Source organism: Ranitomeya variabilis, chromosome 1 (genome assembly GCF_051348905.1).
Source record: "Ranitomeya variabilis isolate aRanVar5 chromosome 1, aRanVar5.hap1, whole genome shotgun sequence".
NCBI classification, from domain to species: Eukaryota; Metazoa; Chordata; class Amphibia; order Anura; family Dendrobatidae; genus Ranitomeya; species Ranitomeya variabilis.
In genome coordinates, this window is record NC_135232.1 from 796936775 (window position 1) to 797500996 (window position 564222).

The following is a 564222-nucleotide window of genomic DNA, read 5'->3' on the forward strand; positions in this document are numbered from 1 at the left end:
AACAAAGGATATATAACAAAATATTGAAAAGAACTTTTGTTAATGACCAAATACTTATTTTCCACCATAATTTGAAAAATAAATCTTGACAAATCAGACAAGGTGATTTTCTGGATTTGTTTTCTCAATTTTGCCTCTCATAGTTGTGGCCTACCTCTCATCTTTTTAAGTGGAAGAACTTGCACAATTGGTGGCTGACTAGATACTTTTTTCCTTACTGTATATATTGTAATCACTTATTATGTATAGCACAGTTCCTTAGTATATAATATTCTCACTTACATATAGCACAGTCTCTCAATATATAGTGTACTCATTATGTATAGCACAATCCCTCAGCATATAGTGTACTCACTTATGTATAACACAGGCCCTTAGTATATAGTATACTCACTATGTATAGTACAGTCCTTAGTTACATAGTTTCCTCTTTTATTATGTATATCACCGTCCCTTATTACGTACCATCCTCTCTAGTTATATATGGTGCCGTCCCTTATTATATAGCTTCCTCTGCTGGTTTACAGTGCTGATTCTTACATAGTTTATTTTTGTTAGTTATTAACAGCGCCCTTTTTCATTACATAGTCCCCTCTCTTGTTAGATATAAAATGACTGCTGATGGAGCAGCCAGTGACCAGACTACCAGTCCATCAGCTCCTCCATTAGAGAAGAAGCTTTCCCATGCTCCATCAGCTATCATTGCATTATGAATCTAACAAGACAGGACAGTATGTAATAAAGACAGGGTTCTATATAATCTGATAGGGGACGGTGCTGTACATAACAGAAGAGGTCACTGTGTAATAAGGGATGGCAATATGCATAGTAAAGGAGACTATGTAAGATATATACATGTGTGTGGCTTTATGTATGTAATATATATATGTAGCTTTGTAGCCATAAAAGGAGGGGGCTTTACACATTTCTTGCACAGGGGCCCCAAGCTGTCAGTGTCCGCCCCGTCTGAGATCTTCGATCATGGATCTCGGCTGCTTGTGTCGTCGACATTGGAGATCGGCAGTAGATTGCTGAGCTCAGTAGAGCCGCTCAGTCATGACGTCATTTAGGCTACTTTCACACTAGCGTCGTGCGCTGCACGTCGCTATGCGACATGGCGGCACACCGACGCTAGCTGTGGAAGCTCTGCACAACGGGGGCAGCGGATGCTGTTTTTCAACGCATCCGCTGCGCCATTGTGAGGTGCGGGGAGTCGGGGGCGGAGTTCCGGCCGCGCATGCGCGGTCGGAAAAGACGGGAACGACGCACCAAAAAACGTTACAAGCAATGGTTTTTGGTGGCGACGGTCCGACGCAACCGTCGCACGATGGTTGCGACGTGTGGCAATGCGTCGCACTGCGTCGTTAATAAAAGTCTATGGAGAAAAAAACGCATCCTGCAAGCACTTTTGCATGATGCGTTTTTTCTCCAAAACGACGCATAGCGATGTGCAGTGCACGACGCTAGTGTGAAAGTAGCCTTCCTAAATGCTGGCTACAGGAGTAACTTCCTGCTGTAGTCACAGGGGCCCCATTCCTAATCCCAGACTCTCCCCTGTAGTCACAGCAGACGCTCCCGTGTATCCTCCCCCGTGGTCAGCGCAGCACCCATTCTGCTGTCACCCCTGTCAGTAGAATTTCCCCCATTAGATACATGGTCGCAGCAAAATGATTGTAGGCTGGTGAAACATTGTTCAGGACCTGGCCACTAGAGGGCGAGCCGTGCTCCTGCAGTGCCGGGACAGGCCGGAAGTGGCGCTCCTTCCCTGCGCCGTATCCTCCTAGCAACTGGTCCGTCACTTCCTCTACGCCATAGCTTTCCCTCAGTGTAAAATGGCGGCGCCCAGCAACACCCAGGTGGCGAGTGTTGGCCGGCTGCTGCTGGACCCGGGTGTAGCTTTACCAGCCCGATTCCGCGCTCTGTTCACTCTTCGTAACCTGGGCGTACGGGAAGCTGTGGAATGGATCGGCCGCGGCTTTGGAGATAAATCGGCGCTTCTAAAGCACGAACTGGCTTACTGCTTGGGGCAGATGAGAGAGCGGAGCGCGGTGCCCGTACTGTGCTCGGTGCTGCGGGACCGGAGTCAGGAGCCCATGGTGCGCCACGAAGCAGGTAGTCACGGGCGACATTACCGCCCAAAGCAAGCACGTGACCCTCATTACAGCGCTGTGTAGTCGGCCCGGAGGGAACTCATGGGTGTTATATAATGAGGCTTGTAACCACTAGAGGGCGACAAGTATTCATTGTGTGTTTGTGGGTAGCCTGGAGAGACAGGAGTGTGGCGGTGCCTGAGGCCGGCAGGGTTGTGTGGCGGTGCCTGAGGGCGGCGGGGCTGCGTGGCGGTGCCTGGGGGCGGCGGGGCTGCGTGGCGGTGCCTGGGGCGGCGGGGCTGCGTGGCGGTGCCTGGGGGCTGCGTGGCGGTGCCTGGGGGCGGCGGGGCTGCGTGGCGGTGCCTGAGGGCGGCGGGGCTGCGTGGCGGTGCCTGGGGGCGGCGGGGCTGCGTGGCGGTGCCTGGGGGCGGCAGGGCTGCGTGGCGGTGCCTGGGGGCGGCGGGGCTGCGTGGCGGTGCCTGAGGGCAGTGTGTCAGTGTAATAAAACTCATTATAGTGAAGCTAGGCTATCTGTCACGTGACGACATGGTGAGGTGTGATGAGTTCCATATATCCCAGATCTTACCAAATTTCCCCAAACAACCCCTATTTTTGTATAACGTGCGCTCATAAGGTATAATTGAGTTCACCAAATCAATCCAGGCCCTGAGAGATGGGTGACTGTTTCCCATCCAACGCAATGCTATTATTTTCCTTGCCAGGAAGGGCGTTTCTCTCAAAAAAACTTGAACATGGTGTCCCCATGTCTCTTCTTCCAGTACCCCGAACAAGCATGCTAGTGGATTCAAAGGAATGGAAATATGTACGAGGGAGGTTAGTAACGAGGTTACCTCGTTCCAAAAGGATTGAATAACTGGACATCCCCATACCATGGATAAAAAGATTTGTCAGCCTCTCTGAAATAAATCCTAGAAGATCAAATAGAATCCCTTCTTGGGATTTGATTATTGTGTTTAAGGGTCTCACTTATGCTTCCCTATGAACCAATGTCTGCGATACATATAAACTGTCAAGAAAAGCGGCATTTCTAGTCGCCATAACAGCCAGAAGAGTGAGATCCAAGCGCTCTCTATCGGGGAATCTTATCTAAAGATCCTAGAAGATAGGATAGTTCTCCAGCTGGATCCACCATTTTTGCCTAAAGTTACAACAGACTTTTTCATATGTCTCAGCAGACAGTCCTCCCTTCCTTTTGTCTAAATCTGACAGAGAATTATTCCATGCTTTGGATGTCAAAAGGATCATGCTCTTTTACTTGCAACAAACTGAAGCCTGGATGAAAAATCTAAATCTTTATGCAGTATGGTGGTCCCAATAAAGGGAAGAAGATCTACAAAAAAAAAATATGTTGGCAAACTAGATCAATCAGACTATCTTCGAAAGATGCAAAAGTTAAGATCTATCCCCTTCGGAATCATTAATAGCTCATTCTGCCAGATCTACAGGTGCATCTCACAAAATTAGAATATAATCAAAAAGTAAATTTATTTCAGTTCTTCAATACAAAAAGTGAAACTCATATATTATATAGTCATTACAAAGAGAATGATCTACTTCAAGTGTTTATTTCTGTTAATGTTGATGATTATGGCTTACAGACAATGAAAACCCAAAAGTCATTATCTTAGTAAATTAGAATACTTTATAACACCAGCTTGAAAAAATGATTCTAACATCCAAAATGTTCGCCTACTGAAACGTATGTTCAGTCGATCCACTTAATACTTGGTTGGGGCTCCTTTTGCATCAATTACTGCATCAATGTGGTGTGGCATGGAGGCGATCAGTCTGTGGCACTGCTGTCATGTTATGGAAGCCCAGGTTGCTTTGATAACAGCCTTCAGCTCATCTGCATTGTGGGGTCTGGTGTCTCTCCTCTTCCTGTTGACAATACCCCATAGATTCTCTATGGGGTTAAGGTCAGGCAAGTTTGCTGGTCAATCAAGCCCAGTGATACTGTTGTTTTTAAACCAGTTATTGGTACTTTTGGCAGTGTGGACAGGTGTCAAGTCCTGCCAGAGAATTACATTTCCATCTCCAAAAAGCTTGTCGGCAGAAGGAATCATGAAGTGCTCTTAAATTTCCTGGTAGACTGATCACTGATGGTGAAAACTTCACACTAGACCTCAAGCAGCTTGGATTGTGTGCCTCTCCACTCTTCCTCCAGACTCTGGGACCTTGATTTCCAAATGAAATGCAAAATTTTCATCTGACAACAAAACCTTGGACCACTGAGCAACAGTCCAGTTATTTTTCTCCTTGGCCCAGGTAATACACTTTTGGCGTTGTCTATTGGTCATGAGTAGCTTGACACAAGGAATGTGACACTTGTAGCCCATGTCCTAGATACATCTGTGCGTGGTGGCCCTTGAAGCAATGACTTCAGCAGCAGTCCACTCCAAATTTTTGAATGGCCTTTTCTTCACAATCCTTTCAAGGCTGTGGTTATCCCGGTTGCTTGTGCACCTTTTTCTTCCACACTTTTTGGGTTTTTTTTCTTCCACTCAACTTTCCATTAATATGCTTGGATACAGCACTCCGTGAACAGCCAGCTTCTTTAACAATGATCTTTTGTGGCTTACCCTCCTTGTCGAGTGCGTTAATGACAATCTTCTGGACATCGGTCAAGTCAGCAGTCTTCCCCCCATGATTGTGGAACTACTGGAACAGGGTAAGGGACCTTTTTAAACGTTAGGAAGCCTTTGCAGGTTTTTTGTTAATTTAATTTACTGAGATGTTGTAAGGGATCTCACAGGGAAAGGGGTGCATCGACTTCGCTCACCTCTGTGGAGGGGAGAGAAGGACCCGGGAGGGATCGGCTCTCTGGCGCCACCACTTGCCTCAGGTCAGACAGGGAACTGCACCGGGGCAAACAGTCTCTGGAAAGGCTTCCTTTATAGGTACAAGTTAGTGAGGCGCTCCCAGTGAGGGGGGATATATATCACCAGTCCAGCCTGGGGATATATATCTAAACCTCCCGGCCGTCACTGCCAGAGTTCCTCACTAAAACTGTACGGTATTCTGCCACCAGTTCCTCATTTTAAAATAAGCCCCGTCCGACAGCAGGCTTATATCGGGTCAGGAACCAACCCTGCGGTTGCGTATAATATAACCAACGGGGCGTGCGGACATGGGGATTCCTGGATTGAGATGAGAGCAGCCAAATTTTCCTATCGCCACGACAGCACCCCTACGAGAGAGGGGATCCGCCCACCTTCCGGACAGGAACCTACAGGATTTAAAGGGGCGGTCCCCCTCATCACTCCAGTTTGGGTTCCTGTCCGTACGGCGGGAGCCTGCAGGCAGTCTTACCCGGGCCTCCATGCCTCTGCGCGGTGTCTTTAGGAACGGCAGAATCGGGGGCTCGGAAGCAGCGTCGGGGGTGTTCTGCTGACAGACCCCCCCTCGTCTGGCCAAGTGGATCACGTCCCAGGAGTCGGGCAGTGCCGTCCTGGTCCGCAGTTGAGCGCGGTGCACACCGGCGCTGGTGAACCCGGAAGTAGTTCTTACACTTCCGGGGTAAGCCGGGGGAGGAGCGCTGCAGCGTTGTAAAAGAGCGCCGCCTTTGGGATGATGCGTGCAGCTATGTCCTCAGTCGGGGACGCCGAGCACCCTCATGGAGAGGGAACGGAGCAGCGCAGTAAAGACGGTAACGGCCGCTCAAGAAGAAGCAGCAGCAGCGTGGTACGGGGGCAACGTGCGAGCGCCCCAGCGTCACATTTGAATCCCACTCCTTCAGAATCGGTATTCACAAAGTCAGCCTTATGGTGAGTGTTAAACAAAACTCCTGGTGCTGATATGGTCTGTTATTGTGTGCTTTGTTTTAGGGGAAAAAACAACTAAATCTAAGCACAAGCAATGTGCTCTATGCACGACTCCAATGCCTGACAGTTATACCAAGAGGCTGTGTCAGGCTTGCATATGTCAGACCTTGTATAGAAGAACAGGAGACAAAAAAGCGCATATAGGGCCTTATCCTCAGGACTGCTCTTAAAGAATTATGAGAGAACTGCTCACCTGATGGTGCAAAGTAAAGGCGTGTAATTTGTCAGCTGCTGCAGATCCACAGGTCGGCGCTGCGACCTCTTAGAGACGTTATAATAGATGAATGTGGATAAAATCTGCGCTGCTGTGACAAATAATGAATCCAGATATAGTTGTAAGGTGTTCAGGTGGTTTATTCAACGCGTTTCGAAGCTCATGGCTTCTTCTTCAGGAAGTTTCCACACAAAGATATCTTTGTGTGGAAACTTCCTGAAGAAGAAGCCATGAGCTTCGAAACGCGTTGAATAAACCACCTGAACACCTTACAACTATATCTGGATTCATTATTTGTCACAGCAGCGCAGATTTTATCCACATTCATCTATTAATATGTCAGACCTTAGAAGAGGAAGCTCCCCTTCGGTCATCAGACCTTAGAGCGGTCATCAGGGAGGAAATAAGCTATTCCCTTAAAAGCAGCCGCCAGGGAAGGTCGGGCAGGGACATATCTCCGGGATCTAGTCTGTCCCTGCAAGAAGGTGAATGTTCCCGCTCCTCATCTCCATCCTCCTCAGATGAAGAGGGAAGGCCTTGTTTCTCAGTGGATAACATGGACACGTTAGTTAAAGAAGTCCGAGCTACCATGGGTGTTACAGAGAGCAAGGAACCAAGGTCCGCACAGGACATAATGTTTGCGGGCTTGTGCCAGAGGAGTCGTAAAGCATTCCCGGTTGTGGATACAGTTAAGACCCTTATAAAACGGGAATGGGATAAGCAGGATAAGGGTTTCCTGCCGTCATCAGCCAAGAGGAGGTATCCCTTTGAAGACAATGATCTGGCAGAATGGATGAAAGTCCCGAAAGTGGACGCAGCGGTGGCTTCTACATCTAAAGCCGGTACTTTGCCGCTGGAGGATGTGGGCCTTCTAAAAGATCTGTCGGATAGGAAGGCGGACATGTTTTTGAAAAAAGTATGGGAGTCATCTGCGGGGGCGTTCAAACCTGCTATCTCTAGCACATGTACGGCTAGATCCGTTATGGTGTGGATATCCCAGCTGGAGGAACAGCTGAAATCCAAGGTGCCAAGAGACAAGATGCTGAACTCCCTTTCGCAAATACGGGATGGTGTGGCGTATTTAGCGGATGCATCAGTGGATTCCTTAAAATTAGCAGCGAGATCGGCGGGTCTCTCAAATGCTGCTCACCGAGCCCTATGGCTTAAGACCTGGAAAGGGGATGCCCAGGCGAGAGCTAAACTGTGTACAATACCGTGTAGGGGTGAGTACCTGTTTGGCCCGGTATTGGATGACATCCTAGCTAAGGCTGAGGATAGGAAGAAAGGTTTTCCTAAAACTTTCAATCCTACCTTTAGGAATACCTTCAGAAGACGCTTCCAATACCGAAGACCTTACCACAACCGAGACTGGGAACCAACGGACCCAAAAAAGAAAGGTTCGGACTTTAATACCTCATCATCTTCCTCAAGAAGAAGAAGAAATTATCGCTAATAAAAATCTTCCAGTAGGGGGCAGGTTAAAATATTTCTATGCTCAGTGGGCTAAAATATCTGCAAGCAATTGGGTTTTAGGTATAATTAATTCAGGGTTAAAATTAGAGTTCCGGGAAAAACCTTCTGATTTTTATATCTTGACTGCCCCCGATTCCTTACACCAACAAGAGGCCCTTGAGAAAGAGGTCCAGACGTTAATACAGAAGAAAGTTATAGTGGAGGTTCCTAAACATCAGCAGGGGAAAGGGTTCTATTCCCCTTTATTTTTAATCTCCAAACCAGATGGATCCTTTCGAACCATCATAAATTTACGGAGATTGAACAAACATCTACAATATCATGCCTTTAAAATGGAATCTATTAAAACGGCAACTAAACTTCTTTTTCCCAGATGTTATATGACAGTCCTGGATTTAAAAGATGCGTATTACCATCTGCCCATTCACCAGGATCATCAACAATTCCTCAGAATGGCGGTGCGCTTAAACGACCAGGTCAGACACTTTCAGTTTACTGCAATGCCGTTTGGTCTATCTATGGCACCGAGGGTGTTTACTAGGGTCATGGTGGAAGTAATGGCCTATGTCCGAGAACATGATACGTTAATTGTACCCTACTTGGATGACTTCCTGGTAGTGGGAAATTAGTTTTTCCAGTGTGGTGGTCGCCTAAATCATGTAATATCTTCCTTACAGGACTTGGGTTGGATAGTCAATATGGAAAAATCAAGATTGGAACCATCAATGACTCAGATTTTCCTAGGCATTCTGCTAAATTCGGAAGAGCAACTATGTTTCCTTCCGGAAGAGAAAAAGCAGAGGATTTTGCACAAAGTCAGTACAGTAACAAAAAAAACAGATCTGACTTTGAGAGACGCTATGTCCCTTCTGGGGTCCCTAACGTCTTGCATACCAGCCGTTCAGTGGGCTCAATTCCACACTCGGGTGTTGCAGGCCCAGGTCTTGAATGCAGAGAGCAGTCTTCAAGGGCAATTAAGCGGAAGACTCAGGCTGTCCGCCGCCACTCTACACAGTCTGAGATGGTGGTTAAACAAGCGACATTTAGGGAAAGGAGTACGCTGGAGTATAGTTCCAGACAACGTGGTTACAACCGATGCCAGTCCAATAGGATGGGGAGCTCATATAGGAGATGTTTGGGCTCAAGGGCAATGGTCTCTCTTAGAGGCCCAGGAGTCCTCCAATTGGAAGGATCTCACGGCAGTAAAAAAGGCCCTTCTCAGGTTACTACCATCTCTGCAGGATTCACATGTAAGAGTCCAATCAGACAACACAACAGTAGTAGCGTATCTCAACCATCAAGGAGGTACAAGGTCAAGATCTCTAATGAACACCACCACAGACATATTCAACATAGCCGAAACCCACTTTCGCTCTCTGTCAGCTGTTCACATTCAGGAAGAGCTCAACACAGAGGCAGATTACCTCAGCCGTCATTCTCTGCATCAGGGAGAATGGGTTCTAAGTCGACGGGTGTTCAAACGGATAGTAGACCTATGGGGATTGCCCGTTATAGACCTATTTGCAACGAGAGAGAACAGACAGACCAACAGATTTGCTTCTCTTCGGGTGGCGGACAAGCCCTGTATAATAGACTCCCTTCAAATACACTGGGATTTCCCTCTGGCTTATGCGTTCCCCCCCCCCAATGTGTCTGATCCCTATAGTACTCAGGAAGATCAGGGAGTAGAGGGCGAGAGTGATCCTGATTGCCCCCTTTTGGCCCAGGAGGGCATGGTTCTCGTTACTCAGGACAATGTCTGTGACCGATCCCTGGGTATTGCCAGTCAGTCCGGAGCTTCTTTCGCAGGGTCCATTCCGTTACCCCAATGTGGAATCCCTGCATCTGACGGCGTGGAATTTGAGAGGGAGTTATTGAGAAGAGGGTTTTCAGAGGCTCTGATAGTTACCCTTTTAAATAGTCGGAAAGAGATTACTACCAAGATCTATGCTAAGACTTGGAAAAAGTTCCTTGCCTTCTACCAAAAACCCTTTTCATGCAAGGTTCCAATTCCGGCTATTCTGGAGTTTTTACAGAAGGGCCGAGAATTGGGCTTGGCAGTAAATACCCTTAGAGTCCAAATTTCAGCTTTAGGGGCGTTATATAACAACGATGTGGCGGGAAATAGATGGGTTTCCCGATTTATTAGGGCCACTGAACGCAGTAACCCAGTGTATATTCCTAGATTACCCCCATGGGATTTAAATTTGGTTTTAGACGCCTTAACAGAACCCCCCTTTGAGCCATTAGATTCTGTCTCCATAAAAAAATTAACTTTAAAAACAGCCTTCCTGGTAGCCCTGACCTCTGCTAGGAGAGTGAGTGATTTACAAGCATTGTCGATAGATCCTCCTTATTTAATGGTCTTTCAAGATAGGGTAGTATTAAAACCGGACCCCGCATACCTACCAAAAGTAGCTTCTAAATTTCATAGAAGTCAAGAAATAGTTTTACCATCTTTCTGTGACAATCCGAATTCAGCGGATGAGCAGAAATATCACATGTTGGATGTTAGAAGAGCTTTATTAGAATACCTACACAAAACAGAACCATGGAGGCAGAGTAGGGCTCTGTTTGTTTCCTTTCAGAATCCAAGGAAGGGGGCGACTGTAACTAAGACGTCTATCGCCAGATGGATAAGAGATGCCATATATCTTGCTTATACGGCTAAAGGCCAGACACCACCAGATGGCATCAGAGCCCACTCTACTCGAGCCATGGCCTCATCCTGGGCAGAAAGAGCGGACGTCTCCATAGACGTAATATGTAAGGCGGCAACGTGGTCATCTCCTTCCACCTTTTATAGACACTACCGTCTTGACCTATCATCAGAGGCCAATTTAGTTTTTGGCCGTTCAGTACTTAGTGCTGTAGTCCCTCCCAGGTGATTGATCTTTGAAAATCTCTCGTAGGGGTGCTGTCGTGGCGATAGGAAAACCGGTGTTTACGTACCGGTTATAGGATTTTACGGAGCCACGACAGCACCCGCACATTCCCCCCCGTAGTTGATCACTGGTTTCTGCACCCTTTGGGAAAAGTGTGCCTTTTAAAAAATCACTCTTTAGAAGGTGATGGTATTTAGTAATGTTTAAGTATATATGTTTATGTACTAACTCAATGGCGGTGTCCCTTATGCTCTGAAACACAAACTGGACTGATGAGGGGGACCGCCCCTTTAAATCCTGTAGGTTCCTGTCCGGAAGGTGGGCGGATCCCCTCTCTCGTAGGGGTGCTGTCGTGGCTCCGTAAAATCCTATTACCTGTACGTAAACACCGGTATTAATTTTATATTTAATTGCTGAGGAGGCGCACTAGAAAATACAAATACATACAAGATCAAATATATAAAGTCAGGAGTGTAGTACAAGGATAGGGTATAGATAGGTTGCAATTACTGTGTTATGTAGCATGTGACCACAGGGAGATGCTGATTGATCACAGGTCCAAATCTTAGCTACAGGCTTTCAAGGCTGTGTCAGCAAACGTATCCTCCAGTCATCAGAAAACCCAGTCCAAAATGAGGGGCTGCCTTATATCTCCTAGGCTGCTTCCTCACACATCTGCTCCCAGCTCTGGGTGGCGCAGCCTCTCTCCTCCCATGTCTGAGAATATGATTTTCTGCCTAGAACTGTGGCTGGCCCATAACTTTGCGCCCGAAGCTCTGAATGGGTTGGTTCTACCGCTACTGGATTCCGCTGGATTTTATCTGTGCATAGAGACTAAATATGACTACCGTGTGTAAATACTGCTAGCTATGCTTTATAACTCCATAATCCAGAGTGCTACAGGAGGCTAAATAATATGGGCACGTGGGGAAAGGAATGCCGATTCGGAATATGGGCTCGGCTCATCTTAGAAATATTGTATTCTGTTATTATAGGTAATTTTCCAGATTCCATACCTCTAGCCTTGCTGTGCCATGTGCTTGGTCACACAAAGAGGATCAGGTTTCTATAGCTGCAGAAGAGTTTGCACCCTTGTGTTAACAGCTTCAGAAGAGCTTGTCCTAGCTCTTTTAATTAAAAGAAAACAAGGAGCCTGTGCAATCCCAAGGGTGGGACCACAATTCAGGAGTGGAGGGAGATGTCCTGAACTTAAAAATTCAAAATGGATTCTCCCTTGTCCCTCACAGATGTCTTTTGGGTTTTCATTGGCTGTAAGCCATAATCAACATTAACAGAAATAAACATTTGAAACAGATCACCCTGTTTATAATGACTTTATATAATGAGTTTCACTTTTTGTATTAAAGAACTAAAATAAATTAACTTTTTGATGATATTCGAATTTAGTGAGAAGCACTTGTAGTTTCTCTAAACTTCTGTAATTTGTATATGATTATTGCAGGTAACGCCCTTATGCTGAAAATCTAGTGTGAGCGTCAATGTAATTCTCACTGTCTCCTCTCCCTAGGTGAAGCTTTGGGGGCTATTGGAGATCCAGATGTTCTGGAGCTGCTGAAAGAGTATAGCCAAGACTCAGTTATAGAGGTAATATGGAATATAGATTACCAGACATGTATTCAGTAGTGGCTAGAATGCTTTTCTTTCTTCTGAAGGACCTCCATCTAATATCTAATCTCATGTTAAAATCGCACTGCATTTGGATGTAAATCGGATGCTAGGTGTGAAAAATCAGATTGTACTCGCATGACTCAAGCCTAAAGGCTGAGTCACACATAACGATATTGTTGCAACGTCATGCTTTTGGTGACGTAGCAACGATCCCGCTAACGATCTCGTTATGTGTGACAGCGACCAACGATCAGGCCCCTGCTGGGAGATCGTTGGTCGTTGGGGAATGATCAGGACCATTTTTTTGTCGCTGATCACCCGCTGTCATCGCTGGATCGGCGTGTGTGACGCTGATCCAGCGATGTGTTCACTTGTAACCAGGGTAAATGTCGGGTTACTAAGTGCAGGGCCGCGCTTAGTAACCCGATATTTACCCTGGGTACCATTGTAAAAGTTAAAAAAAAAAAACCAGTACATACTCACATTCTGATGTCTGTCACGTCCCCTGGCGTCCACAGGGTTAAAACTGCTTTCGGCAGGAGCGCTGCTAATGCACGCGCTGCTGCCGAGATTTCCCCTGCACTGACTGTGTCAGCGCCGGCCGTAAAGCGGAGCACAGCGGTGACGTTACTGCCGGCGCTGACACATTCAGTGCAGGGAAGCTCTCTGCAGCAGCGTGTGCATTAGCAGCGCTCCTGCCGAAAGCAGTTTTAACCCTGTGGACGCCGGCGGGGGACGTGACAGACATCAGAATGTGAGTATGTAGTGTTTTTTTTTTTTGTTTGTTTGTTTTTTACTTTTACAATGGTAACCAGGGTAAATATCGGGTTACTAAGCGCGGCCCTGCACTTAGTAACCCGATGTTTACCCTGGTTACCCGGGTGCTGCAGGGGGACTTCGGCATCGTTGAAGACAGTTTCAACGATACCGAAGTCGTTCCCCTGATCGTTGGTTGCTGGAGAGAGCTGTCTGTGTGACAGCTCCCCAGCGACCATACAACGACTTACCAACGATCACGGCCAGGTCATATCGCTGGTCGTGATCGTTGGTAAGTCGTTTAGTGTGACTCCAGCTTAAGCGTGTAGATATCCAAACTGTGATCAATACAGAATAGAAGAAAAATTAGATGTGGGGTAAGTGTTCAAACCTGTAGTCGTCATCTCTTGCTGGAATGGTGCCAGGTCCAAGAATATATTAATGAAGACATCAGAATGCATAGACTCTTGGTGATATATGTGAAGACATTCGAATATATTGGCTCCTAGTAGGTTTATACAGTGGGGAAAATAAGTATTTGATACACTGCTGACTTTTACGTTTTCCTATCTACAAAGACAGGAGAGGTCTATAATTTTTATCGTAGGTATACTTTAACTGTGAGAGACAGAATCTAAATTAAAAAAAAAAAAAACAGAAAATCACATTGTATGATTTTTACATAATTAATTGGCATTTTTTACATGAAATAAGTATTTGATCACCTACCAACCAGCAAGAATTCTTGCTCACAGACCTGTTAATTGTTCTTTCAGAAGCCATCCTGCTCTGCACTCATTACCTGTATTAATTGCACCGGTTTGAACTTGTTTCCTGTATAAAAGACACCTGTTCACAAACTCAAATCACACTCCAACCTCTACACCATGGCCAAGACCAAAGAGCTGTCTAAGGAGACCAGGGACAAAATTGTAGACCTGCACAAGGCTGAGATGGGCTACAGGACAATAGGCATGCAGCTTGGTGAGAAGGCAACAAATGTTAGCACAATTATTAGAAAATGGAAGAAACACAAGATTATTGTCAATCTTCCTCGATTCGGGACTCTATACAAGGTCTCTCTTCGTGGGGTAAGGATTATTCTAAGAAAGGTCCGGAATTAGCCCAGCGCTACACGGGAGGACCTGATCAATGACCTGAAGAGAGCTCGGACGACACTCTCAAACATTACCGTTAGTAACACACTACGCCATTATTGATTTAAAATCCTGCTGGGCACGCAAGATTCCCCTGCTCACACCAGCACATGTCCACACCCATTTGAAGTTCGCCAATGACCATCTGGATGATCAGGAGGAGGCATGAGAGGTCATGTGGTCAGATGAGACCAAAATAGAACTTTTTTGGTAACCACTCCACTCACTGTGTTTGGAGGAAGGAGGTGTACAACTCCAAGAACACCAACCCAACCATGAAGCATGTTGGGGGGGGTGAACAGCATACTTTGGTTTTTTTTTTTTTATATACAGTGTTTTTGTCACATATAGTGTGTGTATGTAGCATCCACTTATAAATCCCTGCTGCACAGACAAGAGTTCATAGGTGTTAACTAGTGATGAGCGAGTATACTCGTTGCTCGGGTGGTCTCCGAGTATTTTGTAGTGCTCGGACATTTAGTTTTCTTCGCCTCAGCTGCATGATTTACTTCTGCTAGCCAGGCTGAATACATATGTGGAATGCCTGTTTGTTAGGGAATCCCCTCATGTATTCAGCCTGTATGGGCACTTGGAATCTCGTTCCCTATGCCGATGCTTGTTAAATCTTGCTATCCGAGTTTGACAGCGGCATTTAATAGATTAACAATTCTGGGTGGCACTTCGCTCCACCCACGATTGTTAGAGACAAGGCCTGGTTGTAACACACACCCGCTTTCGACTTGTATGGCAAATGTCGTGAAAGGCCAAAACTAATATTAGAGTTTGAAGAATAAACCCAACCAAGGTGTTTTATTTCAGGAGTACCCAAGGTTGAGTTAGGCTACTTTCACATTAGCGTCGTGCACTGCACGTCGCTATGCGTCGTTTTGCAGAAAAAACGCATCCTGCAAAAGTGCTTGCAGGATGCATTTTTTCTCCATAGACTTTTATTAGCGACGCAGTGCGACGCATTGCCACACATCACAACCGTCGTGTGACCGTTGCGTCGGACCGTCGCCACCAAAAAACGTTGCTTGTAACGTTTTTTCGTGCGTCGTCTGCAGCATTTCCGACCACACATGCGCGGCCGGAACTCCGCCCCCGCCTCCCCGCACCTCACAATGGGGCAACGGATGCGTTGGAAAACTGCATCCGCTGCCCCCGTTGTGCGGCGCATTCACAGCTAGCGTCGGTACGCTGCAACGTCGCATAGCGACGTGCAGTGCACGACGCTAGTGTGAAAGTAGCCTTAATCAAAAATTAAATGTTTAGGGTTCTTAAAAGGTCATCTGGGATTAATAATATTTTCTTGGTGAGATGTTGTCTCACTTATTAGATAACAACCAATAAACAAGAATATAGGGGAGTCGAGTGTCAGAACAAGCACTTATTCATCTGTTTTGTTTTTTTGTTTTGTTTTTGTACCAGAAATGTGGCATAACACACTTTTAAAGTTGCAAAAATTTTGGAATTTTTGTCGTGTTCACAGCAATATTGTTCAGCCAAAATGGGCAAAGATGGTATGGGGTTCCGATAATGCCTGCTCATCTTATTCATAATGAGCTGTGGCATATCCTGACTGGAGTGAGATTTGTGGCAAGGCATATGCCACTTCTATGTCACTCCTGAATTTCAGTCTTGTCCTGCAAAGATTCATCCTTTTCTACTGGAACGAAAGTCAGTCCTCGGGGAAGAGGGTTATCCTAGCAGGATTTCTAGAGGTGTTCTTTGACTTCTGAATCAACGTTATTCTATTACTACTGATGCAACAGATGATGCTGGTTATAACATTCTGTACATCTATCTCTTCGGGAAAGATGGCTCCATTGTGTGAGGCTTCAATATAGCAATATTTAAGGCCCTCTAAAGTGCCAATACTTGACCATAAACCATCCATCACCAGGGAAGAACCAGACACGGTCGACTACAATCTGCTGCAATCAGAATATTTTGATGAAACGAAAAATTGGATCTCACTCTATCTGCAGCAGAGCTGTGGAGTCGGTGTCATGGAAATTGAGGAGTCAGAGGTTTGGCTTACCGACTCCACAGCCCTGATCTGCAGTTCATCTCATTGTTTGAGATCTCAAGTAGTCTTCCTGTTTTGTAGATGTTCTGGGTCCAGAAGACTTGTCCATCACCAAAGCTATTTTGTCAGTTTAGGTCAAGATGAGGTCTCCCTCAAATGCACCTCTTTGCGACCTGGTCAATCATCAAGACAGTTACTTTTCTCCCTAAATCCCATAAACTTTCTGGCTGCAGTAGATGTCTTAAATCTGCATTGGAATTTCCATAAGTCCTACAGTTTCCTCCAATTCCTCTGATTCTGAAGGTCTTGCAAAACATACTAACTGAAGTCTGCACCATAATCCTGGTAGATTCATACTGCGCCAAGAAAAGCTTGTTTGCTGAAGAAAACTAGTTTTCAGGGACCCGTTCCACCTATGAAATGTCCCGTATTTCCTGTTGCATGATTGAGTCTACCACCCCAATCTAAGATTTTCATCTTTCTGCCTGGGTACTGAAAAGTCTATTTTACTTTGGAAGAGACCTTTTAGAAATGGTGATATCCACAATGCTTTTCAGTAGAAGGGCCACCGCTTCCAAAATGTGTTAGTTTGGAAGACATTCTCGTTTTGATATGGTCTTGATCTGAATTTAGAGCATCCAGATAAGGCTCTCGTTAGACTTTCTGCTGGAAGGTTTAGATTTAGGGCATTCACCTAGTTCTCATAAGATGCCGTTCTCAAATCTCGGTGCTTTATATAGGCTCTGGGCTGTATGATATGAGAACCTTTTTTAGGTTTCTGAAAGCAGCCGTCAGTATTAACTTTCACAACAACCCTTTTATCATCTATCCACAGGATAGGTTTTAGGCCCCCACTAATCAGTAAGTCAAATGCTGGGACCTTGTACAAATCGCTTGCAGTTGGGTTAAAAGTGTTTACATCTGGCAAATCCCGTATATACTCGTGTATAAGGCTACTTTCACACTAGCGTTAACTGCAATCCGTCACAATGCGTCGTTTTTCAGAAAAAAACGCATCCTGCAAAAGTGCTTGCAGGATGCGTTTTTTCTCCATTGACTAACATTAGCGACGGATTGCCACACGTCGCAACCGTCGTGAGACGGTTGCGCCGTGTTGTGGCGGTCCGCCTGGAGCAAAAAACCTTACATGTAACGTTTTTTGCTCCCGACGGTCCGCTTTTTCCGACCGCGCATGCGCGGCCGGAACTCCGCCCCCACCTCCCCGCACTTCCCCGCACCTCACAATGGGGCAGCGGATGCGCTGGAAAAATGCATACGCTGCCCCTGTTGTGCGGCGGAGACAACGCTAGCGTCGGTGACCTCGGCCCGATGCACTGCGACGGACCGAGCCCGACGCTAGTGTGAAAGAAGCCTAAGTCGACACGAGTATAAGCCAAGGCACCTAATTTTGCCTTTAAAAACTGGGAAAACTTATTGACTCGCGTATAGTCGCGTATTGTCCCCTAATCCCCATCCTTGTCTGCATGGCTCCTTATCCCCCATCCTTGTCTGCATGGATCTGTATCCCCATCCTTGTCTGCATGGCTCCGTATTCCCATCCTTGTATGCATGGCTCTGTATTCCCATCCTTGTATGCTTGGCTCCTTATTCCTATCCTTGTCTGCATGGCTCCTTATTCCCATCCCTGTCTGCATGGCTCCTTATTCCCATCCTTGTATGCATGGCTTCTTATTCCCATCCTTGTCTGCATGGATCTGTATCCCTATCCTTGTCTGCATGGCTCCGTATTCCCGTCCTTGTATGCGTGGCTCCTTATCCCCATCCTTGTATGTATGGCCTCCATGAGAAAAGCATTAAAAAAAATAAAAAACCTCCTTACCTTCCCTGTGCGCCCTCTCAGCATCTCGTTCCTGCTTCCAGCAGCCCTTCATGCTGGTCGATCAGGTGTCCCAGCTCATTGTTATTCACCTCTCTACAGCCTATGGGAGTGGAGAGAGGTGAATATTCATTACCTTAATGAGCGGGCACCTGTTAGAACCTGGAAGCCGACGGCTGCCGCTGTAACTGTGCGTGCACTATAAGAAATGAGTATTCATTGCCAGTGCAGTGAATAGTCATTTCTCTCTAGCAGAGGGCACAGTCTTTAGCCGCAGCCGCCGGCTCCTGCCTCCTGTGACCCGCTGCTCCCTCTCCCCCGTCATTAACGGGGACAATGACTTGTGTATAAGCCGAGGGGGGGCTTTTTCAGCACAAAAAAGTGCTGAAAAACTCAGCTTATATACAAGTATAATACGGTACCTAATTTGTGAGCAGTGTCGGACTTCAACTGATGTCATATTGATGACCTACAGTATGGATAGGTCAGCAATATGCTATGACCGGACATCTTTTATAAGGTGGTTCCGAATACTTAAAGACCACTTTGGCTACATATGTTTTCTCATTGGTTAGGGGGGTGGAATCAGGGTGGATTGATTTAAATCACGCCGATTTAAATCATGATTTAAATCACGATTTAAATCAAAAGATTTTTTTTCTATTTAAATCGGATCGATTTAAATCATGATTTTAATCATGATTTAAATCACTGATTTAAATCAAAAGGTTTTTTTTAATATAAATCACGATTAAAATGAGAAGTGAGAGCAGTGCGCATGTGCGCCCATAGTTACACGGACGAAACTAGGGGCAACGATCTAACGCCAGGGTGAGGGGGGGACCCCAAAGTAAGTAAAAATCTTTTTTGTTTTACTATATGGCAATAGGTAGGTGTTTAAAAGCAGCATGTCTTAATTGTATAAACTATTAATAACCTCCACATTTTGTTCATACTGCCCCTTTAATTCCACACTTCTAGCTTGGTTTCACTTTTGGTTTAGTTTCTTTTTCCATTCAGTTGACATGCCCAAACTTGTTGGATAGTCAGCATCCTACAGAAACCTCTCGAAGAGCATGGCATTGTGAATGTTACACATATACAGCCTTTATTCTACTGAGTTAAACAACTCAGCTTTATCTCATGATGGAAGAACCTTTGGATGGTAAAATATTTTCCTCAAAAAGCAGTTTATTGAAAAAAATCCGATTTAAATCAAAAAAATCTGATTTAAATCAAAAAAATCCGATTTTTTTGATTTTTTTTAAAAAACATTGATTTTTATCCACCCTGGGTGGAATTGAGTTCACCTAACCAGATTCTTTGACTGGTACGTCCCAATCTCCATGCCCTGCTTTTTTAAAAAACTGTTTCCTTTTAAACTATACAGTGTCTTAGAGTAAAATATGACCTGCCAGTATTATTACAGCCTGTGGCAAGGGCAGCTTGATTCTCCTGACAGAGGTTCCCATTCCTCCCACTCTGTTCTGATTGAAAAATCACCTTGTCTACATGCTGCAATTGGTCTATCAAATCACCTGACCGGTAAATCACTGGTGGCCATCTTTTTTTGCTTATAACCCGCAGTACATATTGTCTAAAATCTGTGCTGCGGGCTACACTAAACTAATCATTGTCCTTTTCCTGCTGCTAGGCTACCCTCATCGGTGTGGAAGTAAGCGTCCTAAGATTTATGGCGTTCACTCCCTCTCCGACAGGCAGTTTAATGTAGTCTGCAGTACAGACTTTGGGCGGTCTGTACTTCTTATCTTCAAAAATAACTAATACCGCAATTTTGAAAAATAATTACACTGCAGAGTCCTGTTTTTTGGGTTGGTTTTTTTTCATATTTTATTTTTTTTTTGTATAAAACTGAAGGTTCGTGTCAACCCTTCTAGGACCGTACAATTCTTCATTTTTGCGCTTGTTTCTTGCAGTACTAGTTGTTTTCAATAAGGCTGTTAATTTTACCATACCATGTACTGAAAAATGTCAAGTGTTTGAAATGATGAAAAACTGCAATTCTGCCGCGGTATTCTGCGTTGTGTTTCTATAGCGTTAAGTATGCAGCAAAAATGATCTGGCAGCATGAATATCCAGGTCAGTACAATTACGCAATACCAAACTCTTAGGTGTTTTTTTTTTTTCCATTACTGAAATATCAAAAAGGAAAAAAATACCATGCCGACATTAACCTGTCCCATAACTTATATTTTACTTTCAATGCAGCTTTGTGGGGGCTTGTTTTCTTTATGCTGAGCGGTAGTTTACAATTACACCATTTTGCGATACATGTGACCTAAAATGGTGTAAAATCATATACATTACTGCATTTTTGGAAAAAACTGCAGTGACTTTTTTCGTTTGTTTTTTTTTTTTTGGTGTTTAACATATGTTTTAATTTAATTTGATACAACATATGTTTTGTCTTTATTTTGCTATTTTAACCCCTTCCCGACATGCTCACCGCAATGCTAGTATGGCGCTTCTATTTCCGGTCACCGCTCCGCATCGCGCGGTGATCCCGTGAGGACAGCTGCTGCTCCTGACAGCCACGTGCCCCCCCCCCCCCCCCCCGCGTCGGCTCTCACCAGCCAATCACAGCAAAGTTAGTAATAAAGTTGTAAAAAAAAAAAAAAAAAAAAAAAAAAAAAGCGCGTGCTGTAGCACCAATCACAGCAGTCACAGTGGGTGGGGTGATCACCAGTTCACCTCACCTGATTACCGTATATACTCGAGCATAAGCCGACCCCATCCCCCCCCCCCCCCCCCCCTTACTAATTTTGCAACAAACTGGGAAAGCTTATTGACTCGAGTATGAGCCTAGGGTGGGGAATGCAGCAGCTACCGGTAAATGTCAAAAATAAAAATAGATACCAATAAAAGTAAAATTAATTGAGACATCAGTAGGTTAAGTGTTTTTGAATATCCATATTGAATCAGGAGCCCTATATAATGCTCCATACAGTTCTTTATGGCCCCATAAGATGCTCCATATACAAATATGCCCCATATAATGCTCCATGCAGTTCTTTATGGTCCCATAGATGCCCCATATGATGCACCATGCAGTTCTTTATGGCCCCATAGATGCCCCATATAATGCTCCATGCAGTTCTTTATGGCCCCATAGATGCTCCATGCAGTTCATTATGGCTCCATAGATGCCCCATATAATGCTCCATGTAGTTCTTTATGGCCTCATAGATGCTCCATGCAGTTCTTTATGGCCCCATAGATGCCCCATATAATGCTCCATGCAGTTCTTTATGGCCCCATAGATGCCCCATATAATGCTCCATGCAGTTCTTTATGGCCCCATAGATGCCCCATATAATGCTCCATGCAGTTCTTTATGGCCCCATAGATGCCCCATATATTGCTCCATGCAGTTCTTTATGGCCCCATATAATGCTCCATGCAGTTCTTTATGGCCCCATAGATGCCCCATATAATGCTCCATGCAGTTCTTTATGGCCCCATAGATGCTCCATGCAGTTCATTATGGCTCCATAGATGCCCCATATAATGCTCCATGTAGTTCTTTATGGCCTCATAGATGCTCCATGCGGTTCTTTATGGCCCCATAGATGCCCCATATAATGCTCCATGCAGTTCTTTATGGCCCCATAGATGCCCCATATAATGCTCCATGCAGTTCTTTATGGCCCCATATAATGCTCCATGCAGTTCTTTATGGCCCCATATAATGCTCCATGCAGTTCTTTATGGCCCCATAGATGCCCCATATAATGCTCCATGCAGTTCTTTATGGCCCCATATAATGCTCCATGCAGTTCTTTATGGCCCCATAGATGCCCCATATAATGCTCCATGCAGTTCTTTATGGCCCCATATAATGCTCCATGCAGTTCTTTATGGCCCCATAGATGCTCCATGCAGTTCATTATGGCTCCATAGATGCCCCATATAATGCTCCATGTAGTTCTTTATGGCCTCATAGATGCTCCATGCAGTTCTTTATGGCCCCATAGATGCCCCATATAATGCTCCATGCAGTTCTTTATGTCCCTATAGACGCTCCATATAATGCTCCATACAGTTCTTTATGGCCCCATAGATGCTCCATATAACAGTGTGCCACATGTAATGCTGCTGCACTAAAAAAAAAAAAAGACATACTCCCCTCTCGTCGCTGCTTCTCAGTGTCCCGTCTCTCCGCACTGACTGTTCAGGCAGAGGGCGGCGCGCACACTAATACGTCATCACGCCCTCTGACCTGAACAGTCAGTGCAGAGGACGCGGACGACAGAGCGTCGGTGGAACGAGGGAAGGTGAATATAAAATACTCACCTGCTCCCAGCGCTCCTGACGCAGTCCCTGCATGTCCCACGGTCTCCGGGCGCGGCAGCTTCTTCCTGTAGTGAGCGGTCACATGGTACCGCTCATTATTACAGTAATGTTCTGAAAATACTCACCCGCCTCCCTCGTTGGCTGTCGCTGCTTCCTGTCCTGGCCGCGCACCTTCTACTGTATGCGGTCACGTGGGGCCGCCGATTACAGTCATGAATATGCGGCTCCACCTCCCATAGGGAGTATTTTCAGAACAGCGGGGGGGCTCACAGGGGGTGGGAGGGCAGCGGACAGATAGATCTTGCTGCACAGAAGATATGAATCGCGGCTTCAGCACCATGTGGGGGGGACAGCGCTTACTGGAGCGCTGTCTCCTGCATGCCACACGGAGAACGTCCGTGTGAGGTACATGTTTTACACGGACCATTGACTTTAATGGGTCCGTGTAATACGTGCGCTCCCACGAACACTGACATGTCTCCGTGTTTGGCACACGGAGACACGGTCCGCAAAAAATCAATGACATCTGCACAGATGCATTGATTTTTATGGGTCTACGTGTCAGTGGCTCCGGTACGTGAGGAAACTGTCACCTCACGTACCGGAGCCACTGACTTGTGAAACCGGCCTAAGCAACATCCGATTATTTTGGGTATTTTTTTTTTAGAAAAAAAACAATAATCGTAGTCAGTACAGTGTAGTTTTAGACGTAGCAAGGTAGTGTAGCCGGTGTCACATCGTTAGTGACGACCGATCTTCTTTTAGAGAAAAAAAAAAAAAAAGTACAGAGTAGTTTGATAGGTAAGGGGGTACCTTTTTTTTTCTTGCATAAAAAGTGCATTAGGGGAGCGTACGTCACATTGTAGGCGACATCCGTTTTTCTCTTGTAAAAAAAAAAAAAATTGCGTCAGCTAAATTTATAGGTAGGGCATTAGTGTAGAGAACGTCTATATTTTTATACAAACTTTTTAATTACATCTGATTTTTTTTTTTTCTTCTACATTTTTTCTCTACTTTTTTTTTTTCTCTGTTTTGTTCTAATTTGTAGTAGTTTCCAAAATGGGGTCACTTGTGGGAGATTTCCACTGTTTAGGCACATCAGGGGCTCTGTAAATGCAACATGACGCCCGCAGACCATTCCATCAAAGTTTGCATTCCAAAACATCACTCCTTCCATTCTGAGCCCTGCCGTGCGCACAAACAGTGGTTTTCCCCCGCATATGGGTTATCGGCGTACTCTGGAGAAAATGAGCAACAACTTTAGTGGTCTATTTTCTCCTGTTACCTTTGTGAATATAAAAAAAATTGGGGCCAAAAGATCATTTTTGTGGAAAAATGTTTTTGTTTTTTTGTTTTTTTTTCACAACTCAACGTTATAATTTTCGGTAAGGCACTTGGAGGTTCATGGAGCTACACAGCTACATAAGTTCCTTAAAGGGTCTAGTTTCCAAAATGGGGACACTTGTGGGGGATTTCCAGTGTTTAGGCACATCAGGGGCTCTTCAAACGCGACATGGCATCCGCTCTCAATTCCAGCCAATTTTGCGTTCAAAAAGTCAAAAGGAGCTCCTTCCCTTCTGAGCCCTGCAGTGCGCCCAAACATTGATTTTCCCCCACATATGCGGTATCTGCGTACTCAGGAGAAATTGCACAACAACTTTAGTGGACCATTTTTACCCTTGTGAAAATAATCAAATTGTTGCAGATCATTGTTGACTAAAAAGTTAAATGTTCATTTTTTCTTTCCACGTTGCTTCAGCTCCTGTGAAGCACCTGAATGGTTAATAAACTCCTTGAATGTGGTTTTGAATACCTTGAGGGGTGTAGTTTTTGGAGTGGTGTCACTTTTGGGAATTTTCTGTCATATAGACCCCCCACAGTGACTTCAAATGTGAGCTGGTCCCTAAAAAATTAAAAACGATGGTTTCGTAAATTTTATTGAAAAAATGAAAAATCGCTGGTCAACTTTTAACCCTTATAACTTCCTAACAAAAAAATATTTGGTTCCAAAATTGTGCTGATGTAAAGTAGACATGTGGGAAATGTTATTTATGAACTAATTTTTTGTGACATACCTCTCTGATTTAAGGGCATAAAAATTCAAATTTCAAAAATTGCTAAATTTTCGCCAAATTTCCAGGTTTTTTTCACAAATAAACTTACCGTATTTTTCGGACTACAAGACGCACTTTTTCCCCCCCAAAAAAGGGGGGGAAATGGGGGGTGCGTCTAATAGTCGAAATGCAGGCTTACCCGTGGCGGCAGAGGTGCGGCGGCAGACGTGCGGAGATGAGGAGGCGCAGTGAGCGGGGTCCCTTTCCCCGGTGAGGTGATGCAGCAGCCCGGTAAGGAGCAGAGCCGGGTGAATCCTGTTGTCATCGGTGGTGGCGGCCATCTTCCGGGGGCCGCGCGTGCGCAGATGAAGCGCTCTGCTTCCCGGGGCTTCAGGAAAATGGCCGCGGGATGCCGCGCGTGCGCAGATGGGGATCGCACGGCCATTTTTCTGAAGTTCTTAGCTTCAGGAAAATGGCCGTGCGATCTCCATCTGCGCACGCGCGGCCTCCCGCTGCCATTTTCCTGAAGCCCCGGAAAGCAGAGCGCTTCATCTGCGCTCGCGCGGCCCCCGGAAGATGGCCGCCACCACCGATAACAACAGCATTCACCCGGCTCTGCTCCTTACCGGGCTGCTGCATCACCTCACCGGTGAAAGGGACCCTCTCACACCATACCTGTCACTGCGCCTCCTGATCCCAGCACCTCCTGATCCCAGCACCTCCTGATCCCAGCACCTCCTGATCCCAGCACCTCCTGATCCCAGCACCTCCTGATCCCAGCACCTCCTGATCCCAGCACCTCCTGATCCCAGCACCTCCTGATCCCAGCACCTCCTGATCCCAGCACCTCCTGATCCCAGCACCTCCTCATCCCAGCACCTCCTCATCCCAGCACCTCCTCATCCCAGCACCTCCTCATCCCAGCAACCAGTGCTGCAACCCTCCCATGGACACCAGGCCGTGGCGTCGCCCACCTAAGCAGGAAGGGACCCTGCTCAGGTGCACGCCGTACCGCATCACCCCACCTCTGCCGACACCATGCCTCCTGTGACCCTGCTCTGCCACCGCCAGCCTTCAGGTAAGATACTGTAAATTCGGACAATAAGACGGACCCCCATCTTATAAAAAATCTTTTTTTCTGCAATTTGCACCCCAAATTTATAGTCCGTGAAATACGGTAAGTCATATCGAAGAAATTTTACCAGTATCATAAAGCACAATGTCACGAGAAAACAGTCTCAGAATCACCGGGATCCGTTGAAGCGTTCCAGAGTTATTACCTCATAAAGTGACAGTGGTCAGAATTGCAAAAAAAATGGCCTCGTCAGGAAGTTGAAAACAGGCCTCGGGGTGAAGGGATTAAAACTGGAAAACTTTTTTTAAGTTGCCCGTGGGACGTTTTATCGCTTATAGTAGATACAGAGGTATTGTAGTATTAAGTGTGATTTCATTTGATTCTCAATCTATAGCTGATCTTAAGAAGAAAAAAAAAAAAGCAAGATGGTAACAACGGGGGCCATCTGGTGTTCCCGGCTGCCAGTGTAACCTATTGGTCCCCCATTGGATGCCAGTGTGCACATTTGACAGCGATTGCGCTGTTTAAATGCTAAACACCACTGTCAGTGATTGACAGGGGCATATTAATAGGAGATGGCAGGAATCATGGCGATCTCTGTTCATTGCTGTTATGGGCAAATGCCAGCTATGTGTTACAGGTATCTCCTGAGCCCGCGACATACTACTGACGTGTGCTATGTTGAAGAAGAAGTTGGCATCTGAAAGAAGCACAGTAATTTATTGATATTATTTTTTCTCCCCTTTAGGTTGCTGAGACGTGCCAGCTTGCCATTCAAAGGATAGAATGGCTTCAGAGTAACCCGGATGCTCCTGATGATAATCCTTTTCTGTCAGTGGACCCTGCTCCTCCTGCTGAGGAAAGAGATGTACCTAAACTGCGGGCCATCTTGCTAGATGACAACTTACAGCTATTTGAGCGTTATCGGGCCATGTTTGCTCTACGAAATATTGGAGGAAAGGATGCAGTTCTGGCATTGATAGATGGTAAGCCATTTCAGAAAAAAAACTTCTTTTTTTTTTTTTATTTTTTTCTATATTTACTTCCATTTTTAACATGCATAAAAGGGGGAGCAAACCCCTTTCCGACATTTGATGTAGTATTCCATCATATGTTTGGTCTCTATCTTCAATGCAAGCTCGGAAAACAAGTTTACATGCATGCCTTTCAGAGCAACGAGTGAAGCTAATCTCCTGTTAACCTTTAAAATGCAATGGTGAATATCTGACAGCAGCATTTAAAGCTCACGAACCGGGGGCTAAGTGTTCACACGATAATATCGCACCCTGCAGTCACAGTGCGAGTTGCTATGAGAGTTGGGGATTTACTGAAGGCCACCATACCTGCCAGAACTGTGCTCCTGTATTATCCATTTAAGTTTTTAAAAATTAATCTGACTCCTCTTACATCACATTAAAAAATTAGTATGACCGCTTTTGTAAAAGTCGAGTGTATTAATCTCTTTGACCCTGGCTATTCCCTGTTTTTATGCTTTTGTTTTTTGCTCTCTGAGCCATAACTTTTTTTTAATTATTTTTCCGTAACTATGGCCATGTGAGAACTTGTTTTTTGCAGAACGAGTTGTACTTTTGAATGGCACCATTGATTTTACCATATAATGTACTGGAAAGCGGGGAAAAAATCCAAGTGCCATGAAATTGCAAAAAAAAGAAAAAAAAGTTCAATTCCACAATTGTTTTTTGGATTGATTATTTTTTTTATTATTTGCCATGTTTACTAAATGCTAAAACTGACCTGCCATTAATTCTCCAGGTCATTCCGAGTTTGTAGAGATACCAAAAATATATAGGTTCTTTTTTTATTTGTGGTAATAAAAAACAATCCAAAGTTTGTTAAAAAAAAATAAAATAAAATCGCAATTTTTGGTGCTGGGTGAGGGCTTATTTCTTGCACCAAACTGACGTTTTTATTAATATTATTTTGGGGTAGATACAATGTTTTGAACTCTTGTTATTGCAGTGTTGGAGAAACCCCAAAAAACCCATAATTCTGTCTTTTTTTTTTAAATTTGTTTTTCTCTCGTTGCGGTGTTTACCGATCGGATTAACTTATATTTTGATCGGACGTTTCTGAATGTGGTGGTACCAGTGCTTTTTTTTTGTTGTTTTTTTTTTTTTTACACTTTTCGCTTGCTTTAATAGTCTCCTTAGGAGACCTAAAGTCTCAATCGTCTGATCGCTTGTGCTACACATAGCAGAATTGATCATCTGCTTTGAGTTGCAGCCACGGGGCCGCTCTAATAGATCGGGAATGACAACCATAGGGGTCTCTTGCAGATCCCGGCTTGTTATGCCAACCCATTGGTGCCCCCCGATCATGTGACGGGCAATGATGGGCACATCTTATGACGCGCTTCCGACACGGGCATGTTAAATTTAACATGTTAACAGCCACCGGTGGATCGCGATTTTGCCCGCAGCTGTTACGGGCACATCTGATCTGATCAGCGGTTATGTGCTTGAAAAGATGCCATCTCGGCAGCATGTAAAGTATATCCACACAATCCGTAAACGCCGTGAGGAGAAAAGTAATCAAAACTCTAGAATACAAATTTTTTTTTTTTTTTTTTTGGGGGGGGGGGATGTTGCTTTAACTCTGCAAAAAAACAAAAATTAAGAATCAATCAAAGCATCATGTCCATCCCAAAATGGTAATAAAAAGGGCAGCTTGCCATGCAAAGAAAGCAAGCATTTACAGAGCTCCACGACGTCATGGTGAGGAGCAGATCGCTGCCATGGTGACTTGACATCATCATGATGACATCCAGGGCACCAGAGCTAGCAAGCTTGTTAGACCTGGTAGCCACATTAGGGCATCTCTCGTGTACCAGGTCTTAAACTTTCCTCGCTGAGAATAAACGTCTTCATCTGAATGGGTACCTGTGAATCCTCTTAGACTAAATTGGCCAATTTATGCGCTAAATGCTCTTTTTTTTTCATATTTCTAGTGCAGTAATGCAGTTCAATTTTCATGTTTCATATTTACTTGTTTTAGCGCCGTAGTGTGCTGCCTTATTTATTTGACTACAAGTATACGAGTTGGTGACTCTAGGTTCAGCACCTGATCACACTTTTAGTCTATGTTTGGATGTGACGGTCAGTTTTTTTAAATTTAAATTCATGTCCTGGATACATCTGTGTGTGGTGGCTCTTGAAACAATGACTCCAGCAGCAGTCCACTCCTCATGAATCTCCCCCAAATTTTTGAATGGCCTTTTCTTAACCCCTTCCCGACCTGTGACGCCACGTAGGCGTCATGAAAGTCGGTGCCAACCCGACCTGTGACGCCTATGTGGCGTCATGGAGGGATCGCGTCCCTGCAGATCGGGTGAAAGGGTTAACTCCAATTTCGCCTGATATGCAGGGACAGGGGGAGTGGTACTTCAGCCCAGGGGGGGTGGCTTCACCCCCTCGTGGCTACGATCGCTCTGATTGGCTGTTGAAAGTGCAACAGCCAATCAGAGCAATTCGTAATATTTCACCTATGAAAAGTGGTGAAATATTACAATCCAGCCATGGCCGATGCTGCAATATCATCGGCCATGGCTGGAAACCCTGATGTGCCACCCCCCACAGCCACCGATCACCTCCCCAGTCCTCCGTTCTGTCCTGTACTCCCCTCCGTCCTCCTGCCCACTCCCCCCGTGCTCCGACTCCCATCACCCCCCCCCCCCCTCATACTTACTGAGCCTCCCGGAGTCCGTCCGTCTTCTCCATGGGCGCCGCCATCTTCCAAAATGCAGTGCGCCCGCCAAATCTGCCAGCCGGCAGATTCGTTCCAGGTACATTTTGATCACTGTGATAGGTTTTATCACAGTGATCAAAATAAAAAAAAATAGTAAATGAACCCCCCCTTTAACACCCCCACAGGTAGGGACAATAATAAAATAAAGAAAATATTTTTTTTTTTCTGCACTAGGGTTAGGGCTAGGGGTTAGGGTTAGGGCTTGGGCTTGGGTCAGGGTTAGAATTAGGGCTAGGGTTAGAATTAGGCTATGTGGTGCGGATTTGGCTGCGGATCCGCGGCGGATTGGCCGCTGCGGATTCGTAGCAGTTTTCCATCAGGTTTACAGTACCATGTAAACCTATGGAAAACCAAATCCGCTGTGCCCATGGTGCGGAAAATGCCGCGCGGAAACGCTGTGTTGTATTTTCCACAGCATGTCAATTCTTTGTGCTAATTCCGCAGCGTTTTACACCTGTTCTTCAATAGGAATCCGCAGCTGAAATCCGCACAAAAAACACGGGAAATCTGCGGTAAATCCGCAGGTAAAACACAGTGCCTTTTACCTGCGGATTTTTAAAAAATGGTGCAGAAAAATCTCACACGAATCTGCAACGTGGGCACATAGCTTTAGGGTTAGGGTTGGAATTAGGGCTAGGATTGGAAATAGGGCTAGGATTGGAAATGGGGTTAAGATTAGGCCTGTGGTTGGGGTTAGGGGTCTGTTGGGGTTAGGGTTGTGGTTAGGGTTGGGATTAGGGTTGGGATTAGAGTTAGGGTTGGAATTAGGGCTAGGATTGGAAATAGGGCTAGGATTGGAAATAGGGTTAAGATTAGGCCAGTGGTTAGGGTTAGGGGTGTGTTGGGGTTAGGGTTGGGATTAGGGTTATGGGTGTGTCGGGGTTAGGGTTGTGGTTAGGGGTGTGTTGGGGTTAGGGTTGTCATTAGGGTTATGGCTAGAGTTTGGATTAGGGTTAGGGGTGTGTTGGGATTAGGGTTATGGGTGTGTCGGGGTTAGGGTTGTGGTTAGGGGTGTGTTGGGGTTAGGGTTGTCATTAGGGTTATGGCTAGAGTTTGGATTAGGGTTAGGGGTGTGTTGGGGTGAGTGTTTGAGTTAGAATTGAGGGGCTTCCACTTTTTAGGCACATCAGGGGTCTCCAAACGCAACATGGCGCCACCATTGATTCCAGCCAATCTTGCGTTCAAAAAGTCAAATGGTGCTCCCTCCCTTCCGAGCCCCGACGTGCGCCCAAACAGTGGTTTACCCCCACATATGGGGTATCAGCGTACTCTGGACAAACTGGGCAACAATTATTGGGGTCCAATTTCTCCTGTTACCCTTGGGAAAAGAAAAAATTGCTTGCTAAAACATAATTTTAGAGGAATGAAAAATGATTTTTTATTTTCACAGCTCTGTTATAAACTTCTGTGAAGCACTTGGGGGTTTAAAGTGGTCACCGCACATCTAGATTAGTTCCATGGGAGGTATAGTTTCCAAAATGGGGTCACATGTGGCGGAGCTCCAATGTTTAGGCACACAGGGGCTCTCCAAACGCGACATGGTGTCCGCTAACGATCTTGGAGCGAATTTTTCATTCAAAAAGTCAAATGGCGCTCCTTCCCTTCCGAGCCCTGCCGTGTGCCCAAACAGTGGTTTACCCCCACATCTGAGGTATCAGTGTACTCAGGAGAAATTGCCCAATAAATTTTAGGATCCATTTTATCCTGTTGCCCATGTGGAAATGAACAAATTGAGGCTAAAAGAAATTTTTTGTGCAAAAAAAGTACTTTTTCATATTTACGGATCAATTTGTGAAGCACCTGGGGGCTCAAAGTGCTCACTATGCATCAAGATAAGCTCCTTGGGGGGGTCTAGTTTCCAAAATGGGGTCACATGTGGCGGAGCTCCAATGTTTAGGCACACAGGGGCTCTCCAAACGCGACATGGTGTCCGCTAACGATTGGAGCTAATTTTTCATTCAAAAAGTCAAATGGCGCTCCTTCCCTTCCGAGCCCTGCCGTGTGCCCAAACAGTGATTTCCCCCCCAGATATGGGGTATCGGCGTACTCAGGACAAATTGTTCAATAACTTTTGGGGTCCAGTTTCTCTTTTTGCCCTTGGGGAAATAAAAAAAATTGTTGCTAAAAGATCGTTTTTGTGACTAAAAAGTTAAATGTTCATTTTTTCCTTCCATGTTGTTTCTGCTGCTGTGAAGCACCTGAAGGGTTAATAAACTTCTTGAATGTGGTTTTGAGCACCTTGAGGGGTGCAGTTTTTAGAATGGTGTCACTTTTGGGTATTTTCAGCCATATAGACCCCTCAAACTGACTTCAAATGTGAGGTGGTCCCTAAAAAAAAAAAAAAAAATCGTTTTGTAAATTTCGTTGTAAAAAATGAGAAATTGCTGGTCAAATTTTAACCTTTATAACTTCCTAGCAAAAAAAAAAAATTTGTTTCCAAATTGTGCTGATGTAAAGTAGACATGTGGGAAGTGTCACATAACTCTCTTGTTTAACAGAATAAAAATTCAAAATTTGAAAATTGCTGAATTTTCAAAATTTTAGCCAAATTTGCATTTTTTTCATAAATAAACGCAAAAATTATCGACCTAAATATACCACTAACATGAAGCCCAATATGTCACGAAAAAACAGTCTCAGAACCTCTAGGATCCGTTGAAGCGTTTCTGAGGTATTACCTCATAAAGGGACACTGGTCAGAATTGCAAAAAACGGCCAGGTGATTAAGGTCAAAATAGGCTGGGTCATGAAGGGGTTAAACCTTTCAAGGCTGCGGTTATCCCAGTTGTTTGTTCACCTTTTTCTACCACACTTTTTCCTTCCACTCAACTTTCCATGAATGTTGCACTCTGTGAACAGCCAGTTTCTTTAGCAATCACCTTTTGTGACTTACCCTCCTTGTGGAGTCTGTCAATGACTGCCTTTTGGACATCTGTCAAGTCAGCAGTCTTCCCCATGATTGTGGAGCCTATTGAAACTGACTAAGGGACCTTTTTAGACGCTTGAGAAGCCTTGGCGGGTGTTTTTTGTTAATTATTGTTTTCTGAGATAATGACTTTTGGATTTTCATTGACTGTAAGCCATAATCAATCATAAACAGAAATAAACACGTGAAATACATCACTCTGGTTGTAATGACTCTATATAATATATGTTTCACTTCTTGTGTTGAAGAACTGAAGTAACTTTTTGATGATATCCTAATTTTGTGAGAAGCACCTGTATGTCTTAAATCACTATATTTGTACTTATCTGGGGAATCCGGTTGACTAGTACTTTTTACTGTGCAATGAATACCATACATAAAAACAAGCAATAATAAGGCAAGTCATGACAGAGGAGAAAGGGTGCCAAGGGGTGACAAGTGCCAATACACCGTGGTATTGCTGACCTTGACAAAAGATGTATTGATGGATTTTTTTTAAATATATTTTTTATATTGTATAGCTTTAATATTGCTAAATGTCAGACCTGTCTGGATGTCGTTAAAATTATCCAAGACTTAGATATTGATGAGCTACTCTTATGATCGGTCATCAATATCAGATCAGTGGGAGTTTGACAGCTGGTAACCCCACTGGTCAGTTGTTGGGCCTGTGGTAGCCATAAATAGTGTACAAAGCCAGGGAACCACAGCGCCATACACTATATGTAGTGGTAGTACTGGGAAAACTGCCACTACAGTGTTGTGTACCCCTGTTAGCTACCCAGCCACAGGACCTACAGAGCGCTGATTAGTGAGGGGGCCTGGTGTCACATCCCACCAGTCTGATATTGACTGCTTAGCCTGAGGCTCCTGGAAAACTCGAAAGCTGTTTGGCAGTTGGGTCTTACACTTCAGTCAAACAAGGGATGAATTTGCGTATAGGTCTCCATTTGATGGTATGTATTCTCTATGCAGTGCTGCATATATATAATGCATTTTTCTTTTTCAGGTCTACAGTGTGGCGGTTCACTTTTCCGTCATGAAATTGGATATGTCTTGGGTCAAATGCAGCATGAAGCAGCAGTTCCAGGGCTTGCAGCAGCATTGGATCGCTTACAGGAGAATCCAATGGTCCGCCATGAGTGTGCTGAAGCTTTAGGATCTATTGCTCAAGAAGACTGTCTAAAAGCACTTCGAACACACGTGGGGGACCTAGAACAGGTGGTTAGGGAGAGCTGTGAAGTGGCCTTGGATATGTATGAATATGAGAACAGCGGAGACTTCCAGTATGCAAATGGTCTGAGCCAAATCCAGGAGCTGGCCTCCTAATCGGGGATACCAAATATTTATAGAGAATGCGACTTTTAAAAGCCTTGAACTTTAAAATAAAAAAACGGACTATGGTTTCCAGTACAGGATTAGTTTATTAAATTAAATATTGGACTTTATCTTTGGGACACTATCCTACTGAAGCTTCACTAATATTTATGTGCTTAATGCATAATGACAAAGCATTGTTATCCAATATTCATATATAGCAATGGAACATCTTGATTTGTCCTGTCTGATCTATTCTTTACACGCAATGAACTTAAATAAATGCCTATACTGTTTTACAATGGTTATTGATTTAATTCCATACTTTGTGTACCACCATAGAACTCTGGTGTCTGGGCAAGGCTAGCACAAGGTTTGGCATTTGCTTGCCATGGAGGGGGGGGGAGGTTGGATTGCTTTTCAGTGCCACTGGAGTACATAGTTAAATTTATTTGCCTGCTTAAAATGCACATTATTTTGCTTTTTTTTTTTTTTTTTTTTCTTGGAGTGGAATTTCCTAAGTTCCTATGGAGTTTAACAATTTGCAGTTTGGCAAGGACTGATAGTTACTCTATCTGGTGCCATTTCACACCTTCTGAAAATTGAAGCAGCCTCTCTGGGTCAGACAGACCACGTGGCCAGACGGGGTCCCGCCGACGCTAGAGCGGCCCAGAGGGAGACTTTGTCAGGAAGACGTGCGATTAGTCGCAGAGGTACCTCAGTGACTGTTCCCACCTATACAACGCTTGTCACGTCCATGCCAGACAGAAGTTGACCCATGAATCCTGAGCTGCCATTGAAGACATATTTCATGTTTTCCATTCACTAATGTATCTCTGTATATATGACTGTAAATAGTATTGTGAATGCTTTGTTCATGTGATTTCTTGCGATAATAATCTTTCTTGTATTAACCCTGTTAAGTAATATTATAAATAATAAGCGTGGCCTTCCCCGTAATGTTTTGCATTTATCACATGGTTGAGTGCAGCCAAGCAGTGGAGACTCTCACAATCACCATAAAAGATGAGATCTAGCTAAGCCGTGGCCATTTTAGGATTTTACAGCTTAAGTGATCAAAGCACAACTCATTACACATAAAGATAGAAAAAGGTCTACATATCATTATGGTGAATTGTTAGAGCACATTAATTGTAGCCCATATCTGAGTAATAATCCAGTTATGCAAATGATCGGGAAGTGATGGGCCTGCAGAGTCTGTGTGACAATTAATTGATTTGTATTGCAGTAGCAATAGCTCTAATACTAGCCGTTTTTGTTTTATTCTTTATACACTGCAAACAAGGAGTGCTGTTAAACCCCTTCACGACCTTGGACCTTTCCATATGTCCAGGTGACGCTGCCAGCGATACACACTTTGTGGTATTGTTGCAATTCCACTGACCCGAAGAATAAAGCTGCCTTATCAATTTTACCACACGTGAAACGGCATAAAACTAAAAAAAATTCCTGAATTGCTGTTTTTTGTTTTTTTTTTTGTTTTTTTTTTTTTCATTTTGCCTCAGATTCATCTCCGCTCAGATTCATCTCAACTAAAATCCTACATCCTTAGATCAGGAATAGAGCAGACATTTACAGCACATATTGCATTTTACTACTAAACCTAATTTATTATATATTTTCAGAGTCTGTCCGTTTTATACCGACTCCATAGCCTTGACTACTACAACTGCAGTTTTCAATTTTCTCTCGCCAACATCCACTGCTTGTTTCTGGAAAACACCCATGGAGTCAAAATCGTTAATACACCTGTAGATAAATTCCCATAGGGTTATAATTTCCAAAATGGGGTCACTTCACAGTGTAAAATCTGCACTACAATATGGTGCTGCTCCTTCTCTTCTGAGCTTTGCACTGTGCCTGAAAAGTATTTCCCGATTACATGTATGTATTGGCTCACTCAGGAGACATTTTTACAACAAACTGAAGTCCATTTTTTCCTGTTAGCCCTTAGAAAAATTAAAAACTTAGTGCTAAAACTACATTTGTGGTAAAAATGGAATTAATTCTTTACCACCCAATTATAAAAAAAATTCTGTGAGGCACATGTGGTGTTAATGATTACTGCACTCCTCTATTTATTCATTGGAGGGCATAGTTTTGTAAAATGAGGTCACATATGGGGAGGGGTTCTGCTGTTCTGGCACTTAAGGCGCTCCACCAATGTGACATGGCACCATCAAACCATTCCAGCAAAATCTGAACTCCAATATGGCACCTTTTCCCTTCTGAACTTTGCAGTGTGCCTCAACAGTAGTTTTCCACTAAATATGGGGTATCTGTGTACTCAGGAGAAATCGCACAACAAATTTTGGGTCCATTTTCTGTTGTTACCCTTGTGAAAATAAAGAAATTTTGGTCTTAAAGTAAAATTTTTGTAAACAAAAAAATGTAATCTTCACTATTTTCCTTTCACATTGCAAAAATTTTTGTGAAGCACGTGAAGGGTTAATAAACTTTTTGAATATGGTTTTGAGCACCCATAGATTTGCAGTTTTTAGAATGGGGTTAGGTTGGGGTATTTTTTTGTCATAAAGTCCCCACGATCTCACTTCAAATGTGATGTGGACTCTAAAAAAAAAATTATATATATATATATATATATATATATATATATATATATAAAAAATTTTAAATTGGAAAAATCGTTGGTCAACTCTTAACCCTTCCAATATTGCAACAAAAAAGAATGGTTTCCAAAATTGTACTCATGTAAAGTAAATATGTGGGAAATGTTATTTATTAACTATTTTGTGTGACATATATGTCTTTGGTTTAAGGGCATAAAAATTAAAAGTTTGAAAATTGCAAAATTTTTGCCAAATTTCAAATTTTTTCCCAAATAAACGCAAGATTAAAGAAATGATCATTATCATGATGCACAATATGTCGCGAAAAATACAGTCTCAGAATCAGTAGGATCCTTTGAAGCATTCCAGAATTATTACCACATAAAGTGACACTGGTCAGAATTGTAAAATTTGGCGTGGTTATGAATTTGAAAACAGGCTTGTGAGGTAAAGGGGTAATACCCCTTTGTCCTAATTTTGCTACTGAAGAAAAACCCTGAAACCAAAGCTTGTCAGAGAAAGAAAGTATGCATCCTCATTTGTGAGATGGGTCCGATATAATTTATTTTATTTTTTTTTTGTCTTTTATCTTTAAAGATGATTTTTATTATTTTTTTTTGAGAGGCCATTTCATCCGGTTATGGTAATCACAGATCGTAAGAATTTTGTTTATCTAGAGTCTGCAATTTGTCTAATGCCTCGACAGGCAAGTTGGCCATTGTTCTTTACCAGGTTTAACTTTTTTGTTGCATATGTGCCGGGGAACAAGATCATTTAGATGGATGCCTTATCTCGTTGTTTTTCTGGGGGTGTAGATAATTTTGAACCGGTTCCTATACTATAAAAAGGGGTAGTTCAGGCTCACTGGGACGTCCCTGCTACCTGTCCATTAGGGAAAATGTTTGTAACTGCGACTCTCCGACTGAGAGTTCTTAGTTAACATGGTGATTCGGTTTTGGCCGGACATCCCGATAATAAAGCCACTAACAGATCTTCTTACTCAGCGTTTTTAGTGGTCGTGTACATTAGGATGTCTGGGAATATGTAGCCGCCTGCACTGTCTGTGCACGTTCTAAAACCGCTCATACTCGTCTGTCTGGGTCTCTCCAATCATTGGCGATTCCCAGTAGACCTTGGACTCATTTATCGGTTGATTTTATCACTGATGTACAGTACAGAGCAAAAGTTTGGACACACCTTTTCATTTAAAGATTTTTCTGTATTTTCATGACTATGAAAATTGTACATTCACACTGAAGGCATCAAAACTATGAATTAACACAAGTGGAATTATATACTTAACAAAAAAGTGTGAAACAACTGAAAATATGTCTTATATTCTAGGTTCTTCAAAGTAGCCACCTTTTGCTTTGATGACTGCTTTGCACACTCTTGGCATTCTCTTGATGAGCTTCAAGAGGTAGTCACCGGGAATGGTCTTCCAACAATCTTGAAGGATTTCCCAAAGATGCTTAGCACTTGTTGGCCCTTTTGCCTTCACTCTGCGGTCCAGCTCACCCCAAACCATCTCGATTGAGTTCAGGTCTGGTGACTGTCGGGGCCAGGTCATCTGGCGTAGCACCCCATCACTCTCCTTCTTGGTCAAATAACCCTGACACAGCCTGGAGGTGTGTTTGGGGTCATTGTCATGTTGAAAAATAAATGATGGTCCAACTAAACGCAAACCGGATGGAATAGCAGGCCGCTGCAAGATGCTGTGGTAGCCATGCTGGTTCAGTATGCCTTCAATTTTGAATAAATCCCCATCAGTGTCACCAGCAAAGCACCCCCACACCATCACACCTCCTCCATGCTTCACGGTGGGAACCAGGCATGTAGAGTCCATCTGTTCACCTTTTCTGCGTCACACAAAGACACGGTGGTTGGAACCAAAGATCTCAAATTTGGACTCGTCAGACCAAAACACAGATTTCCACTGGTCTAATGTCCATTCCTTGTGTTCTTTAGCCAAAACAAGTCTCTTCTGCTTTTTGCCTGTCCTTAGTGGTTTCTTAGCAGCTATTTTACCATGAAGGCCTGCTGCACAAAGTCTCCTCTTAACAGTTGTTGTAGAGATGTGTCTGCTGCTAGAACTCTGTGTGGCATTGACCTGGTCTCTAATCTGAGCTGCTGTTAACCTGTGATTTCTGAGGCTGGTGACTCGTATAAACTTATGCTCAGAAGCAGAGGTGACTCTTGGTCTAACTTTCCTGGGGAGGTCCTCATGTGAGCCAGTTTCTTTGTAGCGCTTGATGGTTTTTGCCACTGCACTTGGGAACACTTTCAAAGTTTGCCCAATTTTTCTGACTGACTGACCTTTATTTCTTAAAGTAATGATGGCCACTCGTTTTTCTTTACTTAGCTACTTTTTTCGTGCCATAATACAAATTCTAACAATCTATTCAGTAGGACTATCAGCTGTGTATCCACCAGACATCTGCACAACACAAGTGATGGCCCAACCCCATTTATAAGGCAAGAAATCCCACTTATTAAACCTGACAGGGCACACCTGTGAAGTGAAAACCATTTCCAGTGACTACCTCTTGAAGCTCATCAAGAGAATGCCAAGAGTGTGCAAAGCAGTCATCAAAGCAAAAGGTGGCTACTTTGAAGAACCTAGAATATGACATATTTTTAGTTGTTTCACACTTTTTTTGTTAAATATATAATTCCACATGTGTTAATTCATAGTTTTGATGCCTTCAGTGTGAATGTACAATTTTCATAGTCATGAAAATACAGAAAAATCTTTAAATGAGCAGGTGTGTCCAATCTTTTTCTCTGTACTGTATCTGTGTCGGCAGGTAATACTGTAATTTTAGTGGTGGTGGACAGATTCAGTAAAATGTCACATTTTTTTTGCACTACTTGCTTTACCTAACGCTAAGGCCGGCCTCACACACAGCGTATAAAAAATACGGTCCGTTTTTTACGGCCGTAATACGCAGAAAAGTCCCCAAAATAGTGGTCCGTATGTCATCCGTAGGCAGGGTGTGACATCCTCCGTATGTAATCCGTATGGCATCCGTACTGCGATATTTTCTCGCAGGCTTGCAAAACCGACATCTAATGGATTTATGTGCTCAAATGTTCGTTAAAAAATATATACAGTATATATATATATATATATATATATATATATATATGTATGTCATTGAGACATATATATATATATATATATATATATATATATATATATATATATATATATATATATATATATATTCTGTATTTATATTTAATTCAGCGCGATATATGTGAAAAGCCGGTAATTCAATTGCCGGTTTCTCATTTCTCCTTCACAAACCCGACATGATATGAGACATGGTTTACATACAGTAAACCATCTCATATCCCTTTTTTTTTTTTCATATTCCACACTACTAATGTTAGTAGTGTGTATGTGCAAAATTTGGGTGCTGTAGCTGCTAAAATAAAGGGTTAAATGGCGGAAAAAATTGGCGTGGGCTCCCGCGCAATTTTCTCCTCCAGAGTGGTAAAGCCAGTGACTGAGGGCAGATATTAATAGCCAGGAGAGGGTCCATGGTTATTGGCCCCCCCTGGCTACAAACATCTGCCCCCAGCCACCCCAGAAAAGGCACATCTGGAAGATGCGCCTATTCTGGCACTTGGCCACTCTCTTCCCACTCCCGTGTAGCGGTGGGATATGGGGTAATGAAGGGTTAATGTCACCTTGCTATTGTAAGGTGACATTAAGCCAGATTAATAATGGAGAGGCGTCAATTATGTCACCTATCCATTATTAATCCAATTGTATGAAAGGGTTAAAAAACACACACACATTAAAAATTATTTTAATGAAATAAACACACAGGTTGTTTTAATATTTTATTGCTCTCTCAATCCACCTGAAGACCCTCGCTTGGCAAAATAATAAACCAACAATATACATACCTTCTGATGAACTGTCACGTCCCACGAAGTAAATCCATCTGAAGGGGTTAAATCAATTTACAGGCAGGAGCTGTGCTAAAGCACTCGCTCGTACCTGTAAACCCCGGGTGCTGAAAGGAAAGCTGGGTGATCTGTACTTACATTGAGTCGCGGTGAGGCGCCCTCTGCAAGATGAACTCACATGAACTCGAGCGTGGGAACTTTTCCAAGGCTGCAGTTCATGAGAACATTTGGATTAATAATGGATAGGTGTCATAATTGACGCCTCTCTATTATTAATCTGGCTTAATGTCACCTTACAATAGCAAGGTGGCATTAACCCTTCATTACCCCATATCCCACCGCTACACGGGAGTGGGAAGAGAGTGGCCAAGTGCCAGAATAGGCGCATCTTCCAGATGTGCCTTTTCTGGGGTGGCTGGGGGCAGATGTTTGTAGCCAGGGGGGGCCAATAACCATGGACCCTCTCCTGGCTATTAATATCTGCCCTCAGTCACTGGCTTTACCACTCTGGCAGAGAAAATTGCGCGGGAGCCCACGCCCATTTTTTCCGCCATTTAACCCTTTATTTTAGCAGCTACAGCACCCAAATTTTGCAAATACACACTACTAACATTAGTAGTGTGGAATATGCAAAAGAAAGGATATGAGATGGTTTACTGTATGTAAACCATGTCTCATATCCTGTCGGGTTTGGGAAGGAGAAATGAAAAGCCGGCAATTGAATTACCGGCTTTTCACTAACACCGCTGCGTATTTCTCGCAAGTCACACTGCTGGTCCGTGTGTAATCCGTATTTTTCTCGCCCCATAGACTTTCATTGGCGATTTTTTTGCGCAATACGGTGACAAACGCAGCATGCTGCGATTTTCTACGGCCGTACAAGACCGTATATTACGGATGCGTAATATACGGCAGATAGGAGCTGGACCATAGAGATTTATTTGGCCGTGTGTAATGCGAATTTTACGGACGTAGTTTATGCGCTCATACGTCCGTAAAACTTGCTAGTGTGAGGCCGGCCTAAGACCTTGGCACAAATTTTCATCTGTGAGATTGTAAAATTACTTAGAATCCCCACAGATATTGTTTCTGACTGAGGGGTGCAGTTTATTTTCAAATTTTGGAGGGCGTTTTGCACCCGTTATAGGTGGCAGACGCTCTCTGTGGCTTTGTTCTGACAATACATATTTTGTTGGTATAATCTTTTTAGCATTTTTACCTGGTGTGGTGGTCTCTAGTGATGAGTGAGTATACTCGTTGCTCGGGTTTTCCAGAGCACGCTCGGGTGGTCTCCCGAGTATTTGTGACTGCTCAGAGATTTCGTTTTTGTCAACACATCACAGATTTACGGCTGCTAGACAGCTTGAATACATGAGGGGATTACCTAGCAACCAGGCAACCCCCACAGGTACTCAGGCTAGCTAGCAGCCGTAAATCATGCAGCTGCGTTGACAAAAACTAAGTCACCGAGCACTCACAAATACTCAGAGATCACCCGAGCAACAATGCTACTCGCTCATCACTAGCGGTCTCTAATTTAAATACAGTTAAGTCCATATATATTTGGACAGAGACAACATTTTTCTAATTTTGGTTATAGACATTACCACAATGAATTTTAAACAAAACAATTCAGATGCAGTTGAAGTTCAGACTTTCAGCTTTCATTTGAGGGTATCCACATTAAAATTGGCTGAAGGGTTTAGGAGTTTCAGCTCCTTAACATGTGCCACCCTGTTTTTAAAGGGACCAAAAGTAATTGGACAATTGACTCCAAGGCTATTTCATGGACAGGTGTGGGCAATCCCTTCGTTATGTCATTCTCAATTAAGCAGATAAAAGGCCTGGAGTTGATTTGAGGTGTGGTGATTGCATTTGGAAGGTTTTGCTGTCAAGTAAACATGTGGTCAAAGGAGCTCTCCATGCAGGTGAAATAAGCCATCCTTAAGCTGCGAAAACAGAAAAAAACCATCCGAGAAATTGCTACAATATTAGGAGTGGCAAAATCTACAGTTTGGTACATCCTGAGAAAAAAGAAAGCACCTGTCCATGAAATAGCCTTGGAGTCAATTGTCCAATTACTTTTGGTCCCTTTAAAAACAGGGTGGCACATGTTAAGGAGCTGAAACTCCTAAACCCTTCATCCAATTTTAATGTGGATTCCCTCCAATGAAGGCTGAAAGTCTGAACTTCAACTGCATCTGAATTGTTTTGTTTAAAATTCATTGTGGTAATGTCTATAATCAAATTTAGAAAAATGTTGTCTCTGTCCAAATATATATGGACTTAACTATATATGGTGTCATATATTTTTTATCTATATAAATCATATGTTATTATTTGTGTGGGCACCTCTTGTGCTTGTACCGCTACTAAATAATGGTATTTTAACCGTATTATCTTTTATTGTCCTATTTTCTTTGACCTTTTTGTTCGGGTTTCTCTCATTGGGTTTGCTGTTGTTCTCGTCAGCATTTCACCCGCAGTCTAATGGGTAAACTGAATGGGTTAACCAGAATCTTTTTTTTTTTTTCAATAATGCTTTTATTGAACTTTTTTGACAATACAAATATAAAATTTGCACATTCTTGTATCAATCAGTCAATGTTACGTCACATCTCGAGCAATACGGTGTAAGTAAATAAAATAATTTGCATAAACATAACAAATAAGTAAAATGGCTAATTTAAAAGGTCTGTTTTTGGTCCTTATTATCTGTCATTGCCATATTTTGACGTTATGCCGGAATGGGCAAAAAGACAGAGAAGTATGAGAAAAATACTTAGGAAAATGAAGGGGGGGGGGGGGGGAGGAGAACATCTGGGGAAAATGAAGGAAGGGGGAAGGGGGGGAGAGCACTCGGCTTCCACTCCTACATCCTCAGGTCTATATGTCCCAATCCGCGAGTCATCCTCACAGAGGCGGACGACCTGCTATTGTTTGTTCCAAGAACCAAGTAGTCATCTCAAAGCAATCTCTGATTCCTTGCTTAGTGTGAGCCGGAAGGATCGCTATAAATGGTTCCCATGTGTCAAAGAATGTCTGAGTCCTTCTCTCCTTTTGGAGGGAAGCGTCTATCCAGTCCATTCTAAACAGAAAAGCAAGTTTCTCTAGGAAAAGACGCAATGTGGGCACTTTAGGCGCCAACCAGTTTTGCAGAACTGTTTTACGAGCTGCAGCTGAGATAATAAAAAGGAATTTTTTACCATGGTATGGTATATGGACATCACTATCCGTAATATGACCAAAGAGAGCCCAGGCTGAAGTAAGTGTGATGTTATATGAGGTGTGCGTCGACACGAAGGTATATATACGCTGCCAGAACAATTGAATTTGTGGACAAGCCCAAAAGCAGTGATAGTGGTCCGCTTCAGATTCCCCACACCTAGAACAGGCCGGGCTCGCCAGATTCCCCATCAGATAACTACGTTTTGGTGAAACATAGGTCTTGTGCAGGATCTGTAACGCCATTTCCCAATAAGAGACAGAAGATATATATTTGAGTGCTTTCTGTAATGCCCGCAAGATAAGAGATGGTGAAAAGGAGACATCATCCACCTGCCATTTTGTAATTCCCACCCCTACGGTATCATACTGTATCAGAGGACGAAGGAATGTATAGTACTCCGAGACCAGACCCTTATTCTGAGTGCATGTATTCAACTTGCTCAGTAATTTGTCCTGCCAGTCATTGTCATTGAAAGCGTGTATGACACTATGTGCGTAGCTTTGCAGCTGCATGTAGTGGAAAGGGTGTGTGCGTATATAGTCAAACAAAGTGCATGCCTGAGCAAATGAAATGACGGTCCTTGTCTGTGTGTCAACTATGTCTCCAATGGATTGTAAACCCTCTCTCTGCCATCTAGAGAAGATGGGGTGTGCCTTTCCATCATGGAAACTAGGATTATTGGAAAATGACTGTGCAAGTGAAACACCACTGGACAAGTGTAGCCTCCTACGCACCACCACCCACGTCCTCCACATTGACATAAATAAGGGGTTATTTTTATGGTCTGATGTTAATGAGGGATATGGGGAATGTAATAAGCTTACCAGGGACCTATTATCTATCAGAGATGATTCTACGGTATTGGATGAATACGTGGATGTACCGTTCAGCCAGTCTTTAAGGATCCGCATATTGGCTGCCAGATTATATAATTTAACATCTGGGAAATTGATTCCCCCATTAGTCTTAGGCTGTTGGAGGATGTACAGTCCAATTCTAGGTCTCCTTCCCTGCCATATGAAATTGCGGAATAGTCGATTGATGTTGCGTTCATCTACGGGTCTTAAATAGAACGGCAGGACATTAAACAGGTATAACAGCCGCGGGAAGGAGATCATTTTTATCAGGTTTGCCCGACCTATAAAAGATAGGGTGAATTTGCTCCACGCATTCAAGTCGTCCTGTAATGACTTGATAAATGTCTGCAGGTTGGTCCGCTGCAGTTCTGCTGGAGATCTAGTAATTTGAACACCCAGATATGTAATAGATTGGGTTTTCCACTGGATAGGGTAACTTTGAGCCCACGTAGGTTTTGCGGGTCCCGTGAGCATCAGAGCTTCAGATTTTGTCACATTTATTGAGAAACCTACTAGTGCTCCCTTTTGCTCTACTATTGAAAGCAAAGGGCCCAGATTGACCCGAGGTCTTGACATAAAAATTAAAATATCATCTGCAAAAGCCATCATTTTAATTTCAGTATTCCCAAATTGTAATCCCTGAAGGCCTGGCCACTCCTGTAAGTACCTTAATAGTGGGTCTAATGCCAGGTTAAAAAGTATCGGTGAGATTGGGCATCCCTGTCTTGCTCCCCTTTCCAAGATGATTGGAGGAGATAATAAATTATTTATGGATAGTTTAGTGGTTGCGTTATGTTGTATGATGTGTAAAAGTCTAAGAAAAATATCGCCAAAGCCTCTGTACCTTAAAACCGTGCTCAGAAAGCTCCATGATATTGAGTCAAATGCCTTCTCAGCATCAAGGCTGAGTAGCAGTGTGGGAGGACAGTTTTGTTGTTTAGCAAGAACTGTTGCGGCTACAGCCGTCCTAACCCCCAGGGCAGAGTGACGGCCTCTTGTAAAACCCAGTTGTGAGGGCATGAGTAAACCTGGCAAAAACTCTTGCAAGCGATCCGCCAGGATTTTAGTGAGTATTTTATAGTCTACATTTAGTAGGGATATCGGGCGATATGAGCCTACCTCAAGAGGGTCTTTATTTGGTTTGGGTAGAAGAATTGTATGGGCTTCATGAAAGCCTTCCACTTGTTCTCCCTGTGCATATATGGTATTAAGTAAGTCCACCATCATGGGGATGATATTTGGCTGCAGCATCTTGTAATATTCAGCAGATAGACCATCAGGTCCTGGTGATTTATTATTGTGTAGGGACTTAATCGTCGACTGCACCTCCTCAATAGTTATTGGAGCTGACAACTGCTCCCTTTGGTCTCCCGTTAGTTTTGGCAGTGCAGTCGAGGATATAAGATCCCATGTGTCCTGCGAGCTATATGGTCGTTCTCTGTATAGTTCAGTGTAGTACTTTAGGAAGGCCTGTTGTTTGTCCCTTTCTGATGTGACCACTTGATGGTTCTCTGGGTGTCTCACTTGTATAATTGTGCGTCTAGAGTGGAACGGCTTAGTTAAACGTGCCAGTAAGCTGCCAGTCTTTCCGCCCCACCTATAATAATGGTTCTTTGTGAAATCTATACTTCTTGTAGCCTGGGCAATAGTGAAAGTATCAATGAGTCGTTTGGCTTCTAGGTAATTTTGTTTTTTAAGTGTGTCTGTGGGATCAATCAGATAGGCCTGGTGGGCAGTCAATAGGTCCGTGTGTAAAAGTTGGTATTTTGCCCTTTTTTCCCTCTTTTGATGTATCAGGTAGGAAGTAATATGGCCTCTCATCACTGCCTTAGAGGTGCGCCACAATAGGGACGTGTCTGAGGAAGATGACATGTTATCATCTAGGAAGTTGTTCCAGTGTGTCTGAAGAAATCCCCTAAAATCCTCTGAATTAAACAAATATGATGGAAATCTCCAATGCCTCAAGGGATATCTTGGCGGGTTCAGAAAGAGCCGTAATGTAATTGGCGCATGATCCGACACCTCGATGGTTTCTATTGTTGTATTTTCCACCTTTTCAAACAAGGTATCAGTAAGTAGAAAATAATCTATTCTTGAATGCACATTATGCACCTGTGAATAGAACGTATAGTCTTTCTCCGTGGTGTGGAGCACGCGCCAAGGATCGCACAAACCAATGTGTTGCATTATTTTTACAATAATTTGGGCCGTCTGATTGTCATGGGGTGAGTTGGAGGATCTGTCCAGATGTGGGGAAAGAGCAGCATTAAAATCCCCACCCAGAATAAGATTGTCTGTACGTTTAGATAATAAAAATTGATATAGATTAGAAAAAAAAGTGCTATTAGGGCTGTTTGGGGCGTAGATATTAAGCAGTGTGTAAACAGTGTCTCCAATCTGGAGCAGGAGATATAGAAATCTTCCCTCTGCATCAGAGTGTTCCTCTAACAGCGTGTAAGATAATGAAGTCCCCAGTAAAATGGCCACGCCCCTCGATTTAGTGGTATGTGTGGCCGTGTAGCACCCTTGAATCCAAGAAGCTCGTAGAGAATTATCTTCTCCCTGTTTCCAATGGGTTTCCTGGAGGAAAACAACATCGGGCTTAAATCTATTCAAATGGGTTAAAACGCGCTTGCGTTTCACTGGGGAATTCAATCCCGCCACGTTCCAAGAAATAAATGTATGTGGTTGTGCATGTACTGGTGTAATTTGTGTGGATGCGGTACTCATCCTACTCCAGCTCTGGGCATCTCGATTATCGGAAATATTTGCTTCTGGATCTTTCGGGTCCTGTCCCAGCGAGCAGGTCCCTCAAGGTAGGCAGGACAGGGTAAGAAGCCGTGTGCCCTCAGGGGGAAGGGGGTAGGTTGAAGCTGGTGGGAAAAAAGCAACAAATTAACTTTCCCAGGATGGGAGACATAAACCTTTAAACATAGAAACATTAACATGGATAATTGACAGGCAAAGTAACGGTCTGCCATAACACGAACGAAGGGATCAGTATCATCCCAGTTGACTCTCCTAGTCAGCATCATTTTGAGGAAGGAAGTGCGCTTTCGCTGCATCCGGGTCTATATATACGGTTGTTCGGCCATTCTCTGTCACTTTGAGTTTGGCCGGAAATAGCAACTGGAACCTGATGTTCTTCTCTACCAGTTGACTGCAGATTGGGGTAAACAATTTTCTCCTGGCAGTTACTGTTGGTGAGAAGTCCTGAAATATTAAGACCCGAAAGTCTCTGATGACAAGTGAACGCCGCTGTCTATATGCTTTAAGAATGGCCTCTTTAGCCGTGTAGTATAGAAATTTAGCGATCGCTGGTCTTGGTCTCCTTTTCTCATCAGGAATCTGGTCTCCCAATCGGTGTGCTCTTTCGATCAAAGGAGGACTCTGTGGGAAGGATAAGTCCAGGGCCTTAGGCAAGTCCTTTGTTAACAAAGTGATGATTCCTCTCCCTTGATCGATTCAGGTATGCCCACAAACCGCAGGTTGCTCCTTCGGCTCCGGTTCTCCAAGTCATCGACCTTGTCTTTCAAGTAGTCAATGGTGGTTTGTTGGCGTGTAAGGATTGAGCGGACATCTGAGGTGGAGGTCTCGCAGTCCACCACACGATTCTCCAGTTCCCCTATTTTTTGTGTCAGGGTGGTAATTTGCGTGAGCACTGAGTTAATAGAGGTCTGCAGTTGGTTGAATTTTGAGTCAAACATTGGCATGAGGATCTTAGAGACCTTTATTGCTAGTGTCTCCATCTGGGTATCATCAAAGTCCCATTGGGTAGCTGAGTCATCAGACTTATTCGGAGAAGGTGAGCCTTTCCCGGCTTGTATTTTTGGTGAGTTAACCAGAATCTTGAGAATTATCTTAGGTGTTTTATGTCTTGAGAACCAGGAGGATTGGGTTACCTATTTACCTCTAGCTGTGCCGTAAATAATCGTTGTTATGAGACTACTGGTAAGCCCCATTTTCGGAGCATACGGTTTCATCCTCAATTCAGCTCATTTAATAGGAATTGGTCTTCTGGAATACCTGAAGAATGATTTTCATCAATAATTACGTCTGTGTGACAAGGGGTTATTTATAATTTGATGAAGATGAGGTCAAAATATAAGTGTGGCTGATAGGAGACGTTTGGTGGGTCTGGACCTGTGTGTTTTTGACTTGCGGTTGTCCTCGAGGAGCATTAAGTTGAAGGTTCCCTCTTGGAAACTGGATCCCAGGGTTATCGATCCTTATAAGATTATGACCGTCATCAATCCTGTAGCATTCTGCCTTGCAGCTCACTTTTAGTATCCATAATGTGTTTCATCAATCTCTGCACATGCACAAAAAATACGTTGTGTCCTCTGAACCATCACCACTATCGCCATCTCCTGTCATTGTGGATGGAAATTTTGAATTTCAAATAGCCAAGATCATAGATTCTCGCTTAGTTCGTTGGTCGATTCAGTATCTGGTACACTGAAAGGGATACGGTCCTGAAGAGGGGATGTGGGTACCAGCATCTGATGTCCAGGCAGCTAGGCTGATCCGTTTTTTTTTCACGTAGCACAGCTTGTTAAAACCGATTCTAAGGTTCCAGGTAAATATCTTTTAGCATGCAGGGGATAATCTCAGTTGAGAGCTCCTGGAAGCTTTCCTGCATTAAAGCTCTCAGCTGTGCACTGTTAGCAACTCCCATCTCCTATATAAATTGGGTCCTGGTTAGCAGTCATTGTCAGAGTAACTTTTGCTGCATGGCTGGGAGGTTTTTGGTGGTTGTTGGGGACATCATTTGGTGCATTTATCTGTGACTGTTGCTAGACTTTGAGTGTGATTAGTTTCCTATTTTGGTTTAACCCCATCCTCCACTCCCCAGTGTTTACCTCTGTTGTTTGTGTGTGTATATTTGTATGATTGGTATTTTCCTTTATCCATGTTCATATTACCTTGTTAGTCTGGTTGGAGTATTACGGTACACTACTACTCCCCTCTTCCCTGGGTGGGGGAGGGGTACAGACTGCGGGCAGATTCAGGCGCTAAGGCAAGGTACGTGGTCCTGGCATCTTCACCATCGGAAGTAATCTGGGGAACAGGGCAAACTAGGGAATGAGGTCCTGGGTCACCCGACAACTGTTATAACAGGCAGACTCTGGTAAACCTTCACAAGATGGCCCCTTATCTAAATAAATATCCAAATCAGGAGATGGTTTTTTTGTTGGGAAATGGTTTTCAGTTCGGTTTTAGGATTCTTGTACTGGCTCACAAGGTTCCATTTGAGGTCTGCTTATCAGCATCCCTCAGTTGTAACTCAAAAACTTCAGTTTGAGGTTGAATAGCGGGTTCTTTCATATCCCCTCCATTGTCTTAATTTAGTGGTTTCTGTTGAGAGTAGTACATAAGAAGGAGCCAAATAAATTTTGGCTCATTCATCATTTAGCTTTCCCAAAACGTGTTTCGGTGGATGATGGTATTGATCCGGAGCTTTGCTCTGTGATCTAGATCTCGTTTGATGAGGCAGCCAAGTGGGTTAGTAGTTATGAAAGTGGTGCTCTATTAGCAAAAGCAGATATTGAATCTTCTTTTCGCTTACAACCTGTGCATCCTGATAGTTTACATTTATTAGGTTGTTTTTGGGACAGCAGGTATTTTGTTGCAAGATGTCTTCCAATGGGGTGCTCATTGTCATGTGCATTGTTTGAAGCATTTAGTTCCTTTGTGGAGTGGGTAATATTTGATGTGGTGCGCGTTTCATCAGTTATTCATTACTTAGACAATTTTTTATGTGTCGGTTCACTGGTTTTTCAATTGTTGAGGTAGACGGAATGGGTGCCTTAGCATTTTGTGGTTCCTTTAGCTCAGTGGAAGACAGAAGGTCCCACTACTTGTATTAGTTTTCTTCACTATAGACACAGTTTGAATGGAGTGGAGGTTGCCTGAAGAGAAAATTGCGGCACTGCAGGTAGAGGTTCATAGGACATTCAGCTCAAAAATAGTTTGATTGAAGGATTTTCAGTCACTGCTATGAAAACTTAATTTTGCCTGCCGGATTATGCCAATTGGTAGGGTTTTTTCCAGGCATTTGGCGGCAGCCACGGCCGGGGTTACCGCCCCTTATCCTTTCATTCGCCTAACAAAAGAATATCGGGGATGATTTGTTAGCTTGGGAAGGTTTTCTGGAGAAGTTTAAATGTCAGTCACTAATGATTACTGAGTTGGTTGAGAATTTCAATTGTGACTTGTTTACTGATGCAGCAAGTAGTACAGTTTTTTGTGCAAATTTTAAAGGGCAATGGTGCGTCAGCGAATGGCCAAAATGTTGGGTGGAAGCGGGATTCACTAGGAACCTTACTTTTTGGAATTCTTTCCAATTATCATGGCATTATTGATTTGGGGATAATTTTTCCACAATAAGGTAATCAGGTTCCATTGCGACAATCTTGTCAGTACTGATGGTGATAATTTATCTGCATCGTCGCCTCCTGTGGTTCGATTGTTGCGACATTTTGTCTTGCACGGCTCATGTCTTAATTCATGGGTGGTAGCACTGCACGTGCCAGGGGTGGAGAATGCTATAGCTGATTCTCTTTCTCGTTTGCAGTGGGATCGTTTTTAAACCTTTGCACTTGGTACAGGGTCCATGGGTTGCAAATGGCCGGTGAAGCTCTGGCAGTTGGCTTGCAAGCATCAGGGTGATTATTAAGGGCTTGGTCATGGTTCCACCCCTCAGTGTGTCTGGAATACAGTTATTGACAGCTCAGCAATCCAATCTGGTACAGGGGCATGCTGAACTGTCAGTGTGTTGACAACTCGACTATCTAATCTGAGACTGGGAGGCGCTAGCTGTCTCCAAGTGTTCATTATCCCAGGTGATTGTCATGCTACTTAACTGAGCTGGTTCTCCCAAACCTTTGCTAGACGTACATTTAGTTAAGTGAGTTTGTTTCCTCTATGCCTTGAATTCTGTATGTTGATCTTTTGTTGCCTGACCTTGGACCTCGTTCCGACCATCTGTTTAACCCCTTCTGCTCTGATCCATTATCCTCCTGGTATTCTGACCTCAGAATGTTTCCTGACTACGATTTTCTCTCTTCCTTCTGTTTGACTTACCTTCCTGGCTTCTGACCTGGGACTCCTTGACTATCCTGACTCATGGCTTGGCCGTGAAAAGTGACTAGCCTCACAGGCTTCCTTGGCAGATAATATGTGGGCGACGTATGAAGCAGCTTGAAGGGACTGGGTAGGCAATGTCTTAATAATAAAGATTATTATTATTAATGTCATATCTGAAGAGGATCATTAGGGGCTTTGCTGTCTAAGATAGGTGGCTAGGATAGCCTTTGGCAATAAGTTTAGAGGAGTTAGGGATTTTACTAAAAAAAATTTGTAGACCGAGCGTTAAAAGGTTTCCGGAAAAAGCACCTGAAAGTAGATTCCCGCAGGCCTGTTTCATTTAAGTTGCTTGAGGAATTGGGAGACAGGTTAGTTCAGGTGTGCAACTCTCCTCTCGAGGTGGCGCTATTTCAGTTGGCTTTTTCTTGGGCCTTTTTTGGGGTTATGAGGAAAGATGAGCTGTTATCACAGTCATCGGTTGGGGAGGTTTATTGAGACAGGATGTGGGTGTGTGTGACAGTCACTGGCATAGTATGTTAAGGGAGATACATGTCACTGCGCATACTACGGTCAGTGATGTAAAATCAGAGTATTTTTTGCCTCCAGCACACTAAGTGCTGAGAGGGTTAATAGGAACCTATGTTTTGGGCTGGTTTTAGTGGACCGTTATATTCGGTGGGCGGAGGTCCACAGTATCTCCCCATACAGAGTCCTGACAGGACCTGTGTGATGTCATTGTCATGTGACCATCACATGGGTGTTAAATACCTGGACATGAGAGTCCATGTGGGTTGTGAATTGGGAGAGCGGGAATTCCCCCATAACTTCCAGAGGAGCTGAGGACTATGCGGGATAACTGCAGGTGAAACCTGCAGGGAATGGACTCATAAGGAGTGTGTTTTTGTTTGTTTTACCATTATGCCTGCAAGGCACTGTTTTTTTTAGCTGAACCCTGCCAAGATTTATGTCATCCGCAATAAACCAGCAGGTGATCTTCTACCAGAACGGTTCCGAAGTCTACCTGAGGATGCAGCTAAGTGTGTCAACCCTTTACATGTGATGGTTTTGAGTGCGGTCAGTGTTCCAGGAACAAGCATGGAGGAGCTTGTGAAGCATCAAATCCAAGTACAGCAGCAACATCAGCTCGCTACTCAGCAACACCAAGCGGCACAGCAGGAGATGAATAAGCTATTAGCACAGCAGCTTTAACACCAAATGCAGCAGCAGTGACAGCAGCAGGAGGCGCTAATACGGCAAATGGAGCTCTTCGCAGAGGCGGTTTGTGTAAAGCCGACAATCTCCGTTTCCAGGTGTTAACACGCACGTCCAGAAAACGGTAAGACGAGTCTTACAGACAATGACTCCAGGGGATAATGTCAAAGCCTTTTTGACTGTGTTTGAGCGGGTAGCGGAGCATGAGAAGCTACCACCAGAGCAGTGGACAGAGGTGCTGGCCGCCTATTTGACTGGGGAACCCCAAAAGGCATATTACGACCTAGCCCTCCAGGTTGCCAAAGAGTATGGCAAACGAAAAAAATGAAATTCTGGCACGCCTGGGAGCGACAATGTCTGTAAGGGCTCAGCGAGTCCACCGCTGGGCGTATGCTGATGCTGGCAACAAACCCCCATGCTCCCAGATGTTTGATTTGTTGCACATGGTCCAAAAGTGGTTGCAGCCAGAGATTTCCACTCCGGCACAGATGATCGAGCGTGTGGTGATGGACAGGTTCATCCACTCCCTACCCATGTCAGACCTGGGGAGACCCCCGGAATGCAGACAATTTGGTCGGCCTGGTTGAGAAGAAGTCCCTTGGGAAACCAGATGTCGCTACTTCCCCTTAGTGGGATATCCAAAAGGGGGTGCGCTCACCACAGAGGGTAGCTAGAACTACCACGGGGGGCCGTTCCAACCCTGCTGAGGTATCATCTAAGGAACTTATGAAGGATGTGGTCTGTTGGCGGTGTCACAATCCAGGACACGTAGCCGCCCGGTGTCATATGTCCCCTGAACCCATGGACTGTAGCCTGGGCAGATGCTTCTCCTATTATGCCTATCCGGCATGCAGCGTGGAATGCCAACCTGGCGAGGGGCCCCAGTCATGTGCCATGTCTATCAATGAGGTTATGGTTCTGGTACTGTTGGCTCTGGAAGTCTGGTGACCCTGATCAGCGCTGCACTACCCCACCAGTTAATCCCTAACAAGCTTGTGGGCTTCCTCTGCATACACAGAAATGCCAAGGACTACACTGTACCTCGAGTAACCATGGGAACAGACTGTGGTTATAAGTCCCATGACGTTGGGGTGGTAAAAGACTTGATCCATCCTGCCATACTGGGGCAGGATTTTACTCTGTTTTGGAACTTGTGGCAAAAGGGGTCTGTACAGAGTGTCCCGGTAAAAAGCCAGGCTCCTCTGAAGACGTCTCCATCAAAATTAAAGATGGAGGCATTCCCCTTATGTGTCCTTTCTGGAGTGGAGGATGAGACGCTAACAGAGAAGCCCAGCTTCCCTGGTTTAGAGGTGCCTAAAGAGAACTTTGGGACTGCACAACTTCAGGACCTCACATTAAAGGGGGCATTTGAGAATGTGACTGTATGTAATGGGGTTGCTCAAGAGCCGGGGGCTGACACCAGGTTTCCTCATTTTGCAGTACATGGCGAGTTATTGAATCGGGTGACTAAACCAAGGGGAGGTGAGATAGTGGAGCAGTTGTTAGTTCCAGGACCCTCTGGCGGAGGGTTTTAGACATGGCCCATTCACGTGTTTTTTGTGGACATCTAGGATGGAGTAAACTCAGGAGAGAATCTTACAGATGTTCTATTGGCCAGGGTGTTACCGAGGGACCCTGAATTATTGTAGGTCCTGCCACTCCTTTCAGATAACTGCTCCTACCTCTCACTTCTGAAGCCCCTTATTTTACTTACCTGTGATAGAAATCCCCTTTGAGAGGATTTCTATGGACCTGGTAGGTCCCCTCATTAAACCAGCATGCGGCCATCAGTACATCTTAGTAGTCATGGACTACGCGTCCTGATACCAGGAAGCAGTGCCACTGAGGTACGCCTCAGCTAAGAGTATAGCTCGGGAGTTTGTCCATATCTTTGCCAGGACTGGTTTGCCCAAAAAGATTTTGACAGACCAGGATACCTCGTTTATGAGCAAAGTGATGCGGGAACTGGGTAGAGTCCTCCAGATTGCCCATCTATGAACCTCTGTTTACCATTTGCAGACCGATGGGCTGGTGGCACATTTCAGCAAGACCTTGTAGGCCATGCTCGAGGGTTGTTGAAAAGGATGGTCGGGACTCGGACTATCTGCTCCCATTCTTGCTCTTTTCTATCAGAGAAGTCCCACAGCCTCCACTGGCTTCTCGCCGTTCGTGCTCCTGTACTGCCGACATGCATGAGGGCTACTGGACATCGCCAAGGAAACTTGGGAAGCCGAGAGATCAGCAAGGCTAAGGCAATTCCAGCCTGGGGACCGCGTGCTTGTACTTATCCCTATGGTGGAGAGCAAAGTGACAAGGCCCGTATGATATAGTGGAAAAACTCAGGGACATGAATTACAAGGTACACCAGCACGGTCACAGGAAGCCACGCCAGGTAAACCATGTGAACCTACTTAAACCTTGGGATCATGAACCGCTGGAAGCTCCATCCCTTGAGGTCCGTCCCAAAGCCAAGATCAAGTAGGTCGTGATTGCTGAGACGGTAACGCCAGCCCAAAAGCAACAATGTCGAGAACTGCTGCAACAGAACCTTGACCTGTTCTCGGAGTTGCCGGGGCGCCCACAGGTTGTGGAACACAATGTGTTAACCGCATATAAAGGTAAACCTCAAACCCTACAGACTCCCCGAAGGGTTGAAGAGAATGCTGGACTTCGGGGTGATAGAGGAATCAAGAAGTGGCTGGTCAAGTCCCATCATCCTCGTACCGAAGCTCAATGGTGAATGGCGTTTTTTTTTTAACCCCCTTTACCTTCAAGTGTGGTTTGCACATTAATGACAGGGCCAATTTTTACAATTCTGACCACTGTCCCTTTATGAGGTTATAACTCTGGAACGCTTCAACGGATCTCAGTGATTCTGACATTGTTTTCTCATGACATATTGTACTTCATGATAGTCGTAAAAATTTATTTGATATAACTTGTGTTTATTTGTGAAAAAAACGGGAATTTTGTGAAACTTGAAAATTTCACAATTTTCCAACTTTGAATTTTCATGCCCTTAAATCACAGAGATATGTTACAAAAAATACTTAATAAGTAACATTTCCCACATGTCTACTTTACATCAGCACAATTTTGGAACCAAATTTTTGTTTTGTTAGGGAGTTATAAGTGTTAAAAGCTGACCAACGATTTCTCATTTTTACAACACCATTTTTTTTAGGGACCACATCACATTTGAAGTCACTTTGAGGGGTCTATATGATAGAAAATACTAAAAAGTTACACCATTCTAAAAACTGCACCCCTCAAGGTGTTCAAAACCACATTCAAGAAGTTTATTAAACCTTCAGGTGCTTCACAGGAATTTTTGGAATGTTTAAAAAAATGAACATTTAACTTTTTTTCACAAAAAAATTACTTCAGATCTAATTTGTTTTATTTTAACAAGGGTAACAGGAGAAATTGGACCCCAAAAGTTGTACAATTTGTCCTGAGTACACCGATACCCCATATGTGGGGGTAAAGCACTGTTTGGGCACATGGCAGAGCTAGGAAGGAAAGGAGCGCCTTTTGACTTATCAATGCAAAATTGACTGGAATTGAGATATGATGCCATGAAGTGTTTGGAGAGCCCCTGATGTGCCTAAACAGTGGAAACCCCCCACAAGTGACACCATTTTGGAATGTAGACCCCCTAAGGGACTTATTTAGATGTGTGGTGAGCACTTTGAACCCCCAAGTGCTTCACAGAAGTTTATAACGCAAAGCCGTGAAAATAAAAAAAACATTTTTTTTCCACAAAAATCATTTTTTAGTCCCCAGTTTTGTATTTTCCCAAGAGTATCAGGAGTAATTGGACCCCAAAAGTTGTTCAATTTGTCCTGAGTATGCTGATACCCCATATGTGGGAGAAAACTACTGTTTGAGCACACGTCGGGGCTCGGAAGGGAAGAAGTGGATTTTTGGAATGCAGACTTTGATGGAATGGTCTGTGGGCATCGCATTGCGTTTGCAGAGCCCCTGATGTACCTAAATAGTAGAAACCCCCCCAAGTGACCCCATAATGGAAACTAGACACCCCATGGAAATTTTCTAGATGTGTTGTGAGAACTTTGAACCCCCAAGAGTTTCACTAAAGTTTAGAATGCAGAGCTGTGAAAATAAAAAATAATTTTTTCCCACAAAAATGATTTTTTAGTCCTCAAATTTTTATTTTCCCAAGGGATAACAGGAGAAAAAGTTGTTGTCCAATTTGTTCTGAGTACGCTGATACCACATGTGTGGGGTTAAACCACTGTTTGGGCGCACGGCAGAGCTCGGAAGGGAAGGAGCACCATTTTACTTTTTCAACGCAGAATTGGATGGAATTGAGATCGGATGTCATGTTGCGTTTGCAGAGCCCCTGATGTGCCTAAACAGTGAAAAAACCCCAATTCTAACTGAAACCACACCCGAACCCTAATCCCAACCCTAACCACACCCCTAACTCCAACACACCCCAACCACAACCATAACCCTAACCACACCCCTAACCCCAACACACCCCTAATCCCAACCCTAACCATAACCCTGACACACCCCTAACCCAACCGTAAATGTAATCCAAACCCTAACCCCAACTCTAGCTCCAACCCTAACCCTAAATTCAGCCCCAACCCTAACCCTAATGGGAAAATGGAAATAAATACATTTTTAAAATTTTATTATTTTTTCCTAACTAAGGCGGTGATAAAGGGGGGTTTGATTTACTATTTATAACGGGTTGTTATGTTTGGCAACTGTTACACACTAAAAGATGCTTTTTATTGCAAAAATAGTTTTTGCGTCACCACATTTTGAGAGCTATAATATTTTGGTCCACAGAGTCATGTGAGGTCTTGTTTTTTGCAGGACGAGTTGACGTTTTTATTGGTACCATTTTCGGGCACATGATTTTTGATCCCATTTTATTTCAATTTTTGTTAGTCAGAATGAACAAAAACCAGCAATTCATGAATTTCTTTTGGGGGGGCGTTTATACCGTTCCGCGTTTGGTAAAATTGATAAGGCAGTTTTATTCTTCGGGTTAGTACGATTACAGCGATACCCCATTTATATCATTTTTTATGTTTTGGCGGTTTTATACAATAAAAACTATTTTATATAAAAAAAACAATTATTTTTGCATTGCTTTATTCTGAGGGCTATAATTTTGTTATTTTTTCGCTGATGATACTGTATGGCGACTCATTTTTTGCGGGACAAGATGACGTTTTCAGCGGTACCATGTTTATTTATAATATTTATATCCGTCTTTTTGATCGCGTGTTATTCCAATTTTTGTTCGGCAGTATGATGATAAAGCATTGTTTTTTTACTCGTTTTTTTTTTACAGTGTTCACTGAAGGGGCTAACTAGTGGGACAGTTTTATAGGTCGGGTCGTTACGGACACGGCAGTAGCGTAGCTACTGGGGGGGCAGAGGGGGCCATCGCCCCGGGCCCTGTCACATGAAGGGGCCCACCGGGAGCCAGGGCAGGGCCACTTCTGTGACGAGGGTCTGACAAGCTGCACGCTGGCTATTAGCACAGTGGCGGCTGCAGCCTCCCCCCTGCAGTGAATGGTTTCGCCCGTCTGACCTGATCATGAAGCTTTTCCCCGACTGCAGTTTTCTTCCCTCTGTGCACGCTGGGATTGGCTCAGGCACGCTGGGTCCTAGTGCCCACATCTTACATTTCACTACTTCCTGGTCCTGCCTGCAAACGTTATCAGTAAGTGGAGATGGAACTTATTAGGTTTATTAAATTCTGGTATGTCACTGTGATGTGAATGTGAGACCGTTGGGGTATTGTGGGGGCTGAAGGTGGGTGAGGGGGGACAGGGTACTGGGGGGTGAATGTGAGACCATGGGGGTATTGCGGGGGAGGGGAGACAGGGTACTGGGGGGTGAATGTAAGACTATTTGGGTGTTGTGAGGGGAGAAGGTGGGTGAGGTGGGACAGGGCACTGAGGAGGTGGATGTGAGCTGATGGGGGTATTGGATACTGAAGTGGGGGAGGGGAGACAGGACACTTGGGGGGTAAATGTGAGACCACGGGGGTAATGTGGGGGCTGAAGGTGGGTGAAGTGGGACAGGGTACTGGGGGGTGGATGTGAGATGATGGGGGTATTGGGGCTGAAGTGGGGGAGGGGAGACAGGGCACTGGGGGCTGAATATCATAATGTTTTGTTATGATATTATATGTACTCCATCATGTAATATTTGCTGTCTGGGGAGGCTGGAGATGGGGGAGGGTCGGGGGCTATTGATACGTACCACCTGGGTCTTTATGAGTATTAGTATAAGGAGCCGCATACAGTAACCAAGAGCTGCATCACATTTACAGCACCACTCCAGCATTATTTTTTATTTCATTGCTGGAGCGGTGCTGAACATCCCCGTCCCCTGCCCCCTGTCTGATACTCACCTTCTGGCGTTATCATCTGTTTTAGTCTCCGCTCGGCTCCGTCTCCTGCAGTTTGTGACCTGTCCGAGGCTCCAGTGTTTCATGGAGCAGCGCAGAGGTCACTAATCAATGTGAGTCTATGAGAGGCTCGTTCTGGCCTCTTTCTCACTCTCAGGCTATGTGCACAGTATACGGGAGCTGCGGGCCCATCATACTGTGTATAAGGAAGCTGCTGGCCCATCATACTGTGTATAAAAGAGCTGTGGGCCCATCATACTGTTTGACGGGAGCTGCAGGCCCATCATACTGTGTATAAGGAAGCTGTGGGCCCATCATACTGTTTGACGGGAGCTGCAGGCCCATCATACTGTGTATAAGGGAGCTGCGGGTCCATCATACTGTGTACAGGGGAACTGTGGGGGACATCATACTGTTTGACGGGGCTGCCGGCCCATCATACTGTTTATAGGGAACTGTGAAGGCATATTGTCCATATGGGAGCTGTTGGCCCATTACACTGTATATAGGGGAGCTCTGGGGGGCATTATACTTTCTATAGTGGAGTTCTGTCAGCATTATACTGTGTATAGGGGAGTGTTGGGCTCATATTATCTATAGGGGAGCAGTGGGAACATCATACTGTGTAAAGGAGCAGTGGGAACATCATACGGTGTATAGGGGAGTTATAGAATCATACTGTGTATAGGGGAGCTTTGAGCTCACCATACTGTGTATAATGGAGCAGTACATGAGGGAACTTAGGGGACATTAATAAATGTTAAGTGGGCACTTAAGCATTATTGTTATAGGGGCACTCAGAGTATTGTGACCATCAAAGTTGCATATGGTCACAATATGGCGGTAAAGTCAATGTTCGTTTTTGTATATACGGTAGATTTATTTTCAATAACAGTGCGGTCATATTCTGAGGTTCCCCTATATTCACAATTAGAGTGCGCAACCGTAGCTGTAATCAGGGTTAGCTGGTTAGGGGCCCACTCAGATGTTTCGCCCCCCCTAAGTTGAAACCTAGCTACGCCTCTGGGACACGGCAATACTAAATATGTGTACTTTTATTGTTTTTTTATTATTTACGTAAAGAAATGTATTTATTGGAACAATATTTATTTATTTTTTCATTATTTAGGATTTTGAAAAAAAATATTTTTACACAGTGTAATAATTTTTTTTTTACTTTATAACATTGTCCCAGGGTGGGACATCACTATATAAAGTCAGATCGCTGATCTGACACTTTGCAGAGCACTGTGTCAGATCAGCGATCTGACAGGCAGTGCTGGAGGCTTGCTGGCCTCCCTGCAGGACCCAGAAGGACCCCGCGGCCATCTAGGATCCGGGGGCCTGCAGGGAGGAGACGCTCGGAACAACGCGATCACATCGCGTTGTTCTGAGGGTTTCAGTGAAGCACGCAGGGAGCCCTCTCCCTGCGCGTTGCTTCCCTATGCCACTCTGCGATCATGTTTGATCGCAGTGTTCCAGGGGTTAAAGTCCCGGGAGCGGTCCGTGACCGCTCCTGGCTCATAGTGCCAGATAAGCTGTGATAATCAGTAAGCCCAGTGAGCGGTCCGTGAGCGCAGCTGATCGCGTATGACGTACTATCCCATCGATGGTCATACGGGCCCAGGTCACCTCGATGGGATAGTACGTCTAATGTCAGAAAGAGGTTAAAGGAAACCTATCACCCCCAAAATCGAAGGTATGCTGTAGATAAGCCCCGATGTATCCTAAAAGATGAGAAAAAGAGGTTATATTATACTCACCCAGGGGCGGTCCTGGTCCGGTCCCATGGGTGTCGCGGTCCGGCGCCTCCTATCTTCACCAGATGATGTCCTCTTCTTGTCTTCACACTGCAGCTCCGGCCCAGGTGTACTTTGTCTGCCCTGTTGAGGGCAGAGCAAAGTACTGCAGTTCCCAGGCGCCGGGCCTCTCTGACCTTTCCTGGCGCCTGCGAACTGCAGTATTTTGCTTTGCCCTCAACAGGTCAGACAAAGTACGCCTGCGCCGGAGCCGCAGCGTGAAGACAAGAAGAGGACATCATCGTAAGAAAATGGGAGGCCCCAGACCAGACCGCGACGCCCATCATACCGGGACCGCCCCTGGGTGAGTATAATCTAACCTCTTTTTCTCATCTTTTAGGATACATCAGGGGCTTATCTACAGCATTCCAGAATGCTGTAGATAAGACCCTGATGCTGGTGGGCTTAGCTCACCTTCAATGTTGGGGGTGACAGGTTCCCTTTAATGACTACCGCAAGCTCAATGAAGTGTCTCGTTTTGACGCATACCTGATGCCCTGTGTGGATGAATTCATTGAGCGACTGGGACCCGCAAGGTACATCACGACCCTCGTCCTGACGAAGGGGTACTGGCAGATCCCCATGTCCCAGAGCCCCAAGGAGAACACTGTCTTCTTGATGCCGGATGATTGCTTCCAGTACACCAGGATGCCCTTCGGACTGCAGGGGACCCCAGCTACCTTCCAGAGGGTGATGGATCGAATCTTGGCTCCACATAAGAAATATGCCGCTGTCTACTTGGATGACATTGTCATCCTTAGCCCTGACTGGAGTTCGCACCTGCCCAAAGTACAGGCGATCCTCGATGCATTGAGGAAAGCAGGAGTCACCATAAATCCCAAGAAGTGTGCCATAGGGAATGAAGAGGCCAGGTACTTAGGCTACATTGTTGGGAGAGGCCATATCAAGCCCCAGTTGAATAAAATAGAGGCAATTCAGGAGTGGCCGCATCCATTCTAAAAGAAGCAAGTTATGGCGTTTCAGGGAAAAGGGAAGTTACATGGCGTTGCGGGTAGGGTTGAGCGAAACGGGTCGATCATTTTCAAAAGTCGCCGACTTTTGGCTAAGTCGGCGTCTCATGAAACCCGATCCGACCCCTGTGCTTGTCGGCCATGCGGTACGCGACTTTCGCGCCAAAGTCGCGTTTCAATGACGCGAAAAGCGCCATTTCTCAGCCAATGAAGGTGAACGCAGAGTGTGGGCAGCGTGATGACATAGGTCCTGGTCCCCACCATCTTAGAGAAGGGCATTGCAGTGATTGGCTTGCTGTCTGCGGCGTCACAGGGGCTATAAAGGGGCGTTCCCGCCGACCGCCATCTTACTGCTGCTGATCTGAGCTTAGGGACAGGTTGCTGCCGCTTTGTCAGAAGCAGGGAGAGCGTTAGGCAGGGTCCACTAACCACCAAACCGCTTGTGCTGCAGCGATTTCCACTGTCCAACACCACCTTCGGTGTGCAGGGACTGTGGAAGCTATTTTATTTTTTTTTTCCCCTCAGCGCTGTAGCTCATTGGGCTGCCCTAGAAGGCTCCGTGATAGCTGTATTGCTGTGTGTACGCCACTGTGGAAACCAACTGCTTTTTTCAAAGCACATATCCTCTTGTTCCTTCCTTTCTGCACAGCTATCTTTTTTGTTTGTCCACACTTTTTATTTAATTTGTGCATCAGTCCACTCCTATTGCTGCCTGCCATACCTGGCTTAGATTACTGCAGGGAGATAGTAATTGTAGGACAGTCCCTGTTTTTTTTTTGTTTTTTTTGTGGGAGATTAAGATTGGCATTTCTGCTACAGTGCCATCCCTGTGTGTGCCATCTCTCACTGAGTGGGCCATAGAAAGCCTATTTATTTTTTCCGTGATTTGTGTTCTAAATTCTACCTCAACACAAAAACACTACATCAATCAGTGGGAGAAAAATATTGGCCTCAGTCAGGGCTTGTGTGCCACTGCTGTGTGTGCTATCTCTCATTCAGTGGGCTATAGAAAGCCTATTTTTTTTTTTTTTTTTTTTTATATTATTTGGTTTCTAAAGTCTCCCTGAAAAAAAAAAAAATACCTAAAAAAACAGTGGGAGAGTAATATTGCCCTTTCAGCTTGTGTGCCAGTCTTGACTCCTGGGTGTGCCACCTCTCTCTCTCATTCAGTGGGCCATAGAAAGGCTATTTTTTTTTTGTTTTTTTTAATATTATTTGGTTTCTAAAGTCTCCCTGAAAAAAAAAAAAATACCTAAAAAAACAGTGGGAGAGTAATATTGCCCTTTCAGCTTGTGTGCCAGTCTTGACTCCTGGGTGTGCCACCTCTCTCTCTCATTCAGTGGGCCATAGAAAGGCTATTTTTTTTTTTGTTTTTTTAATATTATTTGGTTTCTAAAGTCTCCCTGAAAAAAAAAAAAAAAACATAAAAAAACAGTGGGAGAGTAATATTGCCCTTTCAGCTTGTGCGCCAGTCTTGACTCCTGGGTGTGCCACCTCTCTCCCTCTCATTCAGTGGGCCATAGAAAGCCTATTTTTTTTTTTTTTAAATATTATTGGGTTTCTAAAGTCTCCCTTAAAAAACAAAAAATACATAAAAAAACAGTGGGAGAGTAATATTGCCCTTTCAGCTTGTGTGCCAGGCTTGACTCCTGGGTGTGCCACCTCTCTCCCTCTCATTCAGTGGGCCATAGAAAGCCTATTTATTTTTTTTTAAATATTATTGGGTTTCTAAAGTCTCCCTTAAAAAACAAAAAATACATAAAAAAACAGTGGGAGAGTAATATTGCCCTTTCAGCTTGTGTGCCAGTCTTGACTCCTGGGTGTGCCACCTCTCTCCCTTTCATTCAGTGGGCCATAGAAAGCCTATTTATTTATTTTTTTAAATATTATTGGGTTTCTAAAGTCTCCCTTAAAAAACAAAAAATACATAAAAAAACAGTGGGAGAGTAATATTGCCCTTTCAGCTTGTGTGCCAGTCTTGACTCCTGGGTGTGCCACCTCTCTCTCTCATTCAGTGGGCCATAGAAAGGCTATTTTTTTTTTTGGTTTTTTTAATATTATTTGGTTTCTAAAGTCTCCCTGAAAAAAAAAAAAAAAAACATAAAAAAACAGTGGGAGAGTAATATTGCCCTTTCAGCTTGTGTGCCAGTCTTGACTCCTGGGTGTGCCACCTCTCTCCCTTTCATTCAGTGGGCCATAGAAAGCCTATTTATTTTTTTTTTTAAATATTATTGGGTTTCTAAAGTCTCCCTTAAAAAACAAAAAATACATAAAAAAACAGTGGGAGAGTAATATTGCCCTTTCAGCTTGTGTGCCAGTCTTGACTCCTGGGTGTGCCACCTCTCTCCCTTTCATTCAGTGGGCCATAGAAAGCCTATTTATTTATTTTTTTAAAATATTATTGGGTTTCTAAAGTCTCCCTTAAAAAACAAAAAATACATAAAAAAACAGTGGGAGAGTAATATTGCCCTTTCAGCTTGTGTGCCAGTCTTGACTCCTGGGTGTGCCACCTCTCTCCCTTTCATTCAGTGGGCCATAGAAAGCCTATTTATTTATTTTTTTAAAATATTATTGGGTTTCTAAAGTCTCCCTTAAAAAACAAAAAATACATAAAAAAACAGTGGGAGAGTAATATTGCCCTTTCAGCTTGTGTGCCAGTCTTGACTCCTGGGTGTGCCACCTCTCTCTCTCATTCAGTGGGCCATAGAAAGGCTATTTTTTTTTTTGTTTTTTTTAATATTATTTGGTTTCTAAAGTCTCCCTGAAAAAAAAAAAAAAACATAAAAAAACAGTGGGAGAGTAATATTGCCCTTTCAGCTTGTGTGCCAGTCTTGACTCCTGGGTGTGCCACCTCTCTCCCTTTCATTCAGTGGGCCATAGAAAGCCTATTTATTTATTTTTTTAAATATTATTGGGTTTCTAAAGTCTCCCTTAAAAAACAAAAAATACATAAAAAAACAGTGGGAGAGTAATATTGCCCTTTCAGCTTGTGTGCCAGTCTTGACTCCTGGGTGTGCCACCTCTCTCTCTCATTCAGTGGGCCATAGAAAGGCTATTTTTTTTTTTGGTTTTTTTAATATTATTTGGTTTCTAAAGTCTCCCTGAAATAAAAAAAAAACTTAAAAAAACAGTGGGAGAGTAATATTGCCCTTTCAGCTTGTGCGCCAGTCTTGACTCCTGGGTGTGCCACCTCTCTCTCTCTAATTGTGGGCCATAGAAAGCCTTTTTTTTTTTTTTTTTTTTTTTTTTAATATTATTTGGTTTCTAAAGTCTCCCTGAGAAAAAAAAATAAATAAATTAGGTGGGAGATTAATATTGACATTAGTGCTTGAGTGACAGTCCTGCGTGTGTGTCATCTCTGTGATTTTGTGCCACAGAAAACAGAGTGTGTAACATTGTGCCTGATTTTCCTTGTGGTCTCACCAACCTGTTAAGGGATATTGAAATCATACTGAAGTTATAGCTCACCGTGTAAGTTGTTTGACAGCAACAAATAAAGTTACTTTGGTTAAGATTTTAAAACAATGAGGAAGTCTGGTGCAAGAGGTCGTCGTGGGCGTTCATTGTCAGCTGGTAATGATGGTAGTGGTAGTGGAGCATCAGGTGGTCGTGGGGATAAAAATATTCCACCTAAGTCTGGAGCTGTGGAGCCAGTTTCGTCGTCAGGCTACACAAGGCCTCGAACGCTCTCTTTTCTGGGAGTAGGAAAACCGCTTTTAAAGGCGGAGCAGCAACAGCAAGTTTTGGCTTACATTGCAGACTCAGCCTCTAGCTCTTTTGCCTCCTCTTCCGAAACTGGTAAATGTAAAAGCAGCGCGTCGCTTGTGGATGTTCACGGTCAGGGACAAGTCGCTTCCTTGTCCTCCTCAGCAAAAACTACAACAAGAGAGAAGGATGCAGCAGGCGACACAACGGGTCACTCCATGGAGCTCTTTACACATACCGTCCCTGGCTTAGAAAGTGAAACATTTAACAAGCCATGCCCATTACAAGTATATTCTGACATGGAGTGCACTGATGCACAGCCACAGCCAGAGTACTATGCTGCTCCTTTGACTCAGACCACCACATTGCCCTCTCAGGGTACAGATCCACAATCAGACCCTGATGAGACTATGTTGCCCCGCCACGAACGCTATACCACCGACCGACACAGTGACACAGACGAAGTTGCACACGAGCTCGAAGAGGAGGTAATAGATGACCCAGTTATTGACCCCGATTGGCAGCCATTGGGGGAACAGGGTGCAGGCGGCAGTAGTTCAGAAGCGGAGGTGGAGGAGGGGCCGCAGCAGGCAACATCGCAACAGGTTCCATCTGCCGGGCCCGTATCTGGCCCAAAACGCGTGTCAAAGCCAAAACCTGTTGGAGCACAGCGTTGCCATCCGGTTAAAGCTCAGTCTGCAATCCCTGAAAAGGGATCCGAGTCTAGGAAGAGTGCAGTCTGGCATTTTTTTAAACAACATCCAACTGATCAGCGCAAAGTCATCTGTCAAAAATGTTCAACTAGCTTAAGCAGAGGTCAGAATCTGAAAAGTCTAAATACTAGTTGCATGCATAGACACTTAACCACCATGCATTTTCAAGCCTGGACTAACTACCAAACGTCCCTCAAGGTTGTAGCACCCTCGGCCAATGAAGCTAGTCAGCAACGCAACATCCCTTCCGTCACTGTAAGGCCACCATTTTCCGCACCACCGGCAGTATCTGTGCAGGTTTCTTTGCCAGCCAAAAGCAGTCAGGGTCAGGGAATCACCAGTTTTGTAGGAGGAAATATTGCATCTAGGGCACCGGCGGAAACAATACCGTCTCCAACCGTCTCTCAGTCTGCCATGTACACCGGCACACCCGAAAGTTCCACGATCTCCAGCTCTCCAGTCCAGCTCACCCTACATGAGACTCTGGTTAGAAAAAGGAAGTACTTATCCTCGCATCCGCGTACACAGTGTTTTAACGCCCACATAGCTAGACTAATCTCGTTAGAGATGATGCCCTACCGGTTAGTTGAAAGCGAAGCTTTCAAAGCCCTGATGGAGTACGCTGAACCACGATACGAGCTACCCAGTCGACACTTTTTTTCCCAGAAAAGCCATCCCAGCCCTGCACCAGCATGTTAAACAGCGCATCGTCCATGCACTCAGGCAATCTGTGAGTACAAAGGTGCACCTGACTACAGATGCATGGACCAGTAGGCATGGCCAGGGACGTTATGTGTCCATCACGGCACACTGGGTGAATGTGGTGGATGCAGGGTCCACAGGCGACATCAATTTAGGGACAGTTGTGCCTAGCCCACGGTCTAGGAAACAGTTGGCTGTAGGCGTTCGCACCCCCTCCTCCTCCTCCTCCTCGTCCTCCTGCAGAAGCTACAGCTCTTCCACAGAACGCAGTCTGCCAACCACTCCATCGGCAGATGACACTGTTGCACACCAGTTGTCCCATTATGGGCCAGCTACTGCCAAGCGTCAGCAGGCTGTATTGGCTATGAAGTGCTTGGGCGACAACAGACACACCGCGGAAGTTCTGTCCGAGTTCTTGCAACAAGAAACGCAGTCGTGGCTGGGCACAGTAGATCTTGAGGCAGGCAAGGTAGTGAGTGATAACGGAAGGAATTTCATGGCTGCCATCTCCCTTTCCCAACTGAAACACATTCCTTGCCTGGCTCACACCTTAAACCTGGTGGTGCAGTGCTTATTGAAAACTTATCCTGGGTTCTCCGACCTGCTCCTCAAAGTGCGTGCACTTTGCTCACATATCCGACGTTCGCCTGTACACGCCAGCCGTATGCAGACCTATCAGCGGTCTTTGAACCTTCCCCAGCATCGCCTAATCATAGACGTTGCAACAAGGTGGAACTCAACACTGCACATGCTTCAGAGACTGTGCGAACAGAGGCGTGCTGTTATTTATTTGTGGGAGGATACACGGGCAGGCAGTAGGATGGCAGACATGGAGTTGTCAGGTGTGCAGTGGTCTAAGATACAAGACATGTGTCAAGTCCTTCAGTGTTTTGAGGAATGCACACGGCTGGTTAGTGCAGACAACGCCGTAATAAGCATGAGCATCCCCCTAATGCGTCTGCTGATGCAAAGTTTGACGCACATAAAGGAGCAGGCGTCTGCACCAGAGGAAGAGGAAAGCCTTGATGACAGTCAGCCATTGTCTGGTCAGGGCAGTGTACAGGACGAGGTAGCGGGCGAAGAGGAGGTGGAGGACGAGGAGGATGATGGGGATGAGTATATTTTTAATGCCGAACCTTTCCCTGGGGCACAGGAAATTGGTTGCGTGTCACGGCCGGGTTCTGGTTTTTTGAGGGACACAAGTGACGTAGATTTGCCTGCAACTGCCCCTCAACCAATCACAACCGGAGATTTGACAACTGGAACTTTGGCCCACATGGCGGATTATGCCTTACGTATCCTAAAAAGGGACACACGCATTACGAAAATGATGAACGATGACGATTACTGGTTGGCCTGCCTCCTTGATCCACGCTATAAAGGCAAATTGCAAAATATTATGCCACATGAGAACTTGGAACTAATATTAGCAACCAAACAATCAACTCTTGTTGACCGTTTGCTTCAGGCATTCCCAGCACACAGCGCACGTGATCGTTCTCACACGAGCTCCAGGCGGCAGCAGACTAGGAGTGTTAGGGGTGCACACATCAGAAGTGGCGTTGGACAGAGGGGTTTTCTGACCAGGTTGTGGAGTGATTTTGCTATGACCGCAGACAGGACAGGTACTGCTGCATCAATTGAAAGTGACAGGAGACAACATTTGTCCAGTATGGTTACTAACTATTTTTCATCCCTTATCGATGTTCTCCCTCAACCGTCATTCCCATTTGATTACTGGGCCTCCAAATTAGACACCTGGCCAGAATTGGCAGAATATGCATTGCAGGAGCTTGCTTGCCCGGCAGCAAGTGTCCTATCAGAAAGAGTATTCAGTGCTGCAGGTTCAATATTAACCGAAAAAAGGACTCGTCTGGCTACCCAAAATGTTGACGATCTAACATTCATTAAAATGAACCACAACTGGATTTCGAAATCTTTTGCCCCACCTTGCCCGGCCGACACCTAGCTTTCCTATGAAAAGCTCTTGCCTGTGAATTACTTTTCTAATGTCTAATTTGCTGCAGCTGATTGTACAGCATACGACATGTTTACACCTCCCTAAATGGCAAAACTCCCCACACGGGGCCGTGGTATCGCGACTTGGCGCAAGCACCTGTGAGACTGCTGTTTGTCTGAAGAGGTGGGTGTGCTCGCTTTTGGTTGACGGCATTGCTACTGGGTCCCTCATAGTACAATGTAGTGTCTCTGGCGGTGGTGGTGCGCACCCAACGTCAGACACACCGTTGTAACATGAGGGGTCCTGGGGCGGTCCCGCCGGCCTCAAGAGAGTTCCCCCCTACCCCAGCTCAAAATGTGCTCTACCACGTGCAAAATTATGTCGCACAGCTCCACCAATCTTTAGTCTATTCGCTGACATCATTCAATGTCTGGCACTGACAATACAAATTTGTAGACATCTATGATGCAACTTAAAGTAGTCTGTGTCTGTGTCCTATATTGGCACCATTAAATAGTTACTGCCAAATTACTATGTCAGAAACTCAGTAGATGAGCCCACCCCTGTACCTAAGTATGCCACCTTTTTTTTTGTTTTGGTTGTTTTGCGAGACATTAACATCTATTTATATTTTGGGAGTACTGGGACAGACACTCCTTGCACTACTCCTCCACTCACCACCAAGCTGCCTGTGTATCCATGTAACCGCTGTAAAGCTGCCATGAGCCTATTGTTTGTTATTTTAGGCCTTTGATAGCCTGTCTGCGGTCCCTACTTTAAATACTCCTCCACTCACCACCAAGCTGCCTGTGTATCCATGTAACCGCTGTAAAGCTGCCATGAGCCTATTGTTTGTTATTTTAGGCCTTTGATAGCCTGTCTGCGGTCCCTACTTTAAATACTCCTCCACTCACCACCAAGCTGCCTGCCCGTGTATCCATGTAACCGCTGTAAAACTGCCATGAGCCTATTGTTTGTTATTTTAGGCCTTTGATAGCCTGTCTGCGGTCCCTACTTTAAATACTCCTCCACTCACCACCAAGCTGCCTGCCCGTGTATCCATGTAACCGCTGTAAAACTGCCATAAGCCTATTGTTTGTTATTTTAGGCCTTTGATAGCCTGTCTGCGGTCCCTACTTTAAATACTCCTCCACTGACCACCAAGCTGCCTGCCCGTGTATCCATGTAACCGCTGTAAAACTGCCATGAGCCTATTGTTTGTTATTTTAGGCCTTTGATAGCCTGTCTGCGGTCCCTACTTTAAATACTCCTCCACTCATCACCAGCTGCCTGCCCGTGTATCCATGTAACCGCTGTAAAACTGCCATAAGCCTATTGTTTGTTATTTTAGGCCTTTGAAGCCTGTCTGCGGTCCCTCCTTCCACTAGGCCTCCACTGACCAGACCACTGCTGCCCATGTACCCCTGGAACCAATTATAAAGTGCCTACAGCCAGCCCATTTTTTTATGTTAGGCCTTTGAAGCCTGTCTGCGGTCCCTCCTTCCACTAGTCCTCCACTGACCAGACCACTGCTGCCCGTGTACCCCTGGAACCAATTATAAAGTGCCTACAGCCAGCCCGTTTTTTTATGTTAGGCCTTTGAAGCCTGTCTGCGGTCCCTCCTTCCACTAGTCCTCCACTGACCAGACCACTGCTGCCCGTGTACCCCTGGAACCAATTATAAAGTGCCTACAGCCAGCCCGTTTTTTTATGTTAGGCCTTTGAAGCCTGTCTGCGGTCCCTCCTTCCACTAGTCCTCCACTGACCAGACCACTGCTGCCCGTGTACCCCTGGAACCAATTATAAAGTGCCTACAGCCAGCCCGTTTTTTTATGTTAGGCCTTTGAAGCCTGTCTGCGGTCCCTCCTTCCACTAGTCCTCCACTGGCCAGACCACTGCTGCCCGTGTACCCCTGGAACCAATTATAAAGTGCCTACAGCCAGCCCATTTTCTTATTTTAGGCCTTTGATAGCCTGTCTGCGGTCCCTACTTTAAATACTCCTCCACTCATCACCAGCTGCCTGCCCGTGTATCCATGTAACCGCTGTAAAACTGCCATAAGCCTATTGTTTGTTATTTTAGGCCTTTGATAGCCTGTCTGCGGTCCCTACTTTAAATACTCCTCCACTCACCACCAAGCTGCCTGTGTATCCATGTAACCGCTGTAAAACTGCCATGAGCCTATTGTTTGTTATTTTAGGCCTTTGATAGCCTGTCTGCGGTCCCTACTTTAAATACTCCTCCACTCATCACCAGCTGCCTGCCCGTGTATCCATGTAACCGCTGTAAAACTGCCATAAGCCTATTGTTTGTTATTTTAGGCCTTTGAAGCCTGTCTGCGGTCCCTCCTTCCACTAGGCCTCCACTGACCAGACCACTGCTGCCCGTGTACCCCTGGAACCAATAATAAAGTGCCTACCGCCAGCCCATTTTTTTATGTTAGGCCTTTGAAGCCTGTCTGCGATCCCTCCTTCCACTAGTCCTCCACTGACCAGACCACTGCTGCACGTGTACCCCTGGAACCAATTATAAAGTGCCTACAGCCAGCCCATTTTTTTATGTTAGGCCTTTGAAGCCTGTCTGCGGTCCCTCCTTCCACTAGTCCTCCACTGACCAGACCACTGCTGCCCGTGTACCCCTGGAACCAATTATAAAGTGCCTACAGCCAGCCCATTTTTTTATGTTAGGCCTTTGAAGCCTGTCTGCGGTCCCTCCTTCCACTAGTCCTCCACTGACCAGACCACTGCTGCCCGTGTACCCCTGGAACCAATTATAAAGTGCCTACAGCCAGCCCGTTTTTTTATGTTAGGCCTTTGAAGCCTGTCTGCGGTCCCTCCTTCCACTAGTCCTCCACTGACCAGACCACTGCTGCCCGTGTACCCCTGGAACCAATTATAAAGTGCCTACAGCCAGCCCGTTTTTTTATGTTAGGCCTTTGAAGCCTGTCTGCGGTCCCTCCTTCCACTAGTCCTCCACTGGCCAGACCACTGCTGCCCGTGTACCCCTGGAACCAATTATAAAGTGCCTACAGCCAGCCCATTTTTTTATGTTAGGCCTTTGAAGCCTGTCTGCGGTCCCTCCTTCCACTAGTCCTCCACTGACCAGACCACTGCTGCCCGTGTACCCCTGGAACCAATTATAAAGTGCCTACAGCCAGCCCGTTTTTTTATGTTAGGCCTTTGAAGCCTGTCTGCGGTCCCTCCTTCCACTAGTCCTCCACTGACCAGACCACTGCTGCCCGTGTACCCCTGGAACCAATTATAAAGTGCCTACAGCCAGCCCGTTTTTTTATGTTAGGCCTTTGAAGCCTGTCTGCGGTCCCTCCTTCCACTAGTCCTCCACTGGCCAGACCACTGCTGCCCGTGTACCCCTGGAACCAATTATAAAGTGCCTACAGCCAGCCCATTTTCTTATTTTAGGCCTTTGATAGCCTGTCTGCGGTCCCTACTTTAAATACTCCTCCACTCATCACCAGCTGCCTGCCCGTGTATCCATGTAACCGCTGTAAAACTGCCATAAGCCTATTGTTTGTTATTTTAGGCCTTTGATAGCCTGTCTGCGGTCCCTACTTTAAATACTCCTCCACTCATCACCAGCTGCCTGCCCGTGTATCCATGTAACCGCTGTAAAACTGCCATAAGCCTATTGTTTGTTATTTTAGGCCTTTGATAGCCTGTCTGCGGTCCCTACTTTAAATACTCCTCCACTGACCACCAAGCTGCCTGCCCGTGTATCCATGTAACCGCTGTAAAACTGCCATGAGCCTATTGTTTGTTATTTTAGGCCTTTGATAGCCTGTCTGCGGTCCCTACTTTAAATACTCCTCCACTGACCACCAAGCTGCCTGCCCGTGTATCCATGTAACCGCTGTAAAACTGCCATGAGCCTATTGTTTGTTATTTTAGGCCTTTGAAGCCTGTCTGCGGTCCCTACTTTAAATACTCCTCCACTGACCACCAAGCTGCCTGCCCGTGTATCCATGTAACCGCTGTAAAACTGCCATGAGCCTATTGTTTGTTATGTTAGGCCTTTGATAGCCTGTCTGCGGCCCCTACTTGCAATACTCCTCCACTGACCACAATGCTGCCTGGAGTGCCTGCCTGTGTATCCATGTAACCGATGTAAAACTGCCATGACTGCCTACTGTTTGTTATTTTAGGCCTTTGATAGCCTGTCTGCGGCCCCTACTTGCAATACTCCTCCACTGACCACAATGCTGCCTGGAGTGCCTGCCTGTGTATCCATGTAACCGATGTAAAACTGCCATGACTGCCTACTGTTTGTTATTTTAGGCCTTTGATAGCCTGTCTGCAGCCCCTACTTGCAATACTCCTCCACTGACCACACCAATGCTGCCCGTGTACCCCTGGAACCTATTTAAAAGTTCATAGAGCCTAGTTATATATTTTATTTACTATTAATAAGGCCATGATGGACTACGCTGTACCACGCTACAAGCTAACCAGTCGACACTTCTTTTGCGAGAAAAGCCATCCCAACCCTCCACCAGCATGTAGAAGACCGCATTGTCCATGCACTCTGGCAATCTGTGAGTACAAAGGTGCACCTGACAACAGACGCATGGACCTGTAGGCATGGCCACGGAAGATTACGTGTCCATTACGGCGCAATGGGTTGATGTGGTGGATGCATGGTCCACAGGGGACAGCCTACTAAGTCTGTCTGCAGTCCCTAATTCAAATTGTCCTCCACTGTCTAAATCGGAGCTTCCACCTTCTGGCTTTCGGCCTATAGTATCAGAAATTAAACTGCATTTGGCCTTCAACGTTGGTTAGGGCCTACTAACGGCTTCTGCCCCTCCCTGGTGTTGCCCTCAACTAAATAAAGCTGAGCTTCAACCTTCTGCTCCAAATTACCATTTTAAAAAATGCAATAGGCTTTTCCGGCCTACTAAAGGTGTCTGTCTGTGTGCCCCTGCCTGGTGTTGTCCTCAACTAAATAAAGCTGAGCTTCAAACTTCTGCTCCAAATTACCATTTTAAAAAATGCAATAGGCTTTTCCGGCCTACTAAAGGTGTCTGTCTGTGTGCCCCTGCCTGGTGTTGCCCTCAACTAAATAAAGCTGAGCTTCAACCTTCTGCTCCAAATTACCATTTTAAAAAATGCAATAGGCTTTTCCGGCCTACTAAAGGTGTCTGTCTGTGTGCCCCTGCCTGGTGTTGTCCTCAACTAAATAAAGCTGAGCTTCAACCTTCTGCTCCAAATTACCATTTTAAAAAATGCAATAGGCTTTTCCGGCCTACTAAAGGTGTCTGTCTGTGTGCCCCTGCCTGGTGTTGTCCTCAACTAAATAAAGCTGAGCTTCAACCTTCTGCTCCAAATTACCATTTTAAAAAATGCAATAGGCTTTTCCGGCCTACTAAAGGTGTCTGTCTGTGTGCCCCTGCCTGGTGTTGTCCTCAACTAAATAAAGCTGAGCTTCAACCTTCCGGCTCTCATTAAGTGGTTTTAAAAAAAAAAAATGGTGGTTAGGGCCTACTAACGGCTTCTGCCCCTCCCTGGTGTTGCCCTCAACTAAATAAAGCTGAGCTTCAACCTTCTGCTCCAAATTACCATTTTAAAAAATGCAATAGGCTTTTCCGGCCTACTAAAGGTGTCTGTCTGTGTGCCCCTGCCTGGTGTTGCCCTCAACTAAATAAAGCTGAGCTTCAACCTTCTGCTCCAAATTACCATTTTAAAAAATGCAATAGGCTTTTCCGGCCTACTAAAGGTGTCTGTCTGTGTGCCCCTGCCTGGTGTTGCCCTCAACTAAATAAAGCTGAGCTTCAACCTTCTGCTCCAAATTACCATTTTAAAAAATGCAATAGGCTTTTCCGGCCTACTAAAGGTGTCTGTCTGTGTGCCCCTGCCTGGTGTTGTCCTCAACTAAATAAAGCTGAGCTTCAACCTTCCGGCTCTCATTAAGTGGTTTAAAAAAAAAAAAATGGTGGTTAGGGCCTACTAACGGCTTCTGCCCCTCCCTGGTGTTGCCCTCAACTAAATAAAGCTGAGCTTCAACCTTCTGCTCCAAATTACCATTTTAAAAAATGCAATAGGCTTTTCCGGCCTACTAAAGGTGTCTGTCTGTGTGCCCCTGCCTGGTGTTGCCCTCAACTAAATAAAGCTGAGCTTCAACCTTCCGGGTCTCATTAAGTGGTTTTAAAAAAAAAAAATGGTGGTTAGGGCCTACTAACGGCTTCTGCCCCTCCCTGGTGTTGCCCTCAACTAAATAAAGCTGAGCTTCAACCTTCTGCTCCAAATTACCATTTTAAAAAATGCAATAGGCTTTTCCGGCCTACTAAAGGTGTCTGTCTGTGTGCCCCTGCCTGGTGTTGCCCTCAACTAAATAAAGCTGAGCTTCAACCTTCTGCTCCAAATTACCATTTTAAAAAATGCAATAGGCTTTTCCGGCCTACTAAAGGTGTCTGTCTGTGTGCCCCTGCCTGGTGTTGCCCTCAACTAAATAAAGCTGAGCTTCAACCTTCTGCTCCAAATTACCATTTTAAAAAATGCAATAGGCTTTTCCGGCCTACTAAAGGTGTCTGTCTGTGTGCCCCTGCCTGGTGTTGTCCTCAACTAAATAAAGCTGAGCTTCAACCTTCCGGCTCTCATTAAGTGGTTTTAAAAAAAAAAAATGGTGGTTAGGGCCTACTAACGGCTTCTGCCCCTCCCTGGTGTTGCCCTCAACTAAATAAAGCTGAGCTTCAACCTTCTGCTCCAAATTACCATTTTAAAAAATGCAATAGGCTTTTCCGGCCTACTAAAGGTGTCTGTCTGTGTGCCCCTGCCTGGTGTTGCCCTCAACTAAATAAAGCTGAGCTTCAACCTTCTGCTCCAAATTACCATTTTAAAAAATGCAATAGGCTTTTCCGGCCTACTAAAGGTGTCTGTCTGTGTGCCCCTGCCTGGTGTTGCCCTCAACTAAATAAAGCTGAGCTTCAACCTTCTGCTCCAAATTACCATTTTAAAAAATGCAATAGGCTTTTCCGGCCTACTAAAGGTGTCTGTCTGTGTGCCCCTGCCTGGTGTTGTCCTCAACTAAATAAAGCTGAGCTTCAACCTTCCGGCTCTCATTAAGTGGTTTTAAAAAAAAAAAATGGTGGTTAGGGCCTACTAACGGCTTCTGCCCCTCCCTGGTGTTGCCCTCAACTAAATAAAGCTGAGCTTCAACCTTCTGCTCCAAATTACCATTTTAAAAAATGCAATAGGCTTTTCCGGCCTACTAAAGGTGTCTGTCTGTGTGCCCCTGCCTGGTGTTGCCCTCAACTAAATAAAGCTGAGCTTCAACCTTCTGCTCCAAATTACCATTTTAAAAAATGTAATAGGCTTTTCCGGCCTACTAAAGGTGTCTGTCTGTGTGCCCCTGCCTGGTGTTGCCCTCAACTAAATAAAGCTGAGCTTCAACCTTCTGCTCCAAATTACCATTTTAAAAAATGCAATAGGCTTTTCCGGCCTACTAAAGGTGTCTGTCTGTGTGCCCCTGCCTGGTGTTGTCCTCAACTAAATAAAGCTGAGCTTCAACCTTCCGGCTCTCATTAAGTGGTTTAAAAAAAAAAAAATGGTGGTTAGGGCCTACTAACGGCTTCTGCCCCTCCCTGGTGTTGCCCTCAACTAAATAAAGCTGAGCTTCAACCTTCTGCTCCAAATTACCATTTTAAAAAATGCAATAGGCTTTTCCGGCCTACTAAAGGTGTCTGCCCCTCCCTGGTGTTGTCCTCAACTGAACAAAGCTGAGCTTCCACATTCTGGCTTTCGCCCTATACTATCAGATATTAAACTGCATTTGGCCTACTAGTGTGGTTAGGCCCTTGAAACAGTGTCTGCTGCTCTTGGGTTTGCTACTCCACTGAACAAAGCAATGCCGCCTGTTTAGTCCTGTTACCAATTTTGAACTGCATGTAGCCTACTTTATTCTTTGGCCCTATATCTGTTTCCTCCTCATCCTGCCCATTGCCCAGCCACTGCTAAATGAGTCTGCTGGTACATTGACCTAGACCACTACATTCCCCTTGTACTCTACACAGCCAGAATCTGACCCTGCTGAAAGTAAGGTTCCCCTTCCCGCATGTTATACCACCTTACACAGGGACAAAGAGGAAGGTGCAGATGAAAGTGCAGGTTCCTTCATCAGGTGGGGGGGCATACTCGTTGGCGACGTCACTGGCACAGGGCCCCTCAGAGTACGCAAAAGTGTCGCTGCTGGTGGGAGGCGCCCCCGCCATGCAAACACACCGCCGTACTTTGAGGGGCCCTGTGCCAGTGGCAATGCGAACGAGTGGGCCCCCCCCCCTGCTTGCTCAGGATCACAGCACTTGCAACGTTTAAATACTTACCTTTCCCTGCAACACCGCCGTGACGTAGTCCGCATTTCCTGGGCCCACGAAAAACTTGAGCCAGCCCTACTCCCCCCACAACTTTCCCCCAATTCCCTATGCCCAACTATTATTATACAGTTAATTAAGATTGGCAAGCTTCAGAAACAAGAATGGATGTTTTTGGCATTAAAATGGGCACTGTAGGTGTTTTCCTGGCCTCCACTCACTGCCGACTATGCTTCCCCATTGACTTGCATTGGGTTTCGTGTTTCGGTCGATCCCCGACTTTTAGCGATAATCGGCCGACTGCACTCGACTCGACTCTGGACAAAATCGGGTTTCCCAAAACCCTACTCGATCTTAAAAAAATGAAAGTCGCTCAACCCTAGTTGCGGGTGCTCTGAAACTGAAGGTATCTGAAGGTGCCAAAACCCCCAGCTTTGGGCAGAGGGGGGAATATGTGACAGAGTCACTGGCATAGTATGTGCAGGGAGATACGTGTCACTGCACATACTGCGGTCAGTGATGTAAAACCAGAGTGTTTTTGCCTCCAGCGCAAAGTGCTGAGAGGGTTAATAGGAGCCTATGTTATTGGCTGGTTTTAGTGGACCTTCATAGAGTGGGTAGGCGGAGGTCCACCGTATCTCCACATGCAGAGTCCTGCCAAGGCCTGTGTGATGTCATGGTCATGTGACCATCACATGGGTGTTAAATACCTGGACATGAGAGTCAGTGTGGATTGTGTATTGGGAGAGCAGGAACTCCCACATAGCTCCTGGAGGAGCTGAGGAATATGCGGGATAACTGCTGGTGAACCCTGCAGGGAATGGACTCATAAGGACTGTGTTTTTGTTTGCTTTACCATTATGCCAGCAAGACTCAGTTTATTTCGCTGAACCTTGCCAAGGTTTATGTCATCCGCAGTAAACCAGCAGGTGATCTTCTACAAGAACAGTTCTTAAGTCTACCTGAGGAAGCAGCTAAGTGTGTCAACCCCTTACAGGGTGTTACGGGATTCAGTTCAATTCTGGGTGCGTTGGTCAAAAATTGATCAATTGGAAAGAGGAAAGACAGTGGTTTTGGGGTTGTTGAATGGTTCTAAGATGTGCCCTGTAGGTTGTATTAAGTCATATTTGGGGCTGAGAAGGACCATTTCAGGTCCTTTATTGCTACGTGAAGATGGCTCCTTTTTAGCGTGCTATCAGTTTAGTTCGGTGTTCAAAAAGTTCCTAATAGAGTTGAGAGTTTAGAAGCAGATAGATTTGTTCAGAATTGGAGCGGCGAAAGAGGCAGAATCTAGGTATCTTCGTTCAGAGATAATACAAAAAATAGGCAGGTGGGAATCGAAGACATATAAGCTTTATGTGCGCTCAAATTTGGTAAAATAAGTGGTTAAAAAGGTCTTGTCTGTTTTATTTTGGTTGACACAAGATACATCTTGGTATTGTCTACATAAAAAAAAATAATAATTTAGTGGCCATTGTACTTACAATTTATTCTTTCCTTCCCCTCTCATTTTTTCTTTGTATTGTTAGCTAGTCTGCATTTAGTTTGGATTTTAGGGCATTTGATTGTATACTGGGAGGCAGTTAGGGTGGATGTGCGCAGAGAAGGGTGTCAGATGGGTTTGTCAAGGAATGAGGTAGTAGTTAGGTGGCTGGGGGTCAGAGGCATGAGTTGACGGTAGGTGTTACCAGAATTTCATCATTGCACTCAGTTATCATTATCCAGAGGTTTTGGTGTTGTATGTTGGGGGTAACGACCTTGGTATTCACACATGCCGGAATTTGAACAGGGATATATGTCACGATGTGCTGCACCTTTGGTTATCCTATTCAAAATTGAAAATCATTTGGTCAGACATTGTTCCTAGATGAGTGTGGCACGCTGCTAGATCCATTGAAAAGGTTAATAAAATAAGAATTAAGGTAAATAGGCAAGTTGGGAATTTTATAGCAAGAAATGATGATGTAGTGATTAGGCATGCGGATTTCAAGGCAAAGGAGGTAATTTTTTTGGCGCAACAATGACATGCATCTGAATGCAGTCGGTATTAACCTCTGGACCTTGAGGGCGCTTCTATTGGTGGAGTGACTCGCATCATTGAGGAGTCAAGTGATGCTCGCTATGGTGGTGTGAAGGGGTTCTTGGAGTTGGTGGAAAATTATGGAGGGAGTTTGTGCATCAAGTAGCTGGCACCCTGCAATTGTCTTTGGGAATTGCCTGCTGGAGTTTTTGTGACTCTTCAGGGTGGGGTCCCTAGGGAGTTGGCAGCATGGTGCAGGTTTTCCAGTGACGAAGGTGCCCTCGAGCTGATGGTTGCAGCTAGGGGTAATGCCTGAAGATTTAAAAATATTTTGGGTAACATCAGGCCTTATGAAGCTCCAAGAACCTCCTTATAAATGTTATGTTTGTTATAATAAAGGCCGATTTGGCTAATTTTATCCAACACTCAGGTTTGTCGTTATTTCATGAGGGGTAAAATATTGTTAGAGGAAAGAAGTTGTGGAGGAAGGACAGCTTCTACAATATTCGAGTTAAGGACACATGAAATGGCTTTGTAGGGTTGGCAAGGGGTCAAATACTCTGCACGTAGCTGGGGGAAGTGGGGTCAAAAGTTTAAGGAGGAGGTATCTAGTGGGTGGTTATTTTTAAGTGAGCAGATACATTTAAATAGGGAGGGTGGGTCTGTGGGACATTCATCCCTACTGAGGTACCACAAGAAGAGGTGCCGCAGGAAAATGACCTGCCCGACCTGTTTTTTTTTTCATTTTGCTAGTGGTAAATTGGTACAGTTAGGATAATCATTATATCATTTCAGCTTGGTAGTGTAAAGAGCTTCTTGAAGTTGGTGGAAAATTGTGGTGGGGAGTTTGTGCATCAAGTAAATGACACCCTCCAATTATGTTTGGGAATAGCCTGGCAGAGTGTTTGGGACTCTTCAGGGTTGGGTCACTGGGGAATGGGTGGCATGGTGAAGGTTTTCCGGCAACGAAGAAGCCCTGAGCTGGTGGTCGCGGTTTGGGGTAATGCCGGAAGATTTAAGAATATTTGGGGCAATGTCAGGCTTTTTGGAGCTCCAAGAAACTCCTTCAACCAAAAGTTATTATTATTGTTATAATAAAAACTGATTTGGTCAATTTAATCCAACACTCAGGTTTGTAGTTATTTCATGAGGGGTAAAAGCTTGTTAGAGGAAATAAGTTGTGGAGAAAGGACAGCCTCTACAATACTCTAGTCATGACATTGTTAACACATCTTTTAGGTGCTAACCGAGCTGCTGAGTTTTCGAAGCAGAAGACGATTCAGAAAAACATCGGTGGAGTTTTTCCTGAAATGCCCTCTTTGGCATCTCTTTGGTTGTTGTGCAGGAGCCTTACAGTTGGCATCTTTATTTTAATTGTAGATATAAACAAAAGCCACTGGAAGAATGGTCAGGTCACTTCCAAAGCCTGAAGCACTTAAAAGAACACTTAACATATCCACATCAAGTCGTTTTGACATAGTAATGCAAAAGTTCATTCTTTTTAGCACTCAGTACTTTTCAAGATGGATTTCTGCTGAAAAATTCCTGAAAACGATGTGTCGTGCACATACACTTATTTGGCACCCCTCCTAACAGACATTTCTGGCATATGCTGCCATTATGCCATAAATACATTGTATTTTAATCCTGCTACAGAGACCAGTCGGGTGTAGAAGTGTGTACATATTCAAAATGCCAATATAGCATATTTTATTATACTTTTTTTCTGACTAGTAGCACCGCTGATCCAAGCTTTTCCTTATTGTTTTTGCTGATTGAAGTATGGACACATTAAGACCATAAACATAAAGAGTAGACAGCAGCGGTTAGATAAATCCTTTATGATGATGTGATGTATTCTTAGCAGAAGTGTGCAAAATAGAAACTGGGGATCCATGTGAGGATCACTCTAAAATTAATATTGAAGGAGGTTATCCTATGAAGCAATCTGTTTCCTTATTTTTTAGATCATTAAAGGCAACCTGTTTCCTTGTTTTTGCTATGTAATCTTAGAACAGCATAATGTAGGGGCAGACAACCCTGATTCCAACATTGTATCACTAACTGGTCATTTTGATAAAAACAGTTCTCTCCGATGATCTAGCAGTTCTCTCCGATGATCTAGCAGTTCTCTGAAGGCTGAGCTCTGAGTAATCCCGCCCACACCACTGATTGGCAGCTGTCTGTGTACACTGTGCATAGATGCAGAGCAGGAGGACTACATGGCACGAGAGAACCAGTCCTCTAGTAATAATCTCCGGATGGTATAACACTGATTTAATTGGAACTACAACAAGCAGCCCAGTAAGTGATACATTGCTGGAATCGGGCTCTGCACGTACATTATGCAGCTGACATTCTGTTTAACACTAATGAAATACATTTCTTTAATTAGAAAATCCATTTTAAATTAATATCCACAATTTTTTTTACTTAAACAGGTACATACTGTGTTTTTCTGCTTTAGAGCTCCAAATCCTCAGCATATACATATAGTCAAATAATATCTTGCTTCTTGTTGCCACCACAATATATTCTCTTTTATTATCAAACTCAGTGTATGAATAGAACATTATATGGTCACCGATTTGATAAATAAAAATAATGAATTCACTAAATGAATGAAACGCCACTTTAAGTATGAATTCTGCATTTATCAGAATAGACCAACATTGGTTTGTATGAACAATCATACCAATAATCAAACACACATAGTCTTTCTTATTTGTATTTAATGGCTGTTATAATAAAATATTTTTACAGAGACCAAAATGTCCAAGTTAGTGCAAAACTTCTTCACATGCACCCAAGAGGAAGGTAAAGGAAAAGGAACTTTCTATACATTTTGAGCAGGTAAATAAGGACGAGGGATAACTGCGGCATCTCTCCCCAAAACAACGTGCCACACTTTTTTTTCTTATGTTGGCATTTTAGTCCTTGTGCGGTATTCATGTGAGGGCGGGGGTTAGGATGCTTTTGCTGTCCTGCCCTGAATGGAATTTGGGATTTGTAATCCCATTTTTGCTGGATAATTTAGGCAGTTCGAGGAAAGGACAGAAGTGCTAAGCAGCTGGCAGTGTCCTTTTTTTTTTTGCTGCACCGTGCAAGTGGGTGACTGTCCAATTCAAGGCATTGCAACAGGCATGTGGTGACTGGCATATACTAAGAGGTTTGGGGTGAAAGGGGCTGTTTCTTGGAAAAATAATACCCATGCAGCACCATTGCACAGAATAAGACACTGGTACAGGAAGATCCTAGAAACACAGCAGTTGGGGTGCAGGCAACTTTAACAGATAGGTCAACGGAGGGGATGTGTCCACTTTTTTCATTTGTAGGGAAACATGGTCTCTTAAACAGGCAATCCTCCAACTGCTAGGGTGCTGTTAACCGTCCAGCAGTTTAATGCAGGACAATAGCAAAGCCCCCCTAACAACTGTGCTTATGTGGTCCAGCAGGGAGAACATTAACACAATGGCACATATGAACGCAGCCCTTGGTGTGTGTTTTCATGTACACTTTACCCATGTCACTGCCAGCAAGCCACCAGCGAGCAATAAGCAGATCCTAGGGAGCACTGCTGGCAACGACATGGTGGAAAGTGGATTTCACAATGTATTCAAACTATTTACAGTCTGGGCCTGGGGTGCAAGGCAGTGACAAAGGGTCATCTTTTTATCCATGTAATGGAGGTGTAAACAGTCCTGCACTCTAGCTGCCTTCTTCAGGAGAGCGAGTGTCAGATTTCAGTTTCACAAACTCTTTGGCGACCTCGTCATTGTTGCGCTGGGACAAGATCCTCAAAATGGTCAGTCCTGTTTCATCCATATGAATGCGCCGACCAAGAGGCAACCAGCAGGCACAACTGCCCCTTTGTGCCAGATCCTTTAGCTGCATAACAGCTGTGCCGACCGTCCGGTCCTCTCGAGCAAAGCAGTAATCTTTCACACAAACCTGCAGTTCATAGCACTCGGGGCCATTTTCATTGCCTAGCGTGCTAAGGAGATACAAAAACACGATATATTCATGTATGATAATATACGTCAATAATAGGCTTCAATTCATTTGATTTGATTTGATTATGATTTATTATGATTTTATTTAAGTCGTGTCCATCTCCTTGTACCGATTAGCAAAAGAAAGATTTTGTAGAGAATCATCACCTGAATTAAAAAAAAATGTTTTTATGTTTTTACTTTACAATTTTTTCCTTTAATTTGGTGTTTTTATTTTTTATGCAACTGACTACCCATTCCTAAAAATAGCCATCAAATCTACTGTACTGCTGGATGCCAAGAAAATGCAGGAAAGCGACACACACAACGCCTGTGTGCAGCCTCCCTGTCACTTCTTGGTCTCTGCCAATTTTATTCCATTTGTTGTACCCCAGAGAAGTGTTTAAGAATAGAAAAATAAATGACGACAACATTAACAGAAAAAAATGTCTCTATTTGAACCATTATCTAACCAATAAAACTAGAATTAAAACAAGGGGTTCTCCTTTCAATGCTTACATATATGGAGTTAATAATTCTATCTGTGGCAATGTACATTTATGCAGTATAACTGCTCCAGACACTGTAGAAAGTGGGCGCCTACCTAACGCATATAGTAACGGGAACACCTCAAAGTATACAAAGCATGGGTCACATCATTGGCTAGGTTCAGGAAGGTATAGGGTAAAAAGAAGGTGAGGCTGGTCAGTGCTTATAGCTTACAGTGACTTGTGAAAGTATTCACCCCCCTTGGTTATTTACCTATTTTGTTACATTACAATCTATATTTAAATATTTTTGTAATCTGATTTGTGTGTGATACATCAGCACTAAATAGTCTAAACTGGTGAAATGAAGTGAGGAAAATCCAGGCATACCGTATATACTCGAGTATAAGCCGACCCCCCTAATTTTGCCACAAAAAACTGGGAACACTTATTGACTCAAGTATAAGCCTTAGGGTGGAAAATTCAGCAACTACCGGTAAATGTCAAAAATAAAAATAGATACCAATAAAAATAAAATTAATTGAGAAATCAGTAGGTTAAGTGTTTTTGAATATCCATATTGAATCAGGAGCCCCATATAATGCTCCATACAGTTCATGATGGGCCCCATAAGATGCTCCATACAAAATACGCCCCATATAATGCTGCACAAAGGTTAATAATGGCCCCATAAGATGCTCCATAGAAACATTTGCCCCATACAATACTGCATAAAGGTTGATGGCCCCATAAGATGCTTCACACATTATGCCCCATGAGATGCTCCATACATTATGGCCCCATAAGATGATCCACACATTATGGCCCCATGAGATGCTCCATACATTATGGCCTCATGAGATGCTCCACACATTATGGCCCCATGAGATGCTCCACACATTGTGGCCCCATGAGATGCTCCATACATTGTGGCCCCATGAGATGCTCCATACATTGTGGCCCCATAAGATGCTCCATACATTGTGGCCCCATCTGATGCTCCATACATTGTGGCCCTATACGATGCTCCATACATTGTGGCCCCATACGATGCTCCATACATTGTGGCCCCATATGATGCTCCATACATTGTGGCCCCATGAGATGCTCCATACATTGTGGCCCCATATGATGCTCCATACATTGTGGCCCCATATGATGCTCCATACATTGTGGCCCCATGAGATGCTCCATACATTGTGGCCCCATACGATGCTCCATACATTGTGGCCCCATAAGATGCTCCATACACTGTGGCCCCATACGATGCTCCATACACTGTGGCTCCATACGATGCTTCATATATTGTGGCCCCATAAGATGCTCCATACATTGTGGCCCCATAAGATGCTCCATACATTGTGGCCCCATAAGATGCTCCATACACTGTGGCACCATACGATGCTCCATACACTGTGGCCCCATACGATGCTCCATACACTGTGGCCCCATACGATGATCCATACACTATGGCCCCATACGATGCTCCATACATTGTGGCCCCATAAGATGCTCCATACATTGTGGCCCCATACGATGCTCCATACATTGTGGCCCCATACGATGCTCCATACATTGTGGCCCCATACGATGCTCCATACACTGTGGCCCCATACGATGCTCCATACATTGTGGCCCCATTAGATGCTCCATACATTGTGGCCCCATACGATGCTCCATACATTGTGGCCCCATACGATGCTCCATACATTGTGGCCCCATACGATGCTACATACATTGTGGCCCCATACGATGCTCCACACAGACATTTGCCCCATATGCTGTTGCTACGATTAAAATAAAAAAAATCACATACTCACCTCTCTTCGCTCAGGCCCCCGGCACTTGCGATAGTCACCTTCCTCGTTCCACGCGCCGCTCTGTCTTCCATCCTCCACACTGACTGTTCAGGCAGAGGGCGGTGCGCACACTAATCGCATCATCGCGCCCTCTGACCTGAACAGTAAGTGCACAGGATGGAAGACAGAGCGGCGCGCAGCGGTGGAACGAGGAAGGTGACTATCGCGCACTGCTCACCTCCCCTGATATACTCACCTGCTCCCGGCACGGTCCCTGGCAGCGTCTCACTGTCCGATGGTCTCCGGGAGCCGGCCACATCTTCCTGTGTTCAGCGGTCACGTACCGCTCATCACAGTAATGAATATGCGTGCATATTCATTACTGTAATGAGCGGTACCGCGTGACCGCTGAACACAGGAAGAGCTGCCCGGAGACCATCGGACATGCAGGGACCGCACCAGGAACAGGTGAGTATGTCACCGAGCCGCTCCCCCACCGACCCCCCCCCCCACTGACAATGACCCGCTGACAATGACTCGAGTATAAGCTGAGAGGGTCACTTTCAGCCCAAAAAAGTGGGCTGAAAATCTCGGCTTATACTCGAGTATGTATATACGGTAAATTAAATTTATGGGATCGAATAACTAAAAATTGGCAGTGCACCCCCCCGCGTGCCACATTCAACTGTATCAGCATCATAGATGCCGATACAGCTGAAAGGAATATGGAGGAGAGTGTCAGCTGACGCTCCCTTCCCATCATTCCCCTCTACCTCTGACACTTTGGGTGCGCAATGACATCACTTCATCGTGCACCATGCTGTGTCCTGGGCAGTGCAGCTGCTGCGACTTTCTGCAGTACCTGGAGCAGTGGGGGAACGAGGAGGAAAGGTAAGTTTTGTATCTGTTTCTTTTACATACTGTATATATCAGTGAGTGAGTGAGTACATGGTGGCCATAATACTGTAGGATTGCATTGTATTCTATGGGGGGCGCTGCATTATACGCTATGTGGGGGCAGCATTATATTCTATGAGTGGGGCTGCTACTAGATGGGACCTGCATTACACTGTATCGAGAACTACGGGGAATGCATTATACTATATGAAGAACTATGGGGTGAATTATACTACATGGAGAACTGAGTGTATTTTAATATATGGAGGACTATGAGGTGCATCATACTATGGGGAGTGCATTGTCCTATAAGGAGGACTATGGGGAGTGTATTATACTATATGGAGGACTATGGAGATGGTATTATACTATATGGAGGAATATGGGCAGTGTATTATACTATATGGAGGACTATGGGGAGTTTATTATACTATGGAGGACAATGGGGAATGTATTATACTATATAGAGGACTGTGGGGAGTGTATTATACCATATGGAGGACTATCGGGAGTGTATTATACCATATGAAGGACTATGGGAAATGTATTATACCATATGGAGGACTATGGGGAGTGTATTATACTATATGGAGGACTATGGAAAGTATTATACCATATGACGGACTATGGGGAGTGTATTATATTCTGTATTGCAGAAGCACTGGGAGCACTGCATAGAAATCAGGGGACAGGCAGCTAGGAACAGCCCGATACATGCCATGCTCCCTACTATTATCAGCAAACTGGCTGTTCCTCACAGGGGTGTAGCTGTGCACTGGTGTGTGATGTAATGTCCCAGACAGGAGGGGGGAGCAGTGAGGAGCAGCTGCTGTCACACGGAATTACAAGGTTAATTAAAGATGAGATTCCCAGTTTACGTTAATTATCTTTATAAGATAATTAACGTGAACTGGGAATCTCATCTTTATAGTGTACGAGTGTAACAACAGTACATTTTTTTTTATCTACACTGAGTACCCCTTTAAGCAACAGGCACTGCTAACCAAACAACAACAAGAAGACCTCCAAAGAAGTCAGGGACAAAGTATTTGAAAAGTACAAGTCACAAATCAGATGAGACAAAAATTCAACTTTTTGGCAACCAAAGTAAATGCTATTTCTGGTACCAAACAAACACAGCTCATCACTCCAAGAACACAATCCCCACACTACAACATGGTGGTGGCAGCATCATGCTGTGGGGATGTTTTTCAGCAGCAGGGACAGGGAAAATGGTCCGAGTCAAGGGCAAAGATGAATGGAGCGAAATTGAGGAAAACCTATTTCAGTCTGTCAGTGATTTGAGACTGGGACAGAGGTTTACCTTCCAACAGGACAATGACCCAAAGCATACTGCTAAAGCAACACTCAAGTGGTTTAAGGGGAAACATGTTTTTGGAGTGGCCTAGTCAGAGCCCAGACTTTAATCCAGTTGAGAATCTGTGGTCAGACTTGAAGATTGCTGTTCACCAAAGGAAACCATCTAACATGAAGGCGCTGGAGCAGTTGTGCCTTGAGGAATGGGCAAAAATCTCTTGTGAATAGCAAAATCTGTTATTAGAGTCTGTTAACATTACATACCATCTGCAGCTGGTTAACCCATCATTTGCTGTAAGCATCACTAACTGTTCTTAAAGGCAGTTCTCATTGCATTGTAATGTTCTGTGGATTCGATAACGTACTAGCTGCACCTGGTTAAAAGATCATTTTCTATAAGCATCACAAACTGTTGTTAGAGTATGTTTCCATTACATTAAGATTTGCTGTGTATTTTCCTATCTACATCTGAGTGCAGCTTTATACCTGCTGTTTTCCTCTTCATCTATCCTCCTGGTTCTATGGCTTCCAGTGTTTCCTGCCGCACTTGTTTGAATGCCTTCCAACATTCCAGTGTAGCTTTTTGTCCAGATCCTTATAGTTCCATGTACCTCTCAGCCTGCTATGCCATGGGTCCGTATATCTATCCTGACTGGCAGATTTGTGAATCCACCTCACTAGGTGAGCCTAACACCAGATTTATGTGTGTGTGTGTGTGTGTGTGTGTGTGTGTATGAAAACTAGTAAATTTTTCATTGGAATTGTCATCTGTATGGCATCTGTTTTTATAAATCAGCAATTAAAAAAATAATAAATGTCGAAATACACTTACCTATGTAACCAGTTGGAGTGGATAAGTAAAAACGAATGCCAAATGGACTGTGTCTATATGTCATCCATTTTTTAAAGCACCTATTGAGTTTCAGTGTTCGAGTCTGATTTTAAAAAAACAAATCTAAGTCATGTACGCTACAATTTTTTTTACACGTAAACCATTAAATTGATGCTAACTACCTAATTTGACTGCTGTTTGCATGCTATCCGTTAAGGAGATGGACAGGACAAAAAATATTAACCTTACATTAATTACACACATACAAATAATTATGTTCCTTTAAATTTTCAACTGTTTTGTGTGCATACTCACAATTGGAAGCTCTCATTGTATTTTGGGGCCCAGCTATTATTCTTGGATTTTGTTGTAAACTTTCTCTTCTTGTCACTCAGATTTGGACCAATCATATTAACCTCAATGAAGGGACGGAAAATTCCTGAGGTCTGCCACTTGAGATCATTTGCTGCCACAACTATACAAACAATATACATACTTTATAATGTTTACTATTACATTGGTGTTATTAATTATTTTTCAGCCATTTTCATCCATGCTTTTCTCAGTATCAAACAAACGAACCAGTCACAATGGAAATCATTCACCTTGCAATAATACAGGTAACTTTTTACACATTTTGTCATGTAACACCCACAAACTTAAATGTATTTTATTGGGATTTTATTTGACTTACCAACACAATGTGGCAAGTATTTGTGAAGTGTAAAGAAAATGATACATGGTTCTCTATTAGTGATGAGCGAATATACTCGTTACTCGAGATTTCTCGAGCACGCTCGGGTGTCCTCCGAGTATTTTTTAGTGTTCGGAGATTTAGTTTTTCTTGCCGCAGCTGAATGATTTACATCTGTTAGCCAGCATAAGTACATGTGGGGGTTGCCTGGTTGCTAGGGAATCCCCACATGTACTTATGCTGGCTAACAGATGTAAATCATTCAGCTGCGGCGCTAAAAAGTAAAAGTCCGAGCACTAAAAAATACTCTGAGGACACACGAGTGTGCTCGAGAAATCTCCAGTAACGAGTATATTCGCTCATCACTATTCTCTACTTATTTTATAAATATAAATCTGAAAATTTTGACTTCCATTTGTATTCAGCTCCCTGTAGTCTGATACAGCTAAATCAAATCTCTAGTAATCAATTGCCTCCAGAAGTCACATAATTAGTAAATTTGAGTCCAAATATGTGTTATTTATGCTCAGTATAACTACAGCTATGTTCACATTTTACGTTTTTCCTGCGTTTTTTATGCAAATTTTAAGCTGTGTTTTATGCAAATTTTAAGCTGTGTTTTACAGAACCAGCAAAACCAATGAGATTTCAGAAATCTCATGCACACACATTGGTTTTATTTTTCAGACTGATTTGGAAAACTTCTTGCAGCGTTCTATCTGTGTTTTTTTTCACTCATAGGAAATAATGGGTAAGTGCAAAAATGCAGCAAAAAATGCATGTATCTGGTTTTGCTGCGATTTGCTGCAAAAACCTTTAGGAAGTTGTGTCATGATATTTTGGGGGGCACTAAACTTTATCTGCACACACAAGAGACAACAAAAACACAGCAAAAAAGCAGCAATACCTGCTTTTTTGTAGCAGCTTCAAGCAGGTTTTGCCTGCAGAAAAAAAACGCAGCAAAAACGCTACTTGTGATCAAAGCCTAAAGCTGTTCAGTGAAGGACTCAGAGGTCTGTTTGAGAACATTAGGGATCAAACAGCATCAAGAAAACTAAGGAACACACCAGACAGTTAAGGAGGTCAGAAATAAATTTGTGGAGCAGAGTAAAGCAGGGTTAGATAATAAAAAAAAGCACAAGCTCTGAACATGTCACAGAGCACTGTTCAATCCATCATCCAAATATGGAAGGAGTATGGCAAAACCGCAAAATAAATAATCTCCAGTTTCCTATAAAACCCAACATTGGGTTCACGGGAATATTGACATGACAGCCAGGGGTGCCTTCATTAGGCTTTTGGCGGCCATGAGACCCCTTCGGCGCAACATAATCACATTGTGCTGGTCATATGGGTGTCCAAATGATGCATCTTGAATCAATCTCTGATGTAGACATTAAAGGGTTAACAGTGGTGAGTATAACCTAGCTCTGATTGGTTCTGTTACATGCAGATTCCGGCTGTGTGAAACGTGCGTCACACGTCAAAACGAGTTAAAGGTAGGAGTCAAGCAATTTCAAGATGTAGGCTAAAACCTGTCAGTAGCAATTTAGTGTGACAATAAGTGTTCGTGTTTTTTTTGCTCAAGGTTAAAAAAAGTTAAAATATCATCTCTTTCGTCCCAAACCATTGCTCTATAGTAGAGAAATCTTGCTTTCTATATGGAAATTAGAGAGGAGAGTAAGACAATGCAGGGCATTGAAAATTGAAGAAGTGTCTATCTCTCTTCTTTAGTTTTTAATGCCTTGCACTGCCTTACCCTCCTTGATTGACAGAGGAGTCAGAGGCTATGGTGTCATGACTGCTGCCAATTGAATGAACCATAGGTTCTCAATACAATACCTTAACATATGTTTTCTGTATCATGGAAAACAAAATAATATTATAGTCCAATGTTTCCCAAACTCCAGTAGTCACGGCCCCCAACAGATCAGGTTTTTAGGATTTTCTCAGTATTGCAAAGGTGATGGAATTATCATCAAGACATCATAAACTGTACACTACTAAGCACATTCTGAAAATAAGATCTGTGGGGGGCTGTGAGAACTGGAGTTTGGGAAACACTGTCCTAGTTGCAATGCCAACTACATTGGCATTCAGGAGATGAATTTTCTTGTACATTATTATTCACCAAAATGCAAATTTACTTTGGCAGTATGGATGACAAATTGGACTTTCAAAATTGTGTGGGGTGGGGATCCAAGTTTTTTAATTTATTTTCCTGTTATTGCCAGGTGTTATATATGTAAAACAGTGACACTTAACATATGTTCCTAACTGCAATTTGTACCTATCATTAGAAAAAAAGCACAGTTGTAGGAGTGTTGGAGAGGGTGCTCTACTCTCTGACACCCCAGTGTTTAAATGTATTTTATAGTAATGTATGTTATCTGAAAGCAAAACCCTCTTGGGCAGTTTAGCCTAGACAGGGTTAACTGTATCAGCCAGCCCAGATTAGGGAGGGGGAACTGAGGGTTGGTGCCAAGTTGAGGTAGTATCAAGAGCAGTTGGGTAAAGTGTGGGAGGAGTGGTCATAGGCAGTATGCTGCTAGTCACAACCTGAGCCTGTTACTTGGGTAGGTGGATTGCCAAAGAACCCTTCCGTGCAAATCTGTCTGTCGGCCTGGGAACCTTGAGATGGATGTCAGGGCCCTTGGGCACACTAAGCCTGGTGAGCTGCAGGGAATGATGGACTCAAACTCTCAGGGGTGAGAGGCGATGGAATCCGGGTGCACTGCTTGTGGTGGAGAAGGATTTCTAGTGCAAAAGAAGTTAGCAAGAGGGATGCTCTACCCATACCGAGAACTAGGGCTGAAGTTATGTCGGGTACCTGTGGGAAAGACTGTAACCCGTTGGGCCCTATCCTATATGTCTGATTATAATGACCGAAAACTGTCAAGTAAAAGTTTGACTGTTTGGGCTCATACTCACATGCGAGAAACTTGGATGAGTCTCGCACGTCAATACCAAGCACTGCACACGGCACTCAGATCGGAGCATGCGGCTGCGTAGCAATACATGCAGCTGCATGCTCCGCTCCTGAGTGCCGGGTGCAGTGTCGAGAATTGACGTGCGAGACTCATCCGAGTTTCTCGCATGTGAGTATGAGCCCTTTTAATGAATTCAGTGTCCCCTGGATTGTTTGCTGCGAAGGTTCTTGAACATGAAAGCCTGGAGCCAGTGACGGTCTATGGGCCACAAGTATGTGTGATGCACCCCACACACAGCAGCACACCGGGACAGGGTCACATTTTGTCTGTAGGATGCCAGAGAGAGCAGAAGCAGCAGCTCGCCCACAACTACCTCGCTCAGGCAGCTTACACAGTCTAAAAAAATAGAGTTAATGCAATTAGTTTCTAATTTCGTCATAATGCCTAATTTTCTTTTCATTCATATATTTTACCTTTGACACTGATCTTGTGCTCTCCGGTTCCAGGGTGTGTAAACAGCTCAACATGGATAGAAACTTCTCCTACTGAGTCGTCCACACCAGATCCTAGAAATAAAAAGTACTTATAATTAAATCAAAGCCTTTGATTTGAGATCAAGAGCAAAATCCTTGAGTACAACTGCTGGCAGGGTATGACTGGCCTCTGAACAGTGAGGCCATTCTGTAATTTTCTTGTATTTTCATAAAAAAAATAATGAACTTGTTCTAATTTTTGTCCTGCCAGCAGTCTTTCATTCTGAGGACTCGGAGTGTTTTAACTTCTAAGGAATTGTGTTACTATTTTGTTTGTAACCCAAGTCCAGCAGTTAATGCTGATGATATGCTATAGGGCCACTGTATTCCATGCTTGCCAAGTGCAACATGCATCTTAATATTATTGCATTTAATGTTAATTCTAAAGCATTTGTTAAGATAACCCTCCCAAAGAAAGCTGATGTTCACTGCTTGAGCTCTGACATACTCACCATCACGGAGTCTCTTTTTCACTTTCTTACCATTTACCTCTGTAGCATACAAACTAAACCTAAATACTACCATCTATAGAGTCTCAATAATTGAAAAAACAATTGTGAGAGTGATAAAGCAGTTAACTTGCAAGTTTTTATTGTAAGAGACAGGACATTCTGATGCAGTGCATGCTTTTTACAGGCAAAGGGCCATCTTGTGAAGTTTTGCAAGGCGATATCACATTCAGTGTGGGTAAAACGGAGTCCAAGAACGTGCTATATGGTCTTACCACCAGAAGAGTTAGCACTTCAGTCCCACTTATACAGGTAAACATAATGGCAGAAGCGGCATATCAATTTAACTTAAAAATGAAGCAGCTACACTGCATGCCCCATGCCACGTTCTCAGTTATTTTAATGTAATGCTTGGAGAGGTCAGGAAATATTCATCTACTTAATCTTTTTTTAATTTAGAGAACGAAACATATGTAAAAGGCATCAATGGGTATAGCATATCCTGACAAGTGGGACTGGAGTTGGTCCATGCTTTCCTCCTACTGCTCCTCATCAGCTGGAAAAGTAGCTCTAACTGGTAGTAAATTTGAGTAAACTGACTATTGACAGAGCAGGATAGGACATGCTTCCAAAAGCCTTCGCACCAAAGACATACCCTTTTCTGGATAAATCTCTTCACTAAGAGTAAACCTAATACCTTTTCCACCATGGACTTTGGGATAAAGAATGGGAAAAAGCAAAATATGGAAGAGGTATGAGGATGAAGGTGCAGAGTGATGGGAAGAGAGGAAAGGAGAGGTGCTTTACATACTCTGACCAGACCGATTAGGTTCATGATGCATGATACAAAAACATACTACATTATTCGAATGCAAGAGGCAAATAATGTCTAACTCCTTCTTTTATTACAGGAAATTATTTAGTACTAGCATAATAATAAGACCCTATTTTAATATTTTTTCCAGGTTATACAAGAAATTACCATACATCATATACTCATACTCTCACAACATAGATATCTTGTATATACAGAAACATAAATACACACCTGAACAAATGTTAAGGTTTTAAACTTTTTGGAAACTTCTATATAGTTTTGTGTTGAGGGTTACATCCACTTAAAACAGAAAAGTCCTTGATATATACCTATCTTTGAGCCCTAACCACTTTTGTGGATGTCACAGGATGCTTGTACTGCAAGTCACTTGCCAGAGCTGCTCTCACCACCATCCCCTGGTTCAGCAGAGGTAATTGAGCAGTCATCACATCTTCAGTCGCTGCCATCACAATCACTGCTTCTAACACCGCAGACTCTTTCCCTGAAACAAATTGTCATTAGGGGTGGTGATAGAAGCAGTGTAAGTGACACCAGTGCCAACTCTGTATGATGATTTGTTTGAGGGTGGTAACAGAAGCTGTGGGGTGGTGCTGCTGTAACTTGCCCTACTTCGATCACTGCCCTAAAACTAATAGACTTTGAGTGTTGCTGTCTCCTTATGATTGCCCAGCATTATACGGGGAGAAGTACACACTGCCAATAGAAACTGTCTCATAACACCCGCTTGGACTTTGATTAGTAAAATCTACTAAATAGTGGAGCGAAATAACAAAAAAAGAACCAGACACTTTTACAACTAGTGTCCAGTTCAATATGATAAATTTGGTGAGAGGTCCTCTTTAAAAAAGCAATAAATATCCACCATCTGGTAAAATATTTAAAAATGTTTTTCTTATGTTGATTGGCACTAATTCAACCTAAAATAATTTGTAGGCCAAGAGAAATTATGCACTTGTGATGGCAATGATAAAAGCTTCTACTTGACGTGACTTGAAATTAAGGTTTAGACATGAAATACACAACAATGGATTGGCAGCATACAACATCAAAAACATATAATGGAATAGTGTATCCATGAAAATGATACTATTAGGATTCATTACAATTTATGATTTGTGCAGAGAAATATTTGCTCAATCAAATCTACTAAGTAAAGCAGAAAACAAGGCATACTGGGGAATATTTGTCCAGAAGTTTCTGGAAACTATCTCTGGTGCAGCTGAGACTTGGCTTAAAAAATCAACATGGGTGAAAAAAAATACCATTTATACTCATGTAAGAGCCAAGTTTTTCAGCACATTTTTTTTTCAGAAAATGCCCCACTTGGCTTATATACGTGTCACTGTACCAGAAGACGGTGGGGGAGAGGGAGCGGCGGTGCAGCGGGTGACAGGAGGCAGGAGCTGGCGGTTGCGGCTAAACCGTGTGCCCGCTGCTAAAGAGAAATGAATATTCACTGCACTGACAATGAATGTTCATTTCACTTATAGCGTGCACAGTTACAGCCGCTGGCTTCCAGCACCTGCTGGACTATCACGGGTGCCCGCTCATTAAAGTAATGAGTATTCACCTCTCCACTCCCAAAGGCGTGGAGAGAGGTGAACATTCATTACCTTAATGAGCAGGGACACGTGATCACTCGGCCGCAGGAGCTGCTGGAACCGGAACGAGATGCTGCGAGGGTGCACGGGAAAAGTAAGTGGGATTTTTTTTATGCTTTATTCATGGGGGTCATATATACAAAAATAGGGAAGAGGAACCATGTATACAAGGATGAGGATAAGGAGCCATGCATATAAGGATGGGAATAAGGAACCATGCATACAAGGATGGGAATAAGGAGCCATGCATACAAGGATGGGAATAAGAAGCCATGCATACAAGGATGGGAATAAGGAGCCATGCATACAAGAATGGGATTAAGAGGCCATGCATACAAGGATGGGAATAAGGAACCATGCATACAAGGATGGGAATAAGGAGCCATGCATACAAGGATGGGAATAAGGAGCCATGCATACAAGGATGGGAATAAGAGGCCATGCATACAAGGATGGGAATAAGGAGCCATGCATACAAGGATGGGAATAAGGAGCCATGCATACAAGGATGGGAATAAGAGGCCATGCATACAAGGATGGGAATAAGGAGCCATGCAGACAAGGATGGGAATAAGGGGCCATGTATACAAGGATGGGAATAAGGGGCCATGCATACAAGGATGGGAATAAGGAGCCATGCATACAAGGATGGGAATAAGGAGCCATGCTGTCATGTCGGATGCTGTTCAGACCAGGTCGTTCGACAGACAGCGGTAATTCCGCTTTTGACCACTATGTGCTCATTGGCGTCGGCTAGATTTTATCTAGCTGGTCCGGGGTTAATTTACCTGATGCTCAGATTGGAAGCTGGGCCATGCCCATTGCCTTTAAATAGTTCTCCTGAACATTGGGCGTCGCCGATTATAGCTTCTGTCTTGTGCGTTGTTATCTCGGTCTGGAGTGGTGAGCTAGTATTTGGAGTATCGTTGCTGGTGGTGTATTTCCCTTTGTCTTATTTACTCCTTCCTATATTTGTATTTATTTTGCCCTGCACATTTATAGTGTATTCCTGAGTGACTGCGGCGTGGTGTATATTTTCCGTTATCCTTGTCTGTGCTAACTGTGGGTATTGGTGTATGATCTTTTCACTGGGTGGTGGGCGGTGGTTTCAGCCTAGGGTTGAAACAGGAGACAGGGCGAGGGTCGAGGCCTAGACATGCACACCATCAGTGTAAACTCTAGGTAGAGGGTCAGTCAGAATTTCCCTAGTCTGAGGGAAATTGCAGGGGCCCAGGTTATTAGCTCTTGCCCACCTAGTCTCCCCGTGACAAATGCATACAAGGATGGGAATAAGGAGCCATGCATACAAGGATGGGAATAAGGAGCCATGCATACAAGGATGGGAATAAGGAGCCAAGCATACAAGGATGGGGATAAGGAGCCATGCATACAAGGATGGGAATAAGGAGCCATGCATACAAAGATGGGAATAAGGAGCCATGCATACAAGGATGGGGATAAGGAGCCATGCATACAAGGATGGGAATAAGGAGCCATGCATACAAGGATGGGGATAAGGAGTCATGCATACAAGGATGGGAATAAGGAGCCAAGCATACAAAGATGGGAATAGAGACATGCATACAAGGATGGGGATAAGGAGCCATGCATACAAGGATGGGGATAAGGAGCCATGCATACAAGGATGGGGATAAGGAGCCATGCAGACAAGGATGGGAATAAGGAGCCATGCAGAAAAGGATGGCAATAAGGAGCCATGCAGACAAGGTGTCACAATCCATTTTTGGATTTATGGCAGATCTGGTTTCCTTCAGATTAAAACTTTTTTCCTTTCAGGTCATCGGGAGTTAATGCAGTTTCCCCGGTGGCCTGCTGGTGTAATTGCATTGCTGCTGGGTCAGCTGATGTGGGTGGTGACCACTCCCACCATCCTTTTGTTTTGCCCATTCTGCAAATTTAGCGATCCGATCTGGGTCATCCTCGTTGAGATGCTGCAGCAGCTGGATTTTGTAAGGGTGCCATTTATGAGTAGCTAATATCCGCCGAAGGGATGTTCAACTGATGCCAGATTGGCGCGCTGAATTTGCAGAATGGGCAAAACAAAAATAACATGGGAATGGTGACAGTTTTCCTGCGTAGGGTGTCTTGCATTGAAATCTGCAATGACCTGGGGACTGCGTTCACCAGACATCAACACAATTTCTATCCGCTCCTGACGTGTTAACCTCTGCGACATGGGGGACGTGTTTGATAAGGGAAGGGGATGTGTCTAGGTCAGAGGAGCTGCAGAGTGCAGTTTGTTTTTTCCTTTTTTTATTTATTTTTTCTTTAATAGCTTAATTGTGCGTACATTCCGCTGACAATCAAGACACAGAAACCATCCACAACATCATGACACAAGGTCTTCTGTGATTGGCTGCCGAAGTCACATGTCCCTGGCCATATAAAAAGCGGACATCTTGTTTTGCTGTTCCATTTTCTCAGTGTCACAGTGCAGACAATGCACTCCTGCTAGTGCTGCTGCTGAAAGTGAACTTATCAGTTAGATAGATAGGATCCTGTCCTGTGTGAAATCGATCTTCCAGCATCTAACCAGATTGTGCTAAAACTGTGTGGCAGTCTCAGGAGTCCCAATTTTCTAATCCAAATCGTTTGGGATAAAACTGTGTTTTAGTGAAAAATCAGAAGCCCAGATTTCCTCTTAAAAATCATTAAGCCTAATATCGGGGTGCAGCCAGGAGGCCCCAATTTGCTAATCCAAGTCACTTGTAATAAAACTGTGTTTCAGTGAGAAATCAGAACAGTGTTGTTCAGGCACACTATCTAAGAAAATAAATAGTGATTGTTCATTTAGTGACGTGACAGACAGGTGTGGGCCTTAGACTGTGAAACAGGAGTGGGAAAAAGCAAGGCCGTGGTAGAAGGGGGAATAGGCTTGGCGTTCGACGTGTATGTGGATTGGTTGTTAACCCCTTTCCGACATTGGGCTTAATAGAACGCCGATGTCAGACTCCCCCTAAGCTGGAGCCGGCATCTTTCCGGGCACATGTCAGCTGATATATACAGCTGACTTGTGCCCGGAACAGCTGCGGGTGCAATCGCGATCCACCTGTGGTTGTTAACTAGTTAAATGCCGCTATCAGCAGCATTTTTAATTTGCGCTTTCGGGAAGTACGCCGGAAATCCCGCCCATCGGTAACCCTGTCACGTGATTGCGGGTCACCTTTTAGTCGGCATGACAACCAGAGGTCTCCAGCAGACCTCTATGGTTGTCATAGCCAGATTGCTAGGAGCCCGGTGGTCGGCGCTCATGGCAAGTGAGCATTTCTGCTACATACAGGCGATCTGATGATTTGCAGAGTTTCTACTGACTGACTATGTGGACACAACATCATTGAAACTCAGGTAAACTCGACAAGTTTTTTTTAAGCAAAAGAATCTCTGCAGTTATTTTTCCTGAAAATCTTTTGTGTCATTATTTTCTGACTTTTTCAGCAGACTTTTTTTGGAAAGTTTTTCCATGGTTTTGTTATGGTTTTTTTCTGCTATTGTTTTCCAATGGGTTTTTTTTCACTTCCTTTAAAAATGAAGAAATAGCTAGTAGTTTCTTAAACAAAAGCAATGGCAAAACACTCCAAAATACATCTGTTTATCTTCCGGACGTCTTTTGAAACACCCTTGGCATAATTATAGACCTGAAATGGTTAAAATATGATCAAAAGCCTGAATATAGAAATCAGCAACATGACACCATTGACATCTTCCAGGAACCACTTATTACAATGGCTTGTGAAAGTATTCAAACCCTTGGCTTTTTACCTATTTTCTTACATTACAACCTGTGTTTAAATATTTTCGTAATCCAATCTGTGTGTGACACATCAGCACTAAATAGTCTAAAGGTACCGTCACACTCAGCGACGCTGCAGCGATATAGACAACAAGCCGATCGCTGCAGCGTCGCTGTTTAGGTCGCTGGGGAGCTGTCACACAGACAGCTCTCTCCAGAGACCAACGATCAGGGGAACGTCTTCGGCATCGTTGAAACTGTCTTCAACGATGCCAAAGTCCCCCTGCAGCACCCGGGTAACCAGGGTAAACATCGGGTTACTAAGTGCAGGGCCGCGCTTAGTAACCCAATATTTACCCTGGGTACCATTGTAAAAGTAAAAAAAAAACACTACATACTCACCTTCTGATGTCTGTCACGTCCCCCGGCGTCCACAGGGTTACGCGCTGCTGCCGAGAGCTTCCTGCACTGACTGAATGTGTCAGCGCTGGCAGCAGCGGTGACGTCACCGCTGTGCTCTGCTTTACGGCCGGCCGGCGCTGACACATTCAGTTCAGTGCAGGGAAGCCGCCGGCGGGGGACGTGACAGACATCAGAAGGTGAGTATGTAGTGTTTTTTTTTTTACTTTTACAATGGTAACCTGGGTAAATATCGGGTTACTAAGCGCGGCCCTGCGCTTAGTAACCCGATATTTACCCTGGTTACAAGTGAACACATCGCTGGATCGGTGTCACACACACCGACCCAGCGATGACAGCGGGTGATCAGCGACGAAATAAAGTTCTGGACTTCTAGCTCCGACCAGCGATATCACAGCGGGATCCAGATCGCTGCTGCGTGTCAAACACAACGAGATCGCTATCCAGGACGCTGCAACGTCACGGATCGTCGTCGTTCTCGCTGCAAAGTCGCTTAGTGTGAAGGTACCATTAGTTAGTGAAATGAAGTGAGAAAAATCTAGGTAGAAATAAAATTTATGGGATAAACTAACTGAAAATTGGCATGTGCATATATATTCACCCCTTTTGCTATGAAGCCGTTAAAGATTTCTGGTGCAAGCAATTACCTTCATAAGTCAGGGGCTTAGTGAAAGGAAGTCCACCTGTGTGCAATCTAAGTGTCACATGGTCTGTCAGTATATACACTTTACCTTTTTTGAAAAGCCACAGGGGCTGCAACACCATTAAGCAAGAGGCACCACTATCCAAATAACACTAAGAAGACAAAAGAGATCTCCAAACAAGTCAGGGACAAAGTTGTTGAGAAGTACAAGTGAGGGTTGGGTTATAAAAATAAATATCTCAATCTCTGATGTTCCCCCAGAGCAACATCAAATCTATTATCATCAAATGGAAAGAACATGGTGCCACAACAAACATGCCAAGAGACGGCCACCCACCAAAACTCAAAGCCTGAGCAAGGAGGGCATTAATCAAAAAGGCAGCACAGGTAACCCTGAAGGAGCTGCAGAACTTCCAAGCAAGCAGAGACTGGAGTGACCATAATAAGCTGTACACTGGATAGAGGTGGTCTTTAAGAAAGAGTGGGCAGGAAAAAGTCTTTACTTACACACAAAAATTGTAAGGCTAGTTTTAAGTTTGCCAAAAGACATGTGGGAGACTCCCCAAATGTATGGGGAAAGGTGCTGTGGTCAGGTGAGACCAAAACTGAACTTTTTGGCCAACACAGCTCATCACCCCAAGAACACCATTACCACAGTGAAACATAATGGTGGCAGCATCATGCTGTGGGGATGTTTTTCAGCAGCAAGGACGGGGGAAATGGTCAGTGTCGAGGGGAAGATGGATGATGCAAAATACAGAAATATTCTTAAGAAAAACCTATTTCAGTTTGTCAGTGGTTTGAGACTGGGACGGAGGTTCACCTTCCAACAAGACAATGACCCAAAGCATACTGCTAAAGCAACACACAAGTGGTTTAAGTGGAAATGTGTAAATAGAGTGGCCCAGTCAAAGTCCAGACCTTAATCCAATTGAGAATCTGTGGTCAGACTTGAAAATTGATGCTTACCAGAAGAAACCATCTAACTTGAAGGAGATGGAGCAGTTTTGCCTTGAGGAATACACAAAAATCCCAGTGGCAAGATGTGGAAAGCTCAGAGACTTATCCAAAGTGATGCATTGCGTGATCACATGACTCTGGCCACATGACTTCTTGATGCACTGAAATGCCACCACATGACTGTGGTCACGTGATATCAAGATGCGCTATTCCCAGTTTGTATGAGGTAAGGCACCACCCATTGTCCCTCTCTTCTTCCCACCATAGCTATCTGATTGGATGATGACGGCGATGTACTCCTTTGGATTATCATAATGCGTGAAGATTTTTGGTATATATTCTGGGAAGCCCTAACTATAGTGAGAGTGCAATCTAGCCTCCCTTAGGAATGTGTTTGGGTAACTTACAATACCAAGGTCCTTTTTAGGTGTATAGCAATAACTTTGATAAGTATTATATATATGAGTAATGAATTACTTCTTGAACTCTTGACATTTTGGTATGAATGATACTCCATCTTCTCTTTGATACAGCATACAGTTGCCAAGAAAGCAAAAATTCTGCCGGGGTATGTAAACTTTTGAGCACAACTGTATGTATATATGTTTGTAGTTACGATTGATTTTATCATGCTTTAATGATTTATCTGATGATTAGATGGCTGTCATGGCAACCGAGATGTACACTGAAGAGGAGGAAGAGATGGAGCCCAATTCCCCTGATATATAAAAAGCCTCAATATTGTAACCTGCACTTTATAGCTGTATTTTTTAACTTTTTTTCTGGCTTGGTAAAAGCCAATTTGGGCCGAAAAGTTGTCTTGTCTACTTCAATGTTGTACATCGCTATGTGATTTTAAGAATGGAATAAAAGTTAGTTTTTTTTCATATATAAACTATGTCTAGTAGTCATTCCCAGGTACTATAGCTCAGGTTAATATTAAAGTAAATAAACAGTCAGAATGACCACTACAAGATGACCGCTAAAGAGATGTGCTTTTCGGCTCTGTTCACTGTTTCCATCTGGGTTGCAGCCAGGGCTGAAAACAGCTGATCTGTGTAGTGCTGAGTGTTGGCCCTCCACAGATCTTGTTATAGGTAACCTATACTGAGTATTGGTCATTATTATTGGAAAACCACTTTAATACACTTTACTTACTAATAATGAATAGCAGTAACTGCATTGAGCTCAGAAGTGTCGGAATACATAGTTCCTACATTTTTCATTTTTTGACAACTACGTATTATCAATGTACCCCACTTGTCAGCTTTGCTGTGTAGACTGAGGCATGGGCAGCAGAAAGTTTAACGGCAGTCCTATTGTACTGCTGGAAGATAGAATAGTACTCCATCACTTCCAGAAGGATGTAATAGTCTGAAATTTTTCTGTCAATGAAGTCAGTTCATTGCAGCTGTCTTATGGTACAAATGCACACACACACTGGGGCACCATCTACTAAAAAAGAGTGCTGCTAATATGGCCATCCCAGGGTGGATTGGAACAGACTATATAATATAATAACAAAAAAATCTGTTACATCTTTTTTATATCTAACAAATAAAACAAAAATTGAAATATATATCTATGTGTGATCATAGCTTCAGACACAAAGAACCACTGCCAAACTGATAGGAATAAAAGATCTCACCCTGAGCAGACTGTGTTTGGACAAAGGTTTTGATGAGTGTATCCGTAGCCTGTGTATAAAGAGACAGTGCATAGCGTAGAGACTGTAGGTCAGGACTTTTCTCCAAGAAAGTCTTTTTCAGACCAACACCTCCAGCATGGAAATATTGCTGTAAAGTAAGACGAGAGAAATTAGCACTGTTTATGGCACCACCCTCGTATCTTACATCTACTAAGGCCAACATAATACATTTACAGCTCCCTAAAATGTAAAAAAGGACATCGTGACTTACAGGGGTTGGTCCACCAGGAATAGGCAATTGATTTTCCCAAGTGGACACATAAGAATCTGGGACAGTTGTGGAGGGTATATACAGAAGATCTAGCTATAGGGCAGCACGATGGATAGTACTGCAGTCTTGCAGCACTGGGGTCCTGGGTTCAAATCCCACTAAGGACAACATCTGCAAGGAGTTTGCATGTTCTCCCCATGTTTGCGTGGGTTTCCTCCAGGTACTCCAAAGACATACTGATAGGGAATGTGAGCCCCATCAGGGACAGCGATGATAATGTATGTAAAGTGTTGTGGAATATGATAGTGCTATATAAAAATAAAGATTATTATTTAATCTAGAGATATACCATTACCTTAATAGTATCCAGTGCGAGCTCCACTACAGCACATTGCTTTGGGGTCAAGCTCTTTGCTTCTTCCCTTACCATGTGATCCTAGAGAAAAAATAAAATGAATGTATGATTACATTATATTATAAATAATGATAAACGAGTGTGCTCGTTACTCTAGATTTCCGAGCATACTCAGGTGTTCTCCGAGTACTTTGAGTCGCCACAGCTGCATGATTTGCGGCTGCTAGACAGCCTGAATACATGTGGGGGTTGCCTGTTTGTTAGGGAATCCCCACATGTATTCAGCCTGTCTAGCAGCCGCAAATCATGCAGCTGTGGCGACTCAAACATAATTTCTCAGCATGCCCAAAATACTCGGAGACCACCCGAGCATGCTTGGAAATCTCGAGTAACGAGCACACTCGCTCATCACTAATTATAAATAATGAGATAATATTAGTCAATTTGTTTGCAAAAGGTGATTACTGAAAAATAAATTAGACTTGAATCTGTACCTTGAGTTTGGAAAGTTGTCCCAACTCTTTAGCAGCATTAATGATGAGATGAGTCCCCTGTTAGGAAAGAAGAACCACTGGAATGGTTACCCAGAGACTAATAGAGGCTAACCAGTCAATGTTACCAATGGGTACACAATAAGTGTTTCTATATAGAACATTCTTAAAAGCCTCTGTTCTCCCCTTTCTTTCTGTTTGTGTGTGGGGGTGGATTGCCAAATGCTATACTATTATGCCATGTTCCCATAGGTCTTTGTAGATACTGTGTGTGTCTAGCAAGTGTGAAATTCAGTTGAGGTCCATTTGGATATTAGTTGCTACAGAACTATAAGAATAACATAGTGTATAATTATATTTAACTCATTAACCCTTGGTCCCCCATTCATCAAGACTGGAGTTTTGCATGCCTGAATTAATGAATGGTGCTGGTGCATGGATTATGAAGCTACAAATTCCCTAAGAGGTGTGCTCCATGAATAAATTTGACCATCTTTCATCTGGTATGTGCCAGCATATAAAATGTAATCTAGTAATGCACTAGAATACATTTATATTGTAATCTACACATCTTTTATGGAGTTAATTTTTATGTATTTGTCAGTTGTCCTCACTAAAACTCAATTGTTTCAAAAAGGTAGCGGAGCTGGCATGGAATGATGTAAAATGTTTGCGCAGTTATGAATTGTTCAAACGCTTTGTGATATTTTAGACAGTTTTATGCCAAATTTTGGGTGAAAACTGTTTGAATTAAAGCCTTTAATAAAGCTATCAGATATTGTAAAACATATGTAGAACTGTGTACTTACAATTGCTCATTTTGCCTTTCTACCCAGTTAATTATTCATTTGTCTCTGCTATGTGTAGAAACAGGAAGTCTCTTTTCCCTGCATGAGTCAGCATTAGATCCTAGGTCACTGAAAAGTTGCTGGCCAGACCAGCTCCACCTCATCTTCATCTCCTAACCAAGCTGCTCCACCCCCTTGCTTTTATCTTTCTTCCTTAGTTCCTTTTGTCAGTGACATAGGATTGTAGGTCTAATGATGACTCATGAAGAGAAAAGAGACTTCTTGTTTCTACATAGAGCTCAGAAGGATTCAGCTACTCTGTTTTTAATCATATGATGTCATTGACGTTCGGGAAATCAGAAGAATTTACTGGGTAGAAGGGCAAAATGAGCAATTGTAAGTACTCAGTGCTGTATAATATGATGACTGCAATATATTAAGAGGATAAAATCTTGATGGAGTGCTTCTTTATAGAGGACTTGTCAGTTCTTCTGACACTTCTTGTTTTAGTAAATACGTTTAAATAACTATTGTGGAACAATTCCGCTTTCTATCGTGACCATGTTAATCCTAATGGAAATGAATAATTACATTTTCAATGGGACATTTACTATTCAGCATTGATTGGGCAGAGTTTATAGGGATGCTTCTTTCTAACAACAACGGGTAGTAGTAATGATCAATATATTAATAGATTTCTAGGAAGAAAAAGAAAAACTCCAGCATTCTTATTTTATAGGGAATTCCAGTATTTACTAAAATAGTCATGTCAGGGATGAGTGATTTCGTTTAAGCCCCCAAATTGTGTATTAGCAGGAATTGTAAAAAATATATAGATTTTTTGTGCCCCAAGCTGACGTTTTTATTGATACCATTTTGGGGTGCATACGATGTTTTAATCTTCCGCTTTTGCATTTTATTGCAGGGTGGCTAAAAAAAGTAATTTTGGCGTTTCTATTTTTTTCTCGTTATGCCACTTACCAATCAGATTGTTTTTGTAATTTGGTAGATCGGACATTTCTGAACTCAGCAATACCAAATACAGTACAGACCAAAAGTTTTGACACACCTTCTCATTTAAAGATTTTTCTGTATTTTCATGACTATGAAAATTGTACATTCACACTGAAGGCATCAAAACTATGAATTAACACATGTGGAATTATATACTTAACAAAAAAGTGTGAAACAACTGAAAATATGTTTTATATTCTAGGTTCTTCAAAGTAGCCACCTTTTGCTTTGATGACTGCTTTGCACACTCTTGGCATTCTCTTGATGAGCTTCAAGAGGTAGTCACCGGGAATGCTTTTCACTGTGCCCTGTCAGGTTTAATAGACTGTTAGAATTTGTATTATGGCAAGAAAAAAGCAGCTAAGTAAAGAAAAATGAGTGGCCATCATTACTTTAAGAAATTAAGGTCAGTCAGTCCGAAAAATTGTGAAAACTTTGAAAGTATCCCCAAGTGCAGTGGCAAAAACCAGCAACTGCTACAAAGAAACTGGCTCACATGAGGACCGCCCCAGGAAAGGAAGACCAAGAGTCAAAGAGCTACTTTGAAGAACCTATAATATAAGACATATTTTCAGTTGTTTCACACTTTTTTGTTAAGTATATAATTCCACATGTGTTATTTCATAGTTTTGATGCCTTCAGTGTGAATTTACAATTTTCATAGTCATGAAAATACAGAAAAATCTTTAAATGAGGTGTGTCCAAACTTTTGGTCTGTACTGTATGTGCATATTTTTTGTTTAGTTTTCAATGGGGCAAAAGGGGGTTGATTTGAACTTTTTTTTTTTATACTTTTTAAAACTTTTTTTTACTGGCTTCAATTGCCCCCTTAGGAGACTTGAAGTTGTGATCATCCAATAGCCTGTGCTACACATAGCAGGGCTACAGATCAGTGCAGGGGAAAAGATGCAGGCTCAATGTCGGAGCCCGCATCAAAGGCGGGGACATGACCTTTGATGTACTTATACGTCAAAGGTCGTGAAGGGGTTAAACTACTTTTTTTCTCACTGTTGGTATCCACCAAAGTTCTGTCCTGAGACCTCTAGTCTTCTCGTGGTATACTTTTGGATACTTTTCTTAGCTTTGAACCAAGAAAAGCGTCACTGCTTACCCGACATCATCTCCCATCATCTCTTCCACCCCTTCATTTCAGCCTTAACTCCAATGCTTGATTGTTCCTCTCCTCTTTGCTAGGCCTCCAATAACCTGTCCCCTCATATATGTCTGATCTAATCTCTTGCTACCTACCCACACATAATCTATGGTCTTCATAAGAACTCTTTCTTTGCTCTCTTCATATCTGCTCCTCAAACAACTGTATCACAAATGTCTTCTGTGCCTCCCGGCACTTGGTTAATCGATACCCTCTCCCCAACTTTAAAGCTTTCCAACACAAGCTGAGAACCAACGCCTTCAAGAGCACATGCACCCTACTAATATCAGCAGCTTCTACCCTCTCCTATTTTATCATACTCCCTTCCTTAGTAGACTGTTAGCCCTCGTGGGCAGGGACAGCTTTGCCATTGCACCTGTCTGTCACTTAGCTGTGTTCAGTTGTTCCTGGGTTATGTATTGCTAAATGATTATGTGTTGTTTTCATATGCATGGCACCAAAGAATTAAGGGGATACAAAAATAATAACAGTAATAACAATAAGTGGCATTTGTTCTTGCAAGCGTAAAACCACATTGCACTAAACTGTAGCTCTGGAAAATGAATTTTTGCTTATAGTGGAGAAAAGGACAGCAGGACGATCCGCACCAAAGGAAAATCATCCTTTTTTTTTATAGTAATTCTGATCTTTTTTCACTAAACTATCAAAAAAATACAGTTTGGCATACACAGCTTGACTGAACATTATAGACATCACAATTGCAGATAACACGTAAAAGGGGACAAGTTTAGGACACAGGTCACAGGGGCAGATTGTACAAAGAGACATATAGAGGAAAACAAAGAGTGCAGAAAGACAGACACACACACAGTGTCCTTACATCTGCATGGTACGGCAGCTTCACCCTGCTCTGGAGAGAGAAGCGTGAGATTAACATATGAGTGTGGGTGTGAAAAAAAGAACCAAACAACAACAGCCAATTTATGTCTAAACAAAGTGTACATATACAGCACAGCTACATACAGCACAGACCCACACCAAATATGCATTTATTCACTTCTGGATATATAATATTCAGCTTCACTTGGGAACATAGGTGGTAATTAAGTGAACATCAAGTATAAGCAATACAACAGACCACAACTACACAAGTTCCTCCATATACAGCAGTTCACAGCAAACGCTTGACAAGTTTTAATGCTGATACAGCATTTCTATTGCACAGAATTTGTAGGTTTATGGATTCTTGCTATATTTGACGGAAATCTGTCACCTTCAGAAATGCGATTTACCTGCAGATATAGTCAGAATCTACCAGTGAAATCACATCTGTATGCTCGCTACCAGTCATTGGGCAAGGAGCGGCTACAGTCATCACTTACTAAACTGTGAGCATGGCTGTAATCACTCCCTGGCAAAGCGATTGACAGCCTGTTCTGCACACAGGGGCTGAACACATGCCACAGAGCAAGCTGTCAATCAATGTGTAGGTGAGTAATTACAGCACACTTACTGTGTAGTGAACGATAACTAACCATTTCCTGTAACAGCCCAGTAACTAAAAGTGAGCAGCTGCAGGGTAAATATAACTTTTCTCCCTGCAGCTGCTGCTCCAGTAAGCCAGTCAAACATGATTTAATTGCTATTTATATGCAGATTAACAATATATCTGCAGATAAAGAGCGTTTCTGGACGTAACAGGTTTCCTTTAATTAAGTATGTAAGCTTGCAATACACGAGACTTGAAGGGTCTGCATACTTGTTTACCTTCTCTAGCCCTTTGCCATGTTTTCTCAGCAACGTCCCCTGCAGAAACATGTCACAATCGGTCACTGCTTTGGAACAAGCATTTTTTTTTTGGCAGTCAAGTGTTTGACTAAGTGATCGCATAAGCTGTTGTGCTGAGTTTTGTTACACTTAATTTGTATAATGTGCAATATATGGTGTGGGCAAGGGAATATGGTTGGTCAAAAGTAATTATAAGAATGTGTTAATAGCCAAGAGCAGAACATGGCTCGTCAAGGTAGAGATAAATATAAAAGATTGTGATATCTGTTTGTGATTACATACCTGGATAAATTAATAAAATTCAGTGACACTCAATGTAAATACACGCCACCTAATACATGTAACACCACAATACAGTATAAACTGACGGCAGGACACGCACAAAAAGGACAGTAAGGCACAAGCAAAAATAACATACAGTGATGCCAGGAAGGGTAAGAGTCATGATGCATCAAAAAGACTCCAATTAGCATGTGCTGAACTAGACTTTACCATAGGAAGTATATAATTCAATGTAAGCAATAGACAAAATTGTTTTAGAACCATGGTCTCCAACCTTTGCTAGCAGTTTAACACTAACTGTAGTTTTCCAAAAAACTGGAGAGCCATAGCCTTGTGACCATTGGTTTGTACTAAAATTAAATTTTTCCATGATTGCCAAAATCATTTCTACTGAGCTATTAAGGTATTTCATACACAAAAACTGCTAGTAATTTACAAGGTTCCAGTTGTGCTTACACTTTGCCCTTCACCTATTTTATATTTTCTTTTTCTCTTATTTTTTACTTTATGCTTTACATAATTGTAAAATTGTCAGACTCATTCTAAAAATTATGTTGATGAAACTGAAGGAATAATATGTATATATAATATACATATATATATACACACACACATTGATGGCCAAAATGGTTGGCATCCTTGAAATTGTTCTAGAAAAATAAGTATTGCTCCCAAAAAATTAAGACAAATTGGACATAATTTCACACAAAACCCCAAAAATGGTCCGGACAAAACTGTTGTGGGTAAACAACTTTGTTTCAACCATGTAATGCTCATTCAAACTCACTTGTGGCAAGTAACAGGTGTTGGCAATATGAAAATCACACCTGAAACCAGATAAAAAGGGGAGAAGTTGACTCAATCTTTACATGGTGTGTCTGGGTGTACCACACTAAGCATGGAGAACAGAAAGAGAAGAGAACTGTCTGAGGACTTGACAACCAAACTGTTGAACAATATCAACAATCTCAAGATTACAACTCCATCTCCAGAGATCTTGGTGTTCTTTTGTCCACGGTGCACCTCATAATCAAGAAGTTTATGACCCATGGCACTGTAGCTAATCTCCCTGTATATGGACAGCAGGCAAAAATTGATGAAACGTTGCAACACAGGGTAGTTTGGGTGGTAGATAAGCAGCCTCAATCAAGTTCCAAAACATTTGAAGATGCCTGGCACCCGTAGGGTGCATCAGTGTCAGTGTGAACTATCCATCTACATTTGCATGATATAAAAAAATATATATTGTGATTATTTACATTTTAAAAACACAAATAGGAAAATGGGCTAATGCCAAAGTTTGGTCACCCTTGGAGATTTGTGTGCTCAGATAACTTTGACCAAGGTTTAAGACCGTAATTAGCCTGTTATGGTTATGGCTTGTTCACCATCCTCATTAAGAAAGGCCTGGTGATGCAAATTTCCCAGCTTTATAAAAACCAAGCCTCCTTTAAACTTGTACCAAATAAACCCAGCAGCCTTGGGTTCTTCTAAGCAGCTACTTAGCACACTGAAAATGAAATTGATGGAGACCTACAAAGCAGGAGAAGGCTGTGAGAAGATAACAAAGCCTTTTCAAGTTGATCTTTCCTCAGTTCAAAACGTAACTATGATATGGCAGTTAATGTGAACAGTGAAGGTCAAGATAAGGTCTGGAAGACCAAGCAAAATTTCAGCTCTCTAGCTGCTCGTAGGATTGCTAGAGAGGCAAATCAGAACCCCCACTTTACTGCAAAAGACCTCCAGAAATATTTAGTAGACTCTGGAGTTGTGGCACATTGTTCTACTGTTCAGAGACACCTGCAAAAATATGACCATCATGGAAGTCAACAGAAGAAAACTTCTCCAGCATCCTCACCATAAAATTCAGCTTCTAGAAGTATGCAAAAGATCATTTAAACAAGCCTGATGCATTTTGGAAACAAGTTCTCTGGACTGATGAGGTTAAAATAAACCTCTTTTGCCACAATGATCAAAGGTATGTGTAAAGAAAAAGGGCACAGAATTTCAGGAAAATAAACCATTAAGCTTGGAGTGGATCTATCAAGCTTTGGGGTTGTGTTGCAGCCAATGACAAGGGGAATGGGTAGAGGGAAGAATGGATTCAATGAAATTTCAACAAATTCTTGTCATAACACCATCTGTAAAAAAGCTGAAGTTGAAAAGAGGGTGGCTTCTACAAATGGAAAATGATTTTAAACAAACGTTAATATCCACAATACACTACCTTAAAAGGTGCAAGCTGAAGGTTTTACAATGGCCCTTACAGTCCTGTGATCTGAGCATCATTGAAAATCTGTGGCTAGACCTCAAACTAGTAGTGCATGCAAGACGACCCAGGAATCTCACAGAACTGGAATAATTTTCCAAGGAAGAGTGGAAGAAAATCCCTCAAACAAGAATTGAAAGACTCTTTCTGACTACAAAAAGCATTTACAACCTGTGATACTTTCAAAAGGGGGTGCTACTAGGTACTAGCCATGCAGGGTGCCCAAACTTTTTTTCCTTTTGTAATTTTTAAACTGGAAAAGATGAATATTCATAAATGTATTTGCCTAAAATACAAAGGAAATGTGTCATCTTTAACTTTAGGCCTTTTAGAGATCATTTAATCTTCAACTGGCTTAACTGTTCACAATGACAATAGTTTTGACCAGGGGTGCCCAAACGTTTACATGCCACTGTACAGTCAAATATGGTGGCGGTTCAAAGATGTTCTGGGGTTGTTTTGCTGACTGGACAACACTGGGTTCCTTGACTGTGTGCAAGTTATCATGAAATCTCAAGACTACCACAGAATTTTGGTTCACAGTGTAGTGCCCAGTGTCAGAAAGCTGGGTTTGCATCCTAGGTCATGAGTCTTCCAGCAGGACCATCACACCAAATATACTTCAAGAAGCACCCAGAAATGTTTGGAAACAAAGCGCTGTAGAGTTCTGAATTGGCCAGAAATGAGTCTGGACCTAAATCCTATTGAACACCTGTTGCAGTAGGGAGAAGGCACCCTTCAAATATGAGAAACATGGAGTTTTCAAAAGAAGAGTGGCTCAAAATTCCAGTTGAGAGGTGGAAGAAGTTTGTTGATGGTTATAGGAAGCGATTGATTGCAGTTATTTATTCCAAGTGGTGTGCAACCAAATATTAAATTGAGGGTGCTAGCAATGTAGTACAGCCCATTTTGGGAATTTTGTGTGAAATTACTGTATGTCCAATTTGCCTTTTTTCTATTTTTTTGTGTTGTTCCAACACACACAAAGGAAATAAACATGTGTATCACAAAACATGTGTAATTGCAATCATTTTCTGGGAGAAACACTTCATTTTCTGGAACAATTTCAAGAGACATCACTGTATATATACAGTTGTGTGCAAAAGTTTTAGGCATGTGTGAAATAAATGCTGCAAAGTGACAATGGTTTAAAAAATAGAAATGCTATTTTTTTTTTACTAATAAAATGAACAGTGAATGAACAAAATAGTAATCTAAATCATATCAATATTTGGTGTGACCACCCTTTGCAGGGATTTTGTAGGATTATATTCCAGTGTATGAGTAACCAATTATAAATAGGTGATGATCACTACTTCATTATGTAGTTTCAAACAGTCTTAAGAAGGCTTAAAAATGGATGAGAAACAGCTAAACTCTGTTACAAAGGTGAGGTTGTGAAAGACAGCTTCCATGTCACAGATCATATATCACGGCCGTAATGGGCACATCAACAAGACACAGAAAGGGCTCTCCAAGCCAAAGATTTCAAAACAGACTGGAGTTTCGAGATGTTCTGTTCATTCTCTTTAGAAGAAGCTTCAGGAAATATGTAATGTTGAGGACCCTAGATGCAGCGGTCGGTCAAGGAAAATTAGTGCAGCAGATGAAAATCACATCATGCATGTTTCCATCAAAGTTTGAAGATGTCCAGCAGTGTCATCAGCTCAGAACTATCAGCAACCAGTATGAACCAACTTCATCCATCTAATGTTCGAAGAAATCTGGCAAGAATAACTCTTCATGGAATGATTGTGGCCAAAAAGTTATAACAACATGGAAACACGACCAAGCTATTTAACTATGCATGAAAACATAGGAACTGGGGTACAGAAAAATGGCAGCAGGTGCTCTGGACTGATTGGTCAAAACATTAAATATTTGGCTCTAACTGAAAGCAGTTTGTGAAGCATGGCAGAGATTCCTTGCAGGTTTGTGGCTGCATTTCAGCGAATGGAGATGGGCAATTGTACAATAATAATAGCGTCCTCAATGCTGATAAATATAGTCAAGATACTTTTCCATCATGCAATATCAACCAAGGAGGCATCTCGTTGGCTCCAAATGTATTCACCATTAGAGCAACAACCCCAAACATGCAGCCAATATCATTAAAAACTTAGAGTTAAGGAGGAAAAGGAGTCCTGGTTGTTATGATATGGCTCCCACAAAGCTGTGATCTCAACTTCCTTGAGTCTTTCTGGTAGAAGAATTTGCATAAGTCTAAATCCACAGAAACTCTCCAAGATGTTTGGAAAAGCCTTCTTGCTGAGTTTCTTCAAAAACTACATTCATTAAAGTGTACTTAAAAGAATTTCTGCTTTGATGTTGTATAGAAGGCGGAGGGTGCTCACACTAAGGGTATGTGCACACACTACGGAATGGTGTGCGGATTTTTCCGCACTGATTTTGGTAAATTCACAGGTAAACCACGGTTTTTGTGCGGATTCCACCTGCGGTTTTACATCTGCGGATTCCTATTGAGGAGCAGGTGTAAACCGCTACGGAATCCACACAAAGAATTGACATGCTGCGGAATATAAACCGCTGTGTTTCCGCGCTTTTTTTTCCGCAGAATGTGCACTGCGGATTTTGTTTTCCATAGGTTTGCATGGTACTGTAAACTCATGGAAAACTACTGCAGATCCGCAGCGTCAAATCCGCTGCGGATCCGCAGCATAATCCGCAGCATGTCTCTTTTGTTCATTCACTTAGCCTTTTGTTGATTGATAAAAATAAACTAACACTTCAATGTTTTAAAGTATTCTTACTTTGCATCATTTTTTCCACACCTGCCTAAAACTTTTGCACAGTACTGTATATCACCATCCCTTATTACATAGTGCCACTCTTATTATGTATTGTGTCATCCATTATTACACAGTGTCCTCCCTTATTTACAGTCTCACCCATTATTATATACTGTCCTTCTTTATTATGTATGGTAATCTCCTTTATTATGTATAGTACCATCCCTTATTAAATAGCATTCTAACTTACTATGTATAGTCTTTACTATTATTGCATATTATTATGTATATCACCATTTATTATTACATGCTGTTCTTCCTTATGTATACTGGCATCCCTTACTATTTACTGCCTACTTTATTATGTAAAACAACCTCCATTATTACATAGTATTCTCTTTACACAACCACTCCAGCATTTTTTTTTTAAGGCCGGTGTACTGCTACTAATGTAAGGTCCCTTGACCTAATATTATACTTGCCTCCCTCTGTCTTCAGCTCTCCAATGCCACCGTCCTGTGGCCGCAACTTCTCATTAACCAAAAGTCAGAGGTAATGGCCACAAACTCTCAATGAAAGTCTATAAGAGCCTCTTTCTGGCTCTCATAGACTCAGGGTACCGTCACACAATGCCATTTTGATCGCTGCGACGGCACGATCCGTGACGTCGCAGCGATCGTATGATTATCGCTCCAGCGTCGTAGACTGCGGTCACACGGTGCAATCACGGCGCTGGAGCGATGCCGAAGTCCCCGGGTAACCAGGGTAAACATCGGGTTACTAAGCGCAGGGCCGCGCTTAGTAACCCGATGTTTACCCTGGTTACCAGCGTAAACGTAAAAAAAAAAAAAACAGTACATACTTACATTCCGGTGTCTGTCCTCCGGCGTCTCAGCTTCTCTGCACTGTGTAAGCACAGCGGCCGGAAAGCACAGCGGTGACGTCAGACGTCACCGCTGTGCTCGCTTTCTGGCTGGCCGGCGCTCACAGTGCAGAGAAGCTGAGACGCCGGAGGACAGACACCGGAATGTGAGTATGTACTGTTTGTTTTTTTTACATTTACGCTGGTAACCAGGGTAAACATCGGGTTACTAAGCGCGGCCCTGCGCTTAGTTACCCGATGTTTACCCTGGTTACAAGCGAACACATCGCTGGATCGCTGTCACACACAACGATCCAGCGATGTCAGCGGGTGATCAAGCGACGAAAGAAAGTTCCATACGATCTGCTACGACGTACGATTCTCAGCAGGGTCCCTGATCGCTGCTGCGTGTCAGACACTGCGATATCGTAACGATATCGCTAGAACGTCACGGATCGTACCGTCGTAGCGATCAAAGTGTGACTGTGTGACGGTACCCTTACTTTGAAAAGTAACCTCCGGCTCCCCCAGCAATCCCCCAAGTAAACAAACTGACCAACTGGAGAGGCACATATAACGAATGAAGATGGCAGCAGGTAAGTATAAGACTAGGGCAGGAAATTTACATTAGAAGCACCACTGCTACAATATGAAAAAAACGTTGGAGTGGGGCTTTAAATGTATAGCACCATACATGATAAATCACATATGTCTCGAATGCAACATCTAAGATGCTAGACACTTCAAAGTATAACCATGGACAATTCCTAGCAGCGGTGAATATTGCCGCAAGAAACAAAAAGATTCTAGCTAAAATAAATAATATACTTTATCAATACATATAATTAAAAAAAAATACAAAACGGTGGGAACAAAGACCTCCAATGGGAGGAGGTGCAAAAAGAATAAACAAGTTACCTCAGGTCCTTGCATGAAGGTCCTCTATAAAACTGTACTTGCTTATAAAGAAATTCCTATGGGCTAGGTGAGCAGTTACAAGGTGGTCGATGCAGCATATATATGGAAGAAACCTGCTAATATTATGAATAAAGTGCTTAGTGCCATTATAAATAGTGGTGAGCGAATATACTCGTTACTTGAGATTTCCCGAGCATGCTCGGGGGTCCTCCGAGTATTTTTTTAGTGTTTGGAGATTTAGTTTTCATCGCTTCAGCTGAATGATTTACAGCTGCTAGCCAGCCTGAGTACATGTGGGGGTTGCCTGGTTGCTAGGGAATCCTCACATGAAATCAAGCTGGCTAACAGATGTAAATAATTCAGCTGAGGCGATGAAAACTAAATCTCCGAGCACTAAAAAATACTCGGAGGACCTCCGAGCATGCTCAGGAAATCTCGAGTAACGAGTATATTCGCTCATCACTAATTATAAAGTAACTTCCACCTATATACCCGCCTCTATGAAATCACAAAAAGTGCTCAGAACAATAGATGAAAGATATATAGACCCTTATAAGTAAGTATAAGTTGGATGCTATGCAATAGACCTAGGAAGATGGCAAGTATAAAAGTTACAAATGCAACTTCTAAAAAACTGGTATAGATATTAGTAAAGCATTTACTACATAGTACATCACCTCAAATGGTTTCTATAGCGAGGACACCTGTAGCACATGACCTACTGCTAGAATTATCACCTGATATCTGACATCCCTAATGTCATTTCACCCATCAAGTTACCATAGATAAGCACCACAGTCTCAATTGCCAAGGGTCCTAGCTCTCCGAAATCCACTTCTGCCTACAATTGATTGATTACAGTTCTCTACAACAAAAAAGACAATGTGCTTAAGACCTAAGTATTGGCTAAATACATTTTTTACATTTTTTATTGCCTTAATTCTTTCATTTGATATGCTCTCATACATTTAGCTAGCTTGGCTTTCTGAATTTTCTTTATAGAACAAAAATGCACATCTTGTTAATAGGATTACTTATTTAAGTATTGTAAAGTAATGTTATTTTTCAGCAACATTCATCTTTTAGTTGTAGAATAAATATTAACCACTGTAGCTCTATTTTGCAAGAAAAAAAATGTACTTTTTCATTTGAAAAAGTCTCTGCTAATCATGTGTGTGCCTGGTTTTATGAGCTTTGCTGTGGCCACTTCTCACAATATTAGAATGTCATCAAAACGTTACAGGGAATCTGTCACCCCAAAATTGGCCTAGAAACTACGGCCACCGGCATCAAGGGCTTATCTACAGCATTCTGTAATGCTGTAGATAAGCCCCCGATGTATCCTGAAAGATGAGAAAAAGCGGTTAGATTATACTCACCCAGGGGCGATCCGGTCCGGGGCCTCCCATCTTCATCAGATGACGTCCTCTTCTTTTCTTCCTGCTGCGGCTCCTGCACAGGCGTACTTTGACCTGTTGCGGGCAGAGCAAAGTACTGCAGTGCGCAGGCGCCGGGAAAGGTCAGAGAGGCCCAGCACCTGCGCACTGCAGTACTTTGCTCTGCCCTCGACAGGGCAGACAAGGTACGCCTGCACAGAAGCCGCGACAGGAAGACAAGAAGAGGACGTCATCGTAAGAAGATGGGAGGTGCTGGAGCCGGACGGTGACACCCATCGGACCGGACCACACCGAAACCGCCCCTGGGTGAGTATAATATAACCTGCTTTTCTTATCTTTCAGGATACATCGGTGGCTTATCTACAGCATTACAGAATGCTGTAGATAAACCCCACGTCTTCCGCGTCCTCTGGCTGTGATGTTCAGGTCAGAGGGCGCGATGACTTGTTTAGTGTGCGCCCTCTGCCTGAACAGTCACTGCAGAGAGCCAGAAAACACAGCGGCATACGGCGGTGGAACAGGTACAGGTGAATATCGCAAGTGCCGGGGGCCTGAGCGACGAGAGGTGAGTATGTCATTTTTTGTTTTAATCGCAGCAGCAGCATATGGGGCATAATATGAAAAGGAGCATCTTATGGGGCCATCAACCTTTGTGCAGCATTATATGGGGCATAATCTATGGAGCATAATCTATTGAGCATTTTATGGGGCCATCAACCTTTGTGCAGCATTATATGGGGAATAATATTCTCTGGAGCATCTTATGGGGCAATCATTAACCTTTTATGCAGCCTTATATGGGGCATATTTTAATATGGAGCATCTTATGGGGCCCATCATGAACCATATGGAGCATTATATGGGGCTCCTGATTCAATATGGATTTTTAAAAACACTTAACCTACTGATGTCTCAATTAATTTTACTTTTATTGGTATCTATTTTTATTTTTGAAATTTACCAGTAGCTGCTGCATTTCCCACCCTAGGCTTATACTTGCGTCAATAAGTTTTCCCAGTTTTTTTGTGGAAAAATTAGGGGTCTCGGCTTATTCTCGGGTTGGCTTATACTCGAGTATATACGGTATATGGTATATGACTGAGGCAACAGTCTGGACAGATAATGTGTTTTAGGGAAACACTACACAATTGTATATACTGCACAGTATGCAATAATTTTATTTTGCCGTGCTTCCTATACAATAAAAAAAAATACAAGGAATGCAACAAGCTGTTGTCTCTCATCTGGTAAATGGCAACCTATGCTGAAGTTACATTGTATGTCAGGAAAAGCTCCAGGCAGGGACATACAATTGGTGCGATCTGCACAGGGGACCATGAAGTAAGGGGGCCCATTTCCACCTCTAAAGCAGGGGAACTGCAAAGGACCCATATACTGTTCTTGCACAGGGGCCCTTCTCAGTCTGTGCGTGTCTGCCCCTGGCTTGATACATAGGTGCCGTTTCATTAAGGCTGGCATTGTGCACGCTAGTCTTAATTTAAAGCTCTGTGGATTACAATGCACCAAATTGATTAAGAGCACTTAATGATTTCAACACATCTTCTCAGAGCTGTCACCTCCATGCTCCTCACCAGAAATGATACTACACTTTTTCTGAATATGTCAGGCGACTTTGCAGCCACGCCACTTATTGATTTGACTGATTCCCAGCTTTGCCCATTTAGTGAAACTTCTTCAAAGTGGTGTGAAACCACCAAGAGTAAAAAACAATTATACTTTTCAAAGTATTGTATTACAGTATTCTAACGTAACAGCTTTGATGAATCACCTTCATAATCTTGTAACTAATTGCCCAAAAGCCATTTGCACTTCATGTGAGCAACACCCCTTTGGTAAAGATCATAAGAATTGATGGATTAAAATAAAAAAGAAACAAATTAACCAAAAACTAAGAGGAGTAGCTGGAATATATTTAAAAAAACTGGCTACTTTTGGTCTGTTGACTGGTCATCTTTAACTGTATTTTGTGAAGGCCAAGTCAAGAAGTGTTTCCAAAACAGATGTGAATCTTTCAATTAGGCTGGGTTCACATTACGTCAAAGCAGTCCGTTAGACGGACTGCGTTACACCGCGACATAATGCACAGTCCGTTAACGCTGCCATTAATCTCTATTTCGGGCGCATGTGCCGGCGATGTGCCGTCATTGAGTGACGGATCCCGGGATGCGGGCTGCAGCCTTTCTGGATCCGTCACCGCTAGCGCAGATAGAGCATCTGCTAACTCTATCTGTGCTAGCGCGATGACATGTCGACACTTGCATTAACGCAGACCGTTAATGCATGTGTTGAACGGGCTGCTGTTATCGCAATGTGAACCTAGCCTTATCTATCTCTCTGGAGGTTCCAGTCCTGGATTTTGCTTACTGACATGTGAATAAGTCATATAACTGTAGGCATTTCTCAACCAAAGACATTGGAGCAGAATTATTAATAAGTGTATTTTAAGATTTTCTAATCTAAGTTTACACCAGTTTTTAGTAGGCTTACTTCTGGCACATTTTTGGCGCACAGTGGTGGCAATTAAACCATGCCTTTTTTTAGGGAAGTCATACTCCCTCGTGATAAAAATGTCCACAACAAATATTGTGCAAATTTGATGTAAATTTAGCCAGAATTCTGGCACACTTAGCTTGATAAATCTATTTTGACTTTTAGGTCTCATAGATATCAATGATGACAAGAGCAACAAGAAACAACTGTGTGCTATGGGAAAATAAGGCTTCATTTAAACGGTTGTAATATGACGGATTTTAGCATCCATACTATGACTTCAAGTCTGTATTGTTTCAGTGCTTAATTATGAGCCCACAGATTGGACGCAACAGAATCATCGATCCCTATGATATTTTTATTTTGGATTGGGACTTGGCACTGTTACACTGTTGCTAAAAAGCAGCCATAGTACAGTCTTTAGGGAGCAGTATTATTAGCACGATTCATCACAATCCTCAGATTGGCCGTCGCCTCTCCTGACCTGAACATGACAGTTGCATAGAAATACATGCTGTCAAGCTCAAATGAGGAGAGCCTACGGCCAGTCCGAGAATTGCAATGAGATCCTCGCATGAGTAATATGGCCGTCTAACTGCGTCCTTAGAATGAGTATGTTATTTCAGTTAGATTTTGGTTCAGCTACCATTTTTGGGAAAAGTTAACATATTCTTTAAAAAATATTGAGAATTGTCTTGGGCTACACAGCGACCTTGGTTGTAACACCTGATATGTGACCAAGGTTTGCTCAGTGCCACTGTAACATGGCAGCGCAATACAAGTGAATGAGGTTGAGATGTTATGTTGTGGCCGAAGATGCCGTAGTCTATAGGTGTCTTGTAACATTTATGTGCTATTCAGCAATAATAAACTATAAGAGAGTGAGGCCACTTCTTATATAGCAATGAGAGATTACAATACAAGTGCACACAATATTTTGTGGTCATCCCAGTGTTTATTGCCTCTACTGACCAGGCATTTCTGGCTAATTCTACAAATATGCCGAAACTGAATGTTTGAACAAGAGTCTACGGGATTATAATAGCTGCAAAAAGCCAGCACATTTAAGACAGAAGTAGAATACACATGATATCACACTGCCTGCTTTACATCTGAGTTTATGCAATAATTTTCAATGAATTAACTCAAATGAATATATTACAGCAGTGCCAGGTGGTTAATATAACACAAAATACAGTGCCTTGCGAAAGTATTCGGTTCCCTGTAACTTTTCAACCTTTTCCCACATATCATGCTTCAAGCATAAAGATACCAAATGTAAATTTTTGGTGAAGAATCAACAACAAGTGGAACACATTTGTGAAGTTGAATGAAATTTATTGGTTATTTTAAATTTTTGTGGAAATTCAATAACTGAAAAGTGGGGCGTGCAATATTATTTGGCCCCTTTACTTTCAGTGCAGCAAACTCACTCCAGAAGTTCATTGTGGATCTCTGAATGATCCAATGTTGTCCTAAATGCCTAACGATGATAAATATATTCCACCTGTGTGTAATCAAGTCTCCGTATAAATGCACCTGCTCTGTGATAGTCTCAGGGTTCTGTTTGAAGCACAAACAGCATCATGAAGGCCAAGGAACACAACAGGCAGGTCCGTGATACTGTTGTGGAGAAGTTTAAAGCTGGATTTGGATACAAAATGAATGATTTCCAAAACTTTAAACATCCCAAGGAGCACTGTGCAAGCGATCATATTGAAATGGAAGGAGTATCATACCACTGCAAATCTACCAAGACCTGGCCTTCCCTCTAAACTTTCATCTCAAACAAGGAGAAGACTGAACAGAGATGCAGCCAAGAGGCCCATTATCACTCTGGATGAACTGCAGAGATCTACAGCTGAAGTGGGACAGTCTGGCCATAGGACAACAATCAGCCGTACACTGCACAAATCTGGCCTTTATGGAAGAGTGGCAAGAAAAAAAAAGACATTTCTCAAAGATATCCATAAAAAGTGTTGTTTAAAGTTTGCAACAAGCCACCTGGGAGACACACCAAACATGTGGAAGAAGGTGCTCTGGTCAGATGAAACCAAAATCGAACTTTTTGGCAACAATGCCAAACGATATGTTTGGCGTAAAGGCAACACAGCTCATCACCCTGAACACACCATCCCCGCTGTTAAACATGGTGGTGGCAGCATCATGGTTTGGGCCTGCTTTTTTTCAGCAGGACAGGGAAGATGGTCAAAATTGATGGGAAGATGGATGGAGCAAAATACAGGACCATTCTTAAAGAAAACCTGTTGGAGTCTGCAGAAGACCTGACACTTGGGTGGAGATTTGTCTTCCAACAAGACAATGATCCGAAACATAAAGCAAAATCTACAATGGAATGGTTCACAAACGTATCCAGGTGTTAGAATGGTCAAGTCAAAGTCCAGACCTCAATCCAATCGAGAATCTGTGGAAAGAGCTGAAAACTGCTGTTCACAAACGATCTCCATCAAACCTCTCTGAGCTCGAGCTGTTTGCCAAGGACGAATGGGCAAGAATTTCAGTCTCTCGATGTACAAAACTCATAGAGACTTACCCCAAGTGACTTGCAGCTGCATTCGCAACAAAAAGCGCAACAAAGTATTAAGTTAAAGGAGCAGAATAATATTGTATTGCACACCCCACTTTTCAGTTTTTGAATTTCCACAAAAATTTAAAATAACCAATAAATTTCGTTCAACTTCACAATTGTGTTCCACTTGTTGTTGATTCTTCACCAAAAATTTACATTTAGTATCTTTATGTTTGAAGCATGATATGTGGGAAAAGGTTGAAAAGTTCCAGAGCCGAACACTTTCGCAAGGCACTGTAATTCTCACAGCTCCAATCTTTATTTCGTTACCGAAAAAAATCACTTGCCTAAGGGCTCGCTCACACTGGCATATAACTCGGACAACTGCAATCCAATAAAGAAAATCGGATTGCACTCAGATCAATGTTATTCAATGAGGCAGTGCAGTTCTGCATCTATTTTCACAGCTGTATTTGGCATGAGAAAAAAAATCAGATTTTTATACACTAGTGAGAGTGAACCCAATAACTGCAAATACCCCATCATAAACAGTGAGAAATCAAGAGAGCAATCTTCAAATGTATAGTGTTTATGCAAAAATTATATTAACCCCTTCACACCAGAGTCCCTTTTTGTTTTTGTGTTTCTGTTTTTCGCTCCCCTTCTTCCCAGAGCCATAACTTTTTTATTTTTCTGTCACTATGGCCATGTGAGGGCTTATTTCCAAGACGAGTTGTACTTTTGAACGACACTATTGGTTTTACCATATCGTGTACTGGAAAACAAGAAACAAATTCCAAGTGCAGTGAAATTACAGAAAAGTGAAATTTCACTACTGTTTTTAGGATTTTTTTTACCATGTTCACCAAATGCTAAAACTGACCTGCCATTATGTTTCTCCAGGTTATTACGAGTTCAGAGACACCAAACATGTCTAGGTTCTTTTTTATTTAAGTGGTGAAAAAAAATCCAAACTTTGTTAAAAAAAAAAAAAAATGCCACAATTTTTTGTATATTTTCTTCATTTCTGACAGCATTTAATGTAAATGGGAGAAGTGATTTTTAGTGACAACATTAGATGAATAATGTAAACTAACCATCATTATATCAGTGGTCGTAGCCATGGACACCTAAGGTCCTGCAATGCCTGCACATGAGGAAAGAGACACTACATATTGGGATAGAATATTAAACATTAGTTCCTATCCTTCCTTCACTACACTATCTAACTGCTTTATGTTTTTTCTACTACTTCCTTCTTGATGATGCTTCATTTGAGAATCCCTAGTGCATTCTGGGATACTTAAACAAGTCATCACCAGAGGGCAGAAGCTGCGGTCACTGCTGCAGCCTTTGGCCCCTCCCTGAAACAAAGCGTCTACTGACCATGTGTCAAATGTCAATTCAGTAAGATCTTATACCGTAATTGTGCACTGTTCTTCTCAGTGCATAGTGACAGTGCGCTCTCTCGCTCGAGTTAACAAAAATCATTGACGGCAAAGAAAACAACTGAAAAGACTCTAAGGCCATAGTCACACTACTGTAGAATACGGCCAAATGCTATGCAAGAAAACAACGCATAGCACTTGGCAAAGTGATAATCTATGGGGCAGCACACATCAGCATTAATTTTCTCAGCCGTATTCAGCGTGAGTATAAAATTGCAGCATGCTCCAACTGTCACCAAGACACAGCCAAGACTCGCCAATGCAAGACTGAGTGAGAGAAACAAATCGCACATCATTCGTGAGTGCTGTCCAATTTTTACGAACCATTGTCCTTTGTAAAGCTGGCAATTCATGTGCCGCATACATTAAAATCACAGAGTGATAGATTAGAATAGAATAGATAGAATAGGATACATAGATATATAAATGTCAGTGGAACACGCATATATATGTGTATTACATAGATAGATAGGTAGATAGAAGGAAAGCCATCAATTCATCTGCCGTGTACAGTAAAATCACAGCAGGAGCCGACAGGATAGAAGAGATGGATTACATACAGTATATACATATAGAATAGATAGATATATAGATGTCAGTGACATATATATAATTATTACAGTGTGTGAGCAGCTTACTGTATATGTATTTAATAAAAGATAATTTTTCTGAAAAAAATGGCGTGGGCTCCCGCGTAATTTTTGTAACCAGCAGAGGGAAATCTGATGGGGGCCGATGTTTATAACCTGGGAAGGGGGTAATACCAATGGAGCTTCCCAGGCTATTAATATCAGCTCACAACTGTATACTTAGCCTTTACTGGCTATTAAAATGGGAGACCCTAAAAAAAAAATTACGTAGAGTCCCCCTATAATTAATAACCACAAAGGCTATGCAGACAGCTGCGGGATGATAGTAATAGCCTAGGAAGGGGCCATGGATACTGGCCCCCCAGGCTAAAAACATCAGCTCTCAGTCACCCCCAAAAAATCGGCGCATTCCTAAGTTGCACCAATTCTGGCACTTAGCCTCGCTCTTCCCACTTGACCTGTAACAGTGGCAAGTGGGGTGATAGTTGGGGGGATTGATGTCACCTATGTATTGTCAGGTGACATTAAGCCTCGAGTTTAGTAATGGAGAGGTGTCCCATTACTAACCCCATTGTCACATTTTAGGAAAACACACACAACTAGAATAAAGTCCTTTAATTGAAAGAATGACTCAGACTCCTTTAATAAATCTTAATTAAACCACACTTACGACCTCCCCCATTCCACTGACGCCCTTGTCATCTGCAAAAGAGTTAAAAATAAAAAATAACTATATCCCTCACCTTTCCGCGGAGATCATAATCCATTAGTCGCACGACTAGCCCTGCTACATCTAGATGGCAGACTGAATGATTGCATGATGAGACCATACAGCCTGTCATCCAGCAGAGACACTGAGCAGCTTGTGCTCAGTGTCTCCCTGTGAACTCATATTCCCTGTCTGAGCGCATCGCGAGCGTGAGAAAGTTCTCTGTGACGTCAGACAGGTCCTGGGAGTTCACAGCTTATGAACTCACTTCACCAGCTGTCAGTTTTGCATGGCTAGTTATCAAAAATACAGCCCTTTTTTATTTATTCATTCATAGTGCAAGCTGATGAATACTCTCAACAGCCATCAATTGCTTTCGCTGTTATTACTTGAATACAACTCTCAACATTCTTTCCTGCTACCGCTGATCGCAGCGCGAGTAGGGGACAATGATGTGACCTGCCTACAGAACTCTGCTCTGGGGAACAGTGTGAACAGTACTGCTGATTCCCAGGCGCCAGTACGTGTGATACTGATGCGGCACATGGGCAGCACACAGTTGCCACACGTATTTGACACGTATTAAACACACGTACACGCAGACACAGATCTCTCCGGTACTGTTTTTTTCCGTACCATAAATATCAGGATATGTGAAAGAGCCCTTAGGCGTATGTCATTATACCAGAAAGGAATACTGGAAGAATTCTTTTTTGAAGCCTCCAGTACTATGAATGCAGCTGTGACCTTTAACACATGCTGTAATATAGAATTTGTACAAAATGAATTACGTTAATTAGCTATTTATTTAGATTCAGAATAATTATAAATCTATGTTAAAAAATAACATTCCCCCTCCAACACAGCTTTGACTTTATTTTTTTATTGCTCCCCACTTCTCCCAAGATTTGTACAGTAATTATCGATGTATGAACTACAAATAGAACTGCGTCTGTCGCCTATAAACTCCTGTTCTTCCTCCTCTGTTACCCAGAGGACTGTTCACATCAACAATTCAGATGAGGAAATGTGGACTGAGCCTGGTGATCCACATGTTACAGATAAAAGGGATAGCAACAAATATAGACACAGGACCAGAGCAGAAGGAAACGAGGAGAAGGTTGCAGCTTCACACGTGACACAGATCGGCTAACTGGGAGAGACAGAGACACACAACATCTACTTACTATCATCTGCACGAACGGTGAGCAGTGAGAAATAAACAACAATAAGTAATTCAATACATACAGCAACGTCTTCCACCCTGCTCAGGACAGTTTTTGTTGTTTATTGTCCTTTTTGTTTTGTTACTTATAAGACTTGATGGGCCTGTATCATGATGCCAACATATTCACCAACTGGCTTACCAAATCAACTACTACACTGTACAATATTTATTTGGAATATATATATAATATGCAATGCAGTCAAGTCACAAAGCAATGAAATTCAGTCACTTGTAATGGAGATGACTATATAGAATAATAAATTGTTTCGTTTTTTTCATAATACATATATGATGGTAAAGGATATTATTTCAGAACTACGGCAGCTGAAATATTAACTCAACAGTAAAAAAAAGGCTGTACGTCTTCTATTAATAGCAGCTATTCATTGATAATATAAAGTAAACCCTATGTAGGACCTTATACCATGCCCAAATTTTATGGGGAGTTAATGACAAGATCTATATTGTTCAAAGTGCGCAGAGATGAGCTGTGTATCATTTAGGTCTTCTACACTGGTTAAACAGACAGTAAAAGCAATCATGGCGCCAAACTTATTATCAGCGTATCAAGTGTAAATGTCTCATCATAGTACAACGGCTTGCGGTTTCCTTGGCATATTACATCACATGGGGTGATGCACCAGGCACAGCCTCAAACCTATGTATGGTGTATTTACTGTGCGAATGGAAGTGATGACAATTAAAGGAAAGTGGTTCTTGAAGGATTGCACTGTGCTTCCTAATTCTGCTGATTGACAAAGGTCATGGAAATGAATCCCCCACTGATCAAAATGCTAATGACCTTTTCATTAATATTTTAACAGGAATCTGTCACCAGGTGATTGCTACCTAGGTTGAGAGCAACATAGTATAGGGGCAGATTTCCTGATTCCAGTGATATGTCAGCAGGGCCAGACTGGCCCACCGGAGAACCGGAGGATTCTCCTGTGGGCCCAGGCACTTACTCCTGCTGGCATACAGGGCCAGCATCTGCCTAGGGCACCCGCTGCTCCAGGGGCCCCCAGCCAGTGGCGTATCGCTAATAGCGACACACCCAGCTGCTATGGGGCCCCTGAGTCAGGGGGCCTGCCCGATGCCAACGGAGCAGCAACTGGAGACAGAAGCCTGTCCCCTCTGCTAAAGAGAAATGAATATTCACGCTTCCCCACACCCCCATAGGCATGGAGAGGAGTGAATATTCATTTTACTTTAATAGCGGGCAGTGTTAGCCGCAGGCTGAGGCTAATACTGCCTGCAGGGTAGACGCTAGAATGTACTGGCTGCTTCCAGGTATGATGTCATTTCCTGGAGACAGCTAGAATGTATGGGCTGTGGTCAGGACCTGGAAAGAGCCCATATATTCTAGCTACAACCGAGAAAGCTACCCGCGACGAAGATACTGCCGGGATGGGCTGCGGCTGTGGGAAATGTGCGGAGAGGTGAGTGGTGCTGTGTGTCTGTCTATGTGCGTGCGTGAGTGGTGTGGTACTGTGTGTGTGTGCGTGTGTGTGTGTGTGTGCGTGAGTGTGTGTGTGTGCGTGAGTGGTGCGATGCTGTGTGTGTGAGAGAGCGACTGGTGCGGTGCTGTGTGAGAGAGTTGTGCTGTGTGTTTATTGGAGAGAGCAATGATGTGGGTGATGGAGAGATGTGTATTTGGAGAGAGCAATGATGTGGGTGATGGAGAGAGCAGTGATGGGGTGGTGGGGGAGAAGGCAATGTTGTTGGTGGTGGAAAGGATGATGGGGTGGTGGGGGAGGAGGCAATGATGGAGGAGATGGAGAGGGAAATGATGGAAGTGGTCGGGGAGAAACCAATGATAGAGGTGGTGGAAAGGGCAATTATGGGGTTGTGGGGGAGAAGGCAATGATGGTTGTGGTGGAAATGACAATGATGGTAGTGGTGGAAAGGGCAATGTTGGTGGGGGAGGAGACAATGATGGAGGTGGTGGAATGGGCAATGATTGGATAATGGGGGAGAAAGCAGTGAAGGAGTTGGTAGGAAGGGCAATGATACGGGTGGTTGGTGAGAAGGCAATTATGTATGTGGTGATGAGGACAATGATGGCGGTGGAGGGAGAGAACAATGATTGAGGTGGGGGCTGCATTATACCCTAAGAGGGGGGCTGCAATATACCCTATGAGGGGGGCTGTATTATACTATATGACGGGCCTGCATTATACTTTATGAGGGGGCTACATTATATTCTGTGGTCTGGCTGCATTATATTCTGTGTGGGGGCTGCATTATTCTCTCAGGGGGCTACATTATATTCTGGGGGCTACATTATGCTATATGAGGGGAGAGGGCTACAGTATATTCTATGGGGGGGCTGCATTATACCTTATGAGGGGGTTGCATTATACTCTGTGGGGGCTACATTATATTCTGTGGAGGGGCTGCATTATTCTATATGAGGAGGGCTGGATTATAGCCTATGAGGCGGCTACATTATATTCTATGGGGGACTGTTTTATACCTTATGAGGGGGTTGCATTATATTTTGTGCTCACTGCATTATATCTTATGGGGGGGCTGCATTATATTCTATGAGGAGGGCTGCATTATATTCTATGAGGTAGGCTACATTACATTCTATGAGGCGGGCTGCATTATATTCTATGAGGGAGGCTACATTATATTCTATGAGGGGGCTACTTTATATTCTATGAGGGAGGCTACATTATATTGTATGAGGGGGCTACTTTATATTGCATGAGGGGGCTACATTGTATTCTATGAGGGGGCTACTTTATATTCTAAGAGGGGGCTACCCCAACCCCTGCTACATAATTAAGATGTGTACTACCTTATATTATATTCTGATATTAGCGTGTTTTACCGCACAATTGGTGGTCTTGTATTTATGTCTATGCTACATAGTGGGCCCCAAGAATGGTTTTCTTTGGTGGGCCAAAGGTGCTCCAGTCCGACGCTGTATGTCACTTACTGGTCTTCTTGCTGTAGTTTTCATAAAATCACTGATTTATTAGCAGGAGACAATCACTATAGCAAACCTGACGCCAGGTAGTCCTACCATGCCCCCACCACTGATTGGCAGCTTTCTGTGTGCACTGTGTGGGCAGGGTTATACAGAGCATTCAGAGAACTGCTAGATCAGCAGCAGATAAAACTATTTTTAATCAAAGCTGCAGCACCTAGTGACACATCGCTAGAATCAGAGTCCGTTTCTATGTCATGCTGTTCTCAGATGGTGTAGCAAAAAGCTGGTAACAGATTCCCTTCCACAAGATACTTTATATGGCACAATAATTTCATTAGCGAGTCAGACCATTGCACAAACATACATGCATATAGACAAGAATAGATAAATGAAGAATATTGTATTAAAAGAGCTTAGATTTTTCTGAACCTTTAACCATAGCAGTATTATACAAAAAGAGGATTCCAATTATCTGCACTGAACGGGTTGTCAATCCATACACTGCTTTATCATACCTGGAAGCAGAGGTGCTAGGTTTTCTATAGTCATAGTCTACATAATTAGACAGTTTTATTATCTAAGAACCTAGAAAAGTCAATTTAAAGCTTTCTACAAAGCAAATAAGAAACAGTTTAGCAAAATGTTATTAACTTTCAAAAAAGGAAAAGTACTTGGAGAATTTTACCAAAACATTTTATTTGAGTCAAATACATTTGCCACAAGCCGCAGGTACTGTAATTTTCCTGATAACATGTATATAACAATCTGAGGTCTCCTAGGACTGTATCCAAGCCCCTTCAAGCTCTTTAACATAAGCACAGCTAAAGTGACCTCATCACAGAAACTGAGGGTAAACAATTTACTGCAGCCCATTTAATAACAGTGTACTGAGAAACTTTTTAAAATACAAAAACACTCAAAAAATTATCTTTTTTTAATCACTTGTGACCAGGCAGACCATTCTTTGTAAATTACTAACTCAAACTGCTGGTGTCACTGCTAGAGGTAACATTATTCCGCTGTGAGCAAGTTGAGCAATGTTTAAAATATTCCATTATGTCTTCCGGTTCTTCCCTAATCCTATGCTTGCTGGAGGCAAAGGGGGCTAATTGTGGCCTGGGCTTGGGGTACATACAGCCTAATATTTAACTTTTATAACCTTTTTATGGGAAAAAATGAAAAAAAACAATTCTGCTGTAGCTTTTTGACATTTTAGATTTTACGCTTTTCATTCGCTGCACAAATAAAAGGTTAAAGCACCACTCCAGCATAGAGTAGTATCACTAATCCATGTTCCATCCTCCTAGTATTAAACTCATGAGCCGCCATCTTCAGCTCTTCTCTGCTCCGGTTCCGCTCTGCTATCTTGTGACTGCAGCTTCTGACTGACCGAAAGTGATTCTTTATATTGAGAATGAGATTGGTTTATATTGAGAAGTGACTTCCTGCTTGCCCACCAAATACTGGAGTGATCCGGCAGACTCACAATCTGCAGAAGATGACCAGAGCACCGCTAAGAACAAAAGAAGACGGCAGCTGATGAGCATATTACTAGGTGCAGGGAACTTTCATTAGTGACACGATTCCTGGAAAAAAAATGCTGGAGTGGTGCTTCTGTGTGTCAGCAAAATTATGATCATACTAGGTTTAGATAGTTTTTACAAAAAAAAAACTTTGTATTTTATAAAAGTTACACAACTTTTACACAATAAATACTGTTTGAAAACATCATTTGATTTTGTGCTGCCATATTCTCAGAGTTATAAGTTAAACATTTTCAGGCTACAGAGCTATATGCCAGGCTTATCTTCCTGTAACAAGGAACAGTTTTATTGGATCCAATACCTATGACTTTTTATTACACTTTTTGGGAGGTGGAATTAACAACTAATTTGGGATATTTTCATAAACACCACTCACTATTCGGGAAAGGTAAATGCCACTCTTTTCTGAAGGTCGATATGATAATAAAAATAGCAAATTTATTTCATTTTTGTATCTTTTACAACTATTGAAAAAAAAAAAAAAAAACACTTTAAAGGATAACAAAAAAAACAACATTTTTTTTGGCAACCATTTTATGAACTTTTATGAACTTTTTAGTTTTCCGTACACAAAGTTGTGTGAGGGTTTATTTTTTTGCTGTAAGGTGGTCATTTTGACTGGAGACAAATTTAGGTACATACTGTATAACTCTGGCATGATCTACTAGGAGTTTATCTATCACAGACACAGAGGCCATTGTTAGGCCACTCCTTGCCATAGAAATAACCAGCACCCTGGAATTGCACAGCAAGCAGCATGGAGTGACAGATCCTTTTGTCATACTCCTTAAATGCAGTGGTCACTATTCACTCTGGCATGTAAAGCGTTAATTGAGCTGCCGCTAACACTTAAAATGACCCTGTCAACAAGGTTGTGCTCAGTAAACTACGGACACTGTCAGGATGGCACTGTTGTACTGATTAAAATGATACCTGGGGTGATGAAATCCGTCTTGTGGTTGTTGTTTGATCTGTATTTGTAGTTTTCAGTTAATGAGATTCTCGTGATTCGGGGCGGCCTGTGGGGGGTCTTTATGTGGTGCCCTGCTTACATATTCATCTGTATGGCTTATGACAGGTCACTGATCCTTCTGTGATCTGCTCCCTATTTACATACTGCATAGAATATTGTGCGGGTAAAAAAAATTAACATTCATCACGCAGGCAGCGGCGCTGTAGCACGATGCAATGGATAATATTCATTTATAATATAGTCAGATAGTATTGTGGGGAGAAAAAAAAAAGATATTTATCAAAATGGTGCCGGCGGCGCATGCGCAGTAGCATCTATAACGTTCTGATAGATGCTACTGCGCAAGCGCCGCCGGCGGTGCCATTTTCCAGGAGAAAAGACAAATTGGATCCATGAAAATGTCACCAGCGGCGCCTGCTCAGTAGTATCTGTTGCTGATAAGTGCTACTGCACAGGTGCCGCTGTCATTTTGATGGAGCCAAAGTGATGAATGCTCTTTTTTTTCCACATGATATTCTATGCACTATGTAAAATAGGGGGCAGGTCATCAGCCCATACATATGAAGACCACCCCACAGGCCGCCCCAGGACACTGGCATATCATTTACTGAGAACTGAAAACAAGGATTAAACAACAACCACAAGACGGATTTCATCAACCAAGGTATCATTTTAATCAGTATAATGGCGCCAACCTGACACTGTCTGTAGGTTACTCAGCACAATCCTGCTGACAGGTTCCCTTTAATGCCCTCTACTAAATGTTTGTTAGGAAGGGCAATTGAATGCTGTAAGGCAAAAGTAGCCCTGGGATCAAGATCTTGGGGAGAATATACACTGGATTTTCACATCCTAATAGAAAAGTTGCACATTCATTAGCACACGAAAAGCCTTTGAGTTGAAGGCATATTATTAAATAGGTTATTTCATGGTCTATTTGTTAGTATATATATTATGTACAGGGGTCTCCTTGTTCAAGACCTCAAATCTATGATTCAAAATAGAAAGCTACTTTGTAATAGAGCTGCTCCAGTTATCTTGGACTCGACCTATACAGGACCTTACATGACAGTCAATTATTAATATAGCTTGGAAAAAATAAAGGAAAGGGGGGCCATAGTCGAAACCTTAAAATATAAAGATTTAACTAATTCAGAGAAAAGTGTGTTTAATAGGAAACTAAAGACAAGAACAAAGTGATGACAATCTGAAGTTAGTAGATGGAAGAACAGAAGCAACATCAGAAAATTTTATTTTACTAAAAAATTACTAGATGCCTGAAAATACTTCCAGTAGATCAGGTTGAAAAATAAAAGTACGGTAAGTGAATGGAAAAAAACATATCTTTACTAAAAAAAAATATACCGTATATATACTAGCAGAAATGCAAGTGTATTGTGCAAAGTATTTGGTAATTTGTCGCTCATGCCCTGGTCTTATACAGTATGTCATGAACCATGCTGTTAAATTGTTATGCTTCATCCGCATAGAAATCATATTACATTGAAGTATGTAGTGCTCTATTGGATATAAGCACAGTGGTAGATATTTGTAACACAGACACTAGTGATGAGTGAGTATGCTCATTACTCGAGATTTCCGAGCATGCTCGAGTGGTCTCCGAGTATTTGGAGCGTGCTCAGAGATTTAGTTTTTGTAGCCGCAGCTGCATGATTTGCGGCTTCTAGACAGCCTGAATACATGTGGAGATTTCCTAACAAACAGGCAATCCCTGCATGTGTTCAGGCTGTCTAGCAGCCGCAAATCATGCAGCTGCAGCGACAAAAACTAAATCTATGAGCACGCCCAAAATACTCGGAGATCACCCGAGCATGCTCGGAGATCACGAGTAACGAGCATACACTCTCATGACTAACAGAGACCTTTCTTTACTGTGTCCTACTTGCAATGTTTTCTGTAATATAAAACAAAGTGGTTCAGCTAGAATTTCTACAGAAAGTTCTATACAATAAAATGAATCTGTTTTCACCACAATTGAGCCAAAATAAAAAGAATTAATAACAGAATAAAGAAGGAAATAGTTACTGCAGAAAAACTGATTACAATGGAGAGAAAAAAATGAAAAAAGTGCAAAATTGTCAAGATGTTAAGCATATAATAGGCTCAAATGCACCACCCATACAATACAGACCTTATTGTAAAGTAATAAAATTCCATAGACTCCAATAAAAAAGTGGAAAAGCACATCAAGTAATGAAGTGTGGAACATAAGAACAAAAAGCCCAAAAATACAAACCAAGCTGAGACATAGTATAGACAAGAGCCACACCACCACCAAACCCCCAACCGATCAGGCTTCTTACCAGGCAGCGCAAACTGAATGCTTATTACAGAATATGTGCTACATATATTTTCTCAACTTCATACCTCTGTACTAGTAATGAGCGAACATGCTGGGATAAGTTGTTATCCGAGTATGGTCACGCGCTAACTGAGTGTCTTCGGAATGCTAGAAACTTATGTTTGAGTCCTCGCATCTGCATGTCTCATGGCTGTTCGACAGCAGCAACACATGCAGAGATTTCCTAACAGACAGGCTATCCTTGAATGTGTTGCGGTAGTCTAACAGCCGCGAGACATGCAGCAGCGGAGACTCAAACATAGTATTCGAGCACGCCGAACACACAAGCATGCTCACTCATCACTTCATTACTACTCTCTACCTAACCTTAAAGAGTACATTTAAACAGGTTAAAAGTGCTCTTACTGCATTTCCGTTGCTCTTCTAAGTATGTCACTTTTTTTTTAATTGGCCAGACAGTCCCAGAGATTTAGGCCTTTGGATTTGGTGCTAATTTGTATGCCCTGTACAACAAGGTGTGGCTCACAGGATTCTTTGGGAGTGTGTATTTAGGATGCTCTGCATAATGACTCACTGGGCAACACCCCCTTGGTAAAGACCATAAAAAATTAACACTTAAAGGGAACTTGTCATGTGAAATAATACCATTCACCTGCAGATATCGTGAATCTGCCGGTTAATAGTGTTTTGACACTGGGGCGTGCTGTCACTGATAGCCCCGATGCTGGGAGGAAATTAACTTTATCTCCTCCAGCAGCACTCAGTTTTCAATGTATAAAAAATTAGAAGTGTTGTGTAACAAGGTGGCACGTGGTAGTAGTTATGGCTGAGTTTACTAAGACACAGTCAGTGAGCACCCCAGTCACTTGCACACAAACAGACAAGTGAAGTCCCAGTCCTGCAGTACAGTCATTTACCTTCATCACATGCTCACTTAAGCTGCTGGGGATGAGTATTCAGGAAAACACCACAGGCCACAGTTCTGTTCCAAAGGGAAAACTTTACTGTAAACAACACAATGCTTCCTGCTCTGTCCCTGCAACTTCATGAGACAGCACCGTCTCAACAGCTCACATCCAGTCTGGGAACTACAAAAGTCCTTCTGGAGTCAGCTCTACAACACCAGAATCTGTCCACACTGCCCGACAGTCTGTGGCAGCCAGTGTCCCCCCCCAACCGGGGCACCCTCTGCTCCTGGCAGTGAAGAGCGTCTTGCCTCGGGCAAGCCTGTCCGGGCTCTGCTACCACACCAGGAAATTATTTTCCTGTAAATCTGTTGCACAGTCTCTTGGCTGAACTCCTCCCAACAGTTTAACCCTATGTTGCCTTTATATACCTAAGCTTGTGCATAACAAACACAGCACATTACAGTATACACAGTACAAGGGCAGGCATGACAAACACAGAACATTACATTGGTAAAAAATCACACATTAATACATAACATCACCATATAAAACATGAGAGAACCATTGGGGTGCCGCATGGGCTCGGTGTGTAGGAGAAAGGAGGCAATTGAGGGTCCCCGCCACCTCCTTACACTCCTCCCTCCTAAAATATAGTTGTCCTCGACCATGGCGGCACCTGTAAACATGAAACATTTGGTAAAACGTCAATAAAACCCAGTCTTTATTTAATACCACCTGTTGTGAATTCCGCTCTTGGGCTCCCTCCGGTGGTTGTAAGTGGCACTTTTGTGAGTTCTGCTCTTGGGCTCCCTCCAGTGGTTTTGAGTGGAACTGCTGCTCCTTGGATTTAGCAGTCAGCAGCTGCTTCCACTGATCATCATTCTGGCTCGGCTATTTATCCTGGCTCTATCCTTCAGCCTGGGCCAGTTGTCAATGGTTCCTGGTTGGATTCACATCTCTGCTTGGATTTCCCTGATATTCTGACCAGTTCAGCAAAGATAAGTCCTTGCTTGTTCTTTTGCTGTCCACATATTGTGGACTTAATCGTTCAGCTCTTTCTATGTTTTTTCTTGTCCAGCTTGTCAATATGGATTTATTCAGTTAAGCTGGACGCTCTGGGAAGCAGATTTACCCTCCACACCTTTAGTCAGGTGTGGAGATTTTTGTAAACTCTGTGGTGGATTTTTCTAGTTTTTTATACTGACCGCACAGTATTCTGTCCTGTTCTATCTATCTAGCTAGACTGGCCTCCTTTGCTACATTCTGATTTCATTCTGCGTATGTAATTTCCCTCTCCACTCACAGTCAATATTTGTGGGGGGCTGCCTTTCCTTTGGGGATTTTCTCTGAGGCAAGATAGCTTTCCTGTTTCCATCTTTAGGGGTAGTTAGTCCTCCGGCTGTGACAAGGTGTCTAGGGAGTTACAGGAACATCCCACGGCTACTTCTAGTGTTGTGATAAGCTCAGGAACTGCGGTTTGTACAGGTACCACCTCCTCCAGAGCTCGTCCCATGTTGCTCCTAAACCACCAGTTCATAACAACCACCTATAGGTCAACGTGACCCTGGCTTAGTCCAAGTTCCTTTAAGGTGGGTCCGTCTGACCCCAGTCCCTTTGCTCCTGGGACCCATCCGGATCATACATACTGGCCCGGTGGCCACTTAACACTAGTCCACGTAGTCCTGACCCGGCTTGTTCCTCAGGTCATCATGCACAGCTCTCTCCCCCTCCCTCCTTTGAGGAGATCACGGGCCTTTAAACCCTGGTGGGCTGCTTTTAACAGGGGACAGTTCAGGGTCGGAATGGGTAAAGTTCAAGGTTAAAAACAGTTCAGTCCATAGTGACCAACCCTTATAGGGTTTGAGCCCTGTGATCCAGCAGTGTATGTGCAACTGAAACTTGGAGGAGGGGGAAAAAAACAAACCAAAGTTATTCAACTGTGACCGTGATGATCAGAGGTGTCAAACTGCATTCCTCGAGGGCCGCCAACAGGTCATGTTTTCAGGATTTCCTTAGCATTCCACAAGGTGCTGGAATCATTCTGTGCAGGTGATTAAATTATCACCTGTGCAATACAAGGAAATCCTGAAAACATGACCTGTTGGCGGCCCTCGAGGAATGCATCATGTCCAGGCGCCGCTTCCTCCTGTCTAGCAGTAGGAGCTGCGACCGTTGCAGTCGGCCGCTCACAACTCTGGGCCTCCCACAGTTGTCCTTCCTTCAGACTGGAGGCCATTTTCACAGCCAACACATATGGCCCTCGGGGCCCTTGCTCCTTCACAAAGGTGACACGGTCCCACAGTTGAAGGGGACCTCGATTAGCAATGGATCTGGCGTTCACGTAAACTTTATCTCCAGTGCTGGTCTCCAGGATAAATCCGTAACCCATCGTAGAGCGGCAGACAAAGTGGCAGACAATGCCACTGGTCACCCGTCCAGCCATAGCTTCCCCGTTGGGGCACTGCAGTTCCTTCACTATGCGGGGCTCTCGCCGCTTCTTCTCTTTAATGACTCTCCGGATCCACCGGGCCTCCTCGAGAGAGCACACTCTGGGCTCCTCCAGTCATACGCCAGTAGAGGCAGCGTGAGTCAGCAATGATGGCAGGGCCAAAGGGCATGAGAGGGTAGGAGCTGGTGTGGCCGTCTAATTGGACGCCGATCCCCTACTCACTGCCGCTGCATTCAGTGATGATCTCCTTGCTCGACCGTGTGAGCTGGGAACCACGGCGGTGATGACCTTCCTCAGCACAGCCTCCAAGGTATTTTGGGCCATTTCCGGTTCCAGCTCAGCCGGTCCCGCGATATCCTCGTCCTCAACAGCCTGCTTGTCTGTCCATCGAAAAGGACGCCACTCCTCTTACTCGCTCATCCACCAGGCTTCGAAGTGCAGGGGGCCCTTCTCCACCTGGGCCACAGAGAGCTTCCAGTCCTGGTGTCCGATGCCACCATGGTAGGACGTGCTTCGCCTCTGCATGTTGCCAGACAATGGCGTCTTCTCTTCAGACAACCTGTCTTGGCCTTCCGGGCTCCTCCTGTTCATGATTGGAGTTACTTCTGGCTGCTCCACACATTTCCTCACACTCTGTTAGGTCGGCTGAAGCGTCTTCTTTGCCTGCACCCATTTCGGGTGGGCATTACTCACAGTGGGATGTGGCCTCCTTCCCTTTGGTGCCAATTTCCTTCCATGACGCCCACGAAAGGCGGCACCACTCTATTTTCGCACCACTGACCACTGCTTGCTTGTCAGCGGTCGGCACCATCTTAAAGTCACTATCAGCCACCATCTTTAAGTCTTTCACAGCTGTCAACAGTCAACAAGTCTCAGGGCTCTTATCCACTAGTTCTGTAGCTGCAGGGCTTCTGGATTTGATCCTGCTGACTACGCCAAGTGAATCAAGATGGCACGGGGAGATAGTCATGGCCGAGTTTACTAAGACACAGTCAGTGAGCACCCCGGCCCCTTGCACACAAACAGACAAGATCCTAGTCCTGTGGTACAGTCATTTACCTTCATCACATGCTCACTTCAGCTTCTGGGGATGAGTATTCAGGAAAACACCACAGGCCACAGTTCTGTTCCAAAGGGAAAATTTTACTGTAAACAACACAATGCTTCCTGCTCTGTCCCTGCATGAGACGGCACCATCTCAACAGCTCCCATCCAGTCTGGGAACTACAAAAGTCCTTCTGGAGTCAGCCCTACAACACCAGGACCTGTCCACTTTGCCCGACAGTCCGTGGCAGCCGGTGTCACCCCCGACTGGGGCACCCTCTGCTCCTGGCAGTGAAGAGTGTCTTGCCTCAGGCAAGCCTGCCCAAGCTCTGCTACCAGGCCAGGAAATCCTTTACCTGTAAACCTGTTGCACAGCCTCTCAGCTTAACTCCTCCCAAGAGTTTAACCCTATGTTGCCTTTCTATCCCTAAGTTTGTGCATAACAAACACATCACATTACAGCATACATAGTACAAGAGCAGGCATGACAAGCACAGTACATTACATTGGTAAAACATTACACATTAATACATAACATCACCATATAAAACATATAAAACATGAGGGAACCATTGGGGTGCTGCATGGGCTCAGTGTGTAGGAGACAGGAGGCAATTGAGGGTCCCCACCACCTCCATACAGTTGCACTCCTTATACGTATCTCAAAAAGGAGGACAGATGGAGGTTTTAAAAAAAAAAAAATATATGTACAAAAACCTTTATTGACACAATAATGAACATACAAAAAAGACAGATAAAACCATGTGCTATAAAGGACACCACAAAAAGTAGTACAAAGTATAGCTCAATTCACAGTAACAAACTTAGTAATAGTAAGATGAAGACTTGCTGGTTGAGCTCAGAGAGTCACATTACAATGCCCCCTGATGTAAGCAAAAAGTGCCATCAGTCATTATACTATTCCTATGTCTATACTAATGCCCAGGGTTACATGGTTTGTGGTCAAGAGCCCAAGGTTCAAAACCAATCTGACATTACAATCATCAAAGGTTCCCCAAATTCATTTGTATGATGCACAGCCAGAAAATCATCTTACTCGGTGCTAAAACGCCAGCACCCAAACCCTGACGCGTGTTTCAAGAGGAAGCAGAGTCAACGGACAGCGAAACACGCGTCGGGGTTTGGGTGCTGGTGTTTTAGTACCGGGTAAGATGATTTTCTCGCTGTGCATCATACAAATGAATTTGGGGAACCTTTGATGATTGTAATGTCAGATTGGTTTTGAATTGGTTTCTCTATACAGAGAGCGGTCACGGAAACCGTGCCGGCGCGACCCTATGACTGAAACCGAACGTAGTAATAGTAAACAGAAAACCTTGGGCACAAAGGTAAGAGACTTTGAGTGAAGGTGAAATAAAGTGTAATATTATTGACAACCGACTCGTGAGTAAAACAGAAAATTATAATCCATCCAACGTTTCGGCAATGATGCCTTTATCAAGGATTTCTATACATGTGAGAAAACAGAAAACAATAGTATTTGTAAAGATTGTCATAAGTAAATTATAATCTAAACAAAATCAACCATATTTCAGCTTCTTTACAATCTCTGATAAATCATTATCTATTCAGAACTTTATCCAGTATTTCAGGATTCAATTCCTTTCAGAATTTGGGTGTGAACCATTTCCTTACAGGAAATATATCATAAATGGGATACATGGTGCCAGTACTGTGTCTCTTTCTGCTTCACATTTACCAAGATATCTGGCCAAAAAAGAGAACCCCACTAGCTCAGTTATATAATACTTGTTAATACATATTTAATGCCTGTCTCAATGTCCTAGACAAGTTTTAAACATAACTCAAAGGAGGGAGGAAGAGTCCGGAGGCTGCAGGAAAAGTTTATACAAGTGAATAATAAGAAAAAAACACATCCATATACTAGTGGTCATGTGACAGTCTCAGAGGAGAACTACAAGTAAATGAATAGAAAAATAAAAAAAGTGGAGAGACTTGAGTTGATGACATAGTGCCTGTAGGTGAATCAGTCGGCAGAACACAGGATCCATGTGAAGTACTGGTCAGTAACGTAAAAACTGTGCAGAGACGCCGTGTATTTGTGCTAGTATGATGGTGTTGTCATTTCTGGATGCAGTGATTAGTCTATAAGAAGGGATTGGTTAGGACAGCGGAGAAAGCCAAGATCCACAAAAGTGCAACTGCGCATGAGCGAATGAAAGACCCGAGCTGCCGAAAAAGTAGAGTGTTGGTGCGCTTGTGCCGGCAGCATGGAAGTGTTAGTGCACTTGCGCAGGAAAACTAAATGATTAGTATAGAATGAGGCGTTAGTGCGAAAAAAAAAGGAATAGAATCAGCACTCCAACCCGATGATAATACAAAAAAATGTAGGGCGTTGACTGCGCCCTTAGTCATAGGATAGATAAGGCTAAATGAATAACACAATATATAAACCAAAAGAACCAAACTTACAGGTTGATTCAGAACCTTGTGAAAAGAACTGTGAATACTGGCATTATTCAAGACTCCCCCTCACTTAGCCCTCTTATTCACCATTCTAACTTCCTGTCAAATTAAGTATCAAAATTGATCCTGCTGCCACATGATATTACTAATATGCAGTTCTTTCACTATGTCTTGGGCATAAATGTGGCTATCCTTACCCAAATGCTCAGTCAATTTTAATTCTCTGGAACTGGCTAACAAGGTTGTTGCGAGGTGATACTTAGTGTCCAGTGAAGTAACATATTGTGTACCAAACTATCACTTGTGTCTTCTTGTTTCAACTGATCTTTGATTATATATTTTTTTGTTTTGTTTTTGCAAATTAATGACCAAAAATTGTGATAAATAGAGCCACATACTGTATGTCTTGAACCCATTTTCTACCTCGTAATAAAAATAACATGTTGGCTGATACAGTGGGTACGGAAAGTATTCAGACCCCTTTACATTTTTCACTCTTTGCTTCATTGCAGCCATTTGGTAAATTCAAAAAAGTTCATTTTTTTTTTCACATTCACGTAGGTGCCTGAGCATCCACTATAATTTAGTCTTAGTGTGTTGGTGTGTCCAACTGTATGTTGCCAGGTCCTGTGTCCTTAGTCTGTTATAGTTATTCCCTTATACTGTGTTCCAGTTAAGTTTAGCGTAGTTTGTCAATGTTCCTGTGACCAATTCGGCGGTATCCTAATCCTGAAACAGCGTCATTGATACCTGAACACAAATCCCTGGTCCCTGTGCGGCCAGTCCTGAGTCTGTGGTTCTTAGTCCTAGTGCAGGCAACTCCAGGACTGTGTCCTGATAACTGCGAGTGCAAACAAGAACCTATCTTGTGGTTCCAAGCTCTCCATAAAGCCCATCTGTCTCCGTATCCTGCTCTGCAGTGTCTCTGGTCACGCCTCCCCATCCAGCGAACCCGACCACTTGGGATCGGCAGCTGCAGTACTGACGTCTACCTGGGAGTGGTACCTGGCGGCTACCTGCAGCCCAGTATGATTCCACCATCAGGAGCTCCAGTGAAGACCAGGTAGCTGCTTAGCTACGCCCATTCCCAGGCAGAGCTGGCCCTGTGGCACAGTGGGTCCATGAACCACATGCGCCACATTGGCCAATTCTTCTCCAGAATATGTAGTGAGCCAGGGCACTAGTTACACATCACAACTCATCAGATGCTTTCTTCTACTTTCATTCAGAAATCATGACTTGTGTTAACTAAATTAAGATCCATCTGATATAGACTTACCGTTTGGTCCGTCAGTGGTGGTAATACAATAGTTTTCTCCATAGTGTTCATTACAAGCTTCCAAAGCTCCTTCAAAACACGTTTCAAAACAGTCTTCTCACAAATTTTAGCAAAAAGAGTAAGGCTGAGTAAGACAAAAAACAGAAGTATATTATATAAGTACATTAATGCTTTCAGGACTCAAGCATTTTCACTTTTATGCTTTTTTTTTTCTTCTGGTTACTCCAATAGCCAGAACTTTTTTTATTTTCCCACTTGACATAGCCTATGAAGGCTTGTCTTTTTGTGGGACAAACTGTAGTTTTGAACTGCACTATTCATGTTACTATACTATAAACTGATAAATGTTTTTGTGGCATTCATTGTGCTGTAAAAATGACCAGGTAATATGATTCTCCTGGTAAGTACAATAACGGCGATACCAAACTTAAAGGGAACCTGTCACCAGGAATAATGCTGTTAACCTGCAGATATGGGGTAAATCTGCAGGTTAACAGCGTTATGATGCTGTCCAGCGCCTGCACGCAGCCGAATACAGCGGGGAGGAAATTATATTTATTCTCCCCGCCAAAATTCTGTATTCAGTCATGGGGGCGGCACCGGGTCAGTCACTGCTCTGAGTAACCACGGTTACAGAGGCAGCTCTGTATACTCAGAGCCGTGACTGAACCAGCACCACCCCCATGATTGAATACCGAATGTTGGGTTTCCGGTAAACTATTTACCTGCAGATTACCACTATATCTGCAGGTAAATAGCGCTTTGTAGGTGACTGGTCTCTTTTAAAGCAGTATTTAGTCACAGAAATGAATGCATCCTAAATGTTTTAGCTGAAAATATAAAGCCTGGTCAATTTAGCTGTGGAGATCTGCTCTTGGGGACATACTTAGTAAACAGTGTATTATGTTTGTCTTGTTTTCGCATTGTTGGATCAGCGTGATATACATCAGTTTTAAATTAAAGTCATTCCTGAGTCTTGTGTTTCATAAAACAATAAAGTGGATAATTCCAGCACCCACAATTCAAAAAGTTAAACATATTTAGTTGATCACTTTAAAATTTAAAAGACAAAAGATTAAAAGAAACACTTGGCCTACGTGTTTCAAGCCTATGCAGGGCCCTTAGTGGAATTATCCACTTTACTTTCTTCACATCCTGGGAACCTGCCCACACCTTTATCTGTGCACTGCACCCAACAAGCTACTATTCTTATCTTGAAGTGGTGAGCAGATTATTTTTTATGTTTCAGACTTATAAAGCATGTTCTACATTTAGAATTATTTTTCACAGTAGGTTAAAATGCATTTTTTTATGTCAGTAGGTAGATTTTGTCCCTTTTATACGTACAATAAATGTAAATTATTTGCTTAATCAATGTTTCTGTGAATACAGTGGGTACGGAAAGTATTCAGACCTATTTCAATTTTTCACTCTTGTTTCATTGCAGCCATTTGGTAAATTCAAAAAAGTTAATTTTTTTCACATTAATGTACACTCTGCACCCCATCTTGACTGAAAAAAAAACAAATGTAGAAATTTTAGCAAATATAATAAAAAAAGAAAAACTGAAATATCACATGGTCATAAGTATTCAGACCCTTTGCTCAGACACTATAATTAAGTCACATGCTGTCCATTTCCCTGTGATCCTCCTTGAGATGGTTCTACTCCTTCATTGGAGGCCAGCTGTGTTAATTAAACTGATAGGACTTGATTTGGAAAGGCACACACCTGTCTATATAAGACCTCACAGCTCACAGTGCATTACAAACCGAATGAGAATCATGAGGTCAAAGGAACTGACCAATGAGCTCAGAGACAGAATTGTGGTAAGGCACAGATCTTGCCAAGGTTACAACAGAATTTCTGCAGTACTCAAGGTTCCTAAGAGCACAGTGGCCTCCATAATCCTTAAATAGATGAAGTTTGGGACCACCAGAAGTCTTCCTAGACCCGGCCGTCCAGCCAATCTGAGCAATCGTGTGAGATGAGCCTTGGTGAGAAAGGTAAAGAAGAACACCAAGATCACTGTGGCTGAGCTCCAGAGATGCAGTAGGGAGATGGGAGAAAGTTCCACAAAGTCAACTATCACTGCAGCCCTCCACCAGTCAGGCCTTTATGGCAGAGTGGCCCGACGGCAGCCTCTCCTAAGTGCAAGACATATGAAAGCCCACATAGAGTTTGCTAAAAAACACATGAAGGACTCCCAGACTATGAGAAATAAGTCTGATGAGACGAAGATAGACCTTTTTGGTGATAATTCTAAGCGGTATGTGTGATGAAAACCAGGCACTACTCATCACCTGCCCAATACAATCCCAACAGTGAAATATGGTGGTGGCAGCATCATTCTATGGTTTTTTTTTCAGCTGTAGGGACAGGACGACTGGTTGTCATTGAAGGAAACATGAATTTGGCCAAGTACAGAGATATTCTGGATGAAAACCTCTTCCAGAGTGCTCTGGACCTCAGACTTGGCCGAAGGTTCACCCTCCAACAAGACAATGACCCTAAGCACACAGCTAAAATAACAAAGGAGTGGCTTCAGAACAACTCTGTGACCATTCTTGACTGACCCAGCCAGAGCCCTGACCTAAACCCAATTGAGCATCTCTGGAGAGACCTGAAAATGGCTGTCCACCAATGTTCATCATCCAACCTGAGGAACTGGAGAGGATCTGCAAGGAAGAATGGCAGAGGATCCCCAAATCCAGGTGTGAAAAACTTGTTGCATCATTTCCAAGAAGACTCAGAAGCTGTACTAGCTCAAAAGAGTGCTTCTACTCAATACTGAGCAAGGGGTCTGAATACTTATGACCATGTGATATTTCAGTTTTTCTTTTTTTTTAAATTTGCAAAAATTACTACATTTCAGTTTTTTTTAGTGAAGAGTGCAGAGTGTACATTAATGAGAAAAAAATGAACTTTTATGAATTCACCAAATGGCTGCAATGAAACAAAGAGTGAACAATTTAAAGGGGTCTGAATACTTTCTGTACCCACTGTATATAATGATGGTGATTTGTTACAATACAGATATTCAAATTAAGATATTAGTAATGCAATCACATAAACAACAAACATTGCTCCAACACTTCCCAAAAAAATCAAATACTCGTTATTTCCAAACTTGTATAAAAAGCAAGCCCACAAGTGATTTGCCAGCTATCTGTCATGGTTCACATAAGATGCGCTCCTACCAACATGTTTCGAACCTATATGTTTTTTTTGTAAAGGGCTTGATAATTTGAATCTTATGCAATCGCTGGATCAATTTTTGATGTTATACAAGTATTTTATAGTACAAATATGTTATATATTGGTATATGTTATATAAGTATCTCTCCCATGCCATCACGGAATCCATGCATTTGAAAATTGATAACTTCAGAAGAGTATTTATACGGGAAATCAGAAAGCAGATTTTTTTTTCCTGTTTATGATAAATTTTTATTAGAAATGTGTAATAAAAAATATGTAAAAAGTAAAGAAAGAAAAAAATAGAAAAAGAAAAGAAAAATAATGTATTGTACACAGATAGGTTTTTTCATCACCTATAACCTGTATGCAGATTAAAAAAATCAGCTTGCAATTTTTTGGCCAGTGTTGGGTGTTCCAGGAAAGATGGAACCTGTAATTCCATACTACCAAAATTCTTCATGTGTGGATTTTCTGTCTTGGTTTTAGAGAAATTTCAAAAAGTATTGCTATAGGATAGGAGCTCAGCAAATCCATACCATGTCAATTTAAAAATGCAGATCGGTTGAGGATATTCTTTGTTGGGTTGAATAGGCAAGTTGAAATCTGCACCAGACCCAAACGTCTGCAGATTATTTCTGCAGAGCAGTGAAAAAAAATAAAAAAATATACTGACCTTCCATGACACTTTGGTGGCTTTCCTGCCCCACCCTCTGCCGGTCTCCTTATGTCCCAACCTCCTATGGTGATGTTTCATCACATGTGACTGCTGCAGCCAACCAGTCTACAGCAGTCAGGTGAGATGTGATATTAATACAGGAAGTTCAGTTTTGCACAGACACAAGGCAAGGAACCCATGTGAGTGTTGGGAACATAAGTAAACTGTTTTTTAATTTTGTCTTCCTCGCATGGACAGATCCACAGACAAATCAGCATCAACATCCACACAATTTGGTGCTGATATCCAGTATGTCTCTGCAATTTATGGTAAAACTGCTGCAGAAATGTACAGAGTGGAAATCTACAGGCCCATTATTCCAGCACTAACTACATATTGAAGGCAAATCCTTATAAGTATATAACATTCCCTTCTCACTTGCTGTCTAATGGATCCAGAATGGGCTGTAAGACATTGTCAGCATCTTGAGCCACACTGCTGCAGTTGCTGGCAGGAACATTTCCAGTCCCTTTGACCTGACTCAAGATGTCTCCCATTTGTTTCACACATTCCTCTATGTGTGGTTGGAAACTAAAAGGAAAGACAAAAAACACAATTTTTTTATTGTAAAAGATACAAGACAAGTTTTATGTTACTTCTTAAAGAGGACACATCTGTTATCAGAATATAATAAAGTGCAAGTAGACTAATTGATAAGACTTTTCTCAAATAAATGTTATTGGCAAATCAAGCAATTTTCCCCAGCATTTTAGGGATGCATGCTTTTCTTTCTCTTAACTAGAATGAGTGCTAAATCTACAGAGATTTCCTCTTTTGGAAAAATTTAAGGCTATAATTTTTTTTTTCAACATATTAATGGCAAAGTGGTACCTTGTGCCCAGATCTGGCAGCATTTTGGCCGATTTCACAGTTTTGTCTTCTCTCATAAATTCACCAAAAGAGAATCACAAACATGGTAAATTCACCAATGTATGCGAAGGTGACGTGAATAAGTGAAACGCAAATCAGGTGAAAATTTACCTCCCAGTCAGGAAATATTACGTAATGTCTTATTGTTTGATCGCACACTGAGCTCTGCTGCATCTTCCTGCGTGTGTAAGTGACATGCGGCCCAGACACACGCTGTGGGCTTTCTGACCTCCTCACACTGCCTGTCAGCTCTGTGTAATCCTATACTCCTTTCCCCCTCCCTCAGGAATGCTTTTGTTTGCAGCCATGCATAATTCGACCTCAGGTGGTGTCAGAGATATGAAAGTTATATATTTGGGATGTGCAACAATAGGACTACCCACCCGTGCGTTTTCTAAGCGTAGCGCCCCAGCAGAAACAGAGAAACGGATTACTGCTTAACCAGGACTCATACCCACTTCGTGTTTATACTTAAATGAACTGCCATGTCATGCTGAGCATACTGATAACTTTGTCTTTCTTCTACGAGGTTCATACGCCAAGATATGGTTAGAGATGGCTTTTCATAACTTTGAAAAAGGGGAGTATTCAGGCTCCGAGTGAGGTCAGCACAGGGGGAGTGCCTTGGTTTTGGGCACAGGTATAAGATAGTGAGACTTCATTTTTCACTAGCTTTTGTCCAGGAGGCTAGCTGAGAGATGCTCTGTAATGCATCTTCATGTATCGCCCCTCTCCCGCACAGCATGGTCTGCTATGAAATGATATGATAGAACTGTAAGTCTGTTTTCATCTTTAATCCCCTTTATTTTTGTAATCGTCTGTATATACGCTACTTGTCTCCTTTTATAATATCTTGCTATACTTTTGTAAACACTGCCTACCTTTTGGAGTAAAATATATAAAATTACTAGCTTCGTTTCTCCTTGCTCTATAATGTACTGTCACATCCTCTGAAGTAAATTACGCTACTAATTAGGTTGGCCCCTGACCCATTATTAAGTCAGGAATAGGAGCTGGTGGCAGCTGAAGTGTCCTGAGCCATTGGGAAAACTGGTAGCGATGGATGGCTTTGATAATTATTGGTCCCACCTGAGTGGGAGTAGTTATATTGCCCTCGCTGCAGTGTGCCCATTAGCCAGTACATAGTAAGGCAGCCTTTCTGGCGACTATTTATCCTAGGTGCAGTACCCTGTTTGACCTGAGGGTAAGGGGGTGCCAGAGAGCTGCAAGTTCCAAACCGGAACTGGGAAGTGGGATATAGATAAACCCCCTTCACTAAGGAACCGGGACCAACTAAACAACCCTGGTTCAAGACACTCCCCTCCATCAATGAGCCTGAAACTGTACTTCATCCTGAATAGTGTTATTTAACAGTCACGTCCCTGTGTAACATGCAGCCCAGACAAACGGTGAGGATGTACCTGCTTATAAAGGGTTTAATAGTTTCATGGTTTATGGTTGAAAGTAGACAACCTTAAAAGTCCATAAAGTTCAACCTATAACTTATCATGTTAAAGCAGATGCTAATTGCCCATACTATGGAAAAAATCTTTTCTGACTACATATATATGGCAATCAGATCAATGTCCTATTTCTAAAATGTAATTTGCATATACCGCAATATTTTCAAAGAACTGCATCCATGCTGTCCTTGAACTTGTTTAGTGAAATGACTATTACAACATGCTGTTGCAGAGTTTTCCATAACCTCACTACTCTTACTGTAAGGAATCACCAAAAACCTTCTTCCCTACAGAGTGTGTAAAAAAGATCATTAAAAAGTTTCCTATAGTCTTAATCTACAAGAGAAGCACATAGGTGCTTGTAAGACATACCTGCTAGTTAATAATTAATCATAATTAATCTAAAAAGGAAGGAATTGGCTATCTGTAAAGGGTCATTCCTAGTATTTCACTACATACTGTAATCAGATAGCCACAGCTACAGTCGGCAGAAAAGGTTGGGACAGGATTATTCTCAAATGCTGTTTCTAGCCTTCTACTGGTACTCCATAATACACAAAGATGTCTTCCATCTCTTCATCCATCATGAAGTAAGATAGTAGCACAGATCCCCCTTGTATTTCCATGCGCCTCACTCCCAGGCTCCCATCATGCAGTGGTATCTCCAAGCACAAAGCAGAACATCTCATATTAGTTGTCACAATAGTTTTCTTTTTAGTTTTACTAATTATACACAGTACATTTGAGAAAGGTTTTATATATATTGGTCTCATATACTTAATAACTAGTGAGAAGCAGACGTGCTGGGATAAGATGTTATCCGAGCATACTCGTGTGCTAACCCGGGCGTTCTCGAATAATATGTTTGAGTCCCTGCGACTCCATGTATCGCGGCCGGTTAACAAACGGGCAATCCCTTCAGATTTTGCGGTCGTCGAACACTCGTGAGACATACAGCTGCCGGGACTCGAACATATTTTTTGAGCGGGCTGAAGACACTTGATTAGCACCCGAGCATGCTCGGGTAACACCTTATCAGAGAACGTTTGCTCACCACTATTAATAAAGTATCACAGGAGGTGAATAAGGTCAGGGGTATTCTTTAAGGAGTAAGTTCAATTTTGGGAAAACTATAGAAAAAAACGACATTAAATAATCTGCATTATACATATTTGCATTAAGATTAAGAAACTGTAAATTCACTTACCTTGTGGCAAACACTCGGCTGAGCTCATCCAGCACATTGTTGAGCTTCACCTGTAACTCCTTGAGTATGTCACTTGTTTCTGGATCCAACTAAAGATTCAACATGTTTACATATGAAGATACAATGTAGACCAAGAAATGTGTATAGCTAGACTGGACTCGAATTGACCCAAATGCATAAAACAAAAACAATATAATCCTGAACTGCAACCCTCAATCTTCATTTGTTGTGATTTAGTGGGGAGCTAGGGTTTTTCTGTCTTATTTTTAAAGTGGATATGTCTCAAGATTACACAATATAAACTTTCATGTCAGAATGATATTAACAATTTTATAAGTAAAACTATAGACTGAAATGGCTTTTGAATTCAAGTGTACTCAGTCTCCGCCCTCCCAGCTTGACTGACAGCTGCTTCTTGTGATGAGCAGTGTGAGATCTCAACAGCTGGAGGGACACAGATGAGTTGTCAATCAGACTCGGTGGGATAATGATTACATGGCCATTATGACATGGATTTTCAAAGTGAATATAGCATTCTTATCAGCAATATATTCACTTAGTATTGTGAAATCTAGTGATAGACTTGCTGGGTTGTCCAGGCTTGTATTTCAATTTGGCAGTCCCTGTGACTGTAGACTTGTAAATCCTCACAGCAGTCATGGTTCGTACTGTCAAGATTCCTTGTTGCTGGGAGCGGGCCAAGTATGCTATACATGTCCAGCCACAATCTGACTAGACGTGTCCGACCTAACTCAATTCACTAGTACTGAGCGAGGCTGCGCACCTCTCGTCAGCACGTGACCACATGTATGCAAATTACATACTTGCACTCAGGTGCCTGTCCGCACCCGGCGCCGGCACTGGAGAATTCTGACAGCACGTACTATACACGCTGTGCGCACTGTGAGGATTCGCAAGTCTGCAGTCATATAAAGTGACTGTAGACTTGAATACAATGGATTGCACGTGGTTAGTACACAGACCAGTGTTAGCCTATATGCTATTGCATATGTTTTTTCTTTTTCAAAACAGACTTCAGATGCACAAGGATAAAATTGCAGCTAGTCAGCGCCATTTTATGGACCAGTCTAGTGTATGTAAATAGCAGGCTGCCTAAAAGTGTATCTGCTGTGCAGACGAGTACATAGGAGGTCAGTACTGAACTTAGCCTAAGTCTCATAGTATTTAGACAAATTGCACCATATATATGTATTTTTAACAATAGTAGTTATTGTAGATAAAATGTCATGTAATAGACTTACGTCTTTGCCACCCATCGCTTCAAACATTTTCTCCAGCTGGACCCGAAGTTGCTGGATGTTATTCATTAATATACATGGCTGTAAGGAGACAAATACTGATTGAAATACATTCAGATTAATTTTAGAAAGGGTGAATAGTATCAATGGTTTTTTTATCAGCTATCTTGGGTACAACTATTATCACTGCATTATAATTGTTAAAGATAACTCGGTCACCAAAATGAAAGCTAGGTCTATTATTCTTCTAGCTTTATCACACAAAGTAGCTTTAATCTGGCATTTACTCACTACTTACTCTTGTCTTACATCAAACAGTGTATTCGTGTCTTACTAGGTTATAATATAAGATGTATGCAATCCGGGGGCTGGTTCACTGCAGTTTCCTTTTTTATCATAGCCCCCATGGGGCTGGGCTTACTTAGGAGGAGTGTAGCTAAACGGCTACTAGGTGTTCACTGGATCTCCTGATGGTGGAGTCAGGCTTGGCTGCAGGTACCACTCCTAGGCAGTCCCCGATACTGCAGCTGCTGACCCCAGGGGTCAAATATGCAGACATGGATAGGACTAGGGCTCCACTCAGACTACTAAGTTCCGGATCCTCTTTATAATGGTAACTGACATGGACACGGACTCAGGCTCTGCTCAGACTACTAGGTTCAGGATCCTCTGCAAAACGGTTACTGACATGAAGTCTCAGATAGTGCTGATTCGGAGACTGGTTGTAACAGTCCGGATATACAGGGTAATCTGATAGACACATACTTAGGCACACAAGTCACGGACACTGATTCAGGGACTGGCTGCACATGGACTAGGGAATGAGGTCCAGGCACTGACCACAATAGGTCCAGGGACTTTGGGTTCAGGACTGGCGTCACGAGGACCAGGAACTTCTGGTTCGGGACTGGCTGCACAAGGACCAGGGCCCTTGGGTTCAGGAATTAACACAACAGGATCAGTGGACTTTGGGTTCAAGACTCTGGCCACACCAGGCCCAGGGGACCTCACAACTTCACAAGGAGACCACCTCACTCACTAATGATTCACTGTGTTGCTTGACACCTCCCTATTGGGGAGGGTGCCTTTTAAACAAGATGTCTCCCAGCTATTGACTGTGAGCCATCTTGCAGGTGCACTGTAATACTAAATGCCTTCCAACCATTGACTGGGAGCATTTAACTATGTGCGCACTGCCCCTTCAAGAGCAATGTGCAGACAGCTGGAGACAGGGAGTCCCCCGTGGACCACGCTACGCAGCCAGGGCGGTATGTCAGTGTCCCTGCATGGGGGGGACCATGCAGGGGTGCCGGCAATTGTCATTATAGGATGGATTTGAAATGAGCCCACTGCAAGCAAGTCACCCCCCAAATGCAGAGTGGAGGGGAGCGATTCTTTGTTTTGAAACTCAATGGAGGCAGCCTACCCTGAAACTGATTCCAAAAGCTAAGAACAAGCACACATTTTATCAATAAAGTATATTAGTATGTGAAAACATTTTAAATTTAAAGAGGTATTCTCAAGTTTGGAATTTATCCCCTATTCTTCGAATAGGAGGGAATATCTTTCCTATAATTGAGGGTCCGACCACTGGGATATCTCATTCTGAAAACAGAGATTGGGATCGTTGAGGGTCTCACAGATTGGGAAGTTATGCCTTATCCAGAAAATGAATAACTTCCAAACTTGAGACTATCCCTTTAATACACAGTAGAAATATTTTTCTGCTCAACAATTCCTTTAACAATTATTAGCATATATTGTGTATTGATATGGACACATTACCACTTTCTCTTCTTTCTTCTCTTTGGAGCAATGCGAAGCAAAATCTTTGGAGATTATCTCTGCATACTGAAGGAGCACATTACTGATTGTCTGGACAGAAAACATGAAAAGATTAGGGTGCACATAAGTGTGATCAAAAAGTTATGGCAATTCATAGAAAGAAAGACAGAAGAAAGACAGAAGAAAGACAGAAGAAAGACGTCCGCAGCCAGAACAGAGTTTTGCAAAAGTAGCATTTCTGTAGAGCTATATAAAATTTAGAAGTACACTATTCTAGCTCTTTTCTACTATTTTTCTGTGTAAATGTAAAATCACATGTAAATTAAGGCTATTTACATGTAAATTAACAGCAAATAACTGTAAAAATTAAAATTCAACTATATGAAAACACTTAGCTTAAGGCTTAAAGAATAAACTCATACATGATACCAAGCAAAGTATGAAAAAGGCGTGTGCATACCTTGGCAAATCTGCGCATATAATGGCCAACAATTTGAGGATCTGGACATTCCAATTTTTTTATTATCTCAAAGCTCTGATTAAGTTGTGAGAAAACATCCACCACGGAGCAAGAAAAGAGAGCATGTTCTGAGGTCTGCTGAAACTGTAATGCAAGTGGAGACAGTATCCAAAAAGGTGAAATAGGGACTTAAGAATACCAGGAGTGCAGTGAAAAAGAGAAATATTAATATTTCCAATACATTTTCTCTAGTCTTGGTTTTGGGTGAAAAATAATGATCAAGTCTGCACTGTGGAAAGTGGCTTTAGTGAGTGACCTTCTAAATGTGTACCCCATCACAAGAGTGCGGCAATGAATCACCAGTACAGGTTAAGGATTGCAGTTCAAGCCATTTGTGCTAAATTGTATAGATTTTTTAATGGCATTGGTACTGATACCAGAAATATTTTTATGGGGGAGTGACTCTCTTGAGCTAAATCTTTATTTACTTTACTTTAATAGTTTCCAGTCAGCTCCTACAATATATTAAACATAGCCATAGGACCCCAGTCACCTTACAGAGGTCAACAAGAATCATTTTGGCTGTCATCAGACTGGCATACATCTTTAAACCACAATCCAAATGCGGTCATCTCTTGTTTTTATGTGATCCTTCTAGTCTTCATTTGTCAGTCTCCCATAGAAGATTCAAGAGGGGTTCTGTCTAGTCGAGAATCTTAAGCCTACCACACACATTAAATTAATGTTGGCTGCACCTGCCGATATTGACGGGTTTGGTCAATACTAAAAATGTGTATGGGGTGTCCGTACATTCGGACTGCCGATCACTTTATTCTCCTTGAGATATGCCGCTGGCAGAGGTATTCTCATAGAGAACAAATGATGGCAGAATGAGTGCTCCTGTCAATGGGAGATAGAGCCATGTTGACTGTTGGCCAAACAATTGAAGCATTGTCTAATATCTATGGGGGTCTTTAGAATACATGATTTACAAATCAGTACTACTTTTTAAAAGCACACTATCTCTGTGATTTGTCAAAACTCTTTTGTGTAGCTGGACAGAGTTGGCTAATAGCTGCAACAGAGAACAGACACGTTCGTTCCATATGATGAAAGAAACAAGAACGTCTGCTTCCATTGTCCTACACAAACTTGGAACCCCAGACAGTGACTGGCACGAATCAGACATGTTACACATGTTTAGTAGTGCTACATTCCAAGTACATACAGAGCATAATTAGGCCTAATTACAAGTCGTACCATATCACCACCTTTAGGTACAAATAATACTAGTTCTATTAAATTCCAAATATAGGCACCCATACACATTAGACTAAAGTAATCAGAATCCATCGATATCAGCATGATCAGCTGACAGCCTAATGTGTATGAGTTATTTCCTAACTCTCCGTTTACAGATGTCAAGGAAGATAAGGGTCCAGCAGTTTGACTAGAAGATAAGCTGCTACCAGAAATGTCTGGAAACAGCTTTCTTCTCTTCCCCTATGAACACACATGAAGGCTCGGCCAATAAGAGCTTGTGAATGGCGAGAATCAGTTGCACACCTGTATGGGGAACTCTATTGGCTCAATTTAAATTGACACTCTCTTTGAAATTTTCAGTACTCTTATGCTTTGTTCATATGTCCATTTATACTTTCCATCTCTGTGTTCTGTTTAGAAGAGACGAAGAGGAGAACAGAATTAACATCATGGGTCACATTGACATATTGTCACGGAAAGTCAAGGGAAGTTAGGCTGATTACCCGGGACCCTGCGATAACCCTCAGACTAGGGGAAACCCTGTCTGTCCCTCTCTCAGAATTTACACTAATGGTGCGTTTGTCTGGGCCACCAGGCCTTGCCCTAACTCCTGTTTCAACTCTATGCTGAAACCGCCACCCGCCACCCAGTGAAGAGATAACACACCAACTACCACAGAAAGCACAGACAGGGAAAACTAAAAACGCACCACGCCGCTGACAAACTGGAAAACACAATAATGTGCTCAGGGCAAAACAAATACAAATATAGGAAGGAGAAATATAACAAAGGATAATACACCACCAGATACGATACTCCTTCTACCAGACCACCACTCCAGACCGGAAACACTAGGCACGAGGGACAAGCTATAATCGGCGATGCCCAAAATCCAGCACGACTATTCAACCCGAGAACCAGCCAGATTAACCCCGGACAACCTGGATAAAGTCTAGCCGGCGCCACTGAGCATATAGTGGACGTAAGTGGAATTACCGCTGTCTGTCGGACGCCCTAGTGTGAATAGCGTCCGACATGACACATATATGGAGAACAGTTTGATTTCCATTTGTTGGTCACCTTTAGAGTGGATGTAAAAGTTCTGCACGCAGGAAACCAAAAGGACCCTATATAAATCAATGGGGACCCTCTGCTTCCTTGTGATGCACTAATGAATGATAATTATCTGTTCTAAATGTAACAGAAAAAAATGGAAATAATAAATGGACAATTGAATAGAGCCTTATGTATAGTGCTAGCTTAAGATAAGAGAACATTGATATATCTGGTCTTCCTGCTGTGTTTCCATCAATACCAAATTTAGAAAAGATTTGCATTGATAATGCATGTTACTAATATTTTTTGGATGCAATGTCTAATTTGAAAATACTATTTAAAATAATATACACTTTTGTTAGCATGAAGACACAATAAAATATGCCAAATACAAAATGGCTAAATTTGGTATATTTCAGGCATATGCCACTATAAGTAAATGTTATAAATTCTCTCATCTTAAAGGGCTGTTTAGGCCTATAGTTCAATAAAACAGCACTAACCCCATCTTTTTTGTCTCTTTCCAAGGCACCATGAAGAAAATCCCGTGAAACTTCTTCATTTTCATCCAACCACTGGATGACGAATGGCTCAAACCAACTGCAGAAACATTAGGAATAATGTGTAATTGAAAACTGTATTTTCTTAAGTCATACCTTTTTTTGTAAAGCTAGGCCAGATTAATTCGCAAAATTCTCAGAACGAAAAGATCCAATATGTGCATTACTTACGCAGGGTATTCAGGAACTTTGCTCCTAAAAGATGGAAGATCTGTCACATATTCATTGTATAGCCATTTCACTTTAAAGTGTAAGTTCATATAATCGGCACTCTTACACAAGCGGTGCTTGTCGTGCTCTAAAAATATATATATAAAAACACAGTAGATTAGCTCTTCTGGATATATATGAAATGTAAACTACCATATCTGGCACTATTTCTACCTTTTCCCAAGATCTACAGAGATATAAGTGGTCTTTCCATCTACTACCATACCTATGGAATAGAGGGCACACAACAGTTTTACCACACTGGACAGAATGGTATGATGTGTACTTCACTTGCACTCCATATCCATGACCCTTGGGACAATTTTCCATACCTAAAGGCCCTGTAAACACAACATGATCTGCCCTTACAGTATAAAAGCCTTTATTCCCATCTTTAACATTTATGGCATATTCACAGCTTATCTACTGGTACATATGTGTTTGTTCTTTTCATATACTGTATATTCAGGACATGTCCAGAAGATATGTCATAAAGGTCTGATGAGAACCAGTGGCACACATTTTGCAGAATTGACTCACATTGTGAAAATCAGACGTACAGTATATGCACAACTGATAGTCTTTCTGGATATTTGGTATGCACAGATGGATGAAAATCTCATACAATTAACATATGCATGCAGTTTAGTGTATTCATCTGAACTGCTGTCATACTGCGAAGTCTTTGTATTGCAGCAGTCAACAGGCTCCCTAGAGCTATACATACAAAGAACCTCTGGAAACAGCCCTCAACTCCTATTGGGCATGTAGTGAATAAACAAAATATTGAGAACAGAATCGAAGCAACGCAATACATATAGGAATTGATATGATGTAATAGTAAGACTAGCTGTGTGGTCTTCATATATGGGAAAGAAGTTACCTTCCATAGCGTATCTCATATCCTGAGCAAAGAGACTCCACATCACTTCGGCACTAATTTTACCAACATTAAGCTCCTGGGGGAACCTAAGTAGATAGAGAGAATTAGTCAGAGAAGGGTGTATAAAAAAACTAAACACTAAATATGGTTATAATGTCAGTCTACTAACAAGGAAGATTAAAGGGTATTCCCATGTTATAGTTGCCGTAGGGAAGGGAGAAGGGAGGACTAGAATGTGGAATAAAATGTAACCTAGATTGGTTAATTCTAAAATAGTGAGATTAAAAACAAAATTACTATAGTGGCAGTATATGTTAAAATGGAGAACATATATATTGGACTACTATTGTGTATCATAAGCATTAGTGATGAGCGAACATGCTCGGAAAAGGTGTTATCTGAGCATTCGAGTGCTAACCGAGTGACTTTGGTGGGCTCGAATAATATGTTTGAGTCCTCGCGGCTGCATACCTAGCGGCTGTTGAACAGCCGCAACAGATGTCGACATGGAGCCGCGGAGACTCGAACATATTATTAGAGCTCACCAAAATCACTCAGTTAGCACCCAAGAATGCTCAGATAACACCTTTTCCAAGCACGTTCGCTCATCACTAGTAAGTATCCCACAAAGGTGGACCAAATACGGTCCCAATGTATAGTGACAGGAGATTGTAATTTATTCCTGTCTAAATATAGTTTTGGCCAATGTCCCTTAATTAAATGGCCACTAATTCCATATGGACAATCAGCCCACTGTAGTGGATTTGTAGGTCAAATATGTATGGTGGTCTAACATGACAAATATGTCATATCATTCCATGACAGAGCCAGCTTGTATGGAATAATATTGTATATAGCTGGCAATCATATGTACGGTGATGCCATGCAGTCAGTGCTTGATGTAATATTTAATATTGTTCCTAAATTAATATAACCAATGTTAAGCACAGTAATCAATTGTGGGTCTCATATATTTAGGAGTGCCTCTCAGTTGTGCTCCATATTGCATAAAACACTACCTGTTTCTGAGGCTATTGGCAATACTCCCACCTCCAATACACATCCCCTGACGAAGGAGCTAGTCTCCGAAACGCGCGTCGGGACTGACGGGCAGTCTGGGATCTTTCACCTGCCGGCATCCAGGTAATTGTGCATGGACATTCTTTCTACCATTCCCCCTTAGTCTACCTCCCTCCCTCGTGGCTAAGTGCTATCAGCACTCACCATTAGGTGTCTATCTCAAACAGGCTGGTCTTTCATGTACCAGCTGGCAACTGATATCACGGTTTGACATTGCCATTGAGTGAAGAGTTATATATACTAGTACCATTTTTGACAGACATATTTTTAGGTCTTTTGATATATACTACCATTTGTTGCATATATCTATAGTTTTTCATACAAGGTTTCCTTGGGGGTGATGATCATTATTGTCATTGTTGCCGTGCATTATCTATGTACATATGACTTATGTCAATAGAAATAATATTTATGGTGATTTCTTTCCAGACCATCGTCATTTTTCTGCACAGTTGCACTTTCTTGCATGTTTTTTGCACATGTTCTCCATTAGTCCCATTGTATGTTCCAATAAAGATCTTGTGGTATATTTGCATCTCAGATCGTACTGTCGCATTTTTTGTGGTTTCCACAAACTTTCCCTCCCTTACGGATGACATTATTAGTATAGTGATGCTGTTATATACCTTTTTCTCCCTCTTATTTCACCTCCAATACAGAGTAGATTTTTTTTTAATAAGTCAATGATATAGAATAAAAATTCTTAGATGATCATACCACCTTTTGATATTTATTGCCTCTTTAACACATCTCCTCCCTTCAGTAGTGGTAAAATACAGAATCTCTTGCCTATTTACACTATACATAGAGGATCTTGTCCTCTATGCTTTCTCTTTTGGAGCACCCCTTTATACTGCTTTTGACTCGCTGTCCTGCCCTCCCTCCATGTTGTAATTTTCAAACCATTGCTGTATATTACTGTTTTGCTGATTCTGTTCTGTTTTGCAGCATGCTTGTTCTTCATGTCTCAAGTCACAACAGGAAGTTAGTTATACATAAAATGTTGATGTGTAGGTTGAAAGGCTGACATGCCCGAGGAAAATCAATTGGCTGCCATATCATTTTCGATTCTGGTATTATGTTATAACGTGCCATGAGTTTTATTTTTTATTAAATTCTGTGGACGCATGGTTGAAAAGCAATGTCTGACTTTCATTTGTTCATTTTCATAGATATTATACTATTATTTCCATTATAGGGAATCTTGTATCAGAAGTTCTGTCACAAATTTCAGAGATTAACAGTACATGGAAAACCCAGTGTAAGCGGGTATGTGAGCCGAGCCCTACTGTGATCTTTGGGAGGCAGAATGAACAAATCAACAGCATGTCAAGAATTCATTCTATTTATTTTTAATGCTGTTTCTCGGGAAACATAAGTGATTAGACAAATGTATTCTTTGTTTTGGTGCAGCAATACCAGATTTATAAAAAAAAGTTTTTGCATTCATATATTTTGAGAGCTATAATTTTTCTATATTTCTGCCATGTGAGGGCTTGTTTTTTGTGGGAGGAGTTGACGTTTTATTGGTACTATTTTGGGCCCATAACATTCTTTGATCGCATTCTATTTTGAATTTTGTTAGGCAGAATGAACAAAAGCCATCATTTCAGGAATTTAATCTGACAACAAAAGTAATGCTAAATAAAAAATCTATGCAAATGAACAAATTAAATTCAGACCTTGCTTTTCAGCCATGCTTCCACAGAATAAAAAAAAAAATAAAATCATGAAATAGGCCTGGACAGAAATGATGGTACCCATGAAAATAATGTGACAAAAGGGACATGTTAAATCAAGGATTGTCCACTAATTTGCATCACAGGTGTCTACAATCTTGGAATCAGTGAGTGGCCTGTATATAGGGCTACAGATACTCACTGTACTGTTTGGTGACATGGTGTGTATCACACTCAACATGGACCGGAGGAAGTGAAGGAAAGAGTTGTCTCAGGAGATTAGAAAGAAAATTATAGACAAACATGTTAAAGGTAAAAGTTATAAGACCATCTCCAAGCAGCTTTGTGTTCCTGTGACTACAGTTGCACATATTGTTCAGAAATTTAAGATCCGTGGGACTGTAGCCAATCTCCCTGGATGTGGCCGCAGGAGGAAAATTGATGACAAATCAAAGAGACGGATAATACGAATAGTAACAAAAGAGCCCAGAAAAACTTCTTAACAGATTAAAGGTGAACTTAAAGTTCAAGGAACATCAGTGTCAGATCGCTCCATCCGTCGTTGTATGAGCCAAAGTGGACTTCATGTGAGATGACCAAGGAGGACACCATGTTAGGGCTAGCGGAACGCACCAAATAATATAAAGGGAGATATGTGGTGCGTTCGCAGCCCGGGGTCCACCGTGCAGAGATGGAACCTGCTGCTGAGTAATGGCGGATGATGATGGGTTAGACCTCACCCAGTGTGAATGGAAGCGAACTCTGTTGCTTCACAGAGTAGCTTAAATGAACGCTGTGCCCTGTTAATAGTCACAGGGTGCAGCTGGTGGATGCTGGTGGGATCCCTATGATTCACCCCCTCTATGCTGGTGATTGGACTCGCTCTGACCCTTGGTGGCTTTTGAGCCCGAGCCTGAGGATGCCCTGAGTCAGATGCTGAGTCCAAGTGGAAGTTCTACACTGACCGGTTGTCAGGACTTATTAAAAATTTACCACACAGAGTGCGCAGAGCGGATGCCACTAACCACCCTAACTAGGGCTGGGAAAGCGCACTAGTTGCGCATGGCGCCGTACTGGCGGTGGCTGCTAATTGACGCAGTAATTCGTGTCTAGTGCTGGATGGCACAATCTGGCACTAGATAGCTCAATCATGCAATTACTTTCAACAACACTAGGGATGGGAATGATTAAGGAGCTTTCACCAGTTTCAGTTATACATCCACACACACATGATTTCAGTTCACTACTAGCGCATGGCCGAGCGGCCATGCAAGCCTTTTATAGATGTAGCCTTCCGGGACCTTCCTAGTGGTCCAATCAGAGCAGCTACAGGACCTGAGCTTGTGACTTCCGACCTCCAATGAGAGGTCATCCCACGAGCATGCTCAGTAGATGAAAAGCAGGACTTAGTCCCTGGAACGTCTGCTTGTCGCTGATCAATGCTGGTTACAAAGGCTGAAGCTGGGGCAGCAGCCGTAACCAGCCACACAGTATCAGCTTGAGCCAGATGCTGGCTCTGCTGAGCAGACTCCACTGCGGCTGGGAAGAATGGGAGACCGCAGAGGACATGGTTCGAGATTCCCCCTGTGCAGCGGTGGGAAGTCGACACCTAGCACACCATTGTTGAAAAAAATCATAGAAAAGCCAGACTGGAATTTGCCAAACTACATGTTGACAAGCCACAAAGCTTCTGGGAGAATGTCCTATGGACAGATGAGACAAAAATGGAACTTTTTGGCAAGGAACATCAGTTCTATGTTCACAGATGGAAAATGAAGCATATCAAGAAAAGAACACTGTCCCTACTGTGCAACTTGGAGGAGGCTCTGTTATGTTCTAGGGCTGCTCTGCTGCATCTAGAACATTGTGTCTAGATTCTGTGCAGGGTACAATGAAATCTCAAGACTATCAAGGGATCCTAGAGAGAAATGTGTTGCCCAGTGTCAGAAAGCTTGGTCTCAGTCGCAGGTCATGAGTCTTGCAACAGGATAATTACTCAAAGCACACAGCTAAAAACACCCAAGAATGGCTAAGATGAAAACACTGGACTATTCTGAAGTGGCCTTCTATAAACCCTGACCTAAATCTTATTGAGCATCTTTGGAAAGAGATGAAACATACCGTCTGGAAAAGGCAACCTTCAAACACGAGACAACTGGAGCAGTTGGCTCTTGAGGAGTGGGCCAAAGTACCTGTCGATAGGTGAAGACGTCTCATTGACAGTTACAGGAATCGTTTGATTGCAGTGATTGCCTCAAAAGGTTGGGCAAGAAAATATTAAGTTAAGGGTACCATTATTTCTGTCCAGGCCTATTTCATGAGTTTTATTTTTTTTATTCTGTGGAAGCATGGTTGAAAAGCAAAGTCTGATTTTCATTTGTTCATTTTCATAGATTTTTTATTTATTACTACTTTTGTCAGATTCAAGTTATTTATGTGACCATTGTGGGTTTTTCTGTCATTAAACGAGGGGTACCAACAATTTTGGCCAAGTGTGTATGTACTTTAATTTTTTTTGTTTTTATTTATATATATGACAGCTTGGGCTTGGCTATCACTTATGCCAAGCTCTCGGCGGTGATCGGGCGAGAGGCACTCCTATGCAGGCTCGATAGCCAGGATGTATCGGTAGATCCATTTGTCGGACCGCACTGCAAAATAGGATATACCGATACGTCCAATGTCGGGAAGGGGTTAATAAAGCTATGACTGACACCCATCCAACATCCAAGTCAGAAAGGTGTCTTATGGTGGCATTGGGCTGTTGTTCAGGTCTCCCAGCAGTATTTGGTTTCCTGTAAGAAGTAACACTTACTGGTTTAGACATGGTGTGTATGAATTTTTATCCTCTTCTATTATGGACACTATTAAAGTAATTAGTTTTGACCAAAAATCCAGATTCTTGATACTTGGGCCTTGCTCCTCAGGTGGTACCTCCCCCTTCTTAGCCTGTGATGGATAAAAAAGGATGAAAATAATTATATGAGAAAATGGCATTCACTTTTTTCGAAATGTGTGTAGAGATACACCTCCAAATAGTAAGGTTGCATTCACACATCCGTGTCTATTTCTACATCTGTGTAAAATAGATTATGTGTTATCCATTTTGTCTTCATTTTGCATACATGTTGCATCGGTTTATTTCTCATCACCTTTTTGCACTGAAGCAGGTAGACTGTCTGAACCTTACAGTATATTTTTTGACTCTTAATAATAAATCAATTAAAATGGATGAAACTGAAATCGAACAATAAAGTACAAAGTACAGTGTACGTCGACTGTGTTTTATCCGTTTTACAAAGATCCCTGTAGACTTTAATGACTGATCGGAGATTCAGACACGTTTTTAAAACTGATGTGTGTCTGAACCAATGAAACTATATGGGTAATTTTGCTGTCCGAGAAAAAAATGAAAAGCATACGGATGTGTACAATGGATATGTGAATATAGCCTAACACTCAGGGCCCAGTTCATTAAGATTGGCATTTTGTTCTAGAGTGGAGTATATTTCTGCTACTGGAGTGCATTTCTGGCCTAAGATACACCACTATGAGGAATTTGTCAGGCGGTCCTTGCCATGCCTTTGTCCCACCCATGCTCTGTCCACTTTGGTGGATCTGGCCAGGACTAATGTGAAAACTTCGAGTTCCACTAAAAATCTGTCCAACTTTTCAATGACTTTTATGGCAAAAGATCTGGCTAAAACACTTTTTGAATAAATTAAGAACTATGTTCCTGATTCATCAAAGTTCTAGTACGAACAACAAATGAATGGTACAAAGCAGAAACGATGCTCCAGATTTTTTATACTAAAGGGAATACAAACATTTTATAAAACAGTATGGTCAGGAAAGATGACAATCTTTCCATTTTTATTAGACATCCCCTTCCACTCAAGTTTGGCTTCAGCTACCACTGGCAAACATATGATTTTGATGGGGAAAGGCCACAGCCTCCTCTACATTGCAGTCTACTGAAAAGACTAATTCTGTGAACAGGTGGACAGTGGGTGTCTGGAACCCATTTTCTTAATAATGAAAACCCTAAAAGTGAGATCCACACCTATCAAACATGTGGGGTTTATCATATACATTATACTAGGCACCATACTCTACAAATTACCGGGTCACTTTGATATTCACGACTGTACAGTTCATGACAGTTGTTGAAGATGTATTCATAAGTGGAATTGAGACAGGCCTTCACACAATCTTTAACAACTTGGCTTGCCCTCGGTGGACTCTGAAGCTCTTGTACCTGAAAGAAATTATAAGAAAACGCATCACATTTTAAATTTATGAATGTCAAAGGTAAGACAAAGTAATACCATTCACATATGTAATGTGAGCACCATTTTCTGGTGTCTTCTGGCACTTTCATGCACTTACATATTCTTGGAGCCTTACATCGGTATTTTCTTTATATATGATTCTCTAGTAGGTGTCTTCTATGCCCATAGGTCAAATGAACAAAGAGTTCAACCAATTATCACTAAGCTAGAGAGATTACTAAATCCCCATTTTCCAATTTATGTATTGTTGAGATGTAGAAGAGGGCAAAATACATGGGAAAGGAATCTTGTTATGCTAGCTAATCTTCCAGATGTATCCCCCCAATGTACTCTCCAAGTTCAGTGTGAATAAAATTAAAGGCCTTTATGCAGGTGCTTACAGAGAACTAATAGGGCCCCACTGGAAAACTCGATGATTGCATTTAATTAACAAATTTATTTCTCACATAGAAAACTATAGGCTTATGTACCACCTTATTGTATCCACAATCTTTCTCCTCCGTATATTTCCACACTAATCTCTCAATATCTTCCCTCACGTAATCTCCGGTCCTCCCAAGACCTCCTCCTCTCCTCCATGCTTATTCGCTCCTCACCCAATCGCATCCAAGACTTCTCCCGAATATCACCCATCCTCTGGAATTCAGTGCCCCAACACATCCGGTTATCCACGACTTTTGGATCCTTCAAAAGAAACCTGAAAACCCATCTCTTCAAAGAAGCTTACAGCCTGTAAAGACCACACGGCCACCTCAACACTATTGGAGCTACTGCAACCCTCAACCTACTGTCTCCTTCCCCATAATCCTGTAGAATGTAATCCCGCAAGGGCAGGGTCCTCTTCCCTCTGTACCAGTTTGTCGTTGTTAGTTTTGTTTACTGTAAGTGATATTTGTATTTTGATGTAACCCCTTCTGATGTACAGCACCATGGAATGAATGGTGCTATATAAATAAATAATAATAATAATAATAATGTACAGTAGATTGAATTCTCTGCAGCTTTGAGCTGACCATACACATTAGATGGCTGTCGGCTGAACGATCCAGCCGATCATTTGGCCAACAGCCATATTAGCCAACTCTCCTATAAATTGGAGCCCCTGTGTGCTCTATGAGAAAGACAGCTAGCACGTTGACTGGCATCTTATCTCTAAAGGTACCTTCACACTAAACAACTTTCCAACGAGAACGACAACGATCCGTGACGTTGCAGCGTCCTGGATAGCGATCTCGTTGAGTTTGACACGCAGCAGCGATCTGGATCCCGCTGTTATATCGCTGGTCGGAGATAGAAGTCTGGAACTTTATTTGGTCGCTAGATCGTCGTGTATCGTCATGTTTGACAGCAAAAGCAACGATGTCAGCAATGTTTTTACATGGAGCGTGAACGGTAAGTGAGTCGCCGTTACGTCACTGGATCGCTCCTGCATCGTTCTGGAGCTGCTGTGTTTGACGTCTCTACAGCGACCTAACAGCGACGCTCCAGCGATCTAGTTTAGGTCGGATCGTTGTCTATATCGCCGCAGTGTCGCTTAGTGTAACGGTACCTTAAGAGAACAATGCAATTGGCAGTCCAAAATTGCACATCCGGGATCAATATCGCTTCCTTCCTTTTGTCCTGCAAAAACAAGCCATGACATGACTCTGTTGGACGAAATATAGAAAAAATATAGCTATCAAACTATGGTGATGCAAAAACTTGTTTTTGCAATAAAAAGCATCTTTTAATGTAAGTTTATACTAGGAGTTTTTTCAGCTTATTTTTTTTATGCATTTTTCAATGGAAATTTTCAGCTGCATTTTACAGTACCAGCTATGCCTATGCGATTTCAGAAATCTCATGCACACACCTTGTTTTTTTGTCATCAGTATTTTGTAATTTGCATCGTTTTTTGCACAATAGAGAATATCACTTCCTTCATGTTTTTTTCAGCTGTAAATCCAAAGCAAAAATGCAGGTTTGCTGTGTTTTTTTTGCCAAATTGTAATTCTGTAGAATAGGAATTTTTTTGCACTAAACTTTATCAGCATGCACAAGAGACAAATCTAGCATGCGAAAAAACTGCAAAAAAGTAACCAAACCAGAAAAACCAACCAAAACCTGCTTTATCCCTGCAGCAACTTTCCTGCCAAGAGATCAGGTTTTGCAGCAGTAAAAAAACGCTGAAACTTGTGAACTTGCGCTTAGTGTGTGACAGTTGCAAAACATAAAAAAAACTATGTAAATCTGGTATCGCTGTAAGCGATCTGAAGAATAAAGTCATCTAATCCCTTATACCACACGAGTAATAGCATAAAAAATAAATAAAACCAATTTTTCACCTGCTATTGATTTTTTCATTCTGCCTCCCAAAGATCGCAGTAAGGACCGGCTCAATTTATCCTGCGCTCTGCGCTGAGCGCTTACACTGGGGTTTCCGTGTAGATATCTGAAATAAGTGATTGACGGAAAGCGTTGTGGAAGATTCCCTATAATGAGGCAGATGGAGACACTGTGGATGCTGTCTGGCCTATGATCCGTGTTTTTAAGCATGCATAAAAGCACGGTGGACCACAGTTGTGCACATCTGAAAAGGACATCGCTGATAAGAGGTCAGATGGATTCCAGAGTAATGCTGCTACGTCATTATAGTGAATGGATCCCTCAGGGGTTTTATCTAAATTAGATGGAAACTGGATGTAAGTGATCAACATAAAGCGCGTGAAAAACGTGACCCAAAATGTTATGTAAAATCTTCCCAATACAAGCTCAATTGACAAATAAAGGATGCTCCCACTCAGATCCGTTATCGGTCCCTAGAAATATAGGGGGTTTCCACGTTACTGGTAGCACAAAGTCTTTCAAAAAAGGGCTATGGCCGCTTGCCCCGCAAAAAACCCCCATCAAATTCTGAGCTTCCAAGTCCAAATGCTACCCTCCCTTCTGAACCCCACAGTGTGCCTAAACTACATTTAGCGTCCACATGTTTGGCATTTCTGTAGCAATGACAATGAAAGCCTGCTTAATTTATGGGTGTGTGTCTCCAGAAATATGAGCTGGGCACTACAACGTACTGGTGACTAAAACGTACTGGGCACTACAATGGCAGTTTGAAATTTTCACTCAACAACTTCCACTGCTGTTTGGTTCTGGAAAACATCCCAAAAAATTTCCAAAGGGGTATAATTTAAAAAATTGTTTCACTTGAAAGGGGGATGCTGCTCTTCTACCACTTAGGAGCTCTGTATATGGAGTCCACAAACTATTCTACGAAAATCTGCCCTCCAGGAGGCAAATACCAGTTCGTCCCTATTCTCGGCGTATGGCTAAGCCGTACTGTACAGTCACATATTTCACAGTGTGAAAATGTAAAATCTAGGGCGAAAACAAAATTTTGGTGGTAAAAATGTAGTTATTTTTTCTTCACCACTCCATGGCTCAATGGTATAAAATTCTGTGACACACCCGTGGTGTCAATATGATCACTGCACCCCTAGATGAATTAGTTGAGAGGTGTAGCTTGTAAAATGGGTCACTTATAGGGGTTCTGCTGTTCTGGCACCTCATGGGCTTTCCCAGTGGGTCATGGCACCAGGAAACTATGAGGCTATGTGCACACGTCCAGAATTGCTGCAGAGATTTCCGCGGCAATTCCGCAACTGTGCCGCGGGTAAAACGCATGCGGAATTGGCGTGCATTTTCCCGCTAAACACTAGCGTTTTACAAGCATAATTAGCTTGCAGAATGCTAGCATTTTCCAAGCGATCTGTAGCATTGCTTGGAAAAGTGGTTGACAGGTTGGCCACACTTGTCAAACATAGTGTTTGACAAGTGTGACCAACTTTTTACTATTGATGCTGCCTATGCAGCATCAATAGTAAAAATATCTAATGTTAAAAATAATACAAAAAATAATAAATCGTGATATTCTCACCTTCCAGCATCTCCCTCAGCGTTCCGCTCCTCGTGATGCTCTTGTTACCAATAATGCCTAGCGGCAATGACCTCAGATGATGTATCGGTCTCGCGAGACCGCTATGTGATCACAGGTCATTGCCGCAAAGCATCACTGGGAACGAAAGCATCGCGAGGAGCGGGAACACTGCAAGGGACGCCGGAAGGTGAGAATATCACGATTTATTATTTTATTTCTTTTTTTTTTTAACAATTATATGGTTCCCAGGGCCTGGAGGCGAGTCTCCTCTCCTCCATCCTGGGTACCAACCACACATGATCCGCTTACTTCCCGCATGGTTGGCATAGCCACATGCGAAAAGTAAGTGGATCAATGCATTCCTATGTGTGCGTAATCCCCACGATTCCGCACAAGGAATAAACATGATGCTTTTTTCCGGAATGCGATTCCGCCGCGGAAAAAAACGTAGCATGTGCACAAAAATTGCGGATTGCATTCTAATAATAGGATGCTTAATGTACGCGTTTTTTTCGCATTTTTATAGCGAAAAAACGCAAAAAACCCCGCAAAAAATCCTGAACGTATGCACATAACTTGACCGTAAAATCTGGTGCTCCTTGCATTCTGAGCTTTGCGCTGTGCCTGAAAAATATTTCCCGATTACATGTAGGGTAATGGTGCACTCAGAAAAAAAGGACCTCAGTTTGTTGTAAAAAAAAATGCACCCCTAGATTAATTCATTGGGGAGTATAGTTTGTAAAATGAGTTCACATGTAGGCGGATTCTGTTGTTCTGGCACCTCATGGGCTCTGCCAGTGTGACATGGCACTCTCAAAAAATTACAGCAAAATCTGAACTTCAGTATGGCACCTCTCCCCTTCGGAGCTTTGCAGTGTGCCTCAAAAGTAGTATTCCCCCACATATGGGGTATCGACGTACTCAGGAGAAATTGCACTACAAATTGTATGGTGCAATTTCTCCAGTTACCCTTAGGAAAATGCCAAATTTTGGGCTAAAATAATATTTTTATGGGGAAAATGTGATTTTATTATTTTCACAGCGCAATGTTATAAACTTCTGTGAAGCACCTGGGGATCACATCTAAATACATTCATTGAGGGGTCTAGTTTCCAAAATGTGGTCAGTTGTGGGGGGTTTCCACTGTTTAGGCACATCAGGGGCTCTCCAAATGGGACATGACGTTCGCTAATGATTCCAGGAAATTGTACTTTCAAAAAGTCAAATGACGCTCCTTCCCTTCTGAGCCCTGCCATGCGCCCAAACAGTAGTTTTCTCCCTCATATGAGGTATCGGCATACTCATGAGAAATTGCAAAATAAAATTGTATGGTGCATTTTCTCCTGTTACCCTTATGAAAATGCTAAATTTGGGGCTAAAATAACATTTTTGTGAGGAAAATGTGATTTTATTATTTTCACGGCTCAACATTATAAACTTCTGTGAAGCACCTGGGGGTTCAAGGTGCTTACCACACATCTAAATACATTCCTTGAGGGGTCTAGTTTCCAAAATGGGATCGCTTGTGGTGGGTTTCCACTGTTTAGGCATATCAGGGGCTCTCCAAATGGAACATGACGTCTGGTAATGATTCCAGGAAATTTTACATTCAAAAAGTCAAATGACGCTCCTTCCCTTCCGATCCCTGCTGTGCACCCAAACAGTAGTTTTCTCCTAAAATTCACGGTAAATAGCCCCTCCAAAGAGACTTCCTTATGGGACATCAAATTGTCCGGCAACTCAGTTACACATAAAGTGGAAACATCTCTGTTTTGCAAACAGGTCTCTGGTATTGCAGTTTTACACCATTCTAGTTCCCATCCTCCTCACACCATCAAGCAATACCTTATGGTGAACCGAATTGAGCAAAACGCATCTGTTTCACCACCACATCATTTATAGAGGAAAGTGCTACTATCTACAAACACCTCACTGACAGAGTGTCACGATTCATTTTTGGATTCGTGACAGCTCTGGCTCTGGTGTAATTTAAACTTTGTTTTTGCTTTCGTGCCAGTAAGGGTTAATGTCAGTTTCTTTGCTGGCAGGTTGCTGGTCAGCTGATGTGGGTGGTGACCACTCCCACCATCCTTTAATTAGCCACATGATGCATCAGCTAACTGTTGGTGATATACTTTTTCTCTGGAGACCAGCCAATGAGGTGGGAGCTTAGGGATAGACACAGGCTGAGTTAGGAGGTGGCCCATCCCTCATTCCCTATTGTGAGGGCCTTCCTTCCCCTTTTTCCATCCCCATTGTTGGTGTTCGTTGTGCCATCCGCTGGACTGACCCTTGGGGGTCGTGGCATTTCCCTTGTGGGTTGTGACACAGAGGCTACAATAACCATGAAAATAAATGGCTCTCAAAACCATCTCCAATAGACCCAGTCCAATTTAACATTCTTTACTCCTTACAGCCCTCATTTCTATAAAATTAGTAACATTATCTGCAAATACTTACCTGTTACCAACCAGGAAGAAATCTTACACACCATCGCCAACCAAGGTTGTAGATGTTTTGCCAAAAGGGGACTTTCCCTTGGTAACATGTTATCCCCTAGTTTATTAAAACATTGTAGTCTTTCTTCAAATTGTCTCTCTATTAAGGAGTTCCATGAACAGGTGTAATGTATGTCAATATGTTCTCAATGAAACTAAATCCTTTCCCATATCACCCACATCCAACCATAATATCAACTTTTTCATTAATTGTGATAAGAACTATGTGGTATATTGTATCAGATGTCTGCATTGTCAGATCGGCTATGTTGGTTGCAAAATTTGCAAACTAAAGAAAAGGATTGCAGAACATATATCCAATATAAAAGAGAACAGCAGCTCCTATTCAAGAGCAACAAAACATTTTGTGTGTACTCACACCCGTTTTTTGGGTTGGAAAAAGTAGAATTTTCTAGAAGGAATGGTGACTGCCAGAGAATTTTGATGATGAGGGAGATACTTGGATCCTACGTTTAAACACAAAGTTTCCCAATGGAATGAATTTTAAAAACGATTTGTTATATATTTATCAATGGTATATTGCATATGTAATTCGTTCTCAGTATGTTATCACCTGCTGCATGCAATTGTTAATTAATGATCACACTGTGATTGGATCTTGTCCTCTATATATTATTTTCTCATTCACTTACTGACACCCTTATGAATAAGGGTGCTCATTGCACCAGAAATGCGTCAGATTGTTTTTATGCATTTTTTCTGTTTTAACAATGGACAAAATAAACTTGTTTGATTTTACTTGGACAGAGTAGTGCAATCAAATCATCTCCTTCCTGTAACTCAGTGCTGTGTTTACCAGCAGGATTAGCACCCTCCAGCTCCATTTTGCCACCACTCCAAATCTGGATTTCTGCGTTGAGACTCTCTACTCTCCTCTACATTAATTCCCTTTAGTAGCGGGCACACACAATGGCCCGACCGCTGCAGAAAGCCAATGGCTGAGGTTACTGTGCCGCTATTAAAGATCAATGAATATCCACTGCTCCACACACCCATAGTGCCGGCATGGAGAACAGTGAGTATTCCAGCACCTGTCCTCCGCTTGTAAGCAGTGCATAACGCCCCTGCTGTTTACAAGCATAAATCAGCAGCTGGCATCAGAACTGGAAGCTGCGAGGGAGTGTAGGGAAGGCAAGTAGGATAGTTTATGTTTTTTAGTGTTTTTCTGATGGGGCCTCCATGCATACCAGGATGGGGATGAGTGTGCCATGCATACCAGGATGGGAATGAGGATGAGAATGAGGGTGGCATGCATACCAGGATAGGGATAAGGGGGCCATGCATACCAGGATGGGGATAAGGGAGCCATGCATACCAGTATAGGGATGAGGGGGCCATGCATACCAGTATAGGGATGAGGGGGCCATGCACACTAGGATAGGGATGATGGGGCCATGCATACCATGATGGGGATGAGGGTGCCATGCATACCATGGTTATACTCGAGTCAATACATTTTTCCAGTTTTTTTGTGGTAAAATTAGGAGCATCGGCTTATATTTTTGGTCGGCTTACAATCTAGTATATATGTTATTTTATGTGACATAACTCATATTGAAGAAATGTTACCACTATGATGAAGTACAACATGTCATGAAAAACCATTCTCAGAATCAGTGGGATCAGTTGAAGTGTTGCAGAGTTATTACCACATATATTGAAATGGTCAAAATTGCAATATTTGGCCTGGTCAAGTGAAAACAGGCATGAGGTGAAGGGGTTAAAATAAGCTCTGGAGGTGGAGCTGAATTCCAGTGCAAAGTCCTCCCCATAGCCTGGAAAAGCTCATTTAGATATCAATAGAAAAGCTTAGATTTCTCTGGAATAAAACATCAGATCCCAGATGTCACGGTATCATTTTAATCAGCTTCCTATAACCTACATATCCATACAGATGATTAGGAGGGTTGATCCTACTGACAGATTCCCTTTAAAAGATATTGGTTCTTCAATACAAAAAGATATAAAAAGTGAAACTCGTATATTATATAGAGTCATTACAAACAGATTGATCAATTTCAAGTGTTTATTTCTGTTAATGTTGATAATTATGACTTACAGCCAATGAAAACCCAAAAGTCATTATATCAGTAAATTAGAATACTTTATAACACCAGCTTGAAAAATTATTTTAAAATCCGAAATGTTGGCCTACTGAAATGTATAATCAGTAAATGTACTCAATACTTGGTCGGGGCTCCTTTTGCATCAATTACTGCATCAATGCGGCGTGGCATGGAGGCGATCAGCCTTTGGCACTGCTGAGGTGTTATGGAAGTCCATGTTGCTTTTATAGCAGCCTTCACCTCATCTGCATTGTTGGGTCTGGTGTCTCTTATCTTCCTCTTGACAATACCCCATAGATTCTTTATGGGGTTAAGGTCAGGCGAGTTTGCTGGCCAATCAAGCTCAGTGATACTGTTGTTTTTAAACCCGGTATTGGTACTTTTGGCAGTGTGGACAGGTGCCAAGTCCTGCTGGAAAATGAAATTTCCATCTCCAAAAAGCTTGTCAGCAGAGAGAAGCATAACGTGCTCTAAAATTTCCTGTTAGAAGGCTGCGCTGACTTTGGTCTTGATAAAACACAGTGGACCTACACCAGGTGACATGGCTCCCCAAATCATCACTGATTGTGGATGCTTCACACTAGACCTCAAGCAGCTTGGATTGTGTGCCTCTCCACTCTTCCTCCAGACTCTGTGACCTCGATTTCCAAATGAAATGCAAAACTTACTTTCATCTGAAAACAACACCTTGGACCACTGAGCAACAGTCCAGTTCTTTTTCTCTTTGGCCCAGGTAAGGCACTTCTGGCGTTGTCTATTGGTCATGTGTGGCTTGACACAAGGAATGCAACACTTGTAGCCCATGTCCTGGATATGTCTGTGTGTGAGCTGAAGCAATGACTCCAGCAGCAGTCCGATCCTTGTGACCCTCCCCCAAATTTTTGAATGGCTTTTCTTAACAATCCTTTCAAGGCTGGGGTTCTCCCAGTTGCTTGTTCACCTTTTTCTACCACACTTTTTCCTTCCACTCAACTTTCCAATAATATGCTTGGATACAGCACTCTGTGAACAGCCAGCTTCTTTAGCAATTGTGGCTTACCCTCTTTGTGGAGTGTGTCAATGACTACCTTCTGGACAACGTTTTTAAATGCTTAGGAAACCTTTGCAGGTGTTTTTTGTTAATTATTTTAATTTACTGAGATAATGACTTTTGGGTTTTCATTGGCTGTAAGCCATAATCATTAGCATAAACAGAAATAAACACTTGAAATAGATCACTCTGTTTGTAATGACTAGGGTTGAGCGAAACGGGTCGGCAATTTTCAGAAGTCGACGACTTTTGGCAAAGTGGGGTTTCATGAAACCCGACCCGACCCCTGTGTGGGGTCGGCCATGAAGTCGGCGATCTTCTGAATCTGGAATCAGACTTCCGATACCGATTCCCGATATGTTTAAGATATCGGGAATTGGTATCGGAATTCAGATTTAAGTGTAAAATAAAGAATTAAAATAAAAAATATCGCCATACTTACCCTCTGACGGGCCCTGGTACTAACCGGGAACCTTCATTCCTTAGAATCAGCCTTCCAGGGCCTTGCGGTGACGTCGCGGTGACGTCGCGGCTTGTGATTGGTCGCGCGGCCCCCATGTGACCGCTCGCGCGACCAATCACAAGCCGCGACGTCACCGTGACGTCACCGAAGGCCCTGGAAGGGCTGATTCTTAGGAAGGAAGGCTGTCGGAAAGAAGTAGGGCGTGTCCGAGGGTGAGTATATACCTAATAGGAATATACTCACCCTCGGCTTCGTTCCGGCAGCCTTCCTTCCTAAGAATCAGCCCTTCCAGGGCCTTCGGTGACGTCACGGAGACGTCGCGGCTTGTGATTGGTCGCGCGAGCGGTCACATGGGGGCCGCGCGACCAATCACAAGCCGCGACGTCACCGCGACGTCACCGCAGGTCTTGGAAGGCTGGTTCTAAGGAAGGAAGGTTCCCGGTTAGTACCAGGGCCCTTCAGAGTGTAAGTATAGCGATATTTTTTATTTTAATTCTTTATTTTACACTTAAATATGGATCCCAGGGCCTGAAGGAGAGTTTCCGCTCCTTCAGACCCTGGGAACCATTGGAAACCCAATGCACTGCATTGGGTTTCGAGTTTCGGCCGACCCCGACTTTTTTATAGGATCGGCCGATTTCACTCGACCCGACTTTTGAAAAAGTCGGGTTTCGTGAAACCCGACCCGATCCTATAAAAGTAAAGGTCGCTCAACCCTAGTAATGACTATATAATATATGAATTTCACTTTTTGTATTGAAGAACTGAAATAAATTAACTTTTTGATGATATTCTAATTTTGCGAGAAGCACCTGTAGATTCTTCTTACCTTCATTCTGAAGAATGTGATACTGGTAAGCAAATCAACAGTAGATTTAAGGTCTTGAAGTCTTTCTGGGCTGCTTGCTGGAAAATTATTCTATGAGAAACCAGAAAAGAAATTGGTGCAAGAAAGTAATTAAACAGTGACTTTCAATACATCCTTGGTTATAGATAAATTAAGTTTGTCACCACTGTTGGGCAAATGTGCCCAGGAAGTATGTGCCTGACAGTGGCCGTAGTCAGGGTGCATGAGAAGGTATTCTTTTAACATAAGTAAAAGAAAAAATAGGTCACATGGTATTTCTTACTAAGTAGAGGCCATATGTACAAGAAAACGCACTCTGCTGTGCTTTAAAATCAATCAGCATGCAAGATCATACCGGGGAGACTGAACCTCCTGCTTAGGCTAGGTTCACATCGCGTTAGTGCATCCATTTAACGGATCCGTTAAACGGATGCACTAACGCTGATGCCAAAAATCTCTTTTTTTCTACAATCGCGTTAACGCATGCGCTAGTGCATGGTATCATTGCATCGGCATGCATTAATAATGGAGGTCTATGTACAGGGAACACGTCCGTTCGCTGTGTGTTAGACCTATCGTACCCGAAAACGTGGTAGACCGCGTTTGAAGGTGCGTCACAAAGTAACAGACCAGCGCTAATGCATGCCGATTTTGACATGCGTTAGGATGCGTTACGATAATGGATGGCAATGGGTGCATTAACGGATCCGTTACATTACGTCAGTGCCACTTAGAAACGGATCCGTTAAACAGATTGTACTAATGCGATGTGAACCTAGCCTGTAGGCAAAGAGCACAGACATAGTGTGCACCTAGCCTTAAAACAGGTTACTATAGGCAACTATTGAACACTTAGCCAATGGACAAGACACATGTAATTTTGAATATTTTAAAAATTTTTGAGCTGCTGTTTTCCATTCACAATGTATCCAAAACAGCTCTCGTTTTTGTAACAGATTCTTAATTATTTATTCTTTTTGGCTGATGTGTCACCTTTTAACACTTTGTTAATTTTTAGTCTTCAGCCCACCTTTTTATTCCAACCTTTGGGTATCATGAATATTTTCATGATTGGTGAGCAAATTGTAATTTTTTTTTTTCATATATAAAGAGGCTTAAAACAGTTGCCCATCGGACCCTGGAACCTTTGTGAAAACTGATTTTATATCACAAAGGGGCTGTAACAAATGAGAAATGGGATCTAATTGTTGCCACAATTCCACTTTTTCCCCCATAGCACTATTTCTTTACAGCTCATTGTTTTGTTATATTTAGGCAATGACATAACAGGAGTAAATAAAAAAAAAATTGTGACTTTTTGGAGCACAGAGCTGTACATTATACATTATAAGTATTCTTATAGTTTTGGCAGGAATAAAACAGTTGAATGAAATTTCTTCTTACCCGATACATTGAAAGGTCAATACGCAACGAGTTGTGCAGTTGATCAAGAAGCTTCACAAATCTCTCCTTCTGTATAAATGAATCAAAATAATGCTTTTAGGGGGCAATTTGTCAGGATCGTTAAAACTTTATTGTATTACATAAATTAATAAATTATGTATATTTTCAAATTTAATATTCCCAAAAATACGGCCAAAGTTATTAGGAAATAGCTTCAGTGTAAAGAAGAATGAAGAGTCCTGGAAGTGATGATATGGTCCCTGCAGAGCACTGATTTCTACATCATCCAGTCTGTCTGGGACTACATGAAGTGATAGAAGAATTTGAGAAGATCTGTGGTTGGTTCTCCAAGATGCTTGGAACAATCTCTATGCCGAGTTCCTTCCAAACCTGTGCGCAAGTGTACCTAGAAGAGTTAATGCTTTGATGCCGTTTTGAAGGCATGTGAAGTGTGAAGACACCAAATATTGATTTAATTTAGATTTCTCTTTTGTTCATTCTCTTTGTATTTTGCTAACACTTTTATTTTTTTAAATTCTTACTTAGCAGCATTTTTCCACACCTGTGAAAATCTTTTGCACAGTACTGTCAATTTTACTTTTATTAAGAAAACCACAAAATAGTTATAGATGGGCTATCACTCTCTTAAAATGAAAGTCTACACTTCAACATGTAATGTTGTAATTTTGTGTGTCAAATTTGGTTCAAAATTCCATGGTGAATTTAATTTTGTTATCAAATATACGGTAACTTTATTGCAGAGTTAAAGTGCATGAAAATATATCAACATATGCAGTGAACATAAACGCCCCCTAATGATGGCTGCGCGCACACAGGAATTTATTATTTTATGACAGGTTCAGACTAGAGATGAGCGAATATGTTCGGCTCCCTCCTTATTCGGCAAGCTATAGCAATTACCGAAGAAGTTGCAGAGGGAACCTGGATACCAGGAGCACCCCCGATATTCAGCTGTCCGCTGCCGCAGCTGCATGTGTTGTGGCTGTGTGACAGTCCAACACATGCATGGAGAGCCAGTTTGTTGGGCTCTCCATGCATGTGTTGTGACAGTGACACATGCAGCTGCGGCGCCGGACAGCTGGCGCGCTCCATGTACCCGGGTTCCCTCTGCAGCTTCTTCGGTAAGTGCGATAGCTTCCCGAATAAGGAGGGAGCCGAACATATTCGCTCATCTCTAGTTCACAGTTCAGTACACAGACTCTGTTAGGATCATTGTACCCAATGTTTTAGTAGGGGGAACAATCAGACCAAGCATGTTTGTTTCTTTGCATAGGGAAAGAGCCATCTGTCCAGCACTTATCTGTCTGAACTACAAAGGATTAGTATGATTTAAATCCAGTGCAAGCCTTTTTACCCTTAATTTAGGACATTAGGAAATTGTTGGGCTTTGCCATTATACATTATATTTTGGAAGGAGCATATCAATAGAATCAAGATCCACTAAAAGTCTTGGTAATCATGTCCACATTTAAAAGGTTACCTTTCTTTTTACATAATAATAGGTAATATAATTAGTTTTATGTGCCATTTGTTTGCAATTCATAGCAGAAAATATAATATACGTGTTAAACAAAACACTGACTTAACAGTTTTTTCAAAATCTTTTATGAATGACATAGTGAAAAATTAACTTACACCAAAATTTGAGGCAGAAAATCGATCTGAGGCAGATACATTATTAGTTGATGCGGTGGTATGAGCGTAGTAAGCATTAATATTGGCAAGAAGGGTGCTCATAACAGCTGGTACACCTGGGCACATGTACTTAGAAGAAAGGCAGGCAAAATGACTGAAAAAGCAAAACAACAAGGTTGAAAAAATAAAATGTAACAACCGTACAATATTCGACCCATTATGACTCGAAATGATTAAATCTTTTGAAATTCAAATTCATCACTGGTTTTCCAATTTTCCTGAAAAGACCTGTTTAGCACTCTGATGCCTCATAGTACTGAATCCACCCCCTTGCAATCTATTTAATGCAAAACCAGGCTATTTAATCTGCACTTAGAATTTTTGATGGCAATTGTTTATCATATTTTTTATATTATAAATCATGTGGTTCTAAGAGGTTTCGTCAAATCAAATGATCTGCATGACTTGATGTTTCAAAAATGCATCTACAAAAACAGAGATATCAAAACACAAGAAATACTGAAAAATTGCAATAAAACACATGTAAATTCTGCCCAAAAAGAAGTGTGTGAAAGTTAACCTTTTTAGGAATTTTTAGAGAGGAAACTCCCAAAATTCTCCAAAAAACTCAACACTCATCAAAAACGGCTTCATTTCTTCTCCAATAACTCAGGAAACAGAACACATGAACACATCCTAAGGCCTGTTTCACACGTCAGTGGCTCCGGTATGTGTGGTGACAGTTTTGTCACGTACCGGAGACACTGACTCACGTAGACACATTAAAATCAATGTGTCTCTGCACATGTCAGCGTGTTTTCACGGACCATGTGTCCTTTTGAAAAACACGGAGACATGTCAGTGTTCGTGGGAGGGCACGGATCACACGGACCCATTAAAGTCAATGGTTGCGTGTCAACACGTACCGCTCATGGATGCCGTCCGTGTGCCGTCCGTGTGCTGTTTGTGTGCCGACTGAGGACCACACGGACCATGCAGGACACAGCGCTAGAGTTAAGCGCTGTCCCCCCTGCGTGTGGTGCTGAAGCCGGCATTCATTCCTTCTACCCAGCAGCGTTCGCTGGAGAGAAGGAATGAAAAATCAAGTTTTTTTTATTCTTTTTGCATTTAAATAAAGTTCCTGGTCACCTCCCGCCTTCCACCCCCTGTGCACCTGCCCGCTGGCATTAAAATACTCACCCAGCTCCCGCAATGCTTCTTCTCAGCGCCGGCAGCTTGTTCTGTGTGAGCGTTCACGTGGTACCGCTCATTACAGTGATGAATATGCGGCTCCATCTCCCATAGGGGTGGAGCCGCATATTCATCCTCTTTATTACCCTGCACCTGCCTCCAATTCCTTGCTGGACATCAGTGTTAATCTGCTAGAGTTCTGGCTAGGTGCTTTGACAGCTTTCTGTGTTTGATATTGCGCAGTTCTGGGATCTCTGGTTCTGCTATCTTTTGTTTCTGTTTTCAGTTTGTTTCTGCAGCCTTCTCTGTGTTTCCTATTAGGAGGTGACCTTTTTTTTATACCCAGTCGTTAGATCTTTTAGGGTCCTCCTTCCCCTTATCTATAGGTCTTTGCTGAGTTTAAACTAGGATCATCGGTGGGTCTATTTGCAAGGAATGGGTCACTCACTCCATCGTAGGGTATCAGCCTAGTCTTAGTGCAGGGTCAGCTTTCCCCCTTCTCTCTTAGTTCTGTGCTGCAGTTCCATAACAGGCTGTCTGACCGTACAATATTTTACCTCACGAAATGTAGCCTCTGCGATCTCAAGAGAGCACAGATGGGAGAAGTCAGCACATGGGGAAAGAGAGAGTGGATTGGTGGGTGAGCACATGAGGGGGAGAGATTCTCAACGCTGCAAAGCCTGCCCCCATCATGACACTACCGCCCTCCCGATGCGATAATAGCTAGATGGAGGACGATACTATCATATATGCGATTCGCCTGAATACTTTTCATTTTAAAAACTGAAGAGTTATTTTGAAATGTCATGCCGGTGTCTCAACAGCAGTGATAATTTCTGCTACATATGCGGAGAATATACAATGAACGCACAAAAGAAGGAAATGACTCCACTTGTTAAAGCATATGAACTATACTTTGAATGTTCAATTGGAGATCAGGACAAACAGTGGGCACCTCATATGCTGTGCATCTTGTTCTAGAAGCCTTAGAGCATGGCTGAATGGATCACGACCTTCTATGCCATTCGCAGTCCCAATTATATGGAGAGAGCAGAGAGATCATGTAACAGATTGCTACTTCTGCCTTACAAATGTAACAGGATATTCAGAAAAGAACAAAAAATCAAAGAATATCCTAATCTTCCTTCAGCCATAAGACCAGTGCCAGACGATGAAAGTCTTCGTGTTCCAAAGCCGCCCAAAGGATGGACAATAGACGAAGATGAACTAACAATGTCAGTGGAAAATGAAACTGCTGCAGACCTAGACTTAGAGCCTTCTACATCTAATCCACAGCTGTTCAGTCAAGCTGATCTGAGTGACTTGGTCAGAGATTTGAAATTGTGAAAGAGGCAGGCAGAATTATTGGGATCAAGGCTACAAGAACGGAATCTCTTATTACCAGGAACAAGAGTTTTCTGTTTTTCGCAGTCGTCAAGAAGACCTTAATCAATTTTTCAACCATGTCGACAGTTTAACCTTTGCAACGACGTCTTGGGGTTGGTGCTCTTGGATGCGAACATGACCCGAAAGAATGGCGACTGTTCATTGACTTGTCAGTTTTGAGTCTGAAGGCTGTTTTGCTACACAACGGAAATATTTATCCTTCTATACCTATTGGACATGCCGTACACATGAAAGAAATGTATGAGAATATGGAGTTACTGTTGACCCACATTAATTATAGAAATTATAACTGGAACATATGTGGTGATCTAAAAGTAGTTGCACTTCTTCTTGGACTGCAGCTTGGATATACTACGTATTGTTGTTTCATTTGTGAGTGGGACAGTCTTGCACGAGAAATGCACTATTTCAGAAAGAACTGGCCACTCCGCGAAAACCTGGTTGCTGGACAGAAAATGTTAAACATAATCCTCTCGTTGATCCAGCAAAGATATTCCTCCCTCCTTTGCATATTAAACTTGAGCTTATGAAGAATTTTGTCAAAGCAATGAACAAAGAATCGGAAGCCTTTTCTTACTTGCAACAGAAATTTCCAAGAATAAGAGATGCAAAGAGTAAAGAAGGTATTTTTATTGGCCCACAGATCAGAGATGTAATGAATGACAGTGGCTTTCATGGTCTTTTGCAAGGTGCTGAACAAGTGGCATGGAGAGATGGGACCTTCAACTTCCTTGGCAACAGCAGGGCACCGAACTTTGAACAACTCGTGGACAACATGCTCACAGCACATCATTTGATGAAATGCAATATGTCACTAAAATGCATTTTCTACATTCTCACTTGGACTTTTTTCTACCCAATCTTGGTGCCGTTAGCGATGAACACAGTGAACGATTTCACCAAGACATTGCGCTGATGGAGAAAAGGTACCAGGGAAAGTGGAGTCCGTCAATGCTGGCTGACTATTGCTGGAATCTTATTCGAGAAGCATCTGACACGGATTATAAACGAAAGTCGTCTGCAAAACACTTTTGAACAATTGCTTTTGCTACTGACATCGATGCACATGTATGTACTGTCTCGGACGTCATAATGTAGACAATATACTGTTGTTTCTTAAAAACCTTACATGATACAGACTTTTGGAGCACATATTCGTGTTCAGCATATCAAAATCTGTAAGATACAATAACATTTTCTCAGGGGACAAGAACTTCCCTGAAATTTGTTGCGCAGTGAAGCAGCTAACAGTCAATAGACAATGTAAATAGTAAGCTGTGGTGACAATGTAAATAGTAAGCTGTGGTGGGGGAGGGGTCAGCTTTCTGAGTTCTGTTACATCTAGAAACTCTGATTATGTCACAAATGCTGCGCCCAGTAAACTGAGTGATACATCGTTGGAATTAGGGTCTCTTTTCCTACATTATACTGCTCTTAGATGAAATAGCAAGAATCTGCTGATAGAGTCCCTTTAAGTTCAAGTGGGTGTTATTAAATAGAAACTCATTCAGAGAGAAGAAGTACACTCCCCTAGCAAAAAGTAACAATATCCACTTGGACTTAACTAGCGGTAACTCATTAAGTGCTAAATACTCCACAATGGAGAGGGGGAATAAAAAAAGAAGAAGGCTGCATTCTGCTCTGCAGCCACTATTACATCGTGTGTCCAGTTCAACGTGAATGAAAAATTTGGTGAAATTATTTTCCACTCTGGTAGAAATCGAGTGACCAGTTTTTATTTTTGTAACGTGTGTTCTTATACTATGAAATAACTTCTTTTCATGAAGTACCCATGGTATATTACTCCCTACCCGAGAACTTTCAGCAAAAATACATACAAAAGAATTTAGGGGTGACTTCAATATGTTTTATACTTCACAGTGGTCATGACTTTTAGAATTCCTCTGTTACTGGAGCGCTGATACTTTGCATGGAAAAAACTACAGGAGGGTGACATTCAGGGCTTTCTTCAGGCTATTTTTGTAAAATAAAAAAGCTCAAACATTTAATCAGCTCCCACTGTCTAGAATTATTATATTGGAGTGACAGATCTATTTCTGCTCATTTGCGCAATTGTTGCACAATCTGCCTAATCTGACTTTTTGCAGCATATAAAAACATGCAGTAAAGAAGAAAAAAGAACGCACGCGCATACACCATTTTTCTATTTTGTAGTGGTTGGCACAGGAAGACATATCTACAATGACTTGGCCCCTAATAAGCTGTTGGCATGTTCAGTACGTGCCTATTACAGAGCTGTGCAGGAACATAGATGTGATACTTTTGCAACTTGGCAACAGTAAGGAAGGGATGCAAGGTAGCACAGCAGTGTATATAGTACAAACTTTAAGAAATATATGTCAATTATTTTAATGTAATGTTGCCTTATTGTTTTTTGTATAAAAGTCTTAAATGTAATTTGTCACCAGATTTTTGCTACTCTACCTGAGAGCAGCACAATGTAGGGGTAGAGATCCCAATTCCAGTGATGTGTCACTTACTAGGCTATTTGCTGCAATTATGATTAAAAACTGCTTCAGCTGCTGCAGATCTTCCACATCTCTGAATGTTGAGTTCTGTATAAAAACACCCACACAATTAGTTGGCAGCTTTTTGTGTACACAGTGCATAGACAGGAAGATGATAAAGAGTTGTGGGTGGGAGTTATCAACAGCTCATGAATATGGAGGAATATATGGCAGCAGGTTTACTAGTGCTTTACGTAGTGGTAATCTCCTGCTGATAAGATAGAGATTTCATCAAAAGTACAGCAAGCAGCCCAGTAAGTGACACATTGCTGGAATCAGGGTCTCTGTCACTACATTATGCTGCTCTCAGATCAGGTGGCAAAACCTGGTGACAGGTTCCCTTTAAATATGACGCAAAACAACCAAGAAACAACAGCCATGAAGATCCTATATAAAATACTTTTATTTAAACATCATTAAAAATACCAAAAATGAACAGGTAGAAAGCACAAGGGAGGGGGCACCCATTAAACCATGACTAGGCCAGAATATACAGGACCAGGTGTCCATTCATGGACCAGGTCAGCAGCAAAGGTGCAACATTATACCAGATTATGTACTGCACAAACCCATATAAAATTAAAGACCATGCCTATAAATCAGTATCCAAATCATGGGCAGTGCAGTGCTGCACAACAGTCACCATATCAGGATGTACATACCTGGGCTGCAAGACCGGTGCACGAACAGGACAGCTGGGCCGACCCCAACGCGCGTTTCGGAGCTGACGCAACGCTCCTTCCTCAGGGGGTGGAGAAATCATGGACAAAATGTGCCTTATATTCATTGCCATATAAAGGCAAACTTGCCGCACCTGCACGTCGGTGGTGCAGACCGCCTCCATCATGGCCGCCGGCAACAAGGAACACGCGGGGCCCCACGTGACCAAACGCCGGACGGCAAGTGGAAGCGTCCATACCACAGAGTAGCAGGCGCATGCGCACAAGGCAAAACATGTGAAGATGCCATATTGGAAACAGGCAAGTGTAAGGGCAACCAGAGTATAAACAAAATATGAAACAAACAATAAGAACACCATAAGGATGTGAATTGACACAACAATGATAACATACACCATAGTATCAGATGTCAATACAGAATAATAAACCCACATAAAAAGAACTTACTAACACAAATGCAAAATTATATAGCTGTAATGCTAGACATAAGTAACAAACAAATAGTGCATATCAAAAAGTACATATATATACATATATACATGTGTACACATATATAAACATCCGGATTACACCCAAAATCAAAACAATACACATTAAACAATGATGCACCAAAGATAAAGTATCCAGTATAGACAATAACAGTAGCCCAAAAAAAAGTGTTGACACGTAGCCACGGGAGAAAACTTGATAGATGAATCCATAGATGTTCAAAGGTTCAAATTTGTTTCAATACTAGGCAAAGCAAATATAAAAATGAGAACATAGACAAGGCACACAGTATTAAAAAAAGAGAACTGTAAGGGAAAAACCCAACAAGTAGGTATTAATAAAAACACGAATTAAAATCATATGGCCGGGACATGGCCAAAGAGGCCACATGACGCACAGCAGAGAAATGGATCACAAAAATGGGGCAAAAGAGATGTTCTCATTAAGACCATCCGGATGGATGGTCCGTAGAGTCCACATCCACCTGGTTTCCAGTTGAGCCAGGCGTTTAGAGAGAGCACCTCCCCTAATGTTGATGTTTAGGAGATCAATGCCTCTAACCCTCAGCAGTGCTGCATCGCAAGAGTGGAAGTCCCTGAAATGTCTGGGCAGTGTTTTTAGAGTGGTAATATCATCACATTCAGCCGCCGCCAATATGCCAAGAACGTGCTCCCTCACTCTAACTTTCAGCTGTCTCGTGGTTAAGCCGATGTATATTAAGCCACATGGGCACGTGGCATAATATATCACGTACCTGGAGGTACATGATATATATTTTTTAATGGTATAGATCTTAGTGCCATCAGAGCTGGAGAAAGAGGAGCATCGTTCAATATTGGGGCAGGCAACACACTTGCCACAGGGTGAACATCCACTCCGCGAGACAGCACTGCTGAGGAATGTAGTCACCGGTTGCCCAACATAGTGACTGCGAGTGAGCTGATCTCTTAAATTTCTAGCCCTCCGAAATGTAAGTGACGGACAGGCTGGAAGGAACTTATTTAAAATTTGATCAGCCTGCAGAATCGGCCAGGCTTGCCTTATTGCCGCCCGCATGCGATTATGTTGGGGATGGAAGGATGTAATAAATCTAATCTGATTGTCTCTCATGGGTTTAGCCTTAGTCCTCCCATAGAGAAGGTCATCCCTGTCAGAGTGTTTAGCTCTATGATACGCCTTTTTGAGGTTACGTCCACTGTATCCTCTGGAGAGGAAACGCACTTTTAATTCTACCCTTGCTTTACCATTGAGGGATCTCATCCTGGAGCTATTAGAGTTCACTCTCACACACAATTTTTTTGTGTTCAAGGGTTCCTTCTACCTACAGATCCAGGGGACAGCCATGGGGGCGGCGTTCGCGCCCTCCTATGCCAATCTGTTCCTGGGTCTGTGGGAGAGGGACATATTCCTGTCGGACAAACAGGGGTCGATTGAGCGTGTCTTGTTGTGGGCACGCTATATCGACGATATCTTCTTTGTCTGGCAGGGCACCTCCATTGATCTTGCGCAATTTGTTTCCGGTTTAAACAACAATGACCTAAACATACGTCTCACCCCGGTGTCTGATGCGGGTAAGATTGACTTCCTGGATGTTACCGTTTGTAAGGATGCGGAGGGGATGCTTCAAACTGGTATTTTCAGGAAGCCTACAGCCACCAATTCCCTCCTGCATGCCTCATCATGCCATCCGTCCCATATGATTAGGTCTATCCCTGTCGGTCAATTTTTACGTCTTAAGCGTATCTGTTCTAACGAACAGGATTTTGAGGCTCGTGCAAAAGAATTAAAAGTGCGTTTCCTCTCCAGAGGATACAGTGGACGTAACCTCAAAAAGGCGTATCATAGAGCTAAACACTCTGACAGGGATGACCTTCTCTATGGGAGGACTAAGGCTAAACCCATGAGAGACAATCAGATTAGATTTATTACATCCTTCCATCCCCAACATAATCGCATGCGGGCGGCAATAAGGCAAGCCTGGCCGATTCTGCAGGCTGATCAAATTTTAAATAAGTTCCTTCCAGCCTGTCCGTCACTTACATTTCGGAGGGCTAGAAATTTAAGAGATCAGCTCACTCGCAGTCACTATGTTGGGCAACCGGTGACTACATTCCTCAGCAGTGCTGTCTCGCGGAGTGGATGTTCACCCTGTGGCAAGTGTGTTGCCTGCCCCAATATTGAACGATGCTCCTCTTTCTCCAGCTCTGATGGCACTAAGATCTATACCATTAAAAAATATATATCATGTACCTCCAGGTACGTGATATATTATGCCACGTGCCCATGTGGCTTAATATACATCGGCTTAACCACGAGACAGCTGAAAGTTAGAGTGAGGGAGCACGTTCTTGGCATATTGGCGGCGGCTGAATGTGATGATATTACCACTCTAAAAACACTGCCCAGACATTTCAGGGACTTCCACTCTTGCGATGCAGCACTGCTGAGGGTTAGAGGCATTGATCTCCTAAACATCAACATTAGGGGAGGTGCTCTCTCTAAACGCCTGGCTCAACTGGAAACCAGGTGGATGTGGACTCTACGGACCATCCATCCGGATGGTCTTAATGAGAACATCTCTTTTGCCCCATTTTTGTGATCCATTTCTCTGCTGTGCGTCATGTGGCCTCTTTGGCCATGTCCCGGCCATATGATTTTAATTCGTGTTTTTATTAATACCTACTTGTTGGGTTTTTCCCTTACAGTTCTCTTTTTTTAATACTGTGTGCCTTGTCTATGTTCTCATTTTTATATTTGCTTTGCCTAGTATTGAAACAAATTTGAACCTTTGAACATCTATGGATTCATCTATCAAGTTTTCTCCCGTGGCTACGTGTCAACACTTTTTTTTGGGCTACTGTTATTGTCTATACTGGATACTTTATCTTTGGTGCATCATTGTTTAATGTGTATTGTTTTGATTTTGGGTGTAATCCGGATGTTTATATATGTGTACACATGTATATATGTATATATATGTACTTTTTGATATGCACTATTTGTTTGTTACTTATGTCTAGCATTACAGCTATATAATTTTGCATTTGTGTTAGTAAGTTCTTTTTATGTGGGTTTATTATTCTGTATTGACATCTGATACTATGGTGTATGTTATCATTGTTGTGTCAATTCACATCCTTATGGTGTTCTTATTGTTTGTTTCATATTTTGTTTATACTCTGGTTGCCCTTACACTTGCCTGTTTCCAATATGGCATCTTCACATGTTTTGCCTTGTGCGCATGCGCCTGCTACTCTGTGGTATGGACGCTTCCACTTGCCGTCCGGCGTTTGGTCACGTGGGGCCCCGCGTGTTCCTTGTTGCCGGCGGCCATGATGGAGGCGGTCTGCACCACCGACGTGCAGGTGCGGCAAGTTTGCCTTTATATGGCAATGAATATAAGGCACATTTTGTCCATGATTTCTCCACCCCCTGAGGAAGGAGCGTTGCGTCAGCTCCGAAACGCGCGTTGGGGTCGGCCCAGCTGTCCTGTTCGTGCACCGGTCTTGCAGCCCAGGTATGTACATCCTGATATGGTGACTGTTGTGCAGCACTGCACTGCCCATGATTTGGATACTGATTTATAGGCATGGTCTTTAATTTTATATGGGTTTGTGCAGTACATAATCTGGTATAATGTTGCACCTTTGCTGCTGACCTGGTCCATGAATGGACACCTGGTCCTGTATATTCTGGCCTAGTCATGGTTTAATGGGTGCCCCCTCCCTTGTGCTTTCTACCTGTTCATTTTTGGTATTTTTAATGATGTTTAAATAAAAGTATTTTATATAGGATCTTCATGGCTGTTGTTTCTTGGTTGTTTTGCGTTATATAATTTTTCAGCTGATCCTTATCAGTCCTTATTGCATATTGGATTTTGTTCCAGATATGACATACGCTACTCATTTGGTATTTTAATATGCTTGCCTCAATACTTTTGTGTCCCTTTAAATATGGACTAGTGCTGACAACTGTATATGAAACAACTCTCATCAACCCATCCACCCAGAGTGACCGTTTCTCACGTCATTGCTTGGTATATTGACTCCACTCCATATCTCATTGCAAACTCATCCACTATTTCCTGTGCAGTCTCATCAAAGTAAACCTTCCAGGCATCATCCCCTTTGGCATCAGGAATTTTTACAACCCCATTGTTCTGTACATCTGTAAGGAAATGGAACAGGTTCTAAAAGAAAAGAAAACGTGAATTACTGATGATATCCCAATGTTGTTGTTCACTGAAACCAAATACAAAGTGGTAAAAAGCCACAGGCATATTCTCTGACACAACAGGTGAATGATGATCGGTTTGGGAAGCAGGCGCCTGTTTACAAACCTCATGTAGACAGGTGTACTGGACATGATATGGAGCCACCTTCTCCTCGCCTTTAATCTCCACACTAATGTGCAGCCTGATAGCACCAGATACTGCGGATTTGTCTGTGCGCTTATCTGGGAAAAAAAAAAAAACTTTTTTGTTACAAATGATAACAAAAAAAAAACTAGACAAACCTTATTAACAGGGAGGATCTCTATATTCTAGAGAAGATTCATGTATCCTTTACACTATAAGCATACGTTCACACAAACGTTTTATTTGGTCCGTGTGCTATGTATGTGTTCAATGGACCGCACGCAGACAGCACACCGACCAATTGTTACCTATGTGCTAGTGCTTATGTGAGATTTTCTTTGTAGACCCCTGTACATGTGGGAAAAAATTGAACCACGCCCTTGTCTGGTCAGTGTTATCATGCTTTGCGTTGGCAAAACAATCATATCAGTAGTTGTTTTTATTTATTAATCTCACTTACGTAGCACCGGAAGACAGCAATGTGTTTTCAAGTTGTACTTTAGGGTATGTGCACACGTCAGGATTTCTTGCAGAAATTTCCTGAAGAAAAACAGAAATTTTCTGCAAGAAATCCGCATGTTTCTTTTTGCGTTTTTTTCCCGTTTTTTTCCCGTTTTTTTTAGCATTTTGCAAGCGTTATTAGCTTGCAGAATGCTAAAGTTTTCCAAGCGATCTGTAGCATCGCTTGGTAAACTGATTGACAGGTTGGTCACACTTGTCAAACATACTGTTTGACAAGTGTGACCATCTTTTTACTATAGATGCTGCCTATGCAGCATCAATAGTAAAAGATAGAATGTTAAAAATAATAAAAAAAATTAAAAAATGGTTATACTCACCTGCAGACAGCCGATCTCCTCAGCGGCGTCCGTTCCTATAGATGGTGTGTGCAGGACCTTCGATGACGTCGCGGTCACGTCATCGCAGGTCCTTCACACACACCATCTATAGGAACGGAAGCGGCAGCGTGCACCGCTGAGAGGCGGGAAGACTCCGGGGGCCATCGAAGGTGAGTATATGACTATTTTTTATTTAAATTTTTTTTTTACCAATTATACGGTGCCCAGTCCGTGGAGGAGAGTCTCCTCTCCTCCACCCTGGGTACCAACCGCACATGATCCGCTTACTTCCCGCATGGTGGGCATAGCCCCGTGCAGGAAGTAAGCAGATCAATGCATTCCTAGGTGTGCGGAATCCCCGCAGTTCCGCAAATTTAATGAACATGTTGCTTTTTTTTCCGCTATGCGATTTTTTCGCGGAAAAAAATGCAACATTTGCACAAGATATGCGGAATACACTGAAAATAATGGGAGGCATATGTAAGCGTTTTTTCCCGTTTTTATCACGTTTTTATAGCGAAAAAAACCACAAAAAATACTGAATGTGTGCACATGGCCTTACTCAGTTTGAAATGTAATTAAGAAATAACAGTTAACAGGAACAGTGGAGGTCAAGATAAGGTCTGGAAGACTAAGCTAAATTTCAGTGAGAGCTGCTTGTTGGATTTCAAGAGAGGCAAGTCAGAACCCCCGCTTGACTGCAAAAGACCTTCAGAAAGATTTAGCAGACTTTGGAGTTGTGGTACATTGTTCTACTATTCAGAGACATCTGCACAAATATGGCCTTCATGGCAGAGTCATCAGAAGAAAACCTCTCCTGTGTCCTCACTATAAAATTAAGTGTCAGAAGTATGCAAAAGAACATCTAAGCACATTGCTATCTAGTATAGCCTTCTACTGCATTGTGGGCCTCCAACATTTTCAGAGTACTAGGCAGCTGCTTAGAAGAACCCATGGCTGCTGTTTTGTAGCACAAGGTTAGAGGAGGCTGGGTTTTTATAAAGCTGGATAATTTGCATCCCCTGGCCTTTCCTAACAATGATAGTGAACAAACCATAACCCTATCTGGCCAAATAAGGTCTGAAACATTGGTCAAAGTTATCTGAGCACACAAATCTCCAAGGGTGCACAAACTTTTGCACCACTCCATTTTCCTTTTTGCAATTTTTAAAATGTAAACAATTACTATATATATATATATATACAGCTCTGGCAAAAATGAAGAAACCACCACATCAAAAACCTGTCATGGGCAGCCCAATCTCCAGACCTGAACCTCATGGAAAACCTCTGGAATGCAATCAAAGGATGATGGATAGTCATAAGCCATCAAACAAAGAAGAACTGCTTACATTTTTGCACCAGAAGCAGTGTGAAAGACTGGTGGAAAGCATGCCAAGACGCATGAAAGCTGTGATTAAAAATCATGATTATTCTACAAAATATTGATTCCTGAACTACAACCCCTGGCAAAAATTATGGAATCACCGGTCTTGGAGGATGTTTCATTTTGTAGAAAAAAAGCAGATCACAGGCATGGCACAAAACTAAAGTAATTTCAAATGGCAACTTTCTGGCTTTAAGAAACACTAAAAGAAATCAACCATAATGACCATTATATTGCTAGCCATTTTGCTCCACATAAGCAGGTGATGCTCCTATGCTGATGGAGAGCCAAGATTTTTATGATTTATTTTATAGTTGCAGGGCCTCCAAACTGCAATACGTTGGTTCTCCAATCTCCACCACAACTGAAATTACTGCTACCCCGACTGGGACAACAGTTGTCTCAGTGTGGGGAATGTCCCGAGTTCCTTGCCCTTACTCCTGATTCTCACCTTTATATTTGCCCTGAGTGAGGTTGCCATTATCACATTGGCTGCCACTGCCAGTTCCCCTACCAGTTACCACTACTAGCACAACCTCCAATGCAGCTAGTCATGTCCTCCCCGTCCATCGCCCTACCTTACCCAAGTCCAACTGGACATCGACTGGAATAAGTTGTTGTTCTGAAACTGGAGTACTGTTCCTCAAACATGTCTTTAATGGCATTGAAAGGCCACATTCAAAAACATTAAATGTTATGTCGGTCGAGGAGTAAGATGCAGAATACTGACTCACACTGATGGTATTACTGTCAGAAACATTATCTTGCTGTGACAGATGAGTGATGGCCCACATACGAGTTTGGTAGAACTACTGTCTGGATGGCTGAGGCTAATGGCGGCTGTATTGCTGGTTGTAGCTGCCATATTTTTATAACCAAATTCTATGTGATGGGTTTCATTCATTTAGATTTCCCTGTCCATTGCCATTTCCAGTTTTTCTTTTACCATATGCTTTATTATGTATAAACCCAGGTTCACCCTATTGGGATTCACCCTATTTATATTGGTCATAGGAGTCTACTTTTGCATTGTTTATAACGAGTATTGTTTACTCTCTCTATATTGCTGTTTGAAATGGATTTGCCGACTCCACTGTTCTCTTTCTCTCTAATAATTTTAAACAAAATACAGAAAGAAAAGTCCACCATCTTGAAACACCGCAATGCCATGATGAATAAGTGCATTGTTTTGTTATAATCACAGTTATAAAAATCATATAGCCAATGATAGTTCAATCCACAACCTACGACCAAGACATGGCTAAATATTTGCATAACCTCATTATTATACCTCTATGCTAATTATGCAAATTACTCAAAATATACGCCAACATAATATTACAATATTTAAACAACAATATAATACTGATAACTAATAATTGCTTATTAGTAAGTGGCATCAACTAGTCTTAAACACATTTATGAATAAAATGACCAACCCTTTCGTTCTACGTGAAAAATTGACCTGCTGTGCGGATTTTGAAACCTGCAACATGTCAATTCTATGTGCAGAATGAGAAAGAGTTTCACCATTTGCAATAGCAATGATGAAAAAGGCATCAAGGCACAGCAAAATCCACAACAGAATCCGCATATATACCATGCAGACATTGCTGTAGATAAACTACAGCTACGCTACGGAAAGATGGGCACCACATACACGATGTGTGAACGTAACCTTGCAGAAGGAACGGGAGCCATAAACCTAACTGCTTTTGTCCTGTTTAATCCATTAGATTGCCTTACCTAGATTGTACCACACGTCCATCTCACCACTCAGGGTTCGAACTTCAATGATCGTTTGTCCCAAAAAATCATCAGACTCGCGCTTGAACCTTTGCTTCACTCTTGATTTTATGTCATCATCCTCATCCCATACACGTACCTTGATGCGATCTGAGGAGTTATGACACTCACTAGAAAACAAAAAGAAGTCTAAGACGGTGCAATACAACTGTGAGAAGAAGGATATTCGCACATTCTATATTTGCAAGGTCCCAACTACCGAGCTATTGGGAGAATGAAGGCATGACGACTACCACTCGTCAAATTCACGTGTCCATGTTTTCTAAGACTGGAACAATTCAAATAGGTGTATCCAGCAACAGATCCGTATTTTCTTTTTTTTTATGTTAAAAACAATATTTTATTAGAAAAAAAATTAACATATTTCATGGTGAAAAGGTGCAATTCCCAGGAACATGCGCAACCCACTAATGCGTTTTGAACTTTATGCGTACTTAGTCATAGTATAGCATAGTTCCCCAGCGTTAGGTGTTTTTTTAAATAGTGGAGGAGCAGGGAATGACGTGTACACATCATCACTCAGTAAAAAAGATATGATGTACAATAACAAACTATATTGCGGTACCGTGTTAGCCCAAAAATTGATGTAAATACTTTTCTGCCCAATGATGATAGAAGAGTGATACCTTTATTGGCTAACCAGAAAATAAATGTTTCCTAAAAAGGATAAAAATGTATTTATTTCTCAAGCTAAATATTTAGTGAACTTCCATTAAGTCTGTTTTGATATTCATGCCATTTGGCGTTCTAGTATTTAGCTTAAAAATCCATGAAGCTTTTTTATGTTTTAGAATGCGCACTCTATCGCCTCCTCTTTTGGGTGGCATTAACCCTGAGAGAGATAACATCACCTCTGTGATGATTAAGGAAATGTTGCGAGACATAGGGAATCAGAAAAACTATACTACATACATATACCCAATATCAGGTGCCTCACAACATTTCCTTAATCTTCACAGAGGTGATGTTCGCTCTCTCAGGGTCATTGCCATTGAAAGAGTTCATCCACCCAAAAGAGGAGGCAATAGATTGCGTATTCTAAAACATAAAGAAGCTTCATGGATTTTTAAGCTAAATAATAGAACATCAAATTGGATGAATATCAGAACAGACCTAATGTATATTTACTAAATATTTAGCTCGAGAAATAAATACATTTTCATCTTTTTTAGTGAATGATGATTTTCTGCATAATTCCCTGCTCCTCCACTATTTAAAACAACACTTAACGCTGGGGAACTATGCCATACTATGACTAAGAACACAAAGTTCGAAACATGTCAGTGGGTTGTACATATCCCTCAGAATTGCACCTTTTCGCCATTAAATATTTTTAATTTTTTTCTAATAAAATGTTGTTTTCATCCCCTTCACCCCGAAGCCTGTTTTCAACTTCCTGACCAGGCCATTTTTTTCAATTCCGACCACTGTCACTTTATGAGGTCATAACTCTAAAACGCTTCAACGGATCCTGGTGATTCTGAGAACGTTTTCTCGTGACATATTGTACTTTATGATAGTGGTAAAATTTCTTCGATTTGACTTGCGTTTATTAGTGAGAAAAAACGGAAATTTGGCAAAAATTTTGACAATTTTGCAATTTTTAAACTTTTAGTTATTATGCCCTTAAATTAGAGAGTCATATCATACAAAATAGTTAATAAATAACATTACCCACATGTCTGCTTTACATTAGCACAATTTTGGAAATATAATTTTTTTGTTAGGAAGTTATAAGGACAGAAAATGCCCATAAGTGACACCATTCTAAAAACCGCACCCCTCAAGGTACTCAAAACCACATTGAAAAAGTTTATTAACACTTTAGGTGCTTCACAGGAATTTTTGGAATGTTTAAAAAAAATTGAACATTTAACTTTTTTTCACAAAAGTTTTACTTCAAATCCAATTTGTTTTATTTTTCCAAAGGTAACAGGAGAAATTTGACCCCAAAAGTCGTACAATTTGTCCTGAGTACGCCAATACCCCATATGTGGGGGTAAACCACTGTTTGGGCACATGGCAGAGCTCGGAAGGGAAAGAGCGCCATTTGACTTTTCAATGCAAAATTTGCTGGAATTGAGATCGGACACCATGTCGCGTTTGGAGAGCCGCTGATGTGCCTAAACAGTGGAAACCCCACAAGTGACCCCATTTTGGAAAGAAGGCCTAAGGAACTTATCTAGATGTGTGGTGAGCACTTTGAACCCCGAATTGTTTCATTAAAGTTTAGAATGTAGAGCCGTGAAAATTAAAAAAATCCTTTTTTTTTTTTCACAAAATGATTTTTAGCCCGCAATTTTTTATTTTCCCAAGAGTATCAGGAGAAATTGGACCCCAAAAGTTGTTGTCCAATTTGTCCAGAGTACATTGATACCCCATATGTGGGGGGAACCACTGTTTGGGCGCACGGCAGAGCTCGGAAGGGAAGGAGCGCTGATTGGAATGCAGACTTAGATGAATTGGTCTGCAGGCATCACGTTGCATTTGCAGAGCCCCTGATGTACCTAAACAGTAGAAACCCCCCACAAGTGACCCCATATTGGAAACTAGACCCCCCAAGGAACTTATCTAGATGTTTTGTGAGAACTTTGCACCCCCAAGTGTTTCACTACAGTTTATAACGCAGAGCCGTGAAAATAAAAATTCTTTTTTTTTCCACAAAAATTATTTTTTAGCCCCCAGTTTTGTATTTTCCCAAGGGTAACAGGAGAAATTGGACCCCAAAAGTTGTTGTCCAATTTGTTCTGAGTACGCTGATACCCCATATGTTGGGGTAAACCCCTGTTTGGGAGAGCTCAGAACGGAAGGAGCACGGTTTTACTTTTTCAACGCAGAATTGGCTGGAATTGAGATCGGACACCATGTCGCGTTTGGAGAGCCACTGATGTGCCTAAACAGTGGAAACCCCCCAATTCTAACTGAAACCCTAACCCAAACACACCCCTAACCCTAATCCCAACCATAACCCTAACCACACCCCTAACCCTAATCCCAACCATAAATGTAATCCAAACCCTAACTTTAGCCCCAACCCTAACCCTAATTTTAGCCCCAACCCTAACCCTAACTTTAGCCCCAACCCTAACCCTAACCCCAACCCTAACTTTAGCACCAACCCTAACCCTAACTTTAGCCCCAACCCTAACCCTAACCCTAATGGGAAAATGGAAATAAATACACTTTTTAAAATTTTATTATTTTTCCCTAACTAAGGGGGTGATGAACGGGGGTTTGATTTACTTTTATAGCGTTTCTTTTGGTGGATTTTTATGATTGGCAGCCGTCACACACTAAAAGATGCTTTTTATTGCAAAAAATAGTTTTTGCATCACCACATTTTGAGAGCTATAATTTATCCATATTTTGGCCCACAGAGTCATGTGAGGTCTTGTTTTTTGCGGGACGAGTTGACGTTTTTATTAGTACCATTTTTGGGCACATGACATTTTTTGTTCGCTTTTTATTCCGATTTTTGGGAGGCAGAATGAACAAAAACCAGCAATTCCTGAATTTCTTTTAGGGGGGCGTTTATACTGTTCCACATGTGGTAAAATTAATAAAGCAGCTTTATTCTTCAGGTTAGTATAATTACAGCGATACCTCATTTATATTTTTTTTATGTTTTGGCGCTTTTACACAATAAAAACTGTTTTATCTAAAAAATAATTGTTATAGCCCTCCCATCTTCTTACGATGATGTCCTCTTCTTGTATTCACACTGCGGCTCCAGCGCAGGCGTACTTTGCCTGACCTGTTGAGGGCAGAGCAAAGTACTGCAGTGCGCAGGCGCCGGGAAAGGTCAGAGAGGCCCGGCACCTGCGCACTGCAGTACTTTGCTCTGCCCTCAACAGGGCAGACAAAGCACGCTGGAGCCGCAGCATAAAGACAAGAAGAGGCCATCATTGTAAGAAGATGGGAGGCCCCGGACCAGACCGCGACGCCCATCGGACTGGACCACAGCGGGACCGCCCCTAGGTGAGTATAATCTAACCTCTCTTTCTCATCTTTCAGGATACATTGGGGCCTTATCTACAGCATTACAGAATGCTGTAGATAAGCCCCTGATACCAGTGGGCTTAGCTCACCTTCGATTTTGGGGGAGACAGGTTCCCTTTAACTCTGTCTGCCATACATGTATGAGGCAGGCTTGGCAGTTGCCTGCTTTGCTGCTAGCTCCAATCACTGCTGTTCACCCCTTAAATGAGTAATCAACAGTGGCTTTCAAGACGGCGATGCGGGTGGCCATTTACCCTCCATAATGTGATTGCGGGAATGCTGGTAGGTTGCCATATCAGACATGGGCCAGCTGAAAGCCCCCTGTCTGCTATTTCTGGGCTCTTTTGAAGCCCAGCCCATGTCTGGGCTTAATAGGAGATCATCATTTTGTCTGTATACTGTAGTACTTTAGTATTTAAAGAAATTTAAAATGTACTGTAATTAAATTTGTTATTGCCAGGGTTGCAAAAGTGTGATCTATCAGAATATAAAACTATTTAACCTGTATACATTATAAAGCAAAAAAGCAAAAATTAAGATGTCACAATTGCTTTTTTGATTGTTGCACTGCCTGAAAAAAAGTAAAAAAAAAAAAGTGATCAAAATATCATGTGTACTCCTAATGATATGATTAAAAATTTCAGCTTGGCACACAAAAAATAAGCTCACCACACTTCATTGATGAAAAAATAGAAAAGTTACTGGTCTTAGAAAATGGCGATACAAGTCAAATTTTTTTATAGACTTCGTAATTTTTTAGCCACTAAAATCTGAAATAATCTGACTAAGAATGTATTGCCATGTATGTAACAATCACGGTCGCAGAAGTCACAACCGCAACTGAGCCTGTGCAGGTGAGGGGCCCTCTGATGCCAGTGCAAACTTCAACTGGCTGTGGGTACTTGAATGCTGAAATGTATTGTGGAGCAAGGGTCCATGCACTGCAATAATCACTGCTAGCCAAACAGAGACGAGCAGCTGACGTTGGCATGCACGTGATTCGGGGCGCATGGCAATGACACCATACGCTCCCATCGTTTGCATGCTGAAGTGGACTCCGCTTGACAGTGGAGCAGAGGGAAGGTGAGTAGGATAATTTATCTTTTTTCTATGCATTAAAGAACAGCAGCAGACTGCGGGACATATACCAGGATGAGGGATATATATACCACATGACAGCCGGCAACATGCTTTCCAGCAGATGGTGCTGACGGTGGAGTATTTAAGGAATGACATGTGCCCACCACAACGCATGCAGCACTTTATTGACAAAAGCTGCCTGTGGTGTATTGCTGCCATCTCCCCTGATGAACCCCATTTGGACTGACAATAAAAGGGGGGAAGTGTGGATTTTTCCTCAAGTAATAGTGTCTTAAAGGAAGATTAAAAGTGGGTAGAGTTCAGGGTCCGATGCATGAATGGACTGTGGGTCTGCGATGTGCGACAGTACCTCGCCAAGGGTATGAACTGATAGACGGATAGGAGACCCAGCGCTTCTGCTGCATGCAAGCTAAAAATCCACACTACTGAACCAGTTTGTTCTGATGAAGATCCAGTTGTGGACCGAAAACATTCAACAATTTATTGTCTGGATGCATAATAAATGAACACAATATTTTCCAAATTTTGAGTGCCAAGTCTTTTCTGAACATTTGATACGATGGGCTGGACACCCTACTTGTGCACCTACAGCTGACTAATACAGAGTGCCGTGTTTTTTCATATAATAAAAGGGGGGAAATGCGTCGGGTTGGGTACCAGCCCCTCTGAGATAAGTGTTTATCTATTTTGTCTGCGATATTGGTGCCGTTTTTTTTTTAAGGAACCATGGTGTTATTTGGTTGGGAACATGATGGCTTTGTACCCCCGAAACCATGCAATCCCTATTAGTGATGAGCGAGTGTACTCGTTGCTCGGGTTTTCCCGAGCACGCTCGGGTGACCTCCGAGTATTTATGACTGCTTGGAGATTTAGTTGTCATCGAGGCAGCTGAATGATTTACAGCTACTAGCCTGCTTGATTACATGTGGGGATTTCCTACAACCAGGCAACCGCCACATGTACTCAGCCTGGCTAGTAGCTGTAAATCATTCAGCTGCCGCGATGAAAACTAAATCTTCGAGCACTAAAAAATACTCGGAGGTCACCCGAGCATGCTCGGGAAAACCCGAGCAACGAGTACACTCACTCATCACTAATCCCTATTTTAAAATACATCTACAGTACAGACCAAAAGTTTGGACACTCCTTCTCATTTAAAGATTTTTCTGTATTTTCATGACTCTGAAGATTGTACATTCACACTGAAGGCATCAAACCTATGAATTAACACATGTGGAATTATATACTTAAAGGGAACCTATCACCCCGTTTTTTTCGGTATGAGATAAAAATACTGTTAAATATGGCCTGAGCTGTGCATTACAATAGTGTAGTTTGTGGACCCCGATTCCCCACCTATGCTGCCGAAATACGTTACCAAAGTAGTCATTTTCGCCTGTCAATCAGGCTGGTCAGGTCGGATGGGCGTGGCTTCTTCCCCCAGATATTGCGTAGTTTTCCGTTGGTGGCGTAGTGGTGTGCGCATGTCCAACGTCCCCAATCCTGCACGGGGGGGTGAAAATAGCAGCGATGTCCGTTATTCCATTGGTGGTCGGTGGGCGCGGCCATCTTCCTTTGGCCGCGCGTGCGCAGAAGCGGCGCTCTGCTGGCCGCGGCTTCAGGAAAATGGCCGCCGCGATCTCCATCTGCGCACGCGCGGCATCCCGCGGCCATTTTCCTGAAGCCGCGGCCAGCAGAGCGCCGCTTCTGCGCACGCGCGGCCAAAGGAAGATGGCCGCGCCCACCGACCACCAATGGAATAACGGACATCGCTGCTATTTTCACCCCCCCGTGCAGGATTGGGGACCTTGGACATGCGCACACCACTACGCCACCAACGGAAAACTACGCAATATCTGGGGGAAGAAGCCACGCCCATCCGACCTGACCAGCCTGATTGACAGGCGAAAATGACTACTTTGGTAACGTATTTCGGCAGCATAGGTGGGGAATCGGGGTCCACAAACTACACTATTGTAATGCACAGCTCAGGCCCTATTTAACAGTATTTTTATCTCATACCGAAAAAAACAGGGTGATAGGTTCCCTTTAACAAAAAGTGTGAAACAACTGAAATTATGTCTTATATTCTAGGTTCTTCAAAGTAGCCACCTTTTGCTTTGATGACTGCTTTGCACACTCTGGGCATTCTCTTGATGAGCTTCAAGAGGGAGTCACCGGGAATGGTCTTCCAACAATCTTGAAGGAGTTCCCAGAGATGCTTAGCACTTGTTGGCCCTTTTGCCTTCACTCTGCGGTCCAGCTCACCCAAAACCATCTCGATTGGGTTCAGGTCTGGTGACTGTGGAGGCCAGGTCATCTGGCATAGCACCCTATCACTCTCCTTCTTGGTCAAATAGCCCTTACACAGCCTGGAGGTGTGTTTGGGGTCATTGTCCTGTTGAAAAATAAATGATGGTCCAACTAAACACAAACCGGATGGAATAGCATACCGCTGCAAGATGCTGTGGTAGCCATGCTGGTTCAGTATGCCTTCAATTTTGAATAAATTCCCAACAGTGTCACCAGCAAAGCACCCCCACACCATCACACCTCCTCCTCCATGCTTCACGGTGTGAACCAGGCATGTAGAGTCCATCCGTTCACCTTTTCTGCGTCGCATAAAGACACAGTGGTTGAAACCAAAGATCTCAAATTTGGACTCATCAGACCAAAGCACAGATTTACACTGGTCTAATGTCCATTCCTTGTCTTCTTTAGCCCAAACAAGTCTCTTCTGCGTATTGCCTGTCCTTAGCAGTGGTTTCCTAGCAGCTATTTTACCATGAAGGCCTGCTGCACAAAGTCTCCTCTTAACAGTTGTTGTAGAGATGTGTCTGCTGCTAGAACTCTGTGTGGCATTGACCTGGTCTCTAATCTGAGCTGCTGTTAACCTGTGATTTCTGAGGCTGGTAACTCAGATAAACTTATCCTCAGAAGCAGAGGTGACTCTTGGTCTTCCTTTCCTGGGGCGGTCCTCATGTGAGCCAGTTTCTTTGTAGCTGTCAGGACTCTGAACATTTTTTATTACCTTTTGTGCATTACTGCCCTTTTCCAAGATGGCATCTTTGGTCTCAAGTGCACTGTGTCTTCCTGCTATAAAACTCCACCCCAGCCTTCAGTATGTGCTAGAGTATTTTGCCTTGCATCCAGCTCCTGACCTCTGGTTACTCCCTGGCTATATACCTGCTCCTGTGAATCTGTGGGGTTATCCTGCTACTCTTCTCTGAGTTCCTGCTGCATACACCAGTTCCAGTAATCCTCCTTCATCTGCTGCTCGTGTTTACTTCCATCTGCATTTGCTGGACATGTAAGCTGTTGCTGCACTGCAAGAACCTGAGACTATTACCCCGGCCTCCCTGGTTGAGCTAAGATATTATTGGAACTGCCTTATAAGCATATCTATCTGTGTTTTGGACTAAGCAAGGACTTATTCGTGTCAAGTATCCTCAAGAATAATTGTGCTTCATAGACTTTCTGCGTGATTGCATTTTCCTCTGAAGTTTCCTATAGACTGCTAAGCTGCATTTAATATTTACTCCAAGTGTTGTGGACTTGAGTTTCTCTCTGCACCTGTTTGAATCACCGTGTGATAATATAGACTTTACCACTTATAAAACTGTGTCCTGTAGTTGTCTTGTTCCACGCAAAGAGTCTCCTGAGTTATCCCCTATAATTATTACAGTAGTGCTTGATGGTTTTTGCCACTGCACTTGGGGACACTTTCAAAGTTTTCCCAATTTTTCGGACTGACTGACCTTCATTTCTTAAAGTAATGATGGCCACTCGTTTTTCATTACTTAGCTGCTTTTTTCTTGCCATAATACAAATTCTAACAGTCTATTCAGTAGGACTATCAGCTGTGTATCCACCAGACTTCTGCACAACACAACTGATGGTCCCAACCCCATTTATAAGGCAAGAAATCCCACTTATTAAACCTGACAGGGCACACCTGTGAAGCAAAAACCATTCCCGGTGACTACCTCTTGAAGCTCATCAAGAGAATGCCAAGAGTGTGCAAAGTAGTCATCAAAGCAAAAGGTGGCTACTTTGAAGAACCTAGAATATAAGACATCATTTCAGTTGTTTCACACTTTTTTGTTAAGTATATAATTCCACATGTGTTAATTCACAGTTTTGATGCCTTCAGTGTGAATGTCCAATTTTCATAGTCATGAAAACAGAAAAATCTTTAAATGAGAAGGTGTGTCCAAACGTTTGGTCTGTATTTGTATATATCTGATTTAGTGCCCCTTTCACTTGGGGATTATACTTTGGTTAACCCTGTTTTCTCATCACACTGAGATATGAGTTTAAGCAGAAAGGTCAATTAAAGACATACCTTTATGAGCAATATTATTGCCTTGTTTAAGAAGGCTCATAAAAGATATATATATATATATATATATATATATATATATATATATATATACACATGGTTACTCTGTATGTCTCCAAACTACTGAGCTTTATTGTCTGCACAGCTCAGTATTTATTAGGCACCAAGAATCAGACAATAAGTTGTTTTACACTGTAGCACTTTATTGGGTGTTTGGTGGTGGCTTTGCTAAGGAGTCATGGTGAGGGTCAGGGGGGGTCAGTCCATGTGGAGCGGGGTTCCACTTCGCTAATCAGGGTGCCAAACTCCGCTGTCAGGAAGGGTTATCTTTACGGTAACGTACATTCTATCTTCCATAGACTCTTCCTATTTTTTTTATTGTGCTAATAGTATTTTGCACATCCCGGTGATTAACTTCCATGGGATCATTGCTTCAAGACCCTGCACCAACTCCTTTTTAAGAAACAATAGTGTTTTTTCTTTTTTTTTTTAAAGAATTAAATAAAGGTTATTTTTAAAGGGTTTTTTGTTACACTTCGTTCTCTCTGGTATATATACCAGGAAGGAGCCCAGGATGGGGAACATTGCTACATAATAGGTGAGGGGGCAATTCATGTGTCTTTATAGGATTTAGAATACTACAAGGGCCCATACATCTGACCAACATGCGGGGGGCACATGGGGAAGGTGGTGTGTGTAGGGGGCCCAGGTCCAAATTTTGCATCTCAGCCATAGGACTATAGTTACACCACTGAGTATCACCATAATGGTACTGAAATGAAAAATCGTATTGCCAGAAATTTTACTAAGTACTAACTGCCATAAAAATAAAACGCAATGGCAGAAGCAGTGTTTTTCCTCAATGTCACAACACTTGGCATTTTTGTTCCCATTTTCATTGATTTGATAATATGAATAATGTAATTCAAAAACTACAACTCATTTTTCCAAAATAAAGCTTTCATATGCTATGTCTAAGGAAACATGAAAAGTTAAATCTCTAGGAAGAAGAAGAGAAAAAAACTAAAGTGCAAAAACTGAAATTGGCTGGGGCATAAAGGGGTTAAAGCAGTAGCGTAGCTACCGGATGTGGGGAGAGGGTGCGGACGCCCTGGGCCCTGAGCTCAGAAGGGCCCACCTGGAGCTATGCTACCCATAAATGTATTGGCGTGCCCACTACCGCTCTCTGTTCTGTAGACCACAGGTTACTTTGCAGTCGACAGAATTACCGAGGTTACACCGCGCTGGGACTCTGACATTTTGTGCGTGTGTTGGTGCTATGACAGCGTTGGTCCACCCGGGCCTTGCTGCTGGACTCGTCAAGACCATAGTTTAGGTGAGTATATGATTTTTTATTGTAATTAAAACTTGTTGGGGCATCACTAACAATGGGGGACCCTGAAACAGTGATGGGGCCTTCATACATTGAGGACTAATTATAAAGTGTGGGTGCCATTATACAGTTTGGGGGTTAATGTGGTGGCCATTATACAGTTTGGAGGCTAATGCGGTGGCCATTATACAGTCTGGAGGCTAATGCAGTGGCCGATATACAGTTTGAAGGCTAATATGGGGACCAATATACAGTTTGGGGGCTAATGTGGGGACCATTATACAGCTTGGGTGCTAATGCAGTGGCCATTATACAGTTTGGGGGCTAACACGGGGTAATTATACAGTTTTGGGGCTAATGCGGTGGCCATTATACAGTTTGGAGGCTAATGCGGTGGCCATTATACAGTCTGGAGGCTAATGCAGTGGCCGATATACAGTTTGGAGGCTAATATGGGGACCAATATACAGTTTGGGGGCTAATGTGGGGACCATTATACAGCTTGGGTGCTAATGCAGTGGCCATTATACAGTTTGGGGGCTAACGCGGGGTAATTATACAGTTTTGGGGCTAATGCGGTGGCCATTATACAGTTTGGGGGCTAATGTGGGGGCCATTATACAGTTTGGGTGCTAATGCAGTGGCCATTATACACCATACTGTGTATAGAGGAGCTGTACATTGGGGACTCAGTGAACAGTATTATATTTTACGTGGGCTCTTAAGAATCAATATTCTTATGGAGCATTCAGTATGCTGGCCATCTAAGGGGCAAAATGTAGACACTGTTTTTCATGGGGCTATTTTACCATCTATACCAAGTGCAATGACTCCCATTCCTCCCTGCATCTCCCCTGGCTCACTCTCCACATTCGATCCCATCACAGAAGAAGAAGTCTCCAAGCTCCTCTCCTCGTCCGACTACATGCACCACCGACCCCATTCCCTCACACCTCCTCCAGTCTCTCTCTCCAGTCGTCACAACTCACCTAACTACAATTTTTAATCTCTCCCTTTCCTCTGGCATTTTTCCCTCCTCCTTCAAACACTCTATCATTACTCCATTACTAAAGAAACCCGCCCTCGACCCATCCTGCACAAACAACTACAGACCGGTCTCCAATCTCCCCTTCATCTCAAAACTCCTGGAGCGCCTAGTCTACTCCCGCCTTACCCGTTACCTCTCCACTCATTCCCTCCTAGACCCTTCACAGTTCGGGTTCCGCCCCCTACATTCGACAGAAACTGCACTCATCAAGGTGACCAATGACCTTCTGACAGCAAAATGTAACGGTGACCACTCTCTGCTCATTCTCCTCGACCGCTCTGCAGCTTTCAACACTGTTGACCACCCTCTCCTACTCTCTAGGCTCCAGTCATTAGGCATTAAGGACACTGCTCTCTCCTGGTTCTCCTCCTACCTTTCTGACCGCTCCTTCAGTGTTCTGTATTCTGGCTTCGCTTCGTCTCCTCTTCCTCTCACTGTTGGGGTACCTCAGGGCTCAGTCCTTGGCCCCCTTCTCTTCTCCCTCTACACGGCCCCAATTGGACAGACCAGCAGCAGATTTGGCTTTCAGTACCATCTTTATGCTGATGACACACAACTATACACATCATCCCCTGACCTTACCCCCGCTGTACTACAGAACACCACTGACTGTCTGTCCGCAGTCTCTGACATCATGTCCGCTCTCTATCTGAAACTCAACCTCTCCAAAACTGAACTTCTTCTGCTCCCGCCATCTACTAACTTCCCTAAATCTGACATTTCTCTCTCCGTGGGTGGCACCATAATAACACCCCGGCAGCAGGCACGCTGTCTGGGTGTTATGTTTGACTCCGATCTCTTCTTCACCTCCCACATACAATCTCTTGCCCGCTCGTGCCGCTTACACCTAAAGAACATCTCTAGAATCCGCCCTTTTCTCACCATGGAGACAACAAAAACTCTCACTGTCGCCCTAATCCACTCCCGTCTGGACTACTGTAACGCTCTATTAATTGGCCTCCCCCTCACGTGACTTTCCCCTCTCCAGTCTATCCTTAATGCAGCAGCCAGGGTAGTCCATCTGGCTAATCGTTACTCGGACGCGTCCGTTCTTCACCAGTCGTTACACTGGCTGCCCATTCATTACAGGATACAATTCAAAGTACTTGTTCTCACCCACAAAGCTCTCCACAGTGTGGCACCCCCTTACATCTCCTCCCTCATTTCTGTCTATCGGCCTAGCCGACCACTACGCTCTGCAAACGACTTGTGACTAACCTCTGCACTAATCCGTACCTCCCACTCCCGACTCCAAGACTTCTCCCGTGCAGCGCCAATCCTCTGGAATGCTCTACCCCAAGATATTAGGACCATCCACAACTTGCATAGTTTTAGGCGCTCGCTCAAAACTCATTTGTTCAGAGCGGCCTATCACGTTCCCTAATTAAACTCATTTTATGTTTGTGTGTAGCCCATTCACTATCTCCATCTACCCCCCACCCCCTGAAGATGGCTGGACCATCATTGTAAATACATCATTGTAAATACACACCTGTACTTTGTATCTCCCCACCTCATTGTAGATTGTAAGCTCTCAGCAGGGTTGTCTTATTTTATCTTATTTTGCTTTATTACTGTATTGCTAAGATTGTTACCTATGACTGTTGTGTTTGAAACTGTTAAACTGTAAAGCGCTGCGGAATATGTTGGCGCTATATAAATAAAGATTATTTTTATTTATCTATAGAACACAAATGAGGCATTATTACTATTTCAGGGACACAGTGGTGGGGCACTAAGAGTAGTGCTGTTATTGTGCCAAATAGCAGGTGCAAATAGGGACACATACGGCAGCAGCAGCTCAGTATTGGGATATCAGCAGGATAGGGAGTTTGTGAAGGTTGGAGATAGATGGGGACGGTGCTGGAAATGTGAGAAGTCAAATGTGTCTTTGTTGTAATCTCTGCAGACTGAGTCCTGGCTGGAGAAGTTGACATGTCGGTCTGGGCCAGATTGAAAAGACATAAAAATGAACTATTCCATTAGAAAGAACGACAGCTGTAAGTTACTTTATATAATTGTAATAAAATCACTTGTATGTTGTGCAAAACTGGTATCTACCACTATATGTCACCAAATATTGGTTAATCCCCATGCCCCCATGGGGCCCCCATGTGACCATGCTGGGGTCACAGGAGATATTATCGTGGTCAAGGTGTTAGAGCATATGGTTGTGGCCAGGCTCAGAGCCTTTGATCATGTAACCTCCCCTGGGGTGTTGGCCAATTGCTAATTTATCCCAAATAAGGACCCACAATCCCTCTCACCTGATCCTTTACTCAGTCCTATAAATTCAGTAGCATCTTAAGGGGGGCACGTGTGTGGGGTCAGGCACGCGCATCCTTGCAGCAAAGCATCACGCAGCTAAGCATACAGACGCCGCACTTATTTCAACGGCAGTTAGTCACGGCAGGAGTCAGGACCCCACTCTATGTATCTGTTTCTTTTGGGTATGTCTTCTGAGTAAGCAATTCTTATTAACTTGGACCTAGCTTTTCTATTAACCCTTCTTACTCCATCATGTTTACATGTGCCCTTACAGTGTTTGCTCCACTAATCCTCTCTCTCCTTCGATATCACAAACCCCAGCACTCTCTAACCTAGTAAGCCTCTCCCCTTCCCTCTTTCCTCCCCACCTGTCCTCCTCTGCTGACCTGCTCCTCAACCTCAAATCCGTCCTAAGATAACATAAAACAAGTCGGCCACTCTCTTTCTCCCACCTGCTCTCTCTCTCTACTTCTCCTCACTGCTGGAGACATATCTCCCATCCCTGGACCACCACATCTCATACCTCCCACTACTACTCCCTCCTATCGCTCCCTATCCAACATGAACTACCGCAATCTTCCCAACATAAAACCCGTGCCCCTGATGCCCTCCCCCCTGCTCCCCCTCTCTGGAGCACTCTGGAATGCCCGCTCAATCTGCAATAAGCTTCATGTGAATCACGACCTTTTTCTCTCCCGCAATCTTGCCTTCCTTGGCCTCACAGAAACAAGGCTAACACCCTCTGACACCGCCTCCCCTGCTGCGCTGTGTTACGGAGGCCTCCACTTCACCCACACTCCTCGACCCGGCAACAAACATGGTGGAGGAGTGGGTCTTCTCCTTTCTTCAAACTGCACCTTTAACCCAATCCCGCCTCTTCCCTCCCTTATTCTCCCCTCTTTTGAAGTCCATTCTGTCCGCATCTACTCTCCCTCCAACCTCCAAGTGGCCATCATATACCGATCTCCAGGCCCGGCCACTGCCTTTATTGACCAATTCTCCACCTGGCTTCTTCACTTTCTCTCTGCTGACATTCCCACCATCATCATGGGTGACTTCAACATCCCCATTGATACCCTTCACTCAACAGCCTCCAAACTTCTGTCCCTTACCTCATCCTTTGGACTCACTCAACGGTCCTCCGCAGCCACCCACACAGGCGGGCATACACTAGACCTGGTATTCACCCGTCTCTGCTCTCTATCTAACTTCACCACCTTCCCTCTCCCTCTATCCGACCACCATATGCTCACCTTCTCATCCCTGTCCTCCTCACCGGTCATCCATGTCCAGCAACATGCGCACCCCCGCAGAAACCTTGCACACCTAGACACCCACACACTCTCTGACTCCATCCTACCACTGGCATCCATATCCTCACTCCACGACACAGACACTGCCACTGCTTTCTACAATGCCACTCTCGCATCAGCTATTGACACGGTTGCCCCTCTCGTCCATGGCAGAGTGCGACGTATCAACAGACAACCTTGGCACAATAACACCACTAAAAAGCTCCGGCAAGTGTCCGGGGTTGCGGAGCAGCGTTGGAAGAAAACACACTCGCAAGATGACTTCACTGTATTCAAACATGCAACACTCGCATTCAAATCTGCTCTCACCTCTGCTAAACAGGCCTACTTCACAACCCTCGTATCTTCCCTATCCTACAACCCCAAACAGTTATTCAAAACCTTTAACTCCCGCCTCCGCTGCCCCCACTGCCCCCTCCAACCTCCCTCATCTCTGCCGAGGATTTTGCCACACACTTTAAAAATAAGATTGACCAGACAAGGCAAGTCTTCATTGTTCAACCACCACAACCCCTTTGTATACCAGACCAATGCCCAAACCCCATATCATCCCTATCCAACATCACTGAAGGGGGGCTTAACTGTCTCCTCTCCAAATCGCACCTCACCACCTGTGCGCTCGACCCCATCCCATCCCACCTCCTCCCCAACCTCACCACCACACTGATCCCATCCCTAACCCACCTGTTCAACCTATCACTAACTTCTGGCACCTTCCCTTCTGCGTTCAAACATGCCACAATCACACCTATCCTTAAAAAGCCAACCCTCGATCCAACTGCTATGTCCAGCTATCGCCCAATATCGCTGCTCCCATTCGCTTCCAAACTCCTGGAGCAGCACGTCCACGCTGAACTTTCCTCCCACCTCTCATCTAACTTGTTGTTCAACAATCCTCAATCTGGTTTCCGCCCCATCACTCAACCGAGACTGCCCTGACCAAAATCACTAACGACCTACTTACCGCCAAAGCTACTGGACAATACTCTGTACTCCTCCTTCTAGACCTGTCCTCTACTTTTGACAGTTGACCACTGCCTCCTACTACAGATCCTCTCCTCCTTTGGCATCAAAGACCTCGCCGTATCCTGGATCGCCTCGCACCTTTCCAACTGCACTTTCAGCGTCTCCCACTCCCACACTACCTCCTCATCCCACCCACTCTCTGTTGGAGTCCCCCAAGGCTCTATTCTAGGACCCCTACTCTTCTCAATCTATACACTTGGCTTGGGACAACTCATAAAGTCCCATGGATTCCAGTACCACCTCTATGCTGATGACACTCAGATCTACCTCTCTGGCCCAGACGTCACCGCTCTGCTGTCCAGAATCCCAGAGTGCCTATCAGCCATATCCTCCTTCTTCTCCTCTCGCTTCCTCAGACTCAATGTGGACAAATCTGAACTCATCATCTTTCCTCCATCCCACAGATCTTCCTTACCTGACCTATCTATCGCAATCAATGACATCATGCTTTCCTCCGTACCGGAAGTCCGCTGCCTCGGAGTAACCTTCGACTCTGCCCTGTCCTTCAAACCGCACATCCAAGCTCTTTCCACCTCCTGTCGCCTCCAGCTCAAAAATATCTCCAGTATCCGTCCTTTCCTCAACCCTCAATCTACTAAAATGCTTGTGCATGCCCTCATCATCTCCCACCTTGACTACTGCAACATCCTTTTCTGCTGCCTCCCTGCTAACACTCTTGCACCTCTCCAGTCCATCCTTAACTCAGCTGCCCGACTAAGCCATCTCTCTCCTCGCTACTCCTCCGCTTCCCCCCTCTGCAAATCTCTTCACTGGCTCCCATTCCCTCAGCGTATCCAGTTCAAATTACTAATACTGACCTACAAGGCCATCCATAACCTGTCTCCTCCATATATCTCTGAACTAATCTCCATATATCTTCCCTCACGTAATCTCCGGTCCTCCCAAGACCTCCTTCTCTTCTCCACACTTATTCGCTCCTCATCCAATCGCCTCCAAGACTTCTCCCGAATATCCCCCATCCTCTGGAATTCCCTGCCCCAACACGTCCGGTTATCCACCACATTCGGATCCTTCAAACAGAGCCTGAAAACACATCTCTTCAGGAAAGCCTACAGCCTGCACTGACCCTGCTGCCTCCTCATCACTACCGAAGCTACCGCCTCACCAACACCGGAGCTCCTGCAACCCCCAACCTACTGTCTCCTTCCCCATAATCCTGCAGAATGTAAGCCCGCAAGGGCAGGGTCCTCGCCCCTCTGTATCAGTCTGTCATTGTAAGTTTTTCTACTGTAAGTGATATCTGTAACTTGTATGTAACCCCTTCTCATGTACAGCACCATGGAATCAATGGTGCTATATAAATAAATAATAATAATAAATAATAATCATCAGTGCGCCACCATAGTTCTAATCAGGGTTACCAGTTAGGGGTCCACTCAGAAGTTTAACCCCACTGAGTTGAACCCCTAGCTACGCCTCTGGGATAAAGGCAACATGTTAAGTATTTCATGCTGACTGCTGAACCATACTGCATATCTGTCTGCGGAATAGGGGCAAAGGTGCTAATAAATGGTGAAGTTCCTGCAAATGTGGAATCCCTAAATATGGACTTTAGTAATATATTACATATACTAATGTGCATTGAAACATATAGCTACTGTAATAGAGATCCAAATTTTGGACCTGCATCTTTTGCATTTAGGCAGATTTCTACATTTTTTGGAGTAAAGACTTATAGTTAGACATAAATATACTCACAAGTGAAAATTTTCCTCCCACACAGGGTTGAGGTTTCCATAGATGGTCTTTGTTCTTTTCTTTGTTTTTCCAACCTGAACAGTAACATAGGGATCACTGGAGCCCGTCTTATCCTTGGCCTGTAGACCCTGTGCACACACCACTGCAAAACAGTAATAGACATTGAGCCATACAAAATATCCAGCATCAAACATTTCTAACTTCTCAAAAAGTTTTCTATAAACATTGTAATCATTACCAAGATCACAGAATTCATTAATGTGGTCTTTTCACATGTATCATTGAAATATCTGGAGATCATTCTTATCCCTTTTGGGTGAATTCACACTGGAGAACGTTGTAGTTTGCAGCATGTCAATTTGGTTGAGGACTTCTGCACATTTTCACTGTGAACTTAAAGGGGTTGTCCACTACTAGCAAACCCCTTCTTGATCAAAATGTTTGGCCCCCATAAAATAATAAAGTCTATATTTACCTCCCGTGCCAGGGCCTTTCCAGCGATAATGGCACTCGCTCTACCCGGGGCTCTCGTGTGGTGTTGTGACACGTGACACTGCCGGGGCCCAATCAGCGCTGGCGTCACTGTCCCCGCCTTTGGACAAATCGATCATGAAGAGGAAGTCCAGGCTGTAGCTGATCCCTGACCACCTCTTCATGTTTAATTTATCTTCATGTTTGATTTGTCTGAAGGTGGGGACAGTGACACCAGCGCTGATAGGGCCCCGGCATCACAACACCGCAAATGAGCACCGGGGAGAGAGAGTGCTGACACCGCAGGAACGGCCGCCGGCACAGAAGGCGAGTATAGGTTTTATTATTTATCGGAGCCAAGTGATGGGTATGACGAGACAAGTGGTGGACAACTTCTTTAACCCTATGTAAAGCACAGGATGAAATTCACTCCACAATCTGCACGCAACATGTCGTATTTATTATGGGTTTGAGCTAAAATCTATAACAGAAAAGATCTGTAGTCTAAAAGTGTAAGTTCTCATTCAGATGACAATTTTTTAAAGTACGAGGAAAACAGATTGAGTTTCATCAAGTATTTTCATCAGACTTTGGTCCAATTTTAACCCTTTTAACGTACAAGCCCGTTTTCACCTTCCTGACCAAGCCAAAGTTTACAGTTCTGACCACTGTCACTTTATGTGGTATTAACTCTGGAAGCTTCAATGGATCTCAGTGATTCTGAGAATGTTTTCTCATGGCATATTATACTTCATGATAGTGGCAAAATTTGTTCTATATGACTTGCATTTACTTGTGAAAATATCGGAAATTTGACGAACATTTTTAATATTTTGCAACATTCAGACTTTTAATTTTTTTGTTCTCAAACCAGAGAGCTATATTACACAAATTAGTTAATAAATAACATTTACCACATGTTTACTTTACAATCATCATCATTTTTTAAACATAAACATAATTTTTAATTGTTAGGAAGTTAGAAGGGTTAAAAGTTGATCAGCAAGTTCTCATTTTTGCAACTAAAATTTAAAAAAAAAATTTTTTGGGGGACCACATCACATTTGTAGTGACTTTGAGGGGTCTATATGACAGAAAATACCCAAAAGTGACAACATTCTAAAAACTGCACCCATCATAGTCCTCAAAACCATTTTCAAGATGTTTATTAACTCTTCAGGTGCTTTATTGCAATTATGTTACATTAGCCCCCAATTTTTTGTTTTCAGAAGGGTAACAGGAGACAATTTGTTGTACAATTTCTAATGAGTACGCCAATACCCCATATGTGGGGGAACACTACTGTTTGGGTGCATGGCAGGGCTCAGAATAGAAGAAACACCGTTTGACTTTTTGAAAGCAAAAATGGCTGGAATCAGGAGCGGATACCATGTTACATTTGGAGAGCAAATTATATAACATATAAGTAAAATGTTCCTTTAGCCCCAAATGTTTTATTTTCACAAGGACTCCACATACAGAGCCCCTAAGTGCTAGAAGAGCAGAATCCCCCCTCAAGTGACCCTATTTTGGAAATTATACTCCTTTGGGAATTTAGCTACAGGCGTAGTGACAAGCTTGACTCCATGTTTTTTTTATCCAAAAACAAGCAGCAGTGGATATTGCTGAGTGAAAACTACAAACTGCCACTGTAGTGCCCAGTATGTTCTAGTGCCCAGTACATTATGCCCAGCTCATGTTTCTGGAGACACTCACCCGTAAATTAGACTGATCGCTTAAAAAATACCAAACATGTTGACTCTAAACGTGGTTTAGGTACATTTCGGATTTTAAAATAATTTTTCAAGCTGGTATTATAAAGTATTCTAATTTACTCTGTTTGTAATGACTCTATATAATATGAGTTTCACTTTTTGTATTGAAGAACTGAAATAAATTAACGTTTTGATCATATTCTAATGTTGTGAAAAAACACCTGTATATATGGGTATGCATACAGTATATAGTATTTGTGTGTCTGTGTACATATACACTGCTCAAAAAAATAAAGGGAACAGTTAAACAACAGAATATAACTCCAAGTAAATCAAACTTCTGAGAAATCAAACTGTCCACTTGGGAAGCAACACTGTTTGACAATCACTTTCACATGCTGTTGTGCAAATGGAATAGACAACAGATGGAAATTATTGGCAATTACCAAGGCAGACTCAATAAAGGAGTGATTCTGCAGGTGGGGACCACAGACCACATCTCGGTACCAATGCTTTCTGGCTGATGTTTTGGTCACTTTTGAATGTTGGTTGTGCTTTCACACTCTTGGTAGCATGAGAAGGACTCTACAACCCACACAAGTGGCTCAGGTAGTGCAGCTCATCCAGGATGGCACATCAATACAAGCTGTGGCAAGAAGGTTTGCTGTGTCTGTCAGCGTAGTGTCCAGAGGCTGGAGGTGCTATCAGGAGACAGGCCAGTACATCAGGAGACGTAGAAGGGGCCGTAGGAGGGCAACAACCCAGCAGCAGGACCGCTACCTCAGCCTTTGTGCAATGAGGAACAGGAGGAGCACTGCCAGAGCCCTGCAAAATGACCTCCAGCAGGCCACAAATGTGCATGTGTCTGCACAAACGGTAAAAACCGACTCCATGAGGATGGTCTGAGTGCCCAACGTCCGCAGATGGGGGTTGTGCTCACAGCCCAACACCATGCAGGACGCTTGGCATTTGCCACAGAACACCAGGATTGGCAAATTCTCCACTGGCGCCCTGTGCTCTTCACAGATAAAAGTAGGTTCACACTGAGCACATGTGACATACGTGACAGAGTCTGGAGACGCCGTGGAGAGCGATCTGCTGCCTGCAGCATCCTTCAGCATGACCGGTATGGCAGTGGGTCAGTAATGGTGTGGGGTGGCATTTATTTGGAGGGCCGCACAGCCCTCCATGTGCTCGCCAGAGGTAGCCTGACAGCCATTATGTACCGCGATTAAATCTTCATACCCTTTGTGAGACCATATGCTGGTGCGGCTGGTCCTGGGTTCCTCCTAATGCAGGACAATGCCAGACTTCATGTGGCTGGAGTGTGTTAGCAGTATCTGTAAGATGAAGGAATTGAAGCTATGGACTGGCTCTTCCTTTCCCCAGACCTGAATTCGATTGAATACATCTGGGATATCATGTCTCGCACCATCCACCAACGTCATGTTGCACCACAGACTGTCCAGGAGTTGGTGAATGCTTTAGTCCAGGTCTGGGAGGAGATCCCTCAGGAGACCATCCACCGCCTCATCAGGAGCATGCCCAGGCATTGTAGGGAGGTCATACAGGCATGTGGAGGCCACACACACTATTGAGCATCATTTCCTTGTCTTGAGGCATTTCCACTGAAGTTGGATCAGCCTGTAACTTCATTTTCCACTTTGATTTTGAGCATTATTCCAACTCCAGACCTCCGTGGGATATTAGCTGTGATTTACGTTGATCATTTTTAGGTTTTATTGGTCTCAACATATTCCACTATGTAATGAATAAAGATTTACAACTGGAATATTTCATTCAGTGATATCTAGGATGTTCCCTTTATTTTTTTGAGCAGTGTATTATATATGTATATTGTATGTATGAATTACACAGTGTAATATATGTATAAACTGTATATGAATGTAAGCATACTGTATTTAAACTGAATCTATGTTTCTGTGTTTATATACCATATTTTCCGGCATATAAGACGACTTTTAACCCCTGAAAATCATCTCAAAAGTTGGGGGTCGTCTTATTCACCGAGTACGGCGTGTGCAGGGAGCGGTCCTGCATGGTTCCCAGGGTCTGAAGGAGAGGAGACTCTCCTTCAGGCCCTGGGATCCATATTCATGCAAAAAAAAAGAATAAAAAATATGGGATATATTTACCTTCCGATGGCCATCGAATCTCAGCGGTGCAAGCAGCGGCCTCCGTTCGCTCAATGCATCCTTAGGAACGGAGGCCGCCGCTTGCACCGCTGAGAGCCGGGGACCGTCGGAGGGTAAGTATATCTCATATTTTTTATTTTTATTCTTTTTTTTACATGAATATGGATCCCAGGGCCTGAAGGAGAGTCTTCTCTCCTCCAGACCCTGGGAACCATCCGCACCACACACGCCGTATAAGATGACTGGGCGTATAAGATAACCCCCGTCTTATACGGCGAGTATATCCCAAACTCCATATTTTAAATGGAAAAGTTGGGGGTCGTCTTATACGCCCAGTCATCTTATACACCAGAAAATGCGGTACTTTATATACATATATTTTATACATTTTGCTTTTTATGCATTTGAAAAGATTTTTAATCCCATTCGGGGTGGAAACAAACAGAAACTATTGAGATCAAGGGAAGCATTCTGGATTCTAAAGTTGGACACGAGATATCCGATGAGCATGAACTCAAGAAACAATCTATTTTATGTTTATTTATATGTTTTTTGTTTTTTTTCTTGCTGCTGTGTTTGCATCCACACCTTGTGCATATGTAATTAATCATTTGTCATCTGTGATTGGTTGTTCATTGATATGTATTCTGACTGTGGTTTTAATTGTATATCCTATGACTAAGGTTTCTGCATGCACCTGAAATGCTTAAGGCTTTTCCTGTTTTTAATATGGCTTGCTATGCCTGAATAAAGTTTTTTTCATTTTTTCATCAGTGGTGTGCCGCTATCCTCTCAATTTTGTTTGGCTGTGCTCACTAGCCTTGCGAGCACCCACCTTTCTTCTGATTTGGCTCTACTCATTTGGTGTTGCATGTGGATCCCGTTGAAGCTCCCAGACCTCCTTCTCCTGCATACTTTATATATGTGTTTGTACATACTGCATGAATCTGTATATATATATATATATAGTGTATGTTTATATATGTATAATTGTAATTATTATCCATAATATGGATCAACTCTAAGCACAGTTTATGTCTCATGTATGCATTTTACATCAAGGCCTGCTCACACTGTTTTTGTGCTGTTCAAATGAATTCCATGTGTGATTTTTTTCTTAACCTGTCCATCTGTTTCAACAGCCAGTGAGAAATCACCATCAGGGACCCTGGTACATCGACACTGATCAGAGGGGATATAGCAGGTTAGTTTTGAGGACATATAGCACTTTTATTGCTTTTTACTCTGCAATTTGTGAGGTAGGATGTAGAAAAAAACTACAATTCTGCTAATGTTTTCTACTTTTTTGACCTTCACATGACTATATTTCCAGAATGTGTGGCATTTCTGTCACTGATGCCACATGTACCCCTTTTTAAACCATGGGGCTAAACAACTTTTCTGGCAGCAAGGATGACAAGGGCCAATACAAGTCTCTGAGCCCGTGTAAACATGCCATTCATGTGCCATACGTGTAAAGTACGCGTTTAACATTGAAAGTATATGAGAAGCGTTGTTATTTCATTTACATTGTCCATACTGGAAAAACACGGATGGCACCCGGACAACCCACTGATCAAAAACACTGATGACATTGATACTGGTGTAACACATACGTGTTTTATACAGACATGTGAAGGGGGCCTGTGGAAACACAGCTTTGTGTCTTAATTAACCAGACGTCTATTTTTAGCAAACCAAAAAGAATAGACTGATATCTGTATGTTTGCTTTTTAATTAATGTGTTGGTCAAGAAAACTGACTTTTGCTTGTGTAAGCCTGTAATATTGACATTTCATATAAAATATTGTACTCTTATCCTTGATGACTAGTGATGCATACTGATATGCTAATTATGCATTGTGTAAGCCAGATAGTTTGGTGACTTCGAAAACAAAGGAGGAAAAACTATGCAAATACTATAGATTAAATAATCAAGTAATTTTACTTGATCTCGTCTCCATTCTTACCCTTTATGTAAATACTGAATTAAGGACACTTGTTAAGTATAAAAAAGGTTACATGCCTCTGTATAGGGAGACAGAGAGACTGAGAGACAGACAGAGAGACAAAGCGAGGCAGCCAGAGATTCTGCCAAGATTTCCAAAATCTTATAAGGACCGATGAAACGAGGCTTGAACTTAGGAGAGGAAACCTTCATCGGAACAAAACGAGAAGACAACCATACCAAATCCCCCACGCGAAGTCGGGGACCCACACAGCGACGGCGGTTAGCAAAGCGCTGAGCCTTCTCCTGTGATAACGTCAAATTGTCCACTACGTGGTTCCAAATCTGCTGCAACCTATCCACCACAGAATCCACCCCAGGACAGTCAGAGGGCTCAACCTGACCTGAGGAAAAACGAGGATGAAAACCAGAATTGCAAAAGAACGGAGAAACCAAAGTAGCAGAACTAGCCCGATTATTGAGGGCGAACTCAGCCAATGGCAAAAAAGTCACCCAATCATCCTGATCAGCAGAAACAAAACATCTCAAATAAGTTTCCAAGGTCTGATTAGTTCGTTCGGTTTGGCCATTCATCTGAGGATGGAAGGCCGACGAAAAAGACAATTCAATGCCCATCTTAGCACAAAAGGAGCGCCAAAATCTGGACACAAACTGGGATCCTCTGTCAGACACAATGTTCTCCGGAATACCATGTAAACGAACCACATTCTGAAAAAACAGTGGCACCAAATCGGAGGAGGAAGGCAACTTAGGCAAGGGTACCAAATGGACCATTTTGGAAAAACGATCACAAACCACCCAGATGACAGACATCTTCTGAGAGACAGGAAGATCCGAAATAAAATCCATGGAAATATGCGTCCAAGGCCTCTTCGGGACAGGCAAAGGCAAAAGCAATCCACTGGCACGAGAACACGAAGGCTTGGCCCGAGCACAAATCCCACAGGACTGCACAAAGGAACGCACATCCCGCGACAAGGAAGGCCACCAAAAGGATCTCGCCACCAAATCCCTGGTACCAAAAATCCCAGGATGACCCGCCAACACCGAAGAATGAACCTCGGAAATAACTCTACTGGTCCATCTGTCTGGGACAAACAGTCTCTTCGGTGGACAACGGTCAGGTCTATTGGCCTGAGACTCCTGCAACACCCGTCGCAGATCAGGAGAGATGGCAGACAAAATCACCCCCTCTTTGAGAACACCAGTCGGTTCAGAAACTTCCGGGGAGTCAGGTACAAAACTCCTAGAAAGGGCATCAGCCTTCACGTTTTTCGAACCCGGAGGATATGAAACCACGAAATTGAAACTAGAGAAAAACAGCGACCATCGAGCCTGTCTCGGATTCAACCGTTTGGCAGACTCGAGATAAGTCAAATTCTTGTGATCCATCAAGACCACCACATGATGCTTGGCTCCCTCAAGCCAATGTCGCCACTCCTCAAATGCCCACTTCATTGCCAACAACTCTCGATTACCAACATCATAATTCCACTTGGCAGGCGAAAACTTTCTTGAAAAGAAAGCACATGGTCTCATCACAGAGCCATCAGAGCTTCTCTGCGACAAAACAGCCCCTGCTCCAATCTCAGAAGCATCAACCTCGACCTGAAAGGGAAGAGAGACATCGGGCTGGCGCAAGACAGGAGCCGAAGAAAACCGATGTTTCAACTCCTGAAAGGCCTCCACGGCCGCAGGAGACCAATTCATCACATCAGAACCCTTCTTGGTCAAATCCGTCAAAGGCGTCACCACACTAGAAAAATTAGTGATGAAGCGACGGTAAAAATTAGCAAAACCCAAGAACTTCTGAAGACTCTTCACAGATGTAGGTTGAGTCCAGTCATGAATAGCCTGGACCTTGACTGGATCCATCTCGATAGTAGAAGGAGAAAAAATAAAGCCCAAAAAGGAAACCTTCTGGACTCCGAAGAGACATTTAGAGCCCTTCACAAACAAGGCATTGGCACGCAGGACCTGAAATACCATCCTGACCTGCTTCACATGAGACTCCCAATCATCAGAAAAGACCAAAATATCATCCAGGTACACAATCATAAATCTATCCAGGTACTCTCGGAAGATGTCGTGCATGAAGGACTGAAACACAGAGGGGGCATTAGAAAGCCCAAAAGGCATCACCAAGTACTCAAAATGGCCTTCGGGCGTATTAAATGCTGTTTTCCATTCATCGCCCTGCTTTATGCGCACAAGATTATACGCTCCACGAAGATCTATCTTGGTGAACCAACTGGCCCCCCTAATCCGGGCAAACAGATCGGACAACAGTGGCAAGGGATACTGAAATTTGACCGTGATGTTATTTAGAAGGCGATAATCTATACAGGGTCTCAGAGAACCATCCTTCTTGGCCACAAAAAAGAACCCCGCACCCAAAGGAGACGAGGATGGGCGAATATGTCCCTTCTCCAAGGACTCCTTTATATAACTCCGCATAGCGGTATGTTCTGGTACAGACAAATTAAAAAGTCGTCCCTTAGGGAACTTACTACCAGGAATCAGATTTATGGCACAATCACAATCCCTATGAGGAGGTAGGGCACTGGATTTGGGCTCATCAAATACATCCTGGTAGTCCGACAATAATTCAGGGACTTCAGAAGGAGTAGAAGAAGCAATTGACACCAAAGGAGCATCGCCATGAATCCCCTGGCAACCCCAACTTGACACAGACATTGCTTTCCAATCCAGGACTGGATTATGAGCCTGCAGCCATGGCAGACCCAACACGACAACATCATGCAAATTATGTAGCACCAGAAAGCGAATTACCTCCTGATGTACAGGAGCCATGCACATGGTCAATTGAGTCCAGTACTGAGGTTTATTCTTGGCCAATGGTGTAGCATCAATTCCCTTTAGCGGGATAGGGAATTGTAAAGGCTCCAAGATAAAACCACAGCGCCTGGCAAATGACAAATCCATCAAATTCAGGGCAGCACCTGAATCCACAAAAGCCATAACTGGGTAGGATGACAGAGAGCAAATCAAAGTAACAGACAAAATGAATTTAGGTTGTACAGTACCAATGGTGACAAACTTGGCAACCCTTTTTGTGCGCTTAGAGCATGCTGAGATAACATGAGCAGAATCACCACAGTAAAAGCACAACCCATTCTGACGTCTGTGGTTTTGCCGTTCAACTCTGGTCAGAATCCTGTCACATTGCATAGGCTCAGATTTCTGCTCAGAAAATACCGCCAGAGGGTGCACAGGTTTGCGCTCCCGCAAACGCCGATCAATCTGAATGGCCAAAGACATTGACTCATTCAGACCCGCCGGCGTGGGGAACCCCCACCATAACATCTTTAAGGGCTTCAGAAAGACCCTTTCTGAAAATCGCCGCCAGGGCGCACTCATTCCACTGAGTGAGCACTGACCACTTCCTAAACTTCTGACAATAAACCTCTGCTTCATCCCGACCCTGAGAGAGAGCCAGCAAAACCTTCTCTGCTTGGTCTACCAGATTTTGGTTCCTCATAAAGCACTCCAAGCGCCAGAAAAAACGCATCAACAATTAGCAGTGCCGGATCTCCTGGCGCCAGAGAGAATGCCCAATCTTGAGGGTCACCCCGCAACAAAGAAATAACAATTCTAACTTGCTGAACAGAGTCGCCAGATGAGCGAGGTCTCAGAGAAAGGAATAACTTACAATTATTCTTAAAGTTCAAAAACCTAGATCTATCTCCGGAGAACAGCTCAGGAATAGGTATTTTAGGCTCTGACATAGGACTGCGGACTACATAATCCTGAATTCCCTGTACCCTTGCAGTGAGATGATCCACACTAGAAGACAGACTCTGAATGTCCATATTAGTAGCTGCATTAGTAGCTGCATACAGAACCACCCAGAGATTAAGGGGAGGAGAGAGGCTAAACACAGTGCAGAGGAGAAAAAAAAAAATGACCTTAAGATTTCTCTTCTCCCTCTTCTGCTGCATTAACACTTTAAGGCCTGCTGTACTGTTATGATCCTGGTGGTAGGATCTCAAACTGACCTGACACATATACCCTGAATATATAGGTGTATAAGTTCTGGGGATGTGGAAGCTATACTGACCGCAATCCTGATCCTATCCAAACACACTAAAGGCAGCTGTGGAGCGTTACCTGAAAACCTAGACGCCTCGTCACAGCCTGAGAAACTGACTACCCCTAGAGAGAAAGCAAAGACCTCACTTGCCTCAGAGAAATATTCCCAAAGTTTTAGATAGCCCCCCACAAATAATAACGGTGAGTTAAGGGGAAAACACAAACGTAGAGATGAAACAGGTTTAGCAAATGAGGCCCGCTAATACTAGATAGGCAGATAATAGATAGGTGTCTGTGCAGTCAGTACAAAAACTATCAAAAGTAAACCACGCAGAGAATACAAGAACCCCCACACCGACTCACGATGTGAGGGGCGCCCTCTGCACCCCAGAACTAACCAGCAAGCAAAAAATCACATAAAAGCAAGCTGGGCTGAACTCATAATATAATGAGAAAAGTTTTCAAGGAAATAATGAGAAACTGAACAAGCAAACTTAGCTTCTCATAGCAGGAGACTGGTCACAAGGAATATTCAGGAGAGCACAGGATCAGGACTGAATACACCGACAGCAGGCGACAAGTAGAGGTCCAGGTGAGTTAAATAGGCCCAGCCTAGCAGGAGATGAAACAGCTGAGCCCAGCCAAGACCAGCCATATATCGCTAAAGGCCACCAGAGGGAGCCCAAGAACAAACTCACACAGTACCACTCATGACCACAGGAGGGAGCCCGAGAACGGAATTCACAACACATGGGTACAGGATGGGGGGGACATATGGGGGCTAGGGGCAGGATGTATGGAGACACATGGGGCCAGGCTGGTGGATCATATGGGGCCTGGGGACAGGATGGGAGAACATATGGGGCCTAGGGCCAGGATGGGAAAAAACATGGGGGCAGGATGGAGACATGTGGGGCCAGGATGGAAGAACATACAGTATAGTTCTGGGAATGAGTCACATGGGGGCCAGAAATTTGACATGTAGGGTCAGGAATTAGACACATGGGGCTAGAAATGAGACATGTGGGTCCAGGAATGAGACACAATGGGCCAAGATGGGGAATGTTATTACAGGACCGGACCAGGATGTGGGACATTATTATATGCTGGGGCTAATTAAGGGATACTATCACTGCTGTGATGTTTTTTTTTTTGAGGATACTGTTTTCAATGGGGGGTTCTGATACTGTGCAGGACGACATTATGTCTCTATTTTTGTTCATCTGGCGAAGTGTAGAACTTGGGGAAAAATGAAGGGAATGTGCTCTGGAAAAGGTGTTCTAGATAACTGTGTGCTATTTTCTGCAGAGATGAGTCCTGGCTGGAAGAAGTGATGGTGATCGGCGCTGGACGAAGAAGAAAAGCGAAGATGAATATCTTCGACTAGAGACGTCACTGGTGAGTCAGTGTATTACCTGTACACTTACACTATACACAGGATGCCTGTGTATAATGTCACTGGTGATTACTGTATTACCTGTACACTATATACTATATATAGAGAGAGAGCCGCTGTGTAAAATGTCACTGGTGATACCTGTATTACACGTATACTAACACTATATACTGAGCTCCTGTGTTTAATGCCATTGGTGATCACTGCATTATCTGTACACTATACACTATATACAGAGCTCCTGTGTACAATATCACTGGTGGCCACTGCATTACCTGTACACAATACACAGATCTCCTGTGTATAATGTCACTGGTGATCACTGCATTACCTGTACACTTACACTATATACAGAGCTCCTGTCTATACTGTCTCTGGTGAGTCACTGTATTACCTGTACACTTACACTATATACAGAGCTCCTGTCTATAATGTCACTGGTGAGCTACTATATTACCTGTACACTATAAACAGCTCCTGTGTATAATGTCACCGATGAGTCACTGCATTATCTATACACTTACAGTATATACAGAGCTCCTGTCTATAATGTCATTGGTGAGCCATTGTATTACCTATACACTATATACAGAGCTACTGTGTATAATGTTACTGGTGAGTCACTATATTACCTGTATGTTTACACTATATACAGAGCTTCTGTGTGTATTGTCACTGGTAATCATTGTATTACCTGTACACTTACACTATGTACAGAGCTCCTGTGTATGATGTCACTGGTCATCACTGTATTACCTGTACACTATACACTATATACAGAGTTCCTGTGTATAACATCACTGGTGACCCCTGTATTAGCTGTACACTATATAGTATATACAGAGCTCCTGTGCAAAATGTCACTGGTGGTCACTGTTTTACCTGTACACTATAGACAGAGCTCCTTTGTATAATGTCACTAGTGATCACTGTATACCTATAAACTTACACTATTTACACTATATGCAGAGCTCCTGTGTATAATGTAACTGGTGAGTCACTCTATTACCTGTACACTTGCACTATACACTATAAAAAGTATGCCTGTGTATAATGTCACTGATGATTACTCTATTACCTGTACACTATATACAGAGCTCATGTGTATAATGTCACTGGTGTGCCAATGTATTACATGTACACTTGCACTATACACTATATACAGAGTTCCAGTGTATAATATCACAGGTGACCCCTGTATTACCTGTACACTATATAGTATATACAGAGCTCCTGTGCATAATGGTCACTGTATTACCTGTACACTGCCACTATATACAGAACTCCTGTGTATAATGTCACTGATGAGTCACTGTATTATCTGTACATTACAGTATATACAGAGCTCGTGTCTATAATGTCACTGGTGAGCCACTGTATTACCTATACACTCTTTACAGAGCTCCTGTGTATAATGTTACTGGTGAGTCACTGTACTACCTGTACACTTATACTATACACTATAAACAAGATGCCTGTGTATAATGTCACTGGTGATCACTGTATTACCTGTACACTATACACTATATACAGAGCTCCTATGCATAATGTCACTGGTGAGCCACTGTATTACCTATACACTCTATACAGAGCTCCTGTGTATAATGTTACTAGTGAGTCACTGTACTACCTGTACCCTTACACTATACACTATAAACAGGATGTCTGCGTATAATGTCACTGGTGATCACTGTATTACCTGTACACTATTTACAAAGTTCTTCCTGTGTATAATATCACTGGTGATCACTGAATTACCTGTACAGTACACTGTCACTATATACAGAGCTTATGTGTATAATGTCACTGTTGAGTCACCATATTACTTGTACACTTATACTCTACACTATATACAGAGATCCTGTGTATAATATCACTGGTGATTCTTGTGTTACCTGTACACTATATAGTATATACACCAACATGCTATTACTTCCATTGGGATAGTGCATGTGCGTGAATAGCTTCCTCGATTCATAAGGATACCCTGACGAACCCCTACTATTAGAAGGGGAAAATGCGTAGGGATGGAAATAGCAAAATATGAGGATGAGTACCTTTAATATTCACAGATATTTTACTTTGTTGGGCTATTACTACCTTTTATTTTGATGTTCCCATTTGTGTATAACCCAATAGGCACTGACTTAGGGTCAGTATCCCAACTACTGAAACATTGCTTTATGAAATGAATCTTTTCCTTTCCTGGCCTTCTGTGGCGTCCTAACACCTATATTTGTGTCCAGTCGATTGACTATATGAGCATTTCACTATTGAGAATTTTCTCAGTATGACCCTCATATGTGTTTGCATGTGTGTTTTCTTTTTATTCACGGTGGTGTCATTCTTTTGCAGGGTATAACAGGGTCAGTAAGGGTGAGCTGACTTCGAACGGGGGCACCTGTCATGAATCCCCAATGGCTAGGGATAGCACAGGACAAGCAAAGTACAAATAAATAACGGACGAGCTCTAGGGTGATGGAACCTGGGCTGACCGCTGCCCTACGCCTGACAAACGCAACTAGAGATAGCCAGGGAGCGTGCCTACGTTGGTTCTAGACGCCACGCACCAGCCTAAGAGCTAACTAGTACTGCAGAGAAAATAAAGACCTCACTTGCCTCCAGAGGAATGAACCCCAAAAGATATAGTTGCCCCCTCACATGTATTGACGGTGAAATGAGAGGAAGGCACACACATAGAGATGATATATATAGATTTAGCAAATTGAGGCCCGCTGTAAACTAGAAAGCAGAACGATACAAAAGGGGACTGAGCGGTCAGCAAAAAACCCTAATCAAAAAACCATCCTGAGATTACAAGAACCCATGTGCCAACTCATGGCACATGGGGAGAACCTCAGTCCACTAGAGCTACCAGCTAGCATAGAGACATAATAAGCAAGCTGGACAAGAAACCAAACAACTGAAAATCAGCACTTAGCTTATCCTGAAAGATCTGGGAGCAGGTAGGCAGGAACCAAACAGAGCACATCTGAATACATTGATAGCCGGCAAGGAAATGACAGAAAGGCCAGGTAAAATAGGAAACACCCAGCCTCTGATGGACAGGTGGAAACCAAAGGCCGCAACCCACCAAAGTCACCCAGTACCAGCAGTAACCACCAGAGGGAGCCCACAAACAGAATCCACAACAGTACCCCCCCCTTGAGGAGGGGTCACCGAACCCTCACGAGAACCCCCAGGGCGATCAGGGTGAGCTCTATGGAAGGCGCGAACTAAATCAGTCGCATGAACATCGGAGGCGATCACCCAGGAATTATCCTCCTGACCATAACCCTTCCACTTAACCAAATACTGGAGTTTGCGTCTGGAAACACGAGAATCCAAGATCTTCTCAACAACATACTCCAATTCTCCCTCCACCAGCACCGGAGCAGGAGGCTCAACCGAAGGAACAACGGGCACCTCATACCTCCGCAACAACGACCGATGGAACACATTATGAATAGCAAACGATGCTGGGAGATCCAAACGAAAAGATACAGGGTTAAGAATCTCCGAGATCCTATAAGGACCGATGAACCGAGGCTTGAACTTAGGAGAAGAGACCTTCATAGGGACAAAACGAGAAGACAACCACACCAAATCCCCAACAAGAAGTCGGGACCCACGCGGCGACGGCGATTAGCAAACTGCTGAGTCTTCTCCTGAGATAACTTCAAATTGTCCACCACCTGATTCCAAATCTGATGTAGCCTGTCCACCACCATGTCCACTCCAGGACAATCCGAAGACTCCACCTGACCAGAGGAAAAACGAGGATGAAACCCTGAATTACAAAAAAAAGGAGAGACCAACGTGGCAGAACTAGCCCGATTATTAAGAGCAAATTCGGCCAGTGGCAAAAAAGCAACCCAGTCATCTTGGTCAGCAGAAACAAAACACCTCAAATAAGTTTCCAAGGTCTGATTAGTTCGCTCCGTCTGGCCATTCGTCTGAGGATGGAATGCAGACGAGAAAGACAAATCAATGCCCATCTTGGCACAAAACGTCCGCCAAAATCTAGACACAAACTGGGATCCCCTGTCAGAAACGATATTCTCCGGAATCCCATGCAAATGAACCACGTTCTGAAAAAATAAAGGGACCAACTCAGAGGAGGAAGGCAACTTAGGCAAGGGCACCAAATGAACCATCTTAGAAAAGCGGTCACACACAACCCAGATAACGGACATTTTCTGTGAAACCGGGAGATCAGAAATAAAATCCATGGAAATGTGCGTCCAAGGCCTCTTCGGGATGGGCAAGGATAACAACAACCCACTGGCCCGAGAACAGCAAGGCTTAGCTCGAGCACACACTTCACAAGACTGCACAAAGGTACGCACATCCCTAGACAAGGAAGGCCACCAAAAAGACCTGGCCACCAAGTCTCTAGTACCAAATATTCCAGGATGACCAGCCAACACAGAAGAATGGACCTCGGAGATGACTCTACTGGTCCAATCATCCGGAACAAACAGTCTTTCTGGTGGACAACGATCCGGTTTATCCACCTGAAACTCCTGCAATGCACGTCGCAAGTCTGGGGATACGGCGGACAATATTACCCCATCCCTAAGGATACCAGTAGGCCCAGAGTCTCCAGGAGAGTCAGGCACAAAACTCCTGGAAAGAGCATCTGCCTTCACATTCTTTGAACCTGGCAGGTATGAAACCACGAAATTGAAATGAGAAAAAAACAACGACCAACGAGCCTGTCTAGGATTCAAACGCCTGGCAGACTCAAGGTAAATGAGATTCTTGTGATCAGTCAAGACCACCACACGATGTTTAGCACCCTCAAGCCAATGACGCCACTCCTCAAATGCCCACTTCATGGCCAAAAGCTCCCGATTACCCACATCATAATTGCGCTCGGCGGGCGAGAATTTTCTAGAGAAGAATGCACATGGCTTCATCACCGAGCCATCAGAACTTCTCTGTCACAAAACCGCCCCCGCTCCAATCTCGGAAGCATCAACCTCAACCTGAAAAGGAAGTGAAACATCTGGTTGACACAACACAGGAGCAGAAGAAAACCGGCGCTTAAGTTCCTGAAAGGCCCCCACAGCCGCAGGAGACCAATTAGCAACATCAGCACCCTTTTTAGTTAAATCAGTCAAAGATTTAACAATACTGGAAAAATTTGCAATGAACCGACGATAAAAATTAGCAAACCCCAAGAACTTCTGTAGGCTCTTAACAGATGTAGGTTGTGTCCAGTCACAAATTGCCTGAACCTTAACGGGATCCATCTCAATAGTAGAAGGAGAAAAAATGTACCCCAAAAAAGAAATCTTCTGGACTCCGAAGAGACACTTTGAACCCTTCACAAACAAAGAATTGGCCCGCAGAACCTGAAACACCTTCCTGACCTGTAGAACATGAGACTCCCAGTCATCAGAAAACACCAAAATATCATCCAAATACACAATCATAAACTTATCCAGATATTCACGGAAAATATTGTGCATAAAGGACTGAAAGACTGACGGAGCATTGGAGAGTCCAAAAGGCATTACCAAATACTCAAAATGGCCCTCAGGCGTATTAAATGCGGTTTTCCACTCATCACCTTGTTTTATCCGCACCAGATTATACGCACCGCGAAGATCTATCTTAGTGAACCACCTAGCCCCCTTAATGCGAGCAAACAAGTCAGTCAATAATGGCAATGGATACTGATATTTGACTGTAATCTTATTCAGAAGGCGATAATCTATACAAGGCCTCAGGGAACCATCTTTTTTTGCCACGAAAAAAAAACCTGCTCCCAGAGGGGACGAAGATGGACGAATATGTCCCTTTTCCAAGGACTCCTTAATATAATTCCGCATAGCAGTATGCTCTGGCAGTGACAGATTAAATAAACGACCCTTAGGGAACTTACTGCCAGGAATCAATTCTATAGCACAGTCACAATCTCTATGAGGAGGGAGCGAATTGAGCTTAGGCTCCTCAAAAACATCCCTATAGTCAGACAAAAACTCAGGGATCTCAGAAGGAGTAGATGAAGCGATAGAAATCGGAGGTGCATCATCATGAACCCCCTGACATCCCCCGCTTAACACAGACATTGTTTTCCAGTCCAGGACAGGATTATGAGTTTGTAACCATGGCAGACCCAGCACTAGTACATCATGTAAATTATACAGTACAAGGAAGCGAATCACCTCCTGATGAACGGGAGTCATGCGCATGGTCACTTGTGTCCAATACTGCGGTTTATTCATAGCCAATGGTGTAGAGTCAATTCCCTTCAGAGGAATAGGGACTTCCAGAGGCTCCAGACTAAAACCGCAGCGTTTAGCAAATGACCAATCCATAAGACTCAGGGCAGCGCCCGAATCCACATAGGCATCAACGGAAATGGAAGACAGTGAAAAAATCAGAGTCACAGACAAAATGAACTTAGGCTGCAGAGTACCAATGGCAAAAGATTTATCAAGCTTTTTTGTGCGTTTAGAGCATGCTGATATAACATGAGCTGAATCACCACAATAAAAACACAATCCATTTTTCCGCCTATAATTTTGCCGTTCACTTCTGGACTGAATTCTATCACATTGCATAGTCTCAGGTGCCTGTTCAGAAGACACCGCCAACTGGTGCACGGGTTTGCGCTCCCGCAAACGCCGATCAATCTGAATGGCCATAGCCATAGACTCATTCAGACCTGTAGGCGTAGGGAACCCCACCATAATATCCTTAATGGCCTCAGAAAGACCATTTCTGAAGTTTGCAGCCAGGGCGCACTCATTCCACTGAGTAAGCACCGACCATTTCCGAAATTTTTGACAATATATTTCCGCTTCATCATGCCCCTGAGAGAGGGCTAATAAAGCCTTTTCAGCCTGAATCTCCAGGTTGGGTTCCTCATAGAGCAATCCCAATGCCAGAAAAAACGCATCCACACTGAGCAATGCAGGATCCCCTGGTGCCAATGCAAATGCCCAATTCTGAGGGTCGCCCCGCAGGAAAGATATTACAATCCTGACCTGTTGAGCAGGGTCTCCAGAGGAGCGAGATTTTAAAGAAAGAAACAATTTACAATTGTTCCTGAAATTCAGGAAGGTAGATCTATCTCCAGAGAAGAACTCTGGAATAGGAATTCTAGGTTCAGACATGGGAGTGTGAACAACAAAATCCTGTATGTTTTGAACTTTTGCCGCGAGATTACTCAGGCTGGAAGCCAAACTCTGGACATCCATGTTAAACAGCTAAGATCAGAGCCATTCAAGGGTTAAGAGGAGATAAGAAGCAGCTAGACAGCAATTAAGGGCTAGGCAGCAAAACTCTGAAGGGAAAAAAAAAAAAAAATTCCCTTAAACACTTCTTTTTCTCCTGCTTCAGCCCAAACAATTAACACTTTGTGTGCCGGCTATACTGTCATGAATCCCCAATGGCTAGGGATAGCACAGGACAAGCAAAGTACAAATAAATAACGGACGAGCTCTAGGGTGATGGAAGCTGGGCTGACCGCTGCCCTACGCCTGACAAACGCAACTAGAGATAGCCAGGGAGCGTGCCTACGTTGGTTCTAGACGCCACGCACCAGCCTAAGAGCTAACTAGTACTGCAGAGAAAATAAAGACCTCACTTGCCTCCAGAGGAATGAACCCCAAAAGATATAGTTGCCCCCTCACATGTATTGACGGTGAAATGAGAGGAAGGCACACACATAGAGATGATATATATAGATTTAGCAAATTGAGGCCCGCTGTAAACTAGAAAGCAGAACGATACAAAAGGGGACTGAGCGGTCAGCAAAAAACCCTAATCAAAAAACCATCCTGAGATTACAAGAACCCATGTGCCAACTCATGGCACATGGGGAGAACCTCAGTCCACTAGAGCTACCAGCTAGCATAGAGACATAATAAGCAAGCTGGACAAAAAACCAAACAACTGAAAATCAGCACTTAGCTTATCCTGAAAGATCTGGGAGCAGGTAGATAGGAACCAAACAGAGCACATCTGAATACATTGATAGCCGGCAAGGAAATGACAGAAAGGCCAGGTAAAATAGGAAACACCCAGCCTCTGATGGACAGGTGGAAACCAAAGGCCGCAACCCACCAAAGTCACCCAGTACCAGCAGTAACCACCAGAGGGAGCCCACAAACAGAATCCACAACAGGCACCATTTTGTTTTCCCTTAGGGTGCCAACCTCTGCGGTGTTAAGTATGATTATTTTATGAAGATATACAAAACATGGATGCTTATAGACAAGATGGATGCTTTGCAGAATATGTATACACATCATAGATATTACAGATAAGGTAGGGAAACCATGAGATCATAATTAGCGTCAATACCCCTACCCGCCCTTACTATTGACTTATGTTGTCTTTAAGCCTCTTCTTTTTATTTTTTATCTAATAAAGTTTTGTATATAGTAGGTGGGTGTTTTTGTGTTATACACTGTCACTATACACAGAGCTCCGATGTATAATGTCACTAGTGATCACTGTATTTCCTGTACACAGTTCCTGTGTATAATGCCACTGGTGAGTCACTGTACTACCTGTAAAGAAATGCAAGAGAGCACTAGGGTCTTATCCAGGTTAAAGGTTTGATGAATGAAAGGTAAAACAGCTCATCTTGTAAGGTTGTGTGAGACACAACAGTTAAAAAGTCTAAAGACCAGATGCAGCAGCCTCCATAGAATATCAGTAAAGGTAACCAGATTGGAAGTGTTTCTGTGCTCTCTGGAATTGTGATGCGAGTTATAGTGGATAAAAAATACATTTTTTTACGGTTGTCCTGAGGAAGGAGTTGGTGAACTCGGAAATGCGTCGACAATGAACCTGAAGTTTTATTTACTATAACTCGTGTCATAATTCCAGAGAGCATAGAAACACTTACTATCCGGTTACCTTCACAGTACAGTATACACTATATACAGAGCTCCTATGTTTAATGTCACTGATGATCCCTGAATTACCTGTACACTATACACTATATAAAGAGCTCCTGTGTATAATGTCACTGGTGAGTCTCTGTATTATCTGTACACTTATACTATACACTGTATACTATGTATGGCGCTCCTGTGTATAATGGCATTTATGTTAATATTAGTATTGTGCCTTTTAATTAATGATCAGTGTTGTAGTATTCAGTCACTATGTGGTGGTAATATGTGATCTGGTCACGGTGTGGTGGTATTTGTTCCTTGTATATGGTATTATTCGGTCACTGTGGGGTTGTAATATGTGGTCTGCTCATGGTGTGGCGGTATTTGTTCATTGTATGGGGTGGTAATATGTGGTCTGGTCACAGTGTGGTCATATTTGTCCCTGTATGTGGTATTATTCGGTTACTATGTGGTGGTAATATGTGATCTGGTCATGGTGTGGTGATATTTGTCCCTTGTATATGGTATTTGTTCACTTTGTGGTGGTAATATGTGGTCTGGTCATGGTGTGGCAGTATTTGTTCCTTGTATGTGATATTATTCGGTCAGCTACAGCGCGGACTTCCTCTTCATGGTTATTTTCTCCGAAGGCGGAGACAGTGATGATTGGGCGCTGGACATCACGTGTTAATTCGCCGCATCACAGCCCTGGGACCACGAGTTATGATACCACTGGAATGGCGCCTGCACGGGAGGGGAGTATAGGTTTATTTATTTTATCAGGGCCAAACATTTTGTTTACAAATGAGGGGACAACTCCTTAAAGATACCTTTTAAGCATTTTCTCCACATTTTGAAATTTACTATTTCATGTCCATTTCCTATATTCATTACCTAACCTTATTTACCAGTGATGCTGATCTTTGCTGACCACTTTGAGGTCCCATCCAGTACACTCTGCTTCACAGCTTTGATTTGATGTGCATGTGTGGCTTTAACAACTCCAAAGACTTCTTGAATTAGCTCAAATATCTCTGGTTTGTTCCTTTCACGGATTTTCATCCGATCTTTGAGAACCATGATAATATTAAGAGTACGGTCTTCAGCTCCATGTTTGGAGCTCTTTTCAGCTGCCCCTGTTGGGAAAAACGCAAAAACGTTATTTTACTTTGAGACTTTTGATGTAGAATATATTTTTTTGTTGTGAAAAGATCTAGCAATGCAAGTTTAGATATCTCTAGAGTGACTTGGATAGCTCCAGAGATGCTATGTAGTGGTCGTCAGGTCAGAATCTTCCTTGATTTTTCTCTGGCCACGCAAAAAAAAACAAACAGATTTTGTCTTGGAATTCAAGAGGCTTCAATAGAAGAGATGGGAGTGCTGAAGTATTGATACATGAGACGCATCTGTTAAAAAAACAAAACTATGCTGATGAAAAAAATAACGTGTTGAGTTGTTAGTGCCATTCATGTCACATTAAACTTCTCATTTGAGAATGTCGTGTTGCCATTGACAATGTCTGAAACAATAATTATGTTAGTATCTAAGATGAGAAGATAGGACAGACTCGATAGCATACAGAATTTTTCTATCATCATATGATGTACAATTAAATCTTTTATCACTAATGGAGACTTGCCAATTATACTACAAGTAGTCCAGAGGTTCTGTCTTTTTTACTGATTGTCGATAAACTATATATAAAAAAAAATCTTCCAATAGGACTGCGAAGGAGGTTCACTTTATTGTTCTATGGTAAGAGTTGTCCATTTTCTGGAAGTTGACAGTTAGGTGATATACCCATCGCTTCCCTGGTAACTTCCACTTGTGTACAGACACTGAACAGTTCAGCGCTATTCAGCCCCTGCACAATAGTGGTCACAGCGGACAGAGATCAGGGATATCGGCATGAGGGCGAATCACGTGACCTCCTGCCCTCTTGATTCCTATAGATGGGAGGCTGACGCCATCCATTGTTTACCCTCGCCATGGGATGCAGGAGGACTTGAGCGGAAGAGCTGAAGGTAGAAATGAGGTGGGTTAGCATTTTCCGCGACAGGTCACAATAGTTAAGGTTCTTTTAGAACTTATGTGGCAAAGTGGCAAACCCTTTAAGTTTCTGGACTTTCTATTTCTTTCAAAGTTTAAGACTACCTCAATTTAAATACTAAGTCATTAGTTAGAAATATCCTAATGTTAAATTATTGAATCATTTTCCACTCTCTACGGTAAACAAAATTAATATGATAGTCATATGTCCTCAAATTATTTAACATTTCACCTATGTGGATTGTAGAGTAGACTTTGAAGATCCTTGATGTTCTCCTGAGTGAGCCAATATAGTGGGGTCAGAAAGGTAGGATTGCAATTACTTAGTTTGACTTTTTGCTTGAATAATCGCGAGTTCTCAATTCCTCATCTTAAAGAAGTACTCCCATTACCTTTTTTCTTCCTTAAACCTGTGTAAATGGTAGAGTAGTGTAGTGTCAATCTATTAATATACTGTCATGATCTCAATGGCAAGAGAACATAGCATAAGTATATATAGGAACTAGCTCTTGGAAGATGGGAACTGAGCTGACCATGAACTAAACCTAACGCACAACTAGCAGTGGCCGGGTAGCATGCCTACGTTGATTCTAGATGCCCAGCCCAGCCGGAGGACTAAATAAAGCTAGCAGAGGAAAATATTAGTCCTAGCTCACCTCTAGAGAAATACCCCGAAAGGAGACAGAGGCCCCCCACATGTATTGACGGTGAGTTGAGATGAAATAACAAACGTAGTATGAAAATAGGTTTAGCAAATTTGAGGTCCACTTACTACATAGCAGAAGACAGAAAGGACACTTTCATGGTCAGCTGAAAACCCTATCAAAAACACCATCCAGGAATTACTTTAAAACTCTGGCATTAACTCATAACACCAGAGTGGCAATTCCTGTTCACAAGAGCTTTCCAGACACAGTAACGAAACTACAGCTGTGAACTGGAACCAAAATGCAAAAACAAACATGGACAAGAGTCCAACTTATCTAGTAGTTGTCTAGGAGCAGGAACAAGCACAGAGAGGCTTCTGATAACATTGTTGACCGGCAAGCAACTAACAGAGCAGCAAGGTTATATAGCGACTCCCACATCTTGATGGGAACAGGTGAACAGAGAAGATGAAGACACCAGTTCAATTCCACCAGTAGCCACCGGGGGAGCCCAGAATCCAAATTCACAACAGTACCCCCCCTCAAGGAGGGGGCACCGAACCCTCACCAGAACCACCAGGGCGATCAGGATGGGCCCTATGAAAGGCACGAACCAGATCGGAGGCATGAACATCAGATGCATTCACCCAAGAATTATCCTCCTGGCCGTATCCCTTCCACTTGACCAGATACTGGAGTCTCCGTCTGGAAACACGAGAGTCCAAGATTTTCTCCACAACGTACTCCAACTCACCCTCAACCAACACCGGAGCAGGAGGCTCAACGGAAGGCACAACCGGTACCTCATACCTGCGCAATAATGACCGATGAAAAACGTTATGAATAGAAAAGGATGCAGGGAGGTCCAAACGGAAGGAAACAGGGTTAAGAATCTCCAATATCTTATACGGGCCGATAAACCGAGGCTTAAACTTAGGAGAAGAGACCCTCATAGGGACAAAACGAGAAGACAACCACACCAAATCCCCAACAGAAAGCCGAGGACCAACACGACGGTGGCGGTTGGCAAAAAGCTGAGTCTTCTCCTGGGACAACCTCAAATTGTCCACCACCTGCCCCCAGATCTGATGCAATCTCTCCACCACAGCATCCACTCCAGGACAATCCGAAGATTCCACCTGACCAGAGGAAAATCGAGGATGAAACCCCGAATTACAGAAAAACGGGGACACCAAAGTGGCAGAGCTGGCCCGATTATTGAGAGCGAACTCCGCCAATGGCAAAAAAGCAACCCAATCATCCTGGTCAGCAGACACAAAACACCTCAGATATGTCTCCAGGGTCTGATTAATCCGCTCGGTCTGGCCATTCGTCTGAGGATGGAAAGCGGACGAAAAAGATAAATCTATGCCCATCCTAGCACAGAATGCCCGCCAAAATCTAGACACGAATTGGGTCCCTCTGTCAGAAACGATATTCTCAGGAATACCATGCAAACGAACAACATTTTGAAAAAACAGAGGAACCAACTCGGAAGAAGAAGGTAACTTGGGCAGAGGAACCAAATGGACCATCTTAGAAAAACGGTCACACACCACCCAGATGACAGACATCTTCTGAGAAACAGGCAGATCTGAAATAAAATCCATCGAGATGTGCGTCCAAGGCCTCTTAGGAATAGGCAAGGGCAACAATAATCCACTAGCCCGAGAACAACAAGGCTTGGCCCGAGCACAAACGTCACAAGACTGCACAAAGCCTCGCACATCTCGTGACAGGGAAGGCCACCAGAAGGACCTTGCCACCAAATCCCTGGTACCAAAAATGCCAGGATGACCTGCCAACGCAGAAGAATGAACCTCAGAGATGACTCTACTGGTCCAATCATCAGGAACAAACAGTTTATCAGGTGGGCAACGATCAGGTCTCTCCGCCTGAAACTCCTGCAAGGCCCGCCGCAGGTCTGGAGAAACGGCTGACAATACCACTCCATCCTTAAGGATACCTGTGGGCTCAGAGTTACCAGGCGAGTCAGGCTCAAAACTCCTAGAAAGGGCATCCGCCTTAACATTCTTAGAACCCGGTAGGTATGACACCACAAAATTAAACCGAGAGAAAAATAATGACCAGCGCGCCTGTCTAGGATTCAGGCGCCTGGCGGTCTCAAGATAAATCAAATTTTTGTGGTCAGTCAATACCACCACCTGATGTCTGGCCCCCTCAAGCCAATGGCGCCACTCCTCAAAAGCCCACTTCATGGCCAAAAGCTCCCGATTCCCAACATCATAATTCCGCTCAGCGGGCGAAAATTTACGGGAAAAGAAGGCACAAGGCCTCATCACGGAGTAGTCAGAACTTTTCTGCGACAACACTGCCCCAGCTCCGATCTCAGAAGCGTCGACCTCAACCTGAAAAGGTAGAGCAACATCAGGCTGACGCAACACAGGGGCAGAGGAAAAACGGCGCTTAAGCTCCCGAAAGGCCTCCACAGCATCAGGGGACCAATCAGCAACATCAGCACCCTTCTTAGTCAAATCGGTCAATGGCTTAGCAATATCCGAAAAACCAGCAATAAATCGACGATAAAAGTTAGCAAAGCCCAAAAATTTCTGAAGACTCTTAAGAGAAGAGGGCTGCGTCCAATCACAAATAGCTTGAACCTTGACAGGATCCATTTCAATGGAAGAGGGGGAAAAAATATATCCCAAAAAGGAAATCCTCTGTACCCCAAAAACACACTTAGAACCCTTCACACACAAAGAATTAGACCGCAAAACCTGAAAAACCCTCCTGACTTGCTGGACATGAGAGTCCCAGTCATCCGAAAAAATCAGAATATCATCCAGATACACAATCATAAATTTATCCAAATAATCGCGAAAAATATCATGCATAAAGGACTGGAAAACTGACGGAGCATTAGAAAGACCAAAAGGCATCACTAAATACTCAAAGTGGCCCTCGGGCGTATTAAATGCGGTTTTCCACTCATCCCCCTGCCTGATTCGCACCAAATTATACGCCCCACGAAGGTCAATCTTAGAGAACCACTTGGCCCCCTTTATGCGAGCAAACAAATCAGTCAGCAACGGCAATGGGTATTGATATTTAACAGTGATTTTATTCAAAAGCCGATAATCAATACATGGTCTCAAAGAGCCGTCTTTTTTTGACACAAAGAAAAAACCGGCTCCTAAGGGAGATGACGATGGACGAATATGTCCCTTTTCCAAGGACTCCTTTATATATTCTCGCATAGCAGCATGTTCAGGCACAGACAGATTAAATAAACGACCCTTTGGGTATTTACTACCCGGGATTAAATCTATGGCACAATCGCACTCTCGGTGCGGAGGTAACGAACCAAGCTTGGATTCTTCAAAGACGTCACGATAGTCAGACAGGAACTCAGGAATTTCAGAGGGAATGGATGATGAAATGGAAACCACAGGTACATCCCCATGAGCCCCCTTACATCCCCAGCTCAACACAGACATAGCTCTCCAGTCGAGGACTGGGTTGTGAGATTGCAGCCAAGGCAATCCTAGCACCAAATCATCATGTAGATTATACAGCACCAGAAAGCGAATAATCTCCTGGTGATCCGGATTAATACGCATAGTTACTTGTGTCCAGTATTGTGGATTATTATTAGCCAATGGGGTGGAGTCAATCCCCTTCAGAGGAATAGGAGTCTCCAAAGGCTCTAAATCATACCCACAGCGTTTGGCAAAGGACCAATCCATAAGACTCAAAGCGGCGCCAGAGTCGACATAGGCGTCCGTGGTAATAGATGACAAAGAGCAAATCAGGGTCACAGATAGAATAAATTTAGACGGTAAGGTGCAAATGGAAACAGATTTACCAAGCTTTTTAGTGCGCTTAGAGCATGCTGATATAACATGAGTAGAATCACCACAATAGAAACACAACCCATTTTTCCGTCTAAAATTCTGCCGCTCGCTTCGGGACAGAATTCTATCACACTGCATACTCTCTGGCGACTTCTCAGTGGACACCGCCAGATGGTGCACTGGTTTGCGCTCCCGCAAACGCCTATCGATCTGAATAGCCATTGTCATGGACTCATTCAGACCCGCAGGCACAGGGAACCCCACCATAACATCCTTAATGGCATCAGAGAGACCCTCTCTGAAAGTCGCCGCCAGGGCGCACTCATTCCACTGAGTAAGCACAGACCATTTACGGAATCTTTGGCAGTAAATTTCCGCTTCATCTTGCCCCTGAGATAGGGACATCAAAGTTTTTTCTGCCTGAAGCTCCAAATGAGGTTCGTCATAAAGCAACCCCAAGGCCAGAAAAAACGCATCCACATTGAGCAACGCAGGATCCCCTGGTGTCAATGAAAAAGCCCAGTCTTGAGGGTCGCCCCGGAGCAAGGAAATCACAATCCTGACCTGCTGTGCAGGGTCTCCGGCAGAGCGAGATTTCAGAGACAAAAATAATTTGCAATTATTTCGAAAATTCTGAAACCCGGATCTATTCCCCGAGAAAAATTCCGGCAAAGGAATTCTCGGCTCAGATACAGGTGCATGACAAACAAAATCTTGCAAATTTTGTACCTTCGTGGCGAGATTATTCAAACCTGCAGTTACACTCTGAAGATCCATTACAAACAGGTGGACACAGAGCCATTCAAGGGTTAAGAGAAGGTAAGAAGCAGCTAGACAGCAATTAAGGGCTAGGCAGCAAAACTCTGAGGGGAAAAAAAAAAAATTTCCCTTCAACACTTCTTTTTCTCCTGCTTCAGCCCAAACAATTAACACTTTGCAGGCCGGTCAAACTGTCATGATCTCAATGGCAAGAGAACATAGCATAAGTATATATAGGAACTAGCTCTTGGAAGATGGGAACTGAGCTGACCATGAACTAAACCTAACGCACAACTAGCAGTGGCCGGGTAGCATGCCTACGTTGATTCTAGATGCCCAGCCCAGCCGGAGGACTAAATAAAGCTAGCAGAGGAAAATATTAGTCCTAGCTCACCTCTAGAGAAATACCCCGAAAGGAGACAGAGGCCCCCCACATGTATTGACGGTGAGTTGAGATGAAATAACAAACGTAGTATGAAAATAGGTTTAGCAAATTTGAGGTCCACTTACTACATAGCAGAAGACAGAAAGGACACTTTCATGGTCAGCTGAAAACCCTATCAAAAACACCATCCAGGAATTACTTTAAAACTCTGGCATTAACTCATAACACCAGAGTGGCAATTCCTGTTCACAAGAGCTTTCCAGACACAGTAACGAAACTACAGCTGTGAACTGGAACCAAAATGCAAAAACAAACATGGACAAGAGTCCAACTTATCTAGTAGTTGTCTAGGAGCAGGAACAAGCACAGAGAGGCTTCTGATAACATTGTTGACCGGCAAGCAACTAACAGAGCAGCAAGGTTATATAGCGACTCCCACATCTTGATGGGAACAGGTGAACAGAGAAGATGAAGACACCAGTTCAATTCCACCAGTAGCCACCGGGGGAGCCCAGAATCCAAATTCACAACATATACTCACCAATGGCTGAATTCTCCTGTGTGCAGCATCCTTCTGGTCCTCTTCTAAGTCATGTGATGGCGATTGAGATTCTTCAGATTACACTGCTCTGTGTGACCCTGAAACGTCTTTTACAACAGAGATGTCAAACTGCATTCCTCGAGGGCCGCCAACAGGTCATGTTTTCAGGATTTCCTTAGCATTCCACAAGGTGCTGGAATCATTCTGTGCAGGTGATTAAATTATCACCTGTGCAATACAAGGAAATCCTGAAAACATGACCTGTTGGCGGCCCTCGAGGAATGCAGTTTGACACCTCTGTTTTACAATGTAAGCCTATCTAGTTTCAGAGTGAGGCTTCCTAGACTTACGGTACGTTGTAAAAGTGTATTCTCACACATAAGAACGCAGTTTGGAGATTCTGAATTGCAGTCACGTGACTCAGAAGAGGACCAGAACGAGGCTGGATTCCAGAGAAATCATCAATTAGTGAGTGCATTAACACACTGATACTACACTATACATGTATATGGAAAAAAAGTGAATGGGAGTGCTTCTTTAAATTGTAGTTTGTTGCCTCCCTGCTTCAGCATTAATTAACCACCAATAGATCATTGGGGGATTTATCTTGCAATATCGAAAATAGTTTTCACATTTTGGAATCAAATAAGCGAAATGGAATATGAGAAATATCCGCTGGGATCTTTTATGCCCCTCAACTCCTTTATAAGGATACAGTTGTTTTTTTCAGTCTTTTATCAACTGTGTTCTCTTTGAAAGGAGAAGATTTGGATATTTACAGCTTTCATCTACATTATGTTCAAAGCTTAAAATTAATTTTATTAAGGGGTACAATATTTACCCAACATACTGTAGATTACATAATGTGTTCAATGACACAAAAAGGGATATTTTGGTTATTTATAAACCTAATAATGATAGTGTATCCACTAAAGAAGGACTTCTTAAAATCATCGTTCTACTTGGATTTAAAGAAAATGGCGATGCCTGGACCCACCACTAATTAACTCAATTATTTTGCTAAATCAAAGGTGCATAGAGTAGACTGATTATTTTTTCGCAAATTGAAAGTTTTAAAAACATTTTACACTTTTAAGGTTGTCTTTTGTAGTCTTTTCCAGATGTTTGAAACTGATTCATCAACTTTTTAAAAAGTCACAAAATTTTGACTCTTATCCCTCCCTGGAGTGATTTCCTCTACGCCAGTTACTTTGCCACAATTTTGCTAAAAAGTCGCAAAACAGATAAAAGGACAAAATTAAAAAAAAGTTTTTTGATTTTGCACAAAATTCATGAAGCGCATGTGGTGTTTTGAAAAATTTGACGCAAAAAAAGCCAATGAATACCACAAGACACAAAACAAAGGCGACTTAAAAAATTGCAAATGATAATGAACTGGGGGCTTAGCTTTTTCAAAATGGATATGCCACATGATAACTGCAGACTTTTAGCCAATTAAGTTTAGGTATATTACACCTTATGTGAAATCTCATTGATTTATACATACAAGGTCTTAAATTATTCATCAGATATTTTATGTTCAGCTTTCTTTTTCACCTCTCTCTCTGTTTCTCATCTATGTGTGCATTTTATATGTTAGATATTTTATGTTCTTCTTTCTTTTTCACCTCTCTCTCTATTTCTCATTTTATATGTTTCTTTGTGATGAAAAAGTATAGTTACACAAGACTTTTTTTTATTCGCAGTTTTGCTACATTTTTTGCCACAATTGTCACAGCAAAAATGTTGCAGTGTTGCCACAATTGTGAAAATTGCAGCAAAAAATGCAACAAAACGTCGAAAAAAGTCTCATGTGAATATACTCTTATGTGTGTACCTCTGAAGCTCCTAGGAACGAATGAAGTCAGGATTTTAGGATATATGTTGCTGTTGCTGTAGTTGATGAGGACAAATCGGTGCACAAGTCATTCAGTAGTAATAGATGACAAGCGGCACATTCTCAGCCAATTTTTCTTTAGACTTATTATTAGAATTACTTTGGTTAACCAAATATTTAGCGAGCAATTAAACCCGCGACTACTCGTATCTGCAAGCCTCATACAAGACAATTACCGTTACTTGCAGATGTGCAAACACAACCCTGATCTAGAAGGGTGCGGAGAGTACAGATAGAATCCAGTTCACACACAAACAAATTCTTACTTTGCAAACAGTCGGCATTCAAGAGGTCCTGACATTTTTCATGGCACTTGACTCCACATTCTGTACAGCGCATACCCTGCCGGGCAATACCCCACAAGAGCCCTTCACACTCATAACAGTAGGTGGGAGTTGTGGCAGTCCACACCTCAAAGTTGTGAGGTGTAGTGCTGGAGATTGGGTATATTAAAGCTTGAAGGGCCTTCTTGTAAACATGGTTTTTCTGAAAATATCATAGAATATAGTGAGGTGAGTGTAAAGCAAATTTCCTTTTGACACTTCATTTAGTTTACAATTCTAGTACTTACTAGCTCTTCATTGTTTAAAGTGCTTGTTGCAAGCGCAGATGTTATGCCTGCTTTGCGGGATTGGACCAGGGACTGAGGGAAAAAATATGATGTGAGTTCCTTTGTATGAAAATACCTTGGTTAAAGGAAAAAAAAAATGGCAACATTAATCAGTTCTTCAAGGGAATCTGTCACCAGGTTTTTGCTACCGGATCTGAGAGCAGCATAATGTAGAGACACAGACCCTGATTCCAGTGATGTCACTTACTGGGCTTGATAAAATCAAGAGGAGATTATCACTAGAGGACTAGTGAGGCCGGCGTCACAGAAAATACATCCGTAAAATACGCATAACACACGGCCCAATGATTCTCTATGGCCCAGCTCCTATCAGCCGTATTTTACGGATCCGTATTATACGGTCTTCTACGCCCGTAGAAAATCGCAGCATGCTGCGTTTGTCACCGTATTGCGCAAAAAAATCGCCAATGAAAGTCTATGGGGGCGAGAAAAATACAGATTACACACGGACCAGCAGTGTGACTTGCGAGAAATACGCAGCAGTGTTCTATAGAAAAGCCAGTAATTCAATTGCCGGCTTTTCATTTCTCCTTCACAAACCCCACAGGATATGAGACATGGTTTACATACAGTAAACTGTTATGATCCTTAGTGGCTGAGGATCACCGAACTGACTAGCTAAGTTACTGAACATAGAACGAGCTCTAGGGAGGTGGTAACTGGACTGACCGCAATTCTGATCCTAACCGAACACACTAAAAGTAGCCGGTGAACGTGCCTGAATTTCTAGACGTCTCGACGCAGCCTGAGAAACTAGCTACCCCTAGAGAGAAGAAAGTAAGACCTCACTTGCCTCAGAGAAATAACCCCAAAGATATAGAAAGCCCCCAACAAATAATAACGGTGAGGTAAGGGGAAAATACAAACGTAGAAATGAAACAGATTCAGCAAATGAGGCCCGCTAATACTAGATAGCAGAAGACAGATAGGAAACTGTGCGGTCAGTAGAAAACCCTATACAAAATATCCACGCTGAGAATTCAAGAACCCCCACAACAACTAACGGTGTGAGGGGAGAAACTCAGCCCCCTAGAGCTACCAGCAAGCGAGGAAATCACATATTAGCAAGCTGGACTAGGACTGATAATAAACCAGGAAACATATTGAACACTGATGATCAAAAAATGAACAAACAGAAACTTAGCTTCTCTTGGAGAGACTGATAACGAAGGTAGTCAGGAGAGATCAAAATAGCACTGAATACATTGACAGCAGGCAACAACTGAAAGTCCAGGTGAGCTAAATAGGAAACCAACCAGCAGATAACGAGACAGCTGATCCCAGCCACAGACCTGCAGAATGACAAAAAGAGCCACCAGAGGGAGCCCAAAGATAGCACTCACACAGTACCACTTGTGACCACAAGAGGGAGCCCCAAAACAGAGTTCACAACAGTAAACCATCTCATATCCCATTTTTTTTGCATATTCCACACTACTAATGTTAGTAGTGTGTATGTGCAAAATTTGGGCGCTGTAGCTTGTAAAATAAAGGGTTAAATGGCGTAAAAAATTGGCGTAGGCTCCCGTGCAATTTTCTCTGCCAGAGTGGTAAAGTCAGTGACTGAGGGCAGATATTAATAGCCTAGAGAGGGTCCATGGTTATTGGGCCCCTCTGGCTAAAAACATCTGCCCCCAGCCACCCCAGAAAAGGCACATCTGGAAGATGCGCCTATTCTGGCACTTGGCCTCTCTCTTCCCATTCCCGTGTAGCGGTGGGATATGGGGTAATGAAGGGTTAATGTCACCTTGCTATTGTAAGGTGACATTAAGCCAGGTTAATAATGGAGAGGCGTCAATTATGACACCTATCCATTATGAATCCAATAGTACGAAATGGTTAATAAAACACACACACATGATTACAAAGTCCTTTAATGAAATAAAGACACAGGTTGTTGTAATATTTTATTATACTGGTAATCCACCTGAAGACCCTCATTCTGTAACAAAGGAAAAATAAAAAAACAACAATATCTCATACCTTCCGTCGCTCAGGTCAAGTCCCACGAAGTAAATCCATCTGAAGGGGTTAAATCATTTTACAGCCAGGAGCTTTGCTAAAGCAGTGCTCGTGCCTGTAAAACCCCCGGGAATGAATGGATTGCAGGGGAATGACCTGTAGTTACCTTGAGTTGCGGTGAGGCGCCCTCTGGTGGATGTTCTCATGAACTGGAGCCTTGGAAAAGTTCCCACGCTTGAGTTCATATGAGGACATCCAGCAGAGGGCGCCTCACCGCGACTCAAGGTAACTACAGATCACCCTGCTTTCCTTTCAGTACCCGGGGTTTTACAGGCAGGAGTGAGTGCATTAGCACAGCTCCTGGCTGTAAAATGATTTAACCCCTTCAGATGAATTTACATCGTGGGACATAACGACGGAAGGTATGGAATATTGTTGTTTGTTTTTTTAACTTTGTTTCAGGACGATGGTCTTCAGGTGGATTAAGAGTCTAATAAAATATTACAACACCCTGTGTCTTTATTTCATTAAAATACTTTGCAATAATGTGTGTGTGTTTTCTTAACCATTTCGTACTATTGGATTAATAATGGATAGGTGTCATAATTGACGCCTCTCCATTATTAACCTGGCTTAATGTCACCTTACAATAGCAAGGTGACATTAACCCTTCATTACCCCATATCCCACAGCTACACGGGAGTGGGAAGAGAGTGGCCAAGTGCCAGAATAGGCGCATCTTCCAGATGTGCCTTTTCTGGGGTGGCTGGGGGCAGATGTTTGTAGCCAGGGGGGGCCAATAACCATGGACCCTCTCTAGGCTATTAATATCTGCCCTCAGTCACTGGCTTTACCATTCTGGCAGAGAAAATTGCGCGGGAGCCCACGCCAATTTTTTCCGTGATTTAACCCTTTATTTTAGCAGCTACAGCGCCCAAATTTTGCATATACACACTACTAACATTAGTAGTGTGGAATATGCAAAAAAAAGGGGATATGAGATGGTTTACTGTATGTAAACCATGTCTCATATCCTGTCGGGTTTGGGAAGGAGAAATGAAAAGCCGGCAATTGAATTACCGGCTTTTCACATATATCGTGGTGAATTAAATATAAATACAGTATATATATATATATATATATATATATGTGTGTGTCTCAATGACATATATATATATATATATATATATATATACTGTATATATGTTTTAAATAACATTTGAGCACATAAATCCATTCGATGTTGGTTTTGCAAGCCTGCGAGAAAATATCGCAGTATGGATGCCATACGGATTACATACGGAGGATGCCATGCGCAAAATACGCTGACACACCCTGCCTACGGATGACATATGGATCACTATTTTGGGGACTTTTATGCGTATTACGGCCGTAAAAAACGGACTGTATTGTCTTACGCCTAGTGTGACGCCGGCCTAAACCTGCTGCAATGTAAGCCTCCATATTCATACATCTACATCCCCACCACTGATTATCAGATTTCTGCCTATGCACAGTGTACCCAGAAAACTGTTAATCACAGGTGTGGGCAGGGTTACACAAAACTCAGCATTCAGAGAACTGGTAGATCTGTAGCAGAGAAAAGAGTGACTTTATAAACAAAATACAATGTGCAGACCAGAAAGTGGTACATCAGTGGAATCAGGGTATCTGCCCCTACATCATGCTCCTCTAACATAGGGTAGCAAAAACAGACTCCCTTCAATCCTACTGTGAAAAAAAAAAAAAGCTTGAAATTTGGGAACACATAATGGAAAGAAGACATACTGTTAAATTCGGGGACAGAGAGATGTGAAAAATGTTTGCATTTCATATTTTAGAATACAAAATGAGTGACCACTGATGTAAAATCCAACATGTCCCTATGATTACTATATTACATGATATTTTGACTTTTTACTGCAAAGAGTAACGTGTGTTGATCAAGATATACGCATGTCTATTCGGTGTGTTACTTACCATTGCCTTTAGAAAGGAGGAATGCATGAAATACAACATTAAAGGGTTAGTCAACAATTCGAGACTTCAAAAAAGTTTAAAATACCTGGTTTAAAGGTTACTCACCAGGTCACTAACTAGAGGTATGGGTTTTCTTTTCCGAATGTCTGGCATACTATCAATGATAATAAGACCACCAGCCGGCCTGATAAAGATATATGTGATAAGTAATAGTGACTGATAGTGACCAGGATGCCTACTGTAAGGCTTAGGAGACAAAATGTTAATGGGAATCTATCAGCAGGTTTTCACTATGTAATCTGAGAGCGCCATAAAATAGAAGCAGAGACCCTGATTACAGTGATGTGTCACTTACTAGGCTGTGATTTGCTTTTTAAATATAATCAGTGTTTTTTAGCTGGTCCAAACCCCCCCAGCACTGACTAGCAGCTCTCTCTCACTATACAATGTAGACAGAAAGCTGCGGTGAGGCCGAGGTTATACGCAGATCTACAACTGAGCTCTGCGAGATCTGCATCAGAGAAAACTATGACTCTATCATAACTGCTATGTGCAGTAAAGTGAGTGATACATCGCTGGAATCAGGGTCTATCTCCCTATCTCATGCTGCTGTCAGATTACATAGCAAAAACCTGCTGATAGATTCCCCTTAATAACATGAGGAGACAACTTTCTGCCAGGCAGACTGCTCTGAGAAAAACTTTAACTTTGCAGACAGTAAAAAGGGGGAAAGCTATAGAAAACTATAGTCATACATACACATACAGTACACTTAATGCTTAATCTCATTTTTAAACTGTTCAATGTACATGCTTCCTATATGCTAACTAACCTAACCAGATCAGAGACGACCACTGTACCGGACGGCACTGTAGGTGAGTATAATAAAAGCTATTTTTTGTCTTATGGCGAGCAGATTGGGGACATATAAACACCATTGTAGAATGCCGTATATTAGGGCTTACAGGTGCCACCCTACTTTATATGGGAAAAGCCTGGTGATAAGGTTCCCTTCCAATTAAAAAAAACCTATATATTGACCAGCATGGAAAGTAGCTACAAAGCTATTGCTCTGGTGGATGTGACACTTTTGCAATTTACATACTGTCGGCTGCCCATAATTATTTATGGGACCAGTCAAGGGAATAAATGTGTAGAGAGCGGTATGAGAAAATATCAATTGGGATGGAGCTGGATTGGTCCACAGCAAAGGAGAGAGTGTAAGCGATGCTGTGTGTATGTTTTTTGGGTTTCAGGTCTGGTTTGCCTTCCATATTTTTTGGGGGACATATCTTTTATGGCTCTTTTCTTCATTTTAAGATCTGATTTGGTCTTTGTTGTGGAGCCCTGTCTTAGGTTTGTACTTATTTTCTGGCCTAATTTAGGGTCTTGATATATTTTGTGAACTGGACTGGGGTCTAGATTTATTTTGGGACTATATGCATACACTGATTCTGGATCCTGTATACAGTGGGTACGGAAAGTATTCAGACCCCTTTACATTTTTCACTCTTTGTGTCATTGCAGCCATTTGGTAAATTCTAAAAAGTTCTTTTTTTCACATTAATGTACACTCTGCACCCCATCTTGACTGAAAAAAAAAGAAATCTAGTAATTTTTGCAAATTTAATAAAAAAGAAAAACTGAAATATCACATGGTCATAAGTATTCAGACCCTTTGCTCAGACACTCATATTTAAGTCACATGCTGTCCATTTCCTTGTGATCCTCCTCGAGATGGTTCTACTCCTTCATTGGAGTCCAGTTGTGTTTAATTACACTGATAGGACTTGATTTGGAAAGGCACACACCTGTCTATATAAGACCCCACAGCTCACAGTGCATGTCAGACCAAATGAGAATCATGAGGTCAAAGGAACTGGCCAAGGAGCTCAGAGACAGAATTGTGGCAAGGCACAGATCTGGCCACGGTTACAACAGAATTTCTGCAATACTCAAGGTTCCTAAGAGCACAGTGGCCTCCATAATCCTTAAATGAAAGAAGTTTGGGACCACCAGAAGTCTTCCTAGACCTGGCCGTCCAGCCAAACTGAGCAATCGTGGGAGAAGACCCTTGGTGAGAGAGGTAAAGATGAATCCAAGATTACTGTGGCTGAGCTCCAGAGATGCAGTAGGGAGATGGGAGAAAGTTACACAAGGTCAACTATCACTGCAGCCCTCCACCAGTTGGACCTTTATGGCAGAGTGGCCCGACGGCAAGACATATGAAAGCCTGCATAGAGTTTACTAACAACCACATGAAGGACTCCCAGACTATGAGAAATAAGATTCTCTGGTCTGATGAGATGAAGATAGACCTTTTTGGTGATAATTCTAAGCAGTATGTGTGGAGAAAACCAGACACTGCTCATCACCTGCCCAATACAATCCCAACAGTGAAACATGGTGGTCACAGCATCATAGTATGGGGTGTTTTTCAGTTGCAGGAACAGGACGACTGGTTGTCATTGAAGGAAACATGAATGTGGCCAAATACAGAGATATCATGGATGAAAACCTCTTCCAGAGTGCTCTGGACCTCAGACTTGGCTGAAGGTTCACCTTCCAACAAGACAATTACCCTAAGCACACAGCTAAAATAACATAGGAGTGGCTTCAGAACAACTCTGTGACCATTCTTTACTGGCCCAGCCAGAGCCCTGACCTAAACCCAATTGAGCATCCATGGAGAGACCTGAAAATGGCTGTCCACCAACGTTCACCATCCAACCTGATGGAACTGGAGAAGAACTGCAAGAAAGAATATCCAGGTGTGAAAAACTTGTTGCATCATTCCCAAGAAGACTTATGGCTGTACTAGCTCAAAAGGGTGCTTCTACTCAATACTGAACAAAGGGTGTGAATACTTATGACCATGTGATACTTCAGTTTTTCTTTTTTAATAAATTTGCCAAAATTACTACATTAATGAGAAAAAAATGAACTTTTTTTGAATTTACCAAATGGCTGCAATGAAACAAAAAGTGAAAAACTTAAAGGGGTCTGAATTCTTTCCGTACCCACTGTATGTTAAGAAATTTATACTACCACACCAGCTCAAATAAGTCACCGAAAAAAGTGAACACAAACGTCCAAAATAAATAATATGTCTTCTTACAACATAGACAAATGAAAGTAAAAATAGATATAAAAAGGTTCCTCACAAAGGGTACATGTATGATGGTCATATAGCAACATGTATACAATTATTATGAGAATTATTATTGGCATACCCCCAGAAATAGCAGGAGTGAAACACTGGGTGGAGGGACATGGTGATGGTCTCTGTTTCTAGCAGCAGCTAAACCTACCTCAATTACTATTTGATATGCTGGACCATATCAAGTATATGTATGTTTAGCGTTAGAGTACCAGGGTGGTCTTATACTTATTGATGGATGGAAACCTGTACACCGTTGTAAAGACATTACCTGGATTCTCAGAATAAGGCTGCCGTCACACTAGCAGTATTTGGTCAGCATTTTACATCAGTATTTGTAAGCCAAAACCAGGAGGGGAACAAATAGAGGAAAAGTATAACAGAAACATATGCACCACTTCTGTATTTATCACCCACTCCTGGTTTTGGCTTACAAATACTGATGGAAAATACTGACCAAATACTGCTAGTGTGACGGCAGCCTAATTCTCAGAATAATTGCATACCTATTGCTATTGGACCACCATACATGTACCCTCTGTTAGGTACCTTTTTATACCTATTTTTACTTTTCACTTGTCTATATTATAATAAAGAAATATTGAGAAATACTGAGCTAGCGTGGTGGTATATATTAACAAGTGCCATACAATATTACCTTTTGTTCATAGTTGGACTACAATATGTTGACTAATGTTAAGAAAAAAAAGTTAGGGGGTTTTAGTGTCTGAATATGATGTACTTGTGTGTTGGAAGACTAAAGGGATAATTCACACTTCAGTGATTTTTCACTTATGCAAAAAAAGGTCCGAGCTGCATCATTTTTTTTGTCATCAGAGTTTGGTTCGTATGGCAGCTGTTCCCACCAGAGTTTGGTCAGAGTTTGTTCAGTTTTTCTCGGATGAAAAAATTGATGAAGGTTTCTCAAGCTTCTCCTATCAAACAGCCCGTGAAAAATGAACAGCACAGAGATGGAATCTGAGTGTTGTCCAACTTTTTCACAGGTCCATAGACTTACATTGGCGACTTTGATCCAACCAGATGGATTAATACCAGATGGACCAGATACAGTGGCTTGTGAAAGTATTCACCACCCTGGCATTTTTCATGTTTTGCTACTTCACAATCTGGAATTTCACTTTTTTTGAGGGTTTGCATCAGTCCATGTAAAGAACATGCCTACAACTGTGACCATTTGTTCTTTTTTGTGAAACAAACAACAAATAGGACAAAATAACTGAAAACTTCAGTGTGCATAACTATTTACCCCTTAAGTCAGTACTTTTTAGAGCCTCCTGTGGCTGTAATTACAGCAGTAAGTTGCTTTGGATAAATTTCTATGAGCTTGTTAGTGCCACATCTTGACACTGGGATTTTTGCCCATTCCTCAAAACAAAATTGCATCAGCTCCTTCATGTTAGATGGTTTCCTCTGGTGAACAGCAATCTTCATATCGGACAGGAGATTCTCATTTGTATTTCGTTCTGGGCTTAAACCACCAGAGTGTTGCTTTAGCAGCATGCTCTGGGCTCATTGTCTTGTTGGAAGGTGAACCCCCATCCCAGTCTCAAATCACTGACAAACTAAAACAGGTTTTGCTTAAGAATATCCCAGTATTTTGCCCCATCCATCTTCCCCTCGACTTGGGCCATTTTCCCCGACCCTGCTGCTGAAAAACATCCTCACAGCATGATGCTGACACCACCATGTTTCACTGTGAGGATGGTGTTCTTAGGGTGATAAGCTGTGTTAGTTTGTCACCAGACACAGAGTTTACCTTGGTGGCCAAAAAGTTAAATATTGGTCTCACCAGACCACAGCACCTTCCTTCATACTTTTGTCTCCCGCATGTCTTTAGGCAAACTCAAAACAAGCCTCACAATTTGTATGTGTAAGTAAAGGCTTTTTTCTGCCCACTCTTCTATAAAGACCGCCTCTATGGAGTGTACGGCTTATCGTGTTCATGTGGACAGATACTCCAGTCTCTGTTTGGGAACTCTGCAGCTCCTTCAGGGTTACCTTTGGTCACTGTGCTGCCTCTCTGATTAATGCCCTCCTTGCCCAGGCTGAGAGGTTTTGTGGGCAGCCCTCTCTTGGCAGGTTTGTTGTGGCACCATGTTCTTTCAATTAGCTGATAATGGATTTCATTATGCTCCAGGGATCATGAGAGATTGGGATACAACTGTGACTTGTACTTTTCAACAACATTGTTCCTGACTTGCTTGGAGATCTCCTTGGTCTTCATGGTGTTGTTTGGTTAGTGGTGCGGCGGTGCCTCTTGCTTAATGGTGTTGCAGCCTCTGTGGCCTTCCAGAAAAGGTAAAGTGTATATACTGACAGACCATGTGACACTTAGATTGCACACAGGTGGACTTCCTTTCACTAAGCATGTGACTTATAAAGGTAATTGCTTGCACTAAAAAATTTTAGGGGCTTCATCGCAAAGGGGTAAATACATATGCAAATGCCAATTTTTAGTTATTTGATCCCATAAATTTAATTTATGCTTATATTTTTATCACTTCACATCAACAACTTAGACTATTTAGTGCTGATTCATCACACACAAATCGGATTACAAAAATATTTAAACACAGGTTGTAATGTAACAAAATAGGTAAAAATCCAAGGGGGTGAATACTTTTGCAAGCTACTGTAGTTCATTAAGAACTGTTAGCATACAGATAAAAAGTGATCGGTAATAGTTGTTAGGAATCCTGACCACATTAAAGCCAAACTTATAAAGTGTAGAAAAAAGGTATAGAAAAAACGTCATAAAAAGCGCAAATTGTAGTGTCGGTACTACACATGACACTATTTTATTATTGTTGGCAGCCTTATTATTACTGTATAAGAGTAAGTAATGTATAAGTGGTGGATCAGATAGCAAGCTGAAAGCGATTATACCGTAAACTGTCTGAAGATGATATTTAGGTGAACGTTAGAAAAACCTGAATGACACAGAAAGCCGATGAACTTCAATGGACTAATCTTTCACATCACTTTAGATAAATATGAGAACTCCAGTTACAAGCTAACAATGAGGAAGAACACAGGATGTCACATACCCATCTTTAAACCACAGAGACTTTGACATTTCCCCACTGCCTTCACCTCTGGCCTAAGAGAAAAACATGAACAACAATAAATATTTGAGTTCACGACAATTTTATGTATTTTGCAATCAAAACAAACTTTTATTTGTTTACTGTACTCTACAAAACTTTACATACATTTTATTGGCTCATATCAGTCCCTGACCTGGTAAAATGTCATCTTCTATGAAAGCTCTGATGAACATTGCCGAATAGTTTGCATGGGGGGTTACACTGGAGAATGCAAAGTTTCCGCACGATCAACAAATGGGTTCTCTTTTATTACGGAAATATTCTAGCAATGCTTCTAATGTAACACATCATTTGAAATGTAAAGGAATGGCTCATATTATGGACATAAGCACAGAAGATAATGGATACAATATAAATAATAGGTAACAATGTTCTTTTGATGCATTTCAAATGAAAATTAGAAAAAAAAATAGAAAAGATTAAACGTTCTAATTCATTTTAATTAGCCAAGCTGTCTTATTAAAGTAATGGTCAAGTAATGCCAACTCCACAACAGCCTCCAAACACAGGGAGGGGAAGAATCAAAACCAATGCAGATTTTGATCTGACTAAAACTTTAAATTAGTACTGAACTTTTCACTTTGGAACACCTTTCTCAAAAGGATTGTCCACTATTTAACAACCCTTTCTGAATGGCCCCGGGAGGGTGGAAAACTCCCAAGATTTAAACTCACCTCCTGGACGGTTTCTTCCACTCAGATGAAACAGGAAGGCTGCAGCCGATCGGCAACTGTTGTTTGGCTGCAGTGGTACAGATTGTAAGCCTGTGAGGGTCCTCTCTTCCTTTGTCAGCCTGTTTTCTTATTTCATGCATGTAATATGTATGTGCAGCACCATGGAATTAATGGTGCTTTAAAAATAAATAATAATAACAACAATAAAATAATAATAGTAGCCATGCGACTCCGAACCGGATATTGATGGCAGCAGAATGTTGAGGGACACAATGCTGAGTATAGAGGTGCACCAGTCAGGAAGGTATCAATTGTTTACCACCACCTTGGGACCATTCAATAGAGCTTGTTAAATACTAGATCATTTTCAATAAAATATTCTAGTAAGATTAATCTTTTTTCATTTGAAATTTAATAAAACAACTTTGTACCTAGTTGAATAAACCCTTTAAAGTAAAAGAAAGCGTTAGGCTGTAATATAATAAGCATTGCACTACTAAGAACAGTGCTTTCCCTCATCCAGGTTGTCTATACTCCTATTTCTTTAGGCCTTTTTTAAAGAGGTGCAAAATAAAGCTAGTTCTTATCTATCCCTTTACATTTTGTGAGCCTAGCCCTGAGAGAGTGGAGTTTCCAGTTGTATAGGTAATATATTTGTGTAGAAACCTATATGGATGCAATCATGTCCTGGCAGGTGTGTCTACACAATTGATCATAATGTATACTTCACATATAAGTAATACCATGCAAGTATACAGCTTTAAGTAAACCATTTAGCGTTTGCATTCATCTTAGTTGCACAGCCTAAAACATGTATGGTAAGTTCCAGTGAAGATCAATAAGACCACAAGGCTGCTGGTCATGCCTTAGACATCTTCAACTGGATTCTAATTGCAGCTTGCAGCTTCCAATGACACACTCCTACCAGAACTCTGAGAACTTCCTCCTATTTGCCAGCATCCTCAGCACCTTTTCTGATTACCAGGCCTGGTACAATGTCATCGTTGTGGGGTAACACACACAGGATGTTGCGATAGGCCTAGTAATCATAAGAAGCGCCTGAGATGCCAGCAAGTAGGAGGAAGTTCTCAGGGCTTTGGTCCAGCAGCCACGGACAATAGATATGGCTATGGTCAAGCAGCCAAGGACAATAGACAGGGCCATGGAACCAGAGTCCTGGGAATCTTTCTAATCACCTCTTATTTATGAAAAACACATAAAAAAGTGAAGGGATCAAAGAAAAACACACAAAACTAGACAAAAAAACAGGTACAAAGGCAATGATGAGTCGAGAACTATAACTATGAATATCATCGTAACAGGCTTCTACCTGTAATCAGGTTGGTTTGACAACTTCTATCCTTATGAAAATAGTTCTGGCTATAACTTTAAATACTAGTTTCTACCACATATTTTTGTATTTAGTCAAGCCCCTCAAATCAATTTTACACAATAATTATTAAGCTTAATGGTTTACACTGCGTGCATAATTATTAGGCAAGTTGTATTTTAGAGGATTTTTATTATTAATCAACAACTATGTTCTCAATCAACCCAAAAGCCTCATAAATATTAAAGCTTAATATTTTTGGAAGTTGGAGTGTTTTTTTTTTTTAGATTTGGCTATCTTAGGAGGATATCTGTTTGTGCAGGTAACTATTACTGTGCAGAATTATTAGGAAACTTCATAAAAACCAAATATATTCCCATCTCACTTGTTTATTTTCACCAGGTAAACCAATATAACCGCCCAAAATTTAGAAATAAACATTTCTGACATGCAAAAACAAAAGTCCAAAAAAATAGTGACCAATATAGCCACCTTTCTTTATGATGACACTCAGCAGCCTTCCATCCATAGATTCTGTCAGTTGCTTGATCTGTTTACGATCAACATTGCGTGCAGCAGCCACCACAGCCTCCCAGACACTGGTCCGAGAGGTGTACTGTTTTCCCTCCCTGTAGATCTCACATTTTATGAGGGACCACAGGTTCTCTATGGGGTTCAGATCAGGTGAACAAGGGGGCCATGTCATTATTTTTTCTTCTTTGAGACCTTTACTGGCCAGCCACGCTGTGGAGTAGTTGGAGGCATGTGATGGAGCATTGTCCTGCATGAAAATCATGTTTTACTTGAACAATACCCACTTCTTCCTGTACCACTGCTTGAAGAAGTTGTCTTCCAGAAACTGGCAGTAGGTCTGGGAGTTGAGCTTCACTCCATCCTCAACCCTAAAAGGTCCCACAAGTTCATCTTTGATGATACCAGCCCATACCAGTACCCCACCTCCACCTTGCTGGCGTCTGAGTCAGAATGGGGGTCTCTGCCCTTTAGTGATCCAGCCTCTGGCCCATCAAGAGTCACTCTCATTTCATCAGTCCATAAAACCTTTGAAAAGTCAGTCTTAAGATATTTCTTGGCCCAGTCTTGACGTTTTATCTTATGTTTCTTGTTCAAAGGTGGTCATTTTTCAGCCTTCCTTACCTTGGCCATGTCCCTGAGTATCTCACACCATGTGCTTTTTGTTACTCCAGTAATGTTGCAGCTCTGAAATATGGCAAAACTAGTGGCAAATGGCATCTTGGCAGCTTCATGCTTGATTTTCCTCAATTTATGGGCAGTTACTTTGCGCTTTTTTTGCCCAACACGCTACTTGCGACCCTGTTGGCTATTTGCCATGAAACGCTTCATTGTTCGGTGATCATGCTTCAAAAGTTTGGCAATTTCAAGACTGCTGCATCCCTCTGCAAGACATCTCACAATTTTGGCCTTTTCAGAGCCCGTCAAATCTCTCTTCTGACCCATTTTGCCAAAGGAAAGGAAGTTGCCTAATAATTAAGCACACCTTATATAGGGTTTTGATGTCATTACAGAGATGCACATCACCTGATTTACTTAATTGGTAGTTGGCTCTCAAGCCTGAACAGCTTGGAGTAGGACAACATGTATAAAAAGCATCATGTGATCAAAATACAACTTGCCTAGTAATTCTGCACACAGTGTATAGTTACTTGAATCACCTTTGGAGACCACCACTAAATGTGGTTCTTACATGTGACCTTTCTAGGGAGAGGTTGGTAGGAGGAGCTAATACATTTGTCCATAGTTTATCTCACTTATTTTGGGGTAGAATGACTATATTGGTATTAAGGATATATTATTATATCACATGGAAGCATGATGCATATTGGAATATCTATATATTTGAGACAGACTGAATCTAATATATCCAGCTTTTTAGGGATGAGTAGACCCATGGAAGTTCGGGTTCTGGTACCCAACCCGAGTTTGAATCCAAAGTTCGGTTCGGGTGCCAGAACTGTACCCAAACTTAAACTAGAACCTAAACCCCATTGAAAACAATGGAGACCCAAACTTTTGAACAGGAAAATTCTCTCTGTAATGGACTTTCCCCGGAACTCCGAACTTTACAACAGACTTTTAGGAGAAGTCCATGTTCGGCGTTTAGCATCGGGCGCTAACGGTCAGGTACGAGCCCAGAACTTTTATGTTCGGGTTCTCTCATCTCTACTGCTATTATGCACACATTACTTCATTTCCAATTGTTAATGTTATGGCGTAATGCATTTGGATGTTAGGATATGCTATGGGTGGAAATGCATGTACCCCACATCCTTTTTTCCATAATTGTTTCATTTATGAATAGGAACGTATGTATAAGATTACACTAGTTGAGGGCCCTACAATAGATTACCGAATCATTTTAGATCCCTTTATTGGCCCATCATGTCCCTTCCTTAGTATACTCTCAATAACAAATTCATTAATATCCAAACAAGAAAAAAGCGTGACCGGCACTGAAACAGCTGTGTACAAGTGAAAATACTACAAATATGATCTGCTTAGACTGGACGAGCTCAGTTTCCAATTGAGACAACGGTGGTGCTCTGCATCATAGGAAACATGATCCAATGGCATAAAAAAGAGAGAAAAAAATGCAGCACTCACCCACAATCTTCATCAAACTGTGTGTCCTTTATTTAGCATGAAAAGCCATAATGGACATAACGCGGCATCGGCAGGAGTGTAGTAGGGAGCGGGAGCGTGCAGAGACCGGACGGTCCATGGACCCGTAGAAGCACTATTGTGCGAAACGGCCGTCGTCCGGTCTCTGCACGCTCCCGCTCCCTACTACACTCCTGCCGATGCCGCATTATGTCCATTATGGCTTTTCATGCTAAATAAAGGACACACAGTTTGATGAAGATTGTGGGCGAGTGCTGCATTTTTTCTCTCTTTTTTATGCTATTAAATTCATTAATATACTACCTTTTATATCTTTTGGGTATTCTATATATTTTATAACCTTTAACCCCTTTCTACCATTGGACGTACTATTCCGTCCATGTGGGGTGGGCCCTACTTCCCAAGGACGGAATAGTATGTCCAGAGCGATCAGCCGCGCTCACGGGGGGAGCATGGCCGATCGCGTCCGGGTGTCAGCTGACTATCGCAGCTGACATCCGGCACTATATGCCAGGAGCGGTCACGGACACCCCCGGCACATTAACCCCCGGCACACTGCGATCAAACATGATCGCAGTGTTCCGGCGGTATAGGGAAGCATCGTGCAGGGAGGGGGCTCCCTGCGTGCTTCCCTGAGACCCTAGGAGCAAAGCAATGTGATTGCGTTGCTGCGAGGGTCTCTTACCTCCTCCTCCCTGCAGGCCCGGATCCAAAATGGCCACGGGGCTGCATCCGGGTCCTGCAGGGAGGTGGCTTAGCAGCGCCTGCTCAGAGCAGGCGCCGGGAAGCCTCCCTGTTGTGCTGTGTGAGCGCTGATCTGACACAGTGCACAGCAAAGTGTCAGACCAGCGATCTGTCAATAAAATGTGATGCCCCCCTTGGGGCAAAGTAAAGAAGTAAAACAAAATTTTTTTACATGTGTGAAAAAAAAAATTCCTAAATAAATAATAAAAAAAAATATTGTTCCAATAAATACATTCCTTTATCTAAATAATAAAAAAACCAATAAAAGTTCACATATTTAGTATCGCCGCGTCCGTAACGACCCGACCTATAAAACTGTCCCACTAGTTAACCCCTTCAGTGAACACCGTAAAGAAAAAAAAAACAAGGCAAAGAACAACGCTTTATTATCATACCGCCGAACAAAAAGTGGAATAACACGTGATCAAAAAGACGGATATAAATAACCATGGTACCGCTGAAAACGTCATCTTGTCCCGCAAAAAATGAGCTGCCATACAGCTTCATCAGCGAAAAAATAAAAAAGTTATAGTCCTCAGAATAAAGCGATGCAAAAATAATTATTTTTTCCATAAAATAGTTTTTATCGTATAAAAGCGCCAAAACATTAAAAAATGATATAAATGAGGTATCGCTGTAATCGTACTGACCCGAAGAATAAAACTGCTTTATCCATTTTACCAAACGCGGAACGGTATAAACGCCCCCCCCCCCCCAAAGAAATTCATGAATAGCTGTTTTTTGGTCATTCTGCCTCACAAAAATCGGAATAAAAAGCGATCAAAAAATGTCACGTGCCCGAAAATGTTACCAATAAAAACGTCAACATGGAAAAATTATAGCTCTCAAAATGTGGTAACGCAAAAAATATTTTTTGAAATAAAAAGCGTCTTTTAGTGTGTGACGGCTGCCAGTCATAAAAATCTGATAAAAAACACGCTATAAATAGTAAATCAAACCCCCCTTCATCACCCCCTTAGGGAAAAATTTAAAAAATGTATTTATTTCCATTTTCCCATTAGGGTTAGGGCTAGGGTTGGGGCTAGGGTTAGGGTTAGAGTTAAGGCTAGGGTTAGGGCTAGGGTTAGGGCTAGGGTTAGGGCTAGGGTTAGGGTTGGGCCTAGGGTTAGAGCTTCATTTAGGGTTGGGGCTAAAGTTAGGGTTAGGGTTGGGGCTAAAGTTAGGGTTAGGGTTTGGATTACATTTACAGTTGGGAATAGGGTTGGGATTAGGGTTAGGGGTGTGTCAGGGTAAGGGGTGTGGTTAGGGTTACCGTTGAGATTAGGGTTAGGGGAGTGTTTGGATTAGGGTTTCAGTTATAATTGGGGGGTTTCCACTGTTCAGGCACATCAGGGGCTCTCCAAACGCGACATGGCGTCCGATCTCAATTCCAGCCAATTCTGCATTAAAAAAGTAAAACAGTGCTCCTTCCCTTCCGAGCTCTCCTGTGCACCCAAACAGGGGTTTACCCCAACATATGGGGTATCAGCGTACTCAGGACACATTGGACAACTTTTGGGGTCCAATTTCTCCTGTTACCCTTGGGAAAATAAAAAACTGGGGGCTAAAAAATAAATTTTGTGGGAAGATTTTTTTTATTATTTTCACGGCTCTGCGTTATAAACTGTAGTAAAACACTTGGGGGTTCAAAGCTCTCACAACACATCTAGATGAGTTCCTTAGGGGGTCTACTTTCCAAAATTGTGTCACTTGTGGGGGGTTTCAATGTTTAGGCATATCAGTTGCTCTCCAAACGCAACATGGTATCCCATCTCAATTCCAGTCAATTTTGCATTGAAAAGTCAAATGGCGCTCCTTCCCTTCCGAGCTCTGCCATGCGCCCGAACAGTGGTTTACCCCCATATATGGCATATCAGCGTACTCAGGACAAATTGTACAACAACTTTTGTTGTCTAATTTCTTCTCTTACCCTTGGGAAAATAAAAAAATTGGGGGCGAAAAGATAATTTTTGTGAAAAATATGATTTTTTATTTTTACGGCTCTGCATTATAAACTTCTGTGAGGCACTTGGTGGGTCAAAGTGCTCCCCACACATCTAGATAAGTTTCTTAGGGGGTCTACTTTCCAAAATGGTGTCACTTGTGGGGGATTTCAATGTTTAGGCACATCAGTGGCTCTCCAAACGCAACATGGTGTCCCATCTCAATTCCTGTCAATTTTACATTGAAAAGTCAAACGGCGCTCCTTCCCTTCCGAGCTCTCACTTGCGCCCAAACAGTGGTTTACCCCCACATATGGGGTGTCAGCATACTCAGGACAAATTGTACATCAACTTTTGGGGTCCATTTTCTCCTGTTACCTTTGGTAAAATAAAACAAACTGGAGCTGGAGTAAATTTTTTGTGAAAAAAAGTGAAATGTTCATTTTTATTTAAACATTCCAAAAATTCCTGTGAAACACCTGAAGGATTAATAAGCTTCTTGAAAGTGGTTTTGAGTACCTTGAGGGGTGCAGTTTTTAGAATGGTGTCACACTTGGTTATTTTCTATCATATAGACCCCTAAAAATGACTTCAAATGAGATGTGGTCCCTAAAAAAATGGTGTTGTAAAAATCAGAAATTGCTGGTCAAAGTTTAACCCTTATAACTCCCTAACAAAAAAAATTTTAGTTCCAAAATTGTGCTGATGTAAAGTAGACATGTGGGAATTGTTAATTATTAAGTATTTTGTGTGACATATCTCTGTGATTTAATTGCATAAAAATTAAAATTTGGAAAATTGCAAAATTTTCAAAATTTTTGCCAAATTTCCATTTTTTTCACAAATAAACGCAGGTAATATCAAAGAAATGTTACCACTATCATGAAGTACAATATGTCATGAGAAAACTGTCAGAATCACCGGGATCCGTTGAAGCGTTCCAGAGTTATAACCTCATAAAGGGACAGTGGTCAGAATTGTAAAAATTGGCCCGGTCATTAATGTGCAAACCACCCTTGGGGGTAAAGGGGTTAATATACCGTGAATGTTTTTCTATTATTAATGTGCCACCTAATTATATACTACAATTAATTTTTTTCTGGAGATTATATTTTCCATTACTTTATTAGCATTATTAAGCTTTCTGATGAGCCCAGTGATTACACACTGGGAGAAATAAGGAGTGAGGGCCAGAGAGCTGGAAGTATTTTGATATGTCCCAATGCACTTGCAGTCATTTGCATAGATCTTTATTGATGGATTTCTCAGTAATGGCAGGGTTCAGATTTCCACAAGAAAATAATCAATTTACTTAGAGTAACAGCATCTCCACAGTTATACAGTACATTAAGTTATAAGTAGAAATTCCTCCTGACAATTTCCCTTTAAGGGAATGGGTGGCCTGCAGTACTAATGCATGTTATTATACTCGAGCATATTAAGCTTAGAAAAATTAAGGCTTAGGGGCGATCTTATTACAATGTACAAATATATGACGGAACAGGACATAAATCTTCTAAATGACCGTTTTACACCTAGGCCTAAGTCGGTGAGAAGAAAGCATTCCTCAAAGTGTAGAGGCTAGAAAGTTTCATTATCATCATAAATTGTGATTCTTTACTGTAAGAGAAATGAGACTTTGGTCAATTTACTAAACAAGTTAAATGAGCGCCTGCATGCCTCATCTTTAAAAAATTAATATTACAGGCCGGGTATGAGTATGAGGGAACTAATCTGCCATATAGGGACTCGGGAACTAATTTTTCTCCTAATATGGAGTTATTAGTGTCTGCCCCATGGAGCTTTTGTCTTTCTCTGGATCAACATGTTAGATTATAGGTAGCGATGGGTGAACCCGAACGGTAATGTTCAGTTTCTATACCGAACACCTAGTGTCCGTGCACGGACCTCGAATAAGGACTTCTTCCTAAAGTCCATGTTACTGTTTGGGTTCGGCAGGGCGAACAGAGCTTGTCGAAAGACTGCCGTGCAGCCAACCAACAAGCTTTTCTAGCGTCGGCACTTCCGGCTCCAATAGGTAAAAATATGAAAAAAAAAAAAAAAAAAAAGACTTGGTGTTCCCTCTATTTTTGAAAGCAAGCGCAGGAAAAACAGACACCTGTAGGCTACAGCTCTCAGCTGTCTGGTTTAACTTGGCTGGTTATCAAAAATAGAGGGGACCCAAAGTCTTTTTTTTAAGCTATTTTATTGCTTTATATATTGTGCCGGCCAATCACAGTCAAATTTCTCATGCTACGAGCGGTGATGTTAGTAAGGTTACCACAGTTCATCGGCATTAAACTGCGATAACCTTACTGACGTCAGCGCTCTTTGCAGCAGCAGTATTCACATGCTACTGCTGGTGCTTTTTGGACATCGTGCAGAGCAGTCATAATACTGATGTCATCGCTGAGCACTGTATCTGGATGTACCAAAGTTGGGGATCGCCGTGGGACGTGGGATGGATTTACGGTGGACCCCTTTGGATTATTTATTTTTTCAAAGGTAATAAGTGTTTTGTAGAATTAAAGAACTTTTATCTGTGTGTGTTTATTACTTTCTACTATGGGCTTAGTAATGGGGGTGTCTTAAATACGCCTCTCCATTACTAACTCCTGGGCTTGATGTTAGCAAACATTATACAGCTGACATCAACCCCAAACCATTACCATGCTTGTCAACACACCAAGGCAAGCGGGAAAAGCTGAGGCTAAGCACCAGAAATATCAGCTTGGTATTTTGTTACTAGCTAAATACATCTACAGTAAGCTGCATACGCACTGCACTAATTATATATCTCACTGACATATTTCTTACTATGCACAGGCACCAGCTGGTGAATACTCTCGTCAGCGTCGCATGCTTTCGCTGCTATTAGCGAGACCAGGCGCACGATGTTGAGAGTAGTAGTCATCAACTGACGTCTGATCAGCGGTAACCTTTTTGCCACCAGTCACAGCTGCTGGCTCACATGCTGTCTACTGCGCAGCGTAAGAACCCACAGCGGTCCGCGATACCCAGTGGCTGTGACCGGTGGTGACTTCAGTAATGTTACCGCCGGTCAGAAGCAGTGTTTCCCTCACTGTCACACAGATGACAGCGTGAAAACTGCCCGATGTTCAGAAATCCCATTCCATTCACTTGAATGGGGTTCGGATTCAAATTTGAGTACCAATGTGATACCCGAACAAGACTTTTTTTTTATAAGGTTCATCGACGGGCCCTCCCATCCCTAGTTATAGGTTGAAATTAATGTACATAAGTCTTTTTTCAAGCTTAAACATATGTATTAAAAGCAATGACCTTGACTACATCACAGACTTTCTCCTCTTTGGTAATGTAGGAAAGCTAGGTAGGTTAGAGTTAAATCCTAGCACTACAGGTTCTGATTAGGTGCACCTAGATAGCTAACACTAAAGCCAGGCCATGTGTTCACTGGTCAGACAGCTAGGGAAGCTGACCAGAGTGAGTTGCTTTGGAGCTGCAGGGAGACAAGCCAGAATCTCTCTGAGAAGAGACTGCACAGGCCATGTGACCGAACTAAGACTAGCTCAGCCATGTCTGAATACCGAGGGTCTATATAGAGGGATTTCATTACTGTCATCTATACTGGTACACATAGAAATACATTTTGTAGTTTGAATGACCAATATAGATTTAGATTGTCCCCATTTATCATTTGTATCGCTGTCACAATCTGGCAATAGCAGCTCCCAGTCAATGTTGTGAAAAGCCTTCAACCTAGAAAAATTATCCTTTGCAATACTGTATTTTTCCCCAGTTTGTTTTTACAGTTTAATCCAAATTAAATTAAATTGTGGTCACTTGTACCAAGGTATTTGCAAACGGTGACATTTTCAACAAGCTTTGAATTGTTAGAAATGATCAGATCCAACAGAGCATTGCCTCTTGTTGGATTTTCCACAATATGGCTCAACCATTATACTGCAACAAGCTTATTCCCCTTATTTGCTGAAGCAGAACCAATTTTACCATCTTTGTAGTAAAATTCTCCCATTATCACCACTGTACTGGATTGTGTTGCCTGCTCCATTTGACTACACAGCTGACCTATCAACTCCTCAGTGATGTTGAGGGGATCAATAAATAACATAACTTTTTTTTAGTGTTTACCTTCTTTGTAATTCCACTCACAAGATTTTCAGGACTTTTTGTATGGACTTTTTAAATTCATTTGTGCTAGAAAGGCTATTTTGTGTTATTACTTTCCTTTGTGGTTTATGAAGCAATAAGCCACCCAAAGACTTTAATACTAAGTGTACCTGTGTCTACCTCAAGCAGCACATGTGTGAGCCGACTGTCCATAAAGGGTGTTTCAGAGGCGGGCAACGTACCAGGAACACGGGTAGTGGCTGTGGACAAATCGTATGTCCTGGGTAAAGCCGGCCATAAGCCAGGAAATGACAGACAGCATGGAGGACCTGATCAATCATCTGGTGAAAGTACAGCAACATCAACAGCTGGCTCATTAGGAGACGAGTAAGCTGCTTATGCAACAGTTGCAACAACAGCAGCAGCTGCAATAACAGCAACAATACCAACAAGACCACTTCAGACAACAGCAGCAGATTGAGTCGCTTGCCGAGGCATTTCGTGGGAGGCCGGAAGCCCGTTCCACAAGTCCAGGTGACAACACATACATCTGGAAGGCGGTAAGATGCGCGATGCAGAAAATGATGCCGGGTGATGATGTAGAAGCATTTTTGACTATTTTTGAATGGGTAGCAAAGAGGGAGAAGCTGCCACCAAAGCAGTGGGTGGAGGTGTTGACCCCTTATCTGACTGGCAAACCCCAGAAGGCTTATTATGACTTGGCCTTACAAGATGCCTGGGAATATGCCAAGTTAAAAAGACAGATATTGGCACACTCAAGGGTCACTATTCCTGTCAGAGCCCAAAGGGTTCATCACTGGGTGTATTATGGTGACAAACTACCCCACTCTCAGATGCATCTCCATACTCAGGTACCCAGCAGTAGCCCAAGGAGTCCCAAAAGAGGGGTTGTAGTGCCACCACTGTGGGGGATCTGAGATGCCAAGGAGTTGATGAGGGATTTCCAAAGGCTGCTGGTAAAGACCTGGTCTGCTGGAGATGTCACGGTCCTGGACACATAGCCGCCTGTTGTCCTATAGCCTCCGAGCAGATGGACTGCAGCCTAGGAAGAAGCTGCTTGCACTATGCCTATCACGCCTGCAGTTTTGACTATTAGCCCGGAGAAGGGCCGCAGGTATGTCCCGTAACCATAAATGGAGTGCTGGTGTCAGGACTATTGGACTCACAGAGTTTGGTGACCCTGATAAGGGCCACACTCCCCCACCAGTTGATCCCAGGAAAACACCTGGGCATGCACTGTATCCACGGTGATGGACTACCTCATTGCCAGAGTGTCGATAAAAATGAGCAGAGTTACTGAGTCCCATGAGGTTGGGGTTGTCAAAGACTTGCTACACCCCATGATAATCGGGTGGGACTTCAGCCTGTTTTGGGCCTTGTGGGGAAAGGCGGGGATACTAAGCGACTGCCTCAGACAGAAGTCAGATCACATCTGATGAATCCCCATCACAGTCGGAGGTGGATGAGTTCCCCTTGTGTGTCCTGGCTGATGACGAGGATGAGACAGTGATCAGTGAGGTCGAGGTTCCTGAGCTGTGGGTTTCTGGGGGAAATTTGGGGACTGCTCAAATGAGGGATATTACCCTAAAAGGGGCATTTGAAAATGTGTCTGTGATAGATGGGGTTGCTCAAGAGCCGGGGACTGACACCAGATTCCCACACTTTGCAGTCAACTGTGAGTTATTGTATTGGGTACCCACACTGAGGGGAGGTGGGATAGTGGGATAGTGGAGCAGGTTCCAGGACCCTACCGGCGGAGCGTTTTAGACATGGCCCATTTGCATGTTTTTGGGAAAAATCTGAGGTAGAGAAAACGCAGGAGAGAATAATGCAGAGGTTCTATTGGCCACAATGTTACCAGAAGATCCTAAATTATTGAAGGTCCTGCACCACCTGCCAGATAACCGCTCCCTCTACTCCCTTCCGAAGTCCCCTAGTCCCATTACCTGTAATAGAGGTCCCATTTGAGAGAATTGCCATGGACCTAGTGGGTCCTCTAGTTAAGTCTGCACGATGGCATCAATAAATCATACTGGTCATGAACTAGGCGACCCTGTACCCTGAAGCAGTACCACTAAGGAACTCTTCGGTCAAGAATATTGTCCATATTTTTTCTAGGACAGGCCTGCTGAAGGAGATTTTGATGGACCAAGGAACCCCTTTCATGAACAAGGTGAAAAGGTAGCTGTGTAAGGTCCTTCAGATTGCCCAGCTGCAAACCTCCATCTACCATCCGCAGACAGATGGCCTAGTAGAGCACTTCAATAAGATCTTAAAGGCCAGGCTCAAGAAGGTCATTGAGAAGGAGAGTCAAGACTGGGACTATCTGCTTCCATTTCTGCTCTTCTCGATCAGAGAAGTTCCTCAAGCCTCCACTGGCTTCTTGCCGTTCGAGCTCCTGTATGTTCGACGTCTGCGAGGGCTCCTGGACATTGCCAAGAAAACTTGGGAAGCCAAGGTCATGCCACACCAGAGCATCATAGAGCATGTCGGCCGTTTACAGAAGAGGATGGCAAAAGTAATGCATATCGTAAAGTCGCATCTTCTCCAGGCACAGGAGGCACAGGCAAGGGTGTATAACCCATCAGCGAGACTAAAACAGTTCCAGCCCAGGGACCGCATGCTAGTGCTTATCCCCACGGTAGAGAGAAAGTTCTTAGCTAAGTGGCAAGGCGCATATGAGGTGGTGGAAAAACTGGGTGAGGTGAATTACAAGATACACCAGCCAAGTCGAAGGAAGCTGCACCAAATATATCATGTGAACTTGCTCAAGCCATGGTGAGATCGTGAATTGCTGGAAACCCCTTGCCTGGGAGCCAGTTCCGAAGCCAGAGTGGACGATGTCCCAATTAAAGAGACTCTAACACCGGCCTAGAGGCAACAGTGTTGGGAGTTGTTGCAGCAAAACTGGGACCAGTTCTCGGAGTTGCCAGGGCATAGGCAGGTGGTGGTGCATGACGTGTTGACAGATATGCATGTAAGGGTGAACCTCAAGCCCTGTAGAATTTACAAAGCACATCGGGAGGTAATATCAAATCAGATAAATAGAATGCTAGATTTGGGGGTGATAGAGGAGTCAAAAAGTGGATGGTTGAGTCCCATCGTCCTCGTGCCAAAGCCCGATGATGAGTGGCAAATTTGTAACGACTACTGCAGGCTGAAAGAGGTCTCCAGTTGTGATGCGTATCCGATGCCCCTTGTGGACGAACTCATTGAGAGACTTGGACTCATGAGGTACATTACAATCCTCGCCCTTACGAAGAGCTTCTGACAGATCCCCATGTCAAAAAGTGCTAAGGAGAAGACGGCCTTCTCGATGCCTGATGGGTGTTTCCAATACACCAGTGCCCTTTGGACTGCAGGGGCCCCCATCAACCTACCAGAGTGATATGGATCAGATCCTAGGTCCGCATAAGAAGTATGCCGCGGCCTACCTAGTTGACATTGTGGTCTTCAGCCCTGACTAGTGTTGTCATCTACCAAAGGTACAAGTAATCCTGGATGCATAGAGAAATATGGGGTTCAACGTAAACCCGAAAAAATGTACAATAGGAAAGGAAGAGGTCAAGTACTTAGGCTATTTCATCTGGAGGTGAAAAATCAAGACACAAATAAACAAGGTTGAGGCGAACTAGAAGTGGCCACAACCGCTTTCCAAGAAGCAAGTGAGGGCATTTCTTGGAATTGTGGGATATTAACAGCAGTTTATCCCAATTTTCGCCATAATTGCCACACCTTTGATGGATTTCCTTAAAGGCACCAAATCAATGATGATTAAATGGACTGCTGAGACTGAAATGGTATTGCAGGAGCGGGCTTTGTGTAAACATCCAGTTCTGGTCGCACCGGACATCAGCAAAGAATTTGTGGTCCAGAAAGATGCATCAGGAGTCGGCTTGGGAGCAGTGCTGCCTCAGGGAATAAATGGGGAAGAACAGCCCATCCGGTATCTGAGCTGGAAGGTCTCTTCATGTGAGAGAAACTATGCCATTGTCGAGAAGGAGTGCTTAGCCATAAAATGGGCTATAGATACACTGAAATATTACCTGCTAGACCATAGGTTTAAGCTTGTGTCAGACCATGCCCCTTTGAGATGGTTGAAGGAAAAGAAGGATAAGAATACCAGGGTGACTAGGTGGTTCTAAGGCCTCCAAGATTTCAGTTTCCACGTAGAGCATAGACCAAGGAAGTTGCACAGTAATATGGATGCTCTCTCCCGAATTCCCTGTTTGGTGTCTGAAGGTACCAAAACCCCCAGCTTTGGGTGGGGGGGGGAATGTGACAGGGTTACTGTCGCTGTATGTGAGGGAAGATATGTATCACGGAGATTGCTTTCTTCCATGATCTGAAACCCATAAGTTTCACTCCAGCATGCTATGTGCTTAAGGAGTTAACCAGCAATTATAAGGATCTGGGTTTTTGGTGAGTAGGTGAGAGATGGGCAGGACGCCTATCCACCATATCTCCACCTCAAGGGTGTGGTTGGCAAAGTTAAATGTCCAGCTACTGTGTTTTTTTTCTCTGCTGTATGTTTGGAGGAAGTATGTCTCCAGACTCAAGCTCTGGTGGGAGCTGAAGTATGTTGTGTCACAGAGGGCTGGAGACACGCTGGGGAGGACTTTTTGTTGTGCCAGAAAATACATTTTGTGTTATTACTTTGCTTTGTGGTTTATGAAGCAATAAACCACCTAGAGACTTTAATACCAAGTGTTCCTGTGTCTACCTCAGGGAGCAGCTGAGTGAGCCGACCTGCCACAAGTGGTGTTTCAGATGCGGGCAACATTCCAGGAACATGGGTAGCGGCTGTGGACAAATTGACGACCGGCCACAGAAACAATCCAATCATGCAGAGTCCAACCATGACTAAGCAACACCAAATCATCAGCCATCCCCCCAACCTCAGTAATTTACACGTGGGTACTGGCCAGGGAAGTTATTGGAGTGACAGATAATGACTTTTACTACAAGGCAGAGAAGACAGAGTGAACTGCATTGACTGCACCGAAATTTAGCTTTTTATCTAGCACAAGCTAAAAATTTGGTTGCTGAACTTATAAGGATCTCTCGCTCCTGGGTTCTGACATCAAGAAATAGTCAATTGCCTAGTCTAAGGAAAGAAGAGAGTACTCAATAATTAACACAATCCACCTGGAGAAAAGGATTATGTGGCTCCCTGATGATTCTGCTACAGATGCAGAATTCGAAAATAAACCACCATTTCTCCTCCCTTGAATATAAGAAGAAATAAACTCCATGGAGGAGGAAAGAAATGGATTAGAAGATGGGGGATGGAGGTGATTGGGTGCTGGGTCATAGGCAAGGGAAAATACTTATCTCCATTACACTGTACGGTACACTGTACTGTGTATCTTGCGTCTTTTTACATCAGCTAACCTAAAGTACAAGTTGGGTAATGCCTTTTGGCTATTTTACCCTGCTGTGAGAGAATCTGGTGGAAGGGGACCATACAGAAGCACTGAGGTAGTGGGCAACAGCGAAGCTAGGCAGCTGTGTTCCTTTTGAGGTGAGGATAACACTGTGATAAATAGCGCACTGATCACCATACTCACTGGGGTCAATATGAAGATGATGTTGTCTTTGTTTCTCTCCAAGAAGGAAAATAAAATATGTGAAAAAAGCAAAAAGGATACCTCCTACGGTCATATTGTTAAAAGTATTTAGTTCAATGCCTGTCAAAAGGGTCTAGGCTTTCCAAAAGGAAATAACACTTTAGTTTAGTGTTCCCCTCCACCACAAGCCTACTGTCTTCTCTGTCCCAAAATGATATAAGAAAGAGTAATTTGATAATGGCCTTAATCTCATTTAAATATGTCATGTTGACATTTAAGGCCAGTATTCATGACCATCTGTTCTTTATATGTTCCAATTTTCTATTCAAAGTATATTGCTAAAATTCCTTCTATATGGTGGTAGCATGAACTGGTGACGATATCTCCTTCATTATAATATCGTCAAAACATGATTGCTAATTTACTAGATACGTCTAGAGATGCTATAAATCACTCACTACTCACCTACCTGTGATGGATATCTTTGGCCTCTGCCAATGAGACAGAATGATGCTTAAGATGAATTTGTGTACAGGGAAAGGGCGAACAGAACGAGCCATTCTGAATGGAAAAAAAAAATCACAAAATGACATCAAAAATAAAAATAAAATAAACAAAACATGAAACAAAACATAAAATGACAATCAGACAGGGCAAAAGAAAAGTTGATGGGATTTATTTGCTGCAGTGCTGAAAAAAACAAATTCTGAGGTTTTTTCGAGATACCCTTGAATCCGTTTTAGAGAGCGTAACCATTTTTTAAGCATTTCTCCTGTATGTCTGTGTAAGTCTACGTTCACATTTGCGGTCTGCGCCGCAGCATCGGGCGCCGCAGCGTCGCCGCATGCGTCATGCGCCCCTATATTTAACATGGGGGCGCATGGACATGCATTGCACTTGCGTTTTGCGACGCATGCGTCACTGCGGCGCACGCGTCCGGGCGCAGAGGACGCAGCAAGTTGCATTTTTGCTGCGTCCAAAATCAACCAAAAAAAGGACACATGCGTCGCAAAACGCAGCGTTGTGCATGCGTTTTGCTGCGTTTTTGTTTGCGTTGTGTGTTGCGGCGCCGACGCTGCGGCGCACAACGCAAATGTGAACGTAGCCTTAGGCATTGTCTGTCGCACGTACCTCTTGTAGCTGCATCCGCACCTTGTTGAATGCCCTAAGCCAGTTTGATTTAGCTCTTGACATGCCAGGAGTCTCATCCCTGTAACTAAATAAAATTGGACACATGTCAAATACAAATATATGTTAATAATGCAAAGCAGACTGGCAGAAGAATTCACAATTCCATGTACGATAGGATGTTTTGAAAATTAACATTTCTAAACAGTCAAATACTAACACACCTTTAAGCCAAATTGTTACCTTTGCTTGTGTATTTATATCCCTCTGCATAAATTTTATATTATTTTGCTAAAATGTCTTTTATGGCCAGAAATACAGGGTATGGGTCAGGAATGTAACATTACATGGAAACTAGAGCTGATTGACAGCATTGGTCATATGCACAGTAACGTCTCTTTCAGACATGAGAATTCCTGGTTCTTTTTTTAATCATGTATTGTGGACTCTACACTCATATTCTCTGCAGTTCCCTAGCACCAAAAGTTCAATATCCATAGAAAGCTATAGATATCTAGCTCTGATTTCAGTAATGCGGGAGCAAAAAAATATCCATATTACGTTTTAAAGCAGCCTAATATGGAGGAAATTGAGAATAAGCTTGCTAGAAAAGACCAGATCTTACGAATACACCAGACTTAAAGATCACAGCTCTGCCTAAATGACAAACTGAAAAAAAACATCAAGTAGGTAGCAGTGCTTTAACTCATACAACCCCCTCTCAATCATTATATTTGCCTTATGTGAAATAATAACACTTATACTCACCCCTTTCAGCGATATCGGCGCCTGCTCGCCCAGGGATCACATGACATTGTTATGTCACGCAAGCTCTGTAGCCAATCAGCAGCCAAATCACTCTCATTACCTTTGGCCAAAAATGACACCGGGATGTCAGTTACATCTGAAGTATAAGTGAGAGTGAAGTCGCTACTGATTGGCTGCTGGACTTGCTAGACATAACTATGTCACGTAATCCCCAGGTGACCAGGCGGCAACATCGCAGGACTGGTGTTCGCACCAGAGGTGAGTATATAGGCTGTTGCTATTTTACATGGGGGAAATATAGTGATTGAGAAGGGGTAGTACAAGTAAAGGACAACCATTTTAACAACTGTTTACCAAAATCAATATCTTGATGGCCGAAATAAATGTAGTCAGAAAGTAGATCCTATCTCTCGTAGTCTCACTGGTTCTACTGCATATAGTAATGTTATAAATATAAAATCCCATGAGCGCACGTCAGTCAAAACTGGTCATTTTTTTTTTAATTATGTTTTTTTTACTTTTCATACCAGGAACCTGCTGAAAAAATTCAGGGTTGTTACCTAGCTGCAGTGTGACATATTTAAAAAAACTACATCATGAGTTGCCCAGATGGATATAACTGATATTTCTATTTACTTATTCTGCGTAGCTACATTAAGGAATATGCAAAAGGAAGCAACAGGCAATAATCCTCAAAATATTTAGCATTCCGGTTTTACTACTTTATCAGTGCGTTTTATCGATTACGTTTTATTTTATGTACTTTTTCTGTTAGCACATATCTCTAGTGCAATACTTAGCTATCATCTACCTTTACCTTTCTGATGTTGATATTGGCTCTTGGGTTTCGGGTGGAGCTGGGACAGCCTCAGCCTCTGGAGGAACCTCTGGGGTCAAATCCTTCTCCTTTGGGATCTCTGGAGGTGTCTTCTCTTTACCCTCTCCAGACAGATACAAGGAGTCTTCTAATTCAAATCTCATTTTCCTATCTTCATCCTCTTCATCCTGAAGATCATCATCATAAAGTTCTTTATCGGAGAGCTGGCCTCTACTATCAGGGTAGCCCCCTTCATCATCTTCATCGCTGTAGCCTTCAGGACATTCTTCTCCCTCCCAGTTTGGAGAATCTTTTCGGTAACTGACAGAACTGTGACATGAGTGATATGAGTCTCTGTCCCTCTCCTCTTCTATTTCTGAACCCTGCAGACTGTCATTCTCCGGGTCAAAATCATCACTGAGCTGGGTGGAATCCCGGCTGAGCTCCCCTGATGAGGCATATCGGCTGCTTCCAGTGGGGCTAAAGAAATGACAAAATTGGGGAAGAAGGATGAAAGCAAAAAAGTAAACTGACTGCAGCACCTTTTGCCTCCTTCACTACAATATCACAGACGAACAATAAACCACTATTCCACTTGCCAAACTCTAAATAATCGATCCACTGATTTTTTTTTATTTTACATGTCTGCTTATATAGATATGATAAATTCAAAATGAATGTACAAATGACAGTGTGATTATAAGTGAAATTTATTGGTAACAAACAATATAAATGTATATTAGTCCATATGTGCATATGTTGCCTTTTTAATTATATAATTTTTATATGCTTGATTAATTTCCTCATGTACAGTAAGTGATGAAATGATTAGTTCATGAAGATCTATTTATAAAAGGATCTATGCAGTCTTAGAGGCCCACATTTATTAAAGTGGATCTCTCATCATGTTTCAATACAAACTGCATTTATTACATTTCTTAGACTCTCAGATGCTGTATTCACTTTATAAATCTTTCAAAATGGCTGTATAATCCTTTATGAAAGATTAACTCCATATCTGCCACATATACCTGATTAACATCTTGTCAGTGTCCCTTCTCCTGCTGAGATCTCACACTGCTCAGTACTAGCTGCACCTGCCTGTCAGGTTGGGTACAGCTTACACCCAATTAGGACTAGTGAATTATTTATTTTTAAAGCTGGACGCATAAAATGTTCATCTTAATTAATATCTAGATTTTACATCCATGCTTACATAGAGTTTCAAAGTAATGACACCAGTCTCATCAAGTTTGAAGGATTTATTTTAATAAAGCATACCATTTGTGTTATAAAATCTAGAGACAGATCTACTTTAATCACTTCATGATAGTTTTTGGTGTAAATCTTAGCCAAATAAAGTTGCAAATTGCCCCCCCCCCCAAAAAAAAAAAAAAATAGCAACATTTCCTGGCACTCACCAGTTTTAAAAATTCATAGAAAACCAGGCATGGTTATCACAGATTGCTTGGCTTGTAAGTTTAAAATGTACCTAACAGCTGAACTATGGGCAGCCTGAACATGGCGCTTGCTCTATTATTTCTCCCATTATGGTTTACTCTAAAACATGCATTTAAACTCTCAGGTAACTAGTCAAACGCCACTGGGGGACTAGCCTCTGAGATTACTCACCCAATCTGTTTCTAAAAGTATGTTTTCTCTGAAATGTCACAACATTTCTGAGTAAGACACACTCTCCTGTACTGGCAGATGCAGCCAGATGAGGGCCCTTGTGCAAGAACAATATATGGGCCCTTTAAAGGTGGAAATGGGCCATCTGACTTCTAGGGCCCTTGTGCATCTGCACAGTTTGCACCAATGGTATGGCCGATCCTGCTTTCCTGAAATGATGGAGATGCATTATAAGGGCAGCATGAATTAGCTGTCAGGTTCCCTTTAAGCCAGATTCATTAAAAGGAAAGGCAGAAAATGGCACAATTTTCTGCCTAATTATAGAAGTCATGGGTATCATTCTCTGACTTTTTGGGAATCTCAAATATGCCAAATGTATCAAATGGTGTGCGCCTTTTTAATAAACAACATGTAAATGACTTTAAAACTTTTTTTTAAGAATGGTCGATGAAATGTCATCTAAGCTAAGGCATGTACACAAAAAGCTCCGTGGATCCCTCTGTGAGGCAAGTGCATCATTTTGCTGACACCACTGCACTGGGAGCAGAGTCCACACTTACTGCAGAACATGGCGTACATCCCAAACATGTAACCAAGCTGACATCCAAGAGTCATAGAGAATTTTGAGACAACTAGAGATGAGTTCTGTGACAACCTAGATAATTTATGGGGCAGAGTTGATCACTATTTAGCAGCTCTTCCACGCTGTAACAATGCAGCTTTAACTACCACATTGAATCGTTTATCTTTGCTATGATTGCAAACAGAAATTGCCTGCAAAGTACATCACATTCCTGAATAACTGTGACATGGAAGATGCCACAGCAGAGCTAGCTAGCTGAGAGAGACTCTTCTCCAAGAAAAAAACGCATTAGTGTGAGATGCCCAAGATAAGGCAGAACTCCTCATCGTACACTTCTAAGAGGTTAGGTCACACTGTACAATGTTGACCAAAATCACATCTAGATTTTCCAGATCATCTCACTCTAGGAAGTCAACATTGTCTGACACGCTTCTGGAAATCCACACAACTGAAGAGTTAGACGCTCCTTTGCTAGTAAGGAAGCAGACATGGAAGCACAAAGAAACAAGATGGGAGCCCAATTAAAAAGGCAGGAAGCAGAGATGGAAGCTCAAACAAGATGGAGGTCCAATTAAAAATACTCCAAGCAGAAAGGGAAGAAGCAACAGACTTTTCCAAACTGAATTTCCTTGAACAAGCACTAGGTCAAGATGCTGATATGGACTGCCTCATTCCAGAAGAAGAAGATCCAGCTGATCGCACTACTAACTACGTACTAAGACATTTACAATCTCTACCAGCACCATCTCCAATCTACCACATTGATGCACCTGCAAGGCAAAGGATGTCGCCGCCTACTACTGACAAAGTAATTTCCAGCACTAACCCACAATTTAGGCAACAGCCAGCAGTCCCTCTAGAGACCAAACCGCGGCTTAACACTCATGCCGTGTAATTTTGTCCGTATACATCGCAGTCATATGAGCCAGTGAACTTACATTCGCCAGAGATACCACAAGTTAATCCTGCAATTAAGACCAGGAGATTGGACATGTCTGACTTTGCCAGACACATGATTCACAGGGAGTTAATAAACATCAGTCTTTCAAAGTTTGATGTTCGTGCAGAGAACTATAGAGCCTGGAAGTTGACCTTTCAAGCGATGATCCAAGAACTTAACCTGACCGCCAAGGAACAACTGGATTTATTTGTTAACTTGTTAGGCCTAGAATCAGCAAAACACATCAAGATAGTAAGAGCAGTTCATGTGGACATTTCAGATGCAGGTCTTATCACAGCATGAGGGAGACTGGAACAAATAGACAGCAGCTCAGAAATCATAGAATGTGCTTTATTTAAGAGACGGCAAACCTTCCCAAAGCTAACTAAGACAACCAGAATCTTCATGATCTAAGTGACCTGCTAAAGGAAATGAAATTGACAAAGTTAGACCCACGTCTTTCAGGACTGAATTACCTTGAAGTTGACACAGCTCATGGCGTGAATCCAGTAGTGTTCAAGTTTCCATACAGCATGCAGGAAAAATGGGCTGACCACGGCTCAAAGTACAAAAGAGAGCATAATGTGTCCTTTCCTCCCTTTTTCGCATTTTTCCAGGTTTGTCAGTGATCAAACTCTGAAGAAGAATGATCCCAGCTTTGATTTCACTGAACCTACTCCACCAGCTTCATTATCATCATATGCAAGGTATGATAACATAACCACCAAATTTAAAGAGTTAAAGGGCACAGTATCCGTGAAAAAGAGTGAAGTTCCACTTGATGCACCCTCCTTCACTAAACCAAATGCTGTTACTCCTAAAGATATGGGTATAAACCGTATGTGCCCTATCCACAAAAGGCCTCACCCACAGAAGGAATGTCGTGGACTCAGGGCAAAGACTTTACAGGTTCGTAGAGATACTCTCAAAGAGCTTGGAATATGTTATAAGTCTTGCGCCTCCTCAGACCACATTGCTAAGAACTATAAGGCTGTCATTAAGTGTACTGAATACTGTAGTGATAAACACGTTACGTCTATGCATTCCACCAGCTCCACACAATTCACTACTTTCTGAAGCATCCAGCCTTGCTCAAAAGCATGGCAGGGACAAACAAGCTCCTGATCCAACTGTTTCCTCCTCATGTATTGAAGTATGTGGAAAAAGGACTGGTCTTAAATGTTGTGCCATGGTATGTCTGGTCAAGTTCTATCAAGAAGGACAACCTGACAAGGCCTCCAGAATGTATGCCATAATAGATGAGCAATTCAACAGGTCTCTAGCAAAACCCAAACTCTTAACGATCTTCAACATAAAGAAGCAAGCCTCTCCATACACCCCAACACATGCTCTGATCACATTGAGACTTCTGGTAGGAGAGCGTCTGGGTACGTTGTCTCTTCAATCAAGGGGAATATGCACATACACATGCCAATCTTAATTGAATGTGACCTGATAACGAAATAAATTCTCACTCCTGAAGTCGCTCTTCATCATCCCCAACTGAGGCACCTAACTAACGAAATTTCTCCTCTGCCATCTACTGGCCGTTGCTCTTATACGCTTAAAAGTACTGAAGCTGTAATACCCACAATGCTTCTTTCTATGCAACTCCTTCTATCTTGTTTCCTTACATCCTTTCTTTTGGTCAGTGCTATCTTGGAAGCACGTGCATCAGGACTGAAGAAAGGATTCTCCTGTTACCTCTACCCTCCATAGTTTACTTTATCTTCATCCCTTCATCTTCTCTGACAACTTACTTCATCTCACCTCTAAATAAAATTGGTTAAAGTTCATCAATGCATCGTTCTTCCGGATCAACCACGTGCAGCTGGTCAAGCATAGAAAGAAAGGGTAGAGAGTAACACTATCTGCTATTGCTTGTACAGTGATCAATGCCCACATCCCACAGACACATCTCACCTACATACATCAGTGGCAGAATAAATACAGCTGCCTATATATATAGTGGGTGAAATAAGTATTGAACACGTCACCAGTTTTCTAACTAAATATATTTCCAAAGCTGCTATTGACATGAAATTCTCACCAGATGTCAGTAACAACCCCTCCAACCCACACAGGCAAATCAAACCATAGATCTCCATACTATAACTTATTTTATGTGTAATTATATTAATATTACCGTCTAAATGGTTTTATTGAAGACACATTTATTTACTTTATCTATAAAATGCAGACAACTTTGCAATATAGTATTTTTTAATTATTCACCATTTTCAGCACATTTATTTGCTACAGTAAATTATAGTAACACCACAACCCCTTTTGTATATTAATCACATGAGGTAAAGAGTTTTTTCTAAATATTTATTTATACAAAACAATTGTTTACATAAGAATTAGAGTACCACAAACCAAGCAGGTTTCAAGGAGACATATATCCAGGTATATTTACAAATAACATTATCAAAGATATATAGATGTAAGGACTACCATAGTAGATGTCATATATACCCATATATTATTTTGTATTTTTTCCACTGAGTACTATATATAATAACAAAAGGGTATCAGACTCTCCAGGTAAAAGCAAGCAACACTGACTAGGACCGCTCAGATATAGAACACCAATTTGTCCTGTATAGTCATTAGGACCGGTATAAGGGTTCAAGCTAAAACGGCAAGTGCCATAACCAACAGTCCTACCAGAAACAAGGATAGAGTATTTAGACCAAAATTGGAGGACCTAAGTCAGCGAAAACTTACTTATTAAATAAACAAAGCCTGGTATCTCCACCTGCCGCCCCGACGCGCGTTTCGCTTGCTTCTCTTCTTCAGGAGGCGTGGCTAAGTACTGAGCTCATATCCGTATATATATGGGGACTATCCAATGGAATGGGAGCAATGAAAGTGACATCAGCCAATATGCGGCGCATGCGCCGGCACTATCCCGCCCCATATGAGGATACTTCCTCCTGCGCTCCTGAGACGCAAGCTATCAACCGCTGCCTAGCAGCGGGAGACGCTCGCGCATCACGTGAGCGCATTGAGAAGATCCGGGCACGGAAGTATCCGGGCATGCGCACTGGCTGCATGAATATCAGAAGAGGAAAGACTCAGACCATATATGGTTCAGGGGACTATTAACAGCCACATACGGGCAGAGCAGTGAGTAAATGCCCTTAAACACCAACTAATATATATATAAAGGGACAAGCCTATAATAACAGCCAAAACCTATTAAAGGCCATCATATTGTAATAGTAATAACTCGCCAACCCATGATAAATTGGGCACAGTAAATACAATACAACTATAATAAATAACATTGTTCTAAAGCTATAAAATTATACTTATGCATATGTAACACATACAATACAACCATACCAAGATCCATAATAAATATATATCATAGTGCCAGTGTATGTGAAAAATATTATTTTATAAAAAATAAATAAAATAAGGAACTTGTAAATATTATAAATATTACTATTATAGTGTATAATATAGTGCAATATATGATAAAATATATAAGTGCTATAAATATTACCAATATAATATATACCATAGTGTAATATGTAATACAGCATAATATATTAATATGGAATATATATATAAAATTAAAATCTCATGTGTAAGTGATATAAAAAAACTAATACTAATTAGACTAATGTAAGCATATATAAATACCGTATATATAAATAGTAATAAATACTATATAAAAATAAAAATATAAGTATGTGCCCTGATATCAAATGAAACACTTAATCACCTAATATAATAACATAATACAATGTGCCATAATAAAATAGCATAAGTATAAATATATATCAATATCCAATATATACCACATCAAAAAATATTAATAATAAATATATATAGATAAATAAATAATTTTCTTCCATCTTGTGCTCAATAATTTTTCATAGAATCCTTCAAAGTCCATCTTCCTCCCCAAAGAGTTGGGCTCCTGATCTTCATAATAATATATTAGTTCCCAAAGCATATATATAGACATATCTAAAAAATACATACAATAAAAAATAAATCAATATACACATTTAAAAACAGATAAAACAAAACTCAGGACAACGCAAATAAGATAAATTTACCCATAATCAACAATTCAAAGGTAGGATCCAAATCCATGACTCTCATTTAGTCCAAATGGGACCAATGTATTCAGCCTAAAAATCCAACGACTTTCTATTTGTGAAAGAACTCTAAATAAATTCCCTCCCCTAATACCCAGTGTTACCTGATCAATTGCCATGAATCGAAGGTTACTGGCATCAGAGTTGTGTACGGCATGGAAATGTCTGGCGAGCGTTTTTAAATGTTCATTGTCCTTGGCTTCTTTTGACTTTTCTATATCGCGTATATGTTCGCGTATCCTGATGCGGAGTTCACGTGTGGTCATGCCCACATAAAGTTTATTACAGGGGCAGGATGCCACATAAATTACTCCCTCTGATGTACAAGTGAGGTATTTCCTAATGGAAAAAGTACGAGTGTTATCAAAATTATGGAATTCCTTACTTTTGACTGTATTTGCGCAGGCTTTGCATCTTTTGCACGGGAAGAAACCTTGCACTTCACCAAACATATTCATCTGAATAGATCTCTTTGGAGCATAATGGCTCTTTACAAGTAGATCAGATACATTTTTTGACCTTTTAGCCGTTATGAGGGGTTTGGATGTCAAAGTTCTCTTCAGAATTGGATCAGCCAATAGGATGGCCCAACGATTATGTATGATTTTAGTCAGTTCATTCCATTGGCCATTATACGTGGTAATCAGCCGTACTTGGTTTGATTTTGAACTCTTATCCTTATTGGCATAGAGAAGTTGATTTCTTGTGACCTTCTGTGCTCTATTGTAGGCATGACGAATGGGCCGGTGTCCATATCCCCTTTCTTGAAACCTAGAGTAGAGATCAGCTGCTTGAGTTTGAAATGCCTGTTCGGTAGAGCAAATCCTTTTAGCTCTCAAGTATTGACCCACTGGAATGGATCTAATAGTAGAGGGCAAATGAGATGATTCTGCATGTAGCAAAGAATTGGTAGATGTAGGTTTTCTAAAAATAGTTGTAAAAATAGTACCATCATCATTAACAGATATATCAATATCTAAAAATGTAACTTTGCGACCAAAAGAATATGTTAAATGTATATTTAGGTCGTTGTTATTGATATATCTCATCAAATTGTTTAATTCTTCCTCAGTGCCCTCCCAGACAAACATAATGTCATCAATATATCTTATCCAGTTATGGACTTTCTCCATACCTGGAATGGAAGAGCACTGGAAGATGTCCCTCTCCCAGAGGCCTAAAAATAAATTAGCATATGAGGGGGCACATGCCGCCCCCATAGCAGTCCCCTGTAATTGGAGGAACACTTGTTCTTTAAAGGTAAAACAATTGTGTGTAAGCACAAATTCTAGAAGTACCAATATAAATTTGACCAATTCATTATCTAAATTGCTGTTATGCAGAAACCAAGACACTGCCGCTAATCCCTGAGAATGCCTAATCGACGTGTACAACGCCTCGACGTCGGCTGTGACTAAAATCATATGATCATCCAAATGGAGTTGATCCAGTCTCCTTAACGCAGCTGTCGTATCCAGAATATGCGAGGGTAGGCATGAGACTAAAGGCTTCAAATAATAATCAATAATCTTACAGGCTAACTCATTAAGACCTTCATTACCGGACACTATAGGCCGGCCGGGTACAGGGGTTACATCCTTCCACCCCTGATTTAAAAGAGAGGAAAATTATTCAGGAGTTACAGGGGTGGAAGGATGTAACCTTTAAAATGGCCGACAAAGGTGGCAATTTGGTCATTTGGCCTAACCACCTATATGAGAAACAGGCCTTTAAGTTGCTTCATGATATCAAATGTTATAGAAAACTATCTTATACTCCCTTACAAGAATTTCAGCAGGAGTTGATTGACATTATGATGGAAGCATATGGTAATGGAATTATTCCTAAAAAACTGTTGGAATCAATTGAAACATTAAAACCAAAATTACCGACCTTCTACCTCCTCCCGAAATTGCACAAGAACTCGAGTGATCCACCCGGCCGGCCTATAGTGTCCGGTAATGAAGGTCTTAATGAGTTAGCCTGTAAGATTATTGATTATTATTTGAAGCCTTTAGTCTCATGCCTACCCTCGCATATTCTGGATACGACAGCTGCGTTAAGGAGACTGGATCAACTCCATTTGGATGATCATATGATTTTAGTCACAGCCAACGTCGAGGCGTTGTACACGTCGATTAGGCATTCTCAGGGATTAGCGGCAGTGTCTTGGTTTCTGCATAACAGCAATTTAGATAATGAATTGGTCAAATTTATATTGGTACTTCTAGAATTTGTGCTTACACACAATTGTTTTACCTTTAAAGAACAAGTGTTCCTCCAATTACAGGGGACTGCTATGGGGGCGGCATGTGCCCCCTCATATGCTAATTTATTTTTAGGCCTCTGGGAGAGGGACATCTTCCAGTGCTCTTCCATTCCAGGTATGGAGAAAGTCCATAACTGGATAAGATATATTGATGACATTATGTTTGTCTGGGAGGGCACTGAGGAAGAATTAAACAATTTGATGAGATATATCAATAACAACGACCTAAATATACATTTAACATATTCTTTTGGTCGCAAAGTTACATTTTTAGATATTGATATATCTGTTAATGATGATGGTACTATTTTTACAACTATTTTTAGAAAACCTACATCTACCAATTCTTTGCTACATGCAGAATCATCTCATTTGCCCTCTACTATTAGATCCATTCCAGTGGGTCAATACTTGAGAGCTAAAAGGATTTGCTCTACCGAACAGGCATTTCAAACTCAAGCAGCTGATCTCTACTCTAGGTTTCAAGAAAGGGGATATGGACACCGGCCCATTCGTCATGCCTACAATAGAGCACAGAAGGTCACAAGAAATCAACTTCTCTATGCCAATAAGGATAAGAGTTCAAAATCAAACCAAGTACGGCTGATTACCACGTATAATGGCCAATGGAATGAACTGACTAAAATCATACATAATCGTTGGGCCATCCTATTGGCTGATCCAATTCTGAAGAGAACTTTGACATCCAAACCCCTCATAACGGCTAAAAGGTCAAAAAATGTATCTGATCTACTTGTAAAGAGCCATTATGCTCCAAAGAGATCTATTCAGATGAATATGTTTGGTGAAGTGCAAGGTTTCTTCCCGTGCAAAAGATGCAAAGCCTGCGCAAATACAGTCAAAAGTAAGGAATTCCATAATTTTGATAACACTCGTACTTTTTCCATTAGGAAATACCTCACTTGTACATCAGAGGGAGTAATTTATGTGGCATCCTGCCCCTGTAATAAACTTTATGTGGGCATGACCACACGTGAACTCCGCATCAGGATACGCGAACATATACGCGATATAGAAAAGTCAAAAGAAGCCAAGGACAATGAACATTTAAAAACGCTCGCCAGACATTTCCATGCCGTACACAACTCTGATGCCAGTAACCTTCGATTCATGGCAATTGATCAGGTAACACTGGGTATTAGGGGAGGGAATTTATTTAGAGTTCTTTCACAAATAGAAAGTCGTTGGATTTTTAGGCTGAATACATTGGTCCCATTTGGACTAAATGAGAGTCATGGATTTGGATCCTACCTTTGAATTGTTGATTATGGGTAAATTTATCTTATTTGCGTTGTCCTGAGTTTTGTTTTATCTGTTTTTAAATGTGTATATTGATTTATTTTTTATTGTATGTATTTTTTAGATATGTCTATATATATGCTTTGGGAACTAATATATTATTATGAAGATCAGGAGCCCAACTCTTTGGGGAGGAAGATGGACTTTGAAGGATTCTATGAAAAATTATTGAGCACAAGATGGAAGAAAATTATTTATTTATCTATATATATTTATTATTAATATTTTTTGATGTGGTATATATTGGATATTGATATATATTTATACTTATGCTATTTTATTATGGCACATTGTATTATGTTATTATATTAGGTGATTAAGTGTTTCATTTGATATCAGGGCACATACTTATATTTTTATTTTTATATAGTATTTATTACTATTTATATATACGGTATTTATATATGCTTACATTAGTCTAATTAGTATTAGTTTTTTTATATCACTTACACATGAGATTTTAATTTTATATATATATTCCATATTAATATATTATGCTGTATTACATATTACACTATGGTATATATTATATTGGTAATATTTATAGCACTTATATATTTTATCATATATTGCACTATATTATACACTATAATAGTAATATTTATAATATTTACAAGTTCCTTATTTAATTTATTTTTTATAAAATAATATTTTTCACATACACTGGCACTATGATATATATTTATTATGGATCTTGGTATGGTTGTATTGTATGTGTTACATATGCATAAGTATAATTTTATAGCTTTAGAACAATGTTATTTATTATAGTTGTATTGTATTTACTGTGCCCAATTTATCATGGGTTGGCGAGTTATTACTATTACAATATGATGGCCTTTAATAGGTTTTGGCTGTTATTATAGGCTTGTCCCTTTATATATATATTAGTTGGTGTTTAAGGGCATTTACTCACTGCTCTGCCCGTATGTGGCTGTTAATAGTCCCCTGAACCATATATGGTCTGAGTCTTTCCTCTTCTGATATTCATGCAGCCAGTGCGCATGCCCGGATACTTCCGTGCCCGGATCTTCTCAATGCGCTCACGTGATGCGCGAGCGTCTCCCGCTGCTAGGCAGCGGTTGATAGCTTGCGTCTCAGGAGCGCAGGAGGAAGTATCCTCATATGGGGCGGGATAGTGCCGGCGCATGCGCCGCATATTGGCTGATGTCACTTTCATTGCTCCCATTCCATTGGATAGTCCCCATATATATACGGATATGAGCTCAGTACTTAGCCACGCCTCCTGAAGAAGAGAAGCAAGCGAAACGCGCGTCGGGGCGGCAGGTGGAGATACCAGGCTTTGTTTATTTAATAAGTAAGTTTTCGCTGACTTAGGTCCTCCAATTTTGGTCTAAATACTCTATCCTTGTTTCTGGTAGGACTGTTGGTTATGGCACTTGCCGTTTTAGCTTGAACCCTTATACCGGTCCTAATGACTATACAGGACAAATTGGTGTTCTATATCTGAGCGGTCCTAGTCAGTGTTGCTTGCTTTTACCTGGAGAGTCTGATACCCTTTTGTTATTATATATAGTACTCAGTGGAAAAAATACAAAATAATATATGGGTATATATGACATCTACTATGGTAGTCCTTACATCTATATATCTTTGATAATGTTATTTGTAAATATACCTGGATATATGTCTCCTTGAAACCTGCTTGGTTTGTGGTACTCTAATTCTTATGTAAACAATTGTTTTGTATAAATAAATATTTAGAAAAAACTCTTTACCTCATGTGATTAATATACAAAAGGGGTTGTGGTGTTATGATTAGTATAGAGTTGATATAATTGATCCGGTGGTGTTTAATAGTAAATTATAGTAGACTAAGGGCAGTCGGACACCGAATAACATGGCCGACGACCACATCACAATGTTAGGACTGGCTGGCGGCTCTCCTGACCCGAGCGTAATAGCTTGTATTTCTGTGCAGTTATCACGCTTGGGTCAGGAGAGCTGCCGGCCAGTCTGAGTATTGTGATACGATTGTTGTCCATGTTTTAAGGCCATCTGACTGCGCCCTTAGGGTACCGTCACACAGTGCCATTTTCATCGCTACGACGGCACGATTCGTGACGTTCTAGCGATATCGTTACGATATCGTTATGTCTGACACGCTACTGCGATCCGGATCCCCGCTGAGAATCGTACGTCGTAGCAGATCGTTTGAAACTTTCTTTCGTCGTCTAGTGTCCCGCTGTGGCGGCATGATTGCATCGTGTGACACAGGTTGTATACGATGTGCGCACAGTAACCAACGGCTTCTACATCGCAAATACGTCATGAAATTATCGCTCCAGCGCCGTGTATTGCAACGTGTGACCGCAGTCTACGACGCTGGAGCGATAATTATACGACGCTGCAACGTCACGAATCGTGCCGTCGTAGCGATGAAAATGGCACTGTGTGACGGTACCCTTAGAGCCAGAAAAGTGAGACGTACCCCGCTATCAGCTGGAATGTGCCTCCAGCTACATCCAGTCTGGGAAAAATTCTGTAAACTGAACCACATGGACTCTAGAATAATACATTGTAGCAAACTGAAGTAATAGAGTCCAAAGGACTATAATCTACTTTTAAGCTTTTTCACATCAGCGTTATAGACTTTGTTTAGAGCCCCATCACAGGATTGGTAAAAAAGGTTGGACAAAGTAGAGCACCATACTTTGCTATTTTGTCCAGTAAAATGACAATAACCATGATGAATACTAAACAGATCCCATAATAGTCAATGGAATCTAACAGGCATTGTTGGTGTAGTCATGAGACAGATCAGGCACTGTTATTTTAGTTTTTTCTGCTCCTATGAGAGAGAATATGATTTACGCATATGTGAGTCTTATTCAGGTAGGAATACAAAAATGTGAGATTTCAGCTTGCATAGAAACCTTTATCCAGAAATATACAGTAAATTATACTGTAATATGCCGCCTGCTTGCTGCTGCTCCTTTACTGGTCCCTGTATCCAGGACATGGGCTACACGTGTCACATTCCTTGTGTCAAGCCACTCATGACCAATAGACAACGCCAGAAGCGTCTTACCTGGGCCAAGGAGAAAAAGAACTGGATTGTTTCTCAGAGGTCCAAGTTGTTGTTTTCAGATGAAAGTAAATTTTGCATTAAATTTGTAAATCAAGGTCCCAGAGTCTGGATGAAGAGTGGAGAAGCACACAATCCAAGCTGCTTGAGGTCTAGTGTGAAGTTTCCACAATCAGTGATGGTTGCGGATCCATGTCATCTGCTGGTGTAGGTCCACTGTGTTTTATCAAGACTAAAGTCAGCACAGCCGTCTGTCAGGAAATTTTAGAGCACTTCATGCTATCCTCTGCTGAAAATCTTTTTGGAGATGGAAATTTCTTTCTCCTGCAGAACTTGGCACCTGTCCACACTGCCAAAAGTACCAATACCTGGTTTAAAAACAACAGTATCACTGTGCTTGATTGGCCAGCAAACTCGCCTGATACCTTGACAATACCCCATAGAGAATCTATGGGGTATTGTCAAGAGGAAGATGATAGACACCAGACCCAATAATGCAGATGAGCTGAAGACTGCCCAAGCAAAGTGAAGGACAGCATCCAATCCAGGTGAAAAAACTCCTTTATTGTGCCAAATGCGACGTTTCAACATCAAAGGTCTTTTTCAAGCTGAAGACTGCCATCAAAGCAACCTGGGTTTTCATAACACCTCAGCAGTGCCACAGGCTGATTGCCTCCATGCCACGCCGCATTGATGCAGTAATTGATGCAAAAGGAGCCCCGACCAAGTATTGAGTGCATTTACTGAACATTAGTGTTGAGCATTCCGATACCGCAAGTATCGGGTATCGGCCTATATTTGCGGTATTGGAATTCCGATACCGAGTTCCGATATTTTTGTGATATCGGAAATCGGAATCGGAAGTTCCAAGTGTATGGTTCCCAGGGTCTGGAGGAGAGGAAACTCTCCTTCAGGCCCTGGGATCCATATTCATGTGTAAAATAAAGAATAAAAATAAAAAATAGGGATATACTCACCCTCTGACGCGCCCTGGTTGTAACCGCTGCAACCGGCAGCCTCCGTTCCTAAGAATGAGCGAGTTTAGGACCTGCGATGACGTCGCGGCTTGTGATTGGTCGCGTGAGCAGTCACATGAGTGGTCAATCACAAGCCGCGACGTCATCGAAGGTCTTAAACTCCTCATTCTTAGGAACGGAGGCTGCCGGTTACATCGGTAAGGTCCAGGGGCCACCGGACGGGTGAGTATATCCATATTTTTTATTTTAATTCTTTATTTTTTACATGAATATGGATCCCAGGGCCTGAAGGAGAGTTTCCTCTCCTTCAGACCCTGGGAACCATCCAGGATACCTTCTGATACTTGTGTCCCATTGACTTGCATTGGTATCGGGTATCGGTATCGGCGATATCCGATATTTTTTGGATATCGGCCGATACCATCCGATACCGATACCTTTGAGTATCGGAAGGTATCGCTCAACACTACTGAACATACATTTCAGTAGACCAACATTTCAGATTTTAAAATAATTTTTCAAGCAGGTGATATAAAGTATTCTAATTTACTGAGAATGACTTTTGGGTTTTCATTGGCTGTAAGCCATAATCATCAACATTAACAGAAATAAACACTTGAAATAGATCACTCTGTTGGTAATGACTCTATATAATATATGAGTTTCACTTTTTGTATTGAAGAACTGAAATCAATTAAATTTTTAATGATATTCTAATTTTGTGAGAAGCACCTGTATATATGGCTATGAGGCTGTCGAGTTCTGGTCAGGAGACCCACTGTCACGGGTGTGTCAGGTGTGACAGACAGTAGTAGTAGAAAATAGCGTGTGCACTACTGGTCAAATGGTGCTAAGGTAGGCTCCCACACCTTAATCCAAATAAAGAAAAAACCTAGCACTCAACTGATGCTTATGTGCAAATTTTATTGTAATACCCAAAAACGTTTCGGTCCCTCAAGCGGACCTTCATCAGTTACGTACTAAACTGAAGCTCGGGCATAAGAGACAATATTGTCTCAGGGCACTTGTACCTGCAGTGTCTTGGCAGAACGCTGTACTGGATAGAATGCTGTGGAGGATCAGGCGGTGGACACCGCGTCTGACAGCAGCACATCACGCCTGATCCTCCACAGCATTCTATCCAGTACAGCGTTCTGCCAAGACACTGCAGGTACAAGTGCCCTGAGACAATATTGTCTCTTATGCCCGAGCTTCAGTTTAGTACGTAACTGATGAAGGTCCGCTTGAGGGACCGAAACGTTTTTGGGTACTACAATAAAATTTGCACATAAGCATCAGTTGAGTGCTAGGTTTTTTCTTTATTTGGATTAAGGTGTGACAGACAGTCATCCTGGATCTGGCTGTAGAAGGTCTTTGCTTTTAGCTCAAGCACTTTCTTGACTTTTGCATCTCAATTATGGAGGGATATCCTTCTCCCTCTAGGACCCAATAGTTACCACCACCTTCTGCTGCTAATCACACATCTATGCTGAAGGTTTAAATACATTCAATTGCTGCAGCATGGTGCAGGTGTTAGCTCATACTTGCCTCAGTTTTTTTGAAGTTCTAGTAGTTGGCTAGTGTCTTTCCCTGAGGACCCTTGGAGGATTGCTGGCATGACATCTCGGTTGTCTTCTTAAGCTAAGTGGTTTCCCCATCCGTCTTCTCTCTCTGTCTTTAGTTTTCGTGAGGACTGACTAGTACTCACCCACCTCCCCTCCCTATTAAGGGCCTATCGCTAGGCTGGGATTAGGTTCCTGCTCGGCAATAGGTGCAGAACCTATATAGGGATGTTTAGGACAGACAGGGTCATTTTGGATCTGCCTAGGGGTCTCCACTCCCCTCTTACCTAGTGTTTGGGCTCCCCCTTCCCTCTTCCCATTGTTGTGCACTTACTTATCCTTCACCGAGCATGACACCCACGTCCAGTCCGTGCATTGTGATCAGATCCCAAAACACTGGTGTATGAACCCAACCATAGAGTGAAGAACTGTCATTGAGTCTCTTCTCACAGTCTCTTCTCTATTGGCGCTCATACAGACAGCCTATCATTGGCCTAAGTGCGATCTGGCAAAACATTGGATTCCGATTAGACCAATGTTAGTCTATGGGGTCATGCACATATCTAAATTTTTTGCTGCACGTCCGAGTTTGAACCTATATTTCGATCACAATCGACCATGCAAGTCAATGAGTCCATGGAAAGCATCGGACTACACTCGGATGACATCTGTGTGCTGTCCTATTTCCATGCACTGACACAACAGAGAAGATGGAGAAATTTGTTTCTCCATCTTCTCCTGATCTCATTACACAAGGCTCACTTTCTGATTAAACTGTGATCAGAGTATGATCAGAGTGGCATTTGCATTGGCCCGATTGTCTCGGATGAGAGAATCTAGAGCTGTCTGCACAAGTCTTTAAAAGAATACCACACAATGGATGGATATTTACTGCCATAATAATTGCTATATGAGAGTTTTGGCTAATGACAAAGAGTAAGAGAACAAGTGTGGCTTGTGGCCTGACTTTTTACATTTCTGATATAGTATAGTAAGTATAGTAAGTATGCCCTTACATGCTGTTGTGATGAGAAATGTGTCGTTAACTGATATTTGTTATGTTGTGTCTATCTTTACTCCATGTTTTCAAGCTCATAAATTTTGATTTTAGCACAGAAATAACTTCTAAAATCGAAAGAGATATTAAAAAAATAATGTTGTATATAGTATTGAGGATGGATCAAATATTAATTTTCACTCTTGCAAATACTAAATTGGTAATAAGGTCTAGTTGAAAAATAAAAACATTTTACATTAAAAGTATAATACACTGCAATTCTAAAGCCAAAGTGAAACAGTGCAAGTAGTAGCCTCATTGGTGGTACGAGGAAGTCTGGTGTTCTGTACTCTTATCAGATATAACTGTAGTTACTGTATAAGTGCGGTTTAAACTTACACTACCGTCTTAAAAGCTGTGTACATCTTTATAACTGATTTTATATTGTTCCCGTAAATCAAAATATTAAATGAAGTCATTTTGCAATATTGATTTAAAATGTCCTGTGTTTTGACAGCTGTTATGTAGTTCTGCCAGTCGCCATGGTTACAGACTGCAAACGAACCTTGTGTAGTCTGATCCTGCAGTCATACAGTATTTTTTTCCATCAATCCCTTTATCTCTGATCAATCTACTGAATGTATTTTAGCAAAAACTAAAAGAAAGATGGAAGGTGTTATGAATGCTGGATTAGCCTACACAAGATTTATGTTGTAATCTGTAATTATGGAGAAACATTGGTCTGCAAAAAAGCTGTAAAAATACAGGGGACATGTATCAAAGCATTTGTACTAGATTTAAAAAGCCACACATTTTCTTGCACATCAGTTTTGTGCAAAATATTTGTGACTCTTTGTGATTTTATGCCACTTTTGCCACTTTAAAAGTAGTTATCTATCCAAATAAGGAGTTAGACAGATTTTAGAAAAATAGTCACGGGCTTACACCAGTAAGTGAGTGGCATAGAAACTGAAATAAAATTCCTACACAGAAGTGTTATAAATCAAAGTTATCAAACATCGGGCAATACTTTGATAAATTTGGAGCAAATAATGGCAATGAAGCCACAATAAAAGTGAATTTAAAAAAGTCCCTACATAATAACCCCCCTATATTTTTAAATAAGACTATTTTGAAGTTGCTTATTTTAGATCAACTGAAGCAATAGTGAAATTATTTTCAAAGATGTACATCTCCCCTTAAGGTTACGTTACTTAGCATGTGTGTGCAAATGCCATACATCCAGAATTTACCATAATGTCGTCAATTAAGATTTTGCAGCAAAGTAAAAACCATGTGGATCATACATTAAAGCCCTGCAACAGGAAGCCACAGCCTGAAGCGCGCATGCAGACAGATTTACAGATGCACACCCCACGACAGGCCGAGTATACTTTCAATTTATAGCTGATAGACTGAATTGTCCAAAATATAAAAGGCATTATCACTACTGATTGGTGAATGCCACCTCTAGGAATGACAGAGCTGATACAGACCAAGTCAATATAGTTTACATAGTGTTAAAATGTGGATCGTATCCACTGCGGCCAGTGAAATTTTGTTAGGTTTTCATGAAGTTCCAATATTTTTTTATAACTAAATCATAACTGTTCTTTGTTTTTGGGTGGATGTGGTCAAAAGCCCCTGCACACAGGAAGTCTATCACCTCCAAAAACACAATTACAACTAAGCACATAGTCATAAAGGAAACTCAGCCACTATAAAAGTCTAAGTTGCGTTTTTTTTTAATGAGTTTTTTAATGCAAATTTTCAGCTGGGTTTTACATTGCCAGCAAAGTCCATGAAATATCAGAAATCTCATGTATTTTTTTGTCCTCAGTATTTTGTGCAACACCTTGGCTTTTGCACAATGCAGCATGTCACTGTTTTTCAGCATTTTTCACCCACTGAATGGGTGGAGCAAAAAAACGCTGAAATAAAGGAGAGCGGTGTGCGCGCCTGCTGCAGCAGAGATAATAGAGCAGTGTGTGCTCCTGCTGCAGCAGAGAGAATAGAGCAGTGTGTGCTCCTGCTGCAGCAGAGAAGGTAGAGCTGTGTTAACACATGCTGCAGCAGAGAACGTTGTGCGTGCCCGCTGCAGGAGAGAGGAAAGAGCGGTGTGCGCATATGCCACAGCAGAGAGGAGAGAGCGGTGTGTGCTCCTGCTGCAGCAGAAAAGATAGAGCTGTGTTAACACACGCTGCAGCAGAGAGTGGTGTGCGCATACGCCACAGCAGAGAGGAGAGAGCGGTGTGCGCGCCCGCTGCAGCAGAGAGGATAGAGCAGTGTGCACAAATGCCACAGCAGAGAGGAGAGAGTGGTGTGTGCTCCTGCTGCAGCAGAGAAGATAGAGCTGTGTTAACACACGCTGCAGCAGAGAGCTGTGTGCGCATATGCCACAGCAGAGAGGAGAGAGCGGTGTGTGCTCCTGCTGCAGCAGAGAAGATAGAGCTGTGTTAACACACGCTGCAGCAGAGAGCGGTGTGCGCATACGCCACAGCAGAGAGGAGAGAGCGGTGTGCGCGCCTGCTGCAGCAGAGAGGATAGAGCTGTGTTACCACACATTGCAGCAGAGGGCAGAGGGCGCATACACCACAGCAGAGAGGCGAGAGTGGTGGGAGCATATGCTGCAGAGTAGAGGAGAGAGCTGTGTGCGAGCAGAATTGTGCACTGAAGCTGCTCAACCAAGCCAGTGGTGCACCAAGATCTCTAATTAGCAAATGGGGATAAGTAGTCATTTTCACAAAATGGAGGCACAGATTTATACCTTAAAAGTACGATTATGTTCTACGGTCCTAGTCCCTTATATGACTATGTGCTTAGTTTAAATTACATTTTGAGGTGACAGACTCCCTTTAACTGTAATTTTCTAAAACTATACAATGTACATTAATTTAATCTTTATTTTGTAAAAAATCACTAGTTGATGTAAAGTATTTCTTACTAGGGCCAGTACTCTCATTATATATCTATTATATATCATCACAGATTTGCTGTTTTCATACACATTGATTATATACAGTGGAGAAAAAAGTATTTAGTCAGCCACCAATTGTGCAAGTTCTCCCACTTAGAAAGATAAGAGAGGCCTGTAATTGACATCAAAGGGAGACCACAACTATGAGAGTCAAAATGGGAAAGAAAATCCAGAAAATTATCTTGTCTGATTTGGCAAGATATATTTTGCAAATTATGGTGGAAAATAAGTATTTAGTCTCCTAAAACATGCAAGATTTTCTGGCTCTCACAGACCCTGTAATTTTTTCTTTAAGAGGCTCCTCTGTCCTCCACTCATTACCTGTAGTAATGGCACCTGTTTGAACTTTTTATCAGTATAATAGACACACTCCAAACTCCACTATGGTGAAGACCAAAGAGTTGTCAAAGGACACCAGAAACAAAATTGTAGCCCTACACAAGGCTGGGAAGACTGAATCTGTAATAGGCAAGCAGCTTGGTGTCATGAAATCAACTGTGGTAGAAACAGTAAGAAAATTGAAGACATACAAGACCACTGATAATATCCCTCGATCTGGGGTTCCACGCAAGATCTCACCCCATGGGGTCAAAATGATCACAAGAACGGGGAGCAAAAATGCCAGAACCACATGGGGGGACCTAGTGAATGACCTGCATAGAGTTGGGACCATTGTAACAAAAGCTACCATCAGTAACACACTACACCACCAGGGACTCAGATCCTGTAGTGCCAGATGTGTCCCCCTGCTTAAGCCAGTGCACGTCCGGGCCCATCTGAAGTTTTCTAAAGAGCATTTGGATTATGCAGAAGAGTATTGGGAGAATGTCATATGGTCTGATGAAACCAAAGTAGAACTGTTTGGTAGAAACAAAACTCGTCATGTTTGGAGGAGACAGAATGCTGAGTTACATCCAAAGAACACCATACCTACTATGAAGCATGGGGGTGGCAACATCCTGGTTTGGGGCTGTTTCTCTGCAAAGGGACCAGGACGACTGATCTGTGTACACGAAAGAATGAATGGGGCCATGTATTGTGAGATTTTGAGTGCAAACCTCCTTCCATCAGCAAGGGTATTGAAGATGAAACGTGGATGGGTCTTTCAGCATGATAATGATCCCAAGCACACCACCAGGGCAGCGAAGGAGTGGCTTATGAATGAAGCATATGAAGATCCTGGTGTGGCCTAGCCAGTCTCCAGATCTCAACCCCAAGATACCAACCTTGTGAAAACTTGCCGAAAACGTTTGACCTCTGTCATTGCCAGCAAAAGTTATATAACAAAATATTGAGATGAACTTTTGTTAATGACCAAATACTTATTTTCCACCATTATTTGAAAAATAAATCTTGCCAAATCAGACAAGGTGATTTTCTGGATTTAACAGTAATACACAGTAGTATGATACCGCGCTCAAGGATGAATAGGCAGAATGAATGCTAAGAATGGTATAACCAGTCCTCATCTATTAATCCGCTAGGGACAACCACAATGTTCACCCTTTACGCTTAGTCTGGAATGGATACAAATAGCCTAGCACACCGGAACACACCACACTACTTATGGCATAACCTGATGCTGGTGGAAATACTACCCAGGATGTACGAATGTTACCTTGAAAAGTCAGATGCTGGATGGAGGGTAGCAAATAATAGGTGACAACTAAATAGTAATAAACAATAAATGACAACTAGATTGAGACAAGTGATGAATACCAACTAGGCAATCCCCATAAATAGAATAAAGGTGCTTACTTGTGGTTAGCTGTAATGTAAAGTATCTCCCCAGGGAGCTGTCTGTAATGATATTGCTAATAAATGAATGAGGGCAAAGAGACGGATAGCTGCAACTTCTGGCTTGCCTAAAGATTGCAGAGTGGCGTGCGATGAGGCGGAGTGTGCAGGCAGTCTGTGCCCATCTGATTCGTGTGGCCACAAGGGTATGAGACGCCATGCAGAGCCAGGGAGGCCCCGGCCGTTGGCATCCCTGGATACCAAGCAAGGAAAACATGGCCGTCAGGTCCCACCTGTATGTGATCTCGATTTGTTTTCTCATTTTGACACTCATAGTTGTGGTCTACCTATGGTGTCAATTACAGGCCTCCCGCATCTTTTTAAGTGGGAGAACTTGCACAATTAGTGGCTGACTAAATACTTTTTTCCCCACTGTATGTGTAGGAACAAAACAGCTAATATAATTCTAGAAACTACTCATTTTGTGAATTAATTTAAGGACCAAAGGTTCCTTATATTGTGTGTAAAAGGTTGTATGGCACACTGAGAACTTGTAGCTTCGTACTACAGACCCGCAGGGACCATGCCGGTCGCCATACGGTTCTCACTGTAGCAGTGTATGCAGCAATGCTTCCATGAAACACTTTGGTAATAAGGCATCCAATAGAGCATGTCACAATGTTTTAGAAGCATGAAACTAAGGGGTAAATTAAAGCTGCCACAGAGAAGGACTTTTTTTGGGAAAAGAAAAATACTACTTTTTGCCTGGTGATGTGTCTCAGTACACTGTCATCTCTCATTCCTATCTGAAGATGCTTCAAGCATGAGTAGTTGGAATGCCGTGGTCACTAAGAATCCAAATTAATTACGTTAAAGTGTATATTCAGGACTTTAAAAAAAAAAAAAAAAAGCCTAAGCACTAACAGATGGGTAGTTGCTACCAAGTGCCTGTTGAGTTCTGCGCTGTTCTCCGCTGGCACAGAGTGGTCACAGACTTCTGTTGACATCATGTCAACAGAGCAACGGTTTCTTTTCTTGTTGACAGGGCTGAACTACTGGTGTCATGCTGATTGACAGTCGACTTCTGCAGCCTAATTGGGAGAAGGCAGCTGTCAATCAGCATGAGACTAATAGTCCCGCCCTGTCAACAGGAAGAGAAACTGGTGCTAGAGTAACCCTAGATTTGTGTTACATTTCTGAAATCTTGTTAAAAGAAAAGTGGCTGCTGAGTCATGCTGCCCAAACCACAGACAACGCAAATCAGATACGTTATTGCAGCCATGTAAGTTTTACTCTGAAACGCAGTGACATTTCGGAGAAAACATACTTTGAATAGCCGGCCAGGGACTACGCGCCTTGGATGACTATAGTAGGAGACCTGTCAGTCTAGGAGAATGGGGGCAGGGAGAAGCTCCTTGGGACCTCTCTTGAGCTAGTCTCACTTGCTCTAATGAAGAGATATCACACACTGGATGGGTTCTTACTGCCTCAATCATTGCTCGATGAAAATTTGATCTAATGCCAAAAAGTCTAAAAAGTTTGGCTTGAGGTTTGTCTTCTCTGGTTTCTGTTTTTCCATCAATGCCTATATGTGTGTCTAATAAATAGTTTCCTTTTCTTATGTAAATAAAATTGGGAAAGGTTACCCTACGGGTGTCTGCAGAGAGGTGGATTGTCACCACACAAAGGAGCTATAAGACTAAATTGGTTTTTCCTATACAGATTACGGCCTGTCTTGGCATGTGCATAGGACGAGCACGTGACTCTGCAGCACTCACACTGCAACATCTTGGGACTGACCCACCTATCGGACAGGTCTAATGACTGCCGACTCTCCAAAGAATGCTGCCGACTGGTGAGGCGGCTTGAACCAGAGACAGACTCCACATCACTGCGGCCGTTTGTGGCAGAGTCTGCACTATCGTAACGCCTGCCATCCAGGGAGAGAGGAGACAGGTCAGAGGGGATCACACACACCCCTCCATCCTGCCATCCATCAGTTATTAATGTATAATGGTATAACGATGTTTAGCAATATTACATAACATAGCAATTAGAGCACCATAATGTTATCATAAGCAACTGGTTGGTATTTGTACCTGATCGGTCGATGATCTGAGAAATCCATTTCGTAACTGTGTACTGAATCAGTGTATGATCCATGGGAACTGTACTGATGTCGCACAGGGTACTGATGCACAGAGGCGTTAGGCTGACATGTGGAGTAGTATGCTGGAGGGATACTATTGCTAGTCTCACTTCGATAATCACTATCACGATCATCCACAGCACTATCAGGATCCTCATTGTCTGGAAGCAATTAAGAAAAGAATAGCATTGTTAGAAGAATAGAATTAAGCATAATTTAGTGTAAAAAATTAACGTTACAGGGAGAAAATGAAATGTATTCCTCCGGGGGAGCCACCGGCTTTCAGTCATAGAGACATACCGTTGACTTGGACTGACAGCCAGCTCTGCAGTGCATCAAATTGACAAAGTACAGGGTCATGATTACAGCCGCCAAGCACAATGCTGTGAGCGGTGACTGTACCAACAGCACGCTCGGTTGACTGAAAGCCGGTGGCTGCCGCGAGGAGTCAAGTTAATTTTCTCCCGTGAGCCGTACTTTCACTACAGCAGCTAGGCACTTTTCTAATGCTATTAAACCACAGATTGACCTCATATGTGCAAGTTAATAGCGTTATCCAACGTGACAGGTTCCCTTTAAGTGTGAGACTAAGATTTTTCTAGGGAAAATGGCTGTGATGTGAATGGGATATTTTCTTTGCATTCATTTTAATGTAATTTACTTTCAACAAAACATTAAAATCTTCCCCTTGAAGTTCATGTATATCTAGATTTTACTTTCAGGCAGTTTATGTGTTCTCTTTGGGATGGAAATTACAAATAGCATTAAGAAAAAACATTTTTAAAAGTCATCTACTAGGCTAATAATAGTGCACTGACAAACCACCCACATTCACAAGCTCTTTTGTTAGCAAAGTCAGGTATGTGTTATCATCACCTCTTCCTGGCTTCTGTAGTGAATGTGCTATGTTAAACTATGCGGGGGTGTTAACTGCAAGCCTTAAAACATGACGCATATTATGTTAAAGAAAAAAATAAACGAGAAAATAAAGTCAGTAATTATAATTTAGGCAAATCATTTCCAACACAGGTGAACAAAGGGTATAGGCGGTCACCATAATTTAACATTTCCAAAGCAGGAAAAAGAAGTGGGTATAAGCTCCTATGCAGGGGTGCAACCAGAAAATGGGCCCACTATCTGGTTGATAATTAGCTAAATTGCAGAAAAAATATATTTTAATCTTGCAAGTAGCCTCTTCAGACTTTATCTCTGGAGCTACCTTCTGGATGTAGCAATCCTAGGAGTCAATATCGATCCTTTAACAAGTCTTGCCCCATGACATAGGATAAGAAGCCAAACCAGAAACTCCATTTGCAAACACATGTTTCAGGGTGTTGTCCCTCCTCAGTGCAAAGCCAGAGATCTGCTTTGGTTAGGTGAGAAGACTCTAACTGGGTCTAAGGGGGATCGCTACTCCTTGCAGAGTGCTAAGCTAGCATAATGAGACTTATAGGCCATGTGATGCTCGCCTGGAAATTTAAATATGCAAATAGCCCTTTTATTCAGGAGGGAGAGGACTTTATCTCTGGCTCCACCTATTTTAAGTAGCAATACTAAAAGTCAATATCGACCCTTTAACAAGTCTTGCCACATGGCATAGGATAAGAAGTCAAACCAGAAACTCCATTTGCAGATACGCATTTGGGGTGTTTGCCCCTCATCAGTGCAATGCAGGAGATCTGATTAGGTTGGGGGAGAGGCTTCTTACACGTTGACCAAGGGGGAACGTTTCTCCTTAAGGAGAGTGCCAAGCCAGCATAAGGAAATTAAATATGCAAATAGTCTATCCATTTATCTCTGGCGCATTCCTATTGGATGTAGCAATCCTAAAAAGTAAATATTTATCCATTAAAGGGAATCTGTCAGTAGATTTTTGCTATGTAATCTGAGGAAAGCCTGAGGTAGTGTATAATACATAATTTCAATAATGTGTCACTTAACAAACCATGTGCTATTGTTTACTTACAATGTAGGTTTTATCACTAGGACATTAACATTACTGTGACTACCTGTCACATGACCACCAGTTCCGTAACTACCACGGTCGCAGTGGTCACCACTGCGATCAGGCCCGGCGGATCAGGGGCCCAACGATGCCATCAGAAACTTCTACTGGATGTGTGTCTTCGGACACATATCCAACTACGTGTATTGCACCGCACAGACCCATCAGGTCCATATGCTACAATACATGCTGCCGGCCAATGAGAGGCCAGTAGCTGACGTTGGCGTGAATGTGATCAGGGGCGCAAGGCAGTGACGTCATGCACTCATGACCCGGGCTGAAGTCAGCTTCCAGCTTGCGAAGAGAAGAGAGTATTTATTTATTTTAAATCAGTGGCCATACTACTATGTATGATTTTGGGCCATACATTTTATTTTATGGATGACTATGGGCAGTGCATTATATTTTATGGATGACTATGGGCCGTGCACTTTGTGGGTGACTATGGAATTTGCATTATACTTTGTGGGTGACTATGGAATTTGCATTATACTTTGTGGGTGACTATGGAATTTGCATTATACTTTGTGGATGACTATGGAATTTGCATTGTACTTTATGGATGACAATTGGCCATGCATTATATTACTTTGGATGATTATGGGCCATGCATTATACTACTATGAATGACTATGGGCCTTGCATTATATTATATGGAGGACTATATGCTGTGCATTACATTATATGGAGAACTATGGGCTATGCTTTATACTTTATGGATAAATATGGGCTGTGCATTATACTTTATGGAGGACTATGGAGCATGCATTATAATTTATGGGTGACTATGGCATGTGCATTATACTTTATGGTGAACTATGGACTGTGCATTAGACTATGGACTGTACAGTATACAGTACTATATGGAGGACTATGGGATTTGCATTATATTAAATGGAGGACTATGGGATGCAATATAGTATACGGAGGACTATGGAGGGTGCGATATACTATATAGAGGACTATGGGAAGTGCATTATACTTTATGGCCAGGCTGACTATGGGCTGTGCATTACAGTTTGTGGATGACTATGTGCCTTGCATTATACTTTGTGGATAACTATGTGCCTTGCATTATACATTGTGGGTGACTTTGGGATGTGCATTATACTTTATGGACGACTATGGGCTGTGCATTATACTGTATGGACGACTATGGGCTGTGCAATATACTTTGTGGAGGACTATGGGCTGTGCATAATACTTTATGGATGACTATGGGCTGTGCATTATACCGTATGGATGACTATGGAGGGTGCGTTATACTATATGGAAGACTATGGGTAGTGCATTATACTTTGTGGATGACTATGTGCCTTGCATTATACATTGTGGGTGACTTTGGGATGTGCATTATACTTTATGGATGACTATGGGCTGTGCATTACACTGTATGGACGACTATGGGCTGTGCAATATACTTTATGGATGACTATGGGCTGTGCATTATACCGTATGGATGACTATGGAGGGTGCGTTATACTATATGGAGGACTATGGGTAGTGCATTATACTTTGTGGAGGACTATGGGACTTGCATTATACTTTGTCGGTGACTTAGGGATGTGCATTATATTTTAAGGATGAATTTAATGTGGGACTTGTTGGGAATGGTGGGGCTTTTAAAATTGAGAAAACTTTGTATGGAACATAATATGTAAAATGTAATGTTATTCTTAATAAAAATCTATTTAAATTAAAAAAAAAGGATGAATTTAAAGTGTCATGACTGAGAAATCAAGCTATGAAACCACATGTCAATTAGCCAGGACGTGCACTGGGGGCATGTCAATGCTGAGCAATTAAGCTTTGAAATCACATGCAAATTAGATGAGACGTGCACTGGGGGCGTGTCAATGCTGAGCTATCAAGCTTTGAAGTCACATGCAAATTAGCTGAGAAGTGCACATGGGGTGTGTCAATGCTGAGCTATCAAGCTTTGAAGCCACATGTAAATTAGCTGAGAAGTGTACTGGGGGTGTGTCAATGCTGAGCAATCACGCTTTGAAGCCACATGCAAATTAGTAAGAAAGTGCATTAGTGGCATGTCAAAGATGAGAAATCAAGCTTTCAAGCAACATGATTTCTGACGGCACTGACACGCCCCCAGTGCACTTATTGGCTAATTTGCATGTGGATTCAAAGCTTGATTTCTCAGCCCTAGGACATCAGATTTTTATAAATCAGATATATATTTTTTGTAGTGTCAGAACCTATACAGCTATAACACTAGTTTTAATAGTAAAGTAGTCCATCCAGATAGATACCCTTTAAGATAAAAAAGAATAATGGTTCATACAAGCCAGAAGCCTGCAGTGAATATGGAAGTCTGCACACACTATTTTTTCTCTGGTAACAGAATAAAATACAAATATGCTGCATGCACTATTGGCTGGTTCAGATCTGCACTAATATACCGTATACTAGCACAATGGAGCCGTATAACTGATGCACTTTGGCATCACTTATGTCATCCACTCCCCATGGATGTTAATGCTGAAATATTGAAATGGAGGTGTACATTATTTTAACAGGAAAGAATAGCACAGCATGCAGAGTACACTATTTGTTGTTATACTTACTGTGCTGCTCTCCCCAGCCAAAGTAATTCCAGTTACCTGAATAAAATAATGAATCGATGAGATAAATAGTGTTCAGCAAATGCAGAATAGCAGTTTTTCAATTACTGAAATCGAAATAAATATTTTACATTTTTATCTCACCTTTCAATAAGTATGGCTACCCAACTCACTGTACGTCATGCCAGGTTGTTCTTTATTATTTAGATAGTATTACATTTTATTTTGTTGCATTATGCTCAAAGACATTTTGGATATTTTCAGTGCACGGACTGAATCCGCCTAATGTAACAAGTCTTATCTAGGTTTTTGGGACCCGATTATATTGATTCCAATTAATGCTAGTAGGAGTGTAAGAAGATTCAGAGCCAAAGCCAGAAAACTAGTTATAGGACAGACAATTCCCATTGTATAAAGTAATGGCATCTCAGTATGATATGTTATCTCTTCATGATCAGTGGGGGTCTGACCTCTGGGACCCCAGTTCTGATTCATTGCTTTGTTTTCTAGAATTGTCTACAGTCTAATAATGAAATTAATAAAAAAAAATGCTAAAGGGATATTCCTAGCTTATAAAGTGATGTAATATCTCAGTAGTTAACTTATGATCAGCGGGTTCCTGCCTCTGATGCTCCTCAAATTCCTGAAAGTGAAGGGGCTGTAACATGGCGCAGAGTGGTAACCGTGGGCAAGGTACTTGTCTCTTACGCCTCTGCATGTTACATGAAGGGGAGGTTCTGGATGGGTGTGTGGACTTTTGCTGTGGGGGCGCTATGCTTTGGCTGGCCAGGACCAGGTGTTTGACAGTTCAATGAGGGTGACCATCATTCAAAAATAAACTTTTTACTAAACAATAACTTGTTGGGGGATTATATTCAGTAGATAGCGGGTACACAACTTGATGAACGTTTCCTTCCCAAAAAGGAGCATTTTCCACACACAGTCTCAGTTCCTTTGTCTTTTCCACTTTTTCTCTACCTTCACCGTTCCTCTCTACTTCACCACAACCCAGCTCAGTACTACAGTCCAGTTAGCAAGAGTCATATTCTCAATCCACGGTTCCATGTCTTCTTTCTCCTCTAGGGAACTATATTGCCAGTATGGCCAGTACGTATCTTCTCTGTCCATGACGCTCTGGAACTCCTGCCCCGGGGACTTTCTTCATCTTACGTGCTCTGTCCTGTCTAGGCCTGTTGCCTCTGTGAGTTATAAACTCTGGGCTACTGCTAATCATCCTGAACCAGGACCTGACTCTAATCGGTCAGTTCTCTTCTATTTTCCACTGGGATCTCGCTATCCTCTATCTCAATCTCCTCTCACGTTAGGGACACCGGCGTCATGTAGCACTGCTCACATTAGACCTTAGGTCTGCACACACTGTGCCATTTCTGATGTTCTGCAAGGAAACTGTCTTTGTCCCTTGAGCCTAGCCCCTCTCACTCTGGGCTATCCCCAACCATGAAGTCTAACTTTCCCTCCTGTCATGTAAAACACAAGATTAACATCTTAAACGGAAGTCACAATTCACATTACACAATATAACATTACAATTGTTCTTTAAGGGGGAACAAGGGCATCCATTTCCTTACAGTACAGCCTCTTTCAAGTTTTCTCTGGAGAGTAGTGCTCCGACCAACGTGAAGCCAGACACCATTAACTGCATTTCTGTCATGCAATGAGCGAAAGAGACTGTGCAATGCAAGAAAAAAAAGATTCAAAGGGTCGCCACACTACACCAATGTTGTGTCCTCTTAATTCTTAGGGCTGTTGGGGGGCACAGAAATAAAACCCATATTTATCACTAAAGTAATAGTTCATCCTTGCAATATACCATCACCTTGCAAGATGAGAATGACCTATTAAGAGCAACATTCTTACAAGACAGCATCAATAGAATTTAAATTAAAAAATTCTGTACATTTTTCATCACTGTATGGAAATGTTGAAAAGTTATACTTACAGCACTGAGAACCATGGACCGGCAGCGGATTCTCTTCCTCTTCTCGAAACACATACTGAAGGTGAGAAAGATACTGTAAATTCTACTTATCAGGGGCTATAAGGACTGCCAAGTTCTATATTTACGGTATTCTTTTAGTGGTATATTTGATCTGCCCATTAACCCCTTCACGACATGCGCCGTACATGTACAGCACATGTCGTGTCCCTCCCTTTGATGTGGTCTCCTGCACTGAGCCCACATCTTTCCCGGCACATGTCAGCTGTTTTGAACAGCTGACATGTGCCCCTGACAGCCGCGGATGGAATCGCAATCCGCCCGAGGCTGTTAACCCATTAAATGTCGCTGTCAATCTCTGACAGCGGCATTTAATGGAAGCATGTAACTAATCCCACCCATCGGCACCCGTGTCACATGACCACGGGTCGCCGATGGGTTGGCACGACAACACGGGATCTACATTGTGGTTGTCATTGCCGAATTGCTATGAGCGCTGCCCAGCAGTCGGCGTTCATAGCAAGTGCGCATTTCTGCTACACACAGGCGATCTGATGAAGCAAGTGAAAAGTAGTAAAAAATGTTTTTAAAAATATAAAAAAATAAAAGTTCAAATCACCAATTTGCCCAATTCAAAATAAAACAATAAAAAAATACACATAATTGGTATCGCCCGATCTATCAATATATAAAAAGTTTTAATCCAATCGGTTTACAACGTAGTGGAAAAAAAAGTTAAAATGCCAGAATTACATTTTTTTTGGTCGCTGCAACAGTACATTAAATTGCAATAACGGGCAATCAAAATTGTATCCATGCCAAATGGTATCATGAAAAACGTCAGCTCGGCACGCAAAAAATAAGCCCTCACCCAACCCCAGAACACGAAAAATGGACACGCTGCGCGTCTTCGAAAATGACGCCTTTTTTTTTTTTTTTTTTACAAATTTGGGATTTTTTTTCACTATTTAAATAAAAAACAACCTATACATGTTTGGTATCTACAAACTCGTAATGACCTGGAGAATCTTAATGGTAGGTCAGTTTTAGCATTTGGTGAACATGCTAAAAAAATCCATAAACAGTTGTGGGATTGCACTTTTTCTTACAATTTCACAGCACTTGGAATTTTTTCCCCATTTTCGAAAACACGATATGGTAAAACAAATGGTGCAGTTCAAAAGTACAACTCGTCCCACAAAAAACAAGCCCTCACATGGCCATATTGATGAAAAAAAAAGTTATGGCTCTGGGAAGAAGGGGAGCGAAAAACAGAAATGCAAAAATGAAAAAGGGCTGCAGCATGAAGGGGTTAATGGTAATGGATATTCATTGCTCCAAGAATTAGTATGCAGTAAATAACTTTTATTAATAAAAGTTAATAACTTTTTATTGATCTGAATTAACTATTTACACCACTTACATCATCCTGATCCCGCATGGCATTCAGCTGCTCAAGTTTTTTAGCCCAGTAGCGAGCCTCCTCTTCAGGAATATCTAAAAGAATATGATAAATTTGTAAATTATCTAGTTTAAATTACCAGTGCAACATTTATATTTATTACATAGTTACATATTTCTTTTGTAGGCAGATGACAAGTTTATTGGCCTTAGCAGAACAAAACTCTGCAGCAACTTTAGGCAATTAGAGAGAAAACACCCTGTTTTTAAGTTGGGTGATTCATGAAAAAGCCAACACTGTGCATCAGCAAAAGAACACCATATCCAAAGTGAAGTATGGTGGAGGCAGCATCTTGTTTTTTTTCACCAGCTGGAACTGGGGCTGTAGTCAAGGTGGAAGGAATTATGACTAGTTCCAAATATCAGTCAATTTTACAACAAAAACTTCAGGCCTCTTCTAACAAGATGAATTTCACCTTTCAGGACAACAACGAACCTAAGCATGGCTCCAAACCAACAAATAGTGGCTTTACCCGAAGATGATCAATGTTTTGGAATGGCCCAGCCAGTGCCCTGACCTGAACCCAATTGAAAATCTGTGGGATGAACTGAAAAGAACTGTACACAGGACATGCTCTCATAATCTGACAGATTTGGAGCACTTTAAGAAACAATATTAATCTGCACATTTAGTAGTAATCTGCAGGTAACTAACCTTAAAATCCTACCTTTCTGCTACACTGGAGCAGCAGCTACAGGGAGAAAATCAATTATATTCTCTCTGAAGGTGCTTGTTTCCAGTCATTGAGGAGGTGCAGGAAGAAGTTAGAGTCCCCTCTCACTATACAGTGAGAATGCTGTAATCACTCTCTGGCACTATGACTGCTTGTGTGCATGGTAGGATATCAATCAGTATGCAGGGGAGTGATTACAGCATGATCACCCTACAGTGAGTGATGACTTTAACAGTCCCCCTATGAATGGAAGCGAGCAGCTGCAGGGGCAATATAACATCACCTTCTGCCTGAGGCTGCTCTCCTGTAAAGCAGCCACACATGATAAAACATTATTTACCTACAGAAAACACTATATCTACAGTTAAATAGCATTTCTAATGGTGACAGGTTCCCTTTAAAACAAGAACACCTATATTATTATTGGCTGGTTCTAATGTATTACAGGCTTCATATAGGTTGTATATACCAAAGCCCAAGCAACAAATTATAAGGCCAATAAAAATTGTAAAAAAACATTATTTAAACAATCATAATAAATGTGAAAATATACAAAGAAAGGGAAAATAACCACAGATTAAACATTTGGGGAGCATTGCTGGATCACAAGACATACAAAATAATATAGATTCCATGTATGTCATATTAGCAAAAAATGTAATCACAAACTAATGTGAATGTATACATTCCTGATTGCACCAATGGACGTAGGAAGAAAACAAATGAGATAATTATACCAGGGGAAATTATACACAATATATCTTGAGTAGCATATATCTTGTGTAGCATTGAGCAAAAAGCAGAAAAATCATACACACGTTACAAGATGAATAATCATATACTCATGACCACAAACGATTTAACGTTAGGCTAAATTAATATCATTGGTGCAATCAGGGATGTACAGTTGTGCTCAAAAGTTTACATACCCTGGCAGAATTTTTGCTTTTATTTTATTTTTTTACTTTTTTCAGAGAATATGAATGATAACACCAAAACTTTTTCTTCACTCATGGTTAGTGGTTGGGTGAAGCCGTTTATTGTCAAACTACTGTGTTTTCTGTTTTTAAATCATAATGACAGCCCAAAAAGTCTTTTGTGGAAGTTGTGGATGAGGTTCTTTATTTTCTCAGATGGTAAAGCTGCCCCCTCTTCTTGACAAAAAGCCTCCAGTTCCTGTAAATTCCTGGGCTGTCTAGCATGAACTGCGCGCTTCAGATCTCCCCAGAGTGGCTCAACGATATTGAGGTCAGGAGACTGAGTTTGCCACTCCAGAACCCTCAGTTTGCTCTGCTGTAGGCAATTACAGGTCGACTTGGCCTTGTGTTTTGGATTGTTGTCATGTTGGAACGTCGGGGTACGTCCCATGCTCAGCTTCCGGGCTGATGATTGCAAATTTGCCTCCAGTATTTGCTAATAACATGCAGCATTCATCTTTCTTTCAACTTTGACCAAGTTTCCTGTGCCTTTGTAGCTCACACATCCCAAAAACATCAGTGATCCACCTCCGCGCTTTACAGTAGCAATGGTGTTCCCTTTCATCATAGGCCTTGTTGACCTTTCTCCAAATGTAACATTTATTGTTGTGGCCAAAAAGTTCAATTTTGGTCTCATCACTCCAAATTTCCTTGTTCCAGAAGTTTTGAGGCTTGTCTCTGTACTGTTTTGCGTATTGTAGGTGAGATACTTTGTGGCATTTGCGCAGTAATGACTTTCTTCTGGCGACTTCACCATGCAGTCCATTTTTCCTCAAGTGCCTCTTATTGTGCTTCTTGAAACAGCCTGTAAGGACTTGGACTGTACATCAGTTTCTGTCTGCTGTTGCCCTCAGTTCAGTTACTTTTGCCCTTACCTAAGATGGAGTCACTGGCCTCACGGGGGCCATCTTGCTTCCTGTCAGACTTTTCCTGTTCCTGTCTGTGGTGTATATAAGGGAGCTCTGTATATTACTTATTGCTTGAGTATCTTGTTCCCGACTTGTGATCAAGCTGGAAGAACTGCTATCTTGCTGGTTTCTTCGTTACTTTGGGATACCCCATCTGTCTCCGGATCTACGTCTCTTCGTTGTAATACTTGTTTCCCTGGATCTGCGCTGCACTCATCTCTGCTGCTGGACTGCTCTCTGCTAGGATTCCTGGTCTGGTCTCCAGGTCTCTGGACCTGACATACTTGGACTTCCATGGTCTGTATACGTGCTTACTGCCTATCCAGCTCTGTCTGCTACTAACCTGCTGTGTCATAGCTGTTTACCTGCATACCATCATAAATATTCTTGAACTCTTAACCTGTTGTCTCTCGGCCTCTTTTCTGACCCATGATACTGATCTCCACTGCACTTATCACTAAGTTTATTACACAGCTATACGGCTAGTTTTCAAAGAGTCCAGTATTTCAGCTGATGTTATTTGTGGGTTTTTCTTTGCATCCCAAACAATTTTCCTGGCAGTTGTGGACAAAATTTTTGTTGGTCTACCTGACTGTGGTTTTTTTTACAGAGCCCCTGATTTTCCATTTGTTAATCACATTTTGAATGCTACTGACTGGCATTATCAATTCCTTGGATATCTTTTTGTATCCATTTCCTGTTTTATACAGTTCAACTACCTTTTCCCGTAGATCCGTTGACAATTGTTTTGCTTTCCCCATGACTCACAATCCAGAAATGTCAGTGGCTGGATGAAAGATGCAAGAGTCTGTCTAGATCCCAGAAACTCACTCAGCTTTTATGCACACACACTGATTACAAACAAACAGGTCACATGTGAGGATGTTACCTTTAGTAGCCATTCAAACCCATTTGTGTCAACTTCTGTGCATGTTATCAGGCCAAAATCACCAGGGTATGTGAACTTTTGATCAGGGTCATTTGGATGTTTTGGGTTGTCATTATGATTTAAAAAGAGAAAACACAGTAGTTTGACAATAAATGGCTTCACCCAATCACTAACCATGAGTGGAGAAAAAGTTTTGGTGTTATCATTCATATTCTCTGAAAAAAGATAATATAGGTGTGTGTGTGTATATTTATTTAGGTTTGATATAAGTTAACAAATTTATGTATATTACAAATTTTATTTTATTATCACAAGTTGATTTAGTACCTAATGGAAGTTCAAATCGGGTGTCAAGCAGAATGCGGTGGAAGGTCGGGTCTTTGGTTCCACAGATTTCATTATCTGTCATTATAACTTGGGAATCAAGAGTCAGCCATTCCCCCGGGCCCTCCTGTAGGCAATTACAAAATAACATTTAAGACAAAGTGTATGGAAGATTAAAAGAAGAGACTGATGTAACAAATCATGGGTCTCAGACAACCAATGCCCTCTTTCTATTACCCGAAGACAACGTAAAAGACAACATGCTGAGCATGCAATTCTTAGAGCATTAAAACATAATTTGTAAAAAAAAAAAAAAAAAAGGACAGCTTTTAAGTAAACACTGATTGCACCTTATGTATTGTGATTTAACGGTCTTCTGTCTGAAGAGATGCATTACTAGGAATATAAAAACTTCTTTTCAAGGTCAGAAAACAAGTTTTAACTACTTATGAACAGCCCAGAGTCTGAGCGGTCCATGCTTTACTCTGCATTGACATTCTAAAATGTCTAAAATGTATACAGATTACGAAACTCTGACAGTGCTTTCTCTTCCGAACCCAGCGCTGGGTGTAGGGGAGACTATGAGCTCTGCTGTACAGCCAATACGTTAAATCTCCCCTGTATCTGTGGCTAATATACCAGCCTCAGATACAGGTAAATCAGCAATAGAAAGAATGTATTAATATGTAAAAATGGCCCTCAGAGATCTTTTTGGACCTCATGTTGGGCAGAAAGTGTGATGAAAAAAAGCATAAAAACAAAGCAGAAAATTATAAACAAAAAGGTAAAAGAAATATAAAAATGACATAAAATTTAAACCCCATGTTTGGCAAAGAAATAATAATTTATTTGATCACCTGAACAAGAAAAAGTCTAAGGCTATGTGCACACGCTGCGGATTACTCTGCAGGTTTTTCCGGACTGATTTTGGTAAATCCGCAGGTAATCCACTCTGCGGATTTCCTGCAGAATTACCGTGGATTTACCGTGTTTTTGGCGGTTTTTTGTGCAGATTTCACCTGCGGTTTCATACCTGCGGATTCCTATTATGGAGCAGGTGTAAACCGCTGCGGAATCCGCACAAAGAATAGACATGCTGCGGCATGTGCACTGTGGATTTTGTTTTCCATAGGATTACATGGTACTGTAAACGCATTGGAAAACTGCTGCGAATCTGCAGCGGCCAATCCTCTGCGGATCAGCTGCAAAATCCGCATCGTGTGCACATACCCTTAGAGGTGTTAAAAGAGAATGGACAATAAAAACCTAAAATGTGCCTGGTCAGGAATGTCATACTGTAAAATGGTCCGATCCTGAACTGTTTAAGAATCTAGAAGTCAGATAAAGCCTTCCGTTTTTGGATTGTCTTATTTCTGACTGGTTCCTGTCTACTGAACCAAACTTACACCACCATAAAGCTAGATAGAACGCTAAGATTGAGGTACAGTACCACTGCGGAAGGAGTGGAGGAATTATGACCGTTGATATGACTGACCTCTGCACAACTGACTTCTGTAACATACCTCATTAGACTGTCTAATGGTTCTTAGTGGGATCCATACAGTCCCCACCATGGTGTCCCAAATCAGTCCTTTATTCCAGACTTCTACTGTCAGGCCTAGGTCCAGCCGGTTGATCTCACTAAGGACAGATACAGCCTCAGGTTATGAAATGTACAATTTTTTTTTTATTATGGAATACTTTTCTGTACTTTATACTCACAACATGAAGTCTTGTTCCCAGCAGGGAAGGTTCCCTCTTACTGCAATTGTTGTGCTCTTCACATTTTGTACTTTTAGTGTTACATAGGCATTGAACTTTTCTGTTAAAACATAAACATGTATAAGTTTTAATGTACAAACTAGTATTGTTTTTTTCAAGTACTACTTGGATAAAGGGTTGTTACAGTCCCCTGTAGAGTAGCCACAAAAACCTCTCTGACATATTTAAGTCAGAAACAAGGGCTATAATAAGCCCATATAGCAAAAGAAAGTATACCTACTCAAAGCAATATGTTATAACTGGAGAAAAACGAGTTACACTAGGTATGAATAAAGTGAAAAAAAGTTCAAATTTTATTAGAAATACACATAGTATAAGCCAAACATTAGACATAAATGGAGTACAATGGTACATGTGCAAAGATAATACATAAAAGTAACCAGAAAGCCCTCCAATAACCCAAGTCACTTGGAGCCTATCACTCCATATATAAAGTGCGTATGCATAGTATAGGGGCACAGAAAAAGAGTATCCTGCCAAATAAGAGTCTATCTAGTACCACAATGGGAAGATAATTATTTCATAGGGAATTGGCAGTAACTCAGTGCAGACCAATCTATATCTAAAGTGCATATGCATAGTATAAGAGCACAAGGCAATAAGTGTTCTGCCAAACAAAACCCTATCCAGCGCCGCAGTAGGAAGATAAGTGCTTCGTGGGGAGTTGGCAGTCACTTACCGCTGACAGGGGTTGGAGGGTCCTGGGACAGATGTGCAATTAAAAGCCCCCCGACGCGCGTTTCGCGTCACGAATTGACCGCTTTATCAAGGAGATAAAGCGGTCAATTCGTGACGCGAAACGCGCGTCGGGGGGCTTTTAATTGCACATCTGTCCCAGGACCCTCCAACCCCTGTCAGCGGTAAGTGACTGCCAACTCCCCACGAAGCACTTATCTTCCTACTGCGGCGCTGGATAGGGTTTTGTTTGGCAGAACACTTATTGCCTTGTGCTCTTATACTATGCATATGCACTTTAGATATAGATTGGTCTGCACTGAGTTACTGCCAATTCCCTATGAAATAATTATCTTCCCATTGTGGTACTAGATAGACTCTTATTTGGCAGGATACTCTTTTTCTGTGCCCCTATACTATGCATACGCACTTTATATATGGAGTGATAGGCTCCAAGTGACTTGGGTTATTGGAGGGCTTTCTGGTTACTTTTATGTATTATCTTTGCACATGTACCATTGTACTCCATTTATGTCTAATGTTTGGCTTATACTATGTGTATTTCTAATAAAATTTGAACTTTTTTTCACTTTATTCATACCTAGTGTAACTCGTTTTTCTCCAACAACAGTCCCCTGTAGAGGTAGAAATTAGGAGGACCTCAAAGCCTTTATTTTCAAATGGCGTTCACAAAGGTCAGATTCTCATCGGTAATAATAATAGTAAAAAGTGAGTGAAAATGAATAATATGTTGAGGTGAGAATACCCCCGGAAATGGTTTCTCTGCAGTTTCTCATTGTACTTTTTTTATTAGACAGACTTAGAGGTCACCTCAGAGTCCGTGTAATAAAATGGTCAAATATTTTCTTTGTGGCCCTATAATTGACCTGTTATGTCATGTTGCTGAGGTTCTGGATGCAAAAAAAGATAGAAAAATGTAGCATGCTGCGGGTGCATCCGATAATCGGACCAGTCTATGGGTGTGTGTAAAACACGGGACTGAACTACGATGCCATCCAAGTGTAGTCCGACATCCACAGACTCAGACAATGGAGAAGATAGAGAAATTAAGTTCTCCTTTTTCTCCAGACCTGTGATACAATTCGCATGCAAGAGAATCGGATTACAGTAAGATGACACTCGGCTCAATCTCAGACAAAGTTTGATCCAAGTAACATTAGTATAATAGACCAGACTTTCTCACATGAGAAAAATCTACGGCTGTGAGTTAGAATGAGGGCTCGGTCATTCTCACAACTCCACCTCATGTGTTTAGTGGCAATGAGAGATTCCAGGTGATGAGACCAGGGCCGTCATCAAGGCATTACTGCACTTTTGAAGTATGGGGCCGATTGAGCAGAAGCAAGGAGGTGGACCCGAAATGAACGTGCATTCTTGGACTCATGTTCAGTTAACATCTATTGCCGTGCGTTAATAGTTAACTGGCGGCTGTGTTAATAGTTAACTGCCTTCAAACAATCACAAGCCAGCAGCTGATGTTGGAGCGCAAGTCGCTGGCATATGATGTTACTGCCATGCTCCTCAAATGGATGAGAGAGAGGATGCTGCTGGACTGTGAGCAGGTGAGGACTTTTTTGTACTGAAAGCTGCAATATGGGGACAGGATTGAGACACATAGGGACAAGATGGGAGAACATAATGGGCAGGATGGGAGAACATATGGGGCAGAATGGAGACAAATAGGGGCAGAATAGAGACACATAGGGGCAGAATGGAGATACATGGGGCGGAATGGAGACACATGGGGCAGAATGGAGACACATGGGGCAGAATGGAGACGTATGGGGCGAAATGGAGACACATGGGGTGGAATGGAGATACATGGGGCAGAATGGAGACACATGGGGCAGAATGGAGACACATGGGGCAGAATTGAGACACATGGGGCAGAATGGAGACATATGGGGCGGAATGGAGACACATGGGGCGGAATGGAGACACATGAGGGGAAAATGGAGATACATGGGGCAGAATGGAGACACATGGGGCAGAATGGAGATACATGGGGCGGAATGGAGACACATGGGGCGAAATGGAGATACATGGGGTGGAATGGAGATACATGGGGAGGAATGGAGATACATGGGGCGGAATGGAGATACATGGGGTGGAATGGAGATACATGGGGGAATGCTAGAAAACATGGGGGAAAGATGGAGACACATGGGGAAGATGGAGACACATGTCGGAAAGATGGAGATTCATGGGGTCAGGATAGGAGAACATATGGGGAATGATACACGAGGGGTCAGAAATGAGACACAAGGGGGCTTGGATGGGGGATAATATCACTGTAGGGGCTAATTAAGGGATATTTTTAATGCAGTGATGTATTTTATTTTTGAGGATACTATTTTCATTTGGGGGGTCCTGTTATTGTGCAGAGCGACACTATGTCCCTCTTGTTTTCTTCATCTGGTGTGGTGTAGAAGATTGGTAAAAATTGTGGTATGTGCTCTGGAAGCGGTGCTCTAGATGACTGTGTTATTTTCTGCAGAGACAAGTACTGGCTTGAAGAAGTGATGGTGGTCTGTGCTGTATGAAGCTGTTCAATTTTATTTATCCCTCCTTAACCACATCTATACATACCTCTCTTCATTATAGGAAGTTGGGTCATGTGATCCCTAATCCGACAAAAAGCTCAGTACATGTGCTAACGTGTGGGCAGAAAGAAGTCAGTCTCTGACTTCATATGAACTACAGGATGACATCCTTAGTTATCAAATCCCTCTCACACCCCGTTTTTGGACAGAGTTCCATGCTCGCTGTCCCTCTGTATGTCCTCATATGCAGATATAGGTAAAGACTTGGGAAACTGTCTATAAGTAAAACTGTCTTGGGTGCCGAAAGCAGACAATCAAAGAGCATTTTTCATTTTGTATCATGCTCTGAAAATAAAAAATGAAAACTGCGCTGTGATTGTGCAGCGCCCCAAAGTCCTGGTCGTTGCAGTACTGTCGCTCCGCCACTAAGGGGAGTGATGGTACGTCTGATGGCACTAAAGGAGTTCACCTGACCAGGTATCACAGTCACACATTACACTTCACACTCCGGCCACCAGGGGGAGAAAAGGGTTCTATGTATTAGGCCACTCCTCACACTCTGGTAAAACTGGGGGTTGGATAGGAAGTTGGAGAGAAGCTGACTGGGTTTGATCCAGGCAACATCCTGTGGCAGAGGGTGTTGCGGGGGAAGATTCAGGGGGGTCCCTGTCAGGGGTGGGATCCTGACAGAGGCCTAGCGAAAGGACAGATTGTTACGGAGCCTCGCCTGCACTTCATTGCGGCGGCATCTTAAGAAAGGACACGAAGCGAAGTATATTGTGGAGAAGTGAGAAACGAGATCACAGCCCAAACGCGATAGAACCAGTAGGAGTCGTGCCCCAAGATCGGCAACATCCTACTGAGGCGCATAGCCGGTGGCCGGAACACCGAGGAAGTATTGGGCTCTACGCATTACTTCAAACCAACGGCAGTTAATTTTAGGTTGGCTGCCTCACCTTAATCACCTAATGAAGACAACGGAGGCAATTGTGGGAGATGGGCGTCTCTAGGGTCCCTATAAAATAACTCCAGGCCTACCCCGTCATACGGGTGCGTCCTATCCATATCATCTGGGAGACGGAGAGAAAGAACAGAAACATACACGACAGTTGTGAAGACTATCCCGTGGTGCTCAGCAGGGAAGTACTACAACACCCAGGCGCTAGTAGGTAGGCTACTGATTTCCACCTGCAAAGGGAACTCTGGATGTGCCTTCGGACCGGCCGGTCTCAGCCAGCCCTGTTAGCAGTGCTCTGGATTGCGGATGCTGAAGCCTTCAGTAAAGAGGTAAAGAGACTGCAACCCTGTGTCCTCGTTATTTACTGCGACCTACACCACCACCTACACCTTTTATTGGGTGCCCCTTAGCAGGACCACGGACCGGGTCGGGCCACCGTGACATCCTCAGAACCGAGAGACCCGGATCCGAGTACCCCGCAGTCCTGCGTCTGGGGGCCGCTCCAACTGTGCTGTATACACAGTACATCAGTGGAATATGTAGTCCGGATAAGAGAAACCATACCACAGGGGAAGAAAAAGTCAAATGGCAGACAACGTGGACATGGCATTAAAACAGGTATACCCAAGAGCCTCAACATTATTCTTAAATGACAGCCTATTCGGCACTATGCAGTTAGATCAAATATCCAAAGTGCTCCTTTAAAGGGGTTGTCCATTACCAGACAACCTCAGCTTAATAAAAGCAGTGTATTCTCGCCTCCTGCAGCGGTGCCTTCTGCTTTGATGGAATATTGATGAAATGCAGCCAGAAGTGGCAGCTCATTGGCTACAGCTGGCATGCGACACAATAAATCACATCACCACCAGGAATAGCACAGCGCCTGTGCAGGGGGTGAGTATCCACTGTTTTCATTTTAACTGTGGTCCCGGATTGATTAAACTAAGGTTATCCAGTTATGGACAACCCCTTTAATTATTCCAAATAAAAAAAGTTTATGATTTATATTTTTTGTTGATACATACTGCATCATTTCTACAATGTGTGAACATATGCTTAGGTAAATTTATACTGCAAACATTTAACGATAGAACTATGTCTCCATCAAAGCATTTTTTTATTGTAGACCTAGAGTGCTTCCACTAATATAAATTCCCTGCCCCTAGTCTTGTACTTGCCAGCAGGCTTGGACTGGCCCACAGGAGAACACGAGAATCCTCCGGTGGGCCAATGTGCAAGTCTTTTATATGAGCAGTACTTGTCACTATGTACTTGAATCACTGTGTACAGACAAGGGCATCATCTCATTAATTTCCCATTCTGCCAAAATCATTGCTACAGAAATTTGTCATTGAGGGTAATGTCACATTTAGATGTAGTTGAAAAGTGGGGCCCTGAAGTTGGTTACTGGTGGGCCCTTGGCACGCAGACCAACACTGCTAACCAGCCTCCATCTTTATCTGTTATCGACATCACCCTGGTCGGTCTTCTGCACTTTGTGACCTGCAGGACTGCTCCAGTGTTTGCTGAGTGTGCTGGATGTTGCTACTCAATGTAAGTCTATGAAAGCCAGAAGGAGGCCTGTTATGATCCCAGTGGTAGAGGATCTCTGGAATTCCGGCAAGGTCAACAAAAACAAAAGAACTGCTCTAGGGAGGTGGAAACTGGGCTAACCGCATAACTGATCCTAACACTACAACTAGAAGTAGCCGGTGAACGTGCCTACGTTGATTCTAGACGTCTCGAGCCAGCCGGAGAACTGACTACCCCTAGAGGGAAAATAAGACCTCACTTGCCTCCAGAGAAATTGAACCCCAAAGATATAGAAAGCCCCCAACAAATAATAACGGTGAGGCAAGAGGAAAACACAAACGTAGAGATGAACTAGATTCAGCAAAGTGAGGCCCACTAGTCTAGATAGGCAGAAAATAGATAGTGAACTATGCGGTCAGCAGAAAACCCTGCAAAAACATCCACGCTGAATATTTCAAGAACCCCCACACCGACTGACAGTGCGGAGGGAGAATATCAGCACCCTAGAGCTTCCAGCGAGCTAGAAAATCACATATAAAGCAAGCTGGACAAAAACACTGAAAAATGCAAATGATCCAAAGTATTCAAAACGGACTTAGCTTTTCTTGCATGAGACAGACGAAAAGGAATCAGGAGGAGACCTTATAGGACTGGATACAACAATGCCAGGCAAGAGACTGAGTCCAGAGGAGACCTAAATAGGGAACACCCGCTGCTTAATGACACAGCTGGAGCCTAGGCCTGCAACAAGACATGCCTCACACAATACCGTTAGTGACCACCAGAGGGAGCCCAGAAACACAGTTCACAACAGTACCCCCCCCTTGAGGAGGGGTCACCGAACCCTCACTAAGACCCCCAGGGCGATCAGGATGAGCAGCGTGAAAGGCATGAACCAAATCAGCCGCATGAACATCAGAGGCGACAACCCAGGAATTATCCTCCTGACCATAGCCTTTCCACTTAACTAAATACTGAAGTCTCCGTCTAGAAATACGAGAATCCAAAATCTTCTCCACCACGTACTCCAACTCGCCCTCAACCAAAACCGGGGCAGGAGGCTCAACAGTAGGAACCATAGGCACCACGTACCGCCGCAACAAGGACCTATGGAACACATTATGAATAGCAAATGACGCTGGAAGGTCCAAGCGAAAAGACACCGGGTTAAGGATTTCCAAAATCTTATAAGGACCGATAAAGCGAGGCTTGAACTTAGGAGAGGAGACCTTCAAAGGAACATGCCGAGAAGACAACCAAACCAAATCCCCAACACGAAGTCGGGGACCCACACCGCGGCGGCGGTTGGCAAAACGCTGGGCCTTCTCTTGTGACAATTTCAAATTGTCCACCACATGGTTCCAAATCCGCTGCAACCTATCCACCACAGAATCAACCCCAGGACAGTCAGAAGGTTCAACCTGGCCCGAGGAGAAACGAGGATGAAAACCAGAGTTGCAGAAAAAGGGTGAAACCAAAGTGGCAGAACTAGCCCGATTATTAAGGGCAAACTCGGCCAGTGGCAAAAAGGTAGCCCAGTCGTCCTGATCAGCAGAAACAAAACATCTTAAATAAGTCTCCAACGTCTGATTAGTTCGCTCGGTCTGGCCATTAGTCTGAGGATGAAAAGCCGATGAAAAAGACAAATCAATACTAGTGTTGAGCGATACCGTCCGATACTTGAAAGTATCGGTATCGGAAAGTATCGGCCGATACCGGCAAAGTATCGGATCTAATCCGATACCGATACCCGATACCAATACAAGTCAATGGGACTCAAGTATCGGACGGTATTCCTTATGGTTCTCAGGGTCTGAAGGAGAGGAAACTCTCCTTCAGGCCCTGGGATCCATATTAATGTGTAAAATAAAGAATTTAAATAAAAAATATTGCTATACTCACCTCTCCGACGCAGCCTGGACCTCACCGAGGGAACCGGCAGCGTTCTTTGCTTAAAATGCGCGCTTTTACTTCCTTCCGTGACGTCACGGCTTGTGATTGGTCGCGTGCCGCCCATGTGGCCACGACGCGACCAATCACAGCAAGCCGTGACGTAATTTTCAGGTCCTCAATGCCTAATTCTAGGCATCCAGGAATTTAAAACTACGTTCCGGCTTGTGATTGGTCGCGTCGCGGTCACATGGGCGACGCGACCAATCACAAGCCGTGACGTCACGGGAGGCAGGAGACGCGCGCATTTTTAAAATTACGTCACGGCTTGTGATTGGTTGCGTGCCGCCCATGTGACCGCAACGCGACCAATCACAGCAAGCCGTGACGTAATTTCAGGTCCTGATGCCTATTTCTGCATTGAGGACCTGAAATTACGTCACGGCTTGCTGTGATTGGTCGCATCGCGGTCACATGGGCGGCACGCAACCAATCACAAGCCGTGACGTAATTTTAAAAATGCGCGCGTCTCCTGCCTCCCGTGACGTCACGGCTTGTGATTGGTCGCGTCGCCCATGTGACCGCGACGCGACCAATCACAAGCCGGAACGTAATTTTAAATTCCTGAATGCCTAGAATTAGGCATTGAGGACCTGAAAATTACGTCACGGCTTGCTGTGATTGGTCGCGTCGCGGCCACATGGGCGGCACGCGACCAATCACAAGCCGTGACGTCACGGAAGGAAGTAAAAGCGCGCATTTTAAGCAAAGAACGCTGCCGGTTCCCTCGGTGAGGTCCAGGCTGCGTGGGAGAGGTGAGTATAGCAATATTTTTTATTTTAATTCTTTATTTTACACATTAATGTTGTTTCGATACCGATACCCGATACCACAAAAGTATCGGATCTCGGTATCGGAATTCTGATACCCGCAAGTATCGGCCGATACCCGATACTTGCGGTATCGGAATGCTCAACACTAATCAATACCCATCTTAGCACAAAAGGATCGCCAGAATCTGGACACAAACTGGGATCCTCTGTCAGACACAATATTCTCAGGGATGCCGTGCAAACGAACCACATTCTGAAAGAACAAAGGAACCAAATCAGAGGAGGAAGGCAACTTAGGCAAGGGCACCAAATGGACCATTTTAGAAAAACGATCGCACACCACCCAGATGACAGACATCTTCCGAGATACCGGAAGATCCGAAATGAAATCCATGGAAATGTGCGTCCAAGGCCTCTTCGGGATAGGCAAGGGCAAAAGCAACCCGCTGGCACGAGAACAGCAAGGCTTAGCCCGAGCACAAATCCCACAGGACTGCACAAAAGAACGCACATCCCGCGACAAGGAAGGCCACCAAAAGGACCTAGCCACCAAATCTCTGGTACCGAAAATCCCAGGATGCCCCGCCAACACCGAAGAATGAACCTCAGAAATAACTCTGCTAGTCCATCTGTCAGGGACAAACAGTCTCTCTGGTGGGCAACGATCAGGCCTATCAGCCTGAAATTTCTGCAGCACTCGTCGCAAATCTGGGGAAATGGCAGACAAAATCACTCCCTCTCTGAGAATACCAGCCGGCTCCGAGACTCCCGGAGAGTCAGGCACAAAACTCCTAGAAAGTACATCAGCCTTCACGTTCTTCGAACCAGGCAGGTACGAGACCACAAAGTCAAAACGGGAGAAAAACAACGACCAACGAGCCTGTCTAGGATTCAGGCGCTTGGCAGACTCAAGATAAATCAGATTTTTATGATCAGTCAAGACCACCACACGATGTTTAGCTCCCTCGAGCCAATGTCGCCACTCCTCAAATGCCCACTTCATAGCCAACAAGTCCCGATTACCAACATCATAGTTCCGCTCAGCAGGCGAAAATTTTCTAGAAAAAAGGCGCATGGCTTCATCACGGAGCCATCAGAACTTTTTTGCGACAAAACGGCCCCTGCACCAATCTCAGAAGCATCAACTTCAACCTGGAAGGGAAGAGAGACATCCGGCTGGCACAAGACTGGCGCCGAAGTAAACCGACGCTTCAGCTCCCGAAAGGCTTCCACGGCCGCAGGAGACCAATTAGCAACATCAGAACCCTTCTTGGTCATATCCGTCAAAGGTTTAACCACGCTAGAAAAATTGACGATAAAACGACGGTAAAAATTAGCAAAGCCCAAGAGCTTCTGCAAGCTCTTAACAGACGTGGGCTGAGTCCAGTCATGAATGGCACGGACCTTGACTGGGTCCATCTCCACAGTAGAAGGGGAAAAAATAAAACCCAAAAAAGAAACCTTCTGTACCCCAAAGATACATTTTGAGCCCTTCACAAATAAAGCATTCTCACGCAGAACCTGAAACACCATCCTGACCTGGTTCACATGGGACTCCCAATCATCAGAAAAAAACAAAATATCATCCAGATAAATAATCATAAATTTATCCAGATATTTCCGGAAGATGTCATGCATGAAGGACTGAAACACAGAAGGAGCATTAGAGAGTCCAAAAGGCATCACCAGGTACTCAAAATGACCCTCGGGCATATTAAATGCTGTTTTCCATTCATCTCCCTGCTTTATGCGCACAAGGTTATACGCACCACGAAGATCTATCTTGGTGAACCAACTGGCACCCTTAATCCGAGCAAACAAATCAGACAACAATGGCAAAGGATACTGAAATTTCACCGTGATCTTATTCAAAAGACGATAATCTATACAAGGTCTCAAAGACCCGTCTTTCTTGCCCACAAAAAAGAATCCTGCACCAAGAGGAGAAGAGGATGGGCGAATATGTCCCTTCTCCAAAGACTCCTTTATATAACTCCGCATCGCGGCATGCTCTGGCACAGATAAATTAAAGAGTCGTCCCTTAGGAAATTTACTACCAGGAATCAAATCTATAGCACAATCACAGTCCCTATGAGGAGGAAGGGCACTGGAACTGGGCTCATTAAATACATCCTGATAGTCTGACAAAAACTCAGGGATCTCAGAAGGAGTAGAAGAAGCAATAGACCCAATGGAGAATCGCCATGAATCCCCTGACAACCCCAACTTGACACAGTCATAGCTTTCCAATCTAAAACTGGATTATGGGCCTGTAACCATGGCAGACCCAAAACAACAACATCATGCATTTTATGCAGTACCAGAAAACGAATCACCTCCTGATGTACAGGAGTCATGCACATGGTCACTTGCGTCCAATACTGAGGTTTATTCTCTGCCAATGGCGTTGCATCAATTCCTCTAAGAGGAATAGGAATTTCCAAAGGCTCCAGAACAAACCCACAGCGCCTGGCAAACGACAAATCCATCAGACTCAGAGCAGCACCAGAATCCACAAAAGCCATAACTGAGTAAGAAGATAATGAACAAATTAAAGTCACAGACAAAATAAACTTAGGCTGAAAAGTACTAATGGCGACAGGATTAACAACTTTTTTTAAACGTTTAGAGCATGCTGAGATAACATGTGTTGAATCACCACAGTAAAAACACAACCCATTTTGACATCTATGATTTTGCCGCTCGGCTCTGGTCAGAATTCTGTCACATTGCATAGAATCAGGTGACCGTTCAGACAGCACCGCCAAAGGATTAACAGATTTGCGCTCCCGCAAACGACGATCAATTTGAATGGCCAGAGCCATTGAATCATTCAGACCTGTAGGGATAGGAAACCCCACCATCACATTCTTAATGGCTTCAGAAAGACCATTTCTGAAATTTGCGGCCAGGGCACACTCATTCCATTGAGTAAGCACGGACCATTTCCGAAATTTTTGACAATACACCTCAGCTTCGTCCTGACCTTGAGAGATAGCCAGCAACATCTTTTCAGCCTGATTTTCAAGATTAGGCTCCTCATAAAGCAAACCCAGTGCCAGAAAAAACGCATCAACATTCACCAATGCAGGATCTCCTGGCGCCAGAGAGAAGGCCCAATCTTGAGGGTCGCCGCGCAAGAAGGAGATAACAATTTTTACTTGCTGAGCGGAATCACCAGAGGAACGAGGTTTCAGAGACAGAAACAATTTACAATTATTCCTAAAATTCAGGAACTTAGATCTATCTCCAAAAAACGGCTCAGGAATAGGTATTTTTGGTTCAGACATAGGGCTATGGATAACAAAATCCTGAATGCTTTGCACCCTAGTAGCAAGCTGATCCACACTAGAAGTCAGAGTCTGGACATTCATATCTGCAGCAGAGCTCCAGCCACTCAGAGTAAAAGGGGATGGAAGAAGCTAGGCAAACTGCAGCAACACAAAAAAAAAACAAAAAACTCAGAACTTCTTTAAATCCCGCTTCTGCGATGCAATAAACATTCTCGTTAGGCCTGGCATACTGTTATGATCCCAGTGGTAGAGGATCTCTGGAATTCCGGCAAGGTCAACAAAAACAAAAGAACTGCTCTAGGGAGGTGGAAACTGGGCTAACCGCATAACTGATCCTAACACAACAACTAGAAGTAGCCGGTGAACGTGCCTACGTTGATTCTAGACGTCTCGAGCCAGCCGGAGAACTGACTACCCCTAGAGGGAAAATAAGACCTCACTTGCCTCCAGAGAAATTGAACCCCAAAGATATAGAAAGCCCCCAACAAATAATAACGGTGAGGCAAGAGGAAAACACAAACGTAGAGATGAACTAGATTCAGCAAAGTGAGGCCCACTAGTCTAGATAGGCAGAAAATAGATAGTGAACTATGCGGTCAGCAGAAAACCCTGCAAAAACATCCACGCTGAATATTTCAAGAACCCCCACACCGACTGACTGTGCGGAGGGAGAATATCAGCACCCTAGAGCTTCCAGCGAGCTAGAAAATCACATATAAAGCAAGCTGGACAAAAACACTGAAAAATGCAAATGATCCAAAGTATTCAAACGGACTTAGCTTTTCTTGCATGAGACAGACGAAAAGGAATCAGGAGGAGACCTTATAGGACTGGATACAACGATGCCAGGCAAGAGACTGAGTCCAGAGGAGACCTAAATAGGGAACACCCGCTGCTTAATGACACAGCTGGAGCCTAGGCCTGCAATAAGACATGCCTCACACAATACCGTTAGTGACCACCAGAGGGAGCCCAGAAACACAGTTCACAACAGAGGCCAGAATGAGGCTCTCATAGATTTACATTGAGAGCTTGTGAATGTTATCGGTCAGCTAGGCCCTGCGGTCACAATATGGCAGGTCGGGACCAGAGCGGTGCTGGGAACAGCAGAAGACAGCAGCTGGTGAGTATATTAATAGGGGCAGGGCGCTTAGATTAGTAGCACCACACGCTCGCTGAAATTAAAAAAATACACCGGAGTGGTGCTTTAAAATAGTATTTAGATTGCACAAAACATCCACAATATTGCTTACCTTGCGGCCCATCAAACTTAGCCTTCTTCACTATAAAAAAAGAGAAAATGCAAATCAGATATGCTATCTATAAAATATGACAAAAATATACCGTAACAATATTACAAACATAGAATAACATATCACAATTCATGCAGTATGAGTCAGAGTCCACCAAGGCTCGGGCAGCATGAATCAAACAACAAGTTCCTTCTAAGCCAGCGTTCCTCAACTCCAGTCCTCAAGGGCCACCAACAGATCATGATTTCTGTATTTCCTAAGGATTGCCCAATTGATGGAATTATCAGCTGAGCAATATTAAGGAAATTGGTGGCTTTTAAGGACTGTAGTGGCAGCACACTTCCCATATAAGCTCAGTTATAGATTATACCCAATATCTTTCCAGGAGAACACCTGAAAGAAACTCCCTTTACCCCACATAGAATAGGTGTATATTATATACAGTTAGGTCCATATATATTTGGACAGAGACAACCTTTTTCTAATTTTGGTAATAGACATTACCACAATGAATTTTAAACAAAACAATTCAGATGCAGTTGAAGTTCAGACTTTCAGCTTTCATTTGAGGGTATCCACATTAAAATTGGATGAAGGGTTTAGGAGCTTCCGCTCCTTAACATGTGCCACCCTGTTTTTAAAGGGACCAAAAGTAATTGGACAATTGACTCCAAGGCTATTTCATGGACAGTTGTGGGCAATCCCTTCATTATGTCATTCTGAATTAAGCAGATAAAAGGCCTGGAGTTGATTTGAGGTGTGGTGCTTGCATTTGGAAGGTTTTGCTGTGAAGTAAACATGCGGTCAAAGGAGCTCTCCATGCAGGTGAAACAAGCCATCCTTAAGCTGCGAAAACAGAAAAAAACCCATCTGAAAAATTGCTACAATATTAGGAGTGGCAAAATCTACAGTTTGGTACATCCTGAGAAAGAAAGAAAGCACTGGTGAACTCATCAATGCAAAAAGACCTGGGTGCCCACGGAAGACAACAGTGGTGGGTGATCGCAGAATAATCTCCATGGTGAAGAGAAACCCCTTCACAACTGCCAACCAAGTGAACAACACTCTCCAGGAGGTCGGCGTATCAATATCCAAATCTACCATAAAGAGAAGACTGCATGAAAGTAAATACAGAGGGTTCACTGCACGGTGCAAGCCACTCATAAGCATCAAGAATAAAAAGGCTAGACTGAACTTTGCTAAAAAACATCTAAAAAAGCCAGCACAGTTCTGGAAGAACATTCTTTGGACAGATGAAACCAAGATCAACCTCTACCAGAATGATGGAAAGAGAAAAGTATGGAGAAGGCGTGGTACAGCTCATGATCCAAAGCATACCACATCATCTGTAAAACACGGCGGAGGCAGTGTGATGGCTTGGGCATGCATGGCTGCCAGTGGCACTGGGTCACTAGTGTTTATTGATGATGTGACACAGGACAGAAGCAGCCAAATGAATTCTGAGGTATTCAGAGATATTACTGTGTGCTCAGATCCAGCCAAACGCAGCAAAACTGATTGGTCGTCGTTTCATACTACAGATGGACAATGACCCAAAACATAAAGCCAAAGCAACTCAGGAGTTTATTAAAGCAAAGAAGTGGAATATTCTTGAATGGCCAAGTCAGTCACCTGATCTGAACCCAATTGAGCATGCATTTCACTTGTTATAGACTAAACTTCAGACAGAAAGGCCCATAAACAAACAGCAACTGAAAACCACTGCAGTGAAGGCCTGGCTGAGCATCAAAAAGGAGGAAACACAGCGTCTGGTGATGTCCATGAGTTCAAGACTTCAGGCAGTCATTGCCAACAAAGGATTTTCAACCAAGTACTAGAAATTAACATTTTATTTAAAATTATTGAATCTGTCCAATTACTTTTGTTCCCTTTAAAAACAGGGTGGCACATATTAAGGAGCTGAAACTCCTAAACCCTTCATCCAATTTTAATGTGGATACCCTCAAATGAAAGCTGAAAGTCTGAACTTCAACTGCATCTGAATCGTTTTGTTTAAAATTTATTGTGGTAATGTCTAGAACCAAAATTAGAATAATGTTGTCTCTGTCCAAATATATATGGACCTAACTGTATACCGGTAATTATAATCTTCGGAATGCTATTTATTTAAAAAACAAGGGTGACCGATGTCCGAGGACATTTAAGCCAGGTAACACCAAGACTGGGGAGACAGACAGAACGGAAGACCTACTTGGTCTATTGGCAACCAAGCTCCAAGTTTGGCTGTGTAGTCTTCTCTGCCGTGCCTTTCCGACATCTACAATGCAGATAGCCCTCTTCGCCATCTATGCTGTTTTCTACATGTCCTGTCAGCCTAGGCTACTTATCGCCGAGCTCGTCTCTCACTCGGCTGGCGGCCTAGCTTTAAGTCACTGAATCGGTCCTATATACCGTAAGTCAACGTAATGTTATATCATTTCTTCAATGTCAGCAGGGTGTACTGCAACATAGTGCGACCCACGTAACGTTCACCAATCTGGGTCTTATGGTATAAAAATGTATTCAATATGTAATTATTACTGGAAAGCATAAGGTTTTATAAACCTAAGTGTAGGATGAAAAATCTTATGGGGAATGTTCTAGAAACATTCTTTCAAGGAAACATTGTTCATGAACATTTACAATGTAACTCCTTCTTGACCTTTAATCTAAATGCCACAGGTGGTTCTTAATAGGAATTCGCTTACAGATACTGAGCAAAAACAGTTTTAAGTCCCATAGCTGGACTAAAAAAATGTAAAAAAAAACACTTTAAGGCTTGTCAAAAACTGTAAATGAAAAAAACAAACAAACAACAAAATCTGAATCAATGCCTTTTTCCCCAATCAGTAGATAAAATGATCTAAAAAATAAAATATATTTAGTTTTGCTGTATCCATAAAAAACAAACTTTTAAAATAACACACTATACTATCCCTCACAGTGAAAAATATGAAAACATTATCAGTCACTTTGCCCCCCCCAAAATAATAGCCTTCATCTGCCAAGTGTATGCACAAACACTCAGTTTATCTATGCAAGATTGTAAGTTACGAACATGTCCAAATAATATACTACATAGCTGGGCATCGTGCAAAAATAGAAACAGTACTATTAATATCATCTTCTATATCATAAAAAAATAAGATGAATAATAGCGAGCCAAGCACTGAACCTTGGGCTACAATACTTGGAACTGGAGTCTTTGACTTTTCAAGCCAATTACAAACTTTGCTTTCTAAGTCATTTTAGCAGAACATGCAACTTTTTGCCCTAAAAAAATCCAAATATAAGGAAAATACATGATTTTATTTTTATTATGTACAGTTATCACATAAAACAATTAATATTTTTAAAATAAATAAGAAAAAAAGGGCAAGCAATAGATAACAGATGGCACCGGATCAGCAAACTGTTTAATCAAGTTCATAAAGCCCTTTGAAAAGTCTCAACATTTTTGCACATAGATGTTGCGACTTATGGAGTTTTTATACCAGTTTCGAGTAGCTCCGCCAAAATGGGCGGAGATGGGGAGAGTCAGAAAGGGACAGAGCATGGCTATGCCCACCAGTCAAATTCATGATAAGTGGTGGCATTCTTTACACCAACAATGTATCTCCATTTTCTGGGCGGAGTAACATTTCTAGCATAACACACAGAGGAGCACGTCACTAATAAAATGCACCCAAATTAATTAAAGGTGTTGCCAAGGATTGAGGTTCAGATCTGAAACCACTGTATGTGACTGCAGACTTGTGAATCTTTAAAACGAGTACAGAATGAGATGTCAGGATTCTCTGATGACGGCGGGTTGGCCCATGAAAGCAAGTATGCGATTTGCATACATGTGGTCACATTTCAACTAGACATGTGCATCCTCACTTAATACAAGTGAATTGAGTGAAGCCAGACACATTTAGTTGGAATCTGGCAGACTGTATACTTGCGGTCACATGCCCATCCGCTCCCAGTGCCATAGAAACCTGATAATTGCACACTGTGCAAGCTGTGAGGATTCACAAGTGTGCAGATGCATAGAGTGACTGATGACTTGAAATTCAAGCCTAGACAACCCCTTTAAGTGACACACAACTCTTAATGAATTTGCTGCATGCCCCTCATTAAGACTGTATTTAGTCATCCACCAATTGTGCAAGTTCTCCCGCTTAAAAAGATGAGAGAGACCTATAATTGACATCATAGGAAGACCACAACTATGAGAGTCAAAATGAGAAAACAAATCCAGATAATCACCTTGTCTTATTCGGCAAGATTTATTTTGCAAATTATGGTGGAAAATAAGTATTTGGTCACCTAAAAACATGCAAGATTTCTGGCTCTCATAGACCTGTAACTTCTTCTTTAAGAGGCTCCTCTGTCCTCCACTCATTACCTGTAGTAATGGCACCTGTTTGAACTTGTTATCAGTATAAAAGACACCTGTCAACAACCTCAAACAGTCACACTCCAAACTCCACTATGGTGAAGACCAAAGAACTGACCAGGGACACCAGAAACAAAATTGTAGCCCTGCACCAGGCTGGGAAGACTGAATCTGCAACAGGCAAGCAGCTTGGTGTGATGAAATCAACTGTGAGAGCAATAATAAGAAAATGGAAGATATACAAAACCACTGATAATCTCCCTCGATTTTGGGCTCCACGCAAGATCTCACCCCATGGGGCCAAATGATCACAAGAACGGTGAGCAAAAATCCCAGAACCACATGGGGGGACCTAGTGAATGACCTGCATAGAGCTGGAACCACCATAACAAAGGCTACCATCAGTAACACACTACGCTGCCAGGGACTCAGATCCTGCAGTGCCAGACGTTTCCACCCACTTACACGAGTACATGTCTGGGCCCACCTTAAGTTTGCTAGACAGTATTTGGATTATTCAGTAAGAGTATTGGGAGAATGTCATATGGTCTGATGAAACCAGAGTAGAACTGTTTGGTAGAAACAAAACTCATCATGTTTGGAGGAGACAGAATGCTGAGTTGCATCCAAAGAACACCATACCTACTGTGAAGCATGGGAGTGGCAACATCATGCTTTGAGGCTAAAACTCTGCAAAGGGGCCAGGATGACTGATCCGTGTACATGAAAGAATGAATAGGGCCATGTATCGTGAGATTTTGAGTGCAAACCTCCTTCCATCAGCAAGGGCATTGAAGATGAAGCGTCAGCATGATAATGATCCCAAGCACAACGAAGGGCAACAAAGGAGTGGCCTCGTAAGAAACATATGAAGGTCCTGGAGTGACCTAGCCAGTCTCCATATCTCACCACATAGAAAACCTTTGGAGGGAGTTGAAAGTCCATGTTGCCCAGCGACAGGCACAAAACATCACTGCTCTAGAGGAGATATGCATGGAGGAATGGGCCAACATACCACCAACAGTGTGTGCCAACCTTGTGAAGACTTACAGAAAGCGTTTGACCTCTGTCATTGCCAACAAAGGATATATAACAAAATATTGAGATGAACTTTTGTTAATGACCAAATACTTATTTTCCACCATAATTTGCAAAATAAATCTTGCCAAAGCAAACAAGGTGATTTTCTGGATTTGTTTTCTCATTTTGACTCTCATAGTTGCGGTCTACCTATGATGTCAATTACAGGCCTCACTCATCTTTTTAAGTGGGAGAACTTGTGTAGCGCCCCCACTGCCGCAGGGCCGAGGGGTACCCGGTACCGGGCCTCTGAGTCTCTGCTCTGGGTTGTCACGGTGGCTAGGCCCGGTCCGTGACCCTGCTGAGGGGCGTACAGTGATAGATATGATGGATGGTGGTGATGTTGTCGTGGTGCGGTGTGTTGTGAATTTGCTTTTTGCTATTTGTTTTGGTTTTGCATTTTTGTCCAGCTTGTTCCAAATCTATATCCTGACCTTTGCTGGAAGCTCTAGGGGGGCTGGTGTTCTCCCCCCGGACCTTTAGACGGTTCGGGGGTTCTTGAATTTCCAGTGTGGATTTTGATAGGGTTTTTGTTGACCATATAAGTTACCTTTCTTTATTCTGCTATCAGTAAGCGGGCCTCTCTGTGCTAAACCTGGTTCATTTCTGTGTTTGTCATTTCCTCTTACCTCACCGTCATTATTTGTGGGGGGCTTCTATCCAGCTTTGGGGTCCCCTTCTCTGGAGGCAAGAAAGGTCTTTGTTTTCCTCTACTAGGGGTAGCTGGATTCTCCGGCTGGCGCGTGTCATCTAGAATCAACGTAGGAATGATCCCCGGCTACTTCTAGTGTTGGCGTTAGGAGTAGATATATGGTCAACCCAGTTACCACTGCCCTATGAGCTGGATTTTTGTATTCTGCAGACTTCCACGTTCCTCTGAGACCCTCGCCATTGGGGTCATAACAGTTTGCCAGGCCAGTATTAAATGTTTAATGCATTGCAGAAGAGGGATTATAAGAAAGAAGATTCTGAGTTTTTTTTTTTTTCTTCTTCCCCTTTACCTCAGAGTGGCTATGCTTGCTGCAGACATGAATGTCCAGACCTTGATTACAAGTGTGGACCAGCTGGCTACTCGTGTGCAGGGCATACAAGACTATGTTATCAGAAATCCTAGGTCAGAACCTAAAATACCGATTCCTGAACTGTTTTCCGGAGACAGGTTTAAGTTTAGGAATTTCGTGAATAATTGTAAATTGTTTTTGTCCCTGAGACCCTGTTCATCTGGAGATTCTGCTCAGCAAGTAAAAATTGTTATTTCGTTCTTACGGGGCGACCCTCAGGATTGGGCTTTTTCGCTGGCGCCAGGAGATCCGGCATTGGCTGATCTTGATGCGTTTTTTCTGGCGCTCGGTTTACTTTATGAGGAACCCAATCTTGAGATTCAGGCAGAAAAGGCCTTGCTGGCTATGTCTCAGGGGCAGGACGAGGCTGAAGTGTATTGTCAAAAATTTCGGAAATGGTCCGTGCTGACACATTGGAACGAGTGTGCACTGGCCGCTAATTTTAGAAATGGCCTTTCTGAAGCCATTAAGAATGTTATGGTGGGTTTTCCCATTCCCACAGGTCTGAATGATACTATGGCACTGGCTATTCAAATTGACCGGCGGTTGCGGGAGCGCAAAACCGCAAATTCCCTCATGGTGTTGTCTGAACAGACACCTAATTCGGTGCAATGTGATAGAAAAACCGCAAATCCCCTCATGGTGTTGTCTGAACAGACACCTGATTTAATGCAATGTGATAGAATCCTGACTAGAAATGAGCAGAAAATTCATAGACGCCGGAATGGCTTGTGCTACTACTGTGGTGATTCTACACATGTTATCTCAGCATGCTCTAAACGTATAGCTAAGGTTGTTAGTCCTGTCACCGTTGGTAATTTGCAACCTAAATTTATTCTGTCTGTAACTTTGATTTGCTCACTGTCATCTTATCCTGTCATGGCGTTTGTAGATTCAGGTGCTGCCCTGAGTCTCATGGATCTCTCATTTGCTAAGCGCTGTGGTTTTACTCTTGAACCATTAGAAAATCCTATTCCTCTTAGGGGTATTGATGCTACACCATTGGCAGCAAATAAACCGCAGTATTGGACACAGGTTACCATGTGCATGACTCCTGAACACCGCGAGGTGATACGTTTCCTGGTTTTACATAAAATGCATGATTTGGTCGTTTTAGGGCTGCCATGGTTACAGACCCATAATCCAGTCCTGGACTGGAAGGCTATGTCAGTCTCAAGTTGGGGCTGTCGTGGTATTCATGGGGATTCCCTGCCTGTGTCTATTGCTTCTTCTACGCCTTCGGAAGTTCCGGAGTATTTGTCTGATTATCAGGATGTCTTCAGTGAGTCTGAGTCCAGTGCACTGCCTCCTCATAGGGACTGTGACTGTGCTATAGATTTGATCCCAGGCAGTAAATTTCCTAAGGGAAGACTGTTTAATCTGTCGGTACCTGAACATACCGCTATGCGTTCATATATCAAGGAGTCTCTGGAGAAAGGACATATTCGTCCGTCTTCTTCCCCTCTTGGTGCGGGATTCTTTTTTGTGGCAAAAAAGGACGGATCTTTGAGACCTTGTATTGATTATCGGCTTTTAAATAAGATCACTGTCAAATTTCAGTATCCTTTACCGCTGTTGTCTGACTTGTTTGCCCGGATTAAGGGTGCCAAGTGGTTCACCAAGATAGACCTTCGTGGTGCGTACAACCTTGTGCGCATTAAGCAAGGTGATGAATGGAAAACCGCATTCAATACGCCCGAAGGTCATTTTGAGTACTTGGTGATGCCTTTTGGGCTCTCCAATGCGCCTTCAGTTTTTCAGTCCTTTATGCATGACATTTTCCGGAAGTATCTGGATAAATTTTTGATTGTTTATCTGGATGATATTTTGGTTTTTTCTGATAATTGGGACTCGCATGTGGAGCAGGTCAGGTTGGTCTTTAAAATTTTGCGTGAAAATTCTTTGTTTGTCAAGGGCTCAAAGTGTCTCTTTGGTGTACAGAAGGTTCCCTTTTTGGGGTTCATTTTTTCCCCTTCTGCTGTGGAGATGGACCCAGTCAAGGTCCGAGCTATTCTTGATTGGACTCAGCCCTCGTCAGTTAAGAGTCTTCAGAAGTTCTTGGGCTTCGCTAACTTCTACCGTCGTTTTATCGCTAATTTTTCTAGCATTGTGAAACCTTTGACGGATATGACCAAGAAGGGCTCCGATGTAGCTAACTGGGCTCCTGCTGCCGTGGAGGCTTTCCAGGAGTTGAAACGCCGGTTTACTTCGGCGCCTGTTTTGTGCCAGCCTGACGTCTCACTTCCCTTTCAGGTTGAGGTGGATGCTTCGGAGATTGGGGCAGGGGCCGTTTTGTCGCAGAGAGGCCCTGGTTGCTCTGTTATGAAACCTTGTGCCTTTTTCTCTAGGAAGTTTTCGCCTGCCGAGCGAAATTATGATGTGGGCAATCGGGAGTTGTTGGCCATGAAATGGGCATTTGAGGAGTGGCGTCATTGGCTCGAGGGTGCTAAGCATCGTGTGGTGGTCTTGACTGATCACAAAAATCTGATGTATCTCGAGTCTGCTAAACGCCTTAATCCGAGACAGGCCCGCTGGTCATTGTTTTTCTCCCGCTTTGATTTTGTTGTCTCGTATTTACCAGGTTCAAAGAATGTGAAGGCCGATGCTCTTTCTAGGAGCTTTGTGCCTGATGCTCCTGGAGTCGCTGATCCTGTTGGTATTCTTAAAGATGGAGTTATCTTGTCAGCTATTTCTCCGGATCTGCGACGTGTGTTGCAGAGATTTCAGGCTGATAGGCCTGAGTCTTGTCCACCTGACAGACTGTTTGTCCCGGATAAGTGGACCAGCAGAGTCATTTCCGAGGTTCATTCCTCGGTGTTGGCAGGTCACCCGGGAATTTTTGGCACCAGAGATCTGGTGGCCAGGTCCTTTTGGTGGCCTTCCTTGTCAAGGGATGTGCGGTCATTTGTGCAGTCCTGTGGGACTTGTGCTCGAGCTAAGCCTTGCTGTTCTCGTGACAGCGGTTTGCTCTTGCCCTTGCCTGTCCCGAAGAGACCTTGGACACATATCTCCATGGATTTCATTTCTGATCTTCCGCTATCTCAGGGCATGTCCGTTATCTGGGTGATATGTGATCGCTTCTCCAAGATGGTCCATTTGGTTCCTTTGCCTTAGCTGCCTTCCTCTTCCGATCTGGTTCCTGTGTTTTTCCAGAACGTGGTTCGGTTGCACGGCATCCCTGAGAATATTGTGTCAGACAGAGGATCCCAGTTCGTTTCCAGGTTCTGGCGATCCTTTTGTAGTAGGATGGGCATTGATTTGTCGTTTTCGTCTGCTTTCCATCCTCAGACTAATGGACAGACGGAGCGAACCAATCAGACTTTGGAGGCTTATTTGAGGTGTTTTGTCTCTGCTGATCAGGACGATTGGGTGACATTCTTGCCGTTGGCTGAGTTTGCCCTTAATAATCGGGCTAGTTCCGCCACCTTGGTTTCGCCTTTTTTCTGCAACTCTGGTTTCCATCCTCGCTTTTCTTCGGGTCATGTGGAGCCTTCTGACTGTCCTGGGGTGGATTCTGTGGTGGATAGGTTGCAGCAGATCTGGAATCATGTGGTGGACAACTTGAAGTTGTCACAGGAGAAGGCTCAGCGCTTTGCCAACCGCCGCCGCGGTGTGGGTCCCCGACTACGCGTTGGGGATTTGGTATGGCTTTCTTCCCGCTTTGTTCCTATGAAGGTCTCCTCTCCCAAATTTAAACCTCGTTTTATTGGGCCTTACAAGATATTGGAAATCCTTAATCCTGTATCTTTTCGTCTGGATCTTCCTGTGTCGTTTGCTATTCACAATGTATTTCATAGGTCCTTGTTGCGGCGGTACATTGTGCCTGTAGTTCCTTCTGCTGAGCCTCCTGCTCCGGTGTTGGTTGAGGGCGAGTTGGAGTACGTGGTGGAGAAGATCTTGGATTCTCGCCTCTCCAGGCGGAGGCTTCAGTACCTGGTCAAGTGGAAGGGCTATGGTCAGGAGGATAATTCCTGGGTGGTCGCCTCTGATGTTCATGCGGCCGATTTGGTTCGTGCCTTTCATGCCGCTCATCCTGATCGCCCTGGTGGTCGTGGTGAGGGTTCGGTGACCCCTCACTAAGGGGGGGGGTACTGTTGTGAATTTGCTTTTTGCTCCCTCTAGTGGTTACTAGTTTTTTGACTCTGGTTTTTCTGTCATTCCTTTTATCCGCACCTGGGTCGTTAGTTAGGGGTGTTGCTATATAAGCTCCCTGGACCTTCAGTTCAATGCCTGGCAACGTAGTTATCAGAGCTAGTCTGCTGTGCTCTTGTCTACTGATCCTGGTTCCAGTTATATCAGCTAAGTCTGCCTTTTGCTTTTTGCTATTTGTTTTGGTTTTGCATTTTTGTCCAGCTTGTTCCAAATCTATATCCTGACCTTTGCTGGAAGCTCTAGGGGGGCTGGTGTTCTCCCCCCGGACCTTTAGACGGTTCGGGGGTTCTTGAATTTCCAGTGTGGATTTTGATAGGGTTTTTGTTGACCATATAAGTTACCTTTCTTTATTCTGCTATCAGTAAGCGGGCCTCTCTGTGCTAAACCTGGTTCATTTCTGTGTTTGTCATTTCCTCTTACCTCACCGTCATTATTTGTGGGGGGCTTCTATCCAGCTTTGGGGTCCCCTTCTCTGGAGGCAAGAAAGGTCTTTGTTTTCCTCTACTAGGGGTAGCTAGATTCTCCGGCTGGCGCGTGTCATCTAGAATCAACGTAGGAATGATCCCCGGCTACTTCTAGTGTTGGCGTTAGGAGTAGATATATGGTCAACCCAGTTACCACTGCCCTATGAGCTGGATTTTTGTATTCTGCAGACTTCCACGTTCCTCTGAGACCCTCGCCATTGGGGTCATAACAGCGGTGCAGTAAATAACGAGGACACCAGGTTGCAGTCTCTTTACCTCTTTACTGAAGATCTCTGGGTCCTCAGTCCGGAATCCGGATAACCAGGCTGCGCAAGTCCGGCCGGTCCAATGGCACCTCCGGAGTTCTCTTAACAGGTGGAAATCTGTGCCTTCCTGCTAGCGCTATGTGTTGTGGTCCTTCCCTGCTGTGCTTACGGAAAGTCCCCACAACTGTTGTGTCCGTTTCTTAAGTTCCCTCACAACTCGATTAGATGATGTTCTGCTAATCCTCCGTCCCTCCCTGATGTTACGGTTGGAACGGCACCCGTATGACGGGTAGGCTCGGAGCTCTTCCGGGACCCTAGAGTCACCCCTCTCCACAAGTTGCCCCCCAAGACTGCATAGGTGATTTAGATGAGACAGCCCGCCTTTGACTGACTGTCCTGCCGTTGGTTTAGAGTATTGCTTGAAGCTGAATATTGTAATACTCCCTCAGCGTTCCGGCCGCCGGTTGTGCGCCTCAGTAGGATGTTACCTCGGTCTTACAGCACGACCCCTACTGGTATTCTCCTTGTTGCTTTGATCTCGTTTCTCACTCAGCACAATCTATCTCGCTTTCAATCCCTCCTTGGGCACCGCCGCTATACTGAGCAGGCACGGTCCCGTTACGTTCGCTCAAGTTGCCAAGCCTCTGTCAGGATCCCACCCCTGACAGGGACCCTACCGAGTCTTCCCCCACAACACCCTCTGCCACAAGGTGTTGCCTGGCTCCAACCCAGTCAGCTTTCTGTCTAACTTCCTGCCTGACCCCCAGTTTTACCAGTGTGTGGGGAGTGGCCTAATGAATAGAACCCTTAGCTCCCCCTGGAGGCCCGGCGGTAAAATGTATTGGTGTCTGTGATACCTGGTCAGATGAACTCCTTCAGTGCCATCAGACGTACCATAGCTCCCCTTAGTGGCGGAGCCACAGTACTGCAACGACCAGGACTCTGGGGCGCTGCACTTGCACAATTGGTGGCTGACTAAATACTTTTTTCCCCACTGTACCTACCCTTGGTGAGTGGTTTTGTATGTAAGTTGCGTTTTGTTATCCCTGTTTGTCTTATGTGTGTATAGACTGACATATCTGCCCCAGACCTCCCGGGGGAGGGAGAGGTGACAGCTTAGGACAGTAACAGGAGCATTGTAAGGTCGGAGACTCGGGCCTCTCTACCTTCTAGAGTACCCCTGAGACAGCGATAGCTTGAGGCCTCCCTTTCTTACCAAACACTGTCACAGTGTGACAACTGGGCCCTATATCTTCAGCTAACCCTCTGTCTAGGTTTCAATTCACTTCTTAAAAAAACTTCTGGTTAGTTTGACAGCTTCCGTCATAATTGAAAACCACGCTGGCTATGGCAGCACTGTGGCGCAGTGGTTACCCCACCAAGGACAACATCTGTAAGGAGTTTGTATGTTCTCCCCATGTTTGCGTGGGTTTCCTCTGGATTCTCCCGAAAAAAAAAAACACCAGAATTACATTTTTTTGGTCGCCGCAACATTGCATTAAAATGCAATAACAGGCGATCAAAAGAACGTATCTGCACCAAAGTGGTATCATTAAAAACGTAAGCTCGGCACGCAAAAATAAGCCCTCACCTGACCCAAGACCCCAAAAAATGGAGACGCTACGGGTATTGGAAAATGGCGCAATTTATTTTTTTTTAGCAAAGTTTTGAATTTTTTTCACCACTTAGATAAAAAATAACCTAGACATGTTTGGTGTCTATGAACCCATAATAACCTGGAGAATCATAATGGTGGGTCAGTTTTGGCATTTAGTGAACCTAGCAAAAAAGCCAAACAGAAAACAATGTGGGATTGCACTTTTATTGCAATTTCACAACACTTGGAATTTTTTTCCCATTTTGTAGTATACGACATGGTAAAACTGATGATGTCGTTCAAAAGTACAACTCGTCCCTCAAAAAATAAGCCCTCACATGGCCATATTGACAGAAAAATAAAAAAGTTATGGCTCTGAGAAGTAGGGGAGCGAAAAACGAAAACACAAAAACGAAAAAGGGCTGCGGCGTGAAGGTATTAACCGGGAAAGACTTAGAGCCATTTTGGAAAATAGTACCATTTGCTAAAGATTGTCTAAAAATTATGTATGAAGGACAGCAATAAGTGAGTGGAGTTCCTTTAAAAACTCTTGGATGCTGCCATCTGGGCCCTGGGGCTTGTTCACATTGATTTAATTTAATTTAGATTGTACCATATATACTTATTTATATATATACTAGCTGAAGAGCCCAGCGTTGCCTGGGCATAGTAAATATCTGTGGTTAGTTATAGCACCTCACTTCTCTTATTTTCCCATCACGCCTCTCATTTTCCCCATCACATCTTTCATTTTCCCCCTCACATCTCTCATTTTCTCCCTCACACCTCTCATTTTTCCCCTCACTCCTCTCATTCCCCCCTAACACTTGCCATTTCGACCTCACATCTGTCATTTTCCGATCACTCCACTATTTTCCCTCACTCCTCTCATTTTGCACTCACACCTTTTCATTTTCACCTCACACCTCTCATTTTTACCTCAGTATATACATGTTTGTCATCTCCCTTATATATAGTATACACCTGTATGTCATCTCTTGTATATAGTATATACCTGTATGTCATCTCCCCTGTATATAGTATATACCTGCTGTGTGTCATCTCCCCTGTATATAGTATATACCTGTATGTCATCTCCTCCTATATATAGTATATACCTGTATGTAATCTCCTCCTGTATATAGTATATACCTGTGTGTCATCTCACCTATATATAGTATATATCTGTGTGTCATCTCCTCCTGTATATAGTATATACCTGTATGTCATCTCCTCCTATACATAGCATATACCTGTATGTCATCTCCTCCTGTATATACTATATACCTGTAGGTAATCTGCTCCTGTATATAGTATATACATGTGTGTCATCTCCTCCTGTATATAGTATATACCTGTATGTCATCTCCTCCTGTATGTATTATGTACCTGTATGTCATCTCCTCTATATAGTATATACCTGTGTGTCATCTCCCCTGTAAATAGTATATACCTGTGTGTCATCTCCTCCTGTATATAGTATATATCTGTATGTCATCTCCTCCTGTATTAGACCTCGTTCACACGATATTTGGTCAGTATTTTTACCTCAGTATTTGTAAGCTAAATTGGCAGCCTGATAAATCCCCAGCCAACAGTAAGCCCACCCCCTGGCAGTATATATTAGCTCACACATACACATAATAGACTGGTCATGTGACTGACAGCTGCCGGATTCCTATATGGTACATTTGTTGCTCTTGTAGTTTGTCTGCTTATTAATCAGATTTTTTTTTTTGAAGGATAATACCAGACTTGTGTGTGTTTTAGGGCGAGTTTCGTGTGTCAAGTTGTGTGTGTTGAGTTGCGTGTGGCGACATGCATGTAGCGACTTTTGTGAGATGAGTTGTGTGGCGACATGCGTGTAGCAACTTTTTGTGTGTCGAGTTGCATGTGACAGGTTAGTGTAGCAAGTTGTGTGCAGCAAGTTTTGCGCATGGCGAGTTTTGCGCGTGGCGAGTTTTATGTGTGGTGCCTTTTGAGTATGTGCAAGTTTTGTGTGAGGCAACTTTTGCATGTGTTGCAACTTTTGTGCATGTGGCAATTTTTCCGCGTGTGCAAGTTTTGCGTGTGGCGAGTTTTCCATGAGGTGAGTTTTGCACGTGTGGCGAGTTTTGCATGTGGAGAGTTTTGCGCGTGGCGAGTTTTGAGCGGCAACTTTTGTGTTTCGACTTTTATGTGGCGAGGTTGGTGTAGGTGTGGTGAAATGTGTGCTGAGGGTGATATATGTGTTCGAGCACGTGGTAGTGTGTGGCGCATTTTGTGTGTTCATATCCCCGTGGTGGTGTGGTGATTATCCCATGTCGGGGCCCCACCTTAGCAACTGTACAGTATATACTCTTTGGCGCCATCGCTCTCATTCTTTAAGTCCCCCTTGTTCACATCTGGCAGCTGTTAATTTGCCTGCAACACTTTTCCTTTCATTTTTTCCCCATTATGTAGATAGGGGCAAAATTGTTTGGTGAATTGGAAAGCGCGGGGTTAAAATTTCACCTCACAATATAGCCTATGACGCTCTCGGGGTCCAGACGTGTGACTGTGCAAAATTTTGTGCCTGTAGCTGCTACGGTTCAGATGCCAATCCCGGACATACACACATACACACACTCACACATTCAGCTTTATATATTAGATATTATATTTAGCCAACTGAATATTTTAATGTATTAAGAGCACTGGGATTGACTACATCAGCAATTCTCTCTAGTTTGCCATATACTGAGTTAAATAACTCATTTAGTAATTTTGCTTTCTATAGATCTTCTGTGACCAACTCCCCGTTTCTATTATTCAGGGGACCAACCTGTGCGGATCTTGTTTTTTTTTTTTATTCTTATGATTTTTTTTGTAATTTGTCTTGCTTTCCTTGATCACTGGCACCAAGTTTTCCACATACAGTGACATTTCCAGCTCTGCATTATTAGAAATTACCAAATACAGCAGAGCATCTCTTTTTGGTTCATCTAAGAATTTTCATCTGACAATCATTGTGATTTAAATCATCCATTTTGAGCAACTTTAGCTATCCTGTGGCTGGTCTCCACCTTCTCCTCTTTCTGCAGTCCCACCCTGCTGTCTGCTGGCTCCGCACACTGACTGCCAGCCGCTTGCTCTAAGACCATTGCACTGTACTATGAGATGCTGTGTGTGGCAGACTTTGGAATTCAGCTGTCCCTGCGTCCTCCCAGCATCCACAGTCTCACACTGAGATGTTACCATGTTCTACTGCTCCCAGCTTCCTCCTTCCAGCTTCCTCCTTCCAGCATTGCCTGTATAAATCAGTTACTAAAGATGTGTACAGACTTCTGACTGCTAAGGAACCTATATGGTCCTTAACCCCTTAGTGACAGAGCCAATTTGGTACTTAATGACAAAGCCAATTTTTACAATTCTCACCACTGTCCCTTTATGAAGTTATAGCTCTGGAATGCTTCATCAGATCCCACTGATTGAGATTGTTTTTTTGTACTTCATGTTAGTGGTAAAATTTATTTGATATAACTTGCGTTTATTTATGAAAAAAAAAACGGAAATTTGGCAAAAATTTTGAAAATTTAGCAATTTTCAAACTTTTAACTTTTGTACCCTTAAATCAGAGAGTAGTGTCATAAAATAGTTAATAAAAAACATTTCCCACAAGTCAACTTTACATCAGCACAATTTTAGAAACATATTTTTTTTTGTTAGAACGTTATAAGGGTTAGGCTGGGGTCACACTTGGCGTAAGACAATACGCCACGTATTATACGTCCGTACTACGGCCGTAATACAGAGAAATGTTCCCAAAATATTGATCCGTAGTCAGGGTGTGTCAGCGTATTTTGCGCATGGCATCCTCCGTATGTAATCCGTATGGCATCCGTACTGCGAGATTTTCACGCAGGCTTGCAAAACCGACATCTAATGGATTTATGTGCTCAAATGTTCGGGAAAACATATATACAGTATATATATATATATATATATATGTCATTGAGACACATATATATATATTCTGTATTTAGATTTCATTCAGCGCGATATCTGTGAACAGCCGGTAATTCAATTGCCGGCTTTTCATTTCTCCTGCACAAACCCGACAGGATATGAGACATGGTTTACATACAGTAAACCATCTCATATCCCCTTTTTTTTGCATATTCCACACTACTAATGTTAGTAGTGTGTATGTGCAAAATTTCAGCACTGTAGCTGCTGAAATAAAGGGTTAAATGGCGGAAAAAATTGGCGTGGGCTCCCGCGCAATTTTCTCCGCCAGAGTGGTAAAGCCAGTGACTGAGGGCAGATATTAATAGCCAGGAGAGGGTCCATGGTTATTGCCCCCCCCATGGCTAAAAACATCTGCCCCCAGCCACCCCAGAAAAGGCACATCTGGAAGATGCGCCTATTCTGGCACTTGGCCACTCTCTTCCCACTCCCTGTAGCGGTGGGATATGGGGTAATGAAGGGTTAATGCCACCTTGCTATTGTAAGGTGACATTAAGCCAGATTAATAATGGAGAGGCGTCAATTATGACACCTATCCATTATTAATCCAATTGTTGGAAAGGGTTAAAACACACACACACACACATGATTTAAAAGTATTTTAATGAAATAAACACAGCGGTTGTTGTAATAATTTATTGCTCTCTCAATCCATTTCCAGGCCCTCGCTTGGCAAAATAATAAACGCACAAGATACATACCTTCTGATGTCAGATCACGTCCAACGAGGTAATCCATCTGAAGGGGTTAACTAATATTACAGGCACGAGCTGCGATAAACCACTCGCTCGTGCCTGTAATCCCCGGGTGCTGAAAGGAAAGCTGGATCTGTACTTACATTGAGTCGCGGTGATGCGCCCCTGCTGGATATTCTCATGAACTGCAGCCTGGGAACTTTTTCCCACGCTCCAGGTCATATGAGGACATCCACCAGGGGGCGCATCACCGCGACTGAAGGAAATGTAGGTCAATGACCTACATTTCATTCATTCGCCGGGGAATTACAAGCACGAGCACAGCTGCATTTGCAGGGCTCCTGCTTGTAAATTATTTTAACCCCTTCAGATGGATTACCTCGTGGGACGTGACGGTTCAACAGAGGGTATGTATCTTGTGCGTTTATTGTTTTGCCAAGCGAGGGTCTGCAAATGGATTGAGAGAGCAATAAACTATTAAAACAACCGCTGTGTTTATTTCATTAAAGTACTTTTAAATCATGTGTGTGTGTGTCTTTTAACCCTTTCAAACAATTGGATTAATAATGGATAGGTGTCATAATTGACGCCTCTCCATTATTAATCTGGCTTAATGTCACCTTACAATAGCAAGGTGGCATTAACCCTTCATTACCCCATATCCCACCGCTACAGGGAGTGGGAAGAGAGTGGCCAAGTGCCAGAATAGGCGCATCTTCCAGATGTGCCTTTTCTGGGGTGGCTGGGGGCAGATGTTTTTAGCCACGGGGGGGCCAATAACCATGGACCCTCTCCTGGCTATTAATATCTGCCGTCAGTCACTGGCTTTACCACTCTGGCGGAGAAAATTGCGCAGGAGCCCACGCCAATTTTTTCCGCCATTTAACCCTTTATTTCAGCAGCTACAGCGCTGAAATTTTGCACATACACACTACTAACATTAGTAGTGTGGAATATGCAAAAAAAAAGGGGATATGAGATGGTTTACTGTATGTAAACCATGTCTCATATCCTGTCGGGTTTGTGCAGGAGAAATGAGAAGCCGGCAATTGAATTACCGACTTTTCACTAACACCGCTGCGTATTTCTCGCAAGTCACACTGCTGGTCCGTGTGGAATCCGTATTTTTCTCGCCCCCACAGACTTTCATTGGCGATTTTTTTGCGCAATACGCTGTCAAACGCAGCATGCTGCGATTTTGTACGGCCGTAGAAAGCCGTATAATACTGAACCGTAATATACGGCTAATAGGAGCAGCCCCATTGAGAATAATTGTGCCGTATGTTATGCGAGTTTTACGGACATAGTTTCTGCGCTCTTACATCCGTAAAACTCGCATGTGTGACCCCGGCCTTAAAAGTTGACCAGCGATTTCTCATTTTTCCAACAAAATTTACAATACCATTTTTTTTAGGGAACACCCCGCATTTTAAGTGAGTTTGGGGGGTCAATTTAACAGAAAATACCCAAAAGTGTCACCATTCTAAAAACTGTACCCTTCAAGGAGCGCAAAACCACATTCAAAAAGCTTTTTAACCCTTCAGGTGCTTCACGACAACTAAAGCAATGTGGAAGGAAAAAATTAACATTTTACTTTTTTCACAAAAAAATGTAATTTGGAACCAATTTTTTTTATTTTACAAGGGTATCAGGATAAAATAGACCACAAAATTTGTTGTGAAATTTCTCCCGAGTACACCGATACCCCGTATGTCGAGGAAAGCCAATGTTTAGGCGCATGGCAGGGCTTAGAAGGGAGGGAGCACAGTTTGACTTTTTGAACGCAAAATTGGCTGGAATCAATGGTGGGCACCATGTCGCGGTTGGAGACTGCCTGATGTACCTAAACAGTGGAACCCCCCAACTCCAAACATAACCCCAACACACCCCTAACCCTAATCTTAACTCTAACCTTAATCCCAGCTATAACCACAACCATAACCCTAGCCCCAACCCTAACCCTAGCCCCAACCCCAACACAAACCTAACCCCAACCCTACCCTAACCCTTGCCCCAACCCTAACCCTAGCCCAACCCTAACCGTAGCACCAACCCTAACCCTAACACAACCCTAACCTTAGTCCAACCCTAACCCTAGCCCCATCCCTAACCCTAGCCCCAAACCTAGCCTATCTTAACCCTAGCCCAATGCTAACCCTAGCTCTAGCCCCAACCCTAACTCTAGCTCTAGACCGACCCTAACCCTAATGGAAAAATGGAAATAAATAAAAAAAGTTTTTATTATTTTTACCTAGTTAAGGGGATGATTAACCACTTACTGACCTCGGACGGGATAGTACGTCCGAGGTCAGGTCCCCTGCTTTGATGCAGGGCTCCGCGGTGAGCCCGCATCAAAGCCGGGACATGTCAGCTGTTTTGAACAGCTGACATGTGCCCGCAATAGCGGCGGGTGAAATCGCAATTCACCCACCGCTATTAACTAGTTAAATGCCGCTGTCAAACGCAAACAGCGGCATTTAACTACCGCATCCGGCAGGGCGGGCGGATATGAGCGCATCGCCGACCCCGTCACATGATCGGAGGTCAGCGATGCTTCTCCATTGTAACCATAGAGGTCCTTGAGACCTCTATGGTTACTGATCGCCGGTAGCTGTGAGCGCCACCCTGTGGTCGGCGCTCACAGCACACCTGATTTTCTACTACATAGCAGCGAACAGCAGATCGCTGCTATGTAGCAGAGGCGATCGTGCTGTGCCTGCTTCTAGCCTCCCATGGAGGCTATTGAAGCATGGCAAAAGTTAAAAAAAAAGTAAAAAAATGTGAAAAAAATAAAAAAAATATAAAAGTTTAAATCACCCCCCTTTCGCCCCAATCAAAATAAATCAATAAAAAAAAAATCAAACCTACACATATTTGGTATCGCCACGTTCAGAATCGCCTGATCTATCAATAAAAAAAAGCATTAACCTGATCGCTAAACGGCGTAATGAGAAAAAAAATCGAAACACCAGAATTACGTTTTTTTGGTCGCCACGACATTGCATTAAAATGCAGTAACGGGCGATCAAAAGAACGTATCTGCACCGAATTGGAATCATTAAAAACGCCAGCTCGGCACGCAAAAAATAAGCCCTCAACCGACCCCAGATCATGAAAAATGGAGACGCTACGAGTATCGGAAAATGGCGCAATTTTTTTTTTTCTAGCAAAGTTTGGAATTTTTTTTCACCACTTAGGTAAAAAATAACCTAGTCATGTTAGGTGTCTGTGAACTCGTAGTGACCTGGAGAATCATAATGGCAGGTCAGTTTTAGCATTTAGTGAACCTAGCAAAAAAGCCAAGCAAAAAACAAGCGTGGGATTGCACTTTTTTTGCAATTTCACCGCACTTGGAATTTTTTTCCCGTTTTATAGTACACGTGTTGAAATCATGTTAAAAATTATGTTTCTTAGTTTTTTTGCAATGTGTATTGCAATCAATAAGCATATTGTGACTGTTAAAATGACAATAATAACGCTTTTTGGATTTAAACATGCCCAAGCCTTTGTATCATACACACACATAAGATAAGCCAGTTTTTCACTACATATTATCAAGCACTTATTGAAAAATGTGCAGTGTTAGGCCGGTTTCACACGTCAGTGGCTCCGGTACGTGAGGTGACAGTTTCCTCACGTACCGGAGCCACTGACACACGTAGACCCATAAAAATCAATGCATCTGTGCAGATGTCATTGATTTTTTGCGGACCGTGTCTCCGTGTGCCAAACACGGAGACATGTCAGTGTTCGTGGGAGCGCACGTATTACACGGACCCATTAAAGTCAATGGGTCCGTGTAAAACACGTACCTCACACGGACAGTCTCCGTGTGGCGTGCAGGAGACAGCGCTACAGTAAGCGCTGTCCCCCCCACATGGTGCTGAAGCCGCGATTCAAATCTTCTGTGCAGCAGCGTTTGCTGCATAGAAGATATGAATAATAGTGTTTAAAAGAAAGATCTATCTGTCCGCCGCCCCCCCACCCCCTGTGCGCCCCCCCGCTGTTCTGAAAATACTCACCTGCCTCCCTCGCAGTGTCCTTTCCTGGCCGCTCCTTCTCCTGTATGCGGTCACGTGGGGCCGCCGATTACAGTCATGAATAGGCGGCTCCACCTCCCATAGGGGTGGAGCCGCCTATTCATGACTGTAAGTGAGCGGCCCCACGTGACCGCATACAGTAGAAGGTGCGCGGCCAGGACAGAATTTTCAGAAAAGCGGGGGGGCGCACAGGGGGTGAGAGGGCGGCGGACAGATAGATCTTTCTTTTAAACACTATTATTCATATCTTCTATGCAGCAAACGCTGCTGCACAGAAGATATGAATCGCGGCTTCAGCACGATGCAGGGGACAGAGCTAAACTTTAGCACTGTCTCCTGCACGCTCCGTGTGGTACCCACTCGGCACACGGGCGGCACACGTGTGCCGCACGTATGGCCTACGTGAGCTCACGGGCACACGGACACGGATAACTCCGGTACCGATTTTTTCCGGTACCGGAATTATCTGGACGTGTGGGACAGCCCTTAGGCCGGTTTCACACGTCAGTGTCTCCAGTACGTGAGGTGACAGTTTCCTCACGTACCGGAGACACTGACACACGTGGACCCATTAAAATCAATGCATCTGTTCAGATGTCATTGATTTTTTGCGGACCGTGTCTCCGTGTGCCAAACACGGAGACATGTCAGTGTTCGTGGGAGCGCACGTATTACACGGACCCATTAAAGTCAATGGGTCCGTGTAAAACACGGACCACACACGGACCTTCTCCGTTTGCAGTCCGTGTGCCGTGCAGGGGACAGCGCTACAGTAAGCGCTGTCCCCCCCACTGGTGCTGAATCCGCGATTCATATGTTCCCTGCAGCAGCGTTTGCTGCAGAGAAAATATGAATAATAGTGTTTAAAATAAAGATCTATGTGTCCCCCGCCCTCCCACCCCCTGTGCGCCCCCCCCCCCCCCCCCCGCTGTTCTGAAAATACTCACCCGCTCCCTCGTTGGCTGTCGCTGCTTCCTGGTCTGGCCCCATCTTCTCCTGTATGCGGTCACGTGGGGCCGCTCATTTACAATCATGAATAGGCGGCTCCACCCCTATGGGAGGTGGAGCCGCCTATTCATGACTCTAATCGGCGGCCCCACGTGACCGTATACAGTAGAAGGCGCGGCCAGACCAGGAAGCATCAACAGCCAACGAGGGAGCGGCTGAGTATTTTCAGAACAGCGGGGGAGGGGGGGGCGCACAGGGTTTGACACATAGATCTTTATTTTAAACACTATTATTCATATTTTCTCTGCAGCAAACGCCCTTAACATGTAACATATGATTAATAAATAACTATTAATATACATTAAAAATACTCATGCAATCATATAAGAATAGAAATAGAAAACCACACGAATAAGCCTAGCAAAATATTAAATAAAGAAACCACAGAAGCACTAAACAGAGGAGCACATAACGTTGGAATGTTTTGAACAGCTGACACGTGCCTCTAACAGCCGCGGGTGGATTCGCAATCTGTTAACTGGTTAAATGCCGCTGTCAATCTCCGACAGCGACATTTAACTCACGCTTCCGGTAAGCGCACCGGAAACCCTGCCCATCGGTCACCCCGCCACATGATCGCAGGTCACTAATGGGTTGGCATGACAACTAGAGGTCTCCAGCAGACCTCTATGGTTGTCATAGCCGGATTGCTATGAGCGCCGCCCGGTAGTCGCCGCTCATAGCAAGTGAGCATTTCTGCTATATACAGGTAATCTGATCATTGCTGGTATGTAGCTGATCAGACAACTGCAGCTTCTAGTCTCCCATGGAGACTATTGAAGCATGCAAAAAGTTAAAAAAATGTTTTTAAATCACCCGATCTATCATTATGAAAAAATTAACCTGATCAGCAAACGGCGTAACAATATAAAATTCAAAACATCAGAGTTACGCTTTTTGGTCGCTGCTACCTTGCAATAAAATGCAATAACGGGCGATCAAAAGATCGTATCTACACCAAAATGGTATCATTAAAAACGTCAGCTCGGCATGCAAAAAATAAGCCCTCCCCAGCCCAAAATCACGAAAAATTGAGACACTACAGGTATTGAAAAATGTCACAATTTCTTTTTTTTTTTTTACTAAAGTTTGGATTTTTTTGGATGAACTTGTAATGACCTGGAGAATCATACTGGCGGGTCACTTTTAGCATTTAGTGAATATGGTAAAAAAAACAACTGTGAAATTGCACTTTTTTTTGAAATTTCACTGCACTTGGAATTTTTATCCCGCTTTCCAGTACACGATATGTTAAAACCAATAATGTCGTTCAAAAGTACAACTCGTCCTGCAAAATACAAGCTTTTACATGGCCATTTTGACTGAAAAATATAAAAGTTATGGCTCTGGGAAGAAGGGGAGCGAAAAACGAAAATGCAAAAACGAAAATACCTCTGGTCGTGCAGTGGACATGTGCTGCTTCCAAAGCGCTGCCGATTACTGACTGTGGGAACGTACCCTCACTGCTATATTATACAGGGTCTTCATGAGGTCTGGGTGCTGGTGACTGTATTATATGGGGAACAAGGGCTGTGAGCAGATGCCTGCCATTACTGTGTGTGAGGATAGAGCATGGATTCATAGGCTATATGAACACGTTGCGGATTTGCCTGTGGAATTTTTTGTGCAGATTCTGCATTTCTTAGCAGAAAACGCAGGTCAGAATCAGCTCCTTTTTTTGCGTTTTTTGTGCGTTTTTTTTTACCCCTGCGGATTTCTGTTATGGAATGGGTGCAGAAACGCAGGAGATCCGCAAAAAGAAGTGACATGGTCCTTTTTTTAATCTGCTGCATTTTCCGCGCGGAATTTTCTGCACCATTAGCACAGCATCTTTTTTTTCCTCCTTGATTTACATTGTACTGTAAATCACTTGCGGATCTGCAGCTTTTCTGCACGGAAAAAAAGCTGCGGATCTGCAGGAAATCTGCAATGTGTGCACATAGCCTTACAGTGGCAGTCACATGTACTAGACACTGGATGGAGGGGAGCAGTCGGGGGATGGTATATGTATGATGAGGAGAGGCTGCACTTCATGTCAGTGCAGTGTATACTGGCCTTGCTGTGTGCTATTATCTCCCCCTTCCTATTTAGGCTATGTGCACACACTGCGGACTGGTGTGCGGATTTTTCCCCACTGATTTTGATAAATCCGCAGGGCAAAAACACTGCGTTTTTCCTGAGGATTTATCGCGGTTTTACTGAGGATTTACCGCGGTTTTTGTGCAGATTCTACTGTGGTTTTACACCTGCGTTTTTTTAATATAGAGCAGGTGTCAAACTGCTGCGGATTCCGCACAAAGAATTGACATGCTGCGGAAAATAAACCGCTGTGTTTCCGTGCTGTTTTTTTCCGCATGTGCACAGCGGTTTTTATTTTCCATAGGTTTACATGGTACTGTACACCGCATGGAAAACTGCTGCGGATCCGCAGCGTCAAAAACGCAACGTGTGCACATGGCCTTATGGAGTCTGGTGACCTGTATGTGACCTCATCTCTGCTACATACTGATGATGGGTGCACAGATCCAGTGTATGCAGGTTATTCTCCTCACTATATACGGTATGTGGGATCTTGGTACAGGCTCCATCCCTGTGCTGTATACTTATCATGTATACAGATGCTACACCCAGTTCTGCAGGATACATCACGGACCCATTTTTCAGCCCTATCTCTCGTCTATTGTATATACGTAACGTGACTGACTGGGATACAGACCTTGCAGTCTTCTACACATACACCTATGGCTGCAGGCAGCTTACTGTATACTAGACCTACATATTCTATTTCTTACTATTTATGGGCAGCTGGTGATTTGAGAGCCGTGTCTGTCTGCAACTGCTGTAGAGGAGCAGGCGGCTTCTTCTCATTTATTGTTACAGCATATAACACAGCATTGCCCATCACTGACTATATCTGACCTTGTGATGGGATATTTTCCAGTCTCAACCTGTTGTATACCTTGGCTGTAGACTCTAACATATGTACATACATGGGGTTTCATCCTCACTTATCCTACATCTTAGGGCTGTCCCACACGTCCAGATAATTCCGGTACCGGAATAAATCGGTACCGGAGTTATCCGTGTCCGTGTGCCTGGGAACTCACGTAGGCCATACGTGCGGCACACGTGTGCCGCCCGTATGGCGAGTGGGTACCACACGGAGCGTGTGGTACCCACGCGTGTGGTACCCTGCATCGTGCTGAAGCCGCGATTCATATGTTCCCTGCAGCAGCGTTTGCTGCAGAGAAAATATGAATAATAGTGTTTAAAATAAAGATCTATGTGTCCGCCGCCCTCCCACCCCCTGTGCACCCCCCCGCTGTTCAGAAAATACTTACCCGCCTCCCTCGCTGCTTCCTGGTCTGGCCGCGGCTTCTAGTGTATGCGGTCACGTGGGGCCGATCATTTACAGTCATGAATATGTGGCTCCACCTCCCATAGGGGCGGAGCCGACTATTCATGATTGTAAATGAGCGGCCCCACGTGACCGCATACAGTAGGAGGCGCGGGGCAGAGAGGAAGGAGTGACAGCCAACGTGGGAGCGGGTGAGTATTTTCTGAACAGCGGGGGGGCGCACAGGGGGTGGGGGTGGGGCGCACAGGGGGTGGGGGGGGCGCACAGGGGGTGGGAGGGCGGCGGACACATAGATCTTTATTTTAAACACTATTATTCATATTTTCTCTGCAGCAAACGCTGCTGCAGGGAACATATGAATCGCGGATTCAGCACCATGTGGGGGGGACAGCGCTTACTGTAGCGCTGTCTCCTGCATGCACACGGACCCCAGACGGAGACCGTCCGTGTGAGGTCCGTGTTTTATACGGACCCATTGACTTTAATGGGTCCGTGTAATACGTGCGCTCCCACGAACACTGACATGTCTCCGTGTTTGGCACACGGAGACACGGTCCGCAAAAAATCAATGACATCTGAACAGGTGCATTGATTTTTATGGGTCTACGTGTGTCAGTGTCTCCGGTACGTGAGGAAACTGTCACCTCACGTACCGGAGCCACTGACGTGTGAAACCGGCCTTATACCTTTCAGGAACTGATTTTTTCTTTAAATGGTTGTGGGAGTAAAGAGTTCTCAAAATTAGTGTTTAGTGAAAGATACATACTGTTTCAATGAAACTTCACAATTAGCTGTCATGTGAATACATTACTACTGGTCATTATATGTATCTATATAATACATATAAAAAAGAAAAAAGCAATTATTTGTTTTTCCTTTTTAGAGGGTTCTTGAAGTTACTTATAATTTGGTCAGTAGGGGTAACCATCTCAGGTATGGACCCCTGGTTTGGAGGGCTGTTCATCACAGTACGACCCCATTGGTAAGGAGAGATAACCATTACAGGTATGGCCCCCTGGTGTGGAGGAGAAACCATCTCAGGTATGGCCCCCTGGTGTGGAGGGGTAACCATCTCAGTTATAGCCCCCTAGTGTGTAGGGGGACCATCACAGAACGGTCCTCTGGTCTCCAAAAGCATTTATATCTTAAAAGACCCTGTTAGGTTAAAGTCCCTGGGGTCATGGCAATCATATTGTGCATGCCTACAGAATAAATTCTCTCCTCCAAGCTAGAAACAGCGACTGGAAGGGAGAAGAAAAAGAGGTAGGCATGCCTTTCAATACAATCTGTAGCTTCAAGGACCCTCTTTTTTCATGTGACTTGAGAATTCTGAGGTACGGATTTTCACTGTTTATATTGATCAAGTCATGTTTCTGTCAAGGTTGTCGTCTGGAAAATGCAGTAATCTAGTGCATTAAACTGAAGAGCAATGTACCTAATTTGGGTGCCCTTGAGTCAGTGGGAGTGACTAATGGTAAACTAATCAAGTACATTAACACAAAGGGTAATATGCCTATTCCCCATGCCCTTGAGTTGGTGGGAGCAACTAAGGGTAAAGTAATCAAGTGCATTAACACGAGGGGCAATATGCCTATTCTCGGTGCCTTTGACAAAGTTGAATCAGTTAGCGGCAAATGTCATCAAGTGCCTGAAAAACAATAAACAATGTGTGGCAGGTTTATTAATAATGCCTTTGTAGACTTTTTCTGCTCTAGGTTTATTTCAATTACCATGTCCAAATATTATGAAAGTTATTTATGGTTGGTTATAATGTTGATGTTATATTGTGTATAGCTTTTAATTACTCCCTATTTATAATATCTTTCCCTTTATATATACTCATCAGTTTTCAGGTAGTAGTAGCAAGTGGGTTTAAGAAATTATTACTGCACAGCACAGCTACTGTACATAATGGTGGTTTCTAGAACCAAAAACTGTGAATTGGTGAATTACTAGAGATGGCTACAATACATGCAGTATAATAGGTTTTTTGGAGGCATGACAGATATCATTATACAGGTAGTCAGACTGTGGCTACCCCCTTTATTACGGTTTACTTTCTACATTCCCCATTATGGGATCTTCATTGCAGGATGTTTAGCAACTGTTAATTTGCTTTAGTTAAAGTTATAGATCACAATTTGGTAGAGTTGCATAGTTAAAATTAATCTGATGTAGCCCTGGAATTGTGTTACTTACAGGGCCGGACTGGCCATAGGGCACTTCTGGCAAATGCCAGAAGGGCCGGTGCCAGTGGTGGGCCGCTCAATCCGCCGCCCCCGCCGTCGCATTCAACTATACCGGCGTATAGACGCCGGTACAGTTGAATGCAATGATGGAGGAGAGAGCGTCTACAGACGCTCCTCTCCCATCATTCCCCGCTCTGCCTCTGACACTGCGGGTGCGCGATGATGTCATATCATCGCGCACCTGCTGTGTCCCGGGCAGACTGCAGCTGCTGAGACAGGAGCAGGAACCAGGAAGCAACGCTGGGCACGAGGAGAGGTGAGGAGAGTTTTTTTTTTTCTGGACTGTGGGGCCATTCTCGGAGGAGGTGAGGGGAGGAAGAGAAGAGATGTGGGCTGTATATAGTTCTCTGTGGGCTGTGCTCTGTGCTGTATACTGCTGTGGGCTGTATATAGTTCTCTGTGGGCTGTGCTCTGTGCTGTATACTACTGTGGGCTGTATATAGTACTCTGTGGGCTGTGCTCTGTGCTGTATACTGCTGTGGGCTGTATATAGTTCTCTGTGGGCTGTGCTCTGTGCTGTATACTGCTGTGGGCTGTATATAGCTCTCTGTGGGCTGTGCTCTGTGCTGTATACTGCTGTGGGCTGTATATAGTTCTCTGTGGGCTGTGCTCTGTGCTGTATGCTACTGTGGGCTGTATATAGTTCTCTGTGGGCTGTGCTCTGTGCTGTATACTGCTGTGGGCTGTATATAGCTCTCTGTGGGCTGTGCTCTGTGCTGTATACTGCTGTGGGCTGTATATAGCTCTCTGTGGGCTGTGCTCTGTGCTGTATACTGCTGTGGGCTGTATATAGTTCTCTGTGGGCTGTGCTCTGTGCTGTATGCTACTGTGGGCTGTATATAGTTCTCTGTGGGCTGTGCTCTGTGCTGTATATAGTTCTCTGTGGGCTGTGCTCTGTGCTGTATACTACTGTGTGCTGTATATAGTTCTCTGTGGGCTGTGCTGTATATAGTACTCTGTGGGCTGTGCTGTATATAGTACTCTGTGGGCTGTGCTGTATATAGTACTCTGTGGGCTGTGCTGTATATAGTACTCTGTGGGCTGTGCTGTATATAGTACTCTGTGGGCTGTGCTGTGTATAGTACTCTGTGGGCTGTGCTGTATATAGTACTCTGTGGGCTGTGCTGTATATAGTACTCTCTGGGCTGTGCTGTATATAGTACTCTCTGGGCTGTGCTGTATATAGTACTCTGGGCTGTGCTTTATATAGTTCTCTGTGGGCTGTGCTGTATATAGTTCTCTGTGGGCTGTGCTGTATATAGTTCTCTGTGGGCTGTGCTGTATATAGTTCTCTGTGGGCTGTGCTGTATATATTACTTTGTGGGCTGTGCTGTATATATTACTTTGTGGGCTGTGCTGTATATATTACTCTGTGGGCTGTGCTGTATATATTACTCTGTGGGCTGTGCTGTATACTACTGTGTGGACTGTGCTGTATACTTCTACGTGGGCTGTGCTGTATACTACTGTGTGGTCTGTGCTGTATACTACTGTGTGGTCTGTGCTGAATACTGCTGTGTGGTCTGTGCTGAATACTGCTGTGTGGGCTGTGTTATCTACTACGCAAGCTGTGCTATAGTATGCAGGCTGTGCTGTATACTATGCGGTTTGTGCTATATAATATGCGGGCTTTGCTATATACTATGGGGAGTATATTATATTCTATGGGGGAGGCCATGTTATGTACTATGTGGCTGTGTTATATACTATTGTGGGGGTATATTATATTCTATGGGGGAGGCTGCGTTATATACTATGGGGGGCTGCATTATATTCTATGGGGGGCTACATTATATATTATGGGGAGGTGGGCTGTATTATATTCTATGGGGGTTACATACTCTGGGGTGGCTGCATTATACTCTGTGGGGTGGCTGCATTATACTCTGAGGTGGCTGCATTATACTCTGGGGTGGCTGCATTATACTATATGTGGGCTGCATTATACTGTATCGAGGACTATGGGGAATACGTTATACTATATGAAGAACTATGGGGTGCATTATACTATGGGAAGTGAATTGTACTACATGGATGACTGTGGCGGTGCATTATACTATATGGAGCACTATGAGGATTGTATTATGCTATATGGAGGACTATGAGGATTGTATTATGCTATATGGAGGACTATGAGGAGTGTATTATACTATGTGGAGGACTGAGCAGTGTATTTTAATATATGGAGGACTATAGGGAGTGTATTATACTATATGGAGGACTATGGAGCACTTTATAATATACTAGATTGTGGCCCGATTCTAACGCATCGGGTATTCTAGAATATGCATGTCCCCATAGTATATGGACAATGATGATTAAAGAATTCGCGGCAGACTGTGCCCGTCGCTGATTGGTCGAGGCAACCTTTATGACATCATTGTCGCCATGGCAACCATTATGACATCTACGTCGATACTGTGCCCGTCGCTGATTGGTCGAGGCCTGGCGGCCTCGACCAATCAGAGACGCGGGATTTCCATTATGACATCATCGTCGCCATGCTATGCCCGTCGCTGATTGGTCGAGGCCTGGCGGCCTCGACCAATCAGAGACGCGGGATTTCCAGGACAGACAGACAGACAGACAGACAGAAAGACAGACAGACAGACGGAAAAACCCTTAGACAATTATATATATAGATGGAGGACTATGGGGTGTATTTTACTAAACAAGTAAAATGCTGCATATTCGGATTGTTTTTGCTGGAACAAAAAGCCTTGTTGTCAGCAGCACATTGCCAGTGTAAACTGTAGATGTGCTGCTGAAAACATGATACTGTATGGTGATCTATTAGTGATCGTTCTGTCTCATCATTATTCCTCAGCTGGTGGAAAGAGGCCGGGAAACAAGCGTTGAACAACTTCAGTATTGTCGATCAAACTCGTTTAGCGGCCTGAACTCAGCGCACGTAAATACAACAGAAAGGCTTCTGTGTGATGTGCAATATGTTAGCATTTGGGGACCCATTTTAAACTTTGCCTAGGGCCCCACTTTGCCTAAAGCCGGCCCTGCCTACAAGTGTACAAAGATATTATACAGTCACCATGTGACAAGTGGGCCTGTGTAACTTCAAATGCCAGGGCTGAATTTTAGTCCCAGTCCGGCCCTGGTTACTTATATGCACAGTCTTTCCATAGCATGTAGAACTGATTGGTGGATTTATTAGGTGTCAAATGGCCTCTTTATTGGTGGTTTAGGTAGAAGTTGCAGACAAGTTAAGTTGGACTCATTTTATCTAATAGAGGAGATAAAAACCTCATGGTGGTGAGGAGGCTCGACTTTGGTGGCCAGCCTCAAGGACGTTGTAATGGTAACGTCAATCAGGGGTGGGCACAGTGGTTAAGCACAGGAGTGAGGAATATAGGGTCATTGGTGCCCTGAAAGTTTACTGGCTCTGCTTGAATGGCAAGCCAGTGCGTGCCGCCCCTTTATGTCTGTCGGTCCTGGTGCTGTATGTCAGACATCTGGGGATATCACAGTACTTGTGAATCCCAATGTACTAGCACTTCACCTGACTCCTACTGTGCTTGTTTTAATGCTGTAATTTAAATAAAGCTGTGGACATTTTGACAACCAAAATAATGTGTTTTTTGTATTTATACCAGTGTCTAGATTTACTGTAGTTATGGTTGTTTTAAGATGGAGTGGGTGTCCGTCCCATATCCAAAAGTCACGTAAAAAGTGCCAAGTGTAGAGTAAAAAACAATAGTGTTGGCAATGTGCAATAGAAATAATCAAACACGCTGGATAATCTGGATAATCTGAAAACCTATTCCACCCAAGAGAAACAGAAGTGAATGAGCACAAACACTGGCTTAACCAGCGAAACACCAGACGTGCATTTAGCAAATAAAGCTGAAAAATGGTCTTAATGAATTTGGCCCATCTTACTCCTACAAACAAGGCATATAAAATGCCAGACTTGATTGATTCCCACCATGGTGCTATCTTTTTCCACAAATAGTTAGACTTCTAATGAAAAAAAGCTGCAGACAAACATTTTTTCTGGCCTGTTAATAACTCTCTTACAGATAAATGTAGTAACCGACAGGCCTGTTTTCCCAAGTCCTGGAAAACTAAGTATTTTATACTGGATATAGTTTTAAAATAATAATGTAAGATGGATTCCTGTGTATTTTGGAGCAGCAGATAAGACAGAAGAGGCGAGAACCAGCACGTGATGTAATACATGTTTCAGTATTCTATTCAGTATGTTGTGCCTGCTTGTATACAGTGTGTAGTTAGTGACTCAGATATATTCTTTACCGACACCTGATTCCTTCTTTTGTAGATTAACTCTTTGTAAGCAGCTATGTCCTCTATGTGTTGATTTACCCTTTAAAAGCAACTGCATTCGCCTCTTTTATTTGGTGTGCAAAATATAGAGGGACCTCCTACTACATTGCCAAAAAATAGCAATATTCTGTATTCTGTAGTAAAGTTCACGCTTTCGAAAGGAGATGAGTTAAATATTCGCCTAATTTGCTTTTCACTGATTCACTGTTCATTAGGATGCATTGGCAAAATATTTCACCATGCTTTTGATTCTTTGGGTGAATGTTTGAAAAAATAGGTATATCAATTCTCCCATTCTTCTCTATGTACCAGAGAGTCAGTGAAATGGGAAAACAGGCCAAATCCTGCCAAGACTTCACTTTGATATTTAGATGCTGGGTAGGATCTGTCCCTTCCCTAACTCTTTGTACCTCCCAAATCAGGAAAATACCAGAATTTGTGATCACAATGCTGGAATTTAAGTAAACCCTGCATCCCTGTAACCCTGTAATACAGTGGGAAATCTACTGATTTGCTATTTGACATATATTTGAGAAAAATCTAAAGAGGCGCTAGAGGAATAAACTGCACCTCAAGAAGACACCATTCATCACTCAGGAAGTACTTACGAGTCTGAAATATGAACACATGGTCAATTGTGCCACTGCACAGGATCCTCGCACCACCTTGCCTTGCTTATTACCTATATATAGGAAAGTGTAGCAGTAAATAGTTTAAAAGCTGATGTTTATATTGGTTGCAAATATGACTATAAGAGAAGTGTCAGCATTACTCCAAACACTGCCTAGTGGACCAAAATTGGCATGTACCGTATCTGTCAACTTCTAACTTTTTCAGCACCCAGGGAGCAGGGGTGGGAACCTCAGGCCGTGTGCTGTTTACAGCCCTCAATAAGCTTTTATCTGACCCCTGAGCTGACTCCCGGGGACTACAGTGCTTGGGCCGGCAGATGTATTATGCCGGCTGCCGGCCCACTAATTTTTCTTGCTCTATGAGTGCACATGTAGTGTTCACTACTGAATACTGAGGTGTATGTAATGAAAGATAAAATGCGGAAAGCAGTGCCAGTGTCAGGACACACTTTGTAGGCGGAGTTGGCACACAATTTGTACGGCCCCTGAAGGATGGTATAAATATCCAAATGGCCCTTGGCAGAAAAAAAATTCCCCACTCCTTAGAGGATAAGAGTTGCAGTCATTGGCTGACTGCCTAGGGGCATTTGTGCCAGAAGCTTCTGCGTACTAAGCAGAGCTGGGTCACATGATGAAGCCTATGAGGGGAAGATTAGCTTGTCAGCAGAGCTCACAATGTGTTTACAATATACATTTTACACAAAAATCACAGCATTTGTATGGAACACACTATACATCCGGTATCCCATGTAAATGGCCACTTTGTGGGATACCACACTAGTGCACCCCTGATCCTAAAGCACTGCTGATCCTAGTGCACCATGACCCTAGTGTACCATTGATCCTAGTGTACCATTGATCCTAGTGCACCCCTGATCCTAAAGCACAGCTGATCCTAGTGCACCATGACCCTAGTGTACCATTGATCCTAGTGCACCCCTCATCCTAATGCACTGCTAATCCTAATGCATTCCTGATCCTAATGCACTGCTGATCCTAATGCACCCCTGATCCTAATGCACGCTGATCCTAGTGCAATGCTGATCCTAGTGCACCCTGACCCTAGAGTACCACTGATCCTAGTGAACCCCTGATCCTAAAGCACTGCTAATCATATTGCATTCCTGATCCTAATGAACCCCTGATCTTAATGCACTGCTGATCCTAGTGCACTCCTGATCCTAGTGCACTGCTGATCCTAGTGCACCCTGACCCAAGTGTACCCTGATCCTAGTCCACCCCTGATCCTAATGCACTGCTGATCCTAGTGCACCCTGATCCTAGTGTACCGCTGACCCTAGTGCACCCCTGATCCTAATGCATCCCTGATCCTAATGCACTGCTGATCCTAGTGCACAGCTGATCCTAGTGCACCACTCACCATAGTGTGCCCCTGATCCTAGTGCACCCCTGATCATAATGCACCCCTGATCCTAATGCACCACTGATCCTAGTGGACCCCTGATCCTAGTGCACCCCTGATCATAATGCACCCCTGATCCTAATGCACCACTGATCCTAGTGGACCCCTGATCCTAGTGGACCCCTGATCCTAGTGCACCCCTGACCCTAGTTCACCTCTAATCCTAATGCACCCCTGATCCTAATGCACCCCTGATCCTAATGCACCACTGATCCTAGTGCACCCCTGACCCTAGTGTACCCTGATCCTAGTGGACCCCTGATCCTAATGCACCCCTGATCCTAGTGTACAGCTGATCCTAGGGCCCCTAACCCTAGTGTATCCTGATCCTAGTGCACCCCTGATCCTAGTGCACCCCTTACCCTAGTGCACTCTGGACCCTAGTGCACCTCTAACCCTAGTGCACCCCTGATCCTACTGAAACGCAGATCCTAATGCACTGTTGATCCTAGTGCACCACTGAATTCCAGTATAACATCTTGGTATTACTGTGCTTCGTTTTCTATTCAAACTTATAGAAGAAAGTACATGATGTCAAAATGATCCCCTCATATTATGATATCATTTCTATGTGTTAGAAAGGACAAGAACTACTCCTAGGTTCTCCCTAGATAGAAATTCAGGAAGAAATGTTAATTTATTCAAACATGATATCTGATATGTGTTGAACAGAATGTTGATTGCAGGTCTAACCCCTTCCCATTCAATCCTCTGTTGACCTTATGTCTATAAAATAGTTGCCATTGTTCCCATAATTTTTTGGGAGGTTACATAATGATAATGTATATGTGTGTAGTGTGTCAGTCCAGTATGTGTAAATACATGTATGTAGTGTATGTGTATAGTGTATCTGTCCAGTTTGTGTAAATACATGTGTGTATTGAGAAAATGCAAGTCGGTATTGTTGCAGGATTTCTCAGTGAAAGGGGGCTCCATCCCTATCCCTCACACGAGGGGAGCACCCTGTTCTCTCTCTGTCTCCCAGATTACCCCAGAAGGTGGAGACACCGGGGTCACATGCCTTGCTAGGCTCCTAAGTTATACTTATCTGTTCCCACTCCCACCCAGCAAGGTGTGAGGTCAAAGTGTATAGTATTAAAGGGAACCTGTCAGCAGGATTGTGCACAGTAACCTACACACACTGTCCGGTCAGCACCATTATACTGATTAAAATTACACCTTGGTTGATGAAATCCATCTTGTGGTTGTTCTTTACTGCACCCTAGTTTGCATAATGAATATCTGTATATATTTAAAAAGAAAAATCACATGTTTTATGTCCCAATAATACATTTTATTCACGTTATTCAGCTAGAGGAAAAAAAAATCTATTTGAAAATGAAAGATAAAATGCGGAAAGCAGTGCCAGTGTCAGGACAGGGCAGTAGCTTCTATCCATATTTGCTGATGTGGTCAGGGCCGGCTTCAGGTTTCTGTGGGCCCCAGGCAAAAGAGTCTCAGTGGGCCCCTTGAACACATACCACGAATCATGATGCACAGATATGGCAGAGAAATATAGGTATAGTACAATTCCAAAGATGTCACTTACTTCCTACATTACATGAGTGATATTAATAGCTGAGAAACCGGACAGTATAGTCCTCCATACAGTATTATGAGCCCCATATACAGTAATGCTCCATACAGAATAATGTGCCCAATATATTGCTCCATACAGAATAATGAGCCCCATATAGTGCTCCATAGAATATAATGGATCCAGTATATTGCTCCATACAGAATAATGGACCCCATATATTGCTCCATATATAATGAGCCCCATATAAGGCTCCATAAATAATGGGCACCATATAATGCTCCATACAGTATATGATGGACCCCATATAATGCTTCAGTATATAATGGGCCACATATGATGCTCCAGTATATGATGGACCCCATATAATGCTCCATACATAATGGGCCCCATATAATGTTCCATACAGTATATAATGGGCTCCATATTTTTTCCATACAGAATGAGCCCCACATATTGCTGTATACATTATGAGCCCCATATAATGCTCCATACAGTATATGATTGGCCCCATATAATGCTCCAGTATATGATGGGCCCCATCTGATGCTCAGTATATGATGGGACCCATATATTGCTACATACATAATGAGCCCCATATATTGCTCCATACAGTATATGATGGGCACCCTATATAATGCTCCAGTATATGATGGGCCCCATATGATACTATATACAGTATATCATGGGCCCCATATGATGGGTTCTGTAAGATGCTCCATAAATAATGGGCCCCGTAAGATGCTCCAGTATATCATGGGCCCCATATGATGGGTCCCATATCATGCTCCATATATAATGGACTCCATATGATGCTCCAGTATATGATGGGCCACATATGATGCTACATATAGTATGTCATGGACCCCATATGATGCTCCAGTATATGATGGGCACCATAAAATGGTGAATACTCACCTCTCCTCGCTGGTCGCTGCTCTGCTCCGGACTCCTCAGCGTCGCCATCTTCCGGCTCTCTGCACTGTGACTGTTCACAGTACTGATGTAATTTCACCCTCTGACCTGAAACATCAGAGTCAGAAGACGCGCAAGATGTCGCAGCGGAGGAATGGGGAGAGTTAAGTATTGCAGGTACCGAGGCCCTGACCAAGCGGCGGGGGGCCCACTCATGGGTGCTGGCACCGGGCTCCCATGTTGCGCCGGAGTCCCCGATGGTGAGTGGGTCCCCCCGCCTGCTCAGGGCCCCGGCACTTGCACGGGTGCTGACCCCGGCCCTGGTGATGGGTGCAAGCTGAAGCCACAGAATCACTGGCAGGAGAGGACTGTGACCACTCTGAGCCGGCAGAGAACAGCAGCGTGCAGAACAGCTAGATAGTTAGCATCTACCTGTCTGTTAATTCTTAGGCCCATAGTAAAAAAAAATAAATTAGTCCTGGAAAACTCCTTGAAGCAGTGATATTGGACAACACGCCCCCACTTCCAGCAGATTTTTGTGTGGAGGTGCCGAATTAATCATTCACAATTGTGATCACCTAACCCAAGAAACACCTTGTGTATAAATAGTGTTAAGGATTGAGGAAAGTAGTGCGATAATTTGAGGTTTACGCATCTTATAGTACAGTGGGAGGCCATCGGGTCAAGATTGTTGCTATGGAGTGCAGTGATAACTCAAGACACTTCTCTCTCTGTAATGAGGCCTGAAAGGAACTCCACTGGCTTTGTGGACAATGCTAGAGGGATTGCAGTATTTAATAGGTCCCTAGTGGTCTGTGAATTATAGAGGCAGAAAGCGCATAATTTCGTGCAATAGTCAATAAAAGTATATGGAGGCATAAAGGGTATCATTTAGTGTAGCAGTCAATAAAGGTAATGATATGTTTAAAAGGGACCTGTCACCAGATTTTTATCACCTGATCAGAGAGCAGCATAATGTAGAGACAGAGACCATTACTCCTGCGATGTGTCACTTATTGGGCTATTTACTGCAGTTTTGACCACATCACTGTTTTAACAGAAGGCGATTATCGGTACTGAACTAGTAAAACTATTGTCATGTGGTCCTCTATATTCATGAGCGCTGTATAATCCTGCTACCACCACTGATTGTTGGCTTTCTGCCTATGCACAGAGTACACAGAAAGTTGCCAATCAGTGGTTTGGGCGGGTTATACAGAGCTCAGCATTCAGAGAACAGTAATTTATCAAAACTGCAGAAAGCAGCCTAGTAGGTAATACATGGATATTATGTTGCTCTCAGATGATGTAGCAAAAACCTGTTGAAAGATTCCCTTTAATACAGAAGGGTTTAATCAAGCTAATAGGTTGTAATGAAAGATAAACAGTTCCGCCTCGCTGACTTATACCTATCACTTATTATATTTAGAAGAATATTAAGACATAATCACAGTCTTACCACACCAGGCATATATCGTACAGGGTCTTGTGTTGCTGTACTGCGTTTTTTGCTCAATTGTTCGTGCATGTTTGACTTGCAATCTTAGCTCTATACTGTTGGTGCCACCTTATTGGTAGATTGTAGTCAACACTCCAGTGAGACAATCTATAGCTTGTTGCTGATCTTTGATTATCAATAGGTAAAGGTAGTCTTATGCAAGCAATGTTGGAAAATGTAGTTAAAAAGGAACAGATTAAACCAATCCACCTGTAGCTCAATATACATGTCACAGGAACCCAGTCAAAACCCAATAGTTTTACAAAAGAGAAACATTTTGCTCTGTATCTTCCATTTAGTGTAATGTATTTTGTCAAACAACTATTAACATCTGGGAAAGATTAGGTGTGACTATCCAGAGCTTTGCACAGTAGAATCAGCTGTTTTTTTTTAATAGTAATGGGAGTTGGAAATTTAACAATAAATAAATGAGTACACCCGGACTTGTCTTTCATTTTCTATCAGAATCAAGATTTTCGATGGAATGCCGTACTACAAAATACTCCCACAAATGTGGGTCATTGATTTCAAACAAGATTTGTTATTTTGCACAGCCAAAAAGTTATTTTTCTAACAAATTAATTCAAGACAAAAATGAGTTCAGCCCAATGAAAGTCCAGGAGGCAAAGTTAAAGTTTAGACTACAAAATTCTAATTAACATGAGTTTAACTACAGGTAAGTTTAATTATTTATTAAACAGGTGTCCAGCAGACAAAGAAAAACCTTCTCGTTTCATGATATCAGCAATGGCACCACATGGAAGAGAAATGTTACAAGACCTAAGAAAAAAATAATTTCTTTACACAAAAAAGGTTAAAGCTACAAAAAGATCAGGAAAGCTTTACTTATCAGTCAAAATACTATAGCAAAAGTGATACAAAAATTTAACGATTAAACCTGCAACCATCTCACAGAGACGTCTAGGCCGACCACAGGAGTTAACTCCTAAACAGGAGCTTCATCTGATGTGAAGGGTTGAAGAAAATCAACAGGCAAGTTCACTACAATTAGCTAAAGAGGAGAAATACTGGGGTGAGTGTCATTTGTGCACAATATGGTGGACACTGCAGAGGAATAGCATGCATGGATATTGTTCAGAAAGGAAGCCTCTTCTAAAGCTCATGCCTGCATTGGTGCAAGGCCCTCACAGCACGAATACCCATCCAGGACCCATTCTTTCATGTAGAGAAGACAACAGGAGAAGACAAGTGCTACCACTCCATGCTACCCAGACCTCAATTTGATTGTGTTCTTAAAACCATGGAGTACATAAAAACTTGATGTAGTTGTTTTTGATATAGGGTATTTTCATTAATATTTTGTAATAAAAGTAATATTATTAACTTTACTTTCATGTTATAAGTTAAAAAATGTTCTTGGCAAAATTTTGGAAAATGTTCTTATGTTCAATGAGATATCGATTAAAATCTTACTATTCAAAGGGGAGAACTCATTTATGCTGAGCACTATGTGTAGGCTCAGAAGGATGTAAGATCATGGGCTCAGTGATTATAAATCAAATACTTGGCAGCCCTACCAATTCAGGAAATGAGAATGGTGACGGTGAAGTGGAAAATTATGCAGTTTACTTAGGCCTTGATCTGTCATGTTTCCAATGCTTAAAAAACATACCATCATTTCTGATTTATGACATAATGGTGTCAGAAGTACATGCCTGTCTGACTGGTAACAACAAACTGTGAAATCGCTTTATGGATCTCACTTATTTACTTCCAGTCTTGGAATGTTAGAGACCCCTACACCTCTACAAAAACCCAGTAAATGCCTCTGCATTCAGTGATTATGTGCCTGACGTAAAGTACACTTGAGAGAATGTGACAAGATCAAGGCTTATGGGCAAAGAAACAAATCTGTGATAAGGAGGTTAGAACAATTATGGTTAAGATCTTATGAGTAGTTGGGCAGCACGTTGGCTCAGTGGTTAGCACTGCAGTGCTGGGGTCCTTGGTTCAAATCCTGCCAATTACAACATCTGCAAGGCGTTTGTATGTTCTCCCGTTGTGTGTAAGGATTTCCTCCGGTTCTCTGGTTTCCTCCAAAAGACATACTGATAGAGAATTTAGATTGTGAGCCCCATTGGGAACTGCGATGATAATGTATGTACAGTGTTGCGAAATATAAGCAAAGCATAATAATAACAGTTAAAGCAAAATTGTAAGTTATTATTCAAAAAACCGAGTCCAGATATACCCCTTTTATGGTACTTCCTAAACATACAAAACACCAAAAGATGACGGTCAAATTACCGCCTTTGTTTTGGTACGGCAATTTGGGTGTTTTTCTCCACGGTTCCCCCATGGGGTATGGTTCTGATTAAAATGAAGTACCGTAGCTTTTTTAATATGTATGTTTATGTGTTCCTATTGTTCTCAATAAAAGTAATTGAAATTGTATTCATGGTTGGCTTCTTTAAGAAGGCGGTAATTTGACCGTCATCTTTTGGTGTTTTGGTTTTTTTTCAAAATTGTAAGTTGCCTGAAATGGGATTGCTCTTGTGGTCCTACCGGTCATGATGCGACATACATTTATGTGACTGCTGCAGCCAGGCACTAGTTGCAGTGGTCTTGAATGTAAACTGCTATCATTACCACTGAGGCCAGTGATTGGCTGAAATGGTCATGAGGATGTAGGGAATGTCATTGCTGCAGGACACATAAACAGTAATCAATGACGTCCAGCAGGGCATTATACTCCAGCTGTAGGCGATTTAACAGATGAGTAATTTTTTTTCTTTACTTTTCAAATCTCTTTAACAACCCCTTTAACTTTTCTTTTGCCCACAAAATGCATTTTCAGTATGTATTTTTTATATGCAGCCTTTAAAGAGAACCTATCAGAATTTACACCTAGAATGTATTAGGAGCGCATTATCAGCATCCTAAAACCCTATTTATAGTGCTAATCCAGGAACGCTGTCAATCACTGCCCTGCACAAGTAGAGCATGCTCACAGCAGTGTAAGGCCGGGGTCACACTTGCGAGTGCAATGCGAGAAACTCACGCGAGTCTCTCTCATCAATACCCGGCACTGCCGCCGGCACTCATGTATTACTATGCAGCCGCACGCTCCGGTCCCGAGTGCCGGTGGCAGTGCTGGGTATTGATGCGAGAGACTTGCGTGAGTTTCTTGCATTGCACTCGAAAGTGTGACCCCGGCCTTACTGTCATCTCGGCGTGTTTGGGGAGAGCATGGAGGTGGATTAGAAGTTCTACCTCTTCTTCTATCTGCTCTCCCTGCACCAACAAGGATACCAGTTAAACTGCTGTGGGCATGATACCCCAGATAGAAGACCCGGACTAGTCCGGTGACCGTAGGCAGGGAGAGAAGGGACAATTAAACTTAGTTTAGTTTTTAAAAACTAACACTTAGCATTTAGGGCTACTACAAGCATCAATAAAGAGGGTTTAAGAGGCTGATAAAGCATTCCTAATGCCTAATTATAGGGGTAAATCCTGATGACAAGTTCCCTTTAGCACTACAGAAAAACAACATTCTAAAATGCTCTTTCTCCTGGTTTCAGCATTACTCCAAAGGCTAGCCCTAATCTGCTGTCTGGTTAAAGCATAGCTCCCAACTGTCCCTCATTGTGCGGGATTGTCCCGGTTTTCAGCCTCTGCCCCGCACTCCCGCACGGGGCGCTCTAATCCCGCGGCGCAGACAGCAGGACCGACACACCCCCTTGTCTAGTAGTTAAGCCATGCCCCGGGCCCTTACCCTTCTGTATGGCTGCCTGCTTTCTGCGCACAGGACCTGTGATGAGGTCACAGGAGGGGAGGAGTCAGCGGTCACATGATCGGCACCTCCGTGGATTGCAGGACTTGCTGGTTGCTGCCACCTTGCCACATGGTCCTGCAGGAGGTAAGTAATGCCTTGTATGGGGTCAGTAAGTGTACAGTGTGGATGTAGCAGAGCCGTGTGTGTGCGAGGTGTGCGGAGCGGAGCCGTGTGTGTGCGAGGTGTGCGGAGCGGAGCCGTGTGTGTACGAGGTGTGCGGAGCGGAGCCGTGTGTGTACGAGGTGTGCGGAGCGGAGCCGTGTGTGTGCGAGGTGTGCGGAGCGGAGCCGTGTGTGTGCGAGGTGTGCGGAGTGGAGCCGTGTGTGTACGAGGTGTGCGGAGCGGAGCCGTGTGTGTACGAGGTGTGCGGAGCGGAGCCGTGTGTGTGTGAGGTGTGCGGAGCGGAGCCGTGTGTGTGCGAGGTGTGCGGAGCGGAGCCGTGTGTGTACGAGGTGTGCGGAGCGGAGCCGTGTGTGTACGAGGTGTGCGGAGCGGAGCCGTGTGTGTACGAGGTGTGCGGAGCGGAGCCGTGTGTGTGCGAGGTGTGCGGAGCGGAGCCGTGTGTGTGCGAGGTGTGCGGAGCGGAGCCGTGTGTGTACGAGGTGTGCGGAGCGGAGCCGTGTGTGTACGAGGTGTGCGGAGCGGAGCCGTGTGTGTGCGAGGTGTGCGGAGCGGAGCCGTGTGTGTGCGAGGTGTGCGGAGCGGAGCCGTGTGTGTGCGAGGTGTGCGGAGCGGAGCCGTGTGTGAGCGAGGTGTGCGGAGCGGAGCCGTGTGTGCGCGAGGTGTGCGGAGCGGAGCCGTGTGTGCGCGAGGTGTGCGGAGCGGAGCCGTGTGTGCGCGAGGTGTGCGGAGCGGAGCCGTGTGTGCGCGAGGTGTGCGGAGCGGAGCCGTGTGTGCGCGAGGTGTGCGGAGCGGAGCCGTGTGTGCGCGAGGTGTGCGGAGCGGAGCCGTGTGTGCGCGAGGTGTGCGGAGCGGAGCCGTGTGTGCGCGAGGTGTGCGGAGCGGAGCCGTGTGTGCGCGAGGTGTGCGGAGCGGAGCCGTGTGTGCGCGAGGTGTACGGAGCGGAGCGCGTGTGTACAGAGCGGAGCCGTGTGCAAAGTGTACGGAGCGCAGCCGCGTGTGTAGGAGTAGCTATGTGCGGCCATTATACAGTATGGAGCATCATGTGTGGCCATTATACGGTATGGAGCATCATGTGCAGCCAGTATACAGTATCGAGCATCATGTGCGGTCATTATATAGTATGGAGCATCATGTGCAGTCATTATACAGTATGGGGCATCATGTGCAGCCAATATACAGTATGGAGCATCATGTGCGGCCATTATACGGTATGGAGCATCATGTGTGGTCATTATACAGTATGGGGCATCATGTGCGGTCATTATACAGTATGGGGCATCATGTGCAGTCATTATACAGTATGGGGCATCATGTGCAGTCATTAGACAGTATGGGGCATCATGTGCAGTCATTATACGGTATGGGGCATCATGTGCGGTCATTGTACGGTATGGAGCATCATGTGTGGTCATTATACGGTATGGGACATCATGTGCGGTCATTATACGGTATGGGGCATCATGTGCGGTCATTATACGGTATGGGGCATCATGTGCGGTCATTATACAGTATGGGGCATCATGTGCGGTCATTATACGGTATGGGGCATCATGTGCGGTCATTATACGGTATGGGGCATCATGTGTGGTCATTATACGGTATGGAGCATCATGTGTGGTCATTATACGGTATGGAGCATCATGTGCGGTCATTATACGGTATGGAGCATCATGTACGGTCATTATACAGTATGGAGCACTGTGTGGCCATATTTTTTTGTTTATAATTATTGTATATGAAACAGTGTGATCAGCAGTGCTAAATGGGTGTGGTTGGGACGTGGATATGGGTGTGGTTAATTATGAATGGGTGTGGTCAGAGGCGTGGCCTAAAATTTGCACCAGTTGAACCTTGGGGAGGGCTTCTCAGTCCTGCCAGTTCCCTCGCATCATTTAGGCCGGTTTCACATTTGCAGTTGTGTCTGCAGCATTTCTGACGCATACATTCGCATGCGTCTTGATTTCCTATTTTTAACATTGTAGACGCAGGTGCATGCGTTTGCATGCGTTCGCCCGCGTTTGCTTAAGCATGCGTTTTTTCGTGGTGTGCGGCAAGGCGCGGAGAACGCACCATGTTGGAATTTTTGAGGCGGCAAATTTCCATCAAATATGCGCAGGCATGCGCATGCGGATGAGTGCGTTAAAAAAACGGATTACTGTCTGTGGGAACGCATGTGTATGCATGTCTTTGCGTACGCATGCGTTCGATGCGCTTGCGTACTTTGGACTGCGCATGTCCAGGAACTGATTTAGACACGCCCATTGAGACACGCCCTCCTGGAAATATCAAACGCATGCGCATAAAAAGCGCAAACGCATGTAAAAACGCATGCAAACGCTGCGTTTTTTGCAGTCTGATGCGGATAAAAAACGCTGCGTTATCATGCGTTTGCATACGTTTTTGCATGTGTTTGCGGTTGCGGACGATACGCTGCGGACACAACCGCAAATGTGAAACTAGCCTTAGTAGGTCAAGGCGAATATCGAGATCAGCACATACACGTTTGTATTTATGTGCAAAATAATTGAGCCATTTCAACTCTCTGGCAAACAGGTTACCTTACTAGTTGGCAAAAATCATAATCCTTTACTCAGAACATTTTGTGGGTAGTTATGATTATCTAAGAGAGGTTCATAATTTGAGATGTGTCTATCATGTCTTTTTAAACTATTGTGGTTTCTGAAAGGACAATATCTGGCTAAAAAAAACTAAATTGGGAGATGGACCAGTAAGGCTGCCGTCACACTAGCAGTATTTGGTCAGTAAGCCATTTGAAAGCCAAAACCAGGAGTGGTACAAATAGAGGAAATGTATAATAGAAATATATGCACCACTTCTGCATTTATCTCCCACTCCTGGTTTTGGCTTACAAATACTGATGTAAAATACTGACCAAATACTGCTAGTGTGACGGCAGTCTAAGGCATTCGCTCCCTCCTCCCATCTTTCTTTCTGCCCATCTGATGTCTCACCGCAACAGGTGTGACATCACTCATTGGCACGCGCTGCACTGAGATGTGCAGGCATTTATAGAATGCTCGCTGCAGATAGGAGACCAGAGCAGCGGAAGAACGAGAAGGAAAAGTGAGTATTTTTTTTAATCAGTGAGATTATTGTGATGGCCAAAAAACTATATGGAGGACTATGGGGATTGGATTATACTGTATGGAGAACTATGGGGAGTGCATTATACTGCATGGAGGACTATGGTGAGTGAATTATCCTATATGAAGGAGTGTGGAGTGCATTATACTATATAGAGAAATATGGGGTGCATTATACTATATGGAGAACTATGGGGAGTGCACTATACTATAAGGAGGACTATGGGGAGTTGCTAGGAATTGTGGTTCTGTGCTCCTATCTTGAAATGGATTGGGTCCAGGGCGACACTACAACGGTCGCAAATGCCGCCATTGTCCTGACCCTGGAGGCGGAGCTACTACGCGCATAGTTAAAACGTCCCAATCTTATGGGGTGTTGCGTCCTGGAGTAGTGGGATGTGTGGGGATGTGGGATGCCATATCTCCCATGGATTTAACTGCCTGGACACTAGCAATGGTGAAGCTAGTAAGGGATGGATTGAATATCGTTAGAATTAGAAGGTGTTTTTTTCCTGCAGTCAACTTAGGTATTGTGACATCATTCCCTACTCCAGAAATTCTGACATGCCTAGTAAAGATCTGCATATCTATCTATGGAGGAACCTCATCAATGATCTTCAATCAAGATTACAGGAGAAGTTCCTGATGGAAGTTGTGTCTGATGCATGTCTGCTGAAAGTTGTTTCTAGTACCTAAGTCCAGTCGTTGGAAGTGCCTGAGTCCGCAAGGCCCCCCCCCAAAAAAAAGCTTGTGGCATCCAGCAGTCCCATCTTCCAGACATACTCAAAATCATGCTGAATTAAGCTATAGGAGAGTAACGTGAAGTCTGGCAGGGTGACGGGTGCACACAGGATGATGTTGACTGACCTATGGACTGTGAGGGTGAAGCCATTCCAGAGTCTGACCAGTCACAACTGGAGAAAGATGGCTTTGGGATAGGCGGATACCTGAAGATTGACAATGACATAAATGCAGAAAAGACAGAAACAAAGACTGAAGACTGCAATAAGACTCCAAGAAAGAAGGTGTACTCTGTGGATAGAGATGTGGGTTACGTGAACGGCAGGGGAGAGCTGATGGCCATGTGGATTATGTCTAGGTACCTAAGTGCAGAATTATGCTTCATTCCATCCTGAGCTGTCACAAGTTATAAATGGGTTGAGTAGGCAAATAAATCCCAGCACAACACTTCCCTCAAATTTCATTGTTGTGTTCTCGACAACAGGAGGATTGTAGAAGGGAAGTGCCCCAAAATGTACATCTTTACATAGAGATGTGTTTAGTGCATGCTTTGGGTATATCCCCCACGTGTATACCACATGGAGCAAAGCCCCCCTCCAGCCTGCTGCAAAACAAAGCTGCCATGAGCTGGAAAAACAAGTTTCATTTAGGACTGAGGGGGTGTATCTTAGTGGACAATAGACCGTGACCTCATCTCACACACCTGTGGCTGGACACACCTCTTTTAGCTGGTCACATAAGAGGGCCAACTCCATGTGGCTTTTTTTGCCTTGTTGGCTTCCTGGGACAAGGATGGACGTATATGGTGGTTGAGTATACTCTGGAACCCCTTTACTTAGTTAGGCCTTAGGGATAGTAAGCTCTAGATGGGAGGGCTGATATTGTATGTGTGATTTGGGTAATTTGGGCAGTTAATTGTGGGTTTTTACTTTGTGATATTGTTGTTATATTACTGTATACTGTAGTGATATTACTGTATTAGAGTTGTAGCATCCGTATATTTGTGTATATATATATATATATATATATATATATATATATATATATTTATAGTCGCCAACTTGGGTATAAATATATATGTATGTTATAGACTGCAGACTTGTGTGTGTGTAATAAATATCCTTTATTGTTACACTATTTTGTCTCAGTTTGTATATAGTATGAGGAAAAGATAACATAGGCATATTTAGTGGATATTAATTATTAATAGCCAAGCTCGGCAATAATAGTTAATATCGGACTTCAATAGAGGTGTAAGGAGAGTTCCCCCATTGATAACTATAAATTTAGTATTTTGTGGAAGAAGTTCCGTCCTTTTTCAGGTACAGACCTTGCAGTCTTCAGCATATACACCTATGGTTGATGGCTTTATTAGATACTAGATGGTAGCCCGATTCTAACGCATCGGGTATTCTAGAATATATATGTAGTTTATTTATGAAGATTTTAGAATAATACATTGAATACACAGGATTCGGCCAGCCGGGCACGACCAATTAGCGAAGCGTGGTTCAAATCCAGTGCCAATTCGTGGCCGGACTGCGCCTGTCGCTGATTGTTCGCGGCCGGCCACGTAGTATATAGCACAGCCACGTAGTATATAACAGCCCACGTAGTAAATAGCACAGCCATGTAGTACACAGCACAGCCACGTAGTATATTGCACAGCCACGTAGTATATTGCCAAGCCCACGCAGTATATTCCAGAGCCACGTAGTATATTGCACAGCCACGTAGTATTTTGCCCAGCCCATGTAGTATATTGCCCAGCCACGTAGTATATTGCACTACCACATAGTATATTGCACAACCCACGTAGTATATTGCACACCCACGTAGAATATTGCACAGCCACGTAGTATATTGCCCAGCCCACGTAGTATATTGCCCAGCTCACGTAGTATATTGTTATGCCCATATAGTATATTGCACAGCCCACATAGTATATAGCGCAGCCACACAGTATATTGCGCAGCCACGTAGTATATTGCACAGCCACGTAGTATATTGCACAGCTACATAGTATACTGCACAGCCACGCAATATATTGCACAGCCACGCAGTATATTGCACAGCCACGTAGTATATTGCACAGCCACGTAGTATATAGCACAGCCACGTAGTATATAGCACAGCCACGTAGCATATAACAGCCCACGTAGTATATAGCACAGCCATGTAGTACATAGCACAGCCACGTAGTATATTGCACAGCCACATAGTATATTGCACAACCCACGTAGTATATTGCACACCCACGTAGTATATTGCACAGCCACGTAGTATATTGCCCAGCCCACATAGTATATTGCCCAGCTCACGTAGTATATTGCCCTGCCCATATAGTATATTGCACAGCCCACATAGTATATAGCGCAGCCACGCAGTATATTGCACAGCCACGCAGTATATTGCACAGCCACGTAGTATATTGCACAGCCCACGTAGTATATTGCACAGCCCATGTAGTATATTGCACAGCCACGTAGCATATTGCGCAGCCCACGTAATATATTGCGCAGCCACGTAGTATATTGCACAGCCCACGTAGTATATTGCTCAGCCACGTAGTATATTGCACAGCCCACGTAGTATATTGCACAGCCTACATAGTATATTGCACAGCCACGCAGTATATTGCACAGTCACGCAGTATATAACACAGCCCACGTAGTATATTGCACAGCCACGTAGTATATTGCACAGCCCACGTAGTATATTGCACAGCCACATAGTATATTGCACAGCCCACGTAGTATATTGCACAGCCCACGGCGCATATTGCACAGCCCATGTAGTATATAGCACAGCCCACGTAGTATATTGCACAGCCACGCAGTATATTGCACAGCCATGTAGTATATTGCACAGCCACATAGTATATAGCACAGTCACGCAGTATATAACACAGCCCACGTAGTATATTGCACAGCCATGTACTATATTGCACAGCCCACATAGTATATTGAACAGCCACGTAGTATATTGCACAGCCACGCAGTATATTGCACAGCCATGCAGTATATTGCACAGCCACACAGTATACTGCACAGCCCACGTAGTATATTGCACAGTCACGCAGTATATTGCACAGCCATGTAGTATATTGCACAGCCCACATAGTATATTGCACAGCCCTCAGAGTATATTGCACAGCCCACATAGTATATTGCACAGCCCACGAAGTATATTGCCCAGCCCACGTAGTATATTGCCCAGCTCATGTAGTATATTGCCATGCCCATATATTATATTGCACAGCCCACATAGTATATAGCGCAGCCACACAGTATATTGCGCAGCCACGTAGTATATTGCCCAGCCCACGCAGTATATTGCCTAGCCATGTAGTATATTGCACAGCCACGTAGTATATTGCACAGCCATGTAGTATATTGCACAGCCCACATAGTATATTGCACAGCCCACGTAGTATATTGCACAGCCATAGTATATTGCCCAGCCCACGCAGTATATTGCCTAGCCATGTAGTATATTGCACAGCCACGTAGTATATTGCACAGCCATGTAGTATATTGCCCAGCTCATGTAGTATATTGCCATGCCCATATATTATATTGCACAGCCCACATAGTATATAGCGCAGCCACACAGTATATTGCACAGCCATGTAGTATATTGCACAGCCCACGTAGTATATTGCACAGCCCACAGAGTATATTGCACAGCCCACATAGTATATAGCACAGCCCATGTAGTATATTGCACAGCCCACGAAGTATATTGCCCAGCCCACGTAGTATATTGCCCAGCTCATGTAGTATATTGCCATGCCCATATATTATATTGCACAGCCCACATAGTATATAGCGCAGCCACACAGTATATTGCGCAGCCACGTAGTATATTGCCCAGCCCACGCAGTATATTGCCTAGCCATGTAGTATATTGCACAGCCACGTAGTATATTGCACAGCCCACGTAGTATATTGCACAGCCCACAGAGTATATTGCACAGCCCACATAGTATATAGCACAGCCCATGTAGTATATTGCACAGCCCACGTAGTATATTGCCCAGCTCATGTAGTATATTGCCATGCCCATATATTACATTGCACAGCCCACATAGTATATAGCGCAGCCACACAGTATATTGCGCAGCCACGTAGTATATTGCCCAGCCCACGCAGTATATTGCCTAGCCATGTAGTATATTGCACAGCCACGTAGTATATTGCACAGCCATGTAGTATATTGCACAGCCCACATAGTATATTGCACAGCCCACGTAGTATATTGCACTGCCACATAGTATATTGCCCAGCCCACGCAGTATATTGCCTAGCCATGTAGTATATTGCACAGCCACGTAGTATATTGCACAGCCATGTAGTATATTGCACAGCCCACATAGTATATTGAACAGCCACATAGTATATTGCACAGCCACGCAGTATATTGCACAGCCACACAGTATATTGCACAGCCCACGTAGTATATTGCACAGCCACGCAGTATATTGCACAGCCATGTAGTATATTGCACAGCCCACGTAGTATATTGCACAGCCCACAGAGTATATTGCACAGCCCACAGAGTATATTGCACAGCCCACAGAGTATATAGCACAGCCCATGTAGTATATTGCACAGCCATGCAGTATATTGCACAGCCACACAGTATATTGCACAGCCATGTAGTATATTGCACAGCCACGTAGTATATTGCACAGCCACGCAGTATATTGCACAGCCACACAGTATATTGCACAGCCACATAGTATATAGCAGTCACGCAGTATATTGCACAGCCACGTAGTATATTGTACAGCCACATAGTATATTGCACAGCCACATAGTATATTGCCCAGCCCACGCAGTATAGTGTCCAGCCATGTAGTATATTGCACAGCCACGTAGTATATTGCACAGCCCACGTAGTATATTGCACAGCCAACATAGTTTGTTGCACAGCCACATAGGATATAGCACAGCCACATAGTATATTGCCCAGCCCACGTAGTATATTGCACAGCCCACGTAGTATATTGCCCTGCCCATGTAGTATATTGCACAGCCCACGTAGTATATTGCACTGCCACGCAGTATATTGCACAGCCACGTAGTATATTGAACAGCCACGTAGTATAAAGCACAGCCACATAGTATATTGCACAGCCACGTAGTATATTGCACAGCCCACACAGTATATTGCACAGCCCATGTAGTATATTGCACAGCCCACGTAGTATATTGCACAGCCACGTAGTATATTGCACGGCCACGTAGTATATTGCACAGTCACGTAGTATATTGCACAGTCACGTAGTATATTGCACAGCCCACGTAGTATATTGCACAGCCCACGTAGTATATAGCACAGCCCAAGTAGTATATAGCAATTGTGATGCCCTTCAGGCTTTGTAATGCCCTTGCAACGTTTCAACACCTTGCTAATGACATTTTCAGAGATTTGTTGGACCAGTTTGCGGTGATCTATTTGGACGATATTCTAATCTTTTCTGACTCTCTACAGGAACATGAAGAACATGTCAAAGCTGTTTTAAGACGTCTGAAAGAGAACCATCTGTATATCAAGCCGGAGAAATGCGAGTTCCATCGTTCTGAGATACAGTTCTTAGGTTATATCATCTCTCCCCAGGGACTGAACATGGAATCTGGTAAGATTCAGGCTATCCTTGACTGGCCGGTACCCAAGAACGTTAAGGAGGTCCAAAGTTTTATTGGTTTTGCAAATTTCTACAGACGCTTTATTCGAAATTTTTCTGATATTGCCCGTCCCATTACTTCCTTGACAAAGAAGGAAAAGCCCTTTAAGTGGTCATCACAGGCTCAAGAAGCTTTTGATCGGCTTAAGATCTGTTTCACATCAGCACCGCTGTTGATACGCCCAGATCCACCACTTTCATTCATTGTGGAGGTGGACGCTTCTGATAATGCTTTGATGGCTATTCTCTCCCAAAGAACTGGAGAGAAGGGTCTGCTACATCCTTCTGCTTTCTTTTCCCGTAGACTAACCTCAGCAGAGAAGAATTACGACGTGGAAGACAAGGATTTATTCGTGTCAAGTATCCTCAAGAATAACTGTGCTTCATAGACTTTCTGCTTGATTGCATTTTCCTCTGAAGTTTCCTATAGACTGCTAAGCTGCGTTTAATATTTACACCAAGTGTTGTGGACTTGAGTTTCTCTCTGCACCTGTTTGAATCACTGTGTGATAATATAGACTTTACCACTCATAAAACTGTGTCCTGTAGTTGTCTTGTTCCACACAGAGTCTCCTGAGTTATCCCCTATAATTATTACACTGGCGATATCACAGTACTTATGAATACCAATGTACTAGCACTTCTCCTGACTCCTACTATTATTGTTTTATGCCTGTTATTTAAATAAAGCTGTGGTCATTTTTACAACCAAAATAATGTGTTTTGTGTATTTATTCCAGTGTCTAGGTGTACTGTAGTTATGGTTGTTTTAAGGTCCATCTCTTATCAAAAAGTCATGCATAAGAAAGCGTTTGTACGACATTGGTCTATGAGCCAGACATCCAGCTATAGATGTTCCCTTGACCTCATGCCATCACTTTCACAGTAGCATGAGCAATGTGGCAATGCAGGCTGACATGGAGGTCTATCCTCTTCAGAGCTGAGTTCCATTTTATCTTGGGTAAAATCCCCATAGATTGGTCTGGAGACCACGTGGGCTATGCCATCAAGAGGCCTTCACAAAAAAGCATGAAAGTTTTCCAAGAGCTGTTTTTAGACATACCACAAGGCAGCATGTTGCTCATGCTCATGAGCAGCATCTACAGACTTATATCCCATCAAGCTCATCAGGGATGCCATTGGTTGGCAATTTCAAAGGTAGCTGCAAGCAGTGAATTTTGATAATCAGCATGCCCAAGAGCATTCAGCATGAGAGAACATTCCTACGGTAATCATTAATAATCCCTTTGATAGCATGACAAGGCAACTATTTCTGTGCATGGTGCTTACACTCGATATTGAAAAAAATCGAGATATTGGGAAAATGTTTCCATTTTTTTGCTATCTTCATAACATTTCAGGCATGATTCCTCCACTCATTGAGTGGCTGTTTTGATGCCTTATGGAATCTGGGTCATGCTGAGCTGTTGGCATTTTGATTGACAGCTTGGCCGTAAAATCTTGTGAAGGAGCGTGTTGAGCTGTCGGTATTTTGATTGACAGCTCGGCCATCCAATCTGTAACTGGGCAGTGCTGGGCTTTCTCCAGGTGTTTTCTGTTCTGATGACTGCCCAGCTACTTAGCTGATCTTTCTGCCTATGATCTCTGCCAGAAGTAGTTTGTGCTTCCTGGTGAGTGTTTGCCTAAATCTGTTGTGCTGAGTTCTGATCTTCCGCTGCCTAACCCTTTGGATCTTGATCTGACTATCCCTTTGTCTTGTCATTTTGCTTTGATCTCCTGGTATTTTCACCCCGGATCGTGACCTGACTTATGCCTTTGTCTTTCTTTGGTTTTCTATGTGCTTTTTGGTATTGACCCCAGAACATCTGACTTCTCTGCCTCATGGTCTGTCTGTGAGTAGTGAGTAGTCTATCAATCCTGGGATTTACATACTACCATGAGTTTTCCTTCTTGGTGTTGCAATTTCAATATTTAGGAGTGTACATATACTGTTTTTGTATAAGGCCATTTTTGCAGTGACAGATTTTAGTATGCAGTGTAGAAGCGTGGTTCTAATTCTGTTTATGTGGCTGTCCTGGCATTTCATATCCCTAAATGCGAGCAATTCTTTTATTTCATGGTTCAGCTGATGCTTTAGAACCCTAGGGAGAAACTAGATTAATGCCGTGTTCAGATGATTTTTCATCCGTATTGCTATCTGTATGCCATCCATATGTCAGTTTTTTACAACCATATGACATCTGTATGGCATCGCTTTTACATGAATCATTTTATAAATTATTGAACAACAGATACAGTTTACTATGTTAATGATTGAAATGTATCCGTGAAAAACGCATATGGTAACACGCATGTGATCCATTTCTTTCGCTCCCACTGACTTATAAAGGGCGCGTTTGATCCAGAATATGGACAAAATTAGTGCATGCTGAGATTTTTTTCCACGCAGATCATCTGTCTGCAAGCAAAAACGTTCATGTGAACTATTGTAATGACTTGTATTAGGGCTGTCCCACACGTCCAGATAATTCGGGTACCGGAAAATTCGGTACCGGAGTTATCCGTGTCCGTGTGCCCCTGCGTTTCTGGTGAACATCAGTGTGGCGCACGTGTGCCCACTGGGTACCACACGCACCGTGCTGGGTACCACACATACTACCAGCATCTGGTGCTGAATCCGCAATTCATATGTTCCCTGCAGCAGCGTTTGCTGCAGAGAAAATATGAATAATAGTGTTTAAAATAAAGATCTATGTGTCCGCCGCCCTCCCACCCCCTGTGCGCCCCCCCCGCTGTTCTGAAAATACTCACCCGCGTCCCTCGTTGGCTGTCGCTGCTTCCTGTGCTGGCCCCATCTTCTCCTGTATGCGGTCACGTGGGGCCGCTCATTTACAGTCATGAATAGGCGTCTCCACCCCTATGGGAGGTGGAGCCACATATTCATGACTCTAATCGTCGGCCCCACGTGACCGCATACAGTAGAAGGGGCGGCCAGCACAGAACACTGCGAGGGAGGCGGGTGAGTATTTTCAGAACAGCGGGGGGGCGCACAGGGGGTGGGAGGGCGGCGGACACATAGATCTTTATTTTAAACACTATTATTCATATTTTCTCTGCAGCAAACGCTGCTGCAGGGAACATATGTATCGCAGATTCAGCACCAGTGGGGGGGACAGCGCTTACTGTAGCGCTGTCTCCTGCACGCCACACGGACTGCAAACGGAGAAGGTCCGTGTGTGGTCCGTGTTTTACATTGACCCAGTGACTTTAATGGGTCCGTGTAATACGTGCGCTCCCATGAACACTGACATGTCTCCGTGTTTGGCACACGGAGACACGGTCCGCAAAAAAATCAATGACATCTGCACAGATGCATTGATTTTTATGGGTCTACGTGTGTCAGTGTCTCCGGTACGTGAGGAAACGGTCACCTCACGTACCGGAGCCACTGACGTGTGAAACCGGCCTCAGTTGGTGTGCTGTCCTTATGCTACCTGTTTTGCATACAGACAGCGTACAGACCTTTAATACATTCATCTGAACATACCCTAAGGAAGAGGAAAGTGTGTATGCCTGTGTGTAAACTATGTAACAAGCTCATATTTCCAGAGATACCATTTTGGGGTAGATACAACACTTTGACCATTTTTGTATGTGATTTTTTTGCGGTGACACGGCAACTGAAAAAACACAACTATGGTAGTTTGATTTTTTTTTTTCATTATGACATTTACTAATTGGGTTAATTAATTTTAGATTTTAATAAATCTGATTTTTTTTTAATTATTTTGTTATTATTAATGGGGATACAGGTGGTTAATTGGAATTTTTTAATATTTTTTTATTTTATTTTTTTAGTTCCCTTAAGTGACTTGATCCGCAAAATCATCTGATTATACTATTTTTGAAAGTGCATTTGAACAGCAAGGTGGCTTGTTGTTGAAGGGAAATAGAGAGAGAGGAAAAAAAAAAAATCTATAAATCTTCAGCATAGCGAGTGTGAGCGAGCTGAGTGTGACCTGAGCGTAAGTGTGGACGGCGGTAAGTGTGACTTGTGATTCAGTGAGGAGGTATTTGGAAGGCCTTTAACAAATACCTGTGTGAATTTGTGTGAGTTGCTGAATTGGGAGTAGCTATATTCACAAGGGGTTAACTTAGGGTGGGCGGTCATAATCAAGGGTTTATAAGGGGCAGCTGTTTGGGGCTCAAGTCCTTTTTGAAAGTGCATTTGAACAGCAAGGTGGCTTGTTGTTGAAGGGAAATAGAGAGAGAGAAAAAAAAATCTATAAATCTTCAGCATAGCGAGTGTGAGCGAGCTGAGTGTGACCTGAGCGTAAGTGTGGACGGCGGTAAGTGTGACTTGTGATTCAGTGAGGAGGTATTTGGAAGGCCTTTAACAAATACCTGTGTGAATTTGTGTGAGTTGCTGAATTGGGAGTAGCTATATTCACAAGGGGTTAACTTAGGGTGGGCGGTCATAATCAAGGGTTTAGAAGGGGCAGCTGTTTGGGGCTCAAGTCCTTTTTGAAAGTGCATTTGAACAGCAAGGTGGCTTGTTGTTGAAGGGAAATAGAGAGAGAGAAAAAAAAAATCTATAAATCTTCAGCATAGCGAGTGTGAGCGAGCTGAGTGTGACCTGAGCGTAAGTGTGGACGACGGTAAGTGTGACTTGTGATTCAGTGAGGAGGTATTTGGAAGGCCTTTAACAAATACCTGTGTGAATTTGTGTGAGTTGCTGAATTGGGAGTAGCTATATTCACAAGGGGTTAACTTGGGGTGGGCGGTCATAATCAAGGGTTTATAAGGGGCAGCTGTTTGGGGCTCAAGTCCTTTTTGAAAGTGCATTTGAACAGCAAGGTGGCTTGTTGTTGAAGGGAAATAGAGAGAAAAAAAAAATCTATAAATCTTCAGCATAGCGAGTGTGAGCGAGCTGAGTGTGACCTGAGCGTAAGTGTGGACGGCGGTAAGTGTGACTTGTGATTCAGTGAGGAGGTATTTGGAAGGCCTTTAACAAATACCTGTGTGAATTTGTGTGAGTTGCTGAATTGGGAGTAGCTATATTCACAAGGGGTTAACTTAGGGTGGGCGGTCATAATCAAGGGTTTATAAGGGGCAGCTGTTTGGGGCTCAAGTCCTTTTTGAAAGTGCATTTGAACAGCAAGGTGGCTTGTTGTTGAAGGGAAATAGAGAGAGAGAAAAAAAAATCTATAAATCTTCAGCATAGCGAGTGTGAGCGAGCTGAGTGTGACCTGAGCGTAAGTGTGGACGGCGGTAAGTGTGACTTGTGATTCAGTGAGGAGGTATTTGGAAGGCCTTTAACAAATACCTGTGTGAATTTGTGTGAGTTGCTGAATTGGGAGTAGCTATATTCACAAGGGGTTAACTTAGGGTGGGCGGTCATAATCAAGGGTTTATAAGGGGCAGCTGTTTGGGGCTCAAGTCCTTTTTGAAAGTGCATTTGAACAGCAAGGTGGCTTGTTGTTGAAGGGAAATAGAGAGAGAGAAAAAAAAAATCTATAAATCTTCAGCATAGCAAGTGTGAGCGAGCTGAGTGTGACCTGAGCGTAAGTGTGGACGGCGGTAAGTGTGACTTGTGATTCAGTGAGGAGGTATTTGGAAGGCCTTAAACAAATACCTGTGTGAATTTGTGTGAGTTGCTGAATTGGGAGTAGCTATATTCACAAGGGGTTAACTTAGGGTGGGCGGTCATAATCAAGGGTTTATAAGGGGCAGCTGTTTGGGGCTCAAGTCCTTTTTGAAAGTGCATTTGAACAGCAAGGTGGCTTGTTGTTGAAGGGAAATAGAGAGAGAGAAAAAAAAAATCTATAAATCTTCAGCATAGCGAGTGTGAGCGAGCTGAGTGTGACCTGAGCGTAAGTGTGGACGGCGGTGTGACTTGTGATTCAGTGAGGAGGTACTTGGAAGGCCTTTAACAAATACCCGTGTGAATTTGTGTGAGTTGCTGAATTGGGAGTAGCTATATTCACAAGGGGTTAACTTAGGGTGGGCGGTCATAATCAAGGGTTTATAAGGGGCAGCTGTTTGGGGCTCAAGTCCTTTTTGAAAGTGCATTTGAACAGCAAGGTGGCTTGTTGTTGAAGGGAAATAGAGAGAAAAAAAAAATCTATAAATCTTCAGCATAGCGAGTGTGAGCGAGCTGAGTGTGACCTGAGCGTAAGTGTGGACGGCGGTAAGTGTGACTTGTGATTCAGTGAGGAGGTATTTGGAAGGCCTTTAACAAATACCTGTGTGAATTTGTGTGAGTTGCTGAATTGGGAGTAGCTATATTCACAAGGGGTTAACTTAGGGTGGGCGGTCATAATCAAGGGTTTATAAGGGGCAGCTGTTTGGGGCTCAAGTCCTTTTTGAAAGTGCATTTGAACAGCAAGGTGGCTTGTTGTTGAAGGGAAATAGAGAGAGAGAAAAAAAAAATCTATCAATCTACAGCATAGCGAGTGTGAGCGAGCTGAGTGTGACCTGAGCGTAAGTGTGGACGGCGGTAAGTGTGACTTGTGATTCAGTGAGGAGGTATTTGGAAGGCCTTTAACAAATACCTGTGTGAATTTGTGTGAGTTGCTGAATTGGGAGTAGCTATATTCACAAGGGGTTAACTTAGGGTTGGCGGTCATAATCAAGGGTTTATAAGGGGCAGCTGTTTGGGGCTCAAGTCCTTTTTGAAAGTGCACTTGAACAGCAAGGTGGCTTGTTGTTGAAGGGAAATAGAGAGAGAGAAAAAAAAATCTATAAATCTTCAGCATAGCGAGTGTGAGCGAGCTGAGTGTGACCTGAGCGTAAGTGTGGACGGCGGTAAGTGTGACTTGTGATTCAGTGAGGAGGTACTTGGAAGGCCTTTAACAAATACCTGTGTGAATTTGTGTGAGTTGCTGAATTGGGAGTAGCTATAGTCACAAGGGGTTAACTTAGGGTGGCTGGTCATAATCAAGGGTTTATAAGGGGCAGCTGTTTGGGGCTCAAGTGCTTTTTGAAAGTGCATTTGAACAGCAAGGTGGCTTGTTGTTGAAGGGAAATAGAGAGAGAGGAAAAAAAAAAAATCTATAAATCTTCAGCATAGCGAGTGTGAGCGAGCTGAGTGTGACCTGAGCGTAAGTGTGGACGGCGGTAAGTGTGACTTGTGATTCAGTGAGGAGGTATTTGGAAGGCCTTTAACAAATACCTGTGTGAATTTGTGTGAGTTGCTGAATTGGGAGTAGCTATATTCACAAGGGGTTAACTTAGGGTGGGCGGTCATAATCAAGGGTTTATAAGGGGCAGCTGTTTGGGGCTCAAGTCCTTTTTGAAAGTGCATTTGAACAGCAAGGTGGCTTGTTGTTGAAGGGAAATAGAGAGAGAGAAAAAAAAATCTATAAATCTTCAGCATAGCGAGTGTGAGCGAGCTGAGTGTGACCTGAGCGTAAGTGTGGACGGCGGTAAGTGTGACTTGTGATTCAGTGAGGAGGTATTTGGAAGGCCTTTAACAAATACCTGTGTGAATTTGTGTGAGTTGCTGAATTGGGAGTAGCTATATTCACAAGGGGTTAACTTAGGGTGGGCGGTCATAATCAAGGGTTTAGAAGGGGCAGCTGTTTGGGGCTCAAGTCCTTTTTGAAAGTGCATTTGAACAGCAAGGTGGCTTGTTGTTGAAGGGAAATAGAGAGAGAGAAAAAAAAAATCTATAAATCTTCAGCATAGCGAGTGTGAGCGAGCTGAGTGTGACCTGAGCGTAAGTGTGGACGACGGTAAGTGTGACTTGTGATTCAGTGAGGAGGTATTTGGAAGGCCTTTAACAAATACCTGTGTGAATTTGTGTGAGTTGCTGAATTGGGAGTAGCTATATTCACAAGGGGTTAACTTGGGGTGGGCGGTCATAATCAAGGGTTTATAAGGGGCAGCTGTTTGGGGCTCAAGTCCTTTTTGAAAGTGCATTTGAACAGCAAGGTGGCTTGTTGTTGAAGGGAAATAGAGAGAAAAAAAAAATCTATAAATCTTCAGCATAGCGAGTGTGAGCGAGCTGAGTGTGACCTGAGCGTAAGTGTGGACGGCGGTAAGTGTGACTTGTGATTCAGTGAGGAGGTATTTGGAAGGCCTTTAACAAATACCTGTGTGAATTTGTGTGAGTTGCTGAATTGGGAGTAGCTATATTCACAAGGGGTTAACTTAGGGTGGGCGGTCATAATCAAGGGTTTATAAGGGGCAGCTGTTTGGGGCTCAAGTCCTTTTTGAAAGTGCATTTGAACAGCAAGGTGGCTTGTTGTTGAAGGGAAATAGAGAGAGAGAAAAAAAAATCTATAAATCTTCAGCATAGCGAGTGTGAGCGAGCTGAGTGTGACCTGAGCGTAAGTGTGGACGGCGGTAAGTGTGACTTGTGATTCAGTGAGGAGGTATTTGGAAGGCCTTTAACAAATACCTGTGTGAATTTGTGTGAGTTGCTGAATTGGGAGTAGCTATATTCACAAGGGGTTAACTTAGGGTGGGCGGTCATAATCAAGGGTTTATAAGGGGCAGCTGTTTGGGGCTCAAGTCCTTTTTGAAAGTGCATTTGAACAGCAAGGTGGCTTGTTGTTGAAGGGAAATAGAGAGAGAGAAAAAAAAAATCTATAAATCTTCAGCATAGCAAGTGTGAGCGAGCTGAGTGTGACCTGAGCGTAAGTGTGGACGGCGGTAAGTGTGACTTGTGATTCAGTGAGGAGGTATTTGGAAGGCCTTAAACAAATACCTGTGTGAATTTGTGTGAGTTGCTGAATTGGGAGTAGCTATATTCACAAGGGGTTAACTTAGGGTGGGCGGTCATAATCAAGGGTTTATAAGGGGCAGCTGTTTGGGGCTCAAGTCCTTTTTGAAAGTGCATTTGAACAGCAAGGTGGCTTGTTGTTGAAGGGAAATAGAGAGAAAAAAAAAATCTATAAATCTTCAGCATAGCGAGTGTGAGCGAGCTGAGTGTGACCTGAGCGTAAGTGTGGACGGCGGTAAGTGTGACTTGTGATTCAGTGAGGAGGTATTTGGAAGGCCTTTAACAAATACCTGTGTGAATTTGTGTGAGTTGCTGAATTGGGAGTAGCTATATTCACAAGGGGTTAACTTAGGGTGGGCGGTCATAATCAAGGGTTTATAAGGGGCAGCTGTTTGGGGCTCAAGTCCTTTTTGAAAGTGCATTTGAACAGCAAGGTGGCTTGTTGTTGAAGGGAAATAGAGAGAGAGAAAAAAAAAATCTATCAATCTACAGCATAGCGAGTGTGAGCGAGCTGAGTGTGACCTGAGCGTAAGTGTGGACGGCGGTAAGTGTGACTTGTGATTCAGTGAGGAGGTATTTGGAAGGCCTTTAACAAATACCTGTGTGAATTTGTGTGAGTTGCTGAATTGGGAGTAGCTATATTCACAAGGGGTTAACTTAGGGTTGGCGGTCATAATCAAGGGTTTATAAGGGGCAGCTGTTTGGGGCTCAAGTCCTTTTTGAAAGTGCACTTGAACAGCAAGGTGGCTTGTTGTTGAAGGGAAATAGAGAGAGAGAAAAAAAAATCTATAAATCTTCAGCATAGCGAGTGTGAGCGAGCTGAGTGTGACCTGAGCGTAAGTGTGGACGGCGGTAAGTGTGACTTGTGATTCAGTGAGGAGGTACTTGGAAGGCCTTTAACAAATACCTGTGTGAATTTGTGTGAGTTGCTGAATTGGGAGTAGCTATAGTCACAAGGGGTTAACTTAGGGTGGCTGGTCATAATCAAGGGTTTATAAGGGGCAGCTGTTTGGGGCTCAAGTGCTTTTTGAAAGTGCATTTGAACAGCAAGGTGGCTTGTTGTTGAAGGGAAATAGAGAGAGAGAAAAAAAAAATCTATAAATCTTCAGCATAGCGAGTGTGAGCGAGCTGAGTGTGACCTGAGCGTAAGTGTGAACGGCGGTAAGTGTGTGACTTGTGATTCAGTGAGGAGGTACTTGGAAGGCCTTTAACAAATACCTGTGTGAATTTGTGTGAGTTGCTGAATTGGGAGTAGCTATATTCACAAGGGGTTAACTTAGGGTGGGCGGTCATAATCAAGGGTTTATAAGGGGCAGCTGTTTGGGGCTCAAGTCCTTTTTGAAAGTGCATTTGAACAGCAAGGTGGCTTGTTGTTGAAGGGAAATAGAGAGAAAAAAAAAATCTATAAATCTTCAGCATAGCGAGTGTGAGCGAGCTGAGTGTGACCTGAGCGTAAGTGTGGACGGCGGTAAGTGTGACTTGTGATTCAGTGAGGAGGTATTTGGAAGGCCTTTAACAAATACCTGTGTGAATTTGTGTGAGTTGCTGAATTGGGAGTAGCTATATTCACAAGGGGTTAACTTAGGGTGGGCGGTCATAATCAAGGGTTTATAAGGGGCAGCTGTTTGGGGCTCAAGTCCTTTTTGAAAGTGCATTTGAACAGCAAGGTGGCTTGTTGTTGAAGGGAAATAGAGAGAGAGAAAAAAAAAAATCTATCAATCTACAGCATAGCGAGTGTGAGCGAGCTGAGTGTGACCTGAGCGTAAGTGTGGACGGCGGTAAGTGTGACTTGTGATTCAGTGAGGAGGTATTTGGAAGGCCTTTAACAAATACCTGTGTGAATTTGTGTGAGTTGCTGAATTGGGAGTAGCTATATTCACAAGGGGTTAACTTAGGGTTGGCGGTCATAATCAAGGGTTTATAAGGGGCAGCTGTTTGGGGCTCAAGTCCTTTTTGAAAGTGCATTTGAACAGCAAGGTGGCTTGTTGTTGAAGGGAAATAGAGAGAGAGAAAAAAAAAATCTATAAATCTTCAGCATAGCGAGTGTGAGCGAGCTGAGTGTGACCTGAGCTTAAGTGTGGACGGCGGTGTGACTTGTGATTCAGTGAGGAGGTACTTGGAAGGCCTTTAACAAATACCTGTGTGAATTTGTGTGAGTTGCTGAATTGGGAGTAGCTATATTCACAAGGGGTTAACTTAGGGTGGGCGGTCATAATCAAGGGTTTATAAGGGGCAGCTGTTTGGGGCTCAAGTCCTTTTTGAAAGTGCATTTGAACAGCAAGGTGGCTTGTTGTTGAAGGGAAATAGAGAGAAAAAAAAAATCTATAAATCTTCAGCATAGCGAGTGTGAGCGAGCTGAGTGTGACCTGAGCGTAAGTGTGGACGGCGGTAAGTGTGACTTGTGATTCAGTGAGGAGGTATTTGGAAGGCCTTTAACAAATACCTGTGTGAATTTGTGTGAGTTGCTGAATTGGGAGTAGCTATATTCACAAGGGGTTAACTTAGGGTGGGCGGTCATAATCAAGGGTTTATAAGGGGCAGCTGTTTGGGGCTCAAGTCCTTTTTGAAAGTGCATTTGAACAGCAAGGTGGCTTGTTGTTGAAGGGAAATAGAGAGAGAGAAAAAAAAAATCTATCAATCTACAGCATAGCGAGTGTGAGCGAGCTGAGTGTGACCTGAGCGTAAGTGTGGACGGCGGTAAGTGTGACTTGTGATTCAGTGAGGAGGTATTTGGAAGGCCTTTAACAAATACCTGTGTGAATTTGTGTGAGTTGCTGAATTGGGAGTAGCTATATTCACAAGGGGTTAACTTAGGGTTGGCGGTCATAATCAAGGGTTTATAAGGGGCAGCTGTTTGGGGCTCAAGTCCTTTTTGAAAGTGCACTTGAACAGCAAGGTGGCTTGTTGTTGAAGGGAAATAGAGAGAGAGAAAAAAAAATCTATAAATCTTCAGCATAGCGAGTGTGAGCGAGCTGAGTGTGACCTGAGCGTAAGTGTGGACGGCGGTAAGTGTGACTTGTGATTCAGTGAGGAGGTACTTGGAAGGCCTTTAACAAATACCTGTGTGAATTTGTGTGAGTTGCTGAATTGGGAGTAGCTATAGTCACAAGGGGTTAACTTAGGGTGGCTGGTCATAATCAAGGGTTTATAAGGGGCAGCTGTTTGGGGCTCAAGTGCTTTTTGAAAGTGCATTTGAACAGCAAGGTGGCTTGTTGTTGAAGGGAAATAGAGAGAGAGAAAAAAAAAATCTATAAATCTTCAGCATAGCGAGTGTGAGCGAGCTGAGTGTGACCTGAGCGTAAGTGTGAACGGCGGTAAGTGTGTGACTTGTGATTCAGTGAGGAGGTACTTGGAAGGCCTTTAACAAATACCTGTGTGAATTTGTGTGAGTTGCTGAATTGGGAGTAGCTATATTCACAAGGGGTTAACTTAGGGTGGGCGGTCATAATCAAGGGTTTATAAGGGGCAGCTGTTTGGGGCTCAAGTCCTTTTTGAAAGTGCATTTGAACAGCAAGGTGGCTTGTTGTTGAAGGGAAATAGAGAGAGAGAAAAAAAAAAATCTATCAATCTACAGCATAGCGAGTGTGAGCGAGCTGAGTGTGACCTGAGCGTAAGTGTGGACGGCGGTAAGTGTGACTTGTGATTCAGTGAGGAGGTATTTGGAAGGCCTTTAACAAATACCTGTGTGAATTTGTGTGAGTTGCTGAATTGGGAGTAGCTATATTCACAAGGGGTTAACTTAGGGTTGGCGGTCATAATCAAGGGTTTATAAGGGGCAGCTGTTTGGGGCTCAAGTCCTTTTTGAAAGTGCACTTGAACAGCAAGGTGGCTTGTTGTTGAAGGGAAATAGAGAGAGAGAAAAAAAAAATCTATAAATCTTCAGCATAGCGAGTGTGAGCGAGCTGAGTGTGACCTGAGCGTAAGTGTGGGCGGCGGTAAGTGTGACTTGTGATTCAGTGAGGAGGTACTTGGAAGGCCTTTAACAAATACCTGTGTGAATTTGTGTGAGTTGCTGAATTGGGAGTAGCAATAGTCACAAGGGGTTAACTTAGGGTGGCTGGTCATAATCAAGGGTTTATAAGGGGCAGCTGTTTGGGGCTCAAGTCCTTTTTGAAAGTGCATTTGAACAGCAAGGTGGCTTGTTGTTGAAGGGAAATAGAGAGGGAGAAAAAAAAAATCTATAAATCTTCAGCATAGCGAGTGTGAGCTGAGCGTAAGTGTGGACGGCGGTAAGTGTGACTTGTGATTCAGTGAGGAGGTATTTGGAAGGCCTTTAACAAATACCTGTGTGAATTTGTGTGAGTTGCTGAATTGGGAGTAGCTATATTCACAAGGGGTTAACTTAGGGTGGGCGGTCATAATCAAGGGTTTATAAGGGGCAGCTGTTTGGGGCTCAAGTCCTTTTTGAAAGTGCATTTGAACAGCAAGGTGGCTTGTTGTTGGGAAAAAGAGAGAAAAAAAAAAATCTATAAATCTTCAGCATAGCGAGTGTGAGCGAGCTGAGTGTGACCTGAGCGTAAGTGTGAACGGCGGTAAGTGTGTGACTTGTGATTCAGTGAGGAGGTACTTGGAAGGCCTTTAACAAATACCTGTGTGAATTTGTGTGAGTTGCTGAATTGGGAGTAGCTATATTCACAAGGGGTTAACTTAGGGTTGGCGGTCATAATCAAGGGTTTATAAGGGGCAGCTGTTTGGGGCTCAAGTCCTTTTTGAAAGTGCACTTGAACAGCAAGGTGGCTTGTTGTTGAAGGGAAATAGAGAGAGAGAAAAAAAAAATCTATAAATCTTCAGCATAGCGAGTGTGAGCGAGCTGAGTGTGACCTGAGCGTAAGTGTGGGCGGCGGTAAGTGTGACTTGTGATTCAGTGAGGAGGTACTTGGAAGGCCTTTAACAAATACCTGTGTGAATTTGTGTGAGTTGCTGAATTGGGAGTAGCAATAGTCACAAGGGGTTAACTTAGGGTGGCTGGTCATAATCAAGGGTTTATAAGGGGCAGCTGTTTGGGGCTCAAGTCCTTTTTGAAAGTGCATTTGAACAGCAAGGTGGCTTGTTGTTGAAGGGAAATAGAGAGGGAGAAAAAAAAAATCTATAAATCTTCAGCATAGCGAGTGTGAGCTGAGCGTAAGTGTGGACGGCGGTAAGTGTGACTTGTGATTCAGTGAGGAGGTATTTGGAAGGCCTTTAACAAATACCTGTGTGAATTTGTGTGAGTTGCTGAATTGGGAGTAGCTATATTCACAAGGGGTTAACTTAGGGTGGGCGGTCATAATCAAGGGTTTATAAGGGGCAGCTGTTTGGGGCTCAAGTCCTTTTTGAAAGTGCATTTGAACAGCAAGGTGGCTTGTTGTTGGGAAAAAGAGAGAAAAAAAAAATCTATAAATCTTCAGCATAGCGAGTGTGAGCGAGCTGAGTGTGACCTGAGCGTAAGTGTGAACGGCGGTAAGTGTGTGACTTGTGATTCAGTGAGGAGGTACTTGGAAGGCCTTTAACAAATACCTGTGTGAATTTGTGTGAGTTGCTGAATTGGGAGTAGCTATATTCACAAGGGGTTAACTTAGGGTGGGTGGTCATAATCAAGGGTTTATAAGGGGCAGCTGTTTGGGGCTCAAGTCCTTTTTGAATGTGCATTTGAACAGCAAGGTGGCTTGTTGTTGAAGGGAAATAGAGAGAAAAAAAAAATCTATAAATCTTCAGCATAGCGAGTGTGAGCGAGCTGAGTGTGACCTGAGCGTAAGTGTGAACGGCGGTAAGTGTGTGACTTGTGATTCAGTGAGGAGGTACTTGGAAGGCCTTTAACAAATACCTGTGTGAATTTGTGTGAGTTGCTGAATTGGGAGTAGCTATATTCACAAGGGGTTAACTTAGGGTTGGCGGTCATAATCAAGGGTTTATAAGGGGCAGCTGTTTGGGGCTCAAGTCCTTTTTGAAAGTGCACTTGAACAGCAAGGTGGCTTGTTGTTGAAGGGAAATAGAGAGAGAGAGAAAAAAAAAATCTATAAATCTTCAGCATAGCAAGTGTGAGCGAGCTGAGTGTGACCTGAGCGTAAGTGTGGACGGCGGTAAGTGTGACTTGTGATTCAGTGAGGAGGTATTTGGAAGGCCTTAAACAAATACCTGTGTGAATTTGTGTGAGTTGCTGAATTGGGAGTAGCTATATTCACAAGGGGTTAACTTAGGGTGGGCGGTCATAATCAAGGGTTTATAAGGGGCAGCTGTTTGGGGCTCAAGTCCTTTTTGAAAGTGCATTTGAACAGCAAGGTGGCTTGTTGTTGAAGGGAAATAGAGAGAGAGAAAAAAAAAATCTATAAATCTTCAGCATAGCGAGTGTGAGCGAGCTGAGTGTGACCTGAGCGTAAGTGTGGACGGCGGTGTGACTTGTGATTCAGTGAGGAGGTACTTGGAAGGCCTTTAACAAATACCTGTGTGAATTTGTGTGAGTTGCTGAATTGGGAGTAGCTATATTCACAAGGGGTTAACTTAGGGTGGGCGGTCATAATCAAGGGTTTATAAGGGGCAGCTGTTTGGGGCTCAAGTCCTTTTTGAAAGTGCATTTGAACAGCAAGGTGGCTTGTTGTTGAAGGGAAATAGAGAGAAAAAAAAAATCTATAAATCTTCAGCATAGCGAGTGTGAGCGAGCTGAGTGTGACCTGAGCGTAAGTGTGGACGGCGGTAAGTGTGACTTGTGATTCAGTGAGGAGGTATTTGGAAGGCCTTTAACAAATACCTGTGTGAATTTGTGTGAGTTGCTGAATTGGGAGTAGCTATATTCACAAGGGGTTAACTTAGGGTGGGCGGTCATAATCAAGGGTTTATAAGGGGCAGCTGTTTGGGGCTCAAGTCCTTTTTGAAAGTGCATTTGAACAGCAAGGTGGCTTGTTGTTGAAGGGAAATAGAGAGAGAGAAAAAAAAAATCTATCAATCTACAGCATAGCGAGTGTGAGCGAGCTGAGTGTGACCTGAGCGTAAGTGTGGACGGCGGTAAGTGTGACTTGTGATTCAGTGAGGAGGTATTTGGAAGGCCTTTAACAAATACCTGTGTGAATTTGTGTGAGTTGCTGAATTGGGAGTAGCTATATTCACAAGGGGTTAACTTAGGGTTGGCGGTCATAATCAAGGGTTTATAAGGGGCAGCTGTTTGGGGCTCAAGTCCTTTTTGAAAGTGCACTTGAACAGCAAGGTGGCTTGTTGTTGAAGGGAAATAGAGAGAGAGAAAAAAAAATCTATAAATCTTCAGCATAGCGAGTGTGAGCGAGCTGAGTGTGACCTGAGCGTAAGTGTGGACGGCGGTAAGTGTGACTTGTGATTCAGTGAGGAGGTACTTGGAAGGCCTTTAACAAATACCTGTGTGAATTTGTGTGAGTTGCTGAATTGGGAGTAGCTATAGTCACAAGGGGTTAACTTAGGGTGGCTGGTCATAATCAAGGGTTTATAAGGGGCAGCTGTTTGGGGCTCAAGTGCTTTTTGAAAGTGCATTTGAACAGCAAGGTGGCTTGTTGTTGAAGGGAAATAGAGAGAGAGAAAAAAAAAATCTATAAATCTTCAGCATAGCGAGTGTGAGCGAGCTGAGTGTGACCTGAGCGTAAGTGTGAACGGCGGTAAGTGTGTGACTTGTGATTCAGTGAGGAGGTACTTGGAAGGCCTTTAACAAATACCTGTGTGAATTTGTGTGAGTTGCTGAATTGGGAGTAGCTATATTCACAAGGGGTTAACTTAGGGTGGGCGGTCATAATCAAGGGTTTATAAGGGGCAGCTGTTTGGGGCTCAAGTCCTTTTTGAAAGTGCATTTGAACAGCAAGGTGGCTTGTTGTTGAAGGGAAATAGAGAGAAAAAAAAAATCTATAAATCTTCAGCATAGCGAGTGTGAGCGAGCTGAGTGTGACCTGAGCGTAAGTGTGGACGGCGGTAAGTGTGACTTGTGATTCAGTGAGGAGGTATTTGGAAGGCCTTTAACAAATACCTGTGTGAATTTGTGTGAGTTGCTGAATTGGGAGTAGCTATATTCACAAGGGGTTAACTTAGGGTGGGCGGTCATAATCAAGGGTTTATAAGGGGCAGCTGTTTGGGGCTCAAGTCCTTTTTGAAAGTGCATTTGAACAGCAAGGTGGCTTGTTGTTGAAGGGAAATAGAGAGAGAGAAAAAAAAAAATCTATCAATCTACAGCATAGCGAGTGTGAGCGAGCTGAGTGTGACCTGAGCGTAAGTGTGGACGGCGGTAAGTGTGACTTGTGATTCAGTGAGGAGGTATTTGGAAGGCCTTTAACAAATACCTGTGTGAATTTGTGTGAGTTGCTGAATTGGGAGTAGCTATATTCACAAGGGGTTAACTTAGGGTTGGCGGTCATAATCAAGGGTTTATAAGGGGCAGCTGTTTGGGGCTCAAGTCCTTTTTGAAAGTGCACTTGAACAGCAAGGTGGCTTGTTGTTGAAGGGAAATAGAGAGAGAGAAAAAAAAAATCTATAAATCTTCAGCATAGCGAGTGTGAGCGAGCTGAGTGTGACCTGAGCGTAAGTGTGGGCGGCGGTAAGTGTGACTTGTGATTCAGTGAGGAGGTACTTGGAAGGCCTTTAACAAATACCTGTGTGAATTTGTGTGAGTTGCTGAATTGGGAGTAGCAATAGTCACAAGGGGTTAACTTAGGGTGGCTGGTCATAATCAAGGGTTTATAAGGGGCAGCTGTTTGGGGCTCAAGTCCTTTTTGAAAGTGCATTTGAACAGCAAGGTGGCTTGTTGTTGAAGGGAAATAGAGAGGGAGAAAAAAAAAATCTATAAATCTTCAGCATAGCGAGTGTGAGCTGAGCGTAAGTGTGGACGGCGGTAAGTGTGACTTGTGATTCAGTGAGGAGGTATTTGGAAGGCCTTTAACAAATACCTGTGTGAATTTGTGTGAGTTGCTGAATTGGGAGTAGCTATATTCACAAGGGGTTAACTTAGGGTGGGCGGTCATAATCAAGGGTTTATAAGGGGCAGCTGTTTGGGGCTCAAGTCCTTTTTGAAAGTGCATTTGAACAGCAAGGTGGCTTGTTGTTGGGAAAAAGAGAGAAAAAAAAAAATCTATAAATCTTCAGCATAGCGAGTGTGAGCGAGCTGAGTGTGACCTGAGCGTAAGTGTGAACGGCGGTAAGTGTGTGACTTGTGATTCAGTGAGGAGGTACTTGGAAGGCCTTTAACAAATACCTGTGTGAATTTGTGTGAGTTGCTGAATTGGGAGTAGCTATATTCACAAGGGGTTAACTTAGGGTGGGTGGTCATAATCAAGGGTTTATAAGGGGCAGCTGTTTGGGGCTCAAGTCCTTTTTGAATGTGCATTTGAACAGCAAGGTGGCTTGTTGTTGAAGGGAAATAGAGAGAAAAAAAAAATCTATAAATCTTCAGCATAGCGAGTGTGAGCGAGCTGAGTGTGACCTGAGCGTAAGTGTGAACGGCGGTAAGTGTGTGACTTGTGATTCAGTGAGGAGGTACTTGGAAGGCCTTTAACAAATACCTGTGTGAATTTGTGTGAGTTGCTGAATTGGGAGTAGCTATATTCACAAGGGGTTAACTTAGGGTTGGCGGTCATAATCAAGGGTTTATAAGGGGCAGCTGTTTGGGGCTCAAGTCCTTTTTGAAAGTGCACTTGAACAGCAAGGTGGCTTGTTGTTGAAGGGAAATAGAGAGAGAGAAAAAAAAATCTATAAATCTTCAGCATAGCGAGTGTGAGCGAGCTGAGTGTGACCTGAGCGTAAGTGTGGACGGCGGTAAGTGTGACTTGTGATTCAGTGAGGAGGTACTTGGAAGGCCTTTAACAAATACCTGTGTGAATTTGTGTGAGTTGCTGAATTGGGAGTAGCTATAGTCACAAGGGGTTAACTTAGGGTGGCTGGTCATAATCAAGGGTTTATAAGGGGCAGCTGTTTGGGGCTCAAGTGCTTTTTGAAAGTGCATTTGAACAGCAAGGTGGCTTGTTGTTGAAGGGAAATAGAGAGAGAGAAAAAAAAAATCTATAAATCTTCAGCATAGCGAGTGTGAGCGAGCTGAGTGTGACCTGAGCGTAAGTGTGAACGGCGGTAAGTGTGTGACTTGTGATTCAGTGAGGAGGTACTTGGAAGGCCTTTAACAAATACCTGTGTGAATTTGTGTGAGTTGCTGAATTGGGAGTAGCTATATTCACAAGGGGTTAACTTAGGGTGGGCGGTCATAATCAAGGGTTTATAAGGGGCAGCTGTTTGGGGCTCAAGTCCTTTTTGAAAGTGCATTTGAACAGCAAGGTGGCTTGTTGTTGAAGGGAAATAGAGAGAAAAAAAAAATCTATAAATCTTCAGCATAGCGAGTGTGAGCGAGCTGAGTGTGACCTGAGCGTAAGTGTGGACGGCGGTAAGTGTGACTTGTGATTCAGTGAGGAGGTATTTGGAAGGCCTTTAACAAATACCTGTGTGAATTTGTGTGAGTTGCTGAATTGGGAGTAGCTATATTCACAAGGGGTTAACTTAGGGTGGGCGGTCATAATCAAGGGTTTATAAGGGGCAGCTGTTTGGGGCTCAAGTCCTTTTTGAAAGTGCATTTGAACAGCAAGGTGGCTTGTTGTTGAAGGGAAATAGAGAGAGAGAAAAAAAAAATCTATCAATCTACAGCATAGCGAGTGTGAGCGAGCTGAGTGTGACCTGAGCGTAAGTGTGGACGGCGGTAAGTGTGACTTGTGATTCAGTGAGGAGGTATTTGGAAGGCCTTTAACAAATACCTGTGTGAATTTGTGTGAGTTGCTGAATTGGGAGTAGCTATATTCACAAGGGGTTAACTTAGGGTTGGCGGTCATAATCAAGGGTTTATAAGGGGCAGCTGTTTGGGGCTCAAGTCCCTTTTGAAAGTGCACTTGAACAGCAAGGTGGCTTGTTGTTGAAGGGAAATAGAGAGAGAGAAAAAAAAAATCTATAAATCTTCAGCATAGCGAGTGTGAGCGAGCTGAGTGTGACCTGAGCGTAAGTGTGGGCGGCGGTAAGTGTGACTTGTGATTCAGTGAGGAGGTACTTGGAAGGCCTTTAACAAATACCTGTGTGAATTTGTGTGAGTTGCTGAATTGGGAGTAGCAATAGTCACAAGGGGTTAACTTAGGGTGGCTGGTCATAATCAAGGGTTTATAAGGGGCAGCTGTTTGGGGCTCAAGTCCTTTTTGAAAGTGCATTTGAACAGCAAGGTGGCTTGTTGTTGAAGGGAAATAGAGAGGGAGAAAAAAAAAATCTATAAATCTTCAGCATAGCGAGTGTGAGCTGAGCGTAAGTGTGGACGGCGGTAAGTGTGACTTGTGATTCAGTGAGGAGGTATTTGGAAGGCCTTTAACAAATACCTGTGTGAATTTGTGTGAGTTGCTGAATTGGGAGTAGCTATATTCACAAGGGGTTAACTTAGGGTGGGCGGTCATAATCAAGGGTTTATAAGGGGCAGCTGTTTGGGGCTCAAGTCCTTTTTGAAAGTGCATTTGAACAGCAAGGTGGCTTGTTGTTGGGAAAAAGAGAGAAAAAAAAAAATCTATAAATCTTCAGCATAGCGAGTGTGAGCGAGCTGAGTGTGACCTGAGCGTAAGTGTGAACGGCGGTAAGTGTGTGACTTGTGATTCAGTGAGGAGGTACTTGGAAGGCCTTTAACAAATACCTGTGTGAATTTGTGTGAGTTGCTGAATTGGGAGTAGCTATATTCACAAGGGGTTAACTTAGGGTGGGTGGTCATAATCAAGGGTTTATAAGGGGCAGCTGTTTGGGGCTCAAGTCCTTTTTGAATGTGCATTTGAACAGCAAGGTGGCTTGTTGTTGAAGGGAAATAGAGAGAAAAAAAAAATCTATAAATCTTCAGCATAGCGAGTGTGAGCGAGCTGAGTGTGACCTGAGCGTAAGTGTGAACGGCGGTAAGTGTGTGACTTGTGATTCAGTGAGGAGGTACTTGGAAGGCCTTTAACAAATACCTGTGTGAATTTGTGTGAGTTGCTGAATTGGGAGTAGCTATATTCACAAGGGGTTAACTTAGGGTGGGCAGTCATAATCAAGGGTTTATAAGGGGCAGCTGTTTGGGGCTCAAGTCCTTTTTCAAAGTGCATTTGAACAGCAAGGTGGCTTGTTGTTGAAGGGAAATAGAGAGAAAAAAAAAATCTATAAATCTTCAGCATAGCGAGTGTGAGCGAGCTGAGTGTGACCTGAGCGTAAGTGTGGACGGCGGTAAGTGTGACTTGTGATTCAGTGAGGAGGTATTTGGAAGGCCTTTAACAAATGCCTGTGTGAATTTGTGTGAGTTGCTGAATTGGGAGTAGCTATATTCACAAGGGGTTAACTTAGGGTGGGCGGTCATAATCAAGGGTTTATAAGGGGCAGCTGTTTGGGGCTCAAGTCCTTTTTGAAAGTGCATTTGAACAGCAAGGTGGCTTGTTGTTGAAGGGAAATAGAGAGAGAGAGAAAAAAAAATCTATCAATCTACAGCATAGCGAGTGTGAGCGAGCAGAGTGTGACCTGAGCGTAAGTGTGGACGGCGGTAAGTGTGACTTGTGATTCAGTGAGGAGGTATTTGGAAGGCCTTTAACAAATACCTGTGTGAATTTGTGTGAGTTGCTGAATTGGGAGTAGCTATATTCACAAGGGGTTAACTTAGGGTTGGCGGTCATAATCAAGGGTTTATAAGGGGCAGCTGTTTGGGGCTCAAGTCCCTTTTGAAAGTGCACTTGAACAGCAAGGTGGCTTGTTGTTGAAGGGAAATAGAGAGAGAGAAAAAAAAAATCTATAAATCTTCAGCATAGCGAGTGTGAGCGAGCTGAGTGTGACCTGAGCGTAAGTGTGGACGGCGGTAAGTGTGACTTGTGATTCAGTGAGGAGGTACTTGGAAGGCCTGTAACAAATACCTGTGTGAATTTGTGTGAGTTGCTGAATTGGGAGTAGCTATAGTCACAAGGGGTTAACTTAGGGTGGCTGGTCATAATCAAGGGTTTATAAGGGGCAGCTGTTTGGGGCTCAAGTCCTTTTTGAAAGTGCATTTGAACAGCAAGGTGGCTTGTTGTTGAAGGGAAATAGAGAGGGAGAAAAAAAAAATCTATAAATCTTCAGCATAGCGAGTGTGAGCTGAGCGTAAGTGTGGACGGCGGTAAGTGTGACTTGTGATTCAGTGAGGAGGTATTTGGAAGGCCTTTAACAAATACCTGTGTGAATTTGTGTGAGTTGCTGAATTGGGAGTAGCTATATTCACAAGGGGTTAACTTAGGGTGGGCGGTCATAATCAAGGGTTTATAAGGGGCAGCTGTTTGAGGCTCAAGTCCTTTTTGAAAGTGCATTTGAACAGCAAGGTGGCTTGTTGTTGAAGGGAAATAGAGAGAGAGAAAAAAAAAAATCTATAAATCTTCAGCATAGCGAGTGTGAGCGAGCTGAGTGTGACCTGAGCATAAGTGTGGACGGCGGTAAGTGTGACTTGTGATTCAGTGAGGAGGTAGTTGGAAGGCCTTTAACAAATACCTGTGTGAATTTGTGTGAGTTGCTGAATTGGGAGTAGCTATATTCACAAGGGGTTAACTTAGGGTGGGCGGTCATAATCAAGGGTTTATAAGGGGCAGCTGTTTGGGGCTCAAGTCCTTTTTGAAAGTGCATTTGAACAGCAAGGTGGCTTGTTGAAGGGAAATAGAGAGAGAGAAAAAAAAAATCTATAAATCTTCAGCATAGCGAGTGTGAGCGAGCTGAGTGTGACCTGAGCGTAAGTGTGGACGGCGGTAAGTGTGACTTGTGATTCAGTGAGGAGGTATTTGGAAGGCCTTTAACAAATACCTGTGTGAATTTGTGTGAGTTGCTGAATTGGGAGTAGCTATATTCACAAGGGGTTAACTTAGGGTGGGCGGTCATAATCAAGGGTTTATAAGGGGCAGCTGTTTGGGGCTCAAGTCCTTTTTGAAAGTGCATTTGAACAGCAAGGTGGCTTGTTGTTGAAGGGAAATAGAGAGAGAGAAAAAAAAAAAATCTATCAATCTACAGCATAGCGAGTGTGAGCGAGCTGAGTGTGACCTGAGCGTAAGTGTGGACGGCGGTAAGTGTGACTTGTGATTCAGTGAGGAGGTATTTGGAAGGCCTTTATCAAATACCTGTGTGAATTTGTGTGAGTTGCTGAATTGGGAGTAGCTATATTCACAAGGGGTTAACTTAGGGTGGGGGCTCATAATTAAGGGTTTATAAGGGGCAGCTGTTTGGGGCTCAAGTCCTTTTTGAAAGTGCATTTGAACAGCAAGGTGGCTTGTTGTTGAAGGGAAATAGAGAGAGAGAAAAAAAAAATCTATAAATCTTCAGCATAGCGAGTGTGACCTGAGCGTAAGTGTGGACGGCGGTAGGGGTGACTTGTGATTCAGTGACTTTGGAATCAGGGAGTTTCCAAGAGAGGAATTGCTGTCTGTTTTTTTTGTTGTTGTTTTTTTTTTTTTGTTGTTTTTTTTTTTAATAATTTGTATTAATTTTTAATTAACGTTTGTGTGGTGCAATCCCCATTAGGAAATGTGCTCCACTATTGTTAATGCCATCCAGTGCACATCTTGCCACATGTATGCAGTCCTTGATCAGCCGGTCGAGGGTGCATACTGCTGTGCGAGATGTGAGCACATTGTGCATTTGGAAGCAAAGATTCTGGATCTAAATGTGCAGCTGGCAACACTGAGATCCATAGACAATATGGAGAGGAGTCTTCTGATCACTGAGCAGACGCTCAATGGGATAGATGAGGGGGGGATGGTAGGATGGAGCTGCAGGACAGTGAGGCAGTTAGCTGGGTGACAGATAGAAGGCGGGGTAGAGGGAAGAGTGCCAGGGAGGCTAGTCCTGATCTGGCACACCCCAATAAGTTTGCTAAGTTGGCAGATGAGGAGGGTGCCAGTACAGGGGTAGCACTGCTGCAGCCAGGCATGTCCTCTGAAAGCCGGAGGAGTGACTGCTCCAGTAAGGAGGGAAATAGAAGAGTAGGGCAGGCCAGACAGGTGCTGGTAGTGGGGGACTCAATTATCAGGGGAACAGATAGGGCAATCTGTCACAAAGACAGGGATCGTCGGACGGTGTGCTGCCTACCTGGCGCTCGAGCCCGACACATCGCTGATCGGGTTAACAGGTTATTGGGAGGGGCTGGTGAGGACCCAGCGGTCATGGTGCACATTGGCACAAATGACAAAGTTAGAGGTAGGTGGAAGGTCCTTAAAGATGATTTCAGGGAATTAGGCTGCAAGCTGAAAGGAAGGACCTCCAATGTGGTATTTTCCGAAATACTGCCTGTACCACGTGCCACGCCAGAGAGGCAACGGGAGATTAGGGAGGTTAATAAGTGGCTCAAGAATTGGTGTAGGAAGGAGGGGTTTGGGTTCCTGCAGAACTGGGCCGACTTCTCAGTTGGCTACAGGCTCTATGCTAGGGACGGGCTGCACCTCAATGGGGAAGGTGCAGCTGTGCTGGGGGAGAAAATGGCTAGAAGGTTGGAGGAGTGTTTAAACTAGGGATTGGGGGGGAGGGTATTCATTTTATAGGTGGGGAAGATAGTGCAGATAGAGACCTGGGCACAAATAAGGAAGTTGGGGGTGGCGGTGGCATGGGGGGTGGGGTTAGAACAGTTAGTAATTTAAGAAAGAATAGAGGTACAGAGAGGAACATCAAGTGCATGTATACTAATGCCAGAAGCCTCGCCAACAAAATGGACGAATTAGAATTAATGTTGTTGGAGCATAATTATGACATGGTTGGGATATCTGAAACATGGCTGGATGAGAGCCATGACTGGGCTGTTAACTTGCAGGGCTATAGCCTTTTCAGAAATGACCGTACAGATAAGCGAGGGGGTGGGGTGTGTCTGTATGTAAAATCGACCTTAAAACCCATCCTGCGTGATAATATAGGTGAATCTAATGAAAATGTACAGTCCCTCTGGGTGGAGATAAGGGGAGGGGGAAAAAATAATAAATTACTGATAGGGGTTTGTTATAAATCTCCAAAAATAATGGAAGCAATGGAGAATATCCTCGTAAAGCAAATAGATGAAGCTGCGACTCAAGGAGAAGTCATTATTATGGGGGACTTCAACTACCCTGAAATAGATTGGGGAACAGAAACCTGCAGTTCCAGCAAAGGTAATCGTTTTTTGACAACTATGGGAGACAATTACCTTTCACAACTGGTTCAGGACCCTACAAGGAGGGGGGCACTGCTAGACCTAATATTAACCAACAGGCCAGACCGCATATCAAATATAAGGGTTGGGGGTCACTTGGGGAATAGTGATCACAAAATAATAAGTTTTCATGTCTCCTTTAATAAGATGTGTAGTAGAGGGGTGACAAGGACACTAAACTTCAGGAGGGCAAATTTCCAACGGATGAGAGAGGATCTTGGTGCAATTAAATGGGACGATATCCTGAGGCAAAAAAATACACAAAGAAAATGGGAGACGTTTATTAGCATCATGGATAGGACCTGTGCACAGTATATACCGTATGGGAATAAACATACTAGAAATAGGAGGAAACCAATATGGCTAAATAGAGCTGTAAGGGGCGCAATAAGGGACAAAAAGAAAGCATTTAGAGAATTAAAGGAAGTAGGTAGTGAGGAGGCATTAAATAAATACAGAAAATTAAATAAATTCTGTAAAAAGCAAATCAAGGCAGCAAAGATTGAGACAGAGAGACTCATTGCCAGAGAGAGCAAAAATAATCCCAAAATATTCTTTAACTACATAAATAGTAAGAAACTAAAAAATGATAGTGTTGGCCCCCTTAAAAATAGTCTGGGTGAAATGGTGGATGAGGATGAGGAAAAAGCCAATATGCTAAATGACTTTTTTTCATCAGTATTTACAAAAGAAAATCCCATGGCAGCCAATATGACTAGTGATAAAAATTCCCAATTAAAGGTTACCTGCTTAACCCAGCAGGAAGTACGGCGGCGTCTAAAAATCACTAAAATTGACAAATCTCCAGGCCCGGATGGGATACACCCCCGAGTGCTGCAGGAACTAAGTACAGTCATTGATAGACCATTATTTTTAATCTTTAAAGAGTCCATAATAACAGGGTCTGTACCACAGGACTGGCGTATAGCAAATGTGGTGCCAATATTCAAAAAGGGGACAAAAACTGAACTCGGAAATTATAGGCCAGTAAGCTTAACCTCTACTGTGGGTAAAATCCTGGAGGGCATTCTAAGGGATGCTATGGTGGAGTATCTGAAGAGGAATAACCTCATGGCCCAGTATCAGCACGGGTTTACTAGGGACCGTTCATGTCAGACTAATTTGATCAGCTTCTATGAAGAGGTAAGTTCCGGACTGGACAAGGGAGCCCAGTGGATGTAGTGTATATGGACTTTTCAAAAGCTTTTGATACGGTGCCACACAAAAGGTTGTTACATAAAATGAGAATAATGGGGATAGGGGAAAATATGTGTAAGTGGATTGAGAGCTGGCTCAGGGATAGGAAACAAAGGGTGGTTATTAATGGAGCACACTCGGACTGGGTCGCGGTTAGCAGTGGGGTACCACAGGGGTCAGTATTAGGCCCTCTTCTTTTTAACATATTTATTAATGACCTTGTAGGGGGCATTCAGAGTAGAATTTCAATATTTGCAGATGACACTAAACTCTGCAGGGTAATCAATACAGAGGAGGACAATTTTATATTACAGGATGATTTATGTAAACTAGAAGCTTGGGCTGATAAATGGCAAATGAGCTTTAATGGGGATAAATGTAAGGTCATGCACTTGAGTAGAAGTAATAAGATGTATAACTATGTGCTTAATTCTAAAACTCTGGGCAAAACCGTCAATGAAAAAGACCTGGGTGTATGGGTGGATGACAAACTCATATTCAGTGGCCAGTGTCAGGCAGCTGCTACAAAGGCAAATAAAATAATGGGATGCATTAAAAGAGGAATAGATGCTCATGAGGAGAACATAATTTTACCTCTATACAAGTCACTAGTTCGACCACACTTAGAATACTGTGCACAGTTCTGGTCTCCGGTGTATAAGAAAGACGTAGCTGAACTGGAGCGGGTGCAGAGAAGAGCGACCAAGGTTATTAGAGGACTGGGGGGTCTGCAATACCAAGATAGGTTATTACACTTGGGGCTATTTAGTTTGGAAAAACGAAGGCTAAGGGGTGAGCTTATGTTAATGTATAAATATATGAGGGGACAGTACAAAGACCTTTCTGATGATCTTTTTAATCATAGACCGGTGACAGGGACAAGGGGGCATCCTCTACGTCTGGAGGAAAAAAGGTTTAAGCATAATAACAGACGCGGATTCTTTACTGTAAGAGCAGTGAGACTATGGAACTCTCTGCCGTATGATGTTGTAATGAGTGAGTCATTACTTAAATTTAAGAGGGGACTGGATACCTTTCTGGAAAAGTATAATGTTACAGGGTATATATATTAGATTCTTGGATAGGGCGTTGATCCAGGGAACTAGTCTGATTGCCATATGTGGGGTCGGGAAGGAATTTTTTTCCCCATGGTGGAGCTTACTTTTTGCCACATGGGTTTTTTTTGCCTTCCTCTGGATCAACATGTTAGGGCATGTTAGGTTAGGCTATGGGTTGAACTAGATGGACTTAAAGTCTTCCTTCAACCTTAATAACTATGTTACTATGTTACTATATACTACAATACAGTAGGACTGCAATGTATACTAAAAATCACAGTCTCCTATGAAGGTAAAGCACAAACTGGTCTTCAAAGTATATAGTTGAAATTGGGCGTATCAGTACACCAATGTTGGGAAGGGGTTAATAGGCTGTCCTCACCACCCTTGGTTGTTGCTGAGGCTCAGCTGGGTAGACAGTATTCCAGGCCAGACATGATCACAAGCTGCACAGTGCTTTTACTGGCTGCAGAAATCTCTTGTTTAGCAAAGCTGGCTTAACAGTTCATGAAACAAAACATGTAAATTGAGCAGTGCATTTAAGCATTAGGCCAATGCACAAGGTCTGTTTGGTAAGGCAGCAGAAGAAAAAGGATGAGAAGTCCTGATTTAAACCATACCGACACATCTACCGGAAGTCAAGAAAGGCGGTGATGGAAAGAATGTATCGGAAATCACAGAGGAGGAAGGAAAGAGTTACTCGGAAAGTAAACAGCAGCAACCGAACCATTGTCAACACTAAATATAATAACTCTTCTCTATTCAGCAGCACTTGTACATATTATTAGGGTCCTTTCACACAAATCCATGTCTACAAGATCTTCAGTACTGTTCTATGAATTGAATTTAAAGGGATCACCCAAAATCACAAATGATCCCTTATCCATTGGATGGGGGATGACTTGCTGATCACAGGGGTCAAGGACACCCAAAGAACCTGGCAATGGGGCTACGGAACAACTCGGTAAAGCCCGCTTTTGAATTCTCATGCTTCACCACATTCAAAGCTTTTAACGCTTTTTAGAAAGAAAGCTGAGCACAGAGCTGGGCTACTTTCCTCAGTCCCATGACAAAGAATGGAAAGGAGCTCAAGTATTCACTCCACTGCTCCATACAAGATGGGCAGTTCTTGGGATCACTCGGGTCCCCAGAGGTTGAACCCCCGATGACAAGCTAGTTACTGTATGTCCTTTCCAGTGGATTAAGAATAACTTGCAATTTTGGAAAAAAACTTTTAAAAAGCTGTTGCATAATATACCCACACCTATATTACATAATACACATGAGCACATGCAAAAGAGTGAATGCTTAAAAGGGATGTCCAGGCTTAGAACCAAAGACAGCAGTCACTCTATGCTGCCAGGATTCTCCAGTGCCGGGAGTGGGCAATCATGTGACCGCAAGTATGCAATATATACTCTTGGTCACATTCCGACTAGACGTGCTCAGCCTAGCTCCATATAAGTGAATTGCACATGTCTAGTCAGAATGTGGCCGAAAGAGTGATATTGCATACATGCGGTCACATGACCACCCAGTCTTGCCGCCTGCACGAGAGAATTCAGACACCGTAGGCTGTGAACAATGTGAGGATTCACAAGTCTGCAGTCACATACAGTGACTGCAGGCTTTTGTGCCAAACCTGGGAAATCCCTTTAAAATGTATCATAGTTCTGACTAAAAGATTGAATATTCATTCCATGCATTACATAGCTAGGCCTGCACATTCAGGAGCATGTTGTTTCTCTAAAGGTAGATGTATATAAGGTGTCTAGCTATACAATGATTTACATGTCAGGGATTACAATGTATCAAACACATGAAAGATTTATTGGATAATTACAATCATATTCATGCTCTAACATATCATAGTCTCCTTAACATTGGGAGAACCCTACACAGTGTCATGTAATACACCAATATATATTCTAACATAGATAATGCATAGCACAAATGTGATCCCGGGATCCCAAGACAAATAAATACATTATATAAATAGAAATAAATAGCTTTGTATTACTATAAGACAAGCAGATAACTAGCAAGATAGATCCAGTCTGGGTACATTAACCCATCCCTCTCCACCCACTTCTGTCTGCCCACATCACCTCTATGTTTTTATTCAAAAGTTCCTTACTTGGTGAAAAAAGCAGAATCAGCTCCAAAAGGGATAAGGAATGAGTGTACGTGGGGCAGTGTGCGTGGGGCAGTGTACAGGAGGGCAGTGTGCGTGGGGCAGTGTATGTGGGGCAGTATGCATGGGGCAGTGTTCAGGAGGGCAGTGTATGTGAGGCAGTGTGTGTGGGGCAGTGTGCGTGGGGCAGTGTATGTGGGGCAGTATGCATGGGGCAGTGTTCAGGAGGGCAGTGTATGTGAGGCAGTGTGTGTGGGGCAGTGTGTGTGGGGCAGTGTGCGTGGGGCAGTGTACAGGAGGGCAGTGTGTGGGGGGCAGTGTGTGTGGGGCAGTGTGTGTGGGGCAGTGTGTGTGGGGCACTGTGCGTGGGGCAGTGTGCGTGGGGCAGTGTGCGTGGGGCAGTGTGCGTGGGGCAGTGTGTGTGGGGCAGTGTGCGTGGGGCAGTGTACAGGAGGGCAGTGTGCGTGGGGCAGTGTATGTGGGGCAGTATGCATGGGGCAGTGTATGTGAGGCAGTGTGTGTGGGGCAGTGTACAGGAGGGCAGTGTGTGTGGGGCACTGTGCGTGGGGCACTGTGCGTGGGGCAGTGTGCGTGGGGCAGTGTGTGTGGGGCAGTGTGTGTGGGAAGGAGATCCAGCTCAACGATATAGTGAAAAAAATCCGTAACTTTATTCACTTCAATTCATGTAGGATGAAGGACGTAACATCAGCAAGCAATAAGAATAAAAACAAGATCCAAGATCAACGCGTTTCTGGTGACAAAGCACCCTTAATCATGGATTCATGATTAAGGGTGCTTTGTCACCAGAAACGCATTGATCTTGGATCTTGTTTTTATTCTTATTGCTTGCTGATGTTACGTCCTTCATCCTACATGAATTGAAGTGAATAAAGTTACGGATTTTTTTCACTATATCGTTGAGCTGGATCTCCTTCCTTTTCCTGTTTGTTCACGCCTTGACACAGCGGTTCCGTGCTCCGAGTTTCCAGGAATGTCGATTGTGGTGAGCTGGACTCTCTTTTGTTCTATTTCAGTGTGTGTGGGGCAGTGTATGTGAGGCAGTGTACAGGAGGGCAGTGAGCACTTGAAATCAAAGACATTAGGAAAAGAATAAAGGACAGACTGAGAGTGGGTAGCTGACTCTGACAACATGAAGAAAGGAGTGACAGTGTGTAGGAGCAGAGTGGGCATTTAATAAAAGCCACAAAGCTTTTGCAGAAAGACAGATAGGTGGAGCTAGCTTCTAGATATAGGATGGATAGATAGATAGATAGATAGATAGATAGATAGATAGATAGATAGATAGATAATTTTAGAAAATGGAACACCATTCAGTGAGTGGGTGCACAGGCCTCCCAAGCAAATTATCTGTTATTTGCCAAAATTATGGAAGTAAAAAAGGAAACAGCACTCCAATAATTACCAAAAAGATGAAGTGGACTTTATTTGGCCAACATGGCGTGGCGACGTTTCAGCTCACATGAGAAACGCCAAATAAAGTCCACTTCATCTTTTTGGTAACTATTGGAGTGCTGTTTCCTTTTTTACTTCTAAATTGATAGACAATGAATAGAATGGATAGATAGTCATGTTTCCCTTATTCAATGGATCAACAATAATTATTCTATAAACAGATACTATAGAGAAGATGAATACATATTAGATTGATGGCTAAATATATACATATTAGAGAAACAGATGAATACAATATTTAGAATGATTAATATATAAACACTGGATTGTATTAGTAGACTAAAGAATTTAATAAATAGATAGGCATGAGAGATAGATAGATAGATAGATAGATAGATAGATAGATAGATAATAGGTGGATAGATATAGATGATAGACAGATGCGATAGATTGAAAAGATAGATACATACAGTAGATAGATAGATAGATTAGATAGATAGATAGATAGATAGATAGATAGATAGATAGATAGATAGATAGATAGATAGAGAGATCTATACATACAGGAGCTAGAGTTCTAATGCATATATGTGTTCATGAGTATATATATGTTTATACACACACGCTCACACACGCCTTACATATGGTATATACACATGCATGAATGAAGAATTCCAATCACTTTCCCGAAGGCAGATGATGAGAGGAGTCAACAGGAAAATGCTCTGGCAGCCAACACCCATCTGACACTGCTCTGTGTCTGGGGTCTTCTTACCTCCCACGCACAGCAGAGACATGGTGACTGGTGCTTAGTGCAGAGCAGGCAGAGATGCCCACCACTCCCGCCGGCAGCCTTAGCTGGTCAGTGCCCTCCTCTGTCTCCAGCTGGTCATAATGACTCTCCCTCACACAGCACAGGGTCTGCCATCTTATTGCTTCAGCACCAAGGCTGTGGAGAGCTCCTTTTGACGTCAGGGGAAGGAGAGGGGGTAGGAGTGCTGCTCTAGGAGGGAGGAGGAGGAGGAGTGACAACACCTGATTTGCAAAAAGCTTCCAAGTGTTTCACATGTCACTGATAAAAGTAAGTGCCCCCTCCAGGCTGTATGTAATGTGCTACTCAGCTGATGCCTGGGAACCCTGGGGAAAGCGGCAGTGGGAGGGCTGTGGGTGGGAGGGGGCTGCTTCCTATTATTAAAGCAGGGCAGGATCTCAGCAGGAAATCAATGCTTCCAGAGGTTGAAACAAATCAGGAAAAGGATGAATGGAACAGCTCAAAGGAAAAAGAAAAATGGCATAAAGATAAGAAGCAGCAGCACTTGGGCCATTATAGAGGATAATTATTCTTCAGCAGATGTGATCTACATGCACGATCCAATACAGACACTGCAGAGACCCTAAGCACCCCCCAATCCAACAGAAGGGACCCTGCACACAGATACAGGCATATGTACAAGAGCTGTTACATGGATACTCCATAGTGCACATACAGTACAGACCAAAAGTTTGGACACACCTCATTTAAAGATTTTTCTGTATTTTCATGACTATGAAAATTGTACATTCACACTGAAGGCATCAGAACTATGAATTAACACATGTGGAATTATATACTTAACAAAAAAGTGTGAAACAACTGAAAATATGCCTTATATTCTAGGTTCTTCAAAGTAGCCACCTTTTGCTTTGATGACTGCTTTGCACACTCTTGGCATTCTCTTGATGAGCTTCAAGAGGTAGTCACCGGAAATGGCCTTCCAACAATCTTGAAGGAGTTCCCAGAGATGCTTAGTGTTAGGGCTAGCGGAACGCACCGAGTAAATATGATGTTTATTATTATTGATGCGTTCGCAGCCTGGGGTCCACCGTGCAGGGGAACCTGCTGCTAGTAAATGGTGGCACTATTTGGCGGTATAGACTAACTCTGTTACTTCACAGAGTAGCCGTGAAAGGAAAGCTCTGTGCCCTGTTAGACTTCACAGGAGCACAGGCTAACTGCCCAACAGAGAGCAGTCAGTGGTCATGCATGCACACAATCTCCTCACCGGAGGAGCCGGTATTCTAGGGGCTTATTTCAGCCGGGTCCCTGAATACACACAAACACACAATCTCCTCACCGGAGGTGCCGGTATTCTAGGGGCTTATTTCAGCCGGGTCCCTGAATACAATCTCACATGACCACACTGGCGCAAAGCACATAACTCAGAAAGATACTAACGCATGGCCGTGCGGTGATGCGCACCTTATATAGATGCAGCAACTACATGACCTTCCAAAAAAGGACCAATGGGAAGCTGCCACAGAACTTGAGCAACTTCAGGACCTTCCTAGAGTACCAATGGGAATAGCTGCAGTACCTGAGCATGTGACCCTTGATCTCCAATGAGAGATCTTACCCTGGGCATGCTCAGAAGGGGAAAAGTAGGACTTAGTCCCAAAGACGTCTGCTCGCCGCTGACCAGTACTGGCTACAATGGCAGAAGCTGGAAAGGCAGCAGTAACCCTTTGCACAGTGTCACACTGAGCATGACGCTGGGACCGATGCCTCCGCTGAGCAGGCTCCACTGCGGCAGGAGAAGAATGGGAGACCGCAGCGGAGATGGCTCAAGATTCCCCCTGTGCAGAGGCAGGAACTCGACCCCTAACATTACCCCCCCTCCCTGGACCCTGCCACGCTCGAAGGCAGCAATGAGCTGCGGAGCCCGAATATTCTCAGCAGGCTCCCAGGACCTGTCCTCAGGAGCATAACCCTTCCAGTCCACCAAATAAAATTTTTTGCCACGTACCACCTTGCACCCCAAAATAGCATTCACCTCATAATCGTCCGTAGACGAACCCGATGTCCCGGCAGATGACTCGGAAAACCTGGACATGTATACGGGCTTCAAGAGGGACACATGAAAGGTGTCGGTGATACCCAGGCGTGGCGGAAGGGCCAGACGGTAGACCACTGGGTTAATCTGTTCGAGGACCTTGAAGGAGCCCAAGTAGCGAGGAGCAAACTTAGTGGACTCAACTCGCAGCCTGATGTTATGGGCAGAGAGCCACACTAAGTTGCCAGGAGCAAAGGTCGGAGCGGGGCGCCGATGTGCATCGGCGGAGGACCTCATTCTCTCCTTGGAGGCCCGAATGGCATCCTGAGTGCGGTCCCAAATGTCCCGTGCCTCCACAGCCCAGTCTGCCACCCTGGAGTCGGTGGAAGACACGGGCATAGGCACAGATACCCACGGATCCTGACCATAGTTTAGGAGGAATGGGGTCTGTCCGGTGGAGTCGGCTACAGCGTTATTCAGCGCAAACTCCGCCCACTGTAGCAAGGATGCCCAGTCATCCTGCCTGGCTGAGACAAAATGTCGCAGATATGTGACCAAGGTCTGGTTGGCTCTCTCTACCAACCCATTCATCTCAGGATGATAAGCTGAGGAGAGATTCAACTCAATGCTGAGTAGACGACAAAGCTCTCTCCAGAATCGAGACGCAAACTGGGGACCCCGGTCACTGACAATTTTGTCCGGCATATCATGTAGGCGAAATATGTGTTTGATAAACAACGCCGCCAGAGCCCGTGCAGAAGGTAGCTGTGGAAGAGGCACCAAGTGCACCATTTTGGAAAAATGGTCGGTGATAACCCAAATAATGGTGCAGCTATGAGACTTGGGTAAGCCCACCACAAAATCCATCCTGACCATCTCCCAGGGTCTGTCTGCCACCGGCAGGTGATGAAGCAACCCAGCTGGCCGTTGACAAGGAGACTTGTTCCTGGCACAGGAGACACATGCCCGAGCATAGTCTGTGACATCACGGGCCATATGCGGCCACCAATATGTCCTCGCTAGTAGCTCAGATGTCCTTTTGGTCCCAAAATGTCCACCCACCCTAGACGAGTGAGCCCAAGAGAGAACCTCCGGACGCAAACTGGATGGTACAAAAGTCTTGCCCGGAGGCACAGACTAGCGAAACCGGGGCCACAGTTCTCAGGCTCTCGGAAGGGACAATAAGCCGAGGCTCCTCTTCCTCCTCCTCAGATGATACAACGGAGAGAGAGAGAGCGTCGGCACAAATGTTCTTCTCCCCGGAAAGAAAATGTAGGGTGAAATGGAACTGAGAGAAGAACAAGGACCATCTGGCCTGGCGAGAATTTAGCCGCTGTGCGGTCTGTAAATAAACCAAATTCTTGTGGTCTGTGAATACTTGGAAGGGAAAACGAGCCCCCTCCAAGAGATGTCTCCACTCTGAGAAGGCCAACTTCATTGCTAGCAACTCCCTGTCCCCGATGGAATAATTCCTCTCTGCTGGTGTGAAGGTTTTGGAAAAGAAGAAGCAAGGATGCTTCCAACCTTGAGCATCCTTTTGGAAGAGGACTGCTCCAGCACCAACGGAAGAGGCATCCACCTCCATTATAAACGGCTTATCTACATCGGGGCGATGTAGAATGGGAGCGCTAGCAAAATGAGATTTAATAGAAGTGAAAGCCTTGGAGACCTCCACAGACCACAATTTGGGATTTGCTCCCTTCTTGGTGAGGGCTACCAAGGGAGCTACCAAAGTTGAGAAATGAGGAATGAACTGGCGATAATAGTTAATGAACCCCATAAAGCGCTGCACCGCTTTAAGGGAATGGGGTTCTTGCCAGTCCATCACAGCCTGTAGTTTGGCAGGATCCATAGCCAATCCTTGGGTGGAGATGATATAGCCCAGGAAAGGTAAAGACTCCTGCTCAAACACACATTTCTCCAACTTGGCGTAGAGGGAGTTAGTTCATAAGAGGTCGAAAACTCTGCAAACATCTCTCCGGTGGGAGTCAATATCTGGAGAGTAGATGAGAATATCATCCAGATAGACTACGACCGAGGTGGAAAGCATATCCCGGAAGATATCGTTTACAAAGTCTTGGAAAATGGCTGGGGCATTACAGAGCCCAAAGGGCATCACTAGATATTCATAGTGCCCATCCCTGGTGTTAAAAGCCATCTTCCATTCGTCCCCCTTACGGATGCAAATCAGGTTGTAAGCACCCCGCAGATCTAGTTTAGTAAGCTCCCCGAAGCCTATCAAAAAGCTCAGATATCAGGGGCAGAGGATATTTATTCTTAACGGTGATGGCGTTAAGACCCCTGTAGTCTATGCATGGACGTAGTTCTCCACTCTTCTTCTGCACGAAGAAGAACCCAGCCCCTGCAGGTGACACTGACTTTCTAATGAATCCTCTTGCCAGATTTTCCTGGATGTACTGAGACATTGCCTCTGTATCTGGGAGAGATAACGGATAGACTCAACCTCGGGGAGGCTCAGCACCAGGCACGAGGTCAATAGGATAGTCATAGGGGCGGTGAGGCGGAAGGGTCTCCGCAGCCCTGTTGGAGAACACGTCAGCATAGGGCCAATACTGCTTGGGCAGAGAGGAAAGATCTGCGGGTACCTCTGTTGTAGCAACCTGAATGCTCTCCCTCTGACATCTACCCCCACAAGATTCACTCCATCCCAAAATTCTGCCTGTGGACCACTCGATATGAGGAGAGTGGTACCGTAGCCAAGGCATCCCTAACAGGACCTCATCAATTCCTTCAGGAATGACAAGCAGAGATATAATCTCCTGATGAGATGGCGACAAGGACAGAGTGAAAGGGATGGTCTGGTGTGTGATCTGTGAGGGCAGTGTCGACCCATTCACCACTCGCACAGTTACTGGTTGAGCTAGCATTACCAGGGGTATTGCATGACGTTGGGCGAAGGCAGAAGACATAAAATTGCCCTCCACCCCAGAATCCACGCAGAGCTCTACCGAGTGAGTGAATGAGCCTATTGTAATTGTCCCCTTAAAGGACAATTTGGAGGCAAACATCGCTGTGTCTAGTGTACCTCCACCTACTACCACTAGACGCTGATGTTTCCTCGACTGCTGTGAACATCTGGTGGCAAGATGTCCTGACTGCTGGCAAACATGGCAGACCTTGAGTGCCTGAGCGGTTCGGGACTTAGATCCCGCTCGTGACACTTCCTTGGCCTCATGTGACTCAGGGACCAGGACCGGAGATTCCAAAGGTTTGGCGAAGGTGGGAGCCAGCCGAAACCTCTGCCTACACTGGGCCCGCTCTAACCTCCGCTCGTGAAAACGGAGGTCAATACGGGTAGACACAGCTATTAACTCCTCCAGTGTGGCGGGAACCTCCCTTGTGGCCAGAGCGTCCTTCACGTGGTCAGCCAGCCCCCTCCAAAATATAGGGATAAGGACTTTATCCGACCACTCCAGCTCAGATGCTAGGGTGCAGAAGTGGAAGGCAAAATGGCTGACCAAGGACGAGCCCTGAGTCAATGCCAACAATTGGAGCGCTGTATCATGGGTGACTCGAGGCCCTAAAAAGACCTGTTTCAGAGTGCTCAAGAACAGCGGAGCACTCTGCACCACATGATCGCCACGCTCCCACAGCGGCGTAGCCCACTCCAACGCCCTGTCCGACAGGAGAGACACAATAAATCCCACCTTTGCCCGCTCTGTGGGGAAACGTGCGGCCAGAAGCTCGAGATGTATAGAGCACTGGCTCACAAAACCCCTACAAGATTTACTATCTCCAGAAAATTTCTCTGGCAGCGGGAGGCGGGATAGAGTCGGAGCAGGGGTGGCAGTGGACAAGGTAGCTGCAGCCACGCTAGCAGCCTGAACAGCAACTGCGGTAACATCCACAGCTGAGGTTGAGCGCTCGAGAGCTGCCAACCTATCCTCCAGCTGCTGGATGGACCGCAAGGATTGCTGATAATCCGCCATTTACTAGCCAGACCCTGGTGCTAGTATTCTGTTAGGGCTAGCGGAACGCACCGAGTAAATATGATGTTTATTATTATTGATGCGTTCGCAGCCCGGGGTCCACCGTGCAGGGGAACCTGCTGCTAGTAAATGGTGGGACTATTTGGCAGTATAGACTAGCTCTGTTACTTCACAGAGTAGCCGTGAAAGGAAAGCACTGCGCCCTGTTAGACTTCACAGGAGCACAGGCTAACTGCCCAACAGAGAGCAGTCAGTGGTCATGCATGCACACAATCTCCTCACCGGAGGAGCCGGTATTCTAGGGGCTTATTTCAGCCGGGTCCCTGAATACACACAAACACACAATCTCCTCACCGGAGGTGCCAGTATTCTAGGGGCTTATTTCAGCCGGGTCCCTGAATACAATCTCACATGACCACACTGGCGCAAAGCACATAACTCAGAAAGATACTAGCGCATGGCCGTGCGGTCATACGCACCTTATATAGCTGCAGCAACTACAGGACCTTCCAAAAAAGGACCAATGGGAAGCTGCCACAGAACTTGAGCAACTTCAGGACCTTCCTAGAGTATCAATGGGAATAGCTGCAATACCTGAGCATGTGACCCTTGATCTCCAATGAGAGATCTTACCCTGGGCATGCTCAGAAGGGGAAAAGTAGGACTTAGTCCCAAAGACATCTGCTCGCCGCTGACCAGTACTGGCTACAATGGCAGAAGCTGGAAAGGCAGCAGTAACCCTTCGCACAGTGTCAGACTGAGCATGACGCTGGGACCGACGCCTCCGCTGGGCAGGCTCCACTGCGGCAGGAGAAGAATGGGAGACCGCAGCGGAGATGGCTCGAGATTCCCCCTGTGCAGAGGCAGGAACTCGACCCCTAACACTTAGCACTTGTTGGCCCTTTTGACTTCACTCTGCGGTCCAGCTCACCCCAAACCATCTCGATTGGGCTCAGGTCTGTTGAGTGTGGAGGCCAGGTCATCTGGCGTAGCACCCCATCACTCTCCTTCTTGGTCAAATAGCCCTTACACAGCCTGGAGGTGTGTTTGGGGTCATTGTCCTGTAGAAAAATAAATGATGGTCTAACTAAAAAAATTTTTAATAAATCCCCAACAGTGTCACCAGCAAAGCACCCTCACACCATCACACCTCCTCCTCCATGCATCATGGTGGGAACCAGGCAGGTAGAGTCCATCCAATTCACCTTTTCTGCATCGCACAAAGACACGGTGGTTGGAACCAAAGATCTAAAATTTGGACTCATCAGACCAAAGCACAGATTTCCACTGGTCTAATGTCCATTCCTTGTGTTCTTTAGCCTATCCAAGTCTCTTCTGCGTGTTGCCTGTCCTTAGCAGTGGTTTCCTAGCAGCTATTTTACCATGAAGGCCTGCTGCCAAAAGTCTCCTCTTAACAATTGTAGAGATGTGTTTGTTGCTAGAACTCTGTGTGAAATTGACCTGGTCTCTAATCTGAGCTGCTGTTAACCTGCGATTTCTAAGGCTGGTGACTCGGATAAACTTATCCACAGAAGCAGAGGTGACTCTTGGTCTTCCTTTCCTGGGGCGGTCCTCATGTGAGCCAGTTTCTTTGTAGTTCTTGATGGTTTTTGCCACTGCACTTGGAGACACTTTCAAAGTTTTCCCAATTTTTCGGACTGACTGACCTTCATTCCTTAAAGTAATGATGGCCACTCGTTTTTCTTTACTTAGCTGCTTTTTTCTTGCCATAATACAAATTCTAACAGTCTATTCAGTAGGACTATAAGCTGTGTATTCACCAGACTTCTGCTCAACACAACTGATGGTCCCAACCCCATTTATAAGGCAAGAAATCCCACTTATTAAACCTGACTGGGCACACCTGTGAAGTGAAAACCATTTCCGGTGACTACCTCTTGAAGCTCATCAAGAGAATGCCAAGAGTGTGCAAAGCAGTCATCAAAGCAAAAGGTGGCTACTTTGAAGAACCTAGAATATAAGACATATTTTCAGTTGTTTCACACTTTTTTGTTAAGTATATAATTCCACATGTGTTAATTCATAGTTTTGATGCCTTCAGTGTGAATGTACAATTTTCATAGTCATGAAAATACAGAAAAATCTTTAAATGAGAAGGTGTGTCCAAACTTTTGGTCGGTACTGTATATACACGAGGACACACCATACACCACAGGTCCAGATATAAGGCTTATTCTCCACTGCATGTATCACTGCCCACCAAACACCACAGGTCCGGATATAAAGCATATTCTTCACTGCATGCGGACCTTATATCCGGACCTGTGGTGTATGGTGGGCAGTGATGCATGCAGGGAAGAATAAGCCTTATATCCGGACCTGTGGTGTATGGTGTGCAGTGATACATGCAGTGAAGAATAAGCCTTATATCCGGACCTGTGGTGTATGGTGTGCAATGATGCATGCAGTGAAGAATAAGCCTTATATCCGGACCTGTGGTGTATGGTGTGCAATGATGCATGCAGTGAAGAATAAGCCTTATATCTGGACCTGTGGTGTATGGTGGTGTATAGCCGGTGTATATAGGGTGTATAGCTGTGTTCACACACTCAGTCATTGGTGTAGCAAATATAACGTTTCTTGGGTTATTTGGGTCATATTCATATTACATCATACTGGGAGTCCCCCCATAGGGCCACAGAGAACACATGCCCCCAGAATATCCAGGAGATAAGGCATATGCTGGGTATAAGAGCTTGTAACACTGACGTGGATGCAGAACAGGAAAGTGCATTACCGAAATAGAAAAATATCCCTGTATTCCTATTATTCACACTGACAAGCAGATAGCAGGAAGATGGAGCTGGTCTGGGCACAGCGTAAACCCATCCCCCTCCACCCGCTTCTGTCTGCCCACGTCACCTCGCTGTTCTCTATTCATAAATTCCTCACTTCGTGAAAAAAGCAGAATCAGCTCCACAAGGGATAATGAATGAGTCTACATGGGGAAGTGTAGAGGAGGGCAGTGTGCGTGGGGTAGTGAGCACTGGAAACCAAAGGCATTAGGAAAAGAATAAGGGACAGATCAGGAGTGGGTAGGTGACATGAAGACAAAAGTGACAGTGTATATATAGGAGACAGAGTGGGCATTCAGTATATGCCACAGAGCTACTGTATACACAGATACTACATAGACAGATATTAGCTATTCTCATAAATGATAGAAAGACAGACAGATAGATAAGCAGGTAAATATTACAGAGAAAGACAGACAGATATATAAATAGATAAATAGATATATATAATAGATATGAGAGATAGCTATATAGATGATAGATAGATAATAGATAGATAGATAGATAGATAGATAGATAGATAGATAGATAGATAGATAGATAGATACGATAGAGATAGATAGAAGAAAAAATAAAGCAAAGAGCAAAACACAAAAGTAGTAGTTGGGTGCAGAGATTCACAGGCACATACAGTCCTTATATTAGAAAATACAGGAGTAGCACACCATCATTTTATTTAGATAGCTAGATAGATATAATAGATATGAGAGATAGATAGATAATAGATAGATAGATAGATAGATAGATAGATAGATAGATAGATAGATAGATATATGAGCTAGATAATAGATAGGCAAATGATTTAGATAGGTAGATGACATTGATAGATGATAATAGATATATGATAGATAATAGACAGATAGATAGGTAGATGAGATAGATAGATGATAGATGGATGATAGATAAGAGACACTAGATAGGTAGATGAGATAGATAGATAGATAGATAGATAGATAGATAGATAGATAGATAGATAGATACAGATAGATGTAATAGTGACAATTGCCTAGCTGTTGCAGCGTTTACAATCATATACCTTCTGAAGGAGGATGGAAATATAACCTTAATCAGTCGTTCAGACTGCCTTACTGCTGCAAACACAGCTGGCACCTTTATTTCCAGGCGATCTTTAATACAATGAATAATATTCTTTTATAAATAATTTCCCTCATCAGGTACAGTCATCCCCACATCCATCTCACATACAGAAGGCAAGTACCCATCTTCTGTCATACCCAGCGTGTCCCAGTATATGTGAATATATACACATGCATGAATGAAGAATTCCAATCACTTTCCCGAAGGCAGATGAGAGGAGTCAACAGGAAAATGCTCTGGCAGCCAACACCCATCTGACACTGCTCTGTGTCTGGGGTCTTCTTACCTCCCACGCACAGCAGGGACATGGTGACTGGTGCTTAGTGCAGAGCAGGCAGAGATGCCCACCACTCCCGCCGGCAGCCTTAGCTGGTCAGTGCCCTCCTCTGTCTCCAGCTGGTCATAATGACTCTCCCTCACACAGCACAGGGTCTGCCATCTTATTGCTTCAGCACCAAGGCTGTGGAGAGCTCCTTTTGACGTCAGGGGAAGGAGAGGGGGTAGGAGTGCTGCTCTAGGAGGGAGGAGGAGGAGGAGTGACAACACCTGATTGTTCATGAATATCAGTCATATGTTCACTTATCACTGATAGAAGTGCTCCCCTCCAACCACTATATCAGGCCAATATGGGGCTATGTACAAGGAAAGGAAATGCATTTCACATATTATTAGGAGTAAGTGCTCCCCTCCAGCTCCGATATAAAATAAATATATGGCTATAAAGTATAAAGAAAGGAAAAGGAAATACATTTCATAAATCATGATTCGAAGTGCTCTCCTCCAGCTCCGATATAAAATAAATATATGGCTATATAGCATAAAGAATGGAAGGAAAAGGAAATACATTTCACATATCACTATGAGAAGAAAGAGCTTCCCTCAAAACTACACAATCAATAAGGGACGGAAACAACAGACATGTGAGCTAAGAGACGGAGGTCTGTGTTTCTAGTGGAGACCCCGAGACAGCATAGGAGAAGAGGGGGGTGTAAGCTGCCTCAGGAGGGGCTCATGAAGAAGTTAAGGAAAGCAAGGTACAAATGGAAAGCTCTGCTCAGTTAGGCAAGTTATGTGCTGCCAGCTGTAACCACAACTATGGTATCCCTCAGTGCAGAGCAGAAGATGGATCAGTAGGCTTTGTACCTGCTACCTGGAGTCCAGGGTGAACACTGAGAGCTTGGGGCCCCGTGCAAGAAATGTGTTTGCCCCCCTCCTTGATGGCATCCAAGTAAATACAAAATGCAGTTATTAAATTAAGATATTTATAATTAAGGCAAAAAGAAATCCAACCCTGCAGGGCCCTGTGTGAAAAAGAGATAGCCCCCTCTTAAAACATACATTAACTGTGGTTTAACACCACAACACCCAGGCCTGATTAGTGCCTCACCTGTTCTCAGTCAAGAAATCACTTAAATATGAGCTGCCTGACAAAATGAAGTACATCGAAAGATCCTCAAAAGCTAGACATCATGTGTCAATTTTCAAATAAATTCTTGAACAAATGAAAAACAGTAATTGAGATCTATCAGTCTGGAAAAGGGTCCATTCCTTAAGCTTTAGTACTTCAGCAAACCACAGTGAGCCATTATCCACAAATGGTGAAAACATGGAACAATGGTGAACCTTCCCAGGAGTGGCTGTCTAACCAAAATTAACCCAAGAGCACAGTGACAACTCAACCAAGAGGTTACAAAAGACCCCACACCAACATGCAAATGAGTCGCCCGTCAGGGCAGTGGGGTACTCGGAACCAGGTTCGATCGCAATTAAAGGGGTGGTTACGGTGGCAGCGACCCGGTCCGTGGCTTTGGGCGCCCAAGTAAAAGGGACGGTCTTTAAAGGGGTTGTGGAAATAATAAAAGTTTGTGACGCCACCTGTGGTTCTCGGTCAGAGGTGTCCGACGCTGCTTAAAGGGGTCCTCTGGGGGCGATGGTGTTGCAGCAAAGATGGTGTCGCTTCCCACAGGTGAACCGGTGTCCCCAGGGCTCCCGGTGTGCTTGGCAGGGATGGTGAATGCCGGCAAATAAATGGAGGACACGGGGTTGCAGTCTTTATCTGGTTTACTGGTGTTTAGCCGCCTCAGTCCAGGGTACCAGTAACAGGTAAAGGTGGAGTCCAGGGAACCCAAAGACAGGTGGAAATTCCCTTGACAGGTCGGTTTTGGAGCCACTATGTGCTGGTCTGTACTCCCTTGCTGACTGTAGCTCTCTAACAAGGTCCTCTTTCTTCCCCTGTCCAGGGACAGCACCTGCATGGTAAGCACCTTGAGTCGTCTCTTTGGGGTCTCTGTCCACAGTGACTCCAGAGTCTGATTGCTGCTGTACCTCAGGTATTATGTGGGCAAGTCCCTTTTAGTTTCCTGCCCTCCGGATCTGCTGTGGGACCTGTAGTTCCTCTCGACCTTGGTGCTCAGGTTAGAGAGGCCCAGTAGCAGTCACCTCTAGCTCCTAAGTCCTTCTGTGCTCCTTCACTGTCTGCTACCTACTGTCAACTGTCTGCTTGTCAGCACCAGACTAACTGACTCCTCCTCCAGACCAGGATGTATATAGGGAAGTTCCCCTTATACTGGGTTTAGAGCTCCCCCTTCAGGCCTGGAGTCAGAAAATGTTGCATGTAAGATTACCTGCCAAAGGGATCCCTCCTGTCTCCAGGCATAGCATTACCCTCCCTGAGAGGAAGGCAATACCACTGTGGTACCTGAACTCCTGGGGTGCCACACAAAGAACTGCAGGCCTCACTTGCCTTAGTTATTATTATTATTATTATTTATATAGCACCATTAATTCCATGGTGCTTTACATGAGAAGAGGTTAAGTTCAGTGTTCATGACTCCATCATAAGAAAGAGACTGGGCAAAAATAGCCTGCATGGCTGAGTTCCTAGATGAAAACCACTGTTGAACAGAAAGGCTTGACTCAGTTTTGCCAGAAAACATCTTGATGATCTCCAACACTTTTGGGAGAATACTCTGTGGACTACCAAGACAAAAGTTGAACTTTTTTTGAAGGTGTATGTCGCATTACATTTGACGTAGAAGTAACACGACATTTCAGAAAAGGAACATAATACCAACAGTAAAAATATGGAGGTGATAGTGTGATGATCTGAGGCTGTTTTGCTGCTCCAGGACCTGGAAGACTTGCTATGGTAAATGGAACCATGAATTCTGTAAGAAAAAATCCTGAAGGAGAATGTCCAGCCATCTGTTTGTGACCTCAAGCTGAAACGCACTTGGGTTATGCAGAAGAATAATGCTCCAAAACACACCAGTATGTCCACCTAAGAATGGCTTAAGAGAAGAAAAATTAAGACTTTGAAGTGGCATTTGAGATTCACAAAGAGTGGACTGCTGCTGGAGTCATTGCTTCAAGAGCCACCACATACATATGTATCCAGGACATTGGCTACAAGTGTCGCATTCCTTGTGTCAAGCCACTGATGACCAATATATGCCAGAAGTGTCTTAACTGGGCCAAGAAGAAAAATAACTGAATTGTTACTCAGTGGTCCAAATTGTTGTTTTCAGATTAAAGTAAATGTTGCATTTCATTTGGAAATCAAGGTCCCAGAGTCTGGAGGAAGAGAGGAGAGGCACACAATCCAATCTGCTTGAGGTCTAGTGTGAAGTTTCCACAATCAATGATGGTTTGGCGAGCCTTGTTATCTGCTGGTGTTGGTCCACTGTGTTTTATCAAGACCAAAGTCAGCGCAGCTGTCTATCAGGAAATTTTCGAACACTTCATGCTTCCCTCTGCTGACAAGCTTTTTGAAGGTGGGAAATTCATTCTCCAGCAGGATTTGGCACCTGTCCACACTGCCAAAAGTTCCAATACCTGGCTTAAAAACAACAGTATCACTGTGCTTGATTGGCCAACAAACTCACCTGACCTTAACCCCATAGATTTTCAAGAGGAAGAAGAGAGACACCAGGCCCAACAATGCAGATGAGCTGATGAGCTGAAGGCTGCTATCTAAGCAACCTGGGCTTCCACAACAACTCAGCAGTGCCACAGGCAGATCACCTCCATGCCAAGCCACACATTGTATAATTTTTAAATAATCAAGTTGCATTTTACTGCATGAAGTAAGTATTTGATCACCTGCCAACCAGCAAGAATTCTGGGTGTCACAGATTTGTTAGTTTTTTCTTTAAGAAGCCTTTCCTACTCTGCACTCATTAACTGTATTAATTTCACCTCTTTGAACTCGTTAACTGTATAAAAGACACTTATCCATATGCTCTATCAATCACACTCCAACCTCTTCACAATGACCAAGAGCAAAGAGCTGTCTAAGAACCCCAGGAAGAAAATTGTAGACCTACATAAGGCTTGGGATGGGTTACAAGACAATAGGCAAGCAGCTTGGGGAGAAGGCAACAACTGTGGGCGCAATTATTAAAAATGGAAGAAACACAAGATGACTGTCAATCTTCCTCAGTCTGGGGCTTCATGTAAGATCTCGCCTCGTGAGGTAAGGATGATTCTGAGAAAGGTCAGGAATCAACACAGAAAGAGTACCTGGTCAATGACCTGAGGAGATCTGGGACCACAGTTTGAAACATTACGGTTAGTAACACACTGCGCCGTCATGGATTAAAATTTTGCAGGGCACGCAAGGTCCCCTACCCACACCAGCACATGTCCAGGCCCGTATGAAATTTGCCAATGACCATCTTGAAGATCCAGAGGAAGCATGGGAGAAGGTTATGTGGTCAGATGAGACCAAAATAGAACTTTTTTACATCAACTCCACTTGCCATGTTTGGAGGAAGAAGCAGGATAAATATAACTCCAAGATCACCATCCAACCATGATGCATGGTGGGGGACAGATCATACTCAGTGGTGTTTTTCTGCAAAGAGGACAGGATGACTGCACCATTTTGAAGGGAGGATGGATGGGGTCATGTATCCCGAGATTTTGGCCAACAACCTGCTTACCTCAGTAAGAGCATTGAAGATGGGTCATGGCTGGGTCTTCCAGCATGACAATGACAGAAAACACACAACCAGGGCAACCAAAGAGTTGCTCCCTAAGAAGCATTTGAAGGTCCTAGAGTTGCCTAGCCAGTTTCCAGACCTGAACCCAAAAGAAAATCTTTGGAGGGAGCTGAAACTTAATATTGCCTAATAATAGGCCCAAAACCTGTAATATCAGGAGAAGATCTGTATGGATTAGTAGGCCAAAATCTCTGCAGCAGTGTGTGCAAACTTGGTCAAGAACTGCAGGAAAGGTCCGACCTCTGTAATTGCAAACAAAGGTTTCTGTATCAAGTATTAAGTTCTAAGTTGTATCAAATACTTATTCCATGCAATAAAATGAAATTAATTATGTAAAAATCATACAAAGTGATTTTCTAGACCTTCTCTAGGTTCTGTCTTTCACAGTTAAAGTGTGCCTATGAAAAAAATTACAGACCTCTCTATGTTGGTGGGAAAATTTCAAATTCGTCAGTGTATCAAATACTTGTTTTCCCCAAACATATATATACAGTATATATATATATATATATATATATATATATATATATATATATATATATATATATATATATATATATATATACACATATATTACATAATCTCCTCTTGTTATGTACACTGATGAACAAGAGCATGGCAATGTTTGAAATTTTGACCGTCCACTGCTGCGTTGAACCTTAGACCACGATTTTATAGACAATCGTCCTGGCTATGTCATGCATAAATTTGTCGTGCAACTATTTTGCATATGATTAGTTATGTAGATTATTTTCATGTTACTGCATTGAAACTGTTTTGCTCCTAAAAATCAAAATTTAAATTTTTATTATTTAGTCAGTAGTCTGTAAATCCAACTTTGGCTTTCAACACTGCCTGAATCCTTCTTCGCATGCTCTTGATAAGATTCAAGCATTTCTCGACCGAAATCTGATCCCATGTCTTTTCTACATATTCCAAAAGTTGGTGCACACTAGTCGACTTGCTTGAGTATAACACAAATCTCAAGCCAAGGTAAACACACAGAGTACAATAAATAAATAGAAAATAAGAACCAAAATTTACCAAATGATAATTACTGTGCGTACCAATATGGACTAATTAAAGGACAACTCGGAAAAGCATAAGCGAAAAACAAGAACAAAAAAAGACCGAATATATGCCCAAATAAAATAATATATTTATTAACATAGAAATACAGCTACCGATGGGGGAGAGGAACAGAATACCAAAAAGAGGGGCACTAAACCAGGAGACGGAAACGTATTGTTACCACATGCTGAAGTGACTCATAATACTATGTCTAATAAACAAAATATATATACATAACACCAATAGTAGGGAAAATGCATGATGGGTAAATAAATATCCACAGGAAAAACTGCGGCAAGTGTGTATATGGAAGTGCACTTGTGAAGATAATAACTTGTAATTGCGTAGTTGCTAATGGAGTAGTAACAGCCGCTAATAGATGCTCAAAGAGTAAAGTGCCTCCAGTGCTTGCTAATAATGCATTATAACAAAGTTATAGCCATATGCACAGTTTACCTGAGGAAAATGAAAAGACCGTCTCCTGGATGCGCCCGACCCCGACGCGTGTTTCGGCGTCAGCCTTCATCAGGGGGTGCTTGACTTGCTTGAGTATGCATACAGCTTTTTCTTCAACTCTGCCCACAAGGGTTCGATTAGGTTGAGGTCTGAGGACTGTAGGGTCCAAAAGAGCACCTATATTCCATTGTCATTGAATCATTTCAATCGTTCAGTCATTGTTCTGCTGGAACACTGTGTTGTCCTTTTCATACCTATAGTATTCAAGTTTATAAAGTAACTTCTCTTGTAGGATACTCATATACAGCTGAGCATTGAGACCACCATATATCCTGGCCATCTGAATGGGGTCTGAGTTTTGGTTCCTGTATTGTTCTGGTACCCAGTCCGAAAATGTTTCAAATGTTTGGCCATATTCGCTGGACCCGAACATCCAGGGGTTCGCACATCACTAATTGTAAATGCTTTTTGTAGTCAGCTAAGAGTCCTTCAATTTTTGTTTAATGGATTTTCATTCATTCTTATTTGGAAAATTCTTCCAGTTCTGTGAGATTTCTGGGTAGTTTTGCATGCACTGCTATTTTGAGGTTTACCCACAGATTTCCAATGTTGTTCAGATAAGGGAACTGTAAGGGACATTGTAAAGCCATCAGCTTGCGCTTTTTAAGGTAGAATTTTGTGGATTTTTTCATGTTTTTAGGATCATTATCCAATTGTAGAAGACATCCTCTTTTCGACTTCAGCTTTTTTACAGATTTTACTATTTTTGCATCAAAAAATTGTTGAAATTTCATTGAAATATTCTCTGTGCCATTAGCTGCAACACAACCCCAAAGCATGATTGATCCACCCCTATGTTGGCAAGATGTAATTTTCCTGAAATTCTGTGCCCTGTTTTCTCCACACACACCTATGATCATTATAGCCAAAGAGTTCTATTTTAACCTTATCTGTCCACAGGACTTGTTTTCAAAATGCATCAGGCTTGTTTAAATATTCGTTTGCATACTTCTGACACTGCATTTTATGGTGAGGACGCAGGAGAGGTTTTCTTCTGATAATTCTTCTTAAGACCATATTTGTGCAGGTGTTTTTGAACAGTGGAACAATGTACCACAACTCCAGAGCCTGCTTAATCTTTGTGAATGTCTTTTGCAGTCAAGCAGGGGTTATCATTTGCTTCTGCAGTAATCCTACAAACAGCTCTCACTGAAATTTTGCTTGGTCTTCCAGACCTTATCTTGATCTCCACTGTTCATGTTAACTAACATTTCTGAATTACATTTCGAACTGAGGAAAGGGCAATGTGTAAAGGCTTTGCTATCTTCTTATAGCCTTCTCCTGCTTTGTGGGCCCCCACCATTTTCATTTTCAGAGTGCTAGGCAGCTGTTTAGAATAACCCATGGCTGCTGATTTTTGTCACAAGGTTAGAGGTGGCTGGGTTTTTATAAAGCTTGGAAATTTGCATCACCTTTCCTTTCCTAACGATGATATGATGGTAGTGAACAAGCCATACCCTAACAGGCTAATTAAGGTCTGAAACCTTGGTCAAAGTTAACTGAGCACACAAATCTCCAAAGGTACCCAAACGTTTGCATTGGCTCATTTTCCTCATTGTAATTTTTTAAATGGAAAAAATTACAATATATATTTTTTGCTTAAAATACAGTCATCTTTAACTATAGCCCTTGTAAGATGGTCGCCAGATGGGTTCTTGAGGGAAGATATGTATCATCGCGGTTGGTAGCTTCGGTGATGTAAGCTCAGAAAGTAGGCTCCAGCACATATAGTGCTGAGAGAGTTATTAGGCTATTCCAGGGCTGGGTTTTCCGAGCAATCAAAAGAGATGGGTGGGAATGACTGCTCATATACCCTCACCCCAGGGGTGTGGTTTGACAGATAAAATAGAGATCGAGTGTTTCATTCAGTGTCTGTGACTGAAGGTGTGGAGGTCTCCAGTGTGTTTGCTTAAGGCACTGACCTGAGTGTGTGGACCTGCAGTACTATATGGACTGTTTATTTTTCTAGATAAACACAAACCATACAGGGCAACATTGGTATAGAGGTGCCACAGAGACCAAGACCCATGTGGAAGTCTCAAAGGTGCACCTACAGGACGCTCCTAGGCATGATATAAAGCATGAGGAAATTGGAGCATAGTCCAAGAGTAATCAAAAATATACATTTATTGAAATAATACACACTACATATAAATAGACTAGGATCAGGTAATAAAAACAAAGGCAATACTGTCCTGACTCAAGATGTTATTGCTGCTCATAGGTAAAAGTGCTCAAGTGCGGTGACCGCACCTTGAGAAAGAGGCGCAACGCGCGTCGGTGGCGGCGTTGACACGTGTCCTGACTTAGCAACACCATGGGTAAGCACGGGTAAGAGCATGTGACCCTGTTCTGTTTAATGTACAATAAAAAAGTCTCGCACTCAACTTAAATCTTTTAGTTTGATAAATTTAATGGTATTGGAGTAGCACTGGAAACGTTTCAGCCCTTAACGAGCTTTCATCAGTCACTACAATATTCAAAATAACAATTATACAGTGTGTAAACCAAAACAAATACATAAAAAAACAAAAGTATATACATAATTTCAAATAGCCAAATATGCAAAAAATATATATCATGGATACAGTATTGCGGTGGATATACGCATATACATACTAGTCCGACACTTCATTAACTCTAAGGATACACATACCGTGCTGTGCCTTTTAGTGTGTGTTAACCATATCTTGGTTAGAATACAGATCATAGATTGTGCCTAATGGAGCATAAGAAGAGGACAGAAATGTGTCTTAGTATAGCAGGGGCTGTAGGTGTTGTAGCCCAAATAGAATGGAGTGAATACTCACAGTAAATGGCTGCCTAGTGGTAACGTGGTATATATTGGTGGTATGCAAAGTGCTTAGGAGCTGAAATGGAAAATAACAGAGGAGGAGAAAGATTCATGTAGATTTATTGTATATTTATATTGGGTCTATGCTCCGTAATCATCCCTTTTAAAAGTTATTACCTCATACATGTCATATATGTCGTCAGAGGAAATAGCCTCACTGGGGAGGGCCCGCACTTTGGTAAAGGCTATAAGAAATGTGATAAAGAGGATTATCTGTATATATGGAATAACTTACAAATGCTGTGTGACAGCGTATCAGGTCATACCTGGAGGGGAGTTGCCGGCATAGAAACGGGGGCTAGGGGGAATGCAATAACATCCATCAGTCTCAATAAGGCTAGATGTATACGTAACGCTAGAGCGTGTCAGAACATACCTGGAGAGGAGCCGCCTCATGTATCAGTTACCCTCACAGACGCGGTATCCGCCGCTAGTCTGTGGAGTATGTGGAGTGCGCGCTATTTAAATACCGCTCATGCGCCGTGTTAGGGCGCCTGGACCGGATGTGACGTTCTAGCGTCCGGAAATGCATGGCCGTGCGTTTCACCTTGTGGATGTGCGTTCCACTGTGACTGCGTTATAGCGTTGCCCTTTGTAAAAGTATATCTAATGTGTGTAGGCACGTTGTAAGTAAAGACCCTGGCTGTGGGCATATGTAGTATGTGTTTTTATTTGAAAAGTATAATGGTTGTTCTGTTTAATGGCATAGCGCTCAGATTACTACAGCCATTTGGATACTTGTATCGTTACTATATATATTTTTCCTGGACTTTAGGGTCTTTCTTGCGGCACTTGAGCACTTTCACCTATGAGCAGCAATAACATCTTGAGTCAGGACAGTATTGTCTTTGTTTTTATTACCTGATCCTAGTCTATTTATAGTGTGTATTATTTCAATAAATTTATATCACTGTTTATTTTTCTGTTTGTTTTCACTTTGTGCCAGAGAAGGCTATCCTTTGTTTTGCTTGTGTTTAAGCAGGTTTATGAAGTTGTTAACAAACCTGACTGGACGTGTTTATGAAAACTGTTTCCTGTGCCTACCTCAACCGCAGCTGAGTGAGTACCAAAATCCTACACCCTTTAAAAGATCATTTAATCTTCAACTTGCTTAAGTGTTCACAATAATACTAATTTTAACCAGGTGGGCTCAAACTTTTACATGTAACTGTATCATCAGACTTCCACCACTGAACTTGACAGTTCCTTCAATTTCTCCATCCATAAGCACCTTTTCCCCTTATTTTATCCAGACACATTTGGACTTATCAGAGCCTAGTCTATTGATGTAATAATTAATGGGGATAATTCAGGAGACTCTTTGCATGGAACAAGACAACAGGAGACAGTTTTATAAGTGGTAAAGTTTATAATATCACACGGTGATTCAAGCAGGTGCAGAGAGAAACTCAAGTCCACAACACTTGGTGCAAATAATAAACGCAGCTTAGCAGTCAATAGGAAACTTCAGAGGTAGATGCAAACAAACAGAAAGTCTATGAAGCACAGTTATACTTGAGGAAACTTGACACGAATAGATCCTTGACTTAGTCCAGACACAGATAGATATGCTATTAGGCAGTTCAAATCATATCTTAGCTCAACCAGGGAGGCCTGGTTAATAGTCTCAGGTTTTGCAGAGCAGAAACAGCTTACGTCCAGCAAATGCAGATGGAAGTAACACGAGCAGCAGATGAAAGAGGATTACTGAACACTGGTGTATGCAGCAGGAACTCAGAGCAGAGTGGCAGGATCTCCAACACAGGTTCACAGGAGCAGGTGCAGGTGCAAGGCCAGGGAGTAATCAGGAGCTGGATACAAAGCAGAATAATCTAGCACAGACTGAACGCTGGGGTGGAGTTTTATAGCAGGAAGACAAGTGCACATGAGACTAAAGACGCCATGTTGGAAAAGGGCAGTAATGCACAAAAGGTAAAAAATGTTCAGAGTCCTGACATTACTCCCTCCTTAGAAGCGGCCTCAGGATGATCCTGGACCTGGTTTCTCAGGGAATCTCTGATGAAAACGAGAAATCTTCTGTTGGGCATTGATGTTTTCCACAGGTTCCCAAGAGTCTTCCTCAGGGGGATATCCCTGCCATCTTATCAGATATTGGAGCCGATTCCTGCGAATCCTGGAATCAATAATTTCCTCCACCACGAATTGTTCTTGCCCATCAATCACCACAGGCTGCGGAGGTGGCACAACATGTCCCTGGAAGGTATGAGGAGATACAGGCTTTAGTAAAGATACATGAAATACTGGGTGTACCTTCATTGTCCTAGGTAGCTTCAGCCGGCAGGCCACAGAGCTCACAATACCGTTGATCTTGAAAGGGCCAATGAATTTCTGTCCAAGTTTTTGTGAAGGAACATTTAACTTCAGATTCTTAGTTGCTAACCACACGGAATCTCCTTCCTTGAACATGGGTGCAGGTTTACGGAATCTATCAGCCGATCTCTTATAACGTTCTTGAGCCGTGGTCAGGGACTCCTTCAAAACCTCCAGATTTTGTCTCATCGCAGTCAGCCTTTCCTCCACTGCTGGAACCGGAGAATTAATTGGAGACCTAGGTAAAATACACGGATGATAACCCAGATTGGCAAAGAAAGGTGTAAATTTAGTGGAGGCGCTCTGAGAATTATTATATGAAAATTCGGCTAACGGCAACAACTCCAACCAATCATCCTGGAGATGGCTGACATAGCATCTTAGATATTGTTCCAGCGTCTGGTTAGTACGCTCAGTCTGACCATTTGTCTGGGGATGGTAAGCAGAAGAGAGACAGACATTAATATTGAGTGCAGAGCAAAACCCCTTCCAGAATCTTGAAGTGAACTGTACTCCACGGTCAGAGATGATCTCATCCGGCACCCCATGCAACTGAAAGACATTCTGTATAACCAAGTTCACTGTATCTTTAGCAGAGGGGAGGCCGGTGCACGGAACAAAATGAGCAGCTTTAGTCAGGCGATCAACTACCACCATGATTGTATTCATGCCCCCAGATGTAGGCAGCTCCACAATAAAGTCCATTGATATAGACCCCCAAGGGCAGGATGGAACAGGTAATGGTTGTAGAAGACCCGTAGGTGCCACATGAGGAGTCTTGTACCGGGCACATACCTCGCAAGAGAGAACATAGTCCTTGGTATCCTTCAGGCAAGTTGGCCACCAGAAGAATCGGCTCAGGAACTCTTGTGTCTTCTGTACCCCCCTGTGACCAGCCAACTTGGAGTCATGTACCAACTTGAGGATCTGCAGACAGACAACCTCCGGGACGTAGATACGTCGATCTCTGAACCACATGCCACCCTTAAAGACAAGATGGTGGGTTGGCCAGAAATACATCACCTTCATAGGCCTCCCTGCACTCCTTCCACAAGTCCTGATCGTGGATAACTCCGATGAAATTGGCATCAGATAGAATGGTCTTGGATGGGGCTCCAGGTATGGAATCCGCAGCATGGATTCGGGATAAAGCATCAGCTTTCCCATTACGAGAACCTGGACGGTACGAGATAACAAAGTTAAATTGATTTAAGAATAAGTTCCAATGAGCCTGACGAGGAGAAAGACATCTAGTGGATCTAAGGAACTCTAGATTGCGATGGTCAGTTAGCACTATGATCTGTTGTGCAGCTCCTTGCAGATGATACCTCCATTCTTTGAAAGCCGCAATAATAGCCAGCAATTCCTTGTCTCCCACGTAGTAATTCTTCTCTGCTGAGGTTAGACTACGGGAAAAGAAAGCACGATGTAGCAGACCCTTCTCTCCAGTTCTTTGGGAGAGAATAGCCTCCAAAGCATTATCAGAAGCGTCCACCTCCACAATGAAAGGATGTGTTGGATCTGGGTGTATCAACAGCGGTGCTGATGTGAAACAGATCTTCAGCCGATCAAAAGCTTCTTGAGCCTGTGATGACCACTTAAAGGGCTTTTCCTTCTTTGTCAAGGAAGTAATGGGACGGACAATATCAGAAAAATTTCGAATGAAGCGTCTGTAGAAATTTGCAAAACCAATAAAACGTTGGACCTCCTTAACGTTCTTGGGTGCCAGCCAGTCAAGGATAGCCTGAATCTTACTAGATTCTATGTTTAGCCCCTGGGGAGAGATGATATAACTGTATCTCAGAACAATGGAACTCGCATTTCTCCGGCTTGATATACAGTTGGTTCTCTTTCAGACATCTTAAAACAGTTTTGACATGTTCTTCATGTTCCTGTAGAGAGTCAGAAAAGATTAGTATATCGTCCAAATAGATCACCACAAACTGGTCCAACAAATCTCTGAAGATGTCATTAACAAGGTGTTGAAATGCTGCAGGGGTGATACAAAGCCCTAAGGGCATCACAAGAGATTCAAAGTGTCCATACCGGCATCTGAATGCTGTCTTCCACTCATCCCCTGGACGAATACGCACCAAATTATAAGCCCCACGAAGATCCAGCTTAGAGAACACCTTAGCATGGCGGACTCATTCCAGTAATTCGGGAATCAGACGCAAAGGGTAACGGTTTCGTACGGTTACCTTATTGAGTTCCCGATAGTCAAAACAGGGTCTCAGGGTCCCATCCTTCTTCTTTACAAAAAAAAATGGATGCCCCTGCTGGTGAGGAAGAAGGACGTATAAAGCCTTTGGCCAGATTTTCATCAATATACTCCTTTAAGGCTTGAAGCTCAGGTGCAGCCAAAGGGTATACGTGACCCAAAGGAATATCTGCCCCAGGAAGCAACTCAATGGAACAGTCATAATGCCTGTGTGGAGGAAGTTGATCTGCATTCTTCTTGTCACAGAGGTCAGAGAACTCTTTATATGCTGGAGGTAAAGAAGATACCTGTACATGTGGTTCCGTAGCCGTGGACTCAGGGACAGCTTCTGTTAACGCTGAGTTGCTCCTTGTTGGAAAGATAATCTCCTTTGTCTCCCAGTTGATAATTGGGTTCTGAGAACGCAGCCCAGGAATGCCTAAAATCACAGGAAAATGAGGAGAAGAAATTAGCAAGAAAGAAAGTTACTCCTGATGATTAGGCTCCAACAAAATTTCAAGGGGTACGGTCTCCTGATCCACAGGCCCAGAGATTAAAGGTGACCCATCCACTGTTTCCATGGTAATTGGAGAGGCTCTTTGCTGAATTTTAATACCATGTTCCATGGCAAATGCGATATCCATGAAATTGCCACCTGCACCAAAGTCAATCATAGGTGAACTGGAAATCCACTTTCCTGAACACAGGATCTTAATAGGGAGAGAACAGTGAGAGTTCTTTTCCTTCAGCTCCTTGGGGGTGAAGTCATAGAAAGTGAATGGAATACAGCGTTTAAAGGCAGGCTACATTCAGAGATGTTAGGTTCATCATCACAGTTGTCATACTCCCCTATTGCTGCTAGCACCTTGTTAGGCCGTCTTTGACACTTAGGACAATTGGTCAAGAAGTGGTCAGACTGGCCACAGTAGAAACATAGACTTTCACGAAGGCGATGCTCCCGGCGCTCATTAATCTCGCGTCTCTGAACAGAATCAATTTGCATGGGCACCTCCTTCACTTCCCGAGATGTTTTACCTGCAGGCTCTTTGGAAGGAAGGGAAAAGTTAGAAATACGGTTATATGCAGCAGATTTCTCCTGCCTACGCTCAGTAAGGCGAATGTCTATGCGCACACAATGCTGTATAAATGTCTCTAGTTCTTGTGGTGACTCTGAGCGATCTAGTTCATCTTTTATAATACTAGACAGACCCCTTTTAAAAATAGGCAATTGTGCATAACTGTCCCAATTGGTATCTACCACCAATCTCCTGAATTCAGTGGCATACTCAATAACAGAACGTTTAGCCTGGCGTAAAGACAACAAAGCAGATTCAGCGGTTGCACGGCGATTAGGGTCATCAAACATTAATGCCATAGCGGCCAAGAAATCATCCAAGTCATTTAACTGTGGGTCACGAGACTCAATCATCGGATTCGCCCAGGCGAGCGCTCGTGAGGTCAGTAGCATTATTACACACAATACTTTGGATCTATCAGTAGGAAAATGGTCAGCATGCACATCAAAATATAGCATACATTGATTCACAAAGCCACGAAATTTGTCGCGATCACCATTAAATCTGAATGGGGGCAACTTAGGTGGGCTAGCTGGTGGCGGTTGCCCAGAGGGTAAAGTCACTTGTGCAGCTATTTGCGTGCTTATGTCCTGAAAAGCCCGTCCATACTGGGACTCTATGCCAGCAAGTTTGTTTTCCTGGGCTGCCATGCGATTGCTTAAGTCCTGCAAAGTTTGTCCAAACACTTGTTGATTGTGTTCAAAGCTTCCAAACTTCTTTTGCAGACCTTCCACATCTTTTTGCAGTGATCTAATTATGGAAAACACCTGCTCTAATCTGCTCTCTGCAGTCATTGTTCCAGCAGTCTCCTTTTTTTTTTATGGCTAGATTATCCTGTAATAATTATAGGGGATAATTCAGGAGACTCTTTGGGTGGAACAAGACAACAGGACACAGTTTTATAAGTGGTAAAGTTTATATTATCACACAGTGATTCAAGCAGGTGCAAAGAGAAACTCAAGTCCACAACACTTGGTGCAAATAATAAACGCAGCTTAGCAGTCAATAGGAAACTTCAGAGGTAGATGCAAACAAACAGAAAGTCTATGAAGCACAGTTATACTTGAGGAAACTTGACACGAATAGATCCTTGACTTAGTCCAGACACAGATAGATATGCTATTAGGCAGTTCAAATCATATCTTAGCTCAACCAGGGAGGCCTGGTTAATAGTCTCAGGTTTTGCAGAGCAGAAACAGCTTACGTCCAGCAAATGCAGATGGCTGCTCCTCGATTCATACCAGTAACCTTTCCTTTGGGAATCAACCTAATAGCTCATGAGTAGTGTTGAGCGATACCTTCCGATATTCAAAAGTATCGGTATTGGATTGGATTGGCCGATATCCAAAAAATATCGGATATCGCCGATACCGATACCCGATACCAATACAAGTCAATGGGACACAAATATCGGAAGGTATCCTGGATGGTTCCCAGGGTCTGAAGGAGAGGAAACTCTCCTTCAGGCCCTGGGATCCATATTCATGTAAAAAATAAAGAATAAAAATAAAAAATATGGATATACTCACCCTCGGACGGACCCTGGACCTTAGCGGTGCAACCGGCAGCCTCCGTTCCTAAGAATGAGTGAAGGACCTTCGATGATGTCACGGTCACGTGAGCGGTCACATGAGCGGTCACGCAGCCAATCACAAGACCGCGACGTCATCACAGGTCCTGTACACTCACTGCATTCTTAGGAACGGAGGCTGCCGGTTGCACCGCTAAGGTCCAGGTTCCGTCGGAGGGGTGAGTATATCCATATTTTTTATTTTTATTCTTTATTTTTTACATGAATATGGATCCCAGGGCCTGAAGGAGAGTCTCCTCTTCTCCAGACCCTGGGAACCATACACTGGGAACTTCCGATTCCGATTTCCGATATCACAAAAATATCGGAACTCGGTATCGGAATTCCGATACCGCAAATATCGGCCGATACCCGATACTTGCGGTATCGGAATGCTCAACACTACTCATGAGCTATTAGGGAATGTGAGAACAGATTGTAATTTGTAGCATACAGGAAGAAAAAGATCTTTCCACCACCAGTAGCAAAACAGTAGAAATGCAATGACATGACAAAAATCTGTATAAGTAATCATATGCAAAATAGTTGCAAGTCAAATTTATCTATGAGATAGCCAAGATGACTGTCTATAAATTGCTGATAGTCTCATGTTCAAAGCAGTAGTGGATGGTGAGATATGGAGCCTAAAAGTCATAAGTTCAAAACATTGTTACACTTTTGCTCATCAGTGTATATAGCCCCCTTATTATAAATTGCCCTCTTTTGTGGTGTACAACACTGTCCCTTACATATCGGATTCTCGTTATTTTTATTATTTATAGTGCCCTGTTCTTTTATTACATACCATGCTCTCTTATATTTAAGCTGAAATGACTGCTGATGGAGCATAGTAAAGTTTTGTGATGGAGGAGGCTGATGGACTGGTCTTCCGGTCAGATGCTTGTCATTTTATTCTATATCTAACAAGAGAGGACTCTATGTAATAAAGAGAAGGGATGTAAACACAAAAAATAATGAGAATATGTTATGTAAGGGACGATGCTATACGTCTAGCATATACGTAACAAGAGATAACACTATGTAATAATGGGACAGCACTGTATATAACAACTGAGGACATTACATAATAAAGGCCCGCCCATACATAAAGACAATGATTGGTAATAAGGGATGTCCCTTCCAGTAATAATGTCCCCCATCCTAGTCTCCTTTCTTGTATAATATCTTCCTGGTCCCCTTCCTATAATGTCCTCCATCCTGAATCCCTTACTGGTATAATGTCCCTCTTCCTGGCCCCATTCCAGGTATAAGATGCCCCATCCTGGTCCCCTTCTAGGTATAATATTCCCCATCCTGGTACTGTATAATCTGCCTCAAGCTGGTATATATGCCCCTCATCCTGGCATAATGTGCCCCATCCAAAAAAAAACACAAAAAAGTCCCCATCCTCGTATATATGCCCCCATCCTCATATACATGGCCCTTCATCCTCGTATATACGAGGACTCTATGTAATAAAGAGAAGGTGATGTAAATAAAAAAAATAATGAGAATACGTTATGTAAGGGACGGTGCTATACGTAACACAACATTATACTAGCTAGTAATGGGAAAGCACTGTACATAACAACCGAGAACGCTACATAATAAGGGACTGCCCCATACATAACTAAATAGGATGATAGTTAATAAGGGACTACCTTTCCAGTAATAATGTCCCCATCCTGGTCCCTTTCCTGGTATAATGTCCCCCATCCTGGCCCCCTTCCTGGTATAATGCACTTCATTTTGGTCCCCTTCCAGGTATAATGTTCCCCATCCTAGTTTAATGTCCGAAACCTGGTATATATGCCTCCATCCTGGCATAATGTGCCGTATACAAGTTTAACCCCTTTCTGACATATGATGTACTATCCCGTTGAGGTGGTATGGGCCCGTATGACCTCCGGCGGGATAGTACGTCATCACCGATCGGGGCCGGGTGTCAGCTGACTATCACAGCTGACATCCGGCACTATGCGCCAGGAGTGGTCACGGACTGCTCCTGGCACATTAACCCCCGGAACACTGCGATCAAACATGATCTCAGCGTTCCGGCGGCATAGAGAACATCACGCAGGGAGGGGGCTCCCTGCGTGCTTCCGAGACCCTGAGATGTGATCGCGTTGCTCCGAGAGTCTCCTACCTCCTCCTCCCTGCAGGCCCAAAATGGCCGCGGGGCTCCTTCCGGGTCCTACAGGGAGGTGGCTTGCAAGCGCCTGCTCAGAGCAGGCGCCGGCAAGCCTCCTGCAGCGCCTGTCAGATCGCTGAACTGACACAGTGCACTGTAAAGTGTCAGATCAGCGATCTAACACTATATAGTCATGGTTCCCCCTGGGATAAAGTAAACAAGTAAAAAAAAAATCTTTATATGCGTAAAAAAAAATCCTAAATAAATTAAAAAATATATATTGTTCCAATAAATACATTTCTTTATCTAAATAAAAAAAACAATAAAAGTACACATATTTAGTATAGCCGCGTCCGTAACGACCCAACCTATAAAACTGTCCCACTAGTTAACCCCTTCAGTGAACACCGTAAAAAAAAAAAAAAACAAGTCGAAAAACAACGCTTTATTATCATACCGCCAAACAAAATGTGGAATAACACGCGATTAAAAAGAGGGATATAAAAAAACATGGTACCGCTGGAAACGTCATCTTGACTATAAAAAAGTTATAGTCCTCAGAATAAAGCGATGCAAAAATAATTATTTTTTATATAAAATAGTTTTTATCATATAAAAACGCCAAAACATAAAAAATGATATAAATGAGGTATCGCTATAATCTGACCCGAAAAATAAAACTGCTCTATCAATTTTACCAAACGTGGAACGGTATAAATACCACTCCAAAAGAAATTCATGTATTGCTGGTTTTTGGTCATTCTGCATCACAAAAATCGGAATAAAAAGCGATAAAATATAATGTCACGTACCCGAAAATGGTACCAATAAAAACATCAACTCGTCCAGCAAAAAACAAGACCTCACATGATTCTGTGGACCAAAATATGGAAAAAAATATAGCTCTCAAAATGTGGAGACACAAAAACTATTTTTTGCAATAAAAAGCGTCATTTAGTGTGTGACAGCTGCCAGTCATAAAAATCCGCTAAAAACCCCGCTATAAATAGTAAATCAAACCCCCTGCATCACTCCCTTAGTTAGGGAAAAATAATATAATAAGGGTTAGAGTTAGGGTTGGGGCTAAAGTTAGGGTTAGGGTTGGGGCTAAAGTTAGGGTTAGGGTTGGGGCTAAAGTTAGGGTTAGGGCTAAAGTTAGGGTTAGGGTTGGGGCTAAAGTTAGGGATGGGGCTAAAGTTAGGGATGGGGCTAAAGTGAGGGACAGGGTTTGGATTACATTTACGGCTGGGATTAGGGTTAGGGGAGTGTCAGGGTTTAGGGTGTGGTTAGGGTAATGGCTAGGATTAGGGTTAGGGGTGTGTTGGAGTTAGGGGTGTGGTTAGGGTTAGGGTTGTGTTGAGGTTAGGGGTATGGTTGGGTTTAGGGATAAGGACGTGTTCGGGTTAGGGGTGTGGTTAGGGTTATGGTTAGTGTTGGGATTAGGGTTAGGGGTGTGTTTGGGTTAGGGTTTCAGTTAGAATTGGGGTTTTTTCACTGTTTAGGCACACCAGGGGCTCTCCAAATGCGACATGGCGTCTGATCTCAATTCCAGCCAATTTTGCATTGAAAAGTCAAATGGCGCTCCTTCCCTTCTGAGCTCTGCCATGCGCCCAAACAGTGATTTACCCCCACATATGGGGTATCAGCGTACTCAGGATAAATTGCACAATACTTTTGGGGTCCAATTTTTTCTGTTACCCTTGGGAAAATAAAAAATTGGCGGCGAAAAGATCATTTTTGCGAAAAAATATGATTTTTTTATTTTTACGGCTCTACGTTATAAACTTCTGTGAAGCACTTGGTGGGTCAAAGTGCTCACCACACATCTAGATAAGTTCCTTAGGGGGTCTACTTTCCAAAATGGTGTCACTTGTGGGTGGTTTGAATGTTTAGGCACATCACGGGCTCCCCAAACGCGACATGGAGTCCTATTTCAATTCCAGTCAATTTTGCAATGAAAAGTCAAACGGCGCTCCTTCCTTTCCGAGCTCTGCCATGCACCCAAACAGTGGTTTACCTCCACATATGGGGTATCAGCGTACTCTGGACAAATTGCACAGCAACTTTTGGGGTCCAATTTCTCCTGTTACCCTTGGTAAAATAAAACAAATTGGAGCTGAAATAAAGTTTTTGTGAAGAAAAGTTAAATGTTCATGTTTTGCTAAACATTCCAAAAATTCCTGTGAAACACCTGAAGGGTAAATAGACTTCTTTGATGTGGTTTGGAGCACCTTGAGGAGTGCAGTTTTTAGACTGGTGTCACATTTGGGTATTTTCTGTCATATAGACCCTTCAAAGTTACTTAAAATGTGATGTGTCCCTAAAAAAATAGTGTTGTAAAAATGAGAAATTGCTGGTCAATTTTTAACCCTTATAACTCCCTAACAAAAAATTTTGGTTCCAAAATTGTGCTGATGTAAACTAGACATGTGGGAAATGTTACTTATTAAGTATTTTGTGTGATATACAGTATCTCTGTGATTTAAGGGCATAAAAATTGCAAAATTTTCAAAATTTTTGCCAAATTTCTTTTTTTTTTTCACAAATAAACGCAGGTAATATCAAAGAAATTTTACCACTATCATGAAGTACAATATTCTACGAGAAAACATTGTCAGAATCATCAAGATCTGTTGAAGCGTTGCAGAGTTATAACCTCATAAAGGCACAGTGGTCAGAATTGTAAAAATTGGCCCGGTCATTAACATGCAAACCACCCTTTGGGGTAAATGGGATAATGTCCCCCATCCTGGTATAATGGCTCCCATCCTTGTATATATGTCCCCCATCTTCGTATACCTGGCCCTTCATCCTCGTATATTTGTCCCCCATCCAGGTATACATATGTCCCATACAGGTATATATGTGCCTAATCCTGGTATAATGTGCCGTATCCTGATATAATGTGCCCCATCCTGGTATAATGTCCCCCATCCAGGTATATCTGTCCCCCATCCTAATTCAAGGTCCCACATCCAGGTATACACTCACTGGCCACTTTATTAGGTACACCTGTCCAACTTCTTGTTAACACTTAATTTCTAATCAGCCAATCACATGACGGCAACTCAGTGCATTTAGGCATGTAGACATGGTCAAGACAATCTCCTGCAGTTCAAACCGAGCATCAGTATGGGGAAGAAAGGTGATTTGAGTGCCTTTGAACGTGGCATGGTTGTTGGTGCCAGAAGGGCTGGTCTGAGTATTTCAGAAACTGCTGATCTACTGGGATTTTCACGCACAACCATCTCTAGGGTTTACAGAGAATGGTCCGAAAAAGAAAAAAAATCCAGTGAGTGGCAGTTCTGTGGGCGGAAATGCCTTGTTGATGCCAGAGGTCAGAGGAGAATGGGCAGACTGGTTCGAGCTGATAGAAAGGCAACAGTGACTCAAATCGCCACCCGTTACAACCAAGGTAGGCCTAAGAGCATCTCTGAACGCACAGTGCGTCGAACTTTGAGGCAGATGGGCTACAGCAGCAGAAGACCACACCGGGTACCACTCCTTTCAGCTAAGAACAGGAAACTGAGGCTACAATTTGTACAAGCTCATCGAAATTGGACAGTAGAAGATTGGAAAAACGTTGCTTGGTCTGATGAGTCTCGATTTCTGCTGCGACATTCGGATGGTAGGGTCAGAATTTGGCGTAAACAACATGAAAGCATGGATCCATCCTGCCTTGTATGGAGCATCTTTGGGATGTGCAGCCGACAAATCTGCGGCAACTGTGTGATGCCATCATGTCAATATGGACCACAATCTCTGAGGAATGCTTCCAGCACCTTGTTGAATCTATGCCACGAAGAATTGAGGCAGTTCTGAAGGCAAAAGGGGGTCCAACCCGTTACTAGCATGGTGTACCTAATAAAGTGGCCGGTGAGTGTATATATCCTCCATCCTTGTATACATGTCCCCCATCCTTGTATACATGTCCCGAAAACAGGTATATACACTGTATGCAGGGCTGTATTTAGAGTTTGTGCTGCCCTAGGCACTTTTAGTGCTGCCTCCCCCATTGCTATGACTAAGGGCTCATACTCGCATGCGAGAAACTCGGATGAGTGTCGCACGTCAATACCCGGCACTGAGATCGGAGCCTCTGGCCACATAGCAGTATACGCTCCATTCCTGAGTGCCGGGTATTGATGTGCAGTGACTTAGGCTACTTTTACATCAGTGATTTTTGCCATTCGCGGAACACATACATACAGCCTCGCACACGCACATACAGCTCCGCACACACACACAGCCCCACACATACAGCTTCGCACACACACATACAGCCCCGCACACACACAGCTCCGCACACACACATACAGCCCCGCACACACACATACAGCTCCGCACACACACACAGCCCCACACATACAGCTCCGCACACACACATACAGCCCCGCACACACACAGCTCCGCACACACACATACAGCCCCGCACACACACATACAGCTCCGCACATATACATACACAGCCCCCCACATACATACAGCTCTGAGCACACACACATACAGCTCCGCGAACACACACATACAGCTCTGCACACACAGCTCCAGACACACACACACATAAAGCTCCACACACACACATAAGCAGATACACACACAGCTCCGCACACACACATACAGCCCCGCACACACACATACAGCTCCGCACACACACATACAGCCCCACACATACAGCTCTGCACATACACATACAGCCCCATACACACACAGCTCCGCACACACACATACAGCCCCACACACACACATACAGCCCCACACACACACATACAGCTCCGCACACATACACAGCCCCCTAACATACATACAGCTCCACACACACACATATACAGCTACGCACACAGACACACACATACATATACAGCTACACACGCAGCTTCCCACACACACAAAGCTCCGCGCGCACACACACACAGTCCCCACCCCCCACTCACACACATACAGCTCCACACGCACACACACAACTCCACACACACAGCTCCGGATACACACACACATACAGCTCCGCACACACACACATATACAGCTACACACACACATACAGCTCAGCACACATACACATATACAGCTACACACACATACAGCTACACACACAGCTCCGCACACACACATATACAGCTACACACACAGCTCTGCACAGACACACGTATACAGCTACACACATACACACATATACAGCTACACACACACAGCTTCGCAAACACACACAGCTCCGCACACATACACAGCTACACACACAGCTCCGCACACACACACAAACACAGCTCTGCACACACACAGCTCCGCACACATGCACACACGCACACACACATATATACAGCTACACACAAAGCTCCGTACACACACACACACAGCTCTACACACACACATATACAGCTACACACACAGCTCCGCACACACACACACACAGCTCCACACACAGCTCCACAAACACAAACATATACAGCTACACACACATACACACATATACTGCTACACACACACAGCTCCGGAAACACACAGCTCCACACACAGCTCCACACACACAGCTCCGCACACACACACAGCTCCACACACACATATACAGCTCCACACACACAGCTCTGCACACACACACAGCTCCACACACAGAAAGCTCCACACACACACAGCTCCGCACACACACAGCTCCACACACACACACAGCTCTGCACACACACACACAGGTCCGCAACCCACAGCTCCGCACACACACAGCTCTGCACACACACAGCTCCGCACACACACGTTTGCTCCCAGGACCCACCCCAATCAATCTGGGTCCGACTCCTGGGAGCAAACAAACAAACATCAAACATTCCAGTACACGGCTCCAGCCTCAGGCACTGTCTGCAGGCAGAAACAACGCTGAGGAATCCGAGGGAAGGGGTGAAGGGAGTCATGACAGAGCCAGGCAGCAGCAGGCAGCGCGCAGGGGGGAGATCATTGCAGTGCTTACTGTGTACTGCTCTACTGTGAGTCTTGGCCAGCAATGTGTGTGTTCCAGGGTCGGGAGACAGGGCGCCGTTGCTCCACCTCAGCCCCAGTAAGTGTACTTCCTGGCACGCATGAGTTAGGCTGTGAGCAGGGGGTCACTGTGTCTCACTCAGCAGACAGTAGGGTTATAGTGGGCATCAGCACCACGTGTTCTGACTACCACTCTGCCGCCCCCTGTCTTCAGGAACCAAGGGACACACTGGACTAATTGGCAAAAAAAAACCTTGCTCAGGCGCCGCCCACCACATCTTCCCGCCCTAGGCACGTGCCCTCAAGCACAGCCCTGACTGTATGTTCCCCATCCTCGTATAATGTGACCATTAGATTAGCTAAAGCTGATAATGAATTAAGGTATTCAAGGGACATGAAAATAGCAATAAGAAAGTGCAGCGCCCCAGAGTCCTGGTCGTTGCAGTACTGTTGCTCCGCCACTAAGGGGGGCTATGGTACGTCTGATGGCACTGAAGGAGTTCATCTGACCAGGTATCACAGACACCAATACATTTCACAGTCTGGCCTCCAGGGGGAGCTAAGGGTACTATGCATTAGGCCACTCCTCACAGTCTGGTAAAACTGGGGGTTGGATAGGAAGTTAGATCAGAAAGCTGACTGGGTTGGAACCAGGCAACACCTTGTGGCAGAGGGTGTTGTAGGGGAAGATTCAGAGGGGTCCCTGTCAGGGGTGGGATCCTGACAGAGGCCTAGCAACCAGAGAGAACGCTACAGGACTGCGCCTGCACGATATAGCGGCGGTACCCCAAGAAAGGACAAGAAGCGAGGTTTATTGTGCTGAGTGAGAAACGAGATCAACGCAACAAGGAGAATACCAGTAGGAGTCGTGCTGTAAGACGAGGCAACATCCTACTGAGGCGCGTAACCGGTGGCCGGAACGCCGAGGAAGTATAGAGCTCCAGGCCAAACTTCAAACCTACGGCAGGACAGTCAGTTATAGGCGGGCTGTCTCACCCAATTGACCTAGGAAGACACAGGGGGGGGGGTAACAACAGGAGTGGGGCGACGCTAGAGTCCCGGAAGAGCTCCGAGCCTCCCCGTCATACGGGTGCGTCCTAACCATAAGATCTGGGGGACGTGGAAGAACATCAGAATCGAGTTGTGAGGGAACACGAGTGTTGTGGATTCTGTTTGTGGGCTCCCTCTGGTGGTTACTGCTGGTACTGGGTGACTTTGGTGGGTTGCGGCTTTTGGTTTCCACCTGTCCATCAGAGGCTGGGTGTTTCCTATTTTACCTGGCCTTTCTGTCATTCCCTTGCCGGCTATCAATGTATTCAGATGTGCTCTGTTTGGTTCCTGCCTACCTGCTCCCAGATCTTTCAGGATAAGCTAAGTGCTGATTTTCAGTTGTTGGTTTTTTTGTCCAGCTTGCTTATTATGTCTCTATGCTAGCTGGTAGCTCTAGTGGACTGAGGTTCTCCCCATGTGCCATGAGTTGGCACATGGGTTCTTGTAATCTCAGGATGGTTTTTTTGATTAGGGTTTTTTGCTGACCGCTCAGACCCCTTTTGTATCGTTCTGCTTTCTAGTTTACAGCGGGCCTCAATTTGCTGAACCTATATATATCATCTCTATGTGTGTGCCTTCCTCTCATTTCACCGTCAATACATGTGGGGGGCAACTATACCTTTTGGGGTTCATTCCTCTGGAGGCAAGTGAGGTCTTTATTTTCTCTGCAGTACTAGTTAGCTCTTAGGCTGGTGCGTGGCGTCTAGAACCAACGTAGGCACGCTCCCTGGCTATCTCTAGTTGCGTTTGTCAGGCGTAGGGCAGCGGTCAGCCCAGGTTCCATCACCCTAGAGCTCGTCCGATATTTTGTATTACTTTGCTTGTCCCTTGCTATCCCTAGCCATTGGGATTCATGACAGTATAGCCGGCCCACAAAGTGTTAATTGTTTGGGCTGAAGCAGGAGAAAAAGAAGTGTTTAAGGGAAATTTATTATTATTTTATTTTTTTTTTTTCTTCAGAGTTTTGCTGCCTAGCCCTTAATTGCTGTCTAGCTGCTTCTTACCTCCTCTTAACCCTTGAATGGCTCTGATATTAGCTGTTTAACATGGATGTCCAGAGTTTGGCTTCCAGCCTGAGTAATCTCGCGGCAAAAGTTCAAAACATACAGGATTTTGTTGTTCACACTCCCATGTCTGAACCTAGAATTCCTATTCCAGAGTTCTTTTCTGGAGATAGATCTACCTTCCTGAATTTCAGGAACAATTGTAAATTTTTTCTTTCTTTAAAATCTCGCTCCTCTGGAGACCCTGCTCAACAGGTCAAGATTGTAATATCTTTCCTGCGAGGCGACCCTCAGAATTGGGCATTTGCATTGGCACCAGGGGATCCTGCATTGCTCAATGTGGATGCGTTTTTTCTGGCATTGGGATTGCTCTATGAGGAACCCAACCTGGAGATTCAGGCTGAAAAGGCTTTATTAGCCCTCTCTCAGGGGTATGATGAAGCGGAAATATATTGTCAAAAATTTCGGAAATGGTCGGTGCTTACTCAGTGGAATGAGTGCGCCCTGGCTGCAAACTTCAGAAATGGTCTTTCCGAGGCCATTAAGGATATTATGGTGGGGTTCCCTACGCCTACAGGTCTGAATGAGTCGATGGCTATGGCCATTCAGATTGATCGGCGTTTACGGGAGCGCAAACCCGTGCACCAGTTGGCGGTGTCTTTTGAACAGGCACCTGAGACTATGCAATGTGATAGAATTCAGTCCAGAAGTGAACGGCAAAATTATAGGCAGAAAAATGGATTGTGTTTTTATTGTGGTGATTCAGCTCATGTTATATCAGCATGCTCTAAACGCACAAAAAGGGTTGATAAATCTTTTGCCATTGGTACTCTGCAGCCTAAGTTCATTTTGTCTGTGACTCTGATTTTTTCACTGTCTTCCATTTCCGTCGATGCCTATGTGGATTCGGGCGCTGCCCTGAGTCTTATGGATTGGTCATTTGCTAAACGCTGCGGTTTTAGTCTGGAACCTCTGGAAGTTCCTATTCCTCTGAAGGGAATTGACTCTACAGTGTACACCATTGGTTATGAATAAACCGCAGTATTGGACACAAGTGACCATGCGCATGACTCCCGTTCATCAGGAGGTGATTCGCTTCCTTGTACTGTATAATTTACATGATGTACTAGTGCTTGGTCTGCCATGGTTACAAACTCATAATCCTGTCCTGGACTGGAAAACAATGTCTGTGTTAAGCTGGGGATGTCAGGGGGTTCATGATTATGCACCTCCGATTTCAATCGCTTCATCTACTCCTTCTGAGATCCCTGCGTTTTTGTCTGACTATAGGGATGTTTTTGAGGAGCCTAAGCTCAATTCGCTCCCTCCGCATAGAGATTGTGACTGTGCTATAGAATTGATTCCTGGCAGTAAGTTCCCTAAGGGTCGTTTATTTAATCTGTCACTGCCAGAGCATACTGCTATGCGGAATTATATTAAGGAGTCCTTGGAAAAGGGACATATTCGTCCATCTTCGTCCCCTCTGGGAGCAGGTTTTTTTTTCGTGGCAAAAAAAGATGGTTCCCTGAGGCCTTGTATAGATTATCGCCTTCTGAATAAGATTACAGTCAAGTATCAGTATCCATTGCCATTATTGACTGATTTGTTTGCTCGCATTAAGGGGGCTAGGTGGTTCACTAAGATAGATCTTCGCGGTGCGTATAATCTGGTGCGGATAAAACAGGGTGATGAGTGGAAAACCGCATTTAATACGCCTGAGGGCCATTTTGAGTATTTGGTAATGCCTTTTGGACTCTCCAATGCTCCGTCAGTCTTTCAGTCCTTTATGCACAATATTTTCCGTGAATATCTGGATAAGTTTATGATTGTGTATTTGGATGATATTTTGGTGTTTTCTGATGACTGGGAGTCTCATGTTCTACAGGTCAGGAAGGTGTTTCAGGTTCTGCGGGCCAATTCTCTGTTTGTGAAGGGCTCAAAGTGTCTCTTCGGAGTCCAGAAGATTTCTTTTTTGGGGTACATTTTTTCTCCTTCTACTATTGAGATGGATCCCGTCAAGGTTCAGGCGATTTGTGACTGGACACAACCTACATCTGTTAAGAGCCTTCAGAAGTTCTTGGGGTTTGCTAATTTTTATCGTCGGTTCATTGCTAATTTTTCCAGTATTGTTAAACCTTTGACTGATTTGACTAAAAAGGGTGCTGATGTTGCTGATTGGTCTCCTGCGGCCGTGGAGGCCTTTCAGGAACTTAAGCGCCGGTTTTCTTCTGCTCCTGTGTTGTGTCAACCAGATGTTTCACTTCCTTTTCAGGTTGAGGTTGATGCTTCCGAGATTGGAGCGGGGGCGGTTTTGTCACAGAGAAGTTCTAATGGCTCGGTGATGAAGCCATGTGCATTCTTCTCTAGAAAATTCTCGCCCGCCGAGCGCAATTATGATGTGGGTAATCGGGAGCTTTTGGCCATGAAGTGGGCATTTGAGGAGTGGCGTCATTGGCTTGAGGGTGCTAAACATCGTGTGGTGGTCTTGACTGATCACAAGAATCTCATTTACCTTGAGTCTGCCAGGCGTTTGAATCCTAGACAGGCTCGTTGTTTTTTTCTCGTTTCAATTTCGTGGTTTCATACCTGCCAGGTTCAAAGAATGTGAAGGCAGATGCTCTTTCCAGGAGTTTTGTGTCTGACTCTCCTGGAGACTCTGGGCCTACTGGTATCCTTAGGGATGGGGTAATATTGTCCGCCGTATCCCCAGACTTGCGACGTGCATTGCAGGAGTTTCAGGTGGATAAACCGGATCGTTGTCCACCAGAAAGACTGTTTGTTCCGGATGATTGGACCAGTAGAGTCATCTCCGAGGTCCATTCTTCTGTGTTGGCTGGTCATCCTGGAATATTTGGTACTAGAGACTTGGTGGCCAGGTCTTTTTGGTGGCCTTCCTTGTCTAGGGATGTGCGTACCTTTGTGCAGTCTTGTGAAGTGTGTGCTCGAGCTAAGCCTTGCTGTTCCCGGGCCAGTGGGTTGTTGTTATCCTTGCCCATCCCGAAGAGGCCTTGGACGCACATTTCCATGGATTTTATTTCTGATCTCCCGGTTTCACAGAAAATGTCCGTTATCTGGGTTGTGTGTGACCGCTTTTCTAAGATGGTTCATTTGGTGCCCTTGCCTAAGTTGCCTTCCTCCTCTGAGTTGGTCCCTTTATTTTTTCAGAACGTGGTTCGTTTGCATGGGATTCCGGAGAATATCGTTTCTGACAGGGGATCCCAGTTTGTGTCTAGATTTTGGCGGACGTTTTGTGCCAAGATGGGCATTGATTTGTCTTTCTCGTCTGCATTCCATCCTCAGACGAATGGCCAGACGGAGCGAACTAATCAGACCTTGGAAACTTATTTGAGGTGTTTTGTTTCTGCTGATCAAGATGACTGGGTTGCTTTTTTGCCACTGGCCGAATTTGCTCTTAATAATCGGGCTAGTTCTGCCACGTTGGTCTCTCCTTTTTTTTGTAATTCGGGGTTTCATCCTCGTTTTTCCTCTGGTCAGGTGGAGTCTTCGGATTGTCCTGGAGTGGACGTGGTGGTGGACAGGCTGCATCAGATTTGGAACCAGGTGGTGGACAATTTGAAGTTATCTCAGGAGAAGACTCAGCAGTTTGCTAATCGCCGTCGCCGCGTGGGTCCCCGACTTTTTGTTGGGGATTTGGTGTGGTTGTCTTCTCGTTTTGTCCCTATGAAGGTCTCTTCTCCTAAGTTCAAGCCTCGGTTCATCGGTCCTTATAGGATCTCGGAGATTCTTAACCCTGTATCTTTTCGTTTGGATCTCCCAGCATCGTTTGCTATTCATAATGTGTTCCATCGGTCGTTGTTGCGGAGGTATGAGGTGCCCGTTGTTCCTTCGGTTGAGCCTCCTGCTCCGGTGCTGGTGGAGGGAGAATTGGAGTATGTTGTTGAGAAGATCTTGGATTCTCGTGTTTCCAGACGCAAACTCCAGTATTTGGTTAAGTGGAAGGGTTATGGTCAGGAGGATAATTCCTGGGTGGTCGCCTCCGATGTTCATGCGACTGATTTGGTCCGCGCCTTCCATAGAGCTCACCCTGATCGCCCTGGGGGTTCTCGTGAGGGTTCGGTGACCCCTCCTCAAGGGGGGGGTACTGTTGTGGATTCTGTTTGTGGGCTCCCTCTGGTGGTTACTGCTGGTACTGGGTGACTTTGGTGGGTTGCGGCCTTTGGTTTCCACCTGTCCATCAGAGGCTGGGTGTTTCCTATTTTACCTGGCCTTTCTGTCATTCCCTTGCCGGCTATCAATGTATTCAGATGTGCTCTGTTTGGTTCCTGCCTACCTGCTCCCAGATCTTTCAGGATAAGCTAAGTGCTGATTTTCAGTTGTTGGTTTTTTTGTCCAGCTTGCTTATTATGTCTCTATGCTAGCTGGTAGCTCTAGTGGACTGAGGTTCTCCCCATGTGCCATGAGTTGGCACATGGGTTCTTGTAATCTCAGGATGGTTTTTTTGATTAGGGTTTTTTGCTGACCGCTCAGACCCCTTTTGTATCGTTCTGCTTTCTAGTTTACAGCGGGCCTCAATTTGCTGAACCTATATATATCATCTCTATGTGTGTGCCTTCCTCTCATTTCACTGTCAATACATGTGGGGGGCAACTATACCTTTTGGGGTTCATTCCTCTGGAGGCAAGTGAGGTCTTTATTTTCTCTGCAGTACTAGTTAGCTCTTAGGCTGGTGCGTGGCATCTAGAACCAACGTAGGCACGCTCCCTGGCTATCTCTAGTTGCGTTTGTCAGGCGTAGGGCAGCGGTCAGCCCAGGTTCCATCACCCTAGAGCTCGTCCGATATTTTGTATTACTTTGCTTGTCCCTTGCTATCCCTAGCCATTGGGATTCATGACACACGAGAAACAGACACAACAGTTGTGGGGACTATCCCGTGAGCACAGCAGGGGAGGACCGCAACACACAAGCGCTAGAAGGTAGGCACAGATTTCCACCTGCAAAGGGAACTCTGGAGGTGCCATCAGACTGGCCGGACTTGCGCAGCCTGGTTAACTGTATTCCGGACTGAGGATCCTGAAGCCTTCAGTAAAGAGGTAAAGAGACTGCAACCTGGTGTCCTCGTTATTTACCATGACCAGCACTTCACCGCACCATAACGACATCCCATACCTCCACCTTCATTGCACGCCCCTCAGCAGGGTCACGGACCGGGTCTAGCCACCGTGACAATCCCAGAGCAGAGACTCAGAGGCCCGGTACCGGGTACCCCTCGGCCCTGCGACAGTGGGGGCGTTGCAAACTTGGCGTCACGAACAGGATCTACTTAAGCCTGAAGAATCAGGTCATGTGTGCCTTGGAACTGTGATTTATTATACTTGGACTGTGACTTATTGCAAAGACTGTGTATTGCCGTTTGCCGCCAAAACCAGCCGCCATTACAGCGCTAGGAAGAGCGCAGGAGAAGAAGAAGGGCATGGAGTAGGCGTGGACCAGCTGAAGAGCGCGAAAGACAATGGCCGCCCAGTCTAAATATTTCTGCACTGTGAGGACGTGTCCGTCAGCAGCCGAGATCCGCCTCCTGATTCTCAATGGTGAGCGGAGACAGAGAAAACGAAACCGCCCACGAAGGAGAGAGCGGGAAAAAGACCAGGAAGCGACCCATGCGGAGGACGCCATGACGAGTCGCTCAGACCAGGAATGCGGGGTTGAAGCCGAAGACTTCCCCAGCCACCCGGACGAGCACAGTGGCCAGCTCTCCGTGATCGGGACCGGTCTCCTGCAAATGGAGATGGAGGGCCTGATCGAACAACTCCTCCAGCTACGGACGGAGACGCCAGCGGAGGACCTTCTAACACCGGACCCTACGTTGCTGCCGGAACCCCAGCCGACGCTCCCATTGACCATACCAACAGCGGAGCCGACCGAGCAGGAAGGGCACACACCGACTGGTGAGTCCGCCGACCCTGTCCCGCTGGCTGAGGGTCTGTTGATAGGCCCCGTCGCGGCACCCCCTCTCCCTGGGACCCATAGACTTCAGCGCTTGTTGCCGTGGGAGGAGGCAACAGGAATGGAACACCTCTTGAAAGCCCCGATTCCACCAATTATCCCGCTGAGTGAGGTCCATGCGGAGCGTACAGTATGCCGCTTGGTGAACCTACGACCCGACCTCATGGGGTTCCCCGGGGTGAAGACACAGGAAGGGGAGATGGTACAGGCCCTGAGCTGGGAGGAATACCAGGTCCAGCTGGAACAGCAGTGGGAGGAGAGAGAAAGGGCGTACCAGGTTGGGCTAGAGGCCTACCACCAAAAGGACTTGGCGGTCAAGGACCGGGCCCGCAAGGACCCCATCACTCACCAGGCCCCGTGCAGGCAGGGCACCGTTGTCGCCTTCAAGCTCCGCGGAGGCTGGGGCTTTATCAAGGAGCCGGGCCTGTACGCCGAAGTCTTTGTTAACCGACGGGATGTGGAGTCTCATCTCAGAGAGGGCCACCCAGACCGGGATCTCTACCCGGGGGACGAAGTTATTTACACCAGGCACTTTGGGGAAAAAGGGTGGTTCGCCCTGAATGTCCACAAGAAGCAGAGCCCCGTGACACCCCCGACTAAGGTGCCAGTGAAGCTGACCCCCGTAGCAAAGGTGCCCCCTCGTGGTCAGCCCATGATCGTCACCAAGACCACCGAGGTCACTCCGACGTACACCGTCATTAAAACCACAACCTGCAACATTGTCACCTCAACCACTGTCGTGGCCAAGGGGTGTCCTCCCAGGTGGTCGGTGCTCCAGCTGCCCCAGAACGGAAGACAGTGGGTACGCAGACCCCCAGATGGGACAGTACTCCCCCTTACGCAGTACCAGGCGGCGGGCAATATCCAAAGGGGTTGCCTCCGCCGGTGCTGCCCCCTGACTGGTTCAAGTAAATGTCCTGATCTTCTGAACATGTATATAGTTAACTGTTTGTCCTTCTGATGTTTTTGCTGCTACAACCCGATCAGGGTTAACTCTTAAATGGATCCCTTTGTTTACCCGGGATCCCTTCTTCTGCTTTTTGTTTTGTTTCCTGTTTATTCATCATTGAAAGAACTGCTGAATCATGAACAATGCATGATTACAAACTTTTTGTACATAGTTTGCACCTTCTTAAAGGTGCTCTCTACTGGTTTTACACAAGAAAAGGACTCTTTGCGAAGACACTGGTCTTGGAACCAGCACCGGAGTCCTTACTGCGAACAGACTTGCAGCTTGAGAAGTTGCACTACCTCATAGAGACTTGGTCCCCTCTTAAAGGGGATGTTCACATATTGCACTTATGAACAATGTTGCCTTAAGATGTTTAAATGGCAATAATGTCTTGAAAGAAGAAGTTAAATGTAGCTAACTAGTTGATTGTGAGAAATGTTTAATGATGTTGATAGAAGAATGAGGACAGAAAGTGAACCCGTACGGGGTTAGTCAGTGAGTCCTCCTAGGAGCCATACAGAGATGGCTCAGTAATCCTGAACTGAAAGATGGATGATAAGTTCTATACCGTGTATAGTAGTAGAAAGGCAGTAGGCCCGGGCAGAAAGGGGCGGTCCTGTAACAGAAAGGAGAGGCAGTAGGCCTGGAGCAGATAGGACAGGCCGTCCTGCAGATGTAAAGAAGGAGAATGCAGAAAAGTTGATTAGCCTTATAATGTTTTATAAGAAGGTCTTTAGTGGATTCAGCGAGTACGTCCTTAAAGGCAAAGTTAAATTATTGTTCAAAAATTTGCACTTAGTAGAATACCCGGTTGGGTAAAAGAAGTTATTTATAGTATGTTACTTAAATATTTAACCATGTTTGTAACGTTCAAGTGTCCTCACCTCCCATAAAGGGAAGCTTTGTTAAAGTTTACTTGTTATTGCATTTCAAAAATTGTATGTCTTTTTGCTGACATGTATTGTTGTTTTCTTCCCAGTCCAGGAGTACTGGATTTAACCGGGGGGGAGTGCAGCGCCCCAGAGTCCTGGTCGTTGCAGTACTGTTGCTCCGCCAATAGGGGGGCTATGGTACGTCTGATGGCACTGAAGGAGTTCATCTGACCAGGTATCACAGACACCAATACATTTCACAGTCTGGCCTCCAGGGGGAGCTAAGGGTACTATGCATTAGGCCACTCCTCACAGTCTGGTAAAACTGGGGGTTGGATAGGAAGTTAGATCAGAAAGCTGACTGGGTTGGAACCAGGCAACACCTTGTGGCAGAGGGTGTTGTAGGGGAAGATTCAGAGGGGTCCCTGTCAGGGGTGGGATCCTGACAGAGGCCTAGCAACCAGAGAGAACGCTACGGGACCGCGCCTGCACGATATAGCGGCGGTAGCCCAAGAAAGGACAAGAAGCGAGGTTTATTGTGCTGAGTGAGAAACAAGATCAACGCAACAAGGAGAATACCAGTAGGAGTCGTGCTGTAAGACGAGGCAACATCCTACTGAGACGCGTAACCGGTGGCCGGAACGCCGAGGAAGTATAGAGCTCCAGGCCAAACTTCAAACCTACGGCAGGACAGTCAGTTATAGGCGGGCTGTCTCACCCAATTGACCTAGGAAGACACAGGGGGGGTAACAACAGGAGTGGGGCGACACTAGAGTCCCGGAAGAGCTCCCAGCCTCCCCGTCATACGGGTGCGTCCTAACCATAAGATCTGGGGGACGTGGAAGAACATCAGAATCGAGTTGTGAGGGAACACGAGAAACAGACACAACAGTTGTGGGGACTATCCCGTGAGCACAGCAGGGGAGGACCGCAACACATAAGCGCTAGAAGGTAGGCACAGATTTCCACCTGCAAAGGGAACTCTGGAGGTGCCATCGGACCGGCCGGACTTGCGCAGCCTGGTTAACCGTATTCCGGACTGATGATCCTGAAGCCTTCAGTAAAGAGGTAAAGAGACTGCAACCTGGTGTCCTCGTTATTTACCGTGACCGGCACTTCACCGCACCATAACGACATCCCATACCTCCACCTTCATTGCATGCCCCTCAGCAGGGTCACGGACCGGGTCTAGCCACCGTGACAATCCCAGAGCAGAGACTCAGAGGCCCGGTACCGGGTACCCCTCGGCCCTGCGACAGTGGGGGCGCTGCAAAAGGATTTTGGGGGTATGTCAAAAGTAAGAGAAAAGTCAAAGATGCTATAGGATTTTTACAGGATGAAAATAGTGAAGTGGTAACAAATGGTGTTGAGAAAACTGAACTTTTAAATTACTATTTTGCATCTGTTTTCTCTCAGGAAGTAAATGTAACTGTAACATCAACTGATTTTCACTGCACTATTAACCCCTTTACCCCCAAGGGTGATTTGCACGTTAATGACCAGGCCAATTTTTACAATTCTGACCACTGTCCCTTTATGAGGTTATAACTTTAACGCTTTAACGGATCCCGGTGATTCTGACAATGATTTCTCGTGACATATTGTACTTCATGATAGTGGTAAAATTTCTTTGATATTGCCTGCGTTTATTTGTGAAAAAAACGGAAATTTGGCGAAAATTAAGTAACATTTCCCACATGTCTACTTTACATCAGCACAATTTTGGAAACTACATTTTTTTTGTTAGGGAGTTATAAGGGTTAAAAGTTGACCAGCAATTTCTCATTTTTACAACACCATTTTTTTTTAGGGACCACATCTCACTTTAAGTCATTTTGAGGGGTCTATATGATAGAAAATAACCAAGTGTGACACCATTCTAAAAACTGCACCCCTCAAGGTGCTCAAAACCACATTCAAGAAGTTTATTAACCCTTCAGGTGTTTCAAAAGAATTTTTGGAATGTTAAATAAAAATGAACATTTAACTTGTTTTCACAAAAAAAATATTTCAGCTCCAATTTGTTTTATTTTACTAAGGGTAACAGGAGAACATGGACCGCAAAAGTTGTTGTACAATTTGTCCTGAGTACGCCGATACCCCACATGTGGGGGTAAACCACTGTTTGAGCGCATGGCAGAGCTCGGAAGCGAAGGAGCGCCATTTGACTTTTCAATGCAAAATTGACTGGAATTGAGATGGGACGCCATGTTGCGTTTGGAGAGCCCCTGATGTGCCTAAACATTGAAGCCCCCCACAAGTGACACCATTTTGGAAAGTAGACCCACTAAGGAACTTATCTAGATGTGTCGTGAGCACTTTGACCCATTAAGTGATTCACAGAAGTTTATAATGCAGAGCCGTAAAAATAAAAAATCATATTTTTTCACAAAAATGATTTTTCGCCCCCAATTTTTTACTTTCCCAAGGGTAAGAGAAGAGATTGGACCCCAAAAGTTGTTGTACAATTTGTCCTGAGTACGCTGATACCCCATATGTGGGGGTAAACCACTGTTTGGGCGCATGGGAGAGCTCCGAAGGGAAGGAGCGCCGTTTGACTTTTCAATGCAAAATTGACAGGAATTGAGATGGGACGCCATGTTGCATTTGGAGAGCCACTGATGTGCCTAAACATTGAAACCCCCACAAGTGACACAATTTTGGAAAGTAGACCTCCCTAAGGAACTTATCTAGATGTGTGGTGAGCACTTTGACCCATTAAGTGATTCACAGAAGTTCATAATGCAGAGCCGTAAAAATAAAAAATCATATTTGTTCACAAAAATGATCTTTTCACCCCCAATTTTTTATTTTCCCAAGGGTAAGAGAAGAAATTGGACACCAAAAGTTGTTGTACAATTTGTCCTGAGTACGCTGATACCCCATATGTGGGGGTAAACCACTGTTTGGGCGCATGGGAGAGCTCGGAAGGGAAGAAGCGCTGTTTGACTTTTCAATGCAAAATTGACAGGAATTGAGATGGAACGCCATGTTGCGTTTGGAGAGCCACTGATGTGCCTAAACATTGAAACCCCCCACAAGTGACACCATTTTGGAAAGTAGACCCCCTAAGGAACTCATCTAGATGTGTTGTGAGAACGTTGTGTTTCACTACTGTTTATAACGCACCTCTTCCGACAAGCCTACAACCTGCAGTAACCACCGATCAACCAACCGCTGCATGACCAGCTCTATCCTCGCCTACTGTATTCTCACCCATCCCTTGTAGATTGTGAGCCTTCGCGGGCAGGGTCCTCTCTCCTCCTGTACCAGTTATGACTTGTATTGTTTAAGATTACTGTACTTGTTTTTATTATGTATACCCCTCCTCACTTGTAAAGCGCCATGGAATAAATGGCGCTATAACAATAAATAATAATAATAATAATAACGCAGAGCCGTGAAAATAAAAAATCCTTTTTTTTCACAAAAATTATTTTTTAGCCCCCAGTTTTGTATTTTCCCAAGGGTAAAAGTTGAAATTGGACCCCAAAAGTTGTTGTCCAATTTGTCCTGAGTTCGCTGATACCCCATATGTGGGGGGGAAACCACCATTTGAGCACATGGCAGAGCTCGGAAGGGAAGGAGCGTCATTTGGAATGCAGACTTAGATGGATTGGTCTGCAGGCGTCACATTGCGTTTGCAGAGCCCCTAATGTACCTAAACAGTAGAAACCCCCCACAAGTGACCCCATATTGGAAACTAGACCCCCAAGGAACTTATCTAGATGTGTTGTGAGAACTTTGAACCCCCAAGTGTTTCACTACAGTTTATAACACAGAGCCGTGAAAATAAAAAATATTTTATTTTCCACAAAAATTATTTTTTAGCCCCCAGTTTTGTATTTTCCCAAGGGTAACAGGAGAAATTGGACCCCAAAAGTTGTTGTCCAATGTGTCCTGAGTACGCTGATGCCCCATATGTTTGGGTAAACCCCTGTTAGGGTGCACGGGAGAGCTCGGAAGGGAAGGAGCACTGTTTTACTTTTTTAACGCAGAATTGGCTGGAATTGAGATAGGACGCCATGTCGCGTTTGGAGAGCACCTGATGTGCCTAAACAGTGGAAACCCCCCAATTATAACTGAAACCCTAATCCAAACACATCCCTAACCCTAATCCCAACGGTAGCCCTAACCACACCCCTAACCCTGACACACCCCTAACCCTAATCCCAACCCTATTTCCAACCGTAAATGTAATCCAAACCCTAACCCCAACTTTAGCCCCAACCCTAACCCTAACTTTAGCCCCAACCCTTACTGTAGCCTTAACCCTAGCCCCAACCCTAACCCTAGCCCTAACCCTAGCCCTAACCCTAGCCCTAACCCTAACCCTAAACCTAGCCCTAACCCTAACCCTAGCCCTAACCCTTGTCCAAACCCTAACCCTAGCCCTAACCGTAGCCCTAACCCTAACCCTAGCCTTAACCATAAATACATTTTTTTAATTTTTTTATTTTTCCCTAACAAAGGGGGTGATGAAGGGGGGTTTGATTTACTTTTATAGCGAGTTTTTTAGCGGATTTTTATTATTGGCAGCCATCACACACTAAAAGACGCTTTTTATTGCAAAAAATATTTTTTGCGTTACCACATTTTGAGAGCTATAATTTTTCCATATTTTGGTCCACAGAGTCATGTGAGGTCTTGTTTTTTGCGGGACGAGTTGTCGTTTTTATTGGTAACATTTTCGGACACGTGAAATTTTTTGATCGCTTTTTATTCCGATTTTTGTGAGGCAGAATGACCAAAAACCAGCTATTCATGAATTTCTTTTGGGGGAGGCGTTTATACCGTTCCGCGTTTGGTAAAATAGATAAAGCAGTTTTATTCTTCGGGTCAGTACGATTACAGCAATACCTCATTTATATTTTTTTTATGTTTTGGCGCTTTTATACGATAAAAACTATTTTATAGAAAAAATAATTATTTTTGCATCGCTTCATTCTGAGGACTATAACTTTTTTCTTTTTTCTTTGATGACGCTGTATGGTGGCTCGTTTTTTGCGGGACAAGATGACGTTTTCAGCGGTACCATGGTTATTTATAGCTGTCTTTTTGATCGCGTGTTATTCCACTTTTTGTTTGGCGGTATGATAATAAAGCGTTTTTTGCCTCGTGTTTTTTTTTTTTTACGTTGTTCACTAAAGGGGTTAACTAGTGGGACAGTTTTATAGGTCGGGTCGTTACGGTTGCGGCGATACTAAATACATGTACTTTTGTTTTTTTTATTTAGATAAAGAAATGTATTTATAGGAACAATATATATATATATATATATATATATATATATATATTTTACACATGTGAATATTTTTTTTTTTACACTATAACATTGTCTCAGGGGGGGCATCATGTCATAGGGTAAGATCGCTGATCTGACACTTTGCTGTGCACTGTGTCAGATCAGCGATCTGACGTGCACAGCTCCAGGCTTCCCCGCACCTGCTCTGAGCAGGTGCTGTGAAGCCACCTCCCTGCAGGACCCGGATGCAGCGGCCATTTTGGATCTGGGCCTGCTGCAGCGAGGAGGAGGTAAGAGACTCTCGGAGCAACGCGATCACATCGCGTTGCTCCGGGGGTCTCAGGGAAGCATGCAGGGATGATCGCAGTGTGCTTTGGGTTAATGTGCCGGGGGCGGTTCGTGACCGCAAAACGCAAAACCAAAAAAAGCTTAGGTCATAAAGGAGGTAAACCGATAGATAGTGAGGGAATACTTAGCTAACAAAAATGAATTCAAGTCTCCAGAGGAAATTATTGAATCACTTTCCATAATCTTTGAAAATTCTTGGAGAACAGAAGTCATAGAAGACTGGAGAAGAGCAAATGTTCCTATCTTCAAAAATGGGAAAAAGGTGGACCCAAGGAACTATAGGCCTGTTAGACTGACTTATATACCAGGGAAGATTATTTTAAAGAAATTATTGAACAACATGTATGGAAGTAAGTGGATGAGAATGAGGTGATTAATCAGAGCCAGCATGGGTTTGTAACTAGTAAGTAAAGTCAGACTAACTTTACTTTTTGGAGGAAAATGGGGGGTGCTTCTTATAGTCCGGATGTACCTGCTGTGGCTTTGGATGGAGAGGTGGAGAGTGGCAGCGGCGGAGCAGCGGGTGACAGGAGGCAGGGGCCAGCTGCTGCAGCTAACACCTGTGCACACTGTTAAAGCACATGCCCATGGGAGTGGAGAGCAGTGAATATTCATTTCTCTTTAATAGGAGACACGCTGCTAGCCGCTGCCGCCAGCTTCCTGCAGAAGCTGGGCTCTGAAGAGGGTCCGCTACTTAAGAGAATTAATAAGAATATTAAAAAAACTGACCATCACATCCAAACATAAATCAGGTCTGAACAGGTACTTACCTAGACTCGCCAACTCATATACAATCAAACATATAAGACAGCACTCTGTAGCGCTATAGCATGCAAATATAAAATATGAAAATTGAATTGCATTACTGCACTAGAAATATGAAAAACTGAGAATGCTTAGCGCATAAACTGGATAATTCATGTGTACCTGGCAGCCATGTTAAGGCTATTCTCGCTGCCAGGACCTAATGCCAATCCTCTCTTAGACAGTCTACATCTCTCTGGGAACCTAATATGAATCCTCATTTGGACTGAAGTCTATATCTCTGTGGAGGGGTAGAATCCTGCTGCAATAAAAAGAACCTAAGGCTAATGGGCGGAGTGCTCAATTAGAAGGCAAATACATACAAATATCAAAAAAACTGATCGTCACATCCAAACATAAATAAGGTCTGAACAGGTGCTTACCTAGAGTTACCAACTCATATACAGTCAAACAGATAAGGCAGCACTCTGTAGCACTATAGCATGAAAACATAAAATACGAAAATTGAATTGCATTACTGCACTAGAAATATGGAAAATTGAGAATGTTTAGCACATAAATTGACCAATTCATGTGCCTTGCAGCCATGTTAAGGCATTTCTCATTGCCAGGACCTGATGCCAATCCTCTCTTAGGCTAAGTACACATTAGCGTAACTGTGGGCAGCGTATCATCTGGATGCGCAAACGCATGCCAAAACGCATGCAAATGTATGGTTACCCTGCGTTTTTTATCTGCATCAGCTTATGCATGATGCAAAAAAATTCTGCGTGTGCATGCGTTTTTGCATGCGTTTGCGTTGTTTCTGCACATGCGTTCGAAATTTACAGGAATTTTGGTATGCGGCAAATGCTGTTCCGTGAGACAAAAGCCACACCCAATGGGCGTGTCTCATGGGGATTCTGTATATAGACGCTACACAGATGAAATCCTCATCCTTTTCTGCTGTATCCAGCTACAAGATGGATCTTGGCATGAAGAGCTTCTATCGTAATCTGGATTTGGCATTGAAATTGGCTTTTGCCTTTGTTGTGGATTGTGAGAAGAAAGAAGAAGAGAAAGAAGGAGAAGACATCGTCGTCGCTACTGGCAACAACCCATCGTTGAAGTCCGAGAGAGCCGTGGAGCCTACCACTCGTTGTACACCGAGCTGCATGAAAACCTGGAGAACTTTTTCTACTACACGAGGATGTCGGAACAGAGCTCCGATGCTGCAACATGTCCGAGGATCCATCACCAGGCAGGACACACAACTACGTCCCCAATGTGGAGCTTACTCTTTGCCACATGGGTTTTTTTTGCCTCCCTCTGGATCAACATGTTAGGGCATGTTAGGTTAGGCTATGGGTTGAACTAGATGGACTTAAAGTCTTCCTTCAACCTTAATAACTATGTAACTATGTAACGTCGAGCAATTTCTGCTGAGGAATGTCTGTTGATGACCATGAGGTATGTAATTTTGAAAAACAAACATGTCATTAGTATTATTGTTAGAAAAGCCAAATACTTTTTTTTTTTCCATTTTCTGTTTGGCAGATTCCTGGCTACCGGAGAAACCTTATCATGTCATGTCATGTCCACACTGCATGACACGACAAACACAAAGAGACAGATTACAGACTGCATTGAAAGAGAAATAGACATTTTCATAGCTTCTATACTCACATCCAGAGTCTTCAGATGAAATCCAGAGTCTTGGTAGCACATCCAGAGTGTTGTAATCACTTCAAGAGTCTTGAGAGTACTGGAATTACAGTGTCCACACCCCCTTTTTATACAGCTTGGTTTTTGTACTGGTGAAACCAGATCCAGGACATGTTCAGTCTGAAGTACGCATGTGCATCAAATGCATCCATGCGCATATCCATATGTACCAATGCATTCCCACAGACAATAATGCGTTGTTTATACGCACTCATCCGCATGCGTATGCCTGCGCATATTTGAAGCTTCAAAAAATGCAACACTTTGCGTTCGCCAGACACCGCGAAATGACAAACTGGGAAGCATCTGCATACATCCGCATACAAACTGATGCCAATGCATGTCCCTGCGTACACAATGTTAAAGATAGGAATGCAAGACGCATGTGGACAGTATGCTGCGCAAAAAAATGCTAATGTAAAACTGGCCTTAGACAGTCTACATCTCTCTGGGAACCTAATATGAATCCTCTCTTGGACTGAAGTCTATTTCTCTGTGGAGGGGTAGAATCCTGCTGCAATTAAAAACACTTAAGGCTAAGAGGCGGAGTGCTCAGTCAGAAGGCAAATACATACAAATATCAAAACAACTGACCATCACATCAAAACATAAATCAGGTCTGAACAGGTGCTTACCTAGCGTCGCCAACTCATTTACAATCAAACAAATAAGGAAGCACTCTGTAGTGCTATGCAAACATAAAATATGTGTCATGCTGCTGCAGTGCAGTATAGCGCAAACTCCACCAGGGTGAGCTTGAGAGGGAAGTGAGACTGCACAAAAAAGAGCAGCAGCACAGACGCCACTAAGTGGTGAGAGACATGGGGCAAGTCAGGGATCACAGCAGGACAAATCAAGAGCTACCAGAGTCAGGTACACACGCTGAAGGCAGAGCTATAGCTGACACCGCCAGCAGGATGCATCAGAGCTAAATAGCAAACCTGAACCCAGAATGAGGCAGAGCAAAGTTAACTCTTGACATGATCCGCCCGGAAAAAGGGCAGACAGGATTAAACCCTGGAACGGATCATGACAATATGAGAAATAAATTGCATTACTGCACTAGAAATATGAAAATTGAAAATGCTTAGCGCATAAATTGGCCAATTCATGTGCCCCTGGCAGCCATGCTAAGGCGATTCTCGTTGCCAGGATCTAATGCCAATCCTCTCTTAGACAGTCTATATCTCTCTGGGAACCTAATTTGAATCCTCTCTTGGACTGAAGTCTACACTCACCGGCCACTTTATTAGGTACACCTGTCCAACTTCTTGTTAACACTTAATTTCTAATCAGCCAATCACATGGCGGCAACTCAGTGCATTTAGGCATGTAGACATGGTCAAGACAATCTCCTGCAGTTCAAACCGAGCATCAGTATGGGGAAGAAAGGTGATTTGAGTGCCTTTGAACGTGGCATGGTTGTTGGTGCCAGAAGGGCTGGTCTGAGTATTTCAGAAACTGCTGATCTACTGGGATTTTCACGCACAACCATCTCTAGGGTTTACAGAGAATGGTCCGAAAAAGAAAAAAAATCCAGTGAGCGGCAGTTCTGTGGGCGGAAATGCCTTGTTGATGCCAGAGGTCAGAGGAGAATGGGCAGACTGGTTCGAGCTGATAGAAAGGCAACAGTGACTCAAATCGCCACCCGTTACAACCAAGGTAGGCCTAAGAGCATCTCTGAATGCACAGTGCGTCGAACTTTGAGGCAGATGGGCTACAGCAGCAGAAGACCACACCGGGTACCACTCCTTTCAGCTAAGAACAGGAAACTGAGGCTACAATTTGTACAAGCTCATCGAAATTGGACAGTAGAAGATTGGAAAAACGTTGCTTGGTCTGATGAGTCTCGATTTCTGCTGCGACATTCGGATGGTAGGGTCAGAATTTGGCGTAAACAACATGAAAGCATGGATCCATCCTGCCTTGTATGGACCATCTTTGGGATGTGCAGCCGACAAATCTGCGGCAACTGTGTGATGCCATCATGTCAATATGGACCAAAATCTCTGAGGAATGCTTCCAGCACCTTGTTGAATCTATGCCACGAAGAATTGAGGCAGTTCTGAAGGCAAAAGGGGGTCCAACCCATTACTAGCATGGTGTACCTAATAAAGTGGCCGGTGAGTGTATATCTCAGTGGAGGGGTAGAATCCTGTTGCAATTAAAAACACCTAAGGCTAAGGGGTGGAGTGCTCAGTCAGAAGGCAAATACATACAAATTCTACCCCTCCACAGAGATATAGACTTCAGTCCAAGAGAGGATTCATATTAGGTTACCAGAGAGATGTAGACTGTCTAAGAAAGGATTGGAATTAGGTCCTGGCAACGAGAATCACCTTAACATGGCTACCAGGTACACATGAATTGGCCAATTTATGCGATAAGCATTCTCAATTTTTCATATTTCTAGTGCAATAATGCAATTCAATTTTCATTTTTTTATGCTTGCATGCTATAGTGCTACAGAGTGCTGCCTTATCTGTTTGATTAAGAGAATTAATATTCACTGCTCTCCACTTCCATGGTTGTGGAGAGCAGTGAATATTCATTGATCTTTAATAGTGGTCACAGTAGTCCTAGCCACTAGCTTCCTGCAGCGATCGGGCGAACATGTGTTCCTGCTATTAAAGAGAATGAATATTCACTGTTTTCCATGCCCATGGGAGTGGAGAGCAATGAATATTTGTTCCCTTTAGTAGTGGGCACATGTGATCGCCTGGCCGCTGCAGGAATCCAGTGGCTGAGGTTACTGTGCCTGCTATTAAATATGAATATTCACTGCTCCACACACCCATAATCCCAGCGTGGAGAGCAATGAGTATTCCAGCAGCTTTCCTCAGCTTGTAAGCAGCACATGACGTCACTGCCATGCGCTGCTTACAGGCATAAATCGGCATCAGAACAGGATGCTGCAAGGGAGGTAACTAGAATGATTTATGTTTTTTTTTTTTTTTTCTGGGGCTATACATACCAGGACAGGGATGAGGGGGGCATGGATTCCAGCATGGAGATGAGCAGACCATGCATACCAGAATGGGGATTGAGGGTACTATGCATACCAGAATGGGGATTGAGGGGAACATGCATAACAGAATGGGAATTGTGGGGACCATGCATACCAGAATGGGGATGAAGGGGCAATGCATACCAGGATAGGGATGAGGGGACCATGCATAACAGGATAGGGATGAGGGGACCATGCAAACCAGGATAGGGATGAGGGGACCATGCATACCAGGATAGGAATGAAGGGGCAATGCATACCAGGATAGGGATGAGGGGACCATGCATAACAGGATAGGGATGAGGGGACCATGCAAACCACGATATGGATGAGGGGACCATGCATACCAGGATAGGAATGAGGGGGACATGCATACCTGAATAGGGATGAGGGGGCCATGCATAACAGGCTAGGGATGAGAGGGACATGCATACCATTATGGGGATAAATGGACCATATATACCAGGATAGGGGATATTAGTACTGAATTGACCACATTTTTTGCTTCAATTTTTTTCTATTTTCCTCCTCTAAAACCTAGGTGCGTCTTATGGTCTGGTGTGTCTTATAGTCCAAAAAATACGCTAATTTCCTTCCATGACAGTATCACTGACCAGGTGCATCAGGGAGATGCAGTAGTTATAGTATATCTTGACTTCAACAATTTGACATTTGACAAAATATCTCAAACCATCCTTATTTAAAAAATGACCAAGTATTGAATGGACAAGGCAACTGTTAGGTGAATTCATAACTGGCTTAGTGATCGGACGAAAGAGTGGTCATAAATGGCTGCAGATCAAGTTGGAAGAATATCTCAAATGGGGTACTGTCCTGGGCCCTGTGTTGTTCAACATCTTTATTAATGATTTAGATGAAGGAATTGAGAGTAAACTTATTAAATTTGCTGGTGACACAAATCTAGGAGGAATAGCTAATACTAGAGAAGAGAGAGAGGATTCAAAAAGATCTAAACAAACTGGAACTGTGGGCAGCAACTAACAATGGTTTTTAACAGGGAGAAATGCAAAGTCTTACATCTGGAATAATATTTTTTTTTATCTAAATCCTGCAAATATTATACACCATTTTTACTGTGGCAGTTCAAAGCATATAGCCAGACTTGGATGGATCTCAATAGCATTGCTAAATTGTTAGTGCAGTCTTATACGTCCATCTGCGGTGTGCACATTTTCCTGCAATGTTAATAATGCCATTTTTTGAGCAGTGAAAATTGGGGCAAATTTTCTTGGAATTTTAATACTGCAATTTTTTTCTGCAGTGATATTTTATACACCCTTTGTTGTCCTAGAGATAGGCCTCAAAACCCAAAAACAAAAATTCTTTGGTTAAAAATAGCATTGCTATATTGATACTGCAGTCTTGCACATCCATCTGAAGTGGGTATATTTTGCTGGCATTGTAATACTGCATTTTTTTCTGCAGGGAAATTTTATATGGCATTTATCATGTTACAGTTGGGCCTCAAACCACACAAAAAAATAGTTTGATTACAAATCGCATTGCTATATTGACACTGCAGTCTTACACATCCACCTAAATTGGGTAAATTTACCTGGCATTTTAATGCTGCAATTTTTTTCTACAGTGACATTTTATACAGCATTTATTGGACTACAGTTGGGACTCAAAACCCCAAAACAGAAAAAAAAATATTTGGCTAAAAATAATGCTGCAATTATTTTCTGCAGTGACATTTTATACTGCACATTTCATGCTATACACACATAGGGTGGAGGGCACCATCCGTGCAAAATAGCGAACTTAAAAATAGGGGGTCAACCCAAGCTTGACTTAACAAGTGCAACAAACCAAGGAAAGAAAAAGCATCAAGCTATATAGCAGGGACCACCACTGAATGTAATACAAATTTAATTTTGTCAACCAAAAACACAAAACACCACACAATTAAAATCATTTAAAACCTCAACTCAAATGAATCATGGGTTCCAGAAAGGGAACCACCACCCCTGGACATGGTAGGTGGAGTAGGCAAGATATACAAATGATGAGCACACTGTGCAAGATTAAACTATGCAAGTTATGTAGTAGTGGATGCAGCTAATACAAAAGTCTTCTAACACTATGAAAACATGGCACAGCTCGCTTGCAAAGAATGAAAGCAGACATGTATAGATGTATACTTAAACACTGTGGGCTGGTCAAACAGTAAGCGCAATACAAAATGAAAAATAAATGACATAAAATGCAGTGAGACAATATCAAACATGTAGAACCAGCCCTCTAGATATCTTGTAGCATAGAGATATGCACATGTAACAAATAGAAAAATCTGGTCACGTTTAGGCTGTACACATAATACATCCCATGTGGTGGGCTCAGGTAGCAAAACCAACACCACTGACTTTGTGAGGATAGCCCTGCTGTAAGAACATGACCATTACCACCTATAACCAGCGGTCCAGGGGGCAGGAGGCCCAACGCGTATCGCCACTCGAAGTGGCTTCGTCAGGAGCAGGTGCCTGTATGGACGGCTGACTACTATATATATGAAGATATAATGTGTACCTTATCAAGGGAAACCCCCATCAGCTGGAGGGAGGATCGGCATGGAGACAGTGTTCGTAATACCGGCATCCCAGAAACCGGACATGACGACGCTAAAAAGACAGGACTAAAATGAGAGTACCAATATGGCCGTGCGTGAAGTTACTGCGCATGCGCCAAGACATGTTGGTAGGTATGCACGCCGCTTTTACACAGGAGTACCAATATGGCCGAGAAAATGAAGGCCACGCATGCGCAAAGCCCCATGATGGTAAGAGCACCGGGCAGATAGGCAGAACTGCTTGAAGTGTCAAGACCCAAATATGACCGTATAGTATAATAGCCAATCATTGTTAGACATACCAAAATAGCCTAAGACAAGATTGAACAAGCGAAAAAACCTATAAATAAATGCACTTGCAACTTTTATTTGAAGAAAAAAGTGAGGCTGCTGATGTAATTGCTGCACATGTGCAGCAGCTCCACAATGCTGAAATCCCCCAATAGGGGATTGATGATAATATTAAGTAAGCCCTATGTTATTAATCCATATGTCAAGGGTGAACATGCACTAAACAAATATGCAGAAAAATATCTAGAAAAATATATATCACAGAGGCACAGAGGTTAAACCAATATCCATAGACGCACTAAACAAGCGCCGATAACGAATAATTTGTATCCAAAAAGATGTTAATATATTGTGCAAAATAAAGATAATAAAAACCATAATGACCAGTATTATTCTCCTATTAGCCAATAAGAAACGGCGCAGAAAAATGGCTATAATGTCAAAGCCAGAAATGCTGAAAAACAGGAGTTTAAGAAGATATGACTCCAATACTATAGAACCCCTAAGTGCATAGTTATGGATAACGGACGCTGTCACAGATAAGCTACTCATATACCAAAGATCAAGAAGATTTTTATTATTGTTAGTTGTTTTATCCTTCAAAAAGAGATACATACACCCGGGGTATAGACAGATATTGACCCTGACTACAAAGAAAGCCCAAGGTGTATTCCAACTCACCAAAAGAATGGTGTATCAAAGAGCCTGATGGCATAGCCAAAGATATGTACAATAAAAGACGATATAGATTATGCATGGCATAGACCAAATTGTGAATTCGTATAATGCCAAAGCAATGACAGAGAGGCAGCCACTAAAATACCAAAAAGCATGTAGTTGAAAATATACATGACAACAGAGTGTTTTTTGTCAAAACACACTGGGACAGTAGGAAAAGTGACTCAAAGGTCTAGGAAACAACACCAAATAAGGCTGTATGATGTAACAAGCAAGCGAGCTGTTGCCAATGTTATTCTACATATAACAGCACAGTAAGCCATGGCATGCATATTGCATGCATATCATATTAATACATACTACATGCATATTATACTACATGGAAGCGAGCTGTTGTCCATATTTTTTTACATATCACAATACAGAAGGCTATGGAATGACAAATATAAACCCGCATGTGAGGGTCAGTGTGATCAAAGTTGTTTGTAGAAACCCGTAAATAAAAATTTCTTCATTTAGGCCCATTGGGGCCATGCTCCTCAAATTGAAAATCCATTTGGTTTCACAGCGTAGGAGACGATGGATAGTATCTCCACCCCTGATGTTGAGATGTATGCCTTCAAGTCCCATGACCCTAAAGCTCGAGGTTTTACAACAATGATGATCCAGAAAGTGTGCCGCCACAGACGATAGAGTTTTATTTTTCTCCCGATCCCTGACAGCCGTAGAAATATTTGAGAGATGTTGTTGCATTCTTCTTTTCAGTTGCTGTGTGGTCCGACCCACATAAATCTTGGGACAATTGCAAAAAATTGCATATACCAAGTTCCGTGATTTGCAGTTAAAGTATTCCTTAGGGCGAATCTGGAAGGAAAGAGTAGAGATAGAATAACCATCTTGGGAGATCATAAATTGACAGATATTGCAACTGCCACAAGGGTAGGATCCAAAGACCCTGGTACCCTGATTTAATCTCATAGTTGGTCTTTGGTATTGGCTATGACAAAGGTCATCTCTTAGATTTCTGGCTCTTCTGGCTACCATACATGGTGAATTAGATACCAGAGGAGGAATCCTCTTGTCACTCAATAGGATGTCCCAATTCCTGCTCAAAAGGTCTCGTACATCTGCTCACTGATTGTTGTACGTGGTTATAAGAGCAAGAGGTCGGGTAGGATCACGTACCTTTTTGTCGAAAAGCTGTTTCCGATTTTGTTGTGAAGCATGGCGAAATGAGTCTGAGATTAACCTTTGTGGATATCCCCTTTGTTTAAACCGGTTGGAAAGATCTCTTGCTTGGTGTATGAACTACACATCTGTGCTACAGTTTCTTCTGAGTCGTAAAAACTGGCCCTTCGGAATCCCCTTTCGCAAATGATACGGGTGGAAACTGGTAAAATGAAGAAGACTGTTAGTGGCAGTGGTTTTACGATACAGTCCGCATGAGATCTTCGAATCCATCACAGAAAGTCTCAGATCAAGAAAATCTATTGAAGTTGCTGAGATTACAGATGTGAGCCTGATGTTGAGATTATTTATATTGAGATCATTGATAAACTGGTTACAATCCTCCAAAGAGCCGGTCCATATCATCAGAATATCATCTATATAACGCTGCCAGGTATGTGCCATGGTGCCGTATAGGTGATGTGGGAATACTGTTGTCTCCTCCCACCAACCAAGGAAGAGGTTGGCGTAGGAAGGAGCACAACGGGCACCCATGGCAGTACCGGACAGCTGCCTGAAGAATTTCCTGTCGAAGACAAAGTAATTTTTGTCTAGTATAAAATACAACAGTCTCAGGATAAATTTGTCATGTTCCGTGACACCACCTGTAGATTTTGCCAAAAAATATATGTAACTGCGTGCATACCTGCGGAATGTGCGATACTGGTGTATAAAGCTTCCACATCCATACTGATGAGGAATGTATCTTCAGGGACCACGCAGTCTTCAATCAGTTGAAAAAGGTGGGTAGAGTCTCTGGTATAGGATTTCAAAGACGTAACCAATGATTGTAAAAAATGGTCAACATAAATACATGGGTGTTATGATCTGGTGGCCTTGGAGCGGCATGAGACGTACTCTGGAGAATGTGGTAACTGTACTGACCGCAGACCCTGGACTTAACACCGCAACTAGAAGTAGCCGTGGGATGTACCTACCAATCCTAGACACCTCGACACAGCCGGAGGACTAATTAACCCTATAGATAGAAAAAGGAAAACTATCTTGCCTCAGAGAAAATTCCCAAAGGATAGGCAGCCCCCCACAAATATTGACTGTGAGAGGAGAGGAAAAAACATACACAGGCTGAAAACAGAATTTAGCAAAGGAGGCCAATCTAGCTACATAGAAAAGACAGGACAGAGAACTATGCGGTCAGTATTAAAATACTATGAAATGTCTACCACAGATAATACAAAAACTCCACATCTAACTAAAGACATGGAGGGTAAATCTGCCTCTCCAGAGATTCCAGCTTGGCTGCATAAATCCTTACACAGATAAAGCTGGACAAGAAAAAACATGCAATGCACTGAACAATGAGGCCCACAACATGTGGGCAGAAAAACAAGCAGAACTTATCTTGTAGAAATGAACTGCAAGCAGGAGTGACCAGGAAGGGATGTGAATCCTCCAGAAACAATGAACAACTGGCACTCACTAAAGGGTGAAGCCAGACTAAATAGCCCCGTCCGAAGTGGATGCACCTGATGACTGCTGTGAAGGACAAACAGCAGCACTACCACTTATAACCACTGGAGGGAGCCCAAGAGCAGAACCCACAACAGAATTCACAACAGTACCCCCCCTTGAGGAGGGAGGGGTCACCGAACCCTCACCAGAGCCCCCAGGACGATCAGGACGAGCCAAATGGAAGGCATGAACCAAATCGTCAGCATGAACATCGGAGGCAACAACCCAAGAATTATCCTCCTGGCCATAACCCTTCCACTTGACAAGATACTGAAGCCTCCGTCTTGAAAAACGAGAATCCAAGATCTTCTCCACAACATACTCCAACTCCCCATCAATCAACACCGGGGCAGGAGGATCAACAGAGGGAACCACGGGCACCACATGTTTCCGCAACAAAGATCTATGAAAAACATTATGGATGGAAAAAGAGGCTGGAAGGGCCAAACGAAAAGACACTGGATTGATAATCTCAGAAATCCTATAAGGACCAATAAACCGAGGCTTGAACTTCGAGGAAGAAACCTTCATAGGAACATGACGAGAAGACAACCAGACCAAATCCCCAACCCGAAGCTGGGAACCCACACGCTGACGACGGTTGGCAAAACGCTGAGCCTCCTCCTGAGACAACACCAAATTGTCCACAACATGAGCCCAAATTTGCTGCAACATGTCAACCACAGAGTCCACCCCAGGACAATCAGAAGACTCAACCTGCCCTGAAGAAAAACGAGAATGAAACCCAGAATTACAAAAGAATGGTGAAACCAAGGTAGCAGAACTAGCCCGATTATTAAGGGCAAACTCGGCCAATGGCAAGAAAGCCAACCAATCATCCTGATCGGCAGACACAAAGCATCTCAAATAAGTTTCCAAACTCTGGTTAGTTCGCTCGGTTTGGCCGTTTGTCTGAGGATGAAATGCGGAAGGAAAAGACAAATCAATGCCCAGCTTAGCACAAAAGGACCGCCAAAACCTAGAAACAAACTGGGAACCTCTATCGGACACAATATTCTCTGGAATGCCATGCAAACGAACCACATGCTGAAAAAACAACGGAACCAACTCAGAAGAGGAAGGCAATTTAGGCAAAGGTACCAAATGAACCATCTTAGAAAACTGGTCACAGACCACCCGTCCAAGGCCTCTCAGGGACCGGCAAAGGCAAAAGCAACCCACTGGCGCAGGAGCAGCAAGGTTTGGCCCGCGCACAAGTCCCACAGGACTGCACAAAAGAACGCACATCCCGTGACAAAGAAGGCCACCAAAAGGACCTACTAACCAAATCTCTGGTACCAAAAATCCCAGGATGGCCAGCCAGCACAGAACAGTGAACCTCAGAAATCACTTTACTAGTCCATCTGTCAGGAACAAACAGTTTCCCCGCTGGACAGCGATCAGGTTTATCAGCCTGAAACTCCTGAAGAACCCGTCGCAAATCAGGGGAGATGGCAGAAAGAATCACCCCCTCCTTCAGAATACCAACTGGCTCAAGAACCCCAGGGGAATCAGGCAAAAAACTCCTAGAGAGGGCATCAGCCTTAACATTCTTAGAACCCGGAAGATACGAGACAACAAAATCAAAACGGGAGAAAAACAGGGACCATCGGGCCTGTCTAGGATTCAGCCGTTTGGCAGATTCGAGATAAATCAGATTTTTATGATCGGTCAAGACCACAATACGGTGCTTGGCCCCCTCAAGCCAATGTCGCCACTCCTCAAATGCCCACTTCATAGCCAACAACTCACGATTGCCGACATCATAATTGCGTTCCGCAGGCGAAAACTTTCGAGAAAAGAAGGCACACGGTTTCATCAAGGAACCATCAGAATTCCTCTGAGACAAAACGGCCCCTGCCCCAATCTCAGAAGCGTCAACCTCAACCTGAAAAGGAAGAGAAACATCCGGCTGACGCAACACAGGGGCAGAAGTAAATCGGCGCTTAAGCTCCTGAAAGGCAGAAACAGCCTCAGAGGACCAATTCGTTACATCAGCGCCTTTCTTCGTCAAATCGGTCAGGGGTTTAACCACACTGGAGAAGTTGGCAATGAAACGGCGATAAAAATTAGCAAAGCCCAAAAATTTCTGAAGGCTCTTCAAGGATGTGGGCTGAATCCAATCATGAATGGCCTGAACCTTAACCGGATCCATTTCTATAGATGATGGAGAAAAAATGAAGCCCAAAAAAGAAACCTTCTGTACTCCAAAGAGGCACTTAGACCCCTTCACAAACAAGGCATTATCACGAAGGACCTGAAATACCATCCTGACTTGTTTCACATGAGACTCCCAATCATCTGAAAAAATCAAAATATCATCCAAACATACAATCATGAATTTATCAAGATAATTCCGAAAAATATCATGCATGAAGGACTGAAACACAGATGGGGCATTAGAGAGTCCGAATGGCATCACAAGATATTCAAAATGGCCCTCGGGCGTATTAAACGCAGTTTTCCATTCGCCACCCTGCTTAATACGAACAAGATTATATGCCCCCCAAAGGTCAATCTTAGTAAACCAACTAGCCCCCTTAATCCTGGCAAACAAATCGGAAAGCAAAGGTAAAGGGTATTGAAACTTGACCGTGATCTTATTCAAGAGGCGATAATCAATACAGGGTCTCAAGGAGCCATCCTTCTTAGCAACAAAAAAAAATCCCGCTCCCAACGGTGAAGAAGATGGACGAATATGCCCTTTCTCCAAAGACTCCTTAACATAACTCCGCATGGCGGTATGTTCCGGCACAGACAGGTTGAAAAGTCGGCCCTTAGGAAACTTACAGCCTGGAATCAAGTCAATAGCACAATCACAGTCCCTATGCGGTGGAAGGGAACTGGACTTGGGCTCATCGAATACATCCTGAAAATCAGACAAAAACTCTGGAACTTCAGAAGAGGAGGAAGAGGAGATTGACATCACAGGAACGTCATTATGAACCCCCTGACAACCCCAACTAGTCACAGACATAGACTTCCAATCCAACACAGGATTATGTATCTTCAACCATGGAAAACCCAGCACAATAGCATCATGTAAATTATGCAACACCAGAAAACGACAATCTTCCTGATGGGCTGGCGCCATGCACATGGTCACCTGTGTCCAAAACTGGGGTCTATTTTTAGCCAAAGGTGTAGCATCAATGCCCCTTAAAGGAATAGGGTTCTGCAAAGACTGCAAGGGGAAACCACAACGCCTGGCAAATTCAAAGTCCATTAAGTTCAAAGCGGCGCCCGAATCCACTAACGCCATGACAGAAAATGACGACAGTGAGCAGATCAAGGTCACAGATAACAGAAATTTAGGTTGTACAGTTCCGATGGTAACTGAACTAGCGATTCTCTTTGTACGCTTTGGGCAGACTGAAATGACATGAGAAGCATCGCCACAATAAAAACACAACCTATTCTGACGTCTGAATCCTTGTTGTTCCGTTCTAGACAGAATATCCTATCACACTGCATAGGCTCAGGCATCTGCTCTGAGGACAACGCCACAGCGCGCACAGTTCTGCGCTCCCGCAAGCGCCGATCAATCTGAATGGCCAGAGACATAGAATCACTCAGACCAACAGGCGTGGGAAACCCCACCACAACATCTTTAACAGATTCAGAAAGACCCTTTCTGAAAATTGCCGCCAAAGCATCCTCATTCCATTTAGTCAGCACAGACCATTTTCTAAATTTCTGACAATACAATTCTGCTGCTTCTTGACCCTGAGACAGGGCCAACAAGGTCTTCTCTGCTTGATCCACAGAATTTGGTTCATCATATAATAATCCTAGAGCCTGAAAAAAGGCATCTACATTATGCAAGGCCGGATTCCCAGATTCCAGGGAAAATGCCCAATCCTGAGGGTCGCCACGCAGCAGGGAGATGACAATTTTAACCTGCTGAATGGGATCACCAGAGGAACGAGGCTGCAGAGCAAAAAACAGTTTACAATTGTTTTTTAAAACTCAAAAATTTGGACCTGTCCCCAAAAAACAAATCAGGAGTAGGAATCCTAGGCTCTAACAGCGGAGTCTGAACAATATAATCAGAAATACCCTGTACCCTAGCAGCAAGCTGGTCTATACGAGAAACTAATCCCTGAACATCCATGCTAGCACAAGACTCCTCAGTCACCCAGAGGAAAAGAGGGAAGAAAAGACAAAGCAGGCTACAGAAAAAAAAATGGCTCTTTCTTCCCTTCTTCTGAGATGCATTTAACTCATTGTTGGCCAGTTGTACTGTTATGATCCGGTGACCTTGGAGCCACATGAGAGACTTTCTCAGGAGTAGGTGGTACCTGTACTGACCGCAAACCCTAAACTAACACCGCAACTAGAAGTAGCCGTGGGATGTACCTAACAAGTCCTAGACACCTCGACACAGCCGGAGGACTAAATACCCCTATAGATGGAAATGGGAATTCTATCTTGCCTCAGAGCAGAACCCCAGAGGATAGGCAGCCCCCCACAAATATTGACTGTGAGTATAAGAGGAAAAACACACGCAGGCAGAAAAACAGGATTTAGGAAAAGAGGCACTTCTAGCTAAACAGAAAAGGATAGGACAGAATTCTAAGCGGTCAGTATTAAAATCCTAAAAATATCCACAGCAGATAATACAAATATACTACATCTAACTAAAGACATAGAAAGTATATCTGCATCTCCTGAGAATCCAGCATGACTGAAAAATCCAAACAAAGTCTAAGCTGGACAAAAACACAATGAATTGCACTGAATTGCAAAGCACACTGCATGTGTGCACAGAGACAAAAAACCAGACACTTATCTTAGCTGATTGGCAGCAGGGCATGAGGAGCAAGAGAGAGATGCAATCCCTCCAAGTACAATGGACAACTGGCATTGATCCTGCACACCTAAATACCTAATAGAGCTGCAATCAGCAGAAACACCTGCCCTGGATTACAACCACAAGACAACTGCACTACCACCAACAACCACCGGAGGGAGCCCAAAAGCAGAATTCACAACAATAAACCACAAATGTGGTACTGCACGATATGTAATCTGTGATCTTAAAATCTTTTTGACCATCCGCAGAGGAGGAAGACAATGCCCTTACATGATTACGACACGCCATGCAATCACCTCATGTATAAAATCCCCATTTACGTTTCCCTGCCCCAAATATATCTGGTGTCTTTGCCACATAGTGACTGCGAACTAAGATATCTCTTATCTTAGATTCATCCCCGTCCTAGCAGTCAAGACGGGTGTCTCAGGGAGGTATTTTGCTAAAGTGAGCTTTTTAAAACATGTTCCCCATCGATGATTGAACATGGAGATGTAGGGAATCCTTGAGTCCTCCTGATTAACAACTTTCTTTTGATTAAGTAAATCACATCTTTTGGAATTTCTGGCACAGATATAGCCACGTTTAATACTCTTCTTACTATAGCCCCGTGCCAGAAATCTCTCCCCAAGGTGCACAGACTGCCTCTCGAATGCCTCCTCCGTGGTACAGATCCTCCTCATACGTAAAACTGTTCAACTGGAATAGCTCCAATAGTAGAACTTGTATGAGAGGATGAAGCATGGAGGAGTGCATTCACAGAGGTCTCTTTCCGGAATACATCACCATTAATAAATCCATGTTCCTGGACCAGCAAATTGATGTCTAAAAATAAGATCTGATGTGAATGGAAATTATAAGTGAGCCTGATGTTGAGGCTGTTGCAATTCAGTTCATGCATAAATTCATGAAGTCCATCAACTGATCCCTGCCAAATAAACAAAATTTCATCTATATAGCGATGCCACCCAGGATCTGGGGGGGCGGAGTGCACTCCCCACTGGAAAATTCCTCTCTCCCAGTAGCCCAGGAAGAGATTAGCATAAGAAGGTGCACACGCCGCCCCCAAGGCGGTTCCCACAGCCCTGGAGGTAGTATCTATCCTTAAACGTAAAAAAATTATGTGTAAGGATGAATCGCAAGAGTCCCAACACCAGGCCGCTGGCCTTTACATCAATATTGCTGGACTCCGAAAAGAAGGAAACTGCCTCGAGGCCATCATCATGGCGGATGGAGGTATAAAGTGCCTCAACATCCACTGTGACAAGGAGCATGTCCAGCTCCAAAGTCATACCATCAAGACATTTAAGAACGTCCGTGGTGTCCCTGACATAGGAGGAAAACGTCTCAACCTGTGATCTAAGATAATGATCAATGAATTTACATATAGGATCACATAACCCTCCTATGCCAGAAACAATCGGATGCCCTGGAGGATTTAGGCTATGTGCACACGTTCAGGTTCAGGTTTTTTCGCTTTTTTTCGCGTTTTTTCATGCTAAAAAAAAACTCATTAAAAACGCATGCATTATGCATTCTATCATTTAGAATGCATTCTGCATGTTTTGTGCACATGGATGCGTTTTTTTGCGCGAAAAAACGCATCGCGGGAAAAAAATGAGTATGTTCATTAATTTTGCGGATTTTCTGCGTTTTTCCTGCAATTCTATGCATCTGGGAAAAAACGCACAAAAAAAAGCATCAAAAGCTCATCAAAAACGCGTCAAAAACGTGAAAAAAACGCATGCGGATTTCTGGCAGAAATTTCCGTTTTTTGTCAGAAAAATTTCTGCAAGAAATCCTGACGTGTGCACATACCCTAAGAGCGTCCTTGTGGACCTTGGGGAGTAAATAGAGTGTTGGAATAACTGGAGTTTTGACAAGTAGTCCGTCAAGAGTTTTATTTACCAATAATCCCTTTCTCAAAGGATTCTTCAAGGATTACCGACAGCTCAGCCATGAATCTAGATAGAGGATTCTGAGAGAGTAGTGGAGCGCCCCCAGACGCAGGGCCGCGGGGTACTCGGTACCGGGCCTCTCTGTCTCGGTCCTGGGGTTGTCACGGTGGCTAGACCCGGTCCGTGACCCTGCTAAGGGGCGTCCAATGAAAGATGTGATGGTGGTGCGTGGTGCAAGTCGCGATGAATAACGAGGACACAGGGTTGCAGTCTCGTTACCTCTTTACTGAAGGCTTCAGGATCCTCAATCCAGAGTACTGCTAACAGGGCTGGCTGAGGCCGGCCGGTCCGAAGGCACATCCAGAGTTTCCTTTGCAGGTGGAAATCAGTGCCTACTTTCTAGCGCCTGCGTGTTGTAGTACCTCCCTGCTAAGCACCACGGGATAGTCCTCACAACTGTTGTGTCTGCTTCTGATGTTCTTCTCTCTCACAACTCGTATCTATTCTGATGTTCTTTCTCCGTCCCCCAGATGATATGGCTAGGACGCACCCGTATGACGGGTAGGCCTGGAGTTCTTCCGGGACCCTAGCGTCGCCCCTCTCCCACAATTGCCCCCTATGTCTGCTTAGGTGATTTAGGTGAGACAGCCAACCTAAAATTAACTGTCCTGCCGCTGTTTGAAGTATTGCTTGGAGCCTAATACTTCCTCGGCGTTCCGGCCACCGGCTACGCGCCTCAGTAGGATGTTGCCTCGATCTTTGGGCACGACTCCTACTGGCTTTATCTCCTTTTTGCTGCGATCTCATTTCTCACTTCTCCACAATAAACTTCTCTTCGTTTCCATTCTTAGGATGCCACCGCAACGGGTGCAGGCGCGGCTCCGTAACGTTCTGTTTTGTTCGCTAGGCCACTGTCAGGATCCCACCCCTGAGAGAGACCCCCCTGAATCTTCCCCTGCAACACCCTCTGTCACAGGATGTTGCCTGGATCCAACCCAGTCAGCTTGTGACTAACTTCCTATCCAGCCCCCAGTTTTACCAGATTGTGAGGAGTGGCCTAATACATAGAACCCTTTGCTCCCCCTGGTGGCCAGAGTGTGAAATGTAGTGTGTGACTGTGATGAAAGAAGAAAGGGGTAGCCAGCGGCAAACAGTATCTATAATATATCATCTGGGAAAGTTATATTAAAGAATATATTAAATAGCAGTAACTCCCAGTTAGAATTATTTTTGCCCTAGTATTGGATCAACACAGTTATCCTAAGCGACATACAAGCAAGGGGGAGGAAATAAATCCAAAAAGATAACCTTATGTCTTTAACTAAAATTGCTTTATTCAAAGTGCAAGATAGGAAGGCAATGGTGACAACACAGTCTCCCAACAAAGTCCCGCGGACACCGGGACTCTGCATCTGCCAAGCACCATACCTTTGGGGTGATGTATTAATTAACTATCTCTATCGCCTATTTAAGTCTCTTTTTATAGTATGCTATACTAGTTTGCATGATTTATTGTGATACTACCTTTTATGGGACTTAGTAAATTCTGAGGCAGGCCGCTGTAATGTTGGCCATATAACCCTGCTGGTTTTATAAATTTGACCCAAAATGCTGATTGTTATATTAATATTATTCTGATATGGGTCAGCACTCAGCAGCTGTGTTTCCTGGTGTCTTGTGTGTATTATCTGTTTTTAGACATTTGTTGGGCGACTGTGTTGTCACCATTGCCTTCCTATCTTGCACTTTGAATAAAGCAATTTTAGTTAAAGACATAAGGTTATCTTTTTGGATTTATTTCCTCCCCATTGCTTGTGTGACTGTGATACCTGGTCAGGTGAACTCCTTAAGTGCCATCAGACGTACCATCACTCCCCTTAGTGGTGGATCGTCAGTACTGCAACGACCAGGACTCTGGGGCGCTGCAGCTACATAATCAGGGCCGCCATCAGGGCACTACTGGCCTTACTGCTGTATGGGGCCCGATGACCAGCGGCACATGGGGGGGCCCGCAGGGCCCCCCTCTTGTGCTACTGCTCATGGGGCCCCATCCTGCAGACCTGCACCAATGTGCTGCAGGCCTGCGGCGCACACGTCGGCCCCGGAGCCTTCTGGGAGCTGTGCACGGCTGTCTTTACCTCCTGGACGGCTGCGCAGCTCAGACCGACTCCCTCCGCTCTCCCTGGACTTCTGGTCAGGTGTCGGCGCGTACGCGATGACGTCATCGCGTACGCGCCGACACGTATGAGGACACTGAAAGAGTACTGGGGCTAATTAATGTATATATTTATTAATTGGGGAAAATGGCTAATTATAATTGGTGGGGATGCAGTGGTGGATTAATAATAACTATTTATATATTAATGGTGGGTGCACGTCTGTATTCAGATGTGTAGTGTAGAAGAAAGGGAAAAGTGGGGAATGTGCTCTGGAAGCGGTGCTCTAGGTAACTATGTGTTATCTTATGCAGAGACGAGTCCTGGAAGGAAGAAGTGATGGTGGTCTGCGCTGCATGAAAAAGAAAAGCAAAGATGAGGAAGTTCAGCTAGAGACGTCACTGGTGAGTCAGTGTGTTACCTGTACACCGACACTATACACTCTATTACCTGTTCACTGTACACTATATACAGAGCTCCTGTATATAATGTCACTGGTGATCTCCGTATTACCTGTACACTGACATTATATGCAAAGCTCCTGTGTATAACGGCATTAGTGCTGTGTTTTGTTTTCAATTAATGATCAGTATTGTAGTATTCGGTCACTATGTGGTGGCAGTATGTGATCTGGTCATGGTGTGGTGGTATTTCTCCCTGTATGTGGTATTATCTGGTCACTATGTGATGGTAATATGTGATCTGGTCACAGTATGGAGATATTTTTTCCTTGTATGTGGTATTATTCCATCACTATGTGGTGGTAATATGTTGTTTGGGCATGGTATGATGGTTGTTTTCCCTTGTATGTGGTATTAATGGTCATTCTAAAAAAATATATGTGACTCATTCCCTTAAAGAAAAATAAATAAAAATATAAAGAAATGTTTAATAGGTTAGAGTAGAGCCTGGCCAATATAGTCTACCTTTTCGTGGTGGTGGCTTAAAAATTATTTTGGCCAAAACAAAAACTGCTAGCTATGTATGTGATCTGGTGTCTGCTGGGAACTGTTAATATCAGATTGGTGAGGACGTGGTACAGAAGATGAGTTTTTCCAAGAGCGGGCGGTGGGACTGTGGAAGGTTTGAGATGTGGAGGTGGAGCTGGGGTGGCGCCTGGGCGCAGTTTCAAGGGGGCCCCGAAAATGTTGCCAGTATGGGGCCTCGAAATTCCTAGTGGCAGCCCTGTACATAATACAATATGGTGAGTTTTAACTGTTGGCAGATATGCAACAGATACAGACTTATTTGTGTCCAGGAGGAGTTTACACTTTTCTGACAGTAGATGGCGATGTTGTTACGATTATATGCTTAGTTGAATGTAATGTATATACTTGTTGTATTTTGGTTTCCCTTTCTCTCTGGTAAAAAGGTCTTGTAGACTTCCTGTTATGCTGTATTAAGAAGCTGATGCATGTAAATCATTTTATGTGAAGATAAAGTTGAATTACCCCATATAATCTACTCTCCCAAGTTTCTTCTGCGACCAAACTATGCAACAGGTTATAGGCCCAGAATAGAAGACAAAAAGGACTTGGTGAATGCAAAACAATACTTCAGAGCAATTCTCTCCAAACAAGTAAGACAAATAAGTTAAAGATGAGCAGCAGTTCAGAGCTGAGACTCACACTAGCTAAGCTGAACAATGAGAACTTTCAGTTATGGAAGCTTGGAGTACCCTACCAGGGCCGTGGGGTACTTGGCACGGGTAAGGTCTCTCTTAAAGGGGATGTCACGGCAGCTGTTACCCGGTCCGTGGCCCTGGGCGCCCAATAAAAGGGGAATGGTATTTAAAGGGATATTGTAAATGAGTCTGTCATGATGCCACCTGTGGTGTTCGGTCAATAGGGGGACTGACACTGCTTTAAAGGGGTCCTCTGGGGGATGTTGTTGCAGCAAAGATGGTAACACTTCCCACAGGTGAAGTGGAGTCCCCAGGGGTCCTATAGTGTATGGCAATGATGGTGTATGCTGGGCAATAAGTAAAGGACACGAGTTTTAAAGTCTTTACCTGGTTTACTGTAGTTGGCAGGCCACAGTCCAGGGTACCAGGCATGGATGGTGATGCGGCCCAGCCGGCTCAGAGGCAATGGAAGAATCCCTTTTCCAGTTGAGGTCTGAGAGCCTTTCCAACTAGCGCCATTCTATGTGAGGTCCCTGCTGCCTGAAGCTTACTGGCAAACTCCTCTTTTCCCGTCCTGGGACAGGTACCTGCATGACGGGCAGCTTGAGCCGTTTTACAGGGACTCTATCATGCCCCGGGCTCCTCAGGTGCTGCTGCATCTCAGGTGTGCTGCGGGTCGTTCACTTAAAGGTCTGAGCCCTCTGGTTTTGCCAAGTGTCCTACAGTTCCACTATAGCCTCGGGCTCCCGGTACCCGTTACTGCGCTTCGGCTCTGAGGGTGCACGGTCACAGTTCTCCTCTGAGCCCTGTTCCTTTCCTCTGCTCCTTTCCTCTGTAGCTCCACCACATACAACTCTTCTGGTCTTTCTCCTTCCAGAGGCTGCAGCTCCCACGTGGCTGCTGCACCTCTCTGTCTGCCCTCTCAGACTTCCTTCTCCTTCTGTGTCTCTCCCAGACTGGCTAACTCCTCCGCCAGACCAGGACATATATCCATATTTGAGGGAAGCTCCCCTGAATCCGGGTCCTGGGCTCCCCCTCCTGGTCTGGATTTGGAATACGTTGCATGTGAGTACCTTACCTAATAAAGGGAATTCCATTGCCTCTGAGCATGATATCACCCTCCCCGAAAGGAAGGCAACATTACTGCAACAACCGGCTACCTGGGGTGTTGCAAGTTCAAAGTGGAGATTTTATTGTCTAAAGATGATTTATGGGAGGTAATCACTACAGACAGACCTAATGATAATAATCAGACATGGGATAAGAAAAACAGACGAGCAAGAGCTACTATCAGCTTATTAGAGGAGTATGATCAGTTAATTCACATAAAGAATGAGAATACAGCAAAGTGAATGTGTGAAGCATTGAGAAAGCTATATGAAAGATCCAGCTTAAATCACAAACTCTTCCTTCTAAGAAAACTTTACAAGATGAGATTAAGTGCAAGGCAAGACATAGAGGAGCATATAAACTCCATGATGGAGGTGGTAACACAGCTGAGATCAGTTGGTGAAGACATTAATGAAAGCCATATAGCAGAAATATTATTGTGCAGTTTACCAGATTAATACACTGCTCTGATAAATGCACTAGAGACAAGACCTGAAGCGGACATTCAACTAGAGTTTGTAAAGACCAGACTTATAGATGAATATCATAGAAGGAAAGAGCAAGCAAACAATTCCACTGAAAGGGATAGTGAAAATGCTCTTAATGCGACAGGCAAGAAGCTCCATAATACAGAGACAAGAGAATGTTTCAGATGTAAGAAAAAGGGACATTTAAAGGAAGACTGCACTATATGGAAAGCAGAGCAACAGAAATTACAGCAAAAGGAGAATAAACAGAAAGTAAAAAGCTCTGGGAAGAAGGGGAGCAAAAAGCAAAGACGGGAAAAACCAAGATGGTAAAGGGGTTAAAGCTCTTCTTCAGATTCTCCCTGTTTTACAAAATGACTGCATTATTTTATCAGTAGTAAGTAGCTATTCCTCTGTACTGCAGTATGTGTCACTGTAGCTGCAGTGTACATGAAATTATTATTTTCTGCATTTTAACCAAGTCATTTCCCATCATAATTACTCAGTGCTTCCATCACTGCTATTGTCACAGCTCCCCGAAAGAGTAATGTGTTTCACCAAAAAACTGTCTTTTGAATGGCTCACAATATTTCTTTTCGTCTGCTCATTAATAAGCTGCAGGACAAAGTGCAGTTGGATGCAATCAATCGTTTCAAGATGTTGTAAAGTGAGATATGTCACATGTGGGAAACTGAGGTGCTGCGGTTCTCTGAGGTTCTGTGGATAAATCTATAAGAGACTGCTGCCTGGAGAGTAGATATGTGCACACGTTAAATATTTGCTGCAGGAATTTCTGCACTGTTTCTGCATCTCTTGAAAGGAAAAATTCAGCATAAAATATGGTTTAAATTACCACTTTTTTACATGTGTATTTGTTGCAAATTGTTCCCCGCTCATTAGTATTGGTGAATTCAGCAGCAAAAAGGCTGAAAGAATTGGCATGCTGCAGTTTAAAACTGCTGAAAATATGCAAGCGAATAAATAAGCAACGCGTGGATGAGCTGTCAGCTCCCACCTCTGGGAGAGTTGAGAACTTTTTTATTCAATGAGTACACTGTTGCTGTCATTATACTCTTTCGAAGACTATGTGAGGGATATTATACTGTATGTAGGACAATTATGGGCCAGTATACTGTTTGGAAAGCTATGAGGCAACTACTTTACTGTTTGAAAGGTTATGCGGGGGCCATTATACTGTTTGGAGGGCTGTGTGGGACAATATTAATATTTTAAAGGTTATGTGGGAGCTATCATACCAATGCAGTATCTCCCGTCCTGACAAGAACAGTGCCCAAGTGTAACCTATCCCTCTAAAAATGTCCTTGTGCAAACTCTCCGACACGTTTTATAACCCTGCAGTGGGGGACTCCTCAGGGGAGATGAATGTATATAAAGGGAATAGACTATGAAGGGTTCTGTGCAGTAGAAGCCCTCCTAAATTTCAAAAAGGACACCGCCGGGTGTTCAACTGACAAAGAAAGAAGCAGACTGGGCCAATAATGGTATGCACACCCACAAATATTTATATCAAACAATTTTATTAAACCTCAGAACAAGACATGTACGAATAAAACCAATTAAAAAGGTCTAAATACATGACCACATACCCTCACCCATAAATGTATGGCATAAATAAGCCTCACGTATGAAAGAATGTGAATACATAAATACAAAATGTATAAACATATATATGCAATGCCTCCTGTACACAGAATATTCCCTCAAATGACAACAAAGTATATGCAATAACATATGCTCAATGGGAGCAAATAAGTCAATCCCAACACACCAAATGACCAATGGTCATACCAATAATGCCTCCCCAGTGGTAATATCAAAATGAATAATGATGAATACCATTCATGCATCAAAATGGTGATGCCATATGCACAAAGGTTCAAGAAAAACAGGTGGGGACTACTTTCCCTGGGGTATTGGAGATAGGCACCCAGTCGGACAAAAGAAAAAATAATAATAGGTGAAAAATAATAATGATGATAATAGAGGTCATGTCCCAGCGGTATACCTATCCGGTCAGTCGTCAGTGGTCAGCAGAAGTCTGTCATAAAGAGCAATGCCCGGGAAGGACAGGAGACAAAATGTAGGGGTGAGGTAGCAAGCCCCACGCGTATCGCTGCAAGCGCAGCTTCATCAGGGGAAGTGGGGACACACATCCACCCTGAGGTGTTATATACATGAATATGAATGAGTAAATACAGACCGGTGTGCAGTCAGGGAGCGCCGCGCCAGAGGGGATCACCGCAGGAAGCGTACCGGAAGTGGCTATAGCCGGAAAGTGCTGCCGTTGTCATGGTGCAGTTGCACATGCTAGACGGCAGCACTGAGCAAGGGAAACCGCGCGTGCGCTGGAAAAGTGCATAAGATGCACAGGAGGATGTATTCGCAGCCAAAAGAGGACTAGCATACCTATACCAAACGGGCACAGAACATGTATGAGTACTGGACAAGGGGAGACCGCACATGTGCCGGCACAATACATAAGATGCACAGGCAAATATATTAGCAGCTAGAAAAAGACTTACATGCCTAATATAAAATAAACACAAGACATATATGCGTACAGGTGGGCCCCTGCGTGTAGAAAATGAAATGAAAACAAAGTCTAATAACACCACTTGCTAATGTAGTAATGTATAGATAATAAAGGACCATACACCAAAAGTATCCATTGGTATATAGATATATAAATACCCATAATTACCAAGAGAAAGCAAGAGGTGTAGTGCCAATCGTGGAGAGATGTTAAAAATAATAATAAAATATCATACAAAATGTAACAATACCCTGAACTTCAAAAAGAATACTAATATGAATAATGTTCATCTCCAGGGGCACAGGATAATAATATATCCTTTAGACTTGAGTTGATCCGGGTAGATGGAAGCCCATATACCACTACGCTGATGGTTAGCAGCCCAACGTAAATGTAGTAATCTTGAATGGCACGAAGTCTCAAAGAAGTATATACATGCATCTCCAAAACATCTTCAACGCCTCAAAAAATGCCATCAGGAGAAGTCCAGGGTTCCAAATAAACATAATATCTTATCTTCATAATCACACCCTCATGATGTTCCACAGATGGCTCTCGGAAAATATATTGTCCTGAATGTTATAAACTCCAGTGTCCAATAAGACCCCCGAAACTGTATCTTCTATTAGGGGTAAATAGATATCTTGAAAAAACTGGAACTCTAGAGAATTAAAACAAAAATCAGGTATGTAAAAGGACTATATATATACACGGGGTGCAAGTTTCGAAAAAGGGGGAGATAAAGGGGAGGCAGCAAGATGAACAATACACCTGCCCAACCCCTTTTCACCCCAGGAACCCAGTAAATAGAAGATCTTCATTCAGTCCTAATGGTGTTGTTGACCGAAGATTAAAGATCCATCTGGATTCTGTCCGAAGGAGCTGATTATGTGAGCTGCCGCCCCGGCCCCTGTAAGGTATCTTTTGCAACCCCACAATCCTGATGTTGGAAGTAGATCCCCCATGAGTGGACAAAAAGTGTGCTGCCACCGGAGTAAGGGGCTTACCCTTGCGTTGATCAGCAGCTGCCAAATGAATAGTAGACATGTGTTTCTGAATCCTCTTTCTGAGCTCCTGGGAGGTTTGGCCAACATACGGTTTACCACATGGGCAGATGATGACATAAATGACGTCCCTCGTCTTGCAATTGATATAATCATTCAGACGGTGAGTGGATGAATCTAATGGATTAGAAAAAACATTTCTTGTAGGTATCATAAAGGGACATACGCTGCAGTCCCCGCAGGGAAATGACCCCTTGAGATGGAGCCCCCTATTAAGCCTAATGGTGGGTCTCGAGAAGTGACTGTTGGTTAACAGATCTCTCAAATTGGGTGCCCGTCTGGTCGCGAGTAGCGGTCTCTCGCTCGTTACCTCTGCCGTCAGGGAATCGGTCCTGAGAATGGACCAATGCCGGGTAATGATAGTCTTTACCTGATCCCAGCTGCTGTTGTAATCCGTCACAAATCGGGTAACCTTATCCTGATTGCGGGGTCTAGAGGTAAGTAATGAAGCTTGGTCCTCGCGTCGTGCCCTCTGAAAAGCAGATGAAATAACGCGTTTCGGATAACCCCTTTGTTTAAATCGACCGGTGAGCTCACGTGCTTGTGATAAGAAATCAGTATCATGCGTACAATTCCGCCTCACCCGCAAGAATTGACCAATGGGGACACCCACCTTAGTATGTGCCGGGTGAAAACTACTGTACTCAAGTAGGGCATTGGTGGCTGTCGGCTTGCGGAACAGATCTGTTGTCAGGCGGTTGTCTTCTGCAGTAACCTTTAAGTCCAGGTAAGTGACCGAGGTTGCTGATAGAACATGTGTGAGGAAGATGTTGTAGGAATTGGTATTAAGATCCTGCAGGAACTGTGCGCATTCCAGTTCAGTACCAAGCCATAGAAAGAACACGTCATCGATATATCGATGCCAGTGACGCACTTTCTCCTGGAAGGTCACAGAGGGGTAGACTACAGTCTCAGCTCCTTCGGACAGAATCCAGATGGATCTTTAATCTTCGGTCAACAACACCATTAGGACTGAATGAAGATCTTCTATTTACTGGGTTCCTGGGGTGAAAAGGGGTTGGGCAGGTGTATTGTTCATCTTGCTGCCTCCCCTTTATCTCCCCCTTTTTCGAAACTTGCACCCCGTGTATATATATAGTCCTTTTACATACCTGATTTTTGTTTTAATTCTCTAGAGTTCCAGTTTTTTCAAGATATCTATTTACCCCTAATAGAAGATACAGTTTCGGGGGTCTTATTGGACACTGGAGTTTATAACATTCAGGACAATATATTTTCCGAGAGCCATCTGTGGAACATCATGAGGGTGTGATTATGAAGATAAGATATTATGTTTATTTGGAACCCTGGACTTCTCCTGATGGCATTTTTTGAGGCGTTGAAGATGTTTTGGAGATGCATGTATATACTTCTTTGAGACTTCGTGCCATTCAAGATTACTACATTTACGTTGGGCTGCTAACCATCAGCGTAGTGGTATATGGGCTTCCATCTACCCGGATCAACTCAAGTCTAAAGGATATATTATTATCCTGTGCCCCTGGAGATGAACATTATTCATATTAGTATTCTTTTTGAAGTTCAGGGTATTGTTACATTTTGTATGATATTTTATTATTATTTTTAACATCTCTCCACGATTGGCACTACACCTCTTGCTTTCTCTTGGTAATTATGGGTATTTATATATCTATATACCAATGGATACTTTTGGTATATGGTCCTTTATTATCTATACATTACTACATTAGCAAGTGGTGTTATTAGACTTTGTTTTCATTTCATTTTCTACACGCAGGGGCCCACCTGTACGCATATATGTCTTGTGTTTATTTTATATTAGGCATGTAAGTCTTTTTCTAGCTGCTAATATATTTGCCTGTGCATCTTATGTATTGTGCCGGCACATGTGCGGTCTCCCCTTGTCCAGTACTCATACATGTTCTGTGCCCGTTTGGTATAGGTATGCTAGTCCTCTTTTGGCTGCGAATACATCCTCCTGTGCATCTTATGCACTTTTCCAGCGCACGCGCGGTTTCCCTTGCTCAGTGCTGCCGTCTAGCATGTGCAACTGCACCATGACAACGGCAGCACTTTCCGGCTATAGCCACTTCCGGTACGCTTCCTGCGGTGATCCCCTCTGGCGCGGCGCTCCCTGACTGCACACCGGTCTGTATTTACTCATTCATATTCATGTATATAACACCTCAGGGTGGATGTGTGTCCCCACTTCCCCTGATGAAGCTGCGCTTGCAGCGATACGCGTGGGGCTTGCTACCTCACCCCTACATTTTGTCTCCTGTCCTTCCCGGGCATTGCTCTTTATGACAGACTTCTGCTGACCACTGACGACTGACCGGATAGGTATACCGCTGGGACATGACCTCTATTATCATCATTATTATTTTTCACCTATTATTATTTTTTCTTTTGTCCGACTGGGTGCCTATCTCCAATACCCCAGGGAAAGTAGTCCCCACCTGTTTTTCTTGAACCTTTGTGCATATGGCATCACCATTTTGATGCATGAATGGTATTCATCATTATTCATTTTGATATTACCACTGGGGAGGCATTATTGGTATGACCATTGGTCATTTGGTGTGTTGGGATTGACTTATTTGCTCCCATTGAGCATATGTTATTGCATATACTTTGTTGTCATTTGAGGGAATATTCTGTGTACAGGAGGCATTGCATATATATGTTTATACATTTTGTATTTATGTATTCACATTCTTTCATACGTGAGGCTTATTTATGCCATACATTTATGGGTGAGGGTATGTGGTCATGTATTTAGACCTTTTTAATTGGTTTTATTCGTACATGTCTTGTTCTGAGGTTTAATAAAATTGTTTGATATAAATATTTGTGGGTGTGCATACCATTATTGGCCCAGTCTGCTTCTTTCTTTGTTTCTAATATTCATTTACTGGCCAGGTTTTGCACCCTACTCCCTCCTGATTCATGCAGGGGTGCACCACTTATATTCAGTATTATGGGTGTTCAACTGACATGACAGCTGAAACCTGTCTCTCACTGCCAGGAGTGGCGCCCACACTGCTCCCAGCAGTTTAACCCCCTAAATGGGATCAATATCGTTTACAGCATTTTGGCAGGGAGAGGGAGAGGGCTTTTCTTGCCTCTGAAAGAGGTGTCCCATGCTCAGTGCATGGTCTAACAAGTTTGTGTGTCAGTGTACCACTGACAGTTTATAATGCATTGCAATGCTTTATAACAGTGATCAGACTTCAAAAAGTGAAAGTCCTATAAAGGGACTAAGTAATAAAGTAAAAAAAAAACTAAACAAAAATCTAAAAAAATATGTTTTGAAAAAACCACAAAATAATTATACTATGTAAAATGTAAATAAGTAATTTTTTCTAAGAAAAAAAAGTACATGGATTTGGTACCACCACATCCCAAACGAGACTGTTTCACTAGTTAACCTCTTCAGTGAACACAGTAAAAAAAATTAAAATCGAGCTGAAGAAAAAGTGGAATAGAACGCGATCAAAAAGTCAAATGGGGAAAAAAATGGTCTAGCTGAAAATTTCATCTTGTCTTGCAAAAAACAAGCTGCCATAAAGCTCCATCAGCAGAAAAATAAAAAAAATTATAGCTCTCATAATACAGCAATGCAAAAAAAATGTTTTCTTTTTATTTATATGTGTAAAATCACCAAAACATTATATAAAATATAAATGTGGTATTGTTGTAATCATACTGACCCAAAGAATAAAGTTGTCTTTTAAATTTAATCACATGAAGAACGGCATATGAAAAAACAAAGACACAATACCTGAATTGCTGTTTTTTGTTCATTCTGTCTCAAAATTTCAGAATAGAAAGCGATCAAAAAATGTCATGTGTTCAAAATTGATACCAATATAAATGTCAATTCCTCCTGCAAAAAAAAACGCCCTCACATTACTTTTTTTTAAAGAAATAAGGAAAAATTATAGCTCTCAAAATATTTCATGACTATATATACAGTGCTCAAAAAAATAAAGGGAGCACTAAAATCCCACATCCTAGATATCACAATTAAATATTCCAGTTGTAAATCTTTATTTATTACATAGTGGAATAAAATCTAAAAATGATCAACGTAAATCACAACTAATATCCCACGGAGGTCTGGAGTTGGAATGATGCTCAAAACAAAAGTGGAAAATGAAGTTACAGGCTGATTCAAATTCAGTGGAAATGCCTCAAGACAAGGAAATGATGCTCAGTAGTGTGTGTGGCCTCCACGTGCTTGTTTGATCCACCTACAACGCCTGGGCATGCTCCTGCTGAGGTGGCAGATAGTCTCCTGGGGATCTCCTCCCAGACCTTGACTAAAGCATCCGCCAACTTCTGGACAGTCTGTGGTGCAACATGATGTTGATGGATGGTGCGAGACATGATGTCCCAGATATGTTCAATCGGATTCAGGTCTGGGGAACGGGTGGGCCAGTCCGTAGCTTCAATGCCTTCATCTTGCAGGAACTGCTGACACACTCCAGCCACATGAGGTCTGGCATTGTCCTGCATTAGGAGGAACCCAGGGCCAACCGCACCAGCATATGGTCTCACAAGGGATCTGGGGATCTCATCTCGGTACCTAATGGCAGTCAGGCTACCTCTGGCAAGCACATAGAGGGCTGTGCGGCCCTCCAAAGAAATGCCACCCCACACCTTTACTGACCCACTGCCAAACCGGTCATGCTGAAAGATGTTGCAGGCAGCAGATCGCTCTCCACAGCATCTCCAGACTCTGTCACGTCTGTCACATGTGCTCAGTGTAAACCTGCTTTCATCTGTGAAGTGTGCAGGGTGCCAGTGGCAAATTTGCCAATCCTGGTGTTCTGTGGCAAATGCCAAGCATTCTGGACGGTGTTGGGCTGTGAGCACAACCCGCATCTGTGGACAACGGGCACTCAGACCATCCTCATGGAGTTGGTTTCCAACCGTTTGTGCAGACACATGCACATTTGTGGCCTGCTGGAGGTCATTTTGCAAAGCTCTGGCAGTGCTCCTCCTGTCCATCCTTGCACAAAGGCTGAGGTAGTGGTCCTGCTGCTGGGTTGTTGCCCTCCTACGGCCCCCTCCACGTCTCCTGGTGTACTGGCCTGTCTCCTGATAGCGCCTCCAGCCTCTGGACACTACGCTGACAGTCACATCAAACCTTCTTGCCACACTTCACATTGCATTGATGTGCCATCCTGGATGAGCTGCACTACCTGAGCCACTTGTGTGGGTTGTAGAGTCCATCTCATGCTACCATGAGTGTGAAAGCACAACCAACATTTAAAAGTGACCAAAACATCAGCCAGAAAGCATTGGTACTGAGATGTGGTCTGTAGTCCCCACCTGCAGAACTCCTTTATTGAGCGTGTCTTGATAATAATGTCCATCTGTTGTCTATTCCATTTGCACAACAACATGTGAAATTGATTGTCAAACAGAGTTGCTTCCTAAGTGGACAGTTTGATTTCACAGAAGATGATTTACCTGGAGTTATATTCTGTTGTTTAAGTGTTCCCTTTATTTTTGGAGCATTGTATATCTGTGATGCAGTGACCCCTGTGGCAGCTAGGGGGCGATGTTTGTGCTCCTCTGGATATGCATGGAGGCATATCTGTGGTTATAATGGTGGTGAAACAGCGACTGGCAGAATTGTAAGTGGCCGATATGTGTCGCAGAGAGAGTCTGCGTGGTAGGTCTGAAGTATGTTGTTGTTCTGGGACCTGTAGTCCCACAAGTGTTTGTTGTTATGATCTGGTGGCCTAGGAGCAGCATGGACGAGCTCTGGAGTAGGTGGCCTCTATACTGACCGCAGTCCCTGAACTTAACACCGCAACTAGAAGTAGCCGTGGGATGTTCCTGTCACTCCCTAGACACCTCGTCTGTCATGATTCTCAATGGCGAGAGAACATAGCCCAGCATATATGAGAACTAGCTCTTGGAAGATGGAAACTATACTGACCATGAACTAAACCTGCCGCACAACTAGAAGTGGCCGGGTAGCATGCCTACGTTTTTTATCCCTAGATGCCCAGCGCCAGCCGGAGAACTACCTAATCCTAGCAGAGGAAAAGACAGTCCTGGCTCACCTCTAGAGAAATTTTCCCAAAAGGCAGACAGAGGCCCCCACATATATTGGCGGTGATTTTAGATGAAATGACAAACGTAGTATGAAAATAGGTTTAGCAAAATCGAGGTCCGCTTACTAGATAGCATGAAGACAGAAAGGGCACTTTCATGGTCAGCAGAAAACCCTATCAAAACACCATCCAGAAATTACTTTAAGACTCTAGCATTAACTCATAACACCAGAGTGGCAATTTCCGCTCACAAGAGCTTTCCAGACACAGTAACGAAACAGCAGCTGTGAACAGGAACAAAATGCAAAAACACACAAGGACAAAAGTCCAACTTAGCTAGGAGTTGTCTAGTAGCAGGAACATGCACAGAAGGCTTCTGATTACATTGTTGACCGGCATGAAACTGACAGAGGAGCAAGGTTATATAGCGACTCCCACATCCTGATAGGAGCAGGTGAACAGAGGGGATGATGCACACAAGTACAATTCCACAAGTGGCCACCGGGGGAGCCCAGAATCCAATTTCACAACAGTACCCCCCCCTCAAGGAGGGGGCACCGAACCCTCACCAGAACCACCAGGGCGATCAGGATGAGCCCTATGAAAGGCACGGACAAGATCGGAGGCATGAACATCAGAGGCAGTGACCCAAGAATTATCCTCCTGACCGTATCCCTTCCATTTGACCAGATACTGGAGTTTCCGTCTGGAAACACGAGAGTCTAAGATCTTTTCCACAACGTACTCCAACTCACCCTCAACCAACACCGGAGCAGGAGGCTCAACGGAAGGCACAGCCGGTACCTCATACCTGCGCAACAATGACCGATGAAAAACATTATGAATCGAAAAGGATGCAGGGAGGTCCAAACGGAAGGACACAGGGTTAAGAATCTCCAATATCTTGTACGGGCCGATGAACCGAGGCTTAAACTTAGGAGAAGAAACCCTCATAGGGACAAAACGAGAAGACAACCACACCAAGTCCCCAACACAAAGCCGAGGACCAACACGACGACGGCGGTTGGCAAAAAGCTGAGTCTTCTCCTGGGACAACTTCAAATTGTCCACCACCTGCCCCCAAATCTGATGCAACCTCTCCACCACAGCATCCACTCCAGGACAATCCGAAGATTCCACTTGACCGGAGGAAAATCGAGGATGAAACCCCGAATTACAGAAAAACGGGGACACCAAGGTGGCAGAGCTGGCCCGATTATTGAGGGCGAACTCCGCCAAAGGCAAAAAAGCAACCCAATCATCCTGATCCGCAGACACAAAACACCTCAAATATGTCTCCAAGGTCTGATTAGTCCGCTCGGTCTGGCCATTAGTCTGAGGATGGAAAGCAGACGAAAAAGACAAATCTATGCCCATCCTAGCACAGAATGCCCGCCAAAATCTAGACACGAATTGGGTCCCTCTGTCAGAAACGATATTCTCCGGAATACCATGCAAACGAACAACATTTTGAAAAAACAGAGGAACCAACTCGGAAGAAGAAGGCAACTTAGGCAAGGGAACCAGATGGACCATCTTAGAGAAACGGTCACACACCACCCAGATGACAGACATCTTCTGAGAAACAGGCAGATCCGAAATAAAATCCATCGAGATGTGCGTCCAAGGCCTCTTCGGGATAGGCAAGGGTAACAACAATCCACTAGCCCGAGAACAACAAGGCTTGGCCCGAGCACAAACGTCACAAGACTGCACAAAGCCTCGCACATCTCGTGACAGGGAAGGCCACCAGAAGGACCTTGCCACCAAATCCCTGGTACCAAAGATTCCAGGATGACCTGCCAACGCAGAAGAATGAACCTCAGAGACGACTCTACTGGTCCAATCATCAGGAACAAACAGTCTACCAGGTGGGCAACGATCAGGTCTATCCGCCTGAAACTCCTGCAAGGCCCGCCGCAGGTCTGGAGAAACGGCAGACAATATCACTCCATCTTTAAGGATACCTGTGGGCTCAGAATTACCAGGGGAGTCAGGCTCAAAACTCCTAGAAAGGGCATCCGCCTTAACATTCTTAGAACCCGGTAGGTAAGACACCACAAAATTAAACCGAGAGAAAAACAACGACCAGCGCGCCTGTCTAGGATTCAGGCGCCTGGCAGACTCAAGGTAAATTAAATTTTTGTGGTCAGTCAATACCACCACCTGATGTCTGGCCCCCTCAAGCCAGTGACGCCACTCCTCAAAAGCCCACTTCATGGCCAAAAGCTCCCGATTCCCAATATCATAATTCCGCTCGGCGGGCGAAAATTTACGGGAAAAAAAGGCACAAGGTCTCATCACGGAGCAGTCGGAACTTCTCTGCGACAACACCGCCCCAGCTCCGATTTCAGAAGCGTCGACCTCAACCTGAAAAGGAAGAGCAACATCAGGCTGACGCAACACTGGGGCGGAAGAAAAGCGGCGCTTGAGCTCCCGAAAGGCCTCCACAGCATCAGGGGACCAATCAGCAACATCAGCACCCTTCTTAGTCAAATCAGTCAATGGTTTTACAACATCAGAAAAACCAGCAATAAATCGACGATAAAAGTTAGCAAAGCCCAAAAATTTCTGAAGACTCTTAAGAGAAGAGGGTTGCGTCCAATCACCAATAGCCTGAACCTTGACAGGATCCATCTCGATGGAAGAGGGGGAAAAAATGTATCCCAAGAAGGAAATCTTTTGAACCCCAAAAACACACTTAGAACCCTTCACACACAAGGAATTAGACCGCAAAACCTGAAAAACCCTCCTGACCTGCTGGACATGAGAGTCCCAGTCATCCGAAAAAATCAGAATATCATCCAGATACACAATCATAAATTTATCCAAATAATCGCGGAAAATGTCATGCATAAAGGACTGGAAGACTGAAGGGGCATTTGAAAGACCAAAAGGCATCACCAAATACTCAAAATGGCCCTCGGGCGTATTAAATGCGGTTTTCCACTCATCCCCCTGCTTGATTCGCACCAAATTATACGCCCCACGGAGATCAATCTTAGAGAACCACTTGGCCCCCTTTATACGAGCAAACAAATCAGTCAGCAGTGGCAACGGATATTGATATTTAACCGTGATTTTATTCAAAAGTCGATAATCAATACACGGCCTCAAAGAGCCGTCTTTCTTAGACACAAAGAAAAAACCGGCTCCTAAGGGAGATGACGAAGGACGAATATGTCCCTTTTCCAAGGACTCCTTTATATATTCTCGCATAGCCGCGTGTTCAGGCACAGACAGATTAAATAAACGACCCTTAGGGTATTTACTACCCGGGATCAAGTCTATGGCACAATCGCACTCCCGGTGCGGAGGTAGTGAACCAACCTTGGGTTCTTCAAAAACGTCACGAAAGTCAGACAAGAATTCAGGAATCTCAGAGGGAATAGATGATGAAATGGAAACCAAAGGTACGTCCCCATGAGTTCCTTTACATCCCCAGCTTAACACAGACATAGCTCTCCAGTCGAGGACTGGGTTATGAGATTGCAGCCATGGCAATCCCAGCACCAAAACATCATGTAGATTATACAGCACCAGAAAGCGAATAACCTCCTGGTGATCCGGATTAACACGCATAGTCACTTGTGTCCAGTATTGTGGTTTATTACTAGCCAATGGGGTGGAGTCAATCCCTTTCAGAGGTATAGGAGCCTCCAATGGCTCCAAATCATACCCACAGCGTTTGGCAAAGGACCAATCCATAAGACTCAAAGCAGCGCCAGAGTCGACATAGGCGTCCGCGGTAATAGATGACAAAGAACAAATCAGGGTCACAGATAGAATAAACTTAGACTGTAAAGTGCTAATTGAAACAGACTTGTCAGGCTTCTTAGTACGCTTAAAGCATGCTGATATAACATGAGTTGAATCACCACAATAGAAGCACAACCCATTTTTTCGTCTAAAATTCTGCCGCTCGCTTCTGGACAGAATTCTATCACATTGCATATTTTCTGGCGTTTTCTCAGTAGACACCGCCAAATGGTGCACAGGTTTGCGCTCCCGCAGACGCCTATCGATCTGAATAGCCATTGTCATGGACTCATTCAGACTCGCAGGCACAGGGAACCCCACCATAACATCCTTAATGGCATCAGAGAGACCTTCTCTGAAAATCGCCGCCAGGGCGCACTCATTCCACTGAGTAAGCACAGACCATTTGCGGAATTTTTGGCAGTATATTTCAGCTTCATCTTGCCCCTGAGACAAGGACATCAAGGCCTTTTCCGCCTGAAGCTCTAAATGAGGTTCCTCATAAAGCAACCCCAAGGCCAGAAAAAATGCATCCACATTGAGCAACGCAGGATCCCCTGGTGCCAATGCAAAAGCCCAGTCCTGAGGGTCGCCACGGAGCAAGGAAATTACAATCCTGACCTGCTGTGCAGGGTCTCCGGCAGAGCGAGACTTCAGGGACAAAAACAATTTGCAATTATTTTTAAAATTTTGAAAGTGAGATCTATTCCCCGAGAAGAATTCAGGCAAAGGAATTCTAGGCTCAGACATAGGTGCATGAACAACAAAATCTTGCAAATTTTGTACCTTTGTGGCGAGATTATTCAAACCTGTAGCTACACTCTGAAGATCCATTTGAAACAGGTGAACACAGAGCCATTCAAGGATTAGAAGGAGAGAAAGAGAGGAAGGCTGCAGCATAGGCAAACTAGCAAGTGATTCAATTAAGAGCACACTCAGAACTAGAGGAAAAAAAAAAATAAATTGTAGCAGACTTCTTTTTTCTCTCCTTTCTCAGCCAGTAATTTAACCCTTTTTTGGGCCGGTCAAACTGTCATGATTCTCAATGGCGAGAGAACATAGCCCAGCATATATGAGAACTAGCTCTTGGAAGATGGAAACTATACTGACCATGAACTAAACCTGCCGCACAACTAGAAGTGGCCGGGTAGTATGCCTACGTTTTTTATCCCTAGATGCCCAGCGCCAGCCGGAGAACTACCTAATCCTAGCAGAGGAAAAGACAGTCCTGGCTCACCTCTAGAGAAATTTTCCCAAAAGGCAGACAGAGGCCCCCACATATATTGGCGGTGATTTTAGATGAAATGACAAACGTAGTATGAAAATAGGTTTAGCAAAATCGAGGTCCGCTTACTAGATAGCATGAAGACAGAAAGGGCACTTTCATGGTCAGCAGAAAACCCTATCAAAACACCATCCAGAAATTACTTTAAGACTCTAGCATTAACTCATAACACCAGAGTGGCAATTTCCGCTCACAAGAGCTTTCCAGACACAGTAACGAAACAGCAGCTGTGAACAGGAACAAAATGCAAAAACACACAAGGACAAAAGTCCAACTTAGCTAGGAGTTGTCTAGTAGCAGGAACATGCACAGAAGGCTTCTGATTACATTGTTGACCGGCATGAAACTGACAGAGGAGCAAGGTTATATAGCGACTCCCACATCCTGATAGGAGCAGGTGAACAGAGGGGATGATGCACACAAGTACAATTCCACAAGTGGCCACCGGGGGAGCCCAGAATCCAATTTCACAACACTCGTCACAGCCGGAGGACTAATTACCCCTAAAGAAAGAAACAGGAAAACTATCTTGCCTCAGAGAAAATTCCCAAAGGAAAGACAGCACCCCACAAATATTGACTGTGAGAGGAGAGGGAAATTACAAACGCAGACTGAAAACAGAATTTAGCAAAGGAGGCCACGCTACCTAGAAAGAAAAGACAGGACAGAGTACTGTGCGGTCAGTATTAAAATACTACAAAAATCCACCACAGAGAATACAAAAATCTCCACACCTAACTAAAGGCATGGAGGGTAACTCTGCGACTCCAGAGCTTCCAGCTTGGCTGAATAAATCCTTACACAGACAAAGCTGGACAAGAAAAAACATAGCAATTCACTGAACTATAAAGTCCACCGCATGTGGACTGCAAAAACAAAGCCAGGACTTATCTTTGATGATTTGGACAATCCAGCAGGAGAAACCAAGCAGAGATGAGAATTCCCCAGAAAACAATGGACAACTGGCACTCACAAAAGGGTGAAGCCAGACTAAATAGCCCCGTCCAAAGTGGAAGCACCTGATGACTGCTGTGAAGGACAAACAGCAGCACTACCACTTATAACCACCGGAGAAAGCCCAAGAGCAGAACCCACAACAGAATTCACAACAGTACCCCCCCTCTTGAGGAGGGTCACCGAACCCTCACCAGAGCCCCCAGGCCGATCCAGACGAGCCAAATGGAAGGCACGAACCAAACCGTCAGCATGAACATCGGAGGCAACAACCCAAGAATTATCCTCCTGGCCATAACCCTTCCACTTGACAAGGTACTGAAGCCTCCGTCTTGAAAAACGAGAATCCAAGATCTTCTCCACAACATACTCCAACTCCCCATCAATCAACACCGGGGCAGGAGGATCAACAGAGGGAACCACGGGCACCACATATTTCCGCAACAAAGATCTATGAAAAACATTATGGATGGAAAAAGAGGCTGGAAGGGCCAAACGAAAAGACACTGGATTGATAATCTCAGAAATCCTATAAGGACCAATAAACCGAGGCTTGAACTTCGGGGAAGAAACCTTCATAGGAACATGACGAGAAGACAACCAGACCAAATCCCCAACCCGAAGCCGGGAACCCACACGCCGACGACGGTTGGCAAAAGGCTGAGCCTCCTCCTGAGACAACACCAAATTGTCCACAACATGAGCCCAAATCTGCTGCAACCTGTCAACCACAGAGTCCACCCCAGGACAATCAGAAGACTCAACCTGCCCTGAAGAAAAACGAGGATGAAACCCAGAATTACAAAAGAATGGTGAAACCAAGGTAGCAGAACTAGCCCGATTATTAAGGGCAAACTCGGCCAATGGCAAGAAAGCCACCCAATCATCCTGATCGGCAGACACAAAGCATCTCAAATAAGTTTCCAAAGTCTGGTTAGTTCGCTCGATTTGGCCGTTTGTCTGAGGATGAAATGCGGAAGAAAAAGACAAATCAATGCCCAGCTTAGCACAAAAGGACCGCCAAAACCTAGAAACAAACTGGGAACCTCTATCGGACACAATATTCTCCGGAATGCCATGCAAACGAACCACATGCTGAAAAAACAACGGAACTAACTCAGAAGAGGAAGGCAATTTAGGCAAAGGTACCAAATGAACCATCTTAGAAAACTGGTCACAGACCACCCAGATAACAGACATCCTCTGGGAAACAGGAAGATCCGAAATAAAATCCATAGAAATATGCGTGCAAGGCCTCTCAGGGACCGGCAAAGGCAAAAGCAACCCACTGGCGCGGGAGCAGCAAGGTTTGGCCCGCGCACAAGTCCCACAGGACTGCACAAAAGAACGTACATCCCGTGACAAAGAAGGCCACCAAAAGGACCTACTAACCAAATCTCTGGTACCAAAAATCCCAGGATGGCCAGCCAACACAGAACAGTGAACCTCAGAAATCACTTTACTAGTCCATCTGTCAGGAACAAACAGTTTCCCCGCTGGACAGCGATCAGGTTTATCAGCCTGAAACTCCTGAAGAACCCATCGCAAATCAGGGGAGATGGCAGAAAGAATCACCCCCTCCTTCAGAATACCAACCGGCTCAAGAATCCCAGGGGAATCAGGCAAAAAACTCCTAGAGAGGGCATCAGCCTTAACATTCTTAGAACCCGGAAGATACGAGACCACAAAATCAAAACGGGAGAAAAACAGGGACCATCGGGCCTGTCTAGGATTCAGCCGTTTGGCAGACTCGAGGTAAATCAGATTCTTATGATCGGTCAAGACCACAATACGGTGCTTGGCCCCCTCAAGCCAATGTCGCCACTCCTCAAATGCCCACTTCATAGCCAACAACTCACGATTGCCGACATCATAATTGCGTTCCGCAGGCGAAAACTTTCGAGAAAAGAAGGCACACGATTTTATCAAGGAACCATCAGAATTCCTCTGAGACAAAATGGCCCCTGCCCCAATCTCAGAAGCGTCAACCTCAACCTGAAAAGGAAGAGAAACATCCGGCTGACGCAACACAGGGGCAGAAGTAAATCGGCGCTTAAGCTCCTGAAAGGCAGAAACAGCCTCAGAGGACCAATTCGCTACATCAGCGCCCTTCCTCGTCAAATCGGTCAGGGGTTTAACCACACTGGAGAAGTTGGCAATGAAACGGCGATAAAAATTAGCAAAGCCCAAAAATTTCTGAAGGCTCTTCATGGATGTGGGCTGGATCCAATCATGAATGGCCTGAACCTTAACCGGATCCATTTCTATAGATGATGGAGAAAAAATGAAGCCCAAAAAAGAAACCTTCTGTACTCCAAAGAGGCACTTAGACCCCTTCACAAACAAGGCATTATCACGAAGGACCTGAAATACCATCCTGACTTGTTTCACATGAGACTCCCAATCATCTGAAAAAATCAAAATATCATCCAAATATACAATCATGAATTTATCAAGATAATTCCGAAAAATATCATGCATGAAGGACTGAAACACAGATGGGGCATTAGAGAGTCCGAATGGCATCACAAGATATTCAAAATGGCCCTCGGGCGTATTAAACGCAGTTTTCCATTCGTCACCCTGCTTACTACGAACAAGATTATATGCCCCTCGAAGGTCCCATCTTAGTAAACCAACTAGCCCCCTTAATCCTGGCAAACAAATCAGAAAGCAAAGGCAAAGGGTATTGGAATTTGACCGTGATCTTATTCAAGAGGCGATAATCAATACAGGGTCTCAAAGAGCCATCCTTCTTGGCAACAAAAAAAAAACCTGCTCCCAATGGAGAAGAAGATGGCCGAATATGCCCCTTCTCCAAAGACTCCTTTACATAGCTCCGCATGGCGGCATGTTCAGGCACAGACAGGTTGAAAAGTCGGCCCTTAGGAAACTTACAGCCTGGAATCAAGTCAATAGCACAATCACAGTCCCTATGCGGAGGAAGGGAACTGGACTTGGGCTCATCAAAAACATCCTGGAAATCTGACAGAAACTCAGGGATTTCACAAGAGGGGGAGGAGGAAATTGACATCAGAGGAACGTCATCATGAACCCCCTGACAACCCCAACTAGTCACAGACATAGATTTCCAATCCAACACCGGATTATGTACCTGTAACCATGGAAACCTCAGCACAATAGCATCATGCAAATTATGCAACACCAGGAAACAACAATCTTCCTGATGGGCTGGCGCCATGCACATGGTTAACTGTGTCCAAAACTGAGGTTTATTTTTAGCCAATGGTGTAGCATCAATACCCCTCAAAGGGATAGGACTCCGCAAAGGCTGTAAGGGAAAACCACAACGTCTGGCAAATTCTAAGTCCATCAAATTTAAAGCGGCGCCTGAATCCACAAATGCCATGACAGAGAATGACGATAATGAGCAGATCAGGGTCACAGATAACAGAAATTTAGGTTGTACAGTACTGATGGTAACGGAATTAGCGATTCTCTTGGCACGCTTAGGGCAATCAGAAATAACATGAGCAGAATCGCCGCAGTAAAAGCACAACCTATTCTGACATCTGAATCCTTGGCGTTCAGCTCTAGACACAATCCTATCACACTGCATAGGCTCAGGACTCCGCTCGGAAGACAACGCCATAGTGTGCACAACTCTGCGCTCATGCAAGCGCCGATCAATTTGAATGGCCAGAGACATAGAATCACTCAGACCTGCAGACGTGGGGAACCCCACCATAACATCTTTAACAGATTCAGAAAGACCCTTTCTGAAAATTGCCGCCAAAGCATCCTCATCCAAAGCACAGACCATTTTCTAAATTTCTGGCAATATGATTTTGCCGCTTCTTGACCCTGACACAGGGCCAACAAGGTTTTCTCAGCATGATCCACAGAATTAGGTTCATCATACAATAACCCAAGCACCTGAAAAAAGGTGTCTACATTAAGCAAGGCCGGATTCCCAGATTCCAGGGAAAATGCCCAATCCTGCGGGTCGCCACGCAAACAGAGAAATGACAATTTTTACCTGCTGGATGGGATCACCAGAGGAACGGGGCTTCAAAGCAAAAAACAGTTTACAGTTATTTTTAAAGCTCAAAAATTTGGACCTGTCCCCAAAAAACAGATCGGGGGTAGGAATTCTAGGCTCTAAAGCAGTCTGCACAATATAATCAGAAATACCCTGTACTCTAGCAGCAAGTTGATCCACCCGAGAAGCAAGTCCCTGAACATCCATGTCAGCGCCTAACTCCTGAGCCACCCAGAGGTGAAGAGGGAAAAAAAAACACAACAGAGTACAGAAAAAAAAATGGCTCAGCACTTTCTTTCCCTTCTTTTGAGATGCCGTTAACTCATTGTCGGCCAGTTGTACTGTTAAGATCTGGTGGCCTAGGAGCAGCATGGACGAGCTCTGGAGTAGGTGGCCTCTATACTGACCGCAGACCCTGAACTTAACACCGCAACTAGAAGTAGCCGTGGGATGTTCCTGTCACTCCCTAGACACCTCGTCACAGCCGGAGGACTAATTACCCCTAAGGAAAGAAACAGGAAAATTATCTTGCCTCAGAGAAAATTCCCAAAGGAAAGACAGCCCCCCACAAATATTGACTGTGAGAGGAGAGGGAAATTACAAACGCAGACTGAAAACAGAATTTAGCAAAGGAGGCCACGCTACCTAGAAAGAAAAGACAGGACAGAGTACTGTGCGGTCAGTATTAAAATACTACAAAAATCCACCACAGAGAATGCAAAAATCTCCACACCTAACTAAAGGCATAGAGGGTAACTCTGCGACTCCAGAGCTTCCAGCTTGGCTGAATAAATCCTTACACAGACAAAGCTGGACAAGAAAAAACATAGCAATTCACTGAACGATAAAGTCCACCGCATGTGGACTGCAAAAACAAAGCCAGGACTTATCTTTGATGATTTGGACAATCCAACAGGAGAAACCAAGAAGAGATGAGAATCCCCCAGAAAACAATGGACAACTGGCACTCACTAAAGGGTGAAGCCAGACTAAATAGCCCCGTCCAAAGTGGAAGCACCTGATGACTGCTGTGAAGGACAAACAGCAGCACTACCACTTATAACCACCGGAGGGAGCCCAAGAGCAGAACCCACAACAGAATTCACAACAGTTTGTATAGTTGTGAAGGGAGACTTACTGGGGTAGTTATGAGAGATTGGCGGGTCAAACTAGCCACACAAACTCCTACCTGTGGAAGTGGTTACAGCTTCATAATGTGATCAGGGTGCGGGTCACATGATCGCTGAGTGTGGACCTGAATGGTCTATGCTGGAAGGTCCTGGAGAGCCTATGTGTTGGGAATGTTGTCTCCTTGAAGAGCACGTGGTGGGGCTTTGGACCTGGTGGCCTGGGGTGTTGGACAGACGTCCTGAATAGCACCCGGACAGGTCACATGCCTGTGTGTTGGAAGGTCCCCGGTAGGGACGGACGTCCTGAATAGCGCACTGAGTAGCCTGTGTTGGAAGTCCTGGGAGTAGGCTTCCTGAAGAGCACAACCTGTGTTGGTTTTCCTGGGAGTAGGAATCCTGAAGAGCACATGCCAGTGTGTTGGACAGTCCCCAGTGGGATGGACATCCTGAATAGCACACAGTGATACTGTGGTCCTGGACAGTCTGTGTTGGAGGCTCCTGTGAGTGGAGTCTTCCTGGAGCACCTGAGAGACTGTGGACCTGGATGGTCTGTGTTGGGGAAGCTACCGACCTTTGGTGGCTCTGGAATAACTGATGTGTGCCTGCCAGGCAAGTTGGTGAACCCCGTAAGGCAGCTTCCATGAGAGAGAGAGGACTGACAGGAGGTCAGCGTGTGGAGTGGAAGCTCCAGAAAGGTACCATCAGGGAAGGGGGGGCTATCATAGCGGCAGAGACGTCTCTGCCAGTGGAACAGACTATTGGTGCTTGTGGTGTTCCATGGATAGTGATGAACTGTGCGGTCTCCCACGGTAACTGAATGAAGTGAGGTCCAGCGTGTTTAGAGATGGCGAACCAATGTCGTGTGCGCTATATGACACGGACATTGATATGGCATACGGACATCCCCGGGAACTAGTCAAGGAGGGCTGGCGGGTGTAGTGTCTGAACTGTTAAAGCCATATATGAAATATCTGAGTCAAAGCTGCAACTTAATGTCACCGGTTGGTGCCTATTGTGTTCTATGGAGTTTATAATGAACTGTGCATAACCTGGATTATGATGCTATAGTAAACCAAATAGACTGTGTTTATGTAAAAAAACGTGCCTGTGTGACTGAATCCCGTTGCTAAGCGAGTGTCCCCCAATACATGCAGTAAGCACAATCTTACTATATATATATATATATATATATATATATATATATATATATATATATATTTATTTATTTTATGGGTTTTACTCAATTGGGTGCGTCAGGAGGAAGACAGGAGGCTTGTTCCTTTAACCCCTTAGTGACAGAGCCAATTTGGTACTTAATGACCAAGCCAATGTTTACAATTCTGACCACTGTCACTTTATGAGGTTATAGATCTGGAACGCTTCAACGTATCCCACTGATTCTGAGACTGTTTTTTAATGACATACTGTACTTCATGTTAGTGGTAAAATTTCTTTGATATAACTTTCGTTTATTTATGAAAAAAAATGGAAATTTGGCAAAATTGTTGAAAATTTTGTAATTTTCAAACTTTTAATTTTTCTACCCTTAACTCCTTTAACCCCTTCACCCCCAAGGGTGGTTTGCACGTTAATGACCAGGCCAATTTTTACAATTCTGACCACTGTCCCTTTATGAGGTTATAACTCTGGAACGCTTCAACGGATCCTGGTGATTCTGACAGTGTTTTCTCGTGACATATCGTACTTCATGATAGTGGTAAAATTTCTTTGATATTACCTGCGTTTATTTGTGAAAAAAATGGAAATTTGGCGAAAATTTTGAAAATTTAGCTATTTTCCAAATTTGAATTTTTATGCAATTAAATCACAGAGATATGTCACACAAAATACTTAATAAGTAACATTTCCCACATATCTACTTTACATGAGCACAATTTTGAAACCAAAATTGTTTTTTGTTAGGGAGTTACAAGGGTTAAAAGTTGACCAGCAATTTCTCATTTTTACAACACCATTTTTTTTAGGGACCACATCTCATTTGAAGTCATTTTGAGGGGTCTATATGATAGAAAATACCCAAGTGTGACACCATTCTAAAAACTGCACCCCTCAAGGTGCTCAAAACCACATTCAAGAAGTTTATTAACCCTTCAGGTGTTTCACAGGAATTTTTGGAATGTTTAAATAAAAATGAACATTTAACTCTTTTTCACAAAAAATTTACTTCAGCTCCAATTTGTTTTATTTTACCAAGTGTAACAGGAGAAAATTGACCCCAAAAGATGTTGTACAATTTGTCCTGAGTACGTCGATACCCCATATGTGGGAGTAAACCACTGTTTGGGCGCATGACAGAGCTCGGAAGCGAAGGAGCGCCATTTGACTTTTCAATGCAAAATTGACTGGAATTGAGAAGGGACGCCATGTTGAGTTTGGAGAGCCCCTGATGTGCCTAAACATTGAAACCCCCCACAAGTGACACCATTTTGGAAAGTAGACCCTCTAAGGAACTTATCTAGAGGTGTGGTGAGCACTTTGACCCACCAAGTGGTTCACAGAAGTTTATAATGCAGAACCGTAAAAATACAAAAATCATATTTTTTCACAAAAATTATCTTTTCGCCCCCAATTTTTTATTTTCTCAAGGGTAAGAGAAGAAATTGGACCCCAAAAGTTGTTGTACAATTTGTCCTGAGTATGCTGATACCCCATATATGGGGGTAAACCACTGTTTGGGCGCATGGGAGAGCTCGGAAGGGAAGGAGCGCCGTTTGACTTTTCAATGCAATATTGACAGGAATTGAGATGGGACGCCATGTTGCGTTTGGAGAGCCACTGATGTGCCTAAACATTGAAACCCCCCACAAGTGACACCATTTTGGAAAGTAGACCCCCTAAGGAACTTATCTAGAGGTGTGGTGAGCACTTTGACCCACCAAGTGCTTCACAGAAGTTTATAATGCAGAGCCGTAAAAATAAAACAAAAATTTTTTCCCACAAAAATTATTTTTTAGCCCCCAGTTTTGTATTTTCCCGAGGGTAACAGGAGAAATTGGACCCCAAAGTTGTTTTTCAATTTGTCCTGAGTACGCTGATACCCCATATGTGGGGGGGAACCACCGTTTGGGCGCATGGGAGGGCTCGGAAGAGATGGAGTGCCATTTGGAATGCAGACTTAGATGGAATAGTCTGCAGGCGTCACATTGCGTTTGCAGAGCCCCTAATGTACCTAAACAGTAGAAACCCCCCACAAGTGACAACATTTTGGAAAGTAGACCCCGTAAGGAACTCATCTAGATGTGTTGTGAGAGCTTTGAACCCCCAAGTGTTTCACTACAGTTTATAACGCAGAGCCGTGAAAATAAAAAATATTTTTTATTTCCACAAATTATTTTTTAGCCCCCAGTTTTGTATTTTTCCAAAGGTAACAGGAGAAATTGGACCCTAAATATTGTTGTCCAATTTGTCCTGAGTAGGCTGATACCCGATATGTGGGGTGGAACCACCGTTTGAGCGCATGGCAGAGCTCGGAAGGGAAGGAGCATCATTTGGAATGCAGACTTAGATGGATTGGTCTGCAGGCGTCACATTGCGTTTGCAGAGCCCCTAATGTACCTAAACAGTAGAAACCCCCCACAAATGACCCAATATTGGAAACTAGACCCCCCAAGAAACGTATCTAGTTGTGTTGTGAGAACTTTGAACCCCCAAGTGTTTCACTACAGTTTATAACGCAGAGCCATGAAAAAAAAAAAAAAAAATTTCCCCCCAAAATTATTTTTTAGCCCCCAGTTTTGTATTTTCCCAAGGGTAACAGGAGAAATTGGACCCCAAAAGTTGTTGTCCAATTTGTCTTGAGTACGCTGATACCCCATATGTGGGGGGGAACCACCGTTTGGGCGCATGGGAGGGCTCGGAAGGGAAGGAGCGCCATTTGGAATGCAGACTTGGATGGAATGGTCTGCAGGCGTCACATTGCGTTTGCAGAGCCCCTAATGTACCTAAACAGTAGAAACCCCCCACAAGTGACACCATTTTGGAAAGTAGACCCCCCAAGGAACTTATCTAGTTGTGTTGTGAGAACTTTGAACCCCCAAGTGTTTCATTACAGTTTATAACGCAGAGCCGTGAAAATAAAAAAAAATATTTTTCCCAAAAAAATTATTTTTTAGCCCGCAGTTTTGTATTTTCCCAAGGGTAATTGGAGAAATTGGACCCCAAAAGTTGTTGTCCAATTTGTCTTGAGTACGCTGATACCCCATATGTGGGGGGGAACCACTGTTTGGGCGCATGGGAGGGCTTGGAAGGGAAGGAGTGCCATTTGGAATGCAGACTTAGATGGAATGGTCTGCAGGTGTCACATTGCATTTGCAGAGCCCCTAATGTACCTAAACAGCAGAAACCCCCCACAAGTGACACCATTTTGGAAAGTAGACGCCCTAAGGAACTCATCTAGATATGTTGTGAGAGCTTTGACCCCCAAAGTGTTTCACTACAGTTTATAACGCAGAGCCGTGCAAATAAAAAATATTTTTTTTCCACAAAAATTATTTTTTAGCCCCCAGTTTTGTATTTTCCCAAGGGTAACAGAAGAAATTGGACCCCAAAAGTTGTTCTGCAATGTGTCCTGAGTACGCTGATACCCCATATGTTGGGGTAAATGTTATGATCTGGTGGCTTAGGAGCAGCATCAGACGTGCTCTGGAGGAGGTGGTAACTGTACTGACCGCAGACCCTGAACTTAACACCGCAACTAGCAGTAGCCGTGGGATGTACCTACCAGTCCTAGACACCTCGACACAGCCGGAGAACTAATTACCCCTATAGATAGAAACGGAAAACTATCTTGCCTCAGAGAAAATCCCCAAAAGATAGACAGCCCCCCACATATATTGACTGTGAGAGGAGAGGGAAAAAACATACGCAGACTGAAAACAGAATTTAGCAAAGGAGGCCAATCTAGCTAAATAGACAGAATAGGACAGAGTACTATGCGGTCAGTATTAAAAATCACTAGAAAAATCCACCACAGATAATACAAAAATCTCCACACCTAACTAAAGGCGTGGAGGGAAAATCTGCTTCTCCAGAGCTTCCAGCTGGACTAAATAATTCCACACTGACAAAGCTGGACAAGAAAAACATAGAAATGCACTGAACAATAAAGTCCACAGTATGTGGACTGCAAAAACCAAGCCAGGACTTATCTTTGATGATTTGAACAGAAAAGCAGGAGAATCCAGGAAGAGATGTGAATCCACCTAGGAACAATGGACAACTGGCACTAACCAAAGGATCTGGCCAGACTAAATAGCCCAGTCAGAATTGGTAATAAGTGAAAGCACCTGATGACCGCTGAAATCCAAAGGAGCAGCAGTACCACTTATAACCACCGGAGGGAGCCCAAGAGCAGAACTCATAACATTACCACTTATAACCACCGGAGGGAGCCCAAGAGCAGAATTCACAACAGTACCCCCCCTTGAGGAGGGGTCACCAAACCCTCACCAGAGCCCCCAGGCCGATCAGGATGAGCCAAATGAAAAGCACGAACCAAATCAGCCGCATGAACATCGGAGGCAACAACCCAAGAATTATCCTCCTGGCCATAACCCTTCCACTTGACAAGATACTGAAGCCTCCGCCTCGAAAAACAAGAATCCAAAATTTTCTCAACCACATACTCCAACTCCCCATCAACCAACACCGGGGCAGGAGGATCAACAGAGGGAACAACGGGCACCACATATCTCCGCAATAAAGATCTATGGAAAACATTATGGATGGCAAAAGAGGCTGGAAGTGCCAAACGAAAAGACACAGGATTGATAATCTCAGAAATCTTACAAGGACCAATAAACCGAGGCTTGAACTTAGGGGAAGAAACCTTCATAGGAACATGACGGGAAGACAACCAGACCAAATCCCCAACCCGAAGCCGGGGACCAACACACCGACGACGGTTAGCAAAACGTTGAGCCTTCTCCTGAGACAACGTCAAATTGTCTACCACATGAGTCCAAATCTGCTGCAACCTGTCCACCAAAGAATCCACACCAGGACAATCAGAAGGCTCAACCTGCCCTGAAGAAAAACGAGGATGGAAACCAAAATTACAAAAGAAGGGCGAAACCAAAGTAGCCGAACTAGCCCGATTATTAAGGGCAAACTCGGTCAATGGCAAGAAAGCCACCCAATCATCCTGATCAGCAGACACAAAGCATCTCAAATAAGTTTCCAAAGTCTGATTAGTTCACTCGGTTTGGCCATTTGTCTGAGGATGAAATGCGGAAGAAAAAGACAAATCAATGCCCATCCTAGCACAAAAGGACCGCCAAAACCTAGAAACAAACTGGGAACTGCTGCAGAACCTCTGTCAGACACAATATTCTCAGGAATGCCATGTAAACTAACCACATGCTGAAAAAACAACGGGACCAAATCACAAGAGGAAGGCAACTTAGGCAAGGGCATGAAATGAACCATCTTAGAAAACCGATCACAAACCACCCAGATAACAGACATCTTCTGGGAAACAGGGAGATCTGAAATAAAATCCATAGAAATATGCGTCCAAGGCCTCTCAGGGACCGGCAAAGGCAAAAGCAAGCCACTAGCGCGGGAACAGCAGGGCTTGGCCAGCGCACAAGTCCCACAGGACTGCACAAAAGAACGCACATTGTTGTGAATTCCACTCTTGGGCTCCCTCCGGTGGTTGTAAGTAGCACTTTTGTGAGTTCTGCTCTTGGGCTCCCTCCGGTGGTTTTGAGTGGTATGGCTGCTTCTTGGATTTAGCATCGGCAGCTGCTTCCACTAATCGTCTTTCTGGCTCGGCTATTTTAGTCTGGCCTTATCCCTCAATCAATGCCAGTTGTTAATTGTTCCTGCTTGGAGTCACGGCTCTTTTGGATTTCCCTGACACTCTGACCTGTTCAGCAAAGATAAGTCCTTGCTTGTCCTTTTGCAGTCCTCTTGTTGTGGACTTATTGTTCAGCACATTTATGTTTTGCTCATTTGTCCAGCTTATCAGTATGGATCTATTCAGCTAAGCTGGAAGCTCTGGGCAGCAGATTTTGCCCTCCACACCTTTAGTCAGGTGTGGAGATTTTTGCATTTCTCTGAGGTGGACTTTTTCTAGTTTTTATTACTGACCGCACAGTGTTCTGTCCTGTACTATCTATCTAGCTAGAAGTGGCCTCCTTTGCTGAATCTTGTTTCATTCTATGTATGTCATTTCCTTCTCCTCTCACAGTCATTATTTGTGGGGGGCTGTCTGTCCTTTGGGGATTTTCTCTGAGGCAAGATAGCTTTCCTGTTTCTACCTTTAGGGGTAGCTAGTTCTCCGGCTGTGACGAGGTGTCCAGGGAGTGACAGGAACATCCCACGGCTACTTCTAGTGTTGTGTTAAGATCAGGAACTGCGGTCAGTATAGTTACCACCTGCTCAGAGCTAGTCGCATGTCGCTCCTAAATCACCAGTCCATAACAGCACATCCCATGACAAAGAAGGCCACCAAAAGGACCTACCAACCAAATCTCTGGTACCAAAAATCCCAGGAAGACCAGCCAACACAGAACAATGAACCTCAGAAATCACCTTACTAGTCCATCTATCAGGAACAAACAGTTTCCCCGCTGGACAGCGATCAGGTTTATCAGCCTGAAATTCCTGAAGCACCCGTCGTAAATCAAGGGATATGGCAGAAAGAATCACCCCTTCCTTGAGAATACCAACCGGCTCAAGGAGTCCAGGAGAATCAGGCAAAAAGCTTCTAGAGAGGGCATCAGCCTTAACATTCTTAGAACCCGGAAGATACGAGACCACAAAATCAAAACGGGAGAAAAACAAGGACCATCGAGCCTGTCTAGGCTTCAACCGCTTTGCAGACTCGAGGTAAATCAGATTCTTATGATCGGTCAAGACCACAACATGATGCTTGGCCCCCTCAAGCCAATGTCGCCACTCCTCAAATGCCCACTTCATAGCCAACAACTCCCGATTGCCGACATCATAATTGCGTTCCGCAGGCGAAAACTTTCGGGAAAAGAAGGCACACGGTTTCATCAAGGAACCATCAGAACTCCTCTGAGACAAAACGGCCCCTGCCCCAATCTCAGAAGCATCAACCTCTACCTGAAAAGGAAGAGAAACATCCGGCTGACGCAACACAGGGGCAGAAGTAAATCGGCGTTTAAGCTCCTGAAAGGCAGAAACAGCCGCAGAGGACCAATTCATAACATCAGCGCCTTTCTTCGTCAAATCGGTCAGGGGTTTAACCACACTGGAGAAGTTGGCAATGAAACGGCGATAAAAATTAGCAAAGCCCAAAAATTTCTGAAGGCTCTTCACAGATGTGGGCTGAACCCAATCATGAATGGCCTGAACCTTAACCGGATCCATTTCAATAGACGAAGGAGAAAAAATGAAACCCAAAAAAGAAACCTTCTGAACTCCAAAGAGGCACTTAGACCCCTTCACAAATAAAGCATTATCACGAAGGATCTGAAATACCATTCTGACCTGTTTCACATGAGACTCCCAATCATCGGAAAAAATCAAAATATCATCCAAATATACAATCATGAATTTATCAAGATAATTCCGAAATATATCATGCATGAAGGACTGAAACACAGATGGAGCATTAGAAAGCCCGAAAGGCATCACAAAGTATTCAAAATGGCCTTCGGGCATATTAAACGCAGTTTTCCATTCGTCACCCTGTTTAATACGAACAAGATTATACGCCCCTCGAAGGTCAATCTTAGTAAACCAACTAGCCCCCTTAATCCTAGCAAACAAATCAGAAAGCGAAGGTAAAGGGTATTGAAATTTGACCGTGATCTTATTCAAGAGGCGATAATCAATACAGGGTCTCAAGGAGCCATCCTTCTTGGCAACAAAAAAGAATCCCACTCCCAATGGTGACGAAGATGGCCGAATATGCCCTTTCTCCAAGGACTCCTTAACATAACTCCGCATGGCGGTATGTTCTGGCACAGACAAGTTGAAAAGTCGGCCCTTAGGGAACTTACATCCTGGAATCAAGTCAATAGCACAATCACAGTCCCTATGCGGAGGAAGGGAATTGGACTTGGGCTCATCAAACACATCCTGGAAATCTGACAAAAACTCAGGAATTTCAGAAGAGGGGGGAGAGGAAATTGACATCAAAGGAACGTCATTATGAACCCCCTGACAACCCCAACTAGTCACAGACATAGATTTCCAATCCAGCACCGGATTATGTACCTGTAACCATGGAAAACCCAGTACAATAACATCATGCAAATTATGCAACACCAGAAAACGACAATCTTCCTGATGTGCTGGCGTCATGCACATGGTTAGCTGTGTCCAAAACTGAGGTTTATTTTTAGCCAAAGGTGTAGCATCAATACCCCTCAAAGGAATAGGGGTCTGCAAAGGCTGCAAGGGGAAACCACAACGCTTGGCGAATTCTAAGTCCATCAAGTTCAAAGCGGCGCCTGAATCCACAAACGCCATGACAGAAAATGACGACAATGAGCAGATCAAGGTCACAGATAAGAGAAATTTGGGCTGTACAGTACTGATGGTAACAGACCTAGCGACTCTCTTAGTACGCTTAGGACAATCAGAAATTACATTAGCAGAATCGCCGCAGTAAAAACACAACCCATTCTGACGTCTGAATCCTTGCTGTTCAGCTCTAGTCAAAATCCTATCACACTGCATAGGCTCAGGACTCTGCTCAGAGGATAATGCCATCGTGTGCACATCTCTGCGCTCGCGCAAGCACCGATCGATCTGAATGGCCAGAGACATAGAATCATTCAGACCAGCAGACGTGGGGAGCCCCACCATAACGTCCTTAACAGATTCAGAAAGACCCTTTCTGAAAATTGCCGCTAAAGCATCCTCATTCCATTTAGTGAGCACAGACCATTTTCTAAATTTCTGGCAGTATGATTCTGCCGCTTCCTTGCCCTGACACAGGGTCAACAAGGATTTTCTGCATGATCCACTGAATTAGGTTCATCATACAATAACCCTAACCTCTGAAAAAAGGTGTCTACATTAAGCAAGGCCGGATTCCCAGATTCAAGGGAAAATGCCCAGTCCTGAGGGTCACCACGCAGCAGAGAAATGACAATTTTAACTTGCTGAATGGGATCACCAGAGGAATGGGGTTTCAGAGCAAAAAACAGTTTGCAGTTATTTTTAAAGCTCAAAAACTTGGACCTGTCCCCAAAAAACAAATCCGGAGTTGGAATTTTAGGCTCTAGAACCGGAGTCTGGACAACATAATAAAAAATACCCTGTACTCTTGCAGCAAGTTGATCCACACGCGAAGCCAAAGCCTGAACATCCAGGTCAGCGCCAAACTCCTGAACCACCCAGAGATTAAGAGGGAAGAGAAGACAAAGTAGACTGCAGAAAAAAAACTTTTCTTCCCTTCTTTGCATTTAACTCATTCTTGGCCAGTTGTACTGTTATGATCTGGTGGCTTAGGAGCAGCATCAGACATGCTCTGGAGGAGGTGGTAACTGTACTGACCGCAGACCCTGAAATTAACACCGCAACTAGCAGTAGCCGTGGGATGTACCTACTAGTCCTAGACACCTCGACACAGCCGGAGAACTAATTACCCCTATAGATAGAAACGGAAAGCTATCTTGCCTCAGAGAAAATCCCCAAAAGATAGACAGCCCCCCACATATATTGACTGTGAGAGGAGAGGGGAAAAACATACGCAGACTGAAAACAGAATTTAGCAAAGGAGGCCAATCTAGCTAAATAGACAGAATAGGACAGAGTACCATGCGGTCAGTATTAAAAATCACTAGAAAAATCCACCACAGATAATACAAAAATCTCCACACCTAACTAAAGGCATGGAGGGAAAATCTGCTTCTCCAGAGCTTCCAGCTTGACTAAATAAATCCACACTGACAAAGCTGGACAAGAAAAACATAGAAATGCACTGAACAATAAAGTCCACAGTATGTGGACTGCAAAAACCAAGCCAGGACTTATCTTTGATGATTTGAACAGAAAAGCAGGAGAATCCAGGAAGAGATGTGAATCCACCCAGGAACAATGGACAACTGGCACTAACCAAAGGATCTGGCCAGACTAAATAGCCCAGTCAGAATTGGTAATAAGTGAAAGCACCTGATGACTGCTGAAATCCAAAGGAGCAGCAGTACCACTTATAACCACCGGAGGGAGCCCAAGAGCAGAACTCATAACATTACCACTTATAACCACCGGAGGGAGCCCAAGAGCAGAATTCACAACAGGTAAACCCCTGTTTGGGCGCACTGGAGAGTTCGGAAGGGAAGGAGCACTGTTTTACTTTTTCAACGCAGAATTGGCTGGAATTGAGATCGGACGCCATGTCGCGTTTGGAGAGCCCCTGATGTGCCTAAACAGTGGAAACCCCCCAATTATAACTGAAACCCTAATCCAAACACACCACTAACCCTAATCCCAATGGTAACCCTAACCACACCTCTAACCCAGACACACCACTAACCCTAATCCCAACCCTATTCCCAACTGTAAATGTAATCCAAACCCTAACCCTAACTTTAGCCCCAACCCTAACCCTAACTTTAGCCCCAACCCTAACTGTGGCCTTAACTCTAGCCCTAACCCTAACCCTAGCCCTAACCCTAGCCCTAACCCTAACCCTAGCCCTCACCCTAGCCCTAACCCTAACCCTAGCCCTAACCCTAGCCCTAACCCTAACCCTAATGGGAAAATGGAAATAAATACATTTTTTACATTTTTTATTTTTTCCCTAACTAAGGGGGTGATGAAGGGGGGTTTGATTTACTTTTATAGCGGGTTTTTTAGCTGATTTTTATGATTAGCAGCCGTCACACACTGAAAGACGCTTTTTATTGCAAAAAATATTTTTTGCGTTACCACATTTTAAGAGCTATAATTTTTCCATATTTGAGTCCACAGACTCATGTGAGGTCTTGTTTTTTGCGGGACGAGTTGACGTTTTTATTGGTAACATGTTCGCGCACGGGAGATTTTTTGATCGCTTTTTATTCCGATTTTTGTGAGGCAGAATGACAAAAAAACAGCTATTCATGAATTTCTTTTGGGGGAGGCGTTTATACCGTTCCGTGTTTGGTAAAATTGATAAAGCAGTTTTATTCTTCGGGTCAGTACGATTACAGCGATACCTCATTTATATTATTTTTTTATGTTTTGGTGCTTTTATACGATAAAAACTATGTTATAGAAAAAATAATTATTTTTGCATCGCTTTATTCTGAGGACTATAACTTTTTTATATTTTCGCTGATGATGCTGTGTGGCAGCTCGTTTTTTGTGGGACAAGATGGTGTTTTCAGCTGTATCATGTTTGTTTATATCCATCTTTTTGATCGCGTGTTATTCCACTTTTTGTTTGGCGGTATGAGAATAAAGCGTTGTTTTTTGCCTCGTTTTTTTTTTTGTATGGTGTTCACTGAAGGGGTTAACTAGTGACATAGTTTTATAGGTGGGGTCATTACGGACGCGGCGATACTAAATATGTGTACTTTTATTGTTTGATTTTTTTTATTTAGATAAAGAAATTTTTTTGGGGAATAATATATTTTATTTTCTTTATTTAGGAATTTTTTTTTTCTATTTTTTTTACACATGTGGAAATTTTTTTTTAAACTTTTTTTCTTTGTCCCAGGGGGGACATCACAGATCGCTGATCTGACAGTTTGCACAGCACTCTGTCAGATCACCGATCTGAGTTCCAGCGCTGCAGGCTTACCAAGCGCCTGCTCTGAGCAGGCACTTGGTAAGCCACCTCCCTCCCTGCAGGACCCGGATGCCGCGGCCATTTTTGTTCCGGGCCTGCTGCAGGGAGGAAAGGTAAGAGACCCTCGCAGCAATGCGATCCGGGGGTCTCAGGGAAGCCCGCAGGGAGCCCCCTCCCTGCGCGATGCTTCCCTGTACCGCCGGCACACCGCGATCATGTTTGATCGCAGTGTGCCGGGGGTTAATGTGCCGGGGGCGGTCCGTGACCACTCCTGGCACATAGTGCCGGATGTCAGCTGCGATAGGCAGCTGACACCCGGCCGCGATCGGCCGCGCTCCCCCCGTGAGCGCGGCCGATCGCGCTGGACGTACTATTCCATCCTTGGGAATTAGGGCCCACCCCACATGGACGGAATAGTACGTCCAATGGCAGAAAGGGGTTAATGACCGCTGATACGCCTTTTAACGGCGGTAGTTAAGGGTACTTAAACCACAGCGCCGTTAATTATCAGCGCTGTGGAAAAAGTCTATAGCGCCCCCAGAGTCTGGTTTTCTCTGGGGTCTCAGCTGCAGGGGGTAACCGAAACCCCAGCGAACATGATTCGGGTTGTTTCTTACTGACCCCGGGGTTGCGATCACCATTATTAACCATATATCAGCGAACGCAAAAAAAAGTCCGGTTTTGCATTTAATTTCTCTCTCCTCTGATGTGATTGCACATCAGAGGGGAGCAAAATAGGGTCCCCCGAGCCCCGCACGGTACCTTATGTACCGGAAAAGCTGTCCCCTGGTCCCTGGCCCCCCTCCTTCTCTAGCAGAAAGAAAATGGCAGCCGCATGTGCAGTGCGCCTGCCATTATCTGCTGGCCGGCACCTGGCCAATCAGAAATGTTCTCATTGGCTGCTGGGTTTTTAGAACATGATTGGGGTCAGTTTTTACCGACACCAGGTTTGCAATCGCAATTACCGTATAACGGCGATCGCAAAAAAAAAAAATCCGGTTTTGCATTTAATTTCTCTCTCCTCTGATGTGATCGCACATCAAAGAGGAGAGAAATAGGGTCCCCCGAGTCCCTCACGGTACCTTATGTACCGGAAAAGCTGTCCCCCAGTCCCCGGCCTCCGGCCGCCCTCCTTCTCCTCCAGCACCCGGCAACCAATGAGAATTTTCTCATTGGCTGCTGGGTTTTAATTACTGTAATAGACCCTATCACAGTGATCAAAACCCCAATATTTGATAAACATGGCAGCACTTGGGCTGTACCTCTCTTCTCTCCTTGTATTTGTTCTGGGTGAGAAGAGAGATAGATTACAGTTGAAGTGCTGTTCTGTCAGAGTGCTAAAACATCTTTTCTGCATCCGCAAGCATCCTATTTACCCACCCCCGTTCTCTGTAGTTGGAGCGCCTGCTAGTGCCTAGGTTTCGGTGGTCATTAAAGGGGAAATCACGGTGGCAGTGACCCTGTCCGTGGCCCTGGGAGTCCAAATCAAAGGGAATGTCTTTAAAGGGGTTTGTGAAATAATAAATGTTCGTGACGCCAACTGTGGTATTTGGTCAGATTTGACCGACATTGCTAAAAGGGGTCCTCTTGGGAGTGATGGCACTGCAGCAAAGATGGTATGGTTTCCCACAGGTGAAGCTGAGGTCCTCAGGAAATAATCAGAGGACACAAAGTTGCAATCTCTTTACCTGGTTTACTGATGGTAGACAGCCACAGTCCAGGGTACCAGCAACGGGTGACGATGGAGTCCAGGCAGCCTGAGGACGAGTAGAATTCCCTTTGCCAGGTCAGACTGGGAGCCTTGCACTATGCACTGAATAATAGTCCCTTGCTGCCTATGTCTTCCTTCAAGGTCCTCTCTCACTCTCTGTCAACGCGAACCGTTTCATTGGGGTCTCTATCCACGGTAACTCCGAGCTCTGGATGTTGCTATACCTCAGGTTGTATATGTGAGCAAGTCACTTTCAATTTCCCGCCCTCCGTTTCTGCCATGGGACATGCAGTTCCACACAGTCTTGGGCTCCCGATGCCCGGTTTCTGCACTTCAGCTTGGAGGGAGCCCAATTGCAGCTCTCCTCCAACTCCTCGCTTCTCCTCTGCTCCTTCCTCTTCACTGTGTCTACAGACTAACTAACTCCTCCTCCAAGCCAATATATATATATATATATAGCTAGGGAAGATCCCCTGAAACTGTCAAAGGGATCCTCCTCGTCTCCAGGCATGGCATCACACTCCCCGAGGGGAAGGCAATAACTCTGTGGTACCTGAACTCCTGTGGTGCCACATAATCCCTGCATCATCGTCAGAGGATTATAAAAAAAAAACTTTTTATATATATTTTTTTTTATAATTTTTTTCTAATAATTTTTTTTACATTTTTTTTTAATAATCAAAAACGCCTTCTCCAATAATAACCAGCCAACGACCTCCAGCCATGCAGCAAAAGCTACTCTGACAATGAGGGCTAGCCAGGACCCAGTTTATATAGGAGATGGGTGTGGCTAACAGTGCACAGCTGAGAGCCTCATTGCAGGAAAGCTTCCAGGAGCTCTCAACTGAGCAGATTAAACCCTGGACTGTTAAAAGAAATTTACACTGTTTAATATGAACGTGAAGTGCTTCTTATCAGTGCAGGAGTAGGAGAATATCAGATGCTGCGGTATTCTGGCTCCTCTCCGTTGCGGTAAACCCATGACAACTTGTCACTAAAGAAACAAGCCAACATACAGCACTATAGGCTGAAAAAATAAAAACTTACGGGTCTTGGAAAGTAGCAAAACAACCAAAAATGATTTTATTAGGAACGTCTGAATTTTTTTTCATCACTTAAATAAAATCTTTGCAAGTTTGATAGTGTAAAAATCGTACTGACGTGAAGAATGTTTCAACTTTCCAGGCCATTTTTACTATAAAATGAATTCTATTAAAAGAAGTGTAGCAGACTGTGGCTCCTGCTAGTCTAACAGTCAGCGCCCTTATTTGAAGCACTGTACAGGAATGATATGTGGTGTGGGTGGTACCACTGTTCAGCAAGAATTTGTCAAGGAAGGTTAAGATAGATGTTTGTTTCAAACTTGCCATTGGTCTTCTTTATACTTACATCAAGAACAGGGATAAAATTGGCATACATTTCAGATGTAAACTTCAGAATTAAAGTAACCCGCCAATGTGATATTGAATATAACTCTACATTTCTAATATATAATGACGATTATCTTGCATTTCTGTATTCTCAGCTAGAATTCTACGTTTCAGATTGTGACAATTCTTCCAATATATTTGTTATGTAAAAGTGCATGTAACACTTCTAACCATTAGGTGTCAGTACAAAAGCAGAAATGGATATGGATCCTTTTTTTTTCTGAATTACATTTAATGAGATTAACAACAAGAGTAGTATTCTTTCTGGTCATGCAACTGTTCGCAACTCTGTTTTTTCAGGGTTTTTTTAAGCTGTCCATAGTTAACTTTCAAACTGTTTAATTTGTATTATTTAAAAGTATTATCCAAATTTTGTAATCATGTACCAACATTAGTTTCCTTTTTTTGTTTTGGTTATTGAAACTACATCATTACGCATGTAAAGGCACAACTTTATTCCTGTTTATAAGTCATGTTGCTGCATTGAAGGTGTTAAGAGTGCATTCAACCCCGGGCGGCCTCATGCCAACTGCCAACATTCCTGCCCAGTGACTCAAACTTATTGAAGCTACAGCAGAACAGCCAAAAGAGGAGGGTGGGTAAAGAAAAGAGAGTTTTCCGTAAGTGAAATGTTGGTGTTAACTAACTTTCGACATGAACATCCCTTTATATCTCCTTCTTCACATTTCTTTTATATTTTTTCCTAAAAAACGCATACCAGTTGGCCCATGAGCACCGGAGAGGTTAAAGTTTGTTAGTGCCAACTAGCTAAAACTCTCCATCCCCCATATCCTGGACTGGACTGGTGCTGACGTGGCTCAACCAGGGGTGAAAGCGGAGGGTGTGTGTGTTAACATAACCCAAGAATAAAGAAGAGAACGTATACTGCTATTTATGACAATGAATATACAGTATTTAAAGCAGAAATGAGCATGAATCATTTTAAAAATACAATGACAATTTATGTACAAACTAGATGGTGGCCCGATTCTAATGCATCTGGTATTCTAGAATATATATGTATGAATATAGCAGTCACATAGTAAATAGCACAGGCCACGTAGTATATAGGAGCCATGTAGTATATCGCAGACAAATAGTACGTGGCCTGTGCTATATACTATGACTATGTGGCTGCTATATACATACATACATACATACATATTGTAGAATACCCGATGCGTTAATACAGGCCACGCAATATATAACACTGGCCACGCAGTATATAACAGAGGCCAAACAGTATATAACACAGCCCACACAGCATATAGCAGCCACGCAGTATATAACAGCCCACGTACTATATAACACAGCCCACGTAGTATATAGCAGCCACACAGTAAATAACACAGGCGACGAAGTATATAGCAGCCACGCAGTATATAACACAGGCCACGTAATATATAGCACAGCCCACGCAGTAAAAAAAACACAGCCCACATAGTATCTAACACTGGCCAGGTAGTATATAGCAGCCACGCGGTATATAACACAGCCCATGTAGTATACAGCAGTGTGGGCACCATATCCCTGTTTAAAAAAATAATTAAAATAAAAAATAGTTATATACTCACCCGCCGGGATCCATCGAAGCTCTGGAGATGCACGCGCGGCTGCCGCCATCTTCCGTTCCCAGGATGTATTGCGAAATTACCCACATGACTTAGCGGTCTCGCAAGACCGCTAAGTCTTCTGGGTAATTTCGCAATGCATCTCTGGGAACGGAAGATGGCGGGAGCCGCGCGCGCCTCGACGGACTACGGAGGGTGAGAATAGCAGGTTTTTTGTTTTTTTATTATTTTTAACATTATATCTTTTTACTATTAATGCTGCATAGGCAGCATCAATAGTAAAAAGTTGGGGACACACAGGGTTAATAGCAGCGATAACGGAGTGCGTTATCCGCAGCATAACGCGGTCCGTTACCGCTGGCATTAACCCTCTGTTAGTGGTGACCGGAGGGGAGTATGCGGGCGCCAGGCACTGACTGCAGGGGAGAATCAGCGAAGCGGGATTTCCATTACGGAAGTTGAGGACAGAAAGACGGTAGTACCCCTTAGACAATTATATATATAGATTAAGTGAGTTTCTAACATAAATTATATAATATCTCTGCTGATTAATGCAATAGTCTGGTGGTGTGTATGATAACATGATTTAAAAAGATGGTATTAACTAGAGATGAGTTAAACTTTTAAAGTTCGGTTCAGATCAGCGAACGTCCCGACAGTTCACTGAATGGTTCAACAAACATATCCAAACCCAAATGACTTCAATGGGAGGGGAAACCAAATGCATATGCAGCGCCCCAGAGTCCTGGTCGTTGCAGTACTGTGGCTCCGCCACTAAGGGGAGCTATGGTACGTCTGATGGCACTGAAGGAGTTCATCTGATCAGGTATCACAGACACCAATACATTTCACAGTCGGGCCTCCGGGGGGAGCTAAGGGTTCTATTCACTAGGCCACTCCCCACCATAGTGGGTAAACTGGGGGTCAGGCAGGAAGTTAGAGGAGAAAGCTGACTGGGTTGGAACCAGGCAACACCTTGTGGCAGAGGGTGTTGTGGGGGAAGATACAGTAGGGTCTCTGTCAGGGGTGGGATCCTGACAGAGGCTTGGCAACTGGAGGGAACGTAACGGGACCGTGCCTGCTCAGGATAGCGGCGGTGCCCAAGGAAGGATCAGAAGCGAGATAGATTGTGCTGAGTGAGAAACGAGATCAAGCAATAAGGAGAATACCAGTAGGAGTCGTGCTGTAAGACCGAGGCAACATCCTACTGAGGCGCACAACCGGTGGCCGGAACGCCGAGGGAGTATTACAATATTCAGCTTCAAGCAATACTCTAAACAGCTTCAGGACAGTCAGTCTAAGGCGGGCTGTCTCACTTAAATCACCTATGTAGTCTTGGGGGGCAACTTGTGGAGAGGGGCGACTCTAGGGTCCCGGAAGAGCTCCGAGCCTACCCGTCAAACGGGTGCCGTCCTAACCGTAACATCAGGGAGGGACGGAGGATTAGCAGAACATCATCTAATCGAGTTGTGAGGGAACTTAAGAAACAGACACAACAGTTGTGGGGACTTTCTGTAAGCACAGCAGGGAAGGACCGCAACACATAGCGCTAGAGGGAAGGCACAGATTTCCACCTGTGAAGAGAACTCTGGAGGTGCCATTGGACCGGCCGGACTTGCGCAGCCTGGTGAACCGTATTCCGGACTGAGGACCCAGAGATCTTCAGTAAAGAGGTAAAGAGACTGCAACCTGGTGTCCTCGTTATTTACTGCACCGCACCACTACAGCCTCACCACCACCATCATCCGTCATACCTATCACTGTACGCCCCTCGGCAGGGCCACGGACCGGGCCTAGCCACCGTGACAACCCCAGAGCAGAGACTCAGAGGCCCGGTACCGGGTACCCCTCGGCCCTGCGGCTGTGGGGGCGTTGCACATAGACAACACCTTCAGGGGCAAAAAAGCTGCCTAAACAGCTAAAATTAGGGGCAGACACAGGAAAAGTGTGTACAGTACAAATAAATAATTTTTAAAATTTTTTTACGTGGGTTCCCCTGTATTTTTGATAACCACCCAGGCAAAATTGACAGCTGCATGCTGTAATCCTTAGCTGTCAGCATTAGCAATCAAGTTGACCCCTTGAGAAAGCCACTAGGCGAAAAACATACGTTGGAGTCACAGGAGCCACAGCGTACTGACTATTGGTGTATATTATTCTATTATATTCCCCTTTCTTTTTATACCTTTTTTTCCAGATGTGTATGTTTGCTATACTTATTTATACATATTTAATAGGCTATTTATATGGGGTTTTTTAATATGTATGATCATGTTATTTAGTCAGTATACCCATTACCAATACTTTTGTGCTGTGGTCTCTTGGTCCCCCTTGTTTATATCTTCTATATTTTAATATTATATATTAATAAAAATTTATATATTTTTCATACATTTTTTTATTTGGTTTATTCACTAATTTTGAGTAGGTATACCAATTGCGCTTCAGTGAATATCCATACCAATATTGTATTGCAATTGTGAGTTAGGCCAGGGTCATATTTGCAAGTGCCATGCGAGAAACTCGCACAAGTCTCTCACATCAATACCCGGCGCAGCTACCGGCACTCGGGTCCGGAGTGTTAGAATCTGTTTAGTTTGTAACTATCCACCATTTTCTTGTGGAGTTCTGGCTGCTGGTCTTTTTACTCAGGTGCTGTGATCGTCTTGGGCCAGGTGTTTGGGTACCGACACACTCAGCAACTTTCCAACGATCACGACCAGCGATACGACCTGGCCGTGATCGTTGGAAAGTCCTTGTGTGGTCGCTGGAGAGCTGTCACACAGACAGCTCTCCAGCGACCAACGATGCTGAAGTCCCCGGGTAACCAGGGTAAACATCGGGTTACTAAGCACAGGGCCGCGCTTAGTAACCCGATGTTTACCCTGGTTACCATTGTAAATGTAAAAAAAAAAACACATACTCACATTCCGGTGCCTGTCACGTCCCCCGGCGTCCGCTTCCCTGCACTCCTCCTGCATCCTGTGTAAGCGCGGCCGTAAAGCAGAGCGGTGACGTCACCGCTGTGCTCTGATGTACGGCCGGCCGGCGCTGACACAGGATGCAGGAGGAGTGCAGGGAAGCAGACGCCCGGGGACGTGACAGGCACTGGAATGTAAGTATGTAGTGGGTTTTTTTTTTTACATTTACAATGGTAACCAGGGTAAATATCGGGTTACTAAGCGCGGCCCTGCGCTTAGTAACCCGATATTTACCCTGGTTACCAGTGAAGACATCGCTGCATCGGCGTCACACACGCCGATGCAGCGATGTCAGCGGGTGATCCAGCGACGAAATAAAGTTTCAAACGATCTGCTATGACGTAGGATTCTCAGCGGGGTCCCTGATCGCAGTAGCGTGTCAGACACAGCGAGATCGTAACTATATCGTTGGAACGTCACGGATCGTGCCATCGTAGCGACCAAAGTGCCACTGTGAGACGGTACCCTTTGTTTCACTCTTTGTTAACCAGCACCTGCCTCCTAGTCCTTGCTGGACAGCAGTGTTTATTTGCTTGATCTCTAGCTTGGTGCTTTGCTTTGTCTTCTGTGTGTGTCATTTGTGCAGTACTTCGCTTGAGATTAACCTAGGATCATCGTTGAGTTTATTCGCGAGGAATGGGTCACCCACTCCATCGTAGGGTTTCAGCCTAGTCGTAGTGCAGGGTCAGTTTTCGCCCTTCTACCTTAGTCCTGTGTTGCAGATCCATAACAGTTTGTCCAGCCAGAAAGAAGTATAAAAAACACCCCTCCCTGATTTCTGCAATATGAACAGCGTTCAAGATCTTGCTCAGCTTCTGCAAGGGTTGACATTGGACGTTGCCAGCTTACAGCAGCGCATGAGTAATTGCCCTGGAATCCACTCTGAAGAACCTAAGGTGGGTTTGCCTGAATGCTTTTCTGGTAAACGGCAGGAATTTTTTTAGTTTAAAAATGCATGTTTACTTTATTTTCGGCTTAGACCCAGGTCTTCAGGGGCTGAATTACAGCGTGTGGGGATTATTATGTCGTTACTGCAAGGTGAGCCACAAGTTTGGGCATTTTCATTGCGTCCGGATGACCCTTGTTTGATGTCAGTAGAAGCGTTTTTTTCAGCTATGGGGGTATTATATGATGATCCTGATTGGGTCACTACAGCCGAGGCAGAACTCAGGCGGCTGAAACAGGGTTCTGGCGACGCTGAGAGATATTGTACCCAGTTCAGACGATGGTCCTGCAGAGGTCAGCTGGAATGATCCAGCACTCAAGAGTCAGTTTTTAGCAGGTTTGAATGACAGGGTTAAAGATTTGCTCATTGCATATCCTGCACCTGCTACGCTTGAGGCTGCTATGCAATTAGCTATCCAGGTGGATAGAAGATTGAGAGGTAGACAGAATGAGAAGGTTTCAATTTTGCTGGCAACCCCATTGACTGTGTGAAGCTGATGCAACTTGGGGCAATGTCCTTTCGTTCCCAGGAAAGGCAGAGAAGATTCTCTGAGGGGCTATGCCTTTATTGTGGTAAGGCTGACCATTTTATTAAGCAATGTGAAGGATGCATAAACAAGGAAAAGAGAAAAAAAAAGGTCAATCAGAATATCCCTCCCTTTCGCATTGCATTTTTACGGTCGGCAGGAGTTTCTTTTTCTGGTAGTTCTACCTGTCGTGGTCATTCGATTGATTTTCAAGTGATGGTGGACTGTAGTTCTGCACTTAATTTGATTGATCAACAATTTCTAGACAAGTATAAGATTGATTCTGTACCTTTATCATGCCCTTTTCCTGTAGTGGCGATTGATAACACTCCTCTAGAGTATGGGTGCGTTTCTCGAAAGGTCACCGGGTTTCCACTCACTGTGAATATGGAACACCAGGAATCTTTAGATTTGTTTGTACTTGATAAATTGCCTTTTCCAGTTGTCCTGGGGTTACCCTGGTTAAAAATGCACAATCCTGTACTGGACTGGTCGTCAAGTACGATAAGATCCTGGGGTCAGGAGTGTTATGGGAAATGTTGTGATGTACACATTGCTGCTGTTGTGAAAAATGAGCTACCTGAAGCCATTCAGGAATTCTGGAAAGTATTTTCAGAAGTGGAGTCACAAGCTCTACCACCTCATAGAGATTACGATTGCGCTATTGAGTTCGTCCCAGGAGCTACTCTCCCTAAGAGTCGTTTATTTAATCTGACTATTCCAGAGAGGGAAGCCTTAAAGGAATACCTGCAGACTAGTCTTGCTGCTGGACATATAAGATCCTCTAAGTCCCCTGTGGCTATGGGGTTCTTTTTTGTAAAAAAAAAAAGATGGGGGTCTTAGGCTGTGTCTGGATTTCAGGGAGATTAATAAGATCACTGTGAGCAATCCTTACCCCTTGCCGCTAATTCCAGATTTTTTTAACCAATTAGTTAGAGCCAAGTCGTTCTCTAAGATCGATCTCCGTGCTGCATATAATTTGCTGCGGGTTAAAGAAGGCAATGAATGGAAGACAGCCTTTAATACCCCAGAAGGTCATTTTGAGTGTCTAGTTATGCCTTTCGGCCTTACAAATGCTTCGGCGTTCTTTCAAAATTTAATTAACAACATCCTGAGGCTGTTGATCGGTAGGTGTGTGATTGTTTATTTGGATGATAGTTTGATCTATTCGCCCAATCTGGAGTCGCATTGGCAGAGAGTCCGTGAGGTTCTGCAGATTATGAGAGAAAACACACTCTTTGCTAAACTGGAGAAATACGAGTTTGCGGTACAGAAAATTAGTTTTTTGGGGTACTTTGTTTCCAGTGATGGTTTTGAGATGGACCCAGTGAAGGTTCAGGCGGTATTGGAGTGGCCTAGACCTGAATGCTTGAAGTCGAATTCAGGGATTTTTGGGGTTTACTAATTATTATAGAAAATTCATAAATAATTTTTCTGTTATCACAAAACCCCTTACTTATCTTACTAAGAAGGGTTCTGATACTGTCCAATGGTCCCCTGAGGCTGTTAAGGCTTTTGAGCATCTCAAGGAGAGGTTTAGCTCTGCTCCTGTTTTGATCCAGACAGATGAGACTAAGCCCTTTCTGGTAGAGGTGGACGCCTCATCAGTAGGAGTGGGGGCTGTTCTGTCCCTGGAGGGAGAGGATGGGGTGCATCCCTGTGCTTTCTTTTCTAAGAAATTTTCAGAGGCGGAGCTCAACTACGATGTTGGGAACCGAGAATTGCTGGCTATTAAAATTGCGTTTGAGCACTGGCAACATTTTTTGGAGGGCGCTAGACATCCTATACAAGTCTTTACTGATCATAGGAACCTGATCTATCTGGATGCTGCTAAACGTTTGAATGCCCGTCAAGCTAGGTGGGTATTGTTTTTGCCCGGTTCCATTTCTCTGTGACATATATCCCTGGGTCAAAAAATGTTAACGCTGATGCTTTGTCTTGAAGTTTCTCCCCAATGGTTAATACTGAAAAGGAAGAATCTATTCTGCAGAGAGGGGTGGTGGTGGCAGCATTAGGTTCTGAGTTGGAAAATCGCATTCTTAATCCCAGAATGTGGCACCAACTAACACTCCGTATGGGAAATTATTTGTGCCTAAAGCCCTGAGGAGAGCTTTGTTTACAGAATGTCATGAGTCTTGTTTGGCGGGTCATCCAGGGATTGCCGAAACAAGAAAGTCGATCAGTCGGAGTTTCTGGTGGCTGGGGTGGCTAAGAAAAATTGTCAAGTGGGTGCGTCAGTGTGCCATGTGCGCTAGGTCTAAGGCTTCTCCTGCTCCGGTGGCAGGGTTGCTTTGCCAGTTAGACATTCCTAGTTCTCCATGGACGCATCCTGCAATGGATTTTATCACCGACCTGCCGGTCTCTGAGGGTTTTTCTGTTATTTGGGTTGTTGTGGACTGGTTTAGTAAGATGTGCAATCTGGTCTCACTCAATAAATTACCATGCGCTAAGACACTTACCAGGGCATTTGTGAAAGAGATTGTCAAGACTCGATGGTGCTCCCACGGACATTGTCTCCGATAGGGGACAGTTTGTGGCTCGCTTTTGGCGTGCCTTTTGTGACAGACTTAGGGTTCATTTGTCATTTTCGTCGGGCTATCATCCGCAGTCCAATGAACAGACTGAGAGGAAGAACCAGGACGTTGAGCAGTTTTTGAGATGTTTTGTAGCGGACAATCAGGAGATGTGGTCGGAATATCTACCATTATCCGAGTTTGCTCTCAATAATCATACGTCTTTTTCGACTGGGTGTTCTCCTTTCTTTTGTTGTACTGGGAAGAATCCATCTTTTGGTCCTTTTTCTAGGATTGGTGCGGCGGTGCCTGAGGAGGAGAGTTTTTCTGGAAATTTGGAAAGGGTTTGGACCAGCATGCGCCATAATCTTAAATAGGCTAATAGGAGGTCTAAGAAGGTTGACACACCAGATAAGGTGGCTATGCCGCCTGCTCCTCCAATTGATTAGGACTGCGAGTTTGAGATTTCACACATTCTTAATTCCAGGTGGCATAGAGGAGGGTTACAGTATCTTGTGTCCTGGAAGGGTTTCGGTTCCGAGGACAATTCCTGGGTGAAAGCTCTGGACGTCTCAGCCTCAAGGTTAATTAAAGCTTTTCACAGGAGATTTCCGAATAAGGCCCGGCCTAGAGGATCTTTGCTAGAGATTAACCTAGGATCGTCGGTGAGTCTATTCGCAAGGATATAACGCAAGGATCGCCCGCTCTATCGTAGAGTTTCAGCCTAGTTGTAGTGCAGGGTCAGTTTTCGCCCTTCTACCTTAGTCCTGTGTTGCAGATCCATAACAGTTTGTCCAGCCAGAAAGAAGTATAAAAAACACCCCTCCCTGATTTCTGCAATATGAACAGCGTTCAAGATCTTGCTCAGCTTCTGCAAGGGTTGACGTTGGACGTTGCCAGCTTACAGCAGCGCATGAGTAATTGCCCTGGAATCCACTCTGAAGAACCTAAGGCGGGTTTGCCTGAATGCTTTTCTGGTAAACGGCAGGAATTTTTTTAGTTTAAAAATGCATGTTTACTTTATTTTCGGCTTAGACCCAGGTCTTCAGGGGCTGAATTACAGCGTGTGGGGATTATTATGTCGTTACTGCAAGGTGAGCCACAAGTTTGGGCATTTTCATTGCGTCCGGATGACCCTTGTTTGATGTCAGTAGAAGCTTTTTTTTCAGCTATGGGGGTATTATATGATGATCCTGATTGGGTCACTACAGCCGAGGCAGAACTCAGGCGGCTGAAACAGGGTTCTGGCGACGCTGAGAGATATTGTACCCAGTTCAGACGATGGTCCTGCAGAGGTCAGCTGGAATGATCCAGCACTCAAGAGTCAGTTTTTATCAGGTTTGAATGACAGGGTTAAAGATTTGCTCATTGCATATCCTGCACCTGCTACGCTTGAGGCTGCTATGCAATTAGCTATCCAGGTGGATAGAAGATTGAGAGGTAGACAGAATGAGGAGAAGGTTTCAATTTTGCTGGCAACCCCATTGACTGTGTGAAGCTGATGCAACTTGGGGCAATGTCCTTTCGTTCCCAGGAAAGGCAGAGAAGATTCTCTGAGGGGCTATGCCTTTATTGTGGTAAGGCTGACCATTTTATTAAGCAATGTGAAGGATGCATAAAGAAGGAAAAGAGAAAAAAAAAGGTCAATCAGAATATCCCTCCCTTTCGCATTGCATTTTTACGGTCGGCAGGAGTTTCTTTTTCTGGTAGTTCTACCTGTCGTGGTCATTCGATTGATTTTCAAGTGATGGTGGACTGTAGTTCTGCACTTAATTTGATTGATCAACAATTTCTAGACAAGTATAAGATTGATTCTGTACCTTTATCATGCCCTTTTCCTGTAGTGGCGATTGATAACACTCCTCTAGAGTATGGGTGCGTTTCTCGAAAGGTCACCGGGTTTCCACTCACTGTGAATATGGAACACCAGGAATCTTTAGATTTGTTTGTACTTGATAAATTGCCTTTTCCAGTTGTCCTGGGGTTACCCTAGTTAAAAATGCACAATCCTGTACTGGACTGGTCGTCAAGTACGATAAGATCCTGGGGTCAGGAGTGTTATGGGAAATGTTGTGATGTACACATTGCTGCTGTTGTGAAAAATGAGCTACCTGAAGCCATTCAGGAATTCTGGAAAGTATTTTCAGAAGTGGAGTCACAAGCTCTACCACCTCATAGAGATTACGATTGCGCTATTGAGTTCGTCCCAGGAGCTACTCTCCCTAAGAGTCGTTTATTTAATCTGACTATTCCGGAGAGGGAAGCCTTAAAGGAATACCTGCAGACTAGTCTTGCTGCTGGACATATAAGATCCTCTAAGTCCCCTGTGGCTATGGGGTTCTTTTTTGTAAAAAAAAAAAGATGGGGGTCTTAGGCTGTGTCTGGATTTCAGGGAGATTAATAAGATCACTGTGAGCAATCCTTACCCCTTGCCGCTAATTCCGGATTTTTTTAACCAATTAGTTAGAGCCAAGTCGTTCTCTAAGATCGATCTCCGTGCTGCATATAATTTGCTGCGGGTTAAAGAAGGCAATGAATGGAAGACAGCCTTTAATACCCCAGAAGGTCATTTTGAGTGTCTAGTTATGCCTTTCGGCCTTACAAATGCTTCGGCGTTCTTTCAAAATTTCATTAACAACATCCTGAGGCTGTTGATCGGTAGGTGTGTGATTGTTTATTTGGATGATAGTTTGATCTATTCGCCCAATCTGGAGTCGCATTGGCAGAGAGTCCGTGAGGTTCTGCAGATTATGAGAGAAAACACACTCTTTGCTAAACTGGAGAAATACGAGTTTGCGGTACAGAAAATTAGTTTTTTGGGGTACTTTGTTTCCAGTGATGGTTTTGAGATGGACCCAGTGAAGGTTCAGGCGGTATTGGAGTGGCCTAGACCTGAATGCTTGAAGTCGAATTCAGGGATTTTTGGGGTTTGCTAATTATTATAGAAAATTCATAAATAATTTTTCTGTTATCACAAAACCCCTTACTTATCTTACTAAGAAGGGTTCTGATACTGTCCAATGGTCCCCTGAGGCTGTTAAGGCTTTTGAGCATCTCAAGGAGAGGTTTAGCTCTGCTCCTGTTTTGATCCAGACAGATGAGACTAAGCCCTTTCTGGTAGAGGTGGACGCCTCATCAGTAGGAGTGGAGGCTGTTCTGTCCCTGGAGGGAGAGGATGGGGTGCATCCCTGTGCTTTCTTTTCTAAGAAATTTTCAGAGGCGGAGCTCAACTACGATGTTGGGAACCGAGAATTGCTGGCTATTAAAATTGCGTTTGAGCACTGGCAACATTTTTTGGAGGGCGCTAGACATCCTATACAAGTCTTTACTGATCATAGGAACCTGATCTATCTGGATGCTGCTAAACGTTTGAATGCCCGTCAAGCTAGGTGGGTATTGTTTTTGCCCGGTTCCATTTCTCTGTGACATATATCCCTGGGTCAAAAAATGTTAACGCTGATGCTTTGTCTCGAAGTTTCTCCCCAATGGTTAATACTGAAAAGGAAGAATCTATTCTGCAGAGAGGGGTGGTGGTGGCAGCATTAGGTTCTGAGTTGGAAAATTGCATTCTTAATCCCAGAATGTGGCACCAACTAACACTCCGTATGGGAAATTATTTGTGCCTAAAGCCCTGAGGAGAGCTTTGTTTACAGAATGTCATGAGTCTTGTTTGGCGGGTCATCCAGAGATTGCCGAAACAAGAAAGTCGATCAGTCGGAGTTTCTGGTGGCTGGGGTGGCTAAGAAAAATTGTCAAGTGGGTGCGTCAGTGTGCCATGTGCGCTAGGTCTAAGGCTTCTCCTGCTCCGGTGGCAGGGTTGCTTTGCCAGTTAGACATTCCTAGTTCTCCATGGACGCATCCTGCAATGGATTTTATCACCGACCTGCCGGTCTCTGAGGGTTTTTCTGTTATTTGGGTTGTTGTGGACTGGTTTAGTAAGATGTGCAATCTGGTCTCACTCAATAAATTACCATGCGCTAAGACACTTACCAGGGCATTTGTGAAAGAGATTGTCAAGACTCCATGGTGCTCCCACGGACATTGTCTCCGATAGGGGACAGTTTGTGGCTCGCTTTTGGCGTGCCTTTTGTGACAGACTTAGGGTTCATTTGTCATTTTCGTCGGGCTATCATCCGCAGTCCAATGAACAGACTGAGAGGAAGAACCAGGACGTTGAGCAGTTTTTGAGATGTTTTGTAGCGGACAATCAGGAGATGTGGTCGGAATATCTACCATTATCCGAGTTTGCTCTCAATAATCATACGTCTTTTTCGACTGGGTGTTCTCCTTTCTTTTGTTGTACTGGGAAGAATCCATCTTTTGGTCCTTTTTCTAGGATTGGTGCGGCGGTGCCTGAGGAGGAGAGTTTTTCTGGAAATTTGGAAAGGGTTTGGACCAGCATGCGCCATGATCTTAAATAGGCTAATAGGAGGTCTAAGAAGGTTGACACGCCAGATAAGGTGGCTATGCCGTCTGCTCCTCCAATTGATTAGGACTGCGAGTTTGAGATTTCACACATTCTTAATTCCAGGTGGCATAGAGGAGGGTTACAGTATCTTGTGTCCTGGAAGGGTTTCGGTTCCGAGGACAATTCCTGGGTGAAAGCTCTGGACGTCTCAGCCTCAAGGTTAATTAAAGCTTTTCACAGGAGATTTCCGAATAAGGCCCGGCCTAGAGGATCTTTGCTAGAGATTAACCTAGGATCGTCGGTGAGTCTATTCGCAAGGATATAACGCAAGGATCGCCCGCTCTATCGTAGAGTTTCAGCCTAGTTGTAGTGCAGGGTCAGTTTTCGCCCTTCTACCTTAGTCCTGTGTTGCAGATCCATAACAGTTTGTCCAGCCAGAAAGAAGTATAAAAAACACCCCTCCCTGATTTCTGCAATATGAACAGCGTTCAAGATCTTGCTCAGCTTCTGCAAGGGTTGACGTTGGACGTTGCCAGCTTACAGCAGCGCATGAGTAATTGCCCTGGAATCCACTCTGAAGAACCTAAGGTGGGTTTGCCTGAATGCTTTTCTGGTAAACGGCAGGAATTTTTTTAGTTTAAAAATGCATGTTTACTTTATTTTCGGCTTAGACCCAGGTCTTCAGGGGCTGAATTACAGCGTGTGGGGATTATTATGTCGTTACTGCAAGGTGAGCCACAAGTTTGGGCATTTTCATTGCGTCCGGATGACCCTTGTTTGATGTCAGTAGAAGCGTTTTTTTCAGCTATGGGGGTATTATATGATGATCCTGATTGGGTCACTACAGCCGAGGCAGAACTCAGGCGGCTGAAACAGGGTTCTGGCGACGCTGAGAGATATTGTACCCAGTTCAGACGATGGTCCTGCAGAGGTCAGCTGGAATGATCCAGCACTCAAGAGTCAGTTTTTAGCAGGTTTGAATGACAGGGTTAAAGATTTGCTCATTGCATATCCTGCACCTGCTACGCTTGAGGCTGCTATGCAATTAGCTATCCAGGTGGATAGAAGATTGAGAGGTAGACAGAATGAGGAGAAGGTTTCAATTTTGCTGGCAACCCCATTGACTTTGTGAAGCTGATGCAACTTGGGGCAATGTCCTTTCGTTCCCAGGAAAGGCAGAGAAGATTCTCTGAGGGGCTATGCCTTTATTGTGGTAAGGCTGACCATTTTATTAAGCAATGTGAAGGATGCATGAACAAGGAAAAGAGAAAAAAAAAGGTCAATCAGAATATCCCTCCCTTTCGCATTGCATTTTTACGGTCGGCAGGAGTTTCTTTTTCTGGTAGTTCTACCTGTCGTGGTCATTCGATTGATTTTCAAGTGATGGTGGACTGTAGTTCTGCACTTAATTTGATTGATCAACAATTTCTAGACAAGTATAAGATTGATTCTGTACCTTTATCATGCCCTTTTCCTGTAGTGGCGATTGATAACACTCCTCTAGAGTATGGGTGCGTTTCTCGAAAGGTCACCGGGTTTCCACTCACTGTGAATATGGAACACCAGGAATCTTTAGATTTGTTTGTACTTGATAAATTGCCTTTTCCAGTTGTCCTGGGGTTACCCTGGTTAAAAATGCACAATCCTGTACTGGACTGGTCGTCAAGTACGATAAGATCCTGGGGTCAGGAGTGTTATGGGAAATGTTGTGATGTACACATTGCTGCTGTTGTGAAAAATGAGCTACCTGAAGCCATTCAGGAATTCTGGAAAGTATTTTCAGAAGTGGAGTCACAAGCTCTGCCACCTCATAGAGATTACGATTGCGCTATTGAGTTCGTCCCAGGAGCTACTCTCCCTAAGAGTCGTTTATTTAATCTGACTATTCCCGAGAGGGAGGCCTTAAAGGAATACCTGCAGACTAGTCTTGCTGCTGGACATATAAGATCCTCTAAGTCCCCTGTGGCTATGGGGTTCTTTTTTGTAAAAAAAAAAAAGATGGGGGTCTTAGGCTGTGTCTGGATTTCAGGGAGATTAATAAGATCACTGTGAGCAATCCTTACCCCTTGCCGCTAATTCCGGATTTTTTTAACCAATTAGTTAGAGCCAAGTCGTTCTCTAAGATCGATCTCCGTGCTGCATATAATTTGCTGCGGGTTAAAGAAGGCAATGAATGGAAGACAGCCTTTAATACCCCAGAAGGTCATTTTGAGTGTCTAGTTATGCCTTTCGGCCTTACAAATGCTTCGGCGTTCTTTCAAAATTTCATTAACAACATCCTGAGGCTGTTGATCGGTAGGTGTGTGATTGTTTATTTGGATGATAGTTTGATCTATTCGCCCAATCTGGAGTCGCATTGGCAGAGAGTCCGTGAGGTTCTGCAGATTATGAGAGAAAACACACTCTTTGCTAAACTGGAGAAATACGAGTTTGCGGTACAGAAAATTAGTTTTTTGGGGTACTTTGTTTCCAGTGATGGTTTTGAGATGGACCCAGTGAAGGTTCAGGCGGTATTGGAGTGGCCTAGACCTGAATGCTTGAAGTCGAATTCAGGGATTTTTGGGGTTTGCTAATTATTATAGAAAATTCATAAATAATTTTTCTGTTATCACAAAACCCCTTACTTATCTTACTAAGAAGGGTTCTGATACTGTCCAATGGTCCCCTGAGGCTGTTAAGGCTTTTGAGCATCTCAAGGAGAGGTTTAGCTCTGCTCCTGTTTTGATCCAGACAGATGAGACTAAGCCCTTTCTGGTAGAGGTGGATGCCTCATCAGTAGGAGTGGGGGCTGTTCTGTCCCTGGAGGGAGAGGATGGGGTGCATCCCTGTGCTTTCTTTTCTAAGAAATTTTCAGAGGCGGAGCTCAACTACGATGTTGGGAACCGAGAATTGCTGGCTATTAAAATTGCGTTTGAGCACTGGCAACATTTTTTGGAGGGCGCTAGACATCCTATACAAGTCTTTACTGATCATAGGAACCTGATCTATCTGGATGCTGCTAAATGTTTGAATGCCCGTCAAGCTAGGTGGGTATTGTTTTTTGCCCGGTTCCATTTCTCTGTGACATATATCCCTGGGTCAAAAAATGTTAACGCTGATGCTTTGTCTCGAAGTTTCTCCCCAATGGTTAATACTGAAAAGGAAGAATCTATTCTGCAGAGAGGGGTGGTGGTGGCAGCATTAGGTTCTGAGTTGGAAAATTGCATTCTTAATCCCAGAATGTGGCACCAACTAACACTCCGTATGGGAAATTATTTGTGCCTAAAGCCCTGAGGAGAGCTTTGTTTACAGAATGTCATGAGTCTTGTTTGGCGGGTCATCCAGGGATTGCCGAAACAAGAAAGTCGATCAGTCGGAGATTCTGGTGGCTGGGGTGGCTAAGAAAAATTGTCAAGTGGGTGCGTCAGTGTGCCATGTGCGCTAGGTCTAAGGCTTCTCCTGCTCCGGTGGCAGGGTTGCTTTGCCAGTTAGACATTCCTAGTTCTCCATGGACGCATCCTGCAATGGATTTTATCACCGACCTGCCGGTCTCTGAGGGTTTTTCTGTTATTTGGGTTGTTGTGGACTGGTTTAGTAAGATGTGCAATCTGGTCTCACTCAATAAATTACCATGCGCTAAGACACTTACCAGGGCATTTGTGAAAGAGATTGTCAAGACTCCATGGTGCTCCCACGGACATTGTCTCCGATAGGGGACAGTTTGTGGCTCGCTTTTGGCGTGCCTTTTGTGACAGACTTAGGGTTCATTTGTCATTTTTGTCGGGCTATCATCCGCAGTCCAATGAACAGACTGAGAGGAAGAACCAGGACGTTGAGCAGTTTTTGAGATGTTTTGTAGCGGACAATCAGGAGATGTGGTCGGAATATCTACCATTATCCGAGTTTGCTCTCAATAATCATACGTCTTTTTCGACTGGGTGTTCTCCTTTCTTTTGTTGTACTGGGAAGAATCCATCTTTTGGTCCTTTTTCTAGGATTGGTGCGGCGGTGCCTGAGGAGGAGAGTTTTTCTGGAAATTTGGAAAGGGTTTGGACCAGCATGCGCCATAATCTTAAATAGGCTAATAGGAGGTCTAAGAAGGTTGACACGCCAGATAAGGTGGCTATGCCGTCTGCTCCTCCAATTGATTAGGACTGCGAGTTTGAGATTTCACACATTCTTAATTCCAGGTGGCATAGAGGAGGGTTACAGTATCTTGTGTCCTGGAAGGGTTTCGGTTCCGAGGACAATTCCTGGGTGAAAGCTCTGGACGTCTCAGCCTCAAGGTTAATTAAAGCTTTTCACAGGAGATTTCCGAATAAGGCCCGGCCTAGAGGATCTTTGCTAGAGATTAACCTAGGATCGTCGGTGAGTCTATTCGCAAGGATATAACGCAAGGATCGCCCGCTCTATCGTAGAGTTTCAGCCTAGTTGTAGTGCAGGGTCAGTTTTCCCCCTTCTACCTTAGTCCTGTGTTGCAGATCCTTAAAACGGATTGTGCGACTGCATGTATTTCTTTGCAGCCGCACGCTCCGGTCCCGAGGGCCAGCGGCTGCGCCAGGTATTGATGCGAGAGACTCATGTGAGTTTCTCGCATTGCACTCGCAAGTGTGACCCCGGCCTTAGTCTCACTTTGGTTGTTGTTCTGGCAGCAAAATTTGTCACACAATTTCTGATACCCCAAATGTGGCTGTACAGTACTGCTTAACCATACGACGAGACTCAGGAGGGAAGGAGTGCTATTTGACTCTTGAAGAACAAATGATTATAGAATAGTTTGTGGACTACATATACAGAGCCCCCAGAAGAGCAGAATACACCCAAAAGTGATCCCGTTTTAGAAATTACACCCCTCTGGGAATTTATCTACAGATGTAGTGACGATTTTGAGTCCATGGGTGTTTTCCATAAATAAGCAGCAGTGGATGTTGCTGAGTGAAAATTGCAAATATGCCATTGTAATGCCCGTACATTGTAGTGCTAAGTACATACAGTAGTAATGCCCATACATTGTGCCCAGCAAAGACGTGCACCCCATAAATTAGGCAAGCTCCTATCACTACAGAAATACCAAACATATCAACACTGAATGTGGTTTAGGCATACTATGGTGCTCAGAAGGGAGAGAAGCATTTGGATTTGGGAGCGCAGAATTCGCTGGATTTCTTTTGGGGGACGAGGAGCCATAGAGATTTTCCAGAGCATTTGTGCTACCAGTAAAGTGGAAGCCCCCTATATTTTAACAGATTATAGACTGAAGTGAGGGCTTTTTTTGTGGATTGAGTTGAAACTTTTGTTGGAAACATTTTACATAACGTCTGAGCTCTTATATCGGGGTTTCCAGCTAAATCTCCGAGTGATGTGATTCTGATGAAACTGCCGGAGGGACCATTCACTATAATGAGGCAACAGAATTACTCTGTTCAGAGGTGTCCTTCTTTTCAGGGGTGCAAAAAACTGTGACCGACCGCGGTTTTATGTATGCTTAAAAAAACGGACACTGCCAGATCATAGGCCAGACAGTGTACACAGTGACTTCACCTGCCTCATTATCTTCTATCGGGGGTTCCGTCTGAATCACATATTTCAGATATTTACATGGAAAATCCGATATAAGTGCTCAGCATAGAGCGCAGGATAAATGTGAGCTGCGCTTTACTGTGATCTTTGCGAGGCAGAATGAACAAATCAACAGCAGGTCAAAAATTGCTTTCAATTTTGTTTTTACACAATTCCTTGTGCGGTATAAGTGATTAGACAAGTTTATTTTTCGGTATGCCAGATTTATATTGTTTTTAATGTTTGGCTGCTATCACACACTTAAAAACCGTGGCCGATGGAACTTTTATACACGTTTAAAAAGACCGACACTGTTGAATCATAGGTTAGACAGAGATTTACATGGAAATCCATTCAGCGCAGAGAGCAGGATAAATGTGCACGGAGCCATACTGCGATTTTTGGGAGGCAGAATGATCAAATCAACAGCAGGTGGAAAAGTTGGTTTTATTTATTTTTTACACCATTCCTTGTGTGATTAAAGTAAATAGAAGACTTTATTCTTCGGGTCGGTGTGATTACAGCGATACCAGATTTATATTTTTTTTATATTTGGCTGCTATCACACACTAAAAACACTTTTTTGCTATATTTTGAGAACTGTATTTTGGAATGAGTTAACATTTTTATTGGTACTACTTTCGGGCACATATTTTTTTGATCGCTTTCTATTCCAATTTTTGGGAAGCATAATAAACAAAAAACAGCAATTTAGGTATTTATTTGCTTTTTTATGCCATTCACCATGTGTTAAAAGTGATTAGGTAGCTTTATTCTTTGCATCAGTATGATTACAGCGATACCACATTTATATCATTTCTTTACGTTTTGATACTTTTATACAATAAAAACAATTTTATAGAAAAAATAATTGTTTTTGCATTGCTATACTCTGAGCGCTATAATTTAATATTTATAATTTTTTTCTCTGCTAACCTAGCTATATGGCAGCTTATTTTTTGCAGCACAAGATTGTGTTTTCTGCTATACCATTTTTATTTCCATTCAACTTTTTGATTGTGTTTTGTACCACTTTTTTGTTCAGAAGTATGATTAAAAATCATACTTTTTTCACCACATTATTTATTTCAAAGTCGGGTCATTCTGGAGGTGGTAATATCAAATATGTGTAGTTTATTTTTTTTATATATAAATGTGTATTTATTAATATAATATTTTTTTTAATTTTTTTGTTCTTTAATTTATTTTACTTTTTTTTTTACTTAGTCCCTCTATGGGAATGTAACTTTTAGGCTATATGCACACACTGCGGATTTGCGTGTGGAATTTTCTGTGCAGATTCTTCCTCTATTGGCAGAAAACACAGGTAAAAATCTGCGTGGATTTTATGCATTTTTATGCGGATTTTCATGCGTTTTTTCATGCAGATTTGTATGCGTTTTTGTAAGCTAAATAAAGATCTATTATATTTAACAGAAAAAAAGTGATGTCATTTCTTTGTGCAGCCTCTTATTTTACATACTCCATTGAAGACCATAATATCATTACATACCATGTTCAAATATAATGTTTACACACACAAAACAAATATAAGTGAATATCTATAGATCGATAGATAGACAGATTGATATATCGATAGATATAGATAGATATATCTATAGATAGAAGTATCTGTGTTAGGCCGAGGTCACAATTGCGAGAAACTCACACGAGTCTCGCACCTCAATACCCGGCACTGCCGCCGGCAATCGGACCACAGCGTTCAGCTGCATAGAAATACATGCAGCTGCACACTTCGGTCCCGAGTGCCGGCGGCAGTGCCGGGTATTGAGGTGCAAGACTCGTGCCAGTGTAACACCCCAGGGTCCTGGCTGTTACAGGGGCATTGCTTTCCTCACAGGGAGAGTGATGTCACGCTTGGAAGCAAGGGAAGATCTCTTCTAACAGGTAACCACAAAGCACACAACATGTTCACACTCCAGGCCAGAAGGGGGAGCTCTAAACCTGGATTAAGGGGAACTTCCATATAGATACATTCTGGTTTGGAGGGAAAGTCAGTCAGTGAGTAGGAAGAGAGAGAGAAGGCCAGACAGCAGGTTGAGGCTGAGAGGAGAGTTGGGGAAGGCCAGGGAGAGCTTATCTCTTATAAACTCTCCTTTCCTCGCTGCGAATAAACGTCTTCATCTGAATGGGAACCTGTGAATCCTCTTCAGTTTAGGACCTGGTATACGAGAGATGCCTTAATGTGGCTACCAGGTACACATGAATTGGCCAATTTATGCGCTTAACGCTCTCATTTTTTTCATATTTCTAGTGCAGTAATGCAGTTAAATTTTCATGTTTCATGTTTGCATGTTTTAGCGCCGCAGTGTGCTGCCTTATTTATTTGACTGTATATGAGTTAGGTGACTATAGGTTCAGCACCTGTTCACACTTAGTCTATGTTTGGATGTGATGGTCAGTTTTTTTGATATTTGTATTCATTAGCCTTCTGACTGAGCACTCCTCCACCTCTTAGCTACAGGTGTTTTAATCGCAGCAGGTTCATTACCCCTCCACAGAGAGAGAGAAATTTAGTCTAAGAAGGGGATTCACAGGTTCCCATTCAGATGAAGACGTTTATTCTCAGCGAGGAAAGGAAAGTTTAGGACCTGGTATATGAGAGATGCCTTAATGTGGCTACTAGGTACACATGAATTGGCCAATTTATTCTCTAAACGCTCTCATTTTTTCATATTTCTAGTGCAGTAATGCAGTTCAATTTTAATGTTTCATGTTTACATGTTTTAGCGCGGCAGTGTGCTGCCTTATTTATTTGACTGTATACGAGTTGGTGACTCTAGGTTCAGCACCTGATCACACTTTTCTATGTTTGGAAGTGACGGTCATCAGTTTTTTGAAATTTGTATTCATTAGCCTTCTGACTGAGCACTCCTCCACCTCTTAGCCACAGGTGTTTTAATCGCAGCAGGTTCATTATCCCTCCACAGAGATAGAGAAATTTAGTCTAAGAAGAGGATTCACAGGTTCCCATTCAGATGAAGACATTTATTCTCAGCGAGGAAAGGAAAGTTTAGGACCTGGTATACAAGAGATGCCTCAATGTGGCTACCAGGTACACATGATTTGGCCAATTTATGTGCTAAACGCTCTCAATTTTTCATATTTCTAGTGCAGTAATACAGTTCAATTTTCATGTTTCATGTTTGCATGTTTTAGTGCCGCAGTGTGCTGCCTTATTTATTTGACTGTATATGAGTTGGTGACTCTAGGTTCAGCACCTGTTCACACTTATTCTATGTTTGGAAGTGACGGTCAGTTTTTTGAAATTTGTATTCCTTTTTACTTGGGCGCCCAGGGCCACAGACCGGGTCCCGTCACCGTGACATCCCCTTTAAGTACCGGACCCGGTACTGAGTACCCCACGGCCCTGGCAGGCGACTCAACTTGATGTCGCAAACAGGATGGACTGACTCATTGAAATGGGTCCTGTGTGCCATGGACTGTAATGGACTGTGTGAAATTGTTTAATGGCCGCCATTATGGCACCAAGAGGCGGATAAAGAAAGGAGATGTATTGACATGGGTGGAGTTGAAGAACTGGCGCGAAAGCTGGATCCATTCCCTACAGAGACCTTAATGTCACCACAACATGTCGCTCAGGAGGACGGATCCGCCCCTGGAGATGGCCGGCGGGAAAGTGGAGCAGAGACCGTCCACCAAGTGAGAGAAGGAAGAAGACGCGGGAAAGCGTGGCCGCAGCATGGCTGCACGCTACCCGGTAAGAGCAATGGCAGACAGCAGTGGAGAGCTGCCAGGACCTGCCGACATTGGAGAGGATGTCCCCAGTCAGCCACAAGAAACCCCAAACCTGATGAACACCTTGGATCCGGAGCTCCTTGGTGCAGAGATGGGGGAGCTGGCCCGACGACTCCTGTGGACCCAGGTGACCGCGGTGGCCACATGGAAGGAGTCCCTGATCAAAAGGATGATGACTGCACAGCAACAGAACTTACCACTAGCGCTTACAACCCTGGCAGAGCCAGAAAGAGCAGCACTGCTGAAAAAAGATGGCGGCGCCGAAGAACAACCGGGAGCTCGAGCCACCTGTCATACGGGTTTGTGTCCCACCTTTATGGAGGACAGAGAGAACTGTGAGGACCTTGATAGAAGCCACAGGCAGCAAGGGACTACATCAAAGCGCTGGTAGGAAGGCTTCTAACTCCAACTGGTAAAGGGGACTCTGAACTTGCTTCCAAGCTGGCCGGACCATGCCTGTACCTGTGATCTGGTGCCCTGGACTGTGGATTTCTGAAGTCTCCTGTAAACCAGGTAAAGAGACTGCTAACCTGTGTCCTCCGTTCTTTACTGCACCACTCACCATTCTCATCTACACACCGGGACCCCTGGGTACCCAACTTCACCTGTGGGAAGTTATACCATCTAGCTGCCATAACATCACTCCAGAGAACCCTTTAAGCAGCGTCAGTCCCCAATGACCGAATACCACAGGTGGCGTCACGAACATACTTTATTCAAAACCCCTTTAAGGACATTCCCTTTTACTTGGGTGCCCAGGGCCACGTACCGGGTCGCCGCCACCGTGACATTCACTTTATGTACTGGACCCGGTACCGAGTATGCCACAGCCCTAGCGGGCGACTCACCGGTTTCTTGCAAGTATGACCCTGGCCTTAAATGCAATATCTGTTTAATTTAAAAAAAAAGGAAAAAAGAAATGACTTTGGCTCTCACGCAATTTTCAAAACCAGAGAGGGAAAGCTAGCGATTGGGGGCTGATATTTATAGCCTGTGAAGGGGGTAATACCCATGGAGCTTCCCAGGCTATTAATATCAGCTCACAGCTGTATACTTAGCCTTTACTGGCTATTAAAATAGGGGAGCCCCCCCAATAAAAATGGCGTGAGGTCCCCCTATAATTTATAGCCAGAAAAGGCTATGCAGACAGCTGTGGGCTAATATTCATAACCTAGGAAGGGACCATGGATATTGGTCATTCTCTGGCTACAAACACCAGCTCTCATTCACCCAAGAAATGGCGTATCTCTAAGATGCGCCAATTCTGGCACTTAGCCTCGCTCTTCCCACTTGCCTTGCAGTGGTGGCAAGTGGGGTAATAGTTGGGGGGTTGATGTCACCTTTGCGTTGTAAGGTGACAACAAGCCCGGCTTAGTAATGGAGAGGTGCCAGACGCCTATCCATTACTAATCCTATAGCTGTATTGTAAATAAAGACACAGCCAGAATAAAGTATTTTAATGAAATAAAACACTACAGTTTCCCATCTTTATTGTACTCCTAATTCCTGCTACACCCTCGATCTCCTGTAAAAAAATAAAATAATAAACAAACAGTATACTCCCTGTTCCGATGTCATCCATTTAGTAACGAGTGTCCCACGACGACCTCCCATGTTGAACTGTCACATCAGGAGATGTGACTGCGCTACACGGCCTCCAGTGACAACCTGACAGGATACAATGCCTCCTGCAGTGTTATCACTGAGGATTCACTGGAGTTCATGCTCTCACTTTAAGGCACTACTGCGTGAGAATTTTCCCACACAGCGGTGCAGCAAGTGACAGGACGAACTCCAGTGACCTGTAGTCGGCGGAGGGTTACAGTGCGGAGGATTATCTCCTGTCACTGTACACCGGAGCCGTTGTAGAGCGGTCACATCTCCTGATGTGACAGCTCCACACAGGAGATCGTCGTGGGACACTCATTATTAAATGGATTGCGTCAGAACAGGAAGTATATGGTGGCTTATTATTTTATTTTTTTTACAGGTGATCGAGGGCGTCGGGGATTAGCTGTATGGTGAGTATGTACTGTATGTGTGTGTGGTTTTTTTTTTGTGTTTTTTTACTATTCCACACAGTAGCCGGATGATGGGACTACTACTGTCACATCATCGGCTAGCTGTCACTGTAGCAGACTAGTAGTCCCAACGGATGATGCCTGCCTACACACAGACCCGCACACACACACAGCCGTGCACACCCGCAGACCCCCGCAGATACACGCACAGATACACACAGACACCCGCACACAGACACGCACATCTTCTCCGCACACACACAGTCTCTGCCCAAACACATAGTCTCCGCCCACACACTCTTTTTAAACCTGCAGTTTTGCTGCAGATTTGACCTGCACAATGGAAGTCAATGGGTGCAGAAATGCTGCAGATCCGCAAAAAGAATTGCCATGTGGAAAAATATGTGTGGATTTGCAGCATTTTATTTTCCGCAGCATGTGCACACCAATTCTGATTTTCCCATTGACTAACATTGGTTGTGCACTACACTGCTGATTTGATGCAATTCCGTGCATCGAAAAACGCTGCCGATTCACATCAAAATCCGCAATTTGTGCACATAGCCTTATTACTCTGATCGCTGGTATAATGCATTGCAATGCAACAACATTGCAATGCACTATACTTGTCAGTGCTGCACTAACAGAAACATTTTTGACCATGTTCTCATCGAGGTCTAACAGGCTTGCTGTTCCTGGCTGACCCGGAAGTCGTCATGGCAATGTCAGGTTGCTATGGCAATGACTGGGCCTTCACGAAGACGTCAATCTCCCAGCCTTCTAAATGCTGCAATCAATAACGATCATGGCATTTAGGGGATTAAGATGCCTGGGGCAGTGTGGGCAGTGACAGCTGGGTCTCGACATCGGCACAGCTTCTGTGCTCTGCACGATCGCCATGATGTACCCATACGTCAAAGTTTGAGACCCACTATCTGATCATGACGTATTAGATACGTTAAAGGTTATCAAGAAGTTAAAGAGTAACTGTCATTGTAATTTTTATTTCATAAATCAATAGTACACAAGAAAATAAGCTATTTTGCAATATATCGTATCAGAGTAAGCCACCTCTTTTTCTGCCAGATTTGATCAATCATTATCAAAATTCTCAATTCGGATGTAAAATCTGTATTCAGTGAAGACAGATTTTCCCAATACTGAGATGGCAGTTGCTACAGATACAATTCTAGCTTGGAGGGGGGAGGAGCTAGAAGCTGAGCTGCTCCTTTTCCTCTTCATTTTATCTATAAGCAATCGCATCAGTAGCAGCCACCATCTCAGTAATACAATAATCTGTCTTCACTGAATACAGAATTGGGAATTTTGATAATGACTAATCAATTCTGAAAGAGAAAGAAGCAGATTTCACTGCTCTGTAGACTGAAGGAAGAAGGAGGTTGAAAAAAATGGCCATTTATATATGCATGTTGCACTAAGCGTCAATCTAATATATAAAGCTGAATGTGTGTATGTATGTGTGTGTGTATGTGTGTATGTCCGAGATTGGCATCTGAACCGTCGCAGCTACAGCCACAAAATTTTGCACAGTCACACGTCTGGACCCCGAGAGCGTCATAGGCTATGTTGTGAGTTGAAATTTTAACCCCGCGCTTTCCAATTCACCAAACAATTTTGCCCCTATCTACATAATGGGGAAAAAGTGAAAGGAAAAGTGTTGGAGGCGTCGCAGCTACAGGCACAAAATTTTGCACAGTCACACGTCTGGACCCTGAGAGCGTCAAAGCTATGTTGTGAGGTGAAATTTTAACCCCGCGCTTTCCAATTCACCAAACAATTTTGCCCCTATCTACATAATGGGGAAAAAATGAAAGGAAAAGTGTTGGAGGCAAATTAACAGCTGCCAGATGTGAACAAGGGGGACTTAAAGAATGAGAGCGATGGCGCCAAAGAGTATATACTGTACAGTTGCTAAGGTGGGGCCCCGACATGGGATAATCACCACACCACCACGGGGATATGAACACACACACAAAATGCGCCATACACTACCACGTGCTCGAACACATATACCACCCTCAGCGCACATTTCACCACACATACACCAACCTCGCCACATAAAAGTTGAAACAGAAAAGTCGCCGCTCAAAACTCGCCACGCGCAAAACTCTCCACATGCAAAACTCGCCACACGTGCAAAACTCACCTCATGGAAAACTCGCCACACGCAAAACTTGCTGTCAGTCACATGACCAGTCTATTATGTGTATGTGTGAGCTAATATATACTACCAGGGGGTGGGCTTACTGTTGGCTGGGGCTTTATCAGGCTGCCAATTTAGCTTACAAATACTGAGGTAAAAATACTGACCAAATAACGTGTGAACGAGGTCTAATACAGGAGGAGATGACATACAGATATATACTATATACAGGAGGAGATGACACACAGGTATATACTATTTACAGGGGAGATGACACACAGGTATATACTATATGCAGGAGGAGATGACACACAGATATATACTATATACAGGAGAGATGACACACAGGTATATACTATATGGAGGAGGAGATGACATACAGGTACATACTACATACAGCAGGAGATGACATACAGGTATATACTATATACAGAAGGAGATGACACACAGGTATATACTATATACAGGAGCAGATTACCTACAGGTATATAGTATATACAGGAGGAGATGACATACAGGTATATGCTATGTATAGGAGGAGATGACATACAGGTATATACTATATACAGGAGGAGATGACACACAGATATATACTATATATAGGTGAGATGACACACAGGTATATACTATATACAGGAGGAGATTACATACAGGTATATACTATATATAGGAGGAGATGACATACAGTTATATACTATATACAGGGGAGATGACACACAGCAGGTATACACTATATACAGGGGAGATGACATACAGGTATATACTATATACAGGAGATGACATACAGGTGTATACTATATATAAGGGAGATGACAAACATGTATATACTGAGGTGAAAATGAGAGGTGTGAGTTGAAAATGAAAAGGTGTGAGTGCAAAATGAGAGGAGTGAGGGAAAATAGTGGAGTGATCGGAAAATGACAGATGTGAGGTCGAAATGACAAGTGTTAGGGGGGAATGAGAGGAGTGAGGGGGAAAATAAGAGGAGTGAGGGGGAAAATGACAGGTGTGAGGGAGAAAATGAGAGATGTGAGGGGGAAAATGAAAGATGTGATGGGGAAAATGAGAGGCGTGATGGGAAAATAAGAGAAGTGAGGTGCTATAACTAACCACAGATATTTACTATGCCCAGGCAACGCCGGGCTCTTCAGCTAGCTTAGATTTACAATCTCCATGCTTTTCTCATGGTCAACTTTATGTGGCCTGTTCAAGAGTTGGAACAGCCAAAAATCTGTTTGTCTTTGCACCTGAAGGAAAAACTAAGAATCTCGTTTATCAAAAGGCTCTCGAATAAGTAGTAGAAGATTACTTCACATGACTTGGCCAATTTAGTTAAATCTGTGTGGAATATCTCTGGTGTTGACATATATGTTGTAAAATGCTTCTATTAGCTTAGTTTTTGCCTTTTAATAATTACATTTCTATCTATTTGTTTTGTTGTTTTTTTGTGCAGAATAAATTTTTCTTAACACATTCTATTTTGCTAACAGCAGTTATTACCCCGGGCGAAGCCGGGTAGTACAGCTAGTCTAATATATAATGCTGAATGTGTGTATGTATGTGTGTATGTATGTCCGGGATTGGCATCTGAACCGTCGCAGCTACAGCCACAAAATTTTGCACAGTCACACGTCTGGACCCCGAGAGCGTCATAGGCTATGTTGTGAGGTGAAATTTTAACCCCGCGCTTTCCAATTCACCAAACAATTTTGCCCCTATCTACATAATGGGGAAAAAGTGAAAGGAAAAGTGTTGGAGGCATCGCAGCTACAGGCACAAAATTTTGCACAGTCACACGTCTGGACCCCGAGAGCGTCATAGGCTATGTTGTGAGGTGAAATTTTAACCCCGCGCTTTTCAATTCACCAAACAATTTTGCCCCTATCTACATAATGGGGAAAAAGTGAAAGGAAAAGTGTTGGAGGCGTCGCAGCTACAGGCACAACATTTTGCACAGTCACACGTCTGGACCCTGAGAGCGTCAAAGCTATGTTGTGAGGTGAAATTTTAACCCCGCGCTTTCCAATTCACCAAACAATTTTGCCCCTATCTACATAATGGGAAAAAAATGAAAGGAAAAGTGTTGGAGGCAAATTAACAGCTGCCAGATGTGAACAAGGGGGACTTAAAGAATGAGAGCGATGGCGCCAAAGAGTATATACTGTACAGTTGCTAAGGTGGGGCCCCGACATGGGATAATCACCACACCACCATGGGGATATGAACACACACACAAAATGCGCCACACACTAGCACGTGCTCAAACACATATACCACCCTCAGCGCACATTTCACCACACATACACCAACCTCGCCACATAAAAGTTGAAACACAAAAGTCGCAGCTCAAAACTCGCCACACGCAAAACTCTCCACATGCAAAACTCGCCACACGTGCAAAACTCACCCCATGGAAAACTCGCCACACGCAAAACTTGCACACGCGGAAAAATTGCCACATGCACAAAAGTTGCAACACATGCAAAAGTTGCCTCACACAAAACTTGCACATACTCAAAAGGCACCACACATAAAACTCGCCACGCGCAAAACTCGCCATGCGCAAAACTTGCTGCACACAACTTGCTACACTAACCTGTCACATGCAACTCGACACACAAAAAGTTGCTACACGCATGTTGCCACACAAAACTCATCTCACAAAAGTCGCTACATGCATGTCGCCACACGCAACTCAACACACACAACTTGACACACGAAACTCGCCCTAAAACACACACAAGTCTGGTATTATCCTTCAAAAATAAAAATCTGATTAATAAGATAACAAATTAATAATCTGACAAACTACAAGAGCAACAAATGTACCATATAGGAATCCGGCAGCTGTCAGTCACATGACCAGTCTATTATGTGTATCAGGCTGCCAATTTAGCTTACAAATACTGAGGTAAAAATACTGACCAAATAACGTGTGAACGAGGTCTAATACAGGAGGAGATTACATACAGGTATATACTATATATAGGAGGAGATGACATACAGGTATATACTATATACAGGGGAGATGACACACAGCAGGTATATACTATATACAGGGGAGATGACATACAGGTATATACTATATACAGGAGATGACATACAGGTGTATACTATATATAAGGGAGATGACAAACATGTATATACTGAGGTGAAAATGAGAGGTGTGAGGTGAAAATGAAAAGGTGTGAGTGCAAAATGAGAGGAGTGAGGGAAAATAGTGGAGTGATCGGAAAATGACAGATGTGAGGTCGAAATGACAAGTGTTAGGGGGGAATGAGAGGAGTGAGGGGGAAAATAAGAGGAGTGAGGGGGAAAATGACAGGTGTGAGGGAGAAAATGAGAGATGTGAGGGGGAAAATGAAAGATGTGATGGGGAAAATGAGAGGCGTGATGGGAAAATAAGAGAATTGAGGTGCTATAACTAACCACAGATATTTACTATGCCAAGGCAACGCCAGGCTCTTCAGCTAGCTTAGATTTACAATCTCCATGCTTTTCTCATGGTCAACTTTATGTGGCCTGTTCAAGAGTTGGAACAGCCAAAAATCTGTTTGTCTTTGCACCTGAAGGAAAAACTAAGAATCTCGTTTATCAAAAGGCTCTCGAATAAGTAGTAGAAGATTACTTCACATTACTTGGCCAATTTAGTTAAATCTGTGTGGAATATCTCTGGTGTTGAAATATATGTTGTAAAATGCTTCTATTAGCTTAGTTTTTGCCTTTTAATAATTACATTTCTATCTATTTGTTTTGTGGTTTTTTTGTGCAGAATACATTTTTCTTAACACATTCTATTTTGCTAACAGCAGTTATTACCCCGGGCGAAGCCGGGTAGTACAGCTAGTATAATTTATAAATGAGAGAAAAGGTCACATAAAAATCATTTTACCTTAGACACCAAGGTAGAATACGCTGAACAAACTATCAGCGAGTCAAACAAGGGAACTCAATCTTTGTCTTTTTATAGCTTTAGATCTGAGATTTCCAGTCTCTAAGCTGATTTAAAAGATAAGTTGATCACTAGGGGGAGGTGGAAACTTTATAGATCAGGTAACTGGAAGTGTGTTAAACTGTTTACAGCAGCGTAGCTAGCAGGGGGTAGAGGGTGCAGTCGCCCGGGCCCTGCTCTCTGAGGGGCCCACCCGGAATTATGTTACTTTTAGCTGTATTGGTGTGAACAGTGTGCTGATACAGTTAAATTCTGTACCACAACAGGGAGACATGATCTCCTTGCATTGCCGCCCTCCATTCTGTAAGCAGTATGTTGCTTTAGTCCTGCGGCCTACAGAACAGCAGGTCCAGAGCAGAGCGAGGCATGATGTCATTGCACCTCTACATGCACAGGACGTGACTCCTGGTGCAAATTCATCACCGCATTCATCTGCCCGGGACCTGCCGCTGTCTGCTGCTGGACTCGCTGGGGTAAGGTGAGTGTATGATGTTTATTTTATTAAAATTGTGTTATGGCCAAAATGTGTGGGCCCTGCAAAAACAGTGAGCGCTACCAACGGGTCCTCTATAAATAGTGGGGGCTTCTAAGGCGGCAATGAATAAGGATTACAATCTGAGATGCGTTTGCTCATTTTGCTCATTTATATAACCCTATGCAAATAGCTGCGACTTTTATGGATTTTTTACACTGCTCAATAAAGTTTCTGTTTTTACTGAAGACGCTGGATTTCCTACAATTTTCTTAATCTACTAAGTAGGCCCCCATAAATAGTAGGGGCTACTAAGGGGCCGCATAAATAGTGGGGGCTACTAGGGGAGGCCATTATATATAGTGGGGGCTACTAAGGGGGCTAGTGCAGCACCCCAGTCCTGGTCGTTGCAGTACTGTCGCTCCGCCACTAAGGAGAGTGATGGTATGTCTGACGGCACTAAAGGAGTTCACCTGACCAGGTATCACAGACACACATTACACTTCACACTCAGGGGGAGCAAAAGGCCCTATCTACTAGGCCACTCCTCACACTTGGGTAAAACTGGGGGCTGGATAGGAAGTTAGAGAGAAAGTAGCTGGGAAGAGCTCGAGAGAGGACCTGTTAGGGGTGGGATCCTGACAGAGGCCTAGAAAAGGACAGATCGTTACAGAGCTGTGCCTGTGCCTTATAGCGGCAGACTCCTAAGAAAGGACACGAAGCGAAGCATATTGTGGAGAAGTGAGAAACGGGATCACAGCACAAAGGAGATAGAACCAGAAGGGGTCGTGCCTTAAGATCAGCAACATCCTTCTGAGCCGGCGGCCGGAACGCCGAGAAAGTAAGAGACTCCACGCATTACTTTGAACTACGGCCGGACAGTTAACTTTAGGTTGGCTGTCTCACCTTTACACCTAACGAAGAGAACGGAGGCAATTGTGGGAGAGGGGCGTCTCTAGGGTCCCTATAAAATAACTCCAGGCCTACCCCGTCATACGGGTGCGTCCTGTCCATATCATCTGGGGGACGGAGAGAAAGAACAGAAATATACACGACAGTTGTGAGGACTATCCCGTGGTGCTCAGCAGGGAGGTACTACAACACACAGGCGCTGGTAGGAAGGACACTGATTTCCACCTGTAAAGGGAACTCTGGATGTGCCTTCGGACCGGCCGGTCTCAGCCAGCCCAGTTAACAGTGCTCTGGATTGCGGATGCCGAAGCCGTCAGTAAAGAGGTAAAGAGACTGCAACCCTGTGTCCTCGTTATTTACTGCGACCTACACCACCACCTTCACCTTTTATTGGGTGCCCCTTAGCAGGACCATGGACCGGGTCAGGCCACCGTGACATCCTCAGAACCGAGAGACCCGGTACCGAGTACCCCGCCGTCCTGCGTCTGGGGGCCGCTCCAACTTGGCGTCACGAACAGGATCTACTTAAGCCTGAAGAGTCAGGTCATGTGTGCCTTGGAACTGTGATTAAAATGTGCTTGGACCGTGATTTATTGCAAAGACTGGGTATTGCCATTTGCCGCCAAAATCCGCCATCGCCGTGCACGAAGGGAGGAGCCATAGCTTTGTGGGCGGAGCCGTCCAAAAAGAGCGTGGAACAAGAAGACGCGGTGAAGTGCCGATTCCGGAAGAGGAACCCCGACTTTCAGCAGGTTAGCAGGGGGAAGGAACGGCCATGTCTGAGTCGGGAGGAGCAGAGGCGGCGGTTGTAGCCGCAGACCCAGGGGCGCCTCCGGTCCCCGCAGTAGACGCAGCCGCGGGCCTCGTACCACCGCCGGTCGCCGCAGAGCTTGCCGCCCCCAACAGCCAGCCGGATACTGCAGCGGCTACAACAGCCATAATGCCCTTCTCCATGCCGTATCTACCTGGAGCAGCCTGGCTCCCGCGATACTCTGGAGAATCAAATACATTAACTGACTTTAAAGAGGGGATCTGCAGCCTGCTCGAGTTCTATCCCTTGACAGAGCCTCAGAAAGTTCATATGATAACCGGCCAACTCTTTGGGGCGGCTTTGAGAGAAGTGAAGTCCTGGCCCGCCGCGGATAAGGGAACTGCACAGCAGGTCTTTGCAAAGCTTAAAAGAAAAAAAAAGGGGAGAAGCCAGCACTGCTTATGGTCCGAACGCAATACAAATGATGCACATGCACCTACTGAATTCTAACTGTAGTTCAAATATGAGACATTTAGCAAATAATTGATCAATTTTTTGAGCTACCCCGCCACTTCACGGCAATCTCATAATGGGGCAGTCCTACGCTACGTATTTTATTAACATTGTGCCATTACGGCCTCCTAGATGTATAAAAAAAAGCATAAAAAGAAAGACACCATTACTTTACTATGACATGCAAGCTGTACCTGGAGCATTTTCAGAATCACTCCCTTGGTGCCAGGAAGGAAAAGCGTAGGTGAAGGCCGATCAGGTCCTGTACGGACATATCAGATCTGGCTTCCACACCTCCAAACCAGCACCAAGGTTAAAGGGTGAGACAGGCTCAGACACAGCTGCAAAATTAACTAGAGCCTGAGGCAGGGCAGGGCTGCTGTGTGTGTGAACAGCAGCCTATCAATCACAGAGAACACAGAAAGAATGGCGTACGCAACCCAGCGTGCGCGGCAACAGTGGTGGTCAGCCACTTACCAATGTAAAAGAAAAAAAAAGGGGAGAAGCCAGCACTGCTTATGGTCCGAACGCAATACAAATGATCAATTATTTGCTAAATGTCTCATATTTGAACTACAGTTAGAATTCAGTAGGTGCATATGCACCATTTGTATTGCGTTCTAACCCTAAGCAGTGCTGGCTTCTCCTTTTTTATTTCCTTTGCAAAGCTTAAAGCCACCTTTGACACCCGCACCGCTACGGAAATTAAGTTGACCTTCTATGGAAGCAAACAGAGGCCGCAGGATAGCTTACGGGACTATGCCCTTAACCTCCAGGAGGCGCTGCGGGCCATCAAGCAGAGTGACCCCGGCAGCATGCAAGATGAAGATAAACTCCTGAAAGAGCGGTTCATTGAGGGGCTCCTGTGCAGCCACCAAAAGGGTCAACTGCACTTCCTGGCCATGCAGAATCCAGACCTGACTTTTGCGCAATTCAAAGATAAAGCTATCCAGGCGCTACCGGAGCGACAGCCCAGCCGTGCCGTACTTCCCAGGCGTCAAGCCCTCACGTACCACCAGGAGGTGGCGCCGGATACTCCAATTTCCGCCGAGGCCGATGCCCAGATCCTGGAAGACGACTCCCCTGCAGGACTACGCCTCCAGATGCAGGAGCTGACCAAGAGTGTTGCTGCCCTAGCCCGGACCGTACAGTCTCTACAGGAGGCCCCCAAGGAGAAGATCCAGCTGGCTTCCAGCCCGGAAGATGTCCCCTGGCAGCGGCGGAGGAGGACTCCGCCGACCAGAGGCAGGGACGACGATCACTTTCATCTGGACGGACGACATATCTGCCGCCGCTGCCACAAGGTGGGCCATCTTGCAAGGTACTGTCATTTAAACGAGCAAACCTGGGGCAGAGGGCCAACCCCCAGGAGTAGGACGATCAGGCCCGCAAAACTGGAGAGCCAAATACATCGGGGGGTGACCAGTTCTCCCCATCGTGATCGACGGTATCCCCATGAACGCTTTGCTGGACACCGGTTCCCAGGTGACGACTATGCCTTACATCCTTTATAAACGCTATTGGGAGGACACTGACATTACCCGTGGCCCCGATAATGATTTCACCATAATAGCCAGTAATGGTCAGCCATGTTGATATTGACCGCCGCGAATGTAATCCCATGATGACCATTGGTACTAATGTCATAGAAAACTGTCTTGCCGAAGTTATTGTCTTGTTACAGCAGGTAGCAGAAACAGCTGACTACAGTGAACAACGCGCCCTGCAAAAAGAAATCAGGGCTCTGATGCAGAGACAGCAGGTGGAGCTGACTGGTGGTGAAATTGGTTGTGTCACAGTGAGTGATTCAAACCCCATTGCGATACCCCCCAGGAGTGAAATGTTAATATGGTGTCGGGCAGCCATAGGCCTCAGGGGTAAAGACTACCAGGCCCTGGTAGAACCCGTATACTCAGATAATAGGCCTACCCTCCTGACAGCCAGAGGGGTGGTTGACATCCGCAAGGGGAGGGTGCCAGTACGTGTTCTTAACTGTGGGGAGGAGGAAGTCCATCTAACCAAATATGCCACACATGCCAAACTGTTTACTGTTAATAGTAGTGTGATACAGGCACCCGGACCCTTAGTCCCGTCCAATCCGGCGGAGAACAACGGTTCTGCAGGGCAACCGAAAGATTGGTGTCGGGAATTGCACGTGGGCACTGACTCTACCCCATCTCACCAGAAACAGGGGGGCCTACAGGGTGGTTCATGAGTACGAGCGGGTATTTAGCAAGCACCCCCTAGATTTTGGGCAGATAAAAGGGATTCAACATCATATCCCCACAGGAGATCATCGGCCCATAAAAGAGAGATACAGTCCTGTACCCCCAGCTCATTATCAGTGTGCCAAAGACATGTCGCGAGAGATGAAGGAGGCTGGGGTAGTGAGAGACAGTTGTAGCCCCTGGGCAGCTCCATTAGTCCTCGTTAAGAAGAAAGATGGCACAATGAGGATGTGTGTTGATTATAGGCAGTTAAATCGCATTACACATAAGGATGCATACCCACTGCCCAGGATAGAGGAGTCCCTGGCTGCTTTAAAATCTGCTAACTACTTCTCTACCTTGGATCTCACCAGTGGGTACTGGCAGGTTCCCGTGGCGGAGGCGGACAAGGAGAAGACGGCCTTCACGACGCCGATGGGTCTCTGCGAATTCAACTACATGCCCTTCGGATTGTGCAACACCCCGGGGACGTTCCAGAGGATGATGGAGTGCTGTCTGGGGCACAAGAACTTTGAAACCGTGCTGCTGTATCTGGACGATGTCATTGTCTTCTCTAAGACCTATGAAAACCATCTGAAGCACCTGGCCGAGGTGTTTGAAGCCCTGTCCAACTTTGGCTTAAAGGTGAAACCGTCCAAATGCCATCAGCTAAAACCCAAAGTGCAGTACCTAGGCCATGTGGTGAGTGCTGAAGGAGTGGCCCCGGACCCCGACAAGGTCACGGTGATCAAGGACTGGCCGAAGCCCAGCAACCTCCATGAAGTCCGGCAGTTCCTCGGGTTGGTAGGCTATTACAGGAGATTTATCAAGGACTTCACCAAGAAGGCCGCGCCATTGCAAGACCTGTTGGTGGGCCAATCCAAGAAGGCCAAGGGGAAGAATACCCCATTTGATTGGAAATGAGGGACTGGAAGGATCCTTCACTTGTTTGAAGTTGGCGCTGATGGGAGAAGAGGTACTGGCCTACCCTGAATATGACCAACCGTTTGTGCTGTATACGGATGCCAGCAACGTAGGACTGGGAGCCGTGTTGTCCCAGGTCCAGAAAGGCAAGGAGAGGGTAATCGCTTACGCCAGCAGGAAACTTCGTCCCACGGAAAGGAACCCTGACAACTACAGTTCCTTTAAGCTGGAATTCCTCGCCATCATTTGGGCAGTGACGAAGAGGTTCAAGCACTACCTGGCCTCAGCAAAATTCACCGTCTTCACGGATAACAATACACTAACGCACTTGGACACAGCAAAACTCGGGGCCTTGGAACAGCGGTGGATGGCCCGGCTGTCCAATTACGACTTCACCATCAAGTACTGGGCAGGACGCAAGAATGCGAATGCCGATGCCTTGTCTCGGATGCCCAATTTGCCAGAAACGGGGGAGGACCCGGAGGCACTTGAAGAGGTAGAGCTGCCCGCTTTCCATCGCCCCAAAGCCACTCAGTGCTCCCATCATGTGAAGAACAGGCACAAGAACAAACAGGATGCCACGCTGAATCCCCTGCCCCACCATGGATGGGCAGAGACCTAGGATGGTGACCTTGCGGTCTGTCGGATGAAAGAGCTCCTGACGCAGGCAGGTTTGCATCCCGGCCCGGATGATCCACAAGAAACACAACAGCTGTGGAAGGGGAGAGGCAAACTGTTTATTCACGATGGTAAGCTGTGCCGGAGAAGTATCGACCCACGCACTCATGAATTGGTATGGCAGATAGTGGTTCCAAGGCAAGATGCGCCAATGGTTCTGGGGGCGTACCACGATGGGGCTGGACACTTCGGGTGGAGGAAGTTGGAGAGGCTACTCCGAGGGAGGTTCTATTGGACTGGCATGAAGAGAGCCATCGAGAAGTGGTGTCGGGAGTGTGGCCCATGTAGTCTACGCAGGAAGGACCGTGACAGCCAACGGGCTCCCTTGTAGCCCATCATCACCAAACGGGCACTCGAACTGGTCGCGCTGGATCATGTGAAGCTAACACCTAGCCGGTCAGGCTATATCTACGCTCTTACCATCGTGGATCACTACTCCAGATTCCTGGTGGTTGTACCTGTCAAAGATCTAACGGCCAGGACGGCCACCAAAACCTTCCAGCAGTACTTCTGTAGGCCCCATGGGTACCCAGAGAAGGTACTGACCGATCAGGGACCAGCATTTGAAGCGGAGGTGTTCCAGGAGTTCTGCAATCTGTACGGGTGTAAGAAGATCAGAACCACACCGTACCATCCACAAACCAATGGGATGTGTGAAAAGATGAACCAAGTGGTGATCGACTTACTGAAGACCTTGCCTGTAGAGGAACGGAACTTGTGGCCAACAAAGTTGCCTGACCTGGTAGACATGTACAACCACATCCCAGTGAATTCCACCAACTGCACTCCAGCGTACCTGATGCGAGGAAGATCTAGCAAGTTACCCGTTGATCTGGACATGGGGGTCCTAACCCCCGAAGATACCTCGCCAGATGCAGATTGGGATACAGAAAGGCAGCAAAGGTACCGCAAAGTACAGGAATGCGTGGAAAGAAGTCTCGCCCAGGCCAGACAAAAACAAGAAAGGGACTACAACCAGCATGCTCCTGCGATTCCCTTGTCACCCTGTGAGCAAGTACTCAAACGGAAGAGGAGGCTACACAAGCTTGACGACCAATGGGAAGCGGAACCGTATACCATCCTGCCATCCGATTTCGACAACACGAAGGTCTGTCTCATCAGCAAAGATGGAGGGGAAGCCTCAACGGCAATATCCAGAGACCACCTTAAAATATGCCCTGATAAGTTGAGAGAGAGGGAAACAGATCCAGGAACCTCTCCACCTGTAGAAGAGGAGAAGATGATACACACTGTTCTTGGTGATTTTCCCCAGTCTTGGACACAAATAAATCAGGCCATCGTGGTACCTGTCTTAACGTTTTGTCAACCGAACCCGCTAGAACTAAATGTGGTGCCATATCATTCGGACCCGCAATCACAGCAGACCCCACCAGAGGATGCCATGCCAACCGTCGGACCGGCAAGTCCTCCCTCTGCTATCGGCGAATCTGCCGTACCCACTGTTGGTAGCAGCAGCCCTGAGAGCTCCAGCATGCCAGTGCTACGCAGACTCACTAGAAGCGTAGCTAGAAGACAGTGCACTACACCAGCGGTAGCAAGCATAGCGCGCCCTGTTAGGCCAATAGCAACCCCTGCACTGCGGAGGTCTACACGTAGCACCAAGAATCAAACTCCACTTCGCTACAAAACTTGGAGATATTAACGAAAGTTGCTATTTGGTTGAAAATGTTTGTGTAAATATCTTTGTTACAGGTTTAAAAATGGACAATGGAGTAATGGACAGTGAATTGCTCCAAAACTTCTAAAAGGGACCCCTTTGTTTACCCAGGGTCCCTGCTGTTTCGAAGTTACAACCACTGAACGGGGAGTCGTAGACTGTGCATGACCAAAACTTTCGCAACGTTCAAGTGTCCTCACCTTCCATAAAGGGAAGCACTGTTATATTTACTTGTTCATAGCATTTACTTGTTTATTGCATTTCAAAACTCTGTATGTCTTTTGCTAACATGTATTGTTGTTCTTCTTTCCCAGTCCGGGAGTACTGGATTTAACCAGGGGGGGAGTGCAGCGCCCCAGAGTCCTGGTCGTTGCAGTACTGTCGCTCCGCCACAAAGGGGAGTGATGGTATGTCTGATGGCACTAAAGGAGTTCACCTGACCAGGTATCACAGACACACATTACACTTCACACTCCGGCCGCCAGGGGGAGCAAAAGGCCCTATCTACTAGGCCACTCCTCACACTTGGGTAAAACTGGGGGTTGGATAGGAAGTTAGAGAGAAAATAGCTGGGAAGAGCTCGAGAGAGGACCTGTCAGGGGTGGGATCCTGACAGAGGCCTAGAAAAGGACAGATTGTTACGGAGCCGTGCCTGTGCCTTATAGCGGCAGACTCCTAAGAAAGGACACGAAGCGAAGCATATTGTGGAGAAGTGAGAAACGGGATCACAGCACAAAGGAGATAGAACCAGAAGGGGTCGTGCCTTAAGATCAGCAACATCCTTCTGAGGCGCGTAGCCGGCGGCCGGAACGCCGAGAAAGTAAGAGACTCCACGCATTACTTTGAACTACGGCCGGACAGTTAACTTTAGGTTGGCTGTCTCACCTTTACACCTAACGAAGACAACGGAGACAATTGTGGGAGAGGGGCGTCTCTAGGGTCCCTATAAAATAACTCCAGGCCTACCCCGTCATACGGGTGCGTCCTGTCCATATCATCTGGGGGACGGAGAGAAAGAACAGAAATATACACGACAGTTGTGAGGACTATCCCGTGGTGCTCAGCAGGGAGGTACTACAACACACAGGCGCTGGTAGGAAGGACACTGATTTCCACCTGTAAAGGGAACTCTGGATGTGCCTTCGGACCGGCCGGTCTCAGCCAGCCCAGTTAACAGTGCTCTGGATTGCGGATGCCGAAGCCGTCAGTAAAGAGGTAAAGAGACTGCAACCCTGTGTCCTCGTTATTTACTGAGACCTACACCACCACCTTCACCTTTTATTGGGCGCCCCTTAGCAGGACCACGGACCGGGTCAGGCCACCGTGACATCCTCAGAACCGAGAGACTCGGTACCGAGTACCCCGCCGTCCTGCGTCTGGGGGCCGCTCCACTATCATAGAGTGTGGGGACTGCGACGGCCTAGACACAGTTTGGAGGCTACAATAAGGGCCATAAAATAGTGTGGGGGCTACTAAGGGGGCCATAACACAATGTGGGGGCTACTAAGAGGGCCATAACAGAGTGGGAGGGCTACTAAGGGGGATATGATACAGTGTGAGGCCTACAAAAGGGGCAATGATACAGAGTGGGAGCTACTTAGGGGGCCATGATACAGAGTGGGACTGAGGGGGTCATCATACATTGTGGAGGCTACTGAGGGGGGCCATGACACAGTGTGCAGGCTTCTAAGCAGGCCATGACAGTGTGGGGGCTACTAAAGGATCACGATACAGAGTAGGGGCTACTAAAGGGGCCATGATACAGAGTGGGAGCTACTTAGGGGTCCATTATACAGTTTGCGGGCTACTGAGGGGATCATCATACAGTGTTGGGGCTACTGAGGGAGTCATCATACAGTGTGGGAACTACTGTGGAAGCCATCATACAGTGTGGGGACTACTGGGAAGGCCATCATACAGCCAACACAGGCCATCAATCAGTTTGGGGTCAGTATACTGTGTGGGGTTTACTACACAGTGTGGGGGCATTATACTATGTACAGGAGAACATTATACTGTGTAGAAGGGAGCTGCACAGGGTGGAGACTCTGGTCATTATTAAATGCTAAATGGGCACTTATTGTTATAGGTGCACTCAGGTTATTGTGACTGTCAAAGGGGCACACACGGCATTATTACTTTCTAGGGGCCAAAATGTGGGCACTATGTTCTAGGTCACTTGCACAGGTCATTCATATATTATAGAGGTTCGTTTTACCATCTAGAGGGCACATAGTACCACACAGCAGATGCAGTAATAGGGACACATATGGCAGCAGCGGCTCAATACTGGGGTATCAGCAGGATAAGGAGTTTGTGCAGGTTGAGAATAGATGGGGACGGTGCTGGAAATTTGAGAAGTCAAATGTGTCTTTGTTGTAATCTCTGCAGACGAGTCCTGACTGGGAGAAGCTGTCATGTCGGTCTGGGCCAGATGGAAAAGACGGAAAAAATGAACGACTCCATCAGAAAGAACATCCGCAGTAAGTCACCATCTATAACTGTGCTGTGATCTCTTATATGTTCTGTAGGACTGGTATTTACCACTATATAGTCACTATATGGCGACAATATCAGTGTTGGTCTTTGTATAGAGTTTTTTTTTGTAATAGCGCTGTCATCTGATGAGGTTCTCCTACATCCACTATTAGGGTGCACCACCATAGCTGTTTCCAGGGTTACCTGGTTAAGGGCCGACTCAGAAGTTTTTCCACCCAAACCAAACCCCTAGTTATACCTCTGGTTTTTAACAATCATAATCATTTGGTTGCCATTGCCATTAAAAGGGGTTTTCTTGGACAGGGAAATTTTTCATCAAGCACTGTAGGTTTCTCATGCATAACAGTGTGTAATATACATGGAGTCAGAATTCAGCTCTACTTACCAGTTCGAGCGATCTTCACATGACCAAAAGTATACCTACTCCTACTTGATTTACAGCCTCTATGCTCTGTGACTTCAAGCAAAGTAGCTAGCAGTCAAGCAAAAGGAGCTGGAGCTGGATGGGGAATAAAGTTGGAGTGACAGAGGCTTTAGATCTATATATCAATTCAAACCCTAATTCCTTAGTAATGGAGGAATGGACTGGCCATGTAAAGACTTGGGGGTTATAATCTTACTGAAAATTCGTCCTGCTGCCACTAGAGGGATTATACTGCATAAACAGTATGCATCCTTAAAAACTGTATAAATCCTTATGCGATGAGTGCCCTCTAATTGTGGTGACAAACTGAATTTTATCAGGTAACAATAGTATATTGCTGTGTAAAGAATAGTGAGATTTAGAGATCTTGTTATAAAAAATTGCCTTCTGGCACATATAAGGAATATATACAATTACATTTTGTAGCCTAAACAACCATTAAATTACCCATACACTGTTCCAAAACACAAGAAATAGGAATTGTTCTGGGTTACCAATAGTTGTTGAGGAGGCTATTTTACTGTTTTCACGTGGGCACCAGTGTGATTTAAGCTCTCCTTTAAAAATTCACATTAGTAGAAATTTGGTGTTACAGCCTTCCAGAAGCTCTGGATAATATCTATACAGTGGATATAAAAAGTCTACACTCCTCTGTTAAAATACCAGGCTGTAAAGAAATCATACCAAGAACAATTATTTCACTATTTTTTCCCCCTTTAATGTCACCCAGTAGTGTAGCTACCGGGGGCGCAGAGGGGCAGTTGCTCGGAGGGCCCCACCTGGAGCTACCGCTACCCGTAACTGTATACAGTTAAGCTGTGCAGTATGGCAAGGAGACATGATGTGCCTGCTTTACAGCTTTCCGTTCTGTGGACCGTAGGTCGTTTGAAGCCTGCAGTCAACAGAACGGCAGGGTGATGCAGTGGCCCTGGCCCTGTCGGATGCTCATGAGTCCCAAGGCCGGTGTCAGCATCTGGCAAAGTGCTGGGGCCCTGAGCAGCCAGGGGGGCTGCTCACTGTTGGGGACACCGGCTCGCTATGGGGACCCAGTGCCAGCGCCCAGTTTAATCAGGGCCCCGATACTTGCAATATTTACCTCTCCCCATTCGTGCTCTGTAGCGTCTTCCGTGTCTTCTGACTTGTGACGTTTCAGGTCAGAGAGCGAGATGACGTCACATAGTGCAGAGAGCCGGAAGACAGCAAGGCTGAGGAGTCTGGAGCAGAGCAGCGGCCAGCAAGGAAAGGTGAGTATTTCATTTTTTTTATGTTTGGAGCAATATATTGTGCCCATTCTATATGGAGCATTATATAGGGCCCATTCTGTATGGATCATTATATGGAGCCCATCATATACTGTATGGAGCATTATATGGGGTCCATTATACATGGCGCAATATATGAGGCCCATCACATTCTGGAGCATTATATTGGGCCCACTCTATATGGAGCATTATATGGGGCCCATCATATACTGAATGGAGCAATATATGGGGCTCATTATACGGTATGGAGCATTATATGGATCCCATTATATATGGAGCAATATATGGGGCCCATCATTTACTGTATGGAGCAATGTATGGGGCTCATTATACTGTATGGAGCATTATAGGGGTCTCATTATGTATGTAGCAATATATGTGGCTCATTATACTGTATGGAACTGTATATAGGGGGTCCATTATTCTGTTTGGAGCAATATATGTGTTCTATTTTACTGAATGGAGCAATATATGGGGCTCAATATACTGTATGGCACATTATACTGTATGGAGCATTATATGGTGTCCATTATTCTGTATGGAGCAATATATTGGGGCTCATTATTCTGTATGGAGAACTATGTGGTGCACATAATACTGTATGGAGGACTATACTGTCCGGTTTCTGAGCTATTGTAGAATGTCATCAGAGTCCTGGCGCGGTGCCTAGCCAGTAGACTCTTCAGGATCATGGATTAGGTTACTAAATAATGCTTTTTATTTTAAATAAAACCTGGAGTGTAATTGTAGGGGCTGCAAAAACAATGGGAGACCCTCATACAGTGTGGGGGAAACAGTGTGGGGGGCCTCATACTTTGTAGGGACTGCTGTGGAAGGCCTCATAAAGTTTGGGGGACATTATATATTTTGAGGCAATTGTGGGGACCATTATACTCTTTGGTGGTTAATGTGGGTACTATTATACAGATTGGTGGCTTATGTGGGGTCATTATACAGTTTGGGAGCTAACTTGGAGGCCATAATACAGTTTGGAGGCTAATGTGAGGCCATTATACAGTTAATGTGCTGGTGGGGCCATTATATAGTTTAGGTTCTAATGAGAGGGCCTCTATACAGTTTGGGAGCTAATGTGGGGGTCATTATACAGTATGGGGACCACTGTGGGGGAAATCATACAGTGTGAAGACGACTGGGGGCCTTCATACAGTACAGGGGACCCTCATACAGTGTGAGGGGTTCTATTATTGTGAGGGCCTCATGCATTGTTGGGTCATCTGTGAGGCATCCCCTCAAAGTGTGGGGGTCGTTATACAGTGTGAAAGCTAATGTGGATGCCACTATACAGTTTGAGGGATACTATGGGGACCATCATAAAGTGTGGGGACTACTGTATAGGCCATTATACAATGTGGAGGCATTATACAATGTGGGGGCCATTATACAGTGTGCGGGCTACTGTGGGGGTCATTATATTGTGTTTTGGGGAGCAGTGGGAACATTGTACTATCTATATGTGAGCTGTAAGACCGTCATACTATGTATGAGGGAGCTGTTAGCCCATTATACTGTGTATAGGGAACTGTTGGCCCATTATACTATGTATAGGAGAGCTGTAGGCCCATTACTCTGTGTATAGGGTAACTGTGGGCCGATCCCCCTGTGTATAGAGGAGCTGTACATTTGGGGACTCCGGAGACATTAAATGTAAATAAAATTATTATTAAAAGTGAGCACTTAAGCATTACTTTTATTATAGGTGCGCTCAGAGTATACAGTAGTTACCGTCAAAGGTGCACAGGGAGAATTATTGCTTTCTAAGGGCAAAATGTGGGCACTGTTTTCTAGAGCACTTGCACAGGGCATTAATATTTTCTAGAGGGCAATTTTACCATCTAGAGGGTAAAAGGAGGCATCATTACTATGTAAAGGGCACTGTAGTGAACATTATTATGTGGAGCACTAAGAGGAGTGCTGATTTTGTGCCAAACAGCAGGTGTAGTATCAGGGCCACATACAGCAGAAGCCGCTCAATGTTGGGGTATCAGTAGGATGAAGAGTTTGTGCTGGTTGGGAATATATAAGGATGGTGCAGGATATGTGAAAAGTCATATGTGGCTGTTGTAGTCTCTGCAGACAAGTCGTGGTGGAAGAAATCAACATGTCGGTCTGGGCCAGATGGAAAAGAAAGGAAAAGCGAGCAACTCCATCTCAAATAATGTCGGCTGTAAGTCACTATCTATAACTGTACTGTAATCACTTGCATGCTGTGTAGGACTGACATCTACAACTATATGTCAGCACATGGCAGTAATAATGGTGTTGGCCTTAGTGCAGATTTATTTTCAGTAACACCATATGCATCTGCTTAGGTTCCCCTATACCAACATTTAGGGTTCGCCACCATAGTTGTAATCAGGTTACTGGTTGGCGGCCCACCAAGATGTTTTGCCCCCCTCATCCCCTGAGCAGAAACCATAGCTGTGCCCTTGATGTCACCCATCATGTCAACAATTCAATTGAAAATCAAACTGAAATCTTTTTGGGTGGAAAAAGAAAAAAAGAAATCGCAGCATGCCGCGATTGTTACCGACACTCGACCAAGGGTGCGAGTGAGACAACGCACATCACTCAGATATCATCCGAGTGATGTGCGAGACACGCTGACCCGGGCAATGGAGGAGATGGAGAAATTAATTTCTTCGCCTCCTCCGCAGTTGTGCTCCGATCCTCTCTGTGCAAAAGGCTTGGAGCACAGACACATGACAGTCAACTCCCGCTCGCAGCAGAGCAGGAGCCGAGGATCATTAGCATATCGCCTCCGATGCTCTTGCTCACATCGTATGCCATATGCTCGTCTGACCCCGGCCTTAACCTAATTCTGTGTTGATGTACCCTTTGAATTTATGACAGCATTCAATCTTTTTCGGTAGGAGTCTACTAGCATAGCACATCTAGAATTGGCAATGCTTGCCCACTTTTCCTTGTAGTAGGGATCCAAATCTGTAAGACTGCAAGGACATTTCCTGTGCACAGCTCTCTTCATATCAACCCACAGATTTTCAGTTGGATTCAGGTCTGGGCCATCCTAAAACTTTGCTCTTCTGGTGAAGCCTTTCTTTTATTGATTTGGAGGTATACTTATGATCATTGTTGTGCTGAAAGGCGACATTCTTCTTCCTCTTCAGCTTTTTAGCAGATGCCTGGGGTTAATAGTGAGGAATATGTAAAAAAAATAAGGGATATGAAATGGTTTACTGTATGTAAACCATGTCTCATATCCTGTCGGGTTTGATAAGGAGATAGCCTTCTATCTAGCTCTGCATTAAATATAAATATCTATAATATAATGCTGGGAGCGTCACTCTGTCCGAAGCCTTTATAGACTGTGCAAGCGCCGGCACAGTCTGGACCCCACAGAGTGACGCAGCCCAGGAGATCGCGGTATGCGTAAGCACTGAACGCACACCGCGATCTCCAACGGAGAAGCAGGGATGTGCCAGGAGGGTGAGTATGCTATATTCACCTGTCCCGTTCCAGTGATACGCGCTGCTCCGTCCTCCACATCCTCTACCTGTGACGTTCAGTTCCGAGGGTGCGATGACGCGCTTAATGCGCGCCGCCCTCGGACTGAACAGTCACAGCCAGAGGACCCGGAGACGGAGCGGCACGCAGCACTGGATCAGGGCCAGGTGACTATAGCAAGTGTCGGGGGCCTGAGCTAGCGGCGACTCCGGCACCTGACCCCCACAGCGCGCCGGTGTCCCCGCCTGCTCAGGCCCCTCAGCACTCAGCGCCCAGCGACGATAGGTGAGTATGTTTTTTTTTTTTTTTTATTGCAGCAGCATACAGGGCATATAATACTATGGAGCATCTTATGGGGCCATCAACCTTTATGGATCAGCATACAGGGCATATACTGTGGAGCATCTTATGGGGGCCATCAACCATAATGGAGCAGCATATGAGGCATATACTATGGAGCATCTTATGGGGGCCATCAACCATAATGGAGCAGCATATGAGGCATATACTATGGAGCATCTTATGGGAGCCATCAACCATAATGGAGCAGCATATGAGGCATATACTATGGAGCATCTTATGGGGGCCATCAACCATAATGGAGCAACATATGAGGCATATACTATGGAGCATCTTATGGGGGCCATCAACCATAATGGAGCAGCATATGAGGCATATACTGTGGAGCATCTTATGGGGGCCATCAACCTTTATGGAGCAGTGTATGGGGCATATGGATGGGAGCAGCAAATTACAGAACGGTGGCGCAGGATGGGAGCAGCACATTACAGAACTGTAGCGCAGGATGGGAGCAGCACATGACAGAATAGAGCAGCACATGACAGAACAGGGGCGCAGGATGGCAGCAGCACATGACAGAACGGGGGTGCAGGATGGGAGCAGCACATGACAGGATGGGGGTGCAGGATGGGAGCAGCAAATGACAGAATGGAGGCGCAGGATGGGTGCAGCACATGTCAGAATGGGGCGCAGGATGGGAGCAGCACATGACAGAATGGGGGCGCAGGATGGGAGCAGCACATGACAGGATGGGGGCGTAGGATGGGAGCAGCAAATGACAGAATGGAGGCACAGGATGGGTGCAGCACATGTCAGAATGGGGCGCAGGATGGGAGCAGCACATGACAGAATGGGGCCGCAGGATGGTAGCAGCACATGACAGAACTGGGGCGTAGG

At 43.6% G+C, this 564222-nt stretch overlaps 2 protein-coding genes and 1 long non-coding RNA gene across 13 annotated transcripts; 1 reads left to right on the forward strand and 2 right to left on the reverse strand.

The window, feature by feature from the left end:
* The first annotated feature begins 1752 nt into the window (after window positions 1-1752).
* Window positions 1753-33672, forward strand: DOHH (deoxyhypusine hydroxylase). Its single transcript, XM_077273572.1, has 4 exons — window positions 1753-2112; window positions 12036-12112; window positions 26107-26344; window positions 33059-33672. Exons 1-4 carry the CDS (start codon window positions 1833-1835, stop codon window positions 33376-33378), a joined length of 915 nt encoding a protein of 304 aa, XP_077129687.1. The 5' UTR covers window positions 1753-1832; the 3' UTR covers window positions 33379-33672.
* Window positions 33673-81575: 47903 nt separating this feature from the next.
* Window positions 81576-416682, reverse strand: UNC13A (unc-13 homolog A). Of its 11 annotated transcripts, none has more exons than XM_077273583.1 (44): window positions 416485-416679; window positions 322804-322833; window positions 309745-309844; window positions 309546-309663; window positions 308026-308149; window positions 304213-304286; window positions 302793-302847; window positions 300836-300871; window positions 296199-296409; window positions 295904-296029; window positions 271939-272418; window positions 270357-270441; window positions 252113-252165; window positions 245990-246068; window positions 241883-241954; window positions 241578-241797; window positions 232127-232354; window positions 210595-210736; window positions 192386-192555; window positions 188396-188511; window positions 188082-188245; window positions 177762-177915; window positions 176106-176174; window positions 174684-174773; window positions 163692-163826; window positions 162384-162517; window positions 156810-156895; window positions 155888-156014; window positions 155660-155756; window positions 152838-152981; window positions 152378-152467; window positions 150596-150673; window positions 149334-149422; window positions 146172-146324; window positions 141878-142001; window positions 108454-108492; window positions 107567-107596; window positions 103774-103830; window positions 103280-103360; window positions 102654-102801; window positions 93448-93504; window positions 92284-92376; window positions 88502-88661; window positions 81576-82855 (listed from the first exon to the last, which is right to left on the reverse strand). In XM_077273583.1, exons 1-44 carry the CDS (start codon window positions 416504-416506, stop codon window positions 82570-82572), a joined length of 5226 nt encoding a protein of 1741 aa, XP_077129698.1. In that variant the 5' UTR covers window positions 416507-416679; the 3' UTR covers window positions 81576-82569. The 11 variants fall into 11 exon arrangements, with proteins under 11 accessions (XP_077129698.1, XP_077129707.1, XP_077129755.1 ...); XM_077273592.1 differs by lacking the exon at window positions 416485-416679 and adding an exon at window positions 406300-406672; XM_077273640.1 differs by lacking the exon at window positions 295904-296029 and having other exon boundaries at window positions 416485-416682.
* Window positions 416683-425386: 8704 nt separating this feature from the next.
* Window positions 425387-426258, reverse strand: LOC143768272 (uncharacterized). Its single transcript, XR_013213795.1, has 3 exons — window positions 425760-426258; window positions 425599-425658; window positions 425387-425507 (listed from the first exon to the last, which is right to left on the reverse strand). It is a non-coding gene; the product is annotated as an uncharacterized LOC143768272 (long non-coding RNA).
* Between the last annotated feature and the right edge of the window lie 137964 nt (window positions 426259-564222).

Bases quoted from the DNA above. Each gene is read 5' to 3' on its own strand.
- DOHH (XM_077273572.1), top strand. From the start codon at position 1,833: ATGGCGGCGCCCAGCAACACCCAGGTGGCGAGTGTTGGCCGGCTGCTG. The intron at 12,113-26,106 runs GTAATATGGAAT...TCTCCCCTTTAG, and splicing joins GCCAAGACTCAGTTATAGAG to GTTGCTGAGACGTGCCAGCT. The intron at 26,345-33,058 runs GTAAGCCATTTC...TTTCTTTTTCAG, and splicing joins AGTTCTGGCATTGATAGATG to GTCTACAGTGTGGCGGTTCA.
- UNC13A (XM_077273583.1), bottom strand. From the start codon at position 416,506: ATGTCCCTGCTGTGCGTGGGAG. The intron at 88,662-92,283 runs GTAAAATATATG...TTGTTTGTATAG, and splicing joins GCACAAGATCAGTGTCAAAG to TTGTGGCAGCAAATGATCTC. The intron at 82,856-88,501 runs GTGAGTATGCAC...GTATCTCCTTAG, and splicing joins TACAATGAGAGCTTCCAATT to CACGCTAGGCAATGAAAATG.